This window comes from Phascolarctos cinereus, unplaced genomic scaffold (genome assembly GCF_003287225.1).
Source record: "Phascolarctos cinereus isolate Bilbo 61053 unplaced genomic scaffold, phaCin_HiC Scaffold_7;HRSCAF=346, whole genome shotgun sequence".
Lineage (NCBI taxonomy): Eukaryota > Metazoa > Chordata > Mammalia > Diprotodontia > Phascolarctidae > Phascolarctos > Phascolarctos cinereus.
In genome coordinates, this window is record NW_027556180.1 from 61,001,049 (window position 1) to 61,577,764 (window position 576,716).

The window sequence follows — 576,716 nt, forward strand, 5'->3', positions numbered from 1 at the left end:
TGATGGTCAACAAGTCAGTTAAACACTCAGAACCAGTTTCCTCATCAGTAAACTGGGGGAAATAATAGCTATAGAAAAGTTATTTCCAAGGATGAAGCTAACATGTCAGAGTAAAGAAAGCACTCAGCTGAGCTCTTCCAACATGCCCCTCTAAACAACTTTAAAATAATGCTTTAAATCAAATTTTGGAGTGGCAGAGCTAACAAAAGGTCAGACTCAGCTATTCTTACAGCCCAAGACAATTCAAGAGATGGGAAAGAGAGATCTGTGACATGGGGGTGGAGCCTATTCCAAAACACACATGGATGAAACACTGGTGGTGGTGGGACCAGGTGGTAGCAACAGAATCTTTGGAATCTCTTAAGACAGAAGTGGTAAGGAAACCTGAAAACTGGTCAGAAAGAGATTACAAGGGACTGCTATGCAAGCACTGGACATGGGACAGATGTTGTTTGGCAACATCACTGCCTATACTCACTTCTGGGTCATAGGTCAAAGGCAGAGAGGAGCACTTTCAGTAAAGAGGGAGCAGAAGCCCTGAGGGGCAGTATTGCTTTTGGTCACAAAACAGCAGGGACCCTGAGGAACAGTGTAGATTGGAATCCCAAGATCAGGAGCCCTTACTGTGTAAGAACCAGAGTGCAATGACCATATTTCCTCCCAGATCACACCATCTTGGAAGGACCCAAACTTCCAAATTCTCTGAACTAGTTGTGAAAACAGCAGCATGAAAAAGCCTAAAGCTTTGAAATGAGAAAAACAACAACAAGAACCTGACCATAAAAAGCTACTATGGTGACAGGGAAGATCAAGACACAAACTCAGAAAATAACAATGAAGTCAAAACAGCTACAAGCAATGTCTCAAAGGGGAAAAAATGTGAATTGGACACAAGACCAACAAGAATTCCTGGAAGAGCTAAATAATAATTTTTAAAATCAAATACGAATGGTACAGGAAAATTTAGGTAAAGAAATGAAAGTAAAGGAAGAAAATTATAAAAAGACAACAGCTGAAGAAGTATTGAGGAAAATAGCACCTTAAAAAACAGAAATCGCCAAATGGAAAAAAGGTACAAAATCTCACTGAAGAAAATCATTCCTTAAAAATTAGAATTGAGCAAGTGGAAGCTAATGACCCCCTGAGACATCAAGAAACAATAAAACAAAGTCAAAAGAATGAAAAAGATGAAAGAAAATGTGAACTCTCTTATTAAAAAAGATAACTAACTTAGAAAATAGATCAAGGAGAGATAACTTAAGAATTATAGGATTACTTGAAAGTCATGGTCAAAGAAAGAACTAGACCTCATATTTCAAGAAATTATCAAGGTAAATTGCCCTGATATTCTAGAACTAGAGGATAAGATAGAAATTGAAAGAATCCAATGATGACCACCTGTATTGATTCCAAAATGAAAACTCCCAGGAATATTATAGCTAAATTCCAGAGCTCCCAGGTCAAAGAAAAATACTTCAAGAAGCCAGAAAAAAAAAAACATTTAAATACAATGGAACCACAGTCAGAATCACAAGATTTAGCATCTACCATGTAAAAGTAGCAGAAGGCTTAGAATATGATATTCTGGAAGGAAAAAGAGCTGTGATTACAACGAAAAATAACCTTCTTAGTAAAACTGAGTATACTACTTCAAGGGAAAAAATGAATATTTAATAAAACAGAGCACTTGCAAGCATTCTTGATGAAAAGATGAAAGCTGAACAGAAAATTTAACTTTCAAATGCAAGACTCAAGAGAAGCATAAAAAGGCAAACATGAAAGAGAAATCATCAGGGACTCAATAAGGTTAAACTGTTTATCTTTTTATATGAGAAGATGATCCACATAACAACTTCTAAGAATATTCTCCTTATTAAGGCAGTTAGAATGATTCTACATAGAAAGAGGACACAAGAGTGAATTGATTATGTTGAGATGACATAAAAAATGGATAGGCAAGAAAAAAAGTGGCCCTGAGAGAAGGTGGAAGGGAGAAGAAAAATGGGGAAAATTATCTCACCTAAAATTACAAGAGCAAATAGACAGTAAAACTATATTAGTAGGAGACCTCAACTTTCCCCCCTCAGAGATGGATAAATCTAATCATAAAATAAATAAGAAAAAGGTCAAGGAGATGAATAGAATCTTAGAAAAGTTAGATATGATAGAGTTCTATAGAAAACTGAATGGGAATAGAAAAGAGTAAACCTTTTTTTTTTTACTTTGCTAGGCAATGGGGTTAAGTGATTTGCCCAAGGTCACACAGCTAGTAAGTGTTGCATGTCTGAGGCCGGATTTGAACTCAGGTCCTCCTGACTCCAAAGCTGGAGCTCTATCCACTGTGCCACCTAGTATACCTTTCTCTCAGGTGTACATGGCACCTTAATAACAATTGATCATGTATTAGGGCATAAAAACTTTACAACCAAACGCAGAAAAGCAAACATATTAAATGCACCCTTTTTGGACTATAATGCAATAAAAATTATTCAACAGACAGCCTTGAAAGCATACATTAAAAATTAATTAAAAACTAAACAATCTAATCCTAAAGAATGAGTAAGTCAAAGAACGAATCATAGAAACAATCAATGACTTTATTAAAGAGAATGACAATGATGAGACAACATTCCAAAATTTGTGGGGTAGAGCCAAAACAGTACTAAATGTAAAATGTCAATCTCTAAATGGTTCCATTAAGAAAAATGACAAAGAGGAGTTGCATGCAATGAATTGGGCATGAAACTGTTTAAAAAAAAAAAACTAGAAAAATAACAACTTAAAAATCCCCAATTAAGCACCAAAATGGAAATCCTGAAAATCAAAGGAGAGATCAACAAAATTGAAAGTAAAAAAAATGAACTAATAAATAAAACTAGGAGCTGGTTTTATGAAAAAAAAACAAAAAACAAAATAGATAAACCATTGGTTAATTTTGATTTTAAAGAAGAAAACAAATCACTAGCATCAAAAATCAAAAAGGTGAATGCACCCCAATAAAGATAAAATCAAAGCAATTATTAGAAATTATTTTGCCCAATTATGCCAGTAAAATTGACAATCTATGTGAAACTGGTGAATACTTACAAAAACATAAACTGCCCAAATTAACAGAAGAGGAAATAAAATACTTAAATAACTATCTTAGACAAAGAAATTGAATAAGCCATAAGTGAGCTGCCTAAGAAAAATCCCTAGGACCAGATGGTACAAGTGAATTCTAACAAATAGTTAAGGAACAATTAATCCCAATACTATATAAACTATTTGAAAAAATATGTAAAGAAGTACAATCAAATTCCTTTTATGACACAAATATGGGGGATCAGTGGAATAGATTAGGTACATAATACACAGTAGTAAATGACCATTGTAATCTAGTATTTGAAAAGCCCAAAGATCCAAGGCTTGGGGTAAGAACTCATCATTTGACCCCCCAAAAAATGCTGGGAAAACTGGAAAGCAGCTTGGTAGAACCTAGGCATAGACCAACATCTCGCAGAGTATACCAAGATAATGTCAAAAATGGATAAATGATTTGGAAATTAAGGGTGACATCATAAGTAAATTAGGGGAACATGGAAAAATGTATCTGTCAGATCTATGATAAGGGTTTATGACCAAGCAAGAGACAGAGAGGATCACAGAAAGTAAAATAAGTGATCTTGATTATATGAAATTAAAAACAAACAAACCAATGTAACCAAAATTAGAAGGATAGCAGGAAAAGATCGGGTAAAACAGCTAGTTTCTCTGAGAAAGGCCTCATTTCTCAAATATATAGGGAACTGAGTCAAATTTATTTAAAAATAAAAAGAGCCATTCCCCAGTTGATAAACTGTCAAAAGATATGAACAGGTGGTTTTCAGAAGAAATGAAAGCAATCAATAGTCACATGAAAAAGTACTTTAAATCACTACTGATTAGAGAAATGCTAATTAAAACACCTCTGCGATACCACCTCATACCTATCATATGGGCTAACATGACAGAAAACGAAAATGACAAATACTGGAGGGGACGTGGAGAAAAAATGGGACACTGATGCATTGTTGATGGAGTTATGATTTAGTCGAACCATTCTGGAGAACAATTTGGAGCTATATCCAATGAGCTACAAAAATGCACAAACCCTTCAACCCAGAAATAACATTACTAGTCTGTACCCCAAAGAGATCAAAAGCAAGGGTAGGACCTATTTGTACAAAAATATTTAAGCAGCCTTTTTGTGTGCAGGAAAACAATTGGAAATCCATGGGATGCCCATCATTTGGGGAATTGCTGAACAAGTTGAGGCATATGATTGTAACGGAATACTATTGTGCTGTGAGATGGTTTCAGAAAAACTTGGGAAGATTTTATGGGGACTCATGCCAAATTAAGTGAGCAGAACCAAAGGAGAACACCGTAAACAGTAACAACAACATTCTAAGGATGATCAACTGTGAAAGACTAATTGTTCAGTAGTTTTCAGTCATGTTCGACTCTTCCTGATTCATTTGGGGTTTCCTTGGCAAAGATACTGGAGTAATTTGCCACTTCCTTCTCCAGTTCATTTTACAGATTTGGAAACTGAGGCAAACAGGGTTAAGTGACTTGCCTAGGGTCATACAGCTAGTAAGTGTCTGAGGCTGAATTTGAACTCAAGTCTTCCTGATTCAAGACCCAGCACTGTATCCACTGAGCAGATTAAGACAATGATCCAAGACAATATTCCAAAGCCCCATGATGAAAAAATGCTCTCCACTTCCAGAGAGAGAACTGATTGACTTTGAATGCAGATTGAAGCATAGTTTTTTTAAGCTTTCTATATTTTTATTGGGTTTTTTGTATGTTCTTTTTTTCACAACATGGTCAATATGGAAATGTTTTGCGTTACTTCACATTTATAAGCAATATCAAATTGCTTGCCTTCTCAAAGAGAGGAGAGTGGTAGGAGGGAGGGAGAGAATTTGGAACTCAAAATTTTTAAAAATGCATGTCAAAATGTTTTTACATGTAATTGGAAATATTTAATGCAATAAAAAATATATTTAAAAGAAAAAAGTTATTGTGAGGATCATATGAGATATATGTGAAGTCTTTTGTAAACCAATTGCTATAGAAGTAGTACCCATAATAATAATAATAATAATAATAATTATTATTATTATTATTATTATTATTATTATTATTATGGACCTTGATGTGTTTACATGATTGAATTATTAACTAAAGAATGAAAACATTGCAGAGGTTACTTGTCTTTGAAAAGACAGGTCTTCACATCCCCCAGTGGTTCATTAAGAAATTTGGCTCTAACATTCATATTCTTTTACACGATAATGGAACACAGTAATGAATTTGAAACACAGAATAACAAATTAAAGAGGGACCTTGAGAATTCAATTCAACAGCATATATTAAGTGCCTATCCCATACTTGGAAAAGATTCAAATGAGAATTTTTTTTTTGTATGGCAATTGGGGTTAAGTGACCTGCCCAGGGTCACACAGCTAGTAAGTGTCAAGCATCTAGTCTGAGGCCAGATTTGAACTCAGGTCCTCCTGACTCCATGCCCAATGCTCTATCCACTGCACCACCTAGCTGCCCCTCCACTGAGAATTTTACTGGAAGGATACAACATTTATACAAATAAACACAGCCCGAGGAAAACTAAGGTGGCAGAGGGCACTGACCATTGGGGTGATCCAGTGATGGGGCGATCACAGGAAGTGATACCTGAGCTGAGCCTTGAAGGAAGGAAAGGATTCTTGGAGATGAAGGTGAAGAGCGAATGTATTCTAGGCATGGAGTATGACTTGCATAAATGGAGAGATGGGCTATAGATTATCCAAGTCGGGGAAAAGCTAGAATATAGAATTCAGGAAGAGAAGGAGTGTGAAGATTAGAAAAGTAGCTGGGAATTAGACTGTGAAGAGCTCCAAATGTTAAGCTGGGGAGCTTGTATTTTATCCATTAAGCAATGGAGAGTCACTGATTTTTTTGAGCAGGGGAGTGATACGATCAGACTATGCCTTACTCAGTAAGATTATTTTGACAGACATTTGGAAAAAGAATTAGAAAGCAGAGAACGGCAACAAAAAACCCATTTAGGAGGCAATTGCAGAGTAGCTCTTCCCTATGCATCCTATTCCATCCCCTGTCTCCATGACTGCACAAGTGGTGTTGCACATCTGAAATCTCTACCTCTTAGAATCCCTAACTTCTTTCAGAGCACAGCTCTGGTACCACCTCCTTCACAAGATATTTCCTGAACATCCTCATCACCACCACCATGAAATTCCTTTATATAACTTTCCATTTACTTACATGTTATATCCCTCCCAGCAAAGTATAAACTCCTGGAGGATAACTATTGTTTCTTTTTCCTTTTTTATGTCCCCAGTGCCTCACCTAGTGCTATGCACATAGTAGGCCCTTAATAAGCATGTGTTGAAGTGATTCCAGATGAGAACTGATAAGGGCCTGAACCGACTGGTGGAGAAATGAGATGTAATGCTCTGAGAGATGATATGGAGAGAGATTCCATCAGATTGGGCAAATGATTGCTCATGAGCTTTGGGGGAGGGAGAGGGAATCCAGTAGAGAAAAAAGTCAAAGAGGACTCTAAAGTCATGAAGCATTAGAAGCATCATGGAGTCTCCAAGAGAAACAAGAAAGTTTACAGGAGGAATAAGCTTAGAGGAAAAGAATGGGATCTAGCTTAGGCTCTTCATCCTAAATGTTCCTAAACTACCCCAGACTTGCATGAAACTTGCAAGAAAGGAAATTCTCTATTTTTTTTAGTCCATCCCCAAGATAATGGAGAATTCAGTGCTTTCACCATGTAACAAGTTCTCCAAATTCTATTTATTGGCTATATGAAGATGCTGAGCTGGTGAATGCTAAAATAAGTAGGTTCTCCTAAGACTTTATTCTACCAAGCTAAAATCTGGGGTGCAGCTAGTAATGGAATATAGGCATTCACCAAAAAAATAATGATGGCTCCTCTATTGTCTTTAAGTCCCTGGAATGAAAAGTTGTATTCAGACACACACACACACACACACACACACACACACACACAATTACTAAAGGAGGTATGATTGCAACTTTAAGAATCCTTACTTATAGGCCTAATCAGGAGCACAAGATTTAGAGCCCACCAGCTCTTCTGGCTTACACCACAAGCTTATTTCCTTTTCAGTATCTTTTACAGAATTGCTGCTGTGAAATATGTCCCTGCCATCTTGAATACAAAAGTTCCAAGAACTGATGCTTGAATTGGGATCAGTTGGTTTAATCTCCACCAGCATCACTCTGCCTATGTTTGCCACATGCAAATACCACCCTGCCCCGCCCCAGACCATGACCATAGCTCATCTTTAATTTCATAAGGGGGGGGGAGGCAGAGAGACCGTCTTGAAGGTCAATGAAATACTACTTCAGATGTTCCTCCAAACATCTGAAAGAATGTTCTGGCCATAAGACAGAATCCCTTTTGCTCAAAATATTTAATAAAATCACCTCAGCTGGACCCCACTAGATGTTATCAGGCTTGATGACAATAAAGGTACACTCAGCAGCTCAGACAGAAGATAGAGAAGCTGTTGCTGAAGCCAATAGAGCCTGTACTCTAAACAATTATAATATTACATACATATTTAAAACAGGTTATGTAGTATAGTAGATGGAGAGCCTGTCTCACAGCCAGGAAGACCTGGGTCCAAGTCTCACCACTAAGACTAGCTGTGTGACCCTGGACAAGTCACTGAAATCCTCATTCCCTACTTCACTCTAAAGACTCTAACACTCAGCATCCTTTAGTAAAAGGAGTTTCTTCAGAGGGGGTATCTGCTACATCTGTGAAATCATACTGCAAGTCCTTATCCTTGTCCCTTTATTTTTGATATTGATATCTTTTGTTTGTCCTTTTACCCCCCCTTCCAGAAAGTCACCCCTTATAACAAAGACCTTTAAGAGAAATAAAAAAAAATAATAAATTCAGCAAAACTAATCAAAACATTGAAAAAAAACCCTGATGTTCCACGCAGTGTTCCACACCAGCAGATCCCTTACCTCGACAACAAAGGGGGAAAAGACATCTTCTATTTCTTCTCTGAGGCCACTTTGAGGTCCCTCTGCCCACTTTTTGCTCTGATTCCAAGGTAAGCCATAATCTCTGTCTTTTATGGATGGGCAGCACTTAGCACAGGGACTGGCACATAGTAGGAGCTTCATAAATGTTGGTTGATTGGTGTGGAATCAGAGGCTCAGGGAGTTTTAATAACTTGTCCTAAGGTCACAACGCTAGAGTGTTATAGAATCAAGACTTGAATGCTAATACATGAACAGAAATTGGCACCTAAATAGTGCTTTAAAGTTTACAAAGAACTTTATATCCATTATCTTATTGATCTTCACAATAACCCTGAAAGGCAAGGAAAGGAGCTATTTATTCACTACATTTGCAAAGGAAGAAACTGAGGTTAAATGATTTGCCTGCAATAACACAATTAATAAATGACCACGACAGGATTTGAACTCTGGTCTTCTGGATTTCCTTAACCAGTGCTCCATCTAGCTACTCCACCCAAAAATTCTTCTCTGGAACTGAATAGAAGGCTTAGGTGTGGGCTGGGCAGGGTAAAACACCACAGCACCATCACCTCTCCAGGACTACATGACACACAGACAAAAGCATAAAGGATCTAAGATTCTGCCAGCATGGGGAACTCTAAGGATCAAATATTTGTATAATATATTTGTATATAAAATATAATAATATTTGTATAACATAATATATAATAAATATATAAACACAATAAATACATCATATTTGTAAAGCACGTAGTACATAATAGAAGCTACACAAATGCTTATTCCCTTTTTCCCCCCACTCCCCCAAATAAAGATGAAGACTCTCATCTATTAGGACTTAGTAGATAAGACCTAGATGTTTGCCTGAGGCACACAGAGGTTAGATAACTCGCCCAGAGTCATAGAGCAAATCAGTACTAAAGATTAGATGTAAACCCGGATCTTCCTGACCATTACTCTAAGCACTGCTACTGCTGCCTCTATATTATCCAAGACAACACACCTCTCATATGGCAGCCTAAGATCACGTTAGTTCTCTAGGCTTCCATGTCACACTTGTGACTCATATTGAGCCTACAGTATGTGAAAAGATCCAAATATAGTTTTCAGATGAATTCAACTCCATCTTTGAAAGTGCAAAACTTTTTGATTTCTCCCCACTGAATTTCATCTTAGATTGTATCCAATGTTCTAGTCCCTCTGATACCCAACATTTTATTTAACCCTCCTAGCTTTGTGTCATCTGCAGATTCAATAAGAATGCCTTCTATGTCTTTATCCATCTCACATCTAAAATTTAAAACCAAGTGCTCAGCTGTCCTTCCCTTTCTTCTGTGTCTCTTCCAACTCTTCATATTGTTCAGGATTCTCTGCCTCTTTAGATTCCTTTTCTTCTTCATTTTTGCATTGAAACATCACTACAAATTTTAAATAAGAAACTTTCACTCTCCCTAATAACATAGAAAGTAAAGGAGCTCCTTTAACCCCTCTATTAGGAGAAACACCAAAACACGCTTTAAATATAGGTAACAATTATTTGGCCAAGGCAGAAAGCCAATATTGCATATTCCGTGCAGGTCATTGCAGAATTGATCCTTTTTCCCCAAACTTTCTGTAAGTGAAAACCTTGGCTGTGACTCTTTTAACAGCTCTTGTGCTTAATTCCTGAAGAGGAAAAAGTCTCTGTTCTGGAATCTTAAGTGCCACTCTTATTTCTCCCTCTTTGTTGTTAGCTACTTTCTTGCCTAAAACCAAAGAAATTACCTGGTCCTCTTAGCCTAGCTGATCTCCAATCTCTGACTTCCTGTCTTGCCCTAGGGAACTTGCCTGTTCTTCCATTATTAATTGACTATACCCCTGGCAAACCTCCAGCAACAGCATCTTTCATGCTACTCTGTCTTAACTAGAGTGATGGTCTTGGTCTATCTTCATTCTTGTCTCATACAAGCTCTTGTATGAGAAGTTCCAGGAAAGATCTTTTTTTTAAAAAATCCATAAAACCCATGTTATCCATGTAGCAATGCACATGTGAGCTAGATAAAACAAACTTCAATTAAGGGGGGTTAGGCAGTAGCTTTGGCTGTGGTAAGCACTGAAAGCTTCTACCTATCAATCTAAAAGATAATGTTGCCCATAGCTAGTAACTTTCCTTGATAATGGGAGGAGAATATGGGGAAAAGTATAGCTTGAAGATGGGATGGACAAAATTAGGCATTTTTCCAGTTCCATCTAAATAGAGTTGTCAGGAACCACCCTGCCTTCTGATCTTCCCTCCAAGTAGACACTTTCTCTTGCCCCTACTTGTGAGTTCAGATCTATCCACATTCTGAGCCAAGTTCCTGCCCATGGCTGAAAGTATCTAAAGAGACCCTAGGTTAGTATTAAGCTCCCTTCTGGATGCTAGGGCCAAATATCTGCTATAAATTGTTCTTGCCTTAGCCCTAGTTGCTAATTTACTTTCTTGGGTTTTTTTTCTTGTCTTGCCCTGACACATGTTTTGACCTCCTGATTTAATTAAATTCAACAAAGATTTATTAAGTACCTATCATGTGCCATATATTTAGATTTTTAAAACCAGTCATTGACCTGATACTCATAGATATTATAATTTAATGGGCAAAGACAAGTATGCCAATAAATATATCCAGTGAAGAGTGCAAGAATTACACAGTAGGGATGCTAGGGAAAGTGTTATGAGAAATTTGAGGAAGAATAGACCACTTTTACCTAGGAGAAGGGGAAAGGAAGAAGTGAAGAAACACCACTTTATGCACCACAGATTCTGTATTTTTTATTTCATTCAATTGTTAGCCATCCTACTACATTTGCTATTCCCTATTAGATTTTAGTTGAGATTTGAAGAAGCCAGGGAAGCAGAAGATGGACATAAAAGGGAAGAACATTCCATACAAGGGGCGCAGCCAGTGAAGATGCAAAGGGGTTTGGGAGATAGAGTGTCTTGTGCAAGGAACAGCGAGGAAATCAGTGTCACTGGATCATGGCTTATGCAGAAGACTGGAAAGGTAAGAAGGGACCAGGTCTTGAAGGGCTTTAAAAGTCAAAAATGGAATCATATCTGGTCCTGGAAGCAACAGGGGAGCCACTGAGATTTACTGAGTACAGGGGTGAAACATGAAGACTTTCAATTTAGAAAGGTCACTTTGCAAGTGAAGAATTGAGATTGACACTGATGTTGTGAGCCTGTGTGACCAGTAGAATGGTGTTATCCTCAACAATAACAGGAAAGTTTGGAAAGGGGGGAATTTTAGAGGGAAAGGCTATGAGTTTTTCTCTGTACATGTTGAATTCAAGGTACCTACAGGACATCTAGTTTGAGATGTCCAATGGGCATTTAGTGACATGGAAATGGAAGTCAGGAGAAAGAATAAATAAATCTCAGAATCCTCTACAAAGAGATGATAATTGAACCCATGAGATCTGATGAGATTACAAAGTGAATAGTATAGAGAAAGAGAAGAAGGCCCAGGACAGATCCTTGGAGGATATCCATAATTGATGGGCATGATTTGGAAGATCTAGCAAAGGAGCAGTCATAATAAATAATTAATGTACTTTTTCTTAGAGATTCTGGTTTATCGATAAAGCAACTCTCAAGAACAAAGCTTAGAATATATCCAATATTTGCCAACTAACTTTGCTGTGATCTCTAAGTTACACACCTCAAAAATAAAAAATACATCCTAAGTGCCCCTTTGGGATGAAATAAAAATTGACATATAAGTAAGATGAAGTATTAGGAGTGCTTGCTAAGTCACTACATTCATCTCTACTAACACATATATAGTGTTAAAACTATACTAACAAGCATTTTAAGTACATCATAATTATCACCTCGTTTGGTCCTCACAACAACCCTGGGAGGTAGGTGCTATTGTATCCTCATTTTACAGATGAGGAAACTGAGGCAAACAGAGGTTAAGTGACTTGCCCATGTCATGCAGCTAGAAAATTTCTAAAGCTAGATTTGAACTCAGATCTTCCTGACTCCAGGCCTGATCCTATAGCCACTGAGCCACCTACCTGACCCAATCTATCTCTTTTAAGTCTTGTTTCTCAAAAATCATGCCAGAGGGGCCCATCACAGGTTACCCCAAAGCAGAGAGATTAACAGACATTAAGTCAAGAGCAAAAGTGGAACTGGGAGGTGTTTGGATGCATCAGTCTAGAAACCATTAACACAGTAAGACAAAATTATCCACTCAAGCTGTATCTACACTCTCTCTTTTGCACTGTGCACTATTTGGACAAGTGTTATAGAGCATGGAACATTATGTTTTTATTTGCTTTGGGAATCGATACAAATCATTATGGCAGAAAATACCAGCATGTGTACCGAACACATATTCATTAAATAGATTTGGAAAATTGGAAAAAACAATTGGAATCTTCCACTTCAGACTAAGAGAAATAAGCAACATGAATGCTTTGGCTACATCACAAGCTAAATGATCACAAAAGCACAGTGTGTGTATTAGTACACAGGGACACGTAAGTCCAGATAGAAGCTGGAGATGTAATCCTGAGGCATGCTGAAACACAAGTTTCTATCGTCTGGGAACCACACAGTTAGTAACAACAATGAACAAAAGGCTACAGAAAAGGAAAATAAAGATTATAACCACAGCAAATCATTTTCCTATCTCTGGTGTATGCTCATGTGGACATTGCATGCATACATTGGATTCCTTTTAGGGTAAATTGTAACCGTGAGGATTTGAATGCCTAAAAGGTAATTTTAAATGTTTTATTAAAAACTTAACATTAAATATCAATGCAAACAATTGAACTTCAGTAATTATTTGCATTTGAATTAACTTCACATCAAGTATCACCAGAAGCAAACATAAGAAGTGAGAGATCGTGTAGCGCTGAGGACAGAGTAAGCTTCCCACCTCCGACACAAAGCGGCCAAGAGACCTCAAGCAGAGGGTGTCCAGGAAACTCTCCAAGAGCATAAGTTCAAAAGCAAGCATTGATCTGCATTGGTAAATGGCATTTCCTCCCCCGGAGTTCCTTTTGTCAGTTACATCCAAGTCTTTATGACTCCATTTGGGGCTTTCTTGGCAGAGATACTGGAGTAGCTTGCCATTTCCTTCTCCAGCTCAATTTACAGGTCAGGGAACTGAGGCAAAAAGTGACTTGCCCAGAGTCACACTGCTGGTAAATGTCTGAAGCCAAATTTGAACTCAGAAAGAGGAGTCTTCTTGACTCCTGGCCTAGAATTCTATCCACCGCACCACCTAGTGCCCTAGGAGTTCCCTACGTTAATGAAATCCCATCTGCAATGTGCATGCATGCATATTCATACACACATATATGTGTGTATTTATGTATTTGTATTTATGTCTGTATGTATATGTACATACACATACAACATATATATATGTGTATGTGTGTTCTATACTAAAGATTAGCAGACATTTAAGGGCTTTGGGGGCCCATTAAGGAATACAGGGAGCTACTAGAAACTAGAAGATTTGGTATAGACACAGCCCAAGAGCAGACAATCAGACTTTTATAGCCAAGTGCTCACAGGTAATGAAAACATTTAAGAGCCTGGATGTCTCATTATAGTTATATTTGTCCCAGCAATCCACAGGTGAAAAATAGAATGCTGTCCACAAATTTGTGTCCAAAGATATTTATCACTATGCTCTTTCTTTCTTTTTCCATCTACTTCTCTCATGGAGAGGGTCTGTGCCAGGGAACTCTGGCATAATGGCAAAAGCACTGGCTCAGGTGTCAGAAAACCTGGTCTAAAACTTAGTTCCCCTACTTATTACCTAGATGATGTTGCACAAATCCCTTCCCTTCTTTGGGCTTAAATTTTCTATAAAATTAGAAAGCTAAACTTAATGATTGTAAAGGTCAATTCCAGCTTTAAGTTCTACAATCCTCAGCTCAGACTAAGAGAGATAGAACAGAATCATCGGGCTGATTGTTTTATTTTTATTAAAAAGCATATATTTCCAGAGGACAAAATGTTATACTTCAAAAATCTCTGCATTTGCTTATCTAGGTCAATTTAGTTCATTTCCAATACTTCAACTATTATGAAAACCACTCTCAATTGTTTACATTACACTGAAAGTTACTCTGCTCTCAGTAATAAAAATCCTGGTTATTAATAAAAGATTCAATCAGAGAAGATGCAATAAGAGATGAAAATAATGAATCTTGGCTTCCCATTGAAGCTATACCTCTGACTGGACACCAATGTGGCTTCCCACTGTCAACTGTCCAAAATAAACGTGCTAGAATACAAGATACACAGAACAACTTTATAAACTTCACTCACACCTAGGCTCACTCTCTGGACTTCATCTCATCCTCTGAACCACCAGTTTCCACTATGAAAAAATAACTACCCTGAGGCTCTGTTCCTTCCTCAGGAAAAACTGGTGGCTCTCTTACATAAGACCACAATTTTAGAAAGAACCCCAGCCATGCTTCACCTCACTCATACCAGAATTCACCCCTCTTCTTCCTCCAATTTCTTCTTCTTTTCTCCCTCTTCCTCCTCCTTTTCCTTAACTCCTTTCTTCCTAGCAGGTACCGCCCTCCTCCATTCCCCAACCCACCCCTCCCCATGTGATAGCTATTCCATTGTCTTCCCTCATTAGAATGTAAACTTTTTGAGAGTAGAGACTGACTTTGTGCAGTATCTGGTCCATAGTAAGCACTTAAATGCTCTATCTACCTGCATTTATATTACCTATCATTTAGTTATGTAACTACCTAAGTTACTTTCTAATGGAAAATATTAAGCTCAAAATTACCTCAGTGGGAATTATCCCAGAGTTCTTTAATATATTTTTCTGTGATCAAGGACTTTAGATAGGCATTTTAAAATCCATATTTGAAGTAATGTAGAGAGAGAATACTTACCCACACTTTGAGCATTCACTCATTTAATTTTCTATTATACATATGATATCTAGCAATAAGAAATTGCAGCCAAAATTCTAACCTTACTAAAATACTAGTGGAAGTCTAATTGAGTTTACTGCTCTATCTTCAGCCTTTTTTTTTTAACATTTGGATGTCAGAAATAAAACACAATTATTGGAAGCAAGAAAAGCTGGATTCTTTCAGTGCCCATAGTACTGCTCCTTGTAAAGGTGAGAGTTATCTTGAAAAGGTGCATGAACTCCTTCAGACAATTAAGGAGTGATTCATAAGTTACTACATCAGTTGACTCAATATGCTCCTCCTGACCTAAAGAGTGCGCATAGCTTTCCAAGGCATCCAACACAACTACAGCCTGTGAAAAAGTAATGTGGTGCCTGAAAAATGGTGTTGCATTTGGAGTAGGAAGAACTGGGTTTAAATCCTAGCTCTATGTTTTATCCTTGTGTCTTTTGGCAACTCATAATCTCTCTGGGCTTCAATTTGCTTATTTGCAAAATGATGGGAGTAGAAGGGCAGCCAGGTGGCACAGTGGATAGATCACTAGCGCTGAAGTCAGGAGGACCTGAGTTCAAATCTGACCTCAGACTACTACCTGTGTGACCCTGGGCAAGTCACTTAACCCCAGTTGGCTAAAAAAAAAAAATGATGGGAGTAGACTAGATAACTCCAAAAGTCCCTAAATCTAGGATCCTAAGTCTTCTGTGAAGAATATTTGTTCAGTAACTGTCAATCTCAGCTTTTACTCAGGATTTCCTGCTGTTAAAAATAAAAAAGATGCAACTTTATTAGAAACATGCTCCTCATTTTTAGACAAACATATTTATAAAAATAAAAGCCAAGAAGCTCTTCTTCATTGTGAAATACCCTTATAAAATTAATTTTAAATCATTGTTTCTGTGACAAAATGAGGTGTCTCCAAAATTTCTTAAACATATGGTATCCATTCTGCATTGTGATCCATTTTTCCTATCGTTGTTACATACACATTTGAAACTTTCTACATATATTTATGTTATGCCATAAGAAGAATATACAAGTGCAGTATTGATATATGGCTATCTTTCTCAATAACACTATTCGAAAGTCAGTACAACAGAAAAGCATATTTTCCAGGAGCATATCAATCAACAAAGTTAACAAATACATCTTTTGACACTTCCCATGACGTCTATTTATCCTGCCTAACAACGATGGCGAGATGTACACACAGCACTCTCATTTGTGCTCAAGCTACATGAACAAGGAATACTTTGTTTACGCCACATTTGACACCTTACACTCAAATCTCTCAAGGTGCAAAATTTAAAAGATTATGTTTGTAAATTATAGAAAAGCCTTCTGACATGAACATATGTGCTCCTGTTGCTAAAACACGGACCAAGTGATTTTCCTCCCTATTTAAGCTGGTGTTGAAAAGCCTAGAGAACTGTTCTCTCAAGTTATTAACCTCTGAAAACATTAGAGTAGTGATGAAAATACTGACAGATCTGTAATAGAGTCTCAATCTGGCAATGTCAGATGGACTCATTTTTTTCTTGTTTTTACCTAAGAACATTTTTCCTTTCTGCTTGAATTATACATTAGCTTTCAATCATTATATTACACCACAAATAAAATAATGGGCAGTGAGCATGGGGAAAACAGAGAAAGGAGACGTTCATATTTCTTCTTTAATAAATCTTTCTCTAGGTTAAAATCAGGGCCTGGATGCTTTAACACATGTATAAAAATATAGAGGAACAGGAAATTGTTTAAAAACAATTCTACACCCTTCTATATTTACTTTCAAGAAGTGGGTAGGGAAGTAGCAAAAAAAAAACTGCAAAATTGTTAGGAGTTTACAGGTTGGGAGGAAGAAAATTGGAAAATCCAATGCTACTTACCATTCTTGCACCAGCTGGTTAAGATTTAGCTTTCAGAGAATGCCAAAGTCAAAGTCTGAGTTCCAGCATAGTCAGTCATCAAGAATGGACTCTTTACTACAAGAAAAGAGTATTTCATAAATCTGTGATCTTCTTCCACGACTGCATAGGCAGCTTTACAAGTTGTTGTGGCTCAAAAATAAAAAAAATCACCTGGTGAGCAACTTAGTGATAATGAGAGTCTAAGAATTTAACTAGACCAGTACTCATTAGACAAATGTGTCAACCTAAATTTGAAGCCCTTCCAGCCTAGTAAAACCTAACTGTAGGAGAACTCATGCTTTGCTTCAGAAACTCGGGGTCACCTCCACCCCACAATGCAGCATTGAAGAAAGACGTTAGTGGGAGATTTCAAAACTAATAAATAATATTTCATTCTCCCACTCGTGTTGGATTAAGAATGGAAACCACTTTACTTTTGAAACACACTGCACACAATTTTTAGCTTTGTGGAAACTAAATATCATTGCCAGCAGACAACACTCTAAAAAATAAAATAAAGAAACGTAGCTAAGCTTGAAGTGAAAGACCCACACAGTCTACATACCCATTACAGTGAACCAAAAAATTCCCTAGACAACAATGGTAGTAGCTGTCCACGTTTCCAGTGCTGAAGTCAGTATTCTGAAAAGCTCCTGAATAGATCTCCTTTTTAATTCCCCACCCCCACTCTCACAAATATTATGCTATCCATCATTCTGGAGAAATACAGGCACTGGAGAGTCAACATCCTCCCTCTTGCTTCCCTACTTCCCTATGAGACAGGAGATTCGTTTTTCCTCCTCTGACTTCCAGGCATTTCTTAGCTCTGCCTGTCTGCTCGGCTAGATGTACCTCTGTCAATTTGAGTGCGTCGTCACCCCTTGCAACCTGAAAAGGATTATTGGCTCTGAGAAGCATTCACCGTAACTTCTCTAGCTGTTATGGGCTTGGTGGAGTGGTGCTAAACCTATCCACCCTTTACGGGAGGGATTTCAAGCTCTCAGCAGACTCTGCTGAGCAAACCCAGTCTTGTAAAGGTGAAGCGAGGGCTCTCAGTTGCCCTGATGAAAAGGAATCTGACAGTGAAACTCAGAATGCAGACCTCCGTGAAGGCAAAAACCGAATCAAGCTGGTCCCCCCTACATCCCCTGCTCAGCCATTCTCTTCTAGTTCATCATCTGTACGAGGTGAAATAGGCAGCATGTGAAAGGTGAAATCATCTGGGTTTTAAAAATGTGTCCTCTCCATCGCTATCATTTTCTTAGTGTGACTAATGTCAAGGGAACTCTCTGGCTCCTTTTAGGGTCGACCAGGGGAGAGTAGGGTGAAAGGACATCAGAGTATTTCCCAGGCCAGGAAGTAAGTTTTTTTATTAGATTGGGCAACATGTATCATTCAATTATTACTGTACACTGATTTCCTATCACATCTAAATTAGATGATCAGCAGTACTACTCTGGGGGGTCGGGAGGAGAAATAAAGAGAAAATGTACAGAATTAGTGGGGGGAATATTGGGGTTTGGGAGAACAATATTTTTCTGTTTCCTTCTTAAGGATGTTTATTATCAATGTGATCCTGACAGCTCAAAATTGCTAAGTGCTCAAATTCTTAAAAATAATTAATTCTTCCTTTATTAAAAGAATCATATTGGAAAATAACTTTTATCATTTTAATTTAATATGCCAGAATACAAATGCCAGCTGATCTAATTCTCAAACATAGAATGCATCCCGAATAATGATAACTAATCATATATGAGTACATATGTTTAGTGATCGCATTAACATCTGTGAGTACCTATATTCATATAAACAGAGATATCAACAACTCCTAACCATTGGAGGGGGTGGGGGCAAGGAGTGGGACTGGGCAATGACTTGCTTTGTTTAAATGGCCTTATGAGGTGATATGTATGTATGTATGTATGTATGTGTATATACACACACACACACATATATACATACACACACATACATATTTTATCCATCTAGATTGAAATCACCTTACCCTGTAGGCAGCTTCTGCTGAACATAGCAGAAAGTACTATTCTGTGTGCCAACAATGACCATTAACATGCTTCTCAGCAAAAGAAATTTGTCTTTTTCTCCTTGTTATCTACATATGTGACTTGGGTGCTCAGGTAGTTTCAAGTCAATTTCATGTCCTGACTGCAGATGCTAGGCTTGTCCCAGACACCTGGAATGTGTGATTTTTACAGAGAGACCCACTAAGATCCAATAAGCTTTGAGTTCATCTTCAGTTGGGGCCTAAGGGGCTATAAAAGGCACCCATTTTTGTTTTTGTTGTTCCTTTTACCAAAAGTCTCCCCTGCCTATCCATGTTCACCTTCTTCCCGCCACCCCATACTCAGCCCCTAAATGTGCAGTTGTCCACAGAAGCTGTAGGTAATCAGACCAGAAATCAGTGGCATAGGCAAAGAAGTCCCATTGTTCCCAACCGCTGTTTGGAAATTAAGATATTTTACAGAGAGAACATAGTGAACAAAACTACCTGTCAACTCCTTCCATGTGCCTGAATTAGATTGTTAGATTCTGGAAAGGATTTGACTTCTGAGGAGGATTATAATTAAGCAAACACATTGAGATATTCAGCTATTTAAGTGGTATAAGTCACTTCAATGTTAGCTGTATAAGTAGCTGAACACTGCTTGGCATTTTTATTCTTTTAAATTTGTGTAACATTTTGCTTAGTAAAAATATGACAACATTACTCAGAAGATCAAAGTCATCATCATAATCATTAAGTTTTCAAAATGATTTTTAATGCTGCTTCCAATATTAGGTATGAATGATCATAGGACCACAGATGTAGAGGTGAGAGAGATGTTAAGAGGATATTTATTCCAACTTTCTGATTTTACAGAGGAGGAAACAGGCCCAAAGAAATTAAATTAATTAATCTTATTTTAATTTTTTTCAATTAGCAAAAATCTTTCTTTTCTCCTTTCCACCTACTTTGGCCCATCCCAAAGAAATAGTGGAACAAAACAAATTTCCACATTGTCTATGTCAAAAAAAGAAACTCTCTCACTTTGCACTGTGAGTCTTTCATCTCTCTATCAGGAGATGGGTAGTACAATTCATCATTAGTCCTCTGGAACAATGGTTGGTCATTACCCTGATCAGAGTTCCTAAGTCTTTCTAAGTGATTTGACTTTACAATGTTGTTGGTTTTGTATAAATGAAGTTCTCTTCACTTCACTCTGAATCAGTTCATATGAGTCTTCTCAACTATTTCCCTCATCATCTAACAGCACAATAGTATTCCAACATTTTTATATATTATAACTCGTTCAGGCATTTCCCATTTGATGGGCACCCCTTCACTTTCCAATTCTTGGCCACCACAAAAAGTGCTATAAATATTTTTGTATATACTTAAAGTTTGTTTTGCTTAATGCAATCCCTCCCTTAATCTAATCTCCACAGAATTCTCTCTTCTCCCTTTTCCCTCCTACTTTCCTGTTAAATGAAGTTTATTTCTGTGCTCAACTTTATATGTGTGCACATATTCTTCCTTCCTTCCTTCGAGAGTTCAGCTGAGAGTAAGGTTCAAGAATCAGCTGCTCCCCCTTCTCTCCTAGGTGACATAGACTTCTACTTGCATACCCCAATTATTTGAGATAATTTTCCTTAACTTCCATCTCCCTTTCCCCTACCAGTATAGCTCTCTTCCCCTCTTTTCCATTCTTTTTTGTACATTTTCTCTGGCTGTCCTTCATGCCCAGAATTCTTTTCCCCTTTTTTCCTTCTGGCTTCTCTAATTTCCCTCAAATTTAAGCTAAAATTTCACCTTCTACATGAAGCCTTTTCTGGTACCCCTTTAATACTAGTGACCTCCTCATGATCCTTTTCAATTTGTTAGATATAGATATATATAGATAGATAGATAGATAGATAGATATACAGATATATATATATACATACACATGGATATATATATATGTGTTATTTGTAAATAATCTTCAGTTTATGCCATATATATCTTGTTTGTCCATATTATTTGTATGTTGTGACCTCTGTGAAACTGTAATATCCTTGAGGGCGGAGACAGTTTTTACCTTTCTTCATATCCTTCATATCACTTAGCGTAGTACCTGGCACATAACAGTTACTTAATAAATTCTTGTTGATTTGAACCCTTACTACCCGAGTGACCTTGGGTAGGTCATAACCTCTGTTTCCTCAAATGTAAAAAGAGATTGCCTATGTTACTGACCTCAAAGGATTGTAGTGAAGCTTGAATGAGAATTAGGCAAAGTGTTTTACAAACCTCTTATCTATGTAAAAATGTCAATTTCTTTTATCATACGAATGCTGGGATTCATTAGTAATAGCATATCTTCTCCATCTATTTTTCTTTGTTTTCTATTTGAAATACAATTTTTATTAGGATCTACATTTAAAGGGACTGGGAATGACAGTAACAAGCAAGATTCACCACAAAATCATGCAACAATCTTAGGGTTGAAACTGGAGAACTAAATATGTAGGTCTAAAATATGAATTATACTGTTAACCCTAAAACCCCATTCATCTCCTTCAGCATCCCAAAAATTGAGCATATGGCCTTCTCAGCTATACAACAAAGTGGCAAACACACTAAACCACTGATATCACAAGACAATTGCCTATAAAACTTGACTGCTGCCTCTGGACTCTAGTTTCATCCCGTAAAGGTCATCATCTTGATCAAAGAGCACAGTAGTCTGAGCAATCCATAAGCCCTGTTCACTCTATGTTGCCAGGACTGGGTTCATGACAATCTCTAAAGATTCAAGAGCAGACATGGCAACAAATTTCAAATTAAGGTCTTCAGTAAATTTTCTAGCAAGCCAAAAGAAGGTTTCTTAAAGTTGTAATTACTTTTGGCTGAAATATTGTAGAGTTAAATATTCTTCCTTCTGTGAAAGACAACAGAGTTCACCTTGACTTTTATTGTCCTTAATATCCACCTTGTTGTCACACAACATCATAATGATGTTTTCACATAATAGATTTTTTTATGCCAGTTAAGTTCTTGTAATTCTCAACGTCACATCAAACATTATAATTACATACTGAACTTGGGTGTCATAACCATCTCACAGACCATAAAATTTATTTTGGCCAGCTATATCCCCTTATACTGAATTTAATAGAACTTTTGTTAGTATGGAACACAGGGAGATGATGGCTACGCAGTTCTAAAATTCACCAGTCGAGTGACATTCTACAAATGTGGATTTTTTTTCTCCAGTACCATCACCACCAACATCATACAAGTTTTAACTGAAATTGGGATTTTCCTTAGTCAACCATCATGATGGTTCTTTGAGAAGCACCTTCATCTCCACATGTCTTTTCTCTATCCATCCTTAAGAGGAAAATTAAATTATGAAACTCAACCTTTTTTACTCGACTTGTGATTATACTGATATTTGAACTCTCTAACAAGGATACTTTCTCTACCAATTCATATTGGCATCTCTTATACAACTTAAGGAATTGTCTATTGCACTCAGAGCTTAAGTTGACTTATTGGGATCACCCAGAGAATATTTTAGAGGTGGGACTTTAAATCCAGGTCTTCAAAATTCTTAAGGCCAAGTTTTCTATCCACTACATCTACGTTACAGAGATTGATGATACAGTTATAGATGATTATACTAGATAACCTCTGAGGTCCCTCCTGCCTCTGAAATTCTATGATTACAGGAAATGATAATTGTATCAATAGTGAATATAGGTGGAAATCACAGCAATCCTTTTGACTTTGCCTTCTAAAATTATTCTTTTCAAGAGAACAAGAACCCTCATTGACTGTCTTGATATATTTCCTTCACATTGTTTATGATAGTCCTACTAATTGCAGCAATTCATCATAGAAAGTTTTCTTCACTGTTCATATGGCTTTTCAGAAAGAACAATGAATTTGAAGTCAGGAAATCTAGGTCCTATTTCAAGAGTTGCTACTAGATGTCTTTGACACCTTGGAAAATTTATAACCTCTTGGATACTGTTTTCTTCATTTGTTAAATAAATGGGGTGAAATGAAAGATTATTGTATGTTGTTAGTTATGATGTGGAAATATTATTATGTCCATTTTGCAGTTAGACACTTTTTAGTTTGACCTCTAGAGGGCGAGCCCTCCCAATTTTAAAATTAAAGGGTTCCAAGCTCATCCTCTAATATTGGAAAGAATTTCAACTTAGTCTATAGTCAAGAATATGAACATAGACAGAAGAGGGAGGTTAGAGCTCCTTTATCAAAGAGTGTGACATAATTAAGTACTATATTTTGGCAAAACAGTAGAATTTTTCAGAATTATTATGTAAATCCACAGAGTATGTTTCCATTGTTGTTCAGTTTTGTACAATTCTTCCTGACCCCATTTGGGCTTTTCTTGGCAAAGATGCTGGAGTGATTTGCCATTTTCTTCTCCATCTCATTTTACAGATGAAGAACTGAGACAAACAGGGTTAAGTGATTTGCCAGGGTCCCACACCTTAATGTCTGAGGTAAGATTTGAACACAGGAAGATGAGTCTTCCTGACTTCTGACTGGGTCCTCTATCCACTTCAACACCTAGCCACTACCCTTCTATTAAATATCTTTAAAAAACAGTTCAAGATCATTTGCATAATTCTGTGGTAATATAATTCATTATTTTACATCTCTCTCTCTCTCTCTCTCTCTCTCTCTCTCTCTCTCTCTCTCTCTCTCTCTCTCTCTCTCTCTCTCTCTCTCTCTCTCTCTCTCTCTCTCTCTCTCTCTCTCTCTCTGTTTTAATAGGATGCTTTAGATCAGACACAAACGAAGCATGTATGGTGAAATGTCTACTGGCCCAGGAGCCAGAAGACCATGATTCAAGTTGCTCTTTGTCTTAAATAGCTATATAACCTTGAGCAAATAACAATATTCTTGGACTTGCATTATCATCTATAAAATAAAGGGATTGACCTAGATACACTCTAAGGTTCATTCCAGTTCTAAAAATGCACTAATCTTCCTCATATAATATTTAATTTTTGACAAGATAGCTAAAGTTAGTATAGACCAAGAGGGCAACATGTTCCTCCATCTTTGTTTCTCAAAATAGAATAAGCACACTGACATGTAGTTCTTTATCATCATTACCATGGAAAAATTATTTGAGAACAGTATGTCTTATTCTGGATAGAGTCATTTTCAATGTAAATTATTTCCCCCCTTTTATAAAATTGAGTTGTCATGAAGTGGAATAATATGGCAAAGGTCAGCTAATGTCTTAGTGAGACGTCTGATATTTAGTGCACTTGATTTTAATAACTGCCATACTAGGTCTCCTTTTTTGGGACAGTTTTACAGGCTTATAAATTTATAAAACAATAATATTGGTTGATATTTCTATAGCACATTAAGATTTTCAAAGTACATTATATACATTATATCATTTCATCTTCATATGCAGATTTGGTGCAGTTGATAGAGTGCTGGACCTAGAGCCAGGAAGACCTGAATTCAAATCCTGCCTCAAACATCTACTAGACGTGTAATCCTGGGCAAGTCACTTAACTTCTTTCTGCCTCAGTTTCCTCATCTGTAAAACAGGAATAATAATGGCACCTACCTCACAGGATTGTTGTGAGGATCAAATAAGATAATATTTGTGAAGTGCTTTGCAAACCTTAAAGCACTATATAAATGCTAGCAATTATTAGATTGTTGGTTGGAAGTCAGAAAGACCTGGGTTTGAATCCCTGCTTTGATGCTAATTGTATGACTGTAGGTAGGTTACTTAGCCTCTTTGAGCTCCAGTTTACTCACTTCCAAAATGGTGATAATAATACTTTTAATACTTACCTGCCAAGATTGTTGTAAAGAAAGCATATTAGGAAGTTTAAATTGTGATGTAAATGTGATTTATTTAAATTGAGTAACAACTGTCATTATTATCATTTTCATTATTACATATAGATTGACCCTACACAACTTTACATTACTATAATGCTTTTCCTTAAATTTGAGGAGATTTAAATTCTCAGGAAACAAGTAATGACTCTTGATTTTATCTTGTGTGCCCTCTTAGAAAGTTTTTATCCTTAACCTAGAAGAGGTAAAACAAGAGATATGGTCAACTAATAAAAGTGAGGAAAGACTCAACATCTTTTAATAAGATCAGAGTGGAAACTTATGAATTCCCCCAATTACATCAATCTCACCATCATCTTCCACATCTTCCCAAAGTATTTTTAAGAAACATCATACACTTAGCTCTACCAGTGAAGCTGTTCTATAGACCAGTACACAAAAAAGAAGTATCCTGAAGCAAATTCTCTTCTCAGATGGTACAATTTGGGTTATCAAGACCCCTTGAAACGTTTATATTCTAAGCCAATAAGACTCTGTTTGGCAGTTCCTGAAAATAAACAGCCCAGTAGCAGACAATGTCCAAAACCCTATGACATACAATACAACAGATAAAGTGAATGAGACAAATTTGGGGAATTCTGAGATGGACTGTTTACTCAATGAAACATTTGGTTTCCCTGTGTCTGCTGTGGAGTTAATGGAAAACACTGATGATAAGACAGAAGAAAAATTCCTAGATGTCAGAGAAGATTGAACCTCAAGTCTTCAGATGTGCAATGATAAATTCATTCACAATATGCAATGATAAACTACCATCTCACAGGAAGAAGAAACTGTGAACACTGCATGTCAATTCAATCTCATTTGACAATAAGCTTCTTCCTCCCTCCTGAATGGAAACAATTTGATTCTCCAGGAATGAATTGCTGTCATCCATTTGTTCACATGGAGAATAGAAATCAGAAGCATGCAGGAATTAAATCCATACATGGTGGCCCAGTTGCATTTTCACCTCAGTTGAACTCTGACTAAATTTAAGAGCTATAAATATAGATTAATGCGAGGGTATTGACAGATTTTGAAGAAGTGATTGTGTGTCTTCTGTGCTACACATTTAAAGGCTCCATCTTGAAATTGCTTGACTCAATTTATGTAATGTTTAACTCATTGATATCATGTGGATAATATTAATCAAAATACGTTTAAGTCTAAGTAAGGATTTGTTTTTTTAACATTAGCCATCAGCATGGTACGATGGAGTATAAATTTGAATCCTGGTTCCGCTTCTTATTGTCTATTTGACTTCAAGCAAGCTGACCGTAGTAAGTAGTAGTAATAGCAATAGTAGTAGTAGTAGTAGTAATACTAGTAGTAGTAGTAGCAGCAGTAGTAGCAGTAGTAGCAGCAGCAGCAGCAGTAGTAGTAGTAGTAGTAGTAGTAGTAGTAGTAACAATAGATGACCATCTCCTCTCTGATTCTAATGCAGATGACCCAGGACCCTGAACCCAAGAGCCCAGCACACCCTTCGCCATCATCCTGCAAAGCAGCCTCTTTGGAGATACAGCCTGGCAACTGCTCCTGCAGAGGCTACAGCCAGAGAAACTGAAGTTCTTGCTGCCAAAGTCCTTGGAACTGTCAGATAGGTCAACAGCAGAAACTGATGTGATTTTGTCAGTGGAAATGGAACTATGAAGAGGCACTGATATATCTGCTTTGTTGTTTTGCTGCTGCCCCTTAAATATCACGTGACTTCTCTATTGGACTTATAGCTAAACCTTTCCCTACTTCTTGTCTCTCCCATTTGAGAGTGAGCTCCATGAGATCAAGGACTGTTTTGTTTTTCTATTTGCATCCCCAGCACTTAGCACAGTGCTTTGAACATACTAAGTGCTTAATGAATGCATCATTCTTTCACTCACTTAACCTGAGGATCAGTTTGCTCATCTGTTAAGTCTGAACTAATAACTTCATTGGGGGTGTTGAGAGAAAAAGACATGTAAACTACACTAAAAGATCTCAGAATTCAGATCAGACACAATGAACAATCTTGACTCCATAGGACTGAAAATGAAATAAATATCTTTTCTCTTGGTAGATGGGGAGTGAATTACTGATACATAAGCCTATGCTATTAGACATGATCAATATGTTGCTTTGTTTTGCCTAATTGTATTTCTTTGTTATAGGCAGCTAGCTGGTACAGTGGATAGAGCACTGGCCCTGGAAAAAGGCAGACCTGAGTTCAAATTTGACCTCGGATACTTACGAGCTGTGTGACCCTGGACAAGTCACTTAACCCTATTTGCTTCACTTTCCTCATCTATAAAATGAGCTGGAGAAGGAAATGGAAAGCCCATCTAGTTAGTACCTTTGCCAAGAAAACCCCAAATACAGTCACAGAGAGTCTGAAACAACTCAGTAACAAAAAGTTCTTTTTTTTGAGTAAGGGGAAGTTCTATTGTGTAGATGATGATTACTGAGAAATGACAGCACTTTTTCAAAAAGCCATTTTTTAAGAAAATGAACTTTAAGGAAAGCATATGTAAACCACAGTGCACTATAAAATTTGGGAATCATTATTATCTCATTTTTTTTCCTTTTCAATGGAATTCAAACAGAAACTGTCTTAGGACAAGTCTAAATCCTTGCTATTATCTTTATATTTAACATTCTACACATTATTATTATTATTATTATTATTATTATTATTATTATTACTTAATAATGCTTCAAAAATAAATTCCTACTTAGGGAAAAGAAAAGGACCTAACATAAATTTAATCTCTGTTCCCTTCTAATCTCAAGATCGTATCTGAGGACTCCAAACCTTCCAGAAAACTACTTTACCTTACCATCTAGCTTGACTGCCTTACACTACAATTATAGTATAACATTATTTCTTCCATTACTCTTCCACATCGACAAGAGTCACAGTTATTAAGTCCCTATCGTGTGCTGAGCGCTGAAAATATAGTTTAGGTAAGGCATAGTCTTCGCCTTCATCTGCTTAATCCTTTGTCGGGGGAATAAGACACTAAGACAAATAGTCATGACGCACTGTACATTGGAGAGTTACAAAACAAAGCACGGAAGAGGGTAGCATCTGTCAGGATGTCATTTCACCTGAACAATCGAGACTTTTCAAGAGTCTCCCAGTTAACCATAATAGACCTGGAATTTCCTTCTTTATGGGTGACTATGTCTCATATCTACAGTCTGCGTTATAGAACTTCTGCCTTTCATCCAGCTACTCACATTTCCCAATCACAAACATAATTTCTGAACTGAGGGATGTTAGTTCCACATATGAGGACCAAAAGTTCATCCAATGAGAGGTCATCTCTCCCTGAAATACAGGCATAAAAGGCTCCTTGGGGTCAGAATTGGGCTAATGGCTGCAGGCAACTGTGGCTCCTGCTTTTAATCTTCTAATTGCCTTCTTTAGGAAGGCAATTTTCACTTATTTAATGCTTCTGCTATTTGTCATAGCCCAGGGCTTTATATACCCTCATCAATGCTCCCACTGTACTGGGAACTCTTGATTTTATTTGCAGACCTGCTGGATTCCAGAAAAGGACCCTCTGGTTTGGGGGGCTTGAAAAACACACATACATTCCAGAAGCAGCTGGGCAGTCAGAAGGGATTTCTCTGATCCACTCCCTAATTTTGTAGTACTAGGGTGATTAGTTGGGGAATGCAGACCCAATGGGTCCTCTTGATGGACTTTAGGACTTCATTCTTTACTCCTTGAAGGTCTTTTTCTTGGAATGGTGATTGCTCTGGATATTAGTATCTCTTCTTTGGGGGGACTTTAATGAGCAAATATGCATACGTATCTTATGATTGAAATGATTCATTGCTAAGATTATCTGTGATAATAGCTCACGTTTCTATAGTGCCTTATTGCTTACAATGCACTTTCCTCCAAACAACCCCGTGATGTGGGGAGTGCATGTATTATTGTTACCATTTCATAGATAATAATAACTGCCATGCTAAGTAGCACTTTACATACTGTGATAGGACCAAGATCACCAAGGGTTCTCTCCACCACCCTACCCCTATTCCCCTATCAACCTGAGGATTAGGCTAGTTTTTGCTTAAAAAGCAGCAAAGTTTTCTCCAGAACTTAATAAGGGAAAAAGGACAAGGCTGAAGTTGCACTTTGGCCAGCTTCCTAGTAACCTCTGGCCATGACTTCCTGGTCACATAAGAACCTAAAAAGACCCACTCACATGAATTCCAGACTTTCAGATTAAGCAGATGTCCCAAGATCATAGAAGTCACCACCCTGCCCTGCTGACCAGACCTGTTTCCATAGGGTATTTGGGTGGGTCCATTTATCCAAACTGAGTGCTGAAGTATCCTTCTTGAATCTCCTGTCTGTGCCACGATCAAGTAAACAAACTCCTTTTGCTAACTGTAGAATCAGTGTATCATTTCCTCCCAATATCAAACTTGAACTAATAGGGTCCTGACCAGAGTCAGGCCTTCTCCTAACAGATTCATTATTATCACATTTGAGCCTCCAATGACCCTCTGAGATAGGTACAAGTATTATTGTCCCTCATTGAACAGATGAGAAAACTGAGGCTCAGAGAAGTGCCGTGAATTTATAGGCTCATAGATCTACAGCTAGAAGGGATTTCAAGTGGCTACCAAGTCCAATCCTTTTATCTGAGAGATAAGCATACAGATTAGATGACTTGTCCATGGTCTCAGAAGTAATAAACTTACTTGAACAGAGGCCATATTTGAAATCCAGGCACTATGAATGCTGCCTCTTAAGAGGAAACTGGAGTTGGGAGAGCTTAGACTTGCCCAAAATTGCATGGCATGTTTGTTTGCTAAATTAATAACCGAAATGATTAATATAGTTAAGAGTTCATAAACTACATAACTACAATTTACTTCCATCTGCTGCACATACCCTTATATTTCTTTGTACCTGCTTTGAAATTACGTCTCTAAGTTTGCATTCAAATTCCCTCCAAATCACATTAGCTCACAGTGAATTTATGGTTTGCTATTATGTACTTTTCATGATCCAATAACTTTAAAATGTCCTTTTGTTACTGGTGTACAGGTGAGTATTGGTAATGTGTACTTAGGTTTAATTGGGTTGTCATTTTTTTTACAGGGTGGGGAGTAGTGTAGTGAACACAGATAGGAAAAGAGGGTATTATAATGTGCTCATCTCAACATAATCTGTGCTCTCCTCATTTGGTCCCTTCTTTCCTCTTGCACAGATCATAACTCTTTCAAAACTTAGAAAATGGTCTGTTAGGTCAAAAAACATGTCACCCTGCAGACAATCTGCTGATGATGTAAACGATGTAAAACTGTTAATTTTGTGTTTCTCAGATATAGAAAAGAAACAACTCAGTTATTGTGTATGACACCACAGTTCACCAAGAACAGAACCAGGAAGGAATTTTTGCTTCTGTGGCTGACCTCTGAGTCAGTAGAGACAACTACCTTCTACAGCCAGGCTCTGATGAAACCCTTCCACCTGGCTTCCAGGCAGAGTAAACCCCTCCACCCCCACCCCACCCCCAAAACATGCCAGGGAATGCTTCACAGGACCATCAAGTCAAAGACAAAGAAACAGTATTAGTAGTCGTGAGTGATATCATAGGTATGAACAGCAGGTTTAAAGGCACAAGGAAGTAGGGGCAACTGGAATAATAGCAGTACGTCTCTGTGTAATATTGTAAACAAAAATATCATAACCAGGTAGTGAATCACAGAATTCTGGACCAAAGCTGGAAAGGACTTCAAGGCCATAGAATCCACCCTGTATCTGGATTGGAATCCCATTGACAACATCCTCCACAAGTGATTATCTAGACCTCCCGTACGAAGGAACCCACTGCCCATAAGGCAGCCCATTCCATGTTTGGATAGCTCAAATTATAAGGAAATTTGTCTAAGCCTATATCTGCCCCTCTACTACTTCAACCCATTGCTTATGGTTTCTTATACCCTCTCAGGCCAAGAAGAAAAAGTCTGTTCCCTCTTCCACTTGGTAGTGGTTTAAACCCTGGAGGACATCACTCATGACTCCCCATAATCATTTATTAAGTAATTGCTATGGGCCAGACACCATGCTAAGCCCTGGGGATATAAAGAAAAGCAAAAACAGGGTCCTGCCCTCAAGCAGCTCATATTTCTAATAAGGAAGACAACATGCAAATTACCATGGACATATAATTTATATACAAGGCAAATTGGAAGATCAAAGCTATGTCTGTGTCCAAGTCTTTAATAAAAATGATGAACAGAATCAGGCCAAGGACAAATCCCTGAGACCTCTCTCCAGACTGGCATCATCCATTAATCATTAACCAGATCATTCATTCAGTTCTAAGCCTATCCAACTATATTCTCATCCAACCACATGACAGACTTTTTCCAAGGTCTCGCTAAAATTCAGGCATATTACATCCATGCCAGTCCTTGATTACCAGCCTAGTGACCATGGAATGGGGATAATGGGGAAACAATGGAAATTACCTTTGCCTAGAATGATCCATAATTTGAAGACGTCTATGCTCTTCCTTTTTCAAAAACTGAGATATTTACCTGTCTTCTGGTATTTCTCCCATTCTGGAGCTAGGTGGCACAGTAGATAGAGCACAGGACTTAAAGTAATTAAGAGCTGAGTTTAAATCCTGATTCTCCCTAGTCTTGTGACCCTGAGCCAGTCACCTGACTTCTCCTATCCCTCAGTTTCCTGATTTTAGCACCTATCTCACTGGGTTGCTGTGAGAATCAAATGAGTTAACATATGCAAAGTGCTTTTCAAAATCTTAAAGTGCTCTACACGTGTTAGCTATTATTATTTTTTTCCATGGTTTTTGAAAGAACCCTAAGAGTCACTCTGCATCTTTGTTGCTGTTTCTTTCATTTGTTATTTTTCCAGCACTCTTCGGTATGTAGTTTGTCCCTATTCAGAGCCCCTGGATGTTCTGTTACCATTCATAAGCACCTTCTTAGTCATCTGCCTAGCAGGGTCAGGCTTTGGTGAAACTGGGAAGGATTCCATGTTTATAGGTCTTCTTATGGTCATTGATCATAAGCTGGAAGGGACTTCAGAGGCCATTTAATTTGACAAGTAAAAAAAACCAAGTCCTTTGGAGGTTAAGTTTAATTTACCCAAGATCACAGTCTGTGAACTTCAGGGGTGGAATTTTAATGGAGGTCCTTTGACTCCAGAGATAGTACTTTTTAATCACCAAGTAGTGAATTTACAATGATCAGGTTCCATGATAAGTACCATTCTGGGATGATGCACCAAGTAGGTACTTAAGAAATGTTAGTTGAGGGCAGGTAGGTGGTGCAGTGGATAAAGCACTGGCCCTGAAGGCAGGAGGACCTGAGTTCAAATCTGGCCTCAGACCAAACACTTGACACTTACTAGCTGTGTGATCCTGGGCAAGTCACTGAACCCCAATTGCCTAAAAAAAAAATGTTACTTGCATTGAAAGGAGCTGAATTAGTATAAATTAAGGCAGGAATTTCAGGCACCAAAATAGTGCCCTTTTTGTATCCATCAAACCATTACCTTTAGACGTCCCATTATTCCACCTATACATAGCACCAGTCAAGGGCACTCCAGTGTTATGGACCCCAAACATGTAACAAAGTTAATCTATAAACCAAAGGAAGCATGGACTTTCATAGCTCAATCTATCCTCCTCCTCCACCCCACCCACACAACCCTAAAAGATATGTTATATTAACATTGGCAATCCACAAAAAATTAGCTATTTGGAAATTCACCACAGTCCCCAGTCAGTGGCCAAAATTCCAGAATACTGTGTAGTCTGAAGGCCAGAATACAGAGAGGGGCTCACAGCCAAGTTGGCTGAACTTTCTATGCCTCGTACCACAATTTTGCTCAGGAGGACAGGAAGAAGAAGTGGGAGACAAGGGAGTAGTGGGGAACAGGATGAGCTGGAAGCAGCAGGGTCAATATTTTCAACAGAAGAACAGGTGAGGTTGCAGCAGGTTTAGAGAGGGATTTATTTTAATCTGCAGGTTAAATAAAGATAGTTCTGAACCCTGAGAAATTTCCAAGCTACTTCTTAGTGATTTCCTTTTTTTTCTTAACAAGGTCTTATTTTAATCTAGACTATGACACTTGAGGCAATGTCACATATTGAGAACTGGCCTTGGAACCAAGAAGACAATCAATCTCTATTAAATTTAACACTTTAAATTCAAGAAGAGGTTAAATCTTTAAAACCAGGAAGAAAAGACACAGAAATCAAGACTACAAAATTCAAAACAGCTTGTGGGTGTGGGTAGGACCATTAATATGCAGGCAAAATGAATGTGGCAACACTGCTTCCTCTTTCTCCTAGACCTGCAATTCTGTCCTCCAAAGCCTTGAGCGAGCAGGAGCTGAGCAATGACTGACATGTGGAGAGTAATGGAGAAAAGAATATTGTAGGGCCTGGGGGTAGGAGGAGGCAGGGATCAGGAATCACAGAATTCTTATGATTGCCCCCACAGGAGTAAAGCAACAAACACCCACAGTCACAAAGCCTGGTCTCGTTTTTTTTTTTTCCATAAAGCCCACTACTTTGACCTGCAAGGAATCCATTCACCTCCTTAAGCTTTCCCCTTTGCTGTGTTGGAAAGAAAAAGAATTTGCCACCTACCTCTGAGGAATGTGGCAAGAGCTACAGAGATAATACTGCTGTGCTTGTAAATTGCTTCTTGGAAGAATGGTACCACGGGAGGACAAAGTATTTCTTTATTATCTATAATGACAGAACAAATTGTGTCAGTGCAGATAAAGTGAGGTCAGCCATTGAAGGCCTGATCTAGGCCACTGCACATATCTTTCCAAAACAGCTTTTGTATTTGCTGGACTATGGACAAACCATACACTGGGATTCAGCTGTTTCCCATTAACTCTTGTGCTTGGCCTTGGGGGAGAAAAGGACATTTTGTGGCCAAATTGGGTGGTTTCATTCTTATTCACAGGTGGTTAGTGGAGATCCATTTGGAGTGAGTCAATGAAGAATCCATTTTTTCAATTAAACTGAGCTCAATAAAAAATGGGCAAGACACAATGCTAGGTGCCAGGCACACAAAGCCAAATGACAAACTGGTCACAGGCCCCAGAGCTAACGTTCTACTAAAAATTAGAATGGAAGCCTCTTGAGAGGAGGAAATGTTCTATTAATTGCAGTTGCGTAGCCAGTCCCAAGTACAGTGCCTGGCAGAGTAGGGATTCAATAAATGCTTTTTGATTGAAACACAGATATAACATGTACATAAGTGAACATGATATATTAATGAAAATACTGTTACTGTAACTGTGGACAGAATACAAGTCAGATGATCTAGGTTAAAATCCTGCCTCTCACAATTATTACCTATATGACCTAGAACTCTCTGGGCCTTGGTTTCCTTATCTGTAAATACTTCTGAGGTCCCATCCAACTCTAAATCTATAATCCTATGATAATTTCAGAAGGGAAAGGGTTCAGAGAGCTGGGAGATATCAGAAGAAAAGCTACTACTATGGGGTAATACTGTATTTGATCTGTTTTGAGAGAAGCTAGAAATTCAAAAGTGGAGTCCCTAAGGAGTGGAATTGATATTCTCAACTTAACCAGTTCATCTTGTTTAAGCCACTGTGGATAACTTTATGCATAATTGTTGACCTAGAAGAGCTGTTGTTCACCTCCTTAATGAAGCAGCCGGCAACCGTACACATGGTGGAGACGAAGATACCTTGGATTTCAACTCAAAGGATCCGTACTAAATTTCTGACTCTTTTGGTCACCAGGTCTAGAATCTTAAACAAGTCTCTTCCCTGCTCTGGCCTCTGTCCCATCATCAGTCAGAAAGAGGAGGTTGGACTGGATGACTTCCCTTCCGATTCCTTATTCTACCCAGAGAAGTCTACACACCTGAAGATACCCGAAGATGGTTTTGTCCTTGGCTACAGAGGTCATATGATTAACATCTTAACAGTTACTGTCATTTTCCTTAACACAACAGAATAGATCTTTCTCCCCTACTCCCTTCCCTGCACAGAATCTACAGAACAGATGCACTATCTCCCCTGTGGCTCCCTAGGCAGAGGATGGAGGACAGGCTATCCCCACACTTAGCTAGGACCACAGAGCCAGCGACTGGGGCATTTTCTAATACAACTGGGTTCACAGACCAGCAAAGAAATTTTTTAAACCAATCAAATAAACCCTGTGTAGTAAAAAGTAGTTTAATCAATACACCTAATTGAACAGTAAGTTTTACAGCAAGTACCACAATTGTAGAATACATAATCTAGAATATTGCAAGGCTTAAAGAAAACAAGAAATAAGAAATCAAATATGTGGGTGCGCACACATACACACAAATTATTTTTAACATCAAATAAGCCATCACACTAGAGTATGAGAATATTTTGGTCATGGGTCTTCTTTTTGTTTGCCTGTAATTAAATGCTGAGAGGCATTGTGGCATAGTAGATGGAGAGACTAAACACTGGGTTCAAATCTTACCTCAGACACAGACTGCACCTCAGAACAATCTGCACTGGAAGGAGTTCCTTACCCAGGGCTCACTACACTGACGATATCAAAGGTTCAGTGCATTCTTCAGTTCAAATCCACAGACATTTATTGAGTTTTTACTATATGCAAGAAAGGCACATGCTTGAAAAGGTAGCTACATTCTCTCTAAACAGAATCACGTATCACCCAGGCCCAACTGAATTCCCTGAGGGACACTTGGGGCCAGCCCTAGAGAGTAGCAGACTTCAAAGGGGTTTGAAACCCTGAGTTTTAAGACAGAGAGTGGAAAGATAGATTAAACATGGAAAATATACAATATAAGCACAGTTGAAAGAAAGCTTTGTTGTTGTTTTAAACCAGATGGTCATTTGGGGCTAAGGATAATGCATATTTTTTCTTTCTATTTTTTTTAATCCACACAATGTAAAGAAACCTTCAGTTATTTGCTATCACCTCTCTCTCTTCAGAGCAGACTGCCCTTGATCTAAATAAACAACTGCCATTGACCTCTAGGGATAGACACCCATGTGTAGAATGACTGGTGTAGACTGTGCCCTTTGTTTATCTTTTTTTTTTTTAAACTCATATAACAATGCATCAGTAGTGAGTAATGATTAGGGTTTATTGCCATGGAATAGTGACTACTCTCCAAGTTACCCACCTACCTGACCTGTTCTTACTGTAAAAGAGTTTATCACAACATTCCAAAATCTTACGGGTGCAATGAAATCATCTATTTAACCAATTATTACAGACCTAAGAACGACAGCTCATCAGGTTCTGAAAACTTCTTCCAAAGCATTCATTAATACTCATTTCTTTCCCACATGGTAACAGTTTTCCTATAATGTACAAGAATCATATATCTAGTAGGAGGAAATCCTTGTACCAAAAGCTGGGTTTTTTTTTATTGTGGTAGTGAAGTTAGACTGTTTAAGGTGCCATGCTAGTGAGTCAGTAGCAAAACCATGATATGCTCCCAAGGATGACAAGATCATAGATCCAGAGCTGGCAGGGCTCTCAGAGGTCACCTAATCCAATACTATCATTTTATAGATAAGGGAACCAAGGCCTAGGGAGGTAGCTGACCTGTATAAGGTCACACCATAGTAAGCATCAGAGACCCAGCTCTCTGGAGGTGAGTAAAACAAACCATAAGATTGGATGGGACATGCGAAAGTCAGTTAGGAATAGTTCAACAAAGGTAACTAGATTAAGATCTGTTTGAAAACAAAATAATAAAAGGATCGATAATAATATGCTCTCTTGACATAATTATTTTGATAATTATAGGTTTATTGGTCAACAAAAATGTCAAACATATATTTTTCATTCTTCATTTTCAAATTGTGTTCCATACATGGAACACTATCACAATTGATGAAAAATCAAAAGTATTTAGTAAAATTCACTGTTTGGGGAATTCTACTCATTAAGTAATTTTGATCACTTGGAGTTTATTTTATTAGTTTCAAATTTTCCACCGTCCTACCTCCCTAGAAATGAGGAGAATGGAAATGAGGATAACTGTCTCCAAAAACATATCAATGTGAAAGAAAAGTGATTTAGAATCAAAGTCGCTTCTCTAGAAGGAGTAGAGGGAAGTAAAAGATCATGGACTGTGACCCCGCAGATCATAGCACACTAGGCCTTTCTACCCTCCATTATCTCTAAGTCTGTCTAAGTTCATGTTCATTGTTCCCATGACACTGTCCACTCATCTCATCCTCTGACATCCCCTTTTTCTTTTGCCTTCACTCTTTTCCTACATCAGAGTCTATTTCAATGAGTCCTGTCTTCTCACTATGTGGCCAAAGTATTTAAGCTTCAGCTTCAGTATTTGACCTCCCAGGGAATGGCCTGAAATAATGTCTTAAAGTATTGACTGATTTGACCCCCCTCCCTGTCCAAAGGACTCTCAAAAGTCTTCTTCAGCACCACAATTGGAAAGCATCGATTCTGTTGTGCCCAGCTTTCCTTTTACTACAGTTCTCACAGCCATATGTTGCCACGGAAAGACATGCTGACAAAGGTCCATGTAATCAAAGCTATAGGTTTCGATAGGAAGTGATAGGACCCGACATCAAGGACAAATATCTACAAATCTGTAAAAAGTAGCTAGCCTGATGCAGTGGGACAAGCCCTAGGATTTGAAGTTCATAAGATCATAGATCTAGAGCTGAAGGGACCTCAAAGACCATCTAGTCCAAGGGCTCATCACCTTTTTCGTATCATGGGCTCCTTTGGCAGCAGTCTGGTGAAGCCTATGGACTCCTCAGAATTGTTTTCTTTTTCTCTTTTTATTTATAATTACAGGAAATGCTAAATTTCAATTAGAGTTTAGTGAGAGTAAAGATGTAATTTTTCCACTCAAATTCACAGACCCCCAGTTAAGATCCCCTAATGTAGTTAACACCTTAATTTTGCAAATGAAATTGAGACCCAGAGCATTAAGTGACTCCTCCAAGGTCACACAGGCAGTACAGTAAAGGTCAAATGCTGACTGTCACCGTTTGTGTCACTTTGGGCCTATCATTCTCTGGGCCTTAGTTGTTTTTCTGAAAAATAAGGAGGGATGACTTAGGGCTCCCAGGATCCCTCTGCCATCTCCAGGCCAGACTGAGCCATCTCCAGTAATGTAACCTTTAAATCATGATGCATTTATTCATTATGAAGTACTTTGCAAACCTTAAAGCGATAAACAAAAGACATTCATTGTCATCATCTTCAATGTCACTATGAACAATCATAAAATAACTTAACTAATCCAGCATCTGAATTGTATTGCATTGTTGTACTTATATCTGTTCCCAATGAGATTTAAAATGGTGAAACCTTATCTATAAGATCCTGTGTCATTTGAATTCCAACCACCTTAGAGATTATCTCCATGTATATATATATATTTACATACATATATATAAAATCTTCATATATGTAATTTCCATATAAATGTGTGAGTGTGTGTATGTATGCACATATACCCTTAAGATAGGATATTTTTAATCATATGTTGCCATCTGAATTTCAGGACCCTGGAACCAATCTTTCCTGTACAGAAGTCATAGTTTGGACACTCCCCTACCATTCCTTAAGTGAAGTTCAGATTTGTGTGGATCCAGTGGCAGATTTTGAGCTCAGTAATGACGATGGTAGTACAAGCCACATAGTAGCTGCTCAAATCCCACCCTCTGTTAAGAGTCTCTGTCTCCTCCACTGTCCCTCTCTCCACTGCCAGTCTAGGATTAGCTCCCATTTAGCCTGCACATACATACTGACATGCTTGTTTGCATGTAGTCCCTCTCATTAGAATATGAGTTCCTTAGGTTTTGCCTTTTTAAAAAAAAAAACTTAAGCATTTAGTGCAATATCTGGAACGTAATAAGGCCTTCAGAAATGACTGTTGGCGGGCTGACTGAGGAGTGCCTCTACTCAACAGAGCTCTTTCCCCCCTCAAATTGCTTCGTCTTTGCTTACCTTGGGCACGGCAGATGCAAGCTCTTAGAGGGTGGGGGTTGTTTTTTATTTTGTAGTGTCTTGCACATAGTAGGTTCTTCATCAGTGTTTACTGAATGTAACTGCTACTGTTCAACTAATAAAGACTTGATTGATTGGTCATTTATGGATAGCTGAGGACTTCCAATCGTTGTTGTTGTTGTTGTTGTTATTGTTGTATGTCCAACTCTTCCTGACTCCATTTGAGATTTTCTGGCAAAGATACTAGAGTAGTTTGCTATTTCTTTCTCCAGCTCCTTTTTCAGATAAGGAAACTGAGGCAACCAGGGTTAACCCCAGGGTCACATGGCTCCTAAGTGTTTGAGCCTGGATTTGAATTCAGGTCTTCCTGACTCCAAACCCAGCCCTTTGTCCACTGCCACCTAGTCAACCCCAAAAATAGCAGAGGGAGCTTATAAAGAAGTTATTTCTAACCCTAACCTCAATACTCCTAAAAAACAACTAGCATTTATATAGTGTTTTAAAATTTGCAAAGCACTTTACATATATTATCTAATTTGATCCTCACAGTAACCATGTGATGTAGATCATATTATTATCCCCATTTAACAAATGAGGAAACAGACTGAAACAGACTGACTTCCATGGAATCTCACAGCTAGAAAATGTCGGATGGAAGATTTGAACCTAGTTCTTACTGATTTGGAAGATGGCACTAAAATTATAGAAAAACAAAAAAAAAGCTTTTAGAAAATAGCAAATTTAAAAATCACACATTTGTCCCCTTCTCCCCAAATAAAGTAAGTGAGCAAAGTAAAAAGTTCTGATATTGAGATATATATATAGATATATAGATATATCTATATATCTATATAGATATATCTATATAGATATAGATATATCTATATAGATATATAGATATATAGATATATCTATATAGATATATCTATATAGATATATAGATATATAGATATATATACATATTTTAAACTGAAATAGTTAAAGAACCAGAAATAATGCAGATGGAGAAATAGCATAGTGTATCCTGAGTAAAACTTCAAATAGAGGACACATTTAAGTAATTTAATCATTAAAATTGGTTTAAAAAAATCACAACAAATAAAAGAAAATCTTGTAGAATTTTAAAACTATAGAAGGAAGTAGAGTTAGAATTGAAAAATGTTTTGAAAAATCAAGAGGAACTAATGAGAAAATGACCAAAATGGAAAATACAATTTAAAAACAGAAATAGTGAACAAGGTTTACTTAAATGGAAAACAAAATGCCCAAAAATGTAGATGGAGCGAAATGGAAGCAGAGGGATAGAAAGCTCAGAAAATAATTTTCTCTAATCAGAAAATTAGCTACCTTGCAGGTACAAGTAAAAAACCTGGAAGAAACATCAAAATATTGTAACATTAGGAATACTGGCATTCCAGAAAATTTAGAAAAAGAAAAAAAATAAAATGTCATATTCTAGAACATTATTCAAGAACACTTTGCAGAGTCATCTAAATTAAGTGACAACACGCCAATAAAATCCATGTAACCCTAACATGAAAAATAATATTCAATTCATTCATTTTGTAATTAAAATGCTTTGCCACCAAAGTCTAAAAACCATGGTATCTTTCCATCTGGCTTGCAGCTGCATCTTCCTATATATGTTGCCTCCCCCCATTAGAACGTGAATTCCCTGAGAAAAGGGAGTGTTTTGTTTTTCTATTTATATCCCTGGTTTGTTACACATAGTAAGTAGTTAATAAATGCTTTTTCATTCACTCATACTGATTCATTCAACAAGAAAATGACCTGCAAGCCACAAAAAGACATATACCAAGTTATATAATCAAAATTACAATCGATTTCTCAAGGAAAATTGAGCATTAAGCAGAGAAGTTGGAACATATTTGCAAGAACAATAACAACAAAAATGCTAAAGTTTTTTAAAGCCACCTTTAAAAAAAAATCTGTGGCAAAATGTGTTAGTATGTCACATGAAGGCAAGAGATGGACATTAGATGGCACTTAGTTTGGACGACTGCCACAGAGGGAGGCACAAGAATTTGAAAGTTTTTAAACATCCAGTGTTCTTCAAAACAAAATGAGAAGTGTGGAAAACAATTCAACCTTCTCAAATCAAGATAAACCAGCTGCTGACAAAAAGAACCTTCAGTACACCATATTGGTTAAGCCACTAAATATTTCAGAAGGGTGTTTGAGATAAATAAAGATTATGAATGACATTGGTGGCTTTCCCTATCCTGCTTCTCACTTCTATATTTGAAAGCTCCTCCCCTTTATTCCCAGCTAATGATTTAAGATACAGCATTAGAAATTTAGGATAGGTATTGTAAAAGACTCTGGAGAATTTTGGTTTTTATACACTGAAAGAGATTATCAAGGAAAAGCATTAAGCATACATCCATACATACACCCTTCTATCATTTAAACAAAAAATGACTGTGAAATCTCTATGTAATTCTCTTTTAAAATAGGGTTGTACAGCATTGATCTGGAAATATTTAAGCATAATTCTGCCTGAAATTGGGGAGTTTGGGAGCAGAAAGGAGTGAAAAATCAAGGTGAAAGAGTAGCAAATTGACATGGCCTCTCAAAATTCCTACCAGATTTGTGATAATATGCTCCTATGCCTCATTTGCAGCACAAAAATGCAAAAACATTAGCTGTCTCCATCTATTAATAATACTTGATGGAAATTAATCTAAAGTGAAGAAAATGTCCACAGGGCAGCATGAGTGCCCTGGCAAAAAAACAGAGAGTTGTTGACCCATATTCCGCATAACTAATCTAGACTCTGAAGACCCATCTAGCCTTGAGTTGACTTGGAGTCCACATCTTTTGAGGGCTATGGCTTTCAAGTTCAAGTCATTTGCAGTCTTTTTATAAGATCTGTTTTTTTATGTGCAACCCTTTAAAGAATCTAATGGGGGGAGGGGTCGCTGGGAGGAGGACAGGCATGGAGGAATAAGGAAGAAATATTCTGGAATAATAGTTAGGACAAATGGAATTCCACTCCTAGCTTGACCACAACCACTAAAGATGATAACACAGGCAGGGCAGAGCCAAGATGGCGGAGTAAAAGCAGTGATTGCTTGAGCTCTTCCCCAAACCCCTCCAAATACCTGTAAAAAAAATGGCTCTAAACAAATTCTAAAGCAGCAGAACCCACAAAAAGAGTGAAACAAATATCCAGCCCAAGAAAACCTGGATGGTTGATTGGAAAGGTCTATTTCACTGGGCAGGAGGAGGAGCTTGGTGTGGGAGTCCAGGCCACAGCGAACCTGGAGCAGGCCTCAGAGGACTGAATCACAGGCAGCTATGGCAATTTCCAGACTTCTCAACCCACAAATGCCAAAGACAACTTAAAAGGTCAGTGGGAAAAGTCTGTTTCTGGTGGTGAGAGAGAAGCACATGGTCCTAGCCCCATTCCCCAAGCTTGACTCGGGGGGCAGAGGCTGCCTCCTGAGCTTCCGGCCCACAGACTAAAGGGAAATTGAGTGGCTGATCAGAGGGGGATTGCAGGGATCTCTCTGCTGGTGCTAGATTCCCTTGCTTTGCCCATTCTGGGTGGCAGTCCTGGGGTGAGGAGGAGTGCTGGCATGGTAGAGCTTGTACTGGTGGTACAGAGAAAACCCTCCTCACAGTTCCAAGACAGATAAGAGTGCTTGTGGTCACCCATAGACCAGAGCCCAGGCCAGGAAAGGAGTAGACATCTTGCCCTTGATTGTACCACCTTGGAAGAATGGAAAATTTACAGGTCCCTAGAAGTATCTCTGAAAATAGCTACACAAAACCTCCGAAGCTTGGGACAGTACATTCTCCACATTGGAAGCAGACTCTTACCTTAACAAGGAGTTTAAAACTCAAGTAATTGGCTGGGATCATGAACAAATCTCGCAAAAAGAGTCAGACTACATTATTGGTGACAAAGAAGATCAAAATATACAACCAGAAGAAGACAACAAAGTCAAAGCTCCTACATCCAAAGCCTCTAAGAAAAATATGAATCCGTCTCAGGCCTTGGAAGAGCTCAAAAGGGATTTTGAGAAGCAAGTAAGAGAAGTAGAGGAAAAACTGGGAAGAGAAATGAGAGTGATGCAAGAAAATCATGAAAAACAAGTCAACAGCTTGCTAAAGGAGACCCAAAAAAATACTGAAGAAAATAACACCTTAAAAAATAGCCTAACCCAAATGGCAAAAGAAGAGTCCAAAAAGCCAATGAGAAGAATGCCCTAAAAAGCAAAATTGGCCAAATGGAAAAGGAAGTCCAAAAGATTACTGAAGAAAATACTTCCTTAAAAATTAGAATAGAGCAATTGGAAATAGTGACTTTATGAGAAATCAAGACACTGTAAAACAAATCCAAAAGAATGAAAAATTAGAAAACAATGTGAAATATCTCATTGGAAAAACAACTGACCTGGAAAATAGATCCAGGAGAGAGAATTTAAAAATTATTGGACTATCTGAAAGCCATGATCAAAAAAAGAGCCTAGACATCATCTTTCAAGAAATTATCAAGGAAAACTGCCCTGATATTTTAGAACCAGAGGGCAAAATAGAAATTGAAAGAATCCACCAATCTCCTCCTGAAAGAGATCCCCAAAGGAAAACTCCTAGGAATATTGTAGCCAAATTCCAGAGTTCCCAGGTCAAGGAGAAAATATTACAAGCAGCCAGAAAGAAACAATTCAAGTATTGTGGAAACACAATCAGGATAACACAAGATTTAGCAGCTTCTACATTAAGGGACCACAGGGCATGGAATATAATATTCTGGAGGGCAAAGGAGATAGGATTACAACCAAGAATCACCTACCCAGCAAAACTGAGTATAATCCTTCAGGGGAAGAAATGGTCATTCAGTGAAATAGAGGACTTTCAAGCATTCTTGATGAAAAGACCAGAGCTGAATAGAAAATTTGACTTTCAAATCAAGACTCAAGTGGAACATGAAGAGGTAAACAGGAAAGAGAAATCATAAGAGACTTATTAAGGTTGAACTGTTTACATTCCTGCATGGAAAGATGATATTTATAACTCATGAGACCTTTGTCAGTATTAGGGTAGTTGGAGGGAAAAAATTACATGTATGTAGATAGACAGACAGACAGACAGACAGATAGACAGATAGATAGATAGATAGATAGATAGATAGATAGATAGATAGATAGATAGATAGATAAAAGGCACAGAGTGAGTTGAAAATGAAGGGGTGATATCTGGAGAATAAAATCAAAGGTTGAGAGAGGATTATACTAGGAGAAGGAGAAAGGAAGAAGTAGAAAGGGGTAAATTATCTCAAAAAAAAAACAGAAAAGAAAAGGCTCTTACAGTGGCAGGGAAACGACGGAATGTGAGAGGGAATGAGTGAATCTTATTCTCATAGGGTTTGGCTTAAGAAGGGAATAACATACACACTCAATTGGGTATGGAAATCTGTCTTACTGTCTACAGCAGCTCTGATAGCTGTTCATACTCTATTTAAACACTTCTACGAATAGTGGACTCCCTACCTTACAGGGTTGCTGTTCCTCTTTTGGACAGCCCTCCTTGTCAAACTACACAATTTCAGAATTTTAAGAATCCTCAGCGGCCATCTAGTCCAACCCATACCTGAAAATTTTCCTCTGGATTAATTTTTTTAAAAATCTGTCTTCCTATGAATTCCATGTTCTCGAGTAGGTAGACTTTACATTTGCTTGTTTTTGTATTACATTCTTATTGGTATTACCACTATGATTTCTCAAATTTGTGTAACTTTTCTTCAAAAGAAGTAGATTCTATAACTACAAAGTCTAAGTCAGATATTCCAAAGGCTTTAATATAGTCCCTGCATGCTGTTGAATAATGCAAGAACTAATATTGTTTTTTAAAACATGACCTTTTTCTTACACCTTATTTAACAGTTCAACTGAATTCAAGAAGAGAGATGTTTTCAAACTATTCTTGAATGCACCTCTAGTTACTACGGAAAAGGCTGAATACTGTGTACTGCTCTCTAGAAATGCCAACAATTCTTTTTTTTGGGGGGGGGCAGGGCTAGGCAATGGAGTTAAGTGACTTGCCCAGGATCACACAGCTATTAAGTGTTATGTGTCTGAGGCTGGATTTGAACTCAGGTCCTCCTGACTCCAGGGCTGGTGCTCTCTCCACTGTGCCACCTAGCTGCCCCCAAAATGCCAACAATTCTTAACAGGTTAAGAATGGAGTAATAGTCAGAGATTTTCACCCATAGTATAAAAAAGAAAAATAATAGCTTTCAAATGAGCTTCCACTGGAACCTAGGTACCATAGTGAAAACCCGAAGCTCCTATAACTTTATAGAGCTTGGGGAATGCCTAAGACCACTGCTGACTGATCCCGTTGTTCATCTCCCCATCTCCCATAGCTTTGCATTTATTTTGTTTCTATTCTATCTCTGCTCTACACTGGCAATGTGACCCTTGGCAAGTCATTTAACTTCTCAGTGATCTAGGTGACCCTCTAAAAGTAGAGACTGCAGAGAAGTTGCTGACTTGAAATTCCCTGGGCCAACGATGGGACACAGATGGGGACACGAGGGCTGAAAGGGGTGAAATAACATCAGCATTGCTCCTTGGCTGTTGAATGCTAGAGTGGAGATCTGAAAACTGTTATAGCAAGATTTGCATGAAAAACCCAATGTAATGTTTGCCATGCTAAGCCAGGTAAAGACAACACTTAGATAAACTCAGTCATAAACCTGTCACCAAGATAAGATTCATTCCAACAAGCAGAAAAAGTGAAATGAAGAGGCCTGTTTCTATCATCCATTAGAACTGTCTTTGAATTTTCCTTGAAAGCAACAGCATAAAATTAGCAAGGTAGAGTGTCTGTATGCAGACACCAGCCCTGTCTCACTGCCTGGTTTTTACCTTTGGTTTGAGAAGCTTTGACAAATACTCATGGTGACAACCCTTTCCTCTCTGACCTAAAGGTTAATTTTTATTTTGATGCAGTTGTTCACATATGCAACAAGCTTGCATTTCCAATCAAAACCAACTCTGCCACATGTTTTCAATGCAATTTTTTCCCTACCTTGGGAGTGCACTGTGCACATTTTTTTTAAGTATTCATATTTTATTTTGCCATAATGCTCAGGAAACAAGTATTATGTGGTATGTACAATATTTTTTTCAAGTTATAAAAACACCGTAATTGGATACTTATTTTAAATGTACAGAATCATTTTTAAAGCATATCATACTCTATGTAATACATAATTTTAAAACAGGAAGTTATAATGTATTATCCAGGTGGGTTGCCATACATCCAAGCAGAAATTTTGAGACATTTGGTAACAAATTATGTTTGAAGAGACTAGGTCAAATTAAACTTACCCAGATATTAAACCCCATTCTAGCATGGTACAATAAATAATCTCACCCCATAAGAATCAATATCAAATGCTGGGCTGAGGAAACTGTTCAAGTTATTTTCCTTGATTCTTCAAATAAATTTATTTCAAAGAAAAATTTCAAATAGAAATAAGTAGAAGAAAACCTTTAGTTACTAGGAAACTTGATTCATTTTTCTATGATACTAACAAACTTATGGCTATGATTCTACTTTTAAATCCCCGCTCACTGCTAGAAGAGTTTGAAAGTGTTTCATACATAATACAAATTCTCAAACTAGAGGAGAAAATGAATATATTGGAATGCTTTTTCTCCTTCAGATCCCCAAAGATTTTATAAATAAGACTGGTCAGTTTTACTTGAGCACACATGAAACCCACATGGAAAGGGAGGAGAAATTCAAAGTCCAGTCATCCAGCTATGTAAGGGGTATGTACGCCCCTCCTTATCAGAATTGAGCTTCTGCTTAAATCAAAGTTACTGAGGAAAGATTTGGTCACCAACCATAGGCAACACTCTTAACCAGGCCAGGAAATCCCCATTACAGTGCAATCTTAAGGCAGAGGGCTTTTTCTCTTTATATACTTCAAAACATTTTAAAAGAATCTATACTAATGAAGTAGTACTTTGTTGTTCAGTCATTTTCAGTCATATCTGACTCTTCATCACCCCATTTTGGAGTTTTCTTGACAAAGATACTGGAGCAGTTTGCTATTTCCTTCTCCAGCTCATTTTGCAGATAAGGAAACCAAGGCAAATATGTGACTTGTCCAGAGTCACACAGCTAGTAGGTGTCTAAGGCCAGATTTGAACTCAGGAAAATGAGTCTTCCTGACTCCAGGCCTGGCACTCTATCCACCTTGCCACCTACTTAGAAATAGACAAATAGATGATAGATACATATGTAGAGGATAAATAATAGATCATTTATTAACCACTTACTATATGCCAGGCATTTAGAGGCAGCATGACTTAATGATTAGAGTACTCTACTGGGTGTCAGGAAGACTTGGATTCAAATCTTGCCAGGAATTCTTACCAATTATGTGGCCCTAGGCAACTTACTTGGTATCTATGGACCTCAGGTAATTCTTGGGGATTTATCTACTAAGTTATAGACAGAATACATCTGCCTCGATGGAGGGAATTTCCATATACATCATAAATTCATTCAAGTTTGGTACCTGGAATCATCACTAGAGTAATGAAAATTAGTATGATTTCCATGAGTTTAGGGACCCCTTTTCTGCTGCTACCAGACTGCTGGGCAGATTCATGTAGGCAGCTGAAGATTCCACCAGCTGGTGCCAAAAAAAAAATCTAGTTCATTCTAGATAGGTGCCCCATCATCATCAGGTGAAGCAGTTGAAACACACCCTTTCCCCTTCCACACAGGGCCCTCAGGCAGCACAGTCTGTGACTATGTGAGGAATAGGAGGTGCCACTGAACCCATCTGAAATTATATTTCCATTATGAATTGATTATTAATATCTTTGGTAATGATGCTATTAAACACTATAATTTTATGTTTATCTCTAGTGGTATTTTTACTTACTCATAGTAATAAATATTTATTAAGCGAGTATCATGTATGAGGCACTGAGAAATACAAAAGTAAGACAAGGGTCTTGCTCTCAAAGAGCTTCCTGTATTATTTATTCAACAAAGATATTCAGAAATAAAGTTTAAATTCTGTCATGGAAAATAGCTACTAATGTTTTCTCTCATCTGGTCCAAATAGGCCTGCACTAATTACTTATTAGGGTCATACTTACCAGATTACTAGAAGGGCTCCAGGCATCAGATGTATGATACTTATTGATATAGCTCTTATTATGGGTTGTGTTATAATAATTCAGATTTTTGTAGTACTTTAAACAGCCCTGTGGGATAGGTGCTATTATGATTCCCATTTTATAGTTGAAGAAACTGAGGCAGACAGAGTTTAAGTGCCCTGTACAGGGTCACACAGTTAGTAAGAGTCTTCAGACAAATTTGAACTCAGGTCTTCCTGACTCCAAGCAAATGAACAATGGAATGTAAGCTCCTTGAGGGCTGGGAATGTTTCATTTTTGCCTTTTTTGAGGGGTTACCCTCAGTTCCTAACAGTTGGTATTGGTCAGGATTTCTGATTTCATTGATATAAGGAACTCCCAATGAGCAAACTCCCTCCATCAATACAAATTGGTACCATCTCCATCCTAGTCCTTTGATGAACCAGTTCAACTCTACACTGTCCTCTTCTTGAGTTCCTACTCCCTTATCCTATTGCCAAATTTGCCCTGCCAATCCTTAATCTTGGATCATTCCTATCATCCACTGCCTTCACTCCTACTCACATGCTGCTGAACGAAGCTGGAGAAAATCATGAAACTGCTGACGGGATTGACTACAAATTTGTGATATATAATCTCAACTACACCTTCACTGCCGCAATACAATCAATCCTTTTACAATTTCCTATTCGTTTCATGGTCCCAGAAGTTTTTTCCATCCCTACTCAAATCTCCCTTGACTCTCCTTCTTCCCATCCTCTCAGCTGAGAACTTTGCCATATATTTTGCTGGGGGGAAAAATGAAGCCATCACTGAGAGTTCCCTCTTCCTCCCTCTTCATTCTGTTACTCAGATAACTTGTCCCATTATTTCCTCCTTCAACTCTGTCTCACATGAAGATGTGGCCCTTCTCCTTGTGAAGGCAAATACCTCTACATGTACAAGTGATCTCATTCCATCCCATCTTCTCCAGCAGATTGCCCCCTCTTTCATCCCTGCTCTCTTATCTCCAATCTCTCCCTCTCTAGTGGCTGCTTCCCCACTACCTACAAACATACTCAATGATTCTCCCAGCCTCAAAAAATCTTCACTTATACTATTCATCATGTCTCTTCTCCATTTTGTGGCAAACTCCTTAAGAAAGTGGTCTACAATCAATGCTTCTTCTTTCCCTTCCTCTCTCTCTCTTATGTCTACAATCTATATTCTGACCTCATCCATCATTCAACTGAAACCCCAAAGTTACCAATGATGTCTTAATTGCCAAATCTAATGGTCTTTTTTCAATGTTTATAATTCTTTATCTTTTTTCAGGCTTTGACATGGTCAATCACCTTCTTCTCCTTGATACTCCCTTCTCTGTAGGTTTTCATGACACTACTCTGTCACGGTTCTCCTCCTACCTGTCTGACAAGTCCTTCTCAGTCTCCTTTGTTAGATCTTTACCCAGATCACTAATAGTAGGTATGCTCCTGGGTGCAGTCCTGGACCTCTTTTCTTTCTCTTGGCAATTTCACCAGCTCCCATGGATTCCATTATTATCTCTATGCTGAAATTACCAGATCATTTCTTCCAGCCTTAACCTCTCTCCCAGCCTCCAGACTCATATCTCCAAATGTCCATTGGACATCTTGAACAGGATATCCTACAGACATCATAAACACATTTAAAACTGAACTCCTTATCTCTTTTCCTCTCCCCGCTAACCCAAGTCTTCCTTTGTTCTTAACTTTTCTGTTATTGTCAAGAGCACCATCATCCTTCTAGTCACCCAGGTTCACACCCTAGGTTCCATTCTTAACTCCTCATTTCTCTCTCATCGCCTCCCCCTCCCCATATCCAATCTGTTGCTATGTCCTGTTGATTTAAGCTTTATAACATCTCTCATATTTTCTTTCTTCTTTCATCTGACAGTGCTACCACCTTGATGCAAGCCCCTCCTCACCTCACATCTTATTTCAGTAGCCTGCTTTTTGGTCTCCCTGCCTTAAGTATATTCCCATTCCAGTTCATCCATTTAGTGGTCAAATGACTATGCTCCCCCACCTCCATTCTCTTATTCAATCAATCAATTCCAGTGACTCCCTATCACTTTCAGAATCAAACATAAAATCCTGTTTGATGTTCAAAGTCCTTCATAACCTGGTCTCCTCTGACCTTCAGAGTATACCGAACTTACATACTGTACTCACTCCCACATATACTGTAATAACAGTGAAACTGGGCCTGTTTCTCACAAGACCTCCATCTCCTAAATTCCATGCACTTTCACTGACTATCCCCTATGCCTAGAATTCTCTCCCTCATCAACTCTGCCTCCTGACTTCCTTTGAGTCTCAGCCAAAATTCCTCCTCCTAAGAAGCTTTTCATGATCCTCCTTAATGCTAGTGACTTCCCTCTGTTCATTACTTCAAATATCTTGTTCGTATGTAGTTGTTTTCATGGGGTCTCTCCCTTTAGAGATCCTTGAAAGCAGGGACTATCCTTTGCCTTTCTTTGAAGTCCCAGTGCTTAGCACTGTGCCTGGCACAAAGGAGGCATTTAATATGCTTGTTAAATGACTAATTTTCCATGCAATTTATAGCCTTAGAGAGTGGTATGGGCCATTGAGGTTAAATGACTTGTCCAGTATCATTCAGCCAGTAAGTATAACAACAGGATTTGAAACCAGAGCTTCATGGCTGGAGGTCCAGTTTTCTAATCACTATGCCAAGGTGCCTCTAAAGATACAAACGCTAACCAAGCAACATCTATGGAAAGGGAAAGAGAAAGGGAAAAGGAGAGGGCCACCTAACTGACCATGTGTTTACTTTGCAACTGACAAAAAGCATGAATGCTCCTGAAATTTCTGTTTGAAGCTCTACAGTAGAATTCAAACATGCCACTGGTCTTAGAAGGGAGAAGGTTAGGAATGCTAACTTTGAGTAAAGAAACTAAAGCTATCTGAGGGTGCTTGTTTATAAATGTTTGGAAAGAACTACTACTGTAAAAGACTGAGTACTCAACATAAACACCCTCAAGGCAAGTAGCTGTTAATGATTTATTCTAATGAATGCATGTAACAGTGTAGAGGCAGAGAGCTACCAGAGATATCAATCTGCCTTGTCCTCCATGGTTGCTTTTTACTTGCTTCCTCTTTTCTCCATAATCATGTAGGATTTGTGAATTCTAAAATGTGTGTGTGTGTGTGTGTGTGTGTGTGTGTGTGTGTGCTAATAACAGTATTTCAACATGATTGGTTTCCCTAGTATTCCTATGTATCTTATTTTGTGAATATAAAAGCATTATTCTGAGAAGCGATTATAGGCTTCACCAGACTGCCAAAGGAACTAATAACTTTAAAAAAAAAAAGTTAACATCTGCTTTAAAGGATATTGGGCTTTATTCAATTCAGCTTGAGTTACACAGATAACAAGGTGTGAAGCATGCTGGGAGTCACATGCCTCCTATTCCTTGAAAGTAATTCATAACTGGGGGGGAGGGAGAAGAAGGGGAGGAGAACAGCAACATTCATAAGGTATCCAGGGCAGAAATCCATTCTGAGCTAATTGCTAAAAAAATTAACAGACTGAATGAAGTGTTCTGAGTTTAGGGTCAAGTGACATAATATGGTATTAAATAGAGCCATCTCTAATCCTAGTTTCCTTCACTGTGTGAGGGAATGGTCACTCCTATCACACATTTGTTATGCTGTCTACAATCTATTTTGGTAAAAGTCTCTATAAAAGTCAATCATTCTTGTTATAATGCTAATGATCTGGCACCAGAAATCTTGTTCAGGTTAACATTAGTATTTGATGCAAATGAAGATGTACTAATTATATTGCTGAACAATTTACTAATTTTTCTGCTCAACAGTGGAGCCTAGATTTCAAAACCCTCTTAATGCTTCACGGCTGAACCGCAGATCAAAGGTGGAGGGAGTTAGGGAGCTTCACATTCAGTACAGTGAAGCAGCCAGACCTTGTCCAAAGCCAGAAATACAACTGACAATTGCAGACCTTGGAAGACTAGGGGAAAATGTATTTGATTTCATAGGAATTGATGGTGCTTCCACCAGCCCTGTTATCCAGCACACTAGGTTTCCAGAGCTTCTTTTAAATTGTCTCTGATAACTTAATGACCTTGCTTTTTTAAATAGCCAAACAGTTGTCTGGAGATTCTGAACTTTGCAGCTGGCTTAATCAGCTTCCCCAGCCTGCCTGCTCTTGACTTTCTCTGAACCATGTCCCTCTTCTGCTGGTTCATCCTGGAATTCTCTCAGAAGCTGGGGTTCCTCACCTTGCAATAGCCTAACACCCCCCCCAAACTCACTCCCCACAGAATATCCCTCTGCAATGCCTTCCCCCCCTTCCCAAACAAGTGGAGACTTCTTCCTGGAGCCTCCATTTTGTAGAGGAGCCCAAGCAGGCCTGCCTTCCCCCACCCCACACACACCCCACCCCCCAGCCAGCTCTGTTTATGATTTTTCTGGACTTTGAAACCATTTCCACTGTCCTCTACTTTTCAGTTCCCTTTTGTGTGTTGTTTCCACCCATTAGAAAATTCCCCCTCCTAGAGGCCAAGGATCATCTTTCTTTTCGCTTGTATTAGTATTGGCAGTATTTAATACACAGTAAATGCTTAATTCTTTCTTTCTTTCCATTGTTCTTTTTTTCTTCTCTCCTTCCTTCTTTCTCTTTCTTTCTCTTTCCTTCCTTCTTTCCTTCCTTCCCTTTATCCACTTAGCAGGCTGCCTAAGCTCATCACTCAAATATTTTTCACCTCATCATGGAGCTGCTTAATTGCCTATCTCAGTTACTCATTAGTTCACTGCCAGATTAATTCAACATACAGCTTAATTTTTCTGGAGCTCAGTATCCGTCCTTCACGTACCATGATATTTTGCAGGCTATCTTTCCTTAAACTTGCAAACAGCAGTTACTCTAGAAACTTGCCTCATCAACTAGCATATCACTTGTTTCAGACGAACATGGCTTCCATATTGACTATATAAAACATCATTCTAGGCTAGAGCTACGTGGCCAATATGTGGTCTCCAGCACTGGTGCCAAGATCTTATCTTTCCTTCTGTTGATGTACTTGGAGATCAAGGATGTACTCTGCCTACTGAATTCCTTATTTTGGCATTTCAAGTCCTCTCTATGTCTAGCATTAGGGTGTGGGGGCACCTCTGGTGTGAGGGTTTGCTGAGCCCTTTTCAGGCTACTCATCCATTTTTGGTGTCCAAGTGGTCACCCAACTCTTACCTGTGGCTCCAAGAAGCTGTTAGCCACACCCTGGTAAAACTCTCAGGGGCAGCTAGGTGGCACAGTGGATAGAGCACCAGCCTTGGATTCAGGACGACCTGAGTTCAAATCCGGCCTCAGACACACAACACTTACTAGCTGTGTGACCCTGGGCAAGTCACTTAACCCCACTGCCTAGCCAAAAATAAATAAATAAATACATACATACATAAATACATAAATAAAATAAGACTGTCTCAGAAGACAACTAGCCCAGGTTGAGAGTAACCCATAGGCTTCAAAACTGTTGGTGAGTTAGAAGGACGCCTACTCTAAGCATGTAAAGACTCCCCTCCCCACCTTCCTAGCTATGGGCAGATGAGAACAATTTGTCTACAACAATTTGCCGCGAAGGCAGCTGAAGCAGGTGCTGTGGAGTGCTTGGAGCTTGGTGAGAAATCAGACGCCAAGGTCATCCGCTGCATCCCAGGCCATCGCCAGTCATCTTGACTTTTGTCTTGCCACTGGATTTTGATGATTCTGGAGGAGGCAGCGAGGCTGATAACTTCATGCAACTCCGCCTCACTTAAATCCAATTCAGTCACCCAGTGATGTCACTGATCTTCTCTGGAAAACGGAGGACAAACTACAAGTCCAGAATCAGTTGCTGGTAGGCTCGTTCACATCCTCTCTGCTAGCCCACTGCCATGCCCCAGAACCCTGTTGCGATTTCCTCTCTCCATATTTATACCATTTCTTCTGTTTGTCTCTCTAGTCCTCACCTGCTGAAACTGCTCATCGCCCACAATTCACCTCCAACCCGCCTCCTCTATCGCGTATTTCCTCATTGCCCGACTTGTGAATATTCCCTCTGGGTACTTCTCTGGTACTTAGTCTGTACCAGTCCAATTCAATTCACCAAGCAATTAGATGCAAGGTGAGCTCACCCGTAGCTCACCACAAGCTTGTATTGTCAAATCTGTCCTTGTCATGGAACAAAAAAGACACACACAGAAAAAGTTCACATTGCCTTGTTATAAAACAGATAAATGTAAAGCAAAGCGATATTTGCATTGAGGTATACATGTGTTATCTCCCCTACCAGATTATTAATTCCCTGGCAGTAGAGACAATCTTATACTTAAGGCTATAAGTTAACATAAAGGCGGCATGAGATTTTCCATTGAAGTAAAAATAGTAAACTTGCGCTTCCAGAGAAAAAAACACAAACATGTATATATACACATCAAAATGTTTATCTGTGTGTGTGTATGTGTATGTGTTTTAAACAAACTCTAAGGAAGCAATTCTTCAAAACTTTTTAAAAAGCTAAACAAATAGATCAATTTTCTATGGGCCACAACAGGTCAGTGTACTTTAGCTGGGTCAGGCAGATATGTGTGAAATGTGGGAGTACTTCCTGCTACACCCATGAGCGTCAATGTCTTCCAGTTTGTTTTATACTTCATAGATTTTTTTAAAATTAGCAAAGGTTCAGTAGGGAACCACCAGATGAATTTAATCTGAAGTTGTACTTGTTTCATTTTTGCTGACTAATTTACATCTGCCCTTCAAAAAATATTTAACTAATTTTTTTCTCTGGGGCTTGGCCTGATGTCAAGGAATAGTCAGCTTTTGCCCTAGCAACCTAACCCCACCTCAAACTTCAGGCAAACTGTCTAGGACCCCAGGTCTATATAAACACTGGGTAACCTAAGGTTCAAAGGTCATGAAACCATCTGTAGGAATTACATGTGTATAGAAAAGCAATTAATAAAAGATATTCCATCCGACATGAGAGATTTAAAGCTAAAGGCTGGATCAACTCTGAAACTGCTAGTATCTCAGTCACTATTATTTTCCCAGGTTCAGTGCTAGTAGAAATAAAAACAATTCTTTTTAGCGCTTTATTAAGAAGTTTGTTGCAATTATTATGGGGTCCATGGATTGTAAGTCTGTGGTTCTCATTTGAAAGTGGATTCATTTACAGACTATGCAATGACATGCAGACTGCTTGAAGAAAATTTTCACTCAACAACCATTTATCAGGCACTTCCTATGTGCAAAGCACTGTGCTAGAGATACAAAGGGGGAAAAAACACCCTGCCCCCAAAGAGTTTACATTTTTCCTGGGGTAGATAGCACATAAAAAGTATAAATACAAAACAATTCGAAGAAGGAAAAAACACTGGCTACTAGGATAATCAGAAAAGACTTCCAAAAGGAAGTGAGCCCAGAAGATTGTTCCAGACTTGGGAGAACAAATGCAAAGACTTGGTGGCAAGAGGGAAGACATAGAGCTCTGGCAGTACACAGAGCACATGGGCTGGAAGACAGCTTGTGTGGGAAGTCTCCAGCAAAGTTAGTCTGAGAATGTGGGAATAAGGATAGGGTTCCCTTCTGCCGGGGACAGGGTGGAGAGGGAGGAAAGGAAAAAGAGAGGAAGGAAGGAAAAGAGAGCAGAAGGAAGTGGGAGAGAGAGAGATGAAGTGAGAAAGGAAGAGAAGAGAGAAAGAGAGAGAGGGAGAGGGAATGAAAAAGGGAGAGACAGAGAGGAGGGGAGGGAGGGAGAAAGAAAATAACTGAGGAAGACTAGAAGAAATTATACACAAACAGGGAAGCTTTGACAGTTGCATGTTGAGTTTATTATACATAACAAAGCAAGCTCTCTATAAAAAGGATTTACAGTTTCATGTGTAATATCTTTCTACAAAGTATATGGACTATATATAGTCTATTTTATTTGGTGTTTATTAAGTTAAAAAATAGAAATTATTGTTGGCAGCAAAATGGAAGGAGGGAGGAGAGGGAAAGAATATGAAGAAAGAAGTTTCAATTGAACGGTGGGGTCAGAGGCCAGATTGTGAGGAGGGAAGTAAACATTTATTAAGCATCTACTACATGCCACATAATGTGGTAAGAACCTTTACAAATTTTATTTCATTTAATCCTCATAACAACTCTGGAAGGTAGGTACAATTATACCCATTTTACAGATGAAGGAACTGAGGCAGGAAGAGGTTAAGTGATGTCTAAGGTCACACAGCTACTAAGTGTCTGAGCCTTCATTAGAACTCAGGTCTTCTGACTCTAAACTCTAGCGCTCTATCTACTGCACCATATAACTGTCCTCTAGCTACTTTTAGCAGGAGGCTAAGGAAAGATTAGAAGGTAAAGAGTATAAATAACTTTTTTTCCCCTAGGACTTTGGTTATGAAAGGAAAAGAGATATGACACTATAACTTCAGGGAGGTAAGCAAGGTTTCTTGCTTTGCTTGAGATTATCACTTTATGTTTACTGATGTCTTCTTTAACATCACATTTGTTTTTCTGCATCCCAAATCCAGCCCTCCTCAAGTGAAAGGCTTTTTTTTTAAAGGATAGGCGATAACTGGGTATATGTGGAAATAGCAAAGGAGTCTGTAGATAAGTAGAGATTTAAGTTTGGGGTAGGGGACAGCTAGGTGGCACAGTGGATAGAGCACCAGCCCTGAAGTCAGGAGGATCTGAGTTCAAATCCAGCCTCAAACCAAATACTTGACACTTACTAACTGGGTGATCCCGGGCAAGTCACTTAACCTCAACTGCCTAAAAAATAAATAAATAAATGAAATAAAGATTGGGGTGGAAAGATATGGGGAATAATTAGGACATCTCCCAGAAGAGGAAACAATAAGGGATGGGATCAAGGGCACAAGTAGAGGAGCTAGTCTCGGCAAGAAAAAGGTCCATTTTGATGGGGCCAGAGCTAAGATAGCGGAGTAAAAGCAGTGACTTGCTTAAGCTCTCCTCCAAACCCCTCCACATACCTGTAAGAAATGGCTCTACACTAATTGTATAGCAGCAGAACCCACAAAGAGACAGAGTGAAACAAACTTCCAGCCCAAGACAATCTGGATGGTTGATTGGAAAGGTCTATTGCCCCAGGCTGGGAGAGGAGTACGGTTCATTGTGGGCCATATAGGCAAAGACCAGACCTCAGCAAACCTGGAGCAGGCCTCAGAGGACTGAATCACAGGCAGCTGTGGTGGTTTCCAGACTTCTCAACCCACAAATGCCAAAGACAACTTAGAAGGTCAGTAGGAAAGGTCTGTGACCAAAATGAGAGAGAAGCTTGGTCCCAGCCCCAGTTCCAGCATGCCCCTGGGCAGTGGCTGCTTCTGGAGGTTCCGGCCCACAGCCTGAGGGGGAATCAAGTGGTTGATCAGAGGGGGGATTGCAGGGATCTCTTTGCAGGTGCTGAGGCAGGATTCTCTTGCTTTGCTCACGCTTGGATCTGGGTCACAGTTCTGGGTGGCAATCCTAGGGTAAGGAGGAGTGCTAGTGTGGTGGAGCTTGTAGTGGCTATGGAGAGGGAATCCTACTCACAGTTCCAAGGTAGAAAAGAGTGGTCACTCATAGACCAGAGCCCAGGCCAGGAAAGGAGTAGACATCTTGCCCTTGATTGTACCACCTTGGAAGAATGGAAAATTTACAGGTCCCTAGAAGTATCTCTGAAAATAGCTACACAAAACCTCCGAAGCTTGGGACAATACATTCTCCACATTGGAAGCAGACTCTTACCTTAACAAGGAGTTTAAAACTCACGTAATTGGCTGGGATCATGAGCAAATCTCGCAAAAAGAGTCAGACTACATTATTGGTGACAAAGAAGATCAAAACATACAACCAGAAGAAGACAACAAAGTCAAAGTTCCCACATCCAAAGCCTCCAAGAAACACATGAATCAGTCCCAGGCCATGGAAGAGCTCAAAAAGGATTTTGAGAAGCAAGTAAGAGACGTAAAGGAAAAACTGGGAAGAGAAATGAGAGTGATGCAAGAAAATCATGAAAAAACAGCTTGCTAAAGGAGAAATAAAAAAAAAAATTAAATACTGAAGAAAATAACACCTTAAAAAATAGACTCACCCAAATGGCAAAAGAGGTCCAAAAAGCCAATGAGGAGAAGAATGCCCTAAAAACCCAGCATTGGCCAGATGGAAAAGGAAGTCCAAAAGCTCACTGAAGAAAATACTTCCTTAAAAATTAGAAAGGAGCAAATGGAAGCTAGTGGCATTATGAGAAATCAAGAAATTATAAAACAGAACCAAAAGAATGAAAAAATAGAAGACATTGTGAAATATCTCACTGGAAAAACAACTGACCTGGAAAATAGATCCAGGAGAGATAATTAAAAATTATTGGACTACCTGAAAGTCATGATAAAAAAAAAAGAGCCTAGACATCATCTTTCAATAAATTATCAAGGAAAACTGCCCTGATATTCTAGAACCAGAGGGTAAAATAGAAATTATAAGAATCCACCGATCTCCTCCTGAAAGAGATCCCCAAAGGAAAACTCCTAGGAATATTATAGCCAAATTCCAGAGTTCCTAGGTCAAGGAGAAGATATTGCAAGCAGCCAAAAAGAAACAATTCAAGTATTGTGGAAACCACAAGATTTAGCAGCTTCTGCATTAAGGGACTGCAGGGCATGGAATGTAATATTCTGGAGGTCAAAAGAGAAAGGATTACAACCAAGAATCACCTACCCAACAAAACTGAGTATAATCCTTCAGGGGAAAAAATAGACATTCATTGAAATAAAAGACTTTCAAGCATTCTTGATGAAAAGACCAGAGCTGAATAGAAAATTCAATTTTCAAATACAAGACTCAAGAGAAATATGAAAAGGTAAACAGGAAAGAGAAGTCATAAGGGACTTACTAAAGTTGAACTGTTTACATTACTACATGGAAAGATTATATTTGTAACTCATGAGACCTTTGTCAGTATTAGGGTACTTGGAAGGAAAAAGTATATGTAGATAGATAGATAGATAGATAGATAGATAGATAGATAGATAGATAGATAGATAGATAGATAGATAGATGGCACAGGGTGAGTTGAAGATGAAGGGGTGATATCTAAAAAGTAAAATTAAGGGGTGACAGAGAATTATACTGGGAGAAGGAGAAAGGGAGAGGTAGGATGGGGTAAATTATCTCACATAAAACAGACAAGAAAAAGGTTTTACAGTGGAGGGGAAGTGGGGGAAAGTGAGAGGGAATGAGTGAATCTTATTCTCATTGGATTTGGCTTAAGGAGAATAACACACACACTTAATTAGGTATGGAAATCTATCTTATCCTACAGGAAAATAGGGGAAAGGGCTAAGAGAGCAGGGGATGACAGAAGGGAGGGCAGACTGTGGGAAGGGGTAATCAGAAGCAAACACTTAGGAGGAGGGACAGGGTCAAAAGAGAGAATAGAATAAATGGGAGGGGGGATGGGACAAGATAAAGAGAAATATAGCTAATTTTTCACAACATGACTACTATGGAAGTGTTCTGCATGACTATACATGTATAACCTGTATCAAGTTGCTTGCCTTCTCAATGAGGTTGGGTGGAGAGGGAGAAAGGGAGAAAATCTGGAACTCAAAGTTTTAAAAACAAGTGTTAAAAATTGTTTTCACTTGCAACTAGAAAATAAGATACATAGGCAATGGGGTATAGAAATCTATCTTGCCCTACAGGGAAATAGAAGAGGAAGAACATAAGAGAAGGTGGGGGACTGGTGATAGAAGGGAGGTCAGATGAGGGGAAGGAGTATTCATAATGCACGCTATCTTGGGGTGGGGGAGGGGTGAGATGGGGAGAAAATTGTGGAAGTGAATGTTGGAAACTAAAAATAAATTAATGATAATAATAATAATAATAATAAAAGGCCCATTTTTTTCATCAGTGGCTGGAGCAAAGAAGAAAAGAACGCTGCAGGTGGAGAGAGGGGTTTGGAAACTGCAATTGTCAAAAATACATTATTTATTGATTTAAGACACCTTATTTCAAGACAATACAAAATTTAAAACTTCAAGCAATCTATATGTTTACCATTAAGTAAAATCTAAGAATGGATTCTATACTGTACTTAGACCAGGGGTGGGGAACCTTTGGCCTCGGAGCCACATGTGGCCCTCTAGGTCCTCAAGTGTGGCCCTTTGAATCCAGTGAAGTAAGTTTGGATCCAGTCAAAGGGCTGCACTTGAGGACCTAGAGAGCTACATGTGGCCTGGAGGCCGAAGGTTCTCCATCTCTGACTTAGACTATTTTTAAAAGATTTGCTTTTGGAAACACAGTGGATGTTCAGTTAGGGAATAGCTGAACAAATGAAAGGACATTGATAGGATAGAATAGAATAGGATGAATAGAATAGAATAGAATAGAATAGAATAGAATAGAATAGAATAGAATAGAATAGAATAGAATAGAATAGAATAGAATAGAATAGAATAGAATAGTGCAGTAAGACATGCTGAATCCAGAGCACCACTGGAAGATACCCTACCAACTGATGCAGAGTAAAAGATGACAATAACCCTGTGGATTGAGTTCACTGAAAGGTAGCTGAGCTCTGAGCAATTTTAAGGCCTGTAATGATCTCAGACAACAAATAATGAAGCATACGCCCTCTTCTCAGCAGAAAGGTGGGTCTGCAGGGGCAGAATGTCACATGCATTGTTGAACTATTCATCTTTGTTACAAGGGAAGGTTCAAATCCAAGGAAGAGAGTAATAAGACTATCCAGAAATGATGGTGATGTAACAACAAAAAGCATCAATAAAACTTCTTTTTTTTTTAAAGGATTTAGTTCTGAGTAGAAGCATAAGATTTCATGAGGGAAAAGGCTGTGTCTTAGTCACCTTTGTGTCTTCCATGGCACCAGACATGATGCCTTATACATTTTGGACACTCAATAAATGTTTATTAAATGAGTGGGTATGGCATAATTCATGAGCCACAATGATTAATGGGGCTCTACTTTATGGGCTTCTCATTTTGCATAAAACAAATATATGTCAACTATTAGCCTTAGCTTCTCTTTTTTGTCCAACACTTTTACTGCTGGGAAAAAAAAAAAAAGATGGAATGCATTTGTCAAAATACAAAAACATAAAATGCCCCTACTCTTACATTCTAAGTCTACCCATTATAAGGGTGTCTATATAGATACCACTCATATCATTGTTCCTCTCTGGAATGCCCTTCCTCATCTTCTTTTTGCACTTTTCTGAGTCCTACCTTTTCTTAACAATAACAATTCACATTTTTATAGCACTTTAGATGTACAAAGCATTTTCCTCACAACAGTTCTATAAAGAATCCAAGTATCATCCTTGTTTTACAGATTAAGAAATGGATGCTCAGGTAGGTTAAATGATTAGCTTTTGGCCAGATGATGGAGAGGTTAGGGGTAAAATACCAGTTCTGTTTTAGACACTTCGAGTTTTGAATAATGCCTTTGCGACATCCAGATTGAAATGTCCTGCAGGCACTCAGATATACAGGACTGTAGTTTAGGAAACTGATTAGACATAATGATTTGGAAGTTATCTGCATAAAGATGATAATTGATTCCATAGGAGCTGATGAGATCACTGAGCAAAGTGCATGTATGAAACAGCTTAGCATGTATGACAAAAAAGAGACTGAATTCACTCAGGCTACCACATTTATTTCTACCCTCTCATCTAAATAAATAATCAATCAACTTGTCAACAAACATTTATTAAGTGCTTACTATATGAGAGATGGTAAAGCATAATGGATACGGAGATGGTCTTGAAGTTAAGAAGACTGGGGTTCAAGAGCCTCCTCTGACACATACTGACAATGCTCTACATGGAGGAGAAAATGGTAGAGGAAGTGACTTCATCTGGAAGTTCCCCATATCAGTGAAACTACAGTTCCAGTCGCCAGCCTTGCTATGTGGTAGGCAATGGTAACCCACGTGCAACAGTTCACGCTTTTGAGGAGCTTACAATCTGAGGAGACATGCACATATACAGATATATACAAAACACCAGATGGGGAGGTGGCTGAGTGGATCTGATGAGGGAAGCCTTCATGTGCTTAAGCTGATCTTTAAAGGAAACTTGGGAGTTTATTCCGGGCATGTGGGACAGTTGGATCAAGAGCACAGGAACAGAGAAGGGGATAGAGTGCATTTACTGCGTTAAGTCACTTAACCTCTCTCTGCCTCAGATTCCTCAACTGTAAAATGGGAATCATAATTGCACCTGCATCACAGGGGTGTTGTGAGGATCAGATGGGATATTGGGCCCTTAATAAATGCTTGTTCTCTTCTCTACCTCCCCCAGTCCCTTTTGTGTGAGGCACAGCAAGAAGGCCAATATGGCTTGATAGTGGAGGATTAGAGGGGAGTAATTTTTAAAGCTCCTGAAAAGATCTCTCCTTCCTTCTGGGAAACTTGGAGCAGCAGAAAGGATTGGATGGCAGACTGGGTGTGGCTTACAACTCATCCATATAATGACACCTTACCTTTGTGCACCACTTTACGACTTCCAAAGGACTTTTCAAATAGATTACTTCATTGGATCTTCACAACCAACCTGAAAACTAAGTAGGCCATGGATAATCATCCCCATTTTACAGAGTCACCTATCCAAAGTCCCCCAATTAGGAACTAGAGCTGAGGCTTGAAATCAGTCAGGTGTTTTGACTCCAAGTCCAAGTTAGAATCTAATACCTACCAGCAGATACCTGATTTACTGCTTGGGGACCACTGCCATCCATTGAGTTCATCTTGATGTATTTATTAGCTCACAGTCTTTTCATTACACTACCAGAAGGAAAACACTACATGTGGTACAAACACACACTTACAGAGCTTATGTTCTTGCTACTGAGCATCAAAGTGGGTGGAAAGCTGAGTTCAGATCCTGTCCTTGACACTTACTGTGTGACCAACGTAACTTAACCTATTTGAGCCTCAGTTTCTCCATCTGTAAAATGAAGCTTGTAATAGCTGCCTCACAGGCTTATATAAGGCTCTAATGAGATAACGTAGAGGGCAAGCACTTTGCAACTTAACTGTATTATATAAACGTCTGGTATTACCATTTCACTGTGTTGAATTGTACTAATCTTGCCATTCTCTTAAGGAATAACGGTGGCTACTGAATTTTCTTTATCCTATAACTAATAGTGGTTATAAAGTAACAATAATTCATATTTCTATAGCACTTAAAGGTCCAGAGGCAGCGCTCGGTAGGTAAAGAGCTGATCCTGGTTATCCAGGATAACCTGTGTTCAAGTTCTGGCACAATGATTCCAGGTCAGTCACATGGCTTCTTGGTACTCTAAGCAACTAAGTTACAGCGAGGATGCCAATCTGCTTTCATAGAGTGAGAGTTTCCTCACCTGGGAGTTCACTGTATGAATGAGCCTCTTATTGTTTTGAGAATTTTTCTGGTGCCTCCAGCTGCAAGTGTCTTCCCTCCCAAAGTTACCCAGTATTTGTTTGTGTACATCTATACCATTTATGCACATGTTTTCTCCCCCATCAGAACAGAAGCTTCTTGAGAGCAGGAATTCTTTTCACTTTTGTTTTGGAATCCCCAGTGCTCAGTACAGAATTTTGCACATAGCCATAAGTGCTTGCTGATTACATCATTATTCTAGTGTATATTGTAGTTATTTAGATACTTGTTTTATTATTTTACTTGATGGGCTATAAGTTCCTCGAGGACACAGACTACCCTACTCACCTTTATTATCTCAATGTAGAGTACCAGGTCCTATAATAATAACTGCCATTTATGTAAAGTTTTAATATTGGTTTAAGGACAAGCATTGATCAGGAAACATCCCCACCCCATCCTAACAAGAATGCTTCTCCTGTTAAGGATGGCTGTATTGTATCTACTGGTGCCTTGGTCAGAGGGCACAGACAATTCTTGATTGGAACTGTCCCCAAGATGGACAGGCCCTGGGGAAGGATTCCACCTCTCTGTATTAGTCTACAAAATAGACTTGACAGATCGCTCTCATATTTTTGCCTTTTCCCTTATAATGCAACCTGAGAGGAGACTTTCTGAGATTAGAACCCCCTCAGCCAAAGAAATGGCGGCAGCAGAGGCAATGAGAGAGTTCCTGACGTAGAATATTGCAGGAGCACATGGTTTTGCCTCTTTAGCCTGAGAATAGTGGATAGCATTTCTGGGAAATTTGATTTCCTAGGTAATGTGATCCCAGAAGTTAGTGTTTTAGTCAGAGAAGGATGATTTCTTGGACACCGCTAGCCTTGTGGGTTGCCTCACAAGTAACCCCAAATTTGAGAATCCTGGGAATAGACCTTCCAGAGAGAAAAGCAGAGCTTCTGAGAAATACTCCTTTGAGGGCAAAAAGAGGATCACCCATGAGGTCCTGGTAAGCTGTAAGCTCTTCAAAAGCAGGAACTTTTTGCCTTTCTTTCTATTCTTAGGTCTTTCTATTCTTTGGCACATAATAAGTACTTAATAAATACTAGTTAGCTGAAGATAAAGGGGCAAGAAGGGTTAATGCCATATCACAGGAAGGGAGTAGTTAAAGAAGAGCAGGAGATCAGAACCTTGCCAACCTGCCGCTGTCACAGTGAGCTGTTTAGGCAGTGCAATTACTATGAAAAAGTGGGGTTGCTCTCTAGCAGCTCCAAAACATGTTTCCTGTTCATGGGACTTTAAGCTGTCAGAGTAGTGCCAAAAGGCTAAATTCATTTATAAATCTCTTAGCGGTAAAAAGAGACTCCCAAAATGTCAGTGTTGCTTGTTCAGCAGCCACAAAATGTATTTGACTTCTGGGAGGAGAAAACAAACTACAGGGTAGTGCTATGAGTATGGAAGTCCAATGCAAGACATTGTAAGAGAGCTAAGGATCCACTGGAACGTCAAAGGCTTGCCTGAATGCCAACCGTAAGTTCATGTCCTCCTGAGGGGAACTACTTATAAGTGTTATATGTATTGGGGGGGGCCCTATTTATAGGCTCCTGTGAATTCTTTGTCTTCCCTATTTTCTTTGGGATGAAATAAAGGCTGTCCCCTAACCATATGCACTTGTTACCTTGAGAGCTTGCCCTGGGAACTGAGGACCACATTAGCCACAGGTGTGGAAACCTAGACATGTTATATTTGGAGACTTCCCCCCAAGTAAAATATGGGTGAAGGCAATGAACCAAAGAGAAAAAAAATTACTTTCTTGGGTCAGCCCCCACAATCTGAGTCTTAGGGGCCTTGGATAGATTACATTTGTAATGCAATTTACATACATTAACACATTTGGGCTTCAAAATAACTCTTCAAGATAAGTATTACAGGAATAATTATCCCCTTTTACATTTGAGGAAACCGAGGCAAACAAGTCACACAAACATGCCAGAAACAAGATTCGAACTAACATCTTCCTGACTCCAAATCCAGCACAGTATCCATTTACATTATGCCAGTTCTCCACCTAATAAGCAAATTTAATAAATATTTGTTGAAGTTCTAGTTTGATGTCAAAAAGGATCCTGTTGCTGGTGGGTGCATCAAGATTTGCATGAGGTGGATACAACGAATAAGCTGCAGAGATGTTGTGGGATACTGCTTAAGACTCAACTATGGAGTCTTAAAATTGGCATTTAGTTATTCTGCCAATAGATTTTATATATGTGTGTGGGTGTATACGTATACATATGCATATATATGTAACACAACAATTGTATCTGTTATACATCTATTATATAATTTAGTATTCTCATAGGAATCTGGTCCATTCAGTTTGTCTGAATTATAAAAACTGCACATCAAATGCTCAACTTAATCCATTTAAAAAAAAAACAACCAACTTCTATACTTGAGATGAGAAAATTAGATGACTTAATGCCCACCTTTACAATATAGTCTAATAGAGAGATACTAAATAACGAAGAAAATAAGGAAGGTGAGGACATAATTATAGGAATTCTAGGCTTAAATCATAGGAAACTTTATCCCACCTCCTACTTAGGAAAGGTTTATAGAGTAGTACAAAGTAAACATTGTTTGGCTGATCAAAAACTAATTTGCCGGCTTTTTCAACTCTCCTAAGTTTGTAAGAAAAACTAAGGAGCAATGTGAGGGAACTTTACGAAGATCTTTTCAGTGTGTTCATGAAGGAAAGTTAAAGAAGTAATAACTGTTCATTTTCTCTAGGGATAACTATTGAAGAAATAGAAAAGGTTACAATTCATTCAATTTTGTCATCAAGAAATCAGCTAAGCCCTGGAGAGGAGAAGATGAAGAAGATGAAGAAGATGGAGAAGGAGGAGGAAAAGGAGGAGGAGGAGGAAAAGGAGGAGGAGGAGGAGAAGGAAAAGGAGAAGGAGGAGAAAAAGAAAGCAGTCTATGATCTGGAGGAGCTAACATTGAATAGGGGACACAACATGAAAACAAGTGTAGAAACAAGACATATACAGGTCAAATTGGAGATAATCAACAAAGAGGGCACTCACATTAAAGGCATTTGGGAAAGGCTTTTTGTGGAAGGGGGGAATTTTAGCTGTGATTTGAAGGAAGCCAGGAGGAGGAGATGAGGAAGAAGAGAATTCCAAGCACAGGAGATAGCCAGTGAAAATACTCTGAATTGGGGGGACAGAATGTCTGGTGTGAAGAACAGCAAAGAGGCTAGTGTCACCCAATCATACATAGAGTACATGAAGGGGCACAGCAGGTATAAGAAGACTGGGAAGGTAGGGAGGGGACAGATTATGAAGGTGTTTGAATGCCCAAAAGAAAATTTTATACTTGGTCCTGGAAGCAAGAGGGAGCCTTTGGAGTTTATTGAATAGAAAAGAAAATAACATCATAAGACCTGTGTTTTTGGAAGGTATCTTTCACAGCTGAATGGAAGATAAATGGAGTGGGGAGAATCTTGAAGTGAAGAGACCAACCAGAAGACTATTGCAACAGTCCAGACACAAGGTGATGAAGGCTAGCACCAAAGTAATGGCATTGTAAGAAAGAAGGGGGTGTATATGAGAGATGTTAGGAAATAAGAATCAACAGAACTTGGCAACAGATAATGGGGTACAGGGTTGAGGGTTATAGAATGTTAAGATTAAGGATGATACCTAGATTAGGAGAAGCCTGGGTAAATAGGAGGATAGTGGTATCCTTGACAAAAAGAGGAAAGTTAGGAAGAAGGGAGATCTTGGAGGGAAACATAATGAGTTCAGTTTTGGACATGTTGAGTTTAAGTGTCTACAGGATATCTAATTCAGGATGTCTAACAGGCAGTTGGAGATGTGACACTGGAGGTTAGGGAGAGGTAGGGCTAGATAAGCAGATCTGGGATTCAACAGAATAGAGATGATAATGGAATCCATGGGAGCTGATAGGATTATCAAGTGAAATAGTATATAAAGAGAAGAAAAGAGGGCCAGGGAGTATGAGTGAAAGTGGAGGGTACATGGAACAAGGAAGCCATATCATCAGGAGGGAGACATGCTTCCATGAGTGCAAGAAGATGGAAAGAGCTAGAAAGGAGAAAGTTTAAGATGAAAGCAAGTTTGTTACCTATACAAAGAAAAAATATTCAAATTAATTGTGAAAAAATTATTGAAAAAAATTTGTTGCAATCTGTTATATAAAAGCTCAGGTTGCATACTGATATGTCTGTGAAGTCCACTTAGTGTTGTCTAGACAGGGCATTTTAAACTTTGTCCCCTTTTCACACTGCATGGCCTGAGGGCATGCGCAGTGCAAAGCACACATGCTTTGTGTTCAGAATCCAGGTTGCAGTGAAGTTGCCCGATGCAACATGGGCAAGCACTGCCAAAAACACCTTGGATCCAATTCACGTTTGATTGTGAATTAATTTTTGGTTATTGCATGCACTGTTAGCAAATTTTTCGCAACCCCATATGGGGTCGTAACCCAGAGTTTTAGAAGCGCTGGCAGAATGCCTGGGGTTTTGGTGTAAGCTCTGCCATTTTTTCTTATGCCATTTATGTCCCCAGGCAAATCACTTCTCTCTCTGAGTCTTAGTTTCATTCTGTATAACTGAGAATCACAAATCTGCCGTAACTAACCTTACAGTACTGCTATTAGAATTAAGTAAAACAACATGTCAAGCACCTGATAACCAAAAAGCCCCAGACTATTGCTCAGAAATTATGATGAAACAAAGTAAAGACTGATGAGAAATGGGAAAACATGATTTATACTGTTCTTTACAAATTATTTTCCATAAATATTTATCATCGGATAGTATTTTATCTAGGAGAAATTTCCTTCTGATACTATAGAGTTTACCTTAATAATAAAATTTCATTTTAAGCAAGAGTTAAGTAGAATCCTTAAAAACTCTTGTTTTGTTTTTAGTAAATTCCATAGCTACTACAGGGAGAATTTGCAGAAATCTGACGTAAATGATGCATAGTGAAAGAAAACTGAGTCTGAAATATTCTGTTCTTTTACATTCTTACTCCTGTAATAGAACAGAAATTTTAGCCTAATGCTGCTTGGTTACTGACACTTCAAATGAGATTTAATTAGTTTCTCCAACAAAGCAGTAAATCTTTAAATTAAAGGGTTCAGGAGTGCTTTACCCCGTAAATTTTGTAGGGAAATTTGCATAGGAATAACAACCTTTAAACTCTTCTTTCTTGCAGTTTCCTATACTGACAGCTAAGGTTGCCATTTGACAAATGGCAAAAATAAATATATCTTTAAATGGCCTAAAATCCTATCCCTAGCATTTAACAAAAGAGATTTAACGAGAGTAAAACACTGAAAAATTCAGGGCCCATAATATTAGATAGTCAGGCAGCCAAAGTATAATCATTGTGTGTTTTCTATAAGGAAGTCAAGAGTGTTTTATAAACATGACCACAAACTCTCCTAAGTGGCAAGCTTAGCATTTACATTTTATTGAAGAAAACTGAAGAAAGCAAAGGAAAGGAATAGGAAAGGAAATTAGGCATAGTCTCAACACCATAAGATGGTTAACTATATTGTAAATAAAATCCAGCAGGGGAAGACTACTAAGGTATCTAGGACTTAAATCCTAGAATAATATATAATGAGCGTTCTTTTCATTTCTGTAAGGGCTGAAAATTTGCATCCTTTTACCCTTTACTAACAACCTCTGTTTTCTCATAATATGGACTGGAGTTTACCGTCAGTTCTGGAGGCTATGCTCTGACAGACCCCACCAAGTTGGAAAGTCTTCCAGTATGGACTTGGTGATTTTATATGTGGTGAATGAGAACCAGGCTAGCTAAGCTGGGAGATACATATCACTGGAGTAGACTCAGGGTGATGAATTGTGGGGCCACAGCAACCGTGAGGTTGCCCTCTGAATCCACATAAGGAAGGTGCTTATTGATTACAAGTTTTCAAATGCTACACCAGTCTCATTTCACCAGGCAGGATGCGAGACAGAAGTGGGAGTGTGGGGATGAGGGTAAATCTGGTCATTGTCTAGTTTGAGATCCTAGTTTCTGATCTGCCAGCAAGGGAATGATGAAGCATAAATCAGTTACTCCCGGATTGAAAAAGGGAAAAGAAGACATCTTGGCTCTGCCCAGCCTCAGCGCAATTATAAGCTCTAGGTTCATTTACTGGCTTAGATGTATGGTGGAATGAATGCTGTCTTAGTAGTCAAGAGAACTTAGGTTTGAATCCTGTCTTTGCCACTTCTGTGACCTTGGCCTCAGTTTCCTTTGCTGTAAAAGTTCTAAATCTATGGTCCTATGATTCTATGCATTTATGACCACATGAGGACTCTCTCTCTCCACAAGGACAGATGATTGCTGTTCCACACATTCTCATTTGGCATTATTCTTCTCCATGTCCTTCCATAAATCCTGTCCCAGGTTCTTTCTACAGGGTACCTATGTTGTACAAGAGCTGCTCGTCCACTGTCTCCTTCCAGGGCTGGAGGAATCAGACCTATCCTTGAATGATGCCTTTCATGTCAACCTCAACACAATCTATGAAATACATACAAAATAACACTATGGAAAAGCTGATCAACTCTGAGTATTTTCTTTCTTTATAATTCAGCCCTCATTCATTTATGAATTGCACAGAGTATTCCTTTAGCGAAATAAGATCATTTGAACATACTCAACAGCCTAATTTTGAACTTTTACACATACCATAGTATAAATTATATCCATCTAGATTTTGCTTAGAGCAAGGTACATAAACCTGCAATGCAAGCAACTCCCACGTTCTCTTCTAAATAAAAGTTATGAATGTTATTAAATAGATACATGGCTACAGTGAGGGCTCTCGTGATCTCAAACGCTCCCCTCATCTGTGATTTCATGGCTAAGTCCAAGTGTTGGTCCGAGGCACTCGCCCAGAGTCACACCGCTAATAAATGCCACAGGCAGGCCTTGAATCCTGGGCTTCCTTTCTCCAGGTCCAACACTCTTGTCTACCACTGCTGGCTGCTTCTAAGTGAGCTAGAAATCAAAACTATTATTTTCATTTCAAATGCATGGGGCAAATTCTTCTACTTAAAGGAACCATGTGGCCACAGGTGAATTTTTCATGATAAACAAATTTGGTTTGTTAAAAATTTGGTTAAAAAATTTTTTGGTTAAAAAAATTATAATCACCCCCAAAGAGGCACTGTGATGTCATGCAAAAAGCACTGGCCCTGGGACCTACCATCAGCTGGGCCATTTATGTGACCTTAAGCAAGTCGCTGAAAACTTCTGTGCCACCCTTTCCTTAAAGATAAAACAAGAAGATTGAACTAGATGATCTCCATCCTTTCAGTTCTAAAACTGCGTGATTCTAATTAAAATTTCCTGCAAGTCTGGATTTTCATAGTTCAGGTTCACTTAGTTTAAGGTATGCCTGTAGTGTAAACATCTCTCAGGTGCTTTTCTAAATGCAGGGCTCCCCTAAGTACTTAGCATCATATTGTATTTTTTAAAAGATATAAATTTTCTGGTATTTAAACATTTAAAACCCACCAACAACAATAATAGAATCTATAGCACAGGACAGTGGGGCACTTTTAAAGTGTTAGTAATAGGTGACAGAAACAACACCTACCTTATAGATTTATTTGTGTCATAGCAAGTTACACATGTCATCCATTATAATGATTTTAAAAGATATGTAATTTGATCATGATTTATCTAAAACCACATAATAAGATGCCAAGAAATTATAATTATATTCATAGCCAAACTTTGATTCACCAGAATATTCAGAAAACAGGGTGCACAATACCCTGCTATACCAAGTACTCGAGAAATATTTGTTGTCATTCACGTTCCTTGAATTGTCTGGTTAACCCCCAAATCCCACGTTTCAAAGGCTTGTTAAAAATTGTTCTGGACACCTTTTTGGCTGAGTAAGGGGAAAATACTGAGCATAAGAGGCAATTAAGAATCTTACAGGGTCTTAGAGTTATTACCATGAATAGTAATATTCATGAACAGCAACAAATTTAGATATACAAGATGACAAAGGTTTACATTGAGTCCTTAGTGACAACATACCACACCCTGGAAGCTTTTGTTTAGGTTAAAATAATAAATCCTTAATGCATTTTGTTTTCTTATAATTCAATCTTTATTCCAAAGACAAAAGACAGAATACAAGTGCTGGTTAATTGAGATCTATTGGGTTGGTTGGGTTTTGGTAATTAAGGTTTTATTCTCCATGATACCAAATCAATATTATTTCAACAGACATTTATTGAGTATCTATACTATGTTGAAGGCACTGCACTTGGCATTAAGGATATTCAAATACTAAAATGGACCTCTGATTTTATTGCATGTGGTTATCCCCTCTAATAATACAGATCTGTGCCTATCTTGTGAAATTCTTGTCTGTCTTCCAATAAGTTCTCCACTTACAAGGCCCACCCAATATGTTAGAAGCCTTTCTCACTCCCTTAGAAAAAGCCAATAAAGCACTTGGGCTGTCCTTCAGTTATTTCTTGCTTTTATGACATGACAAGCCTGTATCTTTTTTTTCCCCCTCATATAGTTCTTTCCAGGTTTTCCTACTTCTTAATTCTTTGTATGTAATGTGTTGTGGCCTACTTAGCCTACCATTGCCATCTAGGTGTCATTCATTTTTAATTCTTAAGAAACGATAGCTTTTCATAACTTAAAACAGTAGTAGAATACTGACATTTAAAAGGAGGTATTTATTTCAGGTAGAAGTTTGGGATTATTAAAAGACTGTTGTAGTTTCCCAAACTAATATTGATACTTCTCCTCTTCCTGTTTAATTCTGGGTCTAACTTAATACGTATTTGTAATGTCTATTCAAGATATATACACATACCCTGATGGACAAGCTCTCACCATTCCACTATCTCCTTCTGAAATCAATGTATTGTCTACAGTTGAAGGGTCACCCAATTAGTAAGCTTTGGTGGTAGGGTTTGACCCCAAGGTTTCCTAACTTCCAGTTCAGCGCTCACCATGTCATGTTACTTCTCTGCACAGGGTGTGCTTCCTCCTTTAAAAGCTTATCTCCAGTTTGACTTCCCTTCAAATTCTGTTCCATTTTTTCTGTTCCATTTTAGTCACCTGCTTACAACTAGGAAGCAATATATCTTTAAGCCCCGACATGAAATATGGCTGTCAACCTTTGTTCACACAGAAAAAATTCTTGTCTTTATATTTCAAAACTGTGATTCAAATTAAAGTAATGAGGGATTTCAGAACAAATAAAAATCATTTTTGAGTCATTCAAACGTAAAATTTGAAAAAATTTTTTTAAAAATTAAAAAATAACAAGCTCCCAAATGGACCTACTTTACAAGCCTCAAAATGAGATGAGATCATGGGTTCGTCCTATGGGAGGCTTCTCATTGAACATCCTTTTGTTATCTGAAATATACCAATCCCCTATTTATACTCAAGTGCTAGACTGAAGATCATACCATCAGAGCTAGCAGCAGCTCTTAGTGGCAGAGATTAGGCTATAAGAAGAGGCAGCTTGGTGGCTCAGTGGATAGAGCACTGGGCCTGGAGTCAGGAAAATCTGAGTTCAAATCTGGCCTCGGACGCTTACTAGCTGTGTGACTCTGGGCAAGTCACTTAACCTCTGTTTGCCCTAATCTATTGGAGAAGGAAACAGCAAACTACTCCAGCATCCTTGGCAAGAAAAATTCCACAGACAGTATTTGTGTGCTGTGGTCTATAGGGTCACAAAAAGTTGGACACAACTGAACAGGCTATAAGAACAGAACTCCTTACAGTTATCAACAAAACAACTGTATTAGAATTTTCAAGAGACACCCTCTCTATCTTCATTCAGTACTTGGGCTCGTGGGTAAATGCTTGTATCTCTTTCTTCTTCTGTGACCTATCTTCTTTCCTTCCTTTCTTTTTTTCTTTCTCTTCCTACCTTTTTTTCTTCCTTTCTTTCTTTTTCACATCTGTGATAGCATCTGTGGGACACTCAGTGTAGAAAATCTCTCCACAAATGCAACTTAATAAACGTTTATAACTTAAAGTCTCAAGAAAGTTGCTTTGGTCACTGGGTAAGACTTGCCCATAGGCATCGTTATTAAATGCTAGAGGCAAGTTTCCTGATTCCAAGGTCAGTTCTCTGTATATTAGACTATGCTGCTTCATGTGTCTTATATGTACAAGTTCTATCTTTTTCTTATGTGGACATTTTATTTGCTGAAAGGGGCAGGAAAAGGACATTCATTTGAAAAACAGAAAAAGCATCCTGAGGAAAAACAGAGACATTTTTGAAGACCTGAGGAAAAAATACAAGTACTGAAAAGATATGAATGAAAGCAATTCATAGGCAAAAGTTGATGTTAGCGATTTCTGCAGTGTAGTTTCCCAGCACCTAATTTGAATATGGCTGTTTTTAGTACTTTGGAATTTTTTGCTGGCAAACTCTCAACCAAAGAACTGTTTCAGGACTAGAGGACAAATCCATACGGACTATTTGTATGATGTCTGAGAAACACAGATTTTGGGTTTCTCAGCCTAAGATAAAGATGGATCACTACACACAAGAAAATCTTAATTTCAGGCAGAAGACACAATGAGAATTTAAATTTTGAGATGCCATCTGAGAAAACTAAGAGAAAACAATCAGAAGACAGACTACAGAAGCTAATTCAGCCTAAAAACCAGGAGAACAGGAGTAGAGAGAAGGTCAAAGAAGCTAACAGGAGCTGAGCAAATCTGACAGGAAAGTTCTGTAACTGATTCAGGAAGTTGATCTGATTGGAGCAAAGCCATGATGCTGGAAGCTGAATGAAGAAAGCAGAATCCTATGCTGGATAAAAAACTGGACGGGAAAAACTGCCTTGCCCTCTAGTGCTAGCTATGGCTTGAGAGAGGGGAAACCTCTCAAAGGTTTCTAGCTGATCTTTACTGCTCTATGTCTAGAAAGAAGGGGAAAAAAACCCTTAAGGCTTAGAGAAAATCACCTTGAATATCTTTACAGATCCTAGAACTGAAGTACTTTTCATTTGTGTAAATGGGAAGCATGCCAATAGGGGCTCAGGAGCTACAGCTGAGAATGCAGATGTGTAGTTCCCTATGTCAAGATTATCCCTAAGACTCTGAAGCAGAGTTGCAACAGCATGGAACCATGTCCCTTTGCACTTCAAAAAAACTCCAAGACCTATAATTATGTATACAGGTTGAGGTGAGTGAGCCAGCAGCGGGGCTGGGGGGGGGGTGGGAGGTGCAGGTGCCATATTGGGCACTATTCCCAAGGAACATTTGGAAGTATATCTCATAAAATCTATGAGCAGGGCTACGCCTGGAGAAAACTGACAAATTTTTCTTAGCTGCTTCTCATCTCTTTCTATTCCATTTTTCCTACTTTATAGCACCATCTTGTGCCCCCAAACACTGCTTTCATAATGATGTCATGTGTATATAAATGTATTTTAAGGCTTTTAAAGCAGTTTATTATTATAATATTATTTATATTATTATCATTATTGTTCCCATTTTATAGATGAGGCAGCTAGTGGCTTAAGTGCCTAAAATACTATACTTGGAATCAGAAAGAACTGAGTTCAAATCTGGATACTTGCTAGATATGTGACTTCAGGCAAATCACTTAACTTCTATCCACCTCAGTTTCCACATCTACAAAGTGAGGATAATAATAGCACCTACCTCCCAGAACCATGGGAGGGATAAAAATGAGATATTTGCAAAGTTTTGTAAACCTTAAAGCACTATAAAAATGCTAGCTCTTGTTATTAAATTCTAGGCGGTGGAGATTCAGAGAGTCGAGAGATTTGATTAGATCATCTTCTGATTTCACATCAAGTGCAAAGCATTTCCTCAGTTCCTCTGATTAATTAATACTAAAACACTGGTGATTTAACATGTTACCCTTATCCAGGGAATAATTACTTTCTAATAGTTGAATCTTAAGCTCTGGGGCACAAGAGTATTGGAAGTATTCGGGAAGAAGCTAGAGGTCTTCATGGCACCCTTTGTATTACATCATGTAGACCTAGTTTCACCTATATTTAAATCCAGCCTGGATTACATTTCTCAGACGTATGTATCACTTGGGGAAAGGAGAAAATATTTGGGGTAAAATAACTTTTCCAATACCCTTGAAACCCTATCCTATACACAACTACCCACTTCACAAATGCATGTCTATCACAAAATAATTCCAAAGGAATTATGATGAAAAATGCTTCCTCATTCAAGTCCATGTAATGGACTCAGACCTTAAAAAATAAGTGCATAGCACCTTTCATCAGGTTCTGCACTAAACTGCCAGCAGCACAAGAATTTGAGGAGTAGGGCAATGTGGCTTTGGGAGATAAGCATCAAATTATTTCTCTGAATTAAGGTGTAGTGCTTACATTGATATCAACATGGGAATAGAAAAAGATCCTCGTTTTTTTTTTCTGTTAAAAACCAACTCAATTTTCTTCTCTATCTTACCCAAAGTCCTTATGTTTTAGTCAATGTTTCATTTTTACTGTTTCAAGGTGCTAGAGTTGAGGATACAACTTTTTATTATGTTTCAAAGACAAACAGCCCATTCAGGAAGTTAAATGATAATGCTATTTTACATTTGCTGAATGCAGCATTCATAATTTATACAATTCCCGAGCCTAGCATACAATTTAGACTATTTATTTTTATGGTTCCTTGGAACCACACTTTATCTCTGCTCCAAAATTAACCTACCTACTCCACAAAAAAGAAGCTGAGGAATAATAAATTTCAGCATCTATTTGACTTGTCACAAGTGAAAGCTGAACATATTTGTAATTGTCTCCTTGCATGCAAAGATTCATTGCTGCAACTATATCAAGAATAGGGAATCATTTGTCTTCAAATAAAATGATAGCTATGGAATGCCTCTGATTTTTAATTATGAAACTGCTGTGTTGTACATGGTGGGTTGGTTTGTTGCTTTTAATCAGACCGGTGGCTTCGGTGTAGTTGACTCCTCGGGAGTAACCTTCCTCCAACGAAGCATCTACTGTGGTCCAACTTACAGTCCTAGAGTAAAGAAGTTGTACTTTGTTTTGTTGGGCAGCTAAGTGGTACAGCGGACAGAGTGCCAAGACTGCAGTCATGAAGACTCATCTTCCTGAGTTCAAATCTGGCCTGAGAAACTTACTAGCTGTGTAACCCCAGGCAAGTGACTTAACCTTGACTGCCTCAGTTTCTTCATAGGTAAAGTAAGTTGGAGAAGGAAATGACAAACCACTCCAGTATCTTTGCCAAGAAAATCCCAAGAGTCAGACACGATTGAACAACAATAAAACCTTGTTATGTTAGACTAGAAAACAGTAGTGTATAGATACTCTGATTTACAAAATATCATTTTATTGTGGAAAAGCACAATATTCATCCTTTTTCCTGCTTACTGTACCTAGTAGGATCATTGCTGACAAATGAAAAGACATTATTTTTCCAAGAAATCAAATTTATTTTTCTTCAATTCAAAATGTCATTATACCAATGCTAATATTTTCCTCTTCTCATTGACATAAGTAAAACAGCTTTCCAAATCAATGGCATAAAAGTTTAATGTCAGGAGGTTTTGATTTCAGGGTCAATTAAAGATATTTGACTGGACTGGGTACTTTGGGTTTTCCCCCATAGACCCATTAAATCCTAATACATTTACAAATTCTCTTAAGTCAGAATATAGATGTAAATTTCCCCATTTTCTCTACAAAATGTTGCCAATAAGTATTTCAGAGTCAGAGGAAACCGGGTTCAATTCTACTTATATAAACTTGGGCAAGCTTTATCTGTAAAATGAAAGGGTCATACTAAATAGTCCCTCAAGGTCCCTCTCAAACTCCAATTCTGTGGGAGGCAATAAGGTGATGCGTTAAAGAATAATAGATAGGGATGGTTTAACTGAGGAAAAGTGTTAACATAATTGATTATATCAATAACAAAAGTAACAAAAATCATGTGATCATATTAATAGATTAAGAAAAAACTTTTGACAAAATACAATACTCATTCCTATTAAAAACATGTGAAAGCATAGGTATAAATGGACTTTTCCTTAAAATGAAAAGAAGCATATACCTAAAACCAACAGCAAGCATTATTTGTAATGCGGATAAGCTTGAAGCTTCCCAGTAAGATCAGAGGCGAAATAAGGATGCCAATTATCACCAATATTATTCAGTATTGTATTAGAAATGCTAGCAGTAGCAGTAAAGGGAAAAAAAGAAATAGAAGGAATCAGAACGGGCAATGAGGTAATAAAACTATCACTTTTTGCAGACGATATGATGATATACTTGGAAAATCATACAGATTCAAATAAAAAGTTAGTTAAAACAATCAATAATTTTAGCAAAGCAGCAGGATATAAAGTAAACCCACATAAATCATCAGCATTACTATATATTACCAACAAACCCCTGCAAGAAGAAATAGTAAGAGATACCCCATTTAAAATAACTATAAACAGTACAAAATACCTGGCAGTATACCTGCCAAGACAAACTCAGGAACTAAATGAACATAATTCTAAAACACTTTGTATCAAAAAGTAGATTTAAATAACTGAAGAAATATTAATTGCTCATGGGCGGGTAGAGGCAATACAATAAAAACGACAATTCTACTTAATCTACTTATTCAATGTTATCCCAATTAATTTATCAAAAAATTATTTTATTGAGCTAGAAAAAATAACAACAAAGTTCATTTGAAAGAACAAAATACCAAGAATATCAAAAGAATTAATGAAAAAAAATGTAAAGGAAGGTGATTTAGCAGTACCAAATCTTAGACTATATTATAAGACAGCTAACAAAACTGTCTGGTACTGGCTAAGAAATAGAAAGGTGGATCAGTGGAACAGAGTAGACATACAAAACACAGAGGTAAATGATTACAGTAACCTTGAATTTGGCAAATGCAAAAATTTAAGCTTTTAGGATAAGAATTCTCTGTTTGGTTAAAAAAAGTTATTGGGAAAACTGGAAAGGTGATAGAAATTGGACACAGACCAATATCTTAACACTATTTACCAAAGAAGGTCAAAATGGATACATGACCTAGATATAAAGGGAGACATCATAAGAATATTAGAAGAACACAGAACATATTACCTATCAGATTTATGGACAGGAGAAGAATTTATAAATAGACAAGGTATAGAGAGCATTGTGAGATGTAAAATGGATAATTCTGATAACATTAAATTAAGAAGGGTTTGTACAAATAAAACCTATGTAGCAAAGATTAGAAGGAAAGCAGAAAATTGGGAAAATATTTTATAGACAGTTTCTGAGATAAAGGTCTCACATCTCAAATAAATTGAGAACTTTGTCAAATTTATAAGAACATGAGTCATTTCCCAACTGATAGTCAAAGGATATGAAGAGGTAGTTTTTCCATGAAGAAATAAAAACTATATATAAGTCATATGAAAAAATAATCTAAATCATTATTGGTTAGAGAAATGTAAATCAAAACAACTTTGAGACATCATTTTATACCTAACAGATTCCTAAAATGAAAGAAGGGGAAAATGACAAATGTTGGAGGAGATGTGGAAAAATTGGGACACTAAACACACTGCTGGTGGAACCATGAACTGATGCAGTTTTGGATAGCAATCTGGAATTATGCCCAAAGACTTATAAAACTGTTTATACCCTTTCACCTAGCAATACGATTATTAGGTTACTTCCCCAGGTGATCAGAGAAAAAAGGGAAATAACAACATTCTGAAACATTTATAGCAGCTCTCATGGTGGCAAAGGGAGACAAACTGAGGAGATACCCATCAAGTGGGGAATGGCTAAACAAGGTGTGGCATAAGATTGTAATGGAATACTACTGTGCTATAAGAAATGATGAACTGGTTGATTTTAGAAAAACATAGAAAGACTTGCAAGAAATAAAGCAAAGTGAAATGAGGAGAACCAAGAGAATGTTGCATACCGCAACAGCGATATTGTTTGAAGAACAAATGTGAACTAAGTTACTCTAAATATTATAAATACTCAAATCAACTACAAAGGACCTATGAAGGAAGCTTCTATCCACCTCCAGAGAAAGAACTGGTAAACAGATATATGTATGCATAGCATGGTTCTACATATATGTGTACATCTGTGTCTATACATACATATATACATACACATATACAAATATAAAATCTGTTTCAAATGGTGGTCTTCTCTAGTTTGAGGTGGGGAGAGAGGAGAAAGGGAAGGAGACAGTTTGGAACTTAAAATATAATTAAAAAAAAAACACTAGACCTGTAATAGCTCTGCTATTTACTACTTGCATAATTATAATTGGTTGGGGTAGTAATTAACAAGTGCTGCTATGAATATATATAGTATTATTTAGATATATATTATAAATATATTTTAGGCTTTTTCATTTTTTTTTACTTCCTTGGAATATATACACACATATGTATATGTACATATTCATATGTATGTACATACATATATGTGTGTGTGTATATATATATATACATCTATATATATACATGTGTATGTAAGTATGCCCAGCAGAGTGATTACTAGATCAAAATGTAAAAACAATTTAGTCAATTTTTCTTAATTCCAAAACAATTGGCCCAATTCACACTCTACCAACAGTGTCAAGTGACATCAAAAAAAGAAAACATCAGCGAAATCTTAAAAAGAAAAAAAAAAGTGTCTTGGTTTGTCTGTGTTCCCATAGCCTCCTGTTATTGACTGTTTTCTTCTTTTAACATCTCTGTTACTTTCTGGGATGTGAAGTGACACCTGGGATTTTATAATGTGTGTTTCTTCATATGGTTGATGTTATTGAGTATCTTAGACTTAAGTGCTAGAAGGGACATTAGAGGTAATTTAGTCCAACCCCTTCATTTTAGAGAGGAGAAAGCTGGAGCCAAGGGACTGTAACGATTTGCCCAAAGTCACACATACAGTACGTGACAGACCTGCAATGTAACCCAAGTCATCTGACTCCAAATTTAACACTCTCTTCATTTTAGCTCATTGGCATTACTTCTCTTGAAGACAATTTGCTCAGATCTTTTGACTAGTTATTAGGGAATGGCTCCTAGTCTTATATGTTTATGTCAACTTGTTATAAATCTTAGATATCAGACTTTGATGCAAATCTCTCCCCCTCCCACCCCCCCTCATGCTTCTTTTCTTAAGTCTAGCTCCACTGATTCTGTTTATGCAAAAGCTACTCACTGTTTTCCCTGAAGAAGCTGGTGGCACATAAATAGAGTGATGGACCTAGAGTGAGGAAGATCTCCATTCAAATGTGACAGGACAGACTTCCTAGCTGTGACCCTGGGCAAGTCATTGAACTTCTTCCATTTCCTCAGATGTAAAGTGGGGATAAAAATAGCACCTACATCCCAGGGAGCTCTGCAGAGCTTTCAAGCACTCTGTAGTAATGACTAAAAAGGTAGTCAAGAAAGGTTGGAAAGTATTCTGATTCAGAGACAAGAAACCTGGGCTCTAGTCTCGAGTGCCACTAATTGTCTTCTCATCTGTCAGATGATTATTCAAATTTGTATAGAGCTGTAAAACACTTTTTTTCTCACAATGATCAGGCAAGGTGCTTATCATACCTAATATTATCCACATTTTGCTGATAATGAAACTAAGGTTTGAAGAGTTGAAGAGTTGGGGCTAGCATTTACACTTGATCCCTTTAAGCTCTATAAGTCAATTCATTTTGGTTCAATTGTAAGCTTTTGTTATCTTACAAAGACAGTGTCTGTTCCATCAAATCAGACTTGCCATTGGTCAAGTAGTTATTAAGATGGCTTAAAACACTAATTGACCATCTTTAAGATCAGTAGATTTCTCTCTCTGATTATTGTTCAAAAGACATGTCTGTACAAAAATCTTTTTCTCTTAATGGCTTTTTTCAACCCCAGATTACACATTGAAAGGCTGAAGATGAAGGATCCAGAAAACTTAGCACATTCTGCCTGTGTCCCCTACATGTTGGCAAATGGGACTGTCATTTTCTCAGTGTCAGTACATGTTCAGAATGAGCAAAGATACAGACTGCAATGCATGTGAAACTTTGGCAGCTACTCTCCTAGCTCTTCTGTATCCACTAGGTTAGGTATCTACACGCAGAAAAGGCTGTACTGGGGCAGCTAGGTGGCACAGGGGATAGAGTACAGGCCCTGGAGTCAGGAGGACCTGAGTTCAAATCCAACCTCAGACACATAACACTTACTAGCTGTGTGACTCTGGGCAAATCACTTAACCCCAACTGCCTCACCAAAAAAAAAAGAGAGAAAAGCAAAAAAAAAGGCAGTACTCACACGCTTCTGGTGCAGAGGCCTGGGAACAGTTGGGTTGAGTAAAAGGAAGTAGCAGGGCTAGAAAACATTTTCAAATATGACTTGATAATGTGCTACTTTTCTACAGAAGAAAAAGCCTTCAAATTCTCTATCCTCTCAGACTCTTAAGGAAATTGTACTGAAGAATAATTTCTATCATCCAAAAGCCAAGAACCCAGATATAGAAAAGGTGATGGATTTCCCCATGAAAGGACAAACTATCTCATTATGACAAGCTATTTCGGTTATTCTAGATCTAAAAATACATATGTAAACCCAAGCAACAAAAGGTCTTTTGAACTATAACTGTCTCCAGTTTAAGCAGAAAGAAAACATGAAAATCTGGATTTACAAAACAAACTAGAAGGTGACTTCATTTTACAAAAGTTCCTTTACACTTCCTTTAGATTGTGAAATCCCCAAATATATTTAAAGTAGGGCTCAATTTTCAAAATTAGGATTTAAATGCAAATTTTTAGAAACAGCCTTGCACAATGCAAAGCAAATCAGTAGCTGGGAGAAGCAGCTTTGACTTTGGGGATAATGATCTAAAGGAATCACAGTGAAATAACTAGTATGCTGTTGAAGTTATATAGTAAAGTCAATAGCAAAACATCGATTGCTGCTATAATCTAATAGGTATAAAAAGGCAGACTTAATTAGCACAAGAATGATCAGTTCCTTTCTTGGATCCATACCATAGGAGACTACAGGATACTTACATGGCACTCCTCCCAATCATACTTCATTGTTCCAGTTCTCAGATGACCTATATTTAGCCTCACTAGTTACACACAGGTCTTGCCTCAAGCAACATTCTCATTTCTCAAGTCTTTGTTTTGATTAGCAAAGAACAACAACAAAAACAATAATAAAAAAAAATTTTTTTGCAACATGACCATAGACTAGTCAATAAAGTAAGGGTTGAAAACACAACACCCAGTAGTTTAGTTACTCAATGCATTCATTAACCTGAGGTAACTCCAACCTCTTAAAAAAAATCTGAGCCCACTAAATGGGGCTGATCTAAAAAGGAACCAAAAGACAATGTTTTCAAGTTGAGAGCATGCTGCGGAAAATATTGGCAGGTTTTCCATGTGCAAATCTGAATTTAGGAGGGGCCTTAAATACTCCCCTTGTAGGATTTGTTGCAAACATAAGAGCAGTTAGGCAAGTAAGCAAAATCAGGAAGTAAAATTGATTATAATTGTTAAGTAAAACCAGTAAGTCAAACCTTGTGCGGTGGCTGAATGATACAAAAAAAAATACCATGACAAAAGCCCTAAACCTTAAAAGGTAACTAAAGATAAATGATTTAAAATGTTTAATTTTAAAGATTATTATAAATTGTGAACAGAATCTGAATAGTTTAAACTGTAGGTTCCATCATGTGTCTACAACTTGATCACATCTGTCTGACTAGTTTGCACTTAATTTAGGGAACTGACGTGACTTAATTGCCATAGCAACCAAAAAGATTTTTTTTTTTTTGGTCAGGGGTCCTGCAAATAACGTTCCCTGCACTCCGTGTCCTGCAGTGGTTTGGTGAGCCCAGAGCGGGGAGGGTTCACCTTCCAATCTCACCCTGGAAAGCCAGGTCTGGCTTGTCTCCCACCCCAACACCCTCCGAACTGACAGCAGGGCTGGTACCTCATCCCACCCAAACTCCTTCCTCCTCCTGTCTTCACCCACTGGTCCATCCTGTTCCATTATGCCCTAGAAACACAATCTTCGATGCAGGGATGCTCTCTCTCCCTGCCCAGAGCCACGGCCTCCCCAACAGAGCCCACAGCGAAGATCTCATGCCTCACCACAACCAGGGCCACTACTCCCACTTCCACGTGACCAGGACCTCGTTCCGCTCTCCACCAATCAGGAGCCACCACCGCCCCGAACCTGGTCTCGGACTCTCCAGTTTCGAGGACTTAGCTTTCCGCTCCCCGCCCTCAACCCCTCCCCTTTCCCGCCCCGCCCCATCGGCTCCTCCCACTTGCCCCCAACTCCCCCCGCCCCCCATCCCTCCTCCTCCTCCTCCCTTGGCTCATCCCCACCCGCTCCGCCCGCCTCGGAGACCCCCCTCCGGCCTCGAGCCGCTCTCGCGAGACCTGCGCTTCCTCTCCCCCCTCCCCCCCACGCTGCGGCCGCCTCCCCCTCCCGTCCCACCCCCTACCCCCCTTCCCCCAATCTCTCTTACTCTCTGGCTCTCCTCCCTCCCTCCCTCCCCCCTCCACCCTCTGGGCCGGATCTTGTCTCGCTGAGGCGGAGGAGGAGAAGGAGGAGGAGGCGGAGGTTCGGCCTGCGCAGTGAGATGTTTGTCCGTCGCCGCCGCCGCCGCCATCGCGGAGGAGCGCGATAGAGGGAGCCCAGCCGCGAGTGACGGGCCCGGGGGGAGGGGGAGCCCCGCGGAGCCGCCGCGCCAGCGCAGCCCCCGAGGGAAGGCCGAGCCGCAGCCGCAGCCGCCGGGGCCGGGCCGGGGCCGGGGCCGGAGCCGGAGCCGGAGCCAGAGCCGCCTAAGCAGGAGCCGGGGCCGCGGGGGTCCGGCCGCCTCCCCCACCCCCGTCGTCCCCTTCCCCCCTTTCCCAGCCCGCGGGGTTCGCCGCCCCATCCCGGGAGCCTCCGGTCTCTCCAGCCCGCCCGCCTTCGATGTGACACGGGCGCCCCGGAGCGCGACCTGAAGCCGCCGCCGGAGCAGCAGCAGGAGGAGGAGGAGCAGGGGAGGAGGAGGAGAACCATGTCGAACCTGAGCAAAGGGACGGGCAGCCGGAAGGACACCAAGATGCGGATCCGGGCCTTTCCGGTGAGTCTCTCCTCCGCGCCCGGGGCCGAGGGGCCGGGGGCCCGGCCGAGAGACGCACTCGAGGCCCCGGGCTGAACTCCCCCCAACAGGCCGCAGGGCCGGCCGCTCCCCCCTCCCCCCACCGCCGCCTCTCGGGCCGCGGGGCTGGAACCTTCCCGGCAACGGGGGAAGCTCGGGGGGCGCCCCGCGGGGGCGGGCAGCGACGAGGGGGCGCCCCCGGGCGGTCCTGCTGCCTCTGCGCCTCTTCCCAACAGCCCATTCCGCTGGGCCCGGGCCCGGGCCGGGCGGCGGCGGCCCAGCTGGCGCCCGGGTGCCTGCGCGCCCCCCGCCTGCAGGCCCCGGGGGCCCGGCCGCTCGCCTCTGCCGCCCCCTGCCCCTTCTCGCGGGGGCTCCCAGCGGCGCCTCATTGTAAGCCTGGGCGCGTGTATGCGTGTGTCTGCGTGCGTGTGAGTGTGAACTTTGAAAGGGACATTGCTCAGCTCTTAAAAGTCCTAAAGAGGTTGCCGAGCTTGGGGACCCACGAAAGGAGCGGTCCCGTCTCCCACAAAATGAGCTTTGTGGTCGGTCAAGCTGCCCGGATGCCGTGACAGGTGTCCCGGTTGGTGCTGGGTGATCCCTCCCGGTCGGTCACGTTGTAGGTCCTCGGAGCATCTCTTCTTCCCAGGCACTGGACGGACTCGGGCCATTTTCAACTTCGCTCTGCCCTCGCTCGCAGCCGCCTTGGGGAGGAGGCCGGGAGGGGAAGGTGGGCTTCCTGCACACTGCCCAGGCCACCCTGGAAGTCCCGTCCCCTCCGGGAGAGCTTCACACGAAAGATGCCGAGCAGCACTGGACGTGCTCTGGGGGAGGAGGGGGGAGTGTCATTTGGTTTGTGGGTTTCACTGTACTCTTTTGAGGTCGCATTTGATTGAGCTAGTGACGAACCTGATGTAATAACAGACTACGTATAACTTGCTTATGTGAAGATAATATTAACAGGCAGAAATTTTTCTGAACACAAAACTATAATAACAAAACAGTAATTATAATCAAAACTCTAGCAGAGGAATTAAGAATTGTGTCTGTAAAAGGTGTGTGCAGATATGCAGAGTAACAAAGGAGAGAAATTGTTAATTTTTGTAAGTTTCCAAAAGAAAAAAACTTACTATATGACAGGCTATTAACTATTATTAACTTACTTTACTATGTAACATGATAGTAGCATGGTATTAGTTATAAGTACCTTTTTTTTATTTTCATAGACAAAGCTAGTATTTTAGATTTAGGAGAAGTGCTGGAGAACTTGTGAACTTTTGATCCTGAACTTGTAAAATGCAGTGTATGTAGTTTAAAAATTGGTTATGGATGGGGAGAGCAGCGGAGATAAGATCTCTGTATGTAAAGATTAGGGGATTAGGTTGCATTTATAGTACTTTATAAAGTGTATTTCAATCTTGTGAGGTTGGTAGGGCAAGTATTATCCCCATTTTACAGATGAGAAAACGCAAGTTTCGCAGAGATTGTGACATTCTCAGTGAAGGAGAGCTATTTATTGTGGATAAAAGGAGTTTTGCTGACTGACAGTTCATTAAGTGAGTATGAGAGCCTTTTTTTAGTGTGTGGAATAAGATCGTGGTTATACTGATAAATTGTAAAGGGAGCTCAGAGAGCTTTTAGTCTAAGTTTCTATTACAGATGAGGAAACCAAGGCCCAGAGAGAGCGGAAGCCAATGGCCCAAGTTCACACAGGTCCAAGTGGCAAAGCAGGGATTTGAACCCAGATCTTCTAACTCTAAACATCCACTCTCTGCTACTTCACTTAACAGTCTTTGATGAAATTCATTAGCACCTTTTCCTTGAGGAAAAAAAATGGTAGTGTACTAACATTTCCATTGATGAGATCTTAAGTTCAGTAAGGTACTGCATTTAAATGCATATGAAAATTTTATCAATTTTTTTTTCCCGCAACAAGTCCACAGGATTGAGTTGTAGGAAAGCAGTTGCTTTTTAATTTTAATATAAAAGTTATTACAATATGTCAGATTTTTTAGGAAATAATGCAGTTTTCCAGCACTTACCAGTGACTGTCACATTGAACATTTTGAATTATTAACTTATATTCAGATTTATTATTAAAATACAGCAGCATTCATATTGATAACAGATCTATGTTAGGGTAAAACTTGGTTTGGTGTTCCTACTTCCCTTTTGCCTCTGGTACCTTTGACCATGTTCAAGTCTTTAACCTACTCCTTAGTTTTACTTTACCACTCCTCAGGAAATTTCAGCTATTGCATTAGCTGTAGAGTGTGAACTTTGGTAATTAGCAAGATTTTTGCCTTGTTGTTTGAAACAAAAGTTATTGCAGCATAATGGTCTCATGCTGGTAAATAAAGATATTCTTTAAGTGTCTGCTGTTCGATAGATTCTGGGGTTACAAAGACAAAAATGAAACAAATCCCTTGCTCAGAGAGTTTACCATGTAGCTAGAGGAGACAACATTTGCATTATAGACATATACAAATTAGATTTTTTAAAAAACGACTATTTTTGGGGGGAAGACATTAAATGTAACTTTGGGATCGGGAAAAACTTTAGCAGTTAAACTGAGGCTTGAAGGAAGCTAGAGATTCTGAGAGTCAGAGATGAGGGGGGAGGGTGTATGCTACAGATGGGTATTAGCCAATGCAAAAGCTTGAAAATAGGAGTTGGGGTTCCTTGTGTGATGGAACAGCAAGAAGGCTGGGTTAGCTGGACTGTAGTTACTTTAAGGAGAGTAATGTGAAATAAGGCTGTAAAAGGTTAGATGGGGCTAGGTTGCAAAGAGCTTTAAAGAAGATTTTATTCTTTGTCCTTCAAGTAACTAGGAGCCTTTGGAGTTTATTCAAGTATATCCCAGTTGTACTTCATAAATACTCAGTTCCCATACACAATGACTTGTAATTTAAAAGAGTGTTAAAATACTTACATTTTTCTTTATCAATATCTAGTTCTTAAGTTCTTTGCTAGTGTGGTACCTGTGGCAACACATTAATTACAGATAAGTACCTCTATTGTAATGTATTTCACTGATGACTTATTCATCTTCGGGTATAAAAATTCGACAGACCTTGCTTTTCTTTTCTTCTTGGTTAGCAGCTTTTAGTACTTGAAAAGATAAAGTTGGAGTCACTAGTCAGAAGTAGGGAATGAATAGAAATACCTATAGAGAAAACATTTATGGCCTTATTTAAATCTGTCAACTTAAGTTTGACTGCAGTCATTGTAAATTAATAGAAATTAGGGCTTTAAGTTCTCAGAATTTAATTTCAAATTCTTAACTTCACTACTCCTAGAGAAATGAGATGTAAAAAGATTAATCAGAAAAGTTTTTTTTCACAATTTTTAGTTTTTTCATTTCGACATGTCTGATATTTAAACTTAGTTTCCAGCTCAAAGGCTGATTTATGCTAGAATTTTCAAAACGACTGTGAAGATATTTTCTCTGTGCCATTAGTAAAAGGAGGCTCTTTCCTATTTTTGAGCATATATAAATGCGCTTTACACCAAGTCCTCCTGATGTTTCATTATGTCATGGTGGTGACCTAGAGTTTTTGAATGTTGTGCCAGCAGGGCACAAACTATGCTATATCATGTCAAGCCTCAGAAAGGCTTTAAATTGGGCCAAGATACTGGGTATATCTATTTTCTGAGGACTGACCTAGCTAAGTTCAGAGAGGCTCATCTCCAGATTAGGCTCAGGAAGATTAATTTTTTGGGTATAGTAGCTCTTGTAGACTGTATCTACACAATTACAGAGGAGTTGTGATCTGCGTTGGTGGAGGGAATACCTACACGGATGAAATCACAGATCCTTGCATATTAAAGTATTATAAATGACTTTCAGCATTCAGAACATGACTCCAAAAATTAATGTTTCTTCATTTTGATACTACTTGAGTTTTTAAGCAGTTGTTAGTTTGCCAAAAACTGCTTTTCTCTAAGATGAAAAAATGTTTCTGTTTTGAATAAAGTATTTTTAAAAAAACTTCATGTCTTCTTGTTAAAGTATTTATAAACCTTTTTTTTTGTACTTATAGTAAATGCCAGGAAAGCTTGTGTAGATAGTTGTTCTGTATAGGCACGTAACTATAGAAGTTTAGGGAACCAGAACACGGCTAAAAGTGTTTATAGCACTTCCTTTTCAAATTGATGTTTCCCTCTACTGAACCTTTTAGACACCCTTGCTAAGCTTTTCCCATATGTAGGGTCTGTCCTTCAGACAGTTTGTCTGGGAAACTACTCATTGTTAAATGTCTGCCAGCCTTTCCTCAGGGGTTAGGTCCCTGGGATGATGCTACCTGGGCTGTTTATATGATGCTTGATTAATATGTGTAACTTTAGAGGACAGATAGAACAATATTTTCTTGTCTTCAAGTTGTCTTATCTAGGTTTTATGCTAGGAGGCCAACAAAGAGGGTGCTGTCATCTTTAGGTTTTTCAAAGTAAGGACACCAATTACATGTGCTAGGGACTTGGTATCATATTAGTTAATAGTCAAGACTATGCAAGTCCAAATAGAGAAAGTTCTTGGATTATTATGTCTTTGATTTGAGTTCATCACTTTAGGCTTAATTAGGCAAGATACTGCCAATAGCTGTGGGTATGAGGGAAGAACTTATTAAGCTAAAAGGCCTAGAAATGGTAAAAGAAAAAAGCTTCCAAGAGTGATGAGTGGGGTACAGGCCTCAGCACTAACTTTTCAACTTTTGTGTCTCTCCTCAGATGGAGAGATAGTTCTGCTGTCCATACAGCAAAATTTCTCCTTTAAAGTAACAGCTGTAGCAATAGCTACCTGGAAGGAGAAGAAAGAAATTCCTAGAGCAGGTCAATAATATATAATGTTTATAAATGAGAATCAACTAGATAATAGATACATAGCTTTTAAAAAATTACGGAGCATGCTTTTTCAAATCCAGTTGATGTGAAAATATAATTTTTCAATCAGTTCTAAATCTTTTAAATTTTCAATTTTACTTAAGACTATCTTACTCTAGATATCTGTATTAGGTATTATTAGTACTATTCTGTCTTAGTTGAAAAAGAAAGGTGATATAGAATAGCTATCCATAACAAGGTACATTGTTTTAGAAAATAACATCTTTTTCTTCAGCTGCCATTAAAAGGAGTTTGGATAATTGATCATTTGTATCAGTAATTGAATTCAGTAGTTCTGTAGTAGTTTATGAAAATTAGCTACATGAGCAATACATTGTACTATAGATTCTGTGCTCTGAAACAAAATACACAAAAGCTTCATTAGTTTGGAACCCACGATTTTTTTCTTCAAAAAAAATCTGCCATTTGAACTTTTTGCTAATAAGATAACATTCAAATCCATAAATTTGAAAATAGTAAAATTTTGCTGAATTTTTCACACCCCTAAATCATATAAATTAAAGAAACAAAGCTGGAAGAGGCCTGAATGGCCTTCTAGTACAAGCTGTGACTGACCACAAATCCTCTCTACAAAATATATGAGTAATCCACCTTTTTATTTTTTTTAAGACCTCTAAATACACCTTCTAAATAGTATGAAGTGCCTGTAATAAGTTGGGTAAAATGTGAGTGTGAAAGAACTAGTTGTCATAATTCGCATTTACACAACTTTAACATTTTCGAAGACTTTATTCACAGGAACTCCATGAAGTGAAGGTAGGTGAGGAAACTTTGGTGAGGCTCAGAGACGTTAAGTAACTTATCTGCTGTCATGGCTAGTTTCAGAGATGAGCTCTTACGTCTGTTCACTCCCAAATCAAATTCTCTTTCTACTATACCACACTGTCATTGTTGTTAAATAAGATACATTTATCATGCAAGAAAACAGAAGTAAATTAAAATATCACCTAATGAGAACTTTGGGTAGTTATATACTTATACACAATGCTGTCATTTCCCAAAATATTTTAAAAACATTTTTGAAAATACTTTCAGTGCCAGTTTGCAAAAGCTGCATCAATAAATCAGTCACAATGAAGATTTGGCATCTTTTAGTATACTTCAAAGAATGCTTTAGGTGTTGAAAGCTGTTTCCAAAGAGAAAGTGTCCATGTAGCCATCATTTGAATAAGTGTATAATATTGTTTGTAGACTAGTTTTGAAATAGTGCTTGTTTGGGTCTAAAAATTCAAGAATATTTATTTTTTTTATTTCCATTCACATCTTATATATATATAATACTGTTTCATTCACTGATTGCTTGTTTCATGTACTTCTCTAGGTTATAACTGCTTTAGGGACAGGGACTATTTTTCTCAATCCCCTCACTCCCCTCCCTTTAAAAAAAAACCCTCTACAATCTATCTAGGAGGTAGGAGATAAAGGATTAAGATGTCATCTAATACTCTCACCCAAAGTAATTAGTCGCTCAATCTCTTTAAAACCATAATGATTCTGATTACATAGGTAAATCAGTGGAGGTAGTGAACCAGTGAATATTAAGAAACATTTGAACTTCTGTGTAAAATAAAGTAGAGATTTGATTTTGTGATCGATAAAGCTCTAAAGCCAGTTGTCGTAAAGGAGTAGTTAATCTGGACTTGTGGGAAATAATTTTAAATTTTTAATTACTTTCTACCTGAGAAGTTTACCTTAGTCCTAATTTTAAAACAAGAATGGAACATTAGAAGGTATACCCTACTTTATTATTTGAAAAAAAATTATTATGAACTTAAATGAACAAACATGGACATTTGTATATACAGAAAAGACCAAAAAAGTATGTAAAGACTTTACTTAAGCAAAATTTGCTTTTTTTAATGCACACACCTGTATATATGTGTGTATACATATATATTACACACACACACACACACACACACACACACACACACACACACATATACACACATACACATATATGTGTATGTAATATTAACTAAAACAATTACTGTTTGTGTCCTCTTCTGGGCCTTTTTTTCCTTCTGCATGCTTTTAACACACACACTCCCAACCAAATATAATTCAAAACAAATCAACACATTGGGCTTGTCCAAAAATGTACCTCTGCACCTCTAGTGCAACTTTCTGCCAAAAAAGGGGGTGGTATTCTTCACCATCAGACTTCTAAAGTCGCATCTGTAGTCTTTCTGAGTTGTTTGCCTTTAAATTATTGTGGTTGTTTTATTAATTATTTTTCTCATTTCCCTCTGCATCTATTCATGTAAGTCTTCCTAGATTTCTACAAACCCACATTTATCATTTCTTATGGTGGAATATAATATTACATTACACTCAGACGCCACGTTTTGGTTAGCTATCCCCCAGTTGATAGGTAGCCATTTTGCTTCCAATTCTTATTTCCAACAACAAAAAAATGCAATTAGAAATATTTTTGTATTTGTGGGTCCTGTCCCTTTGGTTTTCAACTTTGGGAGATACATACCTATCAGATGCTCTTGCTGGGTCAAAGGTTGAGGGTAAACTTAGCTTAGCAGCTTCTTGGGTATACACCAAATTGCTTTTCTTAATGTTTGGACCAATACATAGCTTCATCAACAATGTATTAATGTGCCAGTCTTCCTACAATTGCCTTTTTTATAGCTTGTCATCCTTGCCAATCTAATGGATGTGAGATAGAACTTAAGGATTATTTTTATTTTCCCTTTTGTTATTTGGACCATATTTTTTTCTCGGAAGGCTCTGTTGGTAGCTTCCATTTCTTTTGAGAATTGCTTTCATATCTTTGGACCACTTACTTTTGGGAAATTGCGTTTATTCCTAGGTATTCATATCAGTTTTACATATTTCATGTCTTTAATATCAGACTGTTATCAGAAAAATAAGCCACAAAGATTTTTTTCTGTTGTAACTGCTTCTTTCCTGCCTGCACTGGTTTTGTGCAAAAAGCTTTTCAGTTTTATGTGATCAAAATTGTCCATTGTTTCTTTTGTGAGCAACTCTTCCTTATTGAGTTCAGAATTCTTCTCTTAGGCATTGTAGTGAAAGGTACTTGTTATTTTACAAGATAAACATTATATAGCACTTAAAGATTTTTTATTTATTTTTTTCCAATTCACAAGCATTTGTTTCTCTTTCTCCCACCCCCAAAAGAAAAAAGAAAAACTTTGTTACAAATACATGTAGTCAAGCAAAACAAATTCCACAAATTGGCTATGTCTAAAAATGTCTCATTCTGCATTTTTTGTCAGTCACCTCTCTGTCAGAAGGGGTAGCATTCTTCAGCATCTGTCCCCTGGGATCATGGTTTTTTTCATTTTGTGGATCAGAGTTCTTAAGTTTTTCAGCATTCTCCCCACCCTCATGTCCAGTTCTCTTGTACAAATTGTTACCCTGGATATGCTCACGTTACTCTGCATCAGTTCGTATAAGTCTTCTCAGGTTTCTCTGAAACTTCTTTTTCATCAATTTGTATAGCACTATAATATTCCATTACATTGATTTACCAAAATTTGTTTAGCTATTCCCCAATTAATGAGCACCTCTTTTCTATCTATAACTACTTTGGTGTATATGCGAACTTTCTTCTAATCAGTGGCTTCCTTGGGGTATAAGATCAGTAATGTAGTTTATAGTTCAAAGGTATAGACATTTTAGTCACTTTATTTGCTTCATTCCAAATTGCTTTCCAAAATGATTGTACCATTTCAGAGTTGCGTCAACAACATGTTAGTGTACTTATCCTTCACGCCATTTGCTTTTAGTTCTTTGCCGCCACAAAAAGAGTTGTAAGAATAATTTTTGTATGCAGGGGGCCTTTTCCTTTTTGATTTTTTTTTTTATGGTATGGGCCTACTAATGGTCAAAGGGATATAAACAGTTTAGTAACTTTTTGGACACAGTTCCAGGTTGCTTTCCAGAATTTCTGGACTGATTCACAGCTCAACCAACAGTGCATCATTAATGTGCCTGTCTTCCACAGCCACTCCAACATTTATCATTTTCCCTTTTTGTCAGCTTTGCTAATCTGATCAATGTGTGTGTGTGTGTGTGTGTGTGTGAGTGTGTGAGAGAGAGAGAGAGAACCTCAGAGTTACTTTAATTTACTTTTTAAAAATTATTACTGATTTGAAGCATTTTTTCATTTGCTCTTGGAGAGCTTGGATATCTTCCTTTGAGAACTGCAAGTTTATGATCTTTGATCATTTATTGATTGGAGATTATATCTTATTCTTATAAATTTGAATAATTCCTGATCTATCTTGGAAATGAGACTTGCTGAAAAGATTTTTTCCCCCTGTTTTCCCTTTTAACCAAAACCAATTTAGCTGCATTAGTTGTTTTTTTTAAAATAATACTTGAAGGCTTATGAAATCTCACAACAACCCGGTGGTATATTTATTATTATCTCCATTTTATCATATGAAAAAACTAATACTTAGCAAATGTGATGTGAGTTGCAGATAGTCCCACAGCTTAAGTGTCAGAGCCAAATTTCTAGCTCTGGTCTTAATGTCTTTAAGTCTAGGGTTCTTTCCATTTTATAGAAATCTTGTACCATCAAAGTTTCCTTTTCACTTTTGAAAAAGGAAAGGTTTTTAAAAACCTGCTTAAGAAAATAAACTACTTGAGCATAGTGTAAATTAGCATTGTTTAGAATTATGCTTTGTATACTAATTATAGCATTTTTACTCATTCAGCCTGGTATAGTCTAGACTGGGCAACACTTTGCCAATTTCTAGCTACTATGTGTGCTTGAAAGCGTAAAATTTCATTTTAAAAAATAGTTTATAATTAATATTGATTTGTCCATTAATTGTAACTGATTTTACTTTACTTATTTCTAAGCCTAATATTGATAAGTTCTAATAGTCTAATATTAGAGGGTTTTTGGTTTTTTTTTAAGACTAGGCCCATGATTTCATTGGTATAGGGACTCAAGTAAGAAAACTTCTTCAACCTGTGCAGATTTGTAATTTAGAGAGTTTTCTGGTGATCTGGAGGATAGATGACTTGTCTAGAGTCACAACCAGTATGTATCTGAAGTGGGATTTTAACCCAGGTTTCTTCTAAGACCAGTTTTTCCACTATGCCTTGATGCCTGTTCCAGAGATAATTAAGGGATGTGTGTTTTTATTCTAAGGAGAAAATAAATATTCTACATAATGGATAATTCTTGAAGACAGTCAACCAGTAAGCATTTATCAAGTGCTTTCTGTGTTCTAGGAACTGTGCAAACCACTGGAAATAAAAAATAGAGAGTGAAATAATCCTTAATTGCAGGAAGCTTGCATTCTGATGGGTGAGACAAAAAATATGGTATATATAGAATAAATACAAAGGAAATAAATAATATAGTAGAGGGAGAAGGCACCAATTGTTGCAGGGTTGGGGAAAGAAGTAAATATTTTATTTAATGAATGTTATTTGAGTCCGCATTAATTTATGTTTATGTATATGTTTTTCTAAGGCATTTTTAAAGTTATTTTTGATCAGAGAATTTTAAATCGGGAAGAGAGACTTGATAGCTGTTTAGTTCAACCTCCTAGTTTTAAGGATGAGGAAACTGAGAGCCAGAGAAGTTACTGAGTCACTTGCTTTCACCCAGTTGGGACTGAAATTCAAGTCTTTTGATTGGCTCTTCATCCATGCATCCAAATTGAAATATAAGACAGAGCCATTCATTGTTAATAATGTACAATGAACACATTTATAAAAATCTTTTCTTTTTTTAAAATTAATTTATTTTGATTTATCAACAATCACTTCCATATGCTTTTGAGTTTAAAATTTTTCTTCCCCTCCCTCCCTACCACCCTCCCCAAACTGATATAGGCTATACATTTACATTCCTATTAAACATATTTGCACATTAGTGATATTGTAAGTAAGAATTAGAACCAATAGGAGGAACCACCAGAAAGAGGAAACTAAACTCAACGGGAAAAAAATAACCTCTTTTCTAAGTAATACGCATAATAATCATAGCTTTTCCTGAGATAATATGTGTATAGTAGAAAGAACACTAGATCAGTATAGTTGGGTTCTTTCTTTCATTCTTCACTAGCTAGCTGTATGAGTTTGGGTTGATAACAATGTCCTTGCAAATGAAAAGATTGATAGAATCTCTTCTTGCTCAAAAATTGTATGATTTTGTTTTTTAAAAAAAGTTAGCATATACAAGTTACAAATAAATGAAAGCTCATGAATTCTAAAGTAGCCATCGTCTAATTGTAAACTAACCTCTCTTCCCAAGTCTTTACATTCTATAAAGTAGAAATGTCAACTCACATGGAATTTATAACCATTAAATCATAATGTGAAGGACTTGATGATATAATAGTACTCTTAATTTGAAATGAAATTTAGCTTTAGATAGCATTTGATACTAGCAATATTTATTTTATTTGACAGTATCTTAGAATCCTTTTTCATATTATGTTATTCTGTATCCCAAATCTACCCTACCAACTCCCTCCCTCCCTCCTGGGAAGAAAAAAAAAGATCCTTTCAAGAGAGAGACTTAAATATTTAAAAATTTATAGTATTTCACACAGGCTCGTGTCCTCTACCCCTAGTTTATGGATGAAGTAGTGGGCTGTTAATTTGCCATTTGTCTCAGTTGGGAGTTTGTTTTCATGTTAGATTTTTCACTTTAATTTAAGGGAGTCTAGTTTCATCTGTTGCTAAAACACTTTTCAATATCATGACCAAAGCTCCACAGGAAAAAAGTGTAATTAATTATCCTTGGCTAATGTTAGTTCTACTTTCACATTTATATTTGAGAAGTTATTGCAATTGATGATAGAGTAAACTTTTTTCTCTATTACTTTCTGAACTTTCTGAACTACTTCTTGAATTTAGCTCTCTTGTTTTCTCTTCCCACCCTAAAGTCCAGATGGGTGTTGAAAAAAACTGCCTTTTTCAAATATGACCTCTTACTTGTGTTTAGGGAATACCATCTTGAGAAAATGTAAACAGATCTCCAGTTGCATGCGTGCAAATGACAGGCTGTAGCTACTATTTCAGAATGTTGGTCCAATAGATTTACTTACAAGTCAGTTTTCTAAGTAAGGAAACTTTTGTCTCTTTTAAGTGCCTTTGTTTTTTGTTTGTTTGTTTGTTTTCTAATTTAAACCTTTTTTTGATAGAAGTCTTTCTGAGGCATGTGGATTTCCCCTACTTAAATGATGTGGGCAGTTTCTAGCATACAAGCAAAGTGGAAAAAAGTTGGTAGAGAGGACCCTCCTCTCCAATTCCTGCCATCTTGTTCTTGGTGAGAGGTTGAATGTCAGACATTGTTCCTGGATCTAGGGTGTGTGAGTGTGTGTTTGGAGGGGGTTGGGATGTACTCTTGCATCCCAAGTTTCAGCTCAAATTATGTCCAAAAGTCTTTTTTTTTTATCATTATAGTTCTGCTTCATTTTGAGTTAAATGTATTTATGGACTGATAAGGGAACATTTATATCATTGCTTCTATTGGAAAATATATTTCAAGTTGGTAAACAATCTTAATACTTACAAATTCAATCCACTCATCAATAGGGAACTGCTGCATGGTAAACTTAACATTTTATCGGTGATTCAGGTAGATAGATCATCATGAACGTGTTTTGTTGTGCTTTGACATCTTCAGGAACTGTTGACATGTTGGGCTTAACTTAGTTTTATACTGAATTTCCCTGTTTCACTATTGATAATTTTTTTCTCTCTCTACATCAAATTTCACTTTTACTAGCAAACACCCTTTCTTCTTTCCTTATCCTCTTACCCTTCCACCTGCATTTCAACATAAGCGAAAAGTTGCCAGGGGCAATGAGATGACCAGAATTGGTAAATCCACAGACTTAGTTCTACATAGAGTTATAAGCCAATAAACAGGCTTGAGTGAGGTATATCTGTCCTTTGGAGTGAAATACACAAGCTATGTGACAGTTAAGTTTTTTCTAAACTTTAAAACCTTTTAAGGTATGTGGCAGTGTTTCAGATGGATGTGCCTATACTTGCTGGATTACAAAAAGGGAGAGGGGTGAAGATTTAGTGTTATGTTAATTAGACTTGTCCCCAAAAGTCTCTATACACTGTATTTCATTCTTTTAACAAATATTTGAATGCCTACTATGTGTATGTGATACTCCCTACTGTTAAGGAGCTTATTGTCTACTGAGAAGCTTAGAAGATTGTCCTGGGAAGTTATTTGTAACTTTGCCACTAATCAAAATATTGTTATTCTTTGGGCTTCTTTACCAGAGCAACTTATTTGAGGTCTAGGACTTGGATTTAAGTATTAGTCACTTTTCCTTTTTCATTTGCTGTAGCTTTTTTTCTGACTTTGTCATTTTGAATTGCCTGGAATCTCAAATTCTCACCCTTTTCACCCACCCACCACTGTCCAAATTTCTTCTTGTAGCAGATTATTCACAAGGGACTAAATGCTTCTTTCTTGTTCTTTGTATGCTGTGGATATGAAGAATAAAATTCTTTTCGTTTACATTTCACTGTCGTTCACTCAGTGTTTGAGCAGTACCATCAGAATGTGTAAGTACTGTACATTTATAGTATGCAAAATCAGATTTTTATCTGTTTTGGTTATACATTTTGTGACTAGTTCAAGTAATATTAAAAAAAAAGAAATCAGAGGTTACTGAAGGGAAATCTATAATATGTTATACTGTGCGAACAGTTTTTCATAATAATTGATTTTTACTTTTGAGCACTGGGGAAGGGATGTCCTTTCTGGAGATTGAAATGAGTGACTTGCCTTAGATTCAGAGAGTGTTCTTAGTGAATTTAACTATATGCATTTAAAATATTGGCTTTCTAGTAATTAACTACTACGATAGCTTGTTCTTGCATAGTGGATTTGCTTTAATTTTTTCTTTGACTTTTTGAATAAAGATATTATATAAATCTAATTTATATTATGTAGCTCTCTGCCTGAATGCTGGCACTCAAACTCCATGTGGCAGTAGCGTATTAGAAATACTGACCTTAATAGGTCTGGGTTTGTGTCTCACCGCTGCCATTTACGAGACTGGGAGGGAGCAAGCATTTATTAAGCACCTACTATGTGCCAGCCACTGTGCTGAGCACTTTATTTTACAAATATCACTAGCGATGGGAGATTTGGCTGATGGGTTAATGTTTCTGTTTGTTATTGTTTTAAAAGGGGAGCTGGAAATAGTTGCTCTTAAAGTTGCTTTGAGGAAAGCAGAACACAAAAAAAGAACTGTGTAAAATGAGCTATTAATGATTTTTGTTCAAATTACACTACAATAAGAACACTCAATCTCCTCTGCAAAATTCTCATTCTTATGCTATCCTAATAATAGCTCTCACTTTTTGAAAATATTTGTGCTTAGGCACCGTTAGTTCTGTGAGGTTTTTCTGAGTTGAGTATTTATAAGCATGTCTGCAGTTTATGAGAACTAGGAGTTGACTGATTTAGTTTTCATCCCTTAACTTTCATCAATGTTTCATTATTGTGTTCTGAAACTAGGTGATTGAGTGAGGCCATTTTAAAACCTATTGATTATTCTGCCAGCAGTGCTAGAGTGTTCCATTTGATGCCAGTTAGGAGTTAACTTGGCACAAGTAGCTATCCAAAAGAATTTGAACTTAAGGCTTCAGTTCTCTGTAAGTTCAAATTTTATTTCATAGAAACACCTGTTCAAGTGAGATAGAAGAATCCTTAAAAATAGTGCCTGTCATGAAATTGATTTTGTAGATTTCTTAACCATTGGGTAGGAAAGAAGAAATGTGGTGTTGATTACCACAAGTGATAAGCTCCTTTAAATTTGATTTTTTTTTTAAACTCTGACTAATCACTGGAATTTATAGTTAGGGTTGTTTGCTCAGGAAAAATTTTGAATGAATATGATGAGTATTTTAGAAAACTGCATTGTTGCTGGGTTGTTAGAGTAGTTTTAAGTTGGAGGTGTCCAATACACTCTAGTGTAGCCTGCACCAGATTAAGATGTAATTGGGAAATAATTGACAAAATGAAATATAATAAAACAAAGATAACGGTACATTTTAAAACTAAACATGCAAGGATAGGGATGCTTTTATATGGCTTAGTGGACCTTATTTTCTATTTAATTTGGACGCCACTGGTCTGACCTAATTTGATTTCTTAAACTTGGAGATTTAAGTGAGATATTGCCTACATTTTTAGTTAACAGTAGTTTTTATTTTTGTGTTGTTAAAATGCTAAGAATGTACCCAAGGGCTGTCCCAAAAAGGTAGGCAAGCGAGGGCTTTCTCATTTTGTCTGGCTTAGTTTTTAATAGAGATGCATCCCACTTCCATGAAATCCATTGTACAAATAACAATTTACACAACAAAAAAGTTAAGAATTTACTGCAGAAATACCATAGAGTGTCTCCTTTAAATGTCTTCCCTTATGAATTTTAAATGTTAAGAAAAAACTTTTGACAGGCTCATGATGTGCAGGATGAAGTACATTTGTTAAATGCATGAGAAAAACTTGACCTGGAGTCTTGTATGACATAAGATAAAGCAGCCCTTTGAATACACCTTTTTCAGGTGAAAAATCGTAACACTGATAACTCTTGCCTCCTAAGTTTATTTGCACGGATGCTGGTAGATTAAGTATGAACCTTTTCCTATTCTTTGCTTCTTAACTCTGCAAGAATCTGGCCTGGACTGGTTTTTGTAGTGAAAACAGCCCCGAAGTTTTACTGTATTGCTGTAATTGTACAATATTCTGCTTTTTCCTCCATTAAGTTACATTGCATTGCAAGAAATATTTATTGAGCAACCTGTGTGCAGAGTTCTGGGAAGTCTTTTTTTTTTTTAATAAGAACCAAATTTAGATAAGAGACAGCTCTATTCTCAAGGAGCTTTTAGGGTACAGTAAGGGGAGGAAGCAAACTGAAATAACTAGTATAAGTATTAGAAAACAATACCATGCTTGGTCTGAGGGAGATTAGTGAAGACTTACTTCTTGAATAGATGGCATTGGTGAGGCTCAGAAGAATGGATAGGAATTCAGCTGATAAAGAAAGGGGAGAACTTTGCAGTCATAGACAAAGGTTTGAGGAAAGACCCTATGGGGAAGGGTATATGAGCTAGGGGCCAGAGACTTCAAGGTTGAAGTCATCAGTAATAAACAGTGAGTTGAGAAACTCACTGGTATAAATATTTATTTTTTTAGATTTGTTGCTGTGGGTCAATGTGGAGTTTAGAAGCTTTGATGAAAAGGGAAACTTGATTTCCAGTACTTTGGCATATTGATTCTAGGAAAGAATCTGTATTCTTTACAACTGATTGCATTGGCTTGCAAAATTATACGCAGCATTCAAAAATGTTATTTGAAATTATTTTTGTGAAACTTTGTTTGCTTTTGCCATAGCAATTCAATTCAGTTCTGTACTCATCTAAAATACTTACTGTGCTAGAAAAAGTTTAAGACTAATTCTTCCACCCTGATGAAACTTAGTCTGGTAGGATAGTTATAAGACAAATAAGTGGAGGACAAAATACGCAAGTTCATAAAAGAAGTGTAAGCAAAGTGAGGTCTGAGGCATGAGAGAAATCCAACTAGGCAGGATCATTGAAAGTGTCTCAGAAGAGCTAGTATTTGAACTTTAAAAGATTGGTAGGCAGAGACCCAACATATAAAGAGAGGAACAACATTTCAAGCATAGTGAACAGAATGAGAAATTGTATAAAATTGGGGAAATGCAGGGTATGTATTGGGAATGATGAGGAATCCAGTGAAACTAAAGCAGAGGTTGTGGAAGAATATTCTTAAATTTCGGGGAAATGATTTTGGACTTTGGTAATGAGATCCTGTAGTAAGGAGGATGGCAGTGAGAAAAGAGCAAGAGACAGAAGCAAAAGATTGTAAGAGGAGAAGATAAGTTTGGTTTTGGACTAGTGAAGCTGGTGGGACATAGGAGAGCAATACCATATGACGTGGCAGATGTGGGGTTGGAAGGTTGGAAAAGAGGTCAGGACTGAAGATTTAGCAGTCATTGGTAGTCATTGGTATAGTGTGGTTATTGAAGCCATGGGAGTAAATGTGGTTGTCAAAGGAGAGAAAAGAAGACTAAATATAGAACCTTGGAACAACACACTTGAAGGGGTAAGAAAAAGAACTGGGAAGAGGGATAGAGAGAATGGTTAGAAAGGTAGGGAGTGTTAGTGCTGAAGCTAAATGCATTCAAATGAAAGGTGGTCAGCAGTGTCATGCTACAGAAAGGCCAAGGAGGATGAGAGTGTTAAAAAGTCCATAGGATTTAGCAATTAGAATGTTTAGCTAATTAACACATGACGTTAAACAAGGATTTGTTAAGCACTTAACTGGATGCCAGGCACTCTCCCTTCCTTAAACTCTGCAAAAATAACTGGTCCAAACTGGTTTTTTTGTAATGAAAACAGCACCATAGTCTTTCTTTATTGTTATTGCTATGCAATATTTTGCTTGTTTCCTACATTACATTAAATACATGAAATGTCTGTTGAGCACTCATATGCAAAGTTCTGGGGATATAAAAAGAGGCAAAAGACAGCCCCTGACCTTAAGGAGCTCACAGTCTAATGAGGGATTTAATAGTCTAACAACTGTACAAACATGGTATGTACAGGATAATTTGGGGTGTGAGCTTAGAGGGAAGGGGCTAAGATTGAGAACTGGAAAGCTTCTTATAGGAGATGGGACTTCAGCAAAAACTTGAAGGAAGTCAGAGTAGCCAGTAAGAGGAGAGGAAGAGGAAGGTAATTCTAGCCAGGGAGCACAGCCAGTGGAAATGCATGGTTGGAGACTGGAGATGGGAGTATCTCGTGCAAGGAACAGCAAGAGTCTACTGGTTGCAGAGTACATGGAAGGAAATAAGATGGAAGAAGCTTGGAAGCATAAGAAAGGGGCTGGTTATGAATGCCTTCAAAAGCCGAAAACAAGCTCATAACTGGTTAGATAGCTTGGATCAGATAGTTGTTAATGGTTCAGTGTCAGTAGATGGGGCAGAAGGATCTGTGGTTAAATTTACATTCTCATGCTGTTTAATATTTTTATCAGTTATCTAGGTAAAGGGATAGGCACCATGTTCATTTAATTTGAAAATAACAAAAAGCTGAAATGGATAGCTAACAGAGGGAACAACATGTTCCAGAAGGATCTCTGACAGGCCAGAGGATTGGACTGAATCTAATGATTAAATTCAGTAGGTATAAATAAGCTCAAAAAAATTGAATTTCACAAATATAAGATGGAAATGAAATGGGCAGACAGCAGTTATTCTGAAAAAGATCTAGGGGTTTAAGTGGACTGACAGCTCAACGTGGGTCAACACTTTGATGTGGCAGCCAAAAACAACTAATGTGATCTCAGGCCATGGTGAGAGCATAGGTACACAGCAGACAGGGAGTGGGAAGTGATGGCCTCATTGTGCTCAGACCTTGTTTGGAATGGAAAGAGATTGGGGTTGGGCTTTAGAATAGTCCAGGCATAAGATGATGAAATCTTGTACCATAGTGGTGTCAGTGTCAGAGGAGAGAAGGGGCATGAGTGAGGTGTCAGGCCCTGACTCAAGGAGCCAACCTGAACACATAAAAGTATGTACACAATAGAGATATACAAAATCAATTCAAGGTAATTTGGGGGGTATTGGTGCTAGCCCCTAGAACTGGAGACATCTCACCATGAAATGACGTTTTTGCTAAGCTTTGAAGGAAATTAGGGATTTAATGGGGGAGAGGGTAGAAGGGGCGAATTCCTGGTTTCTGCAATACTTGGCAAAAGTATGAAGATGGGGGGCATCTAGGTGGCACAGTGGATCAAATCCAGCCTCAGACACTTGGCACTAGCTGTGTGACCCTGGGCAAGTCATTTAACCCCATTGCCTAGCCAAAAAAGAAAAAAAGGGGGGAAAAAGTATGGAGATGGGAGATGAGTTGCTGTTATATGTGAGGAAGGCAAAAGGGTTAGTTGGGTTGAACCAAAGAGTATAACAGTTCTGGAAAGGTAAGTTGGACTTAAATTGTGAAGGGCTTTAATGAGGAACAAAGATGTTTGTATTTGATCCTACAGTTAATAGGGTAATCTTTGAGAAAGCAGTTCCATTAGAATGCTGAGAATAGGAGCTGAGGATATACACCATAAATTTACCTTGGGGAAAACAGTTTGAACCACAAAAGCAGATAATTGTGCTGAACTGCAACAAAGTAATATGAATGTAGAATTTTTAAGTTCAAGATCTTAGAAATGGCATGTGTAGTTTCTTAAGATAGTTAGGTGTGAGGGGTCCCTTACCAGGTATTGTTTAAGGCAGAAAAATGAAGATTGCTAGAGTTGGGTAATTGGGTGGTCATGTTGGTAGAAGGGATACCAGTGAAGATTGAAGTCCCTGAGAATGATGGCAAAGGATGGATTCAAGAGGAAAATGATGAAATAGTTAATAGTTGTTAAGGAAATTAGGGGGATTACCTGGAGATCTGCAGATGATGGTAACTGGGTAGTATAAATAGATTTCATGGACTAAAGAAAAAAAGATTACTGAGGTATGTTGGGGCAAGAAGGGTCTAGAAGATGAAATTCAGAATAAGGATTATTGTTACCTGTGACTGACTACATGGCAGTAGACAGAGTGACTACCCAGTGGTTTGTGGGCAATATGCTTTTCCCAGGGCAAACTAGGCTTAGAAGAAAGACAAAATAAATTGAAATGGGCTTGGGGAATTGAATTAATGGAATGAGAGTTGTGGAAGAATTAGAGGTTATTCCCCAAAAGATAAAGTAGTAAAAGAATATAAACAAGCAAAATTCAAAAAAAAGAAATACAAGTTGTTCTAAATCACTCATTTGTGAAATGTTTTAAATCATTCATAAGACACATGCAAATTAAAACTGAAGTTTAATCTCATGGTTACGAGATTGACAGAAGTGACAAAAAATGATAAGTGTTGGAGGAGCTGAGGACAGCTACACTACTGGTACTGGTCTGGCCATTCTTCAAAGCAATTTGGAGTTATGTTAGAATAATAACTAAACTATGTACTTTCTAACCCATTGTTATTACTACAAGGCGTATATCCCAAGGAAGACAGAAAAAGTCCCACATATACAACATAACAACATTTTTTGTAGTAGTGAAACTAGAAGGAAAGTGGATGCCCATTGTTTGGAGAAATGGCTCGGATACCTTGTGAATCTAAGGGAATAAATATTATGGCATAATAGAAAATGATGAAAGTGAAGAATACAAAGACATTTGAGACATGTATGAACTGCATGAAGAATCAAGCAGAAGCAGAGCAGTTTACATGATGGCCACAGTAATATAAATAACTTGAAAATACAATTCTTTTTAATTCAGTGACTTAGTGTTTGGAGAATGAAGTATAGCCCCCTTTTTCTTGTCAAAGGTGGTAGGTTGCAAGTGGGAAAAGGGGCATACATTGGTTGACAGTGCTTATGTGTTTATTTTTGTTTTGTTTAGTTTCTTTGCCGCTAGGGAAGATATGATTACAGTTCCTGCGGGCCATTGAGGTGATTTTTTTTTAAATAGAAATCTTTTTCACCATCAGTGAAACTTCTTTTTTTAAGATAGGGCATGCATCTTGCATCTAAAGCAAAGAAGCGGGATTGGAAAGCCAAATTTATGGGAGGTAAAGTAATATAACATATTGACAGTAGGAAGAGAAAGACAGGCCGGGTCGATGGAAAAAGCAGTGGACTTTGAAGAACAGCTCAATTTGAATCTCATCTTTGATACATAATAGCTTTGTTAGTCTCAATTTCTGACTCCAAAATTGCTCTACCTGTTTAATATGATTGTTGTATAGAAAGTATTTTGTAAAACTTAAAATACTATGTAAACATACATTTTTATTGTAATTAGAAACATAAAACTGACTGACTCTGGAATTCTAAATAGAATGTGGAATGCTGATTTTTCAGAGTTTGATCACACAAGATCTTAACCTCAGATGTACTTTGAAATTCTGATAAAGTAACCACTAAAATAAGACAGCTGTACAAGATCTAATGATTCAGTCATATGCAAATATATTATCACCTGTCACCCAATTATTATTAGTTAGATTTTTGGACAATAAAATTACGTATATTTAAATTTTTTTCTGACTACATATGGGATTAATTTCAAAATATTCATTATAATTTTCTATAATTGGCATTTACATAATCAAGAATTAATCTGTGAAAAGGGAGCTGAGATGACATCTAGTGCAACACATCCTTGAACAGGGATGGTAGTACCCTTTATATTATAACCAACAATTTTATTATCCAGTCTTTACTTGACAGCTTCCCATTCAGGGGAACTTACTGCTTCCTAAAGCAGGCATCCCAATTTGGATACCTCTAATTTTTTAAGGACATTTTCCTTAAACCAAGTCTAAATTTGATTCTTTTAAACTTCTGCCTATCCCTTACTCCTTATTCTACCTTCTGTGGCTCTCTGCCTTCCAAGAGATAGCCCTTCAAATATTTGACTGTAAGTACCATGTCCCTTCAAGTCTTTTTCATCAGTTAAACATCTTTTAACAGATTGTCATCTGTGCCTCTGTCAGTCATTGATAAGGTTAAACAGCACAAGGCCAGGCATTAATCCTTGTGACATTTCACCTCTTTCATAGTTACAGTGAATCATTGATGATTACCCCTTGAGTTTTGCCATTCTACCAGTTCTGAATCTCCCTTACACCTTTCTTGCTTACGTCATTCTACCTTTTCCATGAGAATATCTTGAGAAACTTTCGGATGCCTTGCTTGTAATCTAGGCAAATGATATCAGTTCATTCCTATGGTATACCAGTCTAGGAATCCTATTGGAATTGTAAATGAATCCACCATCTCTCTACCTGACAAAAGGAAGATGTTTCCTAGGGCCTAGATTGGTCAAAACAATTAATTGCAATTACACTTCTTCTAGGGTTTGGGTTTTTGTTTTTAGGTTGTACATGTCAAAGGTTGTTTTTAATTACATTAACCTAGTCAACCGTATTCTTCTGGTTTTGCTAATCTTGCTTTTATCATTTTATGTCTTTTCATAGATCTCTCAATTCCTTATATAACTTTGCTTACAATATGGTAATATTTCATAAATTTACTAAATACTCTATTATTTGTTCACTCATTGCTACCACAAAATATACTTGCTGTGAATATTTTGGTTCTGTAATTTTTCACAGATCACTTGAGTTTTTGCTCAGCAAGGTTAGTTCTTCTAGTGCCAGGGATATAGTTTGTCTGGGCTAGGGAACTTGAGCGTAACGGCATATAGGTACTCTTACCATTTCATTAATTGTATATCAATTCTCTGTTACCTGTACTTTTTCTGTTCTTACAAGTCCAAGCATTCTCCTTGGCAGATAATACACAAACAGCATAGGCATTGAGCAAGACTGCTCTGTTGTCAGTGTAACAGTCCAAGCCCATCTTTTTTCCCTCTAATATAGTTATTTATTCCCTTTTCCCCAAATTTTTGTTGCCTGTTGCTTTTCTTACTCGCCTCAGCTCATTATAATAGTCCATTAAGCTGCTTGAAATCAGGGACTTTTTTTTAAATTTTTGGTCCTCAATACCTAGCACAGTTTCTGATCTGTAGTAGAAGGTACTTAAAATGCTTCTTGATTAATTTAACACTTCTTATACTATTCTTGTACCATGCCATATTTTTTTTTATTGATTACTTGTACTTATTTTATAATGTCTTTTTAAGATCTAAAATTCATTAACAAGTTCTCTATGTATCTACATTGGTCTCTTTAGACAGTTTCTCCTTTATCTCATTGAAATTTTTTGCCTTTGTTTCCTCAGAATTTTCTTGAGAGCTTCCCATTCCTCCTGGGCTTAAATTCACCTGTAGAAATATAATCTAACCTTCTGAACTCTCTGAAATCTGTTATTCTGGGATCTGGGGTATGTCAGATTTTTTCCTGCTTTTTCTCTTCAGTGCTTATTTTTTATTTTAATGGATTGGTCACTTCCCCCTCAAAGTTGCTATCATTTCCCAGCAACCAAAGTCTTCCTACTGTAAGTCTGTCCTGACCCCAGTCTATCCTGCTTCCAGATGTTAAGGTATGTCAGATTTTTTCCTGCTTTTTCTCTTCAGTGCTTATTTTTTATTTTAATGGATTGGTCACTTCCCCCTCAAAGTTGCTGTCATTTCCCAGCAACCAAAGTCTTCCTACTGTAAGTCTGTCCTGACCCCAGTCTATCCTGCTTCCAGATGTTAAAGTGATCTTCCTAAAGTGAAGGTTCTCCCTCAATAGACTGTGGTGGGTTTCCTGTCACCTCTGGGGTCGAAATCTTCTGTTTGGCTTTCAAAGGCCCTCACAACTTGTTCTTTCCCTTCTCTACCTTTCTAGTCTAACACTGCCCGCTCCTCATTTCCACCTGTTTACCCAGCTGTAGTAAACCTTTACTGATCCCTCTTAATTCTAGTGCAGATCTACACAGGTTGGCAGTAGGGAGGGGCCAAAATTAAAATAGGCTAAACTTCTTTGGACTGCAGGTAGGTTTTTAGTGGCTCACTTTCCAAGTAAAGGTATAATTAATGATTAAACTATTTTGTAAATAAACCATATTGTTTAAAAAGGGAAATTTCAATTAATGTCAATTAATTATGCTTATTACTTAAGATTCTTATTTATCATGAAAGCACATTAATGTTAAAAAAAATTACTTTGCTAAGCAGTACAAATTTTAATACATTTTTCAGGTTTTCTTACTGTTTACATTTAGTTAATGCAATGTATTACACTTCTCGTCAGCAGTTTATTGTACTCCAGAATCATGTCTGAAATTGATTTCTTTAGAAATCTGAAAACTAACCTTAGTAGCCGCCTCATTTTCTGAGCTTACTTTTTTGAAAAACCATTGTTTCCCACTGAGATTTTTCAACAATTTGGATGCTTTAATTTGTTTTTCATTGGTGACCAGTTTGCTTAAGTCAGGATGTTTTAATTTGAAGTGGTGACAAAGATTGTATTCCTTCGGAACAGCTATTACTTCTCTGCAAACAAGGCACGATATTTTGTGTCTTGTGTAAGTAAATAAACATCTACTTGTCCACTCCGAATTAAACATTCCCTGTTCTGAATCAGTCTTCTGTTTCTTTTTATCACCCATTTTACAAAGTCACCTCAAAAACTTTAATGTTAGAACCAAAAAAAATCTTCACAGCAACTGCTCACATACAAAGAGACGCTGAACGGAGTATCTGATCTTGGAGAGAGTGCCAGACACTCGTGTAACTTGGAGGGTGGCTGTGCAGTGAGGGAGGGGAAGAAGCCCTCGTTGCGTTGTTGCCACTCATCACCTAGCGGGCATCAGCTGTGTTGGCACATGGCTTAACTCACTTTGTTCCTGTTCTATACCAGTAACAAGTGAAAACAGCAAAAAGATACGACTCTCACGCCTCTCAGACTAGACACCAACTGAGGATGGTTGATTGCCGTGGGGACAAACAGGAGAGAGTGCTCAGTGACAGCCTACCTGCCAAGTTACATGACGGTCACTGTAGTGACTAGTGGAAAGCAGGTTAAGTGGTATGGACAAAGCACTAATTACATCTTTTCTCTCCTTACATCTTTTCTCTCCTTTGACATCCCCTACATTTTTCACAGGCCACCCAAAATTCTTTGATGGGCCACAAACAGCCTGCAGACTGTGTGTTGTGCACTCCTGTTCTAGTGCCTTCCCTCTGTTGATTACCTCCAGTTTGTTCTGTATGTGACATCTTTGTACATAATGCATGCTATCTCCCCCATTAGACTGTGAGCTCATTTAGAGCAAGTACTATCTTTTGCCTTTGTTTGTATCCTCAACGCTTAGCACATTGCCTGTCACATATTAAGTACTTAATAAATGTGTTGACTGACTAGATCCTACAGACAGTGGGGAACCACTGCATTAATTGAGTTAAGAAAGTAACACAATCATTTTTGCTTTTAAAGAAAATTGCGTGGGTAGTATGAATTGGAGATTCTCCGAAGAGACTGGAGTCAGGCAGACCAATTAATAGGCTGCTGCAGTAATTTAGATAAGAAACCATGAAAGCCTGCACTAAAGTGGTAGTTATGTAAGAGAAAGGATTGGATGAGAAGGTAAAAATGGCAAGATTTAGCATCTGATTGTATGTATAGTTTGAATAAGTGAAGAGAAGGGTACTAAGGTTACAAACCTGGGAGACTAGAAGAAGAGGGGTACATTACACAGAAATGAGGCAGAAAAGATGAGTTCTGTAGTAGACATTTTAAATTTCCAAGAGGCAGTTGGTGATTGCAGTACTAAAGCTCAGGGAAAAATAATAATCTGTCTCTCATTCTCTTACTTTCTCCCCTCCCCTCTCTCTGCTCCTCCACAAATGTATACATGTATAATCACATTTCTGAAAGTGACAAGTATTTGTTTGTGAGGCATCTTCAAATATGTGACAGTTAAACCCATGAGAACTCATGGGGTCACAGAGAATATATAGAGAGAAGAGGATCAAAGACATATTTGGATGATTAACCAGCAAAGGAGTCTGAAGAGTTGTCAGATGGGTAGGAGGAGAACCAGGAGAGACTAGTGTCAGAAAAACCGAGAGGAGAGAAAATCAAGTTTGTTATTAGTGTTAAATGAATAGAAAAATCAAGTAGGTTGAGAACTGAGAAAGGCTATCAAATTTGGCCCTCAAGAGATCATTGGTAACTCTGGAGAGAACAATTTTAGTTTACTGATTGGGTTTTAGAGGCCAGATTGCAAAGATCTCCAGTAAAATTTTCTTGTTTCTCAACCTTTTGAAAGATGGAATTATCATGAGTTAAGTCAAGAAATTGTTACATGCTCTGTTTTTTGTAGAAAGTTTCAGCAGATGAATGGATAACTGAAGTCCCCCATCTCTGCTATACATATGTGTATATATATGTATATATCTGTGCTGGCCTATATGTTTACCAAACTTATCTATTTCCTCTTTCTGTCTTTTGAGCTATAATATATTTACACAACCTTCCTTGTAACAAAATAAAAAAGACAAAGGGAGAAAAAGAAAGCGCTTCAGCAAAACTAACCAACATATTAACTGCTTGAGCATATACAGTGTTGCACTCCACATCCATAGCTCAAAAGAAGGGAGAGAAGTATGTCTTATCTCTTCTTGAGGTCAAGATTGCTCTGATTCTTTTGAATAAAGCATAACATCTTAAACCCATATTTTAGTTAGAAATTTCATCCCATTCCCTTTTCCTTTCTGGTTGTTTTTTTTTTTTTATGCTCTTGTGTCTAAGCCAGGTCATGAAAACCACCTGGTAGCTTTTCTCTCATTCTGGAGAAAACATTGGACGCAAAGTTGGGAGGAATTTGGAGGTACTTGTAAACAGAGAGGGAGGGGGAAAAGTGCAACCTTGCTGCAGTGGCAGATTCATGCCCAAATTGAGTAGTTAGTAATTCATGTTGTTTCTTGCAAGTTAAAAAGTCACTCTGCTGTAAATAGCTTTCATATAATTGGGATTACTCCTTAAATAACCTGTAAAGGTCATTTGAGGTTCCACAGTTATTTGCTGTTATCCCCAGTAAATTATTTTCTGAGTATTTCAGGTTTTGTTATCTTGATGTTACAGTTCTTGAGATTTTTCACAATCCTTACCATATTAGATTTTTGTTTTCCTTTGGTTTTAAGCTATTTCAGGAAAGTAAATGATTTTTTAATATATTCTAACATCATCATTTCCTTTATGCATATTATACTCAAGCTCTTGAAACTGCCCCTTATATTGATTTTTTGTTTTAATGGTAGAAAATTAGACTATTTTCTATTTTTAAAGTCATTTTTGGTGAGTTAACTTGATAGAGTCTCAAGATTTATTGCCACAAGGGGCAGCTAGGTGGCGCAGTAGCACTGGCCCTGGAGTCAGGATGACCTGAGTTCAAATTTGGCCTCAGACACATAATACTTAACTGTGTGACTCTGGGCAACTCACTTAACCCCAGTTGCCTCACTGGAAAAAAAAAAAGATTTCTTGCCCCTTTGAGAATTTTTGCCAAATAAGGGATAGAGATGATTAGAAAAGGTAAAGGGGACAGTTTGGCTATGTAAGATTTAAGTTTTGTGCAAACAAAATAAATGCACTTGGAATTAGAAGTGAAATAACTGGGGGAAGTTCTTGGTAGCATATTTCCCTTATAAAAGGACTGATATCCAAGATTTGTAAGGAATTGATGCAGATATATAAGAACAAGATAGATAAATGGTCAGAGGATTTGAACAGGAAGTTCTCAAAAGAAGAAAAGTAAGCTAGTAACCATGTGATAAAAGAGTGCTTCACAGCACTAATAATAGAAAAGCAACTTAAGTAAGTGAAGTGTACTTCATATACATCAGATTGGCAAAGATGACTAAAAAGGAAAGTGGCAATTGTTGAAAGTAGTGAGAAGATAGGCTTGCCGGTTGAGAATTGTTGATGGAACTGTGAATTGATTCAACCATTCTGGAAATCCATTTGGAACTATACCCAAAAAGTCACTAACCTGTGTGTACCATTTTTGACCCATTGATACCACTTCCTAGTCTTTTGCCTCTTAAAAAGATCAAAGACAGGGGAGAAGGACCTACATGTATATAATATTTATAGCAGTACTTTTTTTTTGTTATAGCAAAAAATTGAGCGCCTATCAGTGTCTAAACAAATTATGATATATGAACATAATGAAATAAGTAAGAAATAAGCTCAATAAGAAATGATGAATATGAGTTCAAACTTGACAAGATTTATATGAACCTAATGAAGTGAGCAGAACCAAGAGAACAACGTCTGCAGTGACCATAAGTATTATAAAATGGAAAAAAGAAAACAACTTTGAAAGATTAAGAACTCTGATCAGTTGTCCAACCAGAGCTCCAAATGATGGATGGTGGAACATGCTTTGAACCACTTTAGGTGTAGAATAAGACCAACACCATATATTTTTAGACATGACTGATGTGTGAATTCATTTTGCTTGACTACAATTTTGTTGCAATGAAGAGATTTTATTTTTTGAGGGGATAGTTGGGGGACTGTACGGTGATGTCATAGATGTACATGGAAGAGGGCAGAAGTTCAGAAGGGGAAACAGGAAAGCAGGGCAGTGTTGGTAATACTGTGTTAAATTTAACATATACTTTTTAAAAAACAAGGTGCATAATAGAAATTAACAGCTTCATAAACAGCCTTCTTTATTTATATATATTCCTGTTTGATGTCTGTCAAGTCCATAGTTTAAAAAAAAAACAGTGGGACACAGGGAAAGATGCATTGCCCTACTCTGTGCGATCCCGTTGTGGTCAGGTTAATATAGTACTGATCTTACTGTCAGAAAATCTTTATTTGAGCCTTGAGTCCTACACTTATTAGCTGACTTTGGGCTAGTCAATTCTCCAGTATGTGATTTGAAACTATTTCACAAGGCTGTTGTGGAAAAAACTTTCGTCAAAGAGGTTTTTATTAATACAAAGTTTTTTATATCACCTACATTTCCCCTTGTATTCCTTCTGGAAAACAAATTATCTTTTATTTCAAGCAGGAAGAAAGAAAAAAATCAGCAACAGTAATAGATATTTTAAAATCTGACATAATATGTGGTGTCTTGTACCTGTGGGACCCTTACTTGCAGAAAGAAGTAGAGGAAGTATCTTCTCATTTCCCTTTTTGGGACCAACCTTGTCATTTACAATTTTGCAACATTTAGTTTCATTTTAAGTTTGTGGGGGTTCTTTTCATTTACTTTGTCAATGCATCTATGGTTTTCCAAGCTCTGCCTGCTTCCTTTCTTTGCATCGTTTCATTTGAGGCTTTCCACAGTTCTTTTATTCATCATGTTCATTATTTCTTATAGTTCAGCAATATTCATTGCATTCATATACTGTAATTTCTCTAGCCAGCCCCTAATCAATGGGCTTCTACTTTATTTGCAATTCATAGCTACCACAAAAAAAAAGAGCCACTTTAAATATTTTGGTATATGTAGACTTTTTGGGGGTGAGTATAAGTAACCTCCTTGTGTCTAGTGTAGTAGTGAGAGGTCATGGACATTTGAAATCACTTTATTTGCATAATTCTGCATTGCTAGTAACTTACATTGTAAACCTTAAGGGATAACACCTGTATATTGAGGTTATAAAAGAGCAAGCAATATATGTGAAGGCTCAGTTAAATTATAAATGATTTTCTGAATAACACTGATATTTGAAGTGTTTTTAGATATCAAAAGGGACTTTTTTTTGGATAACTATTGGAGAGCAATACATTAAGTAGATGTACATGTATTGGGGTATGGTTAAAAGAATTTGTGATACATAAATATAATATTATTGTGCCCCTTCCAAATATAAAGAGTTCAGGAAAATTGATGAGACAAGTTTTAACTGAGCATAGTATATGTAATGATTGTAATAACACATGAAAATGTTAAAAAGCAGCTGATCTCAGATTAAAGGCAATTGAGAACTGTTGGTTCCAGAGAATAGAAATTAAAGTTCTGTTAAATGTGGTCAGTGTATTCATTGGTTTTGCTTATCTGTTTTCTTTGAGACAAGAGAAGGTGCTATTGAAGGGAGACTTGCTATCAGAAAGTGACTGTAATGTAAAAAAAATACAAGGGATCAATAAAACTATTTTTTTTTAACAAAAGCAGAATCTATATAAATCGTTCAGACATCTTTACAGAATATGTAAACTATCCTTGGAGGGCTACTTTGTTTTGTTTATTTTTTGAGAGTCAAGCAAGTATTCAGGAATCAGTGATTTGAGATGTTTGGCTCTCCTGGGGATGAGTCTTTGAGAACAAGTGACGTTCCTCAGGGCTATATCTTACAAAAGGTAGTGAAAGTGTGAGCATTTGCGTGTGTCTGTATACACATACACGTGTGCAGTATTTGAGAATCGTCTCCATAAAGGTGATAATTGAAACCATGTGAATAGATGAGATCACTATGTAGAGAGAGCCAAGAGCAACCTTTGGGAGACACCCATGATTGAGGGGGATGAGGTATCAGCAAAGGCTGACTCTTTTAGACTTTTGTAGATAGGTTCATTTGTGTGAGTAGATTCTTTTCATATTCATTTAATTAATATCTTTGTGGTTGAGGTAAGGTTTAAAGTTAGATTTGTGGGAGCAGCTAGGTGGCGCAGCAGACAGAGCACTGGCAATGAAGTCAGAAGGACCTAAGTTCAAATTTGACCCTAGACACTTACTAGCTGTGTGACCCTGGGCAAGTCACTTACCTGATTGTCTTCCCAAATAATATAGTTAGATTTGTGATAGAAAGTTCTTTTGCTAAAGTGCCCTGTTGAAGGGGCAGCTAGGTGGCGCAGTGGATAGAGTGCAAGCCCTAGATTCAGGACCCGAGTTCAAATCCAACCTCAGACACATAACACTTGGTAGCTGTGTGACCCTGGGCAAGTCACTTAACCCCATTGCCTAGCCAGAAAAAAAAAATAATAAAGTGCCCTCTTGAATAGCACTCAGGGGGTATGGAAGATTACTAAGTCTCCATTGGCCATATTCTTTAAGTGTGTCTTTTTATTGAAGAGGTACCCTGAAAGTAGAACTTTGGGCTGGTTGCAGGGCTGTTGGACCTACCTTACTTAAAATCAGCAGCACTTGGTGTAGCACAGTACATCCTGTTAATTATCATGCCAGAAATGCGTTGAGCTGCTTGGCTTAGCTATCTAGGTAAGAAAAGAAAAAGAACCAAGAGATAAAGAACTGGTATTTTTATAAGTTTATTTATAGCAAGTTTATTTAAATTTAATTCTCTAAAAATTCAGAAGGAAAAAGAAAACTGTATAAATCTTTATAATTCATTTGAATTGAGAATTAGAAATTTGATATCGTATACTACATTACCAATCACCTTTGTAATCTCTCTCAAGCCCCTTTCTCCTTCTAACACTGCCCCCAGTCTAGTGCAGGCCCTTAACCACCTCACACCTGAATAATTGCAATAGCCTCCTCTTGGGTCTTCCTTCCCCAAGTCTCCCCACTTCAATCCATTCTCATTCATCCACTGAAGTGATTTTCCTAAAGCACAGTCTGACAGTGTCACTCCTCTCCCGTCTGCCCCCTACTCTAGTAGCTCCTTTGCCCCTAGGATCAAATACACAATGTTCTTTTAGAAAGCACTTAATAAGTATTTATTGAGTGATTGCTTGGCATTCAAAGCCCTTCATAACCTAAAAATAATAACAATAATAGCTAATCATTTATAGTGCTAGGCGCTTGCTAAGTGCTTTTTACACTTAAGCATCTCATTTGATCCTCACAACAACCCTGAGAGATAGGTGCAGTTATTATCTCCACTTTACAGATGAGGAAACTTGAGCCATACAGGGGCTAAATGACTTACCCAGGGTCACACAGCTAGTATCAGAAGCAGGATTTGAACTCAGTTCTTCCTGAATCCAGACCAAGTTCTCTATCTACTAGGCTGCCTAGCTGATACAAACCAGTTTCCTCCTACTTTTCTAGTCTTCTTACATCTTATTCCTAGCCACAGACTCTTCAGTCCAGTGATTCTCTGGCTTCTTGGCTGTTTCATAAACCAGACACTCCATCAGTTTTTCTGGCTGTCTCCCATATCTGGTACACTCTCCCTAGATTCCTTTAAGTCCCAACTAAAATCCCAGCTTCTACATGAATCCTCCAACTCTTCTTAATTCTAGTGCATTCCCTCTCTATTATTTCCTATTTATCCTGTATGTAACTTTCTCTGTGTGTGTGTGTGTGTGTGTGTGTGTGTGTGTGTGTGTGTTTTGTTTGTGTGTTGTTGTTTCCTACCACCACCACCACTCCCCATTAGATTGTAAGCTCCTTAAGGGCAGTGACTGCTTTTGCTCTTTTTGTATTCTCAGCCCTTAGTACACTGTTTGACACATAGTTGTTCACCCTTTTTTGAAGAGGACCAGTGATATCATAGGACAATGTCTAGACTGGCATGTGCACTAGATTTAAGTGAGACAGAGTCTTCAAAGTCCAGTGGCAAGACAAAAGTTAGGACAACTGGTGAAGGCCCAGGAAGCAGTGGATGACTTTGGCATCTTCCATGTCTGACCACACTCTAAGCATTCCACAGCCCCTGCTTCAGCAGCTTTCACAGCCATTGGAACAAATTGTTTTCATCAACCCATTCTGCCCGGGGAAATCTTCACGTGCTTGGGATAGACATCCTCTAACTCACTGACAGGTTTGAGGCTCCTCAGTTACCCTCAACCTGGTTTAGCCCATATGCCAAGTTGATTTATGGGGGTGTGACTAGCATGTTACAGCTTCTTGGAGCTTGAGAGTCGGTGAATTTGATGGGCACCAAAGGTGGATGAGCAGCCTTGAAAAGGGCTCAGCAGACTCTCACGCCAGAGGTGCTAGTCTTCCCTGAATACCCCCTGGCACATAGTAGGAGCTTAATAAATGTTTAATGATTGGTTCCTGACTAGTCGTGTTTAGCTGATTTTCTTCTGTAAGAAATTATTTCACAGTACTGTGGCTGTGGTTCAGATGAAGCTAATTCCTTTTCTCTCTCTTTTCTCTTTTGGATATTATAGATGACCATGGATGAGAAATATGTAAACAGCATTTGGGATCTTCTGAAAAATGCAATCCAAGAGATCCAGCGTAAGAATAACAGTGGTCTTAGTTTTGAAGAGCTGTATAGAAATGCATATACGATGGTTTTGCATAAACATGGAGAAAAGCTCTACACTGGACTAAGGGAAGTTGTTACTGAGCACCTCATAAATAAGGTATCTATAACTTTGCAAGACTTGATATTTAACAGAGACGTGTATCATCTTATGTTTCCCTCCTCTAGGAATTTGTTTTCAAAGTATACTGACAACATATGGAAAGTTTTTCTTTAATGTGAAACCTCATTAATTCAGTACCTACTTATTTGGAATTAGCGATCTTTTTGATGGGAGTTGTGATGGTGCTGTTTTTATTATCTGAGAAGGAGGCTTTTGCTAGGCAGTTTAATAGTTTAAATAATACTGGAGGGGATTATGCCTACTTTAGAGAACAAAATTTTCAAGTACCTTAGAAGTGATTGTTTACTAAACAAAGGATGTGTCTTCTGGCAGGCTGTTTGGCACCCTGTCCCCTGGATATATGACCCCATATGAGGTCAGGTCCTGCAGTTTAAGAAGTGTTGAAGGGGTTGAGAGTGGGAAAAGTTTGAAAAGTCTTATCCTAAAGCACTGAGAGGTTAAATGGCTTACTTTGCTTTGGCCATACAGTTTCAGACTTCCTGGCTTCGAGACTGGCTCTTTAAATTATCTGGTCTTTTAATTTCAAGTCAAGCCTTGTGTCTACATTGCCGCATAAGCATACTAAAAGTTAATTAATAATTCCAGGCAGTACGTAGGTACTAAATGGGCAGGCAGCACAAATGATCATTGCTGTAGTAATCCATAGGAGGAGAGAAATTCACAGGATGTATACCATCTCAATTGTTGTTAAGTTGTTTAGTGTCCAACTCTTTGTGACTCCATTTGGGGTTTTCTTGGCAAAGATAGTGGAGTAGGTTGTCATTGCCTTCTCTAGCTCATTTTACAGATGAGGAAACTGAGGCAAACACGATAAAGTGACTTGCCCAGGGTCACACCACTAGTAAGTGTCTGAGGCCAGATTTAAACTCAGGAAGAGAAGTCTTCACTAACTTCAGGCCCACCAGGCACTCTATCCACTAAGCCATCTGTTGCCAGTGTCTCCCTACTCCATATCTTTTCATTGTCTGTCTCTCATGCCTAGTATGGTCTCCTTCCTCAACTCCACTTCTTAGTTTTATTACCATTCTATTAATCTTTTTATTTAATCTTCTGGCTTTTATTACGGTTTTCTCATAGGAACAACCCTGGGCTGAGTCACTTTCTTGCTACTATTCATAAGTGGCATAGTAGTTTAAATTCCTGACTCTTCAGGAAGATCAAGAGTTAAAATCCTTCCTCTGGCACTTATAGCTATGTCACCAATGGCAAATCTTCTCTCAGCCTCAATTTCTTCCTTTTTTTTTATTTGTGAGGCAGTCAACGTTAAGTGACTTGCCCAAGGTCACACGGCTAGTGAGTGTCAGGTGTCTGAGGCTGAATTTGAACTCAGGTCCTCCTGAGTCCAAGGCCAGAGCTTTATCCACTGCACCATCTAGCTGCCCCTGAGCCTCATTTTCTTTATCTGTTAAATAGGGATAATAAAACCTGCCTTACAGAATTTTTTTGAGGATCAAATGAAATAAAGCTCTTTGAAAATTTTAAAGCATTATATAAATGTTATCTATTAATTTGTGTTGTCATTTTTCAGTCATGTCTAACTCTCCGTGACCTCATTTGGAGTTTTATTGGCAGATATACTGGAGTGGTTTACCATTTCTTTTTCCAGATCATTTTGCAGATCAGGAAACTGAGGCAGACAGGGTTAAGTGACTTGCCCAGGGTCACACAGCTAGTATGTGTCTAAGGCCAGATTTGAACCTAGGAAGACGAGTCTTCTTGACTCTAGGCGCCACGTCATTTCCCTTAAGCATTAATATGTGTTAATATATATTACACAGATGGAGCAATAGCTGCTTTTATAGTTGCATAAAAACATTATATTGTAAGCTTATCCTCCATGTGCTTACTGAAAACATCCTTGGTATAACTTTAGTAGCAGATAGGACAACAGGGATGATATTCATTAAATCCTATACCCATGTGATTCTTTTCCTGGGTCTATATTTTGAAAGCTTTTTGTACCATATATCTTGGAAGTAGAATATTATAGCAACATCTGTTTTAGTAGTTATTAAAACATTTATGGATGAATGTTGTTATGTTTCTGTGATCGTGAGTTCATTTGGTCTTTGAGGATCTGGTTTCGCTGTGGTTTAATGGTTGAGTTTGGCAGGTTATTTTGAGGTCTGTGTATTTAGTTTGGAAATTTGTTGTGTGTTAGTCATTGAAAGATAATTAATTTCTGATGCATAATCCTAGTAATCACATCATATTTTGCTAGATACTTAGCAGGTGCTAAATTTTCCTGAGAGGCACCCTTGAAGCCAAGAACACTACAGTTCAAGTTTTGTCCCCTGATACATACTAGCTGTGTTATCCTGGGCAAGTCACTTACCCATAACCCAGGCCTACACAACTTGGAGCATATGTGCAGCCTCGGGTGGCTTGCAAAACATCCATTGTATGTAGAGGAAATTCATTGGCTCCTGGGGCTGCAAGTTGTGCTGACCTGTCTTAACCTGTCTACTTGAACAACTCTGTGAGGCTGTACTTTACAGAAAAATGGCCAACATACATTGGTAGTACTCGTTTACTCACTTTCGAGTGCCCTTATCAATGAATTCATACCTCAAATCCCTGTCTGTATTGTAAATTGTTATAGCCTGCAATGATGTTATGCAGTTTTTATCTTTTTTTTTTTTTTGCATTATGTTGGGGATAGTGAGAGATAGATTTCAGAGATCGAGGTTGGGGTTAGGTTATGGAAACAGTGAATACCAATCTAAGGAGTATGAATTTCATCCTATTGCAAATTTGTATTTTTAAAATGAGGAGTTCAAAGATCCACATTACTGATATAAAGACTCACAATTAGAAACTGCTAAGGAAAACCAGAAAGCAGTCTGGCAGAAATTAGATATTAACCAACATCTTATGCTGTGTACCCAGCAAAGTTATCAAGGAAGAAAAGACCCTTCACAACTGTGGATGGGGGAAGAGTTCATGACTCAGTAAAGGATAGAGAGGATCACGGAAGACAAAACAAATAATCTCGATTATGTAAAATTTAAAAAAAAAAACCTTTTGCACAAGAGAAACCAATGAAGCTAAAAATTAGAAAGGAAATAGGTGATTAGGGGGCAAATCTTTTCACCAAGTTTCTCGGATAAAATTCTTATATCTAGGTGATATGAGGAATTTATTCAAATTTATAAGAATAACAAAAACATTCTTTAATAAGTTGTCAAAGGACATGATCAGGCAACTAGTTCTCAGGGAAGAAATCCAGGCTATCATTGAGCATATGAAAAAATTCTCCAAATCACTAATAATTAAAGGAATGCAAATTAAAACATTAAATTAAAGCATGAATTGGATTTATATTTAAAAAAATAGAATACTACAGGAAAACAGTTATACTGAATGTAACGAGTTAGAAAGCGTTTTGAATTATGGTCAAAATGACACTAAACTGTGCATACGTTTTGACACACTGATACTACTTACTACTGCATATACCCCAGAGAGATCAAAGGAGAAAAAAGGATCCATTGGCACAATAATTTGTAGTAGATATTTTTGTTGTAGCGAAGAACTAGAAACAAAGGTGATGCCTATCAATTGGGGAATGGCTAAACAAATTAATGGTATGTGAATTTATTGGAATATTACTGTGCCATAAGAAATGTTGAAAGAATGGTTTCAGAGAAACCTGGGAAGACTTATTTGAACAGAACTAGAACAGTGCATACACTGACAATATTTCATTTATTTATTTTTGAATATTTTATTCTTTTCTTCAATTACATGTAAAAACGGTTTTTTAACATTTGATTTTTTAGATTTTGAGTTCACAATTTTCTTCCCCTTTCACTTTCCTCCCCACTCTCTGAGACAGTAAGCAATTTTACATAGGTTATACATGTAGCAACAACATTTTAAAGAGAACTTTAAAAGATTAAGAACTCTGATCAGTTCAATAATTAATTGACTGTTGACTATTGGTGAAGCAAGCAACCCATGGCCTAACAGCAGGATTATGTGACTCAAAGGTGCAGAATAAGAAAAACATCATCAGACATAGCCAATATGGAAATTTGTTTTGCTTGACAATACATGTTTGTTAAAGTTTTTTCTTTTTTTTTTTTTAAATGGGGGTTGGGAAAGCCAGGGACAGAGTAAGCACATTCCTTCCCAAAAGAAAGTCCTTGAGGCATTTGTTTATAAATGCATAGAAGAAAACAGAAGGCCAGAAAGAATCAGAGACAAACAGAGCAGCTTTGAAGGCTGCATGTTGAATTTTATATATTTAATAAGAAAAGTAAGCTATACACAATTGAGATTACCAGTTTCGTGTACATTCCTCTTTTCTGTACTATTATGTATATGGAAATGTTCCCCTCTTATTTGATGTTGAAGGTCAGATTTTCTTTTTAAGGGGGCAGTTGCAGGCAGTTGGAGGTTTATTTTTTTTCTTTAACAAAAGGTAATGATGGCCCCCCCCCCCACAATTAGTATTTTAGAAATACACTGCTGCTAGTTAAATATAGCATTGGTTTGAATAGGTAGAAACTGGAGATTGAGAGAGCAGATATGGAACTCTTACAGTACTTTTACTTTAATACTTAAAAGGCGATTTTTAAAGGTGAGGGACCTTGGAGATGATCATCTACTATAAAATGCTTTCCCCCACCTCCAAATGAAGAAATTGCTGTGTTTTACATGATCATGAACAAATGAAACTGTTAGCAGGTAATTGGAGGTTTGGGAACAGAAATGGAGAGAGGTCTTACATTTAGCATCCCTTTGCAAGAAGTGATCATTGAAGAGTGGATGATTTTTCTGAGAGTGAAGAGTGTAGGACAAAGTACTAAATCATGGTTAGAATCCATACTTAGGGATGACTGGAAAAGTTATTCTCCAGTAAGAATTTTGACTGTGAAAAAGGATTGTGTAAGTAGGTGGGACAGCAAATTCAAGCAAAGACCTTTTCAAGCATAATGAGCCCTATCTTTTATTTTGTTTTCTAATAGTTTCCTTATTATTTTTAAAAGTTTCTATCACTTGATTTTGTCACTTTCATTTTCAAATGTATCCCTTTCTTTTCACATACCCAGCAAGCCATCCTTTAACAAAGAATAAAAAAGGAAGAAAGTAACAGTTCAGCAAAACTAACACATCAACTAAATTTCATAGTATATGCAGTGTTCCCCATCCATTATTTTCATCTCTTTTCCAGGGCCTAGCCTAGCTAATATAATAGTATTTAGTTTAACTTTGTTCACTGTCAGTGCATTATTATAGTCATATATATTGTTTTCTTGGTTATTTTTACTTCACTCTCAGGTCTTCCCCTGCTTCTCTGAATTCTTCTTATGAATTTCTTCTTGTGAAATAGTAATATTCTGTTATGTTAGATTGTGAGTTACTTGAAGGCAGAGGTTATTTTTGCCTTTGTATATCCAGAACTTTGCTTAGTGCCTGCACTTAACGGGTGCTTAATGAGTGTTTGTTGATTTGATGAACATTTCCAATTCCTTACTTCTACCAAAAAATGCTTACGTAAATATTTTGGATCCTTATTCCAATCTTTTTATCTTCTGGGAATATGTACATATAATTATTGATTGACTGAGAGGTAAGAGAAGGCATCAGGGTTCTATGGAGTCAAAATATCTATATTGGTTCTAGCAGAGAAAGCCTAGAGCTAGAGTTCTTAACCTGGGGCCTATGACCTACTTAAATATTTTGCTGTTTCAGTATAATTGGTTTCCTTTGTAATCCTGTTGTATTTTATGCATTTATAAATAATTGTTTTCAGAATGTTAGACTGCCAAAGGAATCCATGACAAAAGGTGAAGAACTCCAGATCTAGAACATAAGTACTTGATAAATGTTTTTTTAATTGAATTGGGACTAGTTTTTATGAATTACTTATCCATCTGTTGCTTCTTACATATACTTCTTAAGGTTGCCAACCATGTTTATTTGTTAATTTTAGGGTGGCTGTGAGGTTTATAATGTTGCATTTTTAAAAAGACAGTTATTTTATTTGTATACCTGGGACAGAACAGGACGTCTTTTTCTTTTTTTTAAAGAAACATCTCCATAAATTCTAATTTATACATGAAATCAAAGCTAATTTCTCCAAAATTCCAAATTTCATATTTTAGGGAACCATCCAAATCTGTTAAAAGATATTTCCAATATAGTTCCCGCCCCCCCTTTTTTAAATGATTCCAAGACCTGTATAGAGCCTATGAATTACCCTGGTCCTAAAGCAAGTGAGTAGCTGTGATATCTATTTGGGCCTTAGGGAAAAAAATTGTCTCTTGTTTTGGTAAATATAGAAAATATTTCTGAATTTCTTAAGTAACCTAAAAATTAAGAAGAATTCATTTTGTTCTGGAACTTCTTTCCTGATGTAATACTTAGCATTCAAAAAAATGATAAGTCATTGACCATCCTGTAAAAAAAACCATAAAGTTCTGCTGTAAATTGATTTTTCAGATTTCATGGCAAGTTAAAATAACCATTATACAAAGCTGCTTTTGACAAATAAGTTTACTTTTAAATTAAATTTTTTTGTTATAAACTTGGCATCAACAAAAATAAACATTTCCGTATATATAAGGAAGAAAAAAAAGCATTGCCTATGAAACAATATCTTAAGTATATATTTTTAAAAGTATATCTTAAATTTTACTACTGTACTAAGAATGTTATAATTTTTCAAAAATTGTGAACAATGAAAAAATATTTATACATATATAAACAGATATTTTTTGTTGTTGTTGTTTTAGTCATGTCTGATTCTTCATGACTCCATTTGGGCTTTTCTTGGCAAAGATACCTAGAGTGGTTTGCCATTTCCTTCTGCAGCTCATTGTACAGATGAGGAACTGAGGTAAAAAGTGACTTGTCCAGGCACAAACAACTAAAATTTGAATTTAGGAAGAAGAGTCTTCCTGACTGCAGGTTTGGCACTCTACTGCTCCACCTGACTGCCCAAATATATACATACGAATATACAAACAGTACTTGGAATAAATAGAAAAATCACTTAATGGGAATTTGATTCTAGGTCCAAAGTATTATTTTTTTAAAACTTTATCAGGACTTTTATTTTTATTGGGAAGACTGAATATAATCTTTAGTCAGTTGCAAACATATCGGTCATTCAACAGCATTTATTAAGTTTTGACTATATGCCAGGTAGGAAGAAAGATAGTCTTGTCTTGGGTCTTAAGTGGCAACATTTATCGAGTGTCCATGTTCAAAACTGTTTGTTGTGGGGAATAGCTAAAAGAAATAGAAAACATCAGCAATCAGCCATGTTTTTAAAAGGCTTAAAGCTTCATATCATAAAGAACAATAAATTTTCTTTCTTGCTAACAGTCTCTTTGTGGATTAACAGTAAGTATTTATGGCATTGTTGGTTTTGTGGGTTTTTTTGTTTGTTTCCTCAAGGCTTTGAAGCCTCAATTAAATTTCGTGTTCAAAATGAGAAATATAAATATAGTTCTTGATAAACTGGTTTGTTTTCTTTTTTTACAAGTATCTAGTTCTCTTTTAAGATTGCTTTTCCCTAAGTCCTCTGTACCCTATCCTCCCACCAGTAATGTAAGTTTCATTCAGAATGTTTGAATGTTTTAATTGTCTTTTTAAAGTCTACTTACTTTATCTTAATATACAGTTTGTCCCAGAAACCGTTATGGAGTTTTAATCTACAGAAGCTTAAAGCTGCATTAGTGTAGTTAGTGCATTGGTCCCCATCTCTACCAAATTGTTGTTCTCCTAAATCTTATATCATAGTTTATTCTTTGGTGGCATTTTTTATGAGTTAATTCATATACTTCTGAATTTGTTTTCACACTTATAATAATTGCTAGGAACTGGATAAAATAGAAGCCATTTACTTGATGTTTAAATCTATAATTGCCTTTTGAAATCACAGATACATAATAGGATTCTTTATATCAAAAGATAGATCTAGAATAATTTTCTAAAGCAAATGACCTAATTTAATTTTTATTATTTATTTTTAGAAGAGCAGATTTTCAGGTTTTATGTTTGCTTAAAATGTCTGATCATGAGTGCTTTGTGTAATTCAGTATTATGGTGGCTTGGCAGTTATATAAGAAATGTTTATAGTTTATATTTTTGTTATGGATTTATAGACAGTAAAGCTTTCATATGCCTCTAGATAGGTGTTTTTAAGAGATGTGTAAGTAAACATATGAGACAAATAGTTTTAAACATTAAATACAAAATTCTATTATGTGGAGTTGAATTTGTGATTTAAATTCAGTTTTTTAAAAATCAGGTATTTAAATTGCCTACTATATGCAGTACACTTTTAGAAACCGTGGAGTCCAGCTTCTCATTCTACAGGTAAGGAATACAAAGATGAAATAAGAAACGGTCCCTGCTCTTAAGGATCTTAGTGCATGTATGAAGGAAATAAATGACTATACCATCAGTCTGGGAGTAGCTGTGAACCAACTTGAACAAAGCTAAATTTGTGCCTGTTGTATCAATTGTGTTTTTATGCTCATTGGACAAATATGGATAAGCATATGAAAAACTGCCAATTATTTGATAAAAACTATATTGAAGGTTCTGCCATTTCAGTTAATTACAAAGATTATTCTTTTTTGTTTTTAACTTATTTTTATTGCTCTTGTTTGTATACCACCTTCATTTCTAAATCCATCTCTCTGTCCCCCACCCAACAGATCATCCCTTGTAACAAAGATCAAAAAAAGAAAGTGAAAGAAAGAAAGCAGCATAGCAAAACCAACTGTTAAGTCAGTCTGTTTGCACCTTCCCCACCTCTTTAAAGGAAGGGAGGGAGGTGCCAACTACAGATAATGTTCTCTGAAAGCACTTGGAGTACTTTTAGGTTTTCTTAAGAAAAGGTAGGTTATCCTCATATATAACAATATTTAGAGCAACACTTTGTAATAGCTAAGAATTGGAAGCAGAGTAAATAGCCATCAATTATGGAATGACTAAACAAATTGTGGTACATGGATATAATGGGATATATTACTGTGCTGTAAGAAATTATGTAGATGATGAATACAGAAAAGCATGGAAAGATCTACATGAACTGATATAGAGTGAAGTAAATAGAGCCAAGAAAACAGTACACACAGTGACTGTGACAGTGTAAATGGAAAGAATATACAACAACAACAAAAAGTCAGTGTAACAGAATTATAAAGATCAAGCAGGACTCAAAGAGAGATGAGAAGACATCCCCAACTCATCCCTCCCCCTCGCTCCGGAAGTGGAATTTCCCACAGTGTTCACATTGCTCATATTTTTGGAATTTTTCATTGTATCAATTAATTGTGCCAACTGTTTTAGTCCTCTCTGAAAAAATGAAAAGTACTATTTATCATTTGGAATGGCTCTTTGAGAGGGAGAAGTATACTTGAAATGACTATGGCAATGTAAGAAGCCCAAAATATTTTTCGCCCGATTCATTTATTTATTTTTAGTTTTCAGCATTCACTTCTGTAAGATTTTGAGTTCCGAATTTTCTCCCCGTTCTGCCCCCCCCCATGATGGGCCTGCGTTCTGATTCCCCCTTCACCCAATCTGTTTTCCCTTCCATTCCCTTCATCTTATCCCTGTCCTCTTCTATTTTCCTGTAAGGGTAAGATAGATTTCTATGCTCCTTTGCCTGTGCATCTTATTTCCCAGTTGCATGCAGAAACAATTTCTAACATTCATTTCTAAGACTTTGAGTTCTAAAATCTCTCCCCTCCTCCCTCCTCGCCCACCCTCATTGAGAAGGCAAGCAATTTTCATAGGCCACACATATATAAAACACTTCCATAGTAGTCATGTTGTGAAAGACTAACTATGTTTCCCTCCATCCTATCCCTCCCCCCATTTATTCTATTCTCTCCTTTGCTCCTGTCCCTCTTCACAAGTGTTTACTTCTGATTACCCCCTCCTGCAATCTGTCCTCTCTTCTATCACCTCTCTGTCTCTTATCCCTTTCTCCCCTACTTTCCTGTAGAGTAAGATAGATTTCCATACCCAATTGGGTGTGTATGTTATTCCCTCCTTAAGCCAAATCTGATGAGAATAAGATTCACTCATTCCTTCTCACTTCCCTTCCGCTGTAAAAGCTTTTTCTTTCCTCTTTTATGTGAGATAATTTACCCTATTCTACCTCTCTCTTTCTCCTTCTCCCAGTACATTCTTCTCTCACCCCTTAATTTTCTTTTTTATGTATCATCCCTTCATATTCAACTTGTGCCCTCTGTCTATGTATATTCCCTCCAACTACCCTAATAATGAGAAAGCTCTCATGAGTTACAAATATCATCTTTCCAGGTAATGTAAACAGTTCAACTTTAATAAGTCCCTTATGATTTCTCTTTCCTGTTTTCTTTCATGCTTCTCTTGAGGCTTATATTTCAAAGTCAGTTTTTCTGTTTAGCTCTGGCTTCTTAAGAATTCATTAAATTCCTCTACATCATTGAATATCAATTTTTCCCTCTCATTGATTACACTCAGTTTTGCTGGGTAGGTGATTCTTGGTTTTAATCCTAGCTCCTTTGACCTGGAATATCATATTCCGGCCCATCTGGTCCTTTAATGTAGAAGCTGCTAGATCTTGTGTTATCCTGACTGTGTTTTCACAATACTTGAATTGTTTCTTTCTGGCTGCTTGCAATATTTTCTCTTTGACGTGGGAACTCTGGAATTTGGCTATAATATTCCTAGGAGTTTTCCTTTGGGGATCTCTTTCAGGAGGTGATCAGTGGATTCTTTCAGTTTCTGTTTTACTCTTGTTTGAGAATATCAGGGCAATTTTCCTTGATAATTTCTTGAAAGATGATATCTAGGCTCATTTTTTGATCATGACTTTTAGATAGTCTAATAATTTTCAGATTCTCTCTTCTGGATCTGTTTTCCAGGTCAGTCGTTTTTCCAGTGAGATAGTTCACATTATCTTCTGTTTTTTTCATTCTTTTTGTTTTGTTTTATAATTTCTTGATCTCTCATAATGTCACTGACTTCCATTTGTTCCATTTTAATTTTTAAAGAATTATTTTCCTCCGAGCTTTTGGACTTCCTTTTCCATCTCACCAGTTCTGCTTTTTAAGGCATTCTTCTCATTGGCTTTTTGGACCTCTTTTGCCATTTGGTCTAGTCTATTTTTTAAGGTATTATTTTTTGGGGGTCTCCTTTAGCAAGCTGTTGAGTCGTTATTCATGATTTTCTTGCATCACTCTCATTTCTCTTCCCAGTTTTTCCTCTACTTCTCTTGTTTGCTTCTCAGAATCCTTTTTGAGCTCTTTCATGGCCTGAGACCAGTTCGTATTTTTCTTGGACGCTGTGGGTGTAGGAGCTTTGACTTTGTTGTCTTCTGGTTGTATGTTTTGATCTTCCTTGTCACCAAAGTAAGATTCTGTAGTCTGAATTTTTTCCCTCTGCTCATCTTCCCAATCAGTTCCTTGACTTTTTAAAGTCTTTGTTAAGTTAGTCTCTGCTTCCAGTGTAGACTGTGTACTGTCCCAGGCTTTGGGGGTTTTGTGCAGTTGTTTTCAGAGATACTTCTAGGGACCTATAAGTTTTCAGTTCTTCCAAGGTGGTATGATCTAAGGAGAGGTGTTTACTCCTTTCCTGGCCTGTGTTCTTGTCTGTGAGTGACCACAAGCACTGTTTTCTGCCCTGGAAATGAGAGGAGGGCTCTCTCTCCACTACTGCCACAAGCTCCACCACACCAGCACTCCTTGCCTCAGGACTACCACCCAGGACTGGACCCAGATCCAATCATGGGCAAAGCAAGAGAATCCTGCCTCAGAGCCAGCAAAGAGATCCCTGCAACCCCCTCTGATCAGCTGCTTGGTCTCCCCATGGTGTGCGGGCTGGCCAAAAGCTCTGGAAGCAACTGCAGCTGTGGCCGCCGCTCTGGTTCTGTGTTAAGGCCAGGGCTGGACCACGCTCCTCTCTCACCCAGGTCTGACAGACCTTTCCTACCGAACTTCTAAATTGTCTTAGGTGTTTTTAGGTTGTGAAGTCTGGAAACCTCCACAGCTCTGCTTGGTTCAGTCCTCTGAGGCCTGCTCCAGGTTTGCTGAGGCCCAGTCTTTGCCTGTGTGGCCCATGCTGAACTGAGCTCCTTTCTCAGCGTGGAGCAACAGACTTCGCCCGTTGACCATAAAAGTTGTCTTGGGCTGGAAATTTGTTTCGCTCTGTCTTTTTGTGGGTTCTGCTGGTCTAGAGTTTGTTTAGAGTCACTTTTAAGTATTTGGAGGGGTTTGGGGGAAGAACTCGAGCGAGTCCTTGCTCTTACTCTACCATCTTGGCTCCGCTGAAACCCAAAATATTGATAAAAAAACTTTTTTAATAAAGAAAAGGTTATTTGGAAGTATTGTAAATTACCACTTTTAACCCATGTTCCTATTCCAAAGCTGGTTAGTCAACTTCCAGAAAAGAAAGCAGTGAGCACACCAACAGGATTTCATCAAAAATGGTCTTGTTGGATGACTTAATTTGCTTTTTTGATAGAGTTGCTAAACTGATAAATGCAACTCACCTAGATTTTAGCAAAAATGTTGATGAGATGCAGTTCTTTGCTACCATAAAACAAGCTGCTTTAAATATTTTTTTATGCCTATAGGTCCTTGTCCTTTTCCTCTTTATTTGATCTCTTTAAAGGTATAGATTTAGTATCACTGAGTTATATGGTTTGCCCAGTTTAATAGATTTTGAGCTTAGTATCAAATTATTTTCTAGAATGGCTAGAGCAGTTCATAGTGCAACAGTTCAACAATGCATTAATGTATGTATTTTCCCATAGCTCCTCCAACATTTGTCATTTTTTATTTAATCAACTTTTCCAATCTGATGGGTATGGATGGAATCTCAGAGTTACCTTACTTTGTAGTTCTCTAATAATTAGTGATGTAGAGTGGGGGGTTTTTTTGTGGCTGTTGGTAGCTTGGATTTCTTTCTCTGAAAACTGCATACTTTTATCCTTTGGTCACTTATTAGTTGGGTAATGGCCCTTATTATTTATAAATTTGAATTAATTCCCTATATGTCTTAGAAATGAGACCTTTATGGGAAAAACTTGCTACAAATGTTTTCCTCTGTTTACCTGTTTCCCTTTTAAATTTAGCTGCACTGGTTTTATTTGTGCAAAAAAAGTTTTTATTGTATGTAATCAAAATTGTCTATTTTACCTTCATTGATCCTCCTTAACTTCTGTTCAGTCATGAACTCTTCCCTTATCCATAGATCTGATTGCTTTCTCCTCTAATTTGTTCATGATGCCATGATTTGGAACTATATGAATGGTGAAATTAGTCATTAGTGGTTTGCTGTCTACTTGGGAAATGGTCTCCAGTGGAGGAGCACACTAGATATCTAGACCCTATATGTATCTAATTTGCTGATAACAGTAAGCTCTATTAGTTAGATAATAAACTAGATGGCAAGATTCAAAGGACCCTAATTTGATCCTGGAACTAGGAATAATGGATAGAAATTGCTTTTGGAGAACAGTGAGTTTCCCTTCATTGAAATGTTAAAATAAGAGTTGGATCACAACTTGTTATATTTTAAAGGGATTTGTTTTTAGATGTAGTTTGGTCTAGGGAGCCACTGAAGCATTCTGCAATGTTCTTGCTTTAACTGATAAATAGCTGGTTGTGTGTACCTCACTTTTACTCTGAAATTAGGCCTAGTAGTCAAGAATAGAAATGTCATCCTTATCATTACTCAGAAAACAACAAAACCCTATGTAATCATCTGTTGTCTTTAGGGGGAATTATAATTCTGTTTCATAATTAACAGCTACTTCTAAGTATCCTCTTAAAAGTGCATTTTGGGAGATATCTGTAGTTTTCGAAACTATTTCTCTCCACTTTTACAGGGAGGAGGTGGATTGTGCAACTATGTGTCATTGTTTGTCTTTTCCTATGCTTATGAGAATTAAAGCATTAATGGGTAGACTGCAACTGTTTTGCTACCTTATTTTATCAATGTGTATGCTGCTCCATATTTGACTGTGCCAGTTATTTTGTGATGTCCTCTAGTCTTTACTTTGGCTAGATAAGTAGTAATGGTAGGTTTTGAGGCTTCTATTCAGGAAGAAACATCATTTTACTTAATCTGTATCTTTTTCTCAACCAGGCTGGTGAAAGGTCTCTGTGTTGTGCAATGTGAAGATTAATTGAAGAAAGTGATAGTTGGCCTGGAAAAGAAAATGCTTTATAGGGCTTTCAGATTAAACTTTTTCTGCTTGGCTGTGGATAGCAGCAATAGCAGAAGTAGAGGGAAATTGCAGAGGAAAATTGTAGAGGCTTAACATCAGGAAAATTTTTCTGATAGAACTATCCAGAAGTGGAATTCATTGCCTCCATAGCTGTATTATGTCTCCTCTTGCTGCAGATCTTCAAGCAAAGGCTGTATGGTTATTTTTTAGATGAGTAGATGAGATTCTGAACAGAAATAGGTTAGGCTTAATATTCTCTGAAGTGTCCCTTCTAAGTCTAATTCTGTGACTCATTGACTGTGGGTGGTGTGTGTGTCTGTGTGTCTCAGTACCATTGTCAATGATTTGCAATTGAAGAGCCTTGACCTTTTGCAATTATTAACTCTTACTCTTTTAGAGCATTTCCAGGTTTTTGTTCTTACTGCTACATTGAAGAAGTGTGGATGAGGTGAAAATTTTGGGAAGAATTTGGTTCAGGGGAAAGAAGTGTACAGAAGCCTCATGCTGTCCACATCATAAGCACTTTTAATAAAAAAAAATCATTCATAAAATTTCAGACACTGCTTTTCTTTTTTTTTTAAGCACTGGACATAACTACTATCAAATACCGCTAAAAATAAAATTAATGACATTTTTAACAGGCAGGAAAATACTTGTTTTTGATAGGAGTTATTCCTGACCATCAAGTTGTCAGAGCTCAGATGAGAATTTGTAAAGTGCAAGAAAAAAAATTTAATTCTTAATTTAAAACATTATTGAAAATAAAGAAATGGGAAATGGACAATAAAAACTGTCTCTGACACCAACTATGATTTCATCCAAAAGTTTAATAAGAATTAATTGCCTTCACAAGGAGAGCTGAAGAGTCCAGAAAATGCCTTAGACAGCAAAATATATGGCCTACTTGCCAAATGGAGAGAGATGGCTACCAAAGGCGACACTGGATTACAATATAAGCACGTCTGCAAATTCTTAAGGACAATGGACAGTTATCAACAGTATTGTCTCATCAAACAGAAACAGTGAATGGTGAAGTTATTTTTTTTTTAAAGTTTGACAGTATGTCCCACTAAGCAAAAGAGCATTCAAGAATGCAGATGGAAGGAGGAATACAAACAGAAGAAGAATGGAAGAGATTTGCAAAAACTATTTCAATAATCGTTTTCTCCATCAAGAAAAGTAGAACGGTTTGAACTGTAATGTCACAGTCTCGGAGGTGATAAGGTAGAATAGGTGAATAAGGTGAGAAAGCAGAACTGGCATTAAATAGAACAAAGAAGAGAAAAGCAGCTCAATTGGGTCAAATCTAGAGGAGATCCATGCTGAAGGTGATATACTTGTAGGTACATTGAGGGTACACATATAATACAAAGTATCTGAAGTACAAAAAAGATACCAAAGGTATGGAAAAAATCTTAGATCTTATTAATATAGATAAAGGTGACTGATAGAGCACATAGTTTATGTATGCTTACTCTCCCACTTATACAAAATCCTTATGAGCATTATTTATCTATGAGTTGAGGACATCTTCAATGAAAGATTTAGTTGGGAAGAAATAGGCTTTTGTGAACAATAGTTAACAATGGGACACAAAGCCTTACTATCTCATAGTTAAATAAAAGACAGAAAATATTATGCTTATTGTTTGATTACGAAAGAAGATTTTAACTCAGTGAAACAATATCTTCTTAAAGGTGTCTCCTATTCGTACATCAAGATTGTTTAGGACTCCTTTCAAGGTATAACAGAAATAACCCTGGACCTCTTGGTAAACATTGGGCAAATTATAAAACAGAGAGATGTATGCTCACCAAAGGTATCTGCAACTAATGGAGGAGGATTTCCCTGTAGATGTCCTCCAGAAGATCCTGTTTGCAGATGATATTGTGTTGATTACATCATGCTTCCAGACTTTACATAGCCTCTTGGAAGAGACCTGTAATAATAAAAAAAAGTCTTGACCACAGAGGAAAGGTCAGGTAAATGATGAGTGCATTGCCTATACAGTCATCCTTTCCACATCATGGGGGTTGGGGTGCCAGCATCTCTGCGATCTCGAAAATCCACATAAAATTTTTTGGCCCTCCCTTCACATTAGAGAAGAAGAAATAATATGTATTTATGGTAGATATTAGAAGATGAAATATGTTGGTATTATACAATACTCTGCATATATTTTGTGCTTTTCTAAGTTTCTAAACTTTTTCTGTGTTGTCTGCTGGTTTTTGTATCTTGCCTGTGGCTTCCACAAAACTCCCCCCAAAATTCCCATTTAATTTCTTATGCTGACCCCTTGATTTATCAAAACCTCAATGGGGAAAGTCGAAGTGTGGATGGGATAACTATTTCAACATGCATTTGTGTGTGGCTGGGTGGTGCAATAGGTAGAATGCTGGGCTTAAGAGTCAGAAAGACTCGAGTTCAAATCTAGCTGCAGATACTTAATAGCTACATGACCTTGGACAAGTAACTTAACTTTTGTTTTTGTCAGTTTCCTCTAATGTGAAATGGGGATAATAATAACTCCTGTCTCCAAGGGTTATTTTGAAGATCATATGAGATAATATTTGTAAAGTACTTAGTATAGCATTTGGCACATTACAGGTGTTATATGAATGTTTATTCCCCTCAGTCACCACCGCCACCTGTGTCCTAATTGGCACCAGAAAGCAGAACTCAGATTAATGAGTGGAAAATGTAGGCAGTCACATCTGCATGCCATATACATTTTGACCAAAAGTCTGTATACCTGTGACAGACAATATAAATGGATGAGCTAGATCTATCTAGCATTATAGAAGAATGAAACCGACTTACTGCTTTTGAGAAGTTTTAAGACTCTTTCCTGCCTTAAGCTTCCTTTGAAAGCCAAATTTGTCCATCTTTTCAGTCCTTAAGAATTTAGCAGTATTGCTCTATGACAGCAGGAAGTGGAATGCCGTCTTGTCCAAAGACCTAAAGATCTTTAAGATCTTAAAGAATACCATAGAAAAGTATGGTGCGGGTATTAGCAGGATGCAACGTGTAATCAGTGAAGAACTTTCATGTCATCAAGGAATTACATGATGAGAAGAGATGATTGCATTTGGTAAGAGTGCAGGAGAATAGGTGCATAGCCGAGAGAGCTCCGCTGGTACCTTCACAGTGCTGAAAGAAAGTTGAGGAAGCTTCCAGCACTTTGGATAGACCCTCTGTGGGGAACTTTGGATTAAAAAAAAAAAAAGATTTGTACATGATGAGCTGGCATGGATAGGTTATGATGTGCAGCCTTGCAAAGAACTCTTAAATCGGTAAGACCACAGATCCTTGACTATTAAAAAATAAAAGTATTCCTTTTTACTTTTTGGAATGCCCACATTATGGACCTATTATGCTTTTTTTTTCCTATCTTATCAATTTAATGAGTATGCTTGATAAATCATCTTTTGTTCATTTGGAGAAAGGAATAATTTATGAAAATATTCATTTTCTTACAAGTGGCTTATGCTTTTATAGTTTTGCTTGGACTGGATCTGTAGTTTTGTTGATGTAGGGAATTCCCAATAAGTAAACTCCTACCAATGGAAATCAGTACCTGCTTGGGAATTTACAGTCATGGAGAGTTGCCTGGGTCACTGAGAGGTTATCACAACTAATAGGTATCAGAGGTGGAATTTGTGACTACTGAGTTGTAATTAATGGGGATGCTGGAAGAGGGACCTGGTTTAGAATGAGAGGGATTTTGATTTTTGAAAAATGTCTAACTTATTTGTGATTTTTGTTTAAAAGCATTATTTGCTCTTTCAACATACAATTTCACATCTGTTACACATTTTTAAATAACAAACCAATACATTACTTTTTCCAAGAGAGCCCAGTTCTACTGAGTTGTTAAACACGGGTCATTTCTAATGCTACCTAAGTTAACATCATACAACTAATATTCCTCCTACCTTCTAGTATTGATTGATCGATGTCATTCAGTCAACATTTGTTGAATGTGTTTGTATATGCTTGTATGTATATGTGTGTAAATGTACCTGACAATATGCGGTGTTTTACAAAATCCAGAAAAAGATGTCAGAACCACAGTATCCCTTAACTTAGAGAGGAATGGAGTAACAAAGTTTGATCGTGTAATTTTGGAATGTATCCTTTTAATAGTGACTGTTATGGTTGTTCCCACGTTTTATAGTAAGGCAGACTTTTTCAGTAATAGTAAAAATATAAAAATCTTCTGTCCCCATCCCCCCCCCCCGCATTTCTCCAGCTTTGTCAGCTAAGAAGGCTTGTTTTCAGAATCTGATCATACCTCTTTATAATCCTTCTGACTGATGCTCTTGTACATTTCATAGGGTCATAGATTTAGAGCTGGAAGGACTGGGACCTTGGAGGCTATTGAGCCCAACACCCGCATTTCACAGATGAGGAAACTGAGGCACAAAGAGGTTAAGATGACTTGCCCAGGGTCACACAGCTAGTAGGTGACTGAGGTGGGATTTAAACCCACCTGACTCCAAGTCCAGTGCCTTATCCCCATTATCCCCACTTCCTCTTTCAAAGAATTTTTCATGTGTGAGGACCCCTTGTTTATTAACCCTTAGTACCTCCCTAAATTGTCCCTTGATTTTTTAAATGAGGTTCTTCTGTTACTTTCTATTGTGTTAATTGTTCCTATGTTATTCCTTCATCTTTAAACGTTTTTCAAAATTTTTATTCTTTTTTAAAATGCAACTTCAATTTTATCATGCCCATTAGACTTTATAATAAAATTGTTTTTCCCTTCAAAAATACCCTACTGTTCTGTTCTAACTTGTAACATTTTGTGATTTATCATAGCTTTGTTCCAGGTGTACCTTCTTTATATGTATATATATGGCATGTTATAAAGTTCTTTGTTAAATATTTCTAATCCTTTCTTGTTGTTGTTGAAAAACATAATGCTATTGTGTTATTTTTCTTACTTAAAGTAAAAAAAGTATCTGGCCCATTTCTTTAAAAGATGACAGGTCAGACTTCTCCATTCTGGCCTGAAATTTTTACATTAAAAGATATGAGAACATAGTGTAACACAGAAGAAAATACAGTACTTAAAATCTCATGGCTGTAATATTTCTGACTTGGACAAATTTATCAAAACTGAGCTTTCTATAGATTGTTTTCTTAACTAAAAAAGAATATTCTGTTATTCTTTCTTTGATAAACTATACAGGATAAAATCAATCTCTTCTGTTGCAGGTGCGAGAAGATGTACTAAATTCGTTGAATAACAACTTTCTTCAAACACTAAATCAAGCTTGGAATGATCATCAGACAGCTATGGTGATGATTAGAGACATTCTAATGTATATGGTAGGTGGTAATTCTTTCAAGAGAAATGATATATGTAAAATGTAAGAATGGGATCCACTTAAAAAAAAATTTCCATTTCTAAATACTAAGCTTCTGTAAAGTCCATAGAAGCAAGATAATGGTAAATTGCATATTTCCTTAATAATCACAGTGGGAGTGTTGTTCACCTTTTTGGTTTTTTACTGCCATTTGTGATTCAGAATGTAAAATTCTCAGAAAATATTGCAAAAAAGAAGTGTCTGGGTCAGTACGTTAGCACTCACAAATTTTTTATGCTGAATATTCAGTTCTCAGTTTTTTAACTGAAGGAAATTTTCATTTTCTTGTCATTTATATAGGTTATTTTTTGAAGTATAATGACTGGAATTTGAAAAATTACACATTTAACGTAGTTTACTCCTTTAGTGAGTACTTTCCGTGTTCATAGAAAGAAACTGTTTAAAGTTAATAGCATTTTGAAGGTGTACTTGCATTCTCATCTTTTTCCCCACAGTAAAAATCCACTCCTGAAACATGTTTTTCACATGTTCAGTAAGATAAAATCTTTGAGGAATGTTATGTGTAGAGTAAGGTACTTGATTAATATAAGGGAGTTGAACTGTCCATAGTTAGCAGTTATCTTTTGGATTACAGAATGGTCACATTGTGATTATACACACATAAGTTTTCTATATGATAAAGTATCTCAAGCTTGGATATGATGCTCTTACCGACATGCCATAAAATTCAGTTGTGTTGGAGCTAGAGGCTCTATTGTAATGATAGGAAAACTTGTTCATCAGACCCTTACCCAGGTGGGCATGTAATTTTAAAATAACTAGCATTTAAATCTGTGTAGACTATTTCCTTGAGCCTTACAAAAACCCTGTGAGGTAGATAATAGTACCCTATTTTAGAGATGAAACATAAGTTTCCAAAGGTTAACTTCTTTACCGCTGGTCATGTAGGTAGCAGGATTTGAACCCATGTCTTTCTGATTCCAAAACCATCACTCTATCCACCATACCTTGTTGCCTCTCTTAGTAGCTGTATGGTGTAGAAGCCTTGTGACTTGGTCTACTCTTTAGGATTTACTGCTAAGTCATAGACTTGTTTTGATTCTTATTGAAGGAGAGAATTCTATTATGAAGTCCTTAAGCTGACAAATCACAGGTCTTTCAGGTATTACAAAATGAATTCATCATAGTTTAGAGAAACAGAAATTAATAGACCTTTATTAAATGTAAATACAGACTGATCTGATCAAATTTTAACCATGGTACTTACTATGTCTATGCTTTAGAATCAGGCATATGAGCTTTGCTTTCAGGACTTTGTCCTTTTAGCCATATTGGCCCCAACTACTAAAATGCAACAGAAAAAGTGATATAATTTCCATTTATTCTAAGTTTTTCTTTTCTTTCTTCATCCTTCTCTTCCTGCCAGTGATCCTTGCTCTGACAGGAAAACTTAAATGAAGAGCATGGATCTGATCTTATTGGTGGTAGTAATGTGATTATACAGAGAAGCTATATTACTTTGATGAAATTGTAGAAATACAACATAGCCAATATCACAGAAATAACTATCTTTGGCCCTGATGATTGATTCTCTGTCTCACTTCTTTTAGCGCCTGTTTCAAAACTTCTTTTCTCTTTTCCAGTAGTAGCCTACTCAACTCTTCCTCACGTGCTTTCAGAAGAAGATCCTGTCAAATATTTCAACAAAAAAAAGTGAAAGAAGGTCCTCTACTAAAAGGAGATGGTAACATTAGGTGGCTTAAGAAGAGAAGAAAAGGTTTAGAATAAGTGCTGAGGGGAGTGGAATAAAGAGCCAATCAAGGAAGAGTAAAAGAATGTGTATGCAGCAGTGAGGACCTATTTGAGAACGTATAACATAAATTTGTAATGGACCCAGTTAGCATGATTGTATGACTTTGTTGGCATTCTGTAACATGTTGTCCTTATCAACTCTGTACTTCAAATCTCCTCCCCCTCTTCCTCTCCTCTTGGAGAAAGAGGTAGCCCTTTTTACCAAGGCTAAATTTTGTTCTCATTTCCTGTTTTCCTTCAGCAGTGTTGTCACATGGATCATTCTCCCAAGTCTATTTCCTGTTGCTTGGAGAATGCCAAGATCTCCATCATCCTTTAAAAGCTTCCCTTTGTTCCACCTTGCCTTCAGGTTACTATCCTATATCTCTTCTCTCTTTCACAGCCAGCCTCCTAGGGGAGGAAAAAATATGCTCACTGTCTCCATTTTCTCAGCTCTCATTCACTTTTCAGCATCTTGCAGTCTGACTTCTGACCTTGTAACTTAATTGAACTTTCTTTCTCCGGGATTAAGCACATTAATTGCCAAATATTATGATCCTTTCTCATTCCTATCCTTCTTGACCTGTGCAACATTTGACACGATTGATCATCCTCCTCCCCTTGTTCTGCACACTCTCTATTCTCTTAAGTTTTTGTGATTTGTTCTCTCCAACATGTCTGGCCAAGGGTGTATGGAGTGTTTGGAAGGACTAGCACCTCTGATATGGAGGCTTGCTGAGCCCTTTTCAGGGCTGTTCTTCCCCCTTTGGTGTCCACTTGATTCACCCAGTTCTTACCTGTGGCTCCAAGAAGCTGTGACATGCTCAGCAGCCACACCCTGGTAAACCATCTCAGCAGACAGGCTAAACCAGGTTTAGGGTAAGCAGCAGGCCTCCAACCTCTTGGTGAGTTAAGGGGATGTTTACCTCAAGCATGTGAAGATTTTCTTCTGTGGAATGGGTGGATGAGAACACTTTGTTCCAGTGGCCATGCAGGTAGCTGAAGCAGGCATGTAGAATGCTTAGAGCTTAATCAGATATGGAAGATGCTAAGGTCATCCACTGCATCTTGGGCCTTTGCCAGTGGTCTTGACTTTTGTCTTGCTCCTGGACTTAAATGACTCAGGAAGAGAGAGTGAGACTGGTGACTTTGTACAACTCTGCCTCCCTTAAATCCAGTTCACATGCAAATTAAGATATTGCCCTGTGATGTCATTGGTCCTCTTCAAAATCGAAATATAAACATGTCTGACCATTCCTTTTTAGTCTCCTTTGTTGGATCACCATCCAGTCATCCTGTTCTCTATGCTGACTGTACACCAGAGCTCTCTCCTGGGTCTAACCTCTGTATTTTCTTGGTGTTGCATAAGCTCCCATGGGTTGAACTATATGATTTCTCTGATTACTGCTTTCAGTACTATGTATCTATCCCCAGTTTGTCTCTTGAGCTCCAATTCTGTATCACCAGCTGTCTGTGAAACATCTCTGAGCATATTTTGACATTGTTTTCTTTCTCCATGCCTCTGCACGAGTTGTTCCCCTGAAATACACTCCCTCCCTTATCTTCACCTCATGAAATCTGTAACTGTCTTCAGGCTCAGTTCAACTGCCGCCTTCTAAAGGACTTCTGTCCTGATCTCCTCCTAGTGCCAGTGACCTCCTACCAAAAGTCGCTTTGTGTACCCTTTGTGTTTAAATTTGTATTATGTCTTGTTACTTTACACTGTGGACTTTTTCATTTCTTTGTATGCTAAGCCCCTGGCATAGTTCTTGGTATACTAGTGTTTTTTATAAATATTCCTTCAAGCTGTCAGTGTTGTTGATATATTACTAGGCAGAATGATTCCTAATAATTTCCTCTTCATTTGTCATGGATGGTTGTTTTTCATTTTTCATTTTGGTAATTTGGCTTTCCTCTTCTTAATCAAGAGGTGGTAGTCTATCTTACTTGCTTTTTCAAGCAATCAGTCCTAGGGCTTTTTTGGTCAATTCAATTTTTTTTTTATGTTTGTCTCTTCTTTCATTTTCAGATAGGTGCTTAGTAAAATTCTTGTTGGAGTTAATAGATAAACCAACAAAGTTCTATCCTCAGGCCTTTTCTCTGTACTCTCTCCTTTGTGATCCTGTCCACTCCATGGTTTCCATTGTCTTATATGTAGATCATCTCTAGATGTATATAATCCCACCCTTTCTTGGAGCTTTTCCCTACCATTTCCAACCACCTGATGTAAGTATCTTTACTTGGATGGTCTGCCAGTTTCTCATATTTAACATTTCCAAAATTGAACTCACTGTCTTTCTCTCCAAAATTTGACCCTTTACCAACTTTTCTTTTTCTGTTGATAGTACCACCATCAACAGTTTCACACAGTATCAAAATCTCAGCATTATCTCTGACTCTTATTCCCTTATGTCAGATCTTCCTCTCAAATACTGTTTGCGTCTATCTTTTCTCCATACTAGCACTGCCATAGTTGAGGCTTTGGTTATTCCTCACCTTGACTACTGTAATTGCTTTACTTTGACTCCGTTTCTCTTCTTTGTTTTTATCTAGATGCCAAAATTAGATTCTCTGATTTGTTCTTGATATAGATGCCAAAGCAATCTTCCTAATGCACAAAGTCTGAACATGATATTTCCTTGTTTAAGAACAGTAGCTGTATAGTTTTGTTGATCTTTTTGGGTTTTAGAATTTCTATTTAAGGATTTTAATATTTGTTGGTTTTCTATTTTTTTATTTAATTTCATGGCCACTTTATCTATTCTTTCTCTCTTTTGTTGTTAGAAGCGTTTAGAAAGATAAATTTTCCCTAAAGACTTGCTTTAGACTATTCCACCTGTCCACCTTTATTTCATACCATTGCCCTTTAGACTCCATTCTTTTGTTGTGGTGGTGGTGGTGGTGGTTGTTGTTCAGTCATGTCTAACTCTTCATGACCCCATTTGAGGTTTTCTTGGCAAAGATACTGGAATGGTTTGCCATTTCCTTCTCCAGCTCATTTTACAGACAAGGAAATTGAGGCATGGGGTCACACAGCTACTAAGTATCTGAGGCTTGAATTTGCCCAGGGTTGCACGCTAGTAAGAGTATGAGGCCAGGTTTGAACTTGGAAAGAAGAATCTTCCTGACTCCAGGCATAGCACTCTATCCACTGTGCCAGTTAGCTGCCCCATACTCCATTCTAGCTGAACTGAGTTATCACTCACTCTTCCGTCTGTGAACTCCTGCATTTACTATGGTTGAACTTCTCTTCCTTTAAGACCCATGTTGGGTGCTACTGCCATGAATAAAATCTTCACTGATTTATTTTTCCTGTCCCAAACCTCAGTTGAAAGTTACATCTCTCCTAAAATTTTCTTGTAGCTGTATCCTTTGTCCTAATCATAGTCTAGCTTTTATCACAGTTTTATTCATTCACACACATCTCCTCTCCTCTCCTCTCCTCCCAATGAAATTGATGCACTTAATCAATAAACAGGTATTAAGTGCGTCCTGTGTGCCAAGCACTGGGCTAAGTGCTGGATACAAAAAAGAGCTAGAAGACAGGCTGCCTGCAAGAAGCTCACAGTCACACTCTCTCTCTCTCTCTCTCTCTCTCTCTCTCTCTCTCTCTCTCTCTCTCTCTCTCTCTCTCTCTCTCTCTCTTTTTTTTTTTTGCTTTTTGGTGAGGCAGTTGGGGTTAAGTGACTTGCTCAAGGTCACAGAGCTAGTGTCAAGTGTCTGAGGCTTGATTTGAACTCAGGTTCTCCTGACTCCAAGGCTGGAGCTCTATCCACTGCACCACCTAGCTGGCCCCAGGAACTGCGTTTTCTATATCCTATGCATAATACTTTTTGTAGTCATTTAATATACTTGTTGAATTAAATAATTTAATGAGGAGAAGAATTTAATTATTTAGTAGTTAAGTTAGTTGCATGTATTTCAGTTTCTCTGTTTTAGAAGCAGTGATGCCTTGGTGCGTGTCCTCTTTCTTGGTAGCATACTTCTGGCATTTCAAGACCTTCTCCAGTCCAGTCCATCCTCCACTCAGCCACTGCAATGATTTTCCTAAAACCTCAGGTCTGATCATGTTACTTTTTCACTCCCCTATTCAATGAACTCCAGCGGCTTCCTGTTGCCTCCAGGAGCAAATACGGAATACTCTGTTTGGCATTCAAAGCCTTTCATAACCTTGCCCCCTCCTACTTTTACATCTTTGTCCCTAACACATACCCTTTGATCCAGTGACACTGGCTTCCTGACTGTTCCACAAACAAGACACTCCATTTCTCCGCTCTGAGCATTTTGTTTCACTGTCCTCCATGCCTGGAACACTCTCCCTCCTCTGCTCTGACTAATGACCTCCCTGGCTTCTTTGAAGTCACGGATGAAATCTCACTTTCTAAAGGAGGCCTTCCTCAACTCCTTTTTATTCCAGTGCTTTCTTCCTTATAATTATTTCCTATTATTCTGTATATAGCTTGCTTTGCATGTATTTGTTTGCATAGTTTCCCCCCATTTGATTGGAAGCTCCTTGATCATTCGTACTGTCTTTGTCTTCCTCTTTTTATATCCATAGTGCTTTGCAAGCATTTAAATGCTTACTGTGTGTCAGGCACTGTGCTAAGCACTGAGAACACAAAGAAAGTTAAAAGACAGTTGCTGCTCTCAAGGAGCTCACTATCTAATTGGGGAGACAACATGCAAATTGTTCAAATGAGATCTATACAGGATATGTAGGAGATAACAGAAGGAAAATGTTAGCATTAGTGGAGATCAAGAAAGGCTTCTGGTAGAAGGGGGGACTTCAGCTGAGACTTGAAAAAAACCAGGAAGTGCAGATGAGGAGGCGAAAATTCTGTACTTGAGGGATAGTCAGTAAAAATACACAAGAATTGAGAGATGGAGTGTCTTTTGTGATGTATTTAAAAAGACTGGACAAATGGGTAGGGGCCAGGTTATGAAGGACTTTGAAAATCAAATAGATTTTATATTGGATCCTGGAAGTTTCGGGAGCCACAAGAACTTATTGAATAGGGAAGTGATGTAGTTAGACCTGTGTTTTATGAAGATCAGTTTGACAACTGAGTGGAGGACAGACTGGAATGGGGAGAAGCTTGAGGCAGGAAGACCAAATGACAGGCTGTTGCAGTAGTCCGTACATGAAGTGATGAAGGCCTGCACCAGGTGGTGGCAGTGTCAGAAAAGAGAAGGTGGAGGCAGGAGATGGTGAGAAAAAGTGAAGATTCAAGGATGACATCTGTGTTTCAAGCCAGAGTGACTAGAAGGATAGCACCTGAAGTTAGGATGTGGGAAAGGTAATGGATTCAGTTCTGGATACTTTGTTTTTAAGGTGTCTACAAGATACCAAATTCAAAATGACTAATAGGCACAGTAGCTAGACTGGAAGTTGGAAAGAGATTAAGGCTGGATAAATCTATCTGAGAGTCATCTGCTGAGAGATATTTGAATCCACGGAAGCTAGTGAGTTCAGTGAAATAGTACAGGCTGCAGGAGTGGGGAACCTGAAGCCTCCAAGCCACGTGTGGCCCTCTGCGTCCTCAAGTGTGGCCCTTTGACTGAATCCAAACTTCACAGAACAATGCCCTTAATAAAAGGACTTGTTCTGTAAAACTTGGACTCAGTCTCACGGCTGCATCCAAGGACCTAGAAGGCCACATGTGGCCTCGAGGCTACAGGTTTCCCACCCCTGGTATAAAGGAAGGGAAAAGAATAAGGCTCAGGATATAACCTTGGGGGACACAAAGTGAGTGTGGCCTTAATGAAGGGGACTGGGAAGGATAAGTCAGATAGGAGGAAAACAAGGAGAGATAGCAGTGTCACAAAAACATAACAAGACATAAGCATCAAAAAGAAAAGGGTGATCGATAGTGTCTTAGGCTCCAGGAAGGTCAAGAAGGGTGAAGATTGTATAAAAGTCAGTAGATTGGGTAATTAAGGAATCATTAGTTACTGGAGAGATAAGTTTCAGCTGAATGATGAATTTGGAAGGTTTAGGAAAGGAAAGGCACTGATAACACCTTATGGCTTTTAGTTGCAAAAGGGCTAACTGGTAAGCATGAATGGACCAAATGACTGTTTTTTAAGGATGGAGATGGGGGGTGCTTGGGAAGGTATGGTCATATTTGGAGGCAGTAGGAAAGCAGCCATTAGAGATTAACTATAAGGGAGAGAGTGGGAATGGTTACAGGGGACATCGATGGAGAAGATAGAATGAATGACCTCATACATTTAGAGAACGTCACCTTGCCAAGGAGGTGGACCATCTCTTCATGTAAAACAGACATAAAGAAGAATAGTGGCTTAAGACATTTGAGTCATGTGCAGTGAGGAGGAGGGGATAAGAAGCTCTAGAAAAATGGCTTCAGTTTTTTTAGTCACCTATGCGGCAGAGTTCTTAGCTAAGAGAGTTGGAAGAGGGAGACCCATGCCATGGGAAGTTTGGGGAATATGTAGAAAAACTGCTGTTAAAAGTTATATACAGCACCTTTTCTAGATTGATCCTTTCTATAGTTGCAATTATTTCAAGGAAGTGAGACAGAATAAAAGAAAATATCAAAGATTCTTAAGGTCTTTCTTCTAAGAAATGTGGGTTTCCTCAATTACAAATGTGATGGTGTTCATCTTTAATAAAACAAGGAGTGATCTGGAAACATTGCCATGAAAGCTTATTTGAATTAGAGAAAAGAAAGATTGACTAAGTACAGTAAGCTACTTGACAATTTTTTTTAAATTTTGTAAATTTTATTTTTTTTTTAAATTTAAATTTTTATTTTTTTTTGCTACTTGACAATTTTAATTACCTTATACTTTTTGGACAAATTCTTATCTAGCAGACATTGGTGGTGCTTGTTTAGTGGGGTAAATGTGTGCATAGTTCTGCTTAAGAATTGCTTATCCACAGTTACAGAGGGCATAGACTTACGGAATTTTTAGAACTGGTTTTGTATAACACCTTCATGTTTGAGATCGGGTGACTGAGACCTAGCGAAGGCGAGTAACTAGCTAGAGGTCTTATAGGGAGCTAGTAGCAACCCAGTCCACTTGACCCCCACCCATCCCGGTTTTCATTAAACTAAACTGTATTTTAAAACTTGAACAATCTATTATTTAAAGAAATACCCTGGTGAGTCTTTTGGTAGTCATTCATTCCTGGACTCCTCCCTCTCCTCCTCATCTACTGATTCATTGCCAGCCTGAGGAGCCCTCTGCCCTGAGGCCCTGCTCTCTGTGCTGCAGGTCAGTGATGTTTTAGTTTCCTCCACCCCTATCTCAAATTCCCTTTATGCCATTTTAATGCAAGTTCAGTGATGGCAGGCTCATATCTATTTCTCTCCCCAGCATTTAGAACAGTGCTTGGCAAATACTTCGTCTGTCTGTGCGTCGTGGTAGATTTGTGTATTTTGTGTAAATGACGATTTTCATTCGTATTATGTTCAGTTATTGTTAGGTTTTTAGATTTGAGACAAACCAACATTTCAAGGACAACTTTATTCTTTGGAGTGACATAGACCTATAATCATCTCAGCAAGAATTCAGTGTATATGTTCAAATTACGTAGCAATTAATATATTATAGTCTTTGTGATCAGCTGTATTTAATGATTTTCATTAAAACTCTATGGGGCCACATTTCTTTTCAGTTGTTACATCTAAGAGCAGGAATTTGAGTTTGCAAAGTTGTGATGCATTGAAGTGCATAATGATAGTTCCCATGTATCTCATGTCTGTGTTCTTTCTTTTTTTTGATATATTTATTTTCTTTTATTTTTAAAGATTACCTTCTGTAACTGTTAAATAACTTAGTTGCTTCAGTTAATCTTTGATTCCATTGATTGTGGGTACTAACTTAGTCTCCTGTGCATCTCTTGTCATAGCTATACCATAAATTACGATATTAAGATCCTCCTAGCATTCTGGAAGTCTTCTTTTAGGTCTTTAATATGACCTTGGTATCAGTGTGGTACTCAGGCTGTCCATCCGTTTGTTACCCCTTGTTCTTGCTACATGACCTGCCCATCTCCCTTTTCCAGTAATAATCTTCCAAATGGCATGTTTTACATATCACTTCTTATGTACCCTTTATTAGCAAAAGACTGTGGCCTACTTGCACTTGCCATGAGTCTCCCCATTGTCCTGTCAGTTACCCATAATTGCCATACTTTTTTTTAATTAATGAGGCAGTTGGGGTTAAGTGACTTGGCCGGAGTCACATGCTAGGAAATGTTACGTGTCTGAGGCCAGATTTGAACTCAGGTCCTCCTGTCTCCAGAGCCTGTGCTCTATCCACTGCGCCACTTAGCTGCTCTCCATAATTGCCATTCTTAAGTGATTCTGATATTAGATGAATTGTAGGTGCATAGAGTCACTGGCAAAGAGAGAGAGAGAGAGAGAGAGAGAGTGTGTGTGTGTGTGTGTGTGTGTTTAGGAAGCAGTTTGACATTGCACAACACTTTTAACAATCCAGCCCACTTTTCCCCTTGCGTTTATTTGTGGTGATTACTTGTGCTCATCATCTATCTTTTGTGTCTGTCCAAGATACAAGTATTGATGGACTGTCTCATTGAACATCCTGCTGCATGTTGTTACATTCTGAATAGACATTTTTCATCCACTTGGTTCTTCTTGTGTAAGTTGTGATGGTGAATTTTTGGACAACTATGAATTTATTTAGGAGACTCTTCAGTATTCTGTGCTTTATATAAAATGTGCAGTGTCATCTGTAATTGACATCTGGAGGACCTCAGCATCTGTGGCGTGAGTTCTTAACCTTTTTTGTGTGTGTCATGGACACCTCTTTGGCCATCTAATGAAGCCTCTTGGCCCCTTCTCAGCACAGTTTCCTTAAATCCATAAAATACATGCGGATTACGAAGGAAATCAAAGGTTGGTAAAAGTGAAGAAGTACTGTTTGTTTGTTTCTGCTCTAAGTTCATGAATCCTCTGAAATCAAGGTTGAAACCCTTAATAGAAATCCCCTCTTTCTTGGATCCCACAGTGTATGTTCTTTATGATAATGACAAAAAAGATTTGGTAGGCTTCCATACTTCAATTGTTGTTAAACGATGAGTTGATTGTGAGACAATTGTCACTGCTTTTGTCTCTATCAAGGAATTGTGTATAATTTTAATATGCATGCATGGGACATACTTTGCTGAAGGGCAGACTTAAAAGGCTATATTTTTATCCTCTAAGATATGTAAGTAAACACAGAAGAATCTTAGATTCCATGTATTTTATGTAACTATAAAATTGTAACCTACTGTAGTAATACGTAACATTTATATATAGTGCTTTACAGTTTGCAAAGCACTTTTTACATACATTATCTCTTGTGATCCTCACAACAACCCTGTGAGGTAAGTGTTATTATTATCCTCATTTTACAGATGAGGAAACTGAGGCTGAGAGAGGTTAAGTGACTTGCCCAGAGTCACACTGCTGGTAAGTGTCTGAGGTAGGATTTGTACTCAAGTCTTCTTGACTTCTAAGTCCAGCATGCTATCCACTGTGCCACCTAGCTTCTTAGAAAATTGTTTGAAAACCTGTCTATTCCCTTCCCATGTTTTCGTAAAGGATGCTATCAGCATATGTGTAAATTTCTTTTGAAGATGAGAAATGGACAGATGGTTTGACAGATATTGATCACTTTGTAGTTGTAGTTTTGGATAATAATACTATCTTTTCCCCCCCAGTTTGTTGTCATCTCTTTCATATGTCTTAAGAATCAGTTTTCCAGTACTCTCTAGAATGTGTTATTTCCAGTAAAGATATCCTTATATATACTTGGTCTGGTCCAACTGCTCTTGTCTTTTTATCTTCATTAATACCATTTCTACTTCCTCTTTTAGCAATCAGAAATTGAGCTGCTAAAATATAGTGGCTATGCTGTCATTGATAAATAAAATAATTTCTAATAGAAATGCTGTTTCATTTTTTCTTTGATTTTGTTTTTCTTATACTTGTTATAGTTTCACTTTCTTAATGCTTTTAGAATGATATGGTTTAATTGGATCCCATACCAAGCTTTCTACAAATAAATTTCCTCCACTGCTTGTTGATATTCTTTGAGACAGTAGTGTTCATAACATCCCACTCTCCTTCCTCTGTGGGATTATTCATTTGAAATTATATTCTGTACCAGGTTTTGGCAGACTACTGGCTCAGGGCCAAAAACAGAACCACGCTAAGAATGGAGGTTTTTTGTTTGTTTTAAAGTAAAGTTTCATGTTTTAAAATGTAAAAAAATTCTTAGCTGCCAGATTTGGACCTCCTGACCAAGTTCTAAAAATGTAATCATTATTGACTTTACATTTTTGTTTGGGTAGTAAGTAAATGTATTGTCTAGCTAAGACAGTTTCTGGACTCATTTGGGCTCCTCGTTATGATTATTGTTTCATATTAATTAAACTTCTGTGAGAAATGGTGATATTTGGTGTCAGTATCTTTTTGTTGTTCCATTTCCCATTTTTGAGCATCATTAACATACTTAACTGGTTCAGGTTGGAACTGTTGTAATTTTGTGCTGTACCTTCATCTCATCTTGATCCTTCTAATTTGGTATTGATTTGGAATTTGGCTCTTTACAAGAACCAACTGTGTCCTCAGAGGTGATTATGAGTGACTTCCACTTGGATAACCATTCATTTTATGTCAAGACATGTTCAGCTTTGTTTTTGTTTCACTGTTAAGTGCTTCCCATGTCTTAATGCCTTTCAGGTTTTTTCTTGGAAAAAAAGACAGTGGAGTAGTTGTTTCCCTCAAACCTCCCTCATCCCAAAATTTCAGAAAAAGAAGTTTTTTTGCGCCAGATAGAGAATCACAAAAGCCAAATGTTTAAAATAAGGATACTACACTTAATTTTAAAACAGTCCATGAAATATTGAAGAACTTAAATGCTTAACGATTACATTCAGTGCTCCCACCACAGTCCAACTCATCCTGGTACTAAGCACTGTAATAAATCCTTATTCCATTCCATTTACCCTATTTCCTCTATGTGCTAGACCTTGTGAATATGAGCCACCTATTAGACTTGGACTTCAGGATTTGGTTGTGATATTCCTTATTGGTTCCCCTATGGCAGTGACTTGGCCTAAACCCCTCCTTTGCACTCCAAGACATGTGAGATGTTGATTTTACCCATCCATGAATACCATACTGCAGCACAGTAATCCAGGAAAACTTCTAAGAACCTTTGAATAGAGACAATGAAGCACTGATCATTTTGAATATACAGTGCCACTAAAGAAAAACTTTACACTTGAGATTAGAATTTCAAGAGTAAATAATAAATTTTGCAGAAAGCTGAAAGAAAACAGTGCCTAAGAACAGAGAGCACACTTAAGCAATGCCTGTTGACTGACCTGAAAGGAGTTTTGCAGTAATAAGAAATACTGAGAATGTAAAATATATATTCCCCAAAGAGTCAAGTTCAAACTGCAACCAAAAACCACATGTCCTTTACTGCTGATTCCAATCGTCACTGTAGAAAGATGGACCTTCAGCAAAAGAGAAGAATTTGAAGCATTCCTTCAAAATAACCAAAAAATCCTGCACAGGTGAGCCACAATATCTGACATGTTAGTACCTTAAACGATAGAAACAAATGACAGGTAAATAAGCATGATTATCAACAAAAGACAAAGTCTGTTCTCTCTTATAGGCTTTTTTAAAAAATTGGATTGAGGGGTTAAAAAAAATGAAAGTTCAATAACCTTAAGGGGCTTAAGAATAAAGGCTAATTGAGGCATCAGAAGAAGGAAAGAACTGAATTAAATTCTTTGAACCCCTATGAGTAAATTTGTATCTTCTGTGGGAAGTAAAAACAGTCAGATATGTATGAATGGCAAGAGAAGGGAGGTAAAAGAAGGTAGAGTTAAGATGTAGCCTTTCAATAGAGCAGCAGGATTCTTGTCAGAATACATTAGCTTCAAAGCATATTATAAGCAAAACTAATTGAAAAGACAAGTTACTGATTTAAAAAGGGAAGGGATAAAATCATTACAAAAGGAATGAATGGAAGAAAACATAAACATAATAATGTATGAATAGGTTAAACAGTCCAATAAAAGAGTTACAGAATGGGTGAGATAACAAAACCCAATAATTAGATGCATACAAAAATATATAAAAAATAAAGATATATACAAATTAAAAACTTTAAGAGGCTGGAATAAAATTTACCATGCACTAAATAGTTCAGAATCAGGAGTTTCAAGCCATGCTGTTGGACAAAGTGGAAGTAATTCATCGTCTGGTCAAAAAAAAAATTACAATGTACTTAAAGTTACTATATACAATGAAGCAATATCAATAATAGACAAATGCTGCACCAAAGGAAAAGTTATCTGAATGGGGAGGGGCACATAGTTAACAACACCATAGTTGTAGGAGACCTTAATATTCTAATCTCAGAGAAAGACAACTCTAATAAAGATGCCTGAAAAGAAGAATACAGAACTGAAAAAGCATTTGAATAAATTCTGAATGAGAGTATTGAAGAATTTACATTTATTTCAGTATCACACAATTCTTTTATAAAATTAGATCATATATTCAGATAAATTTTAAATGTTAACAAAATACTAAAAACATTCTTTATATCCTGTAACATTAAAGTAATAATTAACAAAGTTAACATATGCAGAAGATAGAAACTTATGATGAGAGATATAAATGACATCCCAAATAATAAGTGGGTCATAGAAAAAAATCATCAAAATTGTTGTAACAGTGAGAGAATGTTAGTTGATTCATTACATTCATTTATTACCCCAAATTCTAGCATGTAGCCATCTACTGCAGTTTTCAGAGGAAAATCTCTAAGAATGTATATTAGCAACTTAGAAAATGAAAGTATTGCAATTTTTAAACTGAGAAATCCATAAGTAAATACTAAATGGGCACAAAAGTGGAAATTTTGAAAATTGAGAAATAGATAAGATATAAAGTAAAAAGTCTGTAGAAATTATAGACAAAGCTAAAAGTTACATCCTTGAAGAAAATAACAAAATTGATAAAACACCAGTTATTTAAATGAAAAAGAAAAATCAAGTACTAAAAAATGTTGGAATCTATAACATACAAAAGCAAAGAATTATAGCAAAACCAAGAATTTAAAAGAAATGGAGGAATACTTACTAAAATATAAAATGTCCAGATTATTAGAATGTGAAAGAGATTTTATCCCTGTCTCAGGAAATGAAATTTAATAGTCATAAAACAGCAGTTAAAGGAAAAACTCTTTGTTCTATATAGATTTACTGATTAATATGATCAAATTTTTTTTTGAGGGCAAATAAAAATGTCACAATGTATATTTATTCCCTACACATTATATTCTTCACGAACACAGTTGAAATGGAAGAGTTAAAAACATTGTGAGTATTGATGGGTTACAGGTGATCATTTTGTTTCCTGCTAGTTATCTAGAACACTCACAGCTCATCTATCTCCATAAGAAGCTTTCTGAAAGACCCAGGGGGCCAATTGCCCTTTCTAACTATTTCTGACTTTTAGAATGCAGTTAATTAGGGATATAGAATGGAATAGTGAAGATTAGACTTGGAAGAACTGTTTTTTAACCTCTTCACACATTTAAAGGCTGTGTGATCTTGGGTAAGCCACTTAACCTTTGTCTGCCTCAGTTTCTTCATCCATGAAGGGAAAGGATTGGACACATACTCTTAAGATCTCATGCAGTCTAACTCTGATCCTATGATAATAGAAATGCTGTATACATTTTTGACAGTTAGGAAAACCCTGCCAAACTCTGTATGAAGACAAATGCGGTCCTAAAACCACAAATCAAGAAGGGATAAAGTAAACAAAGCTATCAATGAAGTCACTCATTAATATTGATATTGAACTTTTCAATAAAATCCTTACAATAGAATTAACATGGCAGATAAGTTACTCACTATGACTAAAATGTCTGGAGAGATTGTCATTGTCCATGGTTGGGTTGTCCCCATGTAAGAAAATGATAGACCTAAATTAGTTTATACATTTAATGCTATTCTGGTCAAAAATGTGCTTTATGGAACTAGACAAAATAGTATAACATTATGATTCAAACAAGGGAACATAAGGGAAATGTGCAAGGAAAAAACTAGGAATGAATCTTCCTGACCTAATTTGCACTATAAAGCAGTTGTCATGAAAACTGTTACTGATTTTAAAGTGGAGAAATAGATGTATGTAATGGACTACAGAAAAATTAGAAACAATCTTATCTCAGTAACTCATTGTTAAAAAACATGAAATGAGAAATTACTTGAGCAAGAACCACTAGAAAAACTGTAAGTCATTTGACAAATTAATTTTTATACCAACATCTTATACTATAGACCATAATAAACTCAACGTGGAGGTGTGACTTGAATATTTGAGGTCACACCATTAATTTTAAAAAAAGAGAGAGAGAACTAGATGAGATATATTTCAAATATGGTTTGGTGGAGAATTCTTAACTAATCAGGAGATAGAGAAGATAATAAAGAATCAAGTAGATAGTTAATGACGTTAAATTTGCAAACAAAATCAATGCAACTAAAAAAGGAATGCATCAGAAGGAAATCTTTGCCTTAACTCTAATAAGGGTCTGACCAAGTACATGATGATAACAAATATTATATAGTATACTAAGTAACTTAATTATATAAGATAAACCAGTATCTTAGTATTGATGTAAAAAATGATGACAGTTCTCACTGTCCATATGTGAGACTTCTTCAAATCACTACTAAGGAAATACAGATCAGAACATCTTTGAGATCTTGCCTCATACCAAGAAAATTGGCAAAAATGACAAAATATGGAATAAATTAGTTGTAGAAAATGGAAAAAGCTAATATGCTGCCAATGGAAATATGAATTAATCTAGCCATTTCTAGAAAGCAATTTTGAATAATACTAAAAAAGTGGCTAAAATATTCGTACGTTTTGACCCAGAGATTATCCCCAAAGGCATACATACCAAGGGGGCCAAAGATAGAAAGAAAAGTCCTGTATACACCAAAATATTCATAGTAACACTTTTTCGGGTAGCAAAGACCTGAAATCAAAGTAGATATCCAGTGCTTGGGGAATGACTGAATAAATTATGGTATATTAATGTAATGGCCTAAGAAACGCAGTTATAAAATATTAAGAGAACCTTCTATTACTCCTAGTTCAGCCATTGGTGCAACTGGAACAAGTCCTTGCCTTTTCTCTTTCCACATAATAGCCATAAATTTTATCTTTTCCAGATAAAAATTTTCTACTTCCTTCCACTAGTCTTCATATGGCACGAAGCTAGTACTTTTCATCATCCTTACTGTGCTCATGAATATTATCCAGCTTATCAATGTCCTTAAAATGTGATATGCCAAACTGAACACAATTGCCCAGTTTGATTTCTCCTGAGAACACATAATACAGGTCCCACTATTGTTTTCTTTTTGGGGGAAGTTGTTATGCTTCTCTTAATGCAACCTAAGATTACAATACCTTCTTTTCTTTTCTTTTTTTTTTTGCTATAGTTATACACTGTTGACTCATTAAGCTTTAAGACTAACACCTCCCCCTGCCTATCTTTTTCAGATGATTTACCATGTCTTGCCTCATTTGCATATATGAGATTGGCATTTTATATCCCTATTAAATTAAGTCTAATTAGATTCTACTCGATATTCTAGGCTGTGAAGATTTCTTTTCTAATCCTGACCCTATCATAAAAAATGCGATTTGGTACAGTGGAAACAACACTACCCCTGGCATCAGAGGACCTATGTTCAGATCCCATTTCTCATCTATGCTGACTTTCTAGTTCTTAGTACACTTTTCGTATCATCTCACCTAGTGTATCAGATACTTCTGAATGCTCTTCAGAATGCTAGAGTTGGATTCAGAGGACCAAGATTCCAGTCTTGGACCTCACATTTACTTCACTGAACAAGGCCCTTAATGTGTTCAGTCCACAGTCTCTTCATTTGTACAATTAAGAGGGTTTTACAAAATAACCCCTGATGTGTCCCAGATATCTCTAAACTAATGATCCTCTGGTCTGTGATACTTCATGTTCATCTGTGATCTTCATGATGGTTTTTTGCTTTGTGTTTATAAGTACTATGAGGGAAGGTGATCAAGGATCCCATGAATGTTACTGGCTTTGAGTACATTATGAAAACCAACTCTCCCAGCTCCTTTACTTGCTCCTCCAAGAGAAGCTATAAGATAGCCTTTAACCACTATGACATCTGTTTTCTAGCAGTGCTTATAATCAGAAGGTCAATATTGATATGGTTCAGCTCCTTTAGTAGTTTGATTTGTTTGTTGCTGGATTATAGGCTGACATTTAAAGTACTAACAGTTAAGTTAATATGATAGATATTGTAAAAATCTGTGATTCTTAATATTCCATCCCCCTTCCACTTTTCTAACTTTATCATGATGGAAGGAAGCCGCATGGGTCTTGAGAATCATTTTTTCCCTTTGTTTCTTGGACTGCTGGGGTCAAAAGAATCATATGAACTTCTGTGCTTGGCTGAATTCACTCTCAGACAGTGTAGAGTCCTGTGGCTTTAAATTATAGGGCAAAAGTTGACCCAGGAGGGAGGCATAATTCAGAAATGAAATTGTGAAGACACATAGATTAACAGTTCTGATGTGGAAGAAAAATGTAGATGTCTGATGGTACTGATATGGATACACAGTGAACGAATCAACCAAACTGGATTTTTTAAATATTTGTACAGGAGATGGAAGCAAAAGATAGGTAACAGAAGATGAATACAAAGGAATGACATAGTTCTTTAAGAAGACTCGGGAGTATTAATACTCAGAATGAATTGAAACTGCCAAGAAAAAGAAAGGACAGCAAAGATCTGGAAACCTCATGACTTAAACTATTCCCTTCCCCCCCTTTTTTTTTTAAGGGAATAGAGTCTGCAGACTATAGGCCAGTAAGCTGGATTTCTTTTCCTGGAAAAAATCGAGTATATTTTTAAAGAGTTGGCTTAGTAGTAATTTAGAAAATGAAACTGATTAGAGAGGAAATATAGATTTGTCAGAAACAAATAATACCTGTCTAATGCCATTTGCTTGTTGAAAGGGTCATTAGACTTAAAATTCAGGGAAATGTAAGCTATTATTTATCTAATTTTATTTTTAAAACATGTGACAGATTTTGTCATAATACCACAAATTTCTCCCAGCAGCAAACAACCCAAACATTACCCATAAAGCAAATTCTTCCCAAAGTTAAGCAAAACTTCCTTATAATGATTGTTAACTGATAGTATATACCACTTTGCACTTTTGTAGTTTACCATTTCTGATGGAAGAAAAGGACTTGTGCTTTTAACTGGAACAATTTGGTATTAACAGTGTCCGCTGAATTTTACTTGAATTCTGTTTTCTTTTAGTGATGTATCACTTCATTTGGATCCTTGTAGTCATTATTTGGTTTAACTTTCTTTGAACACAATTAAAGACTTTGAACTTTGAACACAGTTACACATCTCAAATTCTTCATTTGTTTCTTCAGGATGTGAGATTATTTCATCATAAACATATAATAAAGTAATCCATTTCTCAGTTTTGGAGCAATTTTCTGATTTCTCTAACAACAATAATGCTATTAATGTTTCTTAAAATCTGGGTCCTTTTGATTATTAACTTCCTTTGAGTGTTAATCTAGTTGTGATATTTACTGGTTACAAAGCACTTGAATATTGGAACTAGTTGACTGGTTGGGCTCAAAGTCACTGAAGTTTTGATGTCAGCTTGGAAGGAGTTGGTGTGTCTCCCTGGTCTCTACTAAAATTTTTGTCAGTGACTCGTATGAAAAAGATCTCTGGCTTGCATATTGAATTTGCAGAAAATATGAAGCTAAGAGGAATAGCTTTACATATTGGATGACAGAAACAGAATCTGTCGAGATCTTGGGAGGCAACATATTGAAAAAAGTTTAATAGTAATAACTGTAATGAGTTCCAAAGACCACTTTCACAAGTGTGTGATATGGGAGGTGCAACTCTGATAGCATTTTCCACAATGAAAAAGCTGACCATTTTGGGAGAAGCTCATGAGACAATAGCGTTATTTAGTAGTCCCATAACAAAGGAAATTTTCTGCTTTTAATTATAATAAGTAGGACAAGAAAAGTGATAGACCTACCATGTGTTCAGAACTTACATATATGATTGTGGTCAGTACTGGGTGTCATGTTTTAGGATAGGGTTTGATTAGTTAGAGAATATCCATAGAACAACCAAGATGGCCAAAAACTTTTGAGATCATCAATCATCAGACATTTATTAAATGTTTACTGAGTGTCAACACTGTACAAGACTGATGGTCACATCATATGGTCTGTAGTGGAGAAAATGTGTACACAAATCAGCATTTACAAAAATACATGTTTTGTTATGAGAAAATTCCTGTAGAGATCATGCCACCTAGGGCTCAGTTGAAGACTTATCCTGGGCTGGGGAATGTGGACTAATTGCTTTCAAATATTTCAAAGAGTGTAACATAGAAGAGGGATCAGGCCTTGTTTCCCTTGTACCTTGGAGGGCAGAATTTATGAGCAAAGGGTGGATGTTGCAGATTGACATAAGGAAAAGTTTATGAACCTAGAGAGATATTTGAAAGTAGAAAGGGCTGTCACAGGATTAAGTCTGTTCCTCTTCACAAAAGGTCTTAAAGCAAAGGTAGAGGAGGGGGATCAGATAGCTTCTGGAGTCCCTTCTAACTCTCAGACTCTCTGATCTTTCTTTAAAATGATAGAATTGGCTAGGCTGCTTTGTATGGCCAAGATGACTTTTGTGTGTGACTTTTGATAATTAAAGCAATTTTTATATGATTTTAAGTGTGAACAAATAACCTATTTTACCCGAAAATAATGCATTGAACAAAATTTTACTTAGTTTTACTGATCTGGAGAAATTAAACAATTATCTTTATGTTTGTTTATTTTGGTTTTAAATTACAGGACCGTGTCTATGTCCAGCAAAATAATGTGGAGAATGTCTATAATTTGGGATTAATTATTTTCCGAGATCAAGTTGTACGATATGGGTGTATTAGAGATCACCTCAGGCAAACTCTGTTGGACATGATTGCAAGAGAGAGAAAAGGAGAAGTTGTAGACAGGTATGATGATTTTTTTTTTACCGCTGCAATTTTTAAATTGGATAATATATACAGATTTAATAAGTAGTGACATAATCTTTGAATAAATGTTCTTTGGCTGATCAATTAATGGTCGAAATTACAATTTTGAAAAAATCAAGTGCATTAAATTTCCTTTCTTATGTGCTCTTCTTAAAAAATCAAAAGCTTTTCTTTTAACTTTAAACAGCATAAATATTTTCCAGAAAATAAATTTGTGTATTAGAAAGATTCCTGTAGACACTTGTCCTCCATGTTGACTTTTCATACTGTTTTCATTCTCATACTTCTCTTAACTTGTTTTAGTAGTTTGTTCTCTTGGCCTTTTTCATGAGAAATCCATGTTCTGTTTTTATTATTTCATCTTTTTTCAAATTTTTAAAAATTAAGCCCTAAAGTCATATCAGCTTTTACATTTTTAAATTAAATTCTCTATCAATTTTTTAATTTCATTTCTGATAATAATAATAGCCAGTGTAGCTCTTTAAGATTTGCAAAGCACTTGAAAAATATTATTTCATTTTTATCCTCACAACAACCCTGGAAGGTAAGTGCTGTTATTTTACATTTGAGGAAATTTGAGTCAGGCAGAGGTGAAGTGACTTGGCCAGGGCCCCACAGCCAGTAAGTGTCAGAGGTCAGATTTTAATTCAAGTCTTCCTGACTCCAGGCTTTGCCTTGTACACACTGTGATGCCCCCTAGTCTGCCTCTAGATTGTATTATTGTACTTGGTACTATAGCTCAGATAGAGTGAACCTTACAAGATGGTTCTTTCAGTGTAAAATATGTGACCCTTATATTTCACCGCTGAGGTCAAGACTGGCCTGAAGCAATCTGAAAGGCAATAGAATTTTCTTTTTTCAGTCTAGTAAATAGTTCCCCTATTTATAGCTGTTTGTGTTTTATTTTTAATCCATAGGTATATTCAGATATATTAGGTTCTCCAAGATACATACAGTATCTTAATCAGAGGTGTCTAGAATTTGAAACGGCACATTAGAACTGGTATATATTCCTATGTACATAGTGTGTGCTGTAGTAGTGGCTGCTTGAGTAGACACTATTCTTTTTTCTTTTTTTGTCTTTGTATCATCACCACCTACCATACACCAAGTATTTGCTTATTGATTAAGAATTAATTTTATAACAAAACTTCTTTATCCCTTTTCCAGTAAAAATAAGTTACTTGTGGGAGGCTGTTAAATCAGATTGAAAGTTTCATGAATATAATACATTTTAAATCATTTTGCATGTTTTGATCCTTTTTAAATGTTTATTGCTGTCTGTTGTCTAAACTGTTAAATTTCTTTTTACAGAGGTGCAATAAGAAATGCTTGCCAGATGTTAATGATTCTAGGTCTTGAAGGAAGATCAGTTTATGAAGAAGATTTTGAAGCCCCATTTTTGGAGATGTCTGCAGAATTCTTCCAGGTAAATTAATATTGATGTAAATAAATATTCCTAGAATGTATTCATATGCAAATAGCATAATGCAATTAGGAGCAAGGTTTTCTATGTAAACAAAATATATGGGAAACAACATTCCTTTATGTGGCAAGTAGCACAAAGTATTTTAATAATAATTTCAATGAAATGTTCATTTGTAAAACAGTATTTCAAAATAGGCTGTATAGCTACAGTTATTTTATATTGAAAGTTTCTGTACTGGCCAGTGATAAAAGTTTTGCAGGAGGTGCTAAATGGCAACTTGGGGAACTCAGTTGTTCTTTATAAATATCTGAAGTCTTTGGGCTTTTTTAGCAAGGTACATTGAGAAGATATTTTCTTTGTAAATTTGTGTAAAGATACCTTCTCATCTATCATGTATTTTTCATACTTTCCTTAAAGTTGATCAGATTAGAATTAGAAAGGATTTATAAGCCAGGAGTAGAACTCTTTACAGGGTTGATTTTAGGTTGCTAGACTAATTCCGCTTTAAAGGTATGCTCTTTTGAACTTAAATATTACATTAAAGAACATCATTTCACCTACAGAATGGATTTTTTTTAAAAGTACTGTCATAATTAGGTCCCTTCAACAACTTACATAAAATGTTTATTACACATTTTTACAATATTGTCTTGTGATCAGTAACGTACAAGCCAGAATAAAAACGTATTTATTTTACAGATGGAAAGTCAGAAATTTTTAGCTGAAAACAGTGCTTCAGTTTATATAAAGAAAGTAGAAGCAAGAATTAATGAAGAAATAGAACGAGTGATGCACTGCCTGGACAAATCGACTGAGGAGCCGATTGTGAAGGTGGTTGAGAGAGAACTGATTTCCAAACATATGAAGACAATAGTAGAAATGGAGAATTCTGGGCTTGTGCACATGTTGAAAAATGGAAAGACAGAAGGTACGTTTAAAAAGTATTGAAGTGTTACAAGGTTCTGTAAGTTTTATGAATCGTTAAAATTAATTGTGATTTTTCAAATATTGACGTGGGTTCTTCAGGGGTAATAATAGAGCGTCATTCTGGGATTACTCTGTTATTGATCTTAAGTACTTGAGCTTCTGTGCTTCTGGGGTGTCTGCCTACTAAGAATCTTAGACCTGTCTTAGAAGAACTTTATAATCTCCTGCCTTCTTTTCTCTCTCCATTTTCCCTCCTTCATTTGAGTTTCCCCTTGACAGAGAAAAAAAGGTGAGCTCCAGGATGCTTTTCCTACAAATTTTAAAACAAATAATTGTAAGACATTGATATTTTCCCAAGTTCCTGAGCTTCTCTTTTGTGATTGTTTGCAAATTGAAGCATTGATTTTTTTGTGTGTGTTAATTTTTTTCACAGGAAGTTTAATGAGATTTCAGTAAGGTTGTGGTCAAATATTACTTTTGGGTTTAGTCTTTAGTAGGAAAGTTCTTTGAATTGTAAATAGATAGATAGATAGATAGATAGATAGATAGATAGATAGATAGATAGATAGATAGATAGATAGATTGATTGATTTTGAAGAACACTGAAAGGTAAGACAGAACAATCAGAAACTCTACTTAATAAGATTTGAGAAAAAAGTTAAATACTCTACTTTTTTGAGGTTAGCTGTATTATTGACATTCATGTTTAGATTATAGAATTATATATCCATTATGCCACACTACCTCCTTTTGTCCTTATTTTCCTAAAAGAATGACTTTAGAAAAGACAGGCTACAGAGGCAGTTAAAAACTCAATGGAGAGGTACTATAGGAAGCAATTGCTTTTATGATACTTGCATTGTCATCAAATTTGTTTTTAAATTAATAATTTAATTATAAAAATATACACACAAATGCAACTATCTGATACTTTGTGCTTCCTGTCAAAATAGTCAATAACCATTTTCTGTACACCCTATTTTACTAAAAGGAGTTAGGGAAAGTTTCTAGGTTTATCTGAAACACCCAAAGGATTCATGGAAAAAACTATTTGATTCATAGTAGTAATTGCCTGAGGTGCCAAAGCTGTTCGGCAGTCTGGATGAGAGGTGATGAAGGCTTGAGCTAGTTGGATTAAGATGGTAACTGTTTGGGAAGAGTAAAGGAGAGTGTATACAACATATTTTGGGGAGAGAGAAACAACAAGATATAGTAACTGAGAACCGTCAGGTGCCAAATACTGTAATTGAGTGGTAGTCTCGGATAGTTAATAGAGTACTGAACTTGGAATTGCAAAGAGCTGGGTTCATATCCTTCTTATGCCACTTGAATTTCCTGGGCACATTACTTACTTTTTCATCTATAAATTGAAGAGTTGGGCCTCAGGGACCTCTAAGATCCCTTTCAGCTCTGGATTTATGATCCTTTCTCTGTGTCTCTGACCCTGCTTACTCTCATGCTTGGAATGTTCTCCTTCCTCACTCCCGCCTCTTGGGATTTTTGTTTTCTTTGAAGATTCAGATCAAGTTTTACTTTCTGCCAGAGCAGTGGATAGAATGGGGAAACCTGTACTCAAGAAGACCTGAATTCAAATCCATCCCTAAACACTTACATGTGTGGCCCTGAGCAAGTCACTTCACCTCTGTTTACCTCAGTTTCCTCAGTTACAAAATGGGGGTAATAATAGCAGCTGCCTCCCAGGCTTGTTGGGAGGATCAAATGAGATCATATTTATAAAGCATCTTGCATAGAGCGTGGCTCATAGTAGGGACTATGCAAATGCTAGTTATTGTGGTTATGATTATTCAGTATAAAAATTTTTTTTAAAAGATTTTTCTCATATTTAGTCTAACATTGTACTTTCCCGTTTCTACAAAGGGTGTACCAGGATATGAACTAATCTGAATAGTAAATAGTGCTAATATGTCATTTTTACCTCTGTTGTCGAATAATTTTTCCCTTTCATTGTTGCCTTTTCCATTTACACACAAAATAAAAGAACCATTTGCAAAAATAGGTGCAAGCTATGGAAAACTTTTAATTACGTAAGTACAAATTTAATAATGGGATAATTGGTAGCAGTTCAAGGTGCTTTTGTTTCACAAAATTTTGTTAAGTATATATGTATATAAGTCAGGCTCAAAATACCCATTTTTTAAGCTTGAGAAATTCAGTAGTAGATGTTGTCAGGTTTCTGATTAGGAGATTCTGATTAATTATTTACCAATTTAAGGGAATATTTTAAAAACTTAGTTGATATAAATTAATAATTTAAAATATAATTTTTATATTAGAAGGTGAAAATTGTTAAGCCAAATATGTGGATAAAAATAGATTTATACTGAATAATAGTTTCTATTCCCCATTTTGTTTTTAAAATATGTGTAAAATTATTTTACTAACAGGTTTCTCTGTCTGAATTAACCAAAATAATGAACATTGTCTTGTTAGTATTAATCTATTTAAAATTTTTCCTTTTTAAATAATACATTGAATATATTTCAGGTAATAAATTGATAATACAAGTAATAAGACCATTCTCAAACTATTTCATTTTAAAGAAGAAAAATGTAGTCTTCAAAATATAATTCACTCTAGGAATCTGAAAATTTTGATGGAGTTGCTGCCACCTCCCTCCCCCACACTCCCAACTTCTTAGTAGTCAAATCTTATTGATATTCTTAGCCAACTAAGTGAAAACGCTCTCTGAATTTAGATAGGTTCATCCTTGGTTGATAGCTATCATTGGGCTTGTACAACAAGCTATTCCAGCTACTCTTACTGTCATAGCCTTCAAGAATATAGTGTCACTTAGAGTAGTATTTTATTATAATAATCTTTTGTTAAATTTCAAGTTTCTTGCATTTTAATCTCAGCTATAAAATGGGAGATGTTTATATTCTAAGTGAAACATGATAAATTTAAAGTATAACAAAATCTTATTTTAATACAGGTATTGTGGTAAAATATTGACTGGTTCCCACTAGAGGAGTCTGTAGAGTTACTCTGAGAAGGTACATTCAAAAGCAGATTTTTCTTGCCCTATGAGTTTATAAGGTTAGCAAGGATGAGGAGAAATTTTCAGGTGATGTTTGTCTTAAGCAGTTTTTCACTATCTTTTTCCGTGTGATTCTTATATTCTTTAGCTGATGGTTAGTCACGGTTATCACTTTGTTTTTATTTTCTCCCTAATTGTTATCATAAACATTGTCACCATAACTAAGTTTCATTTATATTTATACCAGTGATATATCCAAAACTAGATATTTATAGCAATGATATATCCAATACTAGAATTAGGGTAGGTAAATTAATAAAAAGTTCTCCTCTAAAATATTGATGATAGCATTTTGAAAGTTTGTTTTGCTGTAATGTGTGTTCTAACTGTGATTTTGAGATCTCTTCCTCATAATTTGACATTTTAATACATTATATAATTTCCTCTTATGGAAAATGAATTTGATTCAGACTTATTTATTTGGCATCTAATTCTGGTTGGATTGTTTTTAATTGCATAAGTGAACATCATAGTGGAGACCACTAATTGCATCATTAATCAACAGTCTTCATAAAATACTTTGTTTTTATTTTTACTCACATTTTTTAAATTTGCTGTAATCAATTTTTTTCTTTCTAATTCTAGACCTTGCCTGTATGTACAAGTTATTTAGCCGTGTGCCAAACGGTTTGAAAACAATGTGTGAGTGTATGAGCTCATATCTGAGGGAGCAAGGTAAAGCTCTTGTTTCTGAGGAAGGAGAAGGAAAGAATCCAGTTGATTATATTCAGGTAAGTATTTGTACTTCTTTATTTGAATATTTCATTTAGCTTTTTGTAAGATCATAACAATAGACACATTTAAGAGTTTATTAAGATCCCTCATGCCTTACTGTAAACAGCTTTGGGTTTGACTATGCCATGAAGGAACACAAGACTGTTAGAATATCTTAAGTATGTGGAGAAAAGTGCCAAATTTGTGAGTCTTGTGTTTTCTGTCAGGGATCTACACATAGCTGATTACTTTGGTTTGCTAATAACTCTTAGCTGGACCTCCTTACTAAAATAAGTACCTCTAAAAATGGAAGTGTATCGCAAAATTTATGAATATTCTAATTGTTTGAGGCATTAGTATTTCAGAAAGAAAACATAATTATGTTCTTAGTGTTTCAGTGACTTTTTTTAACTTCTAAGCAAAACCAGCAACATTATAAAGTAAATTATCATAACTATTTTAGTGTGTGTATATTTTAACTCAAATCACTAACCTCTTTAAACCCTCAGTTTTAATTAATGCCATCATTGTGTTGTATCTAGCTTTATTGTCCAGCCATTAAGATGAATCTGTCATCTCCTCACTGCATGTAATTGTGTATAAAACTACATTGAAGTGCTTTTCAGATCTTTAAATAGAAAATTACATGGGGTGTCCAGCCTGTAGCATCACAGGGTCACAGGATTTGATAGTTGATTCAGGAGAATCCCTGCTGTAACATACCTTACAAATGGTGATCCAGCTCTTTGAAAACTACCAATGAAGTAGAACCCAACTCCTCTTGGGCCATTATATTCCAGTTGTCGGCTGCTGTAACTGATAAGTTTTTCTTGACAATATGATTAAATTTGTCTATGTGATTTTAAAATTACATAAATAATAAATTTTACCTTTTTTTCTTTTTTTTTTACATTTCTAATTGTGCTTCCTTCTGGATTTCCTTCTGTTTTCTTTTGCGCATTTTTAAGAAATGTTTCATTAACATTTATTGGCAACAAGATTGCTAATCCTCAGCCCACACCTTTCTCTTTTTAAAAATTACTCCCAAACCACCCCCCACCATCAGTAAACTTGTAAAAATAAGCATAGTGAAAGAAAATTAATCCACACAGTAAACATGTCCAGAAATGTATGTTTTTTATGCATATTGAGTCTGCATGTCTGTGAGGAGGTGTGTGGGTTATGTACTTCATTATAGGTCCTGTGGAAATGTGATTTGTCATTGTTTCATCAGAGTTCTTGACCTTTTTAAAAAAGTTTTAAATTTGTAAATTTTAAATTTATTTTAAAAGGTTTTTTTTAAAGTTTTTTCTCTAACAGTACAGTTGTCCTTGTATTAATTATTCTGTTGATTTTGTTCACCCTGCATCAGTTTATACTGCCCAGGATTATCTGAAATGTTCTCTTTCATCATTTATTTTCTTTCCTTTTTAATTTATTATTTATTTGTGATTTTTTTTTGAGTTCCATATTCTCTCCCTCCCTCCTGCTCCTCAACCACCCATCCAGAAGGCAAACATTATGTCACTTATAAACGTGAAAGGATGCAGAACATATTTCCATATTAGTAATGTGGGAATAACAAAAAAGGAAAGTGTTTCATTATTTCCTAAGAACAATAATATTCTTAAAATTGTATACCATGGTTTGTTCATCCATTCCCATCCCAATTGATGGAAATCTCACCCCACCCTTTAGATTCTGCTTTTTTCATTCCCAAGTCTTTTGCTTTTGGAGTTTTAGGAAATGATCGGTAGATTTTTCTGTCTTCCCTCTACAAGTTTTATTTACAGTGTCTTGAAACATGGCGTCTTGACTTTTTTAATGATTTTTCTGGAATCTGGTGTTTCTTAAACCATTTCTTCTTGTCTCGCTTGCCAGACCAGTTATATTTGATATGCTATAGCTTACTTTTTTTTTCCTGCCTCAGTCTTAATTTCTCGTTCTAATATTTGTGGCAGTCTCAGAGATTTATTGATTTCTCTTTGATGTATTCTAGTTTTTAGGGAGTCAGTTCCTTAGGAAAATTTTGCTTACCACTTTTTTTGATAAGCTATTTATTCTTTTTCTTTCCCCCAGGATCTTTATCATTTATCTCTTTATTTCTTCTGTGTCTCCATGCAGTCCTTGTGGAAAATCCATTTTTCCTTTGAGTCCCTCTGCTTCTTACAGAGTTATTCTCACCTACATTTGGGGGAATCTCTAGATCTACAACAATTTTGTACACTCAGTGTCTTCTTTGGTTTTCTCATCTGTTCAGCTATAGTTTCTGAAGCAGGGCTTTGCCGGTTCTGGGCTCTGACCTCTCCTGCACTTTTTGGGTCTTTGACCTTGTTTGGTCTCACACCCTCTTCAGGTTTCTGTGCTTACCTCTACTTCCTGACTTTGTGGCACCAGAGGAGCACACTCCTGTCCTGTGGGGGTTCTGTCGTCGTTCTTCCTCCCTCCCCCTTCCTAATCATGGTGTGAAGGCCATTGCCTAGCCCTTCCAAGCTCCCCACCCTGGAACTTTGTGACTTCATCTCTTATGTCATTTTTGCCCACTGCTCCTGGTTCTGCCCTCTAGGGAAAAGGAAAACTCTATTACTTCTTTCACAAGATGTCTCATTCACATGACACCTGTCACATATGTACCTTCTGAGTCTTTCTTTTCTTTGCCAGGCTGCACTTGCCGTGTTCCTTCACTCAGTCCTTACAAGTCAAGGACTCATGACCCATCACCATTTAGATTGTCCTCCAGGCATTCTTCAGCTTAGTAGTGTCATGTCTTTCTTAGACTGTGGTCTCTGAAACTGAGTACAGTACTCCGGAGGAAGTCTGAATTGGGGAGAGCACAATGAGGCTGTCACTTCCCACTTCCTGTCAGCTGTGTACCTATGTTCTCACCATGGCCTGAGATCATATTAGGAGCTTTCGGCTGTAACATCAGAGTGCTGACTCCTGTTGAGCTGGCAGTCCACTTAAACCCCTAGAACTTTTTCAGAACAAATGCTGTCTATCCATTGCATTCCATCTTATATTTTTGAAGGGTTTTTTTGGTTGGTTGGTTGGTTTTTGTAACTTATTTATAGTTGTTGAATTTAATCTTATTAAATTCAGTCCAGTCATCTGGCCTATCAAAGATCCTTTTGGAACATGTTGTTCCCTCTGTTAGCTATCCGTTTCAGCTTTTTGTTATTTTCAGATTAAATGAACATGGTGCCTATCCCTTTAACTACTTCATTAATAAAAATATTAAATAGCATGAGACTTGTTTAACTACAGATATTTCTGCCCATCCATCTAACCAGTTCTGAATCCATCAAATTGTTTTATCACATAGCCTATGGAGTTAAATATTCTCCCCAAGAGTAGTACGAGATACTCTGCAGATGCTTTGCTAAAAACTAGGTGCTAATTAATCGTCTTGTCAGTAAAAGAAATGCAGTTAGTTTGATATGACTTTACATTCAATTTTTCTTCTCAGTTACATGTAAACAAAAATCTGTAACATTTGTTTTTTAAATTTTGAGTTCCAAATTCTTTTTACCCCTCTCCCACTTGAGAGGGTAAGCAGTTTGATATAGATCATAGATGTACAGTCATGTAAAACATTTCCATGTTAGCCATGTGACAAAAGAAAACATAGACCAAAAAACAAGAATAAAAAGGAAAGTTAAAAAAGTATGCTTCAGTTTGCATTAAGACTCCTTTAGTCCTTTTTTAGAGGTAGATAGCATTTTGCATCATGAGTCCTTGAGAATTGATCATCATAAAATATTGCTATTACTACTATGTTCTTCTGGTTCTGCTCACTTCACTTGCATGAATTCATATAGTCTCTCCAGGTTTTTTGAGAGCATCCTACTTGTCGTGTCTTACAGAATAATAACATTCCATCACAATTACATAGCACAGCTTATTCAGCCATTCTTCAAATGCTGGGCATCCCCTTAATTTCCAGTTCTTTGCCACCATAAAAAAAGCTGCTATGAATATTTTTATACATGATAGGTCTTTTTTTTTTTGTTAATTCTTTGGTATGCAGATCTACTAGTTGTATTGTGGGTCAAAGGATAGGCACAGTTTTATAGTCCTTTGGCCATAGTTCCAAATTGCAATACAGAATGGCTTGATCTGTTCACAACTCTACTAACAGTGTATTAGTTTTCCTCCATTACCTGCAGCATTTGTCATATTACTTTTCTGTTATACCAGTCAGTTTGATAAGTGTACAGTGGTACCTCAAAGTTGTTTCAATTTGCATTTCTCTGATCTGTAGTCAGTATGACTTGTTCTTAATGAAACTAGCCTAGCCTTTTGGAATCACTACTTCACTTTTCAGATGTTCATCAGTCGTCTTTTTAATAACCAGTTGTAGAATTTTCTTAGGAATTTAACAACTCTGCCTCCTCTTCTTAGTTCTGGATGACATTTGTCTTTATCCTGTCTTCGGGTATCACTAACTACCATGATCCTTGACATATCTAATTCATTATTATTCACATAATTGATGTCACATTATTATTTCACATAATTTCTCCCCACCTTAAAATATCATGCATGGTGGAGTTGTGAACTGATCCAACTGTCCTGGAGAACAATTTAGAACTATGCCCAAAGGACTATAAAACTGCATACCCTTTAACCCAGCAATACCACTTATAGTTCTATCCCAAAGAGATCATAAAAATGGAAAAAGAGCCCACATATACAAAAATACTTATAACAGCTCTTTTTGTGGTGGCCAAAAATTGTGAGTTATGGGGGTGCCCATCAGTTAGGGAATGGCAGAACAAGTTGTGGTACGTGAATGAAATAGAATGCTGTTGTTCCATAAGAAATGATGAACAGGCAGACTTCAGAAAAACCTGGAAAGACTTGTATGGACTGATGCTGTGTGAAGTGAGCAGAACCAGGAGAACGTTGTACACAGTAACAGCAACATTGTACAATGACTGACTTTGAAAGACTTAGCTCTTCTTAGCAATACAAGGAGCTAAGACAACTCCAAAAGACTGAGTGATGGAAAATGGTTATCCACATCCAGAGAAAGCACTATATGGAGTCTGAATGCATACTGTTTGCTCTCTTTTTTTTCTTGTTTCTTTCTCCTACTTCCTCCCATTGGTTCTAATTCTTTTTTACAACATGAATAATGTGAAAATATGTTTAATATGAATACATATATGTAGAGCCTATATTAAATTGCATGCCGTCTTGGGGTGGGAGGAGGGGAGGAAGAGGGAGAACATTTGGAACTCAGAATGTTACGGAAGGGAACGTTGAAAACTAAAAATAAATATTTTTTTAAATTTGAAATATCATGCATGATATTCTTAATATTGGCAAAAATTAGAATTTATTAAAATGTTGTTTTGTTTTTTTTTTCTTTTGTAAGGGTTTGCTGGATCTGAAGAGTAGGTTTGATCGCTTTCTCCAAGAATCATTCAATAATGACCGGCTCTTTAAACAGACAATTGCGGGTGACTTTGAGTATTTTCTCAACCTCAACTCCAGATCCCCAGAATACCTCTCGTTATTTATTGATGATAAGCTTAAAAAGGGAGTCAAAGGAGTAAGTATGAATACTGTTGAAGCCATGTAAAAACAAAATAGATCAGTAAGTTAAAACAGTGAAAAGACAATTCTTTTTATGATTCATGCACAAGTGCATTTTATGAAATTTTTTATGGATTAGTATGTTATTTTTACATTATGAAACATAAGTACTTTTTATATTTCAATCAGTAGAATAAATATCATGACTGAGCTATAAGACAGCGAAGCTATGGTACATTTTCCTCTGTGAATGAGGCTGTAACTACAACTGTCATGTCTTCTTTTTTGTACATATTTGTCAATGTATATTTACATACGTTGGAACCATTCAGTGGGGTAAAGTTACTCATTCTTAACTCTGCTAGATAGGTGATATACTAGACACATGGTTGATAGAGAGTTATATATTGTGTGGCAGCATCATGTGTTGAGGTAAGGGATAGTCAGTCATCTGCCATTTATTAAGCATCTGCTTTGTGCCAGGCACTGTACTAAGCTGTAGAAATACAAAAAAAAGTTAAAAAACGAACAGAACAGTTCCTCTTCTCAAGGAGCTCACAGCCTGACGAGGGAGACAACATGTAAACAACTATGTACAAACAAGATAGATAACAGGTTAAACTGGGTGTTATCAGAGGGAGGACACTAACATTAAAGAGGATTGTCAAAGCCTTCTTGCAGAAGGACTTTAGGTAAGACTTGAAGGAAGTTAGGAAGCAGAGAGAGTACGTTTAGCCTTTAAAAATGCTCGGAATCAGGAGATAGAGTGTCTTGTGCTAGTAAGAGCCATCAAGGTCAGTGTCACTGGACTGTAGAGTAGTAGGTGGAAGGGAGTGAGTTGTAGGAAGACTGGAATCATGTGTGGTGGGGGAGGGGAGGTGTTATAAAGGGCTTTGAAAGCCAAACAAAAGGTTTTATATTTGATCTGGAGGTAATCTGGAAGTCAAGGGAGTTTATTGAATAGGAGGGTGACAGTCAGCTTTGTGTTTTGGGAAAATCAGTTTGATAGGTGGTTAGGAAGTGGACTGGCATTAGAAGCAGGGAGACCAGTCAGCAGGCTATAGAAATAATCCAGGTGTGAGGTGATAAGATCCCACACTACAGGTGGTAGCAGCGTCAGAGGAGAGAAAAAAGCATTTACTAGAGGTGTTGCAAAGATAGAAATGATAGAACTTGGCTACTCATTGGATGGGGGTGGGGGGGAGGATGAACTGTGGAGTTGAGGATGACATCTATATTTTGAGCCTGGTGTCAGGCTCACCAACCCAATCTGGGTCATTGGATGATAGGTACAGTAAGGAGGTTAGTTAGAGGGGAGAAGTTAGAAGGAAAACATAGGTTTAGTTTGGGACATGGTGAGTTTAAGGTGCGTATGGGATATCCACTTCAAGATGTTCAAGGTGTCTCCAATTGGGCCAGCTAGGTGGCACAGTGGATAGAGCAGTGGCCCTGAAGTCAAGAGGACCTGAGTTCAAATCTGGTCTCAGACTAGACACTTGATGCGTACTAGCTGTGTGACCCTGGGCAAGTCACTTAACCCCAATTGCCTTTAAAAAAAAAAAAGTCTCCAATTGCCATTTGGAGATGCAAAACTGGAGGCAGGGAGAGAGTTTAGAGCTGGATAAATAGATCTGAGAGTCATTTGCATTGAGATGATAGTTGAATCCATGGGAATTTATGGGATCATGAAGTGAAATACTAAAGAGGGAGGAGAAAAGCAGGCCCAGAACAGAGCCTTGGAGGACATCTACTGTTAGCTGGTGTGACATGGATGAAGATCCATCACAGGAGACAAAGAAGTGGTGGTCATATAGATAGGAAGAGAAATAGGAGAGAGCTGTGTCATCAGAGCCTAGAGCATGGGTAGGGAACCTGTGGCCTCAGATTCCCCACCCCTTGCCTGAAGGAAAGAGTATTAAGGACAAAAGAGTGATCAACAGTGTCCTAAGCTGCAGAGAGGTCAGAAAGGATGGTGACTGAGAAAAGGCCATTAGGTTGGACAATTAAGAGATCATTGGTAACTTTGGAGAGAGAGGAGTTTTAGTTAAATGATGAGGCTGGAAGCCAGACCACAGAGAGTTAAAAAGACAGTAAGAGGAAAGGAAGTGAAGGCATCAATTGTATACCTCCTCAAGGAAGTTTACTGTAAAAAGGAGAAGAGCTGTAGGACAACAGCTAGTAGGATTGGGATGGCTCAAGTATGAGGTTTTTTAAGGATGGGGGAGACATGGGCATGTTGTAGGCAGTAGAGAAGCAGCCAAGAGACAGGAAATGATTAAAGATAAGTAATAGTGAGAGCAATCTGCTGAAGAAGATGGAATGGAATGCATTCACTTGTACATGTAGAGAACTTTATCTTGGCAAGGAAATAGGTTACCTCTTCATGTGAAAGAGACATGAAGGAAGAGATAGTGACTTAATGAGATGAGGAGAGGATAAGAAGCTCTTTGCAAATGGCCTCTTTTTTCAATGAAATATGAGGCCAGGTTCTCAGCTGTGGGGGTGGAAGGAGGAGGAGCCCGAGGAAGTTTGAGAAAGGATGAAATAATTTTGATAGGAACTAGACATTGATCTCATTATTATCAGAAACTCCCAGATGAAGAAACCAACTTTGGTTCAGCACTTTGTCTACAATATAATCTTAGCGAATTGCCAAGAGCGCTGGGAAATTAAATGATGTTCTGGGGGTGCCCATAGCCAGTATGATTCAAAGGTGGGCCTTAGACCTCAGTTTTTCTGGCAACAGGGCCAGCTTTCTGTCCACTCTTTCAAGCTGCCTCAATATTGTTGGATCCTTTTAGGACTCCTAACTGTTGTTGCCTAAGCTAGGAAAAGAGGAATAGGAATACAAATCTAATATATGGGCATTAGTTCTCACATGGTTGTGATAAGTCAAGAAAATAGTTTTGATTTTTTTATATTTGTACCTATTTTTATCATGAGGAATGAGAGATTGCTGTCGGTTTTGAGAACACGAAGTTAACTCATTTGGTTTTCCCACGTTCTGTGGAAATAGATGAAGTCAGAAGAATAAAGTTCCTACTAGAGAAACATCTTCTGTAGCATTTAGAAAAAAGTATTTTGTGACTCTCAGGTAGACCGGATTATTGTTGAGGGAGGAGGGAGAAATGAGGAAAATGTGCATTAGTGGTAAAGTACGTATGAAATGCAAAGAAGGAAACATGCTAAGTGCAGCTATAGTTGCCTGATATACATGGAGCAAGAGGTTCCCTTTTAGGCATTGGGATCCCTATGTATTCGTTAGTTATACACTTAAATTTATGTGGTAGTTTTGTTCTTTTCATAGAAATCAAATTTTTGAATTCTTTCAATTAATTTTACAGCTTACAGAACAAGAAGTAGAAACAATATTGGATAAGGCAATGGTCCTGTTTAGGTTTATGCAAGAGAAAGATGTATTTGAACGTTACTATAAACAACATTTGGCCCGAAGACTTCTTACAAATAAAAGTGTTTCTGATGACTCAGAAAAAAATATGATATCTAAATTAAAGGTAAGATAGAATATAGCATCATCAACATTTAATACAAATGTTTAACACAGGTAACATGTGATTGTGCACATGGCTATGTGTGTGTGATTGAAAACATTTTTAAGTGAGCTTTTAATTTGTAAATTTATTTTTTTTCTCCTTGCAATTAACGTAGCTTGTTCCCTAAGATGCTTTTCTAGAATTATTAAAATTCTAAGAATCCCAGTGCCCTTTCTCATTCATTTAGTGCTGCTTGAATACTCTTCAATCCATTCTGTACTCCCCCCAGATCACTGGATTTAGTAGAGGTGATTCGCATTTCAAAAGCTTTATCTCGCCACTGTTTTCCTTAAAGTAAATTAATAGAAATTAGCCCTACTGTTGAAAGGCATTTCATATTTAATTTTCTGTTAAAAGCTTGAGAGTTGTTTTAATGAATAAAGATTGTTATTGCATATGTGTCCTTTATTTCCAAAGACTGAATGTGGATGTCAATTCACATCAAAACTGGAAGGAATGTTCAGGGATATGAGCATCTCAAATACAACTATGGATGAATTCAGGCAGCATCTACAGGCTACAGGGGTGAGACTCTACTTTTGTTTCTCTTGTATATATCTGTTTGTCTTTCTGTATGTATGTATCTATCTATTTTTACATAAATTTTTTCATAGTAAACATTTTGCTTGGTAAGTAACATAACCAAAGTCTTCTCCTTTGAGAGTGAGTTAACTTTATTTTACTTCTTAAGAGCTGTAAACATTTATTTGTTTCCTGGGTATTGAGTATTAAATATTGAGTATTTTTTCAAGGAATTTTCATAGCTCCCAAAACTTTTCAAAAATCTTTGATTATTCCTTCAAGATAAAAAAGCCTTTGTTTATAACTCAGTTTCTTTTGTCATTTAAAAAAATTTATTCTGATCAAAATGTTATAAAATTGTTGCTAATACCCAACAGGCATGTTGTAGAAAAAATATTTCTAGAAAAAAAGAGTGAGACCTAGCTTTTTGTCAGTTAGTCCTAAGCATCATTCCTCTAAACCGTGTCATCTCATACAAACCACCTTTTGTCACTCCTGTCTGTAAAATCCGAATAAAGGTGAAACTAATTTATTTATACTTAAATGGGGATGTTCAAATAAATTGAGAACACTTATTTTAATTGGTTTGAAAAAATTAAAATACTATATATCATCTAGAGGACATCATCTAGGGGAATCTAGATTATAGTACATATAGTACATATAGTACATGATAGAAATGGTATTACTACAATAATGCTCTAGCAGTTTATTATTAATAATTGCTTATGGAATGGAAAACCATTTAAGTGCTTACTGTGTGCTAAGCATTGTCTAAAATAAAACCTTTCAGATTTGTGGCTAAAACTTTTAAAAATAATGTAGCTTCCTTAACTCTCATCTGCAATAATTCTGCAAAGATTTTAAGGCTATTGTTATTCAGATTGCTTTGCACTGCATAGGCTTAGGGTGAAGTCACGTCATACCCAACATTCAGCTTAACTCCGCATTCTTTGAGGTTTATACTCATGAGTAAATATCACTTGAGATTGTATACATTGGTTATAAAACTGCCATTTATAAATATTTTACGATATAGTCCATTTGGATTTAAGGCAGAACGACAGCTCCAAGTAACAAACTTAGTTACTAATAATTTTTTGATGCTAAAACAAAGGATAGTAATAACTTGTTTCATTTAGATGAACAAAAGAATCTATAAACTTTCAAGAGAAAGAGGAACAAAGGGGGCAGTAGCAACTTTCAGACCTTAAATTCTGTGACATCTGTAATCATGAAAACATTTTGTTACTGGTTCAGAAACAGAAAAATAAATCACTGAGCAAGGGTTGGCAAAGAAATATTTTTAAAAAAATAGAATTCAGTGTTTGACAAACTTGGGAAAGAACTGCCTCTTTGGCAAAAGTTATGAGGAAAACTAGAAAGCAGTCCTGTGGCTTGTACCACCCTCTTATGCCATCCTCCATAGTAAACTGAAAATGAATTTGTTACCTGAATACAAAATATCATACCACAAGCAATCTATGCCAAGATGTGACATAAGCATCCCATTCCCCTTCATTCAAAGTCCATCTCAGAACTGGTCGGCTGTGCTGGAATTGCACAGTAGCATATTGACTGTTTAACTTTGGAACCCATACTGTATTTGACTGAGGCACCCCAAAAAAATTTTTTTTTTTACCCCAAAGGAGCTAGTCTGGGATAGTACCCTGAGGTAGTATTTGACTATACCAGGGGTGGGGAAGCTGTGGCCTCAAAGCTGCAGCTTCCTACCCCTGGACTGTACCAAGCATAAGTAAACACAGAAAGAGATTGATTTATTACATCTCCCCAACTTCCACTTTGGTGAGAGGAGGTCTGATCAGACCAAGTTGGTTCACATTAGAGTTTCATTATCAAATTAGAGGCATTCTCAGATACTAGGGTTTTGTGGTTTTGTTGGGGGGGGGGTGTTCAATTCATTCTTGGATTTGCTCAATAATTATTTATTGACTATAAAACAAATGTTTTCATGTGTTGCAATTTCTTGATGTTTAAGCTAATAGTGAAACTTCTCTAGCCCTTTCTGCTGTAATTATTAATATAGTATTTATGATGGAGAAGGGAGATAAGGAACAGAAGAGATTTGGTGTCAAGATAAATAAGATTAGACAGTGTTTTATACTGTAAACACCATTTCTTTCTCTACTTTTGGAATTTGTATTGATACATTTAATAAGCATTTTTGAGGCATACCAATTTTCTGTGTGCTACCTACCACCCCCCCATTGATTATTTATTTCTTTCTTTCATTAAAATTTTTTTGGGTTCCGAATTCTATCCTTCCTTCTACTCCTCTCCCACCCATTGAGAAAGCAAGAAAGGTGGTATCAGTTACACATGTGAAATCCTATAAAACATTTCCATATTAGCCATATTGCCAAAAAAAGAAAAGAAAAAGAAAGAAAGTTAAAAAAAATTATGCTTCTCTGTGCATTCAGACCCCATCAGTTTTCTCTCTCTGGAGGTAAATAGCATTTTTTTTTATCATAAGTACTTTAGAATTGTCTTGGATCATGTATTGATTAGAATAGCTATGTCATTCACCGTTGATCAACATTACAGTTTGCATTTACTATGTACAGTGTTCTCCTGCTCACTTCACTTGGAGTTGAGTGAAAAACCCGAGAGACAAGAGTTCCAGGATAATTACTAACCAATTTATTAATTAGGCCAGTGAATAAATAAATTGATGGGTCTGATGAATGCCTTAATTTTTTTTAAAGGTGATGCCCCTGACAGGAGAAATCAACCCTGATTGGTAGATATTTAAAGGAGGGGGTGGGATAAAAGTCTTCAGCTCCTCCTGCTGAGAATCATGAGATTTAGCTGCCTGTAAGCAGTATGGAAAAAGAAATCCGTATCTGCTCACTACTCTGGTTTTCTCCTTCATGAGCTGGATCACCCTAAACTGCAGTGTTTAGGGGTACAGGGGCATGAGTTCATCGCTTTGGGCAGAAATTCGCCTAGCTTAGATTCTGTTTAAACAGAAATAAGGTCTCCTAGTTGAGTGGGCATCCTCCCAAGATTAAGGAGCATATTCTCAGAGGATTTGGGAAATCTTATCTATCAGCTTTGTCCTTCAGAGAACGACCTATGGGGGCTTGTCCCTGGATGAGGAAATAAAGAGAAAAATCCTCAATCCTAATATAACAAAATAAAAATTTCTCTAACTTTGTATCAGTTCATACATGTTTTTCTTAAACCATCCTGCTCGTTATTTCTTGTGTGTGTGTGTGTGCCACCTATCTTGAGTGTGGGAAGGACAGGTTATAAACATCTGATTTATTAATCTATATACCTTGATTCACATACATAGTCTTCCCTAGGGTTCCCTTCTTTTCAGAACTGCAAGGGTGTTTGGTATTATCATGCTGTAGATATATGAATGCATATATAGTGAGAGAGAGAGAGCAAAGAAAATAAAGACCGGGGCGGTGGGGGGCACTAGGGTTTGGTAAATAGGAAGCTGTTGATGTCCTTGGTTAGTAGATGTGGAAGCCAAATCATAAGGGATTGGAGATAATGGGTATGAGCCCATTTTTTGAACAAGTTTGGTTGTGAAATGAAGTAGAGAGGTGGAACATTAACTGGATGGAATAAAGATGCATCAAGGGCAAGCTGCTTAGGATTGAAGACTACTGAACATGTTTGTAGGCTAAGATAATGAACCAATGTAGCTTGGAGCATAAGGTATCTGAGTGTCTTGAATGCAGTGCTGGAAGAGGTACTGAAATGGAGTCAAGACCCCAAGATAAATTAGCTTTCTGTGAGGAGGAACAGTGGCTAAAACTCTGAGATGGAAAAGTAAAGTGAAAGAATGAATGGTTCTTCCTCAGTTAAAAGTGATCATTATTAACCTCAGATTTTTTTGTAGCGCTTCAGAGTTCTCATTTCTCTTTATCACATTCTACATTCTGTTAAAGTGCATTTTTAAAATTTGTGATTTGGAGCATTTTTTTCATGTGCTTTTAGATAGCTTGCATTTCTTCCTTTGGGAAATACCCATTCATATCCTCTGATCATTTCTCTATTGGAGAATGGCCCTTGTTCTCATATGGTTGTCTCAATTCACTGTATATCTTGGATATCAAGCTTTCATCAGAGAAATTTGCTTCAAAGATTTTCCTCTGGTAATATTACTTACTCTTCTGTTAAAAAAAAATATAACTTCAAAGGTAAGATGGAGAAATTCATCTGGAAAAGATGAAGGGTTTTCAATGACCTAAAAGCTAAAGTGTGAACATGATAGGAGAGCTAAGAAAGTTAATGGAATCTTGGACTGAATTACAAGAGGTGTTAGCATCCAGGAAAAGAAAGGTAATATAATCCTGCTGTATTTAGTCTGGGGAGACCATATGTGGACTATATGTTTTTTGAGTACAACATTTTAGGTGTGACATTCCAAGTGAATGGCAACCAGTATTCTGAAGGGTGTTCAGGTCATATTATATAAGGATCACTTGAAGGAACTGGACATCTGGGTATCTTTGGCTTGGAGAACAGAAAACTCAGGGTAGTAGATTCCTCAGGTATTTTAAATTTTATCCAGTAAAAGAGTTCTGCTTGGTGCCAAAGGAAAACAAAGAACAGTGGCTAGAAGATACAGAAAGACTAATTTAAGTTTAAAACTTACTAATAATTAGAATCTTTCAAGAAGGAATGGACCTCATCAACTGGGGAACGTTTGAACAAGTTGCAGTATACGATTGGGATAGAATACTGTTGTGCTGTAAGTAATGACAGGCAGAATGGTTTCAGAAAAACCTGGAAAGTCTTATATGAACTTTTGAAAGTGAAGTGAGCAGAATCCAGAAAACATTGTACACAGTAACAACTGTATTATAATGATGATCCACTGAGAAAGACATAGATACTCTGATCAAGACAGTGATCTAAGATAATTGCAAAGGACACATGATGAAAAATGAACTCCAGGGAGAGAACTGAACTCTGAGTGGAGATTGAAAGATACTTTTTTTTTTGCTTTTTTAATTTTTCTTGTTTTGTATGTGTGTATGTGTTTTTTGGTTTTTTTTGGCAACATGGCTAATGTGGAAATGATTTCACGTGTATAATTGATACCATATTGCTTGCCTTCTAAAAGGTGTGGGGAAGGTGGGAGAAGGAAAGATTTTGGAACTCAATTTTTTTAAATGAACATGAAAAGAATTCTCAATTTAATTAGGAAATATTTAACAAAATAAACGTTTTAAAATAAAAAAAAATTTGCCATCTAGGGAGAGCTGTTTGGATCTACTTTAGTGAAATTATTTTTTTCCCATAAAATCACGCTAGACAGTATAAAAAAACCTGAGAGTACACCTGCCAAAAGAAAATTATAAGAATACTTTGCAGGGCCAGTGAGGTGGCACAGTGGATAGGGCACCAGCCCTGGAGTCAGGAGGACCTGAGTTCAAATGCAGACTCAGACACATAATACTCATTAGCTGTGTGACTCTGGGCAAGTCACTTAACCCCAGTTGCCTCAACCAACACCCCTACCTCCCAAAAAGGCAAAAATATCAAAGGAACTAATGAAAAAATGTAAAGGAAGGAGGTTTAGTAGTAACCAATCTTGAACTATATTATATGGCAGTAATTACCAAAACTATCTGTTACTAAGAAATAGAAAGATAGGTCAATGAAACAAAGTAGATATAAAGTTTACAGCAGCAAATAGTAACCTTCTGTTTGACAAATGTAAAGACTTAAGATTTGGGGGTAAGAATTCATTATTTGGTAAAAATTGTTAAGAAAACTGGAAATCAGTATGGCAGAAACTGGGTATAGAGCAGTGTCTTAAAACATTTACCAAGGTAAGGTCAAAATGGATACGTGACAATAGATAGAAAGATATGAGATATAAGAAAATTTGGAGAACATGGAACATACTACTTAGACTTGTGGATAGGTGAACAATTTATCTACAAACAATAGAGCAGAGTAAGGTATAAAATGGATCATTTAAATTAGAACAAAAAAAGGTTTTGTACAAATAAAACAAATGTAGCCAAGATCAGAAGGAAAGCAGAAAATTGGAGGGGAAATTTTGCAGACAGTGTCTCAGATAAAGATCTCCTATTTCACATGTGTGAAGAACGTTATAAAATCTTTGAGAATATGGACAGGCAGTTTTCCAATGCAGAAATCCAAACAATTTACAGTCCTATGAAAAAGTGCTTTAAATCATTATTGATTAGAAAAATGCATATTAAAACAGCCTTGAGATATCATTTTATACCTATCAGATCGGCTAAAATGATTGAAGAGGAAAGTGACAATTGTTGGAAGGGATATGGAAAAATTGGGACGCTAATTCATTGCTGGTAGAACTGTGAACTGATGCAACCATTTTGGAGAACAATCTGGAATTATGCCCAAAGAGTTATGAAACTGCCTAAATCCTTTGACCCAGTAATGCCACTACAAGAGTCTATTTCCAAAAATGGTTAGGTGAAAAGGAAAAGATCCTATGTGTTATAAAATATTTATAATAACTCTGTGGTGGCAAAGAACTGGAAATCGTGGAGAAGCCCATCAATTGGGGAATGGCTGAACAAGTTGTTGTACATGAATGTGATGGAATACTGCTGTACTTTAAGAAATGAAGAGCTCCATGATCTTAGAAAAATTCTGATAAACTTGCATGAAATAATGAAGAATGAAGTGAGCAGAAATAAGAGAATGTTGTATACAGTAACGGCAATATTATTTTAAGAACAACTTTAAGTGAATAAGTTATTATAAATACCCAAGTTAACTAAAAGGACATATGAAGGAAGATGCTACCTGCATTCAGAGAAAAAACTGATAAGTAGAAGTATATATAGTATGAGTTTATATATAAATACATGTTTGTATCTAATGGTAGCCACAGGGCAGGTGGGGGTAGGGGAGAAAAAAGAGCTTTACATGATAACTTTATTATATATTTAAAAGGAATAGCAAGTTGTACATAATACATATACAGGTCCTTATGCAGTCTTTTTTATTATACTACATTATGGAAATATTTGTTTTATTCCATAAATTAAAAATAAAATGTGTTTTTTAAAAGTAAGTCTTCAACCATAGTTGTCAATCACTTTTTCTGTTATGACAGAATTCTTTTCATTTGTAGGTTGGAGTACCTTTTAACTGTGAAAGTCTGCAATTCTCAAGCTTCCAACAATTCCCCCATCCCTCTCTTTCCTAAACGCCAGTCCCACATTATCAGCTACTGCTAGATATCTCATAGTAGTCTAATAGGCATCTCAAACTCAGTGATTCCACAGCAGAATTTAATATTTTCCCCCTACTCTTCCATACTTCTGTTTCTTTCAGAGCACCACAATTCTCACAGCAACAACCCAGGTTGATTAGCCCAGAAATTACTAATTTCTTGCCTTCCCACATCACATATATCTCATACATCTGGTAAATTGCAAAGACTTGTTGATTAGAACCTCCACAATCTCATAAATCCATTACATTTTCTCTAATCACACAGTCACCTGCTGATTACTAATGCAGTAGCCTCCTAACTGGTCTTCCTGCTTCTAGGCTCTCCCATCTCTAATTCATCCTCCACACAGTTGTCAAAATAATCTTCCTAGACAGAAGTCTAACCATATCACTCCCTTCATTAAAACCTTCGCTGGTTTCCCAGTAGCCTGGCGTTTTAGGCCCTGTATAATCTGGCTCCCAGTTACTATTTTACTGGCTCCCACTACTACTGTTTTACTCCGTGTAACACTCCCCTTCATGAACTTTGTTCTAATAAGACTTGACATTCCCAACTCCCATCTGGGAATGTGTGTAACCCATTCCTTCAGGCCTAGATTACACTTTCTGCTCATCTCTATTTCCCTAAATCCTTATATTCCTTCAAATCTTAGTGGATCCTCCAGTCCTCCTAATTGTTCACCCTGACTTATTCTTGTGAGATACCCAATTTTATATCGTATTCCTCCAGAAGGATGCAAACTCCTTTGAGCTCAGGAATTGTCATATTGTCATTGTATCCTGAACAAAGTGCTGTAAAAATAGGTATTTTAATAGTCAGATTGTGACACTTAAATGAGCTTGAATAATATAGCTAAAAATATTTTTCTTTCAAACTTTATTGTGAGGCTTGTACAAGGTATCAAGAAATGGAAAACTTGACTAAGTGGTTTGAAATGTTGAATTGAGATGAAAAGGATTTCTGTTATATTTGTACTTCAGGGTTAGGGGCTGCCATGCTGTATCTAAAATTTCAGCAGAAAGTAGAAATAACTGTAGAAACATCTTGGAAGAAAGAAATCATTGTGATACCTTGACAATCTTGTTTAAAATCTAAGTAAAGCTTCATGGCCTTATAATAATTTTGTTTGCAATACTACAATGTTTTACTTTTTCCCTACCAGCATTGACCGTCAGTTTTAAACTGAAACTTAGTTCTCTATAAATACTCTCTTTTATAGCATTCCTTGACTGTTCAGTATCTGTCAGATTCTACTTCTGCTCTTACCAACATTATCTCTTCAGATAAAGTAAATGCTGATAGACTTTTAAAAAGGTCAAGTCTAGTAGACAGAGTAGGGGAAGGTCACAGAATTCAACAGTAGATATTATGTTCCTGTTATGTGGTCTATTTTAGGCAGAAAAAATTGTGCTTGTGTATGAAGATGGGATGTTAAGTAAGTCATCTTAGAAGTGAGAAATCTACTGTGCCATGTGCTTCTTAACTGTTTTAAGGCAGGCCTTCACTGTATTTAATTGGAGGATATAATTAATTCTAATTAAAATTTGAGGTATTTTTCCCCCATTGTGCATAGGTATCATTAGGTGGTGTTGACCTCACAGTTCGAGTTCTCACAACAGGATACTGGCCCACTCAGTCAGCCACACCAAAGTGCAACATCCCGCCAGCACCAAGACATGCTTTTGAAATATTTAGAAGGTAAATACTAAAACAAGGCTTTGCATTTTCAGTACCTATACTGCTTCACCTTGAAATAAGTTTAAGATTTAGGAAAGCATACAGATTAAATGCTTTTTTTTTCCCTTTCAGTGTGTAGTAAACATTAAATTTGATCTAAAATGATAGAAGTCAGTAAGACTGAAGAACCAGCAGTAAGATGAATAGTTTAGAGCAGTATATCAGTAGTGGGGAAGGGGCTTTTTTAAGTTGGCATAAATGAAAGCTCTTGAAGAGTTCACCAACTCCAGTGTTATTGATGGAACTTAAAACAGTGGTGTTCAGAAAGTCTGCACGTTCATTTTATGCTGGTTTCTTTTTGCATGTAATAATTTATTGGTGCCTTCTATTTGATGCCTTTTTATTTTAATCTGCAGGAATACATGGAGGCAGAGCCATGAACTCAGTAGTATTTTATCTGCTACTAAATTATAACACAATAGCTATTTTAAGATAGTTTTCAATTGTTATGGTGGAATATGACCTGAGCAATAGTGCCTTTGCAACAGAACGAGGACTATGCGTCTGTGGAGATGACCTAACATTCTGTTCTTTCATATGCACTAGTATGTGACTTGGAGCAATACAGTTAATAATCTGTTTGGCCATTGGTTTCCTCAGTTACAAAATAAAAAGATTAAATTGAATGAACGCCACGGTTCTTCCCAAGCCCTAAAGAAACCTTTGCCATTTACCTTCACTTTTATGTCCCTTTTTTTCTTTCCATGGCTACATAGGCTTGTCTGGGGTCATTATCCTTTCTTTTTAAAAAAAAAAAAAGTGTAAATTAAATGAATTAATTTACTTTTTTGTTGTGCTGTAGGTTTTATTTAGCCAAACACAGTGGTCGGCAACTGACACTCCAGCACCATATGGGTTCTGCAGATCTCAATGCCACCTTTTATGGACCAGTCAAAAAGGTAATCATTTGAGCATTTATATATATCCATATCAAATAATTTAAAATTTTAAAAATATAATCTATGAGGTAAATTATGTGGTTAGCTTTCATTTAGTTATATAGGCAACAGATGTACATCATGCAAATTCCTAAGGGGGCTGGTAGGTGGGAACCTGAGTTGTCTTTGTTCTCTTCCCTCAATTAACTTTTTCATTTTAAAAACACATTTTTTGCTGTTAGTCAGCCCTGAGGTCTAAGTGCTAACAATTTCCTAAGACTAGTAATTCTTATAGAAAGCACATTTTTTTAATCATGTAGGCATTAGAGAATATACATTTTTAAAATGTCAAATTCACCAAAGGTGACTTTAGAATTCTTAGGTTCCAGTAACCCTGAGTGCTCATGAGCTAGATAACTTTGCAAGTAAAGAAATAAGTTGAAAAACTGTAAAATAATTATAGGAAATTAGGAAAACTTAGTGAATCTATTAATTTTAATTCAGAATTAGGAGATTGAGTTTATTTTATCTACTTTCATAAGTTTGTTGCTTGCTTTAAGTAGGCACCTCAAAGAATTTTATAAAAATTTTTAAAAAAGGATTGAGTTTAAGAATAGCAGTTCACGTTACTTTAGGTAAAAGTTTTGTCTTTTTTTTTTCCAACTAGTCTGTAATGTAAGAGAGGCACATGGTTTAATGAACAGAGAGCCAGTCTCAGAGCCAGGGAGACCATTGTTGAAGTCCTACTTCTGACATACACTGAATTAGTAACCCTGAGCAAGTTACTTAACCTCAGTGCCCTCAGCAGCACCTTTAAAATGATAAGGGGGGAAAATACCAACTTGCATGGGAGAGTTTCCTCACCCAAGAATTCCCTATGCTAGTGAAATCATGGATCAGTCTCTATCTCTATAAAATAAATTTAGAATTGCAAAAATAGTATATGGCTTTAAATAAAACTGTGTTCATTTATCCTTAAAGCAGTGACTTTTCAAAATCCATTAATCATATGAATTTCAAATATTTGTTGAAATAAGTAATACATGGGACAGGTAGGTGGCGAAGTGGATAGAGCACCGGCACTGGATTCAAGAGACACATAACACTTACTTACTAGCTGTGTGACCGTGGGCAAGTCACTTAACCCCCATTACCCAACAACCAAAAAAAAGAAAAGAAAAGAAATAAGCAATACTTCTTAAGATAAATTGAAGCATGCTTACCGTTCAGGCATGAAATAACCTGGGGATTACATAGACTCTGTAAATAAGTTGACCCTCTTCAGTGTTTGGAAGATGGAATTGATTTGCTAATATATTTTAAAAGAAGACTTTTTTATTCTTTATCAAAATTAAGTCAGGTAAATATATAAAATAAGGAACAAAACCTTACATAAACCTTAAATATTTAACAATATTAATGGCTTTCCTTTTATGTTTTTAATATGCATATAATTCTAGTTGTGCTGATTTTTCACTCAGGATCACCTTACATAAGTCTTTCCATATTTCACTGAGTACTTCCTATGTATGTTTTTATGGAACCATCATATTCCATTACAATAATAACTATAATATATTCATCTAGTTTCCAAGTTTGAGACATACAAGTTGTTACCAGTTTTTGCCATCACAAATGGAATGTTTACTAACATTTTGGCACAGGTGTTTTTTCCTTGTTTTGTTTTGTTTTGCAAGGATTGAGTCTTTGCATTATAATCTGTTTGGTGAAAGGTATGGTCGATTTTGAGACTTAGTGCATATTGCTGCATTGCTTTCCAAAATTTTTATATCAATTTTTGGTTCTGCTAACAGTAAATTCCTATTCCACCATATCCTTAATATTTATACAATTATTTTTGCAAAAATAGCTATAAGATTGTAACTTACAGTTGTCTTGATTTGTACTTCTGAATGGATTTTTAAGATTTTACTTTTAACTGACCCATAAACTTCTTTTTACCAAAAGTTGCTGATTAACATTTAAGTTGTAATTAAATATTCCTTAAAATATTTCTTATGTATTAGGTTTTTATTGATTTTTTTTCTCCCATAAAATGTAAGAATAAATATATTGGTCTTTTTCTAAAATTACTTATATGAATGATTTTTTTAAAATCAGTACATTTCTTAAATATGTATAGAAATCTTTAGGTCTTACACTGCTCATTCTTAGTTCTTGAGCCAGAGACCTTTTCCGTTACATAAGATTTTTTTCCATTTCATTTTTTGTAATTTATGTGTCAGCTATATAACCAATGCATTATTTCCTAATAATAAAAGTTCTGTTTTCTTAGTTCTAATCATTTGTATTATGTCTCAGGTAAAGTAACGATATCTATGAAATTGTTGGCTCTTCTTGTAAGAATGAAGATTTTATACTACAGAAGTAATAGCCATTTAAAATAGCAAACAGGAATTTTAAAATTAATTTTATTATTATATTTTTATTAAAAAAAAATAGGAAGATGGATCAGAAGTTGGTGTTGGAGGTGCCCAAGTAACTGGCTCTAATACACGGAAGCACATATTGCAAGTCTCTACTTTCCAGATGACAATATTAATGCTCTTTAATAATAGAGAAAAATATACATTTGAGGTATGATTTACAATTATGTCAATTTTAACTGGTATCATTTTTAACTTGTTAGATGACAGTGACTGAGTCTTATGTAAAACTGCCTCTCTTTCATGCTTTAAGGAGATTTGCATAAAACTGTACTTAAGAATGTTTGAAACATTATCCTAGTATTGTTCATTTGTGAAGTTGGTTCTATTACAATTCTTTTTTTCAACTCGCAGTTCCTAGTTAGAGTACCATATAAGAATGAAGATTCAGCAAGACATGTCTTTCGTGGTGCTAAACCAACTCACCCTATTCTTGTGATTAAAGACTACAGTAAGCCATTAGACATCACACTCCAGTCATTCACTTCCTACTTTGTCAAAATATATACTTTGGTTACTTAGTGTAGGACTCCTTTGCCTTTTAAATTGCTTCCTGTTGTTTTCATTTGATTCCTTTTTTAGTTAACATTAATTCCTTAGAATTGGGAATTGGTGTCCTACACGGAAAAGTTACTAACTTATTCGATTGTACTTTCTTTGCCGATAAGTAGTCTGTCTCCTTATCTTTCTTATCTTTTCTTTCTCTCCTAATCCCTCCCACCACACACACACACACACACCCTAGTTTTATATACTACCTATTTCCTGTTTAAAAATTTTCTGTCCTTCACAGTATTTAAGTAGTTTAGATTTACTACTTCTTAATAAAGTGATTTTAAATTATCTTTTATTCCATTTGAAAAACTGTCATTAGTAATAATCTTTATATAGTATTTATAATTTTTAAAGCCTGTCAGACAGTTAATTCTTAGGACCTTTATGAAGGGCAAGAGTGTAGTATCCATATTCTATATCATGGGCATTTGATAGGTAAAGCATGACTTTTTAGGAGTTCAATTTTCTTCAGTTTGCTTGTTTAGATCCACTTACTATTATCCATTGCTGGGCAGTTCAAGTTTTCCATTAGAATATTTCCTGAAGTCAGTAGGACCTTATTAAAAGAAAACTTTATGATCTTCATGTAAACATAGAGAGAAAAATAATTGACTTTTAATTTGAGTTAAGGTAGTTTTCTTGAGGAGGCAAGTCAGTGTTAGCTATACAGTTCAAATATTTTTACCCTTAAATATAGCAGATACAATTTTGAATTGATATTTTTCTTATAAAAATCTTAACCTTGACGAACATTAAAAAAAAATCAGCCATTTGTGGTCTTCAAGCACAAGGGTGTTTTCAGAGTAGTAAAGAATAAAGCTACAAATTATAAGAAGAGGCATATTTTATCCAAACAGTTCTTTCCTACAGAACATACTTTAATTGACACAGTTAGCAAATTTAGGGTATCAGTCGACACATATTGCAAATTATTGAGCATTCTGTAGTGTTCAGGCATTCTAAGGTTCCCTAAAGACAAAACTGAAGGTCCTTAACAGTTGCTTCCATAGTTGTGTCTGAAACCTGCCATAGGTCACAGGGATGATATATCTACAGAGACAACAGTTTTATGGTAAGCAATTGAGGTTTGAGAGGCGGCAGGCGTGACCTTGTGCATAGAGTCAGAGCTACCAAGGTTCAGGTGTTGTATTCTTCACAGACGGGCTAGGTTACCCTGGATGAGTCACTTACTGAACCTTTCAGGGCCCCAGGCAACTCTGTAAGCCTATTAGTTGTCAATGTGCAATGATAGAAGGAATTAACCTTATTAAAAATTCTCTAGTAGTCAAACTCAAAACATTTGGTAAGTGCCTGCTATGTTCCCAGCATTGTACTGGGCGCTGGGAATACAAAGACAAAACAATAAAACAATCATTCCCCTGCGCCAGTGAAATTATAGGTCTGGACCAAGAAACAAAAAATAAAAAGAAACTCGAGGTGTAGCTGAAGGGGATCAGCAATATTCTTCTGTTCTAAAGAGAAGGTAGGGCAGAGTCCTCACATCAGCTCATTTTTACTTGTTCTGATCTTTTTTTCTTCTTTTCATGGCCTAACGTATCCGAGAAATCTTTTTGACAGGCAGCACATGGGCTATATATAGCAAAATTGAGTCCTCAAAGTAGACACGGCAGCCCTGGCGATCATGTTGAATTTAAACATTTCCTTTTCGTTACTGTCAGAGTGTGTAGCAACTTCATTTTTCAGGTTGTAAACACCTCTTATTTTATATGTTGGGATGTTATGGATTTGTGTAAGCGAATAAAAAGTGAGGCAGTAAGGCTTCACTACCTCGTAGGGTTGGAGGAAAAAGCAACTCATAAAACTTGCAAGCACTATAGAAATGTAAGTGGTTGTTAGTAGTAACATCTATAATATGGAGGAATAGCCAGCAGTTCTTGAAAGAAACAAGTGTGTACATAAAAGTCTTATATCAAGGAATAAATTCTTTTATTTCTGAAGAACAAGTTATATGAGGGAGGCATGTGAACATTGACGGTTTTATAAATTATAAAGAAAGATACTCATCATTTTGTATTTTTTTAAGTATTTCTTTTGTCACATTCATTCAGGAATTTTTTTTCATTTGTATTATTTTATCTATAAGGCAGTTTTATATCAAACCAAAGATTCATGCAATTTTCAAGCTTTAGAAAAGGGCCAAGAAAGAGTTTTAGATGATCTCAGTTCATGTTCTCCCTTTGGAGATGGCCAGAGTGGAGGTTAAGTCTAGACTTCTACAGAGGTCTAGATAGCAGATGGGAGTAGAACCCACTTCCAAAAATCCCTGGTTATCAAAGCCTGAGGGACTTAGAGAAGAGTCTACTCTACCCTCTTCGTTTTTACACATTAGGAAGTACAGGCCCAATTTGAGGAGTGAATGGACTTGCCCCCACACCCCAGCGAGTGAAGCGCAAAGACAGAAATCAGACCCTGGGTTTCAGATTCCTGTCTAGGCTTCTGTGCCATACTGGATTTCCAAGTCTTTCTGTGTTCAGTCATGCTGCCTTAAATTTATAGTGGGTTAGAGCAATTTATATGGGTAAGGGATGCCATTAGTAATCACTATCTTATTTTATAAATGTGTTTTCAAAGTGTTCTTTATTATGTAGGATTCATTAATTGGGTACAGAACTTTGATAGACCAAGTTAATTGTGATATGGTCAATACCAGAATCATATTAATTCTTACATTACAGTTCTACCCATCTTACATAAAACGTCAACTTTCCAGGGACAGTTTATAAAATGTTGTGGCTGAATGTAACTGAAATTTTCACTTGTTTAAATTTGATTAAGACAACTTAAATCCTCAAAAATGAAGGGCTTCAGTGATTATCTCCTCTAGACTTAATGGCAAATTAGAAAATTTATGTTTACCATCTCCTGAAATAGAATGAAATCTGTTTCCCAATACTTCTTTTTCACTTGGCAAAAATTTATCAGCGTCAGCAATGGAAATGAATATTGTAGAAGAAAAATACATAATCATTGATACTGTCTACGTTGCTTTAGAATTGTCATTTCCCAATTATAAGAGAAGCCAAGAGTTTATGTAGGAAGTTATATGAAAGCATTCTTGGCCTTCAGAAGGTGATTCAACTGGTCAGTCACAGAAACAGTGAGCTTGCCAGTCCTGTTTATGTGCCCACTTTGTGCAGTGCTGCTGAGATGGTGGCAGGAGTTTAGCCCACTCTTCTGAGCTGCTCCCTTGCCTTTTCTTTAGGAATGGTTTGTGTCTGATAATGATAAACTGGACCCTTGAGAAAGAACAGGCTTCCTTATACAGTGAAGCACGACCAAAGGTACCACCCTCATTTTGTTAGACATTTGCTCCAGACCACAGTGATCCCCAGAGTAGTATTTAGCTGCTGAAAAGCATACTGGAGTAAAGTGACAGAGTAAAAAGATCTTCTCCCTTTCACATTGCTTCTCTAGAGTGAAGTTAGACTAATTAGAATGGGTTGGGGAGAAGATAGATCCTACATTTATTCTAGTAACATTTTTTTTAGTATTATACAGCTTATAACTTTTTTCTGTGATTTTTAACTCTATTGCTTAGTGTTAATTACCAAACATGTTTGAATTTTTTCGTGTTCTAAATATGTACTGAAAATTATATTAATTTGAATTTACTACTTTAAAATTTGTGATTATACCATTTTTATTTTTTTTAAAGTATTTACTAAGCAAATGAATAATATCAGCACATCTAGAGGAAATATTTTTAATCTGCCTATAAAAGTTTTGTTAGTTTAAGTACTTTGGAAATATCTATGAATAAGTGATGAATCACAATTCATTCTTCCTGAACTACCCCTACTTGCCTGTGTTATGTTACTTGCCTACCCCTATGTTAGTTAGCCTAGTTATTGAAGACACTTGAAAGCAATGAAATTGCTTTCTTTTTAAATTTTAAAAATTTATTTTTGATTCACATTGGTCCTTTCCCCAGTTTGCTGAACTGCTGAAGTTTTATTATAGTATAATATATGTAGGGACAGCACTTTTATAAATTATTTACTTAATATAATTCTCCTTGACTTCTTGGTCGTTCTGTTTTCTAATTATATAACCTGTTTGGATCTTTTAAAAAAAACCTAATTATATTAATCTGCTGAATTTTCAGGAAATTCAACAAGAGACTGATATCCCTGAGCGAGAACTTGTTAGAGCCCTACAGTCCCTTGCATGTGGTAAACCAACACAGCGGGTTCTCACCAAAGAGCCTAAATCAAAGGAAATAGAAAATGGTCATATATTTACAGTTAATGATCAGTTCACATCCAAACTGCACAGAGTCAAGATTCAAACAGGTATCCGGAATTATGCTGAGCTGTTTATTCCTTAAAAACATCATGTAGGGCTGAAGTCTTCTATAAAAATGGACTTGTCATACTGTTCACCTGAGTGTGAGAAAAAAACGAGCCTGCAAAGATAATCCTCATTAAAAAGTACAAGACAGAAGCATTATAAGAGTGTTCAGTTGGGTAATGAAATGCTTATTTTCATAAATCAAAATCCTTTGTTAGAGACTATGAAATCTCCATTTTTTTCCCCAGAAATGTGTACCATATGTGTGTATATATACATACATACATGTGCATGTGTATGAAATCTGGTGCTTAATTTTTTTTTTTTTTTTGCATAAACATAACTTTAAAATTTTTATTATTATGTTACTTTTAAATTACGATAACAATAAGAACTTCTGATGTCTCCAGTTGGGTATTTCTGTTTATTCCTTTAGAAAACAATTTGTCCATACCTATTTTTAAAAACCCACTGTAGAGTATATATGGGCATGAACGCACTATACCAAGAGATTAATGGTTTCTAGTTACATACAGGGATTTTAAAACTCCTTCCCATGTTTTAAAAAAAAAAAAGTTCACCACAGTATAGTGACCTGAGAAATCATAATAAAATTTGAAAAGAGAGTTCTAGGAGTGCCCCACTGAGAAAGTTAAAAGTAATTAATTCAGTAATAGTTTTAACTAATAGTATCTTGGAAACAAATGTTCTTTTCTTTCCTGAGTTTTCGGAGTCCTTTGCCACATTTGAAACTTAAATGAGTAAGGTAAAAAAAAATAGCCTTGCACACATAACACCCATTGATTCATTGGGCTGAGGTGATATGGGCAATTTAGATGGGAGATGTGGTCTTGGAATAGGTGACCCTGGAAAGTCCCCTTCCAACACATGATTTAATAATATTATGGAAATAAAATTAAACCTGCAGTGAATCTTATAGCCCTGATAGATTTCAGTATTGACCGTGTCTAGAAACCACCCTTGAAATGATAGTATTTTTTTTTCCTCTTTAAAAGAACGCCTAGCTTAGAATGAGGAAAAAAGAGAGAGAACATGAAACCTGATTTCTTATCATTTTGTATATGATCTTTAAAAAAAATTGGTTTATAATGACTGAATAGTATAGTGATAGTTAAAGTAGGACTTAATGTGAACAAGAATTAAATTGTGTATAGTAATTTTATAAGTGGATGTTTACAAATATAATATTCAGATGTTGGTACACTAAGAATGTCAGTAGAGTTAACTTGTTTGTGTCTGTTCATAAACAGAGAGGACATTCTAAGTGAACATCACTAGATATGCATTGTGTGTTTGTCTTGTATATCAAATTATTTTCTGGCATATAACTTGTTTTATTACTTTTACAGTTGCTGCCAAACAAGGGGAATCAGACCCAGAAAGAAAAGAAACAAGGCAGAAAGTAGACGACGACAGAAAACATGAGATAGAAGCTGCTATAGTACGGATAATGAAATCTAGAAAGAAGATGCAGCACAATGTGCTAGTAGCAGAGGTAAGATTAAAACAGCTTAGATGAACAGGAGAACTAGTAAAAAGAATTACATTTTTATATAATATTTAGAAATGCAGATTGTCAACAAATAAGAGTAAACTTTACAAATACCATGCACTAGTCAAAACATCAAGATCTCTTCTGTTTTAAAGGATAGACTTCATGATGCAGGTAGAGAGTGTTTCAAAGAAATAAGCCTTAGCAGTTCATGTTTATTTATAATGAAGATAGCAAATGTGACATTGAGCATATGTTCTGTATAAGCAAATGTCTAAAAACTTTGGAGTACCTTTTTTTCCTCTCCAGATGAACACATTTACATATTTCTGGTAAGATTTAAACTAGAAAATATAATATGATATAATGACCTTGCCATTGTTAATGGTTTTCTGGGATGCACAAATTTTTTGGTAGTTACTTTAGAAGTAAAAATTTTAGTAACTATTTAATAAAGAAAAATCTACAACAGAATGACAGGCACTACTTTCATGACAATGTTTGAGGTCTATTGGAGTAGCTTTTTGCTTGACTTATTTTGTGTCATCTGCTTCAGAACTTAAAAGCATCACCTTGAAACCATTACATACGTTGAGATTCAGTTTCAGATTCAACTAACGATGATGATGCTTAGTATTTATATAAATAGTACTTTTAAGGTTTGCACATCATTTTACATATATTAACATATTTGAGCCTCCTGGATGTGATTCTGATTTCTTTACCTAGAGTACAATTAGTCATCTTCATTTGACTTAGCACTTTTGTCAAATAGTAATTCAGTCACTAAAGCATACATAGACCTTCCTATTCAAACCAAATAAGGTTTTCACATTTATAGTATAGCTTTTTCACTAATGAATTTTCTGTCAGAAAATTAAGGGTTCATCTTTTTTTCCTTCTTTAGGTAACTCAACAGCTGAAGGCTCGATTCTTACCAAGTCCAGTTGTTATTAAAAAACGTATTGAGGGACTTATTGAGAGAGAATATTTGGCACGAACACCTGAGGATCGCAAAGTATACACTTACGTAGCATAAAATGCGTTCAGAAAATTGATTTATTCTTGGACTATACTCTTCGCATGAACTGGGAAGTTCTTTTAAATCAGTAAATATTAAGACGACCATCTCTTCTATTAAATTGCAGTACGTGTTCTAGACCATTCAGATCAAGCCTTTACTCCCTTTGAGAGTTTTCAACATCAATTGATTGAGCTTCAGGCTTTTCAACGTTATCCCTGTAGAGATCATCTTTACAGTTCCTCGGGAAAATGTGAATGTGCCGAGTTTTGTTTTCAATACTGTATGAAAACAGAAAAAAAAAATAAAACAAAAATTTAGAAAATTCAGCTCATTAAAAAATAAAATTGTTGGAATTTCATTTTCCCAGGTCTTCAGTGTTGATGTAAATGTGTTTTTGTAGTGTTGCTTAGCACTTTGCACATTGTATAAGTTGGGTAACAGAAAGATAAAAGAAATGACAGAATTCCCAATTATATTGCTCTGCTTCCAACATTTCTTGAGTCATGTTTAATTTAAAGATTTGGTAAATAGTCAGAAACCCAAGGATACAATTTTGGCACGTTCCACTACTCAAACTGCACTTACTAATCTAGCCTCACAACCATGAATCTTTGTTTCTGTCTTAATTGGCTTTTTCCTGTTTTAATTTGAATTCTTCCAAATTAAGTCCTTATATTGATTAGGTTTTGTTCTGCATTATTTCTAGCAGTAAGAAAGGAAAATATTTTAGTATGTATAAATTGTATAATAATTTTTTTTGCTGTTGTACTCACTGCTGATAGTGGATTGTACAGAGCGGTGTTTTTATTTCATTTATTGTAGACAAATTAAAAATAAATGGATTTAGTGTTCACATACCCACTAATTCAAATATGTCAGAGCACAAAGGTGGCAGTTGATTATTTTGGCCCCTTTGAAAAGCACACCAGTCTACACTTTGTTATAAATGTCTTTGGTTTTTTTGCAACCATAAAGTTCCTCCACCTTAAATACTTGGGGAGAAAAAAGTGAAGCCTGTTGTGCACTATTAATTTACTGTTTTAAAACACAATCTAAAGATGCAATAAATGTGGTTACTTTAATCTTTTAATGAAATCTTCAGTTCTTACAGCCAAATTTTATGGTTTGGAGTGTGATAAAGCAATATTTTTTAAAGCTGGTGATTTGTGGACGAAATTTACATTCCACAGAATCAGTTTTACTTTTTTCAAAAATGTGCTTTGTACTGAAGATGTACTTCGGTTTTCCTGTACTTCCAAACATTCACAGATGTTTTTGACCTAACATCTGCCAAGGACTATATTTTTCTTTATTTTAACATCAAAGTATTTTTATCTTTGGTTCTCTTTAATTTTGGTTTGGTTTTGTTTTCCTAAGACGTTACAAAAATGTAATTGGGACAAACCACTATAGATGCCTGTTGGGTGGAAAAATAGATTGTTACTAACAAGTTTGAATTGAATAACTGACACTTGGTTGAATATAAGTACTATTGATACATTTATTAGAATGTGTGTCTCAGAAGATGATTTTTGTTCAACTTTATGGTCAAGTTAAAGCAATTGGATTTTAATCTGGATTAAAAATTCCACATAAATATTTTTTCCCATGCGTCTTGGGTAATAATTTTTCCTTCTAGATTGGCAAGTGTCCTTATGTTAGATTAATTTTTTTCAGCTTATTTAGAATCTTACATTATTACCATTTCAACATTTTTTTTCTTTATTCATGTTGAAATATAAGAGAGATGAAAAAATTAATCAGCATCATTCTCAGGTTTATCTTTTCTCATCCCACCTTGAGGTTTGAAATGTGGATATTGGGTCAGTTATAATATGAAAAGCCAGAAGTTCTCCATGTCCAGTTGTAATATTAGTTAAGGGTTGTTAAGCTTTCTTAAAAGTTATTGGAGTTCTTTCAATGTTCTTTTTTTGTTCCAGTTTGTTTTTGTAATTTCTCTGCCTAATTAAATAGCTCTGTATAATTAAGTTCAGGTAATGTATATATAGGTTATATTGTTGGTGTATGTGTGCTTTTATTCATAAGGCACAAAAGGTTTCTTTTAAAGTTGGGAGTGGGAAGGGGAAGATGAGACTTTCCTAATGGAAGAAGTATCTAAAATACTAATGAAGTGCTTACAGTTTTTTTTTTCTTTAAAAAGTTAATGTCAAAGATTGAGTAAAATCAAAATTACATTCATTTTTGGTGTTGAAGTGGAAAGCAAATAGAAAGTATAATTGTTTCCTTCCCCAGCACATGTAATCTTTGTACTTCTAAAGTCAACATTTCTCAGAAACACATTTCTGAACAACAAATGAATGAAGCATTTTGACATAGAATGTCAGAGAAAATTACTTATTTTTGTGGGTGCTATTTAGTGCTGCATAAAAATTAACTATAGTATATAAATACCAGAATGTTGCCTGGAAAGGGTTTTAGCTCTTTTACAAAGTAAAATTCATCTAATTATATCTTAATTTGATATTACTTTGTTCCCACAGATTTATAGATTGTACTCATTTTGTCCTTTTCTTAATGTTCTGGTTCTAAAAATTAAATATGTCCTTCCCAGTATGCCATTTATTTGGATAAATACGACTATGATGAATGCAAATGGATTGAGTCGAGTGTTTTAACAATAGAAATTTATATAGTCATGTTTTCATATATAGAATAGATCATATTGTGTGTGTTGAATTACATTTTGGATCAGAGGATTTAGAGCTTGGAGGAGCACATAGGGCTGTCTAATCAAATCCCCACCTCATTTTTTTTTAGGGATGAGGAAATTGTGACCACATCAATAGAGATGCTAAATTTTATGTAGTGAAAATTTAGGAAAATGTACAACTCAGAAAAAAAAGATTATCTGTCCATAAAATGTATTTATTGCATTTAACATACTACTGACAGTTCAAAACTGTGCTTATGTATAACAGATATCTGAAGTAAAAGTAACAAGTGTTAAACTATTAGTATTTGGATTTCCCAATAAGTTTCTAATACTTTATATTTAAGTGGTAATGTTGATACTATATATATTTTCAGAACTAATCTTAAAGGATTACTGAGTTTTCTCAGTCATACAAGAAATATATTCCAAATCAGAACAGCAGTTTTCTTTTCAACCAGTCAGCAAGTATTTATTGTTGTCATTACATGAATATAAATTATAAAACATTTGAAGTTAATCAAATGATAGTAAAATTATTTCTGTCCTAGTCATAGAAATAATCTTGAATTATCACTGTGATATTGACATAGCATGTTGGATATATGTTTTTAAGGAATACTTTTAGCATTTTATTTTTCCATTCACCTGAGGAAAAGTTATAGTAAGCTATGTAGTATAAAACTACTTAGCAAACAGATGTATAAATATCTCAGTCTATTGCACTTTTTCACTGAATATTAATAATGATAGCAGAGGCCATTTTTGTTTTTCCTGGAATACACTCATTTAAAAGGACATTTTAATTCCTTTGTTTTCCTCACAGAACCCTGAGTTGATAGATGCTTTCCTTCAGTAGGTCATGTGAATTTTTAACTGCAGAAGTCAGCACTCATAATGTTAACAGTTGTCATGATTTTCTCCTTCCCAGATGGATGAAACAGTATTTGAAAATGTGTGTTGTCAGAAATATTTTAACTACAACATATGTTTTTGACCTAATACATTTATGCCCATCATAAATATTGATACAAATATTGAAGCCAACTTTCATTATACTGTATTACAGCTGGGTTTCCAGCACTTTTTTCACTTGATAAAACATAATAGGAGTTATGCTGAAGAATATTTTAGAAGTTAACAGTTTGTTCATATAAGCCTGCTGTTACAAGATATCTTTTAGACCAGGTCCTTAGTTGATAGAACAAAAAGAATGGCTCTGCACTATGTTGAGTGCTGAAAATCTGAACTGTTTTTAAAAAATACTTTAAGTTGATGCCAGATTTAAAAGTGTATGGTGAGAGGGAAATTACAAATCCTTGAATTTAGGGAGTATGGAACAAAAATATACTCAAGAACATTTGCAGTCTAGCAAATTTAATCTTTTCTAATATTCACCTGGATCTGAATTTTTCTAACTAAAACAAGTCTTTAAGAATTTGCTCTTTCTAGTTTTCTGTTAATAAAGTTTAGAAAGGGGGGGAAATGTACAAAGAATTAAAATGTATAAAATAATCATCCCTTTCGTTATCTTTGGGGATAATGAATGACAAAGTTATTGATGTTTTCACTTCTATAAACTGAAATGCAGATGCACAGTAGATTTTTGGTGGTACCTGACATGATGCTCAGACAGCTTGGCAGAAGTAAAAAATTCAGATAAAATGATTTTTTTCTACGTGATTCTAAATCCTCTGATTTTCCCCCTTTCCCGTCAGTTGGTTGCTGTGGTATTGTTTGAATCCAACTTTATGATTTCAGGGCTGTGAAAGTAAAGGTAAGGTCTGCTTTTTAGTAACGATTTAACTTAAATAATGGATTTTCCTTTACAGATACTTGGGCGAAAGTTTATATGGATTGGGTTTTTTGCCATCATTATTAGATAGTATTTCATGAAGAACTTGACTTGAATAAGGAACAGGAAACTGATTCAGACTCAACGGGAAAATTTGAGAGTGACAGTCATTTCTATTTAGTGACTCTTGAAGATAGTCTGTATACATGTAGTGTGTGGAGTATATTCACATTTTTCTCCTTCAAAATATACTTTAGAAATACCAGAACGCAGCATGTGAACCTCGCAGATAACGGTGGAAATTTTTACTGTTTCTTGGTAAAAAAAATTAGTAGCCCTTTGACAAGATAATATACATGTTCCAATGGTGTTGCTGTTTGAAAGTGTTTAGTCTTATTTCAGAGCTATAGAAGAAAGCTAGTCTCAAGTCAAACATTATTTTTAAGAAATTTTTTTTTAAAATTGTTAGTAGCTATGTTAATCACTGAAGTTATTCCCCAGATTTGCTTCAGATTTTTCTCTAAGATTAAATCCACTTTTTTTTTGGGGGGGGGGAAGGCAGTGGGATTAAGTGACTTGCCCAGGGCCACATAGCTAGTAAGTGTTATGTGTCTGAGCCGGATTTGAACTCAGGTCCTCCTGAATCCAGGGCTGGTGCTCTATCCACTGCACCACCTAGCTGCCCCCCCTCAAATCCACTTTTGAAGAATTAATCCATTTCCATCATTAAAGATTTTGAGAAAGAAAAGGCCATGACTTTGAAAATGAGCTGTAGAGATGTTTTCAGAATCTCTGGAATTATCATAAAATCCAAAATCACAGCTTTTAAAAAGTAATTTGGGTGTGTAAATTATTTTCTAAGTCAACTTTGTATATCAACCTGTGTGTCTAACAGTTTGTATTAGTTGACATTTCTCTAACTCCTTACAGTAGTCACTGTATTTGGCCCACACCTCACAACAGTTCTTTGAGGTAGGTCTTACAGGCACAGTTATCCTCATTTTATAGCAGTTTGAGACTCAGAGGCTCAGCCATTTGCCTGTCATTACACAGTAAGTGTCTAAAGTGGAGTTTGAAAACTGATCTCCCCTTCTCCAAGGCTGATAGTCTTTTCACTACTGAGTCAAGTCCTGTGACAAAGCTAATTTTTGGTCTCGGGCAGGTAGGGTAAGAGGATGGACAAATGTAAATTCATCAAAGTTCATGAGCTGTTCATGATTTAATGGAATTGACATCTATGAGGATGAGCCTGCTAACTTCTAATTAGGCACATCAGTAAATGGTGGAAAGAACAGAAAAATGGAACTAGACAAAATTTAGAAATGAGGAAGCATATGCCTTTTGGGACAATATCAATTAGGAATGTGAACACCAGAAGAATGATTCTCATCGATAGGAAAACATTAGCAAACACAGACATCTTGACCAATGGAGATTTGACATTTTTTCTAGAAGAACCATTTGTGTATATTGCAGACTGGCTAGTTAAAAACAAGTTAGGCAAAATCTGAGATGTTTTGGTTACTTGTGTGTCAGAGTCCATAGGGAGGAATGGCAGTGTAATTCTCCCTTTTCCGAGAGGCCCTTTATTTAGAGTCCTGCAGGTTTTCAGTCACACTCGGTCTTGAGCTTTAAATCATAAGTGCTTACTCTGCGTAGCATGGGGCTGGGCTTGATGTAGCTAAGTAAGACGGCCCACGCTGTCGGGGAGCTCTGTCTACTGGACAGTCAGCTGAGGTGTTTTCCTGAGTCCCGGATGTGGGCCTTTCATAGCCAGCTTAGGTGAGGCATAGTCAAGGCCATTGGTTTCTGAGGTACAGCCCACCACATGGTGGTCTGGAATCAAGACTTAAGTTTAATCCTTGCTCTACTGTGTCATACCATGTTCCATCAATTAAATGTTCCAAGTGTTAACATCTTGCTTCACTCATTGAGCTGTTGAACAGCCAAATTAGATTTTATTTAGTAGGTTACGTGAAATAGGTCCCCCCTACTTTTTTCATTGTAAATATGATTTTCCTAGATGGTGTCCAGTTTGTAAAATATCGGTCTGTTTTGAGCCCCTTCCTATTGTATTTGTTCAGAGTACTTTATTTTTTTCATATCTGAAGAAAGTGGATGTAAAATATACTAAACAAGGCATTTGTGTAAGTCATTTTAAAATTAATTTTAGTATTAAGAAATAATATGACATCTGGTAACATCTTCAATAAGAGTAAAGTATGAAAGTAGTGCTTAAAAACATAGCTGCAGTCCCTAGTTTTGTTTTAATACACTGCTTCCTAACAAAGATGTTAAATAGGAAGATTATTTGACTGAGAAAATACTTATTTCTACCAATATAATTTCCCAACCTTAATGCAACCATTTATACTAGTTCCAGTTTGTAAAACTACTTTTGTTTTTTATTTCAGAAACCAGGACACTAGTTTCATGCATACTGATACACAGAATAATAATACCTTCCATTTATATAGTGCTTTAAAATTTGCAAAGCACTTTACATACATTCTCTTCCTTGACCCTCACAGCAACTTTGTGAGGTTGGTGCTGTTTACTGTCCCCATTTGACTGATGAGGAAACACTATTATGCTTCACAGAAAGTTTTACAAACAATTCAAGTTTATGTCCCCTCCACCGTCCCCTCTGCAAGTGAAAAGACATCATAATGGTTTTTTATGGAAATCTTGCTCCCATGGCACCACACACTCTTGATTCTAAGACTTTTTGAATACATGCTGCTAAATCCAGTGTAATCCGGATGCCGTGGATGGTACAGACATCAGCTTTTAGGTTGTTAAGTCCCCTCTGCTGTTGGTGTATCCACCTTGGATTCCTTATCCTTATCTTCTTCTGACACGTTCAACTCCATTCTGCTGTAGCCTGGCAAACCAGGTAACCAGAGTTTTTGTTTTATCGTTGGTGGCTTTGGATAATATTGACATGAGAAAAGTTCATGATTTTAGTGCAGTGGCTTTTTGACTTTTTTTTTGGGGGGGGGGCTGTTGGAGATTTTCTGCTTCCTTCTAGAACTCTCAGTAACTGAAGTGCATTTGTAGATTTAAAGATGATCTTGATCTGAGCCTGAAAGACACCTTTTGGAATCTAGGTTCACCAGAAAGATACCTTAGAAAGGAAGGATGAATTCTGAAAAAGTTCAGTTGGGAGAAGCTCAAGCTTTGGCCTTGACTTCCCTCTCGGCATTACACGGACTGGTTTTAAAGTACATTCCTCATTGCTCCGGTACTGATTTCATCTATCTGGATATCACTTCCAGTGGTACCGATCAACAATCCTTCCACACTTCCTGTACAGCTCTCATACTCCAGTAAATCTTCCACTGGGATATGTTCAACTGTTAGAGGCCTTCTTCTAGGTCTTTTAACATTTCTTGGCTACTTGTGCAGCATTCAAATTGTCCAACTGTTATCCCGTCTTCTAATATGTTCTTCCCACCTTTTTTCCAGTCATCCGATAACATCTTTCATATATTTAAAGATACACATTGGGGGCAAATCTTACTGTCAGAAGTTAGAGTGGCTGCACTTATAATAAAATCAGGTCTACCAAAGTACCATGTTGGCATATATAGTAAACGCCCATTTGTCCAGAATGATTGAGGAATGGGATGTTCTAGTTAATTGAATATTCTGTTAACTGATGTTACCATATATACCATGCATGGATATTACTAAATAAATTTCAAAGAAGTAGAATGCAGAAAAATATACTTAATATAGAAACAGTACTGAACATCATTTAACGCATCATTGTTTCAGAAGAAATTTCAGGACTTTGTGCTTTATATTCATTATAAACATCGCTTCTTACGGTACAGAACTGTAAGTGCAGGAAATTAGAATGAACCTGTACCATCTGGAAAACATACCATGGAAGGTTTTGTTTATTTGTAAATAAATTTCTGGTACCAGCTTGTATATCTGTCATTTGTCTCTTGATTATAAAAAAGAATTTGAAATGTGGGGATAAATGCTGGTTGAATTCTCCAGGGATTTATGTAAATAAAATATTTTTAAAACATTTTTAGCCTTGCAGTTTAATTAGAAGTTATTCAGCCATCACTGCTAATAATAACGCTTTTTTTCTTTAGAAGCCATTACTGCTTCTTACTGAGAACTAGGGCTTTAGCAATTAGCTCATCAATCAGTTTGAGGAAGATAACTTATAAACACTAAGCCTGTTGTCCTCTCTTATAATTTATTGGCTTACTTAATCTTGCCTCAGGTGAGGTTTTTAAAAATTGCTACTGGGAAAAATAATTCCAAATATCAGATCATAGGATTTCAGATGAAGTGTAGGGAAGTCAAGTGATTGACCAAACATACTTTGGCTTCTAGTGACAGGGGGAGGATTTGTGCCAAAGTCCTCTCTGCCTCTAGAACCAGAATTCTTTGATGGCACTTGTGTTAGATTCAACAAACCAACTTTAATAATACTAAGGTCTTGTCACACACACAAGTCACTGGAAATACAGTATAGACCCTGTTGTCGAGGGTCCTACACATCAATGAGAATGAGGACAAATACACAAGATAATGACAGAAGAGAAGGTGAGTTAAGTTCAGAGGGGAATTTGCTGGCAAAATGATGTGAGCTATTTGAACAGAGAGAGTCAGAAGCTTGTTCACTGGGGCAATGAAAGGGAAGGGTTATTAAGAATGTGGCAAGTGAACCTTGAAGAGATGAACATAAAAAGAGATGGAATTCATTCAAAGACTAGGGATAGCAAAGAAGGCAGAACAAAGAAGGGAAAGTCTGGTTTAACTGTAATGTAAAATACATTAAAGAAGTATGTACAACTGAAGGTTGGTGAAAGAACCCAAGTGACCCTGTACTAGAACAAGTAGGGCTGATCACCTTACCTAGGTGTAGCTAAAGGAGTTTAGTCCTGGCACAAAAGCTAGAAAGATGAGTAAGCCATTTTATTTATATACATGCATACATAAATACGCACACATATATATGTATACATATGTTTATGTATGTATGTATTCACATATGCACACATCTACCTACCTATCTTATACACATGTATATGTATATATGCATGTGTATAATGGCTTATGTAATGGTTTATATATATACATATATTATTTTACGTGTGTGTACCATATGGGAAAGAGTGACTCCCTAACAACTAATAAGCACAGAAAAAGACTGAAAGGGAAAAAATAGCTTTCCTACAAACTACAAGAATACCTAGAAGAAATGAAGCAAAAGAAAAATCGGGTATGATAGCTCAGGAAAGAATTGGAAAAATTATAAACAGCTTAGTTGCAAATCTTTATTAACAATTGCCCTGAAAGCTAAAATGGACAAGAGAGAAATCTGTGACTGTGAGACAGCCGGAAATATCAAAATAAAACCAAAAGGGGGGGGGGGGGAAACAAGATAACATCTCAAAAACAATCTGGAAAATAGGTCATGGAAAGATCACTTAAGAATCGTTGGATTCCTTGAAAACTAATTTTAAACAAAAAAGGATCGTAGATACTGTGTTTCTGGAGATCAAATGATAACCTCTTACATCAGAAGTAGAGCATGAAGAGCACAGATTCCACCAATTGCTTCCTTAAAGAAACTCTGAAAGGAAATGACCAAGAAATAGTATAGCCTGAATCAAGAGTTCACACATCAAAGAAAAAAAATGCCAGTATACAAAAAGTAGTTCCAAGTACCAAGGAACCATAGGATCACACAAAACCTGGCTAGCTCCTACTTAATTCAGAAAAAATCTTGTAATACAGTACTTCAAAAGCCCAGAGTCTTGAAATCAGGGGTAACATACCCTGAAAAGAGGAATACAATATCAGAGAAACAAAAATGGACCTTTAATAGAATAGAGAACTTCCGAGGATTTCTGATGAAAAGACCAGAGCTCAGTAGGAACTTTGAAATATAAACACAGGCATCACGAGAAACCTAGAAAGGTAAATTGATTTGAGCCGTTGGAAAGGGCTGTGTGATGATATAGTGTTAATATTCTAATGGGGGAGAAAAAATAAGTATCCCTTGAGAACCTTAATGTCTTCAAAGGGTATTGAGGGAGTTAAGCAAAGCAGCACCAGGGGTTGGATTGGTTTGTGTGTAAGTAAGGATTTTAAGAAGGGAAAGAGAAGGGAGGGTAAAAGGAATACACTTATACAGAAAAGAAAGAAAAATTGAATTGAACTCATAATTTGAGGGCATGAGAATAAACAAACTGAGGAGGGGAGTGGGAATCAGTTGATTTTCATCTATCTGAAAGAAAAGTAAAATTGATCCCAACTTAACTGCAGAAATACATCAAACTAAACAGAAATTAGTAGAAATAGGAGGGCAATTAATTGGATAATATTAGAGAAGGGAAGTCACAAGCAATATAAACTTTCTAGTGCTGAAGAGGGAATTAAAAGGGAGAAAGAAAGAAACCTAGAATCTAAAGGAGCACACATCACTTGGAGAATGCCTGAATAAATTGTCTATGAAGTAATGGGATTTTATTGTACTATAACAAATTATATAATAGTTTGCTCAGTATAATACATTCATATGATACTTTTAGATTTGCAGAGTACTTTATTTTCAAAGTACTCACTTGATCCTCACAGTTCTAGGGGAGGTGCTATTTTTATTCCCATTTTACAGATTAGGAAACTGAGACTGAGAAGTTAAATGACTTGCCCAGTGTCACAGCTAATAAGTGGCTGGATTTGAAAGTGGCAGGATTTGAAATCAGGTCTTCTTGAATCCCAGGCCCCACACCTACACATTGCACACTGTGTCCACCTACCTGCCTCATAACAAAATGATGACTTCAGAGAATCTTGAGTCATATGAACTAATGCAGAGTGAAACGAGGATCCAGAAAACAGTTTATACAAGGACATCAACATTATTAAACAATACACAAACAGAATTGTAAGAGAATTAACTGTGATCGATGCGATGACCAATGATGTGTCCAGAGGACTTATGCTGAATCACGTGACCCATCTCCTAATGGAGAAGTGACGGACTGGATTTGTTTTTGTCGCTTATACTTACTTACTACAGTTGTTTCCTTTTTTCTTTTGGTATTTTAATTGGGGGAAGATGTTGGGGAAAATAGCACATTAACAGTGATACCAAAAAAGAGGACCACCAGAACTTTATTTTTTAATGCACAAAAGAAGGAAATTCAGAAGGAAACAGAAAAGTAGGATAGTTGTGAAAGTAACATATAGAAAACAGGTGTGTAACTATCTCCAAATGTCTCATTCGACCCGTCACTTGAGATCTTTTTGGATCCAAACTCATCAAAGACATTGGCCATCCTTTCCTTCCCGATTTCTTGGCATCTGTACATCTGAGGAGTGAGCCGTTAACAACTTCATTCACATACGTCATGAAGTGTTGGACAGGACAGGGCCAAGGACAGAGTGCTGGGGTGCCATAGGCCCAAACGTCCCTTCAGGCCCTTCTCGGGTCCTTGCAAGCTTCTCTTTCAACTGGGTCATTTAGACCAGTTATGAAACAAGTTAGCTTTCTTGTTATCTAGCCCAATACATCTCTTCCTCTTTTATAGAAGGAGAACATGAGAAAGCCATTAACAACTTCATTCACATAAGTCATGAAGTGTTGGACAGGACAGGGCCAAGGACAGAGTTCTGGGGTGCCATAGGCCCAAACGTCCCTTCAGGCTCTTCTCGGGTCCTTGCAAGCTTCTCTTTCAACTGGATCATTTAGACCAGTTATGAAACAAGTTAGCTTTCTTGTTATCTAGCCCAATACATCTCTTCCTCTTTTATAGAAGGAGAACATGAGAAACGTGTTTAAGTGTTTTACCAAAATTTCGGGTAGCTCTCCCCTGACCTGAGTCTAATAACTGTCGGAAAAGAAAATGAGATATAGCTTGTTCTTGAGGATGCCAAGGCGGCTCTTTGCAGCTGCTAATCCCGTCTTTAGTTCTCTAAACATCCCTTTAGTTAGTTCTAGAATGTTGCAAAGAATTGAATTCAAGCTTATTTTGCTGGGTTCATCTTCCTTGTCCTTAGAGTATTGGCCCTGGAGTCTGGAGGATCTGAGTTCAAATCCGGCCTCAGCCACTTGATACTTACTAGCTGTGTGACCCTGGCCAAGTCATTTAACCCTGATTGCCTCATCCCCCCCCAAAAAAAATTTGTGTGTGTGTGTGTGTGTGTGTGTGTGTGTGAAACCGATATTATTTGCATGTCTCCAACCCTAGGATCTAAAACTAGAAGGGACCTTAGATATCTATTAAGCAGACCCTGAGAGGCTAAGGGGACTTGTCCAAAAGTCACACCGATTAGTAGTAGAGCTTAGATGCACATTTAGATCCCAGACTTAAGTCTAAAAGAGAGAGGGGAAAGGTATAGTAGCCCCTCCCAAAAGGGAGAGGACTAATGCTCTAAATCATTATTGATTAGAGAAATGCAAATCAAAACAACTCTGAGGTACCACATCACACCTATCAGATTGGCCAACATGACAAAATGGGAAAATGATGAATGTTGGAGAAGATGGGGGAAAATTGGAACGCTAATACATTGTTGGTGGAGTTGTGAAATGATCCAACCATTTTGGAGAACAATTTGGAACTATGCCCAAAGGGCTACAAAAATGTGCGTACCTTTGATCCAGCAACAGCACTTCTAGGGCTATATCCCAAAGAGATCATAAGATGGGAAAAAGACCCACATGTACAAAAATATTCGCAGCAGCTCTTTCTGTGGTGGCAAAGAATTGGAAATTGAGGGGATGCCCATCCATTAGGGAATGGCTGAATAAGTTGTGGTATATGAATGTAAAGGAATACTATTGTGCTACAAGAAATGATGAACAGGCTGACTTCAGAAAAACCTGGAAAGACTTGTATGATCTGATGCTGAGTGAAGTGAGCAGAACCAAGAGAACTTTGTACACAGTAACAGCCACATTGTGCACTGACTAACTTTCATAGATTTGGCTCTTCTCAGCAATGCAAGGATCTAGACAACTCCAAAAGACTCATGATGGAAAATGCTCTCCACATCCAGAGAAAGAACTATGGAGTCTGAATGCAGATCGAAGCAGACTATTTGCTCTCTCTCTCTTTTTTTTTGTTGTTTTTTGTTTCTTCTTTCTCATTGTTCCTCCCATTGGTTCTAATTTCTAATTCTTCTTTACAACATGACTAATATGAAAATATGTTTAATATGAATGTGTATGTAGAGTTTATATCAGTTGTATGCCGTCTCGGGGAGGGGGGAGGGGAAAGAGGGGAGAATTTAAAACTTAAAAGCTTATGGAAGTGAATGTTGAAAATTAAAAATTAATTAATTAATTAAAAAACCCAAATAGGTCCTTTTCCCTTTTTTTGTTTTTGTTTTTGATGTCTTTGGGATACACACATAGCAGTGGTATTGCTGGATCAAAGGGTATGCACAGTGTCATATAACTATTTTTAATGAATATAATTTTAGCCAAATTCCTGCGATTTCAATTAAAGATACTTTAATTCTCTGATAATTTTCACAATAATATTGATGGACTAATTGATAGGGATTTAGGGTTTGCATTCAAAGGAAATTTATGCAGGAATTTATGTCCAGATATAATTATGGGGGATATAAAAAAAATACATATAAAGGCAGATGATCATTCTTCTCTCTTCTGTCTTCAACTCAGTTGTCCGAGTGATCTTCCTAAAGCACAGGTCTGACCGTGTCACCCTCCTACTCAACAATTCCAAGTGGCTTCCTTTTGGCTGCAAGATCAAATGTAAAAATCTGGCATTCAAAACACTTCATATCCTTACACACACACATACACACACACACACACACACACACACACACACCCCTTTCCAGTCTTCTTACACTTTATACCCCCTATTCTCATGATTTCTTCCATCCAGTGACACCAAGCCTCCTTGAGACACTCCATCTTCTAATCCTAGGGATTTCCACTGGCTGTTCCTCAAGCATTTCTCATCTCTTGCCTCCTGGCTTCCTTGACTTCAAATCACAGTTGAATCTAATACAAGAGGCCTTTCCCAGTTCAGAACAAGCAGCTCCCTTCACTCTTTTGAAGAATTAAATCATTGTTAAGAATGCCTCAGCTACTCAGCTTTTGTCAGTGAGTGTTCGGCAGATGTTCAGATTGAAGTCCTATTACAAGCATATTATGCCTCTGTGCCAAGTTTGTGTCCTGTTTCCTTAATTCCTTGTCTCCCCTGAGACCTTGTTTCCATCCCATTTTATCTTGCTATCACATCCTCTTGAATAACTAGGAATGACTGTTTTAAGTCTGGCTTAGTGCCCTAAACTAGCTGAGATTTATGTATGTGTAGATTCTAGACGAGTTTCTTTCTCTTTATTTTTCTACACATTCAGTGCTCTAAAGTCAGCCAGAATGGGTAGATCTGCCGTGCAAAGTGCTAACTTCAGCATTCTTCTCTTTGAGCAGCAGACCACGTTTGCTACCTGTACCCCATTTTGATTTTTAAGGACATTATCTCAACAGAGGTTGGAATCTCAAAAGAATGTTTTGTCAGGAAAATTAGTTTGATATTGGATATGCCCAACTTAAGATAGCCATTTCCCAAAGTGGATGTGTTGTTTAGGCAGAAGAAAATGTAAGGTTTAAAGACTGTCATTTAGTGAAGAAAGGACTTAAGGTAGATCACATTACACAGGCCCCATTCCCCCTAATGGTTTTTAGGTGGGTGGAACCGTGGTCAGCCTGGGCCGCTTGGATCTATGGGATTTAGAATAGAGATAGGGGCTTGTGTTGAAGTGCTTCCTACAACCTGTGGAGCAGCATGAGGGCATGAATACTAGGGAAAGGTGAGGCGATGACACATTGATGCTAATAAGACTTTTATGTCTCAGCACTAGTTTTATTCTAGCCGCCAAGTTTTTACTGCTACTCTCTTTTCTTTTCTAGTGCTGGGCCCACAGTACTGGACCACATCATGTGCCCTGAGACATCTGTCAGCAGCTGAGGTGTCCAGACCAGTGAAGTTATTATTAGATTAATGGATACAGTGGGAGTCGAAGCCTTGAGAATTCTGGGTTCTAGTCCTGGTTTTGCCTGCAATAGGCTGTTCAGACTTCAGCAAGCTACTTCAGCTCACTCTGTAAAATGAGAAGGTTGGCAAATATCATCTCTAAGAGTTTCTTCTAGGCACCTTTGCCCCACCCTTCCCCACTTCCACACCTTCACATGGCAAGCTTTTGCTTTCCTATACCTTTACCTCCTCCTCTACTCAGGCAGGAGGGGGAAGTTGAGTCCTACTGCTTGTTTCCACAGAGTGCTTAGGGGAGGGTCAGGGCGAGGTTTGCTGATGATTTCGGAAGCAGCCCCAAAAAGGGGCAGATCTAAGAGCACAAGATTGAGGGTCCTGTTGTGCTGGCCTGGCAGAGAATGGGGGCTGAGAGAGGATCGAGTGAGCACCTTGGGGGTTAAAAATTTAATTTCTCTGCTGTTAATACATCAGGTTGTTACCTCATGAGGATTCTTAGCATCTTCACTTGTAGAGTCAGCCACAATTAGTTTACCTCCCGAATATAATTCTTATGTTGGGGAGTTTTGAGAGTTCTGGAGGATTAGAGAAGAGGTCTTATTGGCCATCTTGTCGGTCATGTCAACTCAGTACAAATGATCAGTCACAAAGGTTATGCAACCCCTGTTAACTCTGACAGTACCAAAGAGCTCACACAAGTTATCACAACCTCAGTTAACTCTGAGAAATTAAAAAAGAAAAAAAACCAAGAGCTTACAGTGGTCATAAGCAAAATGCTTTCTTTATTCCATCGGAGGAGGGAAACTAGATCCATGAGCCAGGGCCTCCTCTGATGCCGAGGAGACCCACTTTAGAATGGGCAAATCTCAGTACCTATACTAGTGAGCTGTGGCCCTGACAGTGAGGGGTGACAGCAACAAGGAGATAGGTTTGATTCATGGCAGGACTTCACGACCAGAACACGAGCCCTGCAGGTACTTGTCCAAGCTCAGAGACCACCCGGCACTGGTGTGAAACAATTCTGGGATTTCGCTGCAGCTTTCATCCAGAAGGTGAGCGCAAAGGATTGTTGTTATGCCAAGTTTAGGGCACAATTTGCTTAAGGGTTAGCTTACCTAATTGGAAAAAGAGAGGGGTGGTTTGGCATAGAGATCCTGACAGTCATATGATCTGGAAGTCAAAAGGAATTTTATGAATAGTAAAATTAACACATTCAGTATGTGACGTTAAATGAGTGGCATATTTAAATTAAATAAAAATACAAATTTAGTTGATATGCATGTATATGAATTTGTGATTTCATCAATGTGGATAATCCCTCCAACAGTAGAGATCACAACCTCTTTTTATCTCCTCTTGAGTAGGTCAGACCTGCACTTTAGGAAAATCATTTTGGCAACTAAATGGAGCATAAATTGGATGGTAGAGACTTGAAGCAGGAAGACCAATTAGAAGGGCATTGGAATAGTTAAGTGAGAGGCATTTTGTTTCTGTTTCATAAACAGATTTTCTCAGGATGGTGAGGCTCATTTTCTTCTAAACTGGTTTTTGCTGTTTTGTTTTAGGAGGTGATACTGTTCATAATTTTCTCTCCCCTTTTCTCTAATATTTTAAAAAATGAATTCATATTCTAAACTTAACTACCATGTGTCTCTGGTAAGGAGGCTGTGTCAACAAGACAAAGCAATTTCTAGCATCTTTTAGCCTCCTCTTTGTGACAACTGTTTTGCATGGGAATCTTCAGGTCTTCATTATCCTAAAAATCTCTCTAAAGGTTTGGGTTTTCCCTTCAATGGATAAGATTTCCTCTTTTCTCAAACCTACTTGGGGGAGACTGGCTTTTAGAATAGGAGGAGAAAGGACCTAAGACCAGCTTGCATAACCCAGATACCCCGTGGCAATGATTTCTGCCATGGAGACATAACCCTGGATACCACCTAGCACACAGATACATGCTAAGGAGGATGCCTCCAGGTAAGGTCAGATCCTTGCAGTTTGGACCAAGAACAAAAGAAGGTTCTGTTTCAAATAATCAGTGGGGTTTTCTTCCTCTCCTGGGAGAGTCTGTTGCTGGCAGTTTGGAGCTTGTAGTTTGATCATTTCTCCTCAGCTTGCCTTCCCCTAACCCACAATGAGCCGAGCTGCACCAGAGAGGAGGGGTGGCACCATCGCAGGGAGAGACAGAGAGACAGAGACAGAGAGAGAAAAAGAGAGGAGAGGGGGAGACTGAGAGAGACAGAAGACAGAGACAGAGAGAGAGAGAGAGAGAGAGAGAGAGAGAGAGAGAGAGAGAGAGAGAGACTAGACTCTTTACTTGTAACTTTGATTCTAGTAACGAGGCTCTCTTCATGAGGAAATAGCTCTTTGGGGATAGTCTGACTAGAACAGAATGAGATTTCTGGTTGTGACCTTTTGTTGTTCAATCTTCATTTTTGAAGAGAACGATGACATCACAGGTGATGTTTTGACCTGGGTGTGAATTGGATTTAAGGGAGGCAGAGCTGTGCAAAGTCATCAGCCTCAATCTCTCTTCCTGAGTCATTGAAGTCCAGTGAGGAGACCAAAGTCAGGATGACTGGTGATGGTCCAGGATGCAGTGGATGACCTTGGCATCTTCCATGTCTGAGAAAGCTCTAAGCAGTCCACAGCACCTGCTTCAGCCGCCTTCATGGCCTTTGAAACAAAGTGTTCTCATTCACCCATTCTACTGGGGGAAGTCTTCACATACTTGGGATAGACATGTGACCCTTTCAGAATAATGGGAAAGTTGCTCAAGGTTTAACTCATCCCAACTCTCCATCCACAGTGCAACCCTTGCTAGAAGGCGTTTTATATGATTTTACCCCCTCTTTTTTTAAGCTGTTTGTATTTTCTGATTTTAAACTATAATTGATCATAACTTCTTTGTGATGCATCTCAATATATTAATTGTATACAGAGGAGGACTGTAATGGAGGATGAAAGTTAGTAAGTTGGTTTGCACAAAACAAAACTACATCAGGAGGGCAGCTAGGTGGCGCAGTGGATAGAGCACTGGTCCTGAAGTCAGGAGGACCTGAGTTCAGATCTGACCTCAGACCAAACACTTGATACTTCCTAGCTGTGTGACCCTGGGCAAGTCATTTAACCCCAATTGCCTTAAAAAAAAACTACATCAGACAATGAGACCATTCCTTAGAATGCTATGGATCACTAGCTGGAGGCAAGTTGATTATAACAGTTTTGATTATTAATAATTTTGATAACCTTCCCAAAAGGTAGAATTCATCTAGATTACAGCTTTTTATCCCTTATTCTGGGCAAAAACAAGCTATTGTTTAAAAGGGGTTCTATGTGGCTTGGAGATCAGCCCCTGCTTCCAGCTTCCATTCTGCTCCAAGTGTGCCACAGGGTGCTGAGCTTGGAGTCAGGAAGGTGTGGAGTCATTTCAGTCCTTTTTGACTCTTCATGACCCCATTTGGGGTTTTGTTGGCAAAAAGTACCAGAGCGGTTTGACATTTCCTTCTCCAGCTCATTTTACAGATGCAGAAACTGAGGCAAACAGAGATAAGTGACTTGCCCAGGGTCACACGGCTAGTGTCTGAGGCCAAATTTCAACTCACAAGATGAATCTTCCCAACTCCAGGCCCAGCACTCTACTGTACCACCTACCTGCCCCTGGAGACAGGAAGTCCTGAGTTCAAATCTAACCTCAGATACTTACAAGCTGTGTGACCCTGGATAAGTCCTCTAACCCTTTTTGCCTCACTTTCCTCATCTGTAAAATGAACTGGAGAAGGAAGTGGCAAATTGCTCCAGTATCTTTGCCAAGAAAACCCCAAATGGGGTCATGAAGAGTTGGGCAAGACTGAAAGAACTGAACAACAGCACAGTAGAGCAGGGCATAGACCTAGGGTAGGTCTCGCCTCCAGGGATACCTAATAGGGGAAGAAAAACTGAAACTGGAAAGAATCAGCCCCTCCCATTTACCTGGTAAGAAAAGTAAGTTTTTTTACTTTCTCACAAACATTCTCTATTTCAATTAATTATTCTTGCCAGCAAGGTACTAAGATTAGTTCCTCTTAGGCTGCTAAACAGCTGTTGTCAGCACCCTCTATTGGAGTCAGCCTGGCCTGGGGTCAAATCCTAATTGCCAATAACCCTACTTGTCATCTTGGATACTTATCACTTCATTGCTATGATCCTTGGTTTACTTCTCTGTAAGTAATGAGGTTGGTCTCAATATTTTCCAGGGTCCTTTCCAGCTTCAAACTTTACTGTATGAAAAGCAGCAACACTGATTGTAAAGCAGTGAGTAAAGTACCATGTAGTTCTATAGCAAATACTTTACAGTGATCTCAAGAATGAAGATAAATTTCTGCTTATCAAATCTGAGAAACAGGAGATTGTTGGAGTACACTTGGGGTGTGACCTAGGTAAATGCTTGGAGGCAGGAGATGACATGCTAGATTCAGGGAACAACCTCGAAGCAAGTCAGCAAGCATTTGTTAAGCCTTATTATGTGCCAGGCATTGTGCTAATCACCAGTGATACAAATATAAGTGTAACCCAAGTCCCGAAGCCCATGGGTATGGGATTCTCTCCTCACTGGTAGAGATCAATGCCCTACGCCTGTGTGAGGGGTAGAGAAGAACAGACAGGAGAGAAGATTGGCAGGCTTTCTGAGTCTCTGCAGTCACTTCAGGTGCTTCTGGCCTTCAACTTCAAGAGAGAAGATGGAAGATGACAACTGTTCTTCCTTGCTGAAGGGAAAAACCTCTGGGAAGAAACCAACATGAAAGAAGCCAACAGTCTCCATCATGCCCCTATCCCTGGGTTGCTAAACTCCAGATTTCAGGGACTTTCCCCTTGACTGAGATCTGGGACTGACTCTCTCTCTCTCTCTCTCTCTCTCTCTCTCTCTCTCTCTCTCTCTCTCTCTCTCTCTCTCTCTCTCTCTCTTTCTTTCTCTGTGTTGGGCTGTTACCTCAGTCCCAAAGAGAGAGCTTCGTCATTCTGTATTGTCTGGTATATATTCTCCTATGTATAGTTTCTTTACTTTCTGTTTTGTTATTGCTCAAAACAAGCCTTGGATATAAAGGTTGGAGCATTAATGAATAATGATCAAAAGTTTAGCCTGATCCTGAAAAGTGTATCTCTTAGACTAATAATATTTAAGGGAGCAGAAAGAAATCACTTTAGGTGCTCCCTCTTTATCAGGAAAGCAGAGGGCTAAACTTTTGGCCCTAACCTCCTGCTTTCCCTCCCAACAGGAAGTAAACCCTCCCTTGAAGGGGGGGGGTGGGAGATGGGGAGAATTGTCTACAGATGTCTATTTTGCCTCCCTTGAGCCACAAAATGACACCTCCATGCTACTTGTAGGGGACAACCTCACTACACAAGCAAAAGGAAAGACAGTTCCTACCCTCAAGGAGATTACATTCTAATGGGGAAGACAGCACATAAAAGGAAGCTGAAAAATGGGGAGTGGGTGAGAAAAGGAAAAATACTTATAAGGGGGTATTGTGGCAAAGTCCAGAAAGTCTGAAGCAGAGCCATGAGAGGAATCAAAGATGATAAACCTAGGACTCTCTAATTCCTATCCTTTATGGCCCCCTGCTTTGGGAACCCAGAATTTAGGCTATATATTCTTCATATTACTGGCCAAATAGATTTCTCTGAATTGCCCTGGGAAGGTATTCCGAAGGTCCTTTGGGAATACAACCTGATTCTAAGCTGACTCTATGACTGTGTCCAAATGAGTGCCAGGGATTGCAAAATACTATAGAAGCTCTGAAGAGGAAGGAATCAAGGGCAGTAATTATATCATGCCAGAAGTGGGCCTCCAGTAAGCTGTACATTGAAGGATGAATGAATAATATTTAGATAGAAGGATAGAAGGTTGTTGTCCTTCATTCTGGAATAGGACCAAAATGATATCACTATGTTGGAGTCAAGGTATAGTGTTCTGGGACTGTGGCTGATCAGACCAATGCAAGCTCAGAATGCTGTACCAGAGGTTGGGCACAAATAGTCCATATGCTGAGATAAGTACAAACACAAGGAGGTTCAGAAATAGGGAAAGGTTACCCATCTTAGAGGATTCTGTATAGGAGTAATAATAAGGCTAGACAATTGTCCAATTTTTAGCTTTTATTTGCTGGCCAAGAAGTTTGGACTCTATCCTGCAGGCAGTGGGAAACTACTGAAAAAGTATTTACCAGGTAAGTGATGTGACTAAAGGAAATTAGCACCATAGTTTTTACAGTTGTTTTTATAGTTGTTTACATAGTTTATAAAGGGCTTTTCCCCAAAATTGTTTAATTCCTACAACTCTGTAAGACAGGTAAGGGAAGAAATCCTCTTTTTATGGTTGAGGAAACATGTAGAAGCCCTGAATTCTCAGAGCTTTTGACATAAGAGTTCAGCAATCTTCATACAACATGCAAGCTTCTCAATGTGGAACATTTTTGTAGAGGGAAGAAGGCTACATGGAAAAATAATAGTGATTATTTTATATAGAGGAAAGGAGATCAAGGGAAAAAAACATGGAAATAGGGAAGCATCTAAAATTCCATCCTTTTCCCACCTGTGGAGGCAGCTGGTGTAGAGGAAAGATGAAATTTCCAGATTTGAACACAGACAGGCCTCCTTCAAAACCTGGTTTTGTGTTCTCTTTAGCTTTTTCAGCCTCAGTTTCCACATCTGTAAAAATGAGAGCAAAACTTGAACTAACCCCTACAATGCCAACTATCCAGAATCATTTTTGCCTCCTTTCAAAATCCCTGAATTGGTGAGGACCCGTGGTAACCAGTATGATGGGTGAGCCCATACTAATTTTCCATCCCAACCTCCAGGTTTCAAAGATCAGCACGGTGGGCAGCTCAGGTGTCTGAGCGGACAGCCTCCAGCGCAATCCAGGGCAGTAGAGAACGGGTTGCACTGGCCCAGATGACCTTGACCCACCGAGGGGTTTGGGAGTGGTGAAGCCAGTAAGAGCTCTGCGCTCTTGTGGCTGCCCCGGCGGTCTCTGGGTCTGGCAGAAGGACGTGAGCTTCTGTCCAGTTCCTGGCCAAGGTCGGGGCGGCGCTGTTCGGAAGAGGGAGGAGCTTCAGGCGCCGTGGGTGGAAACCTAACAGAGCCCCTGGGGCCAGGACGCGAGTGGCTGCAGTGGGGTGGACTGGTTAGCGGTTTGGGCTTCGCGCCCTGCTCTCTGTGTTTTGCCTTTTGGACAGTAAGATGCGTGCATAAATGTGAGTGGAACAACAGGCGGGGGTCTCGTTCTCCAGACTCTGGGAAGACAGAGCTGGGTTCCCAAGCTGGACCTGAGCCCCACAAGCCCCCAAGTCCCGGCGCCTACGAAACCTTGGGTCCCTTCGGAGCTCTGCGCAAGGCAAAGCCAGCCAAATAAGCTGCTTGGCGGTAGGTCTGTGGCGTCATCACTGGCTCTGAGTCGGTCCAGCATTATCTTGGAAAGTTGCTCCTTTCGAAGAATTCCAAAGCGCTACCAGCTGCAGCCGAAGGAGATGCTGCGTGTCCAAAGCTGCTTCCCAGCGGGCTCAAGGTGCGTTTGTCCAGCAGATCCGGGGTCTTTGGCTCTGTAGTAGGGAAGGCGCCTTGTCCGGTCTTACCAAACGGGCGTAGGGACGCACCCTTCTTTGCAATTATAACTCGTTGGGGCTGTCTCTGGGCATTTGTCTCCTTTGCCTGCCTTTCTCATCTTTTCTCCAGTCTTTCCCTCTATAGGCCCTTTTACTTTCATTAGACTCCAGTCTGCAAAGGACCTTCGATGTCATCTGCTTCTAATCCCTCACTTTCTGGATGAGGAAACTGAAGCCCAGAGAGCCTAGGAGACCTGCCCAAGGTTACTCAGGTGGCTGAGCAGGGGATTCCAGCCCAGAGACTCTGACTCTAAAGTCAGTGATGTCTCGGGCAAGACGACTGCTCACGGTACCTATTGGTTATTCTGACTCTTTTTCTCTTTAAATGTGCCAGTGTTTTCTTCCTTTCTTACCCTGCAAGCGCACACCACCAAGATCAATTAGCATAAGCGGTAGAGACTTCATTCCTTTAAACGCATCCCCTGTTATCTTGATGAGAAACTTTTTGTAATTTGACATTTACTTTTCCCCAGCTTCCTCCTGCAATATAGTGAATTGATCTGGTCACTAAAGGGCAGAGACCAGAACCTTATTTGTATCACTAGCTCAAATAATGGCACAAAGTAACCATGGGAACTGGCAACCTTACTTTTTATTCATCTCCATTCTCTGAGTATTTAAGAAATTTGTCCTTTCACTTATAAAAAAAACTTTTGAAACGATAATTTTTTTGCTTCCTACTTAATTTCCGAGAAGTTTCCACTGTTCTTTCATGTGCTGGCTATCAGTCTTTGATTATGAGCCCAGGTATATCATTTCCTCTCCCCCAAAAGAAAAAGAATTAAAATTCAATTAAATTATAGGTTCTGATTTCTTCCAGTTTTAAAATGAACAGAAATAAAACCAGTTTCTAAAGACTTCAGAACTCGTGAGCTTGAGAAGACTGATAAAAAATGGCCTCCTGTCCCTTGGCAGAAAGGTGATAGACTGGAGATGCAAAATGAGCCACACATGTTTAGATAGGGCCAAAGTATAGATTGTTTTACTTGATTGCCCTTATTTATTATAAGGGGGAGCTTATGTAACTGAGCACCATTAAAATAAAAGACCAGAATGTTAGGAGAGTAACCATTTGGCAAGTTCCAAGACTGGACCATAAGGGAAGAAATTTTAAGAAACTCAAATGTAAAGAGTGCTCAGAAGCTAATGATTTTTACTAAAAACAAACAACTAAAATAAATACCCAATAGTGTAAAAAAAAATAAAGGCTACATTTTGGTGCTTGCTCTGTAAATGTTATATTTTAACCTATTGAAGAGAATGCATGGGAAATGATTTTAAAGTTATATTTATTTACTGTTTCTTCAGGAAATTAACTTTTGTGGGAAGTGGCCAGAAAAATATACTCTAAAAAGAATTCCCTACAGTATAGCCATGGCAGAAACGAAAATGTGGAAGGAGGAAAGAAGTATGTTCTGAATCTGTACACTAATTAATAAGAAAGAGTCAGAGTGAAAGGATTTAGTAGCAAGGAAATGTCAGAGCATGATCAAATTCTAAAGAAAATACAAAGGAAAGCTAGTCTATTTCAAGGTGAAGGCTCAAAGACAGACATCGAAAACTGTAGATTACACCTGGAATATAGAAACAATCTTGGCAATTATTGAGCCAATGGAGGAATTTGGAAGACTCTAAATGGAGAAATAGTTGAAAGACTAGCCAAATATGAAAATGTGTATGATTTTTAACATTCACATCATAGGAAATATAGATTGGGGAAGATCCTCACATGATCATAGATTTTTCTTTTGTAAATTCATTTGACGCAAATGTCATTACTGCCACAGCACGGATTGTGTATCTGGAAACTGATGACTATGATGGTGAAGTGATTTGCTTGAGGTCACACAGCCAGAAAGAGCAGAGCTAGGATTCGAATCAAACACCTAAGATTCCACACATGATGATAACTACCACCCTTTCCACTTAAATGTGCTAATGTCTTGTTGCCAAACCCATTTTATCATTATTTGCTTCTGATTTTTCCTTGCTATTCATTTATTAACTATTACTGACTACAGAACTTTATATTACTATAGGCACAGTAGAAAATGCAATATTAACTGGAAAACACAGTTGCCGTCCTCAAGGACCTTTCAGTTCAAGCGACAAATGGAATAAACCTAAATATGTACATATACAAGAGGTGTCGCTACAATACTCTGGTCTTTCTTCAATGTGGGATCACTTCCTAAGTGAATCCACTTTATAAAAGAGTCTTTTCAGTGTGTAGGTAACTAAAACTGTTGGCTTGACTTTTACCTAGTCCTCCTGGATGAATAGTGCTATAATGAATTCTAGTGTTTAAACTCCAATGATAAAAACATGCATGGCATTGAACCAGCTATAACTATTCTCAGGTAATAGACAGAAGCGCCTAACAGTAAAGAAGGCTAGCAAGGAATGTGCTGTTATGACTGAGCCCAAGTGAGATATATTTGGAAAATTTTAGAGCAAGAGGAGAAGCTCAAGCTGAGTTTTGAACATGGGGGAAAGGGAAAGGAGAAGGGAAATGAGTGTTCTAGATGAGGTGCACAGCATGAGTAATATTCTAGAATGAAGAGATGGAAGAACTTAGTTAGGATCATAGATTTAGAACTGCAAGGAACCTTAGAAGCCATCCAATCCAACTCCCTCACTTTTACAGATAAGGAAGTTGAGGCATAGAGAAATTAAGTGACTTCTGAGGTTAAGGTCACATAGACATTTGGATATTGTAGGAACATGAGTAGACAGAGTGCTGAAAAATGATTAGTGCTAGTTGCTGAATTAAGGGGTTAGGTAGACAATCGTAAAAAAAAAACACAGTCAAGTATTTTAGTAGGATTGAAGAGGCAAATAGAAAAGAAAATAAGAATTGGGTTAATGGAAAATAAATTCACACTGATATCTTATTTTCCAATAAAAACATTGCTTTCCAATTTATAAATATCTTCAAACTTATATATTAATGGAATGAAGAACAAGGAAGAAAATTATTTCTCTTTTAACTTAAAATCATAGAACTATAGAATTGAGAGGGAATTTAGAGGCTATCCAGTTTAATCTCCCAACCAATACAGGAATTACTTGTCAAATATTCCTAGTAAGTGGCCAGTCAACCTTAGTTCAAACAATTTCATTGAAAAGGAGCTTACCACCTCAGAAGGCAGGCTTTCCTTTAAAATTACAAACAACAACATTAATTGAGCCAAAATCTGCTTCCTTGAAACTTTTCCCCTTTCTCCCCTGATCTTCCTTCTGCCCTCTGGAAATGTACAAAGTTGGTCTTTTTTTTCCCACTTGACAACCTTTTAGATACTTGAAAATGCTTCTATTCCCTTGTAAATCTTTTCTTCTCAGGCTGAATATCCCCAGATCCTTTTAACATTCCATATATGACATGATTTCCACATGCATTACCAGCCTGCTTGCCTTCCCTGGATAGGCTACAGTTGTGAAGGTTCCTCTTAAAATGGAGGGCCCAGAGTCAAGCATAGCATTCCAAATGTGAGTTGTCCAGTATAGAGTGCAGTGGGACAGTTTACTCTGTGCACTTTACTTTTATTTAAGATACCTAAGATGATATTACTTATGTTTTGGCAACTATGTTTTGATAGATAGATAGATAGATAGATAGATAGATAGATAGATAGATAGATAGACAGACAGACAGATAGATATTTATAGATATACATTCTATGTCTCATGTTGAGACAAGCTACTAAAAATTGAAATACTTTCCATGTGAATTCCTGTTAAGCCAAGTGAATATCCCCACCTTCTATTTTTGCCATTCATTTTTTGAACCTAAGCAAGGACTTTACCTTTACCACTAAAATTTCTTCCTGCTAGTTTTGATTCACTAACCTACCCTATCCAAGAAATTTTTGGATTCCCATTCTGTCATCTAACAAATTGACATGCCTGCCAGCTTCATTAGTCATTTTTCTTTTTGGAATACTGTTCATTGTTGCTAGGGAAAAAAAATTTGAAAGTAAGGGCTTAAGGAAATCATATTTCATGGTGTTGATGTGAACTATGCCTATTTCAATAATCCTATAGTTATGATCCTTCTGCTTTTAAAAATAATTAGCTTGTGATAGTAATGAAACTCTGACAAAGCACTGACATGTTGGCTCATTTATGGGATTTTCCAGTTGGTATGGTAATTCTGCTCAGCATAAGGCAAAAAACCAACCAAACAAAAAGCCTGATAAGAAGATTGAAAGTTTAAATTAAAACTTTTCTTTGGAAAGCTTACTTGTGTATGCCTATATTTGATAAAATACAGCCACATGTTACACTCCTGGTTTTCTCTTCTGATCTCCTGTGTTTCTCCTTTTTTATTTTATTTTATTTTTTAGCCTTGATTTGGTTGGTGAACTCTTCCTTCCTCATAAAACCATATCCATAGAATGATCATGCCCTGTATACATGACGTAGACTTTATAGTGAAGAAAACAAATTAAAGCTTTATTTAACCAGAATGGTTAGGGAACCCCAAGTTCTGCTTACTTGGGCTTTCTGGTCATGAAATGACAGAACCTCAGGGTCAAAATGAACCATATATGAACAAAAATGATCATGGCAGCTCATCATCCAGCCTCTGTTGGAAGACTTCTAGGAGCAGTCTTCCAAATGTGCGCTGGAAACCCATTGCATTTTTGTGTGGATCAGATTGTTAGGAAGCTCTCCCTTACATCATGATTCAATTTGCCTTTTTTCAACTTCCTTCTCTGGCCACTATTTCTGACTTTTGGGGTCAAATAAAACAAACATAACCCTTCTTCCACATGTTATTTTGGTCCCAACTTCAGGTAAGAGAATTCTTAGTAAGGAAATTCTCTCTATCAATGCAAATGAATGAATGAATGAATGAATGAATGAATGAATGAATGAAGCATTTATTAAGCATTTAATTGTGCTAATCACTGGGGATACAAAGAAAAAAGTCAGATAGTTCTTTCTCTCAAGGCGATCACTTTCTAATTGGAGAGAGAATACACATGGAGGGTTTTTAGCTGCGAAGCAAATGGAGTAGTTCTATGGTACTTAGGATGCTGCAGCAAAACAGATGGTAATGTCTCTTCTTAATGCCATTTCCACTGATAAAAGTATGTTTCTGATATTGAACCATTTGACAATGCCAAGGACTTTGGTAGCAAGAGCTTTCTTTTTGGGGTTTTCAATAGATGTGGCTGTAGCACCCACAGGACCAATTGTCAGGCTACATCTCTATAGGAGTTGCTTTCCAGGATGATAGCTATGGACACTGAGGAGAAAGCATTGCTATTCCAAAGGCTCTTGGATTTAGGGATCCTGGGCTCCAATGGCGTCTGAGGAAAGATGGTGGTCAAAGCAGTGGCCTTGCTGCTTCAACTAGGCTGGCTTCCCTATCCTCTGGGCGGCAACTGGTTGATAGTTGATGGAGATAACTGGGCCTTTCTTCACAGGACCTGGCTGTGAGTACTGGGCTGAAAGGAGAACTGGTGGTCAGACTGACAACTCTTCTGCAATTTAAGGTCTTAGAGAGCTGTTGGGAGGAAAGAAGAGATTAAGTGATTTGCCTGCAGTCACACAGCTAATATGTATCAGAGGCAGAATTGGAACACAGATTTTCCAGATTCGGAGCTCATCTCACTATCCAATTAAGCTAAACATCCTGAGTTCTTTCAGTGGATCCTTACACTGTGTGATCATGAGTTCCTTCACCATACTTACTACCCTCTTCTGGACTCTCTCCAATTTATCAATGATCTCCCTTCCTAAGATGTGGCTCCCAGAACTCCAAACTCCAGATGTTATTTGACCAGAGCTGTGTATTAAAAGATTGCAGAGAACAGGAGAAGATGGAAAGGAGCAAATGTCCCAATTTTAAAAAGAGCTGAGAATGGAGCCTGCAAATTATACACCAGAGAGCTTGATTTGGACTCCAGGCAACATTCCAGAATGTATTCTTGAATAGATAATTGGAGAATAAGTAGACAGTTAAGTTTTAATCACAAAATCTAACATGACTATCAAAAACATGCTAAATAAATGACATTTACTATTTTTGGTCAAGGTTTAGTTTACCTATGTTAGAGGGGCATTCCACACCCTTCCACCCCAACTAATGTAATTAAGAAAATGCTACATACCTTCACTCTGCTAGTTTATTGAGGTTAGAATGCCTTTTTGATTGAATGGTAGAATCATCAAACACTTAAAGGTATAAATTATGCATACACAATTTCTATAACATCTGTCAAATTCATCAAAGGTGTAAACCAGATACAAATTGAATGAAAGCAGATGATGCCACACAGGAAATGTCTTGTGGCTGGTGAATAGAATAAGGCACTTTCTATGGGGCTTAGACAAAACATCAAACCAATATGGAATCTGGCATTCCAATAGCAGATCAGTCTAGTGGTGGAGCCACTCTAGCCAAGCTTCTTAGAAGAAATTATCTGGAGGAGAGGAGATGGAAAATCTCAATCTTTCCAAGCCATCCTCACCAGAGAAGGCACTGGTGAACTTCAAAAGGTCAGAATATTTGGTCTTTTCCAATATTTGGACATCACTAGCAATGTCCCCTACTTAGTAATGGCTGACCATAGCATCTGCATTGGGAGCTGAAGACACATTAGACTCAATTAAGAAGCACAGCTTCAGAACTCTACAAGGGCACCAACTCTTGGAATTTAGCAGAGAGCTATACAACCAAAGGGGAACCCTCCACAAAGGGAAAAATGGGGTTGTATCCAATGAGGAGCTGTGAGGTATATGGATAATGGCATAGATTACAAATTATTAAATATGCAGGTGATACAAAGTCGGGAGCCATAGCTAACATGTTGGATGACAGAGTCAGAATCCCTCAAAATCCCCACAGTCTAGAATACTGGGCTGAAATTAACAAAATGTAATTGAATGAGGACAAATATGAAGTATTACATTTGGTTTCAAGAAATCAACTTCACATATGCCAGGCAGTAAAGCATAATTAAACAGAAGTTTGTCTGAAAAAAATCTGAGGATTTTAGTGGCCTGAAACTTAGTATGAGTCAGTACTGTGGTATAGTAGCCAAAAAAGCCAGCACTATCATAAGCAACATTAAGAGAGGCATAAACTACCAGCTTAGAGGTTAAAGTCCAATTTTATTCAGCCGTGGTCAGACTCTAAGTAATGTATTCAGTCCTGAGAATCACATTTAAGAAGAGCATTGATGAGCTGGAGAGTGTTGAGAGGAGGAAAGCAGAATAGAGAACGGCTTAGATATCAAGCCATGTGAGAATGAGTCAAAGGAACTGAGGATGTTTAAGGCTGAAGGAGAGTTTGGGGTGGTGTGGGTCCACAGTGACATGATAGCTGTCTTCGAGTATTTGAAGGTCTGTCATGTGGAAGAGGAAGTAGACTTTTATTCTTGGCTCAAGGGGGAGGAGATGGTTGAAAGCTGGAAAGAGGCACATTTAGGCATGATGTAAGGAAGAGCTTCTTACTGATTGAGCTATCTAAAAGCTTAGAGGGCTACTTCAGGAAGCAGTGCATTCCCCCTTTTTGGAGGCCTTTAAGCAAAGACTGGATGACCGTTTGTTAGACACTGTTGGGGGATTTGTGTTCAGATAGAGTTTGAATGAGATGTTCTTTGTTAGTCCTTCCAACCCTGATATTCTTTGATTAGACCATCTCAAAGGTCCTTTCTAGCTTTAAATCAGGTTATCTGGGGAGATCTGTTAGGATCTTAGGGTGATCATGTTGAACATCAATTATGGTGGTTCCCTACCACAGCCATTATTAAAGTCTATGTAGGAGATTGAGCTAAGTGTATTCATGATCTGGTAGTTGTTTTACTGACAAAATCTTTGCTACATGTTTCTTTTGTTGTCATTGGCATGTTTCTGTTAAAAATGGGCTGCATGATTGAACCAGTTTTTTTTTAAACTTTCTTTATTCTTGGGTTGTTGGGTTTTTTTTGGTCTGTGTTTTCTTTTGCAACATGGCTAATATGGATATGTGTTTTGCATGACAATGCATGTATAATCTATATTAAATTGCTTGCCTTCTCAAGGAGGGGGAGGTGGAAAAGGCAGAGAATTTGGAATTAAAAAATTTTAAAAACATTAAAATTTTTTGTTTACATGTAATTGAGAAAAAATTAAATATAAATAAATATGGACTGCACACAGTCTAAGTCTTGCAAAAATGTTTTCTAACAATAGCATAAAAGCTCTGCAGTAATCATGGAGAACTTTATTACCATTTCATCTGACTGTGCAAGAGGAAACAAGTCATTACCGTAGAAATGATCCTCATCAGCTGTGAAACACAACTCTTCCGTACAGGAAAGCACTGGACAAGAGAGGATGTGAACTTTGGTGTGATTGTTTTTTTAGTAAATGGAAATGTTTGACAATCAACATGCTTTTGTGAACCACTCATTTGCAATGAATTTTTTGTTCACAGAGTTTCCCATTAATTTTTTTACTCTCGTACGAATGAGGAATTGGGTGTGTTAGCTGCAGAAGTAGGTTCACTAGGATAACTTTATTCAGTGGGAAAAATTTGATTCTAAAAAAGATGACCCAAAAAAGAAAATGATCCACTTTTTACTTTGTAAAATATGCTTTACTGATGTCTTTTGTTTTTAAGCCAGTCATTTCCTGTTTGCACCCATTCCAGATTGCACCCTTCCATGTGGCAAAGAAAACAAGCAAAAAATCCAAATAAGAGATAATGTCATATAACATGTGCAATATTCTGTCCTTGGAGTCTCTGACTTGTTTCCGTGAAGGAGGAGATTTCATTCAGCATCTGTCTTGTAAGATTTCCACGGATTTTTTCCATTATTCAGAGTTCAACTACTAAACTTTGAGTGATCTGTTCATTAACACTGTTCTGGTCACTATATGTGTGGGGTGTGTGTGTGTGTGTATGTACATACATGTATATGGATATGTGTAGTTTTATTAGTTCTCCTGATTTTACTCTGTATCAATTCATTCAGATCTTTCCCTATTTCTCTAAATTCCTTTTATTCATCATTTCTTAGGGCACAATAATATCATATTACATTTACATACCATCATTTTCAACCATTCATTAATCCATGGTCACCTACTTTTTTTCGGGTTCTTTGCTACCACAAGCAGTATTGCTGTGAATATTTTGGCATATATTAGACCCGTTTTTTCTGCCTTTGACTTCCTTGGGGTATATTAGTATAGTAGTGGGATTACAGGGTCAAAGGGGGTGTAAAATAAATTTATGTTTCTTAATTCCAAATTGAAATCCAGAAGTGATAGACCACTTCCCAGTTCTACCAAGAGTTTCCCAATTATCCCTTCAACAATGACTAGTTGCATCTTTTTTTCACCTTTGCTACTTTGCATGGTGTAAAGTGGACCTTCAAAGTTGTTTGAGCTTTCGTTTCTCTATTATTGATCTGGAGCATTTGTCGTGTGTTCCTTTAGGATTTGTAGTCTTTTTGAAGACTATTCTTCATATCCTTTGACTACTTTGATATTTTCCACTACTATTTCTCTTCTGATTTTGTCTTCATTGATTTTATATGCCCAAAGCTTTTAAATTTTGTGTTATCAAAATTGTCTATTTTATTACTTCATCTCTCCCTTGTTTGGTTAAAAATTCTTCCCCCAACTTAGTCTTTAAAGGTACTTATTTTCCTCTAGTTTGCTTTCTTTTGTGCTTTCTTTATCTTCAGCTCATTATCCATTTTGAGTTTACTGTGGTATGGGGTGTAAGAGGCTATCCTAACTTTGATTTCTGCCAAATTCCCTTCCAGTTTTATCCCAGTTTTTGTCAAAAAAAAAAAAGTTCTTCCCCCTGTAACTAACCCTAACTCCATCCTTATTGGCTTAGCATTAAACATGTAATTTAATAGTAGCTCACACTTATATAGCACTTTAAGGTTTGCAAAGAACTTCATATGTAGATACATCTACATATGTGTGTGTATATATGTGTATGTGTATATATGTATGTATCTATATATACATATATACATGCCATTTGATCCTCACAACAACCCTGTGAGGTAGGCACTATTATCTCCATTTTACAGATGAGGAAACTGAGACTGAAAGACATTAAGTGAGTTGTCCATAGTCTCACAGCTAGTGTCTGATGAAAGATTCAAATTCTGGTTTTCCTGACTCTAAATTAAGCATGCTATCCACCATACTACCTAACTACCACCAATAAGAGTAGTATCATCATTTTTATCATATTGGCATGGACTGACCTTAAGCAGTGAATACTTTTCTAATTATTTGTCTCCCTTTATTTCAGGAAAGATTATTTTGGCATTCAAAGACCTCTATAATCAATCAATCAATCAATTAACATTTATTAGGTGACTACTATGTGCCAGGCACTGTACTAACTACTGTGGATACAAAGAGGCAAAAGACAGCCTCTGCCCTCAAGGAGCTTAGTATCTAATAGGGGAGAGAACGTGCAAATAAATACATACAAACAAACTATATAACCGGGTAGCAGGATAAACAGGAGATAACAGAGAGAAGGCACTAGAATTGAGGTGCTGGCAAAGGCTTCCTGTAGAAGGTGGGATTCTATTTGAGACCCCTACTACCTTTCCAGTGTTCTTAACCCTTACTTCCCACTACATACTCTTTGATCCAGGGAAACAGGTCTCCTTGATGAGCCAAGAACAAGACACTTCATCTCTCAGCTTCAGGTTTTTTCCTGACTGTCCCCCATGCTTGGAAAGTTCTTCCTCCTCATCTCTGCCTCCTAGCTTCTCTGGCTTCTTTTAAATCCCAACTAAAATCACATCTTTTACAGGAAGGCTCTCCCAACTCCTCTTAATTCTGGTGACTTCCCCATTAATTATTTCCTATTTATCCTGTATGTAACTTGTTTGTACATTTTTTGTTTGTTTGTTTGTATACTCTGACTGATTATTAGATTGTGAGCTCCTTGAGGGCAGGGACAGATGGTCTTTTGATTCTTTTTGTATCCAAAATGCTTAGCACAGTGCCTGGTATACAGTAGCTGCTTAAAATATGTTTATTGATTCTGTATTTATATAAACCTCATGTACATCTTGGGAGGTTAACTTATTTATTTGGCAGTTTTTGAATAGAAGAGCTCTTGTTGTTTTTTCCTAGTTTTTGTAAGTAACATATACTTTTTAATTCAAGTTTATAAATCTCATCGTATGGTGAATAACACATCCCTAAACACACATACACTCACTGACACAACTATGCCTACACAACACATGTTATAATTGGAGCTCTTTCTGCTTAAGACAAAAGTTATCTTATGGATGTCATCTGTTCTTTTTTCCCCCCTGCTCACTACTTGACTTTTTAAAAAAAATCATTATTTATTTAACGTTCTTTTCTTTTTTAATTGAGTTCTAAATTCTCTCAGTCCCTCCTACCTTTCCCCACTCACTGAGAAGGCAAACAAAATGATATCAATTATACATGTGAAATCATGCAAAACATTTCCATATTAGCCATTATCCCCCACCAAAAAAAAAAAAGGCAAAAAAAAAGAAATTGGGAAAATTATACTTCAATTTGCACTGAGTTCACCAGTTCTCTCTCTGGAGATGGAGAGCATTTTTTCATCGAGTCCTTTGGAATTGTCTTGGATCATTGTATTGATTAGAGTAGTCAGATCATTCATGGTTGATCATCATTATCTTACTGTGCACAATAATCTCCTAGTTTTTCTCACTTCATTTTGCATCAGTTCACATAGGTCTTGTCTTTTTTTTCTGAAACCACTCTCCTTCATCATTTCTTATAGCACAATAATACTCCATCATAATCATGCTGCAACTTGTTCAACCACTCCCCAATTGATGAGCATCCCCTGGATTTCCAATTCTTTGCCGCCACAAAAAGGGCTGGTATAATTTTTTTGTACATGTAGGTCCTTTTTCTTTTCATCTCTTTGGAGTATAAACCTAGTAGTCGTATTACTGGGTCCAAGGTATGCACAGTTCTATAGCTCTTTGGGTATATTTCCAAATTTTCATCTGTACTTTTGTTAGTGGGAGTGATAAGATGACCCAGGTTCAATATTCATCACTTAAGAAAATGTTCACAAAAACTTAATGTTCGTGACTGCCTTTAACCCTTTCCATCCTGTATTCTGTCCCAAGTAATGGAATCTTCTTGAGGGCCAATACAATTTTGTTTTTATGTTTGTATCTACAGTTAAATTGGAAAAGAGAAAGAGAAAGGGAAATTGGAGAGAATGAAGAGAAAAGGATGATAAGTTCATAGGTTTATAGCTGGAAGGGACCTTAGAAGACCCTTGTTTTACAGTTGAGAAAACTGAGGCACTAAAAGTTCAACTGACTTACCCAGGGTCACAAAGCTAGTAAGTTTCTGAAGCAGGTTTTGAACTCAAGTCTTCCAAGTCAAGTCTAGAATCCTATCCACCATGCTATGCTGCCCATCAAAAATCGGTTGTGTTGGGCAGGGATCAAACCTGGGCCAACAGCTTGAAAGGCATCTATGCTTATCACTCTTCCACCAACCCAGTTAAGGGAAATAATATAGAAATATAGAGTGAGGAAGGAACACATGCACACACACACATATTTTATAGTGAAAAGAGCTCTGAACTATGAATCAGAAGACGAGTTCAAATTTAGGCTCGAGAGAGAGAACTAGCCATATGATGGTGGACAAGTCAAGCACTCCCGGTCTCATTGGTATCATCTATAAATTAAATGGATGGTCTAGATAATGTCCAAGGTCTCTTTCATTGTTAAGAATCTATAATGTGACTAGTGAAGTCCCATGGATAAGGCAATAAAAACCTTCATTTAAAAAGAGGAAAGTATTTGTAAGGCCAAAAGTTCATCAAAGGAAGGTGGAAGAAAAGCCACTCATGGATATTGCTGTGTCCCAGGAAGGCTTAAGGAAAGAGCACCCTGGGGACTGGGGCCAGGACTTGGGGGAAGGGCTAACAGTGATTAGGAAGACAGACCAGACTTCTGGAGCTGAATCAATCAAGGCGGAGGGGGTAGGAGGACAAACTCCAGCTGGCAACAAGACTCGGTTGCCGAGATCACTTTAGAGTCCATCCAGAAAGCTTTTCATCTAAGTCCAGGAACCAGTCCCAGTAACCTTCAGGGCAGTAACTTGCTACACCTGATAAACTCTGGAAACTGGCTGTTCATGTTGTTACGGCTCTTCAAGTCAATATGGATGAATGGCAGTGGCATCTGTGGATAGTTCTCTAGATGAGGATTTCAGGAGTGGGAATGACCAGCCAAGATTGTCAGGTGCTAATCAGAAGGAAAGGGATTACCCAGAAACCATGCATAAAGGACCACAGCTCGAGGGAACGCAGTAACTGACCTGAGGGGTGAACTATTGTGTGGAACTAAGGAGAAAAATTAGGCACATATGCTAAGCCAGAGAAGGGTGAATTCTGAGCCCAAACTGCATACCTGCACATTGCATGCCATCATGTAGTCTGCACACCAAAATTCCTTACACTGTAGCAAAGTAGATTGTGTGGTTGAAATGGCCTGCTGAGAACATTGTGATTTGTTTTTTATTTTTGTTTCGTTCTGAGATTTGGCCTCCTTATCTTGCCCAGGCTGAAAGTTCAATAGCCATTTATGAACCAGGCCTCACCAGTGATTGACAGAGAAGCTTTGACCTGCTCTGTTTCTACCCTGGGCTGATTCACCTCTCCTTAAGCAGCCTGGTTGTCCCCTGTTTCTGGGGGCGAAGCTTGGTGTAGTTACCCAGATGGCTTTAGCCCACTGCTATTCACAGCTCCCAGAGTCACATAATCCACCAACATCAGCCTCCTCAAATCAGAAATTACTGGACTGTGCCACCATATTTAGTGAATAATGTGGCATGGATGGCTTATTGTGGAGAAGGATATGGAAACATAATGTGGGGCTACACTGTAGTACTAACATTTACATTGAAAATGGATAATGCAATTAACGACTTGGGGTAGGGATGTTTAAGTGACCAAAGGTGAACTTGGGGAACTTAGTATTTAAAAGGGTTTTGGAATGGGTTTTGTAACACGTGTTAAAAGCAGTTTATAAGTATATGCACACACACACACACACATCATTCAGTTCTAATTCTATGTCATATAGATATGGGAGCTATTTTCCCTCAGTTGAGTATGTGTATATATGTGTGTGTGTGTGTGTGTGTGTGTGTGTGTGTGTGTGTGAGAGAGAGAGAGAGAGAGAGAGAGAGAGAGAGAGAGAGAAAGAGAGAGACCCCTTCCCTCCCACCCAGTCCATCTTTTGCTAACTGTGAATCATGGTCAATGATTAGCAAATTCTACATGAGAATTTGTAAAATTATTTTTAAAGAGCTTTGGCTACTACATAGCCCCTGTCCTAAAAGCTACGTCAGAGGCAAAATACTCTAAAAAGACACCAAATCCAAGGTGGAGGGAATGTTGTAGTGGAATGTTGGTTATCTAGATTACATGTGATTCTCCTGCTACCTGTAGAGTGGAATGACAAAACCTTGAGTCTACAAGCAGTTCCTGGCTAGTATTGCCAGAAAGTGATCTTCTCCACCTTATCAGACCGATTAATCAAATAATTTTAACCTATTAAGCTACTATTATTCTAGTTTTCCACCCCAGAAAAGGAATCTGTTCTTGAGCTTAAATATCTGTCACTTTGCTGCATTTGGAGTTTATTCTTGAAAGCCTGCATTTAATGTTAAAGATTTCTAGGTAAAGAAAAAGTATGAAAATCAGTTATTTGGTCATCATGATCATAACTCAAAAAAAGGATTAGAGTTACCTGGCACATTGTATATATGTTTGGAAATCTTTAAATCAGTGAGTTGATCCTTGCACAAAATATACATATATTTTGGCAAAAATACTTTTTTCCCCTAAAATGATTGTTTCTCTGTGATTGTAACAAAATAATTTTATAGATTTAAACTAAATAACATACATATAGGGCAGCTAAGTGGTACAGTGGATGGTGTGCCAAGCCTAAAGTCAAGAAGACTCATCTTCCTGAGTTCAAATCTAGCCTCAGACACTTACTAGGTGTGTGACCCTGGGCAAATCACTTAATCCTGTCTGTCTCACTTTCCTTATCTGTAAAATAATCTGGAGAAGAAAATGGCAAACCACTCCAGTATCTTTGCCAAGAAAACCCCAAATGGGGTCACAAAGACTTAAATATAAATGAAGTGAGTGAACAACAATAAATAATACATGCATATTCAAACATAAACCAACAAACCACAGACAAAAAGGCCTGAATATCAAAATGCATTACATGAGGGTGGCACAGCAGAGAGAGCATCAGCCTGGGAGTCAGAAAACCTGGATTCCAATCCTGATTCTGCTCCTTCTTAGCTCTGTGACCTCAACCTCTCTGGACGAATGTTCTTATCTATAAAATGATGTGGCATGGAGGTGGAGGGAGAGGACTGGGTATTAGACTTAGTAATTTCTAAGCTTCCTTCCAGCTCCAGTAGCAATTGGATCTGGAGTCAGAGAATCTGTGTTCAAATCCCAGTTCTACCACTGACTGACTTCTTTCTCACCTGCAAGAGGAGAGAGGTGGCCTGGATGAAGCAATCTCCAACATCCCTTCCAACTCTGTATCTATGCTTCAAAAGAAGAGAAGGAAAGAGATGTTAGCCATTTTTTCTTGCTTCTGAGATGCTAGGCTTTTCTTTTCACCCTGGTGATGTTTAATCAAACAGATCCTGTAACTTCTTGTTATGCCTATTTGAGTCTTACTTAAAATAAATTTTAAAAACCTAGCTCAGCTTATCCTTCAGGAAATGTATGTTTATATTAGGAGCCAAAGCTCTTTAAAGTACTTTGAAAATGATTGTTTTGGGGCATTTGATAGTTGCAAGAAACTATCAAAAATACACACACACACACACACACACAGAGTACCAGAAATGAGAAGAGATGACTGAACATTTTTCCCAACCAGGATTCCTTTTCTTGCTCTCCATAGCAAAGCCTTTAAGATTTATTAACTAAGCTGAAATATCTCCCTTAAGCCCACTTTATTCATTTGAAGTTGTATGAAATTCACATAAAACTCTGTTCACTAAAAAAAAAAAATCCTACTGGGTGCCCACCATATGTCCATGCTTATGCAAAAGAAACAAGGTGTAATCCTTGTTCTTGGGGAGGGCATGATCTAGTCGGGGATATGAAATAAAACGAGATAGAATAATTAGTGAGAGGGACAATATTGTAACAAGAGGCAGATGGTGGTGACTGGTAGAGACAGGGTTCAAACTCATAGTCTTTAATTCCGAATCTAAAACTCTATGATCCTATGAAAGTGCCCAAAGCATATGGTTCAGGGTATAAGTGCTTTGGGAATTTGGTAATGGGAAGATCAGGGAAGTCTGTCTTAATAGGGGAAGGGTTTTTGAAGAAGGTGAAAGTTGCTTTTGTACCTGGGAAGACTGATGTCAAGCACTCTAGACAACAGGGAGCAATATCACCAAAGCCATGCTGCATTTTTTCCCATGCTCCTGAACTCCTCCCTTATATTCACCCTATTTATCTGATCTCTTGTTGGATCCTATCATTTCTACTTTCACAACACCTCTCATACATAACTCCTTCTCTTCACTCATACAACCCCTACCCTACAATAAGTCCTGGTCACCCCTTGCCCAGACTGTTGTGACAGCCTGCCAGAGATGATATGTGGCTTCTTTCAACTGACACTTTGTCTTCCGTGTTCAGATATTCTGGGTAGCTTTCTTGTATTATTTCCTGCATTATAGTGTTCAAGTTTTTTTATTTGTCATCTTCCTCTGGATAATCTATGATCCCTCAGTTGTCTCTATACGTCCTTTCTTCAATGTCAACATGTTTTGCTTGTACAGATCATGAGTTGTTTTAATATAATTTCTTTTTGCTTCTCTTCTTCCAGATTGTCCTTTACTTCTGTGTATTCATATTCCCAATTAGTTGTTAAATCTCTTATTTCTCTAGAGACACTCACCATCATGGATTCAAGTTTTTCTATTCTGCAACATATTTACACTGTGCGACCCATAAATTTTGTTTTCATGATTTTTATTTCTCTCTTGAACCATTTGGGACCATTTTGCTATGGTTCCATGGTCTCCTGAGGATCCGTAGACTCCTGTACCTCATCTAGTGTTGATTCATTTTCCTTTGTCTTACAAAATTTTTTTTTCAGAGAAGTCTGGATTCTTTTAGATGTTTTGTAGGCCATCCTTCTTTCTGTAACTAGTATCTTCAATGTTGATTACCTACTTGTGGTCAAGGTTTTTAACTGAGTTTTCTTCCTTCTGAGATATTTGGTAAATTGTCCTTTTTTTGCTCACATTCTAACTCTTTCCCCTTTGATGGTGAATCTCCAGAGTTGGTCCTCAAAGCTTTCTCAGCCCCCTCCCTTTCCTTCAGGCTTTGTACTGTAGTTCTCTCCCAAAACTCTGATGTTTAGCCCCAGTTCCCTTTATTCTTTAATTCTCTGGTCAATCAGTGCTGTAGTAGAGCTGCACTTCCACTTCACTACTCCTTAGCCAGAGTAGGGTTGGGTGTAGGCAGAATTGAGTTCTGGTCTTTGTTGTCACAGATTGGTGGCATGAAGGCAGGGGCAGAGAATGCCCCAAAACAATCATTTGCTGTCAGAAACTACAGCAGTAGCCAGAAAATTGATCTCAGAGCTCAAGCTTGTGGGTCCTATTGTATTACCCTGCCAGAGCTTGGGGGGCAGGTGAGGGAGGAGCTGCTGAGTGAGCCTGTTAGGGATTAGAGATGAGGTTGTTACCTCATTAGACTTCTTGGTCTCTTGGCTGGCAAAGACAATTGTAATTATTTACCCCAATCCCTTCTCCACTCATCTGCCACAGTGATTTTCCCAAAGCGCAGGTATGAGTTACTTCTCCTCCACCCCAATTCCAATCTTTTAACTTCAGTAGTTCCTGATTTCTTCAAGGATCCAACATAAACTCTTCTTCTTGGCATTTAGAGCCCTTTACAACCTAGTCCCTTGCTATCTTGGCAGTGTTCTTACATTACTCCCTTCCATACATTCTACAATGCAGCTGTACTGGTCTACATATCACATGTAACACTCCAACTTCTGATGCACTTTGTTTGCATAGACAATCCCAAATGAATGTAATGCCCTACTCCATCAGCTCTCTGCTTCTTGCCTTCTCTGGCTTCCTTTATGACTCAGCTCAAATTCCAACTTTCTTTAGGATGTGTGTTTCCCTCCCCTGTTCCTACAACCAGTTTTTACCTTCCATCTCTCTCTCCCCCACCCATATATACATGTTATCTATATTTTTAGAGACCATGTGTATGCACGTATATGTAAATATACACATATGTATTATATATGAACATGTGTGTACACACATACATTTATATGTATACATAAATACATACATATATGTGTGTGCATGTAGATGTGTGTGTGTGTGTATCCTAAATACATAGTTGTTTGTACATCATCTCCCCTAATTAGAACGTGAACTCCTGGAGTTCAGGGAAAGGATTTTTGCCTTTCTTTGTATCCTGGGTGCTTGGCATATAGTAAAGTCAGTCCTTCCTTAATAAAAGCGTGTTGAGTGATTGACATGTTCAATTTTTGAAATCCCAGTGCTGCTATAACCTAACACATGCATTCCTAAAAATTACCACACTGTGCAAAGTCATACAAAAACCACAGGGATTAGGGAGACAATGGGGTCAGGGCACAATTCTCACCATCGACATTTCTTTTATTTCTACAACATTGTCTCTGATGTGGATTCCTTTATACCAGTTGCTTGGGAGACATCACATGTTCATTCTTTCTTTCAAAACTTTATCATTTCAAGCTTCTCCTCAAGACTGTAAGCTTTCCTTTGGCCTGCGCTGCTTGACATTTTTGAAGCAGGATGCTTAGATATGTTTGGGATAGTGAATGAGTGGGTTGTTGTGGACAAGAAAAGTTCACAAATGCAAAAAAAAAAAACCTTAGTAAAAACAGCCTTGCAGATAATACATGCAGTTAACTCAGGCAGTTGGTAGATGTTGAAGGGGTGTGTGTGTACATTTTGTGTATTCCTACGCGGCTCAGTTCAGTTGGTATAATTTTCTACATTCATTTAGTGTTTCTCTTGGATGGAACCACATAAGCCAATGCAAAATTTGCATTAGACTCAAATTGTTCCCTAATATATCAATCTCACTGGAACAAATTCACATTTACAAAACAAGTGTTATACCAGAACTGCCTGTGTGGGGGTGTCTCATATGTGTATAATTGCCATTTGTGCTATTGGTTGTTTGTGTTATTTGGTTGTCTAGTACAGTCTGAGTGGCCCCCAGGGAATGCTATTAACTATAAGAGAAAAATGTGCTAATTAAATGCTCACTATATTTATGAAGTGGTCTCTGTGATTCTTTTTTTCCCACATGATTCAGCACTGCATACAGGAATTTTGTATTAAAAGGCCCTAAGTCCCACTCCTAGGCATTGCCATGATGTGGAGTGACCCTTGAGAGTCAAAGCCAGAATGTAAGGTCTAGGGAGTCCTACCAAAATAGAAAGGCTTTCAGCATAGGTTTGGTGACTAACTGTATCACTTTTGGCTCAAGGGATTCTATCCTTAATCTTTTGAGGGGTTGGACCCCAATGGAGCAGGTCAGACTTTTCACTCTCTGGTTCTGACTCTACCACCCAAAGTAACTCCAGGGAAGTATATAAAGGAAAACTTATGTATGATTCATGTTTAGGTATTTCCTATATGGAGATAACACGGTCCTGTCTATGGACAGCAGGTAAAAGAGAGCAGTTTATTTCCTTTATCATAGAAACTCCATAAGATGCAAGTGCATGAGCAAATACAGAAAATAAACCTCTCAAGTGGTGCATTACACTCACTATACTCCTCTCAGAAGGTAAAAACAATTTTGTGGAACGACTGAAGAGATCATTCTCATTCTTCTCAGAACTGACTTACCTTAACAATTCATAAGGTCTAGGCAAGAAAAGGCAGAAACTCAGGCACCCCTAGACAAACATTTCTCCCATTGCCACACATTTGTACCACAAATTCTCATTGCCCTTCTTTCTCTTGGGAAATGTCCCAAGAACAGAAAGAATATGTAAAGAGAGAGAGGTCCAAACTAGAAGAACAGCATGATTTATGCTCAGCTCTTCTATACTACAGAAAGAAGCGGCCTCTCTACTAGGATTCCATTCTCCTGGGTCAGCCAGCTCCAGTCACTGGGGACAGGTCAGGGGTACTCACTCTGGCATCCCAGAATGGTGCATGACCCTCCATAAGGCACCAAGGTCACATGTCCAGCTCTGTGGGTGGTGCCTTAGCAAGATAATCAAGGATTCCCCCGATTACTTCTGCCACGATCTGAAGACCAGCAGGAATGGGTTACCAGCATGCTGGCCACAGAGTGATGACATTTTTTACCACAATACCTTTATTTGTTGTTGTTGTACAGGTTTATTTTACTTTGTTCTAAAAAGCTTTATCGATACTTTCTGTTTTTATACAACAGTCGTTTCTTATATGCCATCCACTGTCATTGAACTCTTCCTTGTAACAAAGAAAAAAATTTAAGCAAAACCTGTTGACCCAGCAGTTGCATCTGTGGACATATGCAATACCCTAGCTACCACAATAGTCTCCCTCCTCTCCACAGACAGGAGGAAAAATAGGTTTCATCATCTAATCTTCTAGATCAAGACTTGTCATTGCCAGTGTTCAGAGATTGGCCACCTTTCAGTGTTTTTTGTTTACGTGACTATAGTTATTCTGTGTGTTATTCTCCTGGTTCTGCACAATTCACCATATGTTAATTTGCACAAATATGGCCCTGCTTCTCTGAATGCCCCATACTTGTCATTTCTTATGGTAGAATTAATATTCCACTAATTTATGTACCACAATCTGGTCAGCTCTTCTCCAATCAATGGAAACCCACTTTGTTTCTAGATTCTCTGCTACCACAAAACAGTGGCCATAGCCACTCTTGAAGGACATTTGTTAGGACAAAGGAGTTATGATTTACATCAAAAGAGAATATGGCAACTTTGAAGGATTTACAGATTCTTGGAGGACTGAAGTAAAGGACCCCAGAAATGGCTTGGGATATATAAAAATAAATGTATCATTTGGGGAGAGACCTAGAAAAAAGCTGGGCATCTGCAATTGGAGCAGTGTTCTCAAGTATGATTACCACCTACCTGGGATGAGGGATGGAGTAGTCTGTCTTATTGATGGTATTAGACAAGGTATCAAGGACAGGCATATTATCTGGAATCATGGAGCCTTTTTTTCATGCAAAACTCCCTGGTCTTTAAGAACAAGGGTAGACCAAGCCCATGATCTTGATACTAATGGCATATTTCCATAGTGAACTCAAGGTTTGTTTTTAAAAAAAAAAATACCACCACAACCTAGCAAACCAAATTAGCATCCCTTCTTCTTGGTCTACCAATTCTATTGCTGGTACTCAACCTGTCTTTCTAATGGCCTTTTCAGGTTTATCCTAACAAAGCTACTTTAAGAGAATCCTAGTGCCAACCCAGAGAATCACAGTACCAACAGGTTTAACATTTTACAGATCTCATACCTCATATCTTTTCTAAATGGTATTTTCAAAGCTGCATTAGATCCTTGGTGTATTCTAGTTTTACTGTGATCTAGAATTGGTGTGAAGCAGTTTTGTCTTAGATTTTTTCCAAGGGGGGTTTCATTACCAATGTACCAAAAAAAAAAAAACCCAAAATGAAGTAATCTCACATGTATCCATGGAATGGGTACTAAGATCAATATTATATATAGTCTCCAGCATATTAGGTATCTTATCCAACATTGCAAAGAGAGTTGTTACTATTTTAATCTATTCTCTTAAACTTTATATTGGAGAGGAAGATGAAGGATGCGGTTTGGTTTAAATTTCTAGATTTTTCAGTGGAAAGTTGCAGGCTTTTAATCAGATACCTGAATGTTAGCCGGTCCCATAATGCCTGAAGAATTTGGGACAGGATTAAAGAAAGCTATGCCAAAAGACCTAGAAAATCAAATCTGTCTAGACCAAAAAGAATATTTCAGAACTCTGCAAATTCCACGACCTCATTCATGGCTTGCCTATCCCAAGATAGTTCAGCAGATTTGTAAAAATCTTCAAAAGGAAAATATTTAACATTCAAATTGATTTTCTTTTTGAACCTGAAATCCAAAGAACAACAGTAATTAAAATAGACAAAATTTTGAGAGAAGAGTGATTTTGCTCCTTTATGATATTAATTATTACTCAATGAGCATTTTTGGCTCTTCTATCTGAGCTTAAGTATTAAGTTTCAAAATAAGATTGACAGAGAAAAGGCATCTACAAGGAAATTACCACAGGGACTGGATTGTGGATCAGTCAACAGCAAGTGGCAATGTATTCTGGAGATTTTTTGTTATTTTTTTTTAAATACCATCATTCCTATAAGATGAAGGAAACCCAGAGCTCTATGCAGCTTGAAAGTTTCTAAGCTGAACTTTTGAGACCCTCCACAGTGACTCTAGTTGGGGAGCTCCAGTTACCACCCAGCAACAAAACTTGGCATAAATATGCCTGTCTTGAAAGCGGCTCGTCCAGAAGCATCGAATTCCTGCAGTACTGTATTTCCTGTTGTTCTGGAGCTCATGTTGCCAGCAGAGATATAAATCAAGGCCTCTATGTGTCATGCTTTCCTTTGAAGGAGTGGCTGGGTTCTTAACTAATTACTAGGCAAATGGAACAATTACTTTCAAAAGCAGATCTGTAAAATGTTAAACCTGTTGGTGCTGTGATTCTCATGGGTGGCACTAGGATTCTCTTAAAGTAGCTTTGTTAGGATAAACCTGAAAAGGTCATCAGAAAGACAGGGTGAGTACCAGCAATAGAATTGGTAGACTGAGAAGAAGGGATGCTAATTTGGTTTGCTAGGTCATGGTAGTATTTTTTTTAAAACAAACCTTGAGTTCACTATGGAAATATACCATTAGTATCAAGATCATGGGCTTGGTCCACCCTTATTCTTAAATACCAGGGAATTTTGCATGGAAAAAAGTCTCCATGGCTCCAGATAATATGCCTATCTCTGATGACAACTCCAAAAAATTCAAGTTTCATTTAGGAAGTCCAACATAAACTTGTCACCATAACTGGAAAAAAACAGCTCAGCACTCATGTCCTATTCATGCTTGGTTATCAGCATTACCGTGCTTGTCAGTGATGGAGAATGTATCCTTCTCAGTATTTTGAAGTGAACAGGCACACTAGCTTATGGAAAACTGAATAGACACTTCATTATTTAAGTCAGTCATTAAATTAAATTAAATGGGAGCATTTGCTTATGCAGATTCTTTAGTGGAATGCACAGAAGACATTCAACATATATAAGAAGAGAATATTAGCGCCTAATATATTTGGAACAAAGCTTATTTTTCCCAATTTTCAACACACTGTGTGTCCTGAGGATGGAGACTGCCCATTATTAATAGCTCTTGAGACATAATAAGAACCCAATAAATATTAACTGATGAAATCAAAAGGACATCCAGCCTGCCCTTTCAACACCACATCTCTCTCATGTTGCAGCTTGCCCTCCCAAACTGGCCTGGCTTATGATGGCAGGCAAAGGTACTCATTTGAATTAGTACACATCTATTTTTCTAAACATCCTTCTGTAATTTTTGTAGTGGCCAGAACAAAGATTTCCTTAGAACAGTTTATTTTCATAAGGTTAAAGAGGGACCTTAGAGGCCATTTATTCTAACTCCCACATTTTACAAATAAAGAAACTGAAGCCCAGAGAGGTTAAGTCAATTGTTAAAGGTCACAGAGGTTAGTCAATAGCAGAGGCAGGATTTGAACCCAAGTCCTGAGACTTTAAGTTCAGCAACACTTTTCATTGTACTGCAGTCTCCAAAAGAATGCATCGTACCTATTTCCAGATAGAATCCAAATGGTTAACTAATGAGAATGGAAAAACTGTATTACTCCAAATTCTCCTACAACTAAAGCCTAGGTTTTTTCTCAGAGGGTAAATAGTAAAACTATTGCTAACCAATCAATAAGCACTTATTAGGCATCTACTCTATGCCAGGTACTGTGCTAAGCACTGGGAGATATGAGAAGAGGCAAAAGATAGCCCCTGACCTCAAGGTGCTTATAACTCAACTGAGGAGACAAAATGCAAACAAATATTAAAACAATTTTATGCCTATTTTAAAAAAATGAATCTTTCACATTTCATTTTTAAAGGAAGTAAATGATTGCAGAAAAGGAAAGCATTTCCTCCATTGTTAAGGCCATTTTTTCTTTGACATCTTTCGATCAAGTTCTGTCCATCATTGCCTCCCTGTGGCATGGAGGAGATGCTGAATTCTCAAAGGGTAGTACAAGCACCTGCAGGTCTTTCTAAGCTGTAAAGACATCAAATGCCAAGTTTCTGATGGCATCTGTCTGCCCTCTGACTCTGTGCCTTAGTGAGTTAGGAGAGACTCACTACAAGATACCTGGTTACCACATGGTGCCTGTTTTGGCTACAACAACTCATAAAACTATTCAAGTGGGAACTGATCTCTTGAAGTCTTAAACAACAGATGGCAGTATGTTATCATGGTGAGAACGTTGGCTTTGAAGGCCAAAGACCTGGGTTCAAATCCTACCTCTGCTACTTAGTACACGTATTATCTAAAATTTTTGTGTCTCTCCTGTTCCCCCGCCCCCCAATAGTAGGTTCTTAATAAAGTCTTTTTTTGGGCAGCTAGGTGGCAACCAAGCACTGGCCTTGGAACCAGGAAGACATCTTCCTGAATTCAAATTTGGCCTCCAGACACTTACTGTGTCTTACAGTGTGACCCTTTGCAAGTCACTTCACCCTGTTTGCCTCAGTTTCTCATCTATACAATGAGCCAGAGAAGGAAATGCCCAGCCACTCCAGTATCTTTGCCAACAAAACCCCAAAATGGGGTCATAAAGAGTTGGACATGACTGAAACAACTGAGCAGCGGCAACAGAAGTCTTATTTTTTTGTATTATATTACAGAAAGAGAGCTTATTCTTTCCCTCTGGTTACTTATGCAAGTTCTAGCTCTGGTGGGTGGTCTGTGAACAGAATAAAACACACAGTAATTACTCTGGTTTTATTGGCTGCTGTCTTAGGAGGCAGCAGCCACAATGAGCAAGGCATTTCTCAACTTTATGAGAGGTACTGGATTTATCCATCACCAGCATTCACAACCTGAGGCTGGTAAAAAAACTTAACTCTCCAAAAAAGCCATGTGTGGCCACCTGTGCTTCTAAATGGGCATTTCTATGGTACTTCATGCCATTTCAATTAGAGTCTTTCTAAAACATCAATCAGGAAAACAACCCATCTGAGTAACCATCGGAGTTTCTTTCTACACCTACCCTGAATTTCCCACTTGGGATTTATGACTGCCAATAGCTCTTACCCTTGAGCGCCTTATAACAGTCTGCTGAGCACTGACTAGCACTGAAACTTTCCAAAAGAGGGTGAAAAAAGCCTTTCTTGGATGAGGAGATTGTATCAAATATAAAGACAGACTTCTTTGTGATTCATGTACTTGACTGTGCCTAACCACCTTTGTCTACTCAACCCCTGACCTTCTCTTAATTGATTTATAGTCAATAAATCCTTGAGACCAGAACAGAAATTTGAGAGGGTTCCTTCCCTCTGGTAAGTTTAATTTTGACTTAGGAGCTGTATCATAGACATTCAGAGCTAGCTAGCGTCCTTTGTAGAACAAGGAAAGAAATTTCCCATTTGTTTACAGTCAGTAACAAAAGACGTGACTCCGTTATAAGGGGGGGAAAGCTGTCAAGTCTGGGCTGTCCTTTCTTTCTCTTAGAAATGCTAATCATATTAAATACATATATGGACGATATTCCAACTACTTCCATCCTGTCCCATCTTGTTAATTTCCTTTTCCCTGTTAGTGACTTTTTGGGGGCACCATGTGATGCCTTTTCCACTATTGGAAACAATTACAGAAGTGATGGTTAGGAGGACCAGAGGGCAAGCAGCTTAGGCTTGTAACATTTAACTTGCAGTTTGCTGAGCGTGTAACTCAATATCCCTGTGCTGTTTGGGTTTTTCTGTTTCTCTCTCTCCCATCTATAAACTACTCACCTTTCAGAAAGGACTAATGGACATGAGACATAAGATGTGTGCCATGTTAGCATTTTTTTTAAAAAAGGGTCCCCTGGAAATAGTGGTTTTTTTGTATTTAAGAAACCAAATATGCTAGTGCTGAAGAAAAAATATATGAGACACGTAATAAATCATGCCTGTCCTTTAAGAGACATGTTAAATTAGCATGGCATAGGTGATACCTTGTGCATAAACACTGCAATCAATATGCATATATATTCTGTATGTGGTAATAACAACAACAGCTAACATTTATAAAGCACTTACTCTGTCCCAGACACCATGCTAAGCGCATAACGATTATTATCTCATTTGATCCTGGGGATTAATTGAAGTGTTTGCTCTGTCTGTGCCCAGGTACTGGGGATATAAAGATAAAATAGAAACCACTTCTGCCCTAAAGCAGCTTGTTTACTTACATTTACTAGGGTCAGACAACCTGTACAAATGTACTTATATATGAAATAGATACAAGGCAATTTGGGACATGGGGAAAGCCTCGTGGAGGAGGTGGCATTTAAGGTGAACTTTGAGGGAAACTGGAGAGTCTAGAAGGTGAAGGAGAGAAGAGAACCCATTCCGAACTTGAGGTTAGGATTAGGGTTAGGGTTAGGACAATCTATGTAAAAGGGCAAGAACGGATGGAAAGGTGGCGGAAAGCAGGAAGGGTAATGTGGCTGTGTTAGAGAATGCACAGAGGGGGGTGTGATCCAATGCACAAAGAAATATTACTTCCCCGTAAACTGATCATATCAGCTACCATATCTAGACAGACTCTTCATATGGCTTTAGTTTACCTATGGAAAATACCATATTTAGGTCCCAACAGCAAATTTAGAAACCTGGTAAATGGTTGGAAGGCATTTCAGCGTGATGACTGGTTGTCCTCTCAACTAAGCTACTTACTCCCTTGTGACCTAGATGGGCAAGTCAGAAACAACAAGTTTCAGGGTTGGAAGGGACGTCAGCAGCCATCTATCCCAGCCTATATCTGAGAGATCTCTCTGGGTCACACTGGAAGAGTGGTCATACTCCAGTGATGGAGGGGGAACCAACCACTGTACCTCCCGAGGCAAACAATTCCACCCCTCTACCCCGGGCCTCAGTTTGCTCATCTGTGAAATGACATCCTAGAATTAGCACGAGAAAGGACCTTAAAGGTTACCTAGTCCAACCTCCACCATCCCCACAGCCCATTTTACAGATCAGGAAACTGAAGCCTGGAGAGGCTAAGTTATCAAGGGATATGTGGGGAGTAAGGGGCAGAACCAGGATTTGAAACTGAATAGGATCAGATTCCTACCATGTTCCGGTGCCAGAAGCTCCACTTTTAACCTGGAACACCAAGCTCCCACCGTGGGACCCTGATCATTCACCACTTGGAGCCTGGACCCAGACCATCCTACTTGCCAGCATCTAAATGTCATGCTGCCACACAGATATCCTCCCCACCCAGTCAAGTCAAATCAACAAGCATTTATTAAGCTTTATTAAGCACCTGTTCTAAGGCAGGTACTGTGCTAAATGCTAGCAAAAAATAAAAAATCCTGCCCTCAAGGAGATTACATTCTAAGGAGGGCTGAAAAGTAGGACTGGAGACAGAGAAATCTGGAGGGTCAAGAGCAGAGCCCGGAGGAGAGTGAACAAGCAAGCCAAGAGCTAGCCTTAAAATGACGCTGCGGGAAGAGCTCACCAAGCAGAGGACTGGCCCCCAGCAGAGAAATCCTCCGGGTTGAAAAGGCCACAGAGGCAGTGGCATCTGCCGGGATGAGAATGCCCACCCCCACAACAACATACATTGCCTTCTCCAGCAGGAAGAGCAGTAGTCAAATCACAACAAAACACTCCTCCTAGGCCAGGCCACCAGTCCCCCAAGGTGTCTTCCTCATTGGAATATATAAGGGCCTTGAGGGCATGGGCTGTCAGCTTTCTGGTGTCTGTACCTTTCCCCTTCCTACCCCCCCCGCCCCCATGCCCCAAACAAGTGCTTGCATTGGTACGATGCCCGCTACGATGCCTTCCATTCTGTTCCTGCCCCGAGTTTGAAAAATGGAAACGGAGTGCAGCTCAGTGATTACAGTGTGGGTATGGTTGTTTTTCCCACCCCTTCTTTCCCTTTGCTAGACATTAGCTGTCATTATTTGCAGCAGCTGCGGTTTAAATATAAAAGGAGAAATGGAACTCGGTGAGGCCGGCTTGGGACAACAGCTGAGTGGGTCTTGGCAAAGCCAGACAGAAGCTTTTTCAGACGCGGGGATGCGTTCGGGCTTGCCGGTTTCGGTCTCTGGAGGATTTGTCGGCGTGTATGCCCGGCAGCTTTTTAGGATTAGAAGTTTAGCTTAGTAAGACTTGCGGCTTGTCACGTGGCTCATTTAGAAACAAGGTGCTAATTAAAGCCAGTCTTTCTGAAGCTGGGTACCATCCCCCTACTACCCACCCCGACTCCTGTTTGTGTGATGATGGGGAAGATGATGTAGTCTTTATCTACACAGAGTCGTCTAATTCTAGTTTCTTGATAAAGAAACTTGTTAAAGGCTTGATATCTCTTAATTCTCTTGTTAAAGGAGCATATTAAAATGGCTACTTCAATAGTTAATTTTTCTGAATTGCATATGTCTTCAGAAGCCAGAACCCATCCACTCACCCCCACTTAATCAATTTGATGCTTCCTTATTTGCATACATGCCATTGACCCTATGAATATTCATCCCTAAAATGAAAATATATAGAGAGAATTAAAAATAACCCCTCATGGGGTTTCTATACAAAATGACATGTGTAGGCCATTTTTGCAAAATCTGACAGCTTCACTTTGTCATTCTCAGAATTAAAAATCAAGAAATAACGGCTATAAAATTTTTAGTTTTCAATAAAACTTCAGCAAATTAGCTACGATCAGCATTCTTAAAAGCTTTCAATAAAACTTTTAGAAAATACTGATCGTACCTAAGGTACTGGGTTAAAAATACAAACAACCCTTTTCCCTCCCCACCACCCAAAAGGATAGTTAAAACTGAGCTTTCTGAAAATTTTCAACTAAAATAGTTGATTTTACAGATTACATACAATGAGCAAGCATTCTTTCAAAAGACCTGTTATGAAGCTCTTTGCATTTCTCTTAGTAGAGAGTTTGGGGATTACAGATCATCTGCCATCTTTGACTTAGCAGTCTGAGGATTGGGGTGGGGTGGGCAAAGGTGGGGGAAGTGACGGTATTGGGAACTGACATGTTTGAAAAATGAAAAGCCCCATTATAACAAAAAGATAGATTTTGAATAGTATCGCATTAAAAAAAACCTTCCAAATGCCAAATGACTGAAGGTTGTTTATTTTAAATCCCTGGTTTTGGTGCTACCTGTGGAGATGCTCCAGAACAAGACCTGAGTTTTCCAATCTGTTGAGTGATGTTTTTTGCTCCCCTTCTAAAATGGAGGGAAATTCTTGGATTACGTAGCATTTTCCAAGGACAAAGAGAAAAAGGGTTATAAAATTGTGCATTGGGAGTGTTCTGAGGCCCTAGGTAGAAATGTTTTTGAAAGATGAAGTTCCTTTGTAGAGGAAACTATACTAAAAATTCTAGCGAGTTGACTACCATTGTCATCCCAAAAAGAAATGCCATCTTCCTGGGTGATCTGTGTTGGGGAAAGGTGGGCATAATGGTGACTGCTGTCACAGACTCAATCACCCTGAAAGCAGAATCATTTCAAGAAAGGAAAATCATGTTATCTCATGACCAAGCAGAGGTTTTTATGACAAAGGGAACTTGATTAACATCAAAAAGTCAAGGGGAAACACAGTGGCCTTTGTTCACACCTATAACAACTGAGTGTATCAGCTTTCATGCTGTTACTTACACTCATTGTCCCGGGAAAAACAGGGAAACAGATGGCCGTTTAACAGGGCTGAGATAGTATTGTTTTTGGTTGGGAATGCCGTTCCACCTTGGGAGCTGGGGGAGAAGTTTTCCACGTTTAGCAACAACAACTTGGAAAAGGATCTCATCCTACTTCCTCTTTCACCCTCCAATCCCAGGAGGAGACCAGGCAGGGTGGAATTGTCCATGACCCAGATGTTTTCATGCTGGCTGCCTCCCAGACAGGCAACAGGAGCAGATGACATGAGGGTATGCACCTGTGGGAGGCTGGAAGCATTGATCAGGCAGGAAAGGCAGGGAGGGCAGAGGATGGAATGGGGAGGGGCCCCAAAACAGAGGAGGGAGGAACTCACCCAGCCTGGAGGCTGCCAGCCTCCAGGGGCACTTCTCCCATGAGGAGGAGTCTAGACCCTTGACTGATTCCCATCTTCTTCTCTTGGCTTTTCTTCTGACAAGGGGCATACAGCCATAAGGCATGAAGAATCTTCACACGTTGAATCTTAGTGCTGGAAGAGACCTCAGAGATAGAAGTTTCTTCCAGAACAAAACCATGTGCTCTATTTGGTTACCATTGTTATAATGGCAGGTAGTATAGGGATAGAATGCCAGGCTAGGACTCAGGAAAATCTAGGTCAGGGTGGGGAACCCGCAGGTTCTGATCTAGGTTGTATCCCATCTCTGATACTTACTAGTTGAGTGAACAAAGTCACACAAAGTCCACAAAGATTGTATGGACTCTGGAAGTAGTACAGAGAGTTCCCACACTGGGAATTCCCTTACCTGATAAAAACATAAGTCCTCTGTGTATTGAAACTTTAAAAAAAAGTCATTAAACTTTAATATATTTATTCCAAGATCATATTCGTTTCAGCAATTTAAAGCATTTAGCACATTTACTAGGACCAGTTCAATGAAACATGTAATTGGAGATGGAAACAAATATTTGGATATTGTTCTTTTCTAGTCCACTAGGGGGCGCTGGACCTGGAGTCAGGAAGATCTGAGTTCCAATACATCTTAGATACTTAACTGGCTGGCTGTGCCACCCTAGGCCAGTCACTTAACCACTGTCTGCCTCAGTTTCCTCATCTGTAAAATGGGGATAATAATAGCATCTACCTGTCATGGTTGGGGTAAGGATAAAATGAGATAATATTTGTAAGTTGCTTTTCAAAACCTTAAAGCGTTGTATAAATGCTAGCTATTATTATTAATATTATTGTTTATCTTACTTTTATTGATCATTTTGTTTATGTTTTTTGTTTTGTTTATGGCCATTTCCAATGTATCACTGTCTCTTCCCCTATCCAAGAAGTCATCCTTTATATCAAAGATTAAGAGAAAGAAAAAAAAAGCAGTTCAGCAAAAAGTATATACTGTATCTCCTGCACCTGATAGTGTAAGCAATGCCACATGCATAGTTCTCCACCTCTGCAAAGATGGGAAAGAGGTACATCTTCTCACATATGTGGGGTGTTATAAATAAGGAAAAACAAAGAGGAAAGATCAATGGATTAGGACATCATGAGATTGCATTTTAGGCCCTGCCACCAATATGCCATCTTGGACAGGTCACAGAATCTCCGAGGAGCCCAGTTTCTTCATCAACAAAATGAAAGAGATGAAATAAACAATCCAGAAGGCCCCTTAAAGCTCTAAAAGGGGGCAGCTAGGTGGCGAAGAGGATATAGCACTGGCCCTGGAGTCAGGAAGACCTGAGTTCAAATCTGGCCTCAGACACATAACACTTATTAGCTGTGTGACTCTGGGTAAGTCACTTGACCCCAGTTGCCTTGCCAAAAAAAAAACCTCTAAAAGTATACAATTCTATGCCTTAAATGAGTCAACAGTTATATATAAATTATTTTATATATTTCCATACATAATAAATTAATAAATATAAATTATATAATTCTGTGCCTTCAGTCAATCATCAATTATATATTTGTATATAAACTAATTTTTATATTTGTATATATAAATTATATATAGATAAACATATCTACATGTAAATTTATCTATATACGTTATATAAGTTTGGGCCCTTAATCAATCAACAAATATATTTGTATATAAATTGTTTTATATGTTTGTATATAGAAATTATATGCATATTTTATTAAAAAAATATACATTCTATAATTCTGTGCCTTTTACTCAATCAGCAATGTGAACCAGCCACTCTGCCAAGCACTGGGGGATCCAAAAAGGAGGGGATACAAAAAAAGGTCTCTTCCCTCAGGGAGCTCCTACTTTAATGGGGGAGACGATATGCAAAAAACAAATAGTACATATATGCAGCGCAAATGGAAGGTGATTTCAGAGGGAAGGCACTAGCAGTATCCATAGACTCCTGAGTTCCTCAGTTTCTCTAGTAAAAGAGTAGCCAGGACAATGAACAGCCTACGGACAAGATGCTGTTGTCCTATCTAAAAGGTCTCTCCTTGCAGGGTTCTTGAGTATTCTCCTCAGAATGATGACAGATTGCTGACACCGATATTAAAGAGGTACCTGAGTAGTCCTTGACCATCATCAGTGGAGTAAATAAGATTCAAGTATCAACCAAGTTTCCAGAGAAATGAACTGGGTAGGAGGTAGGAGGTAGGAGGTAGTCAGCACTCTACAAAGCCTTTGTACAAAAGCTTTGAGTAAGACTAACAGATAAGAGAAAGCAACACTCACCTAATTCTGAAGAATAAAGCAAATGTGTCTGCCCAAGAAGGGAATGCCTTGACAATTATTTGGGCATATGCTAACTTCCTGTGCAAACGGGGAGAAGGGAGCCCCATTTCCGGGAGATCCATTTATTTTATAAATGACAAAGAGCTTGAGACTTAGAAATTGAATATGCATTCAAGACAGCAACAATAGTAGTAAGGACTGATCCAGGAGGCCTCCCAAGGCTTCCCTCCAATCCTCATTATTGGTTGCTTTCTTGGAGTTTTGAACATTACCTATCAACAGCTCCTCCACTTTGACTGGGTGGTGTTTGCCAACTGGCTTTTATCCAGGAACTGAATTCTGACAGAAATCTGGAGAGCTTTTCAAAGTCTGATATAAACGAGAGACCTGAGTGTCATCCATAGTTGGATAGTAGCAGCCAATGAATTCTCATAACGTTTTCATCTGCAAATTGAATGGAAGAATCCTGAAAACAAAACAAAACAAGCAAAAAAACCAGCCCTATAAGAAAAGAGTCAAGAATAGGGTGGGGATGGGGTGTGAAGTAGGGGAAAAGAGAAGTTTTTCATTCTATCTCTCTTTCAGAAAATATTTGTATGTGTGTCAGAATTGATGAGGAGATTAAAAAAATCCAAAGCCTCATCGCACAAGTTGCCTTGTATGAAATCATGTGGGGCAGCGAGGTGCCACACTGAATAGAGTGTCCAGCATGGAGTCAGTAAGAGCTGAGTTCCAACCTGTCCTCAGACACTTAACTAGCTATGTGACCCTGGGCAAGCCACTTAAGCCTGATTGCCTTAGTTTCCTCATCTGTAAAATGAGCTGGAGAAGGAAATGGCAGACCACTCCAGTATCTTTGCCAAGAAAACCCCAAAATGGACCACGAAGAGTCAGAAACGATTTAACAAATTGAATAGTGTAATTGGGTTACAATCTACTCTTTCATTTCCGGAATTGTTTGTGAGTTGAATGCCCCCTTCCCAATGCCACTGCTGGCACTTCCAGAGTAACAAGGACTTGTTATGAGAGCAGGGGTGTGCTGGAGCTGCTGTACAAGTAAATTATCAGTGACAGCATTTACACCTCAGAAATTGGCACTCTCCAACAAATCAGGGCTTAATTTGTTGTTTTCTTGATTGTCTGCACTTAAGAAATTGTTAATAATGGCATTTAAACATAAAAGTATGTGCACATGTCCCCTTTTCTGCCTGATTGTTAAACATTTATTACTACACTCTGTACGAAAGGCTGTTTTGTCTGTGCTGTAAAAATGAGTACAGCTATAGGAAGGAAAGGGGAGAGATGGAGACAGAGACAAAGACAGAGACACCGAGAGATTGAGATTTGGAGGGCTGGGAATGTCTGTGTTGTAAGTCTAAATATCTTAAAAGTTATTATCCACTGAAATAACTCTTGATGTCAGGCACCAGAGAGTAATGAGACTTGGAAGAAGTAATTTCCGTGGTTTGAGGGTTTGTTTGTTTTTTAAAATGACCAAAACGTATTTAAATTTTTTGTTGTTTTTCTTCAAGCTTATATTTTTTATAATCATTGTCTCTTGTGTTCTTGGTTCTGCTGGTTTCATTTTCTATCAGTTTGTATAAATCTTCCATGCTTCCCTGAATTCTTCATGCATCATTTCTGATAGTGCAGTAATATTCCCTTACATTTACATAGCATAGTTTGTTTAGCCATCCCTAATTGCTGGGCATCTACTTTGTTGCCAGTTTGTTTTGGGGTTTTTTGTTGTTGTTGTTTTGTTGTTGTTGTTGCTACCACAAATCATGTAGTTTTGAATATATTGGTCTATATGGTTGATCTCCTCAGGGGGGTATATGCTTTGCAGTGACTCTAATGTATTTTTTTTTGGAAGTTTGAGCAAAATCTAGAGTAAAAAGAAGAAAAACATTTGCCTGCTAAACAGATATTTTCGCAATGTTTATTTGTTATTCTGTCATTTGAAAACTGTAAGGAGTTCTGAAAATCAGGTTTGGCAGAGCCGAAGTTTTAAATGCAGACAAAGAAATTAGGAGAATAATTGTTCCTTCTGTATCAATAAAAAAGAATGAGGTGTCCCAAAGATCACAATTGCACTAAGACTTTTAAGACACCCTGTAGTTGGCTCTTTACCTTTGAATGTTACTATTTATAAAGAAATCTGAGTGTAGAAAAATTTGTACTTATAAAATGAACAAAATAGGAAGTAATTCTTTTTGTTACAAAAGTACTTCACAAAAAAAATTCCCTGGAAGGCTCCTCAGTAATAAACTCCTTATTAAGTTTCAGATCTTTCCATTTTACTCCTATAATTATTCCAGAGTGCATTTACATTAGAATCCAATTTATAAAAATTTGATTTACATACAGCCTTTTAAGAGCACACCAATCTATGCATAAGTAGCATGTTGTTGGAACAAACTATATTAGGGTGTTGTAGGTAGGACTTACAGAATTAAAAGGCATGGCCTTGTTCAAGAGCCAATGAAGAAGGGAAAGCTTTTGTTATATGTCATTTTTCAACTACAAGTTTCTTGGAGTTTTTCCCGTTTTAAATACACTAACAACATCAAATAGAAAATTCAGGCCAGGTCTCTGATCAATGGGTCATGTTGCCACCTGAAAATCCCATCTTTTCATTTTCTTTTTCAAGGAGTCAGAAGAATGAAGGGGGATGAATTTCCTAGGACTTCTTCCTATGCTGAGTGTACTCTGAAGTAAAGTGAGTAATTTTCAGTAAATAGTGAAGATCCTTTATCCAAAATACTGTTTTTTCAAGTACAGAAGCATAAAGTCTCCAAAATGAAAAGCACATAACTTTGGGGGAAATTTTGAAGCCCTTAATCATGCTCTGGGTCCCCCAGGCAATGGCTGTAAATAGCATGTATACATTAGGAATGTATTCACAGTGGAAAATTGGTGCTCCTAAATGAAGGTTGATTCTTATCTCTTGGCATTTCTCATTGATTAAAGTTATGTTTGTTCTCATTGAACCTACTTGTTAGCCAGTTTCCTTTTTGGTTTATCAGCTGCCCCCAAGTGGGTGTTTGTCCTCAAGATTACAGCCATTTAGGTCCAGCTGAAGCCTTGGTGTAATGCTTCAATAAGCTCAGTACATTGAGCTGTTTCACACTTGAGCTGAGTAACACCAGTGCTGACCTTGCCTGTGTCTAGTAAGATTCTTTGCCAAGCCTTGGGGAGCTGCCAGCCTGGTGCCTCTAACAGCTACCAGCAAGATTCCCATATAAGAATCAGGCTGTTGGATATCTGCTCTGATTTCCTGATGGGCTGAAGCCTTGTGGAGAGCCAAACATGCTCTCCTACACTACTTCCCTGATTTCAGAAGGTTAGGGTATTTTGGTATTTTGGCATCTGGTCTAACAGCAGTTGATTCCTTTTTCTCTCTTGGGCGCAGCCTGGTGATGGACAAGAGACAGGATCCTTTGGTCATGACCGTCCATCTCCTGGCCAACTCTGGATGTGCCCTGCCTTTGCAGCAAACCCTTGACCGCCTCTTGCAGTGGATTTGTCCAGAAGTCCACCTATTTCTGGTGTCAGAGAGAGTGACTCCAGTGAAATACCATGAAAAAAACCACTCCACGCGGTCTGGGTTCCCAGGGATTTCCGTTTTGCTCTTCTTGCATGAAGGCTGTGGAGAAGAGCGGTTCTTTCACATCTACGACTCCTTCCAACAGCCACCCTGGCAGGCTCATCCCACACAGAATGCGGGTGGAAGGCTGTGCCCATACACACTTACCAAGCAGGATTTCTACAGCCTAGATCCACACATGCCCGTGTGGGGGATGAGGCAGGCATGCTATGGCAGTGAGATCCTTCAGGTGACCTTATATTGTAGCTTTGATAACTACGAAGATGCGGTCAGACTTTATGAAATTATCTTACAGAAGGAAGCCACCACCCAGAAGAGCAACTTTTCCTTCTTTGTATTGTATTCAAAGAAAAACTTTTCAATCCAGCTCTCTTTGAAGCAACTTCCCCTAGGGATGTCTGTGGAACTCAAAGAGTCTTCGGTGCTACAGTTCAAAGTTCAAGAAATTGGCCAGTTAGTACCACTTCTGCCAAATCCCTGCATTCCTATCAGCAGCACCAGATGGCAAACTCAGGATTATGATGGAAACAAAATTCTCCTACAGGTATGTCCTTAGGGTTTTTTTCCCCTCTAGATATAAACACATGATCGTATGGGAGAAAAATGATTATCTTTCTCTTGTATTAATAACTAATTATTGAATCAGAAACAAGATTTTTCTCCTTTTCTACTTCCTCATCCAGAAATCAACCAGTGTGGGAAATCTTTCTCAAAGATTTACCCAGGCCAAGATTTAATCAGTTAGTAAAAGAAATTCCAAGTTAGGCTAATAGGAGGTTTCCTGCTCATTGTGTTTACTCAGACAAGTCTGGGAAAATGTTGATTTTCCCTTTTATCAAACAGGTGACATAGAAATTGATAAGTCTCCTTGACAAAGTTTTTGGTGATCCAGTGACATGCACCAAGATCCCCATTATAATAGAGCCCAGCCTCTTCATTATAATATTCTTTCTCCCATTAATTAACCAATCAGAGTTGATTGCCACCGACAGGAACACCTACTCTTCCAAGGGCATAAAAATTGTAAACCCACTGCCATGAGGGGGTATTTGGTCTAAGAGAGATACCCAAATGACCATCTTTTTTATTAATAAACATGCTTGCCTTATTAATAAGATCACTAAATCACCCAGAAACTATGTCCCTTGAACTTCAAAAATGCCACATATGAAATCATAGACCATTAGATTTTCGGATGAGGACACTGAGGCTTAGAGAAACTGAAGTTAGTGACAGGACCCAGGACTTTAAATTCAGCTCATAGAATCATGTATTTATAGATTGAAAAGACCTTAGATGTTATCTAGTCCAACCACCTTCATTTTACAGATAAGGCTACTGAGTCTTAGAGAGTCATGAGATCATAAATATATAGCTGGAAGATACCTCAGAAGCTATCTAGTCTAACATTTTTGTTTTGCAGATAAGGAAAATGAGACCCAGACAAATGAAGTTACTCGACCAAGGTCACATAGGTAGGGTTAGAAATCCCAGTCCTTGGATTTGATATATATTGTTCTTTCCATACAGTATACTTCCTCCCTGTCTAATATTCTTTCCACTATCTTGCTGACCCCCATGTGTACATATATACATTCTTTCACCTAACTGCATTCACCAACACAAGAAGCAGTTGTGAATCAGTCTGAGGAAGTTACAGTCATGATATATTTGTGAATGCCAGTGTTGAAGATATGAGAGGCTGAAACTGGCTAGTTAAGTTCTGAATCCAAGTAACTCTCTTGTTTTAGTACAAATTAAATTAGCTGATTAAATGAACTTCAGCAGAAGATTTTTAGAAAAGAAGGTCTTTCTGAGCCATGTTTATTTGTTCCTTTGTCCGTCCAACACATATGTAGCCTCTATATCAAGAAAATGGCACTCAGTCCTGGGGGAAATACAAACTAAGAGGTGGTCCCTGTCCTCAAGGAACTTGCTTTGGGGGGATACGACTCATGCAGAAATAAATGTCAGAACTGTGCAAGGTTAGCATACAAGAGAGGGGCATATGAAATTCTATGAGGCCTGAGAGGAGAAATCTCACGTACAGCTTGAAAGACTGGAGAACACCTCATGGAGGAGGCAGATAGCATTGGAAATGAGTTTTTAATAACTAGTACTGTTAATTGTGACTACAGTATAACTGTGCATGCATCTATGTGTAGGCATGAAGATGTATAGCAATTCAATTCAATTCAATTTAACCAATATTTTTAAAGCATCTGCTATGTGAAAAATACTGTATTAGGTACTGAGGATATAAGGAGAGAAAACAAAGCAAGCACAGCTGTTAAGGGGCTTATGTTCTACTGGGACATACAACATGGTCCATGCATTTGGATCTGGAAGTGGCCTTAGCCCAACACCCCTAATTTTACAGATGAGGTAACTGAGGCCAAGAGAAGTGAAAGAACTTGCATAAGGTCACAAAACTAGTCAGTATCTGAGGTGGGATTGGAATCCAGGTCTTCCTGGTTCCAAATCCAGAGCATTATCCACTATGCCACAATGTCTCTCATATATACAGATAAATAGATTATCTAATTCAACTCAATTAAATTCCATAAAACATTTATTAAGCTCCTGCTGTGTGCTAGTACAAAAAGAGGTAAAAGACAGTCCCTGCCCTCAAGGAGATTACAATCTAATGAGAGAGACAAGGTGCAAACAAATATATACAAGACAAGCTATACGCAGGATAAATGGGAAATAATTGAGAGAGAGAAGGCACCAGAACTGGGGAAGGCTTTAGTAGGTAGGACTTTATTGGGACTTAAAGGAAGCCAGGGAGGTTCAATAGACAGAGTGAAAAAGGGTCCAGAGCCAAGAAATGGAATGTCTTTTTTGTGGAATAGCCAGGACACCAGCTTCACTGGATCAAAGTGTATGTTTTGGGGAGTAAGGTGTAAGAAGACTGGCAAGTAAGAGGGAGCTGGGTTATAAAAGGCTTTGAGTGCCAAACAGAGCATTTATATTTGCTCCTGGAGGCAATAGGAAGCCACTAGAGTTTATTCAGTAGTTTGTTTAATTTATTGACTTAAAGAAGGGGAGCATACGAACATCTGGAGTAATCAGGAAAGACTTCCTGTAAGAGGTGGGGCTTGAGTTGAGCCTTGAAGGTAGCTAAAGATTCTAAGAGTTGGAGGCTAGAGATGGCATTCTAGGCATGGGAAGCCTTTGGAAATACAAGGTGTGTGGAGATAGAAAGCCAGTTGGGGGAAATTAGCAGACCAGTTGGGGTTTATGGTAAAGAGCACAAAAGGGGGCAGCTAGGTGGCGCAGTGGATAGAGCACCAACCCTGGAGTCAGGAGGACCTGAGTTTAAATCCAGCCTCAGACACATAACCCTCACTAGCCGTGTGACCCTAGGCAAGTCACTAAACCCCAACTGCCTCACCAAAAAAAAACTTAAAAATTTTTTTAAAAAAGAGCATAAAAGGAACAACGTACAATAAAGATGGAGAAGTAGTTTAGAGTCACTTTATGAAGGGCTGGGAATGCCAGGTTGAGAAGTGTATGTTTTATCCTAGAAGTAAAAAAGTCTCTGGTTCCCTTTTACTGCCGGGATAAAATATACAAGACTGTTTTGGCAGCTACGGGGGAAGGATGGGTAGGAAAAGAGAAGCATGAAAACCTTACGCACAATCTGGCCGTGTTAGCTCCTCCACTTAGAGAACCTTGTGTTGTTCAGCTGTGTCTGACTCCAGGTGACCCACTTGGGGTTTTCTTGGCAGAGACACTGGAGTGGTTTGCCGTTTCTTTCTCCAGTTCATACAGCAGGTGAGGAACTGAGGCAAACAGGGTGAAGTGACTAGATAGCTAGTAAGTGTCTGAGGCTGCATTTGAACTCAGATCTTCCCAAGTCCAGTCCCAGAACTCTATCCACTGCACCACATGTAACCTTTAGGATCAAATATAAACTCCACTGTTTAGCACCGAAAGCTCTTTGCCACCTGATCTCATCCTACCTACCCAGACTGTATACAGATGACACCTCTCCAAGGCTTAGCAGCCTGTTTGCTGCTCCTCCTCCTAAGGACTCCTGCCTCTCCTGCTCTAGTGCCTTGGTGCTGACTGTCCTCTCTGGCCCGATTCTCTCCCTCCTTACCACCTCCTCCTGGAAACCACAGTTGCCTTCAAGATTCAGTTCAAGTGCCTCCTTCCGATCAAGGCTTTTCCTGGCCCCTCCAAATGTAGTGCCATCCCCTTTAGGTTTACCTTTTATCTGCTTACCTGTGCTTTGTACATACTTATATTGTGCACATGTGGTTATGCTCGTTAGAATGTAAGCTCCTTGAGGGCAGAAATTGTTTTGCTCTTGTTTTTGTGTCCCCAGCCCCTAGCATGGGAGGGACAGAGAGATGGCACTTGATAAATGATTATTTGCTTAATCCAGAATGTAGCAGGGGATATATTTTGGATGACCCAGCTAAAGCATAATTGCTTATTTGGTTTTCAGGCCACAGCTGTTGATATTTTATTGGACCAAAACTGGGATAGAGGGGGAAAGCTACATAAGAATCTGCAGGGTAGACAGCCCACCCTAGACTATCTGAAATGAGCCTGGTTAATGGGGGGAAGAGGAAGAAAAGATCAGGTGGAGAAATGAGGCTAATGGGGCTATAGTAAATCCCATCAGTAATCAGAAATAATTATTGCAGCTCTCATTTTTTAGCCTTTTCTTCCCTTGTACTCCACAAAACCTTTACTGGGGTGTTTTACCTGTCCCTTTTTCTTCCTGAACACTGAGATGCTTGAAAAGAGGCTCCCTTATGGGAAAAGGCCAGCCAAGAGACAGAGACATTGGGAAGAATAGGTAATCAGCCTCAAAATATTGTATAATTGATTGTTTTTACCTTTGGTTCTTCCTTTATATGGACCCTTCACCTATATATGACATGTCCTAGTGCTCTGAATATTGGCTCTTCTACTGTTAATCAGTGAATATTTCTCAAGCATCTGCCACATGTCAGTAATGTGCTAGGAACTAGAAACAAAAATGAAGTAGCCCCAGCCCTTATGGAGCTTATGTTTTGGGGGAAGGGAAAAGGGAAAACATTTACAAATATATGTACGTTTAAAATATGTACAAAGGAAAGACAACATAATTTCAGGGTGAAGGATCTTGGGTTGCGAGGATCAGGAAAGGTTTTATATAAGAGTTGGACATTGAACTAAGCTTGGAAGGAAACTAGAGTTGTCACTAAAATCAGATGTTTTGAAAGAAAAAAGTATAGAAATATAGTGAGAAATAACATTGCTGAGAGGCTGCATAAAAACCTCAGCTTTTGTAGAAGGCAGGGCTAGTTTTGGTTTTGTTTTATTTTTGGCAGGGAAGGGAGCATGACCTATATGTGGACAAATGTAACGGACAGGGAGACTGGGTGGGGCACGTATGTGCTGTCCAATCATAGCAGGATTGACTTTCGGAGTGGCAGGTTCAGGTTTATGCAAAGGTGTTCTTTCAATTGTTTGTGTAAGACTTGTCTTCCTTCATGATCAAACCTCCCTAGATGGTGAGGGCTCCTGACTTCTGAAACTCTTTGCTCATATCTACTCCCTTTTTATTTGATTGTTAGCTAGGACATCCATAATGGACATATATAAGATAAATTGATAGGTTCTATGTATAAACCCCAGGAGGAGCACTTGGACCAAACCAAGTATGCATAGAAGAAAAGCATGATGGAGACAATCTAATTTTGAAAGCAAAGAGGTGTCAATTTTCAGGATGTCTGAAAGAAAGGAAATATACCAAGAATTAGAAAAAATCCCAGATGATGTTAGTAACTTCTCTAAAAATGAAATCAAGAGGATATAAATAACAATTGGTCTGTATACCTACTTCCTTATTTTGGTAAGCTCTTTATGAGGATATCTACACACACATTAAGTGCATCTTTGATAAAAATGTGAGAAAGGAACCTGACATTTTGAATATGAGCATAATATAACATATTGTTCAGAAAGTTGTTTTTTTATAGCAGACCATATCTCCCCAGTCACAAAGCTGACTCAAATGCATACAGAAGACAAAATCTCACTCCTTAATGTTTGTTGGTTATTTAAAAAAAAAAAGGCATTTCAATTTGTCAGAGTGAAATGTACTTTCAAAGGCTTCCCTGTATATCTAATGTGTATTTTGAAATCAAACAAAATTCATTGACAGATCTACCCAGTTTAGTTCAACAAGCATTTATTAAGCACCTACTAAGTGCTGGGGGATTCAAAGAGAAAAGTGAAAAACAGTCTCTGCTGTCAAGGACTTTATCAACTGGAGGAAGAAGAAGGGGCTGTAATATATGTAGATAAGTAAATACAAAATACCAAACAGGGCAGCTAGGTGGTGCAGTGGATAAAGCACCAAACCTGGAGTCAGGAAGACTCTGTTTCCCAAATAAGGAGAATAATAGCACCTACCTTCCAGGGTTGTTGCAAGGATCAAATGAGATAATATAAAATGCTTAGCACAGTGACTGGCACATACTAGGCACTATATAAATGTCATTACAATGGTGATCCAAACCCTCTCGATCACAAATGAGGAAATTAAGATTTGGAAAGTAGAATGACCCTCTCAGGATCACTCCCTGTAAATATCAAAGATGGGGTTCCGACCCAGCTTCCAAAGGAGCAGCAGTCCTTTTTCAATTACAGGTTTTTAAAGAGTTTTCTAGGTAGGATTTGGGATTTGTTTCCTAAATGTTACTCAGCAGCATTTCTATGTCGTACCGACCAGTTTCCTCACTGTGTTAATTTCCCATCCTTACGTCTCCTGAAGGATTTTACTATCTCCTTCCCAATCCCCCAAGTGCTGTCATTAGACCAACATTGCAGTCTCCCGGACTTGAACTTGGGGTTATCTTTTGTACTTTCGTTCTCAAAGCCAATCAGATCAATTCAGTTCCCTTGTTAAGGGCCCACTAAGTGTAGGTCACTACGTTAAGTACTAAGGGGGCAGAAATGGAAAGCAAGCCATGGCCCTGGCCATTCCGTCAGTATATCTGTGGGAACTCCAGTTCCCATGGACCTCTCCATTTTCTAGCTCCTTTCATACTTATTGTCAATGTCACCCAACTATTTATAAATCTATTCCATTAAAAAAAAATAAGAGGAGTAAGGAAAATCAATGACAAAAATACGGATATTTGGGTGGGAGTTGAGGTGATAGTGCAGTGGATAGAGAGAGTACCAAGCCTGGAGTCAGAAAGACTCATCCTTCTGAGTTCAAATCTGGCTTCAGACATTTATTAGCTGTGTGACCCTGAACGAGCCACTTAAGCCTGTTTGCCTCATTTTCCTCATCTGTAAAATGAGCCGGAGAAGGAAATGGCAAACCACTCCAGTGTCTTTGCCAAGAAAACCCCAGAATGGGTCATGAAGAGTCCGACATGACTGTAATGACTAAATCACAAATTAACTAGTGTAATTGAATTACAGCCTCCTCTGTTTCATTTCTATAATTGTTCTGAAGTCGAATGCCCCCTTCCCAATGCCTTCTTCTCTGCTCTCATAGTCATTGCTCTGATTCAGGGTCTTATCACCTCTTGTCCCAACCATTACAATAATGACTTATTGGTCTCCCTACTTCCAGTCTTTTCCCTCTCTAATTGAATCACCATACTATTTCCAAAGGAATTTTCCTAAAGCACAGTTCTAATAATGTTGCTCTTGTTCTCAAGAAGCTTCAATGACTCCCTATTATCTCTAGGGAGGAAAACAATAACAAAAACAAATACATTCAATTCCTCAGCTTGACCTTTAAAGCGCTTCATAACCTGGCTGTAGCCTGCCTTTCCAGGCTTATTTCACACTCCCACGCTTCATACAGCCCACGACCTCACCCAGCCCATACCTAGAAAGCGCTCGCTCCTTAGCTCTGCTTTTTCTAGTCCTCGTCTTCTATGAGAAGATACTTTCTCTGGCTTCTTTGCAGAGGTGAAAGCCCACGGGCGTGGAAAGCTGTGTGGGATGTGTGTATGTGTGTTAGTTTGGTGGTACTTTATTAAGAGAACTTTTTTAAAAAATTCTTTTCAAAGCTATTGTAAGGAATGATGATTCTCTGGGAAGGTGGGGAAGCGACAATGGCAGCAGCAACAACAATAATAACAACAACTATCATTTATTTAGCACTTTAGTGTCTGCAAATTGCTTTACCTCTCGTTTGATTCTCATAATAACTCTGTGAAGTAGGTGCTATTATCATCTTAGAGATAAGGAACCTGAGGCTCAGAGAGAGAGGTTAAGTGACTTACCCAGGGTCACACGGTATCTGATGTAGGATTTGAACTCAGGTCTTCCCGATTCCAAATGTATCTACTATGCTACCTAGTTGCTGAGGATACAGTAGGAACTCTAGGTGACATAAAAACAACAACAAAAGTAAATTAACAACTACTTTTTTAAAAAGAATCCTTAACCAGATCTTGAGGATGGAAAGTTTACCTTCCTGCTAAGTTGGGGTGTGACCTGTACCAATTGAGGTAGTTCTCTGTATCCCCTCTTTCCCCAGCTCTGCAGACCACCCCACCTTCATTTACTGGCCACACTGGCCTATTTGAAGTGGCCCTAACTGGACATTCCAACCTCCTGCCTCCAAGCCTTTGCACAGACTGCAAATACCTAGAATGTACAGTCTCTCTAAAAACCCTTGCTTCTTTAAAGGCTCGGTTCAGGTACTGCTTACTGTGGGTTTCCCAGATGTTCTTTTAGTTCTAAATCTGTTATGAACCTTGAATGATCTGAAATATAATTATTATTTTTACATGTTGTATCCCCTGGTAGTAGCCTAGGGACCTTGAAGGCAAAACTCTTTCTTTTCTCTTTCTTTCTTTCTTTCTCTGTCTTTCTCTTTCTTTTCTCCTTCCTTCCTTCCTCCTTCTTTCCTTCCTTCCTTCCTTCCTCTTTCTTTCTTTCTTTTTCTTTCTTTCTTTCTTTCTTTCTTTCTTTCTTTCTTTCTTTCTTTCTTTCTTTCTTTCTTTCTTTCTTTCTCTCTCTTTCTTTCTCTCTCTCTCTCTTTCTTTCTCTCTCTCTCTTTCTTTCTTCTTTCCTTCCTCCCTCTTTCTCTTTTTCTCTCTCCTCTCCTTCCTCTCTTTCTTCTCCCTGCCTCCCTTCTTCCCTTCATCCCTCCCTCCTTTTCTTTCTTGTATGTGCATAATAGCCTCTTAATCAATGCTTGGTGAAAGCTTGCCCCCCCAAAAAAAACCGGGAAAATTCACCACCCCTCCCACATTCTTTACAGCAGTGGGGGGTCCATGGGTATATAATAACGATATTGCACATAATGTAAAACTTTTTTGATATATTGATTAATTCTATGGAACTTTTCCCCCTTGCTTTAAAAAAATTGTTATTAGGGATCACTCTTTGGGGAGGGGAGAAAAGAAGGATACAGTGGGGAATGTAAGTGATTTTAAAACAAAAAAATAGCAATAAAAATTTATCTTAGAAAAAAATTAAAAAGAATCCTTAGCTTCCTTCAAGATTCAGCTCAGGTACCAGCTCCTTCCTGATCTCTCCCAACTCAAATTCACAGGTGCTTCCTGTCTGTTTACACATCACCTCTGCATGGAAAATGTGAACTTCTTGAAGGCAGGGACACCTTCTGCCTTTATAACCTCAGTACCTGGTATATAGCAAATGCTCAAGAAAAGCTGAGTGTTCAATTGAAAGCGGGTCTAACTGAGCAGTGCCCAGAGCAGATACTAATCACACCCTTAAAAGCGAAGTTCTGGGCTATTGTTACCACATCTTATTACTATCAATAATAATTTTTAAAATCTCTCTCAGTGATATTCTTGCCCTTCTTTGCTAACAGGTCCAAACAAACCCAGGACCAGGCAAAAACAAGGGTGAGCTTTCCTCTAAGCAAGGCCATACTGGAGCTGACACCCCTCTCCAAGACTCTGCCCAAAGGACCACAGAACAAAGAAGTCGGAGAAGCCAAACCGGGAGGTCAAAGCACAACCCCCCAGAGCCTCTTGACCTGGCAGGGGGCACTCTGCCATCAGGAAGCTCCTGTAGGACTCCCTGGACTGGCTCCTGTTCATCTCACTGTAGCAGTCCATCAGCAACTTTCCAGTGGGATAGACCCTCTCCACATCTGGAATCAGCAGCCAGAATCCAAACACGCCATCAAGGAAGCAGTTTTCAGAAGCCTGAGGCAGAGACTAATGTTGATACAGGGTTCACAGTAATCGATTCAGAACAGAGGCAATCTTCTCTGAGAACATTTCCAAGGGATTTGCAAAGCAGTCTGCCTGCGTCATGGTTGCCAAACTCTTTGTTAGCCATAAATGGCTCAAGAAATAAGCCCTCCAAGGAGACAGTCCACCCCTTGCCATTTGCTGTCCAAAGGGACAGTGGTGCAGGGCAGATAACCTCAGCATTTCACTCGCCACAAACACCCCATGGAAACGACGAAGAGGAATTCTTTATATGATGGGAAACAAATGCGAGTTTCAGACACTGAATCAAATCCATTGTTCTGGAGACTGAGCCCAACCCCCAAACTAGCCAGCTTCTCTTGAACATCTGGAGATGTCTGGGTATTCCTCAGGTCTACACCTATGTGTCTTTAATTTAAAAAAAATAAATAACCCTGTTCCAAAGAAGCAAGGGACTGGCTTCGTAAGAGATTATCGCCAAAAGCACAAGGCAAAAGGATAACCACTGTTGTTCCCCAGGATGTGTACACACAATTTGAACCAATTGTTTGCTGAGTCTCAGGTCATTTGTGTTGTGTGCTTATGAACAGAATATGTTATGCAACTCATTAGTGTTTTGTGCTTTAATATTCATTGGAGTTGCCTAGCTTCTTCCAGAACCACATTAAATATTTATTCTTTACCACTTGCTAATCTCAAAACTGTATCGGTTCTACATACTTCTGATACCCTTTGGGCATTCTGGATTTGTTTGTATATTTGATCCATTAAAATACATAGTGTATAGATCAAAGACCAAAACTAGAATGTATAATTTGTTGCTTTCCTAATCAGCACTGCTCTGGCCTGCTCCAGAGAGTCAAACTGTACTTGTTACTAATCAAAAGAATAGCTCATTTGTTTTTGTTTTTGTTTTTGTCATTCATGGATATAGGGAATTTTCAGGGAGCCAGGCAACAGGTACATAGTAAGCTTCTGTTGTGTGCTAAGTATTGTGGCATTGAGGAAATAAAAAAAATGAAATGTCCCTGTCCTCACAGGGTTTCTATCCCAGTGGGAGAGACAATCCATATTTACAGATAAGTATATCCAAAATGAATGCAAGGTATTTTAGGGGAGGGCACTAGTATCTGAGGGATTAGCTCACATAGAAAGTAGCACTTGAACTACATTTTGAAAGATACAAAAGAGCAGGGCAGAGCCAAGACGGCGGAGTAAAAGCAGTGACCTGCTTCCCAAACCTCTCTCCAAATATCTGTAAAAAATGGCTCTAAACAACTTCTAAAGCAGCAGAACCCACAAAAAGACAGAGTGAAACAAATTTCCAGCCCAAGACAGCTTGGATGGTTGACTAGAAAGATACACAAGGGAATTAAAAAGAGATGAAGAAGGAAAGAATTATTGGAATATAGAGATGAAAGAAACTCCATTCATCCATGCACTTAGGCAACCACTATGCAACTTTTACTCTTAGAGAGCTGCCTTGGACACTGAGTGTATAAGTGACTTGCCCAGAGTAACACAGTCTGGATATGTCAGAGGCAGAACCTGAATCCAGGCCTTCCTGACTCTAGCTGGCTTCCTATGCATGATAACCTGTTGCTTTTCAGTGACTTCTTTGGACTCTTCAGCATGGGGCTGCTAATTTAGTTAGCTTAGGTTAATGGATTGAATTTTATGGCTATCTTAGGTCCTCTCACTTTATTGTAATATGCCGTAAGATTTATGGCCAGTGAAACCTCAAAATATTATGGTTTTCCCACCATGGCACATCTCTTTTATCAAAGATTGAGAAAAACAAAACAAAACAAGACAAAAACCAACTTTAAGTCTGCAAACAAATTGATCGGCCTATAAAATGTTTGTTATTTCTTCCTCTACTTACCACACCACAAAGCATTTGTAATGAGTATTCTTATCCTGAAGATGCACGATACTAATGACAGTAATTGGGAGTGAGCCTGTGATTTCTTTGGCATAGGGATCTCGTGGGCGAGGAAGCTCTCTCACCAACTTAGGTTGGCCCTTCCTCTGCATTTGATAGCCTTACTCTTAGATTGCTGCCCAGAAAACATTGCCAGGTTAAGTGACATGCCTGTATGGACCACAGATGGCACCTGCACCTAGGTCTGCCTGGCTTCAAAGCCAGCTCCGAATCTAAGGCTAATGTACAGATTGCCAAAGTGATTTATAGTTTGTCCATATCCTGATTCCTTTCAGGCCCAACAGAAGAACATTCTGGAGCTCTAAGGCCTGTAGTTCTATGCTAATTCATATGGTTGTTAGCTTTCATGGGTTTTAGAAATCGGGATACAAAAAGACTTTGCCTCAGCATATAATCATCGGTCAGATTGGATTTTGTATGGAACTTTCCACATAAGGAAAATTCTGGTTGTGACACAGTAACTGTGAATAAAGTAAAATGTTGTTTACAGAGGAGAAAATTAGAATGGCAAAGGGAATTCTTCAAAGGACTTCAGAACCCCAATATTTGTCCTTAGTAAAATAAAAACTGGAGGACATATGATATAACCAAAAGAGCAGCCTGGGAATCAGGAAACCAGAGTTCAAATCTCTGCTCTGCCACTGACCAGCTGGGAGGCCAAGGACAAGCTCCCTGGGCAATTCCTCAATTCTAAATTAGGATGGTTGGACTAGTTGATCATCAAGGCTTCTTCTGGCTCTAATATTCTATGATCTATTCATTCAATGCCCAGTCCTACTCTACTTAGCTGCCCAAGTGATCTTCCTAGTGGACGGGTCCAACCATGTCACTCCTATTCAGTCAAATCCAGAGGTTCCCTGTTACTTCCTGGATCAAATATTAAAATTTTTTAAAGCCCTTCATAAACTGGCCCAGTGGCTAGGTGGTACAGTAGATATAGCACCTGGCCTGGAGACCTGAGTTCTAATCCAGCCTCAGACACTCACTGGCTGTATGACCCTGGCCAAGTCACTTAACCCTATTTGCCTCAGTTTCCTCATCTATAAAATGAGTTGGAGAAAGAAATGGCAAACCAATCCAGTATCTTTGCCAAGAAAACTGCAAGTGCAGTCATGAAGAGTCAGACAGGACTGAAACTGAACAATAACAACAACAAACAGCCCTTTCCTACCTGTCCAGTCTTCTTATGCTTTTCTCCCCTTTTTACATACTTTTATATCCAACTACTCTAGCCTCCTTGCTGTTGGTCATACAAAACACTCTCTCTCCCAATTCCTTACCTCTTCAGTGGCTGTCCTCCTTGCCTAGACTGCCTTCTTATCTCCACCTCCTGACTTTCTTGACTTCCTTCAAAATTCAGGTCAACTTTAACCTTCTTTGACTTTTTTGCCCCACTCCCCACCTCAACCTCCTAGTGCTGGTGCTTTCCTTGTGAGATTACCTACATTTTACTCTGTATATATTTTGCATGGCCATACATACAAAATGTTTACATGTTGTTCTGGCCATGCATACAAAATGTTTACATGTTGTTGCCACCTTTAGAATGTAAGCTCCTCAAGGGCAGGGACTGTTTTTTGCCTTTCTTTATATTCTCTGCACTTAGAACAGTGCTTCTCAAGTTATAGGCACTTAATAAATGTGTATTGACTTGCTTGCTGCTTAATTCTTAACGTATTGAAAACTTATTGTGTCAAAATTTTACCTGATTACTAAGTGAGATTTGGAGATATGGGAAGAATTTTGTTTTATTCATATTTCCTTAGAAAAAAAGTTAAAATAATGAAATAGTTTCATAAATAAAATCACTAATGATTTTTAAAACTTAGCAGGGTGAAGCTTAAAGATTCTGGTACTTGAATAGCATGGTACTTGAATAACACCATAAATGAAACACTGACAAATGTAAATGAGTCCATTAAAATACTGACTTGTTTATCAGTAACTAAATATATCATATTTATCTCTTTTCCCTCAATAAGAATAAAACAGTTCTTTCAAAAGCAAGCTTTAAGTAAATTCAATACCGGAAAAGAAAAGAAGGATCAATAAGGTGTATGTTACAGTTATTTCTGTATATAATCACTCTATTCCCTCCCAATCTCAAAATTACATCCTTCCTCAAAACACTTGATGCAATGACCCTTTAGACAATGTATCCTACTAGGTAGGGTATTCTATCCTAGCAGTCCTGTCTATTTGAGAAGAGTAGGGAAGTAAATTTCATTCTCTGTTCTTCAGGCCCATCATTACCTACCATTTGTTTTAAATCCATATAATTAAGCAGAGAAGGTAGAGGTTAACAGCTCACCTACCACAATTTTACCTACTCTAGGGACAAACTTTTCTCTACTGGTTTTCAACCTTTTTAAATGTGAGGATTCCTCTCTTAACATAAAAAAGTATTGGTTGCCCACAAGAAATAGAATTATTAAAATCCAAAGATTGAGGAAATGTACAAAAATAGCATGCTACTATGAATTGTGTAACCCATGACAACTTGCAATAACACCATCGTGCCCCTAGGTGGCTATCACCAGGACCAACTAAATTGTATGTTCTGCAATGCTTTCTGTCTCTCACCTCTGTAGTTACTATGAACTTTTCTTACCATGTGTATAAAAATATCATTCTGCTTCTCAAGATATTATAGCTACAAATGCTGTCCTTCCTCACAATGAAAAATGCAAGTGGAGTCATATTCCTTGATGTAGAATATACATGTGTCAATGCACATTTCAATATAGCTCTATTTTTTAAAAAAATACACTTTTCTTGTTATCTTTTATTTTTACCTTGCCTAATTTTCCTTCTGTATCCCCCCATGTTCCTTCCCAGAGAATCTCCTATAACTAAGAATATTTTCAAAGGAAAAGATGAAGAGAGCACATTAAAAAAAAAACCCAAAATATGATCAATGTTTCACGACCATGGGCCTCCAACCACTGCAAAAGGAGGAAGAGAAGCTTCTTCTCCTATCCTTGGAGCCAGGTTTATTCTTTGTAATTTTGCAACTTTCATTTTCAACTGTTTTGTAGCTGTTCTTTCCATTTACAATCTTGATTTCACTGTATGAGTTGGGTTTTTTTTTTGACTACTTGCTTCACTTTGTATAAGTTCATGTAAATTTTTCCATACTTGTCTATATCTATCATATTTGTAATTTCCCATAACATAGTACTACCATTCTCATTATACTGATATTTATTGACATTACATTGATAGTTTGCTTTTGCTGCTGTTGTTTTGTTCTTTCAGTCATGTCTGACTCTTCATGACCCCATTTGGGGTTTTCTTGCAAAGATGCTGGAGTGGTTTGCCATTTCCACCCCCAGCTCATGTTACAGATGGGGAATCTGAGGCAAACAGGGTCAAGTGACTTGTCAAGAGTCACACTAGTGAGCTAGTCAGCTAGTAAGTGTCTGAGGCCAGATTTGAACTTAGGAAGATGAGTCTTCCTGACTCCAGGTCTAGCACTCTATGCACTGCGCCAGACAGTTTGTTTAGCTATTCCCCAACTGATAAGTGTCTCCTTTGTTTCTAGGTTATTGCTACCATCAAAAAAATGCTGCTATGAATATTTTGGTGTATATGGAATATGTCTTTTTATCAATGACCTTCTTTGGGTATAGGCCTATTAGTGAAATTTCTGACTCAAAGCTCTATGAACACCTAACATCTTGTTATGATCTTTGTATGTGGAAAATTTGTTCTTCTTCTCTTTTGGAGTCTGAGTTAACGTTTCACATGTAGAATTCCTAGGAAGGAGGAGAGGACAAAAGCACCTCAATTAGACCTTTGATACTTCACTTGAGAGAATAATCCAAGGCTACTCTCCTGGCACCTGCCAGATAATTGGCAGGTACACTAAGCAGTACCTTGCTTTTTGCTTTACCTCTTAAACCTAGCCAAGAAACTCTCCCTCTTTTTGCCCAATATTAACCCTGTAGTTAGTGTCCTCTAAGTCCACATGACCCTATCCCATTATAGATAAGACCCTTAGGCAACCTTGAATAAATCTGAGAACATCCCACTTTCACACTCTAACCAGTCCCCTCCAGATAAGACCCAATTACTATACTCAAATGATCCAACAGCTCAAGGATCGGAGATAGCCGTTAATACCTTGCTTATGACCTGGGAATAGTGGGTATCACTTTACTCGCTGGCCTTCATCTATCAACTGATGGTCCCCTGAAGTCTTTTTCTGCTCTGAATTTCCTCCTTATTCGGTGATCCTCATCACAGCAGCAGAAACATAGTAATCCATTCACATATCAGGCATCATTTGTTTAGTCTACAGAAGACACAGGTGCTCATTGACTATATTGAGGCACTGAATAAGATGGCAGGTCTGCAGTTTTTAGTGACTAGACATTTGGTACAAATGAACTAAGCACAGAACTTAGATCCAGTTCTGTTTGCAGTTTTTTTCCAATATTTAGATTTCAATGTGGACCCTTCGTGTGGTAGGAGAAATATCCTCTACTCCCTTGCCCCCCTGATGGTTAGTCTAGGTTTTCTTTAAATGTTATTGAGAGCTTCCTCCAGTTTTAAAAGGTTCAGGGAACTAAAAGTTCAACTTGTTGACATCACTTGCTCATTACCTAAGTATAAATAGCCATGAGAAGGTCCAGGTCCACTCTCTGATGCTTGGCTACTGAATCTCTGTGGCAATTCAGGCAGCCCAGGAATCAACTTGGATTGTCTTCAAGGCTTATCTCTGTTGAATATCCTTCTTTTGCTACAGCTAAGTAGTTTCTCATTTCGTTCTAATATTGAACATAAACTACTAGCACACCGGCTAGAATCAGTCCCAGCCTAGAACACCTTGTTATAACTTCATACCCACCCTCCAAGGGTTTTACAGGTTGGGAACCAATGGTAAACAAGTGAGTAGGTCATTCTTTGATTTAATCATACTCATAAATAAATAAGCATTTTTTTCTAAGTCATATTTTTTAAGTATGAAGGTCTAGCCTGTAGAGGAGGTTTCATGGAATGTGTCACAGTTTTTAATACTTCCCAGTAAGAAGGGTTTCCATAGTCAAAGATTCATATACTAATGTTTAATTATTTATGTGGGCAGCTGGGTGGATAAAGTGCTGGTCTTGGAGTCAGGAAGACTCATCTTCCTAAGTTCAAATCTGGCCTAAAATACTTCCTAGTTATGTGAGCCTGGGTATGGCACATAACTCTATTTACCTCAGTTTTCTCATCTGTAAAATGAGCTGGAGGAAATGGCAAATCACTCTGGTACCATGGCCAAGAAAACCTCAAATGAGCTCATGAAGAGTTTGACAATGACTGAACAACAACAAATTATATGTACTCAAAAGAGAGATGGTCATATACCAATTAGTGGTAGAGTGATGGGGAGATCATGGAAAAGTGAGCATGAAGTGTGTCTGTGGGAGAACCAGATGACATTTCAGCGGCCAGGATCTTTCCTTCGGTACACTGCAAACTGCATGGTGAATAAAGTATAACAAATGATGACATCATAACGCATCCAAGCAACTTTGCACCTCTAGCACCATAACTAGAATGGAAGAGAGCAAATGCTATCCATACAAATTACAATTATAATTACTGTAGATATGTCAGATTGTTCTCTTAAAGGAATTTCAATTCTATCTTTGTATCATGTGCTTAGAAACAGAATAGACACCACATATGTATTGGGTTTTTTTCATTGAGTGATCAATAATAGAAGTCTTGCTTTTGATTTAGCTCATTTCTCCCAAGATTTTCTTCTCATCAAAATTTCCTTGTGTCAAAATGGCACAGTGGATTTGAATTGCCATTCATTGAGTGACTTTGAGCAAATCATGAGTCTCAGTTTCCCCATCTGTAAAATGAAGGGCATTGAACTGATGACCTCTAAGGTTTCTTCCAGGTGTAAATCTTATGATCTTACAACCTCATATCTATTTTTATTACCAGGGTGTGGCCACTGGTAATCATATATATATACACACATACATATGCATATACATACATATATATACATACATATACATATACATATACATATATACACATACATATACATATATACATACATACATATACATACATATACATATATGTGTATATATACATATGCATATATGTGTGTATATATACACATATACATAGATATGTGTATATATACATATACATATATACATATACATATATGTGTGTATATATACACATATACATATATATGTGTATACATACATATACATATATGTGTATATATACATATACATATGTGTGTGTGTATATATATATGTATGTATATATATGTATATATATATGTATATATATGTATATATGTATATATATATATATATATATAAGGTCATGAGATCAGGTCAGACATCGAAGATGCCAGGGTTATTCACTGCATGCTGGACCACCTCCATTCATCCTGACATTTTCTTGCCACTGGCTTTTTGATGACTCTGGAAGACAGAGTAAGGCTACCAACTTTGCACAGCTCTGCCTCACTAAATCCAATTCATTTGCAAGTCAAGATATCACTTGTGATGTCATTGGTCCTCTTCAAAAACAAAGGATGAACAACAACATTTTCATTATTTAGATATAATTTTATTATTTATATCTATACATAAGTATATATATGTATGTGCTTATGTGTATTTCCTCTATTTTGGCCCCCATGTCTTCAACCTCCCATTGAGTTTGAGGAGTAATGATCGCTTAAAGTTGTGACACAAAGGAAATATAGGTAAGTATAAAACATTTTATTTAACAGAAGAAAGGGATGCTAAAAATTGTTATTCAATGAGTTATATCTAACAAAAAAGAGTAATTAATACTCAGCTAGGAATTGGTTACCATGACAGCTGTATCATCAGTCTGGAACACCTCCTGGGAAGCCCCATTAACATGGCATTTCCCCTGAGACCCTTCACAGCAATAAGGATAATCAAATTACAACTGTAATTCCCCCAAACAGCTTTGCAATTGTGTGTTTGAGTCTATATGAGCCCGTTCATATATGCTTTCTAATCACTCAATCATCAAAAATTCTTTGAGCCCCAACTGTGCACTCAGCACTGGCTAGCACTTTTACTATTGGCACAATCCTGCAATATTTATAACAGGGGTTATAATTAATCATTGCAGTTTTCCTTTAAGAGCCTTATTCTCACCATTTAGATGAATCTGGTACTTGTAGGCCAGAGCTCCTTTTCAATTACTTTGTCCCTCACCATACATAATAAGAAGAACTTTAAAGGGACCCTATGGACACACACAGAAGCTTCCTTTCCCAAATTTCAGAAACATAAATGTTTTTCTGTAGAGGTTATTGTGTAAACAAATAACATGGAAATTAAGAGGAATAAAGTTAATTTGGGGTTAGATCCATAAAGAAAGACGTGCAGTTAACAAATGAATCATGGGCTTAGTTCTTTCATCAGTCCTTATGACACTAATGGGGGCCAGATTATGTCTTCAATTATCCCCCTTCAAACTTGCCTGACTTGGAAGTAACTGAACGCAGGATTGGACTTTGAGACTTGCAGTTTCAAATGAAAATGAGAAGATCTGATGTGCCAAATGAAGTCTGTTTCATAACACCAAATTTCCCTTAATTACAAGCATAATTTAGAGGAGTGATGTTTTATTTACACTGTTGGGTCTCATGGGTAGCTTTTCTGAATACCAAAAGATGTCACCCTAGAGACTTGAAACAAACAGCGACGACATTATTCTGCCTTTGTGTCACCTGCAAATCTGACAAGCATATGATCTATGACTTTTTGCAAATCAGCAAAAAAGAAAATAAAATATTGCATACCAAGGACAGATCCCTAGGGCACTCCATTAGAGACCTTTTGGGTCTGGCTATTCATTCCACCTCCCTGTACTATTGTCTAGTCTCTACATCTCCATTCTGTCCACAACAAAAGCATGGGAAATTTTGGCAAGTGGTTTGCCAAAATCTAGATAAACTATATTTTTACCATCAAAAGAAATAATATATGTAAGGCACTTTGCAAAACTTCAAGTGAGATAATAACTGTAAAGTGCTTAATACAGTGCCTGGCACATAGTAAGCACTACATAAATGTTGTTGTTGTTAAAGTGCTGTGTAAATGTCAGCCATTATCATTTCCCTGAACTATGAGTCTAGTAACTGTTTGGGGAAAAAAAAGGAAATTAGGTTAGTTGGGCATAATGTATGTAGTGAGTAATAATCAAGTGTTGTCCTATATCCCGTTAATGAGAATTTTGTTCAGCCACTGGTGATGTCTTTTTATACAATTTGGAGAGTCTGCATTTGTCCCATGAGATGACGTCATTCTGGAATGAACAGGTCTCCTTGAAGAGGCACAAATTACTTGCCTGGCCCTAGGTTACCACACTGACCTCCCATTTAGGATAATTCACAACTATATCATACACCTGAGCTATGTCTTTGGACTTTTCCTGTAAAAAGAGAGCCCTGAGACACAGAAGCATGCTTAGAGAACCAGGGAGAAAGCTTAGACAGAGAGAAAGAAATCAGAGACACATAGACTAAGTACCCTGGAAGCAAGTCTGTATAATTTTGTGCCTGCTCCAAGAAACTATGTCCATCATGAAATTCTATGCACTAAAGAACCAGCAGTGGATGAAGAGGACCAAAAGGAAAAATTCCTGAACCAAAGGGAGGAATTCCTGGGCCACATCAACTTCAGGGACCAGCTGAAGCCAGAGATGAAGAGTAATAGGGGCTAGTGTATGATATGAAGATCCAAATCTTGACCTTGGCCTTCATTGATATTGTGAGTTTGGGGGACTGTGCAGGACAGAGGAATTGGGCCAATTCCCTAATGAGCTAGGGAGCTTTCCATTACCATGAGGGTCCCAGAGTAACATAATAAGTTAGGAAGATTATATAGGTCCCTAGGGAGGTGGGTTCATCAGGAAGTGGGTTGATTGCTTGAGTAAATTCTATTCCATTTCTTCTTTTGTTTGGGGAGAGGGTAAGGCTTCTCAAGGTAGAACCATAAATACTGGCCCCTGGGAGGTGGGCATCACCAGAGGGGTAGGTTGTCTGACTCTCTAGTCACCCAAGTTCTTTCTTCTTTTGTTGGGGGGAACACCTAGGGTTTTGCTAAAAGTCACAATCCGAGACACAAAAAGAGATGTCTTAAGAGTTTATGTACCCGGGTACAGTCCTTTTACTTTGTGAAGGCTGAAATAAATCCTGTTTTATATTCCATGTCATTAACCTGAGTTCTTGCAAGGGAGTTGAGGGCCATTTAATTTTTTTGTTTGCTTCCACAGACATCCACAGATCAAGAGTCAAATTCTACTATTCACACTGGGAAATCACAGGTAGAAGCAACATGAGTTTAAATTCTGATATTTCCATGGAAAACTCTGCATGACCAAAGAGAAATTATGTAAGAAGCTTTCAAAATGGAACTCAGACCTTGTAAAACATTCATTTCTGGACTACTTCAGTTATACCTGCTCTTGATGAAGCCATTCTGACTCTTTGTGATAACCACTTCCTTTTTAATGTTTTCCTTAAACATATGTTCTGGAATTTTGCCAGAGGTTCAGGCCAATTGCTGTCATTTGAAGACTCTACTCTCTTCTCTTTTATGAAAATCCATACATTTGCTTTTCTTAGGTCCTGCAGCATGTCTCCCATTATCCACAGTTTTTCAAAGATTAGTGATCATCCTTCAGCAATTGCCTCCAGCAATGCTTTCTACATTCTGGGAGGTAGTTTGTCTGAACTCAACAAGGAGAGTTAGGTACTTGTTTATTAACTCCGCCACTTCTGTTGGGTTTCACTGACCTAGTAACCATTTAGATTTTGTCTTTTCCAGGAGCAAGACTGGGAGAGATAGCTAATAAATTAGGTTACAGAGTCAAGATCCAAAAGGATCCTGATATACTAGAATTTAGGGTCAAGTAAATTCAATAAGGATAAATCTGAAGTCATATTTGGTTTCAGAAAATCAACTTTCTCTCTGTAGAAAATATATATATATATATATATATATATATATATTTCTAGATATATAAAACACATTTATATGTAATATTATATACCTGTATATTAGAACCCCATGCCTTCGAGCAGGTCATCAACTGATCACTTAAAATATTAATTTTAAAAAAATTAACTCTATTAAATATACTCTTCAGTGAAGGCCTGAAACACCAAATGAGGACTGGATCTTTGTAGTCACACCATATTGCAACTAATCAAAATAAAAGATGCAACAAGACTGAAATGATAGCAGTTTATGAGTCTTAGCAGTGACGTCTATGGGAGTTGCACACACTCTTGGCATTTATTGACAAAGCTGCTAGCTAGAATGCACAGAGCAAGACTGAAGCCTTGTGCTCTTACCTAGATCTCTGATGACATCTACTATGAAATGCAGGATAAAAGGCTTTGGGGAGGGTAAATCTCCACAAAAAGAAGTTTTTATCATTTGACTAAAAAAAATTATATCAATGATGTCCCAGTTTCATTTCTGGTTGATAATCAAAAATCACATCTTTCTCCATATTCTAGATTCTAGGTGAAGAAATGGAGACTGAAAGTTGTAGATTATTTTTTCCCAGGGTCCTTTGCATGTTAACTGCAGAAGTAGAAGCACGTGATGTCATCTCTGTCTTTCATTACTGTGTCAGCCTAAATTCACAAAACTGGTCCATATTTATCAGACAACACAGGAGCAATAATTTGGGAGAATTTTTTATTCTCCTTCTGTCTTAAGAGGGGAAGGATAAAGAGCAGTTTTATTTTAGTTAGATGTTGCTGTTGTTCGTTTGTCCAACTCTTTGTGACCCCATTTGGGATTTTCTTGGCAAAGATACTGGAGTGGTTTGCCATTTCCTTCTCCAGTTCATTTTATAGATGAGGAAACTGAGGCAAACAGGGTTAAGTGACTTGCTCAGGGTCACCCAGCTAGTAAGCATCTAAGGCCAGATTTGAACTTAGAAAGATGAGTCTTTCTGACTCGAGGCCCAGCACTGTAGAAACCAAACTCCGCATTTGACAGATTTAAACCTTAGCCAAATGGTCCCATTAAATAAGCATCACTCCTACTAGTTTCTCACTGGGCCAAATTAGTTGGCTGCCAAAGACATCTAAATTTACCAATTACAAATAAGTACTTGACACAGTATTTCAGTCCATGGGAGGATTGCTAAATGGTTCTAATAAACAGGGTGCTTGGGAATTGAGTTTTGTGTTTGTTTTGTTTCTGGCTGCACTGTCATCATCATCTCAGTAAGTGGTACTCTTTACTCATATAATCAAAACAAGCGACAGAAGGTTAAGATGATTAAAGTTTTTTTTTTATTGACTACTTAGCATTAAAAAGGTTTAAGAGAATAGAAACACATAATAATGCAAATGGGCAACGGGAAGCTAGGTGGTGTGGTGGCTAGAATGCCTGTCTTGGAAAGAGAAAGACTCATCTTCCTGAGTCCAAATCTGGTCTCAGATACTTAATAGCTATGTGGCTCTGGGCAAGCCACATAACCCTGGTTCCTCAGTTTCCTCATCTGTAAAAAAGCTCTGGAGAAGAAAATGGTAAATCACTACCGTATCTCTACCAAAAATGACCCAAATGAGGGTCATGAAGAGTTGGACACAACCAAAAAATGACTGAACAATACCCTTTGGACACTCTAAGTGGTTTTTATAAGTTTATCATGATCTGATTATTAGATTGGGGGGAGGCGGAGGAAAAAATTTGAAGTTTTCAATGCACTGTGTATTTTGATGGATTAAATATACAAAAAAAGCCAGAATGCCCAAAGGGTATCAGAAGTATATGGGGTCCAACAGGGTTATGAGATTAGCAATTGGTAACGAATAAATATTTAATTGGTTCTGGAAGAAGCTAGGCAACTCCAATGAATATTAAAGCAAGTCACTCCAATATCTTTGCCAAAAAAAAATGGAGTCATGAATAATCATACATGACTGAAATGACTGAATAACAACAATAATGAAAAACCTTTGACAAAGAAGTAAGGGTAGGAGGTAGGAAGGGGACTATATCGATTATTGATAATTGTTAACTGGGCAGGCCATTTGATCATTCTCTGTTACATTTTTCCTTATCTGTAAAATTAAAATAATAATAGCTGTTGCTCAGTGGATATAAGACTGGTCTTGGTATCATAGCATTACAGAACTAGGGTTGGAAGGGATCTTAGAGGTCATCTAGTCCAAACCCCCTCATTTTGAGGAATGAGGAAACTGAGGTGGGATGACTTGCCCAAGGTCACAGAAGTAATAGATAACAAAGGCAGGAGTAAAGTGCTAGAGAAAATGAAGTCAAAAAAGGGTCAGAATTTTGCCCAAGAAGGGCCAGCCTAATCATGAGTGATATGACAATAGATTCTGGAAACAGATCTGTTTCCTGCATACTATTCTGTTATCTACATTCTACTATCTATTTTCTGTCTTCCTTACTAATTTAGGTAAACTATATCTACAACATTCCTGTTCTATTAGTTTGTCAGAACAGAAAAAGGAGTGTAGTGTAGCCTGACTTTGTCTTAATGGGGCCATGCTGGTTCTCTATGATCATCTTTTTAATAATACTTTCTAAAATTTTGCCAGGAACCAAGTCAAACTCATCAGCCTACACTTTGCAGATTCTACTCTCTTCTTTTTTTTTTTTTTCAAAAATCAATCCTGTGCCATGATTCCAGTTCTCCATGATCTTGCAAAGATCATGGTTCTCTCTTGGGCCCTCTTCTCTTTCCCTTCTACAATTTCACTTGGTGATCTAATCAGCTCCCACTGCTAGCATCTCTGATGATTGTCAAATCTATTTGTCCTTCCCTGACCTCTCTGCTAACCTCTAATCATGCATTTCCAATTGCCTTTCAGATATCTCAAACTGAATGTTTAGTGGATATCTTAAACCTCAACATGTCCACAACGAAACTCCCCCTAAAGTGGATTTCCCCCTAAATCCCTTCTCCATTTCCTAGCATTGTAGAAGGCAACACCATTCTTCCAGTCCTTCAGGCTTGAAACCTGGTTGTCATCCTTAACTCCTCACAACCTCTCACCGCCCCCCATATGTAATGTTTTGCTAAGGCCTATCAATTTCACCTTTATAACATCTCTTAAATAATCTCCCTTCTTTCCTCTGACACTGTCACCACTCTAGGGCAGGTATTTGTCACCTCAGGCCTGGATTGTTGCTGTAGCCTCCTGGTGGGCCTGCCTGATCTCTCCTCACCCCAATCTACCCTCCATGCAGCCTCCAAAGTGATTTTCCTAAAGCATAGGTCAAACCTGTGCTTCGCCTACCCATGAAAAATGAATACTTCTCCAATTATTTAAATCTGATTTTATTTGTATAAAAAGATTTTTTAAAAAATAATTTTGTTCATATAATTCCCGTGTTTGTTTTAGCAGGTTTACTCCCAGATGTTTTATACTGTCTGGAGTTATTTTAAATTGGGTATCTCTTACAATCTCTTCTCACAGGGTTTTGTTAGTAATATATAAGAATGCTGGTGATTTATGTGGGTTTACTTTATATCCTGCTACTTTGCTAAAATTATTGTTTCAGCTAACTTCTTAGCTGAATCTTTAGGATTTTCCAAATATATCATCATATCATCTGCAAAAAGAGATAGTTTTATTACCTCATTACCCATTCTGATTCTTTCTATTTCTTTTTTTTTCTCTTATTGCTATTGCTAGGATTTCCTGACAGTGGGCCTCTTTGTTTCCACCTGATATTATTCCATTATAAATAATGCTTGTTAGTGGTCTTAGGTAATGTTTCTTATCAATTTAAAGAAAAATCCATTTCTACCTATACTTTCAAGTGTTTTTAATAGAAATGAGTATTGTACCTTATCAAAAGCTTTTTCTGTGTCTATTGATATAATCATATGATTTATTACTTTTATTATTGATATAATCAATTATATTAATAGTTATTCTTATGTTAAACCATTGCTGCATTTCTGGCATAAAGCTCACTTGGTTGCAATGTGCAGTCTTTGTAATACATTGTTGTAATCACCTAGTTAGAATTTTATTCAGGATTTTTGCATCCATATTCAGTAATGCAATTGCCTTTTTCTTTCTCTGTTTCTGCTCTTTGAGGTTTAGGTATCAATATATTTGTTTCATATTAGGAGTTTGTTAGGACCTCTTCTTTGCCTATTATTTCACATAATTTATTTAATATTGGAATTAGTTGGTTTTTAAATGTTTCATAGAACTTGCCTGTAAATTCAACTGGTCCTGGTGCTTTTTTCTTAACAAGCTCATTTATGGCCTATTAAATTTCTTTTTCTGAAATAAGTCTATTTAGATATTCTATGTCCTCCTTTGTTGATCTAGGCAGTTTGCATTTTTGTAAATATTTTTCCATTTCACTTAAAGTATTAAATTTATTGGCATATAATTCAGCAAAATAACTCCTTATAATTGCTTTGATTTCATCTTTGTGAGCCGTATATTCACCTTTTTCATTTTTAACACTAGTGATTTGGTTTTCTTCTTTTTTAAAAAAAATCATATTAACCCATGGTTTATCTACTTTATTGCCTTTTTCATAAAACCAACTTCTAGTTTTATTTATTAATTCAATGGTTTTCTTACACTCAATTTTATTAATTTCACCTTTAATTTTTTGGATTTCTAATTTCATGATTAGTTGGGGATTTTTAGTTTGTTATTTTTCTGGTTTTTTAAAATGCATTTTTCCCATGTTCATTGGTCTGTTCATTCTCTGTTTTATTGATATAAGCATTTAGAAATATAAAATTTCCTCTGATTATTGCTTTTGCTGTATCTCATAGGTTTTGATATGTTGTCTCATTAGTGCCATCCTCTTTAACAAAATTATTGTTTCTATGATTTGTTCTTTAATCCACTCATTCTTTAAGATTAGGTTGTTTAGTCTCCAATTAGTTTTTAATCTATGTTTTCATGGTCCCTTATTAAATATAATTATTGCATTGTGATCTGAAAAGAATACTTTAAATATTTCTGCTTTTAATGATAAAATTTTTATGCCATAATATATGGTCAATCTTTGTAAAGGTACCATGAACCACCGAAAAAAAGGTGTATTCCTTTCTATTGCCATTCAATTCTCTCCAGGTATCTCTCATATCTATTTTATCTAAAATTCTATTCACTTCCTTGACTTCTTTCTTATTCATTTTTTGGTTAGATTTATCTAGTTCTGACAGGGGAAGATTAAAGTCTCCCACTATTATCATACTACTGTCTATTTCCACTTGTAATTCATTTAATTTTATTTTTAAAATTTTAGATGCTACAGTTTTTGGTGCATATAGATTTATTATTTCTATTGTTTCATTGTCAATTGTACCTTTTATCATGTCAGGATACCCATGCCAAGACAGCCCCTCTCTTTTCACTCCTCTCTTTTTACCATTACGAGACACCTTGGGTTTTGTTTTTTGTTTGTTTGTTTGTTTTTTAGAGCTAAGGCTCAGTAAGTAGGCTGTGCTCTCAGCTTGGTATCGTTGTTACAATCTTTTGTGCTCACTCACCCTCTGGATGAACTCTGCTGCAGCTAAATTACAGAATTGCCTCAAACCAGCCTCACATGGTTCCTGAGCTCAGGCAAGCACTTGCAGGAGCCATGTTCCAGTCATAAAGCCCTCCTATGAATAGCCTTTTTGACTCATTGTTGCTGTTATACCCTACTACTGTGGTCACACCTCACTGCTTGGTTCTTTGTCTAGCCACAACTATATGCATCAAGTCTTAGCCTTGGTGCCCTAAGTCTGCTTGATCCTAGAGCAGACCCCAGCAAGTGTGACTAGTTTCCCTCCTCCAATGGAATAAAGAATGCTTTTTGCTTATAACCACTGTTAGCTCTTTGGTTTTGGTTTATTTTATTTTCAGAATTTGACAGTTGGCATATAACCTTTGTGAGCTCTTTGGTATATTTACAGTTAACAGTGGCTGCATAACCTCTGTGGATCTTTGGTCATTTATTTTCTGGGTCTGACAATTGGTGTCAGATGTGGGATTGGAAAGAGTTAATTCCTTCTGCCCCACCCCCAATGCCACCAGCGGTACAGTCCGTACAGGAGGCCATTGTTCTCCACTCAAGTCTTGCACTTTGACAATGACAGTGAGGGATTTTTCATTCGTAGATTCCCAAGCTCCTGTCTTTGGTCAAGCTCTGCTCCCTTGGAGGATTGAAATATTGGTGTCATGAATGGAGAGAGGATTTGTCCATCTCTTCTTGGTGAAGACTCTTGACCTCTTTGGAATAGGTACCTTTTGTGTTTGTTTCCTTTAGTTTGTATCTAAGAATGAACCACCAAACAACCTGATTGCAGGGCATGTGCATTTACTCCATGAACCAGACACTTGCAAGTTTCTTAATAATTGGCATAATTTGACACTGTTGACCAACATGGAGTTCTTTTAATTGTGACAAAATACATTAACTTAAGAAATATCTTCATGAAGCTGGCAAGAAAATTAATATGTGGAATGGGATGCTTTTTTTTGGAGGGGGGGATGTTTTTAATGAATGGCTACTTGAAGTCACCAAATGAATGGCCTTTTGTAACTTGGGTTAATTTAAGAAAAGCTTAAATAAAATTATCCTATGTCTGTCTTGTTTTGTTTGTGTCTTTGCAAAACAGGAAAATCTTTGTTTTACATCATGTTGGTATTGTTACAGCCAGCTAGAAAAACTACTAAAAGAGTTTAGAACAGTGGGAAAGATAACTGAGCTTTCATACTTGAAGCAATTGTCCCAGTAAGCAGGACTAACTCCCACTTTAGGCTTTCTGCAGGAGATTAGGTTATTAGAAAAGAGGAAAAGGAAAAAAAAACCCCGCAAGATACTTTTTCTGTCATTTCAGCTTTGGCTATATTGGAATTACAAAAATAAGACCAGATAATCAAAGTTTGTAGAATTGCTAAAAAGTACCTTAGCAGATTTTGAAGGTTTGGAGTTTAAGGAGGTTTGGAGATTAATCATTAAGAAGTTGGGAAATTAATCATTTTAAGATTGCAGAGGAGAACTCCTGAGACTTTGGATAATTCCAGGAACTCAATCCCTTCTGAAATATCTTAGTGAGTTTTGGGGTACCACTCTATCAAATTTGTTTTGAGGAAAAATAAGAATTAAATTGTTTAAAAATTTTAAAAGTAAATGACACTTAAATGTTTCTGCTTAAAAGTGATAGCCTAAAGAAGGCATCTAGTTTAGAAGTAATCCCTGTGTGAAGATAAAAAAGTAGATATACAGTTCCCACTTTATAGCCACCTCTTTTTAACCTTTCTTATCTCAAATAAAGTTCCTAAATAAAGGTATTGGTGTAATTACAATTATGAATTCATGAAAAACCTTATATATTTGGCATATAGATAAGTGATGCATGGAGGTAGTGGGTTGTCCATTCCCTAATAAAGCAAAAAAGGAAAAATTGAGTGAATTGAGGGGGTTTAGATAGCAGGTGGTTAATAGTGGGAATTGAGTGAACCATACTGACTCCCATCTTGTGACTCAATCTTGAAACTAGCTAAGTATTTATTTATTTATGGGTCTAGTCCAACTTCTGTCTTGTGGGGAAAATCTTTATTCAATTGTGGGAATTGGGGAAAAAACCTTATTGCATTGTTTGAACCTAGACCTCTGTGGCTGGGAAACTGAACCATCTCAAAGTGATGTTTAGAGACCTTAACCAAGGAACTAGGTTATGCTGACCAGAAATTGAGATTCAAAGATTGATGCAAGGAATTTTCTCACAATTACACATCTCAACCCATATGTCTTATCTGAAAACTGACCCCATACCAGTCAATCAGTCACTGTTTCCATGTTCCACATATTTGGGGAGTAGGATACCTCCTTTTCTGAATTCAGGAAATTGCACCTGTTCAATCCTCACCTCAATCTAAGGGCCCCTACTAGGTCCTTCTGATTATTCCCACAGCTGCCAAATTAGTGGGTGTGGAATCCTGTAACATCTGAAGATATGTCCGTTCCTGAGTGGACAGTAGAACACTCTAGGGACCTCAAGGTTCATCTAGTATGAACCCAGAAGCAGCTGACATCCAGATAAGACAGCTGTCCCAAGATTCCAGATGATAGCTGAGTATACCGTCTTAGTTTTTTTCTTTCTCTTCCCTTTTGTTATGTGTCCAACCACCATGGCCTTGATTTAAGCACATTGGCATTTTCTCCTTTTATATTCTTGGCTTCCCCTTCTTTTTTCTGCTTATAACAGACAATGGCTAGATATGAGTTGTAACTCCATCTGCTTACTATCTTCACCCTATTGGGAGTTTTGCAACAATACCTAGTATGCCTTTCCCTGATAGGTCCCCTTAAGAAACTAATCTCATGGGATACTGGGATAAATATGTCATTCTTCATCTATCCTCCATCATTGCTAAGGGGGAGGAGCTAACACATTTTTGGATTTGCCACCTTACCTCCCACCCCAAGCTCACCAACATAAGCCCACAGCTGTCCCTTAACCAACATTTCATCCTAGCCCAACTGGCCTTTCACGGCATCTTGGCTCATGCCTGGTCTCCAAAATGTCAGGATTCACATGCCAAGATCACCTCTCTCTTTTTTTAAATGTCAAGACAATTTTTAGCATTCATTTTTATAAGATCTTGAGTTCCATATTTTTCTCTCTCTCTCCTCTTTCCTCTTCCTAAAATAGTAGGCAATTTGATATAGATTATACATGTGCTATCATGTAAAACATATTTCCCTATTAGTCACAGCTATGAAAGAAGAAACAGATTGAAAGGAAAAAAAAGTGAAAAAGAATAAAGTGAGAAAAGTACGTTTTGATCTGCATAGAGAGTTCATTAGTTCTTTATCTGGAAGAGGATAGCATTTTCCTTCATGAGTCCTTTGTACTTGTCTTGGATCACTGTGTTGCTGAGAAGAGCTAAGTCATTCATAGCTGGTCATCTCACAATGTTGCTGATACTATATACAATGTGTTCCTAGTTCTGCTCATTTCACTTTCTATCAGTTCATACAAGTCTTTCCAGGTTTTTCTGAAATCTGACTGCTCATCATTTCTTATTGCACCATAGTATTCCATTACATTATATGCCACGGTTTGTTCAGCCATTCCCCAACTGATGGGCATTCCCTCAGATTCCAATATTTTGCCACCACAAAAAAGGCTGCTAAAAATATTTTTGCACATGTAGGTCCTTTCCCCTTTTTTGTGATCTCTTTGGGATACAGACCTAGCAGTAGTATTGCTGGATCAAAGGGTATGCACAGTTTGCTTGCCCCTTGGGCGTAGTTCCAAAATGCTTTCCAGAATAGTTGGATCATTTCACAACTCCACCAACAGCACATTAGTATTTCAATTTTCCTATATCCTCTCCAACATTTGTCATTTTCCTTTTTTGTCATATTAGACAATGTGATAGGTGTGAGGTGGTACCTCAAAGTTGTTTTAATTTGCATTTCTCTAATCAAAAGTGATTTAGAGCACTTCTTTATATGCCTATAGAGATCTTTGATTTCTTCATCTGGAAACTGCCTGTTTATATCTTTTGACCATCTATCAATTGGGGATGGCTTGCGCTCTTATAAATTTGCCTCGGTTCTCTATATATTTGAGAGATGAGGCTTTTATCGGAGGTAGTTGCTGTAAAGATTGTTTCCCAGCTTTCTGCTTTCCTTTTTATCTTGGTTGCATTGATTTTGTTTGTGCAAAAGCTTTTTAATTTAATATAATCAAATCATCTGTTTTACATTTCATGATGCTCTCTATCTTGTTTGGTCATGAACCTGTAATTCACTGAACTTTTCCTTTAAGAATTTGGATAGTATACCACTTGATGCATATCTATTTGGTATTGATATTACTTCATTGTCTATGATACCTTTTAGCAAGATGCAGTTTCCTTCCTTATGTCACTTAATTTTTTTTTTTTGCTTTTGCTTTGTCTAAGATCAGGATTACTACCCCTGCTTTTTTTTTCTTTTTACTTCAGCTGAAGCATAGATTCTGTTCCAGCCCCTTACCTTTACTCTGTATGCGTCTCTTGGCTTCAAGTATGTTTCTTGCAAACAACATATTGTAGGATTCTGGTTTTTGATCCACTCTAGTATCTGCTTCATTTTATAGGAGAGTTCATCTCATTCACATTCATAGTTATGATTACTACTACTGTGATTACACCTAACTACTTGGTTATTTGTCTAGCCACAACTACATGTATCAAGGCTTAGTCTTGTTACCTTAGGTCAGCTTGGTCCTAGAGCAGACCCCACACACAGGACTAGTTTTCCTCTTCCAACAGAATAAAGAAGGCTTTCCCCTTAAAACCACTGTTAGCTCTTTGGTTTTATTTTATTTTTCAGAATTTGATAGTGTATAACCTGTGTGAGCACCTTGGCATTTTCAGAGTTAACAGTGGTTGCATAACCTCTGTGGTTCTTTGGTCATTTATTTTCTGGACAATCATAATGTAGTTTCCCTGTTTATCTCTTTAATTAAATCTATTTTAGCTTTAACATTGTCTGAGATCATGATTACTACCCCTCTATGCTAATAAATTGAGGAAATTTTTTTAAAAGAGCAAGAAAATATGAAAAGAGAGTCAACCATTTGTACCCTATAATAAATTCTACTCCAGCCTTTTATTTTAACAGTGTGTATATTTCTCACTTTCAAATGGTTTTTCTTGTAAACACCATGCTGTAAGATTCAGATTTTTAATCCATTCTGCTATGTGTTTCTGTTTTATGGGTGAATTCATCCCATTCACATTTGAAGTTATAATTACTATTTGTGTATTTCCCTCCATCCTATTTTTCCTGACTATTGTCCTCAGACTCTCTTTTTACCCAATCCCTCCTCACACATCTAGTTTATTTCTAATCACTACCTCCCTCACCCATACCCTTTTAAAGAACCCCTTGCTTATCATGTCCCCTTCTACTCCTATTCCTTATTCTATCCACCCCTCTAAAAGTCCTTCTCTTAGCCTCTCCCACATGCTCCAGAATCTTAATCTACACACCCTTTTAAAAGCCCCTCCATTATCCTGTCCCCTTGCCCTCTTATTTCTTTATAAATTTAGAAGACTTTCATACCCTTCTAGACGTATGTGCTGTTCCCTCTTTAATGCAGATCTGATGAGAGTAAGATTCCAACACCACTAGCCCTCCACCCCCACCTGCTTCCTTTGTATCAGTTCTTCCTTTCATGCTTCATTTGTATGAGATAATTGTGCCTTTTTACTTTTTCCTACACAATTTTGTTTTTTAGACTCACCCCATCATACTCAGCTCAACTTTTCTTTCAAACTCCCTAAGCAATGGTGACAGTCGTAAGAAAACTGACAATATTTTCACATATAAGAAGTAAACAGTTTGCCCTTATTGAGTCCCTCATAATTGGTCTTTCATTTTTACCTTATATTTCTCTGGATTTTATATGTCAATTTTCCACTGAGTTCTGGTCTTTCTGTCACAAACACCTGAAAGTCTTTCAGTTCATTAAATATCCATTATTTTCCATTCAGGATTATATTCAATTTTGCTGCATAAGTTATTTTTGGTTGCAAACTCAGATTGTCTGCTCTTTGAAATCTAATGTTCTAAGACTTATGGTCTTTTAATGTAGAAGCTGTTAGGTCTTATGTAATCCTGATAGTAGCACTGCAATATTTAAATTGTGGGTTTTTTTCTTGTTGCTTGTAACATCCTTAAGCTGGGAGTTTTGAAACTTGGCTATGATATTCCTATAAGTTTTCATCCTGGGATCTCTTTCAGGTGGTGATCTGTGGATTTTTCTATTTCTACTTTACCCTCTTGTTCTAGAACTTCAGGGCAAGTTTCCTTGATTTTTCTTTAATAACTTTTTGTAATATTGTATCAAGATTCTTTTTTATCATAACTTTCAGATAGTCTAACAGCTCTTATATTGTCTCTCCTAAATCTCTTCTCCAGATCAGTTGTTTTTTTAATGAGATGTTTCACATTCTCTTTTATTTTTTCATTCTTTTGATTTTGTTTTATTATTTTTGGTGTCTTTTAATGTCCTTTGCTTCCCCTTGCCCAATTTTAGTTTTCAAGGAATTATTTTTTCCCCTAAGTTCTTGGAACTTTTTTCAAATGGTTGACTCTCTTTTCATGATTTTTTTGATTTTCTTGCTCTTTAAAAAAAATTCCTCAATCTGTGTGTGCTAGCTCCTTCTTACCACAGTCTCAGGACCATGTCTACTCAGCACAGCTGTGCCTGGAGTCCCAAGATAGCAGAGGCTCCTTCAACATTCCCCTACTCAGTTATGGGACCCCCACCCTCTCCTTGAGGTAAAGATTCCTGAGCCTAAGTCTGCTTTCAAACCCAGCTGTCCCAGGCCTTATTATTTGTTGATCCATCTGGAGATGTTTGTACTTTAATCAAGCCAAACCTCTGCCCCTGGAGGTTGAATCTTTTGTGAGGTCCTCTCAGATTATCTTAGAAGGACAATTGCTTTGCCCTGACTTATGTTTACTTTTGCCTCTCTACATTCACTTTGAGGTGATGTTCTGTTTTGTTCAAAGAGGAAATTTGGAGAGCCTGCAATTTTCTGACCTACTCAGCCATTTTCCCAGAATGCCCTCCCTATATGAAAATTCTTGAGCCATGCTGGAAAAAATGTCCATAATAAAATACCCTTCACTATTAAAATTACTATCACTTCAGTTCTGAGGTATTGACTTCAGCAAAATTCCCAGCAAGTTGGAATTTCAAAATCAAGCAATAGACAAGTAATACACTAGCTCCACCTTAGACAAGTAATACACCAGCTCCACCTTGTGACTAAGAGTGGTAACACTTTTGTTTTGCCAAAACTGTTTTCTGTCTTTGTATTGTAAACACTTGGTACCATGCCTGTATATGGTAGATGCTTCAGAAATGTTTATTGACTTGATGTATGATTCATTATTATTTTTTTGAAATATTAAATGGTGTAGGAGTTCTAAGATTTTCCATTTTAAAAAACAGTTTTCTTGTGATATTTCTTTATATTAGTTATGGGCCTTTAGAATAATAATATCTAGCACTTCCATTGCATCTAGGGCTATCTTCAGTTGTCCTGATCTATATCTTGCCATTGGGCCCAGATGGCTCTGAAGGAGAAAGTGAGGCTGGTGACTTTGCACAGCCTGCCTCACTTAAATCCAATTCACTCACAAGTCATGACAATTCTTCCTGATATCAAGGTCCTCTTTGATAACGAAAGACAAACAACATCTACCACTTCCATGATGCTTTCTTTAAAGTTTGGGAAGCATTTTACAAAATAGTTTATACTGTACATATCTTATTTGATCTATGTGGTCTTAATGGGAAACCTAAAGTCCAAGAACCAGGCAGAAAAATCAATCATTTTCATAAATAACATCTATGTATAGTTGTAAGATTTTCAAAGTGTCTTTCATACATTATCTCCTTTGGGCCTTACAAAAAGTCCTGTGAGACAGATACTACTACAGTTATTTCCATTTTACAGATGAGGAAACTGAAGCTCAGAAATGTTCTATGATTGGTCTGTAGTTGCCCAGCTAGTAAACTGCAGAGATTTGACCTCCAAATTAGGATCTTTAGTGAGGTGTGAGCCTCTATCCCACAATGGCTGTCAGCTACAAATTTAGGGGAGCCTGACTCCAAAGAAGTTATTGGGCTTCTCTTATCTCACTGGCTCATTATGTTCCTACTCTAGAGCAGAACTCTGAGGACGATTTCCAGACCAAAGCTTACAAATATCTCACGGCTAAGGTTTTTTCCAAGAAAGAATTAACAGAGTTCCATCTTGTTAATGTTAAAAAACAACAACAACAACAACAAATAGGATATCAGTTACTTATTTCTTCTACAGAGGAAACATGAGTCACACACTCACGTTAACAAATGCTTAAAAAACAACAATAATCCATCCCAAATATTAAAATCTCCCTGAAAGGTAGAAACAGCACTTCTTACCCCTTTCACTTAGCACTTCTATTACTTTCACCTCAGCCCTGCATTGTCCTAGCAACTCACAAGGTATAGCTCTCCAGGCTAACCAGGCATAGTCTCTACTCCTGTCCGTTTCAAAGTGACCCTTACCAGTGGACACCTCCTCCATGACAGGGAATAGTTTAAGGACATACCTCCTAATGGGCAGCTTGTATTGACTCAGGAACCCTGGAACTCTTAAGCTCATGAGAAAGGTACCAAGGCTGGAAACATCCATTTCTCTGGATCACTGGTTGCTATATGATTACTTATGGTCAGGAAAGAAATTACAAACAGAAGAAACAAGCAGGAACTTGAGGTCCAGTCTTGGGACTACCCAAGATTACCAATTCATGGTAATCCTAGCTCTTTTGCCCTACAGAATATCATGTTCCAAGTCCTCTGATCCTTTAATGTAGAAACTGCTAAATTTTGTGTTATCCTGACTATGGCTCCACAATACTTGAATTATTTATTTTTGGCTGCTTGCAATATTTTCTCCTTGATCTGGGAGCTCTGGAATTTGACTATAATATTCCTGGCATTTTCATTTTGAGATCTCTTTCAGTAGGTGATCAGTAAATTCCTTTTTTTTTTTTTTGGCTAGGCAATGGGGTTAAGTGACTTGCCCAGGGTCACACAGCTAGTGAAGTGTTTTGTGTCTGAGGCCGGATTTGAACTCAGGTCCTCTTGGGCCAATGCTCTATCCACTGTGCCACCTAGTCGCCAGTAAATTCCTTCAATTTCTATTTTACCCTCTGGTTCTAGAATATCAGGGCAGTTTTCCCTGATGATTTCTTGAAAGATTATGTCTAGGCTCTTTTTTTTTTTACATGGCTTTCAGGCAGTACAATAATTTTTAAATGATCTCTTGTGGATCTATTTTCCAGGTGAGTTGTTTTTCCAATGAGATGTACTTTGTCTTCCATTTTTTTCATTCTTTTGGGGTTTTTTTATTGTTTCTTGATTTCTCATAGTCATTAGTTTCCATTTGCTCCATTCTAATTTTTAAGAAATTATTTTCTTCAGTGAACTTTTGTGCCTCCTTTCCCATTTGTCCAATTCTGCTTCTTAAGGAGTTTTTTTCTTCAGTGAATTTTTGTGCCTCTTTTTTCATTTGGCTATTTCTGTTTTTTAAGGCATTCTTCTCCTCATTGGCTTTTTGTACCTTTTTAACCATTGGGTCTAGTCTGTTTTTTAAGGTGTTATTTTCTTCAGTATTTTGGTTTTTTGTGTCTCCTTTACTAAGCTGACTGGTTTTTCATTATTTTCTTGCATCACTCTCATTTCTTTTCCTAATTTTCCCTCTACCTCTTATGTGATTTTCAAAATCCTTTTTGAGCTCTTCCATGGCCTGAATCCAATTCATCTTTTTCTTGGAGGTTTTGGAGGTAGGAGCTTTGCCTTTGTTATCTTCTTCTGAGTGTGTGTTTTGATCTTCTTTGTCACCATAGCAACTTTCTATGGTCAGAATTTTTTCTTGTTGTTTGCTCATTTTCCCAGACTATTTCTTGACTTTTTAACTCTTTGTTAAAGTAGGGCTCTGACTCAAGCTTCAGGGGTTCTATGCAGCTGTTTTCTGAAATACCTCCAGGAACCTCGAAGTTGTCAGTTCTTCCAAGGCGGTATGATCTAAGGAGAGGTATGTTTACTACTCTCCTGGCCTGTGTACTGGTCTATGAGGGACCACAAGCATTCTTTTCTGCCCTGGAGCTATGATAAGAGTCCCCACTCCACTGTGGCCACCAGTTCTGGTGTGCTAGTGCTCCTCCTCACCCTAGGGCAAAATAAAATCATTTTCATTGCTTGTTGGCTCCTGGGAGTGTCTTTCCACACTCCACCTTATATCCATAGTGTGAAATACAAGTAGAATGTAGGCTCCTTGAAGGCAGGAGCATTTCTGAGGTGCCTGGCACATTCAATTAATCAACCAACAAGCAGTTAGTATGTGCCTACTACGTGCCAGTCACTGAACTAGGGTATAGGGATATAAAGACAAAATTAAAGAAACATACACATGTCAAATGTAAAGGTCCACCTTGTTTTGCTGTACTTCACAGACATTGTGGTTTGTGTTTGTTTTTGTTTTTACAAATTGAAAGTTTGTGGTAACCCTGTGTTGAGCAAGTCTCTCAGCACCATTTTTCCAATAGCATGTGCTCAAACCTTGTCTGTGACACATTGTCATAATGCTTACAATATTTCAATTTTTTCATTATTATTATATCTCTTATGGTAATCTGTGATCAATGACTTACGATGTTACTATTGTAATTGTTTTGGGGCACCATGAACTTCTCCCACATAAGAAGGCAAACTTAATTGATAAATGTCATGTGGGTGTGTACTGACTGCTCTACCAACCAGGGCTTTAAACAACTAACAGAAACATTTAGGTAATAGGTAATAGGGAGTTAATAGGGAGCCACTGTAATTTATTGAGTGGAGGGGTGACAGTCAAACACATGCTTTAGGGATCTCACTTTGACAGTTCTGTAAAGGGCAGATTGGGGAGGGGAGAGACTTGAGGCAGGGAAAGCAATTAGAAGGTCACTGTAATAGTCCAGGAACACAATGCTGAGAGCCTGAACTAGGATGGTGGCTGGGTGAGAGGATGGAAAGGGAATGAAGTTAAGATGTGCTGTGGAGATGGAATTGAGAAGACCCTGCAGCTGACATAGCACATTCTGGGTAATTAATAAATCTTTGTTGAATTGAATTAAATCAGATTATCTCACCTGGTAGGAATAACTTCACAGAGTCTCCTTTGGAAACTGCTGTGAGAAACGGAATCCTGAAAAATGAATCTCATTTTGGAACTTTTAGAAGCACTGTATAACTTACATCTTGTGAAGTAACTAGGAAAGTGAGATAAACCTGGAATCAGGAAGACTTGAGTTCAAATCCAGCCTCACATACTTCCTAGCTTTAACCTCTTTTTGCCTCAGTTTCCTCAACTATAAAATGGGGATAAGAATAAAACCTACCTCCCCAAGGTTGTTGTGAGGATCAAATGAATAAAGTACTTAGCACATAATAAATGCTAAGGAAGGAAGGAAGGAAGGAAGGAAGGAAGGAAGGAAGGAAGGAAGGAAGGAAGAAGAAAGAAAGAAAGAAAGAAAGAAAGAAAGAGAAAAAAGAAAGAAAGAAAGAAAGAAAGAAAGAAAGAAAGAAAGAAAGGATCTTTGCACCCATTTTAAAAGCCTCTGCTAGTACTCTAAGCTTTTTTGAGAAGCAGTTCTACTGACCATACCTTTCCTATGACCCTGGTTGGATAGCTATCTTATTTCTGGCATACCTACTAGCTTTCTTGAGTAGCCCAGCTCCTCTTGTGAACATTTTAGTCCTTAAAATCTCTACAACTGCTTTGTAAGTTAACATGAGATCTTGTGTTAGTCTTCCTCGTGTGTATGTGGGGTATGGTTTTGAAAATATCTTATAGCAACTATAAGGCCAAAGGCCCATTGGGACCCAGGTTTTATCACAAGATTCTAACACTCTACTCTGCTCTGATAAGATCACTTAATATATGCTAGTAGTTGACTACAAAGACAACTTGGCTGTAGGATCACTAGTTCAATATACCCATACCATGGAACCAGAAAAAGAAAAATCCCTGTTAGTTAGAGGGACCTTATAATTTAAAGGATTGAGAGCTGGAGCAGGTCTACAGAGATAATCTTGACCCTTCCACATATTCCACAGTCCCTCCTTATCTATATCCTTGCAGCTAAACTCTTTATCTCTCCTCTTTGTACCTTTGCATAAAGACTATCCCCTTTTCTCCTTCCTTACCTCTGCTACTGAGAATCCCTGGCATCCCTCAAGATTCAGGTCATTCTTGAATATGCCCTTTCTGGTCCCTCCAGCTCTTAGTGCCTTTCCTCTAAGGTTATCTCCCATCTATTCTGTACTTACCTTACAGATTCTATTTATTTACATGTTTTTTCCTTTATTAGAATATACCCTCCTTGAGGGAAGGGAGAGTTTTTGCTTTTTTGTTGTTTTTTCTTTTCTTTTCTTTTTTTAATCACTGGTGCCTGGAACAGTGCCTGGAACATATAGTAAGTGCCTAGTAAATGCTTGCTGATTGACTGATTGTTTGTACCGAGAGCTCCCACACAAGGGGGTCACTCAAAGCCAGTCACTTCTTTTTCTAGATTAGTCTAAATTTCCATGTGAGGTCTGGAGGAAAAAACTTTGCCAGGACTTTATTAGCTCTCAGGTTCTTTGATCACCTTCTTGTTAGTTTGGGGGCAGCTTTTCTCAATTTATTTAAATTCATTCAAAATGCATTTATGAAGAGCCTTCTACAGTATGTGCCAGGTAGAGTTCTAGGGGCTGGGGATTTCTTTGAATTCTATGATTTCTTCAGTATGAAGAAGTCTCAATGAGGAAACACCAAGGTGTGCCAGTGGTCTCTGACTCCCAGTCTTAGGTCATCTAGAGGTCATCTCAAATCATGGACTTCTTGGTGTCAGGACCCTCTTGGCTGTGTGGTGAGACCTACAGAGCCCTTCCCAGAATAATGTATTTAAATTGCATAAAATCACATAGATAGATTTACAAAGGAAAGAAATTCTATGAAGATACAGTTATTAAATTTTTGTGAAATGACCAAGTTCACAGACTCCAGATTAAGCAGCTGTGATTTTAATCAAACCCCTCCATTTTACAGATGAGAAAACTGAGACCCAAAAAAGAGAAATGGCTTAAAATATCAGAGATCTAGATCTGGAAGGGACCTCAGAGACCACTTAAACCTCCCCTCCCCATTTTATGAACAAGTAAACTGAGGGCCAGATTGGGTCAAGTAATTTACCCAGGATAACAAGGGTTTAAACTGATGCTTTTTGCCTCCATGACTTATCCAACATTATTTCTGCTTCTCCTCTAAAGTTAAATAGTTGGCACGTGGGAGAGTGGGAACCAGACCTCCAAGACAATCTCCCCTTTTATCTCTCCAGGACTGACCCTTGGTAACTTAAAGGTTGAAGGCATGGGAGTAGCTTGGCAGATGACAAGAAACAAGCCTGCAAAAGTGGGGACAATAACCTATAATTAGGGCCCATGGATGTGCAGCATTCTAAGGTTTAAAAAGTGTTTCAGGTACATGATTTCATTTGATCTTTACAGCAGACCTTTGAGATAGGGGCTTCAAAGATTCTCTCCCAGCCTCAAGTCTCTGCCCACTCCAGTCCATCCTCTACTCAGCTACCAACGTGATCCTCTTAAGTACAGGTCTGACCATATTACCATCAGCACCCATTCCCCCATTCAATAAACTCCAGTGTCTCCCCATTGCCTCCAGGACCAAATAGAAAGTTCTCTGGCTTTTAAAGCCCTGCATAACCTGGTCCCTTTCTGCCTTTCCAGTCTTCTTTGCACCTTTCTGTCTTTCACCTATTCGATGATCCAGTGACTCTGGCCTCCTTTTTGTTCCATGAACAAGACACTGCATCTCCTAATTCCAAGCATTTTCACTGATTGAACCAATGCCAGGAATTTTCTCCCTCCTTATCTTCACCCTCTGACTCTCCTGGGTTGCTTCAAGTTGAAGCTAAAGTCCCATCATCTTCCAGAAGCTTTTCCATAATGTTAGTGCCTTGCCTCTTCTGATTACCTTTATTTTATTATAGATACATATTATATATATTCTATCTACCATGTTGATAAATAGTTGTTCAAATGTTGTCTCCCCCATTAGACTGTGAGCTTCTTGAGAGGAAGGGCTATTTTTGAATTTCTTTGTATGTCTAGTGCTTAGCACAATACCAGGCACTTAGTAAGTGCTTAATAAAGCTCATTATTGTGGTTTTTAGGAATCTGAGGCCCTAAGATTTAAGATGACTTGTCTAGAGTTATTCAGCTAAAATAGTGTAGAGCTGCACCTGATTTACTTTCCACTTCATCAGGCTTGACCACTATTAGTTCAGGTATGAAAGTTTGGGTGGTAACTATTGGGAGGTGGCAAAAAGGCAGCTCTAGAAGTGGAGAAATTGACCTAGAATGATGGCCTGTATTTAGAGAGGTAGCATTATCGACAAAAGGCTAGACTCAGCATCAGGAAGACTTTGTTTTAATGTTCCATCAGACAACTGTAAGATTCAGGTTCTGTGAGCCTCATTTTTTTCAGCTGTAAAATGGGAATGAAAATAACACCTACATCCTATTAGGCTCAAAGAAGCTATTATGTGGAGGGAATCTTGGGGAGAAGCAGATGGGGAAGAATTGGCTCTGGTATCAAAGAACCCTGTTTGAAGCCCTGTGTCTTTTACTACCTATCCAGAGGCCTTCGGAATGTCACTTTACTACTCTAGGCCTCAGTGTCTTCACATTTTTTTAAATTGGGGGGGGAGAGGATTAGATCTCTGAGGTTCTTTCCAGCTCTACATCTATATACCTATGTGAAACACTGAAAATATCACTCTACAAATGCCAGCAACTGTTAATATACAAATCATTTTACATCCATAATTCCATTTACTATTCCCAATACAGGTATACCCATTTTTCAGATGAAGAAGCCAAGGCCTATAGATGTATCCTAGTGACCTCATCAGTGTAGAGGAAGGCAACCTTAGCAGCCATCTAATCCAACCAATTTATTTTACAAAGGAGAGAACTAAGGCTTGCAGAATTTGTGTGACTTGCCCACTACCCCCAAGCTAGTAATAAATAGCAATAGTAAGTGGCAGAGCCCTCACTGAGACCCAGCTCTCTCTTCTATCCCATTGCTTCCTAAACTAGAAGAGAGAGTGTGGAATTGGTAAATTGAAGCTGAGATGAATTTCCCAGTTCTGCTGCAGCAGTATCTCCACTTGGGCCCTGTCCCTTCCTCCTCTGCCTCCCTTAACTCCAGGGTGTTGAATTCTAGAGAACCCTCAGCCACAACTCTTTTACATATTGCTCCAGGGGAGGCCTCCCAGCCTCTTCCAGCCCAGCCAGTCAAAGGTCACATGAATGGGGAGGAGGAGCATGAGGAATGAGGGACATAAACAAGGCCAGGTAGACTGGGATGTCCCAGAAGAGGCAGACTCAGGACTCCAAAGTTATCTAAGGTGTTGCAGGAGCAGCAAGGGCTCCTTTACTGAAGGGACCATGCTCCTAGTGCCTCCCAGGGGTGTTTGGCTGCTGCTGCTGGTGCCCCTGCTCTTTGGCACCTATGCAGAGGGCATGCTCAGGAATTTCCTCTTTAACACCTATCCTAAAGCAATAGATCATCCTGACCAGCAATGGCTTTGGCAAAAACTGGACCATTTTGATCCGAAGTCCAAGGAATTCTGGAGACAGGTAATGGAAACCGAGGGGGAAAAAAAGAGAAAGGCAGGCTGGGGCTATGGGATCAGATAGACCTATGGAGCTGGCCAGGTACCCCACAGCATTGCTTTGGGGACTATAAAAGGGGCCAGAGAAGGCACTTAGTGCAACCTTCTTATTTTGGAGGGGAAGGGACTTGCCAATGCTTGAGCAAGGTAATAAGTGTCAAAGGCAGGATCTGAACTCACATTCTGATTCTAAATCGTGCCCACTTTCCACTGAGCCACCCTGCCTCTAGAGTCCAGTAGGGCTGCTAAAAGACTTGAGGAAAGTAAGGGTCAATCACTGGGCTCTCAGCTTTATGGTTTGGAGTTCTTGGGGCTAGTCAGTCTTTTATGGTACCAGCTGGAAAGTTCTTTGCTCACCCCCTGGTGCCAAGTACCCTGCTGGGCACTGTGGAAACAAATGGAGATACAATAACAAAACTTTTAAAAAATTTGTAAATATATATGTTTACACAGCCATTCATCTGTAGAGGTAGCTGTAATGGAGCAAGCTGATTGTTAATTTTTTAATGTGACCATTTACACATTGGAAATCAGGGCACAATTTATTATTTTCTTGGTTGACCAGTCTTAAGAAATTGTTAATAATGTATATGAAATTAAAACTGTCTTGCATACAGTTTTTCCTCCAGAAAACCTGTTTGTTAAACATCTATTAGCACACACCTATATTGTTCTGTAAATACTGCTTGAGCTAATCAGGAATGCAGAGAAGCCTCAGGGAAGGAAATCATTACCAGACTGGAAGTCTGGAGAGAAAGACAAGATAATTTGGGAAAATGAAGCACAGCTCCTCTTGTAGAACATGACATGAGATCTGAACTTTGAAGGTAACTAGGGATTCTAAGGGGCAGAAGTGAGAAGGCACTGTATTCTAGGCATATGGTGATAGCCTGAGAAAGGCAGGAAGAAGAGACATAAGATGGAGAAGGCTAGTTTGCTAAGGCTGCTGAAAACATCAAAAGCCATAATGCATGATGAACCCGGACAGGTAGGCAATCTGAAGATAGGTTGTGGAGCAAGTAACTTTCCTGGAATCATACAGATCATACAGTATGTGTCAAATGTGGAACGGGAACCCAGGTTTTCCTGATTCACTGGCGGGAGGGAGAGTAGGAGATAGACAAACAGACAGACAAAGATCTAGAGAGAGGGAGAGAATCCCCTTCCTGTGTGCATTAGACAACTCCCCATTTTAAATCTTCTACTGTGTATTTCTCTTTTGTGTAGTATAAATTGTGGTCAGCGATAGGAGCAACAGATTTAGAGCTGGAAAGGAACAATCAATCAACATTTATTAAGTGGTTACTATGTGTGAAAAAGTTTACTATGTGCCAGGCACTGTGCTAAGCACAGGGACCAAAGGTCCTCTCCCCTTTAGGTTTTAAGATGGAATATTTGCAATGTTGGAGATGTGGGGATTCCAAACAAAAGTTTTAGGAAATATAATGAAATAAACATCTCCATCCCTCCTCCATTTGTAAAATGGAGGGAAATACTTGCTTTACTTATTTCTTAAGCTTGTTGTGGAGGCCAAATGAATATGTACAAAATAATTGACATTTGTATGGTTCTTTGTGACCCTGAAAGCCCTTTACATACATGAGTTGCCTGATAACCTGTGAAGTAGGGATGACTAGTATTGCTATTCCTATTTAGACTGATAAGGAAACTGAAGTTTGGAGAGATTAAGCGTCTCACCCCATTTGTTATACAATAAGTATCACAGGCAGCCTTCATACCCAAGGCTTCCTGATTCCAGTCCAACACCCTATCTACCAGGATACATTGTTTCTTGAGGTAAGGCTCTGAATACATACAAATGTCAGCTATCATCATATCATTTGTGCATATGGGCAAATGGGAAAAAGTAATATTTGTAGTCTGACATGTAACATCCATTTAGACCTAAGACAATTCAATTAATTTCTCTGAGTTTGTTGGCTTATGTGTAAAATAAGAGAGGAGGTGTGTATGTGAATTGGGGGGAAGGGACAAACCTTAGAAAAACCACTTTGGTAGCTGTATTCTGGGAAAACAGTTCAGCTTTACCCTTGAGAGTTTTAATCCTTAGAGCCATTTGCTGGTATTCTGTATCTACAGTAGAGGACCCACACACATATAAAGAGACAGAGACAGATAGATAGATAGATAGATAGATAGATAGATAGATAGATAGATAGATAGATAGATAAATGATTGAGAGATAGATATACATATAGATAGATACATATATGTACATTATATATAGATACACAAATACATGTATCTATATGTATATTTCTCTCTGTGTGTGTGTGTGTGTATATATATATATATATATATATATATATATATACACACACACACACACATACACACCCAAACATATTGCTAAAATATCTACTGATAGTGAGGAAAGAAGTGCAGTAGCTTGCCTGAGGCCTAGCTACACCCACACACACACACACACACACACACACAACACATACACATTGTGTGTGTATATACATATATATACACACACATATATATACATACATATGTATATGTACATGTATATGTGTGTGTATATATATTAGTGGACATTCACTATAAAAATGGACAGTTGAAAGATACACCACAATGTATTAATTGCTTAGATATTTTGTTGTCTAAGGGGACCTTAAGCAAAGCATGCCAGCTCTCCTTATCTGAAAAATGAGGTATTGGATAAGATGGATTCCAAGACATCTTACAATTCTCAATCCTCTAATCTTTTGTGAGATTGTCTTTTCCCTGGAAATCAGCTTAAAATGGTAACTGATCTGGCAACCAGCTAGTATGGGAGGGAAGTGGTTTGACCTCCCAATAGATAGTGAATAGTGAGCTGCCTTCCACTGAAATGCTTCATAGACCCAGAAAGAGGAGGGAAAAATCTGCATGGGTTTCCTTAGGAATCCCAGGATCTGAGATGGAAGTTTCAGAAGTAATCTAATCTAAAGATAATTAATCTTTTGAGTGTCACGCACCACGACCACCCCATAATGTTTTTATATGCATAAAATAAAACACAGATGATTACAAAGAAAGCCAATTACATTGAGATGCAATTATCAAAATATTTTTTGAAAATAAATTCACAGATCCCAAGTTAAAAAGAATCTAGCTCAACCCATATCTGTCCAGAACACTTCTCCCTGACCTATGTGCCAAGTGGCTACCCAGCCTTCTTTCGTAGACACCACCTATGGGTAGTTCTGCTGGTTAGGAAGTTTTTCCTAATATGCAGCCAAACTTTTCTTTACCGTAATTTCCAACAATTGCTCCTACATGTATCTTCTGAGTAAAGAAAATTACAATTTGTTCCAATTCTATGAAAATTGAGCTCCTCTTATGTGCCGGGTGATAAGGAAACATACAGAAATGAACCAAGGCTTTCCTCAAGGACCAGAATAAGTCAGAAGTAAAAAAGGAAATAAGCATTTATTAAGGACACACTATGTGCCAGGCAATGGGCTAAGCACTTTATAAACACCATTTCGTTTTAACTTTACAATATTATCAGTAACATCTTTTACAGTTGAGGAAACTGAAGTTAGGTGACTTGCCCAGGGTCACATTGCTGAGGCAAGATTTGAACTCAGGTATTCGTGCTCTGTCCACTGCACCACCCAGTTGCCTCTCTGATTCATCCTTCTTTCACATGATAGCTCTTCAAATTTCTTGCAAACTCAATTCAAGTTCTGCCTTCTACCAGAAGCATTTCCTGATCAGTTTCTATTCTTCTCCCCTCCCAAAACTACTTGGCATGCATTTTGGCTTTATTTTGTATACACACACACACACACACACACACACACACACACAAATCTCTTGAAGGAATGTAAGCCCCTTGAGGGCAAGCAACGTTTTACTTTTGTCTTTGTATTCTGAGCACCTAGTACAGTGTCTGGAACATAAAAGATGTTTAATAAGATTTGTTATTTGATTGCAACCCTCTTAAGTCTTCTTTAGGCTAAACACCCCCAGTTCCTTTAACCAAGCCTAGGTTGACATTGGTCTCCAGTCCTCTGTCTATTTCAATGTCCCTCTTGGACTGCTCCAACTTGTCTAGCCCCTTCCTAAAATGAGCATGTCTGAAAGCTGAGCAGAGTAGGCTAGATGGGGTCTGATAAGGGCAGCAGAGCACAGCAGACCTATCCCTTGTTCTGGATGCTGAGTCTCTGCTCATACAGCATTATATCACATTAGTTTTCGTGACTGATTTTTTGATTTGCAGGCCAGGGAGATTCCCAGATAACAGTATCTAAAGTTTCCTCATGTTCAAGACATTAATATTACCCTCCACATATTAGGACTGATTTTCATTTCCTATTGTAGTCAACCTTCTAGCACAAAAGTATTCTTGGAAAGCAGAAATGATAATACTCAAGGTCTTGGGGCTGGAGTGGGGTGTGGGATCCTTCTGAAAGAAAAACAAACTTCTGCTATTGTTACTGGAAAAAGATCTCAGGGTATAACTTTCACATTCACTTTCATTCTAAAGACCACAGGATTGTAGATTTAGGGAGGGAAGAGAGCTTAGAGGTCATCTAATCCATCTCTGTTTTTACAGATGAAGAGCCCAGAGGCCCAGTGATTCTGGGATTATCTCTAATAACCCACATACTTACTTTGTTTGCAGGTTGTCTCTCTTATTAGACTGTGAGCTCCTTGTGGGCAGGGACTGTTTTGCCTTTCTTTGCCTTTCCAGTGCTTGGCACAGTACCTGGTTTACAGTAGGTATTTAATAAATTCTTATTGACTTGATAGGACATGTAAGCTATTAAGCTTATATGTCATGGACAATAAATGTTCCTTGAATGAATTTTTAGGCTGCTAGGTGGCACAGTGACTAGATTTGACCTTGGAATCAGGAAGATCTAGGTTGAAAGATTGAAAAATCCTACCTCAGATATTTTTTAACTAGCTGTGTGACTCTGGGCAAGTTTCTTACTGTTTCTCAGACTCAGTTTCCTCATCTGTAAAATAGGGATAATGATAGAAAATACTTTCCAAGGTTGTTGTGAGGATTTAATGAGATAACATATGTAAAATGCTTTGAAAGCCTTAAAACACTATATAAATGCTAGCTATTAAATGAAATTTCTTGTTGTTTAGATAGATGTAGTGACTTAAACTATTGTACTGAGCTGGTCATTCCAGGGAGGCAGGATCATTGACTATACCATTTTTAGCATGTGCTAAGGTCGGCATGCTTTAGTGGAAAGAACACTGGAATGGGATCCTCCTCAACTATTTTCTAGTAGTCTCTGAGCCTCAGTTTCCTCATCTGTCAATACTGTGACGGATCTATGATCTCACTGGCACTCTCTCCATAGGCACAAGTAGCAACATGCTCATGCCTTTTCCTATACAATTTTCCTCCGTGTCCTTCAGTCACTCATTCATAGATAAGCTATCTATCTACCCAGGGGCTAAAAGGAGATAATGACACCCTCTTTGGGGAGTTTTGTAAACTTTAAAGTGCCATATAAATGTGAGTTACTATCATCATCATCATCATCATCATCATCATCCTTAAATGACTTTGTTGCTGTTGTATGGGTCAGTGCCAAAAAATCTGTTGATCAAAATGTTGTGATTGTCGGTGACTAAACATAGACATTTGCAAATCAAAAGCCCTGAACTTGATATACACCCAGTAGGAGCTTGAAAGTCTAATAACTGGCCTCTTTTCTATTCCCTGAACTTGGCATTCAAACTCTGATTCTTCTCTGCTCTTAATATAGGCTGTCTTCTCTGCCTAGAAGGCATTCTCTCCTCACCTCCATTTCTTAGAATCTGTAACTTTTGTCAAAGTTTAGTTTCCACCACATCACCTAGCATTTTCCCTTCTCAAATTACTTTGGATTTACTCACCTATTTACACGTGTATTTCCCAGGCTAAGGTAAAAAGCTGTTCATCTCCTGTGAAGATAATAGGTATGTATTAAAGTGATGAGAAAGTGAGAATTTCAGAGTTGCTAATAATGGGATAAATGTCTCTTAAAAATATACTTCATTTTGCTATTTTTTAAATTATATTCAGTAAGAATTTAAAAGTTATACTGATTTTGCTCATAAGGTAACATCTCTGGTTAGGAAGTTTTGTTCAACTGTCATCCTTGACCCTAGAGGTGCAATTATTAGTACCAGATCATTGCCACAGGTTTAAGTAGACTTCAGTACTACTGATCCTGATCTACAAGTCTACAGGGCAGAAAGATGCTATCTATCACTGTGTGATTGGAGTGAAATAAAATAATCTTTCAACTTGACCAAATACTGATAATCTTAAATTCACTTGTCTCTCTCTACAGAGGTTTTTTGTCTATGATAAGTACTATAGACGAGGGGGCCCAGTTTTCTTAGAGCTTGGAGGAGAACAATCTACTGATAGTGCGTGGACCACTGAAATTTCCTTGTTTAGATATGCAGAAAGAATGGGAGCCTTATATGTTTTGCTGGAGCATAGATATTATGGTAAAAGCCAACCGACCAAGTAAGTTGCCATTACTATTGCTGCTCCTATCACTGCTTCTCTGCCTTCCTCTTCTCAACTTGTTTTCTTACATAATTATTGCAGCTAAACACACACTGAAATTTAAGCTACCTTGATATTTGACAATTTAAATTCACAGAAAAGAGAAATGAAGTTATTAAGTACCTGCTATGTGCCAGATACTGTGCTAAGTGCTGGGGATACAAAAAGAAAAAAGACAGTCCCCATCCTCAATCAGAGTGCCAATCTAATGGAGGGAAGACAATACACAAAAGGACATTTAAAAAGTGGAAAGCACTAGAGAGTATCTACTTAGGCGTTGGGATGAGCAGGATAATGGTGAAGTCATAAACAAAGCAGAGCAGCTGGTGGGAAATGAAGAGTTTGTACTAATTCTGAGCATACTATTAAGGAAAACTTAGGAAGGAGTTTTTTGCTCTGCCCTCCAGTCCTCCAGACACAGGGGTAGAGGCAACCCAGGGTACTAATGAGGTGCCTTCCAATACCTTTCACTAGTTCTATCTTCCCTCCATAGATATGTTGGATTGTATTTGATGCTAGGAATATGGTGCTCTGTAAGTAATTTGAAGATTAGGCTTTTATTCAAGGAAGTGGAGTAGTTTTAAAACTACCACCACAACTATAGCTAGCATTTTTATAGCACTTTAAGTGGGCAGTATGTTAACTCATTTGATCCTCCCAAAAGCCCTGTGCAAGAAAGTGCAGCCAGCACTTGTTACCAATTTCTTCCTGTCCCACCCTCCACAGTCCAGCCCAACTAGTCTCTGTCCCATTCTTCAACCATGACACTCACCTTCTGTCCCCATCCCTACCTGGCTGTATCTACTGCCTTTTCAGGGCCATGCCCTGAATGTAGCCCCTCCTCACCTCCACCTCTTAGAATCCCTTGTTTCCTCCAAAACTCAGCTTAAGCTCCTACACGAGGCCTTTTGTGATCCTTGATTCTGAGCGTAGGAGAATCCACCCTCTTCCCCCCTCAAAAAACAACTACCTAATATTGACCACGTATCTATTTTGAATTTAATTACGTGTGTTATTACACATGGCACACAGGACTTCCCACCCACTCTCCACTCCCAGAGAGTGTGAGCTCCTTGAGATTCAGGATTTTTGTTTTTTCCCATATGCCTGGTGCCTGGCATGTAGCAGAAACTTAATAGTTGCTTGTGGATCAATATCGAGTGACTGATGGACTGCTGCCTTCTCACATTCTTCATTTTCCTTTCGAATACTTTCTTTAGTTTTTATCAGTAATACTTCATTCTTCAAACAGAATGTTGCTGCAATAAGATCCTTCCTGCTGTCTGGTTCTTGTGTTTATGCATCATTTCCCATAAGATTTTTTTTTCTCTGCAATTTCATATGATCATTTCAAGGTTTAACAGAATGATAACTGAGCATTACCACAATTAAAAAATTTTTTTCAGTGTCTAATTGAGCTGATATCAAACATCATTTTAGTGTGCTTTAATTGTTTTAACAGTTTCCCTTGTTTGTACTTTCATTTGCAGGGATATTTCTATAGACAATCTTCACTTCCTCAGCAGCAGGCAAGCCTTGAAAGATGCTGTTTACTTCCGGAAATTTCTTATAAAGAAATTAAAGCTCTTTAGAAACAAATGGGTTGTTTTCGGTAGTTCTTACTCAGGCTCCCTGGCTGCCTGGTTGAGGGTGAAACATCCTAGAATGTTTCATTCAGCAGTAGCCTACAGTGCACCTATCTATGCAATGGCTAATTTTTCTGGTGAGTTCATAGAAAGTCATTAATAAACTCAGAACCATCTGTAGGTGGTAGAGTCCCATGGGAGGGGACTGAAATGGTTTGTGAGGTTCCTCTGGGAACTAAAGACTTAAATTTTAGACCAATGTAGATAGTCATCTGAATCAATTGGATAAATTTATATTGGGTTAAAATGATAGTAAAATCTAGGTTGTTAATTTTTAGCAGGAAAAAAAATTCGTGATTTCCATACTTCCATTGGAAATTAGAAAATCTCCCTAACAATTTTTATTTTTAGTAGGCAATTTTTTAAAAATTCAGAATCACCTAGCAATTATCCTTCCTACAATTACTATTACTATTATTCTGAAGCAAATTTAATGAACCCTTTGCAAAATACATCTGTAAAGACCCAGTGATATCAAACTAGTCATGTTTCCTCAAGTCATTTAAAATTCCCCAAATCTGGATTTGAGTTTCCTGCTCCATTAACTTCCTGGCACTCCTTTTTGGTTTTGTTCTCAATTCTTTAATTTCTCTATGTTAAAGAGAGACATAAAAAGGATAATGTTCAGCATGTGGATTAATGCAGTCAATTTTTCCATACCCTAGAATGCCTGGAAGTCGTCCAAAATGCCTTGTTTAGATATGGTGGTTCTGAGTGTATAGACGCTGTGCGAAGTGCTTCCCAGGTTCTGATGTATAAGCTTAAACATGAAGAACACCGCTATAACATGTCAATAGACTTTAGGTAAGTGACACAGTTTGTTACGGCATGACAGAACTCATATGATATATTTGATATCTTTTTTCTCTCATATTCATGTTATCCTTGTTTTACCCTTTGTGATCGCCTCTATGCTTTGTTTGGTTAAGCACACTCCCCCAAGCTGTACCGTGAAAGGCATCTGATTTTGGATCTTTTCCAATTTTCCTTTTTTATGGTATGATCTTTAATATTCAGGTCACATATCTATTTTTACCTTATTGAGGCATATAATAGGCCTTACCAGATATTGAGAAAGCAGGCAGAAGCTCTAGGACTCCTAAATTCCTTTGCCTGGGGGTAAAGAAGAGAGGCAGAAAGGATAGCTTTAGCTGTTGACCATGCTGAGTGAGGAGGATAAAACATAAAAGAGGCTCACAGAGAAATGCAACTAATATAATATAATAAAAGGAATATGAAGACAAATACCAATTTTTGAACCAGAACTCATTGCCCTTCCCCGCAGTAACAGTGGACGTTAAGGCATCAAATCAGTAATGTAATGATAGGATGATACCAGCCCTCAAACAGTTGTCAGATCTCTCTAGTTGGTACTCCCAGTGGTTTAGTGAAGCCAAAGAGTTTTCAAAAACCATGACTATAGGGGCAGCTAGGTGGCACAGTGGATATAGTTTCTGCCCTGAAGTCAAGAGGACTTGAGTTCAATTCCAGCCTCAGACACATAACACTCACTAGCTGTGTGACTCTGGGCAAGTCACTTAACCCCAGTTGGCTCACAAAAAAAAAAAAAGAATCCATGCCTATAGAGCTTTACTTGAGATCAGAAGAGTCTCTGATCTGGAAGGAAGAGCCTTGAGGGGCAAGTGGTTAGAGAGAGATTTATAGGGAAAGATGAGGAAGTAGGAAAAGAAATAAGCTGGGAGTCAGGAAGCCCAGAATCTGATGTCCTTTTTGGAAACACACTTGTTGAGTGACCGAGGGCAAATCACTGAAATTAATAAAGCCTTTGTTTCTTTATTGGTGAAAGGGAGATAATAACAGCACCTACTTCACAGGGTAGTTGGAGGATCAGACCAGTGTGTATGTAAATACACTCCATACACATGAGCACTGATGGACAAAGAGCTTGGGGCAGATGTGCTGAGTGGTTTTTTGTTTTTGTCTTGGTTTGCTTTGTTTGTTATTGTAACATAACAGAGGGAGGATCCTTCATGGAACTCACTCAGACAGCTGCCCACAAGTAGCAAAGACTATGCATCTGAGAGGGGAAGATTAAAATATGTTTCACAGCAGGTCAGATTTTGGGGGAAAGAGTTCTCCCAGAATTTTGTCTGGGCATTCAGAGCAGCCTCCCTTTCAGCTAAAGTGACCCCTCATTCTAGCTCCCAGCTACTTGAACGCTTTGTACTGGCTGCTCCTAATGCCAGAGATGCATTCAAAGCATCATAGATTTAGAGACAGAAGGGACATCAGGTCCAACCTCCTAATTTTACAAACTGAGGCCCAGAGAAGCTAAGCGAACTTATATAGTAAGCATCAGAGATGGGTTTTGAACCCAGGTCCCCTTGACCCCAAATCAATGCTCTTACCATTATACCATGTTTCCCAAACCATCCCCTTCTTCCCCCTCATTCTCTGGGGCCCAACTTCATACAGGTAACAAAGATGTAGAGCTAGGATTCAAACCGAGGTCTCCAGTGCTACTCTATGACACTGCCCTCTCCCCTGCCTACCTCTTAGCATTCCTGACTTCCTTTTCATGTACTAGTTCCTCCAGGAAGCCTTTCTTCACCCCCCCAGATGTTACTGATCTCTTTTTACATACTCTATCTCTTAATAAAACATAAGGTCCCCTGACAGCACGGAGTTTTTCCATATTTGTTCTCCTTGCCCTACCTACCGCAGTGCTTTCTAAGTAGCAGGTACTTAATAAATGCTTATTGGTTTGGTGTTGGTTGCCTGAATAGGAAGAGGGAGCCTCCAATCCTGGCTCAGCTGTGGATGCACAAACTCTGCACCTGCTTTGGCCCTTGGCTCCCCAGTTAGTTTCTGAGAATGTTAGCAAATTGACCACTAGGGGGTACCATCCCCTTGAATTTGAAATCCTGGTGCCTGAAGGATTCACCCAGTTCACAATTTTCAAGGAAGTTTTCTGTGTCAGTACTCTGAGAATGACACACCAGTGTTACCAATATCAGACACTGGTTTAATCAGTGTAAAACTGTCAAATTCCTGGGTCAGCTTCACCCTATCCTATAGGGTCTGACATGCTTCTCCGTCTATTACAGTTTCTAGTAAGGAGGAGGATTGGATTTGGAGTCAGAGAACCTGGATTTGAATCCTGTCTCTAGCACCATACTTACTTTTATGGTCTTGGACAATTCATGTAACTTCTGGGCTTCAATATGTGTGTGGGTTTTTTTTTCTTATCTGTAAGACAAGGAGGTTAGGTGTTTATTGACTGACTGACTATAGTCATATATACATTGCAATAAAATAGAATGTAAAACTCCAGTTCAGTGCAGTGACAAGAAATCCCAAATGACAGCAAGAACAATGAAAAAGGAAGAACAATTAAAGAACCACAAAACCTTAGTGGAAGGTTGAGAATTGACATCAGTGCTATTTCAGGAATCTTAAAAGCAGGAAGCAAATGAGAAGCTACAATTCTTTGGGAATCCTGAAAGTAAGGAAAACTTGAGGAGTAAATAAAATTTCTGACAATGCCAGAGACCCTAAGAGAAATAGTGGTAAGTGGTGACAACTATGTATGGCATTTTGAGAAATGATCTCCATTTTCAACATGGCTTTAACACTCTGTGTATAAATGTCTATAAAAATAATCAGTTTAGAAAAAGCATTGCCAAATTTTTATTCCTTAGGTTTCATGAGAATTGACAGGCTCCATGCCAGTCTGGCTAGTTCAATTTCTTTTTCTCATTCTTTAATGTTGGTGACCACTTATAAATATGAAATAACATGCTTAAAATCTTTTCCCTGAAACTAAGATTCAAGAATGAGTTGCCATGTCTTTATAGTTATCATAGATTTGCAGCCAGAAAGTATTTTAATCTAGTCCAAGCCTTTTATGTTACATAAGGGGAAACTTAGGCCCAGAGAGATTAATTGACTTTCCCAAGGTCACATAAGTACTAGCCAGCATGGCTAGGATTCAAACAGTAATTTCCACTATGCCTCACTTTGAAAATCTTTCTCTGGGCCTCAGTTTTCTCATTTGTGAAACGCTTTGGACTCTAAGATCCCATCCAGGCTTTGAACATCTATGATTCTAATGTAATTGAATGGCTTCAAAGTAACATTTTTATAGTAATATAAATATTTTAAAGTTATTTAGTAGTTATTTTCCATCCAGTGTTATCCCTAATAAGACTGTAATCTAACGTGGTTTCCCAAAATTTAGTATAGTATTTATCTGCTTCCTTTCCCACAGATTATGTTATGCCAATTTTGACTCAGAAGAGAAAATGTCCTATTTCCTGGATCTTTTGATGGACAACATTGTTGGTCTTGCTCAATACAGTAAAGAGAGACCTTTGAATCAGATAAGTGAGAAGAGAATGCGATACCAAGTAGGTAAATAACTAAGTGTTACAAATGGAAGGAGAGAATGGAATCAAACGCGCAAATACACAGGGGCTTGGGGTGTTTCCTTTTAAAATTAAAATAATAAATGTTTCCAATCCTGAAAACCACTATTTGAACAGAACTGAATGGTCCAGACTCAGGGATGCAGGCATGTTTGCTAACATTCTACATCCTACAATCAAATCTTATTTGTTTTTGTAACCCATCTTTTAGGGGAGAGAGAGAGAGAGAGAGAGAGAGAGAGAGAGAGAGAGAGAGAGAGAGAGAGAGAGAGAGAGAGAGAGAATTATTGCCAAATAAGACACAGAGGATTCACAGTCTATCAAAGTATAATTTATCTCCCTGGAATACTTGTCTTCAGAAGCTTGCCAAAAATGTTTTTGAATGCTTTAGAGTGGTTGTTTTAGAATGAAAAATTGACCTGAATTTAAATATACTCCTTTTCCCCTTACTAAAAAATTTACTACCAGTGATTTCTCTTCCTAAGCAACTTTTATAAGAGCAATTATATATAGATAATGGAAAATAATTCAATTTGAGTCTTCTGAGGGCTAATTGTAAGTGGAGGTTAATTTTAAAAACTTAAAATTTCTCTGGGATTTAAGCACTTTTTAATGACTATCTGAATGAAAGGAGTCTACCACATTTATCAGGCTGAACCACTTTGTCACAGACCATCCAAAGGTTTTAAAATGAAAAAAAAAAATCAAAGAAGAAATTTTCATTTAAAAACCTTGGTACAACTGGAAAAAATATCAGCCCTTGAAGAGAATGGGAAGATCAGATTTCCTGAGAAATTATAAGGCAGGCTCAGATTCTTAAAATCTAGCCCACTTGCATTGGCAATACAAATGTTTAGATTCCTTAAAAGAGTCTGGCCAATATGGCAGATGTTCTAATAAACCTTGTCTTTGGGTGGTAAAAAAAAAAAAAAGGAAATTATAAGGCAGATTGAACAACCATAAGAGCTGATATGTTCTATAAAGTCATCCTGACCCATAGGCTGACTTTACTTCATATTCTCCCACCAAGTCAGGGTGGCAAACTGCCTAGGAGAATGAGATCAAGGCTATTTGCTACTGCAGCTCAGAGACTTGACCTTTAGTGGGACCTCAGTGGGCAAGCTATGCATGTAAGTAGCATACCAGGAACATTCATCCCAAGTTGTTCCTCCTTTCCTCATGCTTTCATGCCTCAAGAGATTAGGGTGAAACTATGGCTAAGGTAAAACATGTTACTCCCTGTTATAAAATCTTGCTTGAGTCCCAAACTGAACTGTAAAATAAGGCAAAGTTTCCTCAAGAAACAGAGCATCTTAATGTCAAATGTATAAGAAACAGCCACATTTACTGCTAAAACAGTTTAGGATTATAAAATAAGGGTTCTGAACCATTTTTGAGTCATAGACCCTTTGGCAGTAGGGTAAAACCAATGGACTCCTTCTCAGAATAAGGTTTGTAAATGCACCTAATAAAATATATAGGATTACAAATGGAACCAATTATATTGAAAAAAAGTTACATATATGTATGTGTGTGTACGTAAAGTTCCAAGCCCCCTCCTCATCAATGGACACTCCTAGATTGTTTTAAAAACCATTTCGGTTAGATTTGCTACACAACACGCAATTTCAGCCTTGATAGCCTTAGTTGTTATCCTCCTATTTTCTACCATGGTCTAGAATCTCCTTCTCAGACACCATCTTCTCAGCCTACTATTAATTCCCTAAGTCTATTGTTCTCTTCTCTATCCCTTGCCTTCAATGAGCAACAGCAGTGAGTAAAACACAAACTGTGCTCCTATAATCTTCATTTTCTTGCCCGAGATTTCATAACCTTTCATGCTTTTCTTCTTGGAATCTTTTCCTCTAATCCTTGATTCTCATTGATCTTTATGGAACCAGCTCCTCTTTCAACCTTCAATTATGTCTCACAAAAACCATCATAAAGAAGAATCTGGTCCTTCAAATTTTTCCCCAATTTCTTCCAAACTTCTCCCCAATTCAAACCCCAGCCTTTTTCACAAGTCCAAACCTCTACTAACCACCTACACACTTTCCTTCTCCTTGATTAACCCAAGCCCTTCCCTCTTCTCCCAATATTTGCCTCACAATCTTCTACAGAAGTGAAAAGTATAATTCTGAACAAAGTAATGCTCAATAAATGTTTGATTGCCTAGGGACCTTTCTCTAACAAATACACACCCAATTCAGTGCTAAAATGCCAGGCAAATCCCATTCTATTACTAAAGCAGATGGACTTTTCCTACCTCAGGTCCACACAGCATTCCAGCTTCATATATACTAAAATGTTGGTCGAATTACTGAATTGAAAGAGGGGAATAGATATTATTTTAGTTTTTCACAGATAAAAACAACTGATCCAAACATTGGCTTCAAGGCCAGGTGACAAGAATTTGAGAGCTGACTTCATCTCTTCACTGAACTGACTTCATGTATAGATTTCTCATAGGTTTTAGTTGTTGCTCTTCTGCTTTAACCTTTGCCTTGTAAAATCTCTGACTGTAAGACTCAGATCAAGGGTCAAGGCCTGCAAGAGGCCTTTCTCAGGGTCAGCAGGCTGCTAGTAGTGCTTTCCCTTATGAGGATACCTTCCATCTATTTTCTATGTATTGACTTATCTATATATTCTTTCTCTAATTCGAACATAAGCTCCTGGAGGTCAGGCACTGTTTTTCTGTCTTCTTTTGACTACCAGAGCTTAGTGCGGATACAGAGTAACTACTTAATAAATGCTCGTTGGTTGGCTGATTGATTTGCAGTGTGGGTGGTCATTTCAGGCAATAAAAGTAATATTCCAATCTGCTGTTTAGATTATAGTTTAGTTACTCCTTTTCTTTTTGTTGTTGTTATTTATTTCTTAGGACCAAACGAATTATAATTTTGACCAAAAGTTGACAAAATCCAATTTCACTCTTAACTATTTCTGCCGAGTAATGACTGCTGAGTCACTTGGTACACCATATGAGAGATACGCATATTATTTTAATAAGAATCTTGAAGTCCATGAAAACTATTGCCTTAATGTAAACTATGATGATTACATAGAGATGATGAGGAACCCTGAATGGGATGGAGCAGCTGCAACAGGAGGTAAGTCATGCTCTACTACCTTTCAGTGCTCTAATAATTTTCAGTTATCTTATTTCGTTGGATTACAGGATCATAGACTTAGAGCTAAAATAGACCTTAAAGGTCACTGAATCCACCACTCCCCCTATTTATAGATGAGGGAACTGAGTACAGAGAAGTTGGGTGACTTGGCCACAGTCACCTAGCTAGTAAGTGTCTAAAGCAGGATTTGAACCCAGGTCTTCCTGCCTCCAAGTCCAGCAGTCTATTCACTCTGCTAAGAAATGCTGAAGATGTCATTTCCTATGTGGTGCTACCACTTATTTTGTTCGTTTGGGTTTTTTTTTTTTGTCCCATTAACCATCCTGAACCTATTAGCCACTGTTGGCACAATGGAACTCTCCTTAACACCAATTAGAGGGTGTAGTTATCAGAATTTGGATCATACCTACCATTTCTGATGTGCTGACTTTTGTACACCTAGCAGCCCTAGGGTCTTGTGATTTCCTCTGTCCAGAACCCTTAATGAAGTGCCAAGCCAACCTCAGTCGGTTGGTAGATGGGTGAGCAACTTGGTTGGTAGTTGTCCTTCACTCTCAAAGTGGACCCAAATGGCATCACTGTGCTGTGGTCAAGGTACAACGTGTCTGACTGTGGCCAATCAGACCAATGTGAACTCAGAAGGCTCTACCAGTCCAACCTTTGGAGTGCAGATGTCTCTAAATTTGTGCAACTCACTTTTTTTTGTTACTGCAATTCTTCCTTGCTCTTAGAGCACAGGACCTTCTTTGATGCAGGCACATCATGCTGAGTGGTCCTCTGCCACTGTTTCCTATGTCTCACAATCAGTTCCAAAGTTCTTCAGAGAGACTTTGAGAGTGTCCCTGTATCACTTTTTCTGACCTCCTCCCAAGCAATGGAAAGGAATATTTATAACTGAAGCTCCCAGACAGCACTTTAAGCTTTAGGTTTAATGCATTTTGTAACTTAGGTGGAAGGGGTAAACAGGTAAGCTCGAGTGTAACAAGGCATTTCTCAAGGTGGTACAGAACTCTAGGTTTAGATAGGAGATAGATAGGATCATAAGAGCATAGATTTGAATGGGAAGGGACAATAGGGATCACCTGTGGGGGGGGGAACCTGTGGCCTTCTAGGTCCTTGGGTACAGCCTTTTGACTGAATCCAAACTTCACAGAACAGATCCTTTTATTAAGGGGATTTGTTCTGTGAAGTTTGGATTCAGTCAAAAGGCCACACTTGAGAACCTAAAGGGCCACATATGGCCTTGAGGCTGCAGGTTCCCTACCCCTGATAGTCCAACCTCTTAATTTTACATATGGAGAAACTGAGATTTGGAGAGGTTAACTTGTATTAGTTTGTATTCCATTAGATACAAATTAACTTTGTATTCCATTAGATACAAATTAACTTACCTCAAGGTCATTTGATTTAGGGTTAATGAAGATATAGTGAAGTTTCATTGAAAATGGCTTTTGTGAAGCTGTGGGAGTAATACTGAAGTGGAAAATGGTGAAGAGAAGTACAGATAATATCCATCTTCAGTGGATCAAATAAAATCAGGAACATTTTTTAGAGCCCAGAGGTACTTGGGCAAAGTTATTTGCCCAACTTCACACAGAAAATTAAGGGCAAATACAGCAAGGAGGAAAACCCCCATCAATTGGTTCATGGTCCAGTGCTGTTGGCAAAGGATTACTGCACAGGTTTCCTTATCTAAAGCAGAGATCATGTACATAAATAATTTTGGTATAGGGGATGGAGGGCTGGCCTCAGACTCAGGAAAACTTGGGTTCAAGTGTCACCTCTGACCTAGGCTGGCTGTGTGCTCTGGGACACTCAAAAACCAAAAATTCCTGGCCATTTGATGATCTGCATCCACTGATTAGGTGTTTTCCTTTTGGGGAGTTTCTTACTCATTGAAATGATACTTCTGGACAAAAATAAACAAACAAGTATTTGGAAGTCGGTGAAAGCTTCTTTAACTTGATAAAATCACCCTTGAAGAAGCTGATTCTTATCACTGGAGATGAGTTAGATTAGAAAAAGGAAAGGTTTGAAGCGGAGAAACAAGAAGACTCAGGTGGTCCAGCTATTACTTGTCAAAGCCTAGATCAATGATGGCTGCAGATGCTGGAACAGAGATAATAGGGCTTCAACACTGTGAGCTTGTACCAATAAGACAGCAGTTTTACCAACAATGACAAAGAAATTTAAAAAAAGAAAGTTTTCCCATGAATAAGAAGAAACAAGTAGCTGTCAATAGATTTAGTTTTAGATGATGAATGTTCAAAAGAAAATATCCTTCAGATGACTGAAAACACTGAACTGGAGAGAAGTCGAAGGGGAAAGAAAGGATGAAGTTAAGGCTCTAACTCCTAAGAGTTATTCACACTGTGAATACAGATTAGCTTCCCTTGAAAGATTGTATGAGAAGATGAGAAGAGAACCTATAACTGAACCTTGGGGAAGGACTACACATAGTTAATAGGGAAAGGGAAGAGGAACCAGCAAAAGAGAGGAACTAAGAAAGCATGGTATTTAGGAAAATTTTTTTTCTTATAATTTTTATGAAATTTAAATTCCCTATAGACCTAAAGTCGTACTTAACAATTCATATTTTTATTTGTAATTCTTTTTTTTCTGTACTTCTTTCTATATTGAAATTTTCATAGGATTGTAGATTTAGAACGAGGGATCTCAGAAGCAATCTAGTCCAATCCCTTCTTTTAATAGATGAGTCCGTTAGTCTCTGGCTGGCTGACTTTTAGACTAGATAGTAAGAATAAAAGATGGGATTCAAACCCAGTTCTTTTATATTCCAGAGACAAAAGCATGGTATTTTTTAAGAAGACAGAAGGTGCCTAATGGTATTGAAAATGGCATATCAATAAAAAGGGATAAAAAAAAAGAAGCAGACAGAATTTTGGTGAGAGCAGGTCATTGAACTCGAGGAGAGTAGTTTCATTTGTGTAGGGATGAATGTGAAGCTACATGTTTTCTTGATTTGGCCAAGTTTCTAGCACTACAAGGAATCCTTTGGCAATTCCAAATACAAATAGTTCCTTGTTTATAAAACTCACAATTACCCAAATTCAGATATGTTGTGGACCAACCTATGACCCCCTTCCCAAAGTATGGCTCTTCACAGTGAAAACCTGTCCTACCACAGTAGCTTATAGTAGTATATATATATATATATACAGGCATATACAGTATATGCCTGAAAGGAGGTCCATCATACATGGTTAGTAGAACTTACAGTCAAAGTTTGTCTCGTCAATAAAGAAATCACAAGATCATCACATTGAGTTAGAAAGGACAAATGTTAGAGATGGCATCTGGACCAGGTACTCCAGCTCCCAAGTTGCTCTTCATTCCACAATACCAGATAACTCAGAAGAAGGCAGATGACAGGAAAGGTGGACAGCTTAAAGAACTTAATGAGCTTATCTAATATCAAACAACCACTTTGTAGTCTAGGTTAAGAAATTGACATTGTCTTCAGATTTCTGCCTCTGCCATAAGGAGAAGACAAATCACTTTGTGTTCCCCTAATGCAACCTTGTCCAACTCTACTTTATAACTGTCATGTTATTATTCCTAATCCTGAGGCCATGGCTTCTTAGTCACATTTTCAAGGAGACTAATTTTACCACTTGAGAACCTGTTAATCAGTAAAGTGATTCCAATGACATCTTCACCAAAATCTCTGCTGACGAATGCCTTGTCTGGTTTTCTCCCATCAGCCAGCTTAAAAACTTCCATTTATTAAAGGCAACTTAATGACCAGCAACCCAATCCCTAGTCTGCATCATTCGAATAATTAACTCCTAGATATCTTCGGTAATTTGCTTGCTGACAGGTTTCCAGATAGAGCTAGAACATTATGACATAGAATATTACTCTTGGATGGAATGTTAGAAGTCATCTGGTTCAGCCTCTTCATTTTAAAGACTGAGGAAACAGACTAAGAGGTTAAGTGAGATTTGGAGAGATTAACTTGTATTAGTTTGTGTTGCTCAGGGTCATTCAATTAGAAGGGAGAAGAGGCAAAATCTGAAATCAAGCTCCCTGCATTGAAATCTAGACCTTGTATGAAAAAAATTGAGGAGAAACTTGTCATCCTGACCTTGCAAAATACTTCCTTTTTAAATATTTTTTTCAAAAACACACTAAAATACCTTTCTTTATTAGCAAAATGATGATTTGTCTTAACCAAATTAATTTTGTTTTCTAGCAAGGCAATGGCTTTATCAGACTTGCACAGAATTTGGATTCTTCCAGACCACTGATTCAAAACACCAACCTTTCTTAGGATTACCTATGAGGTAAAGTATATGCCAGTTAAAAATTTCAGCTCTATCCAGGCTTACTACAATTTACTACTGCTCAGTATTTTCGATATGAAGGCAAGATTCTATCAGCTAGACTAGTTACTGTAGATTGATGTAATTTAAATTAAAGAATGAAGGCCAAATGCTTTCAGATGGAGGCTTTCTGGATCAAGGTTATTCTATAAGACATGAGAAAAAAAATTCTGAAAAAGAATTACCTTCATGTCAAGAAATAGTTACAATTCAAAAAGCTATTTTAGAGCTGGTACATTGTCATCTCTGACCCAACTTTTAATGGTGATTGAATACTAGAAGAATAAGTAATTACTCTGTAACCTTCCTAATGATAATAATAATAGCCAAATAACTGAAATGTTATATAGCACTTGATGGCTTCCAGACCATTTTAAATATATTATCTCATTTGGTTCTCACAAAGATTATCATAGCACTTTATTATAATTACACACACACACACACACACACACAAAGAGAAATACATACAAACAGAAATATCCCATAAATCTCTCATATTACATAAGGAAATTGATATCTACAGAAGATGAACAATTTTCCCTAGTTGGCCTAGTCAAAGATGATGAGTACTATTGGTTTTAGCCAGGCACTAAGGGATTTAGCAATAATAGAATCTGAGAATGCAACATAAATGTGATAGATTTTTGTTAACCGAACTAGAAGAGACAATTTCCTTAGATCTAAAAAACATAATCTCTTATCATTGCGTATTGTATCATTGTATTGCAAAACCAGCGAATCTATTCATAATTCTCCCATAGCCATTTGCATGTTGACTAGATTGTTATAAATTATAAATTTTACTGGGAGTGCTCCTGACATCTCAAACAACCTAAAATCTGCCATCTGACCCTGAGTGGGGTACAAAGCAAAATGTTAGCTCCATTGTATAAATGAAAGAATGAAATAGAAACAGAATCAATGACTTGTCTAAGGGTTAGCGGTAGGACTGACGTCGTGGGGATAAGGAACAAAGAATTGAGACAGAGGAATGAGGGTCCTTTTCCTGGAGAGCAGATTGTCCTGCTTTCCTCAGTATTTGTTTTAGTTTTAGGAACTGATTTCCTTGATTAGGAAAACCTTTGGGGCAGCTAGGTGGCACAATGGACGGAGCACCAGTCCTGAAGTCAGGAGGACTTGAGTTCAAATCTGCAAATCCGGCCTAGACCAAACACTTGACACTTAGTAGCTGTGTGAACCTGGGCAAGTCACTTAACCCCAATTGCCTTAAAAAAAACCCTTTTAATTCTCTTTACCTTAAATTTTTGTGATGTTAATTATCTAAGGGTCAGGGAAGCTACAAGAGAAGCATTTGTAGATTTGAGTGAAAGAGTGTGCTTTAGTAAAGAGAAAAAGCATGCCTGATATATTAATCAAATGAAAGGCTGATTGCAATTGTCAAAATAACTTTCATTCTGTGGCAAGAGACAGATAACTTCAGCATTTGATAACTTCAGTATTTGATTTTTGGATCAACATTAAGTGCATGAAAACAGCATGTTAAAAATAGCTGGAATTATAATAATGACCTTCTTGAATAGCTAGAATTCATCTGGCCCTTTTAAGAAAGCTATATTTCAGGCAGGGAAAATCATTAAAAATATTCACTCTGCATGCCCCATTATCCTATTTCCCCCCTCTCTCTTTTCAGCTATTATATTGATAAATGTAACAAAGTATTTGACTTGGAACTTGACATCCATTCACTGCTTGAATCTGTTAAAGAAACCAACAAGTACTACTATAAGCCCTTAATGAAGATGGGCAGAAGAATCCTGTTTCCTAATGGTGACCTTGATCCTTGGCATGTACTAAGTATCAATTCCAGAATGCAGAGAAACTTAATAGGGATGTCCATTAAAAGTAAGTACTATTTGATTCCGTTTAGAGGACCCATGATCATAATGAAAAGCATGGGCTTTTAGGCCATGAGTTCTTAATCTCTTGGGCTATCTGCTGAAGTTTGTTGTTTCTTCCAAATAACGTTTTTTAATTCATACTATAAAATTCATAGGATTACAAAGAAAGCCAATTAGATCAAAGAACACACACACACACACACACACACACACAAAGATACATATGCACACACGTATGTGTGTATATGTATATAAATATAATGCATAGATATGTATACAAATACATATTACGTGTGTGTGTGTGTTGTGTGTGTGTGTGTGTGTGTGTGTATTTTAATGAGTTCACCCGGGTTAAGAATCTCTGTTTTAGAAGCAGTATGACATAATTGGTAGAGTGCTGTGCTTGGGGGTCAGGAAGATCTAGGTTCAAATATGACCTACATTATCAGGTGATAGGAAGTCAGCTAAACCATCTGAGCCCCAGTTTATACTCATCTGTAAAATGGAAATAATAATAATGCTTACCTCACAAGTTTGTTGTGAAGACCAAATGGGATAATGTATGCAAAGTACTTTACAAAAAGTACTATATCAGTATCTGATGTTTAGAGAAGAGATATGTTAGTAAACAATATTGATTTATCAGATTCTATCCTCTTCAGAACCATTTAACTATTATGCCCAGTGGTTTTCCTTTAAGCATTTAACGTGGCTCCTAGTAATCAAACAAGAGGAAGTAGATTGATCTTGTTATGAATCCTGGTATTCATTAAAACTAAAAGTCACTATATTTTCCAAACAGCCTTAAATGCTGTGAAATAAAAGTGTCCAATATATGCCTTATACCCTCTAGTAGTGAATTTGTATTGAAACCCATGATCTTTCTCTATGATTTACTGCCACCAGATGAACTTTTCTGGGTTGGGATTTAATGAAATGAGTTTTAAGATGGATAAGTGATCTATTTTTATCCTTGTTAAAGTTTTCATGTGTTGTTCTCCTTGCAAAAATCAAAATCTGTTGCTTATTATGTCAATGTGGTGCTTCTAAAAGCCATCACCATGGTTTGTGAGCTCAGAGGGCACTGAGTTCTTGTGAGTTGGTCAATGAAAAGTCAGACTCGGAATCATGCTGTTGTTGACTCCTCAAAGGTGTAAGAATTTGACCTGTGACACATCATAGGGACAATTCAGAAAGCTGGATTGCTCTATTATTTATATATTCTGGGGTGCTTTTTGGGCTTATTTCTTTATATGTGGAGTACCACTTGTTTGCAGAGCACTAGATAGAGGCCAATAGTCTCTAGTTTAAAGGATCTTACAATTTTTTTGCAGGAGACCACAGTTTACATGGTTGCTTTTTTTAATGTTTCTGTTATCTTAACTGCATGACCCTGGGTGAACCATACAAGTAGGCCCAAGTTTCCAGATGATTTGTTTACATTTTCCATGAGATACCTCTTAATGTGCCACAGGTATTTATTGTTAGCATTTCAACAGTTTGAAAAAAATAATTCATGTATTTTGTGAACTGTTGAATAGAAATAAATAATTTTTCAAATTTGATTGATTTTAAGTGTCTACCCTGTTTCTGTATTGGACATAAATTCAGATTATGTGCAGTATATGGAAAGCAAATTTAAACCCCATTTTTTGGAAAGACATTATCATTTATAGATTTATGATAAAGTTTCAGTGTCCTCACAGGAATTCTCTTTATTATTCTGCTATGAAAAAAAACTTACAGTAATAGTTGATCAGGATGCAAGAGCAAGTGAGTATCTATATTAGTAAAGGGAAGTTCTTCTTTGGGAGTTACCTATGAAAATAAAATCACAGGCCTGATAAAAACAAATGTGCAAAGTGCTGTGCTGGGGTGAGGGTGAGGGTCAAATGGGGATAAAGACTAGATTACAGTCTTAGTCTGGGAGCAGTGAGGGGTTAAATGACATACTGAGGGTCACATAGCTAGCTCTCTATCCACAATGGCATACTTACTGCTTCTCTGTTTTAAAAGTAGACAGTGAAGAGTATGAAAATAAAAGAGATAAAAATCTTTTTTGCTCTTGATGAATTTTGTTCTTTCTTTCTTCACCCTCACTTTGGTGCCCAGTTTGTGGTGGCATTGTTCAGTTGTTTCCGTCATGTCCAATCCTTCATGCCCCGTTTGGGATGGCTCTTCCTGACTCCAGACCTGTCACTCTACCCACCGTGCCACCTAGTTGCCCTGTGCTAAGTCAGTGATGAGCAATTCAAGGCCACGGGATCCCTAGGTGGTACAACTGATCAGCTGCCCCAACTGTGGTATAGATACCATTCCAAAACCTTTTATCACTGTAACATCTGATGGGTTGATGTCATGATCAATTTGCAACTTCTTTTAAAATAAACCATGAGAAAAGCAGATTCGGAGTAATTCTATTCCTTGCACTCATTGGATAGTGGATGCAGCAGATTGAGTTCTAGGGTTACCTAGTAGTTATTGATACAAGCTGTCTCACTGGAACAAGGTGCGATGTGTTTATTTTGTGTTTGTCCCCATGACACCTTCCCTCATAGTGTATCACAAGCCTTCCTTGTTGACTTTTTGAAACTGGTCAGGTCATTCCTTACTCTAAAATATGTACCCTCTCACTGGGTAATCATGTGACTGAAAGTCCTAGGTTGAAGAAGAGAGAAAACAAGCATTTATTAAGTACCTACTATATGACAAACACTATCTCATTTAATCCCCATAACAACCCTGGGAGGTAAGTGCTGTTATTATCCTAATTTTACAGTGGGGGAAAGTAAGGCAGGCAGATATTAAGTGACTTGCCCAGGGTCACACATGAGGCGGATTTCAACTCAGTTCATCTGGACTCCAGACCCAGTACTCTTGTGTGCTATGGCGCCATCTAGCTGAGGAAGTTAAAAATCACGTTCACTAAAGCTATGGGAGTTAACACATCATCCCCCTCCCCCCGCTAGTTTTCATTGGTTTTAATAATTGGCTAGCTGTTTTAAATGAAACATTAATTAGCTAACAGTAATACTGACAGTTGTAATATTTTCATCTTTCAGATAGTTACCACTGTGAAGCGATATTCGAAAACCAAAAGGGTGATCCTAAGAATCTCAAAGCTGCACGACACTTTATCCTCAAAACCCTGCTCAGATGGCTACCTAAAAGGAGGTGTTGAAATGGCAGATGGATTGAGATGGATTGATGGAATCCAAAGACTGGCCTCTGATTTCATGTCCTGACAGGTGAAGCTGAAGCACAGACAGAAAAGCGTGGCCTAGACAATCTGAGTCCTACATGAGATTTTAAAACAATAAAATTATTTGTTGAAATGAGATTTTTTCCCCTGTTCCCTCTCTTCCTCATCTCCTAAAGAATGGATTAAACCATTCTAGTTTATTCCAATTTAATTCCATTGAAAGGTTAGGCGGTCTTCAAAGCTGTAGCTGCTACATGTATATGTTAGAGGATCCTAGAGTCCTTGCTCCTACCCTTAAACCTTGGTCTGGCTCACACAACCTTTGGAGCCACATGAATTCCAGACTCTTGAAAGAAATCAGAACCAACCAATATCCTCTCCCTTCATTCCCTATCCTACACACACACTTCTTCTTTCTTACGTCTTTTGGGGCTCAAAGAATGAACTTTTGGCTCTTTCCACTGTATACTAAGAAACCTCTTGAACAATCCTGTGTCCTGTGCTCACCAAAGCCTGCAAGATGCTTGGGAACCACAAAAAGAATTTGGCACATGTTGCCTCAAGTTCAAATGCAGCATTTAGATTCAAGTCTTAGTGAAGCCCCAAAATGACAGCCTGGCTCTAAATCTAGATCTCTTAGTATAACATGAAGACTGTAAGAAGTAGCAGTTTTCAGACCCTCAGATTTCGCAAATATTTTATGCTTCCTTTTTAAAGTTCTATTATTCTAATCACATTCATTTGACTTGCAGGATTGGGAGACAATCATTTTAAAACGCAGTCATGTTAAACACTAGGTCCAATCAATCAATCCTTCTATAGACATTTATTAATCTACTCCATACCAGGCATTGTGCTATGCACTGGGGATACAGATGGAATAAAATGAAACACTCTCTACTCACTATGACAGCATTCTAATTAAGAACATGAATTTTTACTCAAGTATTGTTTTTTTAAATATTTTTATTTCTGGCAACTACTCATAGATTTTCAAATTATTGTTGTACCTATAGGAGCATTCTAATCATAGTAATATCCAGAAGGAGGGGATGATCAGTCCTCAGAGATTTTAAGCATTGGTCGCCATCACGTGCCTAGATTTGTATAATTTCAGTAAAACAGACGGCTAAATCAAGTCTCCAGCAAGTCGCAGAGTGTTTGAGCTTGGTGGCCCCTTCCACATTTCAAACAACCCGATGTACTCAATCTCTGCACTTATTTCTAATGTTGCAGTTCTGGAGGATATAACTAGGAAATGCTGGTTTTGCATCTTGAACAAACCACTGTGAAGATTTAAATGACATTAGTTGCCTTTGAAGTACTGTAACCTTTTTTAACTTAGAATGTTTACTATGCCAAAATTGTCTTAGTGCAAATAGAGGATTTCCATGGAGTAATTTTGCTGAGGTCTAGGGGTGCTGGGAACTCAAGGGCAGAAGGGTCATGCCTTGAAAGAATTTGACTCAAGCCTTCTTTCAGTTAGAGACAAGGTTTATTAAAATACTTACCGAGGTGAGTAAGAACCTGAGCTATTGGCCAGATTTTAAGAATCTGAGCATTTGTGATGCTTGTATTGACAATCAGGCCAGACTCTTAAAGAATCTGAGTAATTTAATGAGGTCAAGGTGGACCTTATAAACAGAAAGACTGTGGAAAGGATCTAGGAATGGCCAAGTAGTCTGGGATGACTGGGAGGTAACAGAAACAGGAAGGGCCAAGTACCCTAGGGGAACACCAGGAACCTAGGCCACGTAGAAGAGGTCTAGATGGAATGAAGGAGTGGTGGTCTAGGGTAGGGCCAGGTGCAGATAAAGAGGGCTCGGCTGGGTTAGAGATAACTGAGAATTGGAGATTGGGTCCAGGTCAAAGCCACAATGCAAGGACAGTTGAAAGGATTAACTGGGTGCCCCAGGCGAATGTCAGGGATCTGGGCCATGTGGGAAAGTCAAAGGCCTTTTAGGGGTCCATCATTAGCACCCCATCAGTTTCACAAAGCAGACTTCATATCTGTTGGAGTAATATGTTTGCTGTAATCTGTGCCCATTTTGCTTTTGTTTGCAGAAACTCTTTTCAATTTTATCTTCAATTTTTTTCATCATAAAATTGTATTTAAATACTTGTCCATGACTGAGGTTTAAGGACTTTTGAGGTCATATATGCTAAATTGTAAAATTAATTTTTAAAGGACATGACTGTGACTGGTTTTTTTACATAAACATGCTTTTTTTTCCTACATACTTATACTGGTTTAATAAACTATGTCTAAAATTAAATTTTTAAAAATCATTAAATATTGCTTTACTTAACAACACTTGTAGTTTCCTGTGTATGAAGACAGGCCTGAAGCATTTCCTCTGAAATTATATTCCATGGTACCTTATAAGTACAAGATGTCCTTTGATATAAGGTAGCCCAATATAGCATTTGACATTTCCGTGTTGCAGGATTTTTTCATTTGGGGAACATGTTTGGCACATGTTATCTTACAATTTCTGTTTACGTGACTTAGCTTCTTGCTTGTCCTCTTCCATCTTGGCCAGGGCATTGGCCTGGTTTCTAGACCAGTATAACAAAGTCCAAGTTAAAAATACTAAAGTGGCAGCTGGAATATGTGCAGCTTTCTTTATCCACGGATGCCATACCAAAGGCAGAAGAGAAACTCTGAGCTACTCGTGGGGCTTTTTTTTTTTTAATGTGGGGAAAAACAAACACAATTTGAAGATACCTGAGAGGGAAGGGGCTGGCCAGAACCTATTCTCCCCATCCATGGACCACTCTCTTGCTTTACCTTACACTTTCTGTAGCCAGTCCTTATGGAACCAGAATTAGGCATCCTAAGCTCTTAGCTTGGATTCAAAAGAAGATAGTAAGAAAATAATATATGAAAAAAAGGTTTTTTTTTTTAGAACATTCAAAATTAGATGTAAAAATAGTTCAGGCAATTTTAAACTTCAGGGAAAAAATCACTGAACTGGGAAATCTTTATATCATGTTAATCCCACTTAATAATACTATTTCAGAGCACCAATTTTGTTTTTTTTCAAGTTCAACATTGTTATTCTGAGGCTTAATATATGTGGCTTATATCGCCAAATTGTTTAATCCTTAAATGAAGGACTTATTTTATTCTCCAGTGTGAGTTTTTTATTATACCATATTTTTTCTGGAATGGCCCATCTCTGATTTCATAATTGGAACCAGGGACAAAAGTAGGATTTGTTCTGTGTACATTCCATGTATAGAACATACATATCCCATACACTAAAGGGTTGCTATATGCACTTCCAGCCTATTCCAATAGATGTGGAGTAACGTTGAGGACTTTAGCAAACATCTATGGCATTAAGCCTTTATTGTGTCAAGAATTCTGCTATGTGCTATGAAATACACAAAGAGAAGTCTGACATGGTCCTTGCAGTTTACAGTCTAGTTGGCAGGAGAACCCATATACAAATAATAATAATGTTAAATGATAAGGGTAAAAGAGAGGAAGAAGCCAAGGCATGATGAGGTCTGAAGAAGAAAGGATACTTCCATTTTGGCTGGTACAGACGGCCGGGCAGAGGGAGGGAATGGCAAAAAAAAAAAAAAGAGGTGGAGCGATGCCAGGGAAATATCTGAGGAAGATGGCTTTTGAAATGGAATTAAGAGTATGAGTAAAATTTCAACAGATGGAGAATGATCTGAGGGGTCCCAGAGGGGAATAAACAAGTTCTTGGTCTGGTAATGCCATTAAGACGTTTTGTTTTCTATTATCCTCATTTCACAGGTTTTCCATACAAATGGTGGACATAAAATGTTATTACCAATTGAGACTCAAACTTAAGAGGTGAGGCATAATTAAAGAACACCTTACTTTTTCCAGGAAATACGGCCAAGCTTCATAGTAATTTCAATTAGGAGATTTTTTTCTACCCCAGACACACATCTGCTCTCCAAATTGCAATATACTCTTTTGCTTCTGCTAATATAAATACAACATTAGGAAGAATTTAGCATTCACTATTTTCTTCAAAAGGAGAAACTTCTCACTTTTACTTTACTGAAACTGTTTAACTCATCCAAGTCAGTATTTCTAATTAGATTTTTAAAAGGGGGTGATGAGCTATCCAAAGAGCTGCTTATCCTCTAACCCAAAAAGTAAACTTAATTTAGGTTTTATGTCTCAGATGTTAAACACTTGAAAATCAGGGTATATATTTACAAAGATTTTAAACTGAAAGCCAAGTCTTAAGGAAAAATAACTAAAATCAAAATTTTGAACTTTCTCAATGATTGTCTATCTAATTTGTCCCATAAAGAAAACCTAGGAGATAATATCTTGATGATCACATAGCATTTTCAGAGTTACAAAGCATTTTATACACTCTCTTATTTGGACCCCACAACAATCCTTTACCTTATATACTACAAAAGTTATTTTCACCATTTTACCAATGAGGAAATTAAGGTTCAGGAAGGCTCTCACTTGTTCATAGTTATACAGCTAGTAAGTACTGGAGTGTAGTAAGAGCCAGTCCCCACTTCCTTCTACCTGTCTTCATATGGCATGAAGCTAGGACTTTTCACCATCCTGACTGCCCTCATAAATGCTATCCAGCTTATCAATGCCCGTAAAATGTGATTTGCCAAACTGCACACAATTCTCCAGTTTGGTTTTATCTGAGAACACAGAATACAAGTTCCACTATAACCTCTTTCTGGGAAGCTATTATGCTTGTTAATGAAACCTAAGATTACATTAGCTTTTTTGGGGCTATACTTGCACACTGTTGACTCACTGAGCTTTCAGTCTACTACCATCATCCCCCTCCCCAATCTTTTTTCAGATAACTTACCATGCCTTCCCTCATTTGTATGAAACCTATTTATTTAACCCACATTTAACATTCTATATCTCTATTAAATTAAATCTAACTAGATTCTACTCACTATTCTAGGCTACCAAGACCTTTTTAAAAAAATGCTATGACCTAGGATGTAATAGGGTACCGTAGAAACAGCACTGCCTCTGACATCAGAGGATCTGGGTTCAGAGCCCACTTCTCATATATGCTGACTTTCTAGTTGTTAATATACTTTTCCTATCATCTCCTCAGTGTATCAGATGTTTCTGAATGAACTTCAGAATGCTAGAGTTGATTTCAGAGGACCTGGATTCCAGTCCTGGACCTGACATTTACTCCGTCGAACAAAGCCCTTAAAGTGTGCAGTTCTCAGTCTCTTCATTTGTAAGATTGAGGGGGTTTTACAAAATAACCCCTAAGATGTTCCTGATCTCTCTAAACTAATGATCCTCTGATCTGTGATGCTGTGATCCTCACGCTGTTGGTTTTTTGTTTGTTTTTTGCTTTATGTTTATATACACCATAAAGGAAGGTGACCAAGGATCTCATGAAATGTTACTGGCTTTGGAAACATGAAACCCAACCCTCCAACTCCTTTACCTGCTCCTGCAAGGGAAGCTGTGAGATACCCTTTGATGTGACTTTGTTTTCTAGCACTATTTATAATGTCAATTTTGATATGGTTCAGCCCCTTTGGTAGCTTGATTTGTTGTTTGCTGCATTATAGGTTCACATTTAAAGTATTAATATTTAAATGAATATTGATAGGTATTGTAAAATCTGTGATTCTTAACACTCTATCTCCCTATCCACTTCTCTAGTTTAATCATGGTGGAAGGAAGCCATATGGGTGTTGAGAATCATTTATTTTTTCTTTGTTTCTTAGATTGCTGGGGTTAAAGGAATCATACAAACTTCTGTGCTTAGGTGAACTCACTCTCAGACTGTGTAGGGTCCTGTGGCTTTAAGCTGTAGGGAGAAAGTCAACCCAGGAGGGACAGACAACTCAGGAAGGAAATTGTGAAGGCACAAAGATAAACAATTTCTGATTTGGAAGAAAAATGGAGCTGTCTGACAGTACTGATATGGATATACAGTGAACGAATCGACTAAACTTTATTTTTAAAAGATTTGTACAGAAGATGGAAGCAAAAGACAGGTAATGTAAGATGAATACAAAGGAATAACATGATCCTTCAAGAAGAGTTAGGGGTGCTAACACTGAGAAAGAATTTAAACTACCAAGAAAAAGAAAGGACATACCCTATTCCCCTGCCTCTTTATTTCTTTTTTAAGGGAATAGAGTCTGTGGACTACAGGCTAGTGAGCTGGATTTCTTTTCCTGGCAAAATTCTAGGGTATATTTTTAAAGGGATAGCTCAGTGGTGATTTAGAAAATAAAACCATAATTAGAAAGCAAACATAGATTCATCAGGAAAAGATAATACCTAATGCAATTTATTTGTTAACAGGGCTATTACGCTTAAAGTTCAGGAAAATATAAGCTATTATTTATCCAGATTTTATTTTCATTTATTTATTTTGCTTTTTTTTGGGGGGGGGTGAGGCAATCGGGGTTAAGTGACTTGCCCAAGGTCACACAGCTAGTGTTAAGTATCTGAGGCTGGATTTGAACTCAGGTCCTTCTGACTCCAATGCCAGAGTCTATTCACTGTACCACCTAGCTACCCTAGATTTTATTTTTAAAACATTTGACAGATTTTGTCTTAATACCACAAACTTATTCCAACAAACACCCAAACATTAGCCACAAAGCAAATTCCTCCCAAAGGCAAGCAAAACCTCCCTATAATAATTGTAACTGATAGTACACGCCACTTTGCACTTACATAGTTGCAATTTCTAACTGAAGGGAATGTCTTGTGCTTTAACTTAATAATTTGATATTAACAGTGTCCACTAAATTTTACTTGAATTCTGTTTTCTTTTTTGATATCAAGTGTATAATATGGGTATATCAGAGATCTCTTCAGGCCAACTCTGTTGAACATGATTGCAAGAGAAAGAAAAGGAGAAGTTGTAGATATGTATGATGATTTCTGTTTACTACTGCAATTTTTTAAATGGATAAAATTGATAATATACAGAATTATAAATCATGAAAAAATAGTGAAATAATTTTTGAGTAAATCCTCTCTGTCTAATTAGTTAATAATAGGATTCTAATTCTGAAAAAATCAGATGTGTTAAATTTCCTCTCATATACTCTCCTTAAAGAATCAAAAGTTACTGCTGGGAAAACTGGAAAAGAGTATGGCAGAAACTAGGCATAGACCTAAATCTCACACCATATACCAAAATAAAGTCAAAATGGGTCCATGACTTAGATATAAAGGCTGATACCATAAATAAACTGGGAGAACAAGGAGTACTTTACCTATCAGATCTATGGAGAACAGAAGAATTCATGACCAAACAGGAGATAGAGAACATTATGAAAAGCAAAATGGATAATTTTGATTACATTAAATTGAAAAGTTTTTGCACAAACAAAGCCAATGCAACTAAGATTAGAAGGAAGGTAGAAAATTGGGAAAGAATTTTTACAAGCAGTCTCTCTGATAAAGGCCTTATTTCTAAAATACATAGAGAATTAAAAACAAGTTTATAAGAATACAAGCCATTCCCCAATTGATAAATGGTCAAAGGATATAAACAGACAGTTCTCAGATGAAGAAATTAAAGCCATCTATAGTCATATGAAAAAATGCTCTAAATCATTATTGATTAGAGAAATGCAAATCAAAACAACTCTGAGGTACCACATCACACCTATCAGATTGGCCAACATGACAAAAGAGGAAAATGACAAATGTTGGAGAAGATGTGGGAAAATTGGAACACTAATGCATTGTTGGTGGAGCTGTGAAATGATCCAACCACTTTGAAGAACAATTTGGAACTATGCCCAAAGGGCTACAAAAATGTGCATACCCTTTGATCCAGCAATAGCACTTCTAGGGCTATATCCCAAAGAGATCAAACAAATGGGAAAAGGACCCACATGTATTTACAGCAGCTCTTTTTGTGGTGGCAAAGAATTGGAAATTGAGAGGATGCCCATCAGTTGGAGAATGGCCGAGCAAGTTGTGGTATATGAATGTAATGGAATACTATTTTGCTACAAGAAATGATGAACAGGCTGACTTCAGAAAAACCTGGAAAGACTTATATGGTCTGATGCTGAGTGAAGTGAGCAGAACCAAGAGGACTTTGTACAGAATAACAGCCACGTTATGCAATGACTAAGATTGTTAAACTGAACCCTTCTCAGCATTACGAGGATCTGAGACATCTCCAGAGGCCTCGGGATGGAAAATGCTGTCCACATCCAAAGAAAGAACTATGGAAGTCGAATCACTATCACTTATTTTCACCTTCTGTTGAGTTTTGTTTCATCTTTCTGATGGTTCGTCCTATTGGTTTTAATTTTCACTTACAACTTCACTAATGTGAAAACATGTTTAATGGGTATGTAAATGTAAAGCCTATATCAGATTGTGCGCAGTCTTGGGGAGGGTGGGGGGGAGGAAGGGGGATAAAAATTTTCAACTCAAAAGCATATGGAAGTGATTGTTGATAAATCAAAATATATTAATAAAATTAAAAAAATAAAAAAGTGGACAAAAAAAGAATCAAAAGTTATTTTCTTTTAACTTTAGACATCATGAATATTTTTTAGAAAATAAATTTATTAAGGGGCAGCTAGGTGGCACAGTGGATAGAGCACTGGCCCTGAAGTCAGGAGGACCTGAGTTCAAATCCAGCCTCAGATCAAACACTTGACACTTACTAGCTGTGTGACCCTGGGCAAGTCACTTAACCCCAATTGCCTTGAAAAAAAAAGTAAAATAAATTTATTAGAAAAATTCCTGTAGACACATCCTCTAGGTTGACTTTTCATACTGTTTTCATCCTCATATTTCTCCTAACCAGTTTTAAGTTTGTTGTCTCGGCCTCTTTCATGAGGTCTGTTTTTGTTAGTTCATATTTTTCTTAGACTTTTTAAAATTGAGCCCTGCCATCATTATTTCAGCATTTATATTTTTAAATTAAATTCTCTATTAATTTTTTTAAATTTCTGATGATAATAATAATAATAATAACTAATGTACCTTTTTAAGCCTTACAAAGCACTTGAAAAAATATTATTTCACATTTATCCTCACAACAACCCTGGGAGGCAAGTGCTATCATTATCCACATTTTACATTTGAAGAAACTGAGGCAGGTAGAGGTGAAGTGACTTGCCCAAGGCCCCATAATCATCAGCGGTCATATCTGAATTCAGTTCTTCCTGACTCCAAACCCGGTGTTCTACACACTATGATGCTCCCTAGTTGCTCTAGATTGTATTACTGTACTTGTACTGTGGCTCAGGGGCATGAACCTTACAAGATGGTTCTCTGAATGCTCAGCAGCTTTTCAGGGCAGATGTGTAAAGTGTGTGACTCTTATGCTTCACTGCTGGGGTCAAGACTGTCCTGAAGCAATCTGAGAGGCAACAGAATGTTCCTTTTTTTTAGTCTGGTAAATAGTTCTCCTATTTATAGCTGTTTCTGTTTTATTTTTTATCCATAGGTACAGGCAGACATCTTAGGTTCTCCGAGATACATACACTACTTAATCAACAATGACTAGAATTAGAAACAGCACATTTAGAATTGGTATATATTCATATGTACATTGGGTATCCTCTCATACAGGCTCTTTGCATACAGAAACAATTTTTTTTGTCTTTGTATCACCACCACCAACTCCTACACAGTAGGCATTTAATAAACATTTGCAGAGCAGCTAGGGGGCACAATGGATAGAGCACCTGCCCAGAAGTCAGGAGGACCTGAGTTCAAATCCAGCCTCAGATCAAACACTTGACACTTAACTAGCTGTGTGACCCTGGGCAAGTCACTTAACCCCGACTGCCTAAAATAAATAAATAAACATTTGCTGATTAAGAATTAATTTTATTCTCTCCCCCTTTTCAGTAAAAATAGGTTATTTGTGGAAGACTGTTCAATCAGATTGAAAGTTTCATGAATAAAAGACATTTTAAATCGTTTTTCAATAGTTTTAATCCTTTCTAAATGTCTATTGCTATTTGTTGTCTAAATTATTAAACTTCTTTTCACAGACAGAGAATAAAAAATTCTTGTCAGATGTTAGTGATTCTAGGTCTTAACAGAAGATCAGTTTATGAAGATTTTGAAGCCCCATTTTTGGAGCTGTCTGTAGAATTCTTCCAGGTAAATTAATAATTGGTGTAAATAAGTGCTCTTAAAATGTGTCCATATGCAAACAGTGTAATACAGTTAGGAGTGAAATTTTCAGCGTATACAAAATATATGGAAACAACATTCCTTTATCTAAGAATGTGGCAAGTAGCACAAAGCATTTTGTTATTTCACTTAGTTTTCCCTTTAGTTGAAATGTTCATTGGTAAAACAATATTACAAAATAGGCTGAGTAGCTATTACTACAGTTATTTTATAATGAAAATTACTTTACTGGGCAGTGACAAAAGTTTTATAGGTGTTGCTAAATGACAACTTAAGGAATTCAATTGTTCTTTATAAATGTCTGAAATCCTTGGGCTTTTTAACAAGGTACATTGAGAAGATACTTTCTCTATAGAATTGTGTACTTTCTCATCTATCATGTATTTTTCCTGTTCTCCTTAATGTTGATCAGATTAGAATTAGAAAGAGTACATAAGCAATGCGCAGAATCTTTATAGTGTTGGTTACTAGACTAATTCAGCTTCAGAGGTATGATGTTTCAGACTTAGGTATTATGGTTCAAAAGCATCATTTGACCCACAGATTGGATTTGTGTTTATTTTTTAAAGAACTACTAAAATTATGATCCTCTCAACAACTCACATAAAATATTTATAATACATTTTTAAAATATTGGCATAATTATGATCAAGAGTGTATAAGTAAAAATAAAAACACTGACACATTTCACATTTTAGAATGTCTTCTATACGTAAAAAAGTTAACCATAGTTTTCTTTTAAATTACACCTGGCAATAATTTTTAGCTGAAAACAGTGTTTCAGTTTATATAAAGAAAGTAGAAACAATAATAAATGAAGAAATAGAACAAGTGATACACTGCCTGAACAAATCGATCGAGGAGCCAATGGGTTGAGAGAGAACTAATTTCCAAACACATGAAGAACATGGTAGAAATGGAGAATTCTAGGCTCATGCATATGCTAAAAAATGGAAAGACAGAAGGTACATTTAAAAAGTGCTGAAAGGTTAATAGGTTCTGGAAGTTTTGCATCTTTGAAATTAATTATGGCTTTACAAATATGGATGTAGGCTCTTCACAAGGAAATAATAGAGTATCATTCTGTTAATATACTTTTTTCTTGAGGGAAGTTTAATGTGGTCTCAGTATGATTTTGGTCAAATATTATTTTTGATTTTAGACTTTAGTAGGAAAGTTCTTAGAATTTTAAGCATATGTTAAAGATCACTGAAAGGTAAGATAGAACAATCAGAAACTCTTACTTTCCAAAATTTGAGAGAAAAGTTAAATGCTTCACTTTTTGGAGGTAAGCTGTATTATTGATGTTTATATTTAGGTTAAGGGATTTTAGAAGTGTAAGATACTTCCAAGACTCCTACCACTATATCATACTACATCCTTTTGTCTTTATTTTCCTAGAACAGTGACTTTAGAAAAGACAGAGGCTACAGAGGCAATTAAAACTTAATAAGAGAAACTACAGGAAGCAGTTGGTTTTATGATATTTGCATTGTCACCAAATTCGTTTTTAAAGTAATAACTAATAAAAATATGCACACAAACACATCTGATACTTTATGCCTCCTGTCAAAATTGTTAATAACAATTTTATATAAACCCTATTTTACTAAAGGAGTTAGGGAATGTTTCTAAGTACATCTGAAACACCTAAGGTATAAGTGAAGGAAAAGAAAAGGTGAAGGATTCATGGAAAAAGAGCAATCTGATTCATAGTAGTAATTGCCTGAGGTGCCAAAGTTGTTTCAGCAGTCCAGATGAGAGATGATGAAGGCTTGTACTAGGGTGGTAATTGTGTGAGTAGCGTGAAGGAGAATGTATACAACACATTTTGGGGGGACAGAAACAAGATTTGGTAAGTGACAGACAGTCAGGTACCAAATACTGTAATCAAGCAGCAGTCTTGCTTACCTGATAACAGTACTGAACTTGAAATTCCAAAGAGCTGGGCTCAAATTCTTCTTATGCCACTTTTATGTTCCTGGGCACGTTACTTATCATCACTGAGCTCCAGTTTCCTCATCTGTAAATTGAAGAGTTGGGCCTCAGGGACCTCTAAGATCCCTTTCAGCTCTGGAATTATGATCCTTTCTCTGTGTCTCTGACCATTACTCTCATGACTGGAATGCTCTCCTTCCTTACTCCAGCCTCTTGGGATTCTTGTTTTCTTTGAAGATTCAGATCAAGTTTTACTTTCTGCCAGAGCAGTGGATAGAATCTGTACTCAAGAAGACCTGAATTCAAATCCACCCCTAAACACACATGTGTGGCCCTGGGCAAGTACCTTCAACTGTTAATCTCTGTTTCCTCAGTTGTAAAATAGGGATAATAGCACTTGCCTCCCAGGCTTGTTGGGAAGATCAAATTAGATTATATTTTTAAAGTGTTTAGCACAATGCATGGCACATAGTAAGTGCTATGCAAAGGTAATTATTGCTATTATTGTTATGATTATTATTTAATATAAAATCAAGATTTTTCTCCTTATATTTGTTTTAACTACTTTCCCCACATTATAGGAAGAAATGTGGGGATATGAACTAGTCTGAACAGTAAATAGTGCCAGAATGTCATTTTTACTTCTGTTGTCAAATAATTTTTTCTTTTTCTTACATCATTGCTGACCAGTCTTTTCCTATTACACTCAAAATAAGAGAACCATATGCAATATATATTACATATGGTTCTCTTATTTTGAATCAATCAATATATTGATTTTCTTCCTAATTGTTATCCTAAACATTGCCACCATAATTAAGTTTTGTTTCTTATAGGATATTCATAGCAACCATATATCTAATACTAGAATTACAGTGGATAAATGAATCAGAGGTTCTCCTCTAAAATACTGATGTCATTTTGAAAAATTGTTTCACTATAACATGTTCTAACTTTGATATTTTGAGATCTCTGACTCATAATTTGACTTTTTAATACATTACACAATTTCCCCTTAGGGAAAAATTCAGACTTATTTAGTATCTAATTCTAGTTGGGTTTTTTTAATTGCATAATTAAACATCATAATGGAGACCACTAATTGCAGCATTAATCAATAGTCTTTGTAGAGCAGAATATTTATGTTTATACTCATGTTATTTTTTAAGATTCGCAATAGTCTTTGTAGAGCAGAATATTTATGTTTACACTCATGTTATTTTTTAAGATTCGCTGTAATCCATTTTTTCTTTCTAATTCTAGGCTTTGCCTGCATGTACAAGTTATTCAGCCACGTGCCAAATGTTTGAAAACAATATTTGGATTTATGAGCTCATATCTAAGGGCACAAAGTAAAATCTTTGTTTCTAAGGAAGAAGGAAAGAATCCAGCTGATTATATTCAGGTAAGTATTAGTACATCTTCGTTTGAGTATTTAGTTAGCTTTTTACAAGGTTATGAAAATAGGCACATTTAAGAGCTTTTTTTAATGCCCTTATACCTTTCCATAAACAGGTTTGGACTTGACCATTCCATAAAGGAACACAACTGCTGGAATAGCTTAAGTATTTGGACAACAGCGCTAAATTTGTGAGTCTTGCATTTTCCGTCAGGGACCTAGACATAGCTGATGACTTTGATATGTTAATAACTCTTGGCTGGGCCTCCTTATTGAAATAAGTACTCCTAAGAATGGAATTATATCATATAACTTATGAATATTCTAGTTGTTTGGGGGCATTAGTATTTCACAAAGAACACATGATTATGTTCTTAGAGTTACAGTGACTCTTTAAAATTTCTAAGCAAAACCAGAAACATTACAAAATAAATTATCATAATTTTTTAGTTTGTGTGTATTTTAATTCAGATAACTAACTTTTGTACACTCATTTTTAGCTAATACTATCATAGTTCTTGACCTGGCTTTATTGCCTAGCCATTAAGATGACTCTCTTTATCATTTTCTCACTGCACATAATTGTGTACAACTACAACAAAGTGCTTTCCCAATCTTTAAATAAAGAATTACACAGAATTTAGGTGTGTAGCCCAACAGAATCACAGTCACAGAATTCAAGAGTTGGTTAAGGGGAGCTCAGTGGCCATCCAGTTCATCACACACATAAAAAGAATCCTTGCCATAACATTGTACAAATGGTGAGCCAACTGTTTGAAGATTACCAATGAAGTGGAACCCAACTACTCCTGGGCCATCATATTCCAGTTCTAGACTGCTTTAACTGTCAAGAAGTTTTTCCTGACAACATGATTAAATCTATCTGTCATTTAAAAATTAAATATGTAATAAATTTTACATGTTACTTCCAAAACATTTCTACTTGTTCATCCTTCATAATTTCCTTCTGTTCTCTTTTGTGCATTTTAATAAGTACTCATTAGCATTTTTTAGCAATATGGTTGCAATCCTCAGCCTTTGACCACTTTTATTTAAAATTACTCCTAACCCTACCCCTATCCCCCAAAATAAACTTGTAAAAAGAAGCATAGTCAAATCAAAACAAATCCACACAATGGGCATGTCCAAAATGTATGTTTCTTTCTGCATGCTGAGTCTACCTCTCTTTCAGGAAGTAGATGAGCGATATACTTTATTATAGGTCCTCTGGAAATGTGGTTTGTTATTGCATTCATCAGAGTTCTTGAGTCTCTTAAAGCTGTTTTTCCTAACAATACTATTGTCTTTGTATTAATTATTCTCCTGGTTCTGCTCACTCTGTATCAGTTTATACCGTCCAGGATTCTCTGAAATTGTCTGTCATCATTTTTCTTTTTAATGTTTTAAGTTATTAGATTTTTAAAAAAATTTTGAGTTCCAAATTCTTTCCCTCCCTCCCATCCCTACCCCACCCATTCGGAAGGCAAGTATATCAAGTATAACCACGAAAGCATGTGAAACAAATTTTCATATTAGCCATATTGCAAAAAAAAAAAAAGGCAAATGTTTTGTCATTTCCTAATATACAACAATATTCTTATAATCATATACCACAGTTTGTTCATCTATTCCCATCCTAATTGATGGAAATTTTATCCCATCCTTAGATTCTAGCTCTTTTCATTCCTGAGTTTGTTGCTTTTGGAGTTTTAGGAAATGATCAGTGAGTTTTTCTATTTTGCTTCTACAGGTTTTGTTTATGATGTCTTGAAATACAGTGTCTCGACTTTTTTAATGATTATTTTCTGGAATCCAGTGTTTTTTAAACCATTTCTTTTTGTCTTGCTTCCCAGGCCAGTTGTATTTGATATCCTACAGATTACATTTTTTTTTTACTGCTTCAGTCGTGATTTTGTTCTAATATTTCTGGCAGTGTCTGAGATTTACTGATTTCTCTTTGATGTATTCTAGTTTTTAGGGAGACAGTTCCTTAAGAAAAGCTTACCACTTTCACTGATAAGCTATTTATTCTTTCTCTTTCCCCCAGAGTCTTCATCTTATATATTTTCATTTCTTCTATGTCTCCATGCAGTCCTTGTGGAAAATCTTTTTTTTTTTTGAGTCCCTCTTTGCTTGTTATAGTTATTCTCCCCTACATTTGGGGGAATCTCTAGATCTACAACAATTTTGTATACTCAGTGTCTCCTTTGGTTTTCTCATCCGTTCAGCTATAGTTTCTGAAGCAGAGCTTTGCCAGGGCTAGTCTCTGACCTTACCTACACTTTGCTAAAAATGGGATACTAATTAATAATCTTGTCAATAAAGGAAATGTGCTTAGTTTGATATGACTTGTTCTTTTTTTTCTTACATTTTTTATTTTTTTCTCAATTACATGTAAACAAAAAATCTTAACTTTTTTTTTTAAATTTTGAGTTCCAAGTTCTTTCCCTCCTTTCTTCTTCTCCCCCCTCCTTGAGAAGGCAAGCAATTTCATATAGATTATACATGTGCATTTATGTAAAACTTTTCCATATTAATGATGTTGCAAAAGAAAACACAGACCAAAAAACCAAAAGAGTAGTAAAGATAATTTTTAAAAGTATGCTTCAATCTGCATTCAGACTCCATTAGTTCTTTCTCTGGCAGTGGACAGCATTTTTCATCGTAAGTGTTTTGGAAGAGTTTTGGATCATTGTATTGTTGAGAACAGCAACGTCATTTTCAGCTGATCATCATACAATATTGCTGTTATTGTGTAATATGTTCTTCTGGTTCTGCTCATTTCATATTGCATGAGTTCATATAAGTCTCTCCAGGTTTTTTCTGTGAGCATCCTGCTCATCACTTCTTATAGCACAATAGTATCCCATTCTAAGCACACACCACAACTTATTCAGTCATTCCCCAAATGATGGGCATCTCCTCAATTTCCAATTCTTTGACACCACAAAAAAAGCTGCTATATATATTTTTGTACATATAGGTTCTTTTCCTTTTTCTTTGTTCTCTTTGGGATATAGATCTAGCAGTGGTATTACTGGGTCAAAGGATATGCACAGCTTATAGCCTTTTGGGTATAGTTCAAAATTGTAATACAGAAAAAAACAACAAAATTGCAATACAGAATGGTTGGATCAGTTCACAACTCCAAGAACAGTGAATTAGTGTCCCAATGTTCCCACCCCCTTCAACATTTGTCATTTTCCTTTTCTGTTAGATTAACCAATCTGATAGGTGTGTACCTCAGAGTTGTTTTACTTTGCATTTCTCTAATCAATGCTGGATGTGACTTATTCTTAATAAAGCCAGCCTATTAAGGACAGAATAATACACACACTCAATTGGGTATGGAAATCTTTCTTACCCTCCAGGAAAATGGGGGGGAGGGGACAAGAGAGCAGGAAGATGATAGAGGGGAGGGCAGACTGGGCAGGGGGTAATCAGAAGCACACACTCCTAAGAAGGGGCAGGGTCAAAAGAGAGAATAGAATAAATGGGAGGCAGGATAGGATTAAAGGAAATATACTTAGTTTTTCACAACATGACTACTATGGAAGTGTTTTGCACGATTACACATGTATAACCTGTACTGAGTTGCTTGCCTTTTCAATGGGGGGAGAGGGGGAGAAGACGAAGAGAGAAAATTGGGAACCCAAAGTTTTAAAAACAAAAGTAAAAAAAAAAATTGTTTTCACATGCAACTGGGAAATAAGATATACAGGAAATGGGATATAGAAATCTATCCTGCCCTACAGGAAAATTGAAGGGGAAGAGGATAAGAGAAGTGGGGGTTGAGAGATAGAAGGGAGGGCAGATTAGGAGAAGTGGTATTCAGAATGTACGCCATCTTGGGGTGGGAGAAAGGACAAGATGGGGAGAAAATTTGGAACTCAAAATCTTGTGGAAGTGAATGTTGAAATCTATAAAAAAAAACCAACCAGTGTTTGTTGAGAAAAAAAATAAAATAAAGCCAGCCTAGCTTTTTGGAATCACCACTTCACTTTTCAGATGTTCATCAGCCATCCTTTTACTAACCAGTTATAGAATTTTCCCAGAAAATGAACCATTTGGCCTCCCTTTAAAAAAAAAAACTCTGGAAAATATTTGCTTTTCTCCAGTCTTAGAGTACTATTACTAACTTTCATGATCATTCATGTATCCAACCCATCATTATGGTAGATTCACATAATGATTTCTCTCAAATATAAAATTTCACACATAATACCTATCTTAATATTGGCAAAATTAGATTTTATCAAAATGTCTTTTTTTTTCTTGTAAGGGTTTACTGAATCTGAAGACTGGGTTTGATCATTTCCTCCAAAAATCATTGACCGGTTCTTTAAACAGATAATTGCACATGACCAAGTATTTTCTCAACCTCAACTCTAGATCCCCAGAATACCTCTCATTATTTATTAATGATAAGCTAAAAAAAGAGAGTCAAAGGACTAAGTATAAATACATTTGAGGCTATATAAAAGTAAACTAGACTGACATGTTAAAACACAGAAAAGACAGTTATCTTTTATGATTGAGGCACAAATGTATTCTATGAAATCTTTTATGGATTAGTATGACATTTATACATTGTGAAACATAAGTATTTTTTATATTTCAATCAGCACAATAGGTATCAAGACCAAACTATAAAACACTACAAAGCTATGGAACATTTTTCTTGGTGAATGAGGCTGCAACTACCACAAATGTCATGTCTTTTTTTTTAAACAGCTTTATCAATGTCACCTACACTTTATAATGTTGGAAATATTCAATAGGGTAAAAGTTATGAATTCTCAGGTCTATTAAATAGATGACATACTAGACACATGATTGATACAGAGTTATATAGTATATGGCAGCATCATGTGTTAAGTTAAGGGACAGTCAGTCATCTAGCATTTATTAAACACCTACTATGTACCAGGCACTGTGCTAAGCTCTTTCACTTTTCAAAGAAAAGTTTAAAAAAAAAAACCAAAACAGTTTCTCTTCTCAAGGATCTCACAGCCTGATGGAGGAGACAACATAGAAACAATTATGTAGACTCAATGTCATGAAAGCCTAAAGGAAAGAGAGTATCAAGGAGAAAAGAGTGATCAACAGTGTCCTAAGCTGCAGAGAGGTCAAGAAGGATGAGGACTAAGAAAAGGCTATTAGACTGGACAATTAAGAGATCATTGGTATCTTTGGAGAGAGGAGTTTCAGTTAAACGATAAGGCTGGAAGCCAGACCATCTTAAGAGGAAAGGAAGTGAAGGCATCAATTGTATACCTCCTCAAGGAGTTTACTGTAAAAGGGAGACGAGCTCTAGGACAACAGCTAGTAGGATTGGCATGGCTCAAGTATAAATTTTTTAAGGATGGGGGAGACATGGGTATGTTTGTAGGCAGTAGAGAAGCAGCCAAGATACAGGAAAACAATTAAAAATAAGTGATAGTAGAGGTAATCTCATGGAGAAGATGGGATGGAATGGAATCATTGTACATGTAGAGAACTTTACCTTGGCGAGGAAAATAGGCCACCTCTTCATGGAGAAGATAGTGGCTTAAGATATCTGAGTGATATGAGATGAGGAGAGGATAAGGAGTCCTTAGCAAATGGCCTCTTTTCAATGAAATATGAGGCCAGGTTCTCAGCTGAGTGAATAGAAGGAGAAGGAGACTGGGGAAGTTTGAGGAGGGATGAAAAATTTTTGATAGAAACTGGACCTGTGATCTCATTGTTATCAGAAGAAGCCAACATTGGTTGGCACTTTATCAGCAACATAATCTTAGAGAATTGCCAAAAGCATTGGGAGATTAAATGATGTGTTTGGGATGACCATACATAGTATATTTCAGAGGCGGGCCTTAGACCCAAGTTTTCCTGTCTATGGGGCCAGCTCTTTGTCCACTCTTCCAAGTTTCCCATGTGTTGTTGGATCCTTTTAGGATCCCTAACTATTGTTGCTAAGCTAGAAAAAGAGGAATAGGAATATCTATCAGAATACAAATCTAATATATGTGCATTAGTTCTGGTACAGTTGAGATATGTCAAGGGAATAGTTTGACTTTTTATATTTACCTTTTTTATCATGATGAATGAGAGATTGCTACAGGTTTTCAAAACATGAAGTTAACTCATTTGGTTTTCCCATATTCTGTAGAAACAGAGGAAGTCTATCATCATGCTACTGGAGAGACATCTTCAGTAGCATTTAGAAAAAAGTGTTTTGTGACTCTCAGGTAGACCGGATGTGGACTTATTAGTAAGGGAAGAGGGAGAAGTGAGGAAAATGGGAGTCGATTAGTGGTAAAGTATATATGAAAAGCAAATAAGGAAACATGCTAAGTGCAACTATAGTTGCCTGATATACATAGAGCAAGAGGTTCTCTTCTAGGTATTGGAGTCCCTATGTATTTGTTATGTGGTAGTTTTGTTCTTTCCATAGAAATCAAATTTCTGAATTATTTCAATTAATTTTATAGCTTACAGAACAAGAAGTAGAAGCAACATTGGATAAATAATGTTGGATAACGGTCCTATTTAGGTTTATCCAAGAGAAAAATGCAGTTGAACGTTATTTTAAACAACATTTGGCACAAAGATTTTTTACAAATAAAAGTGCTTCTGATGACTCAGAAAAAAAAATATGATATCTAAATTAAAAGTAAGATAGATTGTAATACTCATTAACATTTTTTCCCCATTAACATTTAATGCAACAGGGGCAGCTAGGTGGTACAGTGGATAGAGCTCCAGCCTTGGAGTCAGGAAGACCTGAGTTCAAATCTGGCCTCAGTCACTTGACACTTACTAGTTGTGTGACCCTGTCACTTAACTCAGATCATCTCAACAACAACAACAAAAAAAAACATTTAATGTGATAGTTGAGCACAAGTAACTTATGATTGTGCACATGGTGATGTGTGATCGAAAACATTTTAAGTGAATTTTAATTTGCAAATTCTTTTTTTCTCCTTCCAGTTAATGTAGAATGTTTCTATAAGATATTCTTCTCTAGAATTAATAAAATCCTAAGAATCCCAGTATCTTTTATAGTTCACTTAGTGCTGCTTGAATACTCTTCCTTCCACTGTCTATTCCCCCCAGCTAACCAAATTTAGTAGAAATAATGCACATTTCAAAAGCTTTATTTTGGTCTTGTTACTATTTTCCTTAAAGTAAATTAATAAAGATTAGCCTTACTCTTGACAAGCACTTCATATTTAATTTTCTATTAAAAGAGTAAGAGTTATCTTAATGAATAAAGATTCAGTTCTTGCATATGTGTCCTTTATGTCCAATGATTCAATGTGGATATCAGTTCAAATCAAAACTGGAAGACATGTTCAAGGATATGAACATCTCAAATACAACTATGGATCAATTCAGGCAGCATCTACGGGCTACAGGGGTAACACTCTACTTTATTTCATATATGTTTATACATATATTCTTTTAACGTAATCTTTTTCACATTTTGCTTCATAAGCCAGATGAATAAAGTCTTCCCCTTTTAAAGTAAGTTAACTCTATTCTACTCCACTAAGACATTTATTTGATTCCTTTGTTGGAGTATTAAATGTCGAGTATTTTTTCAAGGAGCTTTCTTTCATAGCTCACAAAACTTTTCAAAATCTTTGATTATTCCTTAAAGATAAAAAGCTTTTGTTCACAGCTCAATTACTTTGCCATTTAAAAAATATTATTCAAAGCAAAACAGTATAAAATTGTTGCTAAAACTAAAACAGGCATGTTGTCCAAAATATATTGCTAGAAAAAAGAATGAGATCTAGCTTTTTTTCACTTAGTCCTAAGCATCATCCCTCTAAACTATATGATCTCAGACAAATCACCTTTTGTCACTCAGCTATTCTGTCTCTAAAATCAGAATAAAGACAAGACTAATTTATTTATACTTAAGTGGGGATTTTCAAAATAAATTGAGAATGCTGATTTTAATTGGTTAAAAAAAATTAAAGTACTCTGTAATGTTAGACATAATCCAGCGGAATCTGATATAAATTCCCCACACTAGAAACTGTATTACTACAATAATGTTATAGTAGTTTATTACTAATAATTGCCTTTTGGAAAGAAAACGATTTAAGTGCTTACTATGTGCTAAGCATCCTATATATACATATATAAAACCTTTCAAATTTGTGGCTAAAACTTTGAAAAATCATGCAGCTTTCTTAGCTCCATACACAATATTCTGCAAAGATTTTAAGGACATTGATAGTGGGTGATCCATTTTTATGAAGAATGCATACTACCACTTAGGCTTAGGCAACTCAGTTAAATTCTTTCCTTGAAAAATAGTAGTATGCTTAAATGTAATTAAGTCACATCACATCAATATTCAGCTTAACTCCACATTCCTTGGTGTTTATACTTATGAATGATTACCACTTAGATTGTCCACACTGGTTACAAAACTTGTTTATAGTTTATAATTTGTGTTATAGTCCTTTTGGATTTAAGGCAGAACGACAGCTCCAAGTAACATAACTTAATTACTAATAATTTTTTGATGCCAAAACAAAGGATACTAATAAAGAATCTATAGTCTTTCATGGGAAAGAACTGGAAATTCTGTGATAAATCTATAATCAAGCAAACATTTTGGTACTGGTTCAAAAATGGAAGAGTAGATCTGTGAACAAGACCAAGCAAAAAAAATATCAAAAAATGGAATCTGGTATTTGACAAACTTGGGAAAGAACGGCTTCTTTGACAAAAATCATTAGGAAAACTGGAAAGCAATTCTGCGGCAATTAGGTGTGTACCACACTTTTACACCACATTCCAAAGTAAACAAAATGAATTTGTTACCTGAATGTAAAAGATCATACCATAAACAAAGGATACAGTGAAAATCTGTGCCAAGATGTGACATAAGCGTCCCATTCCCCTTTATCCAAGGTCCATATCAGAACTGGTCAGCTCTGCTGCAATTGAACAGCAGCGTGTTGGCTCTTTAACTTTGGGATCCATACTATATTGGACCCAGAAACCCCCGCCCAAAAAAAAAAAGAAAAAAGGAAATTTTTTTTTCCCTCCACAGGAACCAGTCTGGGGTAATACCTGGGTAACTTTGACTGTACCAATCATGAATAAACACAGCAGGTGATTCATTTAGTATATCTCCCCAAATCCCACTTTGGAGGTGAGTATTCAAGCAGACCAGGTTGCTTCACATCACAGATTCATTATCAAATTAGAGGCATTCTCAGACACTAGTTGCTTTTTTTTTTCTCCTATCTTCATTCATTCATGGATTTGCTCAACAATTATTTATTGAATATGAAACAATATTTTCATACAGTGCAATTTCTTGATGTTTAAGCTGACAGTGAAACTTCTCCAGCCCTTTCTGCTGTAGTTACTAGTACAGTAATAGTATTTATGATGGAGAGGACAGGAAAGGAACAGAAGAGATTTGGGGTCAAGATAAATAAGATTAGACAACGTGGTTTCACTATAAATACTTTTTCTCTTTATTTCTGGAATGTGTATTTAATGCATTTAACAAGTATTATTAGGCAGACAAATTTTTCTTTTTTTTTTTAATCTCCCTATTTTCATGTATTTTGAGGGCTTTGGGGGAATAATATAGATAATATATATGGAACAGGCCATAATGACATTCTTGAGTAGGTTAATTCTCTTATAATACTTGTAGAATGAATACTATATCATTTAAAAAATGTTATATTTGTGAATAACACGTTTTGGTACTCTGTTGTTGGATAAGAAAACCTCATTCTAAAAGGACCCACAAAAATATTTATAGCAGCTCTTTCTGTAGTGGCAAAGAATTGGAAATTGAGGGGATGCCCATCAACTGATGAAGGGCTGAACAAGTTGTGGTATATGAATGTAATGGAATACTGTTGTGCTGTGAGAAATGATGAGCAAGCGGACTTCAGAAAAACCTGGAAAGACTTGTATGGACTGATGCTGAGTGACGTGAGCTGAAATAGGAGAACATTGCACACAGTAACAGCCACGTCATGCGATGACTAACTTTGATAGACTTAGCTCTTCTCAGCAATGCAAGGATCTGAAACATCTCCAAAACTCTCATGATGGAAAATGCTATCTACATCCAGAGAAAGGACTATGGAGTTGGAAAGCAGATCAAAGCATGCTCTTTTTTTTCTCTCTTCTGTTTTGTTTCGTTTCTTCTTTCTTGTGGTTCCTCTTATTGGATCTAACTCTTCTTTACAACAGGACTAACGTGAAAATATGTTTAATAGGAATGTATATGTAGAGTCTATATCAGATTGCACACCATCTTGGGGAGGGAGATTGGGAGGAAGGGGGAGAAAATTTAAAACTCAAAAGTTTATATAAGTGAATGTTGAAAACTAAAAACCAATTAATAAAAAATTTTTTTTTAAAAAGGAAAATTTCATTCTACTCAACTCTATTACAGAGAAAAGAAAGGCCAGTCATTAAAGACACTGATTTAATCTGAATTTGGTTTCCTTTTGTGTTCCTTTCTTCTTGGGGCTGATGAATTCACTTCAGCATGGATTCCTGACAATTGTACACAGTTGTATCCTGTATCAATAGCATATCTGCTAACTATTTGTTAAGTATGATACTCTGGGGGACTGTCATTATAACATTTCATGGAAAACCCATCTGCAGATCCATCTGAAAATTCTAATTACTCTAATAATATTATTTACCTCTGGGATTTTTCCTAATTTTTAATCCCTTGGTTTTTGCTTATGCCAAGAAACTTAGATTTCAGGCCTCCTGCCCTGTTTTAGGCATTAGTATGATCTTTGCACTATTGGAAGTTTCAAAGGGAAAAATGAGTTTTCTGAAGAACTGGAAAGCCCATGTAGAAGATCTCCAGACTTGAAGAAAAAGAATCTCACATTTGTTTTCAAATGCTTTAAATGATTTCAGTGGTTTTTCCCATTTCCTTTAACAATCACATAACAAGTACTTTACCATTGAAGCTGAAAGGCTCTGATGGCATTTGTGATACATATCACTTATCAGAGTCTGCCCTTTGTCTGTCGTATGGACACAATTTTTGAGACTCTATCATTGTACCACCACAGCTTCTACTGAAAATATAAATAATACAGATCTAGAATTGGTTGAAAGATGTTAATACAAACAGGTCACTGAGTACTTGGCTAAGTTTTTAAATGCCATCCAACATCCTCTTGGTTTTATATGCCACCTATCTCCCCCCCACCACATCATTATTTATTCATTTATTGTGTTAAATTTTTTTTAAATTTTGAGTTCTGAATTCAATCCCTTCCTCCTGCCCCTCTCCCACCCATTGAGAAAGCAAGAAATGTGATATCAATTATGCATGTGAAATCATGCAAAACATATTTCATGTTAGCCATATTGCAAAAAAAAAAGGCAAGAAAAATAAAGTTAAAAACATGTTTCAATACGCATTCAGACTCCATCAGTTTTCTCACTCTGGAGGTGGACAGCATTTTTTATCATAAGCCCTTCAGCATTGTCTTGGATCATTGTATTGATCAGAATAGCTAAGTCATTTGCTGTTGATCAGCACTACAATTTGCTGTTACTGTATAGAATGTTCTTTCGCTCACTTCCCTTTGCATCAGTTCACATAAGTCTTTCCAGGTTTTTCTTAAATCATTCTGCTCATCATTTCTTATATATGCTGCCCATCTTGAGTGTAGAAAGAGTACAGGTTCTAAACATTCAGTTCGTTAATCTAAATATCCTTTCTTGTCAAAACTTAGAGGTTGGTTAATAGTATCATGCTATAGATATACAGCCTGCTATAGAGAGGCCAAAGAAAATGAAGACTGAAAAAAGCTTGGTTTTGAGTTTGGTAATTAGGAAGCCATTGGTAACTTTGTGGATTAGATTTGAAAGCCAAATTATAAGGGACTGGAGATAATGGGTATAGGACTATTTTTTCAAGAAGTTTGATTGTGAAATGGAGTAGAGAAATATAACTAACTATATGGAATAAAGAAGCATCAAAAGCAAGCTTTTTAGGACTGAAGAATACTGAATATGTTTTTAGGCTAAGGTGAGTGAATGAATGTAGATAGGGATAAGGTATCTGGGTGTCTGCAGTAAGGTCCTGGAAGAGGTAGTAAAATGGAGTCAGGACCTCAAGATAAAACAAGTGTGGAGAAAGGATACCTGAGAACTCCAAAACAGAAAAGGAAGGTGGAAGAATGAATGAGTATTGATGCTGAGAATCCCTCCTCAGCTAAAAGTGATCTTTCTTTCCTTAGTTGTTTTTTTTTGTAGCACTTCAGATTTCTTATTTCCCCTTACCACATTCTACATTATTTTAAATTGCATTTTTTTTTTGTTTGTGATCTGGAGGTGTGTTTTTTTTTTCAGGTGCTTTTGGATAGCTTGCATTTCTTCTTTGGGAAATACCCCTTCATATCCTTTGATCATTTCTCTACTGGAGCATGGCCCTTGTTCTTATATAGTTGTCTCAATTCACCATAATATCTTAAATACCAGACTTTCATCAGACAAATTTGTTGCAAAGATGTTCCTCAGGTAACATTCTCCTCTAATTCAAAGTGCATTAATTTGCTTTTCAAAAAGCTTTTTAACTTTATGCTTGTCATTACTCATAGCACAACAGTATTCCATCACAATCGCATACCATAACTTGTTCAGTCATTCCTCGACTGATGAGTCCCATTCATTTTTTAACTTCTAATTAGTAAGTTTTTCCTTGGAGCAAACCTAACTTAGTCTTTCTGTAGCTTCCAATCACTGCTTTTAGTTGTCCTTTGGCACCAAGCAGAACTCTTTTATTGGATAACACTTCAAAAAGAGAAAACTACTCCCCTGAGTTTCCTGTTCTCTTAAGATATACCCAGCTGCCCAGATCCTTGAAGTGATCCTCATATAATATGACTCCAAAGTCCTTTATAACGCTAGCTGCCATTCACTTGGAATATCATTTCTAAAATGTGCTCAAGAACAAGCTATTTCCTGTTGCTCTAGTGTCATGTTTTGTCTTTTAGGAAATCTTTGAGCAAATTTTTTTCCTTTCCTTCACAGTATCTAAGATTTACTATTTCTTAATAAAGTGATTTTAAATGATCTTTTATTCCTTTTGACAAATTATCACTAGTAACAATCTTTATATAGTACTTGTAATTTCTAAAGCCTGTCAAACAGTTAATTCTTAGGATCTTTATGAAGGGCAAGAGTATAACATCCCTATTGTATATCATGTGAATTTGGTGGGCAAAGTGTCACTTTTTAGGAATCCAGGTGTTTTTTTTTTTCCCAGTTAGATTTGTTTAGATATACCCACCATTATCCATTGCTGGGCAGTTCAGGTTTTCCATTGGAATGTTTCCTGAAGTCATTAGGACCTTACTAAAAAACTACTTTTTGATCCTGATGTGAACAGAGAGAAAAACAACTGACTTTTAATTTGAGTTAAGCTAGTTTCCTTGATGAAGGGATTCAATGTTAGCTATACAATTCAAATTTTTTTCCCTTTAAATAGAGTAGAAGCAATTGTGAATTGACATTTTACTGGTAAAAATTTTGACTTTGAGGAACTATTAAAAAAAAACAAACAACCCAACAATTTGTTTTGCTGTCTTGAAGCAAGGGTATTTTCAGAGTAGTAAAAAATATTGAGGGAACAGCTACAAATTACAAGCAGCAGCATATTTTATCCAAACAGTTCTTTCCTACAGAACATACTTTAATTGACACAGTTAGCAAATTTAGGGCATTAGTTGACCCATGTAGAAAATATTGAGCACTCCCTAGTGTCAAGGCATTCTAAAGTTCCCTAAAGATGAAACTGAAGGTTCTTAACAGCTGCTGCCATAAGTATGTCTGAAACCTGCCATAGGTCACAGGGATGATATGTCTGCAGAGAAACCAATTTAGGATAAACCTTAATCTGTTCCAGTTGCAAACTGACATGTTAATCAATAACTAAAATAAGAGTTTCTTAAGATTAAGAATATTGCAGCAGGATAAATTCCCTGATTCAACTCATTAGAAAAAAGTATTATTTATAAAAATATTATTCTTTACCTGCTTTATTAGAGTGTATATGGGTACACACACACTAGCAAGGCATTAATGGTTTCTAGTTACATGCAGGTATTTTAAAATTCCTTTCCATGTTTGGGGGGAAAAAAACAAGTTCACATTTCACAGCAACATAATGAATTAAGGAATCTTAATAAAATTTGGAAAGAGAATTCTAGGAGTAACCCACTGAGAAAGTTAAAAGTAATTACTTCTGGGTATATACAGTTCCTTTGACTAAAAAAAATCAACTGTAGTTTTAACTGATAATATCTGGTAAACATGTTCTTTTCCTTCCTGAGTTTTCAGAGTCCTTTGCCACATCTGAAACTTAACAAGTAAGGTATAATTAAAAAAAAAAGCCCTGCACATACAACACACATTAATTCATTGGGTTAGGCTAGGATGATATGCGCAATTTAGATGGGAGACTGTGGTGCTGGAACAGGTCACCTTAAAAAGTCTCCTTCCAACACATTATTTAATAAAATTATGGAAATAAAATTAAATCTCCAGTGAATCTTGTTGCCCTGACAAATTTCAGTTTTAAAAAATGTCCTGAAACCACCCCTGAAATGACTATATTTTTAAAATTTTAATTTAGTGAAAGACTTAATGTTCTGAAAAATGACTTTTCTAAGTAATCAATATCTTGGAGACTCAGAGCTCCCACCCCCAGCTCCCTTCTCTAAAGTCCTTTAGAAGGAATTACTGATAATGAGATTGCATTGCATCTCCTTACCCTAGTCAAACCCCAACCCAAGCCTAAATTGATTTAATCAAAGGTCTAGTCAGGCTTGGGTGGAGACAAGATTCTTCAGCTTAGATAGCTCAAGGATGAGAGTGGTCTGGTATGGTTGGGGGCTGATCTGGTAGAAGAGGTATTTTCTCTGTAGTTGGCAGGTGGAGGTGATATCAGCCCCTGTTGAAAAGGTATATAAACTGGGTACCCCAACTCCCAAATCGAGCCAGTTCTGTACTGGCTTGGGGGGGGCCCAGTTATGGACTGTAACTCCCATGCAATGCATGTCGCCAGCTTGAGAGAAATTAAAACGTGGACACACAACCTAATTCATTTGTCTCTTTCTTAGAACAAACTCCGTGAAAGGCTGACAATGTAAACAAGAATTAAATCAAATGTAGTAATTTTATAAATTGCTGTAGAGGTTTACAAATATAGTAGAATTCAAATGTTAAGGGCAGCTAGGTGGTTCAGTGGATAGAGCACCGGCCCTGGATTCAGGAGGACCTCAGTTCAAATCCGACCTCAGACACATAACACTTACTAGCTGTGTGACCCTGGGCAAGTCACTTAACCTCACTGCCTAGCCAAAAAAAAAAAATTCAAATGTTAGCACATTTTTAGCTGTCTCTGTAATTAAAAAGTTTAAATTTTTAAATTTATTTTAAACTTAAATACAAAACGAGGGGGGAAATTTTCCCTGTACACAGCAGAGCATAGAGAGAATTCAATATATAAAACCATGAATTTCCATTTCAGATTGTTTATTTATTTATTTATTTTTGGCTATGGGGTTAAGTGACTCACCTAGGGTCACACACCTAAGTATTATGTGTCTGAGGCGGGATTTGGTCCTCCTGATGCCAGGGCAGGTGCTCTATCCACTGCCACCTAGCTGCCCCTTATTATTTATTTATTTATTTTTCAGGTTGTTTACTTTAAAAAAAAAACCTATGTAATAAATACCACATACTGTTTTCAAAGCTACCCAGCTTTTCTGTGCTTTCTTCTGAATTCAGGACATCGGGGAGGTGATGCGATGACATGCAAGTGAACTGGATTGAAGGGAGGGAGGGCTGTGCAAAGTCACCGGCCTCACTTTCTCCTCCAGAGCCATCTGGGTCCAGCGGCGAGATAACAGATCAGGACGACTGGCGACGGCCCAGGGGGCAGTGGGGGACCTCGGCCTTTTTAAGCTAAGGTCTTTAACAGGCCTCAGTCTGATTGAGGCAGGGCCCATTCGGTGATTAAGTAACCCTGAGGGTCTTCCCCCTCTCAGACCTATTTTTTAAAGAGGCTATTCTTTGCCTCACATACACATATATACACATTTATTATGTATGTATCAAACACACGTACATATACTTACATACATACGCACGCACACACACATATATACACATATGTAAAACCATACTATACATACTTCTATTGAAGAGTTCTTTCTCCGGAGGTGGATTGTTCCAAGTCTTTCCACGTTTTTTTTAAAGCAACCATCTCACCTCCCCTCAGACCGCCCAGACCCGGCCCCAGACCGCAGGCCCCTCCCTCAGCCTCGAGGGGCGGGGCTGGCCTCCCCGGAAGCACGGCAGCCCGGAGGCGGATGTCAATCTGAGGGGAGCTAGCCCCGCCTCCCGAGCATCTGATTGGCGGGTCTGCCTGTCAGTCCGACCGCCGGGGCGTTCGGCTCCTAAGGCTTCCGCTGGCAACGCCCTCTCACGAGGGCAGAGCTCTGGCTCCGGAGCCCCCGCGGGCGTCTGGCGGGGTCGGCGTGACGTGTTGGAGTGGCTCCCCGCGAGGTAAATCCAAATACCCGCGTAATGAGGCCGCGGCGTGCGGCTGACATGCGCACTGGGAGTTGGTCTTGCCCAGCATACCCGCGGTGTCGTATCGTTCAGACAAATATCAGAACGGATCGGGGAACGGGAGTGTTTTCACCTGTGGTTAGAGGAACGCCTTTGGAAAGCCCTGACCAGGGTCAAGCCCGGCCGCTGACTCCCTGCGGACGACCTGACTATGGAGAGCAGCTTACTTCTTCCCAGTTTCTCCAGTAATTCTCTCTTTTCTGGCAAGTTTCCACACCAAGCATAATCCTACACACTTCATCTTAAACACAGCTTCTCTGCCGAGGGTGCTCCTTCCCAAACGGCACAGCTGCCCGGTGTTCGGATCTTTGGTGTTAAATGCTAAACGGAAAATGTGAAACTGAACCAACCATTCTGACCCTTTTCTGTTAGGAAGGAGTAGGCGGCGTGCTGCGCGGTGTGGACATTCAGGGTCGGACACTTATTTGTATGCCATTTGGAAAAGCAGGTTTTTACGATATACCTCTAAGGATTTAAAAGGGCTGCTAAATTCCTGCAGAAGTTTTGCCGGAGAGCTGGGCAGGCCCGGCTCACAAATGATTGACAGTTCGGTGAGAGTAGAAAAGTTCCGCACCGGGACCCAGGAATAGCTTAGTTCGTAATGAAAGGGCGCCGTGTGGTCAGCCTCATCAAGGTGACGTGCACTTCTTTGTGGACCAGTGATCCTTTAAAAAGGTCAAATGTCCTATTCCTGACACGGCCAACTCTTTTTTCTTTTACAAATGTATTCATTGTTTTTGCTGGCTTACTCTTTTTTTTCCAAGTTTATCTTATTTAATACCCTCTGTGACTCTAAAAGGCATTAGGATTCTGAAGGAACACATGTATCTTCTCTCTATGTTATAACATAAGCACTTCATCATTAATCCTTCTATGTGGTGAAATGTAGTTAACTTTTTAGGTTCCTCTTCACCCCCATTTTAATACTTCAAAGTTTCTACTTAGCATTGTTCTTTCCATCAAGAATATTTTAAAATCGTTTATTCTATCAAAAGTCAATTTTTCTTCTCTGTAGAATTATACTGTTTTGAAGGTAAGTTATTTTTCGTTATAAGCATTTATCTTTTGCCAGTTGGAATATCATATTCTATATAGTATTTTTTTTTCATAGTATTTACAGCTATGGCTTACTATTTTCTATCTAGACCCGGTCAGTTCTGGATGTATCAGGATGGATGTTTCCTGTTGATGTACTTTCAAGCCTCATTAATAGGTATCACGGGCTTCCTGAAGCATTCTTTTTTTTTTTTCTTTTTGGTGAGGGTTAAGGGATTTGCCGAGGGTCACACAGCTAGTACATGTCAACTGAGAGAGGTCAGATTTGAACTCAGTTTCTCCTGACTCCAAGGCCTGAGCTCTATTCACTGTGCCACCTAGCAGCCCCTTCCTGCAGCTTTCTAATGAGTCTTCAGATGTTAATTTTGGGCAAAGCAAAGTTTTTTTTGTTTGTTTTTCAAAGGGCTGCTAATTGTTTTTGGGAAAAACTGATTTTTTTTCCAGGCAGTCTGAAGTATGATATATAATTCTCTGATTATCTAGTTGAAGCATCTAATGGTTAAAAGCTCCTATGTGGAGAAAGATAGTTAACTACTAAATATAGGAAATTAGTTGTGTAAGAAAAATATAATTTTCTCCAGCTATAGTACCAACTAAGCTACTAAACACTGGGGTCTCTTTTTTTGTAGCTTTGTAGTAAAGGATTATATTTTCCCTTAATTGCTCCTTTTCTCCATCTCCCCACTTTACCTATTAACTTTACTTCAAGACAGGTATCAATAGGTATTAAGATAGGTCAAAGAAATAAAGTTATCCTTTTAAGTCAGTTACGAGACTTCTTTGAATTAGTGGGATTTGTAATTTCTGGCCCTAATTGACACACTTAATTTCTTATTGAGGTTTCCTCAGAACTTTTCGTTAATGATAATTAGCTATTACATCAGAAAATAGATTATTGAAAAATTAAAATTCTAGAATTCAGTGTTTTTTGAAAATAAACCAAAATTATATGGTTTCAGACTACTTAAGAATCAGTTTATCCTAATAAAAGCCTTATATCTTTGAACTGTCTCTTTTGGAGAGAGCATTCTTTTTCATTGATATTCTGAAGTATGGAAATCAGTTCTGTAATTGACTTTATATGTTTTTTCCTTTTTCCCACCTTCTGAAACACTCAGAAGAATGGGTATTTTACTTTAATAAATATATTTCTTTCAATAGATGTAAGGTTATTTCAACAGATGTAAAAATTATTTTCAGCTTGTCCTAAAATAACCCTTATGATCGTCTTTCCTAGTTTATTTTTAATCAGTTTTATGACTTTGATTCACACAGTTAAAATCAGATTCTTCAGATAACCAAATCAACCAGCTCATCCCAATCATATTCCACAACTTGTTTAGCCATTCCCCAATTGAATTGAAGGATATCTATTATTTTAACCAATCTGATAGGTGTAAGATGATATCTCAAAGTTGTTTTAATTTGCATTTCTCTCTTCAATAATGATTTAGAGCATTTTTTCATATGATTATAGACAATTTTGATTTCAGTGTAAAAAACCGGCCTGTTCATATCCTGTGACCAATTGGAGAATGACTTGTATTCTTATAAATTTGAGAAAGTTCTTTATATATTTGAGAAATGAGACCTTTATCTGAGAGACTATGAAAACTTTATCCCAATTTTCTTTCTTTCTAATCTTGGCTCCCTTGGTTTTATTTGTACAAGAACTTTTTCATTTAATATAATCAAAATTATCCATTTTACACCTCACAGTGCTCTCTATTTCTTGTTTATTCATAAATTGTTCTCCTATCCATGAGTCTGATAGGTAATATGTTGCATGTTCTTCTAATTTTCTTGTGAGATCTCCGTTTTTAGCTAGGTCATGTATCCATTTTGACCTTATCTTGGTACATGGTTTAAGATAATCAGTCTATCGGAGGTCAAAAGCAAAACACTGGAGGGGGGGGAAAGGAGAAAGGAGAAAGAAAAGCATAAGCAGGGGGGAAAAAAGGATGGCGAAAAAGACACAGATAGTAATCATAACTGTGAAAGTTGAATCGCTATTTTTTTTTCTCTCTGTAGAGTTTTTTTCTTCTTTCTGATGGTTCCTCCTATTGGCCCTAATTTTTACTTACAACTTCACTAATGTGAAAATATATTTAATGGGAATGTAAATGTGTAACCTATATCAGATTGTGTGCTGTCTTGGGGAGGGTGGAGGGGAGGAAGGAGGAGAAAAATTTTAAACTCAAAAGCATATGGAAGTGATTGTTGATAAATCAAAATAAATTAATAAAAAAAAATTTTTTTTAAAAAGGAAGATAATTGGTCTATGCCCAGTTTCTACCAGACTGCTTTCTAGGTTTCCCAGCAGTACCAGATAGTTTGGATAATTTGCTGCCTTTTATAGTTTGGCGTCTGGTACTGCTGAACTTTCTCCTTTCATATTTTTTCATTAGTTTCTTTGAAATTCTTGACCTTTTGTTCTTCCAAATGAATTTTGTTATTATTTTTTCTAATTCAGTAAAAATTTTTTACTAATTTAATTGGGATGACATTGAATAGATTAGTTAAGTAAAATTGTCGTTTTTATTATATTGGCTTTGCCTACCCATGAACAATTAATATTTCTCCAATTATTTAAATCTAACTATTTGTGTGAAGAATTTTATAATTATGTTCATGTAGTTCCTAGGTCAGTTTTAGCAGGTATATTCTCAGATATTTTATGCTTTCTATAGTTATTTAAAGTGAGATATCTCTTGCTATCTCTTCTTGTTGGTGATACGTAAAAATGCAGATGATGTATGTGGGTTTATTTTACGTTCTCCTACTTTACCAAAATCATTAGTTGTTTCAGCTAACTTTTTTAGTTGAATCTTTAGGATTTTCCAAATATATCATCATATTCTCTACAAAAAGAGATAGTTTATTACCTCAGTTCCCATTTTGATTTAATTTCTTTTTCTTTTTTTTTATTGCTATTGCTGGCATTTTAAAAACAATATTGAATAATATTGGTGACACATAGTGTAGTTTCCCTGTTTATCTCTTTAATTCAATCTGTTTTCCCATCAACTTTGTCTAAGATCATGCTTGCTATCCCTACTTTTTTTACATCAGCTGAAGCGTAATAAATTCAACTCCAGCTCTTTATTTTAACTATGTGTGTAGCCTTTTTCTGTTTTATGGATAAATCATCCCATTCACATTCCAAGTTATAATTATTGGTTGGACATTTCCTTCCATCTTATTTTTCCTCACTATTTATCCTTCTAACCTTGTTTACGCTATTCCACCTTACAGTCTAATTTGCTTCTAACCACCACCTTGCCCTCCTATTCCCTAATCTACCCACCCTTCTAAGAGTGCCTCCCTTATCATCTCCCCCCCACTCTCCTCACTCTTAATCTATACACCCTTCTAAAAGTCCCCCCTTATCCACAGCAACCACTGGTTCCAAGTATGGATGGTTCGGTGCTGGCTGATGGAGCGCCTGTGTTTTCCTTGGTGTTGTCAGACCCAAATTACACGAGCAGCAGAGAATCGATCCATACTTTGTTGCATCTCAGTTTCAGAGGCTGCATTGAGTGCACAATCATCTGCAAACAGAAAATCAGAAAATCCCTCCACTTGGTTGGGAACCATTGATTACAGCAAATGGAGAAGTTTTGAATGCTGTGGATAAGTTCACTTAGCTTGGCAGTGTACTTTCCAGGAATGTGCACATTGATAATGAGGTTGACACACGAATAGTTGTGTTTGGGTGGCTCTGAAGGAAAGTGCGGGAGAGAAGAGGTACTAGACTGACTACCAAACTGAAGGTCTACAAAGCTCTCGTGCTGACATTGTGGTATGCCTGTGAAACCTGGACAGTCTACCAGTGCCATTCCAGGAAACTGAATTGCTTCCATTTGAATTGTCTTAGGGAGATTCTGAAGATCACGTGGCAGATAAGGTACCAGGTCCTTTCTCGAACTCTTGATGGGCTGGTCATGGTTTTTTAATGCCAGACATGCGCCTGCCAAAAAGACTAGAACAACAGGGCAAGTGCTCACCTGGTGCTCAGAAAAAGCGGTACAAGGACACTCTCAAGGTCTCTCTTAAGAACTGTCAAACTGATCGTGTGAGATGGGAGAAACTGGCACAGGACTTCTCAGTGTGGTGTGCCCTCATCAGAGAGGATGCTGTGCTCTACAAGCAAAGCAGACTTGAACTAGCTCAAAAGAAACGTGAGATGAACACATTTAGAGAATCCACCCCAAATGTTCACATGGACTATTTGTGCCCAACCACATTCCAAGCTCAGGTTGGTCTGATCAACCACAGTCAATAAGATCTATGTTACAGTTATTTCTGTATATAATCACTCTATTCCCTCCCATTCTCAAAAATTACATCCTTCCTCAAAACACTTGATACAATGACCCCTTAGACAATGTATCCTACTAGGTAGGGTATTTTATCCTAGCAGTCCCATCTATTTGAGAAGAGTAGGGAGGCAAATTTCATTCTCTGTTCTTCAGGCCCATCATTACCTACCATTTGTTTTAAATCCATATAATTAAGCAGAGAAGGTAGAGGTTAACAGCTCACCTAGAACAATTTTACCTATGCTAGGGACAAACTTTTCTCTACTGGTTTTCAACTTTTTTAAATGTGAGGATTCCTTTCTTAACATAAAAAAAATTGGTTGCCCACAAGAAATAGAACTATTGAAATCCAAAGTTTGAGGAAATGTACAAACATAGCATGCTGCTATGAATTTTGTTACTCATTACAACTTGCAATAATACCATCGCGCCCCCAGGTGGCTGTCATCACTAGGATCAACTGAATTTTACCTTCTGAAAAGCTTTCTATATGTCATCTCCATTACTATAACCTCTTCATACCATGTGTATAAAAATATCATTCTCCTTAAGATATTGTAGCTACAAATTCCTACCTTACTCTGAAAAATAAAAATGGACATATTCCTTGATATAGAATATATACATGTCAATGCCCATTTAAATATAGCTCTATTAAAAAAAATGAATATTGTTATCACTTGTTTTTATATTGCCTAGTTTTCCTTCTGTATCCCTCCCCCATTTCCCTTCCCAGAAAATCTCCTATAACTAAGAATATTTTCAAATGAAAAGATGTCAACAAAACCAATTATTACATTTAAAAAACCCCCAAAGTATGAGCAATATTTCACAACCATGAGACTCCTACCACTGCAGAAAAAGGAGGAGAAGTGTCTTCTCCTATTCCTTCCTTGGAGCCAGGCTTATTTTTTGTAATGGGGGGGAGGGCGCTAGGCAAAGGGGTTAAGTGACTTGCCCAGAATCACACAGCTACTAAGTGTCAGGTATCTGAGGTCACATTTGAACTCAGGTCCTCCTGACTCCAGGGCAGGTGCTCTATCTAGTGCACCACCTAGCAGCCCTATTCTTTGTAATTTTGCAACATTCATTTTCAACTGTTCTGTGGCTTTCCATTTACATTCTTGCATTCATAATGTGTTGTGTTTTTTTTGACTACTTGCTTCACTTTGTATAAGTTCGTGTAAATCTTTCCATACTTCTCTATATTTATTATATTTGTCATTTCCTATAACAGAGCACTACCATTTTTATTATATTTACATATGGTTTGTTTTGGTAGTTGTTCAGTTGTTTCCGTCACCTATGATTCATTGTGACCCCATTTGGAATTTTGTTGGCAAAGAAACTGGAATGATTTGCCATTTCACAGACAAAAAACTGAAGCAAACAAAGTTAAGTGATTTGCCCAGGGTCATACTGCTGGTAAATGTCTGAGATTGGATTTGAACTCAGGAAGATGAGTCTTCTTGACTCTGGGCCCAGCACTCTATCCACTGTGCCAGATATTTGTTTAGCTATTCCCCAATTGATGGGCATCACCTTTGTTTCTAGGTTTTTGCTGCCACAAAAAAGTGCTGCTATGAATATTTGGCATATATAGAGTATATCTTTTTATCAGTGACCTCCTTGGGGTATAGGCCTATTAGTGAAATTTCTGGCTTAAAGCTCTGTGAACACATAAGACTTTGTTATGATCTTTGTGTGTGGAAAGTTTATTCTTCCTCCCTTTTGGAATCTGAGTTAACATTTCACCTGTAGAATCTCAAGGAAGGGGGAGAAGACAAAGCACCTCAGTTAGACCTTTGATACCTCATTTCAGACTTTTTTTTTTTTGGCAATTGGGGTTAAGTGACTTGCCCAGGGTCACACAGCTAGAAAGTGTCAAGTGTTTGGTCTGAGGCTGAATTTGAACTCAGATCCTCCTGACTTAAGGGCCGGTGCTCTATCCAGTGCACCACCTAGCTGTCCCTTATTTGAGTCATTTGATCCAAGGCTACTCTCCTGGCACCTGCCAAATAATTGGCATGTACACTAAGCAGTACCTTGCTTTTTGCTTTACCTCTTAAACCTAGCCAAGAAACTCTCCCTCTTTTTGCCCAATATTAACCCTGTAGTTAGTGTCCTCTAAGTCCACATGACCCTATCCCATGATAGATAAGACCCTTAGGCAACCTTGAATAAATCTGAGAACATCCCACTTTTACACTCTAACCAGTCCCCTTCAGATAAGACCCAATTACTATACTCAAATGATCCAACAGCTCAAGGATCGGAGATAGCCGTTAATACCTTGCTTATGGCCTGAGAATAGGGGGTGTCACTTTACTCGCTGGCCTTCATCTATCAACTGATGGTCCCCTGAAGTCTTTTTCTGCTCTGAATTTCCTCTTGTTCGGTGATCCTCATCACAGCAGCAGAAACATAGTAATCCATTCACATATCAGGCATCATTTGTTTAGTCTACAGAAGACACAGGTGCTCATTGACTATACTGAGGCACTGAATAAGATGGCAGGTCTGCAGTTTTTAGTGACTAGACATTTGGTCCAAATGAATTAAATGTTGACCTTAGATCTAGTTCTACGTTCAGTTTTTTCCAATATTTAGATTTCAATATAAGTATAGGATATGTTTGTGAACTCTTTGTGTAGTAGAAGAAATATTTTCTATGCATATAGGATCTATGACTTTTTCCAAATCAGCAAAAAAAAAAAAAATCACATGCCAAGGACAGATCCCTAGGGTACTCCGTTAGAGATTTTTTGAGTCTGGCTCTTCATTCTACCTCCCTGTACTATTGTCTAGTCTCTACATCTCCATACTGTCCACAACAAAACCATGAGAAATTTTGGCAAGTGGTTTGCCAAAATCTAGATAAACTATATTTTCACCATCAAAGGAAATAATGTATGTAAAACATTTTGAAAACCTTCAAATGAGATAATAATTGTAAACTGCTTAACACAGTGCCTGGTACATAGTAAACACTAAATAAATTCCAGCCATTATCATTTTCCTAAACTACAAGTCTAGTAACTATTTAAAAAAAAATAAAATTAGATTAGTAGGGCATGATGTATGTAGTGAGTATAATCAGGTTTGTCCTAGGTAACAATTATACCCCATTAATGAGAATTTTGTTCAGCCACTGATGATGTCTCTTTATACATTTTGGAAAGTCTGCATTTGTCCCATGAGAAGACAACGTCATTCTAGAATAAACAGGTCTCCTCAAAGAGACACAAATTACTTGCCTGACCCTAGGTTACCACACTGACCTCCCATTTAGGATGATTCACAACTATATCATACACCAAAGCTATGTCTTTGGACTTTTCCTGTAAAAAGAGAGCCCTGAGACACAGAAGCATGCTTAGAGAACTAGGGAGAAAGCTTAGACAGAGAAGGAAGTCAGAGACACATAGACTAAGTACCCTGGAAGCAAGTCTGTATAGTTTTGTGCCTGCTCCAAGGAACTACATGTACCAGAGAGATATGTCCATCATGGAATTCTGTGCACTAAAGAACCAGCAGTGGATGAAGAGGATCAAGTGGAAGAATTCCTGGACCAGAGGGAGGAATTCCTGGACCACATCAACTTCAGCAACCAGTTGAAGCCAGAGCTGAAGAGTAATAGGGGCTAGTGTATGGTGTGAAGATCCAAGTCTCAACCTTGGCCTTCTTTAATATTGTGAGTTTTGTGGACTGTGTAGGACAGGGGATTGAGTCAATTCCCTAATGAGCTAGGGAGCTTTCCATTACCATGAGGGTCCCAGAGTAACATAGTAAGTTAGGAAGATTATATAGGTCCCTAGGAAGGTAGGCTCATCAGGAAGTGAGTTGGTTGCTTGAGTAAATTATATTCTATTTCTTTTTTGTTTGGAGTGAGGGCATGGCTTCTCAAGGTAGAGCTATAAATATTGGCCCCTGGGAGGTGGGGATCACTAGAGGGCCAGGTTGTCTGACTCTGTAGTCACCCAAGTTCTTTCTCCTTTTGTTTGAGGGAACACCTGGGGTTTTGCTAAAAGTCACAAGGACTATGAGACTCATCAGAGACACAAGGAGAGGTGTCTTGAGAGTTTATGGATCTGGGTACAGTCCTTTTACTTTATGGAGTCTGAAATAAATCCTATTTTATATTCTATGTCTTATTAACCTGAGTTCTTGCAAGGCAGTTGAGGGCCATTTAATTTTTCTGTTTGTTTCCACAGACATCCACAGATCAAGAATCAAATTCTACTATTCCCAGGAGGAAATCGTAGGTAGAAGCAAGATGAGTCAGATTCTGTTATTTCCATGGAAATGCTGTGTGACTAAAGAGAAATTATGTAAGAAGCTTTCAAAATGGAACTCAGACCCTGTAATTCCATCTCTGGATTACTTCAGTTATGCCTGTTTTTGATGAAGCCATTCTGACTCTTTGTGATAATCACTTCCTTTTTAATGTTTTCCTTAAACATATGTTCTGGAATTTTGCCAGAGGTTCAGGCCAAGTGCTGTCATTTGAAGACTCTGCTCTCTTCTCTTTTATGAAAATCCATACATTTCCATTTCTTAGGTCCTGCAGCAACTTTCCCATTATCCATAATTTTTCAAAGATTATTGATCATTCTTCAGCAACTGCCTCCAGAAGTGCTTTCAACACCCTGGGAGGTAGTTTATCTAAACTCATCAAGGAGAGCTAGGTACTTGCTTATTAATTCCTCACTTCTGTTGGATTTCAATGACCTACTAACCATTTAGATTCTGTCTTTTCCAAATACAAGGCTGGGAAGGATAGCTAACAAATTAGGTTGCAGAGTCAAAAGCCAAAAAGATCCTGATATACTAGAATTTGGAGTCAAATGTAAATTCAATAGGGATAAATCTAAAAGTCTTATACTTGGTTTCAGAAAATCAACTCTCTGTCTCTCCCCCCCATCTCTCTCTCCATATTTGTATGTGTGTATGTGTGTGTATTTATGTGTATATATGTATGTATATATATATGTGTGTGTGTGTGTGTGTGTGTGTGTTTATGTAGAATATTGTATATACAAATATTACAACCCCTTGCCTTGAAGCAGATCATCAACTGATCATTTAAAATATTAACTTAAGGCTCCAATTCTTTTTTTTTAATATAAATTTATTTATTTTTAGTTTTCAACATTCACTTCCACAAGTTTTTAAGTTCCAAATTTTCACCCCATCTCACCCCTCCCCCCACCCCAAGATGGCATGCATTCTGAATATCCCTTCCCCTAGGCTGTCCTCTCTTCTATCTCTTCCCCCCCTTCTCTTATCCCCTTCCCCCTCTATTGTCCTGTAGGGCAGGATAGACTTCTGTACCCCATTTCCTGTATTTATTTCCCAGTAGCATGTGAAAGCATTTTTTTTAAACATATGTTTTTAAAACTTTAGGTTTCAGATTTTCTCTCTTCCTCCCTCCCCACCCACCCTCATTGAAAAGGCAAGCAACTCAATATAGGTTGTACATGTGCAGTTATGCAAAACACTTCCATAGTAGACATGTTGTGAAAAACTAACTCTATTTCCCTTAATCCTATCCTGCCCTCCCATTTATTCTATTCTTTCTTTTGACCCTGTCCCTCCTCAGAAGTATTTACTTCTGATTACCCCTTTCCCAATCTGCCCTCCTCTCTATCATCCCCTGCTCTCTTGTCCCCTTCTCCCCTATTTTCCTGTGGGTAAGACAGATTTCCATACCAATTGAATGTGTATGTTATTCCCTCCTTAAGCCAAATCCTATGAGAATAAGATTCACTCATTCCCTCTTACCTTCCCCTGTTTCCCCTCCACTGTAAGAGCCTTTTCTTTTCTTGGGGGGGGGGGTTTTGTGAGATAATTTACCCCATTCTACCTCTCCCTTTCTCCTTCTCCCAGTATAATCCTCTCTCATCCCTTATTTTTATTCTCTAGATATGACCCCTTCATCTTCAACTCACCCTGTGCCCTCTATCTATCCATCTATATATACATACATATAATTTTTTTCCTTCAACTACCCTAATGCTGACAAAGGTCTCTTGAGTTATAAATATCATCTTTCCTGCAGGAATGTAAACAGTTCAATCTTAATAAGTCTCTTATGATTTCTCTTTCCTGTTTACCTCTTCATGTTCCACTTGAGTCCTGTATTTGAAAGTCAAATTTTCTATTCAGCTCTGGTCTTTTCATCAGGAATGCTTGAAAGTCCTCTATTTCACTGAATGACCATTTTTTCCCCTGAAGATTATACTCAGTTTTGCTGGGTAGGTGATTCTTGGTTGTAATCCTATCTCCTTTGCCCTCTGGAATATTATATTCCATGCCCTGCAGTCCTTTAATGTAGAAGCTGCTAAATCTTGTGTTATCCTGATTGTGTTTCCACAGTACTTGAATTGTTTCCTTCTGGCAGCTTGTAATATTTTCTCCTTGACCTGGGAACTCTGGAATTTGGCTATAATATTCCTAGGAGTTTTCCTTTGGGGATCTCTTTCAGGAGGAGATCTGTGGATTCTTTCAATTTCTATTTTGCCCTCTGGTTCTAATATATCAGGGCAGTTTTCCTTGATAATTTCTTGAAAGATGATGTCTAGGCTCTTTTTTTGATCATGGCTTTCAGATAGTCCAATAATTTTTAAATTCTCTCTCCTGGATCTATTTTCCAGGTCAGTTGTTTTTCCAATGAGATATTTCACATTGTTTTCTAATTTTTCATTCTTTTGGATTTGTTTTACAGTGTCTTGATTTCTCATAAAGTCACTATCTTCCAATTGCTCTATTCTAATTTTTAAGGAAATATTTTCTTCAGTAATCTTTTGGACTTCCTTTTCCATTTGGCCAATTTTCTCCTTATTGACTTTTGGACCTCTTTTGCATTTGGGTTAGGCTATTTTTTAAGGTGTTATTTTCTTCAGTATTTTTTTGGGTCTCCTTTAGCAAGCTGTTGACTTGTTTTTCATGATTTTCTTGCATCACTCTCATTTCTCTTCCCAGTTTTTCCTCTACTTCCCTTACTTGCTTCTCAAAATCCCTTTTGAGCTCTTCCAAGGCCTGGGACTGATTCATATTTTTCTTGGAGGCTTTGGATGTAGGAGCTTTGACTTTGTTGTCTTCTTCTGGTTGTATATTTTGATCTTCTTTTTCACCAAAGTAAGATAATATAGTCTGACTCTTTTTGTACTGCTTGCTCATGATCCCGGCCAATTACTTGAGTTTTAAACTCTTTGTTAAGGTAAGAGTCTGCTTCCAATGTGGAGAATGTACTGTCCCAAGTTTCAGGGGTTTGTACAGCTGTTTTCAGAGATACTTGTAGGGACCTGTAAATTTTCAGTTCTTCCAAGTTGGTATGATAAGGGGCAAGGTGTTTACTCCTTTCCTGGCCTGTGACTACAAGTTCTGTCCTGTAACTGTGAGGAGGGGTTCCTCTCCACAGCCACTACAAGCTCCACCATGCCAGTGTTCCTCCTCACCCCAGCACCACCACCCAGAACTGTGACCCAGATCCAAACATGGACAAAGCAAGAGATTCCTGCCTCAGCACTGGCAAAGAGATCCCTGCAATCCCTCTCTGATCAGCCACTGGATTCCCCTCAGTCTGTGGGCCAGAAGCTTGGGAAGCAGCTGCCCTCCCCCAGGGCCACGCTCTTGGGGAATGGAGCTGAGACCCCGCCTTCCTGTCTCAGCACCGACAGAAACAGACTTTTCCCACTGACCTTCTAAATTGTGGCATTTGTGGATTTAGGAGTCTGGAAACCTCCACAGCTGCCCGAGATTCAGTCCTCTGAGGCCTTCTCCAGGTTTGCTGCAGCCTGCATGCCCACGCTGAGTTGCGCTGCACTCCCAGCCCCCAGCGCAATACAGCTTTCTGATCAATCCTCCAGGTTGTCTTGGGCTGGAAATTTGTTTCACTCTGTCTTTTTGTGGATTCTGCTGCTTCAGAATTTGTTTAGAGCCATTTTTTATGAGTATTTGAAGGGGTTTGGGGGAGAGCTTAAACAAGTCACTGCTTTCACTCCACCATCTTGGCTCCGCCCCTTCTAAGGCTCAGATTCTTAAAATCTAGCCAATAGCTCACTAATGTTCAGAATCTTTAAAAGTCTGCCCAATATGATGGATGTTCTAATAAACCTTGTCTTTGGCTGAAAGAAGGCTTGGGTCGAATTTTTTCGGACAGGACCCAGATGTTGTGATTTTGGGGTCCCAGCACCCCTGAACCCTTAAACCTAAAAATGTTGGGGAAACTGCCTAACCCCAAGTTCTTCTCCAACCAAGATCGGAAGGTATATAAGCCTCCCCCCACTCTTTCTTGCTCTGCAGTTGGGGTCTCTTTTCAGGCAGACTGTTCAAGGCTGTCTTGAACTTGGCCTGGCACTGTCAGGCTCTTGGTCCACTAGTTTGGTTCGAGGCCATGGACCTGGGTACACCTTCTGCAGCATAGAGGACAAGGACTGATACCCTATCAGGAAGTGTATGCCCAATTCTGTCAATTCTCTTGGTGCTAGGAAATTGGGGAAAACTGCAGTTGCTTTTTGGTTCCCTGAGGCTTACTTACTCCCTTCTCTCTACACTCCTGAATCCTCCTTCATGGAGGTTACAGGAAAAAGTTAGAACAGCTAAAAATATCTTAGTAGATTCTGGAGGTTTTGTGATCAATCATTAAGGAGTTTTGAAACTCCTCTTTACAACCGTGTGGTCACTCCCTTCTCCCCCTCCCTTCTCTTGAGTCAAGAGGTTATCTGTTAACTCCAGTTATAGGAGAAGAGAGTTTCACCATTTATCCCTCACCTTTGATTTCACCCTCCCCTACCTAGGAAAGGAAGATGGGGGAGGGGCAGCATCTACAGCATGGGCCCCTCTGGGCCTTGGGCCCTACAGGCAACCTTTGCCTGGAAGCATCACCTAGGTTGGGCACATCCTGTTCAAGGTAAAGAAGCTAGCCTCCAAACTTGGGTAAGCACCCCCTTTTAAAGTTGTAGTTTTAGCTGTTAATGATGAGATGTTCATTCTCTTCGTAAAGTAATTTGGAAATGCATTTAACAAAATTGAATTGGTAATGAATTTATTTCAAGTTTCAAATTGGTGAACTTTTTGCATCAGTTATGTCAAGTAACTTTTCATAATTTGGTTACCACTAAAATAATTTGGCTATTGTTGGTTATTGTTCTAATGTGTAACCTTGGCAAAAAGCTTGTCTGGGTTTTTTTTTTTTGCTGAGAATTCACAAGTATATAGAAATAATCTCTAACTATTGGCTTTTTACACCCGGACAAATTTAAGTTTGAGATGTAAATCCTGGTAAAGTTTTTCCTGTGCTGTGATTAGCGAAACTTGCTGTTTGAGGTAAAAGCTCATGGGATTTTATTTTGAATTGTCTGATGGATCATATTCCGTCAATAATCAATAATCCACCATCTGAGAGAAATGCCACAAGCTACTCAGAGACTGTGATACTGGTGGGAAGTCAGTATTGGGAAAAGCTGAGAGGACAATGTTAGCCTCAGTCTAAGATGGGATACTCCTGGCTCATTGAAAAGGAATGTCACTCACCTGGCTATCCCTGAGTCTGGCTATAAGGTGGATTTGATGCTGCATGGTTGGAAAACTGAATTATCTGAATCCAAACAGAGCTAAGGATGTTTTATCCTGTCATTTGGGCCCTGCAGTCTTTTCTGTTGGGTTTGTGTCTTCCAGACTACAGGCCATTCACTTACAGTTGATAGCAAACAACCGGTACCAGCCAACGTCCGCCTGATGAGGTCTAGAGGTTTAGGGGTGGTGAGACCCCGAGATCATGATACACGGGCCCTGTCTGAAAGAATTCAACTTAAATCTTCTTTTAGCCAGAGAAAAAGTTTATTAGAGATAAATCATACAGGCCAGACTCTTAAGGAATCTGAATATTAATGATGCCCAAGAGGAAGAGCAGGCATGAGAAAGTCTCAGCCTTTAAATGGGGGCCAGGGTGGATCATATATACACTCAAGTAATTTTGGGTGACCAGAGGAGGGGCTGGGAAGAGGATCTGGGTGACTGGGGGAAGAGTTTAGGGAGAATGAGAGTGTCTGGATAGGGTCACCCAGGAATAGATAATGAAGGGCTAGGCTTTTATTAGGCTAACAAAGAACTGGGAGGAAGTGATTGATAAGATCAAAGGTGGGATCAAAGACTAGGCTTCTTCCTTAGGATTTCAAGGACTGGCTTCTTAGAGAGATAGGGAAAGATCAGAATAAGAATAAGAGATAAGGAAAGGCCAGCTGGGTGAAGTATAAGGGTCTTCTGGGGCCTGGAGACAAATGGGGAGCCAAATTCTTTTTGGGGCAAGGGGCAAAGGTCTCAGCTTGGGCCCATACCCTATCACTCCCAGCATTCCCTGGATTTAGCCTGTGCTCGGTTTCAGTGAACCTCTTCTTGAGACCCCCTCAAGGCAGGGACAGCTCTACACCCCTTGCCATCAGGAAGCAGTTTCAGAAAACCAAAACCTTTGCCTCTTACCCCGAAATAATTTGGGTCCCATTTGTTTGAGGGGAAAATGATGGAGTTGGGATCTGGACCCCAGAAAGGAAAAACCCTGGACTTTCCCACATGGCCAAATCTCTGGTGTTAGCCTGAGGCTATAATCTCATCAACTGGCCTTTCATTGTGGCTAAACCCAATCTCCCAATTCTCTGTTACCCTTCACCTTGCTTAGCCCTCCATTGTCTTCACTCCTTATGGCCCTGGCAATTTCCCACCCTTAATCCTAGCTAGGCTCCATTCTCCCTTGGCCAGGTGGTCCAGGTCCCTGGCATTCTATGACCTCACTGTCCAGCAGACTACTTGGCCACTCCTAGATCCCTCCCACAGTCTTTCTGTATATAAGGTCCATCTTGTCTTCATTAAGGTGCTCAGATTCTTAAAATCTAGCCAATAGCTCACTAATGTTCAAAGTCTGCCCAAAATGACAGATGTTCTAATAAACCATGTTTTTGACTGAAAAAAAAATTAACTTAAAAAAATTTTAACTGTTAATTATACTCTTCAGTGAAGATCTGAAACACCAAATGAACAAGTCTTTATAGTGACACCATGTTTCAAATAAGCAAAATAAAAGTTGCAATGAGGGGGCAGCTAGGTGGTGCAGTGTATAGAGCTCTGGCCTTGGAGTCAGGAGGACCTGAGTTCAAATCCAGCCTCAGACACTTAACACTTACTAGCTGTGTAACCTTGGGCAAGTCACCTAACCCTGATCGACTCACCAAAAAAACAAAAAAAAAAGTTGCAATGAGATAGAGATCATAGCAGCTATGAGTCTTGCAGTGAAGTCTATCTGAGCTGCACATAGTCCACTGGCATTCATTGACAGAGTTGCTAGCTGGAATGCACACAGCAAGACTGATGCTTTTTGTTTTTATCTAAATCTCTGATGATATCTGCTGTGAAATGCAGGATAAAAGAGCTTGGGGAAGATAAATCTCCACAAATAGATTTTATCAGTTGACTGAAAAATTTGATATCAATGCTATCCTAGTTCCATTTCTTTCGGACAGTAATCAAAAATTCACATCTTTCCCCATATTCTAGAATCTAGATAAAGATAAAGAATCTAGATACAGAAATGGAGACTGAAAGTCATGAATTATTTTCCCTAGGGTCCTTTGAAGCTTAACCGCAGAAGCAGAAGCAGGAGATGATAACATCTCTGTCTTTCATCCTAGTGCTGGCCTAAATTCACAGAATGGGTCCATATTTATCAGACAATACGTGAAGAATGAATTGGGAAGAATGTTTGTTCTCCTGCCTTAAGAGAGGAAGGATAAAGAACAGTTTTACTTTAGTTAGATATTGTTGTTGTTCACCTGTTATCAGCTGTGTCCGACTCTTTGTGACCCATTTGGGGTTTTCTTGGCAAAGATCCTAGAGTGATTTGCCATTTCTTTCTCCAGTTCATTTTACAGATGAGAAAACTGAGGCAAGCAGGGTTAAGTGACTTGCTCAAGGTCACCCCAGCTAGTAAGTGTCTGAGGCCAGATTGGAACTCAGAAAGATGAGTCTTCCTTACTCCAGGGCCAGTGCTCTATCCATTGTACCACCTAAATGCGCCTTACTCAGATATTAGCATGATGTATTGGAAAAAGGCTGGCTTAGGAGTCAGGAAGACCTGAGTTCAGGTCCTGCCTTTGATATATGCAGTTGCATGACTCTAGAGAGTTATTTAATGTTTCAGTCCTCTGCGCAACTCTCTAGAAGTAGGAACTACAGAATAGGTGAAATCAACTATGTGCCAGGTGCTGGCTGTGGAAGGAGTTTACTCCATGGGAGTTCCCCATTTCAGTGAAATCACAGCTCTAATCTTGGGGAAAAAATGGAGAAGGGAACACAAAATAACTGAATCAAAGGACCCGGCATGGGATAAAGTAACTCACTTGTCTATGCTTTTGTTTTCAGGAGTTACTGGTAATGAGAACAGATCTTTTGTTAAGCAAACAGGTAGCTTGGCTTTGCTCTGAATTCCCGTGAAGTAGTGGTCAAGAGGAGACCTGTAGAATCTTTAGTGTCTTGGAGATGGTGTCTGAGGAAACTCTGGACTCAATGTCTTAAGCAACCTCATCTTGAAGAGTGTGAAAAGGACAGAAGACAGGAATGACATCCTAGGAGAGACAAGCAAGTTAGGTGGATTTTTGTTTCTTTCTTTTTGAGAACAAAATATTGCCTTCACACTTACTGTGGGGCAGAACACTGTGCCTTCCCACAGTCATTCTGATTATCAAGAGACGGGGGAGCCAGCTTGTCATTGAGCTCAGCAGGGGTAATACAGCAGGTGGGAAAATTCAATAGCAATAAAAAAAAAAAAGAAAGAAAGAAACCTGTCCCTGAAAATTGAGGAAACCCTGTAAGTACCACTTATCAGTGACTGTTACCTAATTATATCAGGGAGACTTATGGAAAACAGAGCTTTGAGGACCAGGAGAGACAGGAGAAAGGAAGTGTTCAGTTAATGTTAAGTGCTTGCACCATTCATATTCATAATTAGGGTGTATTGCTTCATTTATTGTTAAAAATCATCACTAAATGGAGAAAAAAGGTGATGGTGAGCCATAGATCAGGACCAAATTATCCCTAAACTCTTTTGCTGGTTCTCTTTAGCATTGTTGGCTCACAGATTTCCAGTAGGTTGGGCTCTTAGAGGCTGTAGAGGCTCCTCATTTGACAGATTCAAAACTTGGCCAAATGGTCTTGTTATCTATATCCTACTGGTTTGTCATTGGGCCAAATTAGTTGGCTGCCAAAGACATCTAAATTTACCAATTACAAATAAAGACTTGGCACTTTATTTCAATCCATGGAAGGATTGATAAATGTTTCCAATAAAAATGTTTGGGAATTTTTGTTTGGTTTTGTTTTGGCTTTAGCTGCAGTCATTATCATCATCTCACAAAATAGTACTCTTTATTCACATGATCAGACGAGTCACAGAAGGTTAAGATGATTAAAAAGTGGACTTAAAAGAACAGAAACGCACAATACTGTAAATGAGCAGTGGGCAGCTAGGTGGTGCAGTGGATAGAGTGCCTGAGCTGGAGTCAGAAAGATTCATCTTCCTGATTTCAAATCTGGCCTCAGATACCTGCTAGCTGTGTGACTCTGGGCAAGTCTCTTAACACAGTTTGCCTCAGTTCCTCAACTGTAAAATGGGCTGGAGAAGGAAATGACAAGCCATTCCAGTACCAAGAAAACCCCAAATACAGTCACAAAGAATCAAACACAACTAAATGACAACCAATAATGCAAAACCTTTGACAAAAAAGTGAGAGTAGGGGTCAGAATTATTGATTATTGATAACTGTTAACTGGGTAGGCCATTTGATCACTCTCTGATACATTTTCCTTATCTGTATAATTAAGATAATAAGAGAGAGATAGCTGTTGCTCAGTGGATATAAGACTGGTCTTGTAATCATAGGATTATAGAATTAGGGCTGGAAGGGGCCTTGGAGGTCATCTAGTCCAACCTCTCATTTTGAAGAATGAGGAAACTGAGGTCTAGAAAGGTGAGATGACTTGCCCAAGGTCACAGAAGTAATAAATAACAAAGCCAGGAGTGAAGTGCTGGGGGAAATGGTATAAAAAATGGGTCATAACTTTGCCCAAGAAGGGGCCTACCCAATCATGGGAAGAATGACAATAGAGTCTATGAAAGGATCTGTTTCCTGCATACTATTCTGCTATCTACTTTTTAGGTTCCTTACTAATTTAGGTAAACTAGATCTACAACATTCCTGTTCCACTAGTTTGTCAGAAAAGAAAAGGAGTTTAGTCTAACATGGCTTTGTCTTAATGGGGCCATGCTGGTTCTCTATGATCATCTTTTTAATATTACTTTCTAGAATTTTGCCAGAAATCAAAGTCAAGTTTACTTGATTACATTAGCTTATACTTTGCAGATTCTACTCTCTTCCTTTTTTTTTTTCTTTTGAAAATCAAACCTGTGCCATGATTCCAGTTCTCCATGATCTTTCAAAGATCATGGTTCTCTCTTGGGCCCTTTTCTTATCTCCTTCTACAACTTCACTTGGTGATCTGTCTGATCAGCTCCCACTGCTAGCATCTCTGTGCTGATGATTGTCAAAATCTATCTCTCTTTCCATGACCTCTCTGCTAACGTCCAACCTCTCATTTCCAACTGCCTTTCATACCTCTCAAACTGGATTTTCAGTAGACATTTTAAAACTCAGCATGTCCAAAATGGAACCCATTATACTTCCCCCTAAATCTTTTCTCCATTTCCTATCACTGTACAAAGCAACACCATCCTTCCAGTCCTTCAGGCTTGAAACCTGGGTGTCATCCTTAACTCCTCACAACCTCTCACCCCCCCATATGCAATCTTTTGCCAAGGCCTATCAGTTTCACCTTTGCAGCATCTCTCAAATAAGCTCCCTTCTTTCCTCTGACACTATCACCACTCTAGCGCAGGTTTTTGTCACATCAGACTTGGATTATTGCTAGAGCATCCTGGTGAGCCTGCCTGCCTCAAGTTTCTCCTCACCCCAATCAACCTTCCATGCCATCACCAAAATGATTTTCCTAAAGCACAGGTCCAACCACATCACCTCCCTACTTAATAATAATAATAATGGTAGTTCAGCTGTTTCAGTCATATCCAACTCCTTATGACCCCATTTGGAGTTTTCTTGGCAAAGATACTGGAATGGTTTGCCATTTCCTTCTCCATCTCATTCGACAGATGAGAAACTGAGGCAAACAGAGATGTTAAGTGATTTGCACAAGGTCACACAGCTAGTAAATGTCTGAGGTCAGATTTGAACTCAGCAAGAGAAGTCTTCCTGACTCCAGGCCAGGCACTCTATCCACTGCTCCACATAGCTGCCTCCAATAATATATAATAATAGCTAACATTTATATAGCACTAGCTTCCAGAACAAATACCAAATCCTCTATTTGGCATTCAAAGCCCCCTCCTACTTTTCCAGGCTTCTTCCACTTTACTCCCCTACTCCATGTACTTCTTCAATCTGGGGACACTGGCCTCTTGCTTTTCCATGAACAAAACACTCCATCTTTCTGATCAGGGCATTTTCTCTGGCTCTTCCTCCTCATCTCTGCATATTGCCTTTTCTGACTTCCTTCAAGTCCCATCTAAAATTCCATCTTCTACAGAAATCCTTTCCCAACCTCTTTTAATCCTAATGTCTTCCCTCTGTTACTCATTTCCTATTTACCTGGTGTGTAGCTTGCTTTGTATATATTTATTTGCTTGTCTCCCATTAGATTGTAAGCTCCTTAAAGGCAGGAACTGTCTTTTGCCTCTTTTTGTATCCCATGCATTAGCATGGTGCCTGGCACATGGTAGACACTTAATAAATGTTGATTGACTTGACAAAGATTATTGAGAGTAGTTCAGCAATGACCCTGCCAGTTGTTGTTGTTGTTGTTGTTGTTGTTGTTGTTGTTGTTGTTGTTTTGGGGGTTTTTTTGGTACAGTAGGTAGGATGTAGTTCATCTGGGTCCAATGATTTGGACTCATCAAGGGCAGTTAGGTACTCTTTACTCTCTCCTTATTTGTCTTGGATGTCAGCTGTATTTTTGTTCCATATTTTCTAGTTCAAAGATTATTCTCATTGACAAAAGGAAATAGAAGGACAACAGCAATGAAACATGTGAAATCATCTGGTTCAATGGCATCCTGAGTATCCACATCAAAAGAGGTAAAAGTCAGATACTCACCTAAGGGGTTCACAAGTGCTAGGAAGATATTTTGCACAGTCTGAATGGAAGATGGATTCTCTACTGATGATGAGCTCCTCCAAATGTCCCATTAATAGATGACATATTACTCATTTCAGTTCCCCAGAAACGTTACAAGGCTTCCTCTGTGAAATCCATCTGATTCCCTATATTGACCTAAAAAGCACCAGTTATAAGAGTATACAGGTAGGTCCTCATTAATGCTAAAGTGAGTCACTTGAAGTGGTTGTATTTTAATTTGTACTGGGTGTTTCCATTGAGTTAGAAACAATGACCATATTTTACATAATTATAACAGCAAATAGTGCAAATTCTGATACAGGTGACAGTTTCATGAGATTCATAATTTACATTAATGAGGACCTAACTGTATGTAAGAGTCTGTGAGATCCTGTCCCATTTAACCTTGAAATGTATCAAAGATCACACCCACATTTTGAGTAGCTACATGCTGGTTATTTGGAGACTCTAGTAGCAAGTTAACTTGTCTTGTAAAAACCTAGAGTGATAGAAATGGATTTTCTTTCAGGGACTCCCAGGAGCCAAGATGGTGGAGCAAGCAGTAAATCACTGTAGCTCTCCCATAATAACCTCCAAACAACAAAATAACCATAAAATAGTGCGCCAGAACAAATCCTGGAACAGTAGAACCAGCAGAAAGACAGGATGGAACATTCTTTTAGCCCAAGAACCTTGGAGGATTGATTGGCAAGAAAGGTCCATTTCACTCAGGTAAAAGGGGAGTTCATCCCGGGACAGGAAGTATCCCAGCAAACCAACAGCAAGCCCTACCTCAGCAAACCAGTGGGAGATCCTGAGACCTAGTGTGGTGGAACTGGCAAACATCAACACTAGGACCATGCACATTTTGGCATAGCCAGGGTAACCAGCAGATTCCAGCTCTGAGAACCACCATGTAGCCCTGGGCAGGTAGGCATCTACCAGCAGCCAGACCTCCACTTTTGATCTGTTTCTTCTTCCACAACCGTGATGAATATGGAAATATGTTTTACATGATAGTATAGGTGTAAACTATATCAAACAGCCTACAATTTTCAGAAGAGATGAGGAGAGGGAGGGAGGGAGAAAAAATTGGAACTCAAAATCTTATAAAAATGAATGCTAAAAATTTTAATGATTTTTAATTGTGGGAAAAAATAAAATACTATTAAAAAGAAAAAAGAAATGGATTTTCATTCACTGATGTTAGATTTTAGAACAAAAATCAGTCTTTTCTTGATCAGAATTGTAGACTAGTTCAGTGACAAGCCACATACTACACAGATCCCCTGTTGCCCCATGGTTAACAGTAGAGATACTTTATTACAAATGAAGTATATTTATATGTTTAGCACTATGCTAAAAGGTTTACAATTATCATCTCACTTGATCCTCACAACAACCCTGGGACATAGGAGCAATAATTATCTGAAATTTTACAGATGAAGAAACTAAAGCAAAGACTTGCCCAGAGTGTGGATTTGAACTCAGGTTTTCCTGTCTTCCAGGCCCATTATTCTATCCACTGTACCACTTAGCTGCTTAAAGCAACAATAGATAATTATATATTTATTCCAAAGTTCCATTTTGGAGTCCTGAGGGAGAGAGAAGAAGAAAAAGGATGAGAAGGTACATTAGATCTAGTTTCAACCTACTCTGGGGCCCTAAAACCTCAGAACTCCTAAGATTTTTTTCAGGGTGGAACTAGGTAAATGTTCATTCAATTAGTTCATTCATATAGGAAATTCTTGAGCCATGCTGGAGAAAATGCATATAATAAAACACCACCATCATTATTAAAATTATTGTCACTCCAGTTCTGAGGTATTGACTCTCACAAAATTCCCAGCAAACTGAAATGTCAAAAACAAGCAATAGATAAGTAATACACCAACTTCACCAAGATCAAGACAAAGAGTGGTGACACTTTTGTTGTACCAAAATTGTTTTCTGTCTTTGTATCACTAACATTTAACACCATGCTTATATATAGTAGATGCTTAAGAAATGCCTATTGATTTGATTTGTGATTCATTATTATTTTTATGAAATATTAAATAGTTTAGGCATTCTAAGATTTGCCATTTTAAAAATCAGTTTTCTTGGGATGCTTTTTAATAAGTATTTATGGGCATTTACAATAATAATATCTAGACATATTCTTTTTTAAAAAATTATTTTTATTAATTTATTTTGAATTATCAACAATCACTTCCATAAGCTTTTGAGTTTTAAATTTTTCTCCCCCGTTTTCCCCACCTCTTTCCCCTAGACAGCGTGCAATCTGATATAGGCTATACATATACATTCCTATTAAATATATTTTCACATCAGTGATGTTGTAAGTAAGAATTAGAACTAATAGGAGGAACCACCAGAAAGAGGAAACAAAATATAACAGAGGAAAAAAAATAGCAAATAGTATGCTTCGATCTGCATTCAGTCTCCATAGTTCTTTCTTCTCTGTAGACAGCATTTTCTATCACGAGGCCTTTGGAGATGTCTTGGATTCTCGTATTGCTGAGAAGGGTTACGTTTATCAATATTAGTCATTGCACAATGTGGCTGTTACTGTGTACAATGTTCTCTTGGTTCTGCTCACTTCACTCAGCATCAGACCATACAAGTCTTCCCAGGTTTTTCTGATGTCAGCTTGTTCATCATTTCTTATAGCACAATAGTACTACGTTACATTCATATACCACAACTTTTCCAGCCATTCCCCAATTGATGGGCATCCTCTCAATTTCCAATTCTTTGCCACCACAAAAAGATCTGCTGTAAACATATGTGGGTCCTTTTCCCATTTCTATGATCTCTTTGGGATGTAGCCCTAGAAGTGCTATTGCTGGTAGACATATTCTTAAAGCTATGGTTAGTGCATATCTAAAAAAGGCAGTAGTGATCCCAAACTCAAGACACATTAATACCAGAAATGGAATTTCTGAAATGGAAAATACACAGATGGGGAGGGATGGGCCAAAGATGAAACTGATGGGCAGATGACACAGACAGAAAATAGGAAAAGATCTGCCAAAATTTCCATAACAAACTCTTTGATCAATTCATCACAGAGGAGCTGCCACATTTTGACTCACATCAGAGCACCCAGTGGTCTGCATGAAGAAGTAGAAAATGCACTAAAGAAAACAATGGGAGGAGCAGGTGGGCCTAAACTACTACACCCAGAAGAGGTCCATTCTGAGGGTGACACAATTTTGAGGGCATTAAAGAGAGTAGGTCTCAAAATATCTGAAAGAAGGGGTGGTGCAAAATGCCTGGGGGAGGGGATGGACCTTATTACTGTCAAGCAAGCCAGAAAAAAATTTGTGGCACCTACAGATTCTCTTTATTATGATATTTGCTTTATTGTGGTAGTTTGAAACTGAACCCACAATATCTCCAAGGTTTATAAAATAAATCCAAGGTAATGAAGTAGGGAGTGGGAAAGGGAACAGGAAAATCTTCATTTAGATATGGCTTCTGAGCTGAACTTTGAAGGACATTAGAGATTCTAAAATGTAGGAGTGAGGAGGATATATATTCCAATAATAAGGACCAGCTCCTGAAAAAGCACAGAGAGATATAGTGTGTCACATGAGGAACAGCAAAATGGCTAATTTGGCTGGACGGTAGATTATATGAAAGGGAACTAGGATGGTGGCTGGATGAGAAGAAGGAAAAGGAATGAATTTAAGATATATTGTGGACATGGAATTGACAAGACTCCATAGCTGAATTGAATTAAATCAGATTATTTTACATGGTAGCAATAATTTCACAGTCTTCTTTGGAAACTACTGTGAGAAATTGAATCCTAAAAAGTGAATCTCAATTTGGAACTTTTAGAAACATTATATAATTTATGTCTTATGAAGAGACTCGGATAGTGAGATAGACTTTCAGTCAGGAAGACATGAGTTCAAATCCAGCCTCATATACTTACTAGCTTTAACCTCTTTTTGCCTTAGTTTCCTCAACTATAAAATGAGGATAAGAATAACACCTACCTCCCCAAGGTTGTTGTGAGGATCTAAAGAAATAAAGTACTTAGCACTTAATAAATGCTCATTCTGTCCGTCTGTTCTCATTCTAGACTGTCATAGTCAGGAATAGGAAATGAGCCAAGATATATCTCAAAGGAAAGGCAGGTCCTGGTTATATATGATACATACATGCAAGTCATTTAATAACATTCAACTCCTCTGTTCTCTCCCCATCATCATCCCCACCATCAAGTGTTCAAAGCCTTGGAGAAAGGCTTTCCCTACCTTGGATGGATCTTCTGTGGAAAAACCAGTAATCCCTGGACAATGAGAATGTTTGGATGGGTTGTGTCTTCCCCAGATGAAGGGAAGGCCTATTTTGATGAAATTACAAATATTTTGACATGTAGAAGTAAGCTTAATAAGAACTGAAGGATAAGCTTTTAGGGGTCATAAAAGTTAATGATATCTAGTCAAGACTTGGTTATGGAAATGTATTTCCATCTGAATCTGGTCTGGTAGCTATTAGCCATGAAGCCAGTGGCTAGAGAGCATACTAGAGGTGCATCCATCCACCCCTGACATGTAGTACCCCCATGCCCTATATTTGAAAGCTACCTTCAAGTGGAACTCTGGGAACTTGAAAATGATTGCACCTACCCCCAAAAAATTCCTTGCGCTCATTTTAAAAGCTTCTACTACTACTCTGAGCTCTTTTGGTAAGCAGTCATACTGATAATATCTTTCCCATTACCCTGGCTGGATTGCTCTTACTTCCAGAGTACCTATTAGCTTTCTTGACTAGCCCAGCCCCTCCTGTGAACTTTTTTAATCCTTACAATCTCTATAATTGCCTTTTAAGTTAATATGAGATCTTATGTTAGTCTACATCATTGTGTGTGGTGTGTGTGTGTGTGTGTGTGTGTGTGTGTGTGTGTGTGTGCCCACGAGCTTGGGCTGGTTTTTAAAAATATCTTATAGCACCTACAAAGCCAAAAGCCCACTGGGGGCCAGGTTTTATTTATCACAAGATTCTAATACTCTGCCCTGCTCTGATACGATCACTTAATATATGCTTGTAGTTGACTGCAAAGACAACTCAACTAGGGAATCACTAGTTCAATATAGTCAAATCATAGCACAAGAAAAAGAAAAATCACTATCTGTTAGAGGGACCTTATAATTCAGAGGACTGAGATCTGGAGTAGGTCTGCAGAGATAATCTTGACCCTACCACATATTCCATAGGCCCTTCTTCTCTATATATGATGGGGTGCTTGGGTGCCTGTGCTTGGACCCCAAATTTCTCCTTTGCCTCAGAAACACTATTCCTGACAGTTTCCCTCCAGCCCAAGGACCCTATCTCTGGCAATTAGTCATGAGTGGGCCCAGTGAGGCAAACTGCTGACCTCTGTAGAATTTCTCATGTATGAACAGAACTACCTTGTTCCAGCAGAAATATTAAGTACTGATGCCCACAGTTACCGTATACAATCCAGAGGACAAGCTATAGACATCAACTCCCAAAATCATCTTCATACAGACATAACAGACCAAAAATATACCCTTTAGGAACTCTCCCCCTTTCTTGTGGTTTTTAGTAGTGAAGGACGTAGTTGTATGTTATCACCTAACTAGTATACTTGGCAGATAATTCACTACTTTTCCTATGTAAGTTTTAGCAGTTAGTTTGCACATTCCCTAAGGAGCTCTGCCCACTATGGCAGAATTCCTTAAGGACCTCTGCCTGTTGTATAGCTTAACAATAAATCTGCCACCTTGACTCAAAGAATGCTTGAGTCTGTGCATTCATTCCAGGTGACTGTCCTACATGCTGGTCCTTGAGGGGTCTAAACCTCTCAGACAGCAACACATCCTTGTAGCTAAACTTTTTGTCACCCATCTTTGCATTTTGTGAAAAAGCTGTCCTCTTTTCTTGGAATGCTGTCCTTCCTCACCTTTGCCTCTAAGAATTCCTGGCATCCTTCAAGATTCAGGTCACAGGCTACATTCTTAAGGATGCCTTTCCTGTTCCCTCCAGCTACTAGTGCCATTCCTCTAAGGTTATCTCCCATCTATTCTGTACATATCTTATTGATTCTATTTATGTGCATGTTTTTCCTATATTAGAATGTAACTTCCTTAAGGGAAGGGACAGTTTTTGCCTTTTTTTCCTATCACTGGTGCCTGGAACAGTGCCTGGTACATATGGTAAGTGCCTAGTAAATGCTTGCTGACTGACTGATTGTTTGTACCCAGAGCTTCCACACAAGGGGGTCACTCAAAGCCAGTCACTTCTTTTTCTAGATTAGTCTCAATTTCCATGTGAGGTCTGGAGGAAAAAACTTTGCCAGGACTTTATTCACTCTCAGGTTCTTTGATCACCTTCTTGTTAGATTGGGGGCAGCTTTTCTCGATTTATTTTAATTCATTCAAAATGCATTTATGAAGAGCCTTCTATAGTATGTGCCAGGTAGAGTTCTAGGGGCTGGGGATTTCTTTGAATTCTATGATTTCTTCAGTATGAAGAAGTCTCAATGAGGAAACACCAAGGTATGCCAGTGGTCTCTGACTCCCAGTCTTAGGTCATCTAGAGGTCATCTCAAATCATGGACTTCTTGGTGTCAGGACCCTCTTGGCTGTGTGGTGAGACCTACAGAGCCCTTCCCAGAATAATGTATTTAAATTACATAAAATCACATAGATAGGTTTGCAAAGGAAAGAAATTCTATGAAGATACAGTTATTAAATTTTTGTAAAATGACCAAGTTCACAGACTCCAGATTAAGCAGCTGTGATTTTAATCAAACCCCTCCATTTTACAGATGAGAAAACTGAGACCCAAAAAAGAGAAATGGCTTAAAATATCAGAGATCTAGATCTGGAAGGGACCTCAGAGACCACTTAAACCTCCCCTCCCCATTTTATGAACAAGTAAACTGAGGGCCAGATTGGGTCAAGTAATTTACCCAGGATAACAAGGGTTTAAACTGATGCTTTTTGCCTCCATGACTTATCCAACATTATTTCTGCTTCTCCTCTAAAGTTAAATAGTTGGCACGTGGGAGAGTGGGAACCAGACCTCCAAGACAATCTCCCCTTTTATCTCTCCAGGACTGACCCTTGGTAACTTAAAGGTTGAAGGCATGGGAGTAGCTTGGCAGATGACAAGAAACAAGCCTGCAAAAGTGGGGACAATAACCTATAATTAGGGCCCATGGATGTGCAGCATTCTAAGGTTTAAAAAGTGTTTCAGGTACATGATCTCATTTGATCTTCACAGCAGACCTTTGAGATAGGTGCTTCAATGATTCTCTCCCCGCCTCAAGTCTCTGCCCACTCCAATCCATCCTCTACTCAGCTACCAAAGTGATCCTCTTAAGTACAGGTCTGACCATATTACCATCAGCACCCATTCCCCCATTTAATAAACCCCAGTGTCTCCCTATTACCTCCAGGACCAAATAGAAAGTACTCTGGCTTTTAAAGCCCTGCATAACCTGGTCCCTTTCTGCCTTTCCAGTCTTCTTTGCACCTTTCTGTCTTTCACCTATTCGATGATCCAGTGACTCTGGCCTCCTTTTTGTTCCATGAACAAGACACTGCATCTCCTAATTCCAAGCATTTTCACTGATTGAACCAATGCCAGGAATTTTCTCCCTCCTTATCTTCACCCTCTGACTCTCCTGGGTTGCTTCAAGTTGAAGCTAAAGTCCCATCATCTTGCAGAAGCTTTTCCATAATGTTAGTGCCTTGCCTCTTCTGATTACCTTTATTTTATTATAGATACATATTATATATATATTCTATCTACCATGTTGATAAATAGTTGTTCAAATGTTGTCTCCCCCATTAGACTGTGAGCTTCTTGAGAGGAAGGGCTATTTTTGAATTTCTTTGTATGTCTAGTGCTTAGCACAATACCAGGCACTTAGTAAGTGCTTAATAAAGCTCATTATTGTGGTTTTTAGGAATCTGAGGCCCTAAGATTTAAGATGACTTGTCTAGAGTTATTCAGCTAAAATAGTGTAGAGCTGCACCTGATTTACTTTCCACTTCATCAGGCTTGACCACTATTAGTTCAGGTATGAAAGTTTGGGTGGTAACTATTGGGAGGTGGCAAAAAGGCAGCTCTAGAAGTGGAGAAATTGACCTAGAATGATGGCCTGTATTTAGAGAGGTAGCATTATCGACAAAAGGCTAGACTCAGCATCAGGAAGACTTTGTTTTAATGTTCCATCAGACAACTGTAAGATTCAGGTTCTGTGAGCCTCATTTTTTTCAGCTGTAAAATGGGAATGAAAATAACACCTACATCCTATTAGGCTCAAAGAAGCTATTATGTGGAGGGAATCTTGGGGAGAAGCAGATGGGGAAGAATTGGCTCTGGTATCAAAGAACCCTGTTTGAAGCCCTGTGTCTTTTACTACCTATCCAGAGGCCTTCGGAATGTCACTTTACTACTCTAGGCCTCAGTGTCTTCACATTTTTTTAAATTGGGGGGGGAGAGGATTAGATCTCTGAGGTTCTTTCCAGCTCTACATCTATATACCTATGTGAAACACTGAAAATATCACTCTACAAATGCCAGCAACTGTTAATATACAAATCATTTTACATCCATAATTCCATTTACTATTCCCAATACAGGTATACCCATTTTTCAGATGAAGAAGCCAAGGCCTATAGATGTATCCTAGTGACCTCATCAGTGTAGAGGAAGGCAACCTTAGCAGCCATCTAATCCAACCAATTTATTTTACAAAGGAGAGAACTAAGGCTTGCAGAATTTGTGTGACTTGCCCACTACCCCCAAGCTAGTAATAAATAGCAATAGTAAGTGGCAGAGCCCTCACTGAGACCCAGCTCTCTCTTCTATCCCATTGCTTCCTAAACTAGAAGAGAGAGTGTGGAATTGGTAAATTGAAGCTGAGATGAATTTCCCAGTTCTGCTGCAGCAGTATCTCCACTTGGGCCCTGTCCCTTTCTCCTCTGCCTCCCTTAACTCCAGGGTGTTGAATTCTAGAGAACCCTCAGCCACAACTCTTTTACATATTGCTCCAGGGGAGGCCTCCCAGCCTCTTCCAGCCCAGCCAGTCAAAGGTCACATGAATGGGGAGGAGGAGCATGAGGAATGAGGGACATAAACAAGGCCAGGTAGACTAGGATGTCCCAGAAGAGGCAGACTCAGGACCCCAAAGTTATTTAAGGTGTTGCAGGAGCAGCAAGGGCTCCTTTACTGAAGGGACCATGCTCCTAGTGCCTCCCAGGGGTGTTTGGCTGCTGCTGCTGCTGGTGCCCCTGCTCTTTGGCACCTATGCAGAGGGCATGCTCAGGAATTTCCTCTTTAACACCTATCCTAAAGCAATAGATCATCCTGACCAGCAATGGCTTTGGCAAAAACTGGACCATTTTGATCCGAAGTCCAAGGAATTCTGGAGACAGGTAATGGAAACGGGGGAGGGGGGCGGCTATGGGATCAGATAGACCTATGGAGCTGGCCAGGTACCCCACAGCATTGCTTTGGGGACTATAAAAGGGGCCAGAGAAGGCACTTAGTGCAACCTTCTTATTTTGGAGGGGAAGGGACTTGCCAATGCTTGAGCAAGGTAATAAGTGTCAAAGGCAGGATCTGAACTCACATTCTGATTCTAACTCTTACCCACTTTCCACTGAGCCACTCTGCCTCTAGAGTCCAATGGGGCTGCTAAAAGACTTGGGGAAAGTAAGGGTCAATCACTGGGCTCTCAGCTTTATGGTTTGCAGTTCTTGGGGCTAGTCAGTCTTTTATGGTACCAGCTGGAAAGGTCTTTGCTCACCCCCTGGTCAGTCTGGCAGCAGTTTTTCTCAATTAACTTTAATTTAATTTGCTGTGCCTTTGTGAAGAGCTTTCCATAATACGTGCCAGGTGGGATGTTAGGAGCTGGGAATTTCTTGGTATAAGGAACACTCAGGAAGGAAAGGCCCAAGTAAGCTATTGTTTGATGATATATTGTCTTAGAGAGATGCCTGGGGCACTGAGTGGTTAAATGAATCCACCCGGGGGCATGTTGTAAAGGTCTACTTTGTGCCAGGTACCTTGCTGGGCACTGTGGAAACAAATGGAGATACAATAACAAAACTCTAAAAAAATCTGTAAGTAGATATGTTTACACAGCGGTTCATCTGTAGAGGTAGCTGTAATGGAACGAGCTGATTGTTAATTTTTAATGTGGCCATTCGCACTTTGGAGATCAGCAGCTCCTAGAAAGCATGGCTTGACTTATTGTCTTCTTGATTGACTAGTCTTAAGAAAGTGTTAACAATGCACATGAAATTAAGACTGTGTCCTGCACACAGCTTTCCCCCAGAGAGTGTGCTTGTTAAATGTTTACCAGCACACCCCTGTATTGTTCTATAAACGCTGATTGAGCTCCTTAGGAGTGCAAGAGAAGCCTCCGGGAAGGAAGTCATCAGCAGACTAGAGGCCTGGAGAGAAAGACAAGATAATTTGGGAAAATGAAGCCCAGCTGGGAGGGGTAGGACCCTCCTCTTACAGAGCATGACATTTATCTAAACTTTGAAGGCAACTAGGGGTCCTAAGGGGCAGAGGAGAGGAGGCACTGTGTTCTGGCATTGGGGATGGCCTGAGAAAGGCAGGGAGAAGGGAGATAAGAGCGAGAAGGCTGGCTTGCCAAGACTGCTGAAAACATCAAAAGCCATAATGCATGATGAACCTGGACAGGTAGGCAGTCTGGAGACAGGTTGTGGAGCAAGTATGTGTAAGAGGTGCAACAGGAACCCAGGTTTTCCTGATCCAGTGGTCGGGGGAAACAGAGAGAGAATAGATCCTCTTCCTGCATGTATTAAATTACTCTCCATTTTAAAGCTCTCACGGTGTATTTCTCTCTTGTGTAGTACAAATTGTGGTCATTGATAAAAAGACAGATTTTGAGCTGGAAGGAACCAATCAATCAACATTTATTCAGAGTTTACTATGTGCCAGGCACTGTGACCAATGATCTTCTACCCTTTAGGTTTGGAGATGAAGTATTTGCAATGCTGGAGATGTGTGGCTTCCAAACAAAACTTGTAGGAAACACAATGAAATAAACATCTCTAGCCCTCCTCCATTTTACAAATGGAGGATAATACTTGCTTTACTCATTTCAGAGTTGTTGTAGGGACCAATTACTACATATATAATAACTGATATTTATCAACTTGTCAGCTTGAAAGCCTTGTATTTACATGCGTGAATTAAATGAGGTTGGGTAGGGATGGCTGGTATTACCTAAAGACTGATAAGGAATCTGCAGTTTGGAGAGATTAAGTGTCTCACTCCTTTTGTTACATAGCTAATAAATATCACAGGCAGCCTTTATGCTCAAGGCTTCCTGATTCCAATCCAACACCCCATCTACCAGGCTACATTGTTTCTTGAGGTAAAGCTCTCAATACATACAAATGTCAGCTATCATCATACAATCTGTGCATATGGGAAAAGGGGAAAAAGTAATATTTATAGTCTGACATGTAACATCCATCTAGACGTAAGACAATTCAACTTGTTGGCTCATCTGTAAAATGATGGAAAGTGGTGGTGGGGGATAAACTTTGGGAAAACCACTTTGGCAGCTGCACTGTAGGACCAGAGTTCATCTTTACCTTTGGGAGTTTTAATCCTTAGAGCCATTTACTGATATTCTGTATCTACAGCAGAGGACCCACACATATAGAAAGATAGAGATGATAGATGATTGAGAGATAGATATACATATAGATAGGCACACATATGTATATTGGGTATATAGATTGAGACAAAATGTATGTATCTATGTGTATGTATCTCTATATGTGTGTATGTATAATATATATGTATATACTGCTAATACATCTACTGACAGAGAGGAAAGTTCAATACCTTGTCTCAGGCCTAAGTATAAAGATGGACATCCACTATAAAAATGGACAGTTGAAAGATACACCATAATGTATTAATTGTTTAGATATTTTGCTAAGGGGGCCTTAAGCAAAGCATGCCAGCTCTCCTCATCTGCAAAATGAGGTATTGGATAAGATGGATTCCAAGACATCTTACAATTCTCAATCCTCTAATCTTTGTGAGATTGTCTTTTCCCTGGAAATCAGCTTAAAATGGTAACCGATCTGGAAACCTGCTAGTATGGGAGGGAAGTGATTTGACGTCCCAATAGATAGTGAATAGGCTGGAATCAGGTGAGCTGCCTTCCACTGAAATGCTTCATAGACCCAGAAAGAGGAGGGAAAAATCTGAATGGGTTTCCTTAGGAATCCTAGGATCTGAGATGGAAGTTTCAGAAGTCATCTAATTTAGAGATAATTAATCTTTGTGTGTCATGTACCACCACCACCCCCATAATGTTCTTAAATGCATAAAATAAAGCACAGGTGATTACCAAGGAAGCAATTACATTGAGATGCAATTATCAAAATATTTTTTAAAAATAAATTCCCAGATCCTAAGTTAAGAATCTAGCTCAACCTATCTGCCAAGTGGCTATCCAGCCTCCTTGTGTAGACAAGGTATTTCTTCTGGTTAAGATGTTTTTCCTGATATGCAGCCAAACTTTTCTTTACCATAATTTCCAACAATTGCTCCTACATGTATCTTCTGGGTAAGAAAAATTACAATTTATTCCAATTCTATGAAAATTGAGCTCCTCTTATGTGCCAGGTGATAAGAAAAGAGCCAGAAATGAACCAAGGCTTTCCTCAAGGACCAGAATAAGTCAGAAGAAAAAAAAAGAAACAAGCATTTATTAAGGACACACTATGTGCCAGGCAATGGGCTAAGCACTTTACAAACATCATTTCATTTTAACCCTACAACATTATCATTAACATCTTTCATAGTTGAGGAAACTGAAATTAGGTGACTTGCCCAGGGTCACATTGCTAGTAGTTACCTGAGACAAGATTTGAACTCAGGTATTCCTGCTCTATCCACTGCACCACCCAGCTGCCTCTCAGATTCATCCTTCTTTCACTTGATAGCTCTTCAAATTTCTTTCAAATTCAATTCAAGCTCTGACTTCTACCAGATGCATTTCCTGATGAGTATCTGTCCTTCTCCCTCCCAAAACTACTTGGCATGCATTTTGGCTTTATTCTGTACACATATCTCTTGATAGAATGTAAACCCCTTGAGGGCAAACTGTTTTACTTTTGTCTTTGTATTCAGAGCACCTAGTACAGTGTCTGGAACATAAAAGATGCTTAATAAGATTTGTTATTTGATTGCAACCCTCTTAAGTCTTCTTTAGGCTAAACACCCCCAGTTCCTTCAACCAAGCCTAGGCTGACATTGGTCTCCAGTCCTCTGTCTATTTCAATGTCCCTCTTGGACTGCTCCAACTTGTCAAGCCCCTTCCTAAAATGAGTATGTCTGAAAGCTGAGCAGAGTAGGCTAGATGGGGTCTGATGAGGGCAGCAGAGCACAGCAGACCTATCCCTTGTTCTGGATGCTGAGCATTATATCACATTAGTTTTCATGACTGATTTTTGATTTGCAGGCCAGGGAGATTCCCAGGTAACAGTATCTAAAGTTTCCTCATGTTGTGGGAGACCCCTCAAGCATTAATATTACTCTCCACATCTTAGGACTAATTTTCATTTCCTATTGTTGTAGTCAACCTTCTAGCACAAAAATATTCGTGGAAAGCAGAAATGATAATACTCAAGATCTTGGGGCTGGAGTGGGGTGTGGGATCCTTCTGAAAGAAAAACAAACTTCTGCCTTTGTTACTGGAAAAAGATCTCAGGGTATCACTTTCACTTTCATTCTAAAGACCATAGGATTGTAGATTTAGGGAGGAAACAGGGTTTAGGGGTCATCTAATCCACCTCATTTATTTTCACAGATGAAAAGCCCAGAAAGCATAGAGACCAAGTGATTCTGTGATCATCTCCGATAACGTGCACACATAATTTGTTTGCAGGCTGTCTCTCTTATTAGACTGTGAGCTCCTTGTGGGCAGAGACTGTTTTGGCTTTCTTTGTATTTCCAGTGCTTAGCACAGTGCCTGGTTTATGGTAGGTGCTTAATAAATTCTTGTTGACTTGAGAGGACTGGACCCTATCACAACAGCTTATATGTCATGGACAATAAATGTTCATTAAATTTTAAGGCAGCTAGGTGGCCACAGTGACTAGAGTTGACCTTGGAATTGGGAAGACCTAGATTGAAAGACTGAAAAATCCTACGTCAGATGTTTTTACTAGCTACCCTGGGCAAGTCCCTTACCCTTTCTTAGACTCAGTTTCCTTATCTGTAAAATAGGGATGATGATGCTCCTACTTCCCAAGGTTGTTGTAAGGATTTAATGAGACAACATGTAAAGTGCTTGGCAAGTCTTAAAACACTATATAAACGCTAGCTATTTTATGAAATTCCTTGCTGTCTAGATGGAGGTAGTGCCTTAGATTAAACTATGGTACTGGGCTGGCCATTCCAGGGAGGCAAGACCACTGATTATATCATTTTTACCATGTACTTAGTGGAAAGAACACTGGGATGGGATTCTCCTCCACTATTTTCTAGTAGTTCAAGTAAGGACAAGCTTCTGGGCCTCAGTTTCCTCATCTGTCAATACTTTGACGGCTCTGTGGTCTCATTGGCACTCTCTCCATGGGCACAAATAGCAACACACCAACATTTTCCTGTACAATTTTCCTTCATGTCCTTCCACCACTCAGTCATAGACTTTAGCCAGAGGCTAAAGGGAGAAAATAACATCCTCTTTGAGAAGTTTCATAAACTTTAAAGTACCATATAAATGTGAGTTACTACCATCATCATCCTCATCATCATTAACATCCTCACCCTCATCATCCTTAGATGACTTTCTTGCTGTCGTATGGGTCAGTGCCAAAAAATTTACGGACCAAAATGTTGTAATTGTCAGTGACTAAATGTAGGCATTTGCAAATCAAAAGCCTCGAACTTGATGTACACCCAGCAGGAACTTGAAAGTCTAATAACTGGCCTCTTTTCTATTCCCTGAACTTGGCATTCAAACTCTGATTCTTCTCTGCTCTTAATATAGGCTGTCTTCTCTGCCTGAAAGGCATTCTCTGCTTACCTCCACTTCTTAGTATCTGTAGCTTCTCTCAAAGTTCAATTTCTATTGCATCACCTACTATAGTCTTTCCTGATCTCCCTAGTAGTTAGCATTTCTCCCTTCTCAAATTACTTTTTCTAGTTCTTTAAAGTTTCCCAAATCTGGATCTGTTTACACATGTATTTCCCAGGCTAAGGTAAAAAGCTGTTCATCTCCTGTGAAGATAATAGGCACTTAATAAGTATGTATTAAAGTGATGAAAAAGTGAGAGTTTCAGAGTTGCTAATAATGGGATCTACAGTATAAATGTCTCTTAAAAATATACTTCATTTTGCTATTTTTAAAATTATATTCAGTAAGAATTTAAAAGTTATATTGATTTTGCTTATAAGGTGACATCTCTGGTTAGGAAGTTTTGTTCAACTGGCATCCTTGACCCTACAGGTACAGTTATTTGTACCAGATTATTGCCACAGGTTTAAGTAGACTTCAGCACCACTGATCATGATCTACAAGTCTACAGATCAGAAAGATGCTATCTCTGTGATTAGAGCCAAACAAAAGAGTCTTTCAACTTGACCAAATAATGATAATCTTAATTCTCTTTTATTTTCTCTCCACAGAGGTTTTTTATCAATGACAAGTACTATAGACGTGGTGGCCCAGTTTTCTTAGAGCTTGGAGGAGAAGAATCTGCTGTCCCTACATGGAAAACTAGATCTTCCTTGTTAAATTATGCTAAAAGAATGAGAGCCTTATATGTTGTGCTGGAACATAGATATTATGGTAAAAGCCAACCAACCAAGTAAGTTGCCATTACTATTGCTACTACTATCACTGCTTCTTTGCCTTCCTCTTCTAGAATTCTTTTCTTCCTTTTAATATTCTTGAATAATTATGGCAACTAAACACACAGTGAAATATAAACTACTTTGATATTTGACAATTTAAATTCACACAAAAGAGAAGTGATTATTAAATAAATACCTACTAAGTGCCAGACACTGTACTAAGTGCCTGGGATACAAAAAGAAAAGAAGACAGTCCCTGTCCTCAAGGAGCTTACAATCTTATGGAGTAAGATAATACACAAAAGGCTGCTAAAAGGCTTGGGGGGGGTGGCACCAGAGGGTACCCACTTGGGGGATGGGATGTGTATCATAACGATGGAGTCAAAACAAAGCAGAGCAGCTGGTGGGAAATGAAGAGTTTGCACTAATTCTGAGCACACCATTAAAAACTTAGGAAGGAGTGTTTTGCTCTGCCCTCCAGTCCTCCAACCATAAGGGTAGAGGCAACCCAGGGTACTAATGAGGTGCCTTCCAGTACCTTTGACTAGTTTTATCTTCCCTCCATAAATATTTTGGTTTATATTTGATCCTAGGAATATGGTGCTCTGTGATTTCAAGATTAGGCCTCTATTCTAAGAAGTGGAGTAGTTTTAAAACCACCACCACAACTACCGCTAGTATATATATATATATATATATATTTATATATATTTATAAATACTTATATAGTATTTATATAAGGTGGGCTGCATGTTAACTCATTTGATTCTCCCAAGAGCCCTGTGCAAGAAAGTGGAGCCAGTATGTCAAACTCATTTGATTCTCCCAAGAGCCCTGTGCAAGAAAGTGGAGCCAGTATGTCCAATTTGTTACCCTTAACCTAGCCTAGACCTCCCTATGTCCCCCAGCCACTTCCCACCCTTAATCCTATCTGGGCTCCATTCTCCCTTGGCTACCCCTGGAGTTCTATGACCTCATAGACTACTTGGCCACTCCTAGATCCCTTCCATAGTCTTTCTGTATATAAGGTCCATTGCATCTCCATTAAGATGTTCAGATTCCTGAGATCTAGCCACTGCTCTGATTCTTAGAATCTAACCAGTACCTCAGAGACTCTCAGATTCCTCAAGAGTCTGGCTAATATGGCAGATCTTTAATAGCCCTTGTCTTTGGCTGAAAGAAGGCATGAGTCAAATTCTTTCGGGCAGTACACATGTGTCATGATCTCGGGGTCCTGGCACCGCTAAACCTCTAGACCTCATCAATATGATAGTTAGATTGAAGATGGGAGTAGAGTATTAATCATAGTGTAGCCAGAGACTATTTGAAATGCCAGCTTCAAAAGTCCAGGGGCATAAGGAATGCAGTGATACTCCTATGATTTCCAGACCTTTAAAACAGGAAGAAGAGTATTGCAATGAAAAGTGTACTGGATTTAAAATCAGGGGACTTGGATTTGAATCTAAGAATCCACCCTCTTCCCCTCTCACCAAAACACTATTACTTAATATTGACCATGTATCTATTTTGAATTTAATTGTGTGTGTGCTATTACACATGAAACACAGGACTTCCCACCCACTCTCCACTCCCAGAGAATGTGAGCTCCTTGAGATTCAGGATTTTTTGTTTTTTTTCCATATGCCTGGTGCCTGTGACATAGCAGAAACTTTTAATAGTTGCTTGTGGATCAATACTGAGTGACTGATGTGACTGCTGCCTTCTCACATTCTTCATTTTCCTTTTGAATAATTTCTTTAGTTTTTATCAGTAATACTTCATTCTCCAAACAGAATGTTGCTGCAATAAGATCCTTCCTGCTGTCTGTTTCTTGTGTTTATGCATCATTTCCCATCAGAATTTTTCTCTGCAATTTCATATGATCATTTCAAGGTTTAACAGAATGATAACTGAGCATTGCCACAATTAAAAAAAATTTTTTTTAGTGACCAATTGAGCTGATATCAAGCATTGTTCTGGTCTACTTTGTTTTCACACTACCTCTTGTTTGTGCTTTAATTTGCAGGGATATTTCTACAGACAACCTTCGCTTCCTCAGCAGCAGGCAAGCCTTAAAAGACACCATTTACTTCCGGAAATTTCTTATAAAGAAATTAAAGCTCTTTAGAAACAAATGGGTTGTTTTCGGTAGTTCTTACTCAGGCTCCCTGGCTGCCTGGTTGAGGGTGAAACATCCTAGAATGTTTCATTCAGCAGTAGCCTACAGTGCACCTATCTATGCAAAGGCTAATTTTTTTGGTGAGTTCATAGAAAGTAGTTAATAAACTCGGAACCATCTGTAGGTGGTAGAGTCCCATGGGAGGGGACTGAAATGGTTTGTGAGGTTCCTTTGGGAGCTAAAGACCTACATTTTAGACCAATGTAGACAGCTATCTGAATCTGTTTGATGAATTTATATTGGGTTAAAAATGGTAGTAAAATCTAGGTTGTTAATTTTTAGCAGGAAAATAAAATTCATGACTTCTATACCTTCATTGGAAATGGGAATATCTCCCTAAGAATTTTAATTTTGGTAGGAATTTTTTTAAATTTCATAGTTACCTTGCAATTATCCTTCCTACAATTACTACTGGTATTATTTTGAAACAAGTTATTTATAACGAACACTTTGCAAAATATGTCTGTAGCTAAAGACCCAATGCTCTCAAAATAGTTATGTTTTTCTAGTTCTTTAGTTTCCCAAATCTGGATTTAAATTTGCTCTCCACTAACTTCCTGGTAGTCCTTTCTTTGTTTTGTTTTCAATTCTTTAATTTCTCTATTTAAAAAAAAAAGAGAGACACAAAAAGGATAATGTTCAGTATGTGGATTTATGTAATTAGTCCACTTTTTTATCTCCTAGAATACCTGGAAGTCGTCCAAAATGCCTTGTTTAGGTCTGGTCGTTCTGAGTGTGTAGGCGCCGTGCGAAATGCTTCTAAGGTTCTGATGTATAAACTTAAACATAAGGAATACCACTCTAACATTTCAAGAGATTTTAGGTAAGTGAGGGTTTATTTGTGGAATGACAGAGATCAGGAAAAGGACTTCAATACTACAGAAACTGTTTATGGGCCAGGGAACTCTATTGACTTTGCTGTTAGATTGCCCATTTTGTGGATTATTGCAATCAAGGTCAACTGTGTACATAGAATAGGTGACTGTTCCTGTGAGGTTCTTAAGCCTCACCTACTCAAAATTATGTCCATCACAGGCCTGTGCTTTCTCCTCAAATTCCCACCTTTTGAGCCTTTCCTTTAAATTAAAACCATTGTTTGCGGAAGCTTATTTATTAATGTCCCTAGAAGAAAGAACACCATGTTGAGCTTTTTAACATTTTGGAGTTGGATTAATTTATTGGATACTTCTAAAATATTTGATATCTTTTTTCTCTCATGTTCATTTTCTCCCTGTTTAACCCTTTGTGATTGCCTCTGTGCTTTGTTTGGTTAAGCATACTCTCCCAAGCTATAGTTATGAAAGACATCTAATTTTGGAACTTTTCCAATTTTCTTTTTTTTATGGTGTGATCTTTAATATTCAGGTTATGTATCTACTTTTACCTTTTTTTATTAATTTATTTTTAGTTTTCAACAATCACTTCCATACACTTTTCAGTTTTAAATTTTTCTCCCCCTTTTTACCTGTCTCCCTTCCCAAGATGGTTTGCAATCTGATGTAGGCTCTGCATATACATTCCTATTAACCATATTTTCACATTAGTCCTGTTGTAAGGAAGAATTAGAACCAATAGGAAGAACCACAAGAAAGAGGAAACGAAACAAAACAGAAGAAAACAAAAGGGCAAATAGTATGCTTCAATGTGCATTCAAACTCCATAGTTCTTTCTCTGGATGTGGATAGCATTTTCCATCAGGAGACTTTTGGAGATGTCTTAGATCCTTGTGTTACTGACAAGAGCTAGGTCTGTCAAAGTCATTGCACAACATGGCTGTTACTGTGTACAACATTCTCCTGGTTCTGCTCACTTCACTCAGCATCAGTCTGAACAAGTCTTTCCATGTTTTTCTGAAGGTTGCCTGCTCCATTATATTCATATACCACAGCTTGTTCAGCCATTCCCCAATTGATGAGCATCCCCTCAATTTCTAATTCTTTGCCACCACAAAAAGAGCTGCTATAAATATTTTTGTACATGTGGGTCCTTTTCCCATTTTTATGATCTCTTTGGGATACAGCCCTAGAAGTGCTATTGCTGGGTCAAAGGCTATGTACATTTTTATAGCCCTTTAGACATAGTTCCAAATTGCTCTCCAAAATGGTTGGATTAGTTCACAACTCCACCAACAATTCATTAGTGTTCCAATTTTCCTGCATCTTCTCCAGCATTTATCATTTTCCTGTTACGTTGGCCAATCTTATAGGTGTGATATCTACCTCAGAGCTGTTTTGATTTGCATTTTTCTAATCAATAGTGATTTAGAGCATTTTTTCATATGACTATAGATGGTTTTAATTTCTTCATCTGAAAACTGCTTGTTCATATTCTTTGACCATTTATCGATTATGGAATGATTTGTATTCTTATAAATTTGACTTAGTTCTCTATATATTTTAGAAACGAGGCCCTTATCAGAGATACTGGTTGTAAAGATTCTTTCCCAATTTTCTACTTCCTCTATTTTTACCTTATTAAGGAGTATGATAGACCTTACCAGATATTGAGAAAGTAGGCAGAAGCTCTAGGACTCCTAAATTCCATTGCCTGGGGATAAAGAAGAGAGGCAGAAAAGATAGGTTTAACTGTTGAGATGCTGGGTGAGGAGGATAAAATGTAAAAGAGGCTCACAAGCAATACAACTTATATAATTATAAAAGGAATATGAAGACAAACAGCAATTTTTGAACCAGAACTCATTGCCCTTCCCTGCAGTAACAGTGGACTTTAAGGCATCACATCAGTAACATAACAATAGGATGACACCAGCCCCCAAACAGGTTGTCATGTCTCTCAAGTTGGTACTCCCATAACAGGGGGAGGATCCTTCATGGAACTCAGACAGCTGCCCACAAGTGGCAGAGACTATGCATCTGAGGGGGGAAGATTAAAATATGTTTCACAGCAGGTCAGATTTTGGGGGAAAGAGTTCTCCCAGAATTTTGTCTGGGCATTCAGAGCAGCCTCCCTTTCAGCTAAAGTGACCCCTCATTCTAGCTCCCAGCTACTTGAACGCCTTGTACGGGCTGCTCCTAATGCCAGAGATGCATTCAAAGCATCATAGATTTAGAGACAGAAGGGACATCAGGTCCAACCTCCTAATTTTACAAACTGAGGCTCAGAGAAGCTAAGTGAACTTATATAGTAAGCATCAGAGATGGGTTTTGAACCCAGGTCCCCTTGACCCCGAATCAATGCTCTTACCATTATACCATGTTTCCCAAACCATCCTCTTCTTCCCCCTCATTCTCTGGGGCCCAACTTCATACAGGTAACAAAGATGTAGAGCTAGGATTCAAACCGAGGTCTCCAGTGCTACTCTATGACACTGCCCTCTCACCTGCCTACCTCTTAGCATTCCTGACTTCCTTTTCATGTGCTAGTTCCTCCAGGAAGCCTTTCTTCATCCCCCTAGATGTTGCTGATCTCTCTTTACATGCTCTATCTCTTAATAAAACATAAGGTCGCCTGACAGCATGGAGTTTTTCCATCTTTGTCCTCTTTGCCCCACCTACCACAATGCTAAGTAGCAGATACTTAATAAATGCTTATTGGTTTGTTGAATAGGAAGAGGGAGCCTCCAGTCCTGGCTCAGCTGTGGATGCACAAACTCTGCACCTGCTTTGGCCCTTGGCTCCCCAATTAGTTTCTGAGAGTGTCAGTAAATTGACCACTAGGGGGTGCCATCCACTTGAATTTGAAATCCTGGGTGCCTGGAGAATTCACCCAGTTCACAAATGTCAGGGAAATTCTCTGTCTCAGGCCTCTGATAATGACATCAGTGTACCAATAGCAGATGATGGTTTAATCAGTGTAAGGCTGTCAAGGTCCTGGGTCAGCTTCATCCTATCCTATCATGTCTGATGTGTTTCTCCCTGTACTACAGTTTCTAGTAAGGAGGAAGGATTGGATCTGAATCCTGTCTCTAGCACCATACTTACTTCTATGGTCTTGGACAAGTCATGTAACTTCTGGACTTCAATGTGTGCGGGTTTGTTTGTTTTTCTTATCTGTAAGACAAGGACGTTAGGCTAAATGACTTCTAAGATCTCTTCCAACTGTAACCCTACAATCCTATGAATGGTACTCTTCGGTTACCAGCAGGAACAAGTGGGAAAAATATGATTGGATAATTCAATCAATCTCTAGTGCTGAAAAGGCAGCTCCAAATGAATGTTCTGTTTACGGGAATTCCTGGCAGCAGCATGTGATTCCTAGAAAGAAACTGTCATGGAAGCTCCCTTTAAGATCACAGGATTTAGCATTAGAAGCCAGCCAGCCGCTCACTTTACACAGCAGGAAACTGAGAGCTTGACAGGCTAATGTCTTTCCCAAGATGACACAGGCCAGTGGTAGTAGAGCCAGAATTCAAACCTAAGTCCCTCCCTGAATCTGCCTTTTCCTTCTAGTTCACGCTGCTTCTCCTTTTTTTTTTTACTATTTATTGCCCTAAAGTTGGTATTGTCGTTTCAGTGATGTCTGACTCTTTGTGAGCCCATTTGGGGTTTTCTTGGCAAAAATACTGGAGTGGTTTGCCATTTCCTTCTCCAACTCATTTTACAGATGAGGAAACTGAGGCAAATAGTGTCACAAAGGTAGTCAGTGTCTGAGACCAGATTTGAAATTAGGAAGGTGAGTCTTCCTGACACCAGGCCAGGTGCTCTATCCACTGCACCACGTAGCTGCCCCAGGGTTTGTATTCTACAGCACAGAATCATAGTCTGTTAGAACAAGCATAGTAACAATGACCAAAACAACAACTAACATTTATATAGTGTTTGCAAAACCACTGTACATCCATATTTCAGTTCATCATCACAACAGCCCTGTGAGGGAAGTGTGATTATTATCCCCACTTTGTAGGTGAAGTAAATGAGACTAAGAGAATTCAGTGACTTGCCCAGGGTCATAATGTTAATAAGTGTCTGAAGGAAGGATTTGAACACAAGTTTTCCTGACTCCAAGTGCAAGTTGTAGATGAGGATAGCGAAGTCCTGAAACACTGTTTGTGGTCACACAGTCTGAACCCAAGTTTCCTGAATCCTAACTCATGGGATTGCTAGACCTTGTTCACCATATGCCAAGTTTGAAAGGTGCTTTTGACTTGTTACCCACTAAGTGGTGGTGATCCATCCATATTCTTTCTCTTGGTTCTCCATGTCCCCAGTGGCAGGATATGCCACATATAGGGTTATTTGCAAACTTTATGGTGATACAGGGTCACAAGGTTATTATCTAGTAACAATAACAGTTAGCATTTATGTAGGACTTTAAGGTGTAGAGTAGTGTTGAAAGGGCCAGCCTTGGAGTCAGGATGACTTAGGTTCAAGTTAGATCTCTGACACACATTAAATGGTGACCCTCGGCAAGTGACTTGACCCCTCAGTGCCCAGACAGCTCTCTGAGAGCATGTTACATACAGGTGACAACCTGCTGCATCAGTGGAAAGAGCGTCCACAATGGGAATTCCCTATTCCAATGAAATTACAAGTCTGAACCAAGAAACAAAAAAAAAAAGATAATTGCAGACCAATTGGATATTTTTCAGAAAATGAAAACTTAAAATGGGTATTAATCAGAAAACTTTTTATTTCAAATAATCCAACTATTTACTTTATGGCATTCACTTTGGAATGGTAAGAACAAGTGAAATGCTGAGATAGGAATCACTTAGAGTAAAATGAAAATAGTAAGGGGCAGCTAGGTGGCACAGTGGATAGAGCACCAGCCCTGAAGTCAGGAGGACCTGAGTTCAAATCCAGCTTCAGACCAAACACTTGATGTATACTAGCTATGTTACCCTGGGCAAGTCACTTAACCCCAATTGCCTAAAAAAAAAAGGAAGAAAGAAAATAATGATCAATAGTACCTATCAAAGTTTTTAGCCAGGGGGCAGCTACGTAGCACAGAGGATAGAGTACCAGCCTTGGAATTAGGAGGACCTGAGTTAAAATAGGGCCTCACACACATGATACTCATTAGATGTGTGACCATGGGCAAGTCACTTAACCCCTATTGCCTCACCAAAAATTAAAAACAAAAACAAAGTTTTCAGCCAGCTAATTATTTCTTTAAAGAAATTATATACTTGGTGTTCATGGGATATGAAATTATGCCATTGCCTTCACATAGAATTACCACTTTTGATGGAGGAACTTAAATGTTTTTTTTCTTGCTATGTTTCAGTCAAGTCTGACTCTCCATGACCCCATTTGGGATTTTCTTGGCAAAGATACTGGAGTGGTTTGCCATTTCCTTCTCTAGCTCATTTTTACAGAGGAAAAACTGAGGCAAACAGGATTAAGCGACATAGCTAGTAAGTGTCTGAAGCCAGATTTAAAGATGTTTTCATGGCTCCAGGCCTGGCACTCTATCTACTGTGCCACCTACCTGCCCATAGCTTAAGTGTTAGATAAATGATGATAACACAATTATGGCTGACACTTTAAACTTGGGCCATAGATACATTTCTTAGTCTGACCTATAAAAGCAGGAAAAGAATCAGGCTCCCATCCAGCCCTATCCTTAGCAGTTTCCTATAGTAGGAGAGAAATATGGGTGATTAGCCTCTTGCAAAGCTGCTGGAGCCCTCCCCTTGAAGGTTCCCTTCCATCTACTCTGTAGCTCCCTTGTATGTGCTCATTTATTTACAAGTTCCCTCTCCAATAGGAATTGTAAGCTTCTGGAGGGCAGGGATGGTTTTTGCCTTTCTTTGAAGTCCATTACTTAGCACAGTCTCTGGTACAGAGTAAGTGCCAAATAAATGCTTGTTGACTGATTTTTTTTGAAATTATTTCTGTGTGTTGTATGCTTGTGCTTTGCATCTTGCATGTTTTCTGGACTGACTAGATTACACATTAAATTGTGACTTCCTTGAGGGTAGGGACTTTCTGTCAAAGACTTTGCCATCCTTCATATCCCCAGCACCTCGCATAGCAGGCTCCTAGTAAGTGCTTACTGACCGACTGGCTGATATATTCATGTATACATTGAAATAAAATAGAAAGTAAAATTCTGGTTCAATGCTATGACAATAAATTCAAAACAATTGCAAGAACAAAGCTGTGAATTGATGCAACCATTTTGGAGGGCAATCAAATTACACCCCCAAATTTATTAAATTGCCTATGTCCTTTGACTCTGCAATACCACTACTAAGTCTATTTCCAAATATTATTAGGGAAAAAGGAAAAGAACCTATATTTTCTAAAATATTTGTAGCAGTTCTCTTTGTGGTGGAAGAGAACTAAAAATTGCAGAGATGCCCATCAATTGGGGAATGGCTGAACAAGTTGTGGTATCTGATTGTGATGGAATGTTATTGTGCTATAAGAAATCACGAGCTCAATGATCTTAGAAAAACATGGAAAGAAATGCATGAAATAATGAAGAGCAAAATGAGCAGAACCAAGAGAAAAATTAAAAGAGCAATTAAAGAACCACAAAACATTAGTGGAAGGCTGAGAATTGCCATCAGTGCAATTTCAGGAGTCTTAAAAGCAAGAAGCAAATAAGAATCCAAAGTTCTTTGAAAATCTTGAAAGTAAGGAAGACTTGGATGGTAAATAAAGTTCCTGACAGTGTCAGAGACCCAAAGAGGAATAGTGATGAGTAATGAAACTATGTGTGGCATTCTGAAAAATGGTCACCATTTTTAACATGGCTTCAGTGTCTATTAAAAAATAATCAGTTCAAAAAAACCATTGTCAAAATTGTATTTCTTAGGTTTCATGAAAGTTGACAAACTCCATGCCAAGATGGCTAATTCAATTTCTTTTTCTCATCCTTAAATGTTAGTGACCTTTCATAAATATGAAATAACATGGTCAAAATATTTTCCCTGAAACTAAGATTTAAGAACCACTCGAGGGGCAGCTAGGTGGCGCAGTGGATAGAGCACCGGCCCTCGATTCAGGAGGACCTGAGTTCAGGTGCGGCCTCAGACACATAACACTTACTAGCTGTGTGACCCTGGGCAAGTCACTTAACCCCACTGCCTCACCAAAAAAAAAAAAAGAACCACTCGTGTATTTAGATTTGTCATAAAGGACCTTAATCTAGACTAAACCTCTCTTGTTACATGAGACCCAGAGAGATTAACTGACTTTCCCAAGGTCACATAGGTACTGATCAGCATAGCCAGGATTCAAACAGTAGTTTGAATGCCTCACTTTGAATATCTTTCTCTGGGCCTCAGTTTTCTCATTTGGGAAATGAGTGCTTTGGATTCTTAAGAGTCCCATGTAGGCTTTGACCATCTATGATTCTAATATAAAATTAATGACCTGAAGGTAACATTCTTATCATCATGTAAAGATTTTAAAGTTATTAGCGGTAATTTTCTATCCACTATCATCCATAATAGGATTGTAATGTAAAGTGGTGTCCCAAAAATTAGTATAGTATTTATCTGCTTCCTTTCCCACAGATTATGTGAAATGTTAAATATTGACTCAGAAGTGAAAATGTCCTATTTCCTGGAAACTCTGATCAGCAGGATTTCTTTTCTTGTTCAATACAATAGAAACAAGCCTTTGGATCAGGTAAGTGAGAAGAGAATGCAATACCAAATAGGTGAATAAGTGTTACACATAGAAGAGGAAAATGGAATCAAACATGCAAATACACAGGGCTTGAGGTGTTTCCTTTTAAAAGTGAATTAATAAATATGGTTCCCGTTCTGGAAACCATTATTACAATGGAACCCATCCAAACTCGGGGATGAGGGCATGTCTGCTAACAAATTATCTTCTACATCCTTCAATCAAATCTTGTTCCTTTTTTTCATACATCTTATATGAGACAGAAAGACAGAGAGAAAGAGAGAAAGAGAGAGACAGAGACAGAGACAGAGAGAGACAGAGAGAGAGAGAGAGAAATTATTGCCAAATATGGCACAGAGGGTTCACAATCTATCAAAGACTAATTTATCTCCCTGGAATACATCTTCAGAAACTCCCTAAAAATGGTTTTGAATGCTTTAGAATAGTTGTTTTAGAATCAGAACTTGACCTGAATTTAAATATAGTCCAATCCTTTTCCCCTTACTAAAAAATTCACTACTAGTGATTTCTCTTCCTAAGCAACTTCTGTAAGAGCAATTATATATAGTTAATGACAATAATTCAATTTTAGTCTTCTGAGAGCTAATTGTAATTGGAAGCGAACTTTAAAAACTTTGAAATATCTCTGGGATTTAAGTACTTTTTAATGACTAGTTGCATAAAAGGAATCTACCACATTTATCAGGCTGGCTACTTTGTCATGGACTATGCAAAGATTTTGAAATGAAAAAAAAATTAAAGAAGAAATTTTCATTTAAAAACCCTGGTACAACTAGAAGAAATATCAGCCCCTTGGAGAGAATGAGAAAGTCAAATTTCCTGAGACATTATAAGGCAGGTTGAATAACTATAAGAGCTGATGTGTTCTATCAAGGCAGCAGGACTCACAGGTAGCTCTTATCTTACTCATTCTCCCATAAGGTCAGAGTGGCAAACTGCCTAGGAGAATGGGACAGATTAAGGCTATTTGCTGTTGAAGGTCAGAGACTTGAACTTTGGTGTGACACCAGTGGACAAGCTATAGATGTAAAGTGGCATATCAGGAGCATTCATCCCAAGTTGTCCCATTGGCAAGAAGCCTAGGTTTTCCTCCTTCCTCTAGGCTTACGCCCCAGATCAGGGGGAGGAACTATGGCTGAAGGAAAACTTCTTTCTCCCTATTAAAAATTTTTGCTAGAAGGGGCAGCTAGGTAGCATAGTGGATAGTGCAATGGCCCTGAAGTCAGAAGGACCTGAGTTCAAATCTGGCCTCAGACACTCGACACGAGCTGTGTGACCCTGGGCAAATTACTTAACTCCCATTGCCTGACAAACCAAACAAAACAAAACCAAAAAAATCTTGCCAGAGTCCCAAAATGAACTATAAGTCAAGAAAAAGTTTCCCCAAGAAACAGAGCATCTTAGTGTCAAATGGGTAAGAAACAGCCATGTTTCCTGCTAAAATAGTTTATGGTTATGAAATAAAGGTTCTGAACCATTTTTGAGTCATAGACCTTTTGGCAGTCGGGTAAAATCAATGGACTCCTCAGAATAAGCTTTGTAAATGCACCAAAGAAAACATATAAGATGACAAACGAAACCAATTATATTGAAAAACAGTTATTTATGTGTGTGTGTATATGCATGTTCCAAGCCCCTCTCCGCTCCTCAGTAGAAACTCCTAGATTATTTTTAAAGCCATTTTGATTAGATTTGCTAGGTAGCATGCAAATTCAACCTTGGCAGCCTTAGTTGTCATCCTATTTTCCACCATGGTCTAGAATTCCAAATCTCCTTCTCAGACACCATTTTCTCAGCCTACTATTAATTCCCTAAGTCTATGGTTCTCTTTTCTATCCCTTGCCTTGAGTAAAACACAAACTGTGCTCCTATAATCTTCATTTTCTTGCCCGAGATTTCATAACCTTTCATGCTTTTCTTCTTGGAATCTTTTCCTCTAATCCTTCTTGATTCTCTTTGATCTTTATGGAACCAGCTCCTCTTTCAACCTTCAATTATGTCTCACAAAAACCATCATAAAGAAGAATCTGGTCCTTCAAATTTTTCCCCAATTTCTTCCAAACTTCTCCCCAATTCAAACCCCAGCCTTTTTCACAAGTCCAAACCTCTACTAACCACCTACACACTTTCCTTCTCCTTGATTAACCCAAGCCCTTCCCTCTTCTCCCAATATTTGCCTCACAATCTTCTACAGAAGTTGAAAATATAGTTCTGAACAAAGAGATGCTCAATAAATGTTTGATTGCCTAGGGACCTTTCTCTAACAAATACACACCCAATTCAGTGCTAAAATGCCAGGTAAATCCCATTCTATTACTGAAGCAGATGGACTTTTCCTATCTCAGGTCCACACAGCTTTCCAGCCTTACATATGCTAAAATGTTGGTCGAATTACTGAATTGAAAGAGGGGAATAGATATTATTTTAGTTTTTCACAGATAAAAACAACTGATCCAAACATTGGCTTCAAGGCCAAGTGACAAGAATTTGAGAGCTGACTTCATCTCTTCATTGAACTGACTTCATGTATAGATTTCTCATAGGTTTTAGTTGTTGCTCTCCAGCTTTGACCTTTGCCTTGTAGAATCTCTGGCTTCCTTTAAGACTCAGATCAAGGGTCAAGGCCTGCAAGAGGCCTTTCTCAGGGTCAGCAGGCTGCTAGTAGTGCTTTCCCTTATGAGGATACCTTCCATCTATTTTCTTTGTATTGCCTTATCTATATATTCTTTCTCTAATTCGAATATAAGCTCCTGGAGGTCAGGCACTGTTTTTCTGTTTTCTTTTGACGACCAGAGCTTAGTGCGGATACAGAGTAACTACTTAATAAATGCTCATTGGTTGGATTGATTTGCAGTGTGGGTGGTAATTTCAGGCAATAAAAAATAATATTTAAACCTGCTATTTAGATTATAGTTCAGTCACTCCTGTTTTGTTGTTGTTACTTCTTTTTTAGGACAAAATGAATTATAATTTTGACCAAAAGGTGACAGAAAATGATATCACTCTTAATTATTTCTGCCGAGTGATGACTGATAAGTCCCTTGGGACATCATATGAGAGATATGTACGTTTTTTTAATAAGAATCTTGAAACCCAAGAAGTCAACTGCTGGGATGCAAACTATGAAAAATTCGTAGCAACTATGAGAAATCCTGAATGGGATGGAGAAGCTGCAGAAGGAAGTAAGGCATGCTTTAATACCTTCCTAATACTGTCATCCTAATAATTTTCAGAAGGGCCTAAAGTTATCTTATTTCATTGGCTCATAGGATCGTAGCCTTAGAGTTAAAATGGATTTTAAAGGCCACTGAATCCTACAACCCTTATTTACAGATAAGGAAACTGAGGTACACAGAAGTTAGGTGACTTGCCCAGAGTGACTTAGCTAGTATCTGAGGCAGGATTTGAATCCAGGTCTTCATGACTGAAAGTCCAGCAGTCTATCTATATGCTAAATGCCATTTCCTATGTGATGCTACCACTTTTTGAGGGGTTTTTTTTTGCTCCCTTTAACATTCTGAACCTATCAACCACCACTGGCAGAATGGCACTCTACTTGACTTCAGTTATAGAGTGTAGTTATCAGAATTTGGACGATAACCGCCAGTTCAGATGTACTGATTTTTGTATACCTAGCAACCCTGGGGTCTTGTGATTTCCTCTGTCTAGAACCCTTGGTAAAGTACCAAATCAAACCGTAGTCAGTTGGTCGGTCAGTTATTGTCCTTCATTCTCCGAGAGGTCCAAAATGGCAGCATTATGTTGGAGTCAAGGCACAGTGTGTCCGACTTTGGCTGATCAGACAAATACAAGCTTGAAGGCTGTACCACAGGTCAGGCACAAATAGTCCATATGAACATTTGGAGTGGAGATGTCTCTAAATTTGCACATCTCACATTTCTTTTGAGCTACTGCAGGTTTCCTTTGCTTACAGAGTAGAGCACCTTCTTTGATGTGGGTACACCATGCTGGGCGGTCCTGTGCCAGTGCCTCCTATGTCTTACTGCCAATTCCAGAGTTCTTCAGAGAGACCTTGAGAGTGTCCTTGTATCACTTCTGACTTCCTCACAAGCAGTGGGAAAAAACTTTCTAACTGAATCCCAAAGAAAGCACTTGGTGCTTTAGCACTTTGTAACTTAGGTAGAAGGGGGAAAATAGGTAAGTTTGAGTATAACAAAGGCATTTCTCAAGGTGGTACAGAACTCTAGCTTTAGATAGGAAAGTACAGTTGAAGAGAAATCCTCAGATCATAAGATCATAGATTTAAACTGAAAGTGACATTAGGGATCACCTAGTCCAACCTCTTTGTTTTACATATGGAGAAACTGAGATTTGGAGGGGTTAGCTTATATTAGTTTGTATTCTATTAGGTTAACTTGCCTCAGGACAGCCAGGTGGCATGGTAGATAGAGCACCTGCCCTGGGGTCAGGAGGACCTAAGTTCAAATCCAGCCTCAGACACTTACTAGCTAGCTGTGTGACCCTGGGCAAATCATTGAACCTCCACTGTCTCAAAAAACAAACACACAAACAAACAAAAAACAAGGTAATTTGAATTAGAGTTAATGAAGATTTAGAGGAGTTTCAATGGAGATGGCTTCTGTGAAGCAACTGGAGTAATACTGAAGTGGAAAATGGTGAAGAGGAGGAGAGATAATATCCATCTTTAGTGTATCAAATGAAATCATGGATATTTTTTTTAATAGCCCATAAGTACTTGGGGAAAGTTACTTGCCCAAGGTCACACAGAAAAGGCAAACACAGCAAGGAGAAACCAACCCCCCCAACAGGTGACTCATGGTCCAGTGCTGTTGGCAAAGGGTTACTGCATGGGTTTCCTTGTCTAAAGCAGAGAAAATGTGCATAAGTTATTAGATATCATTGGTGTAGTTCATAGAGGGCTGGCCTCAGAGTCAGGAAAAGCTAGGTTCAGGTTCCATGCTGACCCATGCTGGCTGTGTGTAAACTCTTTAAACTCTCAATACTCCAGGACACTCTTTAAGACTATAAATTCCTGCCCATTTGATGAGCTGTATCCACTGAGCAGGTGTTTTTCTTGAGGGGAGTTTCTTACACCATTGAAATCATACTTCTGGACAAAAACAAACAAGTATTTGGAAGTTGGTGAAGACTTCTTTGACTTGATAAAAATAATCCTTGAAGAAGCTGGTTCTTGTCACTGGGGATGGGCTAGATTAGGAAAAGGAGAGATTTGAAGCAGAGAAACAAGAAGGCTCAAATGGTCCAGCTATTACTTGGCAAAGCCTAGATGAATGAAGGCTGCACATGGTGGAACAGAGACAACAGGACTTCAACACTTGTGAGCTTGTACCAATAATACAGCAGTTTTACCAACAATGGCCAAAAAGGTTTTAAAAAAAAGTTTTCCCATGAATAGGAGGAAACAAGTAGCTGTGAATATGTTTAGTTTTAGATGATGAATATTTAAAAGAAAATGCCCTTCAGATGACTGAAAACACTGACCTGGAGAGGGGCTGAGAGGGAGTGAAAGGCTGAAGTTAAGGCTCTGACTCTTAAGAGTCATTCAAACTGTGAGTACAGATTAGCTTCCCTTGAAAGATTATAGGAGAAGATGAGTAAAGAACCTATGCTTGATCCTCGGGGAAGGATTATACATAGTTAAAGGGGAAAGGGAAGAGGAACCAGTGAATGAGAAGAATTAAGCATGGTATTTAGAAAAAAAATTTCTTATAATTTTTATTAAATTTAAATTTCCTATGGACCTAAAATTGTACTTGACAATTCACATTTTTATTTGTAATTTTTTCTGTATTTCTTCCTATATTGAAATTTTCATACATGTACATTTAGAACAAGGGATCTCAGAGGTAATCTAATCCAACTCTTTCTTTTAATAGACGAGTCAGCCCCAGGCTGACTGACTTGCTAAAGGACCTAGAATACATAGAAAGAATAAGTGGTGGGATTCAAACCCAGGTTCTTTTATTTCAGAGACAAAAACATTATATTTTTAAGGAGACAGAAGTTGCCTAATAGTATTGAAAATGGCACATCAGTAAAAAAGGATTAAAAAAAAGAAGCAGACAGAATTTTGTTAAGAGCAAGTCATTGAACTTGACAGTAGTTCCAATTGTGTAAGGATGAACATGAAGCTGCATAATTCTTTTTTATTTGGCCAGCTATGAATAGTGCAAGTTTCTAGCACTACAAGGAATCCTTTGGCAATTTCAAATATAAATAGTTCCTTGTTTATAAAAATCACAATTACCTAAATTCGGATATGTTGTGGACCAACCCATGACCCGCTTCCCAAAATATGGCTCTTCACAGTGAAAATCTGTCCTACCATAGTAGTTTATAGTAGACTATATACCTTGAAGGAGGCTCATTATATGTAGTTGTTAGAACTTATAGGCAAAGCTTGTCTCCTCAGTGCCCTTATCACACATGAAGAAATCACAAGATCAACATATTGAGTTAGAAAAGACAAATATTGGAGATGGCATCTGGGCCAGGTACTGCAGCTCCCAAGTTGCTCTTCATTCCACAATACCAGATAACTGAGAAGAAGGCAGATGACAGGAAAGGTGGACAGCTTAAAGAACTTAATGAGCTCACCTAATAGCAAATGACCACTTTGTAGTCTAGGTTAAGAAACTGACATTGTCTTCAGATTTCTGCCTCTACCATAAGGAGAAGGTGAATCACTCTGCATTCCCCTAATGCAACCCTGGACATCTCTAAACTGTAGTTGTCATATTCTTATCCCTAATCAAGAGGCCATGCATGGCTTCTTAGTCACATTATTAGGGGAACTAATTTTATTACTTGAGAGCCTGTTATCAGCAAAGTGATTTCAATGACATCTTCACCAGAATCTCTGCTGAGAAATGCCTTGCCTGATTTTCTCCAGTCAGCCAGCTTGAAGTTTCCATTTGTTAAAGATGACGTAATAACCAGCAGTCCAATCCCTAGTCTGCATCATTAAAATAATTAGCTCCTAGATATCTTTAAGGAATTGCTTGCTGATAGATTCCTGATGGAGCTAGAATAGTATGATATAGAATATTACTATTGGATGTGATGTTGAAAGTCATGCAGTTCAGTCCCTTCTTTGTAAAGATGAGGAAACAGACTAAGAGGTTAAATGATTTGCTCAGGGTCATTCAGGTAGAAGAGGAAGAGTCAAGATTTGATATCAAGTCCCCTGAATTGAAATCTAGAATTTGCATGAAAAAATTGGAGAAAAAGAAACCTGTTGTTCTACTAAGGCAGTAATAGCCTTATAAAATACTTTCTCTTTAAATACATGTTTTTTCAAAAACACACTAAAGTACCTTTCTTTATTAGCAAGATGATGATTTGGCTTAATGAAATTAATGTTTTATTTTCTAGCGAGGCAATGGCTTTATCAGACTTGTACAGAATTTGGTTTCTTCCTGACCACTGATTCAAAACATCAACCTTTCTTAGGAATACCTATGAGGTAAAGTATATGCCACTTAAAATGCTTCAGTTCTGTCCAGGCTTACTACCAATTACTACTGCTGAGTATTTTGGATGTAGAGGCAGGATTCTATCACCTAGACTGATTGCCATAGATTGATGCAATTTAAATAAAATAGTAAAGGTCGAACACTTTTACATGGAGGCTTTGCAGGTCAAGGTCATATAATAAGATATGAGAAAACAGTAAATGTGTCTGAAAAAGAATTGGCTTCATATCAGGGAACAGTTCCAATTCAAAAGTCTTTATAAGAGCAGATACATTGCCATCTCTGCCCCAACTTTTGAAGATGATTGAATACTAGAAGAATAAGTAATTACTCTGTTACCTTCCTAACGATGATAGTAACAGCTAAATAACTGAAATATTATATAGAACTTGATGGCTTCCAGAACATTTTAGATATATTATATCATTTGATCCTCACAAGAGCCTTATGAGGCAGAGATCATTATAGCACTTTATTATAATTATATACACATATATAGAAAAATACACACAAACAGAAATATCCCATAAAGACACATGCATATACATTATATGGACATTTCTGAGAGTAGTAAGTGCAAGTCAAAACTTCTATGTGGTAAGATGAAAGTACAAGAAACAGTCATAGATTAATAGCATTTTCAAGGCAGAAGGAATCTCAGAAATCATCTGAAACAATCCTTCATATTAGATAAGGAGACTGATATTTAGAGAAGATGAAAAATTTCCCCTAGTTGGCCCAGCCAAAGGTGATGAATACCACTGGTTTAAACTAGGCACAAAGGGATTTAGCGATAATAGAATATGAGAATGCAACATAAATGTGATAGACTTTTGTTAACCAAGCTAGAGGAGACAATTTCCTTATATCTAAATCCAATAATCTCCCATCATTTCTCATTGAAAACCGAGAATTTATTCATAATTCTCCCACAGCCATTTGCATGTTGACTGGATTGTTATTAATTGCAAATTATAAATTTTACTGAGACTGCTCCTGTCATCTCAAAGAACCTAAAATCTGTCATCTGACCCTGAGTTGAGTACAGGACAAAATGTTACCTCCATTTTAGATAAATGAACAAATGAAATAGAAGCAGGATCAATGATTTCTCTAAGGGTTAGTGGTAGAACTGACATTGTGGGGATATGGAATAAAGAATTGAGACAGAGGAATGAGAGTCCCTTTTCTGGAGAGCTGATTGTCCTGCTTTCCTCAGTATTTGTTTTAGGAACTGATTTCCTTGATTAAGAAAACTTTTTAATTCTCTCTATCTTAGATTTTGGTGATGTTAATTGTCTAAGTCAGAGAGGCTACAAGAGAAACATGTGTAGACTTGAGTGAAAGAGCATGCGCTAGCAAAGAGAAGCAGCATATCCAATACATTAATGAAATGAGAGGTTGATTCCAATTGTCAAAGTAAATTTCAGCCTGTGGCAAGAGGCAGATAACTTCAGTGTATTTGATTTCTGAATCAAGGTTAATTGCATGAAAATAGCATACTAAAAAAAAGTTGGAGTTATAATGTTATTATGCCCTTCTTGAATAGCTAGAATTTATCTGGCCCTTTTAAGGAAGCTATATTTGGGGGGGGAGAGCATTAAAAATATTCAGTCTGCATGCCCCTTTTCCTATCCCTCCCCTTCGCTCTTTGCAGCTATCATCTTGATCAATGTGAAAAATTATTTGACTTGGAATTAGATGCTTATTCACTGCTTGAATCTGTTAAGGAAACCAACAAGTATTACTATAAGCCCTTACTCAAGACTGGAAAAAGAATCCTATTTCTTAATGGTGACATTGATCCTTGGCATGTTCTAAGCATCAATTCCAGAATGCAGAGAAACTTAGTAGGAATGTGCGTTAAAGGTAAGTACTGTTTAATTCAATTTAGAAGACCCAGGATCATAATGAAAAGCGCAGGCTGTAGGTTCTTAGAGCAGGAGTTCTTAATCTCTTTGTCTGTCTGTTGAAGCCTATTGTCTTCTGCAAATAATGTTTTTAAATTCATAAAATAAAAATTATAGGATTACAAAGAAATCTAATTAGATCAAAATACACACACACAGATGTAGCTATGTTTGTATGTGTTTATAATACATATACACACAAATATATGTATATATTTATGAATTTTTTTTAATGAGTTCAGAGACCACCCAGGTTAAGAATCTGTTTTAGAGACAGGATGACATAATGGGTAGAGTGCTGCACTTGGGGATCAGAAAGATCTGGGTTCAAATCTCACCTACATTATTAGTGTGATAGAAAGTCAGCTAAACTATCTGAACCCCAGTTTACTCATATGTAAAACTGTAATAATGATGACACCTACCTCACAAGTTTGTTGTGAAGACCAAATGGGATAATGTATGCAAAGCACTTTACAAAAAGGACTGCATAAATACCTGCTGTTTAGAGAAGAGACACGAGAGCAAGCAATATTGATTTATCAGATTCTATCCTCTTCAGAAAATAATGCATCATCAGATTTTCATCTAAAGCAGAAAAGTGATAACTAGTCAGCACAGTAAAATGGAGAGAACATTCAGAATCAACCACTTGACTGACTGTTATACCCAGCGGTTTTCCTGTAAGCATTTAACATGGCTCCCAGTAATCAAATGAGAGGAAGCAGATTGATCCTGTTATGAATCCTGGTATTCACTAAAACTGAAAGTCACCATATTTTCTAAACAGCCTTAAATGTTATGAAATAAAAGTGTCCAACATATGCCCTGTGCCCTCTCAATTCTTAGAGTAGTGAATTTGTATTGGAACCCATGATTTTTTTTTTTATGATCTACTGCTCCCAAATGAGCTTTTCTGGGTTTGGATTTAATAAAATGAGTTTTAAGATGGATAAGTGATCTATTTTTATCCTTGTTAACATTTTCATGTGTTGTTCTCCTTGCAAAAATCAAAATCTGTTGCTAATTATGATAATGTGGTACTTCTAAAAGCCATCACCATGGTTTGTGAGCTCAGAGTGCACTGAGTTCTTGTGAGTTGGTCAATGAAAAGTCAGACTCATAATCATGCAACTCTGACAGTTTTTTTCTGATTTCTTAAATAACACAAAAAAGGTCTCCAAGGAGAAAGGGTTTTAAGAGTGTCATTAAAAATACTACCTGTTAAGCGTGGAGAGATTCAAATGTTAGCTATCGTTGATTCCTCAAAAGCGTAAGAATCTAATCTGTGACAAATCATAAGGCCAGTTCAGAAGACTTACATGAGAAGGCTTGCTCTATTATTTATATATTCTGGTGTTTGGAGGTTTTGCTTATTTCTCTATGTATGGAGTATCATTTGTTACAGAGCACTATGCTCTATGGAGATAGCAAGGCTTGAAAGAGATAGAGGCCAAGAGTTCCTATTCTCAAGGATCTTACAATCTTTTTGCAGGAGACCACAGCGTACTTGTTTATGTTTCCATTATCTTAACTGGATGACCCTATTTTAACCATACAAATAGGCCTAAGTTTACATATGATTTGTTTACACTTCCATGAGATAACTCATAATGTACCACAGGTATTTATTGTTAGCACTTCAACAGTTAGAAAAGTAATTCATGTATATAGTGAACTGTTGAAATTAATATAAATGTAAAGAGTTTTTCAAGTTTAATTAATTTTAAATGTCTACTATGTTTCTGTATTTGACATAAATTCAGATTATATGTGGTATATTGATGGCAAATTTAAACCCCATGTTTTGGAAAGACATCATTTATAGCTTCATGATAACATAAACAAACCTTTCAAAGTTCAGTGGTCTTATATGAATTCTCTTCTATTATTCTGTTATAAAAAAAACATAATAATAGTCAATCAGGTAAGAGGAGGTTCTTCCTTGGGAGTTACCTATGCCAGTAAAATCACAGATCTGGTAAAAACAAATGTGCAAAGCACAGTGCTGGGGTGGGGATAAGGGTCAGTCAGATAGGCATAAGGATTAGATTACAGCCTTAGACTGGGAGCAGTGAGGGGTTAAATGACTTGCCAAGGGTCACCTCGCTATTACATGTCAGAGGTAGGTCTTGACCCTTGTCTTCCTGACTCTGAGGCCTGCTCTCTATCCACTAAGGCATACTGTTTCTCAGTTTCAATAATAGGTTTGTAATAGTGAAGAGAATGGAAACAAAAGAATAAAAATCCTTTTTGCCCTTGATGAGTTTTGTTCACTTTTCCTTCACCCCTGCTTTGGTGCCAAGTCTGGGTTGTTGTCCAGTCATTTCAGTCATGTCCAACCTTTGGCGTTTTCTTGGCAAAGATAATGGAGTGGTTTGCCATTTCCTTCTCCAGTTCATTTTACAAATGAGGAAACTCAGGCAAACAGGGTTAGGTGACTTTCCCAGGGTCACACAGCTATCTGTGTCTGAGGCCAGACTGGAACTCAGGAAGATGAGTATTCCTCATTCCAGGCCTGGCACTCTATCCACTGTGCCAACTAGCTGCCCTGTGCCAAGTTGGCAATGGACAATTCAAGGCCCCCAGACCCAGAGGGGGTACAACTGATCATCTGCTCCATCGTAGTATAGATACCATTCCAAAACCTCTTATCACTGTAACACCTAATGCATTGCCATCACGATTTAGTCAACTTGCAACTTCTTTTAAAACAAACCATGAGAGACACAGATTTAGAGTAATTCTATTCCATGAGCTAAATGCATGGTAGATCAGCAGTAGGAGAAAATTCTATGAAAATTCTCAGCACTGATTGAGTCTTAAGTAGTTGCCTAATAGTTGCCAACACAAGCTGTCTGACTGTCGTGTTTTGTGGCCATGTGGTTTTGAATTTTAAAAACTCTATAACTTACAGTCTTGAAGATACATGTGCCCCAAGTCAGATCTTTTAATAAAGAACTCATTTCTACTGCTTTTCTTAAAGGAAATCAAAGTATCACTTTACTAGAAATGAAGTCCCAACATTCAAGGGGGGAAAGGAATTCATACAGTCCAAGCTGTTAATAATTTTTTTCCTTCTGCCTCAGGGAGTGCAACTTCAGGGACAAGAATATATACAGATTCATCTTTTTATTCTTTAAAGTACTATTTTGAATGTTATTGTCAAACCTAGAAGCTTCTCCATCAAGGGCTGGACTGAAAATTTGCACTTCCATAATGATCTCATAGATGTAGAAGTTTCAACCAGTTCCCAATATAAAATACAACTTTATCAGCTCCTCCTTAGGGATTAATTAAATTAGTATATCATGATTTTGATTAGAGAAATGAATCCAAAGGGGAAGAAATAATATTTACATCAATGTGTTTTATATTCTCATGTCAGGTTTTTTAATGTTTAAAGAATAAATAAATCTCAAGTTTTAAAGCATTTTCTAATCTTGCTGATCTCCCTACCAGTTTTTGGTCCTCCTGACCCCTTTCTTCCTTTTGTTGTCTATTTCTAGCTCAATAATATCTAGTGCAGAGTTTTATAGTGATAAGATATTGTTTTAGGACCTGGACTGAGTTTTTTCTATCCTAGGAAAACCTTTCTTCAAATCACTGAGAAATTCATTGAAATTGCTGCCTTCCATTCAGAATTAGGAAGAAGAGATGTCTGAATAGTAGGAAAGGAAAATTCTCATAGAAGTCTTTTGAAGGTTGAGCCAGAAGTGTTACAAACCTCCTGATTTTACAGATGTGGTTGCTGAGGCCTGGAAAGGTTAATGACCTACTTAGTGTCATAAGGAGCAGAGCTAGAATTAGAAATTCCATGACAAAATTCAGCATTCTGTCCCCTATGCCATACTGAATTTCATAAAAGAGCTAGGAGCCTTTAAAATATTGCTCAGAGACTAGCCAAAACAATCAGCTGTATTTTTGTAAGTTAAATATAGCTCCTTCAATAGACAAAATTAAGAAGGGGATTATTTAGCCTTTGGGGTCCTCCTGTTTTCCCTTTTAGCAGCTCTCTTTCCCTTTCTTGGAGTCTTCCTTTCCCCCTCCACCTTCCGTCCCATTTACCATTCCCATAAGGACTTACTTCCAGCTACTCCATTGACAACAAATTCCTATTATGATGTTAGGTGATAAAGTCTAGTTCCTTATCCCTTTCAAGGGTATTTGCATGTTACAAAACAAAACAAAACAACAACAACAACAACAAAAACAAACCACTGAACAAAAAAACCCAAGGACCTAAAAATGCCCAGGATCCAGAGGGAGAAGTTTAGACAACTTAATAAAAGTTTGGCTGGTACCCTCAAGTCACTTCAGTTAATCAACATTCATTTATTAAACACCTACTGTGTGCTGGCCACCCTCAAGTAGTTATATTCTGTTATATTTGCCTAAATGTTGGAATAAGGTGTGATATATTTATGTGATGTTGGATTTGAACTCAGTTCTTCCTGAGTCCAGTTCCAGCGCTCTGAACTATGGTGCCACCTAGCCAAGGGAGTTAAAAATCATGTTTACTAAAGCTATGGGGGTTAAGCATTCCCCCCCACACCCTCCCGCCCTGCAGTTTTCATGGTTTGAATAATTGGCTAGCTGTTTTAGATGAAACACTAATTAGCTAACAGTAATGCTCACAGTTGTAATATTTTCATCTTTCAGACAGTTCTCACTGTGAAGTGATCTTAGAAAACTCAATCAATGATCCTAAGAATCTCAAAATCGCACGCCTTTTTGTCCTCAAAACCCTGCTCCGTTGGCTACCTAAAAGGAGTTATTGAAATGACAGATGGATTGACGGAATCCAAAGACTGGCCTCTGATTTCACTGCCTGACAGGTGAAGCTGAAGCACAGACAGAAAAGCTTGGCCTAGAGAATCTGATTCCTATGTGAGATTTTAAAAAAACAAAATTATTTTTTGAAATGAGATTTCCCCCCCTGTTCCTTCCCTTCCTCATCTCCCAAAGAATGGATTTCTATTTTATTCCAATTTAACTCCACTGAAAGGTTAGGTGGTCTTCAAAGCTGTAGCTACTACATGTATATGTTAGAGGGTACTAGACTCCTTGCTCCCACCCTTGGAACATTGGTCTGGCACACAGAACCTTTGGAGCCACATGAATTCCAGACTCCTCCGAAAGAAATCAGAACCAACCAACATTGTCTCCCTTCATTCTCCATCCTACATACACACACTCCTTTTTTCTTATGTCTTTTGGGGCTCAAAGAATGAACTTTTGGCTCTTTCCACGGTATACTAAGAAACCTCTAGACCAGACCCAGGTCCTGTGTTCACCAAAGCCTGCAAGATGCTTGGGAACCACAAAAAGAATTTGGCACATGTTGCTTCAAGTTCAAATGCAGCATTTAGATTCAAGTCGTAGTGAAGCCCCAAATGACAGTCTGGCTCTAAATCCAGATTTCTTAGTATAACATGAAGACTGTAAGAGGCAGCAGTTTTCAGACCCTCAGATTTCGCAAATATTTTATGCTTCCTTTTTCAAGTTCTATTATTCCAATCACATTCATTTGACTTGCAGGATTGGGAGACAATCATTTAAAATACAGTCATGTTAAACCCTTGGGCCAATCAAGCAAGCCATCTATACACATTTATTAATCTACTTCATGCCAGGCATTGTGCTACGCCCTGTGGATGCAGATATAATAAAAATGAAACAACACCTACTCACTATGAGAGCATTCTAATTAAGGACATGAATTTTACTCAAGTACTTTTTGTATATTTTTATTTCTGACAACTAGTCATAGATTTTCAAATTATCAGCTGGACCTATAGGAGCATTCCAATCATAATGATATCCAGAAGGCGGGGATGATCAGTCCTTAGAGGTTTTAAGCATCGGTTGCCATCGTGTGCCTGGATTTGAATTATTACAGTGGAAGAGACTGGTAAATCAAGTCCCCAGCAAGTCGCAGAGTGTTTGAGTGTGGTGGCCCCTTCCGCATTTCAAACAGCCCGATGTACTCAATCTTCGCATTTATTTCTAATGCTGCACTTTTGGAGGATGGAACCTGGAAACGTCAGTTTCTGTGTCTTGAACAAACCGCTGTGAAGATTTAAATGACAACATTAGCTGCCTTTGAAGTAGTTTAAAATGTTTCCTGTGCCAGAATTGTCTCAGTGCAAACAGTAGCAGAGGATTTCCATGCACTGGTTTCAGGAAGCAGCCTTCATACCTGTTAGAGTAACATGTTTGTTGTAGATTGTGCCCATTTTGCTCTCATTCGCAGAAACTTTTCAATTGTATTTAAATACTTGTCTGTTACTGATGTTTAAGGACTTCTGAGATCCTACTTACTAAATTATATAATTAATTTTTTAAAGGCCATGTCTGTAATGAATTTTTCTACATGCTATGTTTTGTTTTTCTATATACTTACACTGGTTAAAGTACATTTGATAAACCTTGCCTAAATTTAAGTGAAAAAAATTGTTAAATGTTGCTTTATTTAACATTTGTGGTTTTTCTTGCATGAAGACACAGGCCTGAAGCATTTCGTCTGAAATTACATTCATGATACCTTATAAGATGTCCCTTGATATAAGCTGACCCACTATAGCATTTGACATTTCAGCGTTGCAGGATTTTACAAATTGGGGAACACATTTGGCACATGCTATCTTACAATTTGTGTTTACATGACTTGTCAGACTCTCCCTGGTCCTCTTCCATCTTGGCCAAGAAATTGGCTTTGGCTTCTAGCCCAGTATAACGAGGTCGGAGCTAAAAATACCAAAGTGGCAGCTAGAATATGTGCAACTTTCTTCATCCACAGACACCATGCCAAAGGCAGAAGGGAAGCTCTCGGTGTCAGTGCTTGTGGGGCTTTTTTTCCTAAATGTGGGGAGAAATAAACACAATTTGGAGATACCTGAGAGGCAATAGGCTGACCAAAATCTACTTCCTCCGTCCATGGACCATTCTTCTTCTGTTTTACCTTACGCTTTCTGTAGCCAGTCTTTATGGAGCCAAGATTAGGCACGTTAAGGTCTTAGCTTGGATTCAAAAGAGGATAGTAAGTAAATTGTATATTTAAAAAAAGCTTTTTTAAAAGAACATTCAAAATTAGATGTAAAAATAGTTCAGGCAATTTTAAACCTCTGGGAAAAAAAAATCACCAAATTGGGAAATTCCCATGTCATGTTAATCCCACATAATACTGCTATCTCAGAGTACCAATTTTGGGTTTTTTCAAGTTCAGCATTTTTATTTTGAGGCTTAATATGTGTTATTTATATTGCTAAATTGTTTTACCCTTTAAATATGAAGAACTTATTTTATTCTCCGTGATTTTTTAATTCTCCATTATTTTATTCTCCATGTGATTTTTTTTATTATGCCTTTTTTTTTTTTTTTGGAATGGCCCTTCTCTGATTTCATAATTGGAGTCAGTGGCAAAAACAGGATTTGTTCTGTATACATTCCAGGTATAGAACATATATGTCCCATATACTAAAAGCTTGCTATATGTGTTCCCAGCCTATTCCAACAGATGTGGAGGAATGTTGGGGACTTCAGCAAATATTTATGGCATTGAGCCTTTATTATGCAAAGAATTCTGCTACGGGCTATGAATTACACAAAGAGAAGTCTGACATGGTCTTTGTTCTCATGTAGTTTACAGTCTAGTTAGTAGTATGACCCATATACAAATAATCATAATATCAAATGATAAGGATGAAAGAGAGGAAGAAGCAAAGGCATGAGGTCTGAGCAAACAAGGATAGTTCCTCCTGTGGAGTTTGAAGGGGGAGGCGGGGCAGAAGGAGGGTATGGCAAAGAATGTAAGGTAGAGAGAGGTATCAGGGAAAGTCTAAGGAGAAGACATCATATGAACTGGATCTTAACGTATGAGTGAGATTTCAACAGATAGAGAATGACATGAGGGGGCCTGGAGTGGAACAAACACTCTCTTGGTCTGGTAGGGCCATTAAGAGGTTGTTTTTTCTATTATCCTAATTTCATAGGTTTTCCATACAATTGGTAAATATAAAATGTTATTACCAATTGAGACACTAAACTTAATAGGTGAGGTATAATTAAAGAACAGCTTATTTTTCCAGGATATGTAGCCAAACTTCATAGTATCTCCGTTGGAAGATTTTTCTTACCCCAAACCCACATTTGCTCTTCAAATTACAAGATGCTCTTTTGCTTCTGCCCATATGAATTCAACATGAGGAAGAATTTAGCATTCATCATTTTCTTCAAAAGAAGAAATTTGTCATATTTACTTTACTGAAATTGTTTGACTCACCCAAGTCAGTATTTCTAATTAGATTTTAAATAAAAAGGGGTAGGAGACTATCCAAATAGCTGCTCATCCTCTGTCCCAAAAAGTACACCTAACTTAGGTTTTGCAGATCAGATATCAAACACTGGAAAATGAGGGTGTGTATTTATAAAGATTTTAAACTGGAAGCCAAGTCGTAAGGAAAATATTAACGTTGTTAAAAACATATTTTCTGAACTTTTTCAATGGTTGTGTCCCTAATTTGGCCCAAGAAAAAAAATTGGCAGATAATATCTTGACGACTATGTAGCACTTTCAGGGTTACAAAGCATTTTACATAGATGCTCTAATTTGGATCCAACAATAATCCTTTAAGTTATATACTAAAAAGATTATTTTCGCTATTTTACACATGAGGAAATTAAGGCAGGCTCTCACTTGTCCATAGTCATATAGCTAGTAAGTACTAACTAGGGTGGAGTAAGACTCAATTCTTCTGAATGCCTCCAGGAAGTCTAGAACTTGGTCCACTATGCCACACTCAAAGAGGATAAAAAGATATTTGCAATAAAATTGAGCAAAGTTATAACTCTGGACTAACTCTCCCAGAAATAAGCTGGCTTCCTGTCAGGCTTCTAGGGTACCCCAGAGGGATTAGAGCTATCTTACTTTAACAACATTAGCTTGAGACATCTGGTTCCAAGATGGCAGAGTGAGAAAGGAACTCCCTGGAGCCCTCCCAAATTCCCCTCCAGACAACTTGAAAACTGCCTCAGAACTGATTTAGGAGTCGGAAAGCAGCTTACCAGCTCAACAAGAAAGATCTGTCTCCCTGATGTGGGAGGGGAAGGAGGTGGAGAGCAGCAAGGTCCCAAGCCCCAGCACAAGAAGCTGGGGACGGTGCAGGAGCAGAGCCCAACTCTCACATAAAAATATCAGGTCACAAAATAAGCAGGAAAATGAACAAAAAAAAACCAACCCAAAAAACCTAAGTATAGAAAGTTATTATGGTGACAGAGAAGACCAAGGCACACACTTAGAGAGTACAATAGTGTCAAAATATGAAGCCTCAAAGAAAAGTATAATTTGGTTTTAAACACAAAAAGAACTCCTGGGAGATCTTAAGAAGGATTTTTAAAAGCAAATTAGAGAAATAGAAGAAAAATTAAGAAAACAAATGAGATTAATAAAAGAAAATCATGAATAAAGAGTTATCAGCTTGGTAAAAGAAACAAAAGATAGAAAAAGATGTTTAAAAATTCAAAGAAAATAACTCCTTATAAAATAGAAATGGCCAAATAGAAAAGAAGGTACAAAAGCCCACTTCTTTTTTTTAAATTTTATTAGTTTATTTTGATTTATCAACAATCACTTCCATATGCTTTTGAGTTGAAAATTTTTCTCCCCCTTCCTCCCCACCACCCTCCCCAAGACGGCACACAATCTGATATAGGCTATACATTTACATTCCTATTAAACATATTTTCACATCAGTGAAGTTGTAAGTAAAAATTAAAACCAATAGGAGGAACCATCAGAAAGAGGAAACAAAACTCAACAGAAGAAAAAAATGATAGCGATTCAACTTCCATAGTTCTTTCTTTGGATGTGGATAGCATTTTCCATCCGAGGCCTCTGGAGATGTCTTAGATCCTTGTAATGCTGAGAAGGGTTCAGTTTAACAATATTAGTCATGCACAACGTGGCTGTTATTGTGTACAAAGTCCTCTTGGTTCTGCTCACTTCACTCAGCATCAGACCATATAAGTCTTTCCAGGTTTTTCTGAAGTCAGCCTGTTCATCATTTCTTATAGCACAATAGTATTCCATTACATTCATATACCACAACTTGCTCAGCCATTCCCCAACTGATGGGCATCCTCTCAATTTCCAATTCTTTGCCACCACAAAAAGAGCTGCTATGAATATTTTTGTACATGTGGGTCCTTTTCCCATTTTTGATCTCTTTGGGATATAGCCCTAGAAGTGCTATTGCTGGATGAAAGGGTATGCACATTTTTATAGCCCTTTGGGCATAGTTCCAAATTGCTCTCCAAAATGGTTGGATCATTTCACAACTCCACCAACAATGCATTAGTGTTCCAATTTTCCCACATCTTCTCCAACATTTATCATTTTCCTGTTTTGTCATGTTGGCCAATCTGATAGGTGTGATGTGGTACCTCAGAGTTGTTTTGATTTGCATTTCTCTAATCAATAATGATTTAGAGCATTTTTTCATATGACTATAGATGGCTTTAATTTCTTCATCTGAGAACTGTCTGTTCATATCCTTTGACCATTTATCAATTGGGGAATGGCTTGTTCTTATAAATTTGTCTTAATTCTCTATATATTTTAGAAATGAGGCCTTTATCAGAGAGACTGGTTGTAAAAATTCTTTCCCAATTTTCTACCTTCCTTCTAATCTTAGTTGCATTGGCTTTGTTTGTGCAAAAACTTTTCAATTTAATGTAATCAAAATTATCCATTTTGCTTTTCATAATGTTCTCTATCTCCTGTTTGGTCATGAATTCTTCTGTTCTCCATAGATCTGATAGGTAAACTATTCCTTGTTCTCCCAGTTTACTTATGGTATCAGCCTTTATATCTAAGTCATGAACCCACTTTGACTCTATTTTGGTATATGGTGTGAGATTTGGGGCTATGCCTAGTTTCTGCCATACTCTTTTCCAGTTTTCCCAGCAGTTTTTTTCAAAGAGTGGGTTCTTATCCCAGAAGCTGGGGTCTTTGGGTTTATCAAATAATAGATTACTATAGTCATTGACTACTGTGTCTTGCATATTTAACCTATTCCACTGATCCACCTCCCTATTTCTTAGCCAGTACCAAGCAGTTTTGATGATTGCTGCTTTATAATACAATTTAAGATCTGGAATTGCTAGGCCACCTTCCCCTGCATTTCTTTTCATTAGTTCCTTTGATATTCTGGACCTTTTGTTTTTCCAAATGAATCTTGTTATTATTTTTTCTAACTCTATAAAATAATTTTTGGTAGTTTGATTTATGGCACTGAATAAGTAAATTAGCTTAGGTAGGATTGTCATTTTTATTATATTAGCTCGGCCTACCCATGAGCAACTGATGTTTTTCCAATTATTTAGATCTGATTTTATTTGTGTGAAAAGTGTTTTGTAATTGTGTTCATAGAGTTCCTGGGTTTTTTTGGAGGTAGACTCCTAAATATTTTATAATGTCTACAGTAAGTTTAAATGGGATTTCTCTTTCTATCTCTTGCTGTTGGGCTTTGTTGGTAATATATAGAAATGCTGATGATTTATGTGGGTTTATTTTATAGCCTGCAACTTTGCTAAAGTTGTTTATTATTTCAAGTAGTTTTTTACTTGATTCTCTAGGATTCTCTAAGTATATCATCATGTCATCTGCAAAGAGTGATAGCTTTGTTTCTTCTTTGCCTATTCTAATGCCTTCAATTTCTTTTTCTTCTCTTATTGCTAAAGCTAATTTCCAGTACAATATTGAATAACAGTGGTGATAATGGACATCCTTGTTTCACCCCGATCTTATTGGAAATGCTTCTAGCCTGTCCCCATTACATATAATGCTTGCTGAAGGTTTTAGATAGATGCTATTTATTATTTTAAGGAAGACTCCATTTATACCTATGCTTTCTAGTGTTTTTAATAGGAATGGGTGTTGTATTTTATCAAAAGCTTTTTCTGCATCTATTGAGATGATCATGTGGTTTCTGTTGGTTTTGGTGTTGATATGCTCAATGATGCTGATAGTTTTCCTAATATTGAACCAACCCTGCATTCCTGGTATAAATCCTACCTGGTCATAGTGTATTATTCTTGTGATAAGTTGCTGCAATCTATTTGCTAGTATTTTGTTTAAAATTTTTGCATCTATATTCATTAGAGAAATTGGTCTATAATTTTCTTTCTCTATTTTGACTCTTCCTGGTTTAGGTATCAACACCATATTTGTATCATAAAAAGAATTTGGTAAGACTCCTTCTTCACCTATTTTCCCAAATAGTCTATATAGTATTGGAATTAATTGTTCTTTAAATGTTTGATAGAATTCACATGTAAATCCATCTGGCCCTGGAGATTTTTTCCTAGGGAGTTCATCAATGGCTTGTTCAATTTCTTTTTCTGAGATGGGGTTATTTAAGTATTTTACTTCCTCTTCTGTTAATCTGGGCAATTTATATTTTTGTAAATATGTATCCATTTCACTAAGATTGTCAAATTTGTTGGCATATAGTTGGGCAAAATAATTCCTAATTATTGTTTTAATTTCCTCTTCCTTGGTGGTAGCTTCACCCTTTTCATTCTTGATACTAGTAATTTGGTTTTCTTCTTTCTTTTTTTTAATTAAATTAACCAAAGGTTTATCTATTTTATTGTTTTTTCATAAAACCAGCTCTTAGTTTTATTTATTAGTTCAATAGTTTTCTTAATTTCAATTTTATTAATTTTTCCTTTGGTTTTCAATATTTCTAATTTGGTGTTTAGTTGAGGATTTTTAATTTGTTCTTTTTCTAGTTTTTTTAGTTGTATGCCCAATTCATTAATCTCCTCTTTTTCTATTTTATTTATGTAAGCATTTAGAGATATAAAACTTCCCCTAAGAACTGCTTTCGCTGCATCCCATAAGTTTTGGTATGTTGTCTCATTATTGTCATTCTCTTGAATGAAATTATTGATTGTTTCTATGTTTTGACCCAATCATTTTTTAGGATTAGATTATTTAGTTTCCAATTATTTTTTAGTCTATCTTTACATGGCCCTTTATTACATATAATTTTTATTGCATCATGATCTGAAAAGGATGCATTTAATATTTCTGCCTTTCTGCATTGGATTGTGAGGTTTTTATGCCCTAGTACATGGTCAATTTTTGTGTATGTGCCATGTACTGCTGAAAAAAAGTATATTCCTTTCTATCCCCATTCAGTTTTCTCCAGAGGTCTATCATACCTAACTTTTCTAATGTTCTATTCACCTCCTTAACTTCTTTCTTGTTTATTTTGTGGTTAGATTTATCTAGTGCAGAGAGGGGGAGGTTCAGGTCCCCCACTAGTATAGTTTTGCTGTCTATTTCTTCCTGTAACTCCCTGAACTTCTCCTCTAAGAATTTGGATGCTATACCATTTGGTGCATATATGTTTAGTAATGATATTACTTCATTGTCTATGGTGCCTTTTAGCAGGATGTAGTTTCCTTCCTTATCTCTTTTGATTAGATCTATTTTTGCTTTTGCTTTGTCTGAGATCAGGATTGCTACCCCTGCTTTTTTTACTTCAGCTGAAGCATAATATATTCTGCTCCAGCCTTTTACCTTTACCCTGTATGTGTCACTCTTTTTCAAATGTGTTTCCTGTAAACAACATATTGTAGGATTATGGTTTTTAATCCATTCTGCAATTTCTCCATTTTATGGGAGAGTTCATCCCATTCACATTCACAGTTATGATTACTATCTGTGTCTTTTTCTCCATCCTTTTCCCCCATTTATGCTTTTCTTTCTCCTTTTCCCCCCCTTCACTAGTGTTTTGCTTTTGACCACCACCTCCTTCAGTCCCTCCTCCCTTTATTATCCCTTTCCCTTTTCTTCCCTTTACTCTTACTGCTTCTTCCCTCCCTTTTCCCCCTCCCTTTTCTTTCCCCTTTTCCCTCCTACTGCCTATAGGGCAACTTAGATTTCTATACCTAACTGATTATGTTATCCCTTCTTGAGCCAAATCTGATGAGAGTAAGGTTCAAACAATGCTCACCCCCCTCCCTTCTTTCCCTCTGCTGTAATAGGATTTTGTGTCTTTTCCTGTAATGTAATTTACCCTTGTCTGCCTCCTCCTTTCTCAGTACATTTTCTAAGATCAGATTGATCCACTTATTTGGATCCATTTAACCCACTTGATTAGATTTTTTTTTATCATTACATCAAAGTCAACTAATATCCACCCTCTTTATGTATACTCCTTTAACATGGTGTAATAACAATACAGTTCTCAAGGTTGCAAGTGTCATATTCCCTTGTAGGGTTTAAACAGCCCCTTATTAACAACATATTGTATCTTTCTGTCCCATTTACCTTTTTATGTTCTTCTTGAGTCCTGTACTTGAAGATCAAATTTTTTGTTTAGCTCTGGTCTTTTTATCAGGAAAGTTTGGAAGTCTCCTATTTCTTGAATATCCATCTCCTCCCTTGAAAAATGATGCTCATTTTTGCTGGGTATTGATCCTTGGCTGCATTCCAAGCTCCTTTGCCTTATGGAATATCATGTTCCATGCCCTGGTCTTTTAATGTAGAAGCTGCAAGGTCCTGTGTAATCCTGACTGTGGTTCCATGATATTTAAATTGTTTCTTTCTGGCTGCTTGCAGCACCTTCTCTTTCATCTGGTAATTTTGGAATTTTGCTATTATATTCCTTGGCATTGTCAATTTGGGATCTCTTTCAGGTGGTGAGCAGTGATTCTTTCTATGGTTATTTTCCCTTCTGGTTCTAGGACTTCAGGGCAGTTTTCCTTTATGATTTCCTGAAAGATACTGTCCAGGCTCTTTTTTTCATCATGATTTTCAGGTAGTCCAATAATTTTTAAATTGTCTCTCCTGAATGATTTTCCAGGTGGTTGTTTTACTGATGAGGTATTTTACATTTTCATCTATTTTTCATTTTTTTGTTTCTGTTTGACTGATTCTTGCTCTCTCATAGAGACATTAGTTTGAATTTGTCCAATTCTAGTTTTTAACAGATTTTTTTCTTCTGTTCGTTTTTGTACTTCCTTCTTCAATTGGCCAATTGTGTTTTTAGGGACTTGTTTTCTTCAGTGTATTTTTTCCAATTGGCCAATTGTATTTTTGAAGGACTCTTCTACCTCTCTCATTTGACTTTAAAATCCTTCTTGAGCTCTTCTAAGAAGGCTTTTTGGGCTTCAGACCAGTTCATATTCCCTTTTTGTTGCAGATGTGGGTTTGTTGACAATGTTGTCCTCTTCAGAATTTCTGTCTTGATCTTCACTCTTCTCCTAATATGAATCTATGGTATGTTTCTTTTTACTCATGGTGTTTCTTTATTCCCTGGCCTTTAAAGAGATTGAGCTCTCCTGCTGGGGAACAGAGGGCACTGACCCAAGCTTCTTGTGTTGGGAGCCTAGGTCTTGGTCACTGGCTTTGTGTGCTGGGCCTCTTATGTTGGCAATTGGAGGCTGTAGGTTTCTGGCAGCTTACCTTGTTGGGCTGGAATCAGCAAGGCTGGAACTTTCAGGCAATTCTAGGTTGCCTGCTTTTCCTTTCCTTTAGCTTTCTTCAGCTCCTTTTAGATGGGTGCTGCAGGGTGTTTATCTGCCTGGGGCCCCTGCAGTGTGTTCCCTCGTTTCTGCTAATGCACTAGGAGATTCCTTTATGGTAGAGTGCCAAGGCACCTGGTGGTTTTCTGAGCTGGTTTCTACTGGTTCCACTCCCCTCACTGAGGCACTCAGAGGTCCTGGTGTTGGTGTTTGCCTGGTCTACCACCTGGGCTTCAGGATCTCTTCCTGGGATTCTGACAGCTTACCTGGTGTTGGGTTGGAATCAGCAAGGCTGGGGCTTTAGGAAGACTTTAGGTTGCTTTCTTCAGCTCCTTTGAGATGAATGCTGCAGGGTACTTATCCACCTGGGGCCCTTTGTAGTGCTGCTTCCCTTATTTTTGCTGAGGCACTGGGAGATCCATTTGCCGCGTTGCTGCACTGCTGCTCCCTGTCCTTCTCTTAGTTCAGTTGTTCTCAGGTTTTTTTCTGGGGTGATATTTTCTGGGTTTTCAGAGGTTGATAGGGGGGAGTGAGAGCAACTATCCTTTTACTCCGCCATCTTAAAAGCCCACTTCTAAAAATGAGAAGTGAGCAAGTGGAAGCCAGTAACTCCATGAGACATTAAGATATGATCAAACAAAACAAAAAGAAGAAAATGTGAAATTTCCCATTAGAAAAACAACTGACCTGGAAAATAGATCCAGGAGAGATAATTTAAGAATTGCTGGACTACCTGAAAGCCATATGAAGGGTTAATGTATAAGATCTTCCCTACCCACAGCCCAAGCCAAGGGACAAGGAATTTCCCTAATGTATTGTTCTGGAATTTGTTTGAACCCAGACCCACCTTGGGGAACTAACTACTCCTTAAAAAACAAGTCTTGAGGTAAACATCCAGGGACTTGGCCAGTTCCTAGATATTGATCTGAGACATTTTTTGACATAATAAAGATTGTTCTTGAGGACAGAGAGTTTCAGCCCAAACTCTCAGGTCCTTAGGATTAATCACCTATTCCTTGGCTCCCTGCCTTCTTTGTGTAAGGATGATAAAAAGGCTTTCTCTTGGGAAAAGGATTTTGGGAGTGTCCCCTAGGAGAGGACACTCTGCCATAGGGACTTTCCCAACCGAGACCCTGATGGCTGTGATACAGGATCCCCCAGCCAGATGTTCAGGAATTGGTGCTTCCTCAGATTGGTGATGTATTTCTTCTTTATCTCTCTATCTTTCCGTTAATTGTCTTTGCTTTTAAGATTGTATGATCATATGTAATCACATTTATATGCATGTATGTTTATGATTATTGCCATTATTAAATCACTTATAAACTAGGAAAAGCATGAACGTGTCTTTGTGGGTACAGATCCAAACCTGTGAAACAAATTATAAGTGCTACGCAGCCCGTAACACCTTACTGTTACACCATAAAAAAAAGGCCTGGACAGCATCTTTCAAGAAATTACCAAGGAAAACTACCCCTGATAGTCTAGAACCAGAGGGCAAAATAGAAATTGAAAGAATACACTGATCACCATCTGAAAGAGATCCCAAAATAAAAACTCCCAGGAATGTCATAGCCAAATTCCAGAGCTCCCAGATCAAGGACAAAATATTGCAAGCAGCCAGAAAGAAACAATTCAAATATTGTGGAACCACAGTCGGGATTACACAGGATTTAGCAGCTTCCATATTAAAAAACCAGATGGCTTAGAATATGATATTCCAGAAGACAAAGGAGTTAGGATTACAACTTAATACAAAACAATACAATCAGAGGTGAAGCAAGGATGTCAATTGTCACTTCTATTATTTAATATTGTACTGGAAATACTAGCTATAGCAATAAGAGAAGAAAAATAAATTCAAGGAATAAAAATAGGCAATGAGGAAGCAAAACTATCACTCCTTGCAGATGATATGAAGGATTAGGGTTAGGGTTAGGGTTAGGGTTAAAGAACCCTAGAGAATCAACTAAAAAACTACTTGAATAATTAACAACTTTAGCAAAGTTAAAGGATACAAAATAAAACCACCTAAATCATCAGCATTTCTATTTATTACCAACAAAGTACAGCAGCAAGAAATAGAAAAATGAATTCCATTTAAAAAACTGTAGACAATAATAAAATACTTGGGAGTCTACCTGAGAAGACAAATCCACATATGAACACAATTACAAAACACTTCTCACACAAATAAAGTCAGATCCAAACAATCTGAAAAATATCAATTACTCATAGGTAAGCCAAGCCAATATAATAAAAATAAAAATTTCACCTATATTAATCGATTTATTTAGTGTCACACCAATCAAATTACCAAAAAAGTATTTTACAGAGATAGAAAAAAATCACATAGTTCATCTGGAAGAACAAAAGGTTCAATCAAGGAGAATCAAGGAACTCAATGAAAAATAAATGTGAAGGAAGATGGTCCAGCCATACCAGATCTCAAACTACATTTTAAAGAGGTAATTATCAAAACAATCTGATGCTGGCTATGAAATTGAGTTGGGGATCAGTGGAATAGATTAGGTACACATTACAGTGTGATAAATGATCATAGCAATTTAGTACATGATAAACACAAAGATTTATGCTTTGGGGACAAAATTTCATTGTCTCACAAAAACTGCTGGGAATGCCAGAAAACAATATGGTAAAAATTAGGTAAAGACCAACATCTCACACCATATACCAAGATAAGGTCAAAACGGATGGATGATTTATGCACAAAGTGTGATCCTATAAGAAAATTAGGAGAGCATGGATAGTTTACCTGTCAGATTTATGGATAAGGAAAGACTTTAGGAACAAAGAAAACATAAAGAGCATTACAAAATACAAAACAGATCATTTTGATTATATCAAATTTAAAAGTTTTTACATAAAAAAAACCAATGCAACCAAAAACAGAAAACTGAGGATGGGGGAGGGGTGTGGATTTGCAGCAAGTATCTCTGATAAAGACCTCATTTTTCAAATATAGAGAGAACTGAGTCAAATTTATAAAAATACAAGTCATTCCCCAACTGGTAAATAGTTAAAGCACATGAACAGGCAGTTTTCAGACAAAGAGATCAAAGCTATCTATAGTCATATGAAAAAATGCTCTAACTCACTATTGATTAGAGAAATGAAAATTAAAACAACTCTGAGGTATCACCTCACACCTATAAGAGTAGCTAATATGACAAAAAAGGAAAATGATAAATGTGGGAAGGGATGTGGGAAAACTGGGACACCAATGCATTGTTGATGAAGTTGTGAACTGATCCAACCATTCTCGAAAGCAATTTGGAACCAAGCCCAAAGGGCTTTATCTCTCTATCTTTCTGTTAATTGTCTTTGCTTTTAAGATTGTATGATCATATGTAATCACATTTATATGCATGTATGTTTATGATTATTGCATATTCTTTGATCTAGCAATACCACTACTAGGTCTATATTCCAAAGAGATTTTTTTAAAGGGGGGAAAGGACTTACTTGTACAAAATATTTACAGCAGTTCTTTCTGTGGAGACTAAAAGTTAGAAATTGAGGGGATGTCTGTCAACTGGAGAATGGCTGAACAAGTTGTGCTGTATGATTGTGATAGAATATCATTGTGCTATAAGAAAGGACAAGCAAGACGATTTCAGAAAAACCTGCACTTACATAAGCCAATGCATATAGTAAGGTGAGCAGAACCAGGAGAACATTGTACACAGCAACAGCAATACTATACGATGAAGAACTGTGAATGACTTAGCTGTTCTCAGCAACACAATGATCTAAGACAATCCTAAAGGACTCATAATGAAAAATGCCATCTACTTTCAGAGAAAGAACTGATATTGTCTGAAAATAGACTGAAGCATACTATTTTTCATTCATTCATTCATTCTTTTTTGTTTGAGTCTTATGCAAAATGACTAATGTGGAAATATTTTCACATGATTGCACACGTATAATCTATATCAGATTACTTACCATCTCAGGGAAAGAGGGAAGGAGGCATAGAATTTGGAATTCAAAACTTTAAAATGTTAAAAATTGTTTTAACATGTAATTAGGAAGGGGAATAAAATATTACTTTAAAAAATTTAAAAATAATAAAATTAAAATACAATAAAAAATAAAAAATTAAATATTACTTAAAATAATAAATAAATAAATATAAGGCAAAAAATATTGGCTTGAGACATTCTGATATTCCTCTTACTCTTAGCTGCCATTAATTAGCACTTTAGTTTTATTTAATCAATTATCATTTTTTATCTTTTACAATGGGATATTTACTTCAATGACATAGCAATAACAGATGGAAAAACAATTCCCTCCAATACCTGTGGGCATACTCTCCCCTATATCACCTTGGTTCCTGGGGAGAGTAGGCTTAGACTTAATGTAATCTCTATATAACATTCATCCCACCAAGTTCATTTCCAAATGTAGTATAGTTGATGGATGGATAAGTCTTCATTTCTGCTGTTTGCTGTACTGGGCTGTGTCTGAAATTTTGATCCTCACCTCCTGGCTTCTGGTAAATTTCAGAATGGACTCTGGCTCCTAGACCTCCTAGTGGTTCACTCTCCCAACTTTTTGAACTTCATAAGATCGTACCCTTCCCCAGTCTCTTTCCCCTATTACAGGAAAGAATCAATGCATACCACAATCCTCAGATCTTTTTTAGACAAGCTGCTCTACAGACTTGTCTTCCCTGATGTTTGCCAGCAAGCCTAGAACCCATTATAACTCCACTCTACCTAAGTATTTCAAATAAGCTATTATTTCATGTATCAGTGTTCTCTATTATTCCATGCCTTAGAACTTGGTTTTCATGACTAGCTATGGACAAAACAAGTCAGCTGATGGTTATTCTTCTGAAAATGAGCCTCTTTCAAACCAGACCATCTGAAAATGAAATCAGTCTATTATTAGGCCCATACTTGAGTCAGAGTTTGTGTTCCATTGATATAGTCTTTAAGTCCTGAAGGTCACCCAGCCCACAGTTAGACTCTGGAGTAGGATTTGAATGGAGGATCCTCATGATGCCATCTCACAGATCCATGTATCCAGCCCTTATCTCTCTATAAAACTCTGGTCTTTCATCAACATCTTTCTGGTGGATACTTCCACCCGAGTGTACTGGTGAATAGGGACAGAGATTGGAATTGAACATGTGATTTCACTTGTATACGGAGCTCCTGAATGAGGAAACTACCTCTACCCATACCAGTCAGCACCTCCTCTGTGACCCATTGTCTTGGACAGTTACCTAGAGCTGAGAGGTCAGACACCTTGCCAGTATGTGTGAAGAGGCAGGAATTGAACCTAGGTCTTTCTGGCTTTCAGGCTATTTCTGTCCACTGGGCCAGGATATTCCACAGGTATCACAACCAAAGTGGAATTCATTATATTTGTCTGAAAAATCCATTCCTTCCCTACTCCAAATCTCCCTGTTTCTTCTGAGAATGCCACATCCCTTCCTCTGGAAATTCCTTTGTACCTAATTAGTATTTACTTACTTATGTGCAAATTGTATGCTCCTATAGAATATGCACACTCCCTGAGAGCAGGGACTGATTTCCATTTTTTTTGTCTTTGAAGTCCCAGTGCCCACTCCTGTGCCATACATATGTTAAGTGTAAAATAAATGTTTATTGAACTGAACTGAAGTGAATGGAATTCAGCGAGCTGAAAGTAAATAATGGCACACATTTAACTTTTTTGTCTTTATCCAGGATAAAACCTCTGTTCTCAGTTATTTTAGTCTTTGCCTTCTGTCTACAGTACTTAGTTTCCATATTTTTCACTTTGTGAGAATACAAATAATTTTTAAAAATTGCATTTTACAGATGAAAGAACTAAGACTCATAGAGGTGATGAGATTTCCCCAAAGGTCACCCAGGAAGTGGCCAATCCAGGATTCAAACTCATATCTTTGACTCCAAGGCCTATGCTTTCTACTACACTGGACTGTTCTAATGGCTCTACAAATATTTCAGGTTGATATTACACTAAGTATTATATCAAATAGTCATCAACCCTTTGTGCTTTTTTTCTTAAGCTTCCTCTCAGAAGAGAAATCCTTCAGAAAAGAACAGGTCTGTGAAGAGTGTTGGGAGAGAATTGATGTCCAAGTGGAGGAGGCCAGTGGAGCTTCGTTAGTAAAACAATTTTGCAGCTGGCTCTTAAAAAGAGATTTGCCACCCCTCACCCCTACTCACATAAGATCTGCAAATCTCTCTTTAACTTCAGCCTACAATTACAATCATTTGCTTTAGAAAACAAGATTTAAAATGAAGGTCTCAACTCATTAATTGCTTCCAGTGTTTCTAAGAGCTAGCCTCTTATCCAATTAACTTAGGGCCATTTTCCCTGAGTTGTTTGGTCAATCAATGTCACCCAGGAAGATATATTACAGCCTCATAGCGGTTATAGGCAGAGACATAACAACTAGGAGTACTGCTACCTAAGACATAGTTAGTGGGGTGGGGATGTAAGGATAAGTCAAAAGGAAAGTCTCTTACTTTTAAAATTCCACCAAGCAATCCCTGGCAAAAGGCCAGGAGTCAATAGATTTAGTACTTGGTCAAGGGAGGGGCAGAAACTTGTAGTAGAAAGAGTACATTGGGAGAAGGGGAGGACCCTGGGACCTTCATCATGTAAAATCTGGGTCTCTTCTGTGGAGAAGAATTGTGCCCTGTGTCAGGTTGGTACCCCGGGGAAAGTTCCAAATTGTTCTGTTTTAATTACGACTCTAGTTGAACATCATGGGGGATTAGTAGCACAGCTTTGTCATTGCTATTCTGGGCACTCCTTATGCAACTCTAATGATTTTTGGCAGCAGAGCAAACAGTCTAGATTCAAGGTGGATGGCTATACGAGAGGCAAGGGACAATTTGGGTGGCATCATGTCCTGGAAGCCTCTTGCAAAAGAAAGTACTTTTAGAAGAAATCTGAAAGGGAGAACTTTTGAATATTTGACTAGCCTCATTAAGGATTTTTTTTTTTTAGATAACAGGAAATGCAATAGAAAGTTGTTTACTCTGACTGTCTGACCAGGGGTGTGGGCTGAATGACTTGTGCTAATGCTTCAGAATTACCTCATTGATTCTGGCAGTGAATGCCCATGTCAGTGAAGCCCAGCCGCATTTGGTTAGCGTGGGTTGTTGTCACTTTTCTCCTTCCCCACAGCTTGGATTGGATCAAGTCATAATGTTCTTTGTGCCTAGCATTTTCCCTGGCCCTTCCTGCCTTTGTGTTCACCATCTTGTCATTAATACAAAACAAATCATTCCTGGAAAGATGGTTGCTATAATTGGAGGACCATGAAGGATTAAGTAAGCACTAATAAGGAAGTCTTCCTACAGCCTCAAAAAAAAAAGCAAATCAGTGGCACTGTTTGATGGAGGATGAAAGGGGGTGTATAAATGTGTGGGTGTGCAAATGACTCAATATATTCCATGTTACTTCTGGGAAAGTCACTTCATCTCTCCAAAACCCAGTTTCCTCATCTATGGAATGAGGGGTTAGAGTCTATGGTCTTTAAGCTCCTTTCTAGTTCTAATGAGCTATGACTCAAAGCACTTTTATTCATTGTTTCTCCTTCAGTCCATTTTTCTTGGGAAAATTCATCTAGCATGATTTTTCTTGGCACTGTCATAGGTTGGGGGTAGGAGGAATGGGAGAGACTTCCAGTTCCCATGTAATAACTAATTTAAGTTCAAGAAAGGTAAGTGGTATAAATAGGATAATGTTTGGTTTTGGTGTTTTGTTTTTGTTTTTTGGTAGGGGTGGTTGGTAGACATTTAAAATAGATACAAGAAGCAGCATAATGTAGTGGCTGCTTTTGGAATCAGGAAATCTTGTGTTCGAGTATTACTTGTGATACATACTAACTTTGTGACCATGGACAGGTCACCAAAGCTCTCAGTGCCCCCACACAAATCTCCAAGACTCAAAGTTTCAGACAAGTTACAGATCTATGCCAGAAAAAGGGAGTTTCCTGGCTTGGAATATCCTACACCAGTAAAACTCATAGCTTTTTGGCCTCTCTCTCCCTCAAAGACAAAAACAAAAATTTATGAACTTCTACTTCCTATTTTACTTAGATTTCCTCATGTGGTCCAATAGTGGAATCATGTTCTCAGACTTAATATCATCATCATCATCATCATTATTATTGTTATTATTAGGTTTGTTATTACTAAACTCTCTTCAATTAGAATTGTTAGTCTACACATCAGCTCTTACAAACTCTAATTTTTTCCCCTGTCTCAAATTTCCGAAATATTTCCTTTTTGCATAATTAAAATCTTTGTGCTTTGGCAAAATGACCATAAAGCTGTCCCTCATGCATGAAATTAATTCCCTCCTCAGTCATACCTCTTAGTATCTATCACTCATTTCCTTCAAATCTCACAGAATCACAGAATTTAAGAGTTAGAATGGATATCATTGGCTATTGAGTCCAACCCATACCCAAAAGGAATCCCAGTGACAAGGAATTGTGCAGACTCTACTTGAAGACCTCCAAGGAAGGGGATCATTAAGATGCAAATTCCTTAAAAGCAAGAACTATCTGACCTTCTTATGTCTGTCTTCTGTGATTAGCACAGAAGCTTGGCACACAGTAAGTGCTTAATAGATGCTTTGTTCATTCATTCATTCATTCATTCATTCATTCATTCATTCATTGGCCTCTTAGCTTAGTTCAAGCATAATCTTCTGTTTGAGAGCTCCCTGAATTGTGAGCTCCATCAGCTGCAAATGGTTCCCCTTCTACTCACTTTGTGTTTATTTTGTACCATCCTTACAAAGGAGAGGCAGCCTGTCATGGTAGAGAGAAAGCTGACCTCATAGTCAGAGATCATGGTGAAAGTCCTATCCCTGACACATACTGGCCCAGCAACCCTGAGCAAATCAATCAACTCTCTCATGGCTCTAGGCTGGTGACATCAAGCTCAAATAGAAATGGGGGCCATGAATCCATACATAAAAATCCCTATGGCCTGCAGATTGACTTAGTTTTAAAATGTTATGTTATTTCTGTTTTATTGTGTTTTCATTTATTTTGTTAAATATTTCCCGACTCCACATTAATTTGGCTCAGGCTACGCCCAGGAGCATTGTGGCCCTGCAAGCAGCAGCACATTTGATGCCTCTGCTCAAAGTAACTATTTAAGATTATAAATTGCAGAGCAGCTTCCAGCCTGCATTGGTGGGAGTTTTCTCATCTGGGAGTTCCCCAAGTCAGTGAAGTCAAGTCCAGCCCCCATCTCACTCAGCTCTCATCTTTCTCTGTGGATATGTCGTCTCCTCCACTGGAATGTAAGCTCTGATGCCTCATTTTTGTCTGCCATCGCCAACACCCGCCCCAGTCCATGAAACATAGGAGTAGGTGTCCAATAATTGTTCCATTGCTGATCAGTTGATGGCTATCCACTTTTTGCCACCAGTTGGATTTGGATAGCATAGCAACCTTATGCCTCAGTGAGTTCAAACAACTGTCATCAAGGAAAATTATTCATTATATTGTGAAGATATGTTTAATGGGTATGTAAATGTAAAGCCTATATCAGATTGTGCTCCATCTTGGGCAGGGTCGGGGGGAGGAAGGAGGAGAAAAATGTTCAGCTCAAAAGCATATGGAAGTGATTGTTGATAAATCAAAAAAAATTAATAAAATTTTTTAAAAAGTAAAAAAAAAGAATTATTCATTATGGACGAGTATAAGTAAGTAGCTGAGAAAGACAAATAATACAGGCTTATAGTGATCTGCCAAGCATTGCTACACACACACACACACACACACACACACCCCACCACCACCACCACCACCTCCCTTCCAGCCAGATCGTTCAGATTCTAAAAGAAAAAATAGTATGGTGAGACAAACAAGATGTGAAAATGTTAGAAAAAAAGATGAGATCTGCTTGCAGAGAAGATGCTGAGATGAAGATACATGATCCAGTCCACATACTAAATAGGAAAAAAAGTAGGGGCTCCAGGACAGCTTAGGATATTGGGTTGAAGTTACAGGATGGAAAAAATCAAGTATTCTGTCTTTAAAAGGGTGACAGATTAGCTCTTCTTTTATCAAAGATCACTGGACTTAGGATCAAAAAACCTGTGTTTCAGCCCCAGTTCTACCATGCACTAAGCTGTATGACTTAAAGCAAGTCACTGAGAAAATCATATGGAATCTGCAAACTAGAAGAGATCTCAGAAGCGATCTAGTCAATCTGCACTTGAATAAGAATATCCTCTGGTGATTATCCAACCTTTAACTGGAAATCCCCAGAAACAGCTCTCTCTACTTTTTGAAACTGTTAGGAATTGTCTACGTTTCTAGTTAGGAAACCCTTCCTTCCAGAAAGCTTTCTACTTCTCCCTTCCACTTCTGGAAGTTGTTAGAATTGTCTACTTTTCTAAGTGTTAGAAAGTTGTCTTTCCCAGAGAGCCAAAATCTGCCTCTATATAATATTTACCCATTTCTCCAACTCTGTCTGAGACCAGAGAAAACAAGTCTATTTTCCCTTCTTTGCAACAGCCTCCAAATAATTAAATAATTCCACCATGGGACTACACGAGGAAATCTAAGTAAAATACACAGTAGAAGTTCATAGATTTTTGGTTTTTATTTAAATAAATAATATTATAATAAAATATTAATAATATTTTGATAAATTTGAATAAATATTTTAATAAAATAATAGTTTGTTTAAATAATTAAATTTAAATTAAATTTAAAAATCCATTATTTGAGTCTCAGCTTCCTCATCTGTGAAGTGGGTACAAAAGTTGTTCTATTATCTAACTTGGAGGATTGTTATAAAAATCAAAGGAGATACTATAAGTCAAGAATCTGACTTACTCCTCTAAATTTTTTTTTTAAATATGGAACGCTTCACGAATTTGCGTGTCATCCTTGCACAGGGGCCATGCCAATCTTCTCTGTATTGTTCCAATTTTAGTATATGTGCTGCTGAAGCGAGCACTACTCCTCTAAATTTTAGCATCCTAGATAAAAGTCCCAGTCATCCCATCCTCGTTTTGACTCTGCTTTCTGTATGTGTAAAACAACTAAGCAAAATGCAGTTTACCCTGTAGGTACAAGGACATTCTCTAGGTCTCTCTGAAGAACGTTGGCCTCAATTGTGAGACATGAGAGATAATAGCACAGGATTGTCCAGCGTGGCACACCCACATCAAAGAAGGAACTGTGCTCTGCGAGCAAAGCAGAGTTTTGCAGAAAAGAAATATGAGTTGCACAAAGTTAGAGACATCTCCATTCCGAATGGTAATATGGACTATTTGTGCCCAACCTATGGCAGAGCCTTCTGAGCTCGTATTGGTATGGTCAGCCACAGCTGGATACACTGCACGCTGACCCTGACATCATGATGTCATTTTGGTCCTCTTTGAGCACAAAAGACAAACAACAACTTAGTAAATGCTGGCTGACTGACCAACCTAGAAATTGTGAGAGATTTTATTAGTCCTTATGGAGTAAAGAAAGCTATTGTTGCTTCTTATTTATTTCTTGCCAATGACTTCAAAGTCTAAAGCAATGATTCCAAACCTTTTTTGGGAGTCAGCACGCTATTCTGACTTATTTTAATTTTGTTACATGTTTCTCCTCCTCCATCATGAAAAAATACCATATGGTTTGTTTTTCAGAAAACAAAACAATATTCTTCGTAACTTAATAATTCTTGTTGAATTAAATTGAATTTTGTGCCAAAGCAAATTTGAATCTTGTGATTCAATGCCATGCAACAAAAATCTATTAGATAATTATTATGTTCAAAGCCCACCCCACACCACTGCTGCTGCTAAGTGCTAAGAATACAAAGAAAAACAATGAAAAACAGTTCCTGTACTCAACTGACCTGACTTTCTTCTACTGGAGAATTCCCCTGAGCAAAATCCTGGAGAAATAGGTATTCCTCCTTTCCACTTTGTAAAAAGAATACTAAAATGTTTTTGATTATACATGTCAACTTAGTTTTTGTAAGCATTTGGCAAATTAATATATATCCATGCAAGATTCAGTGGAGAACCTAATGAATCTTATGGTTAAAGGACTAAGAGCTCCCCTCTGAAAGCTACCAACAGATTAGTGATTCAGCTTAGGAAAATTGGTTAAGTCCAACAGGAGGAATCAAAGAGAAGAGAACCCTTGGAAGAAGTGTATCAAACTAAAATTCCAGTGGAAAGTAGAAATGTAAAAAAAAAAAATCAAAACCATTCAGCAGGTAAATACGACTCTTGGCTAAGAAAGATGAGAGTAATATGGTGTAGGATACTGACTCTGACATCAGAGGCTTGGGTTCAAATCCTGCCTCTGATATCAGCAAGTCACTTAACCCTCAGCTTTCCTCAGCTGTAAAATAAGGGAGTTGGGCTAGAGGGCTTCTGGTTGTCTTTTCAGTCCAAAGGAAGGAAGGCACAGGGTGGATGTAAGAGGGAGGAAGAAACCAGTAAGGTGAAAAAATGTTTCAAAAAGATATTGAGGGAAAGGCATACTCTTAGAGAAGACAGGAAGCTGAAAAACCAAACAGCCCTATCTATTTACTGGTCTCTCTCTATTTACTAAAAAATCTGGGCTAGCTCCATACCCTGCTGCCTTGACTGAAAATATCACCATCACCTTTTCCTTGGGGTTACCTGGCCCCTGTTCTGGGTCCCACAATTCTGATAGGTCAGCTTTTGCATTATCCTGCTGGGGATCAGGCCTCCACACCACTTCTCAGCCCTGCTTCTTCCTCATACAACCCCTCCTCTTCCAGCTGTCCTTTATATGTATTGTTGTTCAGCGGTTTCAGTCATGTGTGACTCTTCATGACCCCATTTTGGGGTTTTCTTGGCAGAGATATTGGAATGGTTTGTCATTTCCTTCTCCAGCTCGTTTTCCATATGAGAAAACTGAGGTAAGTAGGGTTAAGTGACTTGCCCGGGGTCACACAGCTAGGAAGTGATAGAAGCCAGATTTGAACTCAAGAAAATGAGTCTTCCTGACTCCAGGCCTGGAGCTCTATGAACTATGGCGCCACCTAGCTGCTCTTGCCCCCTTTGTGTGTAGTCTCCCCCGATTAGAACAGAAATTGTTTGAAATCAGGGATTCTCATATTCACTTATGTCTGTATCCCCAACACCTTTCACAGCGTCTGGCATAATAAGTACTTTAAAATGCTCTATCTCCATCTCTCTCTATCTCTCCATCTATCTCTTCATCTCTATCTACCTTCCTGTATCTGTATTCATGACTCAGAGTAATTGACAGCATCCTTTATCATATGTTCTATGAATTGCAGTATATCATGGAGGGAGTGGGAATGGAATGGAAAGCTTTAGAGAAAATGTCAGGTTTGAGTGGGAGGTGAAGAGTTCCTGATTACATTCATTTGCTTCACAGAGCTGACGACGGCAACCAAATGGAACTGAGCTACTTCAAGAAACAGGGGATTAAATACTTTTTTTTTTTGGTAATTAAATGCTTCTTGTGTTTTCATGCCTGGCCTTAGATTCTATTTATTCTTCTTTGCTTATATTAAAGCAGCATGACATTCTCAGGGAAAGGGAAGAAGAATTTCTTATAGTTGTAATGGAAATATTTACTGGCAGGAAACAGAAATACTATATGTTCCTCTAAGGGAGAGGTTGCATTTGTTGGGGGGGGGGTTGGTCTTTTGTCTTCATTGCCAGGGATGGTTAGTTGTCCTCAATTACCCCCTACATAGAAGTCAGCAACAACAAAATGCCTGCATTATTTTAAAATAATTGTTTCTGTCAAAAATTGGAATGTGAATGAGAATGACTGAGACCAATTAAATGGAAAGTCAATGTGGATGGTTTAGAAATCGTTACCAAGAGCAACAGCTGATGAAAAGAACGTGTACTTTATGTCCCTATAAACATAGATTTAAGGCAAAGAAGCCTGTGGGATAGTCTCCATAGCACGGACTGCACCGCTAGAGGATCATGAAAGTTCTAGTATCTACTTCAAGGTATGTACCAGACAAAGCTTTGACTTAGGGGAAGGGCTTCTGGGAGAACTGGAGCTGCATGGACGTTTATAATAAATAATAATAATAGCATTTAATTTAATAGCATCTTTAAAATTTGTAAAATGCTGTGCATGTTATTTCAATTGATCCTTAAAACAACTCTGTGAGGTACGTGATGTTATCCCCGTTTTACAGATGAGCAAACTGAGGCAGACAGAGGTTAAGTGACTTGCCTACCATTATATAGCTAGTAAGTGTCTGAGGCAGTATTTGAACTCAGCTCTTCCTGAGTCCAGATTGAGTATTGTATCCATTGTGCCGCCTAGCTGTCTCTGAGGTCCTTTGGGTTTGGGTATTAACCTATAAATGCTTGAAGTTCTCTGAAGGTGACCTTATAAGAACGTACATAACACACTATCAGGTGGGTCCATCAATCTTCTCAACTTTCCCTGGCAGAACTTCTTCCTCGGTAACTTCTGGTTGATCCTCTCTTTCTCTTCCCGGTTTCCTTCCCTGTTGCCTCCTGTAGGGAACAGGCTTCGCTGCACCATGCGGGAAGGCTCTTCTTGGCAGAAAAGGATACTAAGCTTTACCCATCCCACCTCACCTTACTGAAATGTAATGTGCATTCAGGGATTATCCCATCACCAGCATAATCAGGAATCTATTTCTTGTATTAACTAGCTGGAGATAATGGACCTTTGAGAACTGGGCTGTGTGACAGCATGGGAGAGAGGATAATGGCTAACAAGACAACATCAAAGGGTGATCTCAAGAAAGGCAGGCCAAGGTGTTCCAATATCATGCAACCTTTAGTCTGAGGACAGAGAGTAAGAGAAAAAGAGAATAAGATATTGAACCAGGAATGTCTGGTTTGCTTCAAAGCTTTGCCAAAGGTCAGCCTTGAATGCCATCCCCATCTCTATATTCATTCTAGGGAGCATTTACTTCAGTGCTAGAGGTTGCCTAAAATTTAGGGCCCTTTTGCTACCAGTCTTGCCATTTAATATTCAGCCAGTATTGTAATAGAACTCTTCAAGAAGTTTAATGTGGTATCTTCGATCCATATTATGTAGTCACATAGAGAGGCAGCATGGTGTCATGGATCTCAAAGAGCTAGCCTCATCGAGGCCTGGGTTCAAATCCTACCTCTGACACATACTGGCTAAATGACCCCGGTCAAGTCATTTACCCTCTTATGCCCTTGGCCATTCTCTGTGACAATCAGTTGTAGAGAAGGTACCAATCTGTATTGAGAGAGGAAGTTCTTCACTTAGCAGCTCACCAAGCAAATGAAGCCACAAGTTTCCTTCTCCTTTCCCTCCCCCTGCTCCCAAATGGAGGGTGATATCCACTCCAGCTGAGCCTGGAGCCACAATGATATCCTTTGTCACTAGCTTCAAAGAGGACCCACTGTGACATCATTGGCCAACGTGTGCCCAAGCACCAGAATGAGGTTACTTCAGAGGTAATTTGGGCCTAGGTGATTGTTTCATGCTTTGGGATTGTTTCCTTTCCCTCCACCATCAGAGTGTTTTGTGATACTAGGCTGGAAGGAGTGCAAAGGGATAAGCAAGGTAAGCCACTCTCCCACTTCCTTATCCTCGATGTGCTAGGAAGCAGCCCTGGATGATTTGAATATCCCCACCTGGTTGCCCCCCAGAGAACTTACACTTACTTGAGAGATAATTGAGGAGGTCTAATGGGGTTTTAGGACAGCTAGGTGACAGCAGTGGCTAGAGTCAGGAAGACCTGAGTTCAAATTCAGCCTCAGCCATTTAATAGCTGTGTGACCCTGGGCAAGTCACCTAACCCTGTTTGCTTTAGTTTTCTCACCTGTAAAATGAACTGGAGAAAGATTTGGCAAACCATTCCAGTATCTTTGCCAAGAAAACCCTACTGGGGTCACAACTGAAAAAAACTAGACAACAACAATGGGATTTTGGATAGATTCTAGACCTGTGGAGAGTGCTTAATTAGGCAGGAGACCCAACACTCCTCAGATTTCTTGCTTCCCTGCCTCACTGTTATCACCTAGAAAATCTGGAAACCTCACTATATATGGCTCAATACGCTGTCACCAATACTTGCTACTGCATCCTGGTGAGTGAAAAGAATGATAGATTTGTAGTTGGAGGATGTGGGTTCACATCTTTGCTTTACCACTACCCGTGTGACCTTGAACAAGTCACCTGAGCCTCAGTTTCTTTGTCTGTAAAATGGAGAAGGGGTAGACTAGATGATCTCTAAAGTCCCATCTGGCTCTAACTCTATGATCCTGTGCTTCTTGTAAGCATTTTCTCTACACACAAAATTCCAAAGGATCTATAATCTCAGGCATGTGAGCATCCCTCCCATGATGCAGACTGGACCCAACCACGCCTTCACATGTTGTATGACTTTTGTCCATGTCTTGCATAAGTTCAGCACAGGGGGTTCGCCCAGTGTGGTGGAGGTCGTCCTTGATTTCTTTTGACAGATGTGAAGAGGTGAAGGATAACATGATCCCACTGGGCTTATTGTTTATTGACTATAAAAAAGCATTTGATCTGGTCTGGCAAAATTCCACCTTTAAGCAAAGCATTCAGCCCAACTAAACAAAGAGCAACCCGGGAAATCACCCTTATAAGCACAGTTTACAAAATTCAGGAACATTCTATTTACAAGTTGGAGGACACAAATAGAGCTCACAACAGAATGCATGGAAAATAATGACAACCACCAAAGGAGCCACCCGTCCCCAGAGACCTGTATAACCTTAGTCATGCACTAGATAAAGCTGCCAGCAGATGTTGTCTCTCATCTTCCCGCAGCGTGCAGCCCCTCCTGCAGCTCTCCACAAGTGCCAGTGAGCAGAGCAGGCACCTTCTCTAGCATCACCAACTCCTACCCCATGGGGTAGCCCCTCAGGTGTCACCAGCTCATTGCCCTAGAGAACAGTTCTCCGTCCTGCACTTTGTTCAAGTCTGGCAGACATCAGTATATGGTAAGACATAGTTCTGCCCGTATGCAGATCAAATCTAATAGCAGACAAAGGGGTCTATACTCTGAAGGCCCCTCTCCTTGTGTCACTAGCCTCTTGTCCCATGAAAGTTCACCCTAGAGTCAATGATCAGGAATGTAAGACCTTGCTCCCATCTCTAAGCTGGTCTTTGTTACTGGTCCCAGAGAAAATGCTATTTGTTCAGTCATTTTGGACTGTTCGTGACCCCATTTTGAGATTTTCTTAGCAAAGATACTGGAGAGGTTTGCCATTTCCATCTCCAGTTCATTTTATAGATAAGGAACTAAGGCAGACAAGGTAAAGTCAGGGTCACACAGCTAGTAAATATCTGAGGCTGGGTTTGAACTCATGAAGATGACTCTCCTTGATTTCAAGCCCAGTTCTCTATCTACTGCATCACCTAAGTGCATTTGGGAAAATGGTGACTCCAATGAAAATGAGAAATGGTGACTCCAAAGCCTAGTCATCTCTCCTTCCAAGTACCTGGACAGTGTCTCCAGTCCTTAGCAAAGGCTCCCCTTAGGCCTAGAAACTTGGCAACCCTTCCAAAGTGATATTTCCCACCACCATCACCTAGACTCTGAAGCCCATCCTCCTTCCCTCTAGAGGAAACTGGGCAGGGTTTTTTGAGTTACCAGGGCTGCTTTCTATTACTTCTAGGATAGAGGGAGGAGAATAAGAACAGGGACTTGGCCTGTGATTTCACTGAAATAGGGAAATCCTGGGTAAGAAAACTTCTTCTATCAGTGAAGGATGGTACCTTCTCTGCAACTAACAGTTTTAGGGATTTACTTGCAACACTAAATGCCCAGGGTCACACAACTAGTATGTGTCAGAAATAGTACTTAAACCCAGGTTCTGAGGGCATTTCTCTATCCACTATGCCATGATGCCTCTCTCTTCTCATCTCTCACAAAGAACACAGGCCTTATGATTCCCCACGAAGAGATGATAAAAGAGTTTATATGTCTTCCTGGCTTTGAGCATGGCTGTCTATCCAGCATGGCATGTCCAGCTTATTCCTGCTCCCAGACCCAACCCCAGCCCCAGCATTTACTTTTCACTGGGAGAATGAAGGCAAGAGGAGAAAAGATCCCTCCAACACAGATAAGGGCTTTTGTTTCCACTGGGTAAAGTTCCTTTGACTAGATGGATTCATTTCAAAAGTTGTGGATGCTTGGGAGTTAGGGGTGAGTGTGGTGTTGGGGATGGGGAGTATATTCACATACTTTCCAAACAGAGAATCTTGATCAGAGTTGTGCTCAGAGGCAAACAAAAAAACACCATAAAAAAGGAATATCTACCCCCGAGGAGCTTTGTCGTTGTTCAGTTGTTTCAGTCATGCCTGATCCTTTGTGACCCCATTTGGAGTTTTCTTGGCAAAGATATTGGAGTGGTTCGCTATTTCCTACTTCAGCTCATTTTACAAATGAAGAAACTGAGACAAACAGAGTTAAGTGATTTGCCCAGAATCACATAGCTAGTGTCTGAAGCAAGATTTGAACTCAGGTCTTCCTGACTGTAGACCCAGCGCTCTATCCACTTCACCACCTAGCTTACATGATACCAATAGTATATCTAGACATTCAGGTACATTCAAGTTTATAAATCTCAATCTTTTCAAACACTCAAGGCTTAGAGATTATGCAGGTCTTTTACCATGTATAAGTGAAGGATTCCAACATGGCATAAACTTGATTACTGCATACCTGTTGAGGATATGATTCCTGGTTTGTCTGAGATTCATTATCCTAATCTTCACTAATGCCCAACTTGGCATGGAGATGACGGTGTATTATCAAAGGCTATGCCAGGACAGCACAAGCTCTGGTAAGTCCCACTAACCAGGAAAGACGCCGAGTGTGGGCCTAGGGATGGAATAAATGCGTTCATCACTTGAAGACCAGACTATCTAAGTACCTTTCCCCCTTAAATTTAAAACGCCTTCTCCTACAACACAAACACACTATTAGTGGGGGAAATGAACCAACACAGAGGGAACACAAATAGAGAGGCACACACATAAGGAACTTGTGGAGCTAGGACACACACACACACACACACACACACGTAACTCATATCAACATTGCTGGAGCTGCTAATATCTTCTGATGATATGATCACACTGCTCCCAGAGGATCTGCTCTCCCATGGTCATATTTTTTTTATTCTTTTTAAATAGTATTTTATTCTTTTCCAATTACATGTAGTAAAGACAATTTTTAATGTTCACTTTTTAAAAAAATTATGAGTTCCAAATTTTCTCCCTCTCTCACCTCCCCCCTTCCCTAAGATGGTAAGCAATTTGATATGTGCAATCATATAAAACACATTTCCATATTAGTCGTGTTGTGAAAGAAGAAACAGACCAAAGGAAAAAAAAACCACACAAAAAATAAAGTGAAAACAGTCTGCTGCAATCTGCATTCAAACCCCACCAGTTCTTTCCCTGGATGTGGACACCATTTTCCTCTGGGAGTCCTTTGCAATTGTCCTGGATGACTGTACTCCTGAGAAGAGTTAAGTCATTCATACTTGATCATCACATAATGCTGCTCATAGTATGTAAAATGTTCTCCTGGTTCTGCTCGCTTTGTTTTGCATCAGTTCGTGTATGTTTTCCCAGATTTTTCAAACACCTGCCTGCTCGTCATTTCTTCTAGCACAACAGTATTCCATTACATTAATCCATTCCCCTGATCACATATTGTTATGCTGTCCTTGCCAGGGGTTGCTTTCTGTTGGCATTATAAGGCAGCTACTAGACAGTGCTTTGCTGATGTCTGGTGTCACTTCTGGTCAATGCCAGCTGTGGCTTCACTGGGCATGAGGTTGTAAAGCACCTTAGTTTTTGGCTTCAGCTGGAATACTCAGCTGAGGTCCTACTTCTCTCCCATGAAAGGAAAAGCCATCTCTACCATCTGTCTTTAGCTTAAAGTCTAGAAACTGAGGCTGCAATTTCTGCAGAAATTCAGGGCTTTTCTAACTCAGTTATTGCACTAAAAGAAACTCTTCAGTTACTTTTTCTTCCCCATAAAAAACCTCAGTCCTCAGGGCCTTGACTCCAGAAGGAAAGTCTCCCACCCAGGGACCAGGCTCTTGGGAACACAGAACGATAGCTTGTTAAGTTGTTCCTATAAATATTATCTACCTTTTAGCCTCAATTTCCTTCTCAACAAGAGTAAGATATCTGTTCTGAGATTCTATCTGACTTAGGGTAAGAAAGTCCTAATAACTCCTGTTTAATTTCTTTATGGGAATCCTGTGTCCCCAAACTCACTTTAGGAGAGCTCTACCAAAGAAATCCCACAGATCTTTGTGGGTCTGACCCACTTAAGTTTGTTTGTTTCCTGGAGCTCCCAGCATTTGGGTCTTGCAATACAGATTAATCTAAGCAAACACAAAAACTTAGTTCATAGTAGAGTGTTACTGCCTTCCTAGTGCTTGGCCAAGTTCCATACTTTATTATGCATAAGTAGCCAGCACCAAGCCTGTACAAATCATTCAAAAACTCCATCATTCACTTATAGACCTGGATTATAATGTTTCAAAATTAACCTCAGCCCCTCATAAAATAGAAACTAAACAGCTTAGGTGGCACAGTGGATAAGACCACTGGTCCTGGAGTCAGGAAGATTTGAGTTTAAATCCTGCCTCTGACATTTACTGACTGTGTAATCCTAAATAAATCCTTTAACCTCTGACTGACTCAGTTTCTTCATCCTTAAAACGAAGATGATAATAATAGCATCTAATTCACAGGTGCTGTTGTGAGCACCAAATGAGCTAAAATGCACAGCATTTTGCAAACATTAAAGAGCTATATATAGGCTAGGTATTATTACTGATGGGTTTTAATTATGCTCTTAGAGCATTAGGTAATCTTAATTAATAATACCTACCTCCTAGAGTTCTTTTGAGGATTAAATGAGGTAATATTTTTAAAGTGCTTGGCACAATGTCTAACACATAATAGATGCAATATAAATGTTAAGTGATATTATTTATTTGCATTCAAGGAAGTGATTTGCCATTGATTAGATTAGATTTCAATTTGTCAGCTGACCCCTGAAAGTCATCTGTTTAGAAGACTGAGGTACCATAAAAGTCTCTGTTTTGCATCTTACCTACTATAAAGTTTCTTAGTTCAGAATTTTTGTGATGCACCTCCATACAAATTTTTCAATCTAGTAACCAGAACCAATGTGAGGTTAATAGGAAAAAGAAGTCAGATTGTGCTGGGATTAGCATTAAGAAAGGAGGGGAGTAACAAGGTTGACACTCACTTTACTGTTAGTTTTAAAAGAAAAAAAAAGTTAAATCTCTGCCTCCAGCTCAGCCCCTCACTCTCCAGATTCCTTTTCTACATCTTGCAGCTCCTTCTTCTAAATGGCATTCTCCTCTGACAGAGCTCCTCCCTGGAACTTTCATTTGATGAAGTACCCATGCCAATTATACCCACTTCTAATACAACCCAGCTCTTGACTATCTGAGCTACTTTCCTACCTAGTCCCTAAACGGGTGTTCTCCCTCTCTCTGCTCCCACCCACTTCAGTTCCCTTTTATGTAGTCTTCCCCTCATTGGGCTGCCAACCGGTACACTGGATAGCGTGCTGGGCCAGTAGTCAAGAGGAATCAACCTCATGAATTCGAATCTGGACTCAGACACTGACTAGCTGTGTGACCCCAGGCAAATCACTTAATCCTGTATACCTCAGTTTTCTCATCTGTAAAATAAGCCAGAGAAGGAAATGGCAAGCCACTCCCATATCTTTGCCAAGAAAACCCCAAATAGGGTCATGAAAAAGTCAAAAGATGACTGAACTTCGGCCATTAGAATGTAAACTCTATGAGGGCAGGGACTGTCTTTTTGCTTCTATTTTTATTCCTAGACCTTAACATAATGCCTGGAAAACAATAAGTGACTAATGACTGCTTCACAGGGCTTTTGCAAAACGTTCATGGCTTACAGGCATATGTAGGCCCTCTTAGAATAAAGGTGGATGAGAGAGACTACCCAAACAAGATGAATTTAACCTTAGGTTTACCAGACTTTTGGTTAGCCAGAAACCCTAGATTTCCAGAAGGCCTGGCCATAGAGTTTTAACTGAAGTGATTGTTCAGTTCAATTCAATTCAGCAAACATTTGCAATTTGCTGCTCTGCAAAGTTTCTACTCAAAAGAAGTTTAGAAGGAGATTTAAGTCAGACTTGCAACCTAGCATTACAGATAAGTACAAAAATAATAGTAAGCCATCCTTCCCTCAGGAAGTAAATGGGTAATAAATGAAATCAAATCAATAGTCTCCGTTATAAGTTCCACAGGAGTCCTCTCTGGCCCTGGGAAAATGGCCACAAAACTCTCAGCAAGGTTCATGTTGATTAAATAAAAAGTGGCCAAAGAAATGTAATGTCACTTCACTGTATTAACCACCAGTCCCCCATGGATAAGACCTGGCTGGAGATACCTTAAAATATATGCTACCCAGTCAAGAGCAGGAGCTGAAAGACAAATATGATTATAACTTGGGAAAGTGAAATACCTAAAAGGACCCTATGGAGAAATCACAAGCAAAATGCAAGAAGCCTGGTCAAAATGGCAGAGACCTATTTGGCAGCTTTCAATGAAAGAACTTTCCTAAGCTTGGGTACTTGGTTACATAACTATTAGGGTGAAGCCGCACAGGAGATTGCTATAATCAAAATATATTTGGCCATTTGGTCTGCATGAAATAAGCTGGACCAATATATGGCTATTTCAGTGCTACTTGGTTCCTAAATTAAAGAAGTTCTGGACCCAAGAGTGACCATAATTGTGATGTAATGGAATAAATCTTGCCTTTAAGAAAGTTCAGATCCCAGAGCAATAATTAGACTCATGTGAAACCAGATGATGTTGTCGGTCTTTACCTGTGCATGGTGGCAGCTGGAATAGCTTCTCTGAAACTTGTCTTCCATTAATAGGCAATTTGGAAACATGAGTGCAGTATGGGCATACTCATAAAAGAACATCTCTGTACCTATAGTGCATTTGTTTCCTACTCTTCTAACTGTTAACAACCACTTAAAAAACAGTGAGCCAAGAATCTTTTTGCCTCATAAGCAGCAATGTCCTCACTGAAACTGAACAGCACCAGGAACTTGAAATGATTAAGACACTTGTTCAGAAAGCATGTTTCTCAGGGACTGTGGTTTATTAGGGGGATTCAGACAAGTCCATGATCTTGCTAGTTTAGCAGAAAAAAACAGAATAACTTCCCATTAGCTGCATGCTTTGATCAAAGATTTGTCCATCACCAACATTACTACCAATTCTTTCTTCTTTATCCTCCTTAGTGCTTGGCTCACTGCTGAGACCTATTATGGGAGGTACAAAAAGTCTTAAAGAAGCTTTAAGATAGAGTTTAAAACTGTTCTAAGACTCTAGGAAAATCCTGTATTGAAAGGAACCATTTCTTTGAGATCCTCTAATCTGCTTGCCTCAGTTTTCTCATCTGTAAAATGAGCTGGAGAAAGGAGCTGGCAAACCACTCCAGTATCATTGCCAAGAAAACCCCAAATAGGGTTATAAAGAGTCAGGCATGACTGAAAATGACTAAAAATAATCTGAGACTTTCTTTCACTCTCTTTTCAGCAAAGGGTGTTATGAAAATGGGAGTCCTACTCTCCTCTTCTGCCTCCACTTCCACCTCTCCCACATCTCCAACATTATCCTTAATGCCCTTTCAGATGGCATTTGAGAGCTTAGTTATCAGATGGCATCAGAAGAAGCAGTAATTGTTACTATTATAACACTTCATGTATGTATGCCACTTCACAACTTACAAAGTATTTTCACAAAAATGCATAATCTAATTTGAACATCATACAAACCCCATAAAGCAAATAGATGAGATATTAACCATTCCTTTTTTTAGATGAGAAAACTGAGCCTTAGAAAAAGTTGAAAGACTTGTCCTAGACTCACACAATGAAGAAGGGGCAGAACCAGATCTTAGCTTGTTGTAACACATGTGCAGAACAATAACTATAGAAACATCAGCTGTCTAGAGCAAACAAGAAACATGTCTTCAAATCTACTCTGTAATTCATAATGGGAAAATGAAAATCAGTGCACGTAATCAAAGCACATTCAGGTAAGTGAGAGGGAGAATTAGGTCCTGCAGTGGCTCTGGAGTTAGAATCTCAGAGTTGGGAGCGACTTCAGATGTGACCTAGTCCAATCCCTAGGAATTGGGGTCCAATGCTCTTTAGATTCTGCCAGAGAAAACTTGGCAAAACAAGGCTCCCTCATATACAACAGGTGAGGGGAATGATAGCTCCCCAATTATTCCTTGTCATCATTGTAGGGAAATGTCACTGCTTGCAGAGGGAGGGTGGGAGAGAGGGATTGGTTTACCTAGAATTGGAAGGGGAAGCCCTAGGAATAATGATAACAACAATAATAGATAATAATAATAATAATAGTTATATAATACCATATACATTATAATATATATCGCTATGTAATAATATAGTGCCTACTATATGCCAGGTGCTGTGCTAAGCACTTTACAATTATTATCTTATTTGATCCTCACAAAAACTCTGCAAGGTAGATGCTGTTTTTATCCTCATTTTACAGATAGGGAAACTGAAACTAAGTGAGGTTAAGTGGCTTGCCCAGGGTCACACAGCTAGCAAGTGTCTGAGGCTGGATTTGAACTCAAGTCTCCTGACACTCTATCCATTGCACCACCTAGATGCCCATGAGGTTGGGATTTCCATAAGGGAAGTAGAGACAGTAAATAAGCTATTGTGCTATAACTTCTCAAGACTTGAACATTTTCTTCTCTACTCTGGGTCAATATTTGAACTTGTATTCCCATCAGTTTTTAAAAACTCTGATGAAGGAATACGTATATTATATTTTTGTGCCTTGTAAATATCTTAACCCAAGCAAAGCTTTAGTGGCCCCATGCTAGTTACACATCTACTTACCTACTTATACTGTTGTCAAAGTATAGAATTTTGCCTCAAATTGGGAACTATTATATTTTTAGAAAGGATTTCTCTTCTTTAAAAAGTTCTGGAATAACCAAGTGTGAGTCAGATAATTATTTCTGAATAAGTAACTCAAAGTGCATGCCCCACTGACAATGAGTCACATCACCAAAGCACAGCAACATACATCTCCATAGGACATGGATAGTGCATTACTGTCATTTCCATTCCTGGTGAAGAATCAGAGAAGACAGAGAATTCAGTCAATCAGCCTCAATTATCAAAGCTTCCTTCTTGTTGATGTTGTAGTTATTCATCCTTTGTTCTCAAAGAGAACCAGTAAAATCCCTCAGTAGTAAGCAGAAGGACCAGGATGGAAATTTCAACCCCATATTCTGAGGACTGATTAACTCTCCATGATTAGAAAATTCACCTGCAATAAAAATGGATTTGGCTGTCAGGGCAGTTTTCCTCAATAATTTCTTGAAAGGTGTTATCCAGGCCCTTTTTTTTTTTTTGATCATGGCTTGCAGGTAATCCACGTTAAAAAAGCCTGGACAACATCTTTCTAGAATTATCAAGGAAAACTGCCCTGATATCCTAGAACCAGAGGGCAAAAGAGAAACTGAAAGAATTCATCAATCACCACCTGAAAGAGATTCCAAAATGAAAACTCCCAGGAACATCATAGCCAAACTCCAAAGCTCCTAGATCAAGAAGAAAGTACTGCAAATAGCCAGAAAGAAAAAAAATTCAAATATCATGAAGCTACAGTTAAGATTATACAGGATTTGGTAGCTTCCACATTAAAGAACTGGAGGGCTTGGAATATGATATTCTGGAAGGTAAAGGAGTTGGGATTACAGCAGGATAATATTTGTAACTTTTAAAAACTTTATTAGTATAAGAGCAATTAGAAGGAGTATACATAGACAGAGGGTATAGATATAAGGTGACTTTGATGGGATGACACCAAAAACAACTACAACAAACAAAATAAAGGGGTGAGAAAGAAGACTGCACTGGGAGAAAAAGCAGGGAGGAAATAGAATGGGGTAAATTGTCTCACATAAAAATAGGCATGAAAGAGCTATTATAGTGGAGGGGTTTGGTGCGCAAAACTTAAGGCTAAATTAATCTCATCAGAATTGGCCCAAAAGGAAATAACAAACACACTCAGTTGAATACAGAAATCTATCTTACCTTATAAGGAAGTAAAAAGGGATGGGGATAAAAGAAGGGGACAGGAACTGACAGAAGGGAGGGCAGATTGGTGGAGGTGGTGATCAAAAGTAAAATATTTGTAAGACAGGACAAGGTGGGGGGGAACAAGGAGAGAGGGAAGGGGGGAGGGAGAGAGACAGAGAGAGAGAGATAAACAAGGGGAAAATAGCATGGAGGGAAATACACAGTTAACTATAAATCTGAATGGGATGAACTCACCCATAAAAAGGAAGTGGATAGCAGAATGTATTAAAACTAGAATCTACAATATGTTGTTTACAAGAAACACATTTGAAGTACAGAAATACACACAGAGTAAAGATAAGGGGCTGGAACAGAATCTATTATGCTTGAGTTAAAGCAAAAAAAGCAGGGGTAGCAATCGTGATTTCAGACAACGCAAAAGCAAAAATAAATCTAATTAAAAGGTATAAGGAAGGAAACTATATCTTGCTGAAAGGTACTATAGACAATGAAGTAATATCAATACTAAACATATACATACCAAATGGCATAGTATCTAAATTTTTGAAGAAGAAACTGAATGAGTTACAGGAAATAAACAATAAAGCTATACTAGTGGGGGACCTCAATTTTCTCCTCTCAGAACTAGATAAATCTAACAAAAATTAAATAAGAAAAGAGTTAAGGCAGTGAATAAAATTCTGGAAAAGTTGGATATCATAGATCTCTGGAGAAAACTGAAAGGAAATGGAAAGAAATATACCTTTTTCTCAGTAGTACATGGCACACACCAAAATTGACCATGTGTTGGGGCATAAAAACTTCACAATCAAAAGAAAAGCAGAAATAGAAATATATCCTTTTCAGATCATAATGCAATAAAAATTACATTCAGCAATGGGCAATGAAAAGATGGATTAAAAATTCATTGGAAACTAATATAATCTTAAAAAAATAAGTGGGTCAAAGAATGAATCATAGAAACAATTCATAATTTCATTAAAGAAAATGACAATGAGACAACATACCAAAATTTATAGGATGAAGCTAAAGTGGTACTTAGGGGAAAATTTATATCTCTAAATGCTTACATTAACAAAACAGAGACAGAGCAGATATAATTGTGCATGCAACTAAAAAAAAACTAGAAAAAGAGCAAATTGAAAATCCCCAATTAAACACTAAATTGGAAACCCTGAAAATCAAAAGGGAGATTAATAAAATTGAAAATAAGAAAACCATTGACCTAATAAATAAAACTAGAAGCTGGTCTTTTGAAAAAAAATCAATAAAACAGATAAACCATTGGCTAATTTGATTTTTAAAAGAGAAAGAAGAAAAACAAATCACTAGGATCAAGAATGAAAAGAAGAGGAAATTTAAAAAGATGTTAGGAACTATTTTGCCCAATTATATGCCAATAAATTTAACAATCTAAATGAAATGGATGAATATCTACAAAAATATAAATTACCCATATTAACAGAAGAAGAAATACAATACTTAAATACCCCATTCTTAGAAAAAGGAATTGAATAAGCCATCAATGAACTTCCTAAGAAAAATCCCCAGGGCCAGATGGATTCACAAGCAAAGTCTTCCAAACATTTAAAGAACAATGAATCCCAATACTATATAAACTATTTGAGAAAATATGCAAAGATGGAGTTCTACCAAATTCCTTTTATGACACAAATATGGTGATGATGCCTAAGCCAGGAAGAGCCAGACAGAGAAAGAAAATAATAGACCAATTTCACTAATGAATTTTGATGCAAAAATTTTAAATAAAATACTCGCAAGGAGATTAAAGCAGTATATCACAAGGATCATACACTATAACCAGGTGGGATTTATACCAAAAATGCAGGGCTGGTTCAAAATTAGGAAAATCAGCATCATTGACCATATTGATAACAAACCAACAGAAATCGGATAATTATCTCAATAGATGCAGAAAAAGCCTTTGACAAAATGCAACACCCATTCTTATTAAAAACATTAGAGATCATATGTATAAAGAGCGTTTATCTTAAAATGGTAAGCAAAGATTTATCTGAAAGCATCAGCAAGCATTATCTGTAATGGGAATAAGCTAGAAACCTTCCTATTAAGATCAAGAGTAGAGCAAGAAAGGGGCAGGTAGGTGGCGCCGTATATAAAGCTCCAGCCTTGGAGTCAGGAGGACCTGAGTTCAAATGTGGCCTCAGACACTTGACACTTACTAGCTGTGTGACTTTGGGCAAGTCACTTAACCCCAATGGCCTCACCAAAAAAAAAATTTTTTTAAAAGAATAGAGCAAGGAAGTCCATTATCACCACTATTATGCATTATTGCACTAGAAATGTTAGCTATAGCAATAAGACAAGAAAAAGAAACTGAAGGAATTAGAATATGCAATGAGGACACAAAACTATCACTCTTTGCAAATGATATGATAGTATACTTAGAGAATCCTAGAAAATCAACTAAAAAGCTACTTGAATAATTAACAACTTTAGCAATGTTTAAGGATACAAAATAAACCTACATAAATCATCAGCATTTCTATTTATTACCAATAAAGTCCAGCAGCAAGAGATAGAAAGAGAAATTCCATTTAAATAACTAAAGAAAAAGTAAAATACTTGGGAGTTTACCTGAGAAGACAAATGCAGGAACTATATGAACACAATTAGAAAACACTTTTTACACAAATAAAGTCAGATCTAAAGAACTGGAAAAATATTACTTGCTTATGGGTAGGCCAAGCCAATGTAACAAAAACGACAATTCTATCTAAAGTAATCTATTTATTTAGTGCCATTCCAAACTACCAAAATATTATTTTACAGAGGTAGAAAAAATAATAACTTCACCTGGAAGAATAAAGTGTCAAGGATGTCAAGGGAATCAATGAAAGAAAAAATGTGAAGGAAGGTAGTCTAGCCATAGCAGATCTCAAACTGTACGATAAGGAGATAATTATCAAAACAATCTGGTATTGACTAAGAAATAGAGTGGTGGGTCAGTGAAATAGATTAGGTACATATTACATTATAGTAAATGACCATAGTATTTTAGTATATGATAAACCCAAAGATCCAAGCTTTTGGAACAAAAACTCACTATTTGACAAAAACTGCTGAGAAAACTGGAAAAGAGATGGCAAAAACTAGGTAACCAACATCTCACACCATCTAACAAGATAAGGTCAAAATGGGTACGTGATTTACCTGTAAAGGGTGATACCATAAGCAAATTAGTAGAGAACATAACCGTTTATTTGTCAGATCTATGGATAAGGGAAGAAATTAGGACCAAAGGAAATAAAGAGAGGCTTACAAAATGTAAAATAGATAATTCTGATTGTATAAAATGTAAATGTTTTTTGCACAAACACACCAACACAACCAAAGTTAGAAGGAAAGCAAAAAAACTTGGGAGGGGGAGATTTTGCAACAAGTATCTCTGATAAAGACCTCATTTTTCAAATACATAGAGAACTGAGTAAAATTTATAAAAATACAAATCATTCCCCAATTGATAAATGGTCAAAGCACACTGAACAAGCAGTTTTCAGACAATGAAATCAAAGCTATCTATGGTCATACGCAAAAAAATGCTCTAAATCACTGCTGATTAGAGAAATGAAAATTAAAATAACTCTGAGGTGTCACCTTATACCTATCAGATTGGCTAGTATGACAAAAAAGGAAAACTTAAATGTTGCAGGGATATGGGAAAACTCAGACACTAATGCACTGTTGGTGGAGTTGTGAACTAATCCAACTGTTCAAGCAATTTGGAACTATGCCCAAAAGGCTATAAAACTGTGCATACCCTTTGATCAAGCCATACCACTGCTAGGACTATGTCCCAAAGACATTTAAAAAAAACAAAACAAAAACAAAAGGGAAAAGGACCTATTTGTACAAAACTATTTATAGCAGCTCTTTTTATGGTGGCTAAGAACTGGCAATCGAGAGGATGTCCATCAACTGGAGAACGGCTAAACAACCTGTGGTATATGATTGTAATGGAATATTACTATGTTATAAGAAATGACAAGCAAGATTACTTCAGAAAAACCCGGAAAGACTTACACGAACTGATGCAAAGTGAAGTGAGCAGAACCAGGAGAGTATTGCATTCAGTAATAGCAATATTGCATGATGAAGAACTGTGAATGACTTGGCTGTTCTCAGAAATACAACGATCTAAGACAATCACAAAAGACTTATGAGGGAGCATACTATCTGCCTCCAGGGAAAGAACTAATGCTGTCTAAATACTGACCGAAGCATACTAGTTTTCTCTTTCTTCTTTTCATTCTTCTTGTACAAAATGACTAATATAGAAGTGTTTTACATGATTGCATATATATAAACTATATCAAAATGTTTACCTTCTCAGAGAGGGGTAGGGGAGGGAGGGATAGAAGTTGGAAGTCAAAACTTATTTTTAATGTTTAAAAATTGTTTTAACATGTAATTGGGGAGAAAATTAAAGCATTATTTTTTTTAAATGTTAAAATGGACTTGGAAGTGCCCTTTGAAGGGAAACAATCCTTTCCCAAAGTTTCCCAGTTCAAATACTGTAAACTATTATTGTTTCTCTTTTATAGGGGTTGAATAAGCTGTTAATTGCTGAAATAAATAGAAATCTATCGGAAGTCTTTGAAACAGTACTAATGTACCTACACACAGCTTGCATAATATCAGTTCTCCCTTGTTTTCTGGCGCTGGGGCCCAGATAAATTACTGAGTGCCCTCCATTCTCTGCTGCCTCTGAGCTGCATGATCTTTGCCACTGTCTTCCAGATCTTCCTCTGCTGGTTTTATCAAGCATCATTGCCAAAACTGAAAGGGGCCTAGGTTTGGGTCATTGGAACTCCAAGTTGAGCATGAAACCAGTATATTTTTGCATAGGGGGATAAATAGTGCGGCTAAGATTTTGTGTAATGATACGCTTACTGTCATATTTCCCTTCAGTCAGAGAATGAACTCAAACATTGAGAAAACCTAACGGAAAAGGATATACTTTCATTCCAAGCACTGCATTTTATTCCTGTTTCATTTCCTAATGATCTCTTAGAAAACTCAAGAGTAATGAAGATGCCCATCTCCTCAGTCTGTATTTTATAAAGTGCCAATAAAGCTTACCATATATCCAAACCACATAACTAAACATGAGATGAAAGCTTTGTACCATGCATGAATTCTGGTTCCTTCTCCTTAATATTGCTCTAGAGTTAAAAGGGACGTCAGAGGCCATCTTTAATTTTGCACATGAGGAAACTGAGGTCATGGAGGTTAAGTGATTTATCCAAGGTTGAGTGGATACTAACAGAGGTGGGGTTTGAACCCAGGTTCTCTGACAGCAAAGCCAATGCTCTTTCTACTGAATTCCATAACCCCTCTTCTATTCCTACCTCCTAACCCAAATTAGGAGAACCCAATTGGGAGAAATCACTTCTCCAAAGTTAATAAATCACACAGGTTTCAGTAAGTCAACATATATTGAGTACCAACTGGATGCAGAGTACTATCCCAGGAGGATGCAAAAGACTAAATGGTAAGGAGAGTAAAAACTAGGAGTCTTTTCACTCAGAGGGAAAAAAATGTTGAGGGTAGATACGAGGGGATGGCAATGGAGCAGAGGGCAGTTTGACTTCAGGTGCCAGGCCTGGAACAGTTTGTCCCCTATCCCTTGGAGGTTTGGTGAGGGAAGGTAAGAACCCCTGGGAAGGGGTATCATGGCAATTGAAGGAAGCACACCCTCGGATGTTGGTGCTCGGAGGAAAAGCCCTGGTCATCTTTATCTAGGTTCAGGGCTGGTAGTAGAAATGCCAGGTTATAGAGAGCAGAAAACCAAACAAAGGAGTTTGAGGAGAGGAAGCTGATGCAAAGATGACTCTGTACCACTTCTCCTATTGCAAATACCCTATCTGTAACCCCTTGTACTTTCCCCATTGCATATGGTTATTAGGTGAATGGCTCTAATTAGGATTAGACTCTTCCCCCGGCAACCTGTGAGGCTTCTCTCTACCTCTTATGCTCATCCTCCAGGATGACCAACCACCCCTAGAAACTCTTTCTGAGGAGTCTGAATCTCAGGAAGAGGCTTAGTCTGCTTTGTGAAGATCAGCCATGGCTATAAGCTGAGGAAGCTGTTTCTGAGTAAGTCTGAGGGGAAATAAGTGAAGGAATGCACCTGGCACAAGCATTGGCTGTAGCAAGTTTAATCAATCGGTCAGCTGAGTCAATCACTCAGAATAGCCAAGAAATTTTTGGCCCTTCTGTGTCCACAACAATGCCCAAAATATGATGTGAGGAGGAAGTGTGGCTTCCTTCCCGGCCTTCCTAAAATAATACTGTCCCAGGTGCAAATATTGCATGAAGGCCTTAAAAGGCACCTCAGCATGGGGCAGTGAGGTGGTGCAGTGGATAGAGCACTGGCCCTGGAATCAGGAGGATCTGAGTTCAAATCTTGTCTCAGATTAGACACTTGACACTTACTAGCTGTGTGACCCTAGGCAAGTCACTTAACCCCAACTGTCTCGCCAAAAAAAAAAAAAAAGGCACCTCAGCAGAGAGGATAAAGGGCTGAGGCTGGAGTTAGGAAGATAAGTTCAAATTCTACCTCAGACCCTCACCTGTTCAACTTTGGGCACTCATGCTGTCCCATCAGTGTTTTTCCTTACTTACTCTGAGCTGGCCTCACCAGGAGCAGCTTCACATCTTGCCTCCCCCTTTGCTCAGGCTGCTTGACTGTTCACATTCGTTCTGATGAGATGGAACTGCTCTAGGCCTTACCATCTGCCCTACCTCTTCATCGTCATGTCTGTCCTCTGGTAATATCATCTTATGCAATCTGATGGCCTCTGGGCTTTGCCATCCAATCCACAGCTTCACCCAGAGGACTCTGAGGCTTTTCCATCTGCCCAACAGGTGAATATTTTGCCTTGTTTTTTCCCAATTAGAATAGGAGCTCCTTGAAAGCAAGGATTATATTGAATTTTCCATTTGTATCCCTAGGACTTAGCACAGTGCCTGCCATATAGTAAGTGTTTAATAAATGCATTTTCATTTATTATTTGGAGCACTGTAATGACTGTTAGGTCTCTTGAATTGGACCACACTCATAAAGGTTAGGGAGTCATCATCCTTGATAACTGCCCAATTGCAACTAGGTCTTTCCTCCAGGGTACCATATTCATGTTGATAACCTCTCCAACACTTTTAACCTCACTGTGCCTCAACCTCCTTAACTCCAGTCTTCGCCCCACTTCAGCTATACACTAGCCTACTCATACTCAAAGCTTCACCCCTGGAGGCTATTCAGGACGTGCAGGGGCAAAGCCAAGCCAAGCCAATGACTCAAATAAAATTCTGGAATAGCAGAGACAACAAAAGATTACAGTGAGACATTCTTCTAGCCCAAGACAACATAGGAGTTCAGAAAGAGAAATCTGTGACAGAGAGGTAGAGGCTGACATGGATCCCATATGAATTAAACACCAGTGGTAGGACTAGGTGGTAGCAATAGAAGCAGCAGCTCCCAAGCCAGAGATGGTGAGGGGACCTGGCAACTGGTCAAAAAGGGACTATACGGGATCCCTGTGCTAGCACTGGACATAGGACCGGGCACTATTTGGCAACTCCACTGCCCATACCTACTTCTGGGTCATAGTTCAAGAACAGGGAGGAGCACTTTTGGTCAAGAGGGAATGGAAAACCCGAGGGGAAGTATCATTTATGGTCCACAAGGGACCCCAAGGAGCTGGGATGATATAAAAAAAAATGGACAGTTGAGAAAGAAGGATCTCCTAGGAAAAGAGGGGAGAGGAAGAATGAGGAAGATTATCTCAAATAAAAGAGGTGAGCAAGGAAAAGCTTTTAAAAATAGGGTGGAGGGGAGGGGAAAATTAGAGAGATGGGCAACACATGAACCTCACTAACATCTAAATTTGGTTCAAAGGGGGAAATATATATATATATTATATGTATATGTATATATGTGTATATATTTATATGTATGTGTGTGTGTATACACATACTCAATTGTAATAGAAATCTTACTCAACAGAAAAGTAGGAGGTGAAAGAGATAAGAGAGAGGATGGGAGTAATAAAAGGGAAGGCAGATAAAAGAAAGCAGTGGTCAAAAGCAAAACAGACTTACAGGAGGGACAGGATAAAAAGAGAGAGAGAAGAAGAAACAGAAGAAAATAAAATGGAGGGAAATGCACAGTTAAAAATAATAAATGTGAATGGAATGAACTCACCCATAAAATGGAAGCAGATAGCAGAACAGATTAGAAACTAGAATCCAATAATATGTTGTTTACAAGACACACATGAAACAGAAAGATACACACAGAGTTAAAATAAGAGACTGGAGCAGAACCTATCATGCTTCAGCTAAAATTCAAAAGGCAGATATAGCAATCATGATCTCAGACAAATAACAAACAAAAATAGACCTAATTAAAAGGGATAAGTAGGGAAACTACATCTTGCTAAAAGGAACTATAGACAATGAAGTGATATAAATACTAAGCATATATGTAGCAAAGAGCATAGCATCCAAATTCTTAAAGGAAAAGCTGAATGAAAGAACAGAAAAGAAAAAAAAAACTATAGACCAACTTCCTTAACGAATATTGATGCAAAAATTTTAAATAGAATAACTATCAAGGAGATTATAGCAATATATCACAAAGATATCACTATGGCCAGGTGGGATTTATACTAAGAATGCAGGGCTGGTTCAATATTAGGAAAATTGTCAGCATCATTTACCATATCAACAACAAAAAACAAAAATCATATGATTATACCAATAGATGTAGAAAAAGTCTTTGAAAGAATACAATACTCATTCCTATTAAAAACACAAGAAAGCATAGGAATTAATGGAGCCTTTCTTAAAATAAGTAGGATCTATCTAACCATCAGCAAGCATAATCTGTAATGGGGATAAACCTGAAGCCTTCCCAGTAAGATCAGGATTGAAGCAAGGATGTCCATTATTACAAATATTATTGAACACTATACTAGTAGTACTAATTATAGCAATAAGACAAGAAAAAGAAATTGAAGGAAAAAAATAGGCAATGAGGAAACAAAACTATCACTTTTTGCAGGTGATGTGATAGTATACTTAGAAAAACCTAGAGAATCAACTAAAAACTAGTTGAGACAATTAACAACCTCAGCAAAGTTGCAGAATATAAAAATAAACCCACATAAAACATCAGCATTTCTATATTCTACCAACAAAACCCACCAGCAAAAAATAGAAAGAGAAATCCCAATTAAAATAACTGCAGACAATATAAAATACTTGGGAGTCTACTTGCCAACAAACCCAGAAACCATATGAACACAATTACAAAATGCTTTCCATACAAATCAAAATAGACCTAAATAACTGGAATGATATTAATTGTTCATGGGTAGGCTGAGCCAATATGATAAAAATAATAACTCTGCTTAAGATAATTCATTTATTCAGTGCCATACCAATCAAATCACCAAAGAATTATTTTATAGAGCTAGAAAAATGCTGACAAAATTCATCTGAAAGAACAAAAGGTCAAGAATATCAAGGGAATCAGTGGGGGAGAGGGGGAGGTTAAGGAAGGTGCCTAGCAGTTCCAGATTTCAAACTATATTACAAAGCAGTAATTATCAAAACAATCTGGTACGAGTTAAGAAATAGAGTGGTGGATCAGTAGAATAGATTAGGCGCACAATACACCTTAGTAAATGACCATAGTAATCTAGTGTTTGATAAACCCAAAGATCTAAGCTTTTGGAATAAGAATTCACCATATTATGAAAATTGCAGGGAAAACTAGAAAGCAGTTTGGCAGAAACTAGGCACAGATCAACATTCACACCATATACTAACATAAGATCAAAATGGATAAATGATTTGGATACAAAGGGTGATATCATAAGTTAATTAGGGGAGCAAAGAAAAAGGTACCTGTCAGATCTATGGATAAGGGAAGAGTATATGACCAAACAAAATATAGAGAGCATTACAGAAAGCAAAACAGATGATTTTGATTAATGAAATTAAAAGTCTTTTCTACAAACAAAACTAATGCAGCCAAAATTAGAAGGAAACCAGGAAACTGGGGCGAGGGGAGGGTGGAGGGAGGGGAGACTTTTATAGCAAGTTTCTCTGATAAAAGCCTCATTTCTCAAAAATAGAGGGAACTGAGCCAAAATTATAAAAATAAGAGGCATTCTCCTGTTGATAAATGACCAAAGGATATGAACAGGTAATTTTCAGAAGAAAAAATAAAAGTTATGAATAGTCACATGGAAAAAAAATGCTCTAAATCACTATTGATTAGAGAAATGCAAATTAAAACAACTCTGAGGTATCACCTCAGACCTATCAGATTGGCTAACGTGACATAATAGGAAAATTACAAACGATGGAGGGAACGTGGAAACATTGGGACACTAATGCATTGTTTGTAGACTTGTGAACTGAGCCAGCAATTATGGAGAGTAATTTGTAACTTTTTCAAAGGGCTGCAAAACTGTGCATACCCTTTGATCCATCAATGCCACCACTAGGTCTGTATCCCAAAGAGATCAAAGAAAAGGGAAAAGGATCTATTTGTATAAAAATAATTATAGCAGCTCTTTTGTGGCAGAAATTGAGGGGATGCCCATCAATTGGAGAATGGCTGAATAAGTTGTGGTATATGATTGTGATGGAATACTATTGTGCTATAAGAAATGATGAGCAGAATGGATTCAGAAAGACCTGGGAAGATTTATATGACCTCATGCTGTTGTTCAAATTTCATTCTCAAGAGAATCAATGACCTCATGAGGGTGATGTCTTGACTTGTGTGTGAAGTGGATTTAAGTGAAGCAGAGCTCGGCAAAGTCATTAGCCTCACTCTCCTCCAGAGTCACTGAAGTCCAATGGCAAGACAAGAATCAAGACAACTGGCGATGACCCAGGACGGCATGAACTCATACAAAATTAGGAGAGCAGAACTGAGAGAACATTGTACATAATAACAACAATATTGTAAGATGATCAACTGTGAAAGACTTAGCTACTCTGATCAAAGGGAGACAGCTAAATGGCTCAGTGGAAAAAGCACTGGGCCTGGAGTCAGAAAGATCTGAGTTCAAATGTGGCCTCTGGTACTTACTGGCTGTGTGACCCTGGGCAAGTCATTTAACCTCTATTTGCTCCAATTCACTGGAGAAGGAAATGGCAAACAACTCCAGATCTTTGCCAAGAAAACCCCATGGACAGTATTGGCATGGTATGGTCCATGGGATCACAAAGAATCAGACAGGACTGAACAACACTCCAATCAATACAATGATCCAAGGCAATTCCAAAGCACCCATAATGAAAGATGCTATCTGCCTCAAGAGAGAACTGATGAACTCTGAATGCAGAGTGAAGCATCCTTTTTTTAAAACTTTCTTTATTTTTATTATTTTATTTTGTTTGTGTTTTCTTTCACAATATGGTTAGATATGTTTTGCATGATTTCACATGTATAGTTGATATCAAATTGTTTACTTTCTCAGAGAGGGGAAGGGGTGGGAGGGAAGGAGGGGGTTTGGACCTCAAAATTCTTTGTTTTTTAAATTTTTTAAAAAAAATTTGGCTAGGCAATGGGGTTAAGTGACTTGCCCAGGGTCACACAGCTAGTGCATGTTATATGTCTGGGGCTGGATTTGAACTCAGGTCTGCTTGACTCCAGGGCCAGTGCTCTATCCACTGTGCCACCTAGCTGCCCCCGGAACTCAAAATTCTTAAAAATGAGTGTTAAAATTTTTTACATGTAATTGGGAATATTTAATACAATAAAAAATTTTTTAAACATTTAAAAAAAACATTTACTACTGTCTCTAAGGTCCTGAATTTTGAAATCTGCTACTGACCTCAACTTCCTAAACTTCTGCCTCGCCCACTCTTCCCCCATTCTAAAACCGTCCTTAGCTACCATCACGACCTCTGGAAAAAGAACACAGTAAAAGGCTTAATAAACACTTGTCCAATTGTTCTGCAAAGCAATGTACTAGGTCTTCCTGGTTTGTTTGTTTTTTCACTCATTCAGTAATGTCCAACCCATGGACCGACCATAAGGCCCTTCTATCCTCTACTACCTCTCAAACACTGTCCAAGTCCATGTTTGTTGTTTCCATGATACTATTCATCCTTCTCATCCTCTGCCATCCCTTTTCCCTTTTTCCTCCAGTCCTTCCCATTAGGGTCTTTTCTGGTGAGTCCTGTCTTCTCATCATGTATGTGGTCAAAGTATTTGAGCTTCATTTTCAATGACTAGCCTGAATTAATTTAAATATTGACTGATTTGATCTCCTTGCTGTCCAAGGGACTCTCAAAAGCCTTCTCCAGCACCGCAATTAAAAAGTGTTGATTCAGCAGGGCTCAGCTTTCTTCACAGTCTAACTCTCACAGCCATCCATTGCTACTGGAAACACCATAGCCTTGACTATGCAGATCTTTGTCAGCAAGGTGATGTCTCTGCTTTTTAGTATGCCATCCAGATTTGCCACAGCTTTCCTTCCAAGGAGCAAATGTCTTTTAATTTCTTCACTGCAGTCCTCACCTATAACGATCTTTGAACCCAAGAATATAAATCTGACATTGCTTCCATTTCTTCTCCCTCTGTTTGACCGGAAGCAATGAGACCAGTTGCCAAGATCTTAGTTTTTTTGATGTTAAGTTTCAAGTCAGCTTTTACACTCTCCTCTTTCACCCTCATCAAGAGGCTTCTCAATTTTTTAGAAAACTTTTTTCTTTTCTTTTTTCTTTTCTCTTTTCTTCACTTTTATTTTAATAGAATGGTATCATCTGCATATCTGAGATTGTTGATATTTCTCCCAGAAACTTTAATTCTGGTTTTTGATACATCCAGGCTGGCATTTAAAACAAATTATTTATTTTTAGTTTTCAACATTCACTTTTATAAGATTTTGAGTTCTAAATTTTTCCCCCTTCCCCTCTCCAATCCCCAAGAGGGTATGCAATCTGAAATAGGCTATACATGTATATAGTAAACATATTTCCACATGTGAAATATTATGAAAGAAGAATCAGAACAAAAGGGAAAAACCACGAGAAAGAAAGAGAGAGAGAGAGAGAGAGGAGAGAGAGAGAGAGAGAGAGAAAATTGTATGCTTCCATCCGCATTCAGACTCCACAGTTCTTTCTCTGGATGTAAATAGCACTTCGCATCATGAATCTTCTGGAATTGTCTTAGATCATTGTATTGCTGAGAAGGGCTAAGTCTATCAAAGTTGGTCATCACACCACACAATGCCGCTGTTAGTGGGTACACTGTTCTCCTGGCTCTGCTCACTTCACTCAGCATCAGTCCGTATATAAAAGTCTTTCCAGGTTTTTCTGAAGTCTGCCTGCTCATCATTTCTTATGGCACAATAGTGTTCCATTGGATTCATATACCACAGCTTGTTCAGCCATTCCCCAGTTGATGGGCATCCCCTCAATTTCCAATTCTTTGCCTCCATAAAAAGAGCTGCTGTAAATAATCTTGTACATGTGGGTCCTTTTCACTTTTTTTACGATCTCTTTGGGCTACAGAACAAATAGTGGTATTGCAGGATCAAACGGTATTCACAGTTTGGTTGCTCATTGAGCATAGTTCCAAATTGTTCTCCAGAACGGTTGGATCAGTTCACAACTCCACCAACAACGCATTAGTGTTCCAATTTTCCCATATTTTCTCCAACATTTATCATTTTCCTGTTTTGTCATGATAGATATAATGTGTACCTCAGGGTTGTTTTAATCTGCATTTCTCTAATCAATAATGATTTAGAGCATTTTTTCATGACTATAGATAGCTTTAATTTCTTTGTCTGAAAACTGCCTGTTCATATCCTTTGACCATTCATCAATTGCAGAATGACTTATATTCATATAAATTTGACTCAGTTCTCCATATATTTTAGAAATGAACCCTTTATCAGAGACACTGCCAGCCTGGCATTTTACATGATGTGCTCTGCATACAAGTTAAATCAATAAGGTGACAATCTACAGCTCTGTTGTGCTCCTTTTCCAATCTTAAACCAATCAGTTGTTCCATGATCAGTTCTAACTGTGGCTTCTTGGCCAGAATACGGGTTTCTCAGAAGACAAGTAAGATGATCCGGGACTCCCATCTCTTTGAGGACTTACCACATTTTGTTTGATCCACTTAGTCAAAGGCTTTTATGCAGGCAATGAAGTAGAAGAAGGTGTTTTGTTTTTTTCTGGAACTCCTTTGTGTTCTCCATAATCCAGGGAATGTTGCAATTTGATCTCTAATTCTCTGCCTCTTTGAAAACCAGCCTGCTCTTCTGGTAATTCTCAGTTCACATATTGTTGAAGGCTAATTTGCAGAATGTTTTTAAAAAATTTTTTTTTCAAAGAGGGTTTATTAGAACATCCGTCATCTTGGTTTGTTTGGGTTTTTTGTTTTGTTGGTTAGGCAGTTGGGGTTAAGTGACTTGCCCAGAGTTACACAGCTAGTGAGCATTATGTGTCTAAGGCCAAATTTGTACTCGGGTCCTCCTGACTTCAGGGCCGGTGCTCTATACACTGCGCCATCTAGCTGCCCCTAATTTGCAGAATCATAAGCATAACCTTGCTAGCATGTGAAATGAGTGTAATCGTTTGGTAATTTGAATATTCTTTGGCATTGTCCTTTTTTAGGATTGGGACATAAACTGATCTTTTCCAATGCAGTGGCCTCTGTTGTGCTTTCCAGCTAGGTTTCAGGAGAAAGCTAAAGTTAAATAAGATCCTACTTCAGGGAGCTTATAATATATAGGAGATATAAGACATAAATACTATTTCCTACATATAACTATAATGCAAAATAGAATGGTATAGAAACTGGACCTATAATTTCACTGGCACAGGAAACTTTTGGTTGAGGAAAATTCTACTAATACAGGTTTTTACCTTTGCCCCAAATTATCGTCTTAGCATGTTGCCTACAGCACTGAAAGGTTAAATGATTTGCTTAGGGTTATTTAGCCAGTATCTGTCAAAAGTAGGATTTGAAATCTTTCTGTCTTCGAGGCCCATTCTCTACCCACTATCCCACAATGCAAAATACAATATGACAAATTCAGAAAAGGCAATATAAGCAAAGTGCTATGGGACTTCTAAAGAGGAAAAAAAATCACTTCCAAATGAGGGAATCAGGGACAACTTCATGGAAGAGGCTGTATTTGTCCTAAGTCTCTAAGGATAATTGAGGAAAATATCCCAAATATAGGAAATGATTAAATAAAGATAGGGAGTCAGGATATCATGAAATCAGGGATCATAACACATATAAAAGAGAGTGTTAACGAAAGAAGTTTAGAAAGGTCTCCTGAAGCCTTGCTTCAGAGAAACTTGAATGATAGGCTAAGGCACTGGGCAGAATAAGTGGCACTGAAAAACTTTTTAAAATTTCAGTATTTACCAGCTGGATCCTCCCTAACAAGCTGGCCATTAAGTCATGACTTCTTTGGCCACAGATACTTACGAAATAGATAAAGATTTCAAATGGTCCTTAGTCCTAGGTAATCTCATTTCACTTCCATAGTGACAGGATCAGGGCAGAGCTAAGAATGCTAAATATCACACCTCATTTAGGCCACCACCAAACATCAACGTATAGCAATGCAAGACAATACCTAGGAGGGTCTCTCAGTCTCTACAAACTCTCTCTATATAATCCAATGATCCTATACAACAAATGAGTGGTATAGACAGTGTTTTAAAAGGGAAAGGAAAGATGTGTGTTTGTCCTCATGTGTGTGGGTGAGTGGGAGCAACAGCTGAGAGAGACAGAAACAGAAAGACTGAAACAGAGAGAACAGACAGAGAGAGAAGAAAGAGATAGAGAGACCAGACAGATACAGAGACAGGCAAAGTGATTTTAATCTCTCTTAACCTCAGTTTCCTTGTCTGTAAATTGGGGGCAGCTAGGTGGAGGAGGGGTTAGAGAATCAGGCCTGGAGTCAGAAAGATTCATCTTCCTGAGTTCAAATCTGGCCTCAGAAACCTACTAGCTAAGTGACTCTGGGCAAGTCACTTAACCCTATTTGCCTCAGTTTCTTCATCTGTAAAATGATCTGGAAAAGGAAATGGCAACCCACTCCAGTGTCTTTGCCAAGAAAACCCCAGATGGGGTCATGAAGAGTCAGACATGACTGAAAAACAAACTAAAAACAACAATAAATTGGACATAATAATAGCAATTACTTCTCAAGGTTGTTGTGAGGATGAGAGCACTTTGCAAATCTTAAAGCACTATAAAAATGCTAGCTATTATTATTAAAGTGATCAGCATCGAGGAGGATGAGTCTTCATCTAAATCAGGTATCTGAAGCAAGTGGTTGTAATACTGTATATAGTTCCAAAATGTATTCAAAATTCAGGAATTAGTGTATTATATTGGCATAGCCAACCCACTTTTTTTTATATCTTAAGCACTTTATTTCGATTTTCAGATTCTTCCTCATCTAGTTTGCAGCTTAATCAATGACTTTCCAATTAAATTCCAGCCATGTGTAGTGTTTAGCCACCACAGCCAAGCTTTTTTCTCTGGAGTCCATTTTCAGAAAGGGGGGGATGGGCTGAAAGGTTCAAGAAATGGTGATATATAGCATTAGCAAATTTTTTGGAAATTACCAGGTCTAAGATCCTGATAGTGATGACTGGAGTCATAAAATGATAGTACATTATTATGGGCCTTAGAGATCACCTAGATCAATATACCTCATTTTACAATTAAGAAACTGAGGCCCAGAGGGGTAGTAACTTGCCAGCTAGTGGCAGAACTGGGATGACACAGTTCTTCTGGTTCCCAGGCCAAAGCTTGTTCCATAAAATCATTTTTCAGCTTTCTGCTCTTCTGAATCTTGACTTTCCCCCTCACAGAATATGTAGTAGCATATAATAAGCATGAAAAAAAATAATACTCAGCGTGACATTTTTGTAAGCCTAACTGTTCTTCATAATTTATATATCAAATCCACTTGCCTTTAGGGAGCTCACAAGTGGGCGCTAATTACAACAACAAATCTGAAAAGGCAGGATGAGTGAGCTTTGCTTTCTTGGGGCCAAAGAGACAGCCTCTGATGATTTCCCAGTTTGCCTAGAATAAACGGTCTTTCTTAGACGTCTGCACTTCTCCATATCACGTACTATTTTTACTGTTCTGTCTTGCCTCTTCATTCGTTTCATGGCTATCAGAATAATAAACCAGATATGCAAGAGCTCATTTTTACCTTGAATAGACTGATTCTGATTTTTCATGGCTCTTTGGGTTATTTCTGAATGTAATTACTGTGTGGCAAAGAGGTGGAGGTGACCAAATTAGGGATGAAATTATCTGTGCCAGTCATATAATTGTGTAGAAGCTAGTGGTGTGCAGATAGAGATTCAGCTTTGGGGTCTAGAACACCTGAGGCCAAGCCCTGCTTCAGATAGATATTAACCATGGGAAGATGGATGAAGCCACTTAACCTCTCAATGCCCTCAGGCAATGTTGGCTCTAACTTACTGACAAGTTAATAATCTACAGCTGTGGAAGGAGTTTCCACATTTGGTCTTCCATATATTGATTAAATTGTAGGTCAGGACAAAAGAAAACTTTTATTATATCTTGAATTGTGCCGTGTACATTTCTCATCCCTGCTTCATGAAATACTAAAGCATCTTGAGAGCAGAGACAAATTTATTTACCTCTGTATTCTCCACAAAACCTTGCAGAGTGACTTATACCATGCGCAGCATACCACAGCTAGCTAAAACTAATAAGGCACCTGCCCTCAAGAGGCTTACCTTCTAGTAGATGAACAAATGAATACTGAATATGATAAATGCATATTTTAGAACATGTTCACCGTAACTCAGTGAAAACAGTAACAACGTTTATATCTTCAAGGTTAGATGCCATGGGATGAAATATAGGTAAAAAGCACGTTTCATTTTAGGTTTTAATTTTATTTGCTGGCGTTTCCTGAAGCATGCTGGAGTAGAAGCATGTTTCCGTTGCCTGGGAATAATGGAATAAGAAGATTCTCAGAAGAAAGCAGGCAGATTATGTAGTTAAGGACAATAGGATTTAGAATTGGAAAGAATCTTAGAGATCAAGTCAGCCAGCCCTCTCATTTTACAGATGAGGAAACTGAAGCCCAGAAAGATTTAAGAGATACGACCAAGGTCACAAATATAAGTGGTAGGGCAAGGATATGAACCCAAGCCCTTTAAACCCAAAGACAGATACAATAAATATCATCGGGTTTTTAGATTTGTTAGGATGAATTAGATGAGGGGTTCAGAAAACAAACCATCCGCTTGGTCCAGAAGTACAATACACCAGTTTTAGGAGACTTCAATTATCCAAACATCTGTTGATTTCGTTATCTGCTCTTCTTATGACGGTTGGGTACATTGATTTTATTTGTACAAAGACTTTTAACGTAATTGAAATTATCCGTTTTACACCTCACTCTGTTCTCTACCTCTTATTTATTCATAAATTGTTCATCTATCCATAAGCCTGATAGGTAACACGTTCCATGTTATTATCAGTAAAATAAATTTTTGGCAATTTAATTGAGATGGCATTGAATATGTAAATTAGTTTAGGTACCCGCAGATATTTCACAGTCTAGAGTTATTTTAAGTGGGTATCCCTTACTATCTCTTCTTGCAGGGCTCTGTGGGTGAGATGTAGGAATGCTGAGGATTTATGCGGGTTTACTTTACAGCCTGCCACTTTGCCCAAATTATTAATTGTTTCAATAATTTTTTAGTTGAGTCTTTAGGATTTTCCAAATATATCATCATATCATTCGCAAAAAGAGAGAATTCTATTTACCTCATTTCCTATTCTGATTCCTTCTGAAATATTATTATTAAAAATTCTATTATCATTCTATTATTAATTCTATTAACCCCATTTTCTATTCTGATTCCTTCTCTCATTGTCATTGCTAGAGTTTAGCACTGCTATTCATGTTATGCTCTGGTTCCTCTTCTCTTCCCGCTAAGCCACGGCTAGGACCTACCCCCCCCCCCCCCCCCCCCGCCACGCGGTCCGGCAAAAGCTCGTTCCCGGAGACGCCGCACTCACCGGGCGTGTGCTCGCGCCTCCTCACCGGCAGGCGGCAGGCCCGGGCTAGCCAGGGCGGCCCCGCTGGGCTGAGGGGTCGGGAGGCCCTGCGAGGAAAGTTCCTGAGGTGAAAGTTCATGAGGCCCTGAGAGGTGAAAGTTCATGAGGCACCGAGGTGAAAGTTCATGAGGCCCTAAGGTGAAAATTCATGAAATGAAAGTTCGTAAGGTCCTGAGGTGAAAGTTCTTCAGCAGAAATTTCTTGAGGCCTAGGCTGCCCCCCACTCCGCTGCCCAGGGGCCTGCTGTTTGTTGATTCTGTGGAGTCCTGTCTACACTTCACTCAGGCCAAACCTCAGCCCCGGAGGTCCTGTCTTTCAGCTGCTCTGCCCCTTTGTTTTTGCTGTTCTGCATTCACTCTGACATGACAGTCTGTTTGTGGAGGAAATCTGGAGAGCCTGGGATTTTCTGACCTAGTCCGCCATCTTCCTCCGTGCTCCGTGTCCAGCTCTTCAGGACCCATGGGGGGTTTGCTTGGCACAGATACTGGAGTGGTTTGCCATTTCCTTCTCCAGCTCATTTTGCAGATGAGGAAACTGAGGCAAACAGGGTTAGATGACCCCATTGGGGTTTTCTCTTAAAAGATACAGGAGTGGTTTGCCGTGTCCTTCTCCAGCTCATTTTACAGATGAGGAAACTGAGGCAAACAGGGTTAGATGACCCCATTGGGGTTTTCTTGACAAAGATAGTAGTTTCCCATTTCCTTCTCCAGCTCATTTTACAGATGAGAAAATGAGGCGAAGACGGTGAGGTGACTTGCCCAGGGTCACACAGCTGGAATGTGTCCGAGGACAAATTTGAACTCAGGTCCCCCTGACCCCAGGCACGATGCTCTATCCCCTGCACCACCCGGCTGCCATGACCCCATTTACTCACACAATAATCCTGTGAAGTAGTCAGGGCAGGTGTTACTTTCTTTGTACACTTGAGGAAACTGAGGCCCTACACAGCTAGAGAGACTTATGGGCGTGGTTTATCACTATAAATTATTTGCCTTTATGAGTCTGTTCATTTTAATAATAATAACTCATGTATGTCTAGGGCTTTAATGTTAACAGAATGCTTTCTTCATTTAAAAAAAACACCATGAAGCCTTTTTTTCTTTTTTTTTTTGGACTTTTCTAGCATATCAATCAGTTGTGTTTATTTTTATTCCTCTTCAAAAAAATACTATATGTTATATGGGAGGGGAAAGAGAAAGGATGCTGTGGATGACGATGAAGAAGTAAGAAACAGAAGACATCAATAAACATTTATTTTTTAAAACGTCAGTGAAGTTGGTAGTTCAAGAGTCGTTATCCTCATTTAACAGATGAGGAAACTGAGTCAAAGAGGTGAATTACCTTCTCCACAGTCACGCTGTTCCTGAGTGTTAGAGCCAGGGTCTGTATCCAGCACTCGCACTTTTTTTCCCACTACAGTCTGCAGCCGCTTTCATTTCCTCCTTCTGTTCACATGCAATTTGTTCTTATTGCACCTCGGCAGTCTGCAACCCTTTTCATGATTACCAGAGACAAGAGGGGTGCACAGGAACGTGGGATGAAGTGGGGGTGGGGGGCTCCTGAAGCGCTAAAGCGTTGAATGCTCACTGTAGCTCAAACGCGCCTTCCTTTGTCCTGGGTTCAGCAGAGTAAACCAAGGTTCAAAAAGTCTTTCAGGAAGAAAGAGTCGTTCCAATAGACAAACGTTTCTTTTTTCCAACTGTAGTTTAATTTTTCTTTAAAGCATATGTTACGTTTAGGGCTTATGTTTCTTAACGTCAGAAAAGCTTTGATCCTGAAAAGGGTTGGAAGGTCAGAGCTACAATTCTAAGATTTTTAAGTGGGTCACCCAACTTGGCAAGTTGCCCACTGATGGCTTGTGGCCAGAAAGTGTTCTGAAGCTGCTCTTCTCCCCACCTTCCTTCTCACCCATCCCCCAAACACTGACATCTATGACCAGATCTGATTTTTTAGTTCTCATTTTCCTGATGCTCTCTTCAGGTTGCTAGGGAAATAAATTGACTTCGTAACCTGCTGGAAGTCCAAGATTATCACCACAATGGAATGAAGAAAGCCCTTTCCCGGTGGTGATGTAGGTCACTTTAGGGATTAGACTTTTAACTGTTTATTACTAGGCAGAGTTTTGAGGGGGAAACAACATTCAGGAAGACTGCCAGGGATAACTTTTTGAAATTACGTTACTAGAGAAAATTAGAGGGACAGCATGTTGTGGTAGCAAGAATGTTAGACTTGGAATCAGGACAGTCCTGGGTTCAAATCTTACCTCTGACACTTATCAGTTGTGTGACCATAAGTAAATTTAAAGTATCATCTTCAGTTTTCCGATCTATGAAAGGGGGAGGGTAAATAAGGTGGCATAGTGGATGGAGCACCAGGTTTGGAATCAGGAAGACTTATCTTCTGGACCTCAAATCCAGGCTCAGACACTTACTAGCTGTGTGACCCTGGGCAAGTCACTTAACCCTGTTTGACTCAGTTTCTTCATCTGTAAAATGATGCGGAGAAGGAAATGGCAAACCATTCCAGTCTCTTTGCCAAGAAAACCTAAATGGAGTCACAAAGTCAGACACATCTGAAATGACTCAGCAACAACGAGCACTTGTACTATACTACCTCATAGATATCAACAAAATAATACGCAGCATTTATTCAAAACTTGCTGTATGCAAGGCTTAGCTAATCAATCAGCATTTATTAAGTACCTACTAGGCACTGGGGATACAAAGGCTAAAATGAAATGGTACCTTCCCTTAAGGAGCTTCCATTTTCCTGAAGGGAAACAACATCTACACATGTAAATAGGTGAAGTATATATGTAAAGTAAATACAAGATAATTTTAAAGGGGGGTGCTGACATGTGGGCAGAATTAGGAATGATCTCATCTGGAAGTGGCAGTTGAGTTGAACTTCAAAGGAAGATGGGATTCTGAGGAACGGAGGGGAGGAGGTGATGCAATCCAGTCACGGGAAACAGACTGTGCAGAAGTATGGAGGCTAGAGATGGGGTATTGTGTGCAAAGAACAGCAAGAGAGCCAGTTTGACTGAAATATAAAGAATGTAAAGGTGAAAAAAGTATAATTGGAGATAAGAGAGAGTCCCTGCCTTCATGACGCTTACAGTCCAATAGGGGAATAAGATATAAACACAGATAATGACAGTGTATCTGTTATAGGATGAGTACATTGGAGTAGTATGATACAAAATGGCATTTGAGGGGGGATGTTGCTGTTGACTTTGAGTAGGTGACATTTCATTTGGGCTTTAAAAGATGAATAATAATTCAACAGATCCAGAAGGAGAGGCAGGACATTCCAGACATGAGCAAACTGTGTGAGCGTGGGCGAGGAGGTGGGAAGAAGCAATGCACATTTAGGGTAATCCAGATAATCCAGTTTGGCAAGAGTGTGTGGATGGGAAAAATGTGATGAGATTGGAAAGCTAGGGTAGCACTAGATTTTGGAAGTCCTAGCATGCCAATCAAAGAAGTTTGAAATTTTCTTCTGTGGCAACAGGGGGCCCCTGAAGATTGTTGAGCAGAAAAGATACATGACAAGATCCATGAATACATTAGTCTGGCTTTGGTCTGCAACATGGATTAGAGGAATGGAAGAAGACATTATTTCCCCATCCATAGTTAGCCAGTTGAAGTGTGCTAAAGTTTATGCTTCTTAAAACCCAAAAGGTTGACTTTAAAATAAATGTGTGATTATACAGTCGTTTAAGCTCTCAGGGTTTTCATCTGAGACATTTGGAACTCACCTTCCCTTCTTTACAGTTACTTAAGTTACTTAAGAAAACTTTTACCTGTTTTTAAATTTTGTAATGTGACAATATTCTTTCATACACTTTTAAAAAATATAATTTATTTCAATTTTTTAAATTAACAAGCATTACTTTTCACTCCCTCCCTCCAAACAAAGCAAACAAAAACCTTTATAACAAGTATGCATAATCAAGTAAAACAAATTCCCAATTTGGTCAAGTCAAAAAAACACCTGTCTCATTTTGTATCTGGAGACAATCTCCTTTCCATTAGGAATTGGTTACATGGTTTGCCCTGCCAGTAATGGTTCTGGATTTGTTCTGGTCCATCCACACTTTTTTTTCATTTGGTCCTCCTTTTTTTTTTCTTTTTTTTTTTAGCATTGACATGCTTTTGCCAAGGTATTAGAGGTACAGTCTACAACTAAGAAATCTCAAAACTTATGAATTCTCCTGTCAAGTGCTGGTGATTAGGGAAATCACTTGGCCTGAGGACAGAGTTTCTTAACTTTTTTTGTATTTAGTCCCCTATGGACCCTTTCTCGAAATAATGTTGTTAAATGTATAAAATTAAATACAAAGGAAACCAACTACATTCAAATATGTTTGTCCAAATATTTTTTTTTAAAGCTCATGGATTTCAGGTTAAGAACCCCTGCCATAAAGGAAAGCCTTCTTGGCTCCGAATGCAGGATCTGAATCAGGGTCCAAGAAAAGAAGTGGTTGGGGACTTTCAGAGTCATTGGCCCTTGCTCAGGTTTCAAGCCAGGGGGACCTACACAGGAATCAGGAGACCTGTGGTCAGAGCTTTCAGTGAAATGATTGTTTATCTGACACTCTTCCTCCTTCCTTCCTTCCTTCCTTTATGGAAGTGTGGTTATTCCACCACCTTGTCTGAATAGGGCAATTGGGATTCCTCCTAGCGCCATCATGTTGGTGATGCTGAAACAAAAAAAGGGTGTCAAAAGGTGCCAACATCACCCTCTGACTGAGTTAGTTATTTCAGAGCAAATTATATCTACTAGCTGAAGCATCTATACTATATAGTAAACATATCAGAAAGGCATAGGATTATAGATTTGACCTTTTTTTGTTGTTCTGTCTTTTTTTGGTCATGTCCTATTCTTCATGACCCCATTTGAGGTTTTCTTGGTAAAGATAATGGAGTGGTTTGCCATTTCCTTCTCCAGCTCATTTTACAGATGAAGAAAGTAAGGCAAACAGGGTTGAGTGATTTGCCCAGTCACACAGTTAGTAAGTGGCTGAGGCCAGATTTGAACTCAGGAAAATGAGTCTTCCTGACTCCAGGCCTGGAACTCTATCCACTTCACCACCTAGCTGTCCTGGAAGGAACTTTCTAAGCTCATCTACTCCAGAGGTATCGAAAACACAGCCTGCATAATAATGGGCCACATTCTAGTCCCAATAAAAAATATAAATGCTAAATATTTAACAAAATTTTACAAAATCCAATAGAACATATATAATGCTAATATGTGGTTTTCTAAGTCAATCTGTGGCCCACAGGAATCCTTAGGTAGGGTTAGGTGGTCCCCATCCTTTCTATTGGAGTTTGATACCATTGATTTAGTTCATTCCCCCTTCTCATGGACTGTGGAAAGCTTTTAAATGCCAGGCTGAGAATCATGTACTTTATCCTTGAATCGATAGGGAACTATGAGAGTTGGGTTGTTTTTTGTTTTGTTTTGTTTTGTTTTGTTTTGTCTTGTTTTTTACAACGGAAGGACATGATATGATCAAGCCTACGTTTTGGAAATACCATACTGGTGTGGAGGAATGATTGGAAGGAGTGACAGCCTGCACACGAATTCCATCTTTATACCAGGTAGATCTAATCGTGTCAATAATTCATTGCAAAAAGTCTGCAACTTTTAGAAATGTCATAGCAACTCACCAAGCATGTGTAACAACAATTGTGCACTGGGCACTTTTCAGGCCTTCATCTGCAGAGGAAATAGTTTTATTTTCTCATGCTTTTCTGTGAGACTTTGGTGTGAGCAGTTGAAGCCATCTATCCTTCCCATGTCTGAGTCTCTCAGACTGAAATTCCTCATGGTTTCCCACTGAAACCATGCTAATTAACTCGCAAAGGTTAAAATTGAGCATATTTACAATTATAGTCACACAGATGTTTTTAGTAATAAAAATCAGAATTTCTAAGAAAGCCACCCATACTCTACCAGGACACTAGACTGGGAGTTTAGCCACCAAGTTTCAGGCTCAGTTCTTCAAAAACAACAGGAAAGATTCTCTCATGGGCAGCAATTACCATAAAGATTTATAAAGGTGGCACTGGGGAAGTCACTTAACCTCTCTGATGCATCATTTTCCTCATCTGTAAAATGGAGATAATAATAGTTTCATGACCTACCTCACAGGTTATTGTGAGGATTGTACTTTTAAAACTTAAAATGCTGTACAACGATGAGCAGGGATAGGCCAGAGCAAGCTTGTACTGGCTCAAGGGAATTATTATTGTTCATTCTTTTCAGTCATGTCCAACCCTTGGTGACCCCATGTGTGTTTTTTGGGGCAAAGATACTAAAGTGGTTTGCCATTTCCCTCTCTGGCTTATTCTGCAGATGAGGAAACTGAGGCAAACAAGGTGAAGTGATTTGTCTAGGGTCATATAGCTAGTAAGTATCTGAGGCCAGATTTGAATTTAGGAAGATGAGTCTTCCTGACTCCAGGCCTGGTACTCTATCCCACTGTGCCACTATTTAATGTTAGATTAAGCTAATCATATTAAACTACTTAGTTGTTAGGATCTGACTAAAGGCTCTAATAGAGACATTAGATTCAACTAAGGCTCAAACATAATTTTTTACTTCGTTAGATAGCACCATAGGAAGGCTCTGCAAAGGACTTGGGTCTTGCAGAGAGATTTGATAATAATAACTGACATTTATTTAGCAGCTTAAGCTTTGCAAAGAACTTTACATATATTATCACATTTGATCTTTACAACAACCATGTAAAGGAAGTATTTTAATTATTATTATTATTATTTCAATTTTACAGATGAGGAAACTGAGATTCAGAGAAGTTATGTTTTACAGATGAGGAAACTGAGGCCAAGAAGAGTTAAGTGATTTATCATGGGTCACATAGCTAGCAAGTGAGTGAGGTGAGATTTGAACTCAAGTCTTCTTGAGGCCAAGTCTAGTTCATTATTCTGCATTATCTCTAAGAGAAAAACAAAATAAAACAAAACAAAAACCTGCCATTTGTCCAGGAAAGACCTCTTTCAACAATAGCATTTAGAAAGGACCTTAATGATCATCTTGTCCATTCTAATTCCCTCATTTTATAGATGAGAAAACTGAGGTTCATAGAGGGGAAGTGACTTGCCCCAAATTTCAAGGTTGAATGTCCAGTCACTGTTGCATATCTGCTCTGAAGTGAAAGGTTGTCATGAATGAAGCAAATAGAAAAGAATGAGAGCAAAAATAGAAGGACCATTTGTTAAGAGAGAAGAAAGGGAACTGAAAAAAGAGAAGAGAAGAAAGCTGGAATGAAACAAAAGAAGGAGATGGGCAGGTCAGGGCATGAGAACAAGAGGAGGCAAACTTGAGGGTAAATATAGTGAATTTGAATTTATCGTGCATTGAAACAAGAAACCTGTTACTTCAGAGTTATTTACTTGAGAGTGATGGAGGGGGTTGGGGTTTAATGGGATCAGAGCCTTGGGAACAGAAGATAATCTTAACAGCAATGGTGATGATAGAGCATGGAGGCTGGAGAATGCTATTCTGCTGACATTTAAGTGGGGTGAGGTAGCAGACAGGCTCAGACGGCTGTTAGAAAGGTATCCAGGAGTGTTTCAGGGAAATCCTGAAATAGAAACGAGCACAGCCTTGGTTAGAACGAAATGATATACCATTTTGGAAGGGTTGCTGCTGAAATCATATGATTTAAGTACTTTCTTAGAGCCGAGTGACTCCACTCCAAACATAACTCCAAGAAAGCTTCTGAAACAGGGTTGTTTTTTTGTTTTTCAACCTTTTTCGTGTTATGTGTGTGCTGGACCCCTTAGCAGTTTGGTGAAGCCTATATGGACCCCTTCTCAGAATAATATGGCTGAGGTTTATTCATATTTGAAGGAAATGCTAACTTTTAGTTAGAGGTTAGTGAAAATAAAGATGTATTTTTTTTCCTGTCCAAGTCCATGGATCCCCTGAAATCTATCCATAGATTCATGGATCCCAGGCTAAATACCCTTGTTCTAGATAATATGGTTAGGTAACTTCAGGCTACCTACTCAAGTAATATATGGTATAAATGCAAAAATCTAATTACATCTAGACTAGATGCATTGGACAAGAAAGTCATAACAGATTGGCTTGTCTCTAATTCTGATTATTTCTATAAGTCTCTAAGTCTTCTCTAATCAGTAAGTAATTATTGAGTGCCTACTATGTTCCAGGCACTGAGCTAGGTCCTGGGGATACAAAGGCAAAATTAAAACAATCTCTGACCTCAAGGAGCTTACATTTTATGTGAGAGACATGTAAATTCATTTAGAAGAAAAACAGTGGTTTGGGGATTGAGGGTTCTAGCAGCTAGAAAGATTAGGAAAGGTGTCATTAGAAAGTGGCACCTGAGTGAAGTCAATCATTAGTCTCTTCTTTCACCTGCCAGTTCAGGTAGGATTTGGGGGAAGCATGGTACTGAGAAAGGGGCAGAGGAATTAGAGACAGAGGATGTGGGTTCAAATCCCAGCTTTGTTAGTTACTGTGGGGTTCCAAAGTTGTCCAACCTATAATACAAAAAACTGAGGCAGAGCTCTAAGCCAACCCTAACCTTCCTCTAATGAAATGGACCTCAGATCTTCCTCATATCTGAGATGTCCCCCTTTTCCAAGGCCTGAGTTTTGTAGTGCTTGACACCCAGACAATACAGAGAAAGCAAACTAAAAATACAGAATCTCATTGGTTGGTAGACCTTGCCCTTGATCCTCCAGGAGGGTCCACACAAAATACAGAATTCTATTAGCTGATAAACAGGCTAATGAACAGATCTATCTTGACCTTTCAGGAGATCCTACCAAGTTAATGAGCAGACCTGTGGGCTGGGCTGATAAACAGATGTCAAAACATTTACATGGGCTGATGGGCCAGCAAACAGGGCCACTTGTTGGTCAAGTGCTCATGATCATCTCTCCATTTTGGGCAATAGAGGCATGATATGTGACAGAGAGGCAACAAAAGTAGCTGGGGGACTTTCCATATAACTGAGTCACTTCCACCATGCCATGCTTGGTCACCATAGCAAGGAAAACCAAGAATAGAGAACATAGATTCCTATGACGGAGCAATTGAACTTACAATCCACAGTTCATAGCTCTGGGGCCTAACATATAGAACTTATAATTACTCCCACTGTGGAATCATATCAAACTGATTGATATTGATTGGAATAAAACAGGAGTCCAATTAATCATCTATCACATCACTACATGTGTATCTTCAGACACTTCAAGTCACCTCTCTGAGCCTCTCAGCTCCTCATCTGTAAAAATGAGGGAATTAGATTAGAAAGCTTTGAGAGTCTTCAGGCTCTGAATCATATGACCCGGTGGCTAAGTGTCATCTTTCCTATGAAACCTCCCCTGCTATCTACAGTGAGCAAGCATTCCTCCCGTGTCTAATCTCTCATGCTACTCGGACCTTTTCCCTTCCTCTTCATCAGATTATTTTAAAAATCATTTTGTTGATGCAATTTTTCATTAGATAACAATAATTTCAACCCCACTCTCCAAACTGAGCCCTGCTTTATAAGAAAAAGAAATTAAGCAAAGTCATTTGCTGTAGTTTTCGAATCTGGTAAAATATACCATATTCTATCCTAGAAGTCCCCCACCTCTCTGAAAAGGCCTTCCAGTCATTTTTCAATTATTCTAAGTTTGACTTCTGTTTAGCTATCAAATTTTCATTTACATTTCTGTACTCATTATACAAATACACATCTTTCCGCTTTTCTCAAAATCAGTCACCAAACATTTAAGTGTGAGCTACCAGCCTAGCACCAGGCTCATATTCATCATATTTTGTAATATTCAGGGCTTTTTTCAGTCGTTTCCCAATTGATAGTCACTTACTTTCTTTCCAATTCTTTGCTACCATAGAGTTGCTGCCATGAATATTTTAGTATACATAGTATCCCAAAAGTTTTAATGCCATTTTAAGCTTTAGTAACTTCAGCAGTATAAATGCTACACTTACAAAAAAAAATTTGAAAGGCTAATTATCTAATTTGTGTTTTAAAGCAGATGTTTCTTATTAAAATTCAGCGTAACCATTGTCTCATGCTGTGTGTTGCTCCAGTCAATTTTTGAACTTTGTAAAAACTTGAATCAGCTACTTCTCAATGATTGATGGGATTACATTTGTAATCCTAGCCTTAAAATTATCCAAAGAGTAAGGTTTTTAATGGAATCATGACAGTTTTGACATCACCCCTCAAGAAAAAGTCTAATGGAGATAGATCAGATGATTGAAATGGCCAAGCACAAAGTCCCCCTTTCCCAATCCAGCAGTCTGAGGAAATGTTATCCAAAAACTGTCACATAGGCGACATAATGACAGGGTTATGTCTTGTTAGAATTGAAATTTTGTCATTCCAAATTTATAAAACTGAATAAGTGTAAAATAAGTTTTTAAAATTAACTTTTAAATTTTTTGTTGTAGAATTTATATTTCTGAAATTATTAAGCTTAAAACTGCACTAAGACTTTTGGGGCACCCTGTATATTGGACCTTTGTTTCGTCTTTGCTTTCCACTGGTAGATGACAAATAATTGCCACTTAATTAGATTCTAATTTGACTTATATTAATTTTAATCCTTGTCTCCTCTTCCCCACTCCCTCCCATTAGGTTGTAAGCTCCTTAAGGCAGGGTCTGAGTTGTTTTTCACATTTATATCTATATCCCCTAGGATGATGCTTTGCACATGGCTGTTTAATAAATATTTGTTGAATTGAAATAAATTTAATTTCAATGAGTCAAGCTTGTTATTCTCTGTACTTTGTTTTCAAAAAGGACCAATGACATCATGGAGTGATGTCTTGACTTGTGAGTGAATTGGATTTAAATGAGGCAGAGTTCCACAGAGTCATCAGACTTACTCTCTCTTCCAGAGTCATAGAAGTCCAGGGGCAAGACAAAAGTCAAGATAACTGGCAATGGCCTAAGATGCAGTGAATGATGTTGGCATCCTCAATGTCTGACCAAGCTCTAAGTGCTCCACAGAGCTTGCTTCAGTTACCTTCATGACTGTTGGAACAAACTGTTCTCATCCACCCATTTTGCTGGGGGAAGTTTTCAAATGCTTGGGGTAGACATCCCCCTAATTCACTGATGGGTTTGGGGCCTGGTCAGTTATCTTCAACCTGGTTTAGCCTGTCTTTCAACAAGGTTTTACCAGGGTATAGTTGCTGCACATGCTACAGCTTCTAATGCATCAAGCAAACTATTTGCAGAATGTCTCTGATGAGCAACCAACCCAGAATCTTAGGATGGTTATTAAATCTCTAGAAACACCAATGTCAAGTTAGAGCTGGCCAGGAAAGAAATTTGAAACAGTTTCTTTCAAAACCTACTTATTTACCTAGTATTTGCCAGAATGGGGACGAAACACCTCATTTCCTATGATCAGAAGGTTAAATTTAAATGGGAGAAAGTTAGGACCATCTGCTTCATCATAGACAGAGGAAGGCCAAATCAAAGAGCTAGTCACGACAAAAATCTTTTTTTAAAAAATTTATTTTATTAATTTATTTTGATTTATCAGCAATCATTTCCATATGCTTTTGAATTTAAAATTTTTCTCCCCCTTCCTCTCCACCACCCTCCCCAAGACAGTGCACAATCTGATATAGGCTATACATTTACATTCCTATTAAACATATTTTCACATCAGTGAAGTTGTAAGTAAAAATTAAAACCAATAGGAGGAACCATCAGAAAGAGGAAATAAAATGCAATGGAATAGAAAAAAAAAGATAGTGATTCAACTTATGATTACTATCTGTGTCTTTTTCTCCATCCTTTCCCCCCCCATTTATGCTTTTCTTTCTCCTTTCTCCTTCCCCCCCACTAGTGTTTTGCTGTTGATCACCACCTCCTTCAGTCTCTCCTCCTTTCTATTATCCCTTTCCCTTTTCTTCCCTTTCCTTACTGCTTCTTCCCTCCCTTCTATCCCCCTCCCTTTTCTTTCCCCTTTTCCCTCCTACTGCCTATAGGGCAAGTTAGATTTCTATACCTAACTGATTATGTTATTCCCTTCTTGAGCCAAATCTGATGAGAGTAAGGTTCAAACAATGCTCATCCCCCTCCCTTCTTTCCCTCTGCTGTAATAGGATTTTCTGTCTTTTCCTGTAATGTAATTTACCCTTGTCTTCCTCCTCCTTTCTCAGTACATTTTCTAAGATCAGACTAATCCACTTACTTGGATCCATTTAACCCACTTGATTAGATTTTTTTTTATCATTACATCAAAGTCAACTAATATCCACCCCTTTATGTATACTCCTTTAACATGGTGTAATAACAATACAGTTCTCAAGAGTTGCAAGTGTCATCTTCCCTTGTAGGGATGTAAACAGTCGCCCTTATTAACAACATTTTGTATCTTTCTGTCCCATTTACCTTTTTATGTCTTTCTTGAATCTTGTACTTGAAGATCAAATTTTTTGTTGAGCTCTGGTCTTTTTATCAGGAAGGTTTGGAAGTCCCCTATTTCCTTGAATATCCATCTCCTCCCTTGAAAAATCATGCTCATTTTTGCAGGTAGTTGATCCTTGGCTGCAATCCAAGCTCCTTTGCCTTGGAATATCATGTTCCATGCCCTGGTCTTTTAATGTAGAAGCTGCAAGGTCCTGTGTAATCCTGACTGTGGTTCCATGATATTTAAATTGTTTCTTTCTGGCTGCTTGCAGCACCTTCTCTTTCATCTGGTAATTTTGGAATTTTGCTATTATATTCCTTGGCGTTTTCAATTTGGGATCTCTTTCAGGTGGTGAGCGTGTATTCTTTCTATGGTTATTTTACCTTCTGGTTCTAGGACTTCAGGGCAGTTTTCCTTTATGATTTCCTGAAAGATACTGTCCAGGCTCTTTTTTCATCATGATTTTCAGGTAGTCCATGATTTTTAAATTGTCTCTCCTGGATCGATTTTCCAGGTGGTTGTTTTACCGATGAGGTATTTTATTTTCATCTATTTTTTCATTTTTTTGTTTCTGTTTGACTGATTCTTGCTCTCTCATAGAGTCATTAGTTTCCATTTGTCCAATTCTAGTTTTTAACAGATTGTTTTCTTCTGTTAGTTTTTGTACTTCCTTCTTCAATTGGCCAATTGTATTTTTAAGGGATTTGTTTTCTTCAGTGTACTTTTTTTCATTGGCCAATTGTATTTTTAAGGACTCTTCTACCTCTCTCATTTGACTTTAAAATCCTTCTTGAGCTCTTCTAAGAAGGCTTTTTGGGCTTCAGACCAGTTCATATTCCCTTTTGAGGTTGCAGATGTGGGTTTGTTGACAATGTTGTCCTCTTCAGAATTTCTGTCTTGATCTTCACTCTTCTCATAATATGAATCTATGGTACGTTTCTTTTTACTCATGGTTTCTTTATTCCCTGGCCTTTAAAGAGATTGAGCTCTCCTGCTGGGGAACAGAGGGCACTGACCCAAGCTTCTTGTGTTGGGAGCCTAGGTCTTGGTCACTGGCTTTGTCTGCTGGGGCCTCTTATGTTGGCAATTGGAGGCTGTAGGATTCTGGCAGCTTACCTCGTGTTGGGCTGGAATCAGCAAGGCTGGAACTTTCAGACAGTTCTAGGTTGCCTGCTTTTTTTTTTCCTTTAGCTTTCTTCAGCTCCTTTTAGATGGGTGCTGCAGGGTGTGTATCTGCCTGGGGCCCCCCTTGCAATGCTGCCTCCCTCGTTTCTGCTAATGCACTAGGAGATTCCTTTGTGGTAGAGTGCTGAGGCACCTGATGGTTTTCTGAGCTGGTTTCCACCGGTTACCCCACCCTCACTGAGGCACTTGGAGGTCCTGGTGTTGGTGTTTGCCTGGTCTACCACCTGGGCTTCAGGATCTCCTCCTGGTTGACAGTTGGAGGCTGTAGTGTTCTGACAGGTTACCTGGTGTTGGGTTGGAATCAGCAAGGCTGGGACTTTAGGAAGACTCTCAGTTGTTTTCTCTTTTTTTAAATTTATTTTGATTTATCAACAATCACTTCCAAATGTTTTTGAGTTGAAAATTTTTCTCCCCCTTCCTCCCCCCCACCCTCCCCAAGACAGAGCACAATCTGATATAGGCTTTATATTTACATTCCTATTAAACATATTTTCACATTAGTGAGCTTGTAAGTAAAAATTAAGACCAATAGAAAGAACCATTAGAAAGATGAAAAAAACTCAACAGACGGTAAAAAGAAGTGATAGCAATTCGACTTCCATAGTTCTTTCTTTGGATGTAGAATGTATTTTCCATCCCGAGGCCTCTGGAGATGTCTTAGATCCTTGTAATGCTGAGAAGGGTTCAGTTTAACAATATTAGTCATTCTAGGTTGGTTTCCTCAGCTCCTTTCAGATGAGTGCTGCAGGGTGCTTATCAGCCTGGGGCCTTTGTAGTGCTGCTTCCCTTATTTTTGCTGAGGTACTGGGAGACCCGTTTGCTGGACTGCTGCACTGCTGTCCCCTGTCTTTCTTCTTGGTCAGCTGTTCCAGGGATTTTTTTTTCTGAAGTGATATTTTCTGGGTTTTCAGAGGTTGATAGGGGAGGGTGAGAGCAACTACCTTTTTACTCTGCCATCTTGTCACAACAAAAATCTAGTATCTGTTTGACATATGGAAATAGATGCATTTTTGGGTTTTTTTTTTTAGGCAATTGGGGTTAAGTGACTTGCCCAGGGTCACACAGCTAGTAAGTGTCAAATGTTTGGTCTGAGGCCGGATTTGAACTCAGGTCCTCCTGACGTTAGGGCCAGTGCTGTATCCACTGTGCCACCTAGCTGCCCCAAAATAGATGCATTTTAAAACTCTGGACCTTGAGTTCAACTTTTAGAGGTCAAATTTCAAGAAAAAAGTATATGTTGGCAATCAAACTTGAGTCCTAGGAAACATTAATTGGTTAGGTATTAAAGATATTGTCTGGGGGCCAGATAGGACTAGCCAAATGGTGAAAAGGATTTAGATGTGCTATGATTGTGGAGACTAGTGATGCAGGAATTAAAAGGGCACTGACTGTTATACAAGGTCTTTAAATAGACATGAACAAATCCTGTTTTAACTTGTTTGACTATAACATACCATTATGCTGGATGCCTCCATCTCTAGACATCCACCCCCTCAGCTTTTCAATTCCCTTTTGTGTGTCCTCTTCCTCTATAACAATGTAAGCTCCTTGAGGGCCAGACTCGTATTTCTTTCTGCTTGTATTTGTATTCCCTGCACTTAGCACAGTGTCTGGCACATAGTAAGCACCTCATAAATACTTGTTAACTACTTTAATTTGAACAAGAGAAATGCTAAAATTGTAAAGAAGGGTTAATGTTGTTCTGATTTTTCCAAAACAGAAGAGGATGGAGCTTACGAGCTATGGACTTTGACTCCTGGCAAAATTCCATAAAGACCCTGATGTTGGGAAAGATTGAAGGCAAGAGGAGAAGGGGACATTAGAGCAAGAGATGGATAAATGGTTTCATGGAAGCAATGAACATGAGCTTGGACAGACTTCAGAAGACAGAAGAGGGTGGAAAGGCCTAGCATGCTGTAGTCCATGGGGTCACAAAGAGTTGGACATGACTGAACAACTGAACAACAACAAAAATTCCACAATGTATTATTAAAGATATAGTTTGTGAGCATTTAGGAAGAGAAGAGGTGATCACTAAGAGCTAACCACCATGGCTCTATGAAGAAGAATTCAGGCCCGACTAACTTCATTTCCTTTTTGACAGGGTTACTAGTCTCGTGAGTCAGATGTGACAATAGCATACAATTTTAGCAAAGCCTTTGACAAAATCTTTCATACTATTCTTATTGTCAAAATGGAGATTTGTGGCCTAGATGATGATATAGCTAGGTTGACTCAAAACTCGTCCTGTGACCAATGACCCATTAATGATTACCCAGAGGGTATATACCTCCTCCTCCTCTTGTCCCTTTCCCTCTTTCCCACTCCCTTCTGGAAAAAGAGGAGGGGGAATGAATTGGGGGGACTGAAGAGTACTGAACTATCTGGCCTGAGGAGTCTGGGCTAAACACAGAAGGATAAGGTTTGTGGCTTTCCAAACAAGTCCTGACATCGCAACCATGGCCAACAAGTGGCAAAGGCAGCTTAAAGATGGTTATCGGTGACACATTGATTGCTACCAGGGCCCTTGGCAAAACCGCAAGGCAAACAAAGTTCTTTCCCCAGCATTTCCCACTCCACCCACCCCACCCCTTTTACCCAGATGCCCAGCCAAGTTACTCTCCATCCTAAATTCCTTAAGTATAACCCAGGCCAGTCCTCCAAAAAAAGTGCCTCCTGTTTCCCAAATTCTCATTTCCTCTTCTTTCTCCATTCCCCCTCCACCTCAAACCAACACTCCCACTCACTGAAGATAATTGTGGGGAATTTCCTATCCACTTTGTTTTCTTTCTCAGTAACTTTCAGACTATTATCTTCCCAAGTCTTAAACAGTGACCCAGTTTCATTATCCTTCCCTCTTCAAAATCCCTGCAGTCTTGAATATGAAATATTTAGTAAGAATGCTGAGGCTTAGCATCATTTTCTTAGACATACCATTCTTGGGCTGAAATCATCTCTTCCTCAGATCTTGAATTCATAAAGTCAATGGCTTGGGATCACAGTTATAGCTGTAAAGGACCTTAGGAGTCATCTAGTCCAGTACTTCTTAAACTGTGGGTTGCAACCCCACGGGGGGTCCCGAAAAAATTGGCAACAGTAAAAGATTTCTGAACTTGCAACAACCAAAAATTAATTAAAAATCAAATGCATAATGAATCTGAGGTGTTTCTGGCAGCACTTACCCCTGTTGCATCTTATAACTTCCTTGCAGCCTTGGTTCTGAACACAAAGCACACACACATTGCACTGCGCGTGTAACAAGGAAAACTGCCAAAAATGAGAAGAGGGGTTGCAAGTGGAAAAAGTTTAAGAATCCCTAATCTATTCCAACATTCTCATCTTATAGATGAGGAAAATGAAGCCCAGAGAAGTAAAGTAATTTAGGGTATACAGGTAGTAAGTGGAGGCAGCTAGGTAATAGAATGGATAGAATGCCAGACCTGGAGTCCGAAAGGCTCATCTTCCTGAGTTCAAATCTAGCCTTAGATACTTACTATCTGTGTGACTCTGGGCAAGTCACTTCACCCTGTTTGCCTCAGTTTCCTCATCTGTAAATGAGCTAAGTAAAGCACTACAGTATCTTTGCCAAGAAAACCCCAAATATGGTCACAAAGAGTCAGACACAACTGAAAATGGTTCAACAACAACAAGGTGGTAACACAGCTGGGATTTGAGTCCAATTCCTCTGACCCCAAATCCAGCAATCTTTCCACTGAATGATAATGCAAGAGATAGCTGCTAGACTGCCCAGTACACTCTGCGTTTTACAGAAACACACACACACACACACACACACACACACACACTCACTCACTTTCATGACCCACTCACAATGATAGCAAATTTTGTGTTCACCTCCACTGGACACTTCCCTGAAATTCCTTGAGCAGCACTGATGTGTGGAGGTGACTAATGTTTGGGAGGGGGGAAGGCGGAATGTGCTTATGCAGTTACTGTCAACCTAGAACCAGGGGTTTAGAAGATTGAGAGAAAATCCTTCTAATTCTAGAACCTAGAAGGTTGAGAGATCTTTCCAATTCTAGAAGCTAGAAGGTTGAAAGAAAATCCTTTGAATTCTAGGACCCAGAGACAATCTTTCCAATTCTAGAACATAGAAAGTTAAGAGACAATCTTTCCAATTCTAGAACATAGAAGGTTAAAAGAAAATCCCTTGAATTCTAGGACCTAGAAGGTTGAGAGAAGATCTTTCCAATTCTAGAACCTAGAAGGTTGAGAGAAGATTCTTCCAATCTAATTCTGAATTGAAAAGTATCCTCTCAAAATCTCCTCAGGAATCAGGATTCCATCATTTACTCTTATGTGATATCTTAGTTCTTAAGCAGCTACCTGTAATGGTTCTGTTTTGTGGAGTAGGTAGAATGAGATGTTGTTGAGGCCTGACACAGCATCCCTTCCCACTTAACTTTGTTTCCCAGCCATTTACAGAGGGAACCTTCCCCTACAAGTATTGTTACTATGGTTACCACCCAGACTGGCACAAGACGTGATCCAGGTTGAACTTCAAGGTATAGGACAATAAATACAATCACTCTCTAGTCAGAAGATCTGCAGACTTCCCTCTCTAAGAAATAAGCGAACATCAAAACACAGTCAGGAACCCAAGTTCCTAACAACCTCCCGGCTTCATGATGTCAGGGCTGCCAAGTCCTGGAAATGAGAGAAAGCAAAGGATAGAAAGGAAACAGCTGAGGGGGATGCTCACTGCTTAACAGTTCCTGTGGAAAACGTCAGCAGTGGTGAGATGAGAGAAATTTACTCTGGCATTAACCCAACACGACTAAAATAGTGAGAGGGCGAGGGGGAAAGATGGAAAAGCTCAGAGTGGGCTGACAAAAGTGCCCTATGAAAAGAGGTAAGAGACTCATCTATGATCTCTGACATCATCACTACTTTGAAAGGCAGAAAAAAGCAGAAAACCTGCAGATCAAAGAATGTAATCAAAATGATTCAGAAGAAAAAAAGGAAAAGGGAAAATGAAAAAAACCTACAGAGAACTGTTGAAGAAATAAGCCAGATTTAAGATAACATTTCAAAGCCACATTGAAAATAAATGGACATTATAACTCAAAAAAAATTTAAAACCTAGAAAAAAATCAGTCCCATGAAGTAAGTTGGTATCCATGACTTATAGAAAATGATTTAACCAATTCTACTTATTCAGTTTCCTTTGACAACAGCTTGACTTCCATAGGAATCTCTCCTTCCTTCAAGTGTACTAGTCCCAAGCAAAGGCCTAGTGATATGGGAGATTACCCACTCAGGCCGCCTTTCATTTTTTCCCATCACTTCTGGGCATTCTCTGAACATTTCCTTATGCCCTCTTCTAAGCTACCAAAACATCAGTCTTTCTTCTAATATTTACTATTTTGATACTTAAAGGACCAGATGTTAAGGATGATAGACAGTTTTACCTAATAGAGAGAGGAAGAGCCAGAAGTATCCCAGTTTGAGTTCTGACTCTGATGTTCATCAATTATGTGGCCAGTGGCCAAGTCATTTACCCTCTCATTGTGCCAGGCTGTAAGACCCAAGAACCAAGTTTTAAGATGAATTGTCAATTCTACCCCAGGAGAAGGCAGTTCCCACATCTATAGCTCCATATACCAAAGAAATCAAAGTTCTGGTCCCTTCCCCAATTCTCTCCCTTAAAAACAAACAAACAAACAAACAAACAAAAAATAACAACTTTAATGATCAGTATTTTTTTTATCAGTGTGGGCGTTCCATATAATACATTTTGGGTATCGTAACATATGTTGAAGGGACTAAAGCAGCCCCCTGTGCCCCAAGGCTTGAATTCCTTATTTCAGGGACATAAAGACTAGACCTGAGATTGTATTGGCACAGTCAACTCTTGGACGAAGACATTCCTTCTTCTACCAGTGTCCCTCAGAAGCTTCTCTGCCACTTATAAGCTTGCCTACAGTTCTTCATTTCAGATCCTTAAAATTTGATGAAGACCCTTGCTTTTGGACCTTCTGATCAGTACTAGTTCTTCCACTTGCCTCCACTCCCAAATACTGATGCACTCCAGGAAAGAACTTTGGCCTTTGAATTATGTTTGCTTTTGCCTTCCTGGCCTCAAAAGAGGATTATCCTTTTTTTGTACCCTTGGATTTCCCTAAGAACTGGCATGGGCCATGCCTACATCTGGCACAGCCCCAAACTCATCCCTAAATTCTCTGGACACTGGTGTCTATGAACCTTCAGCTGCAAGGAGAAGCAAAACCATTTAGATACCACTGTTGCATAAATGGGGGAGAGGACAGAACACAGTAGGGTAAGAGAAAAGTCTAAAGGATGGATTGCTATCAGCTAGGGAGGCACCAAAGTGGGAAGCTCTAGCAAAGACTGAAGATAGTATGAGAACCCCAGGTATAATGGAAGGAATATGTTAAGAAACTTAAAGATCTAGGGGCAGCTAGGTGGCGCAGTGGATAGAGCACCAGCCCTGAAGTCAGGAGGACCTGAGTTCAAATCTGGCCTCAGACCAAACACGTGACACTTACTTAGCTGTATGACCCTGGGCAAGTCACTTAACCCCAACTGCCGAAAGAAAGAAAGAAACTAAAAGATCTGCTCTGCCCCCATCCCCTCAAAAATGACCAGGGGTTGAGTCTGTACAAAGGATTTGCTGAATTGTAACTACAATATCAAATATTTGAATGGAGGGTGACTTAGTCTTCCCATAGGCACTTGGGTAGGTGTCTTTATTTTTAAATTTTTATTTAAATATTTATTTTGGTAGCTATCTTTAATATTATATGAGATCATAGACCTTGGAGTCCATCTAGTCTCATTATTTTACAGATGAAGAAAATGAGATTCAGAGAATTTAAATGACTTATCCATGAATCGCGGAATGGGGAGGAGAGAGATACAGTGAAAGAATTCATTTGAACTGATGATGCTGGCATGGATTTGTGAAGCGCTGGAGGGCTTTCTTCTGTCTGTGCATCCCAAACCCCTAACACAGTGGCTGGCATGTAGCAGCCACTTAAATGGTGGATGAATTGAACAAATTTAGAAAACTGCTTTAGCAGAGAAAGGGAGGCTTCTCTTTTTGTGAATTGAGCTCGAGCAGCTCCAGAATGGAAAAGCTATGAGAAAGGCCTAAATATCAAGTTCAGAGAAATGGGATAGAGGGAAAACAGGATGACTTGGGGGCAGAGATCACAGGAACACCAGCTGAGCTGGTGAGGGAAGTCGTTTAGGAGACAGTCGTCTTGCCAGAAGACAAAAATCCTCCTGGGATCCAAGCAGCAGAGTAATTTATTCCTCCAGAGAGAAAAAGGAGCAAAAACAGGCAACAGCTTAGCTTGGATGGGAGAATAGAAAGTAAGGGTGGAACTGTAACCTGGAAGAGGGGCCTAACGAAGAGGGGCACAGGAACAGGCAGGCCATGGAAGGGAGCTGTGCCAAGCTGAGGAACATGAGAACGTATTACTGATTTCCATCAGCTGGGGGGAGTTTGTTTCATATAACTTCCTTGCATTGTTGTACTGCAGTTTAACTGAATGAAAGTGTGATGGCCTGGGTGTGAGGAAGACACACCAGCTGCCCTAGAGGAATGGAAAGCTGGCAAAGCCCAGGTCCAACAGGTACAGTTTTGTGACCGGTAAATCTCTTTTTGTCTCACTCAGGTGGTGGCAGAGAATCAGCAGTTCTGGGCATCAGGAGCCAGCCTGAGAATGTTTCATCACAGAAAGCATCAAAGATAAACTTTGCCTCCCTCACAATTTGGCTCAGAACGGACCCTTACTGAACATTCATGTCTCAACTGATTGCTTTCTCCCTCCTCCTCTCCACTGTCTTTATAATAATAGTTGCCACTCATATAACAGTTTTTAGGTTTGTTACGTCATCTGTGTTTCACCTGAGCCACACAGGTGTGCCCTGGGGTAGGTTATTACAGGTAGTATTTCCATTTCACAGATAAGGAAATTGAGACCTGGAGAAGTTAAGACATTTGCCGATTGTCACAAAACTAATAAGTAAGTATTAGGGAAAAGAACGGAATCCATATCTCTCCTCACTTCGGGTCTACTACTCTTTGTGTCACAAAGCCTATCCATGAGCCCCTGTCAATGTTGTCTCTGACGAGAAGGGCCTGGAGAAGAGTCAGGAACGTAGAGAATAGTCACCAGAAGGCAGAAACTTAGAGGGATCTAGGAAGCAGAGAACTGACCAAGATTATTTAGTTAGCAAGAAGAGTTAGTTAGCAAGAGGACAGCTAAGTGGTGTAGCAGATAGAGCTCTAGGTAGAATTAGGAAGACCTGCGTTCAAATCTGGCCCCAGAGACATTAGCCATATGACCCTGGGTAAGTCGCTTAACCTGTTTACCTCAGTTTCCTCATCTGTAAAATGAGCTAGAGAAGGAAATGGCAGTTCACTCCAGTACCTCTGCCAAGAAAACCCCAAATGAGATCATGAAGAGTCGGACACAACTGAATGACTCAACAACAAAAGGGGAAATGGGAAGGCTCTGAGCCTTCCCACAATAAATTGGGAGTAAACTCAATCAACCACAGGTGTTCCCCAGGTACTATGCTAGGTGCTGGGAATACAGAGACTAAAATGAACCAGTTCCTGAGCTCACCTTTGATCAGGGAATGCTCAAAATTACTTTAAAGAAGGAATAGTTTGGGGGCAGGTAGGTGACGCAGTAGATAGTGTACCGGCCCTGGAGTCAGGAAGACCTGAGTTCAAATCTGGCCTCAGACACATAACACTTGCTAGCTGTGTGACTCTGGGCAAGTCACTTAACTCCAATTGCCTCGCCAAAAGAAAAGAAAAGAAAGAAGGAATAGCTGGCAGAGAAGACAAGAGGAGTAACATTCAACTTGTAATTAGATTTGATCTGAATTTAACACATTTTACAGGATGAGAATCATGCAGAAATGACTTCTTGCTTCTTTATTATAGATCATCTTGGGCACCTATTAACTTGCAAGCAGCTTGCCTTTAAAGTGTGAAATTAAAGAATGAAGGAAAATCCAAAGTAAAAGAAGAAATAAGCAATTTGAGGAAGCCAGCCAGTCAGTAAGCACTTAAGTGCCTCCTATATGCTAGGCACTGTACAAAGAGCTGGGGATACAAAGAAAGGTATAAGGTAGCCCCTGCCCTCAAGGAGCTCATAATCGAATGATGAAACTTTGCTGAATTACATGTTTGAGCCCCTTCATGAAAATGAGGGATGCCTACCTGCCTACCCTGCACTATTTGGGGGTCTGTTGGCCTAGGGAAGAATTCCAGGTTTCTTCTATCCTATTCTGGTTCAATCTGGATCTCTCTGGACTAACACTATTCCTCTCCTTCCCCTTATTTTCTCTTCCTCTTTGAGCTTGACTGAAAAAGTTCTCCTTTATATCATGACCCCTGCCTTGCCCCATCCATCACATATAGCCACACAGAGGCAGAGCTCTGCTCAAAGCCAATGCCAATGCCAATTCTAATTAAGATCTATCCAGTTCTGAGCTCAGCTCAGCTCTTGTTGGCCATTGTCCTTTTATGGAGCCACATCTTAGCTTCATGTCACCAAAGCAGGACAGGATTCATTCCCACAGACAATCAACTCTCATTTAGGCATTATTACTAATAAAGAAAAATAGTGGTGCAGATAATTCAGAACAGCAACCCACCCTCCTTCCCCTGATTATTTTGATTTGACCATGAAAGTGCTTTATGATGGGTTGTGCAAATGTGGAATTCTAATTATGTTGTGCTTTAGCTAATATTAAAATTATAAATTATATTCCTTGAATCTGTGAGTAAAGCTGAGTGGTAGTGGAGGTGATGTCCCAAGAACATACTGAGTGGTAATAGAAAAGCTAATCTGGCTTTTGAAATTCCTAATTGCCACCCAGTCTTTTTGGTAAATGGAGGGACCTACCAGTGTCCATGGAGCAGGCTTTCCTGGAATCAAAGTGCACTTAGGGAGCTTCACAACATTCTAGTTAGGGATTCTGGAATTTAAACCCACATCATTGCTCCTTCCTGGAAATCCAATTATATGTGAATAATAAAGAGTGTGAGTGTTTGAAAAATCAGAATCACTCTAGCCTGAGTTTAACACATATTATGTTCACTTGGATAAAGGAAATCAGGCAGTAACTTGGGAAATTGTAGATATGTAGGGGGAAAGGGATGTAAGGGATAAGAATAGGTTGTCTAGTCTGAATAGGGTGATAAACTCAGTCAAATGGCTAATAAGGAAAGGAGTTATGTATGTAATGAATATGTCAACATGAATTTATTGTCCTTTCTAGAAAATATAAATGAATTTTTGTAAAAATACTGATAAACGAAATTAGATAATTTAATTACAATGAAAGACACTTGGACTCCATTGCTTGGTGGCTTCCTAAGGAAGAAAGTATTTTATTCTATGACTCCCCATGAACCATGTTCATCAAAACTCTGCCTGGTGACCTTTTACCAAGAAATTTTTTAGAAAGGCAGCCCGCCATATTGGGTAGAGAGTTGGGTTCATGTGATTAAGGAATCCCTTGGTCCTGCCTCGGATGCATACTAGCTGCATAATCCTGGGTGAACAGCTTACTTTCTCCATGCCCAGACACATCCTCTAAAACCAGAGGACTACTTGGTCTTCTAAGTCACAGAGTACTTGCTCATCTTTTTTGGCTGAAGAAGTTTCTCAATCAAGAGTTCCTTACTCTTATGAAATCACAGATCCAGACTGGAAAAAAAAAAGAAAAGAAAAAGAAGACTTGTATGGAGTGATGCAGAGTGAAGAGAGTGCGACAGATAATGGACGATGAATACAATCAATACTCTAAATGAAAACAATACTAAAGGGTAGCTGAACTTGGATTAATTGCAATATAGTCTTGGCTCTAGAGAAAAGAACATGAAACATACATCCTTCCTCTTAATAGAGTGGTGGCAGACTAGGGGTGAAGGATGTTGCATACGTTGTCAGACATAATTGCATTATCCATAGGTTTTGCTTGACTGTTGTTATTTGTTACAGGTGTAATGGGAATGGGCAGGGGGTCTCTTCCTCTGCTGCTACTGTCTTGAGTCTCCATTTTACTTTCTTCCACTGTTAGCTGTCAGTGATTAGCACTCATTCCAATTATCAGCCAGTTAACAGCTTTTAGAAAGGTATATTAACTTTGCAGATATAGCAATAACAGAGATACAAACATCCTCCCCCAGAATTTGGGGTTCTCTCCCTTATGTTATCTCAGTCTCTGGTGGACAGTGAGCACAGACAACGAAATTTTTACATGGCACTTCCACCAAGTTCGTGTCCAAATGGGCATCATTACCAAATGAGTCCTAGTCCCAACTCCAGGTTGCTGGTTTTTAAGAGTTACTCCTTACTCCTCAGGGTCTCAACGCTAGACCGACTGGCTGCAAACTGCAAAATATGTGCCACTCCTAGACCTTCTGGTGACCCACTCTCCTGACCTTTCAAAACTCCCAAGGTTGTAGCCCCCAGTCTCCTTCACCTAAAATGAAAACATAAATGCTGAGACAGAGAACTAAGGACCATATTCGTGAGCCATATTTCACCATTGGATTGGAAGGGCCTGAGACCTCTCCCGTAACAGTTATATTATCTCTTCTTTCATTAGAACTCCACCTGGCAAGAAGGCAGCAAAGACAAAGAGTAGGATCTTTTCCACTCATGTTCTTTGAATGCTCCATCTTTGGTTACATCTACATGGACAAAGAATCTTTTCTTTACCATGTAACTGTCAGACAGTCACAGAATATCTATGCATGCTCTAAAGTCCATCTAGGGATTGCATTAGCTAAGCACTTTGGGCAGGTTCATAAGGCCTGGGTTTATTGGCCAGTTAGTATAGCAGTCTTGCCTTCAGAGACGAAAAATCAAGGGGCATCGGGAATGTGGATCCCAAGTGAAATGAACAAGAAATTCAAGACAAATGAAAGATTAAGCCTGTGAGCATGAGAAGATCCTTTTCTGTGTTTTAACAAGTTTGTCGCCTAGGGCAGGGAATTTCCTGCCGGGATTAGAAAGGCCAACACTCTGAAAAGAAAAATTCTGAGAAGGATTTCTCTCTCCCCCAAGCCATACCAAGGCTATGGCTGGTTTTATCACTGAGAAAAGAGCAGCCGCTTTTCTATTTATTAAAGGGTTGAGCTTTGGAACTAAAAGAGCAGGGCAGAGTTCACTCTTTTCATGAGTAAAACATGGCACTATGGTCAAAGATTTCAAATGAAGCAAGAGCTTGGAAGTAGAAAGAAACTACAGTTATGAAAGTCCTAGTAACGCCATGCCTGGCAATATCCATCAAGATAGTATTAAGTGGACCAGGGGTTGGCAGAGACCATACATCCGGCAGAGCAATGATCAATTGAAATTATGGATACAGTATAGACTAGGATGGGGCAGGCCAAACGGCATCAGCATGGTGACATTTCTAGAAGAGGTCAGTGGTCCTGTGTTATTGGAGGCATTAGCATTCCCAGGCATAAGGGCTCCCTCCACATATGTGCCTAGGTATGTGTTCTCCCATGCATATTCTTACCTATGTCCACTCTGCTCAGTGATGCTATATTTGGGAGAAAGAATTTATGTCAAAGGCTAATGAGGGAAATGTTTTATTTCTACTTTTATAGCTATACCACTATATCACTAGATGCTATTGCCTTGAATTAATTATATCCTCTTTGTGGTTCAGTTGTTTCAGTCATGTCCAACTCTTCATGACCCCATTTTGGGTTTTCTTGGCAAAGATACTAAAGTGGTTTGCCCTTTCCTCCTCCAGCTCATTTTATTCATGAGGAAACTGAGGCAAACAGGGTTAAATGACTTGTCCAGGGTCACACAATAAGTTTCTAAGACCAGATTTGAACTCAGGGAGATGAGTCTTCCTGACTCCATACCCACCACTCTATCCACTGTGCTACCTAGCTAGTGATTATTAAAGGTAAGGAAATTGATGATGGCTTAGGCGTTAAGGTTTTGAGGAGTTATAGAATCACAGAATATCCTGAACCTGATGTAGCCTTATTTGGCTAACAGGACCCTATTAGTTGGGAGCGCCTTGAGGCATAATATTTCAATGGAAGTTATTTCTTTCTCCTGTGATTTATTTATTCCTCATGTATCCAAGCTCAACTGAAAACAAAACAAAACAATTATCACCATGAAGTGGCCAGAAGGGGGCTCAAAGGTATTGAGATTTTAATAGCCAATATGTGATATAGACATACCTCAGAGATATTGAGGGTTCAGTTCCAGGCCACTGCAATAAAGCAAATATCATGATAAAGCAAGTCACATGAATTTTTTTGGTTTTCTAGTGCATGTAGTTTATTGTATACTGTAGTCTATGGCTGCTGACTGATCAGGGTAGTTGTGGCAATTTCTTAAAATGAGACAACAATGAAGTTTGCTGACTCTTCCTTTCACTCGAACATTTAGGGGCCTTTATAGGGTTATTAATTGGCCTAATTTCAATGTTGTTGTTCAGTGTTGTTCAAGGAATAGGGAGCCCCCAGGTGAGGGATGGGGAATGGCTGGTAGGTAGAGCAGTCAGAACACACACATTTATCAAGTAAGTTAGTCATCTTATTTGGGCGTGGTTGGTGGTTCCCCAAAACAATCACAAGAGTTACTTCAAAGAACACTGATGACAGGTCACCATAACAAACCTAATAATAATGAAAAAGTTTGAAATATTTTGAGAATTACCAAAATGTGACACAGAGCTGCAATGTAAGCACATGCTGTTGGGAAAATGGCGCTGACAGACTTGCTCATTGCAAGATTGCCACAAATCTTCAATTTGTAAAAAAAAAAAAAGCAACATCTGCAAAGCACAATAAAAAGAAGTATGCCTGTATTTCTCTTCTTTCATCTTTATTTGTCTATGTGGAGAATTCCTTTTGTCAATGATTTCCTGGATTCTCACATCCTTCTCCAATCTGTGGTTTTTCTGTGTTATACACTGCTGTAAAGTTCAGTTTCCCAGGATGGTCATATTTACTTTGGTCAAGCTTGATCTTAGTGGTTAATAACCTATTCCCTACTTACAAGCCTCTAGGAGTTTGTTGGAACAGTATATCAGGGTGCTGTTTCAAAACCATTTGCTTTATAATCATACTTTTTTTTTAAATGGCCTACAAAATCTCCTTCTATCTTCCATTGTTTCTTTTAAATAGGAAGGAAATGTGCTTCAACTACTATGAAAATCTCAATTTAAATCCCACAATAGAGTGTTTACATACATCAATGTCACCCTCTGTTTAGCGAGGGAACTGGAGCTTACCGGCAAAAGAGCTGGCTTTGAATTCAAAGGACTTGGGTTTTGTGTGGGGTATGAAGACCCTTACCAATAAATTGGAGACTTAGATATATTGGCAAAAAGAATAGGTCATTTATTGGCTTTCTCAAGAAAGGGCTCCCTCAGAGCACCCAAAAGATGGTGTCAACCAAAGAGAGCAGAAGTGTGTTCAGCTCAGCAGATTATATAGATCCTAACCACAATCCCCCTGCCCCCTGCCCACCCTCTGGCTCTTCTTCCCATTGGCTGGGCTTCAGAGCTCACAGTCTAAGTGAGGAAACTTCTCCCCAGCACCAAGGACAAAAAGGGCATGAAACGGAATGGTTTGCTTCAACAACTAGGGAGGGGGCCTGAGGTGAACAGGATGTGGCTCTGTCACCCATCTCGTGACACTCTGCTTTCTCAGTGAGGCAGCTTCTGAGAAATGTAGGGAGGGGTCAGCTGCACTGAGTGGGCTTCACTATTTCAGCATTCCATTCAATCCCCTCCTCTTATTTTCAACCTTTTGAAGACCCTTCACACCATTCTTGGTAAACCTTGTCAACCAAGTCTTTGCCCCCCTTGGGACCCCGACATTCTTCTACTAGGAGGTAATCTAGTGCTAGCCTATGCCGGAGGACCACTTCTCCTGTCTGAGTTGCCTGATCTGCTGATAAGTCAAGACCCTTGCAGTCTGGTTAGTGATAATTTCTACTACTGCCTATTTAACATATAAATTAGTGTTCAGTATCCCCAATTACCATGCTGTGCTACAGGTAGTGGGTCCATACGTTTGGATAATCCTATCCAGGGGCCAAGTATCACCCCATCCATTTGCATCTCTGGTACTGGTAAGGGAAGCGCCTATGCTTCTCTTTTCTCTTTTTAGATCATCATAAAGCTTAGCTCCTAGGTGGTCACCTTCTTGTCCGGGGAGAAAGAAAACCTTTGGTCTCACTAAGCCTATATAACACACCCCAGTCCAATTAACAGGAAGGTGTGTATATGCCGTTAATCCACAGATCCAATAATGTCCTTTCAAAGCAGGCTGCTCTTTTTCAAAAATTTGGGTACTGTTTTGAACGAAGGGATAATACTGTTGGTCCTTGGCTCTGAGGGGGCCCCTTGCCTACTAGACTTAGATACTGACATTTCCATAATGCCTGTTGTGCCCTCCATTTACATTTCTCCACAGGCCACTGAGAGGAAAGGTTAGAGTTGCTCCAAAAATTGGAGAACAGAGTTGGTTTGCCACCTTTATAATGAGCACCAAGCATGTCATTATGCCATCCCCATTTGTAGGTTTTCCCCAAGTATATTTGTCCCTTGGTCTGATTGGAAAGGATTAAACCCATTAGGGAGTAAATAAAAGGAACTGCTAACATAGAAGGCTAAAACAGGGATAGCTATTAGCAAAAACAATACAATATGCACAGTCTTTTCACCCATTAATAGGAACCTTCTTCAATTTCACTTTTAAGTCTTCAGGGCTCAGCTGCATCACTATCCATTCAGCTGGGGGGCCACCGGTCCCTTGACTCGGGTGTGATGAGTCCAACCTTGCTTCTTGGTCCTAACTGCAGATCTGGAACAGTCCCTCCCAAGAGGGAATGAGTTTCTCTTCTTTCCAGGTCCGAATCAACACCCAGTCACCAGTCTGAAATTTGTGCACTGGGAACCCCAGAGGAGGTGTTTGGGCTATTAGTCCTTTCTTCTGTAACAAGATCAGAAATTTTGCCAAAGACTGTACGTATTCTCTAAGAAACTTGTCCTTACAGGCTATGTTCAAGACTCCTTCTCTCCCTGTTGGATATGGGTGCCCTTAGAGGAGTTCATATGGAGACAATCCAATGTCCCTTCTAGGCTTTATCCTTATCCTTAACAAGGCTAAAGGTAGGCACTTTGTCCAAGGTAATTGGGTCTCTAATGTTAATTTGTCAAGTTGTCTTTTTATTTCCTGATTCATCCTTTGCACCTTTCCTGAGGAGGGAGGGTGCCAGGGAGTATGAAACTCCCAAGTAATTTCCAAGGCCTTCATCAGGGATTGGAGAACCTTGGAGGTAAAGTGTGTTCCCTGATCCAAGTCTATCCTCTCCACTACCTCGTATCTGGGAATTATTTGTTCCAGTAGGACTTTGCTCACTGCTGGAGCAGTGGCTTGGGCTAAGGGAAAAGCTTCCACCCAAGAGGTCAAGTGGTCCACTATGACTAGGAGATATTTCAGTCTCCCAACCAGGGGCAACTTGGTGAAGTCCACCTGTATACTCTGAAATGGTCTCGTTCTGGGTGGTCGTCCTCTGGCCGGTGGCTGACGTTGGGTGGATTTATTTGTCCTTTGACAAATAATGCACCCATCAACCATCTGGCGGGTCAAGGTATAAATACCGAGAGACACAAACCAAGTCAGGACTGCATCACACAGGTTCTGGACATCCCAATGGTTACCCTGGTGTAGGTGTTGCAAAATCTGCCTCATACTTGCTCAATTGACCACTTCTCAACCATCCGGGAGTAGCCACCTCCCACTATTGTCCGGTTTGGATCCTAATTCCCGAGCCTGTCATTTTTCTCTCTCAGATAGAGGTGGAGCTTTTAGACTTGGAGGGAAGGTGGGGATTAAAACTAATATCTGATCTTTCTCTACCTCTGGTTCATCATTCCCTTCCCTCTTTGCTTCTCAAGCTTATTTATCCCTCTCTAACCATCCTTAATCTGAAAGAATGAGACACTTTCAGGACTTGAATCTTACACAATAACTTTAGCTCTTGCTAGGCCATGGAATGAATTCAAATCAAAATAGTAAGATCTTTCCTACTTACAGTTTATATGCTTTAGTATTAATCATTAGCCTTAGATCTCTGACACTGTTCCCACTGAGACTGTTTCTCTAAAAGCACACAGTTAAGTCTAATCCAAGGACGCAATAAACCCAGGAATGAAACTCTAAGTTCATAGTAGGTCAGGATATAATTTTCTTGCAAATAGAAATTTAGTAGGCCCTCTAAAAAAAATCAAAGATTTTATCAAAACATTGTTTTTTCATAAAAGTATCTCCCTTTCTCAAAAACAGCTTATAATTTCCTAATTACCATACAATTCTGAGTTACCTAAATTCTCTAGTCAAAAGGTGTCTGTATGAAAATTATGAGATTTCACAAAATCTCTCCCCCTTTTTTTTTGCATAATTACCAAGTTTCTTTTCACACACAAAATAATTTTGCCAGTGCTTGACTTAAACAATAACTCCAAATAGCTTAGTTAACAATTTTAAACTTCATAAGTGAAAGCCAGATAATCCCAGCTAAAACTTCCCTTTAAACATAGACAAAACTTGGAAGTTCTTATTTCTTAAATTACAGTACTTAAAAGGAAATGTTACAAAATAGGACCATATACAATGCCCCAACAGCCCCGATTCATTCCTTTTTCTCTTTTCTCTGAAGGCACAATTAATTTAACAACATTTTAGATTATAAAAGAAATTGCCTTTCCAGCAACATAACTAATACAGTTGCTTACCAGATTACGTCATATAAGAAAATTCAGAAATATGTAAGGAGTATATTAAAAACTTAAAACAGAACCAATAAAAAAATCTTTCTTTCTTTCTTTCTTTCTGAACTCTTTCACCAGGTCCAGTCTCCTGGGGCCATTCCCACCCCTATAGATGGCTCCCCCCCCCATTATCTATGCTAGCCCATCTTGTGTTTTTCTAGTCTGATAGCCTCAGGCTACACCCAGATTCCCCATTCAACCTTAATGCCACTCCCAATCAAGGCACTTCAAGGCCTAGACTTCCCCATGACCAGTAGTCTTGCCTTAAGAGCCTGGCCCATACCACCCCCCTCCAACAAACCTGGTTGTTAGCCTTAAGAAGGCCTGGGTTAAAAAGAAAAAAATTTTTTTTTTAAATTTCTAATTGAAGCCCTGATAACTGAGAGAATACCTCATTAATTCCAAATCAATACATTTCAATAAGTTTTTCACAATAAAATATGTTTGTACCACAGGATATACATTATAAAATTATTTCCACAATTGTAATAAACTTTGAAACAACCCATTACAATTTACTTGAATGCACTCCCAAATCACTTTGCATAGAGAATCATTCATTTCATCATTGATACGTTGAAACTATAACTTTAAACCACCGTACATTTTTATAATAGTCAAGATTTTAAATGAAAATCTGCTATCACAGTCTTGTAACGAAATATACCTCACTAGGTATTTAACAGTTTCAAATTATCTCATCTTTATCACTAAAAGACCCATTGCAGGTCAAGAGTTACCTTCAACACCATTTTACCTCATAATGGTCCCTCAAAATTTACAATCTAAGAGTTTTAGAAATACAATACAATTTAGAAATACAGTAATAACTAAAACAATAAACTTCAGATAACATCAATTGCATTTCCATATTATCACATATAGAAATGATCGCTCTTATTACTCTTAGTACTTTTAACAATTACATTAACTAATAATGCCACATCTCATAACAATCATTTTTTTAACAGTAAACTTAAATCCAATCAGATCCAAATCTAAAATCATTAATGATAAGCATTTAAAAACACTTTTGTTTTAAATCCAATACTCTTGGCCCTTTAAAAGGATATATCCTCCACAAATTTATATATTCCCTTAAAAAGACATGTGGTGACAATTACTGCTCTAAATTCTCCTTTTCTTTCCTACTTCCTTAAGGGAACTAATTTGAACAGGGCGTAACCCTCTATCACTTTATTGGTTTTCAAATTAAGCTAAAAAAATTTTATTTTTCCATCCTTCTACTTAAAACAGACCCCTTCCTCATACCTTCTCAACTTACTTAAACAATCTAAAGCTATCCAGAGGGTATCCCCATCCAAGGGTGGGGAACTTAAGACCCCCACCAAAATTACACTCACCAATACTACTACACAGCTTTCTTTTGCAAATCTGAAGGGAGATAATTGAATGGGATCTCCCTCTCTCCCTCTTTCTTCCCAAACTGCTTTTACAACTTTACTATGCATTCTAAACAATTCACTGGTCTTGTTCTTTCCCTGTGAATAAGATATCTAATGTCCCTACCATTTCTTCCCAAGATCAATAAGGTCCTCCCAGGGAGGAGCTAATCTTGGTGTCCTTGCCTGCTGACCCCCATATCCCAAGGAGGACTGTTCTGAATGGGCAATTACTCCTTTTCACACAGTAATCAATTAACAATTCTAGGTTTTAACCTTACAACAGTAACTTCAAATAATTTAGTTAACAATTAAACTATTTCAGCTATAACCCCTTCTTTAATCACAGGTAAAGGTGGAAATATCTGGTTTTCTAAATGGCAGTTATCAAACATTATAAGACAGGGTTAGCAGGGCTGACAAAGTAATATAACTGGTCTTACACAATTTTTTCCACTGTCCTTTAGTTTCTTTCAGTTTATTTTAATAATATCCAAATTATGAAAAGCTACTAGACATAACAATATAAAAGTTTACCAACTTGAAACAATGCTAGAGGTTTAAAACTTGAAACAGATACATTACCAATCAGGTGGCTCCAATTCTGCAGACCGTATTTCCAACTGGTCACATCTGATTAAGGAATAGTTGTTAACATTTTTAGTATCTGCCTTCTGATAGGTATTGTGTTAGGCACCTTCCAATCATGTGAGATAAACTGAGTAACAAATTTCAGATCCTTACATTTTCCCAATTTACCTTAGTGCCAAACAGTATAATAAATTCTGAAATTAAGAACATCACATTTAACATATTTACCAATTTGAATGAGTTGGGGCTTGTGGGGAAACATCATGGCCTCAGCAGCCACCAAACCCAGCCACCCCCACAAACCACCGCCCTCAGCATAGCCCCAGGCTGCCCGTAAATTACCTTTTGTTTGTGTTCTGGTACACAAAAACTTTTTTATGTGAGGCAGAAAAGATTAGATGCTACTCAATCTGCTTTCTTTTTCATCTGAGGGGGAAAAGGTTCCTCTTTTCTTGTCTTTCCCTCTACATTCAAAACTTGTAGAGAGAATTTTTTTCTTTTCCAAAAGTTTCCAAACCTTTTACTCTCAAACCCTCTATTCACACTGTTAACACTCATTCATACCACAGACACAAACAGGAACACAAAACAGACATACAACAAATTGCTGTAGAATCCTCAAATCATCAAATCATATTTAATCATTTTCTTTTTATCTTTCCCTTTATATTTTGGTAGTTTGTCTCAATTAGTAAGTCTAGATCTCAAGGGACTATCAGCCAGCACATCTGGTAACTTTTCCTTGTCTCCACCTGATTTTGAATTTGATTTCCCCATCCTCTCGGATGGTCGCTTTACTGACTCAAAGAGTCTAGGCTGGCTGCTAGGGTTTCCCCTCACGAGACTTCAGTTCCCTCGGACGTCTTACAGACCTCTCCACCCCCAGAGGGTTGCTGTTCCAGGCTTATGACACCTTACGGACCTCCCCGCTTAGGTTCTGAGCCTTCCTGGTCTGCTTACCTGGGTCTGTGTGCACAAACTTATGTGACCAAAAATTTCCTTCAATTCACACAGATGGCCACGGTGGTTGTCTGATTACCGGTGTTGCAGGACTTTCATTTTGCTACTCTGAGATCTCCCTTCAGATTTTCCCTCCTCAGTGGAGAATCCCAAGACAGCCGAGACTCAGAAGCCACCAGAAAGGTCTGGCATGGCGCCTGCCCCCAAATTTGGGTTAGGGGAGTCCCCCAAAAGGGGGTGATATCCTGGAGGAGCCCCCAAAACTGTGTGGGGTACAAAGACCCTTACTAATAAATCAGAGACTCAGAGATACTAGCAAAAAGAATAGTTTGTTTATTGGCTTTCTCGAGAAAGAGATCCCTCAGAGCACCCAAAAGATGGTGCTGACCAAAGACAGTAAAAGTGTGTTCAGCTCAGCAGATTTTATAGATCCTAACCTCAATCCCCTCACCCATTGGCTCTTCTTCCTATTGGCTGGGCTTCAGAGCTCACAGTCTAAGTGCAGAAACCTCCCCAGCACCAAGGACAAAAAGGGTGCCAAACAGGGAATGGAACAACTTGGGGTAGGGGGCCTGAGGAGGGACAGAATCAGGGTGAACAGGATGCGGCTCTGTCATCTGATCTACTTGTGACACTCTGCTTTCTCAGCGAGGCAGCTTCTGAGAAATGTAGGGAGGGATCAGCTACACTGAGGGGGCTTCACTATTTCAGCATTCCATTCAATCTCAAATCCCAGCTCTGCCCCTTACTCCCTATGTGACCTTGGGCACACTGCCTCTTTGTGATTCAGCATCCTCATTTATAAAATGGAGAAGTTAGATTAGATCACCTCTAACATCTCTCCTAACTCTAAATATAGGCACCTAAAAACCGATTTCCCTCCAATTGTAATCTCTGAACCTGTGACCTCCTACTAGAGTGAATGCCTGAATTAATTCTTTCTTTTTGTTTTTTCTCTTCACTTGTTACTTTTTCTTTTCTCCTAATTTTGGTCCTTTTATAACAACTTTTTTTTTCTGTCATCCATTTTTGTGGAATAGTAAAGATTAGTTTCCTCAAGATAAAAGGTTTGTATTCTACAAGGAGATGAGTTAAGATGTAGCTATATAATAACATAGAAGTAACCAGGTCTGAAAGACATAGTCATAAAACAATAAATAAAGAGCTTCCCCCAAAGCCACAAAGACATTGTTTCAAGCTGGCTTTATGATCCTGGGCAAGTAATTTAACCTTCCAGTGTTCTGAGCGCTTCTCAAAGACTTCAAATTGCAGAGAATGTGCCAGCTTGCACATTGGGAAATTCCCTATAATAATAAAATCACAGGTCTCTGTCCCAATTCAGTCAGGCTTGAAGAGTATATGGATTTCACAACATATATTCAGACACATTTTGAAAAAATAGCAGCAAAACTCAGGGATGTGTGCACAACTAACTTATAAAATACCATTTCATGAACAATTGAATCTAGTGATAAATATTTCATTTCTTTGAAAGCTGGGCTTAGTCTGAAAGCCAGACACTAAAAGTAAATCACCAATTTGGTATTTCCATAACCAAGTTTGCTTTAGAGCAGTGAACTATGATTGGGCCTCTCAGAGACATGATGTCTTAGATGTGAAAGTACTAAGACACAATAGTTAAGTGAGTTATTCCAGTGCCTGGCACAATGCCTAGCATTTGATAAAGATGTATTAAATTGAATTGCAAGGTGAAATCATGCAAGTCAATAGCAAATTCCTGAATTCTAGTTCAAGTCCATATGGTTAGGAACCAAACTTGCATTTTTTTTCTTTTTCCTACCTGGGCTTGTACTCTAGAATTTATTCTCTGAGGAACAGAGTAGAGATAAGATTTCCTATTTTTCTAATGGAGTAATTTTTCTAATGTTTGTTGCTTAACAACAAAGAGTTGTTCCTGTGAATTCAGGTATTAAATTTCTTTTAGGAAAGGTCCTTATTTTATAGAACCATTATGTTGATCAAGGTGATACCATTAATTAAGCTGTCTTTTCCCTTCATTAGGGAGTATGCCAAGAAAAATCATATCAATCAATAAGTGACTCAGTATTTATTGAGCACCCACAAGGCACAGTACTGGGTATGGGGAGGACAAAGGGAAGCATGGAACATTGTCCTTGCCTTCAAAAAATGCCGGGTGCAGTTGGAGATGTAAGACTCATACTCATAAAAAGATGTCTAACATTATGAGAGTTATTTGGGCTGGGTTAGATATAGCATATCTCTAATCATAATCATCCTGTCGCTGTGCTACATGGACCTTGGGAGTGCTAACCCATGTCCATGGAAGAGAAAACAAATTGTTTGCCTGTATTTCTTTACTCAATCATACTCTAGTGCTCAACAAATGTTCTGGCAACATAACGAGTTCCATTTTCTTCTCATATTTAGTCCATAAAAAAGCAGTCTCTCATCCTCTGATATGGAAATTTGTAACCTGGGGTCCATGAGCTTAGTTTTTTAAAAATATATATATATTTTGACAACTATATTTCAACATAATTGGTTTCTTTTGTGATCCTATGTATTTCATTGTATTTATTTAAAACATCATTCTGAGAAGGGCTCCACAGGCTTCCCCAGAGTTCCAAAGGGTCCATATACACAGAGAAAAGATTATGAACCCCTGCTCTAGAGGACAGACAGCTGGCGTCAGAGCAGGGAAGACCAACATCTAAGTCCCACATCTGTTACATTACTCTCTGGCCCCTGGCACTTAACCTCCCACTGCCCCCTAAACCAAAAAATCATAGTTCTAGTTTAAAAAAAAATAGTCCAGGAGGACCTGAGTTCAAATCCTCAAACACTTGATACTTACTAGCTGTGTGACCCTGGGCTAGTCACTTAACCCTGATTGCCTCACCAAAAAAAGCAAAAAAAAAAAAACTAGTCCACAGGAGAAAGAAAGAATGTGACTTGGAGTTTGACCCTCTCAATGGTAAAATGATAACAGTCTGTTGAGAGATAAAGCTTGAAACTCCACTTAATATGAGACCAAATATATGGTCTTATTGCCAAATGGGAAAAAACAAACAAAAACAAAAGTGACCGGTATTAATACTCTAGTGACTGTGTTAATCTTATTCACAAGCAAGCTATAGGACCATAGGTATTGAACAGGAAAAGACTTTGGGAATTATCTAGTTGAACCCACTCATTTTACAGATAGGAACACAGAGGCAAAAAGAGGGGAAGTATCTTGGCCAAAGATTTGCAAGGTGGCCATCAGAATTGGAACTCTTGCCACTTCATCATGACTTTCAGAACTTGATTGATCGGCATGGAGCCACAAAGCCCTGCCTCTCACAAAAAGTCTCCCTCAGAAGTGCTCCAAGGTGCTCTGCTATTTCCTACCTGTCCTGAAAGTCTCATCATTAGAGTCACTCATTTCCTCAAAGGGCACTGAAGTGGGACTGTAGAGACCTGGGGTCTAATGCATGCTCTGCAATTACCTCATTGAGTGACCTTGGCTAAATCTCTCCTTTCCCTGAATCTCTATGTGAAAATGAGGGAACTGGATGAGATGAGATCATAAAGTTTACTTCCAGCCATAAAAACTTGAGTCTCCAAAAGGTCACTGTAGAAATGTACATATGGTACCTAGACAGTGATCTCTTAGCCATCACAGATTAGCATATTAACACAAATGAGCTTTTCAGATTAACTAGTTGTGCTTTGGAAGGCACAGATAGCTTGGCCCCAAAGACAAAATATTCAAGAAAATTTCAGTGGTGAAAAGGGATGAAAATGGAAGCAACAACCCCTGTGATACTGGGTCAGGGAGTGAAAGCATAAGTAGAATTTCCCTAGAATTAACCCCTGGGATGACTGCTTCTCAGTAGCCTTTGCTAGATCCTTATCTCTGTCCCATGCCAAACACATCACTATACTCTAGAGCTCTTTCCTGGCCTTTCTATTTCTATAATCTCTCAGTGATTTAATCGGTTCCCATAGATTCAACTATTTTTCTATGCAAGTGACTCCCAAGATCTATATAACCAGCTCTGCCCTCACTCTTCAGTCACAGTCCTGCTAGGCGTCTCTATTTGAATGTTCCATGGAAAGCTTTAATTCAAAGTTTCCAAAAGAGAACTCACTGTCTCTCCCTCTGAACCTCCCATCCTACTAACCTCCCCATTTCTGTCAAGGATACCACTTTTCTTCCAGTAACCCAGGTTTACCACCTTAAAGTGATTTTTGACTCTTCCTTCTCCCCATATAGTCAGCTGTAAATTCTTATCCATTCTATCTCCACAATATCTTTCACCCATTTTTTTTTCTCCATTCCCACCACATAGCTACTCTTACATTGCATCCACCTCCTAATGGGTCTCCCTGCATCCAGCCTCTCCTCTTTCTTAACCATCCTCCACATAGACACCAAATTGATATTTCTAAAGCATAAGTCTGGGGCAGCTAGGTGGCTCAGTGGATAGAGAGCCAGCCCTGGAGTCAGGAAGACCTGAGTTCAAATCCAGCCTCAGACGCATAATACTTCCTAGCTGTGTGACTCTGGGCAAGTCACTTGACCCCAATTGCCTCACTAAAAAATAAATAAATAAATAAACAAACAAATAAATAAATAAAGCATGTCTCACCATGTCGCTACCCTGAGAAAATGTCAGTGGCTCGCAATTGCTTTTAGGATAAGTTACCAACTCCCCTGTTTGTCCTTTAAAGCCCTTACCACTCTACCCCAACCTATCACTCCAGACTAATTTCACATTGCTCCCTCACCTGCACTCTCTGCCCTAGCCAAATTAGCCTACTTTTTGCTCTTCCTGAAGTATTCTGCCTCCTGTCCCTGTGGCTTTGCCCAGGCTGTCCTGTTCTCCCTCTTTGCTTCTGCTTCTTGAAGTCCCTAGCTCAAGATCTTACTCCTTCAAAAGGCTTTCCTGATTCTCCCAGTTGTTAATGTGCTCCTCTCCATTTCACTTCACATGGGAAGACACCCATGTTTGCCCAACACTGTTTTGGGATTCTATTTAAGGAGTTTATAGGAAATCAGACAAAATCAACTTGTTACTTTTTCTTTCCCGAAATGAAATTATTGTATGTCTTCCTTTCAACTGATGAAGGTTAGACATTTTGACAGTGTCAGAGAAGTCAGTGATATTATAGCATGGCCTTTGAATGATTTGCTCCATCGAGTTGGCAGTGGAAGTCAGAAGCAAACAATTTGGGGAATGCATGAATGAAGCCAGACTTGGGAGAGTGAAGAAGGCTGAACCAAGAGAATAGCATCCACAGTGACTAGAATGATATGAACACTAAAAGGAAGCTAACACATGTAATGTATTCTACATTGACAATGATGATTTACAAGGAGAAAAAAGAACTTTGAAGGTAGGATGATATGAGCTTTTAGGTGGTTGCTGCATCAATTGGCTTTTCTGCAAAGTTTTTCTTTGCTACAAGGAAGAGTTCAATAGGAGTGGGAGGGGTAAGGGAAAATCTCTATAGCATAAACACAAAAGACAACAATAAAACTTAAAATGCAGCTTGGAGTGGCTGGGCAAACAATCTCTCTTTGGAAGGAGATTTTGAGGTAAGCATTAAATGAAAGGAGGGAGATATCTTGGCCAGAAGTGCTATGATAAGCCAGGATTTAGAAGGAAATGAATGGCTAAAAAGAATAAGAAGAGAAGAATTTGCCATGAAGCAAAAGAAAAAATATATCCAAAATGATTTTAATTAAATAAATCAATATAATTCAGTCATCAACTGATTCCACAGGAAAATACTAAACACTTCCATGCTTTCATGCATCATTTTTCTTAGAATCCATTTGGTATGGAGTTTTCTAAGCATTAAACACTGTAGTAATCACTAAAAAATATAATCATGTTTTAATAGATATACATATGGGATCTATGCTCAGCTAACTTATGAAATTCCATTTCATGAACAATTAGATCTAGTGATAAATATTGCATTTCTTTAGAAAGCTGAGTTTAGAAACCAAAGCCAAATAATAAAAGCTAGACTCTCTCTCTCTCTCTCTCTCTCTCTCTCTCTCTCTCTCTCTCTCTCTCTCTTTCTTTGTGTCTCATTTATGCATGTATGCATGTATGTATTTATGTATGTATGTATTTATGGGTAAGGATCATTGAGTCAATCAATTACCCTATCACTTTTAAAGTTAGTAATAGTATGCTATGTCCTTTTACCATAACCAAATGAGAACATTTCTCGATCAGTCAAAGACTGTAGACTATACTGAGTGGTAAAAGTCTTTGAAAGCAATTGGGTGAATAGAAGTCACATTGATAGAAAGTCTGTTCTGGTAAGTTAAGGAGTCATACCCTGAAATTTTATATAAAATCAGCATCTAGTTTAGAGCACAGGAGATTCAAACAAATGGAAAGCCAGAAGAAAGCAATTCCAGCCAAGACCTAAGAAACTGTCAGTTAACGGAGGGGATAGTACCTCAACCTCAGCCTCAGTCTCCTTCCTCGACTCTTAATCAGAAGAGGACCTAGTGAACTCTGGAAACCTGATGATTTGCATTGTATCAGGAGCTGAGAACAGACAGGATATCATGAGGAAAGGCAGATTCACTGTTCTATGTGGAGCCCCTCAGAAAAGTTATACTGTGCCTTTGAAGGAGAGGAAAGGATTTCTAGCAGTCAAGAGCTCAGTTGTCCCTTTGCTACATGTGCTTTCTAAGCTTAAGCCCACTTTCCCCTAGATTCTATATATTTTTGGTACAGTGTGCTACAAACTTTTGGGGGAATGTTTTCTGTCAACTGTTCTTACTATATCACCTTAGCAAATAGCTCGTTCTAAAAACTGTCCGGCTGACTAGTCAATATCAACTGATAAGCAAAGAAGGAAGCACATTGGGGGCATATGAGCTATACAGCATTAGGAAAATGCCTTCCAAACCCCTTAGGGTTGCCCCTAGGGCTCTAAGGGGAGATATAATACTCATATTCTGGGGGACCCTACTCAGTGTGAGTGGAAGTTAGTACAGTTGTCTCAGAGTATGTGCTACATATGATTGTAAAAAGTCAAGATACATACATACACATATGCTACATATTCATATAAAAAGTCAAGATACATATACATGTTACATATGCATGTAAAAAGTCAAGATACACATATATAAAGTCAAGATTCATATATACATATGTATACACATATATGTATCAACTTTAGGCACACATAAATACAGATTCTATATAGAATGTATATAGAGAAAGAATATTCTATATTCCATTGTACATGCGGTAGTTGACTATCTCAGCTATCATTCAGAGTCAGGTCCTCAGAGCTTGGCTACTATGAAAGGATTTTAATCCCCTTATGATTCTAGGGGGTAACCCTAAAGGCTTTTGAGAATGTTTTTTATAATGCTATAGGTCATGAGCTCCCACTAATATGCTTCCTTCGTTGATCTTGGCCCATTGACCAGTACAATGTTACACAGAGACACTACATTTTATTCCAAATAAAAAAGTAATTTCTGGTGAATTTTCTTTTAAATTTACTTTCTCCTATATTAAAAAAGAGGGTGTAGTGTAAGTTCCCCTAAATGTTAAAATGCACTTCTAAAATCCTGAATAATGATTTAGAACCACCTAAGATGACCTCATTCTTCTTTGAGGAACTGCTTCTGTTAACGACAATGTTTTAATCTTATTGCTTGTTTTTCCTATGTAGCACATTTTCTTATACAGAAAGAATGTGGAATTTATTGACCACCATTTGTAAGCATGGTGAGGTAGTTTGGTGTCTGAGCCCTGGTTTTGTACATGAAGACACCTAAAAAGAAATTAGGGCGGGCACTAAGAATCACCCTTCCCAAGATCACTTTTTGAGTTTCCATGTTTCTGTATGCATCATGAAACAGCTCCTCCAAGGGACCAAGGTGCATTATTTTTATCTACATAACTTCAGGATAACTGAAAATATTATACAATTGTCAGTTATTTTTAACATTTTCAATTATCCTAAAGTTACCATAGATACAAATAATGCACCTTGGTCCCTTGGATTTTAGATGATTTCAATGTCTTTCAAGAGGAGCTGTTTCATGATCCATACAGAAACATGGAAACTCAAAAACTGGTCTTGGGAAGGGCAATTCTTAGTGCCCACCCTAATTTCTTTTTTAGTGTCTTCATGTATAAAACCAGGGTTCAGACACTGATGGAAGGATGCAAAGAAATTAAGACACAGAGAAGTTAAGTGATGTGCTTATGGTCACACAGACAGTAACAGAGGTGGAGCATGTGTTCTGCTACCAGGTCTGCAACATCAAGCAGCCTCTGGTTTTCTTTCTTCATCTTTGACTACAGATAGCTGCTTCAGATAGTTCCTATGTAAACAGAGGTTGAAATTAACAAAAGGGGTAGATATGGAGAGTGGGTAGTCAGGAAGCCTGGGTCAAAGAGATAAGGGACATAGAGAATGACAAATGTCACAGCTAGAAAGGGCCTTAGTGGCAATGTGTGCAGGATGAATGGGAAAGGGAAATGGTGAATGTGGGGAGACAATTTTACAGAAGAAAAGGCTGAAACCCAGAGATGGATAATAATTGAGAAGAGAATGGAAAGTGAAGATGAGGTATTTACATGTCATTTAACTATCTATGTGTTGTCATCTTCATTAGAACGTAGGCTCCTTGAGGTCAGAAAATGGTTTTGCCTTTCCTTTTATTCCCACTATTTAACACAGTGCCTGGAGAAGAAAGGAAAGAAGGCAGGAAGGCAGGAAGGCAGGAAGGCAGGAAGGCAGGAAGGCAGGAAGGCAGGAAGGCAGGAAGGCAGGAAGGAAGGAAGGCAGGAAGGCAGGAAGGCAGGAAGGCAGGAAGGAAGGAAGGAAGGAAGGAAGGAAGGAAGGAAGGAAGGAAGGAAGGAAGGAAGGAAGGAAGGAAAGAAATGTTTATTAAGCAACTACTATATGCCAAGCACTATAAGCACTTTACAAATATTATTTCATTTGATCCTCACAACAGTTCTGTAATCTAGATACTATTATTATCTCCATTTTAAAGTTGAGGAAACTGAGGCAGACAGACATTAAGTGACTTGTCCCAGGGCACTGAAAGTGTTTGAGACTAAATATGAACTCAGGTCTTCCTAGCTCCATTCACATTGCCACCTAGTTGCCTTTGATGTTTGTTAATAAATGCTTACTGATTGACTGAATGCCTTTTTGAAAGACTCAAGTATGGGAAACAATGGTGGAAAGATAACTTTGATCTTTTTTTTTTTGGAAAAATAACTTTGGATGGATCTTAAGCAGATAATGCATCAGAATAGAGATTCCTTTGCAATTTGGTCAGAAGCCATGGCCTCAACTGTTAGTACAAAACCCTATTTAAGGAATAAATAGAAGTAGGAAATTGGAGCTCTCTGGACTTACATAAGTAAAAGCTTGCTTATTTTCCCAACTGAGAGCTATGATTCCCTTGAGGTTTAAGAGCCATTTGCAGTTCTTGAACCACTTGTGACTGTTTGAAGAATTTTCCATGTAGAGACTTGTTTGGGATTCAGCAGCCACACTGGGATTAGTGATATGAAGAGCCCTGTCTGCCTTGTCTAGGGTAGACATTAAAGAGTTTACTTATGTTCTTCTAAATGAAACTGTTGGTGGCCTTGTCTCATCTGGTCATTGTCTCTTATTTTCTCTAAGAAACCATGGATGAAAAGTTAATAATCTCTTTTCTCCTTTCCTCTCCTCTCCCCTCCTCTCTTATCCCCTCCCGGAATCATAGAATCTTAGAATTCTAAAAGAACTCAGATGTACATAGTTCAGATTGTATCTAGTAGGAATAGGTATTTGTTTGTTTTTAAGTAGAATCCTAGAATATTAGAGCTGAGAGGAACTTTAGAGATATTTATAGAATATCTAACCTTTCATCTTGTGAATGAGGAAAGAAAAAAGGTAAATGACTCACCAAAGGTCAAACAGCTGGTTATTGGAAAAGCCAGGATGCGAATCCAGGTCTCTTTTCTCCCATTTTTTTCCCCTACATTATCCTGATTCCCCATCCTTTGATCTACCTCATACCTAACACTGACTTCCCTTCCTAAAAACCATGTGCCAATAATGTATGTTGAAATGGGAATCAAGATCTAACGGCTGAGTTTTATAGAAACTGTTGACATACCATCAATCACCCAATCAACAAGCATGTATTAAACATCTGCTATGTGTAAAGCACTGTGCTAGGCTCTGGGGATGCAAAAATGAACATAAAAGCAGCTTCTGCCCTCAGGGAGCTTACATTCTAGCCATGATGTCAAGACTGAAGAACTGACCTTTCAACGCTTAAGTATGAGAATAGGATCAGAGATTTAGAGCTGGAAAGTGATCTTAGACGTTATCTGATCCAACCTTTTTACAAATACTCAATATTGACAAATACTCAAATACTTTACAAAACTTAGAGATTTTAGTTGACTTGTCTAAGATCATACAGTTGTTGAGTATTAGGGTTATTAGTATTAGTACTAGATTTGAACTCAGGTCCCATGATTCCAAATTTGGCATTCCACAGAACATTCAAGGCATGCTGCCTGTGGTCAAAAAGAACAAAGTAAATCTGGCAGCCTCCTGAGCAACAGCCTCAACATAAGAAAGAGAGGTTACCGTGACTGTCATTGTAGGCTGTTATTTTTCCAGGAGCTTTATGCTTGTTCCATATGAGCAAACAAGGCAAATGGACCAACAGCACCTCCTCCTGAGGCCTGAATGAGAAGAAATGGGTTTTCAGCTCCAACTTGAATGGTTTAGTTTAGCCATCAAGACAGCTTTCCTGACCAGCCAGGAATGGGCTACCCAATCCTACCACAGTCCCTCTTTCTCCAAGGGCCTATGTAAGATTGTCTACACAATTTAAACCAGTTTTTAGAAAACCAGCAAATGGCTTGACTTGTCAACGCAGCAGGAAGGTATAGAATTGTGAAATGGGAGATGAAGGCATACTGAAAAAGACCTCTATTTACTACTTATAAGCTCTGGGACCATGTGTTAGACTCTTCTCTTCTCTAAATTCAGTCTTAGTTTCTTCATCTATAAAATGGATCTACTTGTGCTGCCTCCCTCACAGGGTTGTTGTGAAACTCAAACATGGAATTTTCCCATTTTTTTTTTCTATTTGTATCACCAGCATCTAGAATAATGCCTGGTGCACAGTAAACTCTTAAAAATGCTTGCTGATTGATTGATAGAAATTGTTAATCACTACTCAATGGGAAGACTGATGGAGAGTAAATTAAGCAGAACCAGGAAACCAATATACAGAATTGCTACCGCAATGTAAGTGGAAAGAACACCACCAACAAAGAGCAAATAAGATTTATTACAATAAACAAGCTTGGCCCCAAAGATGAAATGAAAAAATGCACCTCTCTCCCTGATTTGTAGAGATGGGAAACTATGGGTGTGGAATATTACATATGCAATCAGGCTCAAGTGATGTGTTTACTGAACGGCTTTTCTTCCTTTTTTTTTTTAATTCTTTGTTCCAAAGGGATGACTCTTAGGAAAGAAGAAACTGAAGATCATGCAAAAGCAAAAGATAACAACAAAAAATGATTATTTTTTAAAATCATTGTGCAAATGTAAATTGGTATGATTGAAACCATCTAGCAGATCTGTATCTAGATCCAGCATAAGCCAGGAGGCAGCATGGTATGGGAGACAGAGCTCTGGCTCTGAAGGCAGAGGAGCTAGATTTAATGCCCACTTCTGAAGCTGGGTGACCTTGGGCAAATCGCTCGGCCTACCGGGTCTCAGCTCCCTCATGGGTCAAACAAGGATGTTGGCTTAGTGGCCTTCTGAGGTCTCTTCTTGCTCTGTGGTTCCTATGACTGTTGGGATTAGATACTTCAGTTTATTAATGTTGTTAGTCATTTTTCAGTCATGTCCGACTCTTCAGGACCCCATTGGGGGTTTTCTCGGCAAAGATATTGGAGTGGTTTGTCATTTCCTTCTCAAGTTCATTTTACAGATGATGAACTGAGGCAAACAGGATTAAGTGACTTGCCCAAGGTCCCACAGCTAGTGTCTGAGGTCGTATTTGAACTCAGGAAGATGAGGCTTTCTGACATCAGGCCCAGCTCTCTATTCACTGTGCTGCCTTCAGTTTATTACAGTCCTTTTATCCTATAGTATTTCTCCTCTAGTTTCTTGGTTCAGCTGTAGCCTCAAGATCTTTATGCTCCTCATAGGAGCCTGCCATATGTTTATGTAGCCATTAGCAGATTTGTATATATGTATCCGATAATGGCCACATAAAAACTTGATTCAACTGTTTAAACTCTGAGACTCTTAAGGGAACAGAAAAATTAGCCTACAAAACCACTGGCAGCTGTTTGGTGGAAATGGGCCATAATATGTTCGGGAGGAAGTAGTTTCAGCATGCATAGACATGGGAGATTGATCGAGACTGTCAAGAAGAATGCTGGCTTTCTTAACCCAGAAGTCTTTTTGGATGTAACGCCCTCTGTTTAAGCCAGATGTCAAGTTCACATTTTTTTTCAGACCATTTCTGAAGGCTAGCCTTGCCTCCATGCTCTGATTCCTGGCTGTCATATCAACCCAGTAGCTTCTAGACATATCGTCGACAACATCGCCTGCTTCATCCGAGCTTGGCTTTCTTCCAAATCACAGTTCCCTTGGGCCTTCAGCCTACTTCCTGCTTCCTCTGCAATATCTTGTCCTTTCTCCAATGGCTCCATTATTACTCAACCTGATCTCTTATGTCATTTTTAAAAAAATAAACCAACTTCCACATTATTTATTTTCATTCATTCCTGACACTTCCACTTAGAGGGATTTTGGGGGGGGGGAGGTATTTTCATTTTCATAAAGTCTTTGTTGTTGTATTTTAATAAAGTCCAGACTGAAGACACTTAGGTGTCCCCAAGCACTGCCTCCCAGCTTTAGAATTTTCCTTCAGCCCCAGTCAGCCACCCCCTCAGCTTCCTGTCAGCCCTGGCCCGAAAGCCTCACCAGCTGGAGGAGCTCTCTGATTTTCTTAACCCCTTCTTGCTGCAGAGATGGATGTCTCCAACCGTGGGAGTCCGCAATATGAAAACCCTGGCTCTCTTCACCCAGCTGTCCTCAGGCCCCTGACTCCATCCTACCCTCTGGGAAGACTGTTTCCAAACCTAACTTTCCCACTCCTTATTTTGAAAAATAGCTAATGTTGGGAGAAGAGGAGGAGAGAAAGAAAGGTATTATAGACATCTCCAAAAATGAAAACCTGGTAGGGAGATATCTTTGAAAGAAAACATACTAGGAAAAATAAGCAGGTGTCTCCACTCCCATCTACTCTCTAATTTCTCCCCCTCTGAATGCAGGTATACCCCACATAGCTGTGGATTTAGCTGGTGATGCAGCAAATAGCATGTTGTACCTGGAGTCAGGAAGACCTGAATTCAAATCTAGCTTTAGACACTTACTAGCCATGTGACCCTGGTCAAGTCACTTAACCTCTGTTTGCCTCATTTTCCTCATCTATTAGATGGGAATAATAATAGTACCTACCTCTCACACGTGAGAATTAAATGAGATAATATTTATAAAGCACTTAGCCCAGTGCCTGGTGCATAGCAGGTGCTATAGACATGCATAGTCTCTTCTGTGTAAGGTTACCCTGACCAACACCTTTTTTTTCTCATAGAAGTGGTACTATTTTGCAAATCCCACTGTAGTGGGATTACTTTTTTTTGTGACTCTTCCCTTTCTCCTGCCTACATATCTACTCAGTTGTCAAATTAACCAACAGATCAACAGTTGACAGATTAACAAACTTACTGAGTATTTGCTATATGCATGACATTTTGCTGGTTAGAGCACAGTTGGGGGTGGGAGTGTAAAGATGAGTTACAGGATCCTCTCTCTCCAAGTACCTAATATGGAAGTGAAGACAGCAGCAGGCAGCTAAGTGGCTCTGTGGATAGAGCTCTGGCCTTGGAGTCAGGAGGACCCAAGTTCAAATCTGACCTCAGACACTTGACACCTATTAGCTGTGTGACCCTGGGCAAGTTACTTAACCCCAAATGCCTCACCAAAAAGCAAAACAGACCAACAAAAAAACCAAAGAAGTAAAGACAGCTACAAATTACTACAACACAAGATGAATTTTAAAAAATTGAAGAGGTACAAAGTCTTGTGGGAATTCTGAGATAGAGAAGCAGATTGTTTCCTACTGGGGATACCAGAGACAGCTTCATGGAACAAGGGACATTTGACTTGTACCTTTGAGAATGAATAGGTTCTCAGAAGGTAGAAAGAAGGGGAGGATGGGAGGCGCAGAGGGAAGCACATTCTCAGAGTCACAAGGCAGGAAATCACCAAATGCACCCAGGGAATCATACGTAGTTTGGTTTGGCAAGGTTACAGAGCGGGAGCCAGGAAATGCTGGGGGATAAGGCGGGGAAGGTGGGGTGCAGACAGATGATGGAGCTTCTCATCGAGCTTGTGTTCTAGATAGCAAGGAACTACTGAAAGTTTTTGAGTTGGAGGTATATTGATGACAGCTACAAAGAAGGCAAGGATTTCTGTCTATCACACTGCTCTAGAGAATCTGTGTTGGACTAGTGGTTACAACTTCCCATGCATGATGGAGAGAGAAGGGCTTGCAGATCTCTGTTAGTCTGCAGAGTTCCATATGCTTGGTCCTCACCAACTGCTTGCCAGTCAGTGCTAGCTAAGACTTCTTAGCTCTGCCTCAGTAATGCAGCCTGAAAGGCAGATGACTCCAGGCAGTCTTTTGGAACAGTAGATGATCCCAACCGCTCTTGTAAATACCCTATTCCTTTATTGACACTTTGGCAAGACTTTTCCCTTCTCAAACACCTCTCCCTGACCCTTATTACCCACATGGGCTACACCCTTTCTAGGAACACCTAGTATTGCCCCATCCATCCTGCATAAAGGGTCTTATTTTTGTGTATGTCACAGATGCTTTTTGGCAATCTGGTGAAACTTCTCAAAATAATATTTTTAAATTAATAAAATATAAAAGATTACAAAGAAACAAAAATGTATCAAGACATAAATGGAATTTTTCCCATCCACATTCATTGACCCCCCCCAAAAAAATGTATTTATGGACCCCATATTAAGAATTCTTGATCCAAAGAGAAAAAGAACCCTTCTGACTGGTAGACCTACTTGTCATTCAGGGACAGAGGACATGGTCAGGACTGGTACGTAACATAACATGGCTATTCTGAGAGGAAATGGAGAGAGTGGATCACACTGGGAGGTTGGGATGATTATAGGATGGTTGGGCAACACAAATGAAAGGATATTTTTGAAAAGCATGTGCTGGAATTTATCAGCTTAAACCCAATCCAGCCCAGCTAAACCCTTAAATATTTATTTGACCTCATGAGCCACAGCCAAGGGTACTATTGGAAGTTTTAGCATAGAAAATACAACCAGCAATTCCAAGTTCTGTTTACCATTTCATCACTGACTTTTTCACTTTCTTCGTCTCTAAAATGGGAAGATGGTACTGACTCATAGAGAGTCATTTCCTCAGAGGGACTCCATGTTCGCACAAGGCTTGAGATCACATGAGATTGTCATTCATTCTGGGATATTCTCCAGACTAGGTCTTCAAGAAGACTATGTGTAGGCAGCCAAAGGAAGAGATCACAGTCTAGGGGTAGCATTAGAGGTAAAGAAGAGTCACAAGCCCTAGGCCGTATAGCAAGCAAGAAGTGAGTAGAGAAGGACATAGCAGCAGTGTAGTTCTAAACCCCAGGAAATAGAAGACTTCCAAGCATTCCTGATAAGAAGATCAGAGTTGCATACAAATTGTAAAATGCAAACATAGCGGTCAAGAGAAACAGAAAACATAAATTCATGAGGGACTTTTAAAAGAGAATAAAACATTTACATTCTCACACGAGGAGATGATCCATGGGACCCTTCAGAACCCTATCATTATCAGGCGTCATAGAGGAAGTCTAATTACACAGAGGGCCTAGGAGTGGTTCTGTTATATTTTGATGATCTTAAAAGATGACTGAAAAGACATGAGAAGAGGAATATACTAGGAGGGAAAAGGAAGAAGGATTGGGGAAATTATTTCACATAATAGAATGTACAAGTAGAAGTCTATATGAACAAAGGGGAAGGGGGGGGACTGTTGACCCTTGAACCTTACTCCTATCTGAACTGATCAAAGGAGGGAAAACTACATACAAGTGAGTACAGAAATACATTTTACTCAACAGGGAAGCAAGAGAGAAAGGAGGAAAAGGGGAATAAGAGAGAGTGTAGATTAATAGAGGTATTAGTCCTAAGCAAAACAAACTCTGAAGCACAAGAATTTTTATAGAAGCTCTTTCTGTGATAGCAAAGAATTGGAAACTAAGGAGATACTTAGCAGCTGGGAAATGGCTAAAAAAAAGTTATGGTGTATGAAGATGATGGAATATCATTGTGCTGTGAGAAATAATGAAGGAGATGGTTTCAGAAAACCTGGGAAATGTGTATGAGCTAATGCAGAGTGAAGTGAGCAGAACTAGGAGAATGTTGTACATGGTAACAGAAGTATCTTAATGATAATCAACTGTAAAAGACTTAGTTCAGGGGTAGGGAACCTGCAGCCTTGAGGCCACAAATCCCAGGGATCTCTTCTATAAAGTTTGGATTCAGTCACAGGGCCATGTGGCCTCAAAGCTGCAGGTTCCCTCCCCCCTCCAGCCCCAACTTGGTTATTCCTGTCAGCACAATGATCCATGACAATTCCAAAGGACTCATGATGAAAAATGCTATCCACCTCCAGAGAAAGAACTGATGAACTCTGAGTGCAGATGGTAGCACATTGTTTTCACTATATTTTTCTTGATTTTTTCCCCTCCACATAGCTAATGTGGAAATGTTATGATAAATATATTATAAATAAATATAAAGTGTTATGAAAAATATGACACCCATATTTTTTGCATTTTCAATGGGTGGGAAGAAGGAGAGAATTTGGAACTGAAAATAAACATCTTGAATTTCTTAAAAATGATGAAGGGAATGGTTTTAGAGAAAACTGGGAAGACTTATATGAATTGATACATATTGAGGTAAGCAGAAACAGAAAAATGTTATAAACAATGACCACACTAGTGTAAAGGTAAACAAATGAAAGACTTGGGAGCTCTGATCAATACAATGACCAACCATAATTCCAGAGAATTCACGATGAAACATAGTACTCACCTCCTGATAAAGATGTGATGGACTCCATGAAAATTGAGCCTTTTTTTTTTTTTGGACATAGCTACTGCAGGAATTTGTTTTGTGTGTCTATACATGTTTATAACAAGAGTTTTGTTGTTCTTGATTGGGATGGGGGGGGTGGAAAGGAGAGAAGTTGGATTGTTGTTGATTTTTTTTAAAATAAAATTTAATTTAAAAAAAAAGACTTTTGCAGGGGTTAGCAAGAAGCTAGATGGCAGTAACCAATAGGCATGGATGAAGCCCTGGGTAGGGAAAGATCACATGATATGGCATCCATGTTTGAACTATATAAAGGATGAATATGTGGGACACAAGAACCAGTCTGGCACAAGCAGAATCAGGAAAGGGATATAATCAGTTCATAACTGGCCCAGATGCTCTGAAGCTCTGGTTTCCAAGAAGTAAGTCCTTGTTAGGTGTAGTGACAAGATAGAAAGGAAATTGACTGCATAGAATGGTTTTAGACACTGTTTCCTAATACCTTTGCCATAAGATTAAAATTAATGTATCACACTGCCTGTGTGTTGGGTAGACAGAGGAATTAAATAAGGATATATTTACAACTTATTCAATTCCTTGTTATTTATCTTACATGCTGCTTTAATTAAATGTCTTCTGGTCTGATTCCAAATGTCATCTGGCTTGGTCTGGCAAAGAGTCATTGGGTAAGGACTCAGAGCTATAGATTAGAGTAAATATTGAATCAAAACAACACATTAAACCTGAGAATTAGTTAGGGGCTTCAGAGCCATATGTGAAATCTATAGGAGGTTCATCCTACAGACTACCAAGGAGACACAACATAGTATAATGGAATTGTATAAGACATTGAGTCAGGAAATATGGGTTCAAATCCTGGCTAAGCTTCATTCATTAAAAAAAGGAAAATAATACTTATATTACTTACTTCACAAGGTTGTTGTGAAAAAAGTATTTTGCAAGCTGTTATTTAATTGTAAGTTATTAGTGTTATTATTAAAGAAAGTTATGCTTCTCAGTGATAGTATTACCTAGGAGGTAGCCAATATATGCTATAGAGGACTACGTAGGGTAGGCAATGAATCCCACCCTTCCACAGTGCTGGACACATTTCAAAACCTTTCCTTTTCTGACTATCTAACTACCTAATTACCCTAACCCTCAAACACTCGCCCTAATTACTAATAATACCATATAATGAGAATGTTGAAGGTTTTATGTTTAAGCTAGTACACATGTGAAAATCTTTGGCTATGCTTTGGGTTAGCTAGATCCCAATAATGCAAATACTGAATATTCTGAGAAGCACTTGAATTATTTGAATTTGTTCTGCATATTTCTATTGGTCTGGAGCCAATTATCATATTTTATGTAATTATAAATTCCAATAGCACTAATGTAAATACATGAATGCATGTGACCACTTCAGGATTCTTTATTGACACTAATCAGGACCTAGCTGTAATTATATCGGCTACTTACTAATTCCCAGAAAAAAAAAACTGATGCTAGGTTCCCATCCCAGCTCTGCTACTTTCTGAGCAAGTCTGGGATCCTTGGTCTCCTCATTCATAATAAATGGGGTTGGGTTAACTGACTGCTAAGGTCCCTTACAACTCTAAATTTGTAGTCCTATGACCTTCTCTTCAATGGGAAAGAGTGTTACAGTCGTGGGTTAAAAGTCACAGAGCAGGGACACACATACATCTGTTTTGTGGGATAGTTCAGCTTATAACAAAGAGTGCACAGATCTCCAGACCTGAAAGTCAGCCTTGCCCGGGAAAAATTTAAAAGAGTGCATAAAGAATATCAAAGATGAGTCTAACAAGACAACAATAATAATAATGGCAGCCTTGGAGTTTACAAAAAACTTTGCATGCATTATTTCATAAGATCTTCACAACAATCTGGAGAGCTGAATAGAGTCATGATCCCCATTTTACGGAAGAGAGAGGAAATAACATGACTTGCCTGAAGCCATATAGTTAATAAGTGAAAGAATCAAGACTTAAAATCTAAGTCTTTTAACTCTGAGACCAGCCTTCTTTAAATTAAAATCATGTTGCTTCTAATTCCCTTCAGAGCCATTGGAAATAAGCTGGAAAAGTCAGGCAAAGATCCCCAAAGGAGCATGGAATGACAGCAGATAACAGAAAAGATTCATTAGTTTTCTACTATTAAGAGTTTGATGGATAATAAAAATAGAAGACTGAATTCAGTTCAACCAACATTTATTAAGACCAAAGTATTATGTTAAATGTTAAATATCCAGATGGAGGGGCCATGTACAAGAGAATGAGACTGTATTTTCCAGTAGATGCCACTGGAGGATACTTCCAACAAAGTTTTAGTGCCCATAGCCATGGGACTGTCCATAAGAACTGGAGGAAAATACACCAATGTTAAGACTGAATAGTTAGATCTTTGCCACTACAAAAAGAGCCTCTATGAATATTTTTGTACATATAATTCCTTTTCCTCTTTCTTTGATCTCTTTGGGCTAACAGTCTTGTAGTGGTATAGCTCGATTGGGTGGGGGACATAGGAGATGGAGAAGTGGAGGGAGGGAAAAATATATTGTTATCAATGGAAAAAATAAAATTAGATTTTCTTAAAATAAAAGTCTGGGCAGGAAGAGAGCAAGTCAGTAAACATGACAACCACTGTTCAGGGGTTTCTCCCTATGCTATATACTCTGTGTACTATCCTACATGGTTTGAGTTGCTTTTCCACTTGATGGTGGATAGAGCAGCCACTATCTAGATACCTAGATAGTTTTGCCCTTGTGCCTCACTTGGTTGTCTGCTTCCAGACCCTGGGCAGACCTTACCCCATCAGTGACTGAAACTTGCTTTTCCATCCACCTGCAAGGTGAAAAACACCTTCGAGCCAGGCATCAAAGATACAGCAATCTTGTCATCTCAGAAGAATAATCATGGCACTGGCAACCTGTTCCCTCAACTGACCTCAGGTGGCTACAGGGTTGGAATCAGTCTGAACCCACAACCTTCTTGGGAGTGTAGGGGTTGGAAGGAAGCCTGTTAGTTTGATTGGGCACACGGGTTTCGGTGGTGCTTGTTGCAATGTTCTATCACAAGTTTTCCTCTTTTAAAAACTCTTCTCACTATAATTTTCAATCGTATGATAAAGCCTGACTGGTCTAAAAGAGAGGAGGTCCAGTAAGTAGGATTTCATGAGCATTCTTGTGAATAGTCTTGAACCCAAACCTGGGTATTCACTCAGGGATAACAGAAAGGAGCTGGTAACCAAAGGTAAAACATGGCGCAGATCCAGCCCTGAAGAAGTGATACAGCAAGTCCATTGATAAGCGGGTACTAGGCAGAGAACTGAGGAACCAAAGGAGAGACCTAGACAGAGCAGGCTGGGAAAATGGGAGGAGGGAGAAAAGCAAGGGTGGGCTGGTAAAGGTTTAACAGCTGCCTGGGCTGGGCTGGGTGGGGGTGGGGAAGATGGTTCATGTTACACTTTTTAGTTGAATCTGCTTTACTCACCTTTTTTTTCGCCACTTTCTTGGCTCTAGACTATCGTCACAGCAATAAACCAAGCCCTGATTTGTAGCATTTGCCCATTTCTGGGGCATAAATGCTCACAATGAAAATCACAACCATTCTGGGGAACCGCTATGAATTTACTGCAGCCACTCCCTGGAACACTTTGGAGAAGGAGAAAGGGGAGAGGGGAGTCAGGAATCAAGTAAGACTTCTAGGAGGATCATAGATCTAGAACTGGAAGAAACCTCAGGGCCACCTGGTCCAAATCCCTTATTTCACAAACGGCACCTGAGCTAAGCCACAAAGGATGATAAGGATTTCGATTCAGTTTGCATTTATTCCGGATAAATTCACAAGTACAACAATCCCTCATCTCAAGGAGCTTTTGCATTCTCCCTCATTTGAATGTAAATTCTTTGAGATTAGGAACCACTTCGTTGGTTTTTTTGTCTTTGTAGCCGGTTTAAGAACACTGCTTTGCTTGTGGTAGTTTCTTAATAAATATTTGTGGATCAATCGGTCGATTCCAGGCCTGGAGGACAACCTGTTTTAAAAAAGTGTTCAGAGGTGGTGGATGATATGAAAGGATTGTTTTGATATTAACCTTTGACTTAACTAGGTTACTGGTAGAATTTAGTGGTAATGTTGGGGTAAAGAAGTATTTTTAAATACATATATAGCACAAGTGAATAAATTGAGAGTGATCCAATCTCAGGCAGGCTGGCACAAGAGAGGCAGCAGAATGCAAGGGAAAGAGCACTGAATGTAGAGGCAAAACAGCTGCATTCAAATCCCTGCCCCAATATTTGCTAGCTGTGTGACCGTGGACAAGTCACTTAACCTTTCAGAGTTTCTTTTTTCTCATCTGCAAAACCAAAAAATACTTTTTATGTCACAGAGTGGCTGTAAGGAAAATGCTTGGCAAACCTTAATGCACCTTAGAAATGTGAGCAATTATCCACAATCAAAAAAAACTTAACGACTGGGTTGCTCTAATCAGACACCTCATCTCTCGCTAGGCTGCGCTCCTCTGGGACTTTCTCTGCCTTCTCCACCATGACCCCTCCTCCATTTTTCAGCTTCCCTTTTTATGTAGTCTTCCTCTATTGGAGTGTAAGCTCCTTAAGGGCAGAGACTTTCTTTTTTCGTATTTGTATCCCCAGTGCTCAGCACGGTGCTTGGCAAATAGTAGGGGCTTAATAAATGCTTTTTGATGATTGACACCATCTAGTGGAAGCTTCCATTATTGCAGCTCTAGTCTGGAGGTTGAGCTAGAAGAGATAACAGATTCCTAAGCTAAGATGTTGAAGTGGAATTGTGTGTCTTCAAGGAATTCAAGGAATTGTCGATAGACTATCACGTGACTGACCATCTAGCATTAAGGAGGGGAAGAGCCTGACCAACTCCTCTACATCCGTTGATCTTGTTAACCTTATAGCAATATACAGCCATGGGGTAGGCTCAATCACATGGTCAGTTCATAGAAGTGTGTTAGCTTTAAGGAATAATTGAGTCACCAAAAATAAAGTTTTAGGAGCTGCTAGGTAGTACAATGGATAGAGCACCAGCCCTGGAATCAGGAGGACCTGAGTTCAAATTTGACATCAGACACATAACACTCACCAGCTGTATAACTCTGGGCAAGTCACTTAACCCCAATTGCCTCACAAAAAAAATAAATAAAATTGTGTTGTATTGTGCTCTCTTTTGTGGCAAACTTTCCTCTTTTCTGAATTAATCTCTCAGTTGTCACTTTTTGTTTCAGTCTTTTTTATACCTTGGGGGTTACTAGGTGCTATGGGGATAGAAAGCTGGACCCAAGTCAGGATGGACCCAAATTCAAATCCTTCCTCAAACACTTATTAGTTGTGTGACCCTAGGCAAATCACTTAACTACTCAGTCGCAGTTTCCATAGCAAGGTGGTACAGTGGATAGCATACCAGACTTAAAAAGAATTCAAATCCTGCCTCAGACACTTGCAAGCTGAGTCACCCTAGGCAAGCCATTTAATCTCAGTTCGCCTTAGTTTCCTCATCAGTATAGCACCTACCTCCCACATTTATTGTGAAGATCAATCGAGATAATAATTGTAAAGCTCTTAGCATAGCTTCGGGCACATAGCAAGCTCTATAAAAATGTTGGCTATTACTATCTAAAATGGAGATTATGATATATGATATCATACATACAACTGGGTTGTGTCAGGATCAAATGAGATAATATATGCAAAGCGCAAACCTTAAAGTACTCCATAAATCTTAGCTATCATCATCATCATTAGATATTACATGTTATATAATTATGCTATTATATAATTATATACTATGTTATATTCTATATTAGAAAAGATATAATTGGAAAAAGAGACTAGCTTGCTCTGCCCGAGTCCAAAAGATAGCAATGGGTGGAAATAGCAGGATAGATCTAGACTTGGGAAAAATTTCCTAAAAAATTGTTGTTATTCAGTCACATCCAACTCTTCATGAACCCATTTGGGGTTTTCTTGGCAAAGATACTGAAGTAGTTCGCCATTTCCTTCTCCAGCTCATGTTTACAGATATGGAAAATGAAGCAAACATGGTTGCTAGGAACCATCTGAGGCCAGATTTGAAATCACAAATATGAGTCTTCCTGACAGCAAGCAATGGTTTTTCCCTTACTAGAGGTCTCCTAATGAAGGCTAGATGGCCACCTGTCAAGTATACTGTGTAGGGCATTCTGATTAAGGTCCATTTTAGACAAGATGGCTTCTGAGGTGGGATTTACTCCTCACTTGAGTGACCATTGATGCCAAAGGTGTATGTAAATACTCAGTTTCCTTTACAGAATGAGTCCCTCTGATCAACACTCTGTCTGCCCTCAACTACCAAGTCCTATCTGGGGTTATGGCCTCTTTCTACTTAAAAGGAGGGGATGCCATTTTCCTATCTCTCCCTCAACCTCTAGCCAGTCTTCCCCTTTCAGGCAAGGTCAATAAGCCTTTAGAGTACTCAATTAACTTGGAACCAAATTCCTGGTGAAAATATGAAGGAAAAAAAACCCCACTCCTCAATATTTTTCTTCGCTTTTCAGTGCTTTGGGTATCCTTCCTCTCCTCCCATTTCTTACATTTCTTCCCATCTTTCCTATCCATCACTATTTCTTGGTAACAGACACTTTACTTTCCCCAGCTACTCCAATGGGAAAGGGGCAAGACTCCTACAACTTACTCCTTGAGTAACACCTGGCTTCTAGCCAAAGAGAGAAGAGTGAGGCAGGAAATGAAATGGCTTTTTTTTTTCCTGTGGTGTTGTACAGTACACAGCAACAGGTTGCCTCAAGCCTGGGAATCTCAAACATGATGACCATGTTTTCACAGGATTTACAAAGCCCGAAGAAGGTCTAGAGGTCATCTGGTCCAACTCACGCATTTCACCAATGAGGAAACAGGCCCAGAGAAGTCAACGATCAAATGGGAAGTGAGGAGTTGAGCTGAGATCAGAACTCAAGTCCTCTGATATGATTTGTAGGGGGTCTTTCCAGTCAGCCTCTTCCAGACCATCCAGACGGACGACATTGATCTCTAAAAACGCTGCCCAGTCTCTCGGACACGTGCCAGTCTGACACCAGATGGGCACATCCACCCACTACAACAAAGCTTCTCTGTGCTCATTCCCCAGAACAACAAAAAACCATTCGAGACCTGTAGCAGCGCAGAAGGTGCACTTGGTTTGATTTCACTCGATTTCCTGGGAACCCCAGAGAGCTGTTTCCATAGCAGACGCTGGTGACCGTCACAGAACACTGGTATCGGGAGACCCAGCTTGACTATTCTGAGGCTGCTAGTGCATTTAATCTCAATGGGGATCATTTACAACTCAGTAACACTAATACCTCCGTACACACAATGGAGGGATCGCCTAGTACAAAGAAAAGGAGGGAGGACACAGCAACACCTTCAGACCTCTTTCTATTTCAGGCCAATTACTAGAATTTCACATATGATCTAACTCTCCTTTGTAAAGCATTTCAGAGCTTCTTTGCGTTCTTTCTTCATAACATTCCTGATAATTAGCTGAGGGTGCTAGCCTGATTTATGGACCAGGAAGGTTTTATTGCATAAATTGCTTTGAATCATGCAATTAATTGAGAGAAGAGCCAAGATTAGAAATGGGAGACTCTAAATTAAATAGCCTGATTTTCAGTAAGCACCAGCATAAGCTGTAATAAAGTGGGTTTTCACTCAGACTAAAAGAAAAAACAAACCACAAAGAACCCCAAGTGGCAATACTCAGTAACAGCCCCCCCAAAAGTCCCTGTTCTCAAGAAGTTCACAATCTAACAGGAGGAAACAACCTGTGTGACCATAAGCAAATCACCAAACTTCTTTTTGAGACAATGGGGTTAAGTGACTTGCCCAGGATCACACAGCTAGTAAGTATCTGAGCAGTCCTCCAGGCTCTAGGGCTGGTGCTGTAATCATTCTGCCACCTGGCCGCCCCTAATCTCCAGCTTCTATGTGTGTCAGGTTCTTCATCTATAAAACATCTATAAACAAAATGAGACTAGCTGTATTACCCTGAGCAAGTCATTTAATCTCTGCCTCAATTTCCCCATTTGTAAAATAATAGCTATATTATATAGCTACAATAATAATAGGATAATAATAGTGCCTATCTCCCAGGGTTGTTTTGAGGACAAAATAAGATTTGTAAAGTGTTTTGCAAACCTTAAATCACTATGTAAATACCATTATTCTTGTTGTTACTGTATTATCAGGTTGGGTCCCCAGAGCAAAGACACTATATCCCAAAAGGCTCTAGGGTTAACCCTGAGGGGTCCAGGTATTTTTCTACTGTTGTAGATCAGAAGCCCTCACTAATGTGCTTCTAATCATGATTATACACTATGGAATTATGATTTTCATAATAATTGACATGGTATGTGTAATGAGTATACTAACAGATTTGATTCTCAGAATTGCCTTTTCTAGTTTGTGACTTAGACTTAGAATGACCCATCAAACTTTCACAAGGTTCACAATCACTGCAGGTGTACCTGAAGTGAAGCGAATCCAAGACTGTAGAACCTGTTCCTGTCACAGGACTCTGGTCTTGTGACCCAAGTCATGACCCCCAAGAATTCCAGCAATATTAATCCTACAGGACTCCAGAATTGGTATATTGTCTTCCATTTCTGGGCTTATCATGGGAAACCAGTCAAGCCTGGGGAAAACATTGTTTGTAATCTACCTTGCTCCCTCCCTTCCTCATAATGAAACTAATTAATTAAACTGCTACCTGATTACTGGCACTTTGTCACTGGCCTGAAGTTTCCTCTTTCTCCGGTATGAGACTGGCTCAGTTAAATCCTGTTAACACACTGTTATCTGTGAGTCGTCCAGACTTAATTAGCTTTTTAAAAGAGGTATTTACTGAGTTGCATTAGTAAGAATAGTTGATACAAAGCACCGCTCTTAAAAGTCTGTGACCAAAACAAAATTAAAGTCAGTGACTGCACTATCCCACTAATATCTGCAGAATCCAAGGGAAAGTGAATTCAGGCTTAAATGAGTTAGCTCTTGGTCATTGGGTGTCCTTTTCTTCCCTTCCTAGGGAGAAGTTCCAGACTTGGTAGAGTTTACTGCTAGCCTCCTATTAGAGTCCTGAAGCTGTCTGTCTTTATTATCCTTGGTTCCCAATGCCAGTACTTCCAGCTGTTCCAGAGGTGCTGTTAGGATGCTGATAACTACTCCCAAGAGCCAAAGGTCTTTCTCTGGTCCAGGTGGAAGCGAAAAGACCTGGGGCTCTTCTCCTCCTTTTCCTCCAAATGATCCCCTTTCAGGGGCTTGCCCAGAGCATCTCTCTCTCCACTCACTACTGGAATAACAATGCTAGGATATGAACTGGCTTGCTATTTTGTAGAGCACCCACGGGGCACCACACAATGGTCCTTTAGTTTAATGCCTTTGATTGATTGAATGACTGACTGACTGACTGATTCAACAGAGATCTCTAGGCCTTGTTCCACCCAGCTCATACTTCAGAATGATAGAGTCAGTAGATATGTTCCCAAGCATCTGGTTAGGTACACAAAGTGGGTTATTGATTAATTGACCCAATTTTCTCCTATCTTTACATTAATAATAACCACCACAAAATTCTCCAAAAATACATAGGAAATATAGACCAGAAAGGAAAATGTGTGTGTGTGTGTGTGTGTGTGTGTGTGTGTGTGTGTCTTTATGTAGTGCTTTAAAGCTTAAAAAGCACTTTACAAATATTATCTCATTTTCTCCTCACAACAACCCTGGAAGGTAGATGCCATTATTCATGCATTTTATAAATGGGTAGATGAGAGACAAACACAGGTTAATTTGCCCAGGGCCACATAACTAGTAAGTGTCTAATGTCAGATCTGAATGCAGGTAGTTTAATATTATTATACTAAACATTAATTTATTTTTATGTACTGGCTATTGTTATTAATAATTGCTAACATGTTTATAGGGCCTACTATGTGCCAGGCACAATGCTAAGTGCTTTGTAAATATTATTTCATTTGATCCTCACAACAGCCCTGGGAGGTGGGTACTATTATTATTCCCATTTTACAGATAAGGAAACAAGCTGGCAAAAGTTAAGTGACTTGCCCAAGGTCACACAGCTAGTAAGTGTCTGAGGCCTGATTTGAATTCACATCTTCCTGACTCCAGGACTAGAGCTCTATCCACTGTACCACCTAGCTGTCCTCATCAGAGATTATTCTGTCAATTTGTATATCATATCTTCAGCTCCAGAAAAAAACTGAGATTTAAAAAAAAGTAAATACATAAACATTCAAAAATTGAAAACAATTGGGAATTGTGGAGATAATTTTTATTTAGTTTATTTGAATGTTTTTGCTAATGATTACTAAGTTTAGGAAGAGAGAAGATGAAAAGAGAAAAGAAGAAGGAAGGAAAGAGAAGGGAGAAAGGGAAGGAAGGAGGGAGGAAAAGAAGGAAGGAAAGAAGGAAGGAAGGAGGGAAGAAAGGAGGGAAGGAAGAAGGAAGGAGGAAGGAAGGAAGAAGGAAGGAAGGAAGGAAGGAAGGAAGGAAGGAAGGAAGGAAGGAAGGAAGGAAGGAAGGAAGAAAGGAAGGAAGGAAGGAAGGAAGGAAGGGAAAGGGAAGGAGGGAAGAAGGAAGGGAGAAAGGGAGGGAGGGAAGGAAAACCCACAGGTTCTTGAGAGCCCTATGGCTCTTCAAACACTGAAGACAGCAAGAAGTGACCCCAGAGTGGCTGTATTGCTGTTCTTCTGTCAAGCCAGTTTCTCTCCTTTCTCAGATTTCTCTCTCTCAGACTCATCACAAATGACCTTACAATTTATCTCAGATACTCACTGAACCCACTTGTTATTCAAATCCCTCCACTTTCATAATTGCACATGAATTTCTGTAAATGTAATTTTTAATGTGTCTTATCCACTTTGGTTATGGTACAGTAATAGCACTATAGAAGCTTTGCTGAGTAAACTCAGATTTTGTGTGCATATGTGTGTGTATATATATATATATATTATATATATATATATATACACACACACACATATATACATATACACACATATATATACATAAATGTTTATATACACATATATGTATATATACATATACCTGTACATATATGCTTTTTATAAATACACACATATACACTTACATTTTAAAAGAAAATGTGTGGGAAAAGGAAGCCAGGCCACGTAATGAACATAAGGGTGTGTGGTCTGGCCTTGTGAGAATAGCGTCAGGAGGGTCAAAGCTCATGATGATGCCTTAGCTGATGATGAAAGCCCAGGACACCAAAAGGAGGGAGGGGTTATTTTCAATTACATTTGGAGGAAAAGTAGGATTAAAGAAGAGCTTGGACCATTGCTTAAGGTCGATGAGACAACAATGAGGAGCAACAGAGAAAATACAGAGTAGCTCAACTCCTATTTTGTTTCTGTTTTCTCTGCCAAGGAAAATGACCTTTACATTGGAAATCAAAAACCAAAAAAAGTCTAATAGAAAGCAAATGCCCAAGAAAAGTAAGGAGAGAGTAAGAGAGCTGGCCCAGATAAACGGTTTCCTTGGGTCCTGAAAAAACTAGAAGATGTAATTGCTGATTCACTTGTTATTTATATTTGAAAGGTCATGGAAAACAGGATAAAAACCACAATACTGGAGGTCAAATGTCCCAATTTTTAAAAAATAAGGTATAGGGGTGAAGAGAATAGACTCTGCAGACTATAGACCAGTGTGCTTGACTTCAATTCCTGGGGAAAATCTATAAATGAATCGTTAAAGAGATGGTTGGTGAACATCTAAAAATAATAACTAGCACTTATATAGTATTTTAAGATTTATAAAGTATTTGCATAAATTATCTCATTTGAGCCTCACAACAACCATGTGAGGTAGGGCTATGATTATCCCCAAAAGGGAAGCTGTGATCACCAAAAGCCAGCATGGCTTCAAAGAATAGGTCATGCAAGATTATCAACAAAGGAAATAAGGTTAAACTAGTAGATGAGGAAAAAACTGTGGATATAGTTTATGTAGATTTTGGATAAGCTTTTGATAATGTATTTCATATTATTCTTGGGGAGAAGACAGAGGGATATGAATTGGATGATAATAAAATCATCAGGCGGACTCAGAGCTGGCTGGATAGCCAGATTTAAAGAGAAGTTATTAATGGTTCAACGACAGTGTGGCGGGAGGTCTCCAGTGGAGTGCCCAGGGGTCTATGGCTGACCCTATGCTGTTTAACATTTTTATCAAAGACTAGGATAAAGCACTGATGATATGCTCATCAAATTTTCAAGTGACATAAAATTAGGAGGGATAGCCAATACACCGGATCAAAAAGTATCTTTAGGAACATAGGGCTGAACTTAATAAGAGGAAATTCAATAGGGACAAATGTGAAGTCTTGTACTGAGGTATAAATAATCAGCTTCACAAGTAAAAGGTGAGAGAAGTACATCTAAACAACACTTGTTTTTCTTTTAAAAATCAAGGTTGGGGGGCTGAAGATAGTGGATACAAGTTTAACATGAATCGTAAGTGTGATGTTTTGTAATTGTTCAGTTGTTTTTCGGTCATGTCCAACTCTTTGTGGTCCTATTTGGGGTTTTCTTGGCAAAGACACTGGAGAGGATTGCCATTTCCTTCTCTAGTTCATTTTACAGATGAGGAAACTGAAGCAAACCGGGTTAAATGACTTATCCAAGGTTACACAGCTAATAAGTATCTGAGGCCAGATTTTAACTCTGGAAGATGAGTTTTTCTGTAGTGTGATGTAACAGCCAAAAAAACCAAGCTAATGCCATCTTGGGCAGCATGAAGAAGGACAGAGCTTCCTGGAATAGGAAGAGAAGAGATCCATGGTACTTTGTCATCATCAGACCTCAGTCAAAGTATCATGTTCTGTTCCAGGTGATATAGTTTAAGAAAAATATCAATAAACTGGAGAGTGTTCAGAAGAGAATGACCAGTATAGTCAGTGGTCTCAAGTCCATGACAGATAGGGCCCACTGAAGAAGCTCAGTATATTTAGTCTGGACAAAAGAAGACTCGGGGGCACATGTGGACTATAATTGCACGAAAGTCATGAGGAAGATATGGGTAAAAGTTATAAGGAAACCAATCTATGTTTGAAATCAGGAGAAACTTCCTAAATAATTTAAGTTACGCAAAAATAGAATGGTCTGCTTCAAGAGTCTATGAGTTTCTCCTCAGAGGTCTTCAAGCAGAGGCTAGAGAACTATTTGTTGGGTATGTTATGGTGAGGACTCCTTTTATCTATGGGTTGAACTAAATGATTGCTGAGATTCCCTCTAACTCTCATATTCTGTGATTCTTGGAAATATTTCCCCTTTAAGGAACTTGTGATAGAGAACTCACAGAAATGTCCTAGGTCTGGATGGCACTTCCACAGGATGCCTTTCAGAGGCATTTAGGTGACACAGTGGATAGAGCAGTGGACCTAGAGTCAGGAATACCCGAGTTCAAATCCTGCCTCAGACATTTATTAGCTGTATGACCCTTGGTAAATCACCTAACCTCTGTCTGTCTCAATTTCCTCATCTATAAAATAAGGATGAGGGTAGCACCTCCCTCCTATGTTATGAGGATAAAATGTGATAATGTTTGTAAAGCACTTTGCAAACCTTAAAGTGTTATATAAATGTTAGCTCTTATTATTGCCTGGTAATACAGTCCCTCTATTCTCTCTAGACAAGACTGTACAATTAGTCAGGCATTTACGCTATTCTAAAACCTCTCCTCCCAAAACAGTTAAATTTCAGTAATATTCTTTCATATCTCTTCTCTAAGTAAAATAACCCCCAACTCCTTCTGCACACACTTTTTTTTTTCTACTGCCTTGGTCAACCCTTGTACCTGTAACCTCGATCCACTGTACTCCAGGCTCCTGAGAAAGCTCTAATCTTCAATATCCTTTTATGCCTGGAAGATTCACTTCTACACAAACATCTCCAGGTATTTCCATCATTAAAAAAAAAAACTTTCACTTAGGGAAAGTGGCCTAGAAGTACCAGACCTTGAACTATATTACAAAGTGGTAATCATCAAAACAATCTGGTACTGGTTTAGTAATAGAATGGTTGATCAATGGACTAGATTAGGTACACAATACACAGAAGTAAATGACTACAGTAACTTCGTGTTTGATAAACCCAAATATCTAAGATGGAAAAACTGCTAGGAAAACTAGAAAGCAATCTGGCAGAAATTAGGCATAGATAAAGATCTCACACTGTATACTAAAATAAGCTAGAATGGGTATGGGATTTAGACATAAAGGGCAACATCATAACAAATTAGGGGAATATGGAAAAAATTATTTCTCAGATCTATGGATAAGGAAAAAAGAGTTTTTAACCAAACAAGAGATAGAAATGACACGGGAGATAAAACGGATAGTTTTGTTTACATTAAATTTAAAAGGGTTTGCACAAACAAAACCAATGTAAGCAAAATTAGAAGAAAATAGGAAATGTGGGGGAGGGTTAAATTTCTCTGATAAAATTCCTATTTCTCAAATATATAGGAAACTGAACCAAATTCATAAAAATAAGAGCCATTCCCCAATTAGTAAATCATCAAATGATATGGACAGGCAGTTTTCAGAAGAAATCAAAGCTATGAAAAGTCACATAAAAATGCTTTAAATAACTAATAATTAAAGAAATGCAAAGCAAGATATCTCTGAGGTACCATGTCACACCTACCTGATTGGCTAATATGACATAAACAGAAAATGACGAATGCTGAAGGGGATGCGGAAAAATAATTACAATAATGCATTGTTAGTGTGGTTATGAGCTAGTCCAACCATTTTGGAGAGCAATTTGGAACTATGCCCAAAGGGCTATAAAATTGTACATACCCTTTGACCCAATGATATCATTTCTATATCTGTACCCCAAAGAGATCAAGAAAAAAGAAAAAGACATATATACAAAAATATTCATAGTAGCTCTTTTCGCAGTGATGAAAAATTAGAAACTGAGGAGATACTCAATAACTTGGAAATGGCTGAACAAGTTGTGGTATGTGATTATGATGAAATATTATTGTGCTGTAAGAAATGACAAGAGAGATGGGTTCAGAGAAACCTGAGAAGACTTGTATGAACTGATGCTTAGTGAAGTGACCAGAACCAGAACATAGTACATAGTAACAGCAATGTTGCAGTGATTATCATCTATAAAAGACTTAGCTATTCTGATCAAGACAATGATCTATGACAATTCCAGAGGATTCATGATAAAAAAAATGCTATCCTCATCCAGAGAGAGAACTGATGAACTCTGAGTGCAGATTGAAGCACAGTTTTTAAACTATTTTCATTTTTCTTCTTTTTTCACAACATGGCTAATGTAGAAATATGTTTTGCATGACTTCATACATATAATGGATATTGCATATCCTGCTTTCTCAATAGGTGGTGGGGGGAGAGGGTAGAGGGAGGGGAAAAATCTGGAACTGAAAATAAAAATTTTTAATTTTTTTTTTAAAAAATATTCATCTTTTTTGCCTTACATCTTTCCTCCCTTTCACAGCCAAGCTCTCAGAAAATGTCGTCAAATTAATTTTCTCCATTTTTTCTCCTCTCACTCACTTATAAGCCCCTGGCAATCTAATTTCTGACCCTGTCACTTGATTGAAACTGCTCTCTCCAATGTTACCAATAATATCTTAATGACTAAACTAATTGAATTCTTCCCACTCTTCATCCTTCTTGCATCCTTCATCCTTTCTGCAGTTTGACACTATCAATCATTCCTTCTTCCTAGATATTCTCTCCTTCAGTTTTTGTGACACTGCTCCATCCTGGTTTCACCCTTACCTATCTGATCAGTCCTCACTCTCTTTTGCTAGTTCATAATCCATGTTCTCCTTATGCATGGGTGCACCCCAGGCTTTGTCATGAGCTCTCTACACATTCTCTATTTTGGTGTTCTCATCAGCTTCCATAGATTCAATAATCACTTCTATTCAGATGACTCCCAAATCTACATGTCTGACTCTCATCTTCTTTCTTCCGATTCCCAATTCTGTATCACTATCTATTGGACATTTTAAGCTGGGTGTCCTACAGGCATTTAAAACAAAATATGCTCCCCAAATTTTTTCTTTCTTCCAAAACTCATCACTATTCCTAATTTCACTATTTTTGTTGAAAATACTACTATCCTTCCAATCATCCAAAGTCATAACCTTAGAGTCATTCTCAATACTTCCCCTCCCACGTTGAATAATTGCCAGGACTTGTTAATTCAACCTTCAAAATATCTCACATCCATCCCCTTCTTTGCACTCATAAGGCTGCTATCCTAGTTCAGGCCCCATTACCTCTTACCTGGACTATTGGAAAAACCCTCCTACTTATTCTCTTTGCCTCTAGCACTCTCCTTTATCTAATTCATCCTATAAACAGCTACCAAATTCCAAAAACATAGATATAGTCATGTTATCCCCACTCCTCAAAAAAATTTCAACAGCTAGTTCCATATTGCCTCTAGGAACAAATATAGACTCCTCTCTCTCTCTCTCTCTCTCTCTCTCTCTCTCTCTCTCTCTCTCTCTCTCTCTCTCTCTCTCTCAATTCTGTATCTTTCCACTGGCCATCCCTCATATTTGGAATTATCTCTTTCCTTGCCTCAGATCTAACTTCCTTCAAGGCTCAGTTCAGCTGAGTTCTACCTCCAATGTGAGGCCTTTCCTGCTTCCCCATCCTTCCACTCCCCCAATTGTTAATCTTCTCCTCCTTAGTGACTTAGAGAGTTGTGTGGGGGAACTGACAAGTTAAACCCATTTAAATTTACCCATGTTCACATAGATAGTATATATTAGTGGAAGGACTTGAACCCAGGCCTTTCCTACTCCAAGGTCAACCCTTTATCTACTACATCATGTTGCTTCTCAAAGAATCCTAAACACTCAAATCAAACACTCTACTTGGTGAGTGCAGGGTGGAGGAAGTAAGATACATTAGTTCTGATGAATGTCACACCCCATTTTCTGAAATATCAAGGTATTAAAGGTAGAACTTAATGTGATGAAAGGTTCTTAGAGTCAAACAAGCTGACACTATTACCCCATCAGAATGAGCTGGAATAAGGAATTGTGCGTCAGCAAGGCCAAGATGACTCCTGTCTGCCTGGGTGTGTCTGAGAGAGATTATGAGTTGTTACTTCTAAGTGGTCCTGGGCCATAAACCAAGATGATTGAAAAAAAGGTTCTGGTGAAATAGTTGAATTTTTAGGCCTTCCAGCTTGGAGGCTGGATGCGAGTAACAGCAGCTAAAGTCATAAGTCATAACAATAACACAGTGAGTGGACTTTGAGTTGTTCAGAATCATCGGGGAATGCAGTGTTCTGGTTGATCAAACATTCTGCTTAATAGAAAACTACTAGTCAATAAGGCATATGTGGGTCTCTGAATTTCAAAGAAGTAGAATACTACAGTGTATACATAGCATCATGCTATTATTAGGATTGTAGGTTCATTGATTATAGGTTTAAGGGTCATTTCATCCCTCCCTCATTTTATGGTTAAGGAACCTGAGACCCAAACAGTTGGGATATATACAGCATGGTGTGGTGGCTAGAGAGCTGGATTTGGAATCAGAAGACCTGCCTCAGTCACTTCCTGAAGTAACTCACCTGAAGTTCATCCAGGAGCTGGTCAGCGCTATCAGGATTGTAGACTCCTGTAAGTATTAAACTGCTTTATGCTCCGGAGACCAAAGGGCACCACTTTAAGGCATGCAGATCCTAAACACTTTGGGATGTACCAATCTGAGCAAGCTGAGTTAAGTATGAATACAGGGGTTGGTAAAATTCCTTTGGTGCTCATTGTATTTTGGAGTCACTGGTTCTTTAAATCATTTCCATTTTCCCTCAGGAAGAAGGGGCCTCGTCTGACCAGAATGGTTTATTTTCCTTAAGCAAAGCATCAGGTTGACAGATATTGAGCTGAGCACTAATCTAAAAATATTTAAATATTTTTGAAAATGTCTGCTCTGCTCTCTACCACTACTATCTCCTATTCAAACTCATATTGTTCTGTGTCTTTGACTCTTATGGATTAAAACAAATGATCCATCTTTGGGACTGGCCTAAATGACCCAGAAGCAACCCTACTGCTTTTCACTAAAAACTTGTTTTCAGTGGTTTAGGGAGAAGCAGTTGTCTATGACTCCGTTTTATAACTGAAATCTTCATTTAAAGGCTAAGAAATGGCAGTGTTCTTATTTATGTGTGTACCCAAGGAAAATGGACCTCCCTATTGTGAGAAAAAATAAAATAAAATAAAAGACAGTATTGTCTGAGAATAATGCCCTGACTTGGGCGATGGAGTTCTAATAAATTGCTGTCAGAATGAAAATTAATTCCAAGTAAGTTGCTAGCCGCCAGTACTGTTTGTTCTGAACACTGATGTAAACATATGCTTTGATTTTTTTTTTCCTGGCTGACACTCCCTACTTGAAGTAGTCAAAGCCTTCTGTTTATGTATTTAATTCTGTCCAACAAAACCAGACAACTCTCCTACACCCTGGACTGCCAAGTGTTTGGCAATAGAATGAAAGTAAACACACACAAAAAAAAAGCACCCAAATTTTGTTGGCAAGGTATGGTGTGTTTGGGTGGTGATGAGAAAATTATATTAGGAAATATATTAATTTCATGAAAATCACAAGACTGGAGAGTTTAAAGCAACCACAGGGACTATTCACCTCCATATTTCTCCAACTGGGTGTCCCAAAGAGTAATAATAACAACTTACATTTGCATAGTCTTTTTTTTACTTACAAAGAGCTTTCTATGCATAGGCTCTTTGGATACTCCCAATAGCCCCTTGCAAGGTAATGCCAATTATTATTACCCCTATTTTTCAGATAAGGAATGTGAGGCTCAGAAAAGCTGGATTACCCAAAGACATAAGGCTAGAAAATGGCACTACTAGCATTTGACCCAGGTTTTATGACTTCAAATTCAGTGATCTTTCTAATAGACCATCTTACAAAACTTGAGCCATAGAACTAATAATTTGTTTGGTGGTCATGTTGGTGTAGCTCCTTTGTGAAAGATAGGAAGGAAGAAAGGAACGAAGGAATGAAGGAACAAAGGAAGATAGAGAAAGAAAGAAAAGAAAAGAAAGAAAAAAAATTAAATTAAAAAAACCTATTGCCATTTATTTCCTAAGTGACTGAAAGGAAGTCAGATCGCCTCCAGGGAACTCAGTTTCCTCACTTGTAAATGAGGGGCTTGGACTAACTGACCTCTAAGGTAACTTCTAACCCCAAAACTATGAACCCTATCTTATGAGACCAAGTGCTGTTTTTTGAGTTTTCTCGAGATTTTATTCCTGGTAACAACTCAAATAATTCACATTTATAGCACTTCAAACTTACAAAGCATTTCTTCCCACAACCCCTGGGTCCTAGAATAGGAGAAAAAGTACTGGATTTGCCATCCAGTGACCTGGGCTAGAATCTCAGCTCTGTTACTTACTTGATCTGTGACCTTGGGAAGTCATTTGAACTCAGCTCTCTCATCTGTAAAATGGGAAGGTTGGACAAGAACAAAGATTCTTAATCTCAGGTCCATAGACCCCATTGGTTCTGTGGATAGATTTCAGAGGGTTTCCATGAGCTTGACTGGGGGAAAAATTCTTCCTTTTCACTAAGTGACATTTAACTGACACTCAATTATTTAAAAATATGTTTCTGAGAAGTGATCCCCAGGCTTCACTAGACTACCATGCCACAGAAAAGGTTAAGAATTCTTACGTCTGATGATTTCTCAGGTCCCTTCCAGCCCTAAATCTTATTCTTTTAATAGATTATTTAATTAGCATTTAGTATTACTAATTTATCTGGACTAGACTTCACTGGTCCACCTGAGGAAATTCCCCTCTACCCTAAGATCAGGATCTGCTCTTTGAATTCATAGTTGGGGTGGAGCAGGAAAGGAGGGAAGGAGTGAGGAGGAAGGTATTAAGAGTTTAAGTGGGGCAGTATGTGTCAAAAGTGGGAGACTTGAATCCAAATCTTTTTGACTGGCATGCTGGCTCTCTATCCATGCTGGCTCTCTAATACGTATTATTTATAATGAAATTCATAATTATGTTAACAAAACAAGCTTCTTAGACATCCAAATTGTTTTCTTATTAGCTATCAGGAGCTATGAAACTTTGGTATATAAATTTACATTTGATAATGAATTCTGGTTTTCATTTTGACTCTGGTTTGCAATGGTTTAAAATAAGCCTGAAGGGAAGCATCCTCCTAATCTGTCTTCCTGCACAAGGATTCACCAGCCTACCAAATATTCAGCATCCACCCAGTGTCAAAACAATGAGGCATCTGGTAATGAAGCATTAACAGCCAGAAAGATTCATGATTCTGGGGCTGAACTGCAGTCCATGAGTCACGCTTTTTAACATTTCTCCAAAATTCTTACATGCCATCTGATTACTTATAGACTTCACTCATTTGATGACATCTGATTACTTACAGGTCCAATTTTCCAGGCACTTCGCCTACATCATCACTTCAAAGTACCTTGAGCAATTAAGCTACCTTCTAAAGCAAATACCTCTCATTGACAGTATTACAGTTCATATTTCCTCTTCACTTTACACCCTCTTCCCTCTTTCCTCTTAATGATATTTCTACAGCATAAATCTCTCAGGAAATGTTTGGTAAATATCCGTGCTAAATTCTGAGAAACTAGGCCTGAGAAGAACAAACAGATGTCCCTCTAAAGACTCTTTATTAATGATCCATACAGACACTCACATGCACCCTTCCAACCACTTAGTAATGGCAAAACAGGCTTATCTCTCTAAATGGGTCTAAATGGGTCAAGTCCTTCCCTCAGGATTAGATGCAAGATTTTCAAGGCCCCTTCTATATATTTGCATGGACGCATCCATATCCCTATTGGACAAATATATATTTGCCCAATAAAAAACAAATAATTTATAGCATAAAAAATAGAATAACCCATGCTGGAGTTATAGGATGAGGATGGGAAATGAGAAGTCCCTATCAATGTAAATCCATTGCTTTTAAATTGGTTTCATCCAAATCATTCTGCCCTATTCTACTTTATTAGTATTTATTGATCATCCAATATGTATTGAACACCATTTTAGGCCATAGAGAACACAGAATTTTCATGAAGTATGGAATAGGATGTCTGCTCTTAAAGTGTCTACCATTTCATTAAAGAGAAATCATCTTGAACTGGAGTAGTTAGGGGATGCTTATGGAAGCAACGGGATTTGAGCTACACTTTAAATGATGTATATCAATCAATAAATATTTACCAACCATCTATGTGCTAGACACTATTCTAGGCACTGGAGACACAAACACAAATAATAAAATAATCCCTACTTTCAAGGAACATACATTCTAATGGAAGAGACAATATGTACATATATAATTACATACAGAATAAAAAGAAAGTGAACAAATACAATAAATACATATACAAGTAAGTATAAAATAATTAAATACAAGGCAATTTGGAGGAAGATGGCTGGCACTGGGGGGGGGGGAACAAGGATCAGGAAGGAAGGATCATAAAGAGGGTGGTGCAAGAGATGCCTTTTGAAGGAAGAGAAGGATTCCATGAGATAGAGAAGAAAGAGTACATTCCTCGCATGGGAGAATGACCAGTGAAAGGACAAAAAGTTGAGACGTAAGATATCATGTGTGAATAACAGAGAAGAGGCCAGTTTGGATAGATCAGAAAGGGTGGGGAAAAGAGTGATATACAAAGAGACTAGAAAGATAGGTTTGTGCCAGGTCATACAGGACTTTAAAAGCTAAACAGAAGGTTCATGTTTGATCCTAGAGGACCTTTCTCCTCTGAAGAGGTCTTCAAGCAAGGGGTAGATTTGTTGGTAATGTTCAAAGGATTCCTGTTTAGATACTGATCACTCTGTTGGCCTCTGAGGCACCTTCCAGTTCTGAGATATACTAGGCCTCTAGACTATGGATCAGGACTAGACATGGCATGCTAAAGAAGAAGAGCAGGAAAGCAGAGAATCCTTTTGGGGAAAGAGAGGAGAGATAGGGAGATACTTAATTATACAGGACTTTGACAAACTAGATGGATCAATCAATCAGCAATACACATCTGTTGTTCATTTTTGAGCCCAGAAGTAACAGGATCAAAGTGGTATTACAGAGAGTTTAATTTGGTTGTGGTCTGCAGGATGGATTGGACAAGAGAAAGGAAAGGCAAAGTCAAAAGCTGTTGTAGTAATGCAGGAAGGAAAGAAGGAAGGAAAGAAAGAGAGGGAAAGAAAGAAAGAAAGGAAAGAAGGAAGGAGGGAGTAAAAGATGAAAAGAAGAAAAAAGAAGGAAGGCAAAACAGAAGGAAGGGAGGGAGGGAGTGAACAAACATTTATTCAGTGGCTACTGTGTGCTAGACACGATACTAAACACTTTACAAATATCATCTCATTTAATCTTCACAAAAACCCTAGGAGGTAGGTGCTATTATTATGTCCATTTTACAGTTGAGAAAATTGTGGCAGACAGAGGTCAAGTGACTTGCCCAGGGTCATATAGTAAATGCCTGAGGCTGGATTGAATGGAATTCAGGTCTTCCTGATTCCAGAGCCAGTTCTCCATCCCCTGTGCTCTAGGTAGAAGTTGCAAAGGAAGGGAAACATATACTAAATAGTTCAAAGGAAAGAATAATAGGACTTGATGATTGAATGGATACAGACAATAAAATCTCAAGTGCTTTTTAGTACAGTAGAAATGTATACCAGTTCACTTGAGATAGAGCCATAAGGAACATCAGAAAAGCTGATGAAGATGTTCCTTCTCTTCCTCTCCCCTCCCCAGTGCCTCTAGAATTAGAACTAAGAATATTGTCCGTTCTTCCATCCAAAAAAAAAAACCAAACTGATGCTTTTTCTTTTTCTTCATATTATTGTCATTTCCTACTGACTCCCAGCCTTTTTTCCAAATACTTCAATGTGTTGTAACAAAGAAATAGTCAAGCAAAACAAATGAATCCATTGACCACATCTGAAATGAATGCCTCATTCTGCATCACTAGTCTACCATTTCTCTGACAAGAGGCAGGAGGCATGATTCAACAACAGTCTTTGGGGTTCATGACGGAGCACTGCATTGAACAGAGTTCTGCGGTCTTTCAGTTTTTTTTCTCCTTTCCATTATGTGGTCATCATCATGCGCATCGTTCTCCTTGTTCTGCTTTCTTTGCTCTGCATCTACTCATACAAGACTATCCAAATTGCTCTGGATTCTTAATTCTTATCATCTCTTGCAATGCAATTTGTTGTTCAGTCATTTTCAATCATCTCGGACTCCTCACGACCCCATTGGGGGTTTTCTTGTCAAAGATACTGGTTCACCATTTCCTTCTCCAGTTCATTTTACAGATAAGGAAACTGAGGCAAACAGGGTTAAGTGATTTGCTCAGAGTCACACAGCTAGCAAGTGTCTGAGGAAGGAAAAATGAAAAAAGAAAGGAAAGAAGGAAGCAAGGTTTGAACTCAGGTCTTTCTGACTGCAGCTCCGGCGTTCTATCCACTGTGCCACCAAGCTGCACCTGCAATAGAATAATATTCCATTATGTTCCTATACCACAATTTCTTCAGCCATTCCTGATTTGATGGTTACCTATGTTATTTCTAGTTGTTTGTTACCACAAAAGTGTAGTTGTAAATTATTTTTTGTATATTTTGGGACCTCCCTCTTTGTCTTTGAACTGCTTAAGATGTATGCACAGCAATGGTATCACTGGGTCAAATACTATGCACAGTTTAGTGACTCTGTGTGCATAACTCTAAATTGTTTTCTAGAAGTGATGGTCCATTTCACAGCTCCAACCTCAATGCAAAAATGTGCCTATCTTCCTACAGCCTTTCTAAAATTTACCAGTCACCTTTTGTCATTTTTGCAAAAAACTATATGTGAGATTTAAATTTCACGTTTGGTTTAATTTACATTAATTAATTTACATATGTCCAAGCTTCAAGTTCAAAATCCTTTCAAGTTGTAGATGAAGAAACTGAGGTTAAGTGATTTTCCCAAGGTCACACAGAAGACAGTATTGGAGTTGGAACCTAGGTCCTCTGATTACAAATTCAGTCCCTTTCTACTGCTTTTAACTAAATAGGAATCAACCAGAAATGCTCAGTCTTAAATGAAGGGAAGATAGAAAAAGCAGCATTCAATTGTACTCAACACCACCATCAAAGTTGTAAGAGTGATGAAATAGACTGGCGCCCCCAAAGCAGCATTAATATGTATTTTATCTGTAAAGACTTGCTGACATCATTCCCTCCCTGGGGGGCAATCCCAGCTTCCTTCTCTTTGCAGTGTTTGTGAAAATGATATCCAATCTTTCAAAGGAGGCTGGAGCCCAAAGCCCAGCAGGCAACTGGAGTTTTACTGAACCCTCTAGGTCATCCCTTTCTGCCACCCATTCCTGACATTCAGTTTTCTGTGGTTTCAGTTGGGCTGAAAGACACCTACAGTAGCAATTTTCCTCTTTTGTCATCACCACTTAGAAATGACGAGAAGTTTCACAATCTCAAGACTGCTCTGCATGAAATAGAAAAGGGCAGGCTAAGACTACAGGACATGCTCTCATTTCTTCAAACATTTGGAGTGTTTGAACAAACTATAAAAGTGTTGAATTCTCAACTTTTTAAACTATTTCAATCATAGAGTGAAGTTTAATTTATACTGATGGTTTCTGCATTGTCTGGCCTAGAGTAATTTTGAAAAAATCATCTGGAGGGCAGCTAGAAGGTGCAGTGGATAAAGCTCTGGCCTTGGAGTCAGGAAGACCTGAGTTCAAATCCCATCTTAGACACTTTACACTTGCTAGCTGTGTGACCCTGAACAAGTCACTTAACCCTGATTGTCTTGCCAGAAAAAGTCATCTAAATATTGAATTTAAGTGATGGTACATATACATTTTTAACAAATAAATGTGTATTGACCTATGATTATGGAATTGCTTCTGGAAAAAAAATTTCAAAGCCAGAAATGCCCAGTGATCTGAAAAATAAGGTATATAAAGAGATTTGAAAGCCCAACTCTTGACTTGAGGGCACAAATCATAAACCTTGAGCTCTCACACTTCCCCTTCCCCCTCAGCAACATTGTATTTAGTTTTAATATATTTTAAGCAGAAGGACATGTTAGAGATCATAACCTCTACCACCTCCCTGGTTGTTTTAGCTGCGGCCCAAAAGATGTAGCAATTTTTTCAATCATCAAGTTTAAGCTTTAGATCTCAGCCTGAAACTTAAGTTGCCCTCAAGTTCCCACCAAGCCATCTACAGTCGTTACATGTGTATGAAGATTGATGTGCCTTCATTGGACTCCTTCTTCAACAAGAAGCTGGGGGGTGGACTTGATGCAGTTCTTCATTTAGTTTACCTTCATAGTGCATATTTCTCTAAGTAAAGAATTCCTGTCCCTTGCAATATTTAACTTCTCCGAGCCTTTCTTCAATAGCACCTGGCAATAGGGAAATAAGATAAAAGTGTATTTGCCATCCTCAATCCTGAATTGAGATTCCTGATTAATTTTAAAATAGACTTTTCCAGTCCAAGAAAACACAAATGACTTAATAATTCCCATCACTATTACAAAGATCCTCCCTTCACCTGCATCAATCAGCAGGGTAATTTTTGTATGAAAGCAATGAATTTTCAATTTATTCAGATAATGAATTCAGATAAGTTATATGAATGATTCATATTAAGTCAGATTTTTTTTATCCTCAAAATTCCTCCACTAAATTCAAAAGAGCATAGTCTTGGATCTAGAATGGACTTCAGAGGTCAGCTAGCCCAACCCTTTCATTTTACAGGTGAGGAAACTGAGATCCAAAGAGATTAACTCTGATCTCTCATCCTAAATGGCAGTCAAGTGGAACAATGACTAGAGTGCTGCCCTTAGAGTCAGCATTACCTGAATTGGAACCCTGACTTTCTAGCTGTATAACCCTGAGCAAATCACTTAACATCTCTCTCAGTCTCAGTTTCCTCATCTAGAAAGTGTGATATGCACCTACTTCACAAAGCTGTTGTGAGGATGAAATGAGAAAACACACATAAAATGCTTTGCCTTCCAAGTTAGTCATCCTCCTCCTCCTCCTCCTCCTCATTATTGGTGTAGATATTGTCCTGAGTTCCTAAAGGCAATACTGTAGAGCAAACAAACTCTAAAAGACCTTATTGCTATCGTCATCATCATTGTTGTTACGATTATCATTATTGTTGGCATGGAAGTTGTTCTACATTCCTGAAGGCAATACCAGTGAAGCACACAAATCCTAGAAAGACCTGTTGAAGCAGGAAGATCTTTGAGTAGAGCCTCGAAAGGGATTGCAATTTGGAGCAGCTCGATGTGTTGCGACAATTAAGAAGGAAGGGGAGTTGATGTGAGGGTGGGAAAGTGGCAGCCGTGACCAGTAGCCCCAAAGAAGGCACTAGCTTCTTTCCCACTCTAAGGCTGCCTATGGACAACAAGAGGCTGGGTCTTGGATTGGACCTATGACCGGATGGCTGGGCCATGGCCTCTGTTTTTACCTTCTCCCCATCCCTTTTCAGCTTCCTGTTGTGTGTTTCTTTCCCCATTTTTTGCTAAGCTCCCAGGGGACTGGGACTATCTTTTTTAGTGATATCTCCAGTGCTTAACCCAGCACCTGGCACGTAGTAAGTGTTTAAATGTTTATTGATATTGACTAGATCTTCAAGCCTGTGATGCCATGGTGTTAAGAGAAGTGTCTTTTTGAGAGGAGAGAAATCAGTTAAACTGGGTCTGACGTCACTGTGGGAAGGCATTATGGCTGGGTAATTTAGAATGGTGTGGGTCCGCATTTGCGTTCCTCTGGGTCGTTTGTCTCTGGGAAAGTGTTGTGTATCAGGCGGTGCAACGAGCTGCTGAATTCTGAGCAAGAATACATGAAGGGCTAGAACATGCTAACATTGTCCCATGAATAGCCACCCCTGCATCCTTGACAATTCCTTCTAAGCCTTTTCTTATTCTTTTTTAATTAAGTTTTCAATTAACAAGCCGCTATTGGGTCTATACCCCAAAGAAATCAAAGAAAGAGGAAAAGGACCCACACATGCAAAAACATGGCAATTCATTTCATGATGGCAAAAAACTAGAAACTAAGAGGATACTCATCAATTGGGGAATAGCTGAATAAATTACGTTATATGATGAACATAAGAGAATACTATTATGCCATAGGAAATGGTGAAAGGGATGGTTTTAGCTCTCCCCCAGAGTTCATGAGACCTTTGCATTGATTGGCACTTAGTGCCATAGGGATGGCCACCAGATAATGAAGCATTTTTGGTCATAGCAGTTTGTGAAGACATCTAATAAGGCACAGATGAGTGGTGTTCTGGAGGGAATACTTACAGGCATGAAATCATGGATCCTTGAAATATCAAAATAAATATTCAGATGATTATCCACACATTTAACTTCAATCAGGCTCAGAATTTTGAACAACTTCCATACCTCTTTCAAATATCTGAGTCCAAAATTTAGAAAGTTTTTTTTAAAATTAGGAATTTTGTCAAGTACTCAAGAAACGTACCCTGTACGAAGTCCCAGTAAAATGGAGAGTTAATGGGAATTCCATTTGCCCTCATCTGTTATATTTATTAAAATCTCCATTATTTGGAGTGGACCAAACTGTAATGGAACTGAACCGGCGAAAACGGGCCCAGCTGATTTGATAGTATAATGAGCCCTTGCTGCTTTTGACTCTAGAGGCCTTCAAGAGACCCAACAGGATATCCCTGGAATTCAGGTTTGTTTTCACAAAAACAAATCTATTGATGCTATCAATACATACCCATTTGAACAGAAACAGAAATACTTTAGGATTTTAGACCATTTCCACCCCAACTCCCCAGTATTACCTTGACATTTTACAAATCTTATATATACACAACTGTTTGCATATTGTCTCTGCTATTAGAATAGGAGCTTCTTGAGGACAGGTACCTCATCTCCAGCACTTAGCACAGTTCCTGGCACACAATAAGGGCTTGATAAATGCTGTTGAGTGACTGCTCTCAAACTTTCCCAAATTCCTTTATCCCAAGGCCAACATTTATGAGTTCCATTGATAGATTTCAAGCTACCAAGTGTTGTAGGGATACACTAGTTTGGCAAATACTGGAGTTAACATAATGCTAAAATAACCTGGTCTACAGGTTCAACACGGGCATCTAGGTGGTTACATGGATAAAGTGCCAGTTTAGAGTCAGGAAGACTCATCTTCCTGAGTTCAAATCCAGCTTCAGACACATTAGCTGTGCAATTCTGGGCAACTCACTTAACCTTGTTAGCCTCAGTTTCCTCATCTGTAAAATGAGCTGGAGAAGGAAATGGCAAACCACTCTAGTGTCTTTGCTAAGAAAGTCCCAAAATGGGATCAGGAAGAGTCGGACACAACTAAAGAAAACAACACAGGTTCAATGTCCAAGTGGACTAATTTTTTCATGTGAAGTTAGTGAATTGATCAAGGAACATTTATTGCTATGTACTAAGCACTGTGCTAAGTCCTGGGGATACAAAGTCCAAAAGCTAAACACATAAACAAACAAGCAAACCCCACCGTCCTGACCTTAAGGAGCTCACATTCTAATGGGGGGTAAAGCCTATTCCAAGCTTCAGACTTTACCCCTGACACCAGACAACTAGCTAGAGATTGGGGAGGAGTGTGGATTATTCATCACAAACCCATCACTTTTATTGGAGGAAAAAAACAACCCAAAGCAGGCATCTTAGGAGAAACATGGACTACCAGAGCCAAAAGAGATCTCAACGCTTATCTTAGCCAACCTTCTCGTTTTCTAAATGATAGAACTCAGATCCAGAGGGATGAAGTAATATTGTTTTCAATGACAGGACCAGAATCAGAATCCAGATTGTTGTGTTTGCTAATCAAATTGAAAGAGTACTGAATTCGAAGTCAGAGGACCTTGGTTTAAATCTGGCTCTGCCATTTTCTACTTTGGTAACCTTTCTAGACCTCAATGTTCTCATCAGTAAAATGAGGTTAGGCAAGATGATTTCTAACGTCTCTTTCAACTCTAAACTTATGATCCTATTATGGGGGCTGCAAGATGATATAATGGATAGAGCTCAGCTCTTGGAATCCTGAAGACCTGAGTTCAAATCCAGCCTTAGACACTTACTAGGTTTGTTACCCTAGGCAAATCACTTAACTTCTGTCTGCCTCAGTTTCCTTATCTGTGAAATGGAAGTGATTATAGCCCTTACTTCACAGAGTTGTTGTGAGGATAAAATGAGATAATATTTATAAAGCACTTTGCAAACCTTAAAGGGCTATGTAAGTGTTGGCTTTTATTATTACCCTGTTATCCAGACTGAGAGTCCTTTCTTTTGAGGCTTCATTGCCTCCAGAAAACCGACATGAGTCTAGAAGAAACTGGCCTGTCAGTCACATGGAGTCTCAGTGGTTTTGTAGGTTTCCTTGTTTTTCTCCATAAGCATCTCATTTTCTCTAGGGAAATCCCTATAAATGTCCCCACATTGATGCAGTTTCCTGCTTCCTTGAAATAGCTTTGTAAGAGACCACAGACTTAGAGCTAAAAAGGCCCTTGCAGGTCATTGACTCTGACCTCTTCATTGTTGAGATGAGGAAACCAAAACATAGAAAGGTCAACTGATTCTCCAAGGGTCACAATTAATGATAATAATATTACTATTATTCCTAATGAGAGCTAACATTTACATAGACGCCAGGCACTGTGAAGAGCTGGTAAATGTCTGAAGTAGACATTGAACGCATCCCTTAATTAATTAGCTCATTTATTTATTCAATCAATATCAATAACTACTATGGGGACAAAACACAGTGGTAAGTTGAATATTAAAGAGGAATTCAAAGAAGTATAAAACAAACTCCGGGTGGCAGATAAGTAAATGTTGGTACGGGAAGGAAGCCACCGTCTTTTTTCCACTCCACTCCTCTGTCTCCTTTTGTTCTCCTTGGCTTTTTGACTACCTCATTATTCTTAACTTTGAAAAGTTCTCTTCCAATTGAGCAATCCACACTGGTTAATGCATCTTTTCCCCCAAAGTAAGACATATAGTGACGAGACTTAACGGTAGCTCATATTTTACAAGATTGTTCCATTTTGGTTCCCTTTGTGACTTATAACACTTGTAGCAGGAATTGATGCATCTATAGGATTCCTGGCCTACTCTCGTGTTAAGAGGACCTTGTCCTCCTGACCCTGAGTATCAGATTTTTCCTTACCTCCCAAAACACACATGTACCTCTTCTTCCTGAGTTTCTTTTAGTTCCTGGCTACAAGCACTTCTCTTTCAGCTGTTTCTTCACCAGCTACCTTATTCAACCCCTCCCTTAAGGACCTCGTAAGTACAAAGAGGTCTCAATTAGTACGAAAAATTAATCCAATGAAGTGGTCACATCAATTGAATTTTCATTGAATAGTTCCATTGGATGGAGCCAATTACCATATTTCACATAATTATAGCTTCAAATGGTACAGATTCATGGATTCATCATTTATATTAATTGGGACCTGGCTACACAATTAAATAGAATTCGTGTGACAAATGGCTGTATCACTCTGCTTAACTAATCAGGATTTGTTGGTTTCAGTTCTGGCTCTGCTATTTTCTAGCTGTGTTACCTAGGACATCATACAATCTCACTGAGACTCAGTTTTCTTGTCTCTAAAATAGGGATTATTGGCACAGGGTATCACAGAAGTCTTAATACAATTTTAAGCTTTAATATCTTACAACTGCACTAAGATTTTTGAGATGCCCTATACTTACAGTACTTGTTTCAGGGGGTTGTTGTAAGGATCAAAGTGGTATTACCATTGCTTTAGAATGTTTTCCACTGTATATTATCAATTACTCTGTAGGATCTACCAACATCGGTCTTCGCTTAATGTGCCCTGGTAGTGACTCTGGGTTCTCCAAGGTGATGCTGTTGCCAAAATTTCACCCTAGAGAAAGTTCTACCCAGAGAAAAGCCTCCAAGTTCAGGACCAGCAATGGACTCTCTTCCCTTGGAGGACCAGCCTACCTGAGATCTGAGAGGCTCATCACCAAGTTGGCTTCAGAACAATGCATTTTTTTTCAACTAAGACAACTCAACAATCAATCAATATTTATTAAGCACCTATGCTAAGTAAGCACTGTGGAGGTGGACCTTCAAAAGCACAGAGTTGTTGCGTGGACATGAGATTCATCTTCCAAGATTGGGACTTGTGGCACCTGGGGCCTATAACTAGCCATAAGTACCAGGACTGCTTTGGTATGGGATGACTTCAAAGGACTTCCAGATAATCCAGTAGAAAAAGCATTGACTCTATAGAATCTAAGGACCTTGGCTTAAATCCCACTTCTTATGATTCCTACCTGTAACCTGGACCTTAGGTTCTTCATATGTTATGAGGGGGCTAGATTAGGTGGTCTCTAAGATCCTTCCTAGTGGTAAACTTACGTTCCTATGAATCTCAGCTCTGCTACCTATATGGCCTCTAGCAAATCTCAATTTCTTCATTTGTACATTGAGAGGGTAGCACTAAGTGATCTCTAACAACCCTTTCAGCTCTAAATCCTATGATCTCATGACTTCTTACAATGGCCCTTCCCTTAGAACTAGCCCCTTCCTTTATCATAGTAAAGAAGATAGTGTAGCTTGCTGGCCCTCATTCAGGGCCTGAAAATAATCCTCCACCTAGTCCCTCAGAGGGCAGGGGTTGTCTAAGGAGTCGAGCTTATAGCAAACTTGGGACACCATCAGGACACACTGTACCCTGTTTTGATAGCATTTCATCAGGAAACCTGATGAAATCTGGTGTCTTCCTGCTATAATGCATTAACTTAGTGATGTCCACTCACATTTTCCAGAAAGGTTAAGTCCATGTGCTTGAAATTGAAGAGGCAAAATGTGTTCCAGATCCAACCCAGCCTTCAAGGTCTGGCTCACACCCAAATTCTGCCACAAGACCATTCTAGCCCAGTCTGGCTTATAGTGATGTTCGCTTTTGAAAGACTATAAAATCTCATATTATTATTATTTACTACTCTTACTACCTGACCTTGGATAAGTCCATTCTTAGGACCTTGGTTTCCTCAACTATAAAATGAGGAACTTATAACAGATCATTCCTAGGGTTCCTGCCAGTTCTAACTCAATGGTTCTATAACTACATCATCTCTATCTAATGTCTCCTCCAGGAGTAACAATGATCCCTAGGATAGAAAATGCTTTGAAGTGATCTCATTCCACTATTACTCAGATCTGATTGGTAAGAAGTTGTTTCCCACATCTTCTTGAAATCTTTCTCTCTAAAACTTCCCTTGGTTCTTCCTAGCTCTGTCTTCTGGGGCCTTTCTACATGACAACCCTTCAAATACTTGAAAATGGATGATCTGCTTCCTATAAACCCTCCCTTCTCCAAGCCAGACAAGCCAAGTTCCTTCAGTAGATCCTTGTCTAGCAGGATCTCCAATCTCCTCGCTATCCTAGTTGCCCTACTCTGGATAACAACAACAAATGATAAGTGCAACTAGCATTTATATAATGCTGTAATATTTGCTGGGTGTTTTACATATGTTAACTCATTTAATCTGATGTCTTACAGTTTATCAGTGCCAATGTGTTTCCTACAATATGTCACCCAGGACTGAACATAATACTCCGGATTGTTAATCTTTGAGCACTTTCATCTACACTGCTCATCTGGGTCATTCATCATTTGTATCATTACTTAAATGTTTCACATGTGTGTGTCTTGTCTTCCAGTTTGCAACTAGGACAGGAACTATGTCTTACATTTCTTTTGTATCTCCCACATGAAACCTAAAAAAAAATTTTTTTAAATCTAGAATGCTGAGTCCATCATATAAAAACTTCTTCTTCCAATGCACTTGAGCAGCTATTTTGTAACTTAAGAGTCTTAGAAGGTTGCTGGAGGGCATTTAGAAATTAAGTAACTTCCCCAGGACCACTCAGCCAATATCTGGCAGATGCCAGTCTTGAACTCAGTTCCTTCTAATTTTGATGCTAGCCCCTTCCTCACTTTGCAACCCTGTCTTTTCAAATAAATAATAATAAAAAATAACATTTGTGTAGTGATTTGAAGTTTGCAAAATGTTTTGTTGATTCTCGCAAGCTTGTGACCTAGATGGTATTATTACTCCCATTTTACAGACGGGGAAATTGAGACTAAGAAGGGTCCAGTGACTTGCCCAGGATCACATAGCTAATAACGTGTCTAAGTTAAGATTACAACTCAGATAATCCTGACTCTAAATCCAATGTTTTAGTCACTGTACAACCTAGCCATGTAAGAAGGCTTGAAGGTGGAGGAAGCACATTCTATGCAGAGGGGACAGCCTATATGAAGGCCTGGAGATGGAAGATGGAGAGTTGTAATAATAGCCATAGCCAGCATTTGCATAGCTCTTTAAAGTTTTGCAAAGCGCCTCAATTACACTATCTCATTTGATCCCCACAACAACCTTGTGAGGTAACATAATTATTCAATTCAACAAACATACAAGTGCCTACTATGTGTAGGACACTTACTAGGTGATACAGCCAAAAAATAAACCAGTCTCTGCCCTCAAGGAACTTACATTTGGATGGGAAGTTAGAATATTGTACAGAAACAAGGCTTTCCAAAAAGCCCAGGTGAGGAGAGAGTGAATGGATGAACGAATATAAGCTGCATATAATTTGCATAAAATCACCATATTTCAAGGTAATGTTCAGGTCTGAAATTGTTCACACTTCAAGAGTTAATGCCTTCTTGGTTAATTCCCTTCCTGGAAAGCTTTCGATGGTTGGAGAACCTGTTTCAACAGTTACTAGCACAAACAATTGAATTTAGTCTGTATTGAACCATCTTCATTTAAATGTGTTCACCCCATGTTTCCCATCTATACCAAATGGAATTTACATATGTCATTCACTTATATGCCACCGAAATGCGTTTATATTGTTATTGTTCTTGGCAGAAAAGTAAGGCTTTAGTATTCCCCTGTGATATTTGGATTAGAGAATTTGTTTAACCTTGAGCTATCCCGGGGATATTGCTGATCTGACAAATTTAACTATAATTGGCAATCTGTGGAAGGCAAAATTGAATGCAAATGACATGTCATTAACGTCTGAGAAGGTGATCTAGGCCATCCCACAGCTGCCGTGTTCCCCTTCACATACTTTTTAAAGCTAGAAGAGAATTCAACAGTCACTTAGTCCTATCTCCCTCATTTTACATAGGAGGAAACTGAGGCCCAAGGAAGGGAGGTGACTTGAAGGCAGGGGGAGGGAAGGGCATGCGCATTTATTAAGAACCTACTAGGTGCCAGGCGCCGTGCTCAGCATGTTACAAATATTATCTTGTTTGATCCTCACAACAGCCTGGGGAGATACATGCTGTTCTTATCACCATTTTTTAACAGTTGAGAAACTGAGGTGGATAGAGGTTAAGTGTCTGCTCAGGATCACACAGCTAGTAAGCATCTGAAGAGGGATTTGAATAAAGGTCTTTCTGACTCGGGGACCATTACTCTATCCATTGTACCACTGAGCTGCCTTGGATCCATATCTCTCGATTCATAATTCAGAGATTTCTTCTGTCTCCTAACCTGACGCTTTTTTCTCCAATACAAAGCCCAGACCAAGTGCTCAGTGTATGGTATCTGGCACATAGTAGGTGCTTAATAAATGTTTATTGACTGACTGACTGAAACACTCTCTGCTATGTAGCTTTTCCCCATGATTCCAGCCAGTCCATTGGTTCCTTCCAAGTCTTCCAATTCTGTACCTTCCATGCACTTTCATACTCTCACTTTGTAATATGTTGCTTGGTTTCTTGTTTCCCCAACAGGATTGGAAGCTCTTTCAGGGCAGAGGTCTTAGTCATCTTAGTTATCCTTCTCAGAGCCTGGCCCAGTGCCTTTGCACACAGTAGGCACTCAAATATTTGCTAGATTGTTGATTGAAATGAATAGAATTGAATTAATTGTATCCCAGGGCATAGTTCATTTTTCTTAGAGAGGCTCAGATTTCTGCTTGGTTTTTACTTGGTAAAACCATCCCCTTGGTGATTTTTTCTCCCTCTGTTTGATTAATGAGTTCAGGGATTAAGGAGATTGTATCTATTTAAAAAAAAAAAGAAATGGGTTTGCATTTTAGTTTCTAAGTTTAAAAAGTCCAATTCTAATTCCTTCTTCAGAAGCAAGCACATGCTGTAGGTGGTTTCATCTTCTCAAGTCCTAGAAGATCATGACAGCAATATCGCCAATTAAAGAGAAATAGTCATCTAGCTTGTCACAATGCCTTCTAATGGAAGAAACTGATTCAAATAGAATGCTTCATAAGTGATGATCCAGCACTCAGGAAACACTAGTGCAGTGATGAGAAGCTGGCCTTGGAATGAAGAAAGGCTTTCATTTAATCTCGACCTCCACCACATGCTATCGATGTGACCATGGACAGGCATAATCTCATGTGAGTCTCACAACAATCCTGTAAGATGGGCCCTACAGAGATTATTATCTCCATTTTACAGATGAGAAAACTGGGGCTCAGAAAATCTGTTTGTGTCTATGGTGCAGTAGAAAGAGCACTGGATTTGAATTCAGGAGACCTGAGTTCAAATCCCACCTCTGCCACTTCCTATATATGACTGTGGACAAGTCACTTAGCTTTTCTGTGCCTCCATTTCCTTATTTGTAAAGTGACAGAGTTGGACTAGGTGATCTCTAAATATATGACCCCATGACTTTGCCAAAAGACAGCTAGGTGGTGCAGTGGATAAAGCACCTAGAGTCAGGAAGACTCCTCTTCCTGAGTTCAAATCTGGCCTCAGACAGTAGTTGTGTGACCCCAGACAAGTTACTTAACTCTGCTTCAGTTTCCTCATCTGTAGGGGAAGGGGAAGAAACTCCCTCTAAGCTGCCTCTCAGGCAGGAAGGTAGCCTACTGCATAGAGCACTGGGGCTGAAGTCAAGAGAATCTGAGTGCAAATACGACCTCAGACGCTATCCAAGTGATCTTGGTCAAGTCGTTTAATCATTTATCTGCCTCAGTTTCCTCAACTACAAAATGAAGATAGTAATAGCACCTTCTTTGCAGGGTGGTTGTGAGGATTAAATGACATAGCATTTATAAAAGCGTAGTATATAGCACACAAGAGGTGCTTAGTAAATGTGTGTTCTCTTTCCCTTGTGCAGGTCAGCACCTGATCTGAAACAGTCTTAGACAGTTGTCTGGAACCCTGAGACCTTAAGTGACTTGCCCCAATGTCACACATATGTGAACCCAGGTCTTCTTGGCTCCAAGGGCAGCTCTCCATGTACTACTGACTCTTTTCTCTCCCCTCTAATGAGTTACACATACGTGCTTTATCACCCCAGGTGAAGACATGGTAAGAGGGTACCTAGCTACTTTCAGTGAGTTAAAGTCCCCTGACTCCGAGGCACCATATACCAGGGTACTGAAAGACTTTGCTTAGGTCAAATCCTGCTCTGCTTTATCCCTGGTCAGACCACATACAGGATTCTAGATTCAATTGTAAATGCTATATTTTAAGAAGGATATAGACCAGCCAGAATATTCAGGAGTGGAAGCCCAGATTGGAGACATGACTTGAAACTATGACATGTGAAGATTTGCTGAATGAGCTAGAGATATTTAGCCAGGAAAAGACAGGACTTGGGGGAGACTTAGAATTGTTTTCAAGGATTCTCCTGTGGCTAGGAGTCTCTTGTCAGAAAACAAAACAAAACATTTCTCTCCCCTACTCTCCTCTACCAGCTGAGGACACACAGCAAAGGAAAGCACCCCACAGCCACTGATGTCATCATGAACTCTCTGCCTCTCAAGAGAGCCATACAGAGTACTGCCTGCCTATCTGTAGGTCTGAGAGCCATAACTTGATGGGATGATTCAGAGAACTTCTTTTTTTTTTTTTTTGGCTTTTTTTAGGCAATTGGGGTTAAGTGACTTGCCCAAGATCACACAGCTAGTAAGTGTCAAGTGTTGGGTCTGAGGCCGGATTTGAACTCAGGTTCTCCTGACTTCAGTGCCGGTGCTCTATCACTGCGCCACCTAGCTGCCCCAGAGAACTTCTTTCACTCTGGCTTTCACAGATAGAATTCTGGGAACCATATCACTAAAAGTAGAGCATTCCTGCTTCAAAACTACCATTTCTGTACTTGTGGCTCACATTGTGTGTAATCAGAGGCCACTAATGGAGGATGGGTTTATCTTGTCCTGTGGATACCTTATTGTTGTTGTTTGTCCTTTATTCTTGAAGAAGACCAATAATATCAAGAAGGTGATGCCATGACTTGCAAGTGAATTGGATTTCAGTGAGGCAGGGCTGTGCAAAGTCACCAGCCTCATTCTCTCCTCCAAGGCCATCTGGAGTAGTCCAGTAACAAGATATAGATCAGGGCGACTGGAGATGGCCCTAGATGCAGTGGAAACCTTGGCCTTTTTAAGCTAAGGTCTTTCCCAGGTTTCAGTTTGTCTGAAGCAAAGCCCATTCAGTGATTATGACTAGGTAAGAAATGAGGCAAAGAATGGCCTCTTTTACCTAGTCCAAAAAAGAAATCAATCTAAGACCCACAGGGTTTATGGCCAAAACAGAAACAACTGCTATTTACACTCACTCTGAACCATCACAGCCCAGACAATGACCAAATGAGGCTTAGGCTTGGGACCTATTGTTGGCCAATCAAAGAGAGCCAGAGTGATTTGGGTTCAAGGCATAGTCCTTAAAAAAGAAATCTAGCCCCTAAACCCCAAGATATCTTGCAAGGTTTCAGCAATCAAAGTTTATATTCCTTTGGGCAGAGCACCTGCTGGTAAGAGTATGATTCCCTATGTGGACAGAGGGAGAAGAAGAAGGGAGGGAGGGAAAGTGGGAAGAAGGAAGGAAGGGCTCTGGATATCTAGGAAGAGAAGGGATATGTGGGGGGGGAGGAGCTGGGGAGGAGTGTTGCTATAGGACCTAAGTGTATCGTTGGGTTTGGAGGTCCTGGAAGGGGGTCAGGGATGGGTATGGAGCCATCAGTAATCTACTGTCAACTACAACATACAGAATCTTCTCAGATAGCATAACAATCTGAGATTGTTTGGGAACTGGTGGGAATATAAAGGGAGAACCATAGCCTCATGCGAATTAAACCTACTATCTTTGACTGGTAGAAGAAAACATTTTCTTGAGTTATTTATCACTGTCGCTTTGTAAACCTTAAAGTGCTGTATGAATGTATGTTTTTCCCCTTTGATCCAGACCTGTAATTTCTTCAGTATAAAATGCTCCCTATGAAAAAGACTTCTTTTACCAAGGCAGATTCTTGAGCTCTCTGTAGACTTTGACACTATTGATCACATTCCTCCTTGACATTCTCTTCTCTAGATTTCTGTGACTCTGCTCTATCCTACCTCTCTTCCTACATATCTGATCTCTCCTTCTCAGTCTCCTTTGTGTGACATCGAGATCATGCCCACCAACCAACTGTATCCCACAGGGTTCTGTCCTGACCCATCTTCTCTTCTCCCTCTACACTATTTCACTTGGTGATCTCATTTGTCCCACAGATTCAATTGCCATCTCTTATCCCGAGGATTCTCAAAACTACTGATCCAACCCTAATCTCTTTCCTGACACCTCCCCTCCTCCCCAGTTTAGCACTGAGCGGCTAGGTGGCAAAGTAGATAGAGTGCCAGACCTGAAGTCAGGAAGACTCATCTTCCTGTGTTCAAATCTAACCTTAGACATTTACTGACTGGGCAAGTCACTTCACCCTGTTTGCCTCAGTTTCCTCATCTACAAAATGAGCTGGAGAAGGAAATAGCAAACCACTCCAGAATCTTTGCCAAGAAAACCCCAAATGGGGTCATGAAGAGTCAGGAACGACTGAACAACAGCAACAGTTTAGCATCTCCATCTGCCTATTGCACATCTCCAACTGGATGTTCCATAGACATCTTAAGCTCAATACATCCAAAACCAAATATTTTCCCCCAAAAACCTCTCCTCTTCTGAACTTCTCTATTACTGTTGAGGCCACCACAATTATCACGGTCACCCAGGCTCACAATCTAGGTGTCCTCCTAGAACACTCCCTTTCACCACCTACCATATCCAATCTGTTGCCAAATCCCTGTCGAATTTACCCCTGTAATCTCTCCTGTGTATACCCCTTTCTCTCCTCTGACACTGTCCCCACCCTAGTGCAGGCTGATACCACCTCTCACTTGGACTGTTATAATAGCCTACTGGTTGGTCTCCCTGCTTCAGGTCTCTCCCAACCCTAGTCTATGCTCTATTTAACTGTCAAATTGATCTTCCTAAAGTGTATGTCTGATCACATGACCCCACTTCCTATTTAATAGACCCTGACAGCCCCCTAGTGTGTTCTTTCAGGATGCAGGGCTAGTTTGCCTTCTTTGTATCTTTAGCACTAAGCATATTTGTTGTTCAGTCATTTCAGACTCTTTGTGACCCTATTTGAGGCTTTCTTGGCAAAGATACTGGAATGGTTGACCATTCTTTCTCCATCTCATTTTACAGATGAGGAAACAGAACTACCCAAGGTCACACAGATAGTAAGTGTCTGAAACCAGATTTGAATTCAATTCATCCTAACTCCTGGTCTGGCATTCTATCCACTTTACCACCTAGCTGTTCATAGTAAACACTTAATAAAGGCCAGTTGAATGACTGATTGATCGATGGTAGTGATGAATGAGAGTTTGGTTGATGATGATAGCAGCATCATGCAGACATAGCCAAAAATGAAGACTGTTTTATCAACTTGTGCCATTGAATACATGAGTAATACACATTATCAAAATACCGGCACCTTCAGAATATACACTCAGTGAACACATAGATCATAGACTCAGAGGAGTTTGATATGACATGCTGAAAACAACTGATCATGTCCTACATGTAATATGTACTCTCAAATTATTGAAGGAATGTAGTATGGCCAGGCTGCATTTGAAGTCAGAGGGCTAGGGTTCAAATCTTGGCATGGGGATTTGAAAAAATCCTATTTGTCATAGTATATCTGGTATCCACTATGCAAGTCCAACTATTTGTGCCCAGCCTATAGTAGAGACTTCTAGGCTCACATTGGTCTGATCTGCCACAGTCAGACACACTGTACCTTGACCCCGATGTAGTGATGTCATTTTGGTCATCTTCATGCACAAAGAACAACAACCACCCTGGCATAGTGTACTGAGTGGATCTGTCAACCTCTTTTTGCCATCATAAAATCCGAATCCCTTTGGTAGAAACTTTCTTTTCACATACACATACCCTTACACACTCCTATTCTTCCAGGCAGAAAGAGCTTCCAACACTGTGGACAGGTTGCCTTGAGTTGGTCATATCCCTTCTATCTGGTCAAGGTTAGATTAATTTAACCAAATAAACTTGAATCGGCCTTAGGGAGTTATAGAGAGACCTCTATTAAATGCTTAGAAACTTCTTTCTGACTTGCATTTAACCTCAGCAATGTAATCTACAGTCTTCTTCATAATATGAAGCAAAGGTCTCCTTCCACTGGCTACATGCATGGCTCCCAGTCAGAGGTACTATTTATGTGGTTGGATGAAAGTGTGACCTATGGACTCCCAGAAACATTTATAGGCATCTGTGCAGAGTTTATGTGTGAGCCAAGCCATTAGTGGCCAAGTCATTTGTCTCCAACCCAGCTCTAATTAAAACCACATCCTTATTTGGTGGCCCCTACCTGAGAAATGTTCCTCTAGAGATATTTATATTCATTCAGATATTCTTGACACATTGTTTTGAGGTTATGACAGGCACCTCCAAGATGTTTTACTCACACACAGTAATTGCTCTCGCCTGAATACCCAAAGCATATCAACAGTTGAGGTAAGCAGCAGCTTGCTTTAAAAGAATTGTACTATAATAAGAATAATAAAGCATTTTCTTGAGGATAACCATGTTCTTCTTGAAGCCCAATTTAGAAAATTATCAGTAATACCACCATCTGGTGGTTCCCCCAGATAGTTACAACTCTCTCTAAGTCAATGGTCAAGATTTTAATGACATCTCAAAGTGAGACCAGAAAATCTATTTTTAAAAACTGCCTCTGGAAAATGACTGCTTTGTGATTTTGGAGCACTAACATCAACTAATAGGTGGACTTTCTAGTGAGCAGATGGAGATAACTAATGGACCCTCACCTAAGATGTCACATAGTAATACAATCTTGCTCAATGGGATTTGGAAATCCATTCATTTATTCATTCATCAAACATTTCAGAGAAAACATCCTATCTAGGAGTTGTTGAGTCAGGTCAAAAGGAGTTTGAGGTACAGCTGAGGGAGTAGAGATTCAGACTCCAGATAGACACAGATACATAAAACTTGAGTTAGGAAGCAGCTTCATATAGTTGGACCTCTGCCAGCAGAAGTCAGAGCCAGTCAGCATCTTGGGAAGGTTAAGCTTGGCAATTGAGAGGCAAGCTTCAGAGAAGAAAAGGAGCCCAGCTAAGACATTGCCCTTGAGGGGAGCTTTGGGAGGATTCCACAGAGAAAAGGCATTAAGGCCTGACAGTGATGGAGGATGTCTGGGGCTTCCTCACCCTGTAACATCATACTACCACCCTTGTGACTTGCTCACCTGGAGGATTCCCTGGCAAGGTGCACCCCTACCCTTCTCCCACTGGTGATTTTCTCCTGGAACCTCCTTTTGTGAAGGGGCCTGAGCCAGGCCTTTATTGCTCTTCCAATTCTATTCTGCATTTTTGGACTTCAAAATCAGCCTCTGGCTGATTTTTATCTCATCCTCTTCCTCCTCCAGCTTCTCAGCTTTCTTTCCTAAATTGTCTTCCTCCATTAAAATGTAATTTCCTTGAGGGAAGGGACTGCTTTCTGCTTGTATTTGTTTCCCAGAACTTGGCACAGTGCCTGGCACATAGTAAGCACTTAATAAATGTTTGTTTACTTCATTCCTTCCTTCTATCATACCTACTATGTGCAAGGCACTGTGCTAGTTGTTTGAGGGGAAAAAAGATGAAAAAAAAACTAGATCCTTCATTGATCCTCCCAATAACCTTAAAAGTAGGTACTGCTATTATCCCCATTTTATAGATGAGAAAACTGAGGCTCAGAGAAGTTAAAAGACTTGTCCAGGGTCACATAGCATCTGATGCAGAATTTGAACTCCTGACCTTCCAGAGCTCTAGACACTATTCTACCTAGCTGGCCATATGATATATACATAGAATGTGATAAGTGCCAAGAAAGGTGTAAAGTACTTTCAGAAGAATATGAATAGAATCCTATATGTAGGAAGTAGAGAGATGAGAAGATAGACTAATGTTAATAAGTAAGCCCTTCTCCCTCCTCCTCCTCCTCCCCTAGGATCACCCCGTCCCAGACATCCCCACCTTAAGAAAAATTCTTTAAATAAATAAATAAATAAGAATTTTTTTTTTCCCCCGTCTATCCTCATCAGCTCTGTAGGGAGCCTGGTATTGTGGTCAGAAACACTCCATTGAAGAAGAGTTTGAGAGAGCATTTGAAAGGAAAGAGGGTATTGGCTTTTATCTTAATGTATCACAAGGGGGAGTCTGTTATAGACACAGACCATACTGTGAAAAGAGACAGGGAGCAAGGGACTGGGAAGGGGGGGAGAAGTGAGTGAATCAACAGTCAAAGAGTGAACATGAGTAAAGCAAAGAAAATGAGACGAAGGAGAAGCTGACCCTAAATACAGAATGAGCCACTGAGAGGATTAGGGATTTTCCACGGCACCACATGGAAGTGTACCTAGCTATCCTATCCAAGACAGATGGGCGTCTATCCCTGGCATCCTAGCATTGTAGCCTTGGATGGGACCGTAGAAATCATGCGGCCCAAGTCTATTTTTAACATCCCCTAAGGACGTGCACCTGGAATTTGCCCAGTAATTACTTCCAATGACTAGCAACCTTTACCATCAAGAAATTTGCCCAGAGCTCTAACCTGAATCTATCTTCCTGCAATTTATTTGATCTATGTCTTCGAAGAAATAAAGAATACCTTATACTAGCACTCCCTGTGTATAACACACTTAAAATCTCTCCTTGACACTTCTTTTAATCAGACTAAATATATTGCTCCTACAATGTTTCTTAAAGCCCTTTATATCAATTTTATTTAATATAATAGCAGATTGGGATGGGACATTCCATTGTGATTTCATTGGAATAGAGATCTCCCAGATGAGGAAAGTAACTCCACCAATGCAGGTCTCACCTAAACTACAATTTAACAGCCTTATCTGCAATTTTTTGAGTTGCCTTAAACACTGAGGAATTTAAGGGACTTTTCCTAGGATCACACAACCAGTATGTGTCAGAAGCAGGACTTGAAACCAGGTCTTTCTAATTCTGAGACAAGCTCCCTATCCCCTACACTACACTCCCTTCTAACATAACAACAACAACAACTGACATTTATGTTTTAAAAAACTCTTTACATACATTATCTCATTTGACTCCTGCTACAACATTATGAGGAAAGGCTTTGTTTTGTTATTGTTTACTCCTTTCTCAACTCTTTGTGAGCCTAATTTGGGGTTTTCTTGGCAAAGATACTGGAGTGGTTTGCCATTTCCTTCTCCAGCTCATTTGACAGATGAAGAAACTGAGGCAAACAGAGTGAAGTGACCTGTTCAGCGTCACACAGCTAGTAAGTATCTGAGGCCGCATTTGATCTCAGGAAGATGAGCTAGATCATGTTCTTAAGTTCATGCATCTACTAAGTGTCAAGAGAGAATTCAATTCAAGGTTTTTCTCGACTGTGTATCTACTCATCTTTCCACTATACTAAATTGCCTCCCTTATTATAATGAGTAGGACTTTACAACTAGAATGTTTTAATTTATACCCTCCTCTGTTTAATTTTGTAATTTTTCTTTTTTTTAATTGCAATTTTAATCATCAGCAAACACAGACATTTCAGTATGCAATGAAAGATTATATTCTTATAATATATTTAGATATAGATATAAACTAAGAACTTTTATACAGTTTAGCTTTTTAAAGATATGTATATATCAAATTTTACAGGCAATAACAAAATTTTTCTATTTGTGTCTCCTGTGCTTCTCTTGGTTTTCTTCCATGTGTTTTTAAAAATGTTTTGTTGATGCCGTTTTGGGAGAAATATCTATTACTACCCACTAATCTATGGACTGAACCCCCTATGAACAGAAGTCCTCACTTTTAATAAAGACACGAAGTCAAGTGTTCACAAAATGATTCCCAAAGTGTCAGCAAAAATAACTCCCATTTGCATTACTAAACTTTCCAACAATCTGTGAAGTAGGTGGTAGGAATGGTATTATCCCCATTTTATGGATGAGGAAAGGGTCAATAATGTTAAGTTATTTGTCCAAAGTCACACAATTAGTACATAGTAAAACCTGGACCGGACCCCAGTTCTTCTGGTTCCTCTCTCCACTGTACAAGGGTGCCTCTCAATACAGCATGTATCACATTCCTTCCTGTCCAGGGATGAAAGCAGGGTAAAGGGAGGAGCCATGGTGCCTAGAAGGGAAAAGACGGAAGGGGAGTGGTAAGTTTTAAACCCTCCTTTTTAAGCCTACCCATGAAAAAATTAAAAAAAAAAGGCATTGGTTAAGCACTTACTATGTGCCAAGCACTGTGCTAAATGGGGCAGCCATCACCACATTCTCACACCTAGCATTATAAAGTTATCAGATCTTCCTTAACACTCCACCCCCAACTCCACTTTACATGTTCTCCCCTGTCTTGGCATCAGATCCAGGCACATCATTAGAGCCTGACCCCCCTGGCTGGCTGCCTCATGATATCTATCCCCTGGCAATGGGTGGATTTCACTCATATTGAAACTTACCTGACCTACATCTCCTCTGTCTCAAGTTCCTTCTGGCTTCCAAAGTACCCAAGATGCCAACTAGCTACTCTGAAAAACAAATCTGTGCCAAAGTACCAGTGAAAATAGTCTTCTTCCCCTTACCCTCCCTCAATCCCAGCTAGCACTCTCCTTCCCCTCCCCCCAGGTAACATTTGTCAATTTTAAGAGTGACTTGATTCACACAAATAAAGTCAGATCTAAATAATTGGAAAAACATCAGTTGCTCATGGGTAGGCCGAGCTAATATAATAAAAATAACAATTCTACCTAAGCTAATTTACTTATTCAGTGCCATACCAATCAAACTGCCAAAAAATTACTTTATAGAGTCAGAAAAAATAATAAGAAGATTCATTTGGAAGAACAAAAGGTCCACAATATCAAGGGAACTAATAAAAAAAAATGCAGGGGAAGGTGGCCTAGCCATTCCAGATCTTAAATTGTATCATAAAGCAGCAATCATCAAAACTGCTTGGTACTGGCTAAGAAATAGAGTGGTGGATCAGTGGAATAGGTTAAGTATGCAAGACACAGTAGTCAACGGCTATAGTAATCTATTATTTGATAAACCCAAAGACCCCAGCTTCTGGGATAAGAACCCACTCTTTGACAAAAACTGCTGCAAAAACTGGAAGAGTGTGGCAGAAACTAGGCACAGATCAAAATCTCACATCATATACCAAAATAAAGTCAAAATGGGTTCATGATTTAGATATAAAGGCTGAAACTGGGAGAGCAAGGAATAGTTTACCTATCAGATCTATGGAGAACAGAAGAATTCATGACCAAACAGGAGATAGAGAACATTATGAAAAGCAAAATGGATAACTTCGATTACATTAAATTAAAAAGTTTTTGCACAACCAAAGCCAACGCAACCAAGATTAGAAGGAAAGTAGAAAATTGGGAAATAATTTTTACAACCAGTCTCTCTGATAAGGGCTTCATTTCTAAAATATATAGAGAATTAAGTCAAATTTATAAGAATACAAGTCATTCTCCAATTGGGTAAATGGTCAAAGGATATGAACAGACAGTTCTCAGATGAAGAAATTAAAGCCATCTATAGTCATATGAAAAAATGCTCTAAATTACTACTGATTAGAGAAATGCAAATCAGAACAACTCTGAGGTACCACATCACACCTATCAGATTGGCCAACATGATAGAACAGAAAAATGATAAATGTTGGAGGTTTTTTTTAACCTCTTGAGAGAGCATAATATGTCCAGTGGGTTATTTTTTTATGTTTCTGTTATTTGTTGAGGTATGCTTATGATGTCTTCTGTGTTTAAGCATCCCCATATTTTATATTGAGTACTTCTTCTAGAAGGGACCCTGTTATCCACTTTTTGGGAAGATCCTAGACATGAACCATATCTGACTTTGTTTTAGAAATTTCCCCAGAGTTATCACAGGGTGAGGGCAAAGAGCCAGAAAGCCAGAAGAAACAATGGCTCTCCCCCTGGCCTTTTTGGACCAGGCTCTCCTCCAGATGAATCTGGTCTCTATGAATCCATAGCCCAGCCTCAAGTAGAAAGCGATCTACTGTAGGGAAGTGAAAGCCATGGAAGGTTGCTAAGCGGGGGGAGGGGGGGGTACCATTAGTGACCAGTGAATAAGCATTTATTAAGGTTCTTATATAAAAGGCACTCTGCTAGGTATTGAGGATACAAAACCAAAAATGACACAATCCTTGCCTTATATTCCACTGGGGAAACAGAATATAAGCAGATCTAAAACATACAAAAAATAAATACAAGGTAATGAGGGTGAGGCCAGCTAGTAGCCAAGGGAAACTAGGAAAGGCCTCATGTCCAAGGTGGCACTTGAGTAACCTTTGAAGGAAGCTAAGGATTGGAAGAGGCTGAGGTGAGAAAGGAGGGCATTTCAGGGAAAGGGGGCAGCTTAGGCAAAGGCCCAGAGGTGATAAAAAATGGAAAATTTTGTGTGAAGAGCAGCTAGGACACCAGCTAGTTTGGCTGGATGGTAAAATGCATGACAGTGAGTGTAATAAGTCTGGAAAGGGGGGCTGCAGCCAGATTGTGAAGGGCTTTAAATGCCAGACAGAGGAGACTGTATTTTAACCTAGAGGTAACAGAGTAGAACTAAAACTTTTTTGAGCAGGTAAACGACGTGGACAGGCCTGTGCTTTAAGAATATCACTTTGGCAATGTGTGAAGAATGGACTAAAGCAGAATTTTAGAAAGATTAATCTGCCTGTGGTATACAAGGAGACTTGGCAGGAGAGAGTCCAAGGCTCAGGGACAATTTAGGAGGCTATTGAGATAATATTAGGTGGTAAGAGCCTGAATTGTGTTAATGGACTGGAAATGGAAAGGAGGGTGTGGATTCAGTCATTGAGAAGGAAGAGCCGACAGGACTTCACAAAAGAATGGAAGGTGGGCTAAGGGGGGAAACCGAGGTTTTCAGCCAAAGTAAAGGGAAAATGGTGAGATCATTAATAAAGAGATGAAAGTCACACTGAGACTGGTTTGGGGACAGGAGGGGATGATGAACGTGGTTTTAAGCACATGGGTGTTAGTGGCAGAATATCCAGGTGGAGGCTTCGTGCTGGTATTTGGCACATGGGATAGAAACCAGGGCTGAAGAAATGGATTTAGGAAATTATCCACATGGCAATGGCTGGCTGAAGTGGCTGGATCATAATAGGTAGGTTCTTTTAAAAGAGAGACTGCAGAGGGAAAGGAATCATGGACAAAAAATTGGAGACTATGGGCAGCTAGGTGGCTCAGTGGATAGAGCATTGGCTCTGAAGTCAGAAGTACCTGCGTTCAAATCTGACCTCAGACCAAACACCTGATACTTACTAGCTGTGTGACTCTGGGCAAGTCACTTAACCCCAATGGCCTAAAAAAAAAAATTGGAGAACATTTACCTTTGGGGGATCAGGAAAGGAAAAGATGAGCCATTATAGGAGATAGTGACAGAGAGGTCAGAAGTGTAGGAGGAGAACCAGGAATGTAGCTGTGGTGTTTAAAACAAAAGAAGAGAAAGTTTCAAGAGGGAAGTGATGAGAAAGAAATTTTAAAAAGAAATAAGAGGGCCATTGGGCACAAAGAACAGAAAGAAGCAGATAAATAAGACCATTTGGAAAGTAATGGGTTGAATTTATTACTTTTTTTTAATCAAGCATTATGGTTTTGTATACAATCCTCTTTTTGTGTTGTCCTTTGTATATAGTAACATTCCCTTTTTTGGGATTTCCTAATTTCAGAATTTTTTTTAAAACCTTAAATTTTTTTTTAAAAGGATGAATGACATACCAAGTCAAATGCTTCTGTTTCTATAATTTCTATCTTGGTGCTCTCATTTAATCCCTAGAATATACTTATCACCTTACACAGATGATTCCTAAAGCACAGTGGTCAATATTCTTCTCTTTTAGGGATTTCAGTTCTGCACCCCCCCCCCCCCCACTGCTTGTTAGACATTGCCACCTGGAAATCACTCCAGCACCACCAACTCAGCATGTTCCAAAACAACTTATCACCATCCCCTTTTAACCTATGTGTCCTAGAGACTTCCTTATTTCTGCTGAGGACACAGGATCCTCCTAATCATCAAGGTCTGTAACCCTGATATTCTTTTCAACGATGACTTCAACCTCACTGCCCAAAGCCGACCAATTTCCTAGGGCATTTAGGTGGCTCAGTAGATAGAGCAATAGAGCTAGAATCAAAGAAGACCTAAGTTCAAATCCAGCCTTAGACACTTACTAGCGATATGACCCTGGGAAAGTCAGTTTCCTCATTGATAAAATGGAAATAATAACAATACCTCTCTCCTAGGATTGTGAGAGATAATAATTGTAAAAGGGCTTAGCACAGTGTCTGGCATATAGTAAGCACTATACAAATGTTAGCTGTTAATATTAGTGTTCTTGATTTTCCCTCCACATCATCTCATGCCCATTTCTACTTCATCTACTTAAGGGTCACCACCCTTATTCAATCCCCTATCATGGTTTTATATGGACTATAAATATAGCTTCCTATAGATATGTTGTTCAATTGTTTTTCAGTTGGATCTAACTCTGTGTCATCCATTTGGGGTTTTCTTGGCAAAGATTTTGGAGTGGTTTGCAATTTCCTTCTCCAGCTCATTTTACAGATGAAGAAATTGAGGTAAATAGGGTGAAGTGAAGTGACTTGCCTAGGGTCACTAGTAAGCTAGTACTAGTCACTAGTAGCTAGTAAGTATCTGGCTAGATTTGAACTCAGGAAGATGAGTCTTCCTGACTCCAGACTCAGTGTTCTATCCACTGAGCCACCTAGCTGCCCTCCTAATTGGTTTTCCTGTCCCCAGTTCCTCTCCTTCTCCTCTCTAATCTACACTTCACAAAACTTACAAAGTAACCATCTTAAGATCCAGGAGTCTAACCATGTCACTCCCAGCTCAAAAAACTTCAATGGCTTCCTGTGTTTTCTAGGATAAAATATGCCTTAACCATGCAAACTGACTTCAACCTACCTTCAACCCAGCCTTATTTCACTCTCTTCTCCTTTGTGTCCTCTTTATTCCAATCAAATTCCATTGCCTATTATGCCCTGGACTCAAAATGTCTATCTCCTTTTGCACAAGATTGAAATACACCCCATGCCCAAAATACATTCCCTTTTCGTTGGTATCTTTCAGAATTATCTTCTGGTAAGATTCAACTTAAAAGTTGAATGTGAAGTCTAATTTCCCCACTCACCAGTCTAACACTTAAGTCTATATTGTCTAACTTAAAACTAGCTTCTCCCGTGAAGCTTTCTTTGATTTCCCAGCTCTTGGTGGTCCTTCCTTCCTCAAATATTTCCAGAGTTCTTTCTCTCATCTCTTCTCCCCACTCCCCTTCCTACCCCTACTCCTTTCCCTACCTTAGACATATCTATGTTCCTATGGTATCTGCCCAAGAATACGAAAGCTCCTTCAGGGCAGATAATGTTGATTTGTATCTCCATAGCCCCAGCTTTGGACATAGGTGATAAATAAATCCTTTTTGGTTTGAATACACTGCTGAAAGCTCAAGGAAGATGAAGAATAAGAAAAGGGCATTGTTTCTGGCCATTAGAAAGTCAATGGCAACTTTGTGGGAGCATTTCAGCAGAAATGGAAAAAGCTGTGGATTGGGAGTCAGAGTTCTCCAAAGCTGTGCTCAAATCCAGTTCTGCCAGTACTGCTTTGTGTGACCCTCAACTCTTTGGGCCTCCATTTTTAACTCATCTGTAAAAGGAGAGGGGTTGGACTAGATGGCTACAAGTTCTTTTCCATGATACTAAGACTTTAAGTATGGGGGGGGGGGTCGCGGAAAGGAGTGTGGAAAACAGAAGTCTAAGGGTTAAAGAATGGTGTGAAAGTGGAACTATTGAGTAAACTTTTTTTTAAAAGTTGGTCAAAGGAAAGAGAGAGAGAAAGTGGAACAGGGACTAGGGAAGGTTGCTTTTTTCTGTTGGTATCTGAGGCTTCCCGTCTTATTTGTGTGGTAATTTCACTGGTTTGAATGTAGAATAACAAAAGCATACCATAGCTTTTGTTATTTTGTGTTTTCTCTTCCCTCAGAAACCCAATGGAAAGAACACTTGTCAGGTACCTTTACAATGTGGATTCCTTTCATATTTAGGTCAAATTAAATGGCCTTTGAGGAAATAGCTAGCATTTCTACAATGCTTTAAGGTTTGCAGAGCACTTATAAATAGTAACTCATTTCATCTTCTCAACAACCCTGAAGCAGGTGTTATTACCCTTATTTCATTGCTGTTATCACCCTCATTCAAGAAACTGTGGCAAACAGAGGTTAAGTCATTTGCCCAGGGTCACACAGCTGGTAAATGTATACGGCAGTATTTGAACTCAGGTCTTCCCGCTACTACCTAGCTGCCTCACTTCCAACTTAAGATCCCTTCAGACTCTCAAATTCTGTGATTCTATGAAAATTGATGAGTGTAATTGGGAAGCCTAGGGGCAGCTAGGTGGCGCAGTGGATAGAGCACCGCCCCTGGATTCAGGAGGACCTGAGTTCAAATGTGACCTCAGACACCTAACACTCACCAGCTGTGTGACCCTGGGCAAGTCACTTAACCCCATTGCCTAACCCCCCCCAAAAAAAACCAGTAATTGGGAAGCCTAAACAGATAAATGTTCTATTCTGTCTCAGAAAGTTAAGGAAGTGATTTAATTAAAGAACAAACTTTTAAAAGAGATAAATGAAAATAAATACAATGTATAAAATGCACAAGTTAAATTCTGTGGTTAGGTTTGATTAAAAACCAATCTTCCTCATCTGAATTATACAGTAGTAGTAGAATATAGAGAATTTGTAAAGGCGAAGCCTTTTTTACAAATATTATCTCATTTGATCCTCACAAAAAACCTGGAAAGCAAGTACTATTATTATTCCCATTTTACAGATGAGGAAACTGAGGCAGAGGTTAAATTACTTTCCCAGGGTCACACAGCCAGAATATATAACAATTCACAAAACCTAGTTTTTGTGGTATGAGTGCTAAAGAGAGATTACATATGAGAGCAGAAACTAGTCATCTTAATACAATACCATCATAGGATTATACATTTATAGGTGGATAAAACCTCTAAGATGCTATAGTCCAACTCCCTCATTTACCAGATGAGGTAGGTGAGGCTCAAAGATTCAGTGACTTGTTCAAGGACATACAGCTAATTTACAAGCAGAGTCAAGATTCAAACCCAGGTTGTTTGACTCCTAATTCAAAGCTCTTCCCACTACTGGCTTCTTTCTGCAGTCCCTTCATTCTTCAGGATCTCACACAATCACAAATTGAGATCAAAAGGGAATTTTTTCCCTAAGGTACAAGATCACACTATTTAGGTCCGGTTGTAGAGGTGGGGGCTGGGAGTGGGGGGTTTATATCTTCTGAAGCTTTTGGCACTGGACCCCTTCCAAGAGAGGAAATGGGTCTAAATGGATCATTTGTTTCCTCCTCTTTTGGCTTTTCTTACATTTCTCCCAACTGTGGCTTACAGACACAAAGCCAGGCTTAGAGTTCTACTGAGCCTTCCTTGCACTGAGCTGGATAAACTCCAGGTAACCTTACATTTTTTTGAGGAACAAACAAACAATCCAAAGCCCTATCTGAAAGATGTGATGGATTGGACAAATGAATAGGATAATGAAATTCAAGGCAGTGAAGACTAAATTGAAGAGACATCAGAAAAAAAAAATTATTCTATTTAGAGAATGGGAAAGCCCTTGGATTTTTCCAAAGAGACTGAGATAGAGGTAGTGGGGAACTGTCAATTAGAAGTACAAATTCATAAAAAAAGAGATTTTCTAAAGAAGGTCAAATGCTAAAGAAAAACAGCTTCAATTTATTACTACTGACTACCCCCCAAAAAGAAACGTAGCTTCTTCCATGAAGCTAGGTAAGACCCGGGTCACAAGTTTATGATATCTCAATTACTACATATAATAATTTGATTTATATACTAGAAAAAATGATGCCACTGGATCTCTTTTTGTGTTTCTTATTTCTGTCTCTTCTCCCCAGCACGGGGAGTACAAACTAACATTAAGAAGGCTCACTTGATTAGAAGCACAGTTGGTATTCCCAGCACTATCCAACTTGCAAAACAGCCCTTTGTCTTATGCTATTCCCTTTTGAGGAGATGCTTTGGACGTTTCACATAATATCCACAGAGAATAAAAGACAGCAATGTGTCATGGGATTTAGCCTGGCATATTTTTTTTACCATGTCCTCTTGTCTGATTTCAGAATTGACTGTTGTTCAAAATCTTTCTCTGTATAGAGTTCAGGAGAAAGAGAAGGTATTCAGTAGCAGTGAAAAGCCTGGACAAAAATAGGTAAGGGCCCCGGGTTTCTGTTTACTCTGAATCTTTTTTACTGTAACAAACAAGTTTTCTGTAACAATCTATTAAAATTAAAATAGCTAAGCAAGAATGATCTGGAAAAACCAACTGCCAAAACTGAAATAATAGATGAAAATGCTATTTTGGGGGTCATATTTGTATAATCCTTTCAAATCTGATGTATGTTTAAAGGGAATTTTTAAAGAAAATATAAAATTTTCATGAATATTTCCAAAGCTTTAGGTATGACATACTGGGCTGAGTTAAGGGGGCATCTTTAGGGGTCCAGCACAGAGTTAGTAGTTGTATGGTATGTTTATCACTTAGGATGCATTACCTAATATTTCTACCCATTTTTAAATTTTTGCAAGATGTGGTAGAGAGGGCAGGCCTTGGAATCTAGACAACCTGCGTTCAAGCCCACTTTCTTACATACTGACTTTGTGACTCTAGTCACTTCACATCTTAGAGGCCCTAGTTTTTCTCTAAAGCACAGAGTTGCATTGGTAAAGGTAACTTCCTCACCTGGAGTATGCTATCCACATGAAATAAGAGGTCTGGATAAATATGTATGTGTGCTCATTTGCATGTATGCATGCATGTGTATGTGCATGTGTGTGACTATAAAGCCTTGAGACTGACATTTGATGTGACTTAAAGAATCACTCATCATTTGTTACTCAGGTTATTTCCTTAAATAGACTGGAAGCTCTTTGAAGGGCCAGGTGCATGCCTTAGACTTATTTGTACACTATCCCCAACCTGGTGCCTATCACAGTGCCCTGAACACTATAAGCGCTTAAGAAAATATTTCTTAAATGACTAAAAAGGAGACATCACCCAAGATTTTCTAATTATTAGTCAGTGGATTCACATGTAAATCTTCATTCTTTAGAGGGAAAGCTTTTAACTTGATTCTGAAAACAGTAGAGTTATGGATATGATGAGATTTCTAATTCTGGTCTATGGACAAACTGAACCACTGGTAAGAAATGTCCAAAGAGACCTCATTCTTCCTTTGGAATCTAAGGTAAACATGTAAGGTCCTGGTAATTCTGATGGGGATTGGGACAGAACTTTGTGACTGATCCCCAGGACCCATACATTCCTTCCCCAGGTAGGGGATCTGCTTGTGTGTGCCCTCCACACCCCGCTCCCCAATCTAGAATACTCTGGATTTTCTTAGGTAGACAAGCAACCATGGTCCTTTTGGGGTAGAGGAAACCCTGGTGGATCCCGTGTGGACAGTTACAGAGTCAAGAGCTGGGCCCTGAATTTTGTCCAATGCTTCCTGGCCTTGGTTTTCATCACAGGAGCCATCATCAGGGCCAAGTAGGCTGGTAGGTCCGTAGCTACTAGGATCATTATAGCCTTTTGGGCACAGGCTATGTATGGCAGCCTTCAAGTTCGGAAAGGAAAGAGCAGAAATACTTCCCCCTCCTCCAGTTGGTACATAGTTGTCCCAAAGGAACAAACCTCGAACTGACCCGTGTTGTCCCCTTTCTCCCCACCCTCTCACTTTCTGTTGAGACTGAACCCTATCGAGCCCACTCCACGTGCTCCGGGATCTGTCCCAGCCCTGGGGTTGCACCTCAGAGGTAGGTGCCAACCCCAACGAAATCTTGGCGGGGGTGGGTGGGGGGAGCAGCTCAGTGTGCGAGTGGGGAAGGAGGAGAAGGGGAAGGAGGAGGAGGGTGAGGAGGAGGAGGCGGGGGCCCGACTGGGAGGAGGGGCCGCGGTCCGAGAGGGCTCCAGCAGACTGGGGGGGGGCGGGAGGAAGAGGCAGGAAGGAAGGGGGCGGGGGGGGTTGAGCTGCACGGGGCTCGCGGTCTGCTCTGTGCGCAGCCCGCTCCATCTGCTTGATAAAGCCCGGGCTGAAGGAGCAGCTCTCGGAGCCGTGGTCCGGGACTATAAAGAGAGCTTTGTGGCGATAGCGCCTTCCCCGCGGCCGCCTCCTTTCCCCTTCTCCTCCTTCCCCTTTCTTTCCTCCTCCTCGTACTTCTCTCCTCCTCCTGCTTTTTTTCTCTTCTTCCGTCTTCTCCCCGCCCTCGCAGGACCCAGCGGCTGCTGCTGCTGCTGCCGCCGCCGCTGCTCCGCTGGTGGCGTACCTGGCGATCGGAGTGAGAGGCGGTGAGTTGGGGCTCCGAGCCTGGGAAGGAAGGGACTGGAGAAGACTGGGTGCCTCGGCATGGGACGGGACTGGGACTCGCTGCGCTCCCGCGGGTAACGGCGCCCAGCTGCATCCTGCTTTCCCTCCCCGTGGGCGCGGGAAAGACGAGGAAGCCCCCACAGCCCTGGAAAGGGTAGCCGTGGCTCCGTGCG

General features: G+C 38.2%; 3 protein-coding genes, 1 long non-coding RNA gene, 1 other non-coding gene and 2 pseudogenes across 11 annotated transcripts in view; 4 read left to right on the forward strand and 3 right to left on the reverse strand.

The window, feature by feature from the left end:
- Positions 1–21,571: 21,571 nt before the first annotated feature.
- On the reverse strand, positions 21,572–84,106 carry LOC110200248 (GTP-binding nuclear protein Ran-like; annotated as a pseudogene).
- A 307-nt stretch (positions 84,107–84,413) lies between these two features.
- On the forward strand, positions 84,414–193,536 carry CUL3 (cullin 3). Its single transcript, XM_020975481.2, has 16 exons — positions 84,414–84,565; positions 117,041–117,238; positions 136,674–136,787; positions 157,559–157,719; positions 159,055–159,169; positions 159,869–160,097; positions 163,740–163,885; positions 169,249–169,425; positions 172,754–172,924; positions 173,381–173,488; positions 182,287–182,411; positions 183,253–183,349; positions 185,792–185,926; positions 190,457–190,643; positions 192,012–192,157; positions 193,062–193,536. The coding sequence occupies exons 1-16, from the start codon at positions 84,500–84,502 to the stop codon at positions 193,191–193,193; spliced, it is 2,307 nt and encodes a 768-aa protein (XP_020831140.1). The 5' UTR covers positions 84,414–84,499; the 3' UTR covers positions 193,194–193,536.
- Positions 193,537–215,763: 22,227 nt separating this feature from the next.
- FAM124B (family with sequence similarity 124 member B) lies at positions 215,764–266,396 on the forward strand. The gene is made up of 4 exons (XM_020975486.2): positions 215,764–216,196; positions 251,674–251,742; positions 252,436–253,174; positions 262,448–266,396. Exons 3-4 carry the CDS (start codon positions 252,443–252,445, stop codon positions 263,069–263,071), a joined length of 1,356 nt encoding a protein of 451 aa, XP_020831145.1. The 5' UTR covers positions 215,764–216,196; positions 251,674–251,742; positions 252,436–252,442; the 3' UTR covers positions 263,072–266,396.
- Positions 221,160–351,050, reverse strand: LOC110200255 (uncharacterized). Of its 5 annotated transcripts, none has more exons than XR_013483407.1 (7): positions 350,890–351,050; positions 307,403–307,469; positions 305,323–305,372; positions 301,950–301,997; positions 260,886–260,985; positions 249,296–249,489; positions 221,160–221,749 (listed from the first exon to the last, which is right to left on the reverse strand). It is a non-coding gene; the product is annotated as an uncharacterized LOC110200255 (long non-coding RNA). The 5 variants fall into 5 exon arrangements; XR_002322202.2 differs by having other exon boundaries at positions 221,160–221,808; positions 350,890–351,049; XR_002322204.2 differs by lacking the exon at positions 260,886–260,985 and having other exon boundaries at positions 221,160–221,808; positions 350,890–351,049.
- A 191-nt stretch (positions 351,051–351,241) lies between these two features.
- LOC110200249 (ORM1-like protein 1 pseudogene) lies at positions 351,242–357,382 on the forward strand (annotated as a pseudogene). Its single transcript, XR_013483425.1, has 3 exons — positions 351,242–352,361; positions 352,474–352,541; positions 355,781–357,382. The product of XR_013483425.1 is annotated as an ORM1-like protein 1 pseudogene (transcript).
- Positions 357,383–435,352: 77,970 nt separating this feature from the next.
- LOC144454906 (U6 spliceosomal RNA) lies at positions 435,353–435,459 on the reverse strand. The gene has a single exon (XR_013483454.1). It is a non-coding gene; the product is annotated as a U6 spliceosomal RNA (small nuclear RNA).
- Positions 435,460–575,902: 140,443 nt separating this feature from the next.
- SERPINE2 (serpin family E member 2) overlaps positions 575,903–576,716 on the forward strand; it is a 76,325-nt gene continuing 75,511 nt past the window's right edge. Inside the window, exon 1 of one of the 2 annotated variants that reach the window (XM_078147608.1) lies at positions 575,903–575,992. The gene's annotated coding sequence lies outside the window, so the exon portion shown is untranslated. Of the gene's footprint in view, positions 575,993–576,434; positions 576,525–576,716 lie in introns of those variants that run through there. The other variant, XM_078147607.1, reaches the window with a different exon arrangement.

Excerpts from the sequence above, each read along its gene's own strand:
- CUL3 (XM_020975481.2), top strand. The coding sequence starts at position 84,500 with ATGTCGAACCTGAGCAAAGGGACGGGCAGCCGGAAGGACACCAAGATG. Across the intron at positions 117,239-136,673 it reads CTGAGCACCTCATAAATAAG|GTGCGAGAAGATGTACTAAA; the intron begins GTATCTATAACT and ends CTTCTGTTGCAG. Across the intron at positions 159,170-159,868 it reads TGTCTGCAGAATTCTTCCAG|ATGGAAAGTCAGAAATTTTT; the intron begins GTAAATTAATAT and ends TTTATTTTACAG.
- FAM124B (XM_020975486.2), top strand. The coding sequence starts at position 252,443 with ATGGACAAGAGACAGGATCCTTTGGTCATGACCGTCCATCTCCTGGCC. Across the intron at positions 253,175-262,447 it reads GAAACAAAATTCTCCTACAG|GTCCAAACAAACCCAGGACC; the intron begins GTATGTCCTTAG and ends CTTTGCTAACAG.